Below are 576716 nucleotides of genomic sequence, written 5' to 3'. Positions count from 1 at the left end.
CATATTTGGTATCGATGCATCCAGAACTACTACAGTGAACACAGTAAAGAAAAAAAATGTTGCAAAAAACTATGTTTTTTTCATCATACCGCTGGAAAAACAGTGGAATAAAACACAATCAAAAAGACATCAATATAAATAAAAACTAGATGGTGGCCCGCTTCTAACACATCGGGTATTCTAGAATATGCATGTCCACGTAGTATATTGCCCAGCCACGTAGTGTATTGCCCAGCCACGTAGTATGTTGCCCAGCCACATGGTATATTGCCCAGCCACATGGTATATTGCCCAGACACATGGTATATTGCACAGCCACGTAGGATATTGCCCAGCCACATAGTATATAGCCCAGCCACAGCCCACGTAGTATATTGCACAGCCACGTAGGATATTGCCCAGCCACATAGGCTATAGTCCAGCCACAGCCCACGTAGTATATTGCACAGCCACGTAGGATATTGCCCAGCCACATAGTATATAGCCCAGCCACAGCCCACGTAGTATATTGCACAGCCACGTGGGATATTGCCCAGCCACATGGTATATTGCACAGCCACGTACGATATTAGCCAGCCACATAGTATATTGCCCAGCCACGTAGTATATAGCACAGACATGTAGTATATAACCCAGCCACAGCCCACGTAGTATATTGCACAGCCACGTAGGATATTGCCCAGCCACATAGTATATAGCCTAGCCACAGCCCACGTAGTATATTGCACAGCCACGTTGCACAGCCACGTAGTATATTGCACAGCAATGTAGTATATAGCACAGCCACAGAGTAAATAGCACATCCCAAGTAGTATATACTCACCTTCCGTCCATCGCTGTCACTGCCGCATGTGCTGCGCTGTTTCCTTCTGTCGCAGCCGTTATGAAATTTGGCCGCAAATTTAGTCCCCGGCTTCTGGCGGCGGTAGGCCCAACAGCGTAAATAGTCCCGGCCGGCTCCGCCTTCCTCACGGTGACTCCGCCCCCTTTGCAGCGCTTCTGGCCAGGCCTGTACTGGCTGGCTGCGACCCACGGCCGCTAATTTAGTCCCCGGCTTTTTGCAGGGGTAGACCCAACAGTGCCCATGGTCCTGGCCGGCTCACCCGTCCTCATGGCGACTCCGCCACCTTTACAGCGCTTCTGACAGGGCCTGTACAGAGTGGGAGTGGGCGGGGACTCGCTCTGCATACTTCCTGGCCTCCCCTGCCCTTTTGTGTATGCCCACTGGCTGGCCGCAACCAATGAATATCCGGGACAGACAGACAGACAGAAGTACCCCTTAGACAATTATATAGTAGATTGTATTGCTGCTCCAACAGTGGAAAATTAAAAAAGCTATAGCTCTCAGAATACAGCGATACAAAAACAATATTTGTTCTATAAAACTGTTTTTATTGTGTAGAAGCAAAACATTAAAAAATTATATAAATGTGGTATCGCTGTAATCATACTGACCCGAAGAATAAAGCTGATTTATCACTTTTACCACACAGTGAACAGCATAAAAAACCAATATCTAAGTTGCTGGATTTTGTTCATTCTGCCTCCCAAAAATCGAAATAGAAAGCGATCAAAAATATTATCTGCCCTAAAATGGTATCAATAAAAACACCAACTTATCCCTCAAAAAACAAGCCCTCACATGACTTTGTCAGCAGAAATACCGAAAAATGATAGCTCTCAAGATATGTCTATGCAAAAACTTGTTTTTGCAAAAAAAAAAGTTTTTTAGTTTGTGATAGCAGCCAAACATAAAAACCAGATATAAATCTGATATCAGGTCCGTCATCTTTTAACAGAAATATAGGGGGTGTCCACGTTACTGGTGGCAAAAAGGCTCTGGAAAAGTGACACAGCTGTCGCAAAAAGAAATCAAGCGAAATCTGTGCTCCCAAATCAAAATGCCCCCTCCCTTCTGAGCCCTACAGTGGGCCTAAACTGCAGTTAGCATCCACATGTTTGGGATTTCTGTAAGGTGGAGAGCCACTTAATTTACGGGGTGCGTGTCTTCAGAAGTACAAGCTGAGCCCAAAGTATGGGCACTACAATGTGCGTGCACTACAATGGCAGGTTTGTAATTTCACTCTGCAACGTCCATTGCTACTTTTTTCTGGAAGACGCATACAAAATAATAGGCAGAAATGCTGGCACTGCTAACATACCCTCTAGAAATGCATTTAGCCAAACATTAATTTCAGATTGCCACATACAGTGGTGCTCAGCTTCACATAAAGCAGTACAAAATTGTGAGTCAGAAGAAGCGTTGTTTACGTGAAACAGCTACCACTTTCTTATCTCCCTGTGTCTCTTCTCCTCACATGACGACCATAATAAAGTGCTGCTTTTTTTCACGTATAGTGGTGAGTGACTCTCTTGGTTAACTTTTCATGATTTTTTTGTTTTTGGAAAACACTCATGGAATCAAAATCATCACTACATCCGTAGATGAATTAACAGGATGTAAGTTCCAAATTGGGGTCAATTGAGGGAATATTTTACTTTTCTGGCACTTAGGGGCTCTGTATATGGAGTCTGCAAACTATTCTATGAAAATTTGTTCTCAAAAGTCAAATAGCGCTCCTTCTTTCCCAAGTCTCACTGTGTGGCCAAACAGTACTGAACAACCACATGTGGGGTATTGCTATGTTCATGAGAAATTGTGGGACAAATTATGCAGTCATTTTTACCAATGTCCTCTTGTGAAAATGTAAAGTCTGAGGCTTAAAAAACATTATAGTGGTAAAAATGAATTTTTTTCTTCACTTCTCAATGGTATAACATTTTGTGAAATATGTGGTGTTATCATTTAATTAAATCCTCTACTGGTGCATTATATTATATAGAGTCTGCCCATATGAAGTGCATTATACTATTTAGAGACTGCTTATGTGGAGTGCATTATGCTTTTCAAGCCTATTCGAGTGCATTGTACTATATGGCCGGCGTCACACTCAGCGTATGAAAATACGGTCCGTATTTTACGGCCGTAATACGCAGAAATGTTCCCAAAATAGTGATCCGTATGTCATCCGTAGGCAGGGTGTGGCAGCGTATTTTGCGCATGGCATCCTCCGTATGTAATCCGTATGGCATCCGTACTGCGATACTTTCTCGCAGGCTTGCAAAACCGACATCTAATGGATTTTTCGGCTCAAATGTTCGTTAAAACATATATACAGTCTATATATATATATATATATATATATATATATATATTTATAATTGAGACACATATATATATACAGTTAGGTCCATATATATTTGGACAGAGACAACATTTTTCTTATTTTGGTTATAGACATTACCACAATGAATTTTAAACAAAACAATTCAGATGCAGTTGAAGTTCAGACTTTCAGCTTTCATTTGAGGGTATCCACATTAAAATTGGATGAAGGGTTTAGGAGTTTCAGCTCCTTAACATTTGCCACCCTGTTTTTAAAGGGACCAAAAGTAATTGGACAATTGACTCCAAGGCTATTTCATGGACAGGTGTGGGTAATCCCTTCGTTATATCATTCTCAATTAAGCAGATAAAAGGTCTGGAGTTGATTTGAAGTGTGGTGCTTGCATTTGGAAGGTTTTGCTGTGAAGTAAACATGCGGTCAAAGGAGGTCTCCATGCAGGTGAAACAAGCCATCCTTAAGCTGCGAAAACAGAAAAAACCTATCTGAGAAATTGCTACAATATTAGGAGTGGCAAAATCTACAGTTTGGTACATCCTGAGACAGAAAGAAAGCACTGGTGAACTCATCAATGCAAAAAGACCTGGGCGCCCACGGAAGACAACAGTGGTGGATGATCGCAGAATAATCTCCATGGTGAAGAGAAACCTCTTCACAACAGCCAACCAAGTGACCAACACTCTCCAGGAGGTCGGCGTATCAATATCCAAATCTACCATAAAGAGAAGACTGCATGAAAGTAAATACAGAGGGTTCACTGCACGGTGCAGCCACTCATAAGCATCAGGAATAAAAAGGCTAGACTGGACTTTGCTAAAAAACATCTAAAAAAGCCAGCACAGTTCTGGAAGAACATTTTTTGGACAGATGAAACCAAGATCAACCTCTACCAGAATGATGGAAAGAGAAAAGTATGGCGAAGGCGTGGTACAGCTCATGATCCAAAGCATACCCCACATCATCTGTAAAACACGGTGGAGGCAATGTGATGGCTTGGGCATGCATGGCTGCCAGTGGCACTGGGTCACTAGTGTTTATTGATGATGTGACACAGGACAGAAGCAGCCCAATGAATTCTGAGGTATTCAGAGCCATACTGTGTGCTCAGATCCAGCCAAATGCCGCCAAACTGATTGGTCGTCGTTTCATACTACAGATGGACAATGACCCAAAACATGAAGCCAAAGAAACCCAGGAGTTTATTAAAGCAAAGAAGTGGAATATTCCTGAATGGCCAAGTCAGTCACCTGATCTCAACCCAATTGAGCAGCATTTCACTTGTTAAAGACTAAACTTCAGACAGAAAGGCCCACAAACAAACAGCAACTGAAAACCACTGCAGTGAAGGCCTGGCCGAGCATCAAAAAGGAGGAAACACAGCGTCTGGTGATGTCCATCAGTTCAAGACTTCAGGCAGTCATTGCCAACAAAGGGTTTTCAACCAAGCACTAAAAATAAACATTTTATTTAAAATTATTTAATCTGTCCAATTACTTTTGGTCCCTTTAAAAACAGGGTGGCACCTGTTAAGGAGCTGAAACTCCTAAACCCTTCATCCAATTTTAATGTGGATACCCTCAAATGAAAGCTGAAAGTCTGAACTTCAACTGCATCTGAATTGTTTTGTTTAAAATTCATTGTGGTAATGTCTATAACCAAAATAAGAAAAATGTTGTATCTGTCCAAATATATATGGACCTAACTGTATATATATATACTGTATTTATATTGAATTCAGCGCTAGATATCCTAAAAGCCAGTAATTCAATTGCCGGCTTTTCATTTCTCCTTCACAAACCCGACAGGATATGAGACATGGTTTACATACAGTAAACCATCTCATATCCCTTTTTTTTTGCATATTCCACACTACTAATGTTAGTAGTGTGTATGTGCAAAATTTGGGCGCTGTAGCTTGTAAAATAAAGGGTTAAATCACGGAAAAAATTGGCGTGGGCTCCCGCGCAATTTTCTCCGCCAGAGTGGTAAAGCCAGTGACTGAGGGCAGATATTAATAGCCTAGAGAGGGTCCATGGTTATTGGCCCCCCCTGGCTAAAAACATCTGCCCCCAGCCACCCCAGAAAAGGCACATCTGGAAGATGCACCTATTCTGGCACTTGGCCTCTCTCTTCCCATTCCCGTGTAGCGGTGGGATATGGGGTAATGAAGGGTTAATGTCACCTTGCTATTGTAAGGTGACATTAAGCCAGATTAATAATGGAGAGGCGTCATATATGACACCTATCCATTATTAATCCAATAGTACGAAATGGTTAATAAAACACACACACACATTATTTAAAAGTATTTTAATGAAATAAAGACACAGGGTGTTGTAATATTTTATTATACTGGTAATCCACCTGAAGACCCTTGTCACCTGAAATAAAGTAAAAAAAAACAACAATATTCCATACCTTCCGTCGTTCCGTCAGTCTCACGATGTAAATCCATCTGAAGGGGTTAAATCATTTTACAGCCAGGAGCTGTGCTAATGCACCCGCTCCTGTCTGTAAAATGTTGTGAATGAATGTAATGCAGGGGAATGTCCTGTAGTTACCTTGAGTCGCGGTGATGCGCCCTCTGCTGGATGTCCTCATATGAACTTGAGCGTGGGAACTTTTCCCAGGCTCGAGTTCATATGAGGACATCCAGCAGGGGGCGCATCACCGCGAATCAAGGTAACTACAGAACATTCCCCTGCACTCCATTCATTCACAACATTTTACAGACAGGAGCAGGTGTATTAGCACAGCTCCTGGCTGTAAAATGATTTAACCCCTTCAGATGGATTTACATCGTGGGACTGACGGAACGACGGAAGGTATGGAATATTGTTGTTTGTTTTTTTTACTTTAAGGTGACAAGGGTCTTCAGGTGGATTACCAGTATAATAAAATATTACAACACCCTGTGTCTTTATTTCATTAAAATACTTTTAAATAATGTGTGTGTGTTTTATTAACCATTTCGTACTATTGGATTAATAATGGATAGGTGTCATAATTGACACCTCTCCATTATTAACCTGGCTTAATGTCACCTTACAATAGCAAGGTGGCATTAACCCTTCATTACCCCATATCCCACCGCTACACGGGAATGGGAAGAGAGAGGCCAAGTGCCAGAATAGGCGCATCTTCCAGATGTGCCTTTTCTGGGGTGAGCTGGGGGAAGATGTTTTTAGCCAGGGGGGGCCAATAACCATGGACCCTCTCTAGGCTATTAATATCTGCCCTCAGTCACTGGCTTTACCACTCTGGCGGAGAAAATTGCGCGGGAGCCCACGCCAATGTTTTCCGTGATTTAACCCTTTATTTTACAAGCTACAGCGCCCGAATTTTGCACATACACACTACTAACATTAGTAGTGTGGAATATGCAAAAAAAAAGGGATATGAGATGGTTTACTGTATGTAAACCATGTCTCATATCCTGTCGGGTTTGTGAAGGAGAAATGAAAAGCCGGCAATTGAATTACCGGCTTTTCTATAGAACACCTCTGCGTATTTCTCGCAAGTCACACTGCTGGTCCATGTGTAATCCGTATTTTTCTCGCCCCATAGACTTTCATTGGCGATTTTTTTTGCGCAATACGGTGACAAACGCAGCATGCTGTGATTTTCTACGGCCGTAGAAGAGCGTATAGTACGGATCCGTAATATACGGCTGATAGGAGCTGGGCCATAGAGAGAATCATTGGGCCATGTGTTATGTGTATTTTACGGATGTATTTTCTGCACTCATACGTCCGTAAAACTCGCTAGTGTGACGCCGGCCTTTAGAGTCTGCCTATGGGGGGTGTATTATACTATATAGCGTCTGCCTATGTGAAGTGCATTATACTATTGTCACGATTCCTTCCGCTCAGTGAGTGATTGCTATGCTGTCCGATGGAAACTGTGTCTTGCTGAAGTGTCAGTGTTTTGATTGACAGCTTGACTGTACAGTCCCGTGATGGGCTTGCTGAACTGTTGGCACTTTGATTGACAGCTCAGCTGTCCAATCTATGAACGGGAGGTGCGGGACTTTTTTCAGGTGTTCAGTGTTCTGGAGCTTGCCCAAGCTATTTAACTGAGCTGTGTGCCCCGATCCCTCCCAGATGTAGTTTGTGCTTCCTGGTGAGTGTTAGCCTGATTCTGAGTTCTGATCTTCTGCAGCCTGACCCTTTGGACCATGTTCTGTCTATCCCTTTGTCTTGTCCTTTGGCTTTGATCCGCTATTTCTTGTTATTGACCCTGGACCATGACCATGTCTTTTCCCTTGGTTATCTGCATGCTCTCTTGGTATTGACCCTGGAATGTCTGACTTTTCTGCCTCACGGTCTGTCTGTGAGGAGTGACTAGCATAACATTACGCCATATACTTTTTTTTACCTGACCAATGGATACAGTTCGTGCACTCTGTGATCAGGTGAAGAATCTGACCAAGGTGGTTCAGGATCTGGCCAGGATCATCAGCGGCTAGAATCATCACAGTCCCATCTGCAGGCTCAGTTTAGTACTCTGGGTGATTCCCAAAGTTCTGCGCTATCGAAAGTAGTAATGTCTTCTGGACCCGCTGACGTGCACTTGACTGCCACCGAACCAGTTGTGGCACTTCCTGACAGTTTTTCGGGGGAAAGGGATCAATTTAGGGCATTCAGAGAGAGCAGTATATTATTTTTACCTCTACGTCCTTGGTCTTCTGTGGATGAGTCCCAGCGGGTATAATTATGTCCCTATTGTGTGGGGGTCTTCAGTCTTGGACATTCTGTTTGTCCCCACTAGCCCCAAAGCACTCTTCTGTTAACGCCTTTTTTGAAGCTTTAGGAATGATTTATGATGAACGTGACAGGGTGCAGGTCAAAGAGACTAAGATCATGGACCTGATAGGCTGCACCGCTGAAGATTATAGTTCAGAGTTCCGACAATTGTTATCTGAGGTTCTGTGGAACAATGCTGCTCTCAGGTGTGAGTTTCGTCGTGAGGCAGATTATGACTGATTATCATAGTCATCATCTGCAGGTAAAGATATGGGCTTGGCTTGAGAGCCACCATCAATGTCAGGGAGACGACATTGATGTCGTCATATGTCCTTAAGGGGTTAATCCTATAGAAGTGCTGTGAAAGGGCCTGAGGCGACGAGTTCGTGAGAGAAAACCCATCAACATAGGAGAGTTGAAGTGGTTTTGTAGGGAGGAATGGGCTAAAATTCTTCTAAGCAATATGCAGGTCTAATCAACATTTACCAAAAGGGGTCATACCAGACACTAAAAGCAAAAGTTCACATACTTTTGACACTCGCATACATGTGATATTGGATCACTTTCCTCATTTAAAAAATAACCACGTTTAATATTTTTTACTAATCCGTTTGATTTGGTTCTGTTTATCTACTTTTAGGTCTTTTGTGAAAATTTGATGATGTTTTAGGTCAAATTTATGCAAAATTACGGAATCTTCTGGAGGGTTCACAAACTTTCAAGCACCACTGTATATTTAGTACATATGACCGTACATTCATTGCACCGTAATCATGGCAGGGACCACTTGGGAAAGTGAGGATATTGGTAAGGTGATTGAAATTTCATTTTTGTATGCCATTCTAAGTATTTTTGAAAAGAAGAAGGTTTAAAAAAGGACAGCCCTTTAATGCTGGGCAGTCATTACTACCTGTGGCATCGCTTTACGCTCCTTGGCTCTGGTGAAATAATCTATGACCAGGCTACCACCTATCAGTGAGAATGAGCAAATGGAACGCAACGCGGATAGATGACGTTGATGTCATGAGGTGAACCGGTTGGATGGGTGCAGCATGTAGAGGCACCAAAAGAGCGGCATGGCAAACATAGCTTGGTGATGTGGCAAAGCTAACTGCGTAGGTCTGGAGGCTCATAGAGCAATTAGCAGAGTCCAGTGGCGTATCAATACTGTGTATGTCAGGAAATACACTGTGCCAATGTAATTTAGACTCAAATACGTCTTGAAGTCCAATATGATAAGGTCAGATGTAACAGAGAAGTCCCAAAAAAGCAGATCTGAGTTAACAATAATATCCAGTACAACGCAAGGTGAGGAGTAGCGTAGCTAAGTCAGAATAGCAGGGCTGCGTTAGTGGTAAAGTTCATAATGTAGCCTTTATATCCTGACTCCCTGAATACTCATAGAATGGTGACACAAGTGGTGGACACCGGGTTACCATAGTAACTTGACAAGTACAGAAGCAGAGGGAGCTAGTTGTTGGAGTAGGAGGACAGATAGCTTGATGCTGCAGTCAGGACTGGTAAATACCAGGATGTTGTCATTGTGGACATGAAACAGTATGACACACAGGAAGGTGTAAGGGACTGCAGGGGCAGGTTGCCCTAAGGCCGGTTTCACATTAGCGTTTGCAGGAGCTGCGGAGGGCTGCGGACTTCCTCCGTGAAGCCCCGCCCTCGGCCACACCTCCGCCGCTAGCTCCGCCTACTCCTGCATGCGACCGGCATGCAGCCTGTGTACCTATCTTTAACATTAGGTACGCTGTTGTGAATTAGACTTTTTTGGCTCCCTCTTGTGGTTACTAGTGGTATGACTCTGGGATTGTCTTTCCCTAGTTTGGCACCCACCTGGGTTGTTAGTCCAGGGGTGTTGCTATATAGACTTCCTGAATTCTCAGTCTGGTGCCTGGCATCGTTGTAATCAGTCCTTTCTGTGTGCTCCTGTCTGCTGGTCCTGGTTCTTGCAAAATTAAGCTAAGTCCTGCTTCCTTGTTTTTTGGTTATTTGCATTGCTCTTATTTTTTGTCCAGCTTGTACTAAATGTGATTCCTGTTTTTGCTGGAAGCTCTAGGGGGCTGGTATTCTCCCCCCGGGCCGTTAGACGGTTCGGGGGTTCTTGAATATCCAGCGTGGAAATTTTGATAGGGTTTTTGCTGACCGTATAAGTCATCTTACTATATTCTGCTATTAGTCAGTGGGCCTCTCTTTGCTAAATACCTAGTTCATTCTTACGTTTGTCTTTTCTTCTTACCTCACCGTTATTATTTGTTGGGGGCTTGTATCCAACTTTTGGGGTCTTTTCTCTGGAGGCAAGAAAGGTCTATCTTTTCCCTTCTAGGGTTAGTTAGTTCTCCGGCTGGCGCGAGACGTCTAGAACCAACGTAGGCACGTTCCCCGGCTGCTTCTATTTGTGGTGCTAGGATTAGATATACGGTCAGCCCAGTTACCACTGCCCTATGAGCTGGTTTTTTGTGTTTGCAGACTTGGTATTTATTTCTGAGACCCCTTGCCATTGGGGTCAAAACAATATGCCAGGCCTAAGTTGAATGTTTAATGCATTGCAGAAGTGGGATAATAAGAAAGGAAATTCTGAGTTTTGTTTTTTTTTTTTTTCCTCTCTTTCTTCCTCCCCTTTACCTCTGAGTGGCTTAAGCTTGCTGCAGACATGAATGTCCAGACTTTGATTACAAGTGTGGATCAGCTTGCTGCTCGTGTGCAGGGCATACAAGATTTTGTTACCAGTAGTCCAATGTCTGAACCTAAAATACCTATTCCTGAACTGTTCTCTGGAGATCGATTTAAGTTTAGGAATTTCAGGAATAATTGTAAATTGTTTCTATCTCTGAGACCCCGTTCGTCTGGAGACTCAGCTCAGCAAGTTAAAATTGTTATCTCATTCTTGCGGGGCGACCCTCAGGATTGGGCTTTCTCGCTAGCGCCAGGAGATCCGGCATTGGCGAATATTGATGCGTTTTTTCTGGCGCTCGGATTGCTTTACGAGGAACCCAATCTTGAAATTCAGGCAGAAAAAGCCTTGCTGGCTATTTCTCAGGGCCAGGATGAAGCTGAAGTGTATTGCCAAAAATTTCGGAAATGGTCCGTGCTTACTCAGTGGAATGAGTGTGCTCTGGCCGCAAATTTCAGAAATGGCCTTTCTGAAGCCATTAAGAATGTGATGGTGGGTTTCTCCATTCCTACAAGTCTGAATGATTCCATGGCGCTGGCCATTCAAATTGACCGGTGTTTGCGGGAGCGCAAAACTGCTAATCCTCTGGTGGTGTTGTCTGAACAAACACCTGATTTAATGCAATGTGATAGAATTCAGACTAGAAATGAACGGAAAAATCATAGACGTCAGAATGGGTTGTGTTTTTACTGTGGTGATTCTACACATGTTATATCAGCATGCTCTAAACGCCTTACAAGGGTTGTTAGCCCTGTCGCCATTGGTAATTTGCAACCTAAATTTATTTTGTCTGTGACTTTAATTTGCTCATTGTCTTCCTACCCTGTTATGGCGTTTGTGGATTCAGGTGCTGCCCTGAGTCTTATGGATCTGTCATTTGCCAAGCGCTGTGGTTTTGTTCTTGAGCCATTGGTAAATCCTATCCCTCTTAGAGGTATTGATGCTACGCCATTGGCGGAAAATAAACCGCAGTTTTGGACACAGGTAACCATGTGCATGACTCCTGAACATCGGGAGGTGATTCGTTTTCTTGTTCTGCATAAAATGCATGATTTGGTCGTTTTGGGTCTGCCATGGTTACAGACCCATAATCCAGTCTTGGATTGGAAGGCAATGTCTGTGTCAAGTTGGGGCTGTCAGGGAATTCATGGTGATTCCCCACCGGTGTCTATTGCTTCCTCTACTCCTTCGGAAGTTCCTGAGTATTTGTCTGATTATCAGGATGTATTCAGCGAGTCCGGGTCCAGTGCTCTTCCTCCTCATAGGGACTGTGACTGCGCTATAGATTTGATTCCGGGTAGTAAATTTCCTAAGGGAAGATTATTTAATTTGTCTGTTCCTGAGCATACCGCAATGCGTTCGTATATCAAGGAATCTCTGGAGAAGGGGCATATCCGTCCATCCTCTTCCCCTCTTGGTGCGGGATTCTTTTTTGTGGCCAAGAAGGACGGATCTTTGAGACCTTGTATGGACTATCGGCTTCTGAATAAAATCACTGTTAAATTTCAGTATCCTTTGCCTCTGTTGTCAGACTTGTTTGCCCGGATTAAAGGTGCCAAGTGGTTCACCAAGATAGATCTTCGTGGTGCGTACAACCTTGTGCGCATTAAGCAAGGAGATGAATGGAAAACTGCATTTAATATGCCCGAAGGTCATTTTGAGTACTCGGTGATGCCTTTTGGGCTCTCTAATGCTCCTTCAGTGTTTCAGTCCTTTATGCATGATATTTTCCGGAAGTATCTGGATAGATTTATGATTGTTTATCTGGATGATATTCTGTTTTTTTCTGATGATTGGGACTCGCATGTGAAGCAGGTCAGGATGGTGTTTCAGGTTTTGCGTGAGAATGCTTTGTTTGTTAAGGGCTCAAAGTGTCTCTTTGGAGTACAGAAGGTTCCCTTTTTGGGTTTTATTTTTTCCCCTTCTGCGGTGGAGATGGACCCAGTCAAGGTCCGAGCTATTCATGATTGGACTCAACCCACGTCAGTTAAGAGTCTTCAGAAGTTCTTGGGTTTTGCTAACTTCTACCGTCGTTTTATCGCTAACTTTTCTAGCGTTGTTAAACCTTTGACGGATATGACCAAGAAAGGTTCTGATGTTGCTAACTGGGCTCCTGCAGCCGTGGAAGCTTTCCAAGAGTTGAAGCGCCGGTTTACTTCGGCGCCTGTTTTGTGCCAGCCTGATGTCTCACTTCCCTTTCAGGTTGAAGTGGATGCTTCTGAGATTGGGGCAGGGGCCGTTTTGTCGCAGAGAGGCCCTGGTTGCTCTGTAATGAGACCATGTGCCTTTTTCTCTAGGAAGTTTTCGCCTGCTGAGCGGAATTATGATGTTGGCAATCGGGAGTTGTTGGCCATGAAGTGGGCATTTGAGGAGTGGCGTCATTGGCTCGAGGGTGCTAAGCATCGTGTGGTGGTCTTGACTGATCACAAAAATCTGATGTATTTCGAGCCTGCCAAACGCCTGAATCCTAGACAGGCCCGTTGGTCATTGTTTTTCTCCCGTTTTGACTTTGTGGTCTCGTATTTACCAGGTTCAAAGAATGTGAAGGCTGATGCTCTTTCAAGGAGCTCTGTGCCTGACTCTCCTGGAGTCGCAGAACCAGTTGGTATTCTTAAAGAGGGAGTAATCTTGTCAGCCATTTCTCCAGATTTGCGCCGCGTGTTGCAGAGATTTCAGGCTGGTAGACCTGACTCTTGTCCACCTGACAGACTGTTTGTTCCTGATAAGTGGACCAGCAGAGTCATTTCCGAGGTTCATTCCTCGGTGTTGGCAGGGCATCCGGGAATTTTTGGCACCAGAGATTTGGTGGCTAGGTCCTTTTGGTGGCCTTCCTTGTCACGGGATGTGCGGTCATTTGTGCAGTCCTGTGGGACTTGTGCTCGAGCTAAGCCTCGCTTCATCGGTCCTTACAAGATATTGGAAATCCTTAATCCTGTGTCCTTTCGCTTGGATCTTCCGGTGTTGTTTGCCATTCACAACGTGTTCCATAGGTCTTTGTTGCGGCGGTACGTTGTACCTGTGGTTCCTTCTGTTGAGCCTCCTGCTCCGGTGTTGGTTGAGGGCGAGTTGGAGTACGTGGTGGAGAAGATCTTGGATTCTCGTCTCTCCAGACGGAGGCTTCAGTATCTGGTCAAGTGGAAGGGCTATGGTCAGGAGGATAATTCCTGGGTGGTTGCCTCTGATGTGCATGCGGCTGATTTAGTTCGTGCCTTTCACGCTGCTCATCCTGATCGCCCTGGTGGTCTTGGTGAGGGTTCGGTGACCCCTCCTTAAAGGGGGGTACTGTTGTGAATTAGACTTTTTTGGCTCCCTCTATTGGTCACTAGTGGTATGACTCTGGGATTGTCTTTCCCTAGTTTGGCACCCACCTGGGTCGTTAGTCCAGGGGTGTTGCTATATAGACTTCCTGAATTCTCAGTCTGGTGCCTGGCATCGTTGTAATCAGTCCTTTCTGTGTGCTCCTGTCTGCTGGTCCTGGTTCTTGCAAAATTAAGCTAAGTCCTGCTTCCTTGTTTTTTGGTTATTTGCATTGCTCTTATTTTTTGTCCAGCTTGTACTAAATGTGATTCCTGTTTTTGCTGGAAGCTCTAGGGGGCTGGTATTCTCCCCCCGGGCCGTTAGACGGTTCGGGGGTTCTTGAATATCCAGCGTGGAAATTTTGATAGGGTTTTTGCTGACCGTATAAGTCATCTTACTATATTCTGCTATTAGTCAGTGGGCCTCTCTTTGCTAAATACCTAGTTCATTCTTACGTTTGTCTTTTCTTCTTACCTCACCGTTATTATTTGTTGGGGGCTTGTATCCAACTTTTGGGGTCTTTTCTCTGGAGGCAAGAAAGGTCTATCTTTTCCCTTCTAGGGTTAGTTAGTTCTCCGGCTGGCGCGAGACTTCTAGAACCAACGTAGGCACGTTCCCCGGCTGCTTCTATTTGTGGTGCTAGGATTAGATATACGGTCAGCCCAGTTACCACTGCCCTATGAGCTGGTTTTTTGTGTTTGCAGACTTGGTATTTATTTCTGAGACCCTCTGCCATTGGGGTCATAACAGTACGCAGGTCGTGCTGCTGTATGCGGATGCTTCCGAATGCGTCGTTTTGACGATGCGGCAACCAGCGTAGGATGCAGCTTGTAGCAATTTTTTTTTCTCCGCATCATCAAAACGACGCATGCGGAAGCATCTGCATACAGCGGCACGACCTGCGTACCTAATGTTAAAGATAGGTACACAGGCCGCATGACGGTCGCATGCAGAAGTAGGCAGAGCTAGCGGCAGAGGTGCGGTCGAGGGCGGGGCTTCACGGAGGAAGTCCGCAGCCCTCCACAGCTCCTCCAAACGCTAGTGAGAAACTAGCCTTAGAGAGGTTGTCCGACCCCGAGATCCAACTTTTTTTTAAGCTAATCTGTGCTGCTTTGTAATATAAAACACCTCTATACATTTTATTTTTGTTTCTGCCTTCCGTTCCTCCTGAATTTCACTTCATTCCCTGCACCCACTTTGTTTACATGCGGCTTTACCAAACTTGACAACTCGCTGTGCTTTATTACCTAACCTCACAGCCAGAGCTGGCACCGCCTCAGTGACCAGCCCCCGACCTTTGCACACTCATTAGCTGTCAGTAATCTGCCCCTGTGCTGACCTCTGTCATTGAGTATTGGAAATAATAGAGCAGTGTCCTGTGTCTGTGGAAAGCAGCACAATCACTACACTCCACATCACATCCACAGTGGTGATAGAGCGTCACGTCTCCACGTCACAGTGGTGATAGAGCATCACATGTCTCCACATCACATCCACAGTGGTGATAGAGCATCACATGTTTCCACATCACAGTGGTTATAGAGTGTCACATGTCTCCACATCACATCCACAGTGGTGATAGAGCGTCACATGTCTCCACATCACAGTGGTTATAGAGCTTCACATGTCTCCACATCACATCCACAGTGGTAATAGAGCGTCACATGTCTCCACATCACAGTGGTTATAGAGCGACACATGTCTCCACATCATATCTACAGTGGTGATAGAGCTTCACATGTCCCCACATCACATCAACAGTAGTGATAGAGCGTCACATGTCTCCACATCACATCCACAGTGGTGATAGAGCGTCACATGTCTCCACATCACAGTGGTTATAGAGCGTCACATGTCTCCACATCACATCCTCAGTGGTGATAGAGCGTCACATGTCTCCACATCACGGTGGTACATTATACTCACCTATGTAGAAGCCTTTTCCTTCCTGGTTGGTCCAATCAGCGTAGTTATTCTCCTGCTGCCCCACACTGTGTGCTGCAGGGGAGGCTGAGGCAGGAGACAGGAGAGGGAGGGTCTGACAGAGAGTGAGGGCAGTTGCAACCAGTCTCTGCCAGACAGGAAACATCTAGTTGGGGAGTGAGCAGCTCCTCTAGAACCAGAAGAGAGCTGCTCACATGACGAAGTGTGATAACTAGGACACCATGCAGAATGCTGACAGGGAGTATATTACAAACTGCCAGCATTCTGCATCCTAGATACACAAACAAATTATACAGAATGCCCAGACAACCCTTTTAAGGGAGTGGGAAGAGAAAATGCAATCTGACCCTGGTCTATGAGATAAATATGTGCAATAACTAGGAACCCCTGTCTTTTTCGATTACTACATTCCCTCTTCCCTCTGCTCTGTGATGACATTTGGAATGTCCTACAGGTTTATAAAGTACAGTGTGTGGTGGACTTCTCTCTTCGACCGCCTTCAACAAAATATCATCCATGAAGTTTCCATCTCTGCCTGCGGTTCCTGTGCACTATGGCCGACGAAGATGAACTCTAGGAGCTGCTGAAAGCTAAGCTGTTGCAGGAAGGAGAGGGTCTGCTTTCCTGATTGCTGAAGTGCTTTAACGCCTTGGCTTGTTTTGCTGCAGTGCCTATTCAAATGAGGCATCAAATTGGTGCCAGTGGACCACTTGGTGCACCTGCCCCCAACATGTCTCAGTCCTAGCCTTGCCCCTAGCATCAGTAAGTTGTGTGGGCACACCCCTTAGTCGTTAACGTCACTAAAGCACCACTCTGTTCTAGGTGCACAGTCACTTCCATTTGAAGCGCTAGGCAGCACTTCTGCCCAAATACTGACCATGGCTTTACATTGTGTGCACTCAGCAGTCCCTCTCCTGCCTCTCCTATCATCTTATCATCTGACCCTTCAGTCCCTATCACAGGAAGTAGCCAAATAATAATCTTTATTTTTATATAGCGCTAACATATTGTGCAGCACTTTACAGACATTATCATCGCTGTCCCCGATGGGGCTCACAATCTAAAATCCCTTTCAGTATGTCTTTGGAATATGGGTGGAAACCGGAATGCCTGAAGGAGACACACACAAACACGGAGAGAACATACAAGCTCTTTGCAGATGCTGTCCTGGGTGGGGTTTGAACCCAGGACTCCAGTGCTACAAGGCTGCAGTGCTAACCACTAAGCCACCGTGCTGCCCCAAATCAGTTCTTCTGCTATGGAGAGGTCATCAGCTCCGCTAGATGCTGTGTCTCAGCTGCAGTCCCATCCCAGCAGACTTAGGTTAATAGATTTGTGATCACTGATGTGGAGCAGCACAATTTTATGATGCCCTTCAGCCAACCTCTCCATCTTTCACTTCACAACCCCCAATGCGGAGTAATGGGGCAGCTTTCACATGGTGTTGCGGGTGACGTGGGAAAGACCATAAGATGGTCAAGATCCTGCTCCATTCTGACTATTTTTCTTGGGCCTTGCCTTCAGTCATTATCATCATTAGGGTTGAGCGAAACGGATCGTTCATTTTCATAAGTCGCCGACTTTTGGCAAAGTCGGGTTTCATGAAACCCGACCCGATCCCAGCGTGGGATCGGCCATGCGGTACACGATCTTCGCGCCAAAGTCGCTTTTCCTATGACGCTTAAAGCGCCATTTCTCAGCCAATGTAGGTGCACGCAGAGTGTGGGCAGCGTGATGACATAGGTCCTGGTCCCCACCATCTTAGAGAAGGGCATGGCAGTGATTGGCTTGCTTTCTGCGGCGTCACAGGGGCTATAAAGGGGCGTTCCCGCCGACCGCCATGTTACTGCTGCTGATCTGAGCGTAGGGAGAGGTTGCTGCCGCTTCGTCAGAAGCAGGGATAGCGTTAGGCAGGGTAAATTAAGCCCCAAACCGCTTGTGCTGTAGCGATTTCCACTGTCCAACACCACCTTTTCTTTTTGGGACAGTGGAGGCTCGATTTCTGTGCAACAGCTCTGTAGGTTATAAGGCTCCCTGATAGCTGCGTTGCTGTGTGTACGCCGCTGTGCAAACCAACTGCTTTTTTCAAAGCACAAATCCTGTTGCTCCTTCCTTTCTGCACAGCTATCTTGTTTGTTTGTCCACACTTTTGACTTTTGTGTGCAGCAGTCCTTTTTATTGCTGCCTGACATACTTTTCTGATATAACTGTAGGGAGATAGTAATTGTAGTACAGTCCCTTTTTTTGTTTTTTTTGTTATATCTCTTCAAGCCACTTTTTGCCACAGAAAATATACTCTAATACAGTGGCCCAGATTTATTCACAATTCTCCCATAAAAAAAAATAAAAGTGGGAGATTAAGATTGGCAAATCTGCATTAGTGCCAGTCCTGTGTGTGGCATCGGTCTTTGTTTTTTCTGCCACAGAAAACCTACTGTGTAACAGTGGGCCTGATTTCTTCACAATTCTCCCAGAAAAAAAATAAAAGTGGGAGATTAAGATTGGCAAATCTGCATTAGTGCCAGTCCTGTGTGTGGCATCTGTCTTTGCTTTTCTGCCACAGAAAACCTACTGTGTAACAGTGGGCCTGATTTCTTCACAATTCTCCCAGAAAAAAAAATAAAAGTGGGAGATTAAGATTGGCAAATCTGCATTAGTGCCAGTCCTGTGTGTGGCATCTTTTTTTTTTTCTGCCACAGAAAACCTACTGTGTAGCAGTGGGCCTGATTTCTTCACAATTCTCCCAGAAAAAAAATAAAAGTGGGAGATTAAGATTGGCAAATCTGCATTAGTGCCAGTCCTGTGTGTGGCATCTGTCTTTGCTTTTCTGCCACAGAAAACCTACTGTGTAACAGTGGGCCTGATTTCTTCACAATTCTCCCAGAAAAAAAAATAAAAGTGGGAGATTAAGATTGGCAAATCTGCATTAGTGCCAGTCCTGTGTGTGGCATCTTTGTTTTTCTGCCACAGAAAACCTACTGTGTAACAGTGGGCCTGATTTCTTCACAACTCTCCCAGAAAAAAAAATAAAAGTGGGAGATTAAGATTGGCAAATCTGCATTAGTGCCAGTCCTGTGTGTGGCATCTTTTTTTTTTTCTGCCACAGAAAACCTACTGTGTAGCAGTGGGCCTGATTTCTTCACAATTCTCCCAGAAAAAAAATAAAAGTGGGAGATTAAGATTGGCAAATCTGCATTAGTGCCAGTCCTGTGTGTGGCATCTGTCTTTGCTTTTCTGCCACAGAAAACCTACTGTGTAACAGTGGGCCTGATTTCTTCACAATTCTCCCAGAAAAAAAAATAAAAGTGGGAGATTAAGATTGGCAAATCTGCATTAGTGCCAGTCCTGTGTGTGGCATCTTTGTTTTTCTGCCACAGAAAACCTACTGTGTAACAGTGGGCCTGATTTCTTCACAATTCTCCCAGAAAAAAAAATAAAAGTGGGAGATTAAGATTGGCAAATCTGCATTAGTGCCAGTCCTGTGTGTGGCATCTGTCTTTGTTTTTCTGGCACAGAAAACCTACTGTGTAACAGTGGGCCTGATTTCTTCACAATTCTCCCAGGAAAAAAAAATAAAAGTGGGAGATTAAGATTGGCAAATCTGCATTAGTGCCAGTCCTGTGTGTGGCATCTGTCTTTGTTTTTCTGCCACAGAAAACCTAGTGTGTAACAGTGGGCCTGATTTCTTCACAATTCTCCCAGAAAAAAAAAAAAAGTGGGAGATTAAGATTGGCAAATCTGCATTAGTGCCAGTCCTGTGTGTGGCATCTTTTTTTTTTTTCTGCCACAGAAAACCTACTGTGTAACAGTGGGCCTGATTTCTTCACAATTCTCCCAGAAAAAAAAAAAAAGTGGGAGATTAAGATTGGCAAATCTGCATTAGTGCCTGTCCTGTGTGTGGCATCTTTTTTTTTTTTCTGCCACAGAAAACCTACTGTGTAACAGTGGGCCTGATTTCTTCACAATTCTCCCAGAAAAAAAAAATAAAAGTGGGAGATTAAGATTGGCAAATCTGCATTAGTGCCAGTCCTGTGTGTGGCATCTGTCTTTGTTTTTCTGCCACAGAAAACCTACTCTGTAAAGGTACCTTCACACGAAACGACTTTGTAACGATATCGCTAGCGATCCGTGACGTTGCAGCATCCTCGCTAGCGATATCGTTTAGTTTGACACGCAGCAGCGATCAGGATCCTGCTGTGATGTCACTGGTCGCTGAATAAAGTCCAGAACTTTATTTGGTCGTCCGATCGCCGTGTATCGTTGTGTTTGAAAGCAAAAGCAACGATACCAGCGATGTTTTACACTGGTAACCAGGGTAAACATCGGGTTACCAAGCGCAGGGCCGCGCTTAGTAACCCGATGTTTACCCTGGTTACCAGCGTAAAAGTAAAAAAACCAAACAGTACATACTCACCTGCGCGTCCCCCAGCGTCTGCTTCCTGACACTTACTGAGCGCCGGCCCTAAAGTGAAAGTACAGCGGTGACGTCACCGCTGTGCTGTTAGGGCCGGAGCTCAGTCAGTGTCAGGAAGCAGACGCTGGGGGACGCGCAGGTGAGTATGTACTGTTTGTTTTTTTTACTTTTACGCTGGTAACCAGGGTAAACATCGGGTTACTAAGCGCGGCCCTGCGCTTAGCAACCCGATGTTTACCCTGGTTACCCGGGGACCTCGGCATCGTTGGTCGCTGGAGAGCGGTCTGTGTGACAGCTCCCCAGCGATCAAACAGCGACGCTGCAGCGATTGGCATCGTTGTCGCTATCGCTGCAGCGTCGCTTCGTGTGAAGGTACCTTAACAGTGGGCCTGATTTCTTCACAATTCTCCCAGAAAAAAAAATAAAAGTGGGAGATTAAGATTGGCAAATCTGCATTAGTGCCAGTCCTGTGTGTGGCATCTGTCTTTGTTTTTCTGGCACAGAAAACCTACTGTGTAACAGTGGGCCTGATTTCTTCACAATTCTCCCAGAAAAAAAAATAAAAGTGGGAGATTAAGATTGGCAAATCTGCATTAGTGCCAGTCCTGTGTGTGGCATTTTTTTTTTCTGCCACAGAAAACCTACTGTGTAACAGTGGGCCAGATTACATCACTTGTCTCACATATCCCCCAAAAAAATTAAAATAAAGGGAGAATAATCTTGCCAAACCTGTGCATCTGTGCGAGTGCTGTCTGTGGTATCTGTCAGTCATTTTGCGCCACAGGAACTATACCGTGATATAGTGGGCCTGATTCAATCCCTTGTCTCCCATATCAAAAAAAAGAGGGACATTTCTATTGCCAGTGTGTGCATCTGCGTCAGTCCGGCTAGTGCCATATGTGCCAGCCTGTTTCTGCTAATCAAACTGTGTTGTTGTGTAATACAGTGGGCCTGATTTTTCCCTGCATTCTCCCACACATAAAGAGGGACATTTCTATTGGCAGAGTTTTGATCTGCGTCACTCCTGTTAGTGCCATATCTGCCAGCCTCTTTCTGCTAATCAAACTGTGTTGTTATGTAATACAGTGGGCCTGATTTTTCCCTGGATTCTCCCACACATAAAGAGGGACATTTCTATTGCCAGTGTGTGCATCTGCGTCACTCCTGTTAGTGCCATATCTGCCAGCCTCTTTCTGCCAATCAAACTGTGTTGTTGTGTAATACAGTGGGCCTGATTTTTCACTGCATTCTCCCACACATAAAGAGGGACATTTCTATTGCCAGTGTTTTTATCTGCGTCACTCCTGTTAGTGCCATATCTGCCAGCCTCTTTCTGCTAATCAAACTGTGTTGTTGTGTAATACAGTGGGCCTGATTTTTCCCTGGATTCTCCCACACATAAAGAGGGACATTTCTATTGCCAGTGTGTGCATCTGCGTCACTCCTGTTAGTGCCATATCTGCCAGCCTCTTTCTGCCAATCAAACTGTCTACTGTAATATAGTGGGCCTGATTTTTCACTGCATTCTCCCACACACAAAGAGGGACATTTCTATTGCCAGTGTTTTTATCTGCATCACTCCTGTTAGTGCCATATCTGCCAGCCTCTTTCTGCCAATCAAACTGTATAGTGTAATACAGTGGGCCTCATTTTTCACTGCATTCTCCCACACATAAAAAAGGGAGATTTACATTCCCAACAAGTTCACGCACACCTTGTACCTGGTTTTACAGGACCACATAACGGTTGTTAGTTTGGTAACATTTTTCCAAAAATGAGGAAGTCTGGTGGAAGAGATCGTGGCCGTGGGCGGTCATTGGCAGCTGGTAATGATGGTAGTGGTGGTGGTCGTGGAGCATCAGGTGGTCGTGGGAAAAGCAGTATAGCCCCTAAGTCTCGAGTTGTTGAGCCAGCGTCCTCGTCTGGCTACACAAGGCCTCGAAGGCTCCCTTTTCTGGGAGTAGGAAAACCGCTTTTGAAGCCGGAGCAGCAGGAACAAGTATTGGCTTTCATTGCTGACTCTGCCTGTAGCTCTTTCGCCTCCTCCTCGGAAAGTGCCAAATGTCAGAGCAGTGCATCGTCAGTGGATGCTCCCGGTCAGGAACAAGTCACTTCCTTGTGTCCTTCACCCAGAACAACAGTGAAGGATGCGTCAGGCGACACAACTGGTTACTCCATGGAGCTGTTTACACATACCGTGCCTGGGTTAGAAAGGGAAATTGTTAACAGGCCATGCCCATTACAAGATGAATCGGACATGGAGTGCACAGATGCACAGCCACAGCCAGATTATTATGCTGTTCCTTTGACTCAGATCAGAACATTGCCCTCGCAGTGTACTGATCCAGAATTTGACCCCGATGAGACTATGGAGCCCCGTCACGATCGCTATAGCACCGGCTTACACGGTGACCCAGAGGAAGGTGCACAGAACATAGAAGAGGAGGTCATAGATGACCCAGTTGTTGACCCCGATTGGCAGCCATTGGGGGAACAGGGTGCAGGCGGCAGTAGCTCTGAAACGGAGGAGGAGGAGCCGCAGCAGGCATCAACATCGCAACAGGTTCCATCTGGCAGGCCCGTATCTGGCCAAAAACGTGTGGCAAAACCAAAACCAGTTGTAGGACAGCGTGGCCATCAGGTTAAAGTAGCTCAGTGTGCAATGCCTGAAAAGGTATCCGATAGGAAGAGTGCAGTCTGGAATTTTTTTAACCAAGATCCCAATGATCAGCGCAAAGTCATCTGTAAGAAATGCTCAAGGACCTTCAGCAGAGGTCAGAATGTTAAAAATGTAAATACAAGTTGCATGCATAGACATTTAACCACCATGCACTTGCAAGCCTGGACAAACTACCAAACGTCCCTTAACGTTGTAGCACCCTTTCACAATGAAGCTAGTCAGCAACGCGACATCCCTTCCCTCACTGTAAGCCCACCGTTTACCACACCACCTGCAGGTAATGTTGCGGTTTCGTCACAAGGCCAAAGCAGTCAGGGAATCACCAGGTTCGTGGTCGGAAAAACTGTATGTAGGGCACCATCAAGAATACTATCACCAACCCTCTCTCAGTCACCCATGTCCACCGACACCCCAGCTAGTTCCACCGTATGCAGCTCTCCAGTCCAGCTCACCCTACATGAGACTCTCGTTAGGAAAAGGAAGTACTCATCCTCGCATCCGCGTACACAGGGTTTGAACGCCCACATTGCTAGACTAATCTCGTTAGAGATGATGCCCTACCGGTTAGTTGAAACCGAAGCTTTCAAAGCCCTGATGGACTACGCTGTACCACGCTACGAGCTACCCAGTCGACACTTCTTTTCGAGAAAAGCCATCCCAGCCCTCCACCAGCATGTAAAAGACCGCATTGTCCATGCGCTCAGGCAATCTGTGAGTAGAAAGGTGCACCTGACAACAGATGCATGGACCAGTAGGCATGGCCAGGGGCATTACGTCTCCATCACGGCACACTGGGTTAATGTGGTGGATGCAGGGTCCACAGGGGACAGTAATATTGGGACAGTTCTGCCTAGCCCACGGTCTAGGAAACAGTTGGCTGTAGGCGTTCATCCCCCCTCCTCCTCCTCGTCCTCCAGCAGAAGCGAGAGCTCGTCCACAGACCGCAGTCGCACGACCACTCCATCCGCAGCTGCCACTGTTGCACACGAGGTGTCCAATTATGGAACAGCTAGTGGTAAGCGTCAGCAGGCTGTATTGGCAATGAAGTGTTTGGGCGACAACAGACACACCGCGGAAGTTCTGTCCGAGTTCTTGCAGCAAGAAACTCGGTCATGGCTGGGCACTGTACATCTTGAGGCAGGCAAGGTAGTGAGTGATAACGGAAGGAATTTTATGGCTGCCATAGCCCTTTCACAACTGAAACACATTCCTTGCCTGGCTCACACCTTAAACCTGGTGGTGCAGTGCTTCCTGAAAAGTTATCCGGGGTTACCCGACCTGCTGCTGAAAGTGCGCAGACTTTGCTCTCACATCCGCCGTTCGCCCGTACACTCCAGCCGTATGCAGAACCATCAGCGGTCTTTGAACCTTCCCCAGCATCGCCTAATCATCAACGTTGCAACAAGGTGGAACTCCACACTGCACATGCTTCATAGACTGTGCGAACAGAGGCGTGCTGTTATGTATTTGTGGGAGGATACACATACACGGGCAGGCAGTTGGATGGCAGACATGGAGTTGTCAGCTGTGCAGTGGTCGAAGCTCCAAGACCTGTGTCAAGTCCTTCAGTGTTTTGAGGAATGCACACGGCTGGTTAGTGCAGACAACGCCGTAATAAGCATGAGCATCCCCCTAATGCGTCTTCTGATGCAAAGTTTGACGCACATAAAGGAACAGGCGTCTGCAGCCGAGGAGGAGGGAAGCCTTGATGACAGTCAGCCATTGTCTGCTCAGGGAAGTCTACAGGACGAGGTGGCGGGCGAAGAGGAGGAGGACGAGGAGGATGATGGGGATGACTATTTTTTGGATGAGGAAGCTTTTCAGGGGGCAATAGAAACTGCTGGTGGTGCAAGGCCGTGTTCAGGGTTTTTGGGGGAGACAAGTGACGTTGATTTGCAAGAAAGTGCTCCTCAACCCAGCATATGCACTGACTTGACAACTGGAACATTGGCCCACATGGCGGATTATGCCTTGCGTATCCTCAAAAGGGACCCACGCATTATAAAAATGATGACAGATGACTATTACTGGTTGGCCTGCCTCCTTGATCCTCGCTATAAAGGCAAATTGCAAAATATCATGCCACATGAGAACCTCGAACAGATATTGGCAACCAAACAAGCTACTCTTGTAGACCGTTTGATTCAGGCATTCCCAGCACACAGCGCTGGTGATGGTTCTCACACGAGCTGCAGGGGGCAACAGGGCAGAGGTGTTAGAGGTGCACAGATCAGAAGTGGCATAGGACAGAGGGGTTTTCTGACCAGGTTGTGGAGTGATTTTGCAATGACCGCAGACACGACAGGGACAGCAGCATCCATTCAAAGTGACAGGAGACAACATTTGTCCAGTATGGTTACTAACTATTTTTCCTCCATTACCGATGTTCTCACTCAACCGTCATTCCCCTTTGATTACTGGGCATCCAAAATAGACACCTGGCCTGAATTGGCTGAATATGCATTGCGGGAGCTTGCTTGCCCAGCAGCTAGTGTGCTATCAGAAAGAGTATTCAGTGCTGCTGGTTCAATACTGACCGAAAAAAGGACTCGTCTGGCTACCCAAAATGTTGATGATCTAACCTTCATTAAAATTAACCACTCATGGATTTCAAATTATTTTGCCCCACCTTTCCCGGCTGACACCTAGTTTTTCTGTAAAAAGGTCTTGCTTTGGGACTGGTGTTACTGACTGCTCCAATCTCTTAATTTGCAGCTGCTGTTTGTCCAGCATACGACATGTTTACACCTCCCTAAATGGCCTAACTCCCCCCACGGGGCCGTGGTCTCGCCACTTGTCGCAAGCACCCATCAGAGTGCCGTTTGTCTGAAGAGGTGGGTGTGCCCACTTTTGGTCGACGGCACTGGCACTGGGTCCCTCATAGTACAATGAAGTGTGTCTGGCGGTGGTGGCGCGCACCCAACGTCAGACACACCGTTGTAACATGAGGAGCCCTGGGCTTGTACAGGAGAGAGTGTCCCCCCCCAAGGTCAAACAGTGCTCTACCACTTGCAAAATTATCTGTCGCTGCTCCACCACTGTTTAGTCTATGCGCTGAAATCCTTCCATGCCTGGCACAGACAATAACAATTTGTTGACATGTATGATGCTAGTTAAAATAGTCAGGGGCCCTGTCCTACATTTACACCAGTAAATACTTTGCGCCAAATTACAATGTCTGAAAGTCAGCATAGGAGCACACCCCTGTATCTAAGTATGCCACCCTGTTTTTGTTTGGGATACATTAACATCAATTTAGGTTTTGGGACTCGGAGTACTTACTGTGTCAGACACTCCTTCCAATTGTCCTCCGCTGACCACACCAATGCTGCCTGTGTACCCCTGCCACCTAATGGAAGCTGCATAGAGCCTATTTTATTATTTTAGGCCTAGGAATTCTGTCTGCGGTCCCTCCTTCCAATTGTCCTACGTTGACCACACCAATGCTGCCTGTGTACCCCTGCCACCTAATGGAAGCTGCATAGAGCCTATTTTATTATTTTAGGCCTAGGAAGTCTGTGTGCGGTCCCTCCTTCCAATTGTCCTCCACGGACCACACCAATGCTGCCTGTGTACCCCTGCCACCTAATGGAAGCTGCATAGAGCCTATTTTATTATTTTAGGCCTAGGAATTCTGTCTGCAGTCCCTCCTTCCAATTGTCCTACGTTGACCACATCAATGTTGCCTGTGTACCCCTGCCACCTAATGGAAGCTGCATAGAGCCTATTTTATTATTTTAGGCCTAGGAATTCTGTCTGCGGTCCCTCCTTCCAATTGTCCTACGTTGACCACACCAATGCTGCCTGTGTACCCCTGCCACCTAATGGAAGCTGCATAGAGCCTATTTTATTATTTTAGGCCTAGGAATTCTGTCTGCGGTCCCTCCTTCCAATTGTCCTACGTTGACCACACCAATGCTGCCTGTGTACCCCTGCCACCTAATGGAAGCTGCATAGAGCCTATTTTATTATTTTAGGCCTAGGAAGTCTGTGTGTTGTCCCTCCTTCCAATTGTCCTCTACTGACCACACCAATGCTGCCTGTGTACCCCTGCCACCTAATGGAAGCTGCATAGAGCCTATTTTATTATTTTAGGCCTAGGAATTCTGTCTGCGGTCCCTCCTTCCAATTGTCCTCCGCTGACCACACCAATGCTGCCTGTGTACCCCTGCCACCTAATGGAAGCTGCATAGAGCCTATTTTATTATTTTAGGCCTAGGAATTCTGTCTGCGGTCCCTCCTTCCAATTGTCCTACGTTGACCAAACCAATGCTGCCTGTGTACCCCTGCGACCTAATGGAAGCTGCATAGAGCCTATTTTACTATTTTAGGCCTAGGAAGTCTGTCTGCGATCCCTCCTTCCAATTGTCCTCCGCTGACCACACCAATGCTGCCTGTGTACCCCTGAAACTAATTTAAAAATGCATAGAGCCAACTTTTTAAGTTAACACATACTACCTTTGTCTGTCTGCGGCGCCACTCAATCACGCTGTCCTCCACTGAAAAAGCTGAACTTCAACCTTCAGGCTCTCATTAAGTATTTTTTAATGTCACACTGCAGTTGGCCTACTACTTTGGTTGGGTCCTAGTAACGGTGTCTGCCGCTCCTTGGTGTTCCCCTCCTCCTTGGTGTTCTCCTCCAGGTTTCCTTGTCTGAGCTTCAACCTTCAGGCTCTCATTAAGTATTTTTTAATGTCACACTGCAGTTGGCCTACTACTTTGGTTGGGTCCTAGTAACGGTGTCTGCCGCTCCTTGGTGTTCTCCTCCTCCTTGGTGTTCTCCTCCAGGTTTCCTTGTCTGAGCTTCAACCTTCAGGCTCTCAGGCTTTCGGCCTATAGTAGCAGATATTAAACTGCATTTGGCCTTCAACTTTGGTTGGGCCCTACTAACGGTGTGTTGCGCTCCCTGGTGTTGTCCTCCACTGTATAAAGCTGAGCTTCAGTCTTTAGGCTTTCGGCCTATAGTAGCAGATATTAAACTGCATTTGGCCTACTAGTGTGGTTGGGCCCTTAAAATGGTGTCTGCTGCTCCTGGGTTTGCTCCTCCACTGAACAAAGCAATGCCGCCTGTTTAGTCCTGTTACCAATTTTGAACTGCATTTAGCCTACTTTATTCTTTGGCCCTATATCTGTGTTTCCTCCTCATCCTGCCCATTGCCCAGCCACTGCTAGATGAGTCTGCTGGTACATTGACCCAGACCACTACATTCCCCTTGCACTCTACACAGCCAGAATCTGACCCTGCTGAAAGTAAGGTTCCCCTTCCCGCATGCTATACCACCTTACACAGGGACAAAGAGGAAGGTGCAGATGAAAGTGCAGGTTCCTTCATCAGGTGGGGGGGCATACTCGTTGGCGACGTCACTGGCACAGGGCCCCTCAGAGTACGCAAAAGTGTTGCTGCCGGTGGGAGGCGCCCCGCCATGCAAACACACCGCTGTACTTTGAGGGGCCCTGTGCCAGTGCCAATGCCAACGAGTGGGCCCCCCCTGCTTGCTTAGGATCACAGCACTTGCAAACTTGACATACTTACCTCTCACTGCTCCACCGCCGTGACGTAGTCCTCGTTTCGTGGGCCCACTAAAAACTTGAACCAGCCCTACCCCCCACAACTTTAGCCAAATGACCCCCAATTTCCAATGCCTATCTATTATTATAAAGTAAATTAAGATTGACAAGCTTCAGTAACAAGAATGGATGTTTTTGCCATTAAAATGGGCACTGTAGGTGTTTTCCTGGCCTCCACTCACTGCCGACTATGCTTCCCCATTGACTTGCATTAGGTTTCATGTTTCGGTTTATCCCCGACTTTTCGCGATAATCGGCCGACTTCACTCGACTCGACTTTTGACAAAGTCGGGTTTTGCAAAACCCGACTCGACCCCGAAAAAGTAAAAGTCGCTCAACCCTAATCATCATCGTAGGGCTGCTGTTCATCATTGTCATTGTTCCTGTCCCCGTTCCAGGTCATTGCGCAGTATTAGAGGTGATATTCTAGTAGCCATTCCAGATCTTCTCCTGCAAGGTCAGTATCACCGGCACGGTTGTTTAGCTGATGGCAGTGAATTACCGAAGCAATGACTGCCATTCAGCTGCTAGTGGTAAGTAAAATTGTACTGGGATGTGCAGGGGACACTGACAAAAATCTAGTTCTAGCACTAAGGGAATTACACAGTTACAAGCATTACAGCCTTTCCTCTACAGCAGTGTTCCCCAACTCCAGTCCTCAGGAGCCACCAACAGGTTGTGTTTTCAGGATTTCCTTAGTATGGCCCAGGTGATGGAATTGTTGCCTGTCTAGATGATGGAATTATCACCTGGGCAGTGCTGAGGAAATCCAGAAAATGACCCGTTGGTGGCTCTTGAGGACCGAAAATGGGGAACACTGCTCTACAGCTTCTCCTTCAAGAGGTTATCCAAGACTTTTTTTCTTCAGGGGCTAAGAATGTACATGCAGGTAGTTGCTAACTACATATCTGTTCTAACTGGAACTGATCTTTGCTGGCTCCTGCAACTTGCATTGACGTCAGGTCGACAGAGCAACTTCTTTTCTTTTCTTCCACTCTACTCTGTTGATGGGGCGTCTCTGACCGCTGGCTCTCTGCTGTAGAGCTAGAGAGCAGCCAGGACAGGATGGAGCTTGACTGCGCCCCCCGGTCAAATTCAGCAAAGCTGCCAGAATTTTGTATGTCAGAAATATTTCTCAAGCCACTGACTGGAGTACCATTTCTGGTGAAGCACTCGGAGATGCATGCCACTGAAAAGATGCACCAAATTCATTAAGTGGCAAACACCAGTCTTAATGAATTGGCCCCAATGCATGCCATTCTAGAATCAAGAAAACACAGAGCTGTTTGTTGGAATGGAAATAACAAGCTAGAATTCTGGCTGTAAGTGAACCTGTCCTGTGGGAGTTCGGAGTTGGGCATATCATTTCAGTCCCAATGGTGTTCTTTGTTGGTTTAACCATAAAAGTTATGTTGGTTGTAATGGTGTTTAGTGCACATGAGAATTAAAAGCTCTAGCTAACCTCTGCCCATCCAAAAAGAAATGTGCTGGTTTGCTATGTTTATTCACGCTGGGTTGGAGAAAGGGATGTTGCATATACGCTCACCACAGTCTAGACAAGTGAGTAGACTGTGGTAAAGTTCAAGAGGTTAATTTCCAACGCTGTTAAGACATTCACTGCTACTTTTGTAATAACCCGGTATCTTATTACTTGCTGATTCAGTTGTTACTTCATACACTGGCTCATCAAAAATGTATCCTTTTATTACTTGCCAGTACCTCTAGATGGCAGAATAGTCCATTGAAAGTCTACACGCAAGTCAAATACACAAAGTATTCAGACCCCTTTAAATTTTTCACTCTTTGTTTCATTGCAGCCATTTGGTAAATTCAAAAAAGTTCATTTTTTTTTCAAATTAATGTACACTCTGCACGCCATCTTGACTGAAAAAAACAGAAATGTAGAAATTTTGGCAAATTTAATAAAAAAGAAAAACTGAAATATCACATGGTTATAAGTATTCAGACCTATTCAGACGTTTATTGCAGTCCAGCTGTGTTTAGTTATACTGATAGGACTTGATTTGGAAAGGCACACACCTGTCTACATAAGACCTCACAGCACACAGAGCATGTCAGACCAAATGAGAATCATGAGGTCAAAGGAACTGGCCAAGGATCTCAGAGACAGAATTGTGGCAAGGCACAGATCTGGCCAAGGTTACAACAGAATTAATGCAGTACTCAAGATTCCTAAGAGCACAGTGACCTCCATAATCTTTAAATGGAAGAAGTTTGGGACCACCAGAAGTCTTCCTAGACCTGGCCGTCCAGCCAAACTGAGCAATTGTGGGAGAAGAGCCTTGGTTAGAGAGGTAAAAAAGAACCCCAAGATCACTGTGGCTGAGCTCCAGAGTTGCGGTAGGGAGATGGGAGAAAGTTCCACAAAGTCAACTATCACTGGAACCCTCTACCAGTCGGGCCTTTATGGCAGAGTGGTCTGACGGAAGCCTCTCCTCAGTGCAAGACATATGAAAGCCTGCATAGAGTTTGCTAAAAAATGCATGAAGGACTCCCTGACTATGAGAAATAAGATTCTCTGGTCTGATGAGATGAAGATAGACCTTTTTGGTGATAAATCTAAGTGGTATGTGTGGAGAAAACCATGCACTGCTCATCACCTGCCCAATACAATCCCAACAGTGAAACATGGTGGTGGTGGCAGCATCATGCTATGGGAGTGTTTTTCAGCTGCAGGGACAGGATGACTGGTTGTCATTGAAGGAAACATGAATGCGGCCAAGTACAGAGTTATCCTGGATGAAAACCTCTTCCAGAGTGCTCTGGACCTCAGACTTGGCTGAAGGTTCACCTTCCAACAATGACCCTAAGCATACAGCTAAAATAACATAAGAGTGGCTTTAGAACAACTCTGTGACCATTCTTGACTGGCCCAGCCAGAGCCCTGACCTAAACCCAATTGAACATCTCTGGAGAGACCTGAAAATGGCTGTCCACCAACATTCACCATCCAACCTGACGGAACTGGAGAGGATCTGCAAGGAAGAATGGCAAAGGATCCCCAAATCCAGGTGTGAAAAACTTGTTGCATCATTCCCAAGACGACTCATGGCTGTACTAGCTCAAAAGGGTGAGGGTGCTTCTACTCAATACTGAGCAAAAGGTCTGAATACTTATGACCATGTGATATTTAAGTTTTTATTTTTTAATAAATTTGCAAAAATTACTACATTCCTGTTTTTTTTCAGCCAAGATGGTGCAGATTGTACATTAACCCCTTAAGCCCCAAGGATGGTTTGCACTTTAATGACCGGGCCAATTTTTACAATTCTGACCACTGTCCTTTTATGAGGTTATAACTCTGGAACGCTTCAACGGATCTTGGCGATTCTGACACTGTTTTCTCGTGACATATTGTACTTCATGTTAGTGGTAAAATTTCTTCGATATAATCTGCGTTTATTTGTGAAGAAAACGGAAATTTGGCGAAAATTTGGAAAATTTTGCAATTTTACAACTTTGAATTTTTATGCCCTTAAATCACAGAGATATGTCACACAAAATAATTAATAAGTAACATTTCCCCCATGTCTACTTTACATCAGCTCAATTTTGGAACCAAAATTTTTTTTTGTTAGGGAGTTATAAGGGTTAAAAGTTGACCAGCAATTTCTCATTTTTACAACACCAATATTTTTTAGGGACCACATCACATTTGAAGTCATTTTGAGGGGTCTATATGATAGAAAATAACCAAGTGTGACACCATTCTAAAAACTGCACCCCCCATAGTGCTGAAAACCACATTCAAGAAGTTTATTAACCCTTCAGGTGTTTTACAGGAATTTTTGGAATGTTTTAAAAAAATGAACATTTAACTTTTTTTTTACTAAAAATTTACTTCAGCTCCAAGTTGTTTTATTTTACTAAGGGTAACAGGAGAAAATGGACCCCAAGAGTTGTTGTACAATTTGTTCTGAGTACGCTGATACCCCATATGTGGGGGTAAACCACTGTTTGGGTGCATGGCAGAGCTCGGAAGGAAAGGAGCGCCCTTTGACTTTTCAATGCAAAATTGACTGGAATTGAGAAGGGATGCCATGTTGCGTTTGGAGAGCCCCTGATGTGCCTAAACATTGAAACCCCCCACAAGTGACAACATTTTGGAAAGTAGACCCCCTAAGGAACTTATCTAGATGTGTGGTGAGCACTTTAACCCACCAAGTGCTTCACAGAAGTTTATAATGCAGAGCCGTAAAAATAAAAAATAATATTTTTTCACAAATATGATTTTTCGCCCCCAATTTTTTATTTTCCCAAGGGTAAGAGAAGAAATTGGACCCCAAAAGTTGTTGTGCCATTTGTTCTGAGTACACCGATACCTCATATGTGGGGGTAAACCACTGTTTGGGCGCATGGCAGAGCTCGGAAGGGCAGGAGCGCCGTTTGACTTTTCAATGCAAAATTGACTGGAATTGAGATGGGACGCCATGTTGCGTTTGGAGAGCCCCTGATGTGCCTAAACATTGAAACCCCCCATAAGTGGCACCATTTTTGAAAGTAGACCCCCTAAGGAACTTATCTAGATGTGTGCACATGAAAGAACATCAGCCGTAAATCACATGAAAAAATGGCGACTCAACCATGAATATTACACAAAAAGGAGAACCATGAGTCAAAGAATTGCCAAAAAAGATTATAACCAAAAATACAAAATTTATTGAAGACACATAAATGTCATAAGTAAAATATTACCATATAAGACAAAGTGACAGTTGAGTGACTAAATCCGTGGATACAATAGTGAACTGAAAGCACAGTCCGGGACAGTAACATACTAAATTCTTAACTCATAAACATACAGCAAAATATGCTGTCAGCAAGTGCACATAAGAATGTTTACTGATGTCAGGAGGCCTGGCTAAATAGTATAAGCGCATGCATAAGTTCTATAATAATAGCCATGAGCCAAAGTGCACATAATACAAGTAAAAAGATTAATTACCCATGTGGAGTGAAATAAAGGTCCCTTCCGGATCCCAGTCACATACCCCAACGCGCGTTTCGCGTTCGATAGTTACCGCTTCCTCAGGGGGCGTGGCTTAATTAAGATCTCCGTCCCATATAAATAGTGGTCACATCCGATCATGTGACCCAGTGAAAATAGTGTGTGCGCATGCGTGAACCGCACGCAGAGCCTAATGTATGCGTCCCAGACCTCACCCCCATCCAGCCGACACCGGTCATGTGAGCGGGCAGGCGCCACGCCCACAACACATGACACGGGACCGCTGTCAGAGGGAAAGCCAAGAGCGCAGTAAGCACCGCATGCCGGCGGGCAGATAGCCATACTATATAAATATAAAGTGACAGTGCTAAAAGTGCAGAAGTGAGTTAGAATAGAATGTGTATTAACATTCTTATATTTATAATGTAACGCAAAATAATGCGCATGCGTAAAAAGTAATAATAGTGATTAAGTCCCCAATATCCCACCCCTATGATCCCACAATGGATCCCGGCCATAACCCCGCCCCATGACCGAGGTCCAACAGACCAGAGGGGAACCGGGCAGGGGAATATATGATTCCAAAAGTGTGCTTATTGCAAAGATGTGAGAGGACAAACATAAATGGTAATAATAATGACAAACACAATCATAAAATATCCCAGCAATGCACATAAGAAGGCCCGCAATTGGGGACATACATAGTGACACAATATCCAACATGCAGATTGAAACGATAACGAATGAAGCAATGTATATATTACTCCCATATAACAGGTCTTCTGTTGGTTATCATTACGGTAGCTGTTATTAATAGCTCTATGCATTCAAAATTCGCCACAGTTATATTGTCCACTTTCAGATCTTTATAATCCTCGGTTCGAGGGTAAGGTTATGAATATTTCAGTCACATTCCATCTTCATATTGATGTCCACAAAGACAGACGTCAAATGGGCATAGTTAGGATAATAAACACACTAAAAATATGAAACAGAGACACAAAATTAAAAAACTGATAGGACATGGTGGAGACTACAGGAAAGAGAATAAACATGTATATCTCCATCAAAGATAAGAGGAGAATCCATGCGCTTCATTAAGACCTATGGGCGTCATTGTGCCCAGTGTGGTAATCCAGCGGCATTCTCTCTGTGCCAGAATGCGCTTAACATTTCCACCTCTAATGCCACACTGGACGAGATCAATTCCACGTACCATAAAGGACTTCGGGTTGCACCCATGAAACTGTCGAAAATGACGTGGTATGGTTTTCAATTGTGTCATGTCTGTCTCATTTTTAGCAGCCATTATGTCACGCACATGTTCTCGAGTGCGTGTGCCCAAACGACATGTTAGACCAATGTAAATTTTTGGGCAGCTGCATACAGCGTAATATACAACCTGAATGGTATTACAGGTTATATGGTAATTGATAGAAAAAGTTTTTTTACCATCCGCTGAATCAAAAGTAGCAATGCGACAGACATTTTGACAAGAGACACAATCACCACATGGAAAACAGCCATGAGGTGGCCCACCAGATCCAAAGTTGTATGTATTCACCTTGGGGACATAGTGACTTGACACCAACAGATCCTTGAGATTTTTGCTGCGTCTTGCGGTCATTGAGGGACATTTTGTAAGGCATTTAGAGAGCAATGGATCACTTTGGAGAATGCTCCAATGTTTTTGGAGACAGTCTCTCATAGTAGACCATTCACGATTGTAAGTGGAAATAAATCTTACCACATTTTGTTGTTCAATGGCTTTCATGCTCTTTTTACCGGAGCACAGCAATTCATCACGCGGTACATATTTAGCTCTTAGGTACCCTTTGTTGATGCTTCTATTGCTGTACCCCCTAGTTTGAAATCTGACCTTAAGATCTGCTGCCTGCGCCTCAAATTTGGTGGTGGAGGAGCAGATCCGCTTCATCCTAAGATGCTGACCAACTGGGATGGCTTTGATTGTGCTATAAGGATGGCCTGATTCCGCATGCAAGAGTGAGTTGACCGACGTGGATTTCCTGAAGACATCAGTCTGCAGATAACGGTCACCATCGACCTCAATCTTGATGTCCAGAAAATCCACCTCGGTCTTACTCATTTGATACGTCAGTTTAATATTATACGTATTCTCATTAAGTCATTAAGTTGATGCATGAACTCATATAGAGCCTCATCAGGTCCTTGCCATATGATGAATAAATCATCAATATAGCGCAGCCAGCACTGCACATGGTCCGCGGCCCGCGGCCCTCCCCCGCCAAAAATCTCCCTTTCCCAATACCCCAGGAAGAGATTGGCGAAAGAGGGCGCACAGGCCGCGTTTAGATGTTAAATTATCATGTCTACGTCTTGTTGAGATTTTTAAACACCTGGGATACAATTGGAGGAGGATATGTGCCTTGTTACCGCAGATATACAATCCTTATATACTTGTATTGGTCATGGGGATGGGTTGGAGGCGGTCCGCTTCTTCCTGGATGCCAGCAACTGGGATGGAGCTATTTGTGAATTGGTCATGGAACTCTTGACATTTATTTTGACCAAAAACTTTTTTGTTTTTAAGGATGTTTTTTATTTGCAGCAGCGCGGCACTGCCATGGGCTTTAGCCCCAACCCTAACCCTAACTATAGCCCCAGCCCTAACCCTAACTTTAGCCCCAGCTCTAACTGTAGCCCTAACCCTAACTGTAGCCCTAACCCTAGCCCCAACCCTATCCCCAACCCTAACCCTAGCTCCACCCCTAACCCCAACTCTAGCCCCAACCCTAGCCCCAACCCTAGCCCTAACCCTAGCCCTAACCCTAGCCCTAACCCTACCCTAGCCCTAACCCTAATCCTAGCCCTAACCCTAGCCCTAACCCTAGCCCTATGTTGTGAACTCTGTTTCCGGGCTCCCTCCTGTGGTCGTGAGTGGTACTGTGTGAGTTCTCTCTTTGGGATCCCCCTGGTGGCTCTTTTTGTTATTTTGCAGGTTTCTGGCTGGGATCAGCTGTCTCGTCATCTGCTAGTCAGGTTTACTATTTAATCCACCTGGTCCTTCATTCCTTGCCTGTTGTCGTTGTATTCAGTGCTATTCTGATTGCTCCTGTCTACATCCGTTATCAGTCTCTCAAGAGAAGCTTTTGTTTGTTTGTTTTGTTTGTTTCGTTTGCTTATTTTTGCTCATCTGTGTTCAAGATGTTTCCTAGTATATGATGAGTTTTGTCCAGCTTGCTAATATGTGATTTTCTTGTTTGCTGGTGCTCTGGGGGGCTGAGTTGCTCCCCCCACATCGTTAGTTGGTGTGGGGGTTCTCGCATTCTCTGCGTGGATATTTTTGCATAGGGTTTTTTTACTGACCACACAGATCCCTTGCTATTTTCTGCTATCTAGCATTAGCGGGCCTCATTTGCTCAACCTGTTTCATCTCTGCGTTTATCTTTTCCTCTTAACTCACCGTTATTATTTGTGGGGGGCTTCTATATCTCTGGGGTTATTTCTCTGAGGCAAGTGAGGTCTTTACTTTCTCTTTAGGGGTAGTCAGTTTCTCAGGCCGTGAAGAGACGTCTAGGATTTCAGGAAACGTTCCACGGCTGCCTATAGTGTTTGCGGTTAGGATCAGGTTTGCGGTCAGTCCAGTTACCACATCCCCAGAGCTCGTCCTATTATCTTCTACTTAGCTGGTTAGATTTGTGATCCTAAGCCACTGAGGATCATAACAGTACAAAGCCAAAAAGTGTTTAATGCATCGCAGGAGTGGGATAAGAGAAGTCCTGAGTACAATTTTTTTTTTTTTTCCTCTCCCTTTGCTGCAGTCTGTCCAGCTTCTCTCATCCCCTTAATCTCTGGGTGGCTTTAAGTTCAGCTGCAGACATGGATATTCAGAGTCTGACTTCTAGTGTGGATCATCTTGCTGAAAGGGTGCAAAGCATTCAGGATTTTATTGTTCACAGTCCTGTGTCTGAGCCAAATGTACCTATTCCTGAGTTGTTTTCTGGAGATAGATCTAGGTTTCTGAATTTTAACCCCTTCATGACCCAGCCTATTTTGGCCTTAATGACCTTGCCATTTTTTGCAATTCTGACCAGTGTCCCTTTATGAGGTAATAACTCAGGAACGCTTCAACGGATCCTAGTGATTCTGAGTTTGTTTTTTCGTGACATATTGGGCTTCATGTTAGTGTTAAATTTAGGTCGATAATTTCTGAGTTTATTTGTGAAAAAAACGGAAATTTGGCGAAAATTTTGAAAATGTTGCAATTTTCACATTTTGAATTTGTATTCTGTTAAACCAGAGAGTTATGTGACACAAAATAGTTAATAAATAACATTTCCCACATGTCTACTTTACATCAGCACAATTTTGGAAATAAATTTTTTTTTTGCTAGGAAGTTATAAGGGTTAAAATTTGACCAGTGATTTCTCATTTTTACAACAAAATTTACAAAACCATTTTTTTTAGGGACCACCTCACATTTGAAGTCAGTTTGAGGGTTCTATATGGCTGAAAATACCCAAAAGTGACACCATTCTAAAAACTGCACCCCTCAAGGTGCTCAAAACCACATTCAAGAAGTTTATTAACCCTTCAGGTGTTTCACAGCAGCAGAAGCAACATGGAAGGAAAAAATGAACATTTAACTTTTTAGTCACAAAAATGATCTTTTAGCAACAATTTTTTTATTTTCCCAGCGGTAAAAGGAGAAACTGGACCACGGACGTTGTTGTCCAATTTGTCCTGAGTACGCTGATACCTCATATGTGGGGGTAAACCACTGTTTGGGCACACGGCAGGGCTCGGAAGGGAAGGAGCGCCATTTGACTTTTTGAATGAAAAATTGGCTCCAATCTTTAGCGGACACCATGTCACGTTTGGAGAGCCCCCGTGTGCCTAAACATTGGAGCTCCCCCACAAGTGACCCCATTTTGGAAACTAGACCCCCCAAGGATCTTATCTAGAAGCATAGTGAGCACTTTAAACCCCCAGGTGCTTCACAAATTGATCCGTAAAAATGAAAAAGTACTTTTTTTTCACAAAAAAATTATTTTTGCCTCAATTTTTTCATTTTCACATGGGCAACAGGATAAAATGGATCATAAATTTTGTTGGGCAATTTCTCCTGAGTACACCAATACCTCACATGTGGGGGTAAACCACTGTTTGGGCACATGGTAAGGCTCGGAAGGGAAGGAGCGCCATTTGACTTTTTGAATGAAAAATTATCTCCATCGTTAGCGGACACCATGTCGCGTTTGGAAAGCCCCTGTGTGCCTAAACATTGGAGCTCCTCCACAAGTGACCCCATTTTGGAAACTAGACCCCCCAAGGAACTCATCTAGAGGCATAGTGAGCACTTTAAACCCCCAGGTGCTTCACAAATTGATCCGCAAAAATGAAAAAGTACTTTTTTTTTCACACAAAATTTCTTTTAGCCTCAATTCTTTCATTTTCACATGGGCAACAGGATAAAATGGATCCTAAAATTTGTTGGGCAATTTCTCCTGAGTATGCCGATTCCTCATATGTGGGAGTAAACCACTGTTTGGGTGCACGGCAAGGCTCGGAAGGGGAGGCGTGCCATTTGACTTTTTGAATGGAAAATTAGCTCCAATCGTTAGCGGACACCATGTCGCGTTTGGAGAGCCCCTGTGTGCCTAAACATTGGAGCTCCCCTACAAGTGACCCCATTTTGGAAACTAGACCCCCCAAGGAACTTATCTAGATGCATAGTGAGCACTTATAACCCCCAGGTGCTTCACAGAAGTTTATAACGCAGAGCCGTGAAAATAAAAAAATAATTTTTCTTTCCTCAAAAATGATTTTTAGCCCAGATTTTTTTATTTTCCCAAGGGTAATAGGAGAAATTGGATCCCAAATGTTGTTGTCCAGTTTGTCCTGAGTACGATGATACCCCATATGTGGGGGTAAACCACTGTTTGGGCGCACGGCAGGGCTCGGAAGGGAAGGCACGCCATTTGGCTTTTTGAATGGAAAATTAGCTCCAATCATTAGCGGACACCATGTCGCGTTTGGAGAGCCCCTGTGTGCCTAAACATTGGAGCTCCCGCACAAGTGACCCCATTTTGGAAACTAGACCTCCCAAGGAACTAATCTAGATGTGTGGTGAGCACTTTGAACCCCCAAGTGCTTCACAGAAGTTTATAACGCAGAGCCGTGAAAATAAAAAATGTGTTTCCTTTCCTCAAAAATATTTTTTTAGCCCAGAATTTTTTTATTTTTGCAAGAGTAACAGGAGAAATTGGACCCCAAAAGTTGTTGTCCAGTTTCTCCTGAGTACGCTGATACCCCATATGTGGGGGTAAACCACTGTTTTGGCACACGTCGGGGTTCGGAAGGGAAGTAGTGACGTTTTGAAATGCAGACTTTGATGGAATGCTCTGCGGGCATCAGGTTGCGTTTGCAGAGCCCCTGATGTGCCTAAACAGTAGGAACTCCCTACAAGTGACTCCATTTTGGAAACTAGACCCCCAAGGGAACTTATCTAGATGTGTGGTGAGCACTTTGAACCCCCAAGTGCTTCACAGAAGTTTATAACGCAGAGCCGTGAAAATAAAAAATGTGTTTCCTTTCCTCAAAAATATTTTTTTAGCCCAGAATTTTTTTATTTTTGCAAGAGTAACAGGAGAAATTGGACCCCAAAAGTTGTTGTCCAGTTTCTCCTGAGTACGCTGATACCCCATATGTGGGGGTAAACCACTGTTTTGGCACACGTCGGGGTTCGGAAGGGAAGTAGTGACGTTTTGAAATGCAGACTTTGATGGAATGCTCTGCGGGCATCAGGTTGCGTTTGCAGAGCCCCTGATGTGCCTAAACAGTAGGAACTCCCTACAAGTGACTCCATTTTGGAAACTAGACCCCCAAGGGAACTTATCTAGATGTGTGGTGAGCACTTTGAACCCCCAAGTGCTTCACAGAAGTTTACAACGCAGAGCCGTGAAAATAAAAAATCATTTTTCTTTCCTCAAAAAAGATGTTTTAGCAAGCAATTTTTTATTTTCACAAGGGTAACAGGAGAATTTGGACCCCAATATTTGTTGCCCAGTTTGTTGTGAGTACGCTCATACCCCATATGTGGGGGTAAACCACTGTTTGGGTGCACGTCAGGGCTCGGAAGGGAAGTAGTGACATTTGAAATGCAGACTTTGATGGAATGGTCTGCGGGCGTCACATTGCATTTGCAGAGCCCCTGATGTGCCTAAACAGTAGAAACACCCCACAAGTGACCCCATTTTGGAAACTAGACCCCCGAAGGAACTTAACTAGATGTGTGGTGAGCACTTTCAACCCCCAAGTGCTTCACAGAAGTTTATAACGCAGAGCCGTGAAAATAAAAAATAATTGTTCTTTCCTCAAAAATTATGTTTTAGCAAGTAATTTTTTATTTTTGCAAGGGTAACAGGAGAAATTGGACCCCAACAGTTGTTGCCCAGTTTGTCCTGAGTACGCTGGTACCCCAAATGTGGGGGTAAACCACTGTTTGGGCGCACGTCGGGGCTTGGAAGGGCGGGAGCACCATTTGACTTTTTGAACGCAAGATTGGCTGGAATCAATGGTGGCGCCATGTTGCGTTTGGAGACCCCTGATGTGCCTAAACAGTGGAAACCCCTCAATTCTAACTTCAACACTAACCCCAACACACCCCTAATCCTAATCCCAACTGTAGCCATAACCCTAATCACAACCCTAACCCCAACACACCCCTAACCACAACCCTAACCGCAACACACCCGTAACCCTAATTCCAACCCTAATCCTAACCCTAATCCCAACCGTAACCCTAATCCCAACCCTAACCACAACTGTAACCCCAACACACCCCTAACCCTATCCGTAACCCTAACCACAAGCCTAATCTTAACCCTATTTCAAACCCTAGCCCTAATTCCAACCCTAACTCTAATTCCAACCCTAACCCTAAGGCTATGTGCCCACGTTGCGGATTCGTGTGAGATTTTTCCGCACGATTTTTGAAAAATCTGCAGGTAAAAGGCACTGCGTTTTACCTGCGGATTTACAGCAGATTTCCAGTGTTGTTTTGTGCGGATTTCACCTGCGGATTCCTATTGAGGAACAGGTGTAAAACGCTGCGGAATCCGCACAAAGAATTGACATGCTGCGGAAAATACAACGCAGCGTTTCTGCACGGAATTTTTCGCACCATGGGCACAGCGGATTTGGTTTTCCTTAGGTGTACATGGTACTGTAAACTTGATGGAAAACTGCTTCGAATTCGCAGCGGCCAATCCGCTACGGATCCGCTGCCAATCCGCTGCGGATCCGCGGCCAATCCGCTGCGGATCCGCTGCCGATCCGCTGCGGATCCGCTGCCGATCCGCTGCGGATCCGCGGCCGATCCGCTGCGGATCCGCGGCCGATCCGCTGCGGATCCGCTGCCGATCCGCTGCGGATCCGCGGCCGATCCGCTGCGGATCCGCGGCCGATCCGCTGCGGATCCGCGGCCGATCCGCTGCGGATCCGCGGCCGATCCGCTCTGTGTGCACATGCCATAACCCTACCCCTAACCCTACCCATAACCCTAACCCTACCCCTAACCCTACCCCTAGTTCTAACCCTAGTTCTAACCCTAACCCTAGTGGAAAAAAAAATAAATAAAAATTCTTTATTTTATTATTGTCCCTATGGGGGTGATAAAGGGGGGGGGGGGTTATTTATTATTTTTTTTATTTTGATCGCTGTGATAGAACCTACCACAGCGATCAAAATGTACCTGTAAGGAATCTGCCGACTGGCAGATTCGGCGGGCGCACTGAGCATGCGCCCGCCATTTTCCAAGATGGCGGCGCCCAGCGAGGAGACGGCCGGACACCGGGAGGATCGGTAAGTATGAAGGGGTGGTGGGGGGGTGGATCGGAGCACAGGGGGGGTGATCGGAGCACAGGGGGGGGGGATCCTGAGCAAGGAGGGAGCGGACAGGAGGACGGGGGAGCCGGCAGGCGGACGGAGGGGACCGGAGGACTAACGGAGGGCTGTGGGGGCGATCGGTGGGTGTGGGGGGGGTGACTTCAGGTTTTCCAGCCATGGCCGATGATATTGCAGCATCGGCCATGGCTGGATTGTAATATTTCACCAGTTTTTTAGGTGAAATATTACAAATCGCTCTGATTGGCAGTTTCACTTTCAACAGCCAATCAGAGCGATCGTAGCCACGGGGGGGTGAAGCCACCCCCCCTGGGCTGAAGCACCACTCCCCCTGTCTCTGCAGATCGGGTAAAATGGGAGTTAACCCCTTCACCCGATCTGCAGGGACGCGATCCTTCCCTGACGCATACGCTGCGTCATAGGTCGCTTTGGCACCGACTTTCATGACGCAGCGTATGCGTCAAAGGTCGCTAAGGGGTTAAGAATAATTGTAAATTATTTCTTTCTTTGAGACCTCGTTCCTCTGGTGATTCCGCTCAGCAAGTTAGAATTGTTATCTCCCTGTTACGTGGCGACCCTCAAGATTGGGCTTTCTCCCTGGCGCCAGGAGATCCTGCATTGCTGAATGTGGATGCGTTTTTTCTGGCGCTTGGATTGCTTTATGAGGAACCTAGTCTTGAGAACCAGGCAGAAAAGGCCTTGCTGGCTCTCTCTCAAGGTCAGGAGGAAGCTGAGGTGTATTGTAAAAAATTTCGGAAATGGTCGGTGCTTACTCAATGGAATGAGTGTGCCCTGGCTGCAAATTTCAGAGAAGGTCTTTCTGAAGCCATTAAGAATGTTATGGTGGGGTTCCCCACGCCTGCGAGTCTGAATGAGTCAATGGCTTTGGCCATTCAGATTGATCGGCGTGTGCGGGAGCGCAAACCTGCGCACCATCTGGCGGTGTTTTCTGAACAGAAACCTGAGTCTATGCAATGTGATAGGACTCTGACCAGAATTGAACGGCAAAATCATAGACGTCAGAATGGGTTGTGCTTTTACTGTGGTGATTCAGCTCATGTTATCTCAGCATGCTCTAAGCATACAAAAAACTTCGCTAAATCTGTCACCATTGGTACTGTACAGCCTAAATTCATTTTGTCTGTTACTTTGATTTGCTCTCTGTCATCCTACTCAGTTATGGCTTTTGTAGATTCAGGTGCCGCGCTGAATCTGATGGATTTGTCATTTGCCAAGCGCTGTGGTTTTATTCTTGAGCCATTACAGTTCCCTATTCCATTGAAGGGAATTGATGCTACACCATTGGCCAAGAATAAACCTCAATACTGGACTCAGGTGAACATGTGTATGACTCCTGCACATCAGGAGGTGATTCGCTTTCTTGTGTTATATAATTTGCATGACGTTGTCGTGTTGGGTCTGCCATGGTTGCAGGCTCATAATCCAGTCCTGGATTGGAAAGCAATGTCTGTGTTGAGTTGGGGTTGCCAGGGAATTCATGGCGATGCTCCATTGGTATCAATTGCTTCCTCTACTCCTTCTGAAGTCCCTGAGTTTTTGTCGGACTACCAGGATGTATTTGATGAGCCCAAATCCAGTGCCCTACCTTCTCATAGGGATTGTGATTGTGCTATAAATTTGATTCCTGGTAGTAAGTTTCCTAAGGGAAACCAGAGCATGCCGCTATGCGGAGCTATGTAAAAGAGTCTTTGGAGAAGGGACATATTCGCCCCTCCTCGTCCCCTCTTGGTGCGGGATTCTTTTTTGTGGCCAAGAAGGATGGTTCATTGAGACCCTGTATAGATTATCGCCTTCTAAATAAAATCACGGTCAAATTCCAGTATCCCTTACCATTGTTGTCTGATCTGTTTGCTCGGATTAGGGGGTCTAGTTGGTTCACCAAGATAGATCTTCGCGGTGCGTATAATCTTGTGCGTATAAAACAGGGCGATGAATGGAAAACAGCATTTAATACGCCCGAAGGCCATTTTGAGTACTTGGTGATGCCTTTTGGACTTTCTAATGCCCCTTCTGTGTTTCAGTCCTTCATGCACGATATCTTCCGAGAATATCTGGATAAATTTATGATTGTGTATCTGGATGATATTTTGGTCTTTTCAGATGATTGGGAATCCCATGTGAAGCAGGTCAGGATGGTATTTCAGGTCCTGCGTGCCAATGCCTTATTTGTGAAGGGTTCCAAATGTCTCTTCGGAGTCCAGAAAGTTTCCTTTTTGGGCTTTATTTTTTCTCCTTCTTCTATTGAGATGGACCCAGTCAAGGTCCAGGCTATTCATGATTGGACTCAACCTACATCGGTTAAGAGTCTTCAGAAGTTCTTGGGTTTTGCTAATTTTTACCGTCGCTTCATTGCTAATTTTTCTGGTGTGGTTAAACCTTTGACGGATTTGACCAAGAAGGGTTCTGATGTGACTAACTGGTCTCCTGCGGCCGTTGAGGCCTTTCAGGAGCTGAAGCGCCGGTTTTCTTCGGCTCCAGTTTTATGTCAGCCAGATGTCTCTCTTCTCTTCCAGGTCGAAGTTGATGCTTCTGAAATTGGAGCAGGGGCTGTTTTGTCACAGAGAAGCTCTGATTGCTCTGTGATGAAGCCATGTGCCTTCTTTTCAAGAAAATTTTCGCCGGCTGAGCGAAATTATGATGTTGGTAATCGGGAGTTGTTGGCAATGAAGTTGGCATTTGAGGAGTGGCGACACTGGCTAGAGGGAGATAAGCATCATGTGGTGGTCTTGACTGATCATAAAAATTTGATTTATCTTGAGTCGGCCAAGCGGTTGAATCCTAGACAGGCTCGTTGGTCGTTGTTTTTCTCACGTTTCGATTTCGTGGTCTCGTACCTTCCTGGTTCGAAGAATGTGAAGGCTGATGCTCTTTCTAGGAGTTTTGTGCCTGACTCCCCTGGAATTTCTGAGCCGGCTGGTATCCTCAAAGAGGGGGTAATTTTGTCTGCCATTTCCCCAGATTTGCAACGGGTGTTACAGGAATTTCAGGCGGATAGACCTGACCGTTGTCCATCAGAGAGACTGTTTGTCCCAGATAGATGGACCAGCAGAGTTATTTCGGAGGTCCATTCTTCAGTGTTGGCGGGTCATCCTGGGATTTTTGGTACCAGAGATTTGGTGGCTAGATCCTTCTGGTGGCCTTCCTTGTCGCGGGATGTGCGTTCCTTTGTGCAGTCCTGTGGGATTTGTGTTGTGATTCGGTTCGTGGGCTCCCCCGGTGGTCTCTTGTGGTACTGGTGTCCTGCAAGCTTTGCCTTCTCAGTTCACCTGTTCCTATCAGGATGTGGGAGTATCCTATTTAACCTTGCTCCTCAGTCATTCTAATGCTGGCCATCAATGTATCCAGAGTGATTCTGTTGCATGTTCCTGCTCCCAGTTTTCTGCTCAGCTAAGTTGGACACTTTAGTCCTTAAGCCTATTTTTGTATGTTTTGTCCAGTTTGCACTTATGTGAATCTCTGCAGCTGGAAGCTCTTGTTGGGCTGAAATTACCACTCCAGTGGCATGAGTTGTCACATGAGTTAAGGTAATTTCAGGATGGTGTTTTGAAGGGTTTTGCAGCTGACCGCGAAGTCCTCTGTTGTATCTTTCTGCTATTTAGTTAGCAGGCCTCTCTGTGCTAAATCTGCTTTCATACTACGTGTGTCTTTTCATCTGCTCTCACCGTTATTATATGTGGGGGGCTGCTATCTCCTGTGGGGACATTCTCTGGAGGCAAGCCAGGACTGTGTTTTCTTCTACCAGGGGTAGTTAGTTCTCCGGCTGGCGCGCGGCATCTAGAGTCAACGCAGGAATGCCCCCTGGCTACTTCTAGTGTGGTGTGTAGGTTTAGCATCGCGGTCAGCTCTAGTTTCCATCACCCGAGAGCTTGTCCGTTTATTCTATGCTTCTGATGTTTCCTTGCCATTGGAAACCATAACAGATTTGTGCTCGGGCTAAGCCTTGCTGTTCTCGTGCCAGTGGTTTGCTTTTGCCTTTGCCGGTTCCTAAGAGGCCTTGGACGCATATTTCCATGGATTTTATTTCGGATCTTCCGGTCTCTCAGAGAATGTCTGTCATCTGGGTGGTTTGTGATCATTTTTCTAAAATGGTCCATTTGGTGCCCTTGCCTAAGTTGCCTTCTTCCTCCGATTTGGTTCCGTTATTTTTTCAGAATGTGGTTCGTCTGCACGGCATCCCTGAAAACATTGTGTCTGACAGAGGATCCCAGTTTGTGTCCAGATTTTGGCGGTCCTTTTGTGCTAAGATGGGCATTGATTTGTCTTTTTCGTCGGCCTGCCATCCTCAGACAAATGGCCAAACCAAGTGAACTAACCAGACCTTGGAAACGTATTTGAGATGTTTTGTTTCTGCTGACCAGGATGATTGGGTGACTTTTTTGCCATTGGCCGAGTTTGCCCTTAATAATCGGGCTAGTTCGGCTACTTTGGTTTCGCCTTTTTTTTGTAATTCTGGTTTTCATCCTCGTTTTTCCTCGGGTCAGGTTGAGTCTTCTGACTGTCCTGGGGTGGATTCTGTGGTGGATAGGTTGCAGCAGATTTGGAACCATGTGGTGGACAATTTGACGTTGTCACAAGAGAAGGCTCAGCGCTTTGCTAACCGTCGTCGCTGTGTGGGTCCCCGACTTCGTGTTGGGGATTTGGTGTGGTTGTCTTCTCGTTATGTTCCTATGAAGGTTTCTTCTCCTAAGTTTAAACCTCGTTTTATCGGTCCTTATAAAATTTTGGAAATCCTTAACCCTGTGTCATTTCGTTTGGACTTCCCGGCATTGTTTACCATCCATAATGTGTTCCATAGGTCTTTGTTGCAGAGGTATGTGGTGCCTGTGGTTCCTTCTGTTGAGCCTCCTGCTCCGGTGCTGGTTGAGGGAGAATTGGAATACGTGGTGGAGAAGATCTTGGATTCTCGTATTTCAAGAAGGAGGCTTCAGTATTTGGTTAAGTGGAAGGGCTATGGTCAGGAGGATAATTCCTGGGTTGTCGCCTCTGATGTTCATGCAGCCGATTTGGTTCGTGCCTTCCATGTGGCTCACCCTGATCGCCCTGGGGGTTCTGGTGAGGGTTCGGTGACCCCTCCTCAAGGGGGGGGTACTGTTGTGAACTCTGTTTCCGGGCTCCCTCCTGTGGTCGTGAGTGGTACTGTGTGAGTTCTCTCTTTGGGCTCCCCCTGGTGGCTCTTTTTGTTATTTTGCAGGTTTCTGGCTGGGATCAGCTGTCTCGTCATCTGCTAGTCAGGTTTACTATTTAATCCACCTAGTCCTTCATTCCTTGCCTGTTGTCATTGTATTCAGTGCTATTCTGATTGCTCCTGTCTACATCCGTTATCAGTCTCTCAAGAGAAGCTAAGTTTTGTTTGCTTATTTTTGCTCATCTGTGTTCAAGATGTTTCCTAGTATATGATGAGTTTTGTCCAGCTTGCTAATATGTGATTTTCTTGTTTGCTGGTGCTCTGGGGGGCTGAGTTGCTCCCCCCACATCGTTAGTTGGTGTGGGGGTTCTCGCATTCTCTGCGTGGATATTTTTGCATAGGGTTTTTTACTGACCGCACAGATCCCTTGCTATTTTCTGCTATCTAGCGTTAGCGGGCCTCATTTGCTCAACCTGTTTCATCTCTGCGTTTGTCTTTTCCTCTTAACTCACCGTTATTATTTGTGGGGGGCTTCTATATCTCTGGGGTTATTTCTCTGAGGCAAGTGAGGTCTTTACTTTCTCTTTAGGGGTAGTCAGTTTCTCAGGCCGTGAAGAGACGTCTAGGATTTCAGGAAACGTTCCACGGCTGCCTATAGTGTTTGCGGTTAGGATCAGGTTTGCGGTCAGTCCAGTTACCACATCCCCAGAGCTCGTCCTATTATCTTCTACTTAGCTGGTTAGATTTGTGATCCTAAGCCACTGAGGATCATAACACCCTAATGGGAAAATGGAAATAAATACATTTTTTTAATTTTTTTATGTTTCCCTAACTAAGCGGGTGATGAAGGGGGGTTTGATTTAGTTTTATAGCGGGTTTTTAGCAGATTTTTTTGATTGACAGCTGTCACACACTAAAAGACGCTTTTTATTGCAAAAAATATTTTTTACGTTACCACATTTTGAGACCTATAATTTTTCCATATTTTAGTCCACAGAGTTATGTAAGGTCTTGTTTTTTGCGGCACGAGTTGACGTTTTTATTGGTACCATTTTTGGGCATGTGACATTTTTTGATCGCTTTTTATTCCGATTTTTGTGAGGCAGAATGACCAAAAACCAGCTATTCATGAATTTCTTTGGGGGGGGGGCGTTTATACCATTCCACGTTTGGTAAAATGGATAAAGCAGTTTTATTCTTCGGGTCAGTACGATTACATCGATACCTCATTTACATAATTTTTTGATGTTTTGGCGCTTTTATGCGATAAAAACTATTTTATAGAAAAAATAATTATTTTTGTATCGCTTTATTCAGAGGACTATAACTTTTTTATTTTTTTGCTAATGATGCTGTATTGCGGCTCGTTTTTTGCGGGACAAGATGACGTTTTCATCTGTGCTATGGTTATTTATATCCGTCTTTTTGATTGCGTGTTATTCCACTTTTTGTTCGGCGGTATGATAATAAATCGTTGTTTTTTGCCTCGTTTTCACTGAAGGGGTTAACTAGTGGGACAGTTTTATAGGTCGGGTCGTTATGGATGCGTCGATACTAAATATGTGTACTGTTATTGTTTTTTTTTTATTTAGATAAAGAAATGTATTTATGGGAACAATATATATATTTTTTTTCTTTATTTAGGATTTTTTTTTTTTTTTTTTTTTACACATTTAAATTTTTTTTTTTTTACTTTGTCCCTGGGTGGACATCACTGTATAGTGACAGATCGCTGATCTGACACTTTGCAGAGCACTGTGTCAGATCAGCGATCTGACATGCAGGGCCCCTGGCTTACCAGAGCTTGCTCTGAGCAGGCACTTGGTAAGCCACCTCCCTGCAGGACCCGGAAGTAGCCCGCGGCCATTTTGGATCCGGGGCCTGCAGGGAGGAGACGCTTGGTACAAGGTGAGCACATCGCCTTGTACCGATCATCTCAGGGAAGCACGCAGGGAGCCCCCTCCCTGCGCAATGCTTCCCTGTACCGCTGGAACACTGCGATCATGTTTGATCACAGTGTGTCGGGGGTTAATGTGCCGGGAGCGGTCCATGACTGCTCCTGGCACATAGTGCCAGATGTCAGCTGTGATAGTCAGCTGACACCCGGCCGCGATCGGCTGCGCTCAACCCGTGAGCACGGCCGATCGCATATGACGTACTATCCAGTCACTGGGAATTAAGTCCCAGGTCACCTTGTCGGGATAGTACATCATATGTGATTAAGGGTTTAATGAGAAAAAATGAATTTTTTGGAATTTACCAAATGGCTGTAATGAAACAAAGAGTGATAAATTTAAAGGGGTACGAATTCTTTCCGTACCCACTGTATATTTCATCCAAAAAGATAGGCAGTGTTTATAAAAAATTTGCAAGATAATACAAAATGGGAACAAACAACACCATATATACAAATACATAAAATAAAAAGGAATATTGAAAGAAAACAACTAAATCTGGTCAGGGAAATACAACCCCTGGCAAAAATTATGGAATCACCGGTCTTGGAAGATGTTCATTCAGTTGTTTAATTTTGTAGAAAAAAGAGCAGATCACAGACATGGCACAAAACTAAAGTCATTTCAAATGGCAACTTTCTGGCTTTAAGAAACACTAAAAGAAATCAAGAACAAAAAATGTGGTAGTCAGTAATGGTTACTTTTTTTAGCCAAGCATAGGGGAAAAATTATAGAATCACTCAATTCTGAGGAAAACATTATGGAATCATGAAAAACAAACAAAAAAACATCACTAGTATTTTGGTGCACCACCTCTGGCTTTTATAACCGCTTGCAGTCTCTGAGGCATGGACTTAATGAGTGTCAAACAGTACTCTGCATCAATCTGGCTCCAACTTTCTCTGATTGCTGTTACCAGATCAGCTTTGCACGTTGGAGCCTTGTCATGGACCATTTTCTTCAACTTCCACCAAAGATTTTCAATTGGATTGAGATCTGGACTATTTGCAGGCCATGACATTGACCTTATGTGTCTTTTTTCAAGGAATGTTTGCACAGTTTTTGCTCTATGGCAGTATGCATTATCATCTTAAAAAATGATTTCATCTTCCCGAAACACCCTTTCAATTGATGGGATAAGAAAAGTGTCCAAAATATCAACATAAACTTGTGCATTTATTGAAGACGTAATGACAGCCATCATCCCAGTTCCTTTACCTAACATGCAGCCCCATATCATTAATGACTGTGGAAATTTGCATGTTCTCTTCAGGCAGTCATCTTTATAAATATCATTGGAAAGGTACCAAACAAAAGTTCCAGCATCATTACCTTGCCCAATGCAGATTTGCGATTCATCACTGAATATGACTTTCATCCAGTCATCCACAGTCCACGATTGCTTTTCCTTAGCCCATTGTAACCTTATTTTTTCTGTTTAGGTGTTAATGATCTACCAGTATGTTTGCCTTTAACAACCTTCCCATGTTGTTTGTATTTGGTCCAGATTTTAGACACAGCTGACTGTGAACAACCAACATCTCTTGCAACATTGTGTAATGATTTACCCTCTTTTAAGAGTTTGATAATCCTCTCCTTTGTTTCAATTGACATCTCTTGTGTTGGAGCCATGATTCATGTCAGTCCACTTGGTGCAACAGCTCTCCAAGGTGTGATCTGTTGTGAATTTGGTTTCTGGGCTCCCCCGGTGGTTTCTGGTGGTACTGCACTTGTGTGCTTCATCTCCTCTGTTCACCTGTTTCCATCAGGATGTGGGAGTTTTCTATTTAACCTTGCTCCTCAGTCATTTCTATGCCGGCCAACAATGTTACCAGAAGCCTTTCTGTTGCATGTTCCTGCTCCTAGACTACTATCAGCTAAGTTGGACTTGTAGTCCTAAGTTTGTTTTGCATTTTTGTTCCAGTACTCTGTGATTGATTATTTCTGAGGCTGGAAGCTCTTGTGAGCTGAAATTGCCACTCTGGTGTCATGAGTTGATATTAGAGTCTTAAAGTAATTTCAGGATGGTGTTTTGAAAGGGTTTTCAGCTGACTGTGAAGTTCCCTTTTCTGTCTTCCTACTATCTAGTAAGCGGACCTCAATTTGCTAAACCTATCTTCATACTTCGTATGTCAATTTCCTCTGAAATCACCGACAATATATGTGCGGGCTACTGTCTGCCTTTTGGGGAAAATTTCTCTAGAGGTAAGCCAGGTCTGTATTTTCCTCTGCTAGGGTCAGTCAGTTCTCCGGCTGGCGCTGGGCGTCTAGGGATTAAACGTAGGCACGCTACCCGGCCACTGTTAGTTGTGCGGTAGGTTTAGCTCACAGTCAGCTCGAGTTCCCATCTTCCAAGAGCTAGTCCTTTTTGTATGCTTTACTATGTTCTCTTGCCATTGAGAACCATGACAGTGATCACTTCTTTTTAGACTCAGACTAACAAGCAGATCTCATTTGATGCAGGTGTTATTTTTGGGTATGAAAATTTACAGGGTGATTCCATAATTTTTTCCTCAGGATTGAGTGATTCCATAATTTTTTCCCCTATGCTTGGTTAGAAAAAGTAACCATTACTGACTACCATATTTTTTGTTCTTGATTTCTTTTGCTGTTTCTTAAAGCCAGAAAGTTGCCATTTGAAATGACTTTAGTTTTGTGCCATGTCTATGGTCTGCATTTTTTCTACAAAATTAAACAACTGAATGAACATTCTCCAAGGCCGGTGATTCCATAATTTTTGCCAGGGGTTGTAGCTCAGAGCTTAGTAATGGTAAGCACTCCGATTGGGAATATGATCCGAACCAACAGCGAACTATGTCTTCCAAGGATTGACAAATTACCCAACCAAATACTGCTTTTTATTAGCTCAAAGTTGCACCCACACACTTCCTCTTAATGAGCTCATGTGGGGCCGGTTTGTGGGATGTATTGGGTCTGTTACAATTTTATGAGATCCCCCCTGAAGATTCCCAGTGGTAGATATTGACGTCATATTTCTTATCATGATTTTACCATTACATAGAGATCAAACATGGCTGGTACGCATCATCTATAGGACCGTTATAAAGTTGAAGGGTTTCTAGTAGCCGAGCGGGATGTAAGTAATGTGCAAAGTCCTTCCCTTCGCTACGACAATAGAAATCTATATCCCATAAATATTGAATCGATACAAAACCCTAGTATGCATATCTGGACAATGGAGATACAATGTCTGGAACACTCTCAGGAGAATCCATTGAACCCAGGATTCTTATTCCTTCGAACAAAGACAGCCTCTGCACTTCTCCTCCCCTGCATAAGCAGCTCTCAAAGCTTACTGTCTTTTCTAGTCCTCTTCCTCTCTGAAGAGACAATTTGCATATTCCCCAGCAGATATCCTGTTTTAATCACCTGTCCATGACAGAAGGTCTCTGCTTCATATGTTGTTTTAATTAGTTTCTCTTTCCTTAGCTATTTTTAATCCCACTTCAAAAGGAGTGTAATCTTGTCTCCAGTTGTAGGTTGTTTTAACTCTTACCCATATGCTCAATAAGAGGGGGGAGGGTCCCCTTCCTGGAGATGTCTTATGGATTTTAATTTTCCTCTATGACACCTCCCCCTGTTTCAGGTGGAACAGGAGACTGATTTACAGATCATCTAACAAGCCCACCTTGAGGAACAACCTCCCTGGATCACGCCCTCTAATTTTGGGACTCTGAGATGGGGTTCTCCGTGAGGTCACTCAGGACCTTCAGACAAGTCTGAAACTCTTGGCTAGAGGTAACCACAAGCAAATTTAAGGCCTCAACCTCACAGGAACCCTCTGTGACCTGCACTGGGCCAGTAACTGGTCCCGTTATCCTACTGGATGATGAGGGTCCAGAAGGTAGCACGTTAACTGAATTCTTGGCACTCTGACTGTGGGTGACAGCAGATACGTAGGCTTTCTCCCCGGGGGATAACAACACTTTCCCCTTACCCTAAAAGGCTATGAGTAAACCTTTCCCCCTCACCCTGACAGATTGGAAACACTGAGAGGCGTAGCTAGGGTTTTGGTTCAGGGGGGCGAAGCTTCTGAGTGGGCCCCTAACCAGGTAACCTTGATTACAACTTGATGACACACCCTAATAGTGGAGGAGAACCTCAGCAGATGAGAGATGTTACTGAAAATAATCTCTATATAAAGACCAATATTGATATAACCGCCATATGGTCAGTGGTAGATACCAGTCCTACAGAACACCAGCACAGATAATGTCTTACCGCTGACGTTCTTTATGATGGAATCATTAATTTTTCCCATCTTTTTCCATCTGGCCCAGACCAACATGACAACTTCTTTCAGCCACGACTCGGCTGCAGAGAATACAACAAAGACACATTTCACTTCTCATATTCCAGCCCCATCACCATCTATTCCCAACCTGCACAAACTCCTCATCCTGCTGATACCCCAATACTGAGCCGCTGCTGCCATATGTGTCCCTATTACTGCCCCTGATACCCCAATGCTGAGCCGCTGCTGCCGTATGTGTCTCTATTACTGCCCCTGCTGTGTGTTTCTCTGTGCCCTCAAAATTTTAAAGCACCCCTCTATAATATAGTAATGCTGGGTGCAAGTGCCCAAGAAAACAGTGCCCACATTTTGCCCCTAGAAAGTAATATTGCCATGTGTGCCCCTTTGATAGTCACAGTAACCTGAGTTTCCCCAGAACAATAAGTGCCCATTTTATATTTAATAATGTCCCGAGTCTCCCCCCTGTACAGCTCCCCTATACACAGTGTGATGCTCTCTTATACACAGTATAATGCCCTCTCACTGTATAGTACCACCCACACAGTATACTGACCCCTTAGTAGCCTCCACACTGTTTGATGGCTCCAACAATGTATGATGGCCCTTTCACTGTAATCCCCATACTGTATGATGGCCCCCTCACTGTAATCTCCACACTGTATGATGCCCCTCTAGATAGCCTCCATATAGTATAATGCACCAGATCGTCCTTAATATAGTATAATGCACCAGATAGTCCTCAATATAGTGTAATGCACCAGATAGTACTCAATATAGTATAATTCACCAGATAGTCCTCAATATAGTATAATGCACCACATAGTCCTCAATGTAGTATAATGCACCAGATAGTCCTCAATATAGTATGATGAACTCCCCATAGGCCTGCTCTATATTGTATAGTGCACCCTCCATAGGCAGACTCTATAGCACAAGGCAGCACCCATAGGCAGACTCTGTAGAATAAGGTAGCACCCTCATAGGCAGACCCTGTAGTATAAGGCAGCACCCCCATAAGCAGACCCTGTTGTTGTGAACTCCGTTTTCAGGCTCCCTCTTGTGGTCACAGATGGTATTGTGTGACTTTGGTTTTTTGGCTCCCCCTGGTGGTTTGGTTTATTATCCTGCGGGTCTGGCTGGATCAGCTGCCTCGTTATTCACCAGGGAGGCTCCTATTTAGCTCTGCTTCACTTCCACTTGTTGCCGGCTGTCAATGTATTCAGTGCTATTCTGATTACTCCTGATTATCTCGTTTTCTGCCTCTTCAGGATAAGCTAAGTTCTGTTTGAATATTTTTTGCTCATCTGCCTGCAATATGATTTCTGTGTATGATGAGTCTAGTCCAGCTTGCTAATATGTGATTTCTTTTTGCTGGTAAGCTCTGGGGTACGGAGTTGCTTCCCCCACACCGTTAGTTGGTGCGGGGGCCCCAAGCAATCTCTGCGTGGATATTTTGAATAGGGTTTTTTATTGACCGCACAGTTCCCTTCCTATTTTCTGCTATCTAGTATTAGCGGGCCTCATTTGCTAAATCTGATTTCATCTCTGCGTTTGTGCTTTCCTCTTAACTCACCGTTAATATTTGTGGGGGGCTATTCTATATCTTTGGGGTCATTCCACTGAGGCAAGAGAGGACTTTCTTTCCCTCCAGGAATAGTCAGTTTCTCAGGCCATGAAGAGACGTCTAGGATTTTTAGGTAACGTTCCACGGCTGCCTATAGTTGTTTGCGGATAGGATCAGGTTGCGGTCAATCTAGTTACCACTTCCCCAGAGCTAGTAGTCTGTTCAGTTACTTAGCTAGTCCGACCTGCGATCCTTGCCACTAGGATCATAACAGTACAGCCAGCCCGGTAAAGTGTTAATTGCATGGCAGAAGCAGGAGAAAAGAAGCTTGGAGATTTTTTTTTTTTTTTTGCTGCCGTGTGTCTAGCTGCTGTGTGTTCGGCTTCTCTCCTCCTCTTAATCTTGGTGTGGCTCTGAGTTCAGCTGCTGATATGGATATCCAGAGTTTAGCCTCCAGTGTAGATCATCTTGCTGCAAGGGTACAAAGTATTCAGGATTATGTTGTGCACAGTCCTATGTCAGAGCCTAGAATACCTATTCCGGAGTTGTTTTCTGGAGATAGATCTAGGTTCCTGAATTTTAAGAACAATTGCAAGTTGTTTCTTTCTTTGAAACCTCGTTCCTCTGGGGATTCTGTTCAGCAAGTTAAGATTATTATTTCTTTCTTGCGTGGCGATCCTCAAGATTGGGCTTTCGCATTGGCTCCAGGGGATCCTGCATTGCTCAGTGTGGATGCATTTTTTCTGGCCCTTGGATTGCTCTATGAGGAACCTAATCTTGAGAACCAGGCTGAAAAAGCGTTGTTGGCCCTCTCTCAGGGGCAAGATGATGCAGAGGTGTATTGCCAGAAATTTTGGAAATGGTCGGTGCTTACTCAATGGAATGAGTGTGCCCTGGCTGCAAATTTCAGAAAAGGTCTTTCTGAAGCCATTAAGAATGTCATGGTGGGGTTCCCTACGCCTGCAGTTCTGAATGAGTCAATGACTCTGGCCATTCAGATTGATCGGCGTTTGCGGGAGCGCAAACCTGCCCACCATTTGGCGGTGTCTTCTGAACAGACACCTGAGTCTATGCAATGTGATAGAATTCTGACCAGAAGTGAACGGCAAAATTATAGACGGCAAAATGGGTTGTGCTTTTACTGTGGTGACTCAGCTCATGTTATCTCAGCATGCTCTAAGCGCACAAAAAAGATTGATAAATCTGTCACCATCGGTACTTTACAGCCTAAGTTTATTTTGTCTGTTACCCTGATTTGTTCCCTGTCATCTTACCCGGTTATGGCTTTTGTGGATTCAGGTGCTGCCCTGAGTCTGATGGATTTGTCATTTGCCAGGCGCTGTGGTTTTGTTTTGGAGCCTTTAAAATTCCCTATTCCACTAAGGGGAATTGATGCTACACCATTGGCTACGAATAAACCTCAGTACTGGACACAAGTGACCATGTGCATGACTCCTGTTCATCAGGAGGCGATTCGCTTTCTTGTATTGCATAATTTGCATGATGTTGTCATGTTGGGCCTGCCATGGTTGCAGACTCATAATCCAGTCCTGGATTGGAAAGCAATGTCTGTGTCAAGTTGGGGTTGTCAGGGAATTCATGGCGACGCTCCTGTGGTGTCAATTGCTTCATCCACTCCTTCTGAGGTCCCTGCGTTTTTGTCAGATTACCAGGATGTATTTGATGAGCCCAAACTCAGTTCTCTACCTCCTCATAGGGATTGTAATTGTGCTATAAATTGGATTCCTGGTAGTAAGTTTCCTAAGGGACGACTTTTCAATTTGTCAGTGCCGGAGCATGCTGCTATGCGGAGTTATATAAAGGAGTCTTTGGAGAAAGGACTTATTCGCCCCTCCTCCTCCCCTCTTGGTGCGGGGTTCTTTTTTGTGGCTAAGAAGGATGGTTCCTTGAGACCTTGTATTGATTATCGCCTTCTAAACAAAATCACGGTCAAATTTCAGTATCCTTTGCCATTGTTATCTGATCTGTTTGCTCGCATTAGGGGGTCTAGTTGGTTCACCAAGATAGATCTTCGTGGTGCGTATAACCTTGTGCGTATTAAGCAGGGTGATGAATGGAAAACTGCATTTAATACGCCCGAAGGCCATTTTGAGTACTTGGTGATGCCTTTTGGACTTTCTAACGCTCCTTCTGTCTTTCAGTCCTTTATGCACGACATCTTCCGCGAATATCTGGATAAATTTATGATTGTGTATCTGGATGATATTCTGGTTTTTTCGGATGATTGGGAGTCCCATGTTAAGCAGGTCAGGATGGTGTTTCAGGTCCTGCGTGCCAATGCTTTATTTGTGAAGGGCTCAAAATGTCTTTTTGGAGTCCAGAAGGTCTCTTTTTTGGGTTTCATTTTTTCTCCTTCTGCTATTGAGATGGACCCAGTCAAGGTTCAGACTATTCATGACTGGACTCAGCCTACATCTGTTAAGAGTCTTCAGAAGTTCTTGGGTTTTGCTAATTTTTACCGTCGCTTCATCGCTAATTTTTCTGGTGTTGTTAAGCCATTGACGGATTTGACCAAGAAGGGTTCTGATGTTACTAATTGGTCTCCTGCGGCTGTTGAGGCCTTTCGGGAGCTGAAGCGCCGGTTTTCTTCGGCTCCGGTCTTATGTCAGCCAGACGTCTCCCTTCCTTTCCAGGTCGAGGTTGATGCTTCTGAGATTGGAGCGGGGGCTGTTTTGTCGCAGAGAAGCTCTGATGGCTCTGTGATGAAGCCATGTGCTTTCTTTTCAAGAAAGTTTTCGCCTGCCGAGCGGAATTATGATGTTGGTAATCGGGAGTTGTTGGCTATGAAGTGGGCATTTGAGGAGTGGCGACATTGGCTCGAGGGAGCTAAGCATCGTGTGGTGGTCTTGACTGATCACAAGAATTTGATCTATCTCGAGTCGGCCAAGCGGCTGAATCCTAGACAGGCTCATTGGTCGTTGTTTTTCTCTCGTTTTGATTTCGTGGTCTCATACCTGCCTGGTTCGAAGAATGTGAAGGCTGATGCTCTTTCTAGGAGTTTTGTGCCTGACTCTCCTGGTGATTCAGAGCCAGCTGGTATCCTCAGAGAAGGGGTGATTTTGTCTGCCATCTCCCCAGATTTGCGACGAGTGCTGCGGGAGTTTCAGGCGGATAGACTTGACCGTTGTCCACCGGAGAGACTGTTTGTCCCGGATAGATGGACCAGCAGAGTTATTTCCGAGGTTCATTCTTCGGTGTTGGCAGGCCATCCTGGGATTTTTGGTACCAGAGATTTGGTGGCTAGGTCCTTCTGGTGGCCTTCCTTGTCGCGGGATGTTCGTTCCTTTGTGCAGTCTTGTGGAATTTGTGCTCGGGCTAAGCCTTGCTGTTCTCGTGCCAGTGGCTTGTTGTTACCTTTGCCTGTCCCGAAGAGGCCTTGGATGCACATTTCCATGGATTTTATTTCAGATCTCCCTGTCTCTCAGAGAATGTCGGTCATTTGGGTGGTGTGTGATCGTTTTTCTAAAATGGTCCATTTGGTGCCCTTGCCTAAGTTGCCTTCCTCCTCCGAGTTGGTTCCTCTGTTTTTTCAAAATGTGGTTCGTTTGCACGGGATCCCTGAAAATATTGTTTCCGACAGAGGATCCCAGTTTGTGTCTAGATTTTGGCGGACCTTTTGTGCTAAGATGGGCATTAATTTGTCTCTTTCGTCGGCCTTCCATCCTCAGACGAATGGCCAAACCGAGCGCACTAATCAGACTTTGGAAACCTATTTGAGATGTTTTGTTTCTGCTGATCAGGACGACTGGGTGACTTTTTTGCCATTGGCCGAGTTTGCCCTTAATAATCGGGCTAGTTCTGCTACTTTGGTTTCGCCTTTGTTTTGTAATTCAGGGTTTCATCCTCGTTTTTCCTCGGGTCAGGTGGAGCCTTCTGACTGTCCTGGAGTGGATGTTGTGGTGGATAGGTTGCATCAGATTTGGAATCATGTGGTGGACAATTTGAAGCTGTCACAAGAGAAGGCTCAGCGCTTTGCCAACCGCCGTCGCTGTGTGGGTCCCCGACTTCACTTTGGGGATTTGGTGTGGTTGTCTTCTCGCTTTGTTCCTATGAAGGTCTCCTCTCCTAAGTTTAAGCCTCGGTTTATCGGTCCTTATAAGATTTTGGAAGTCCTTAACCCTGTGTCATTTCGTTTGGACCTCCCGGCATCGTTTGCTATTCATAATGTGTTCCATCGGTCGTTGTTGCGGAGGTATGTGGTGCCTGTGGTTCCTTCGGTTGAGCCTCCTGCCCCTGTGCTGGTTGAGGGAGAATTGGAATACGTGGTGGAGAAGATCTTGGATTCTCGTATTTCTAGACGGAGGCTTCAGTATTTGGTTAAGTGGAAAGGCTATGGTCAGGAGGATAATTCCTGGGTTGTCGCCTCTGATGTTCATGCGGCCGATTTGGTTCGTGCCTTCCATGTGGCTCACCCTGATCGCCCTGGGGTTTTTGATGAGGGTTCGGTGACCCCTCCTCAAGGGGGGGGTACTGTTGTGAACTCCGTTTTCAGGCTCCCTCTTGTGGTCACAGATGGTATTGTGTGACTTTGGTTTTTTGGCTCCCCCTGGTGGTTTGGTTTATTATCCTGCGGGTCTGGCTGGATCAGCTGCCTCGTTATTCACCAGGGAGGCTCCTATTTAGCTCTGCTTCACTTCCACTTGTTGCCGGCTGTCAATGTATTCAGTGCTATTCTGATTACACCTGATTATCTCGTTTTCTGCCTCTTCAGGATAAGCTAAGTTCTGTTTGAATATTTTTTGCTCATCTGCCTGCAATATGATTTCTGTGTATGATGAGTCTAGTCCAGCTTGCTAATATGTGATTTCTTTTTGCTGGTAAGCTCTGGGGTACGGAGTTGCTTCCCCCGCACCGTTAGTTGGTGCGGGGGCTCGAGCAATCTCTGCGTGGATATTTTGAATAGGGTTTTTTATTGACCGCACAGTTCCCTTCCTATTTTCTGCTATCTAGTATTAGCGGGCCTCATTTGCTAAATCTGATTTCATCTCTGCGTTTGTCCCTCATCATTGCGGTCAGCTGTATTGGCTAAATGCCGGTACAGCTGACCTTGCGATGACAGGTGGGGTGTCCACTGCTGCTCCGGGGCACCCGCACCCTCTGCCCCCCGGTAGCTACGCTACTGGAGACACTACATTCCCACCACCCTAAAAGGTTGTGGGACACACTTTCCTACCATCCTGACATACTGGAGATACTAGTTTCCCACCACCCTGACAGACTGTGGACACTACTTTCCCACCACCCTGACAGACTGGGGACACTAATTTCCCACCACTCTGACACACTGTGTACAATACTTTTCAACCAACCTGACAGACTGGGTACACTACTATCCAGCCACCCTGACAGGCTGAGAACACTACAGTCCCACCACCCTGACAGACTGGGCATACTACTTTCCTGCCCTCCTGGCAGGCTGTGGGACACACTTTCCCACCATCCGGACAGTCCGGGGATTAAACTTTCCGTGCCTCTCCTGTTACCTCAGGAGCCGTGCTAATCATGGGGCAGCCACAACCGGTTACGTCACAGTCCATCTTGACATTGGACAGCAGCATAGGACTATCTGCTTCATGGTCGCCACGCCAGTCCCCATTGTCCCTTAATACTTCAGGAGCATTGCTAATTATGGGGCAGCTACCACTGGCCATGTCACTGTCTGTCGTGACACTGGTCAGCTGAATGCAACTACCTTCTATATAATCCCCTTGCCTGTCCCCTTACTCCCCTGATACCTCAAGATCAATGCTAATCATGGGGCAGCTACCACCGGCCATGCCACAGTCCATCGTAACACTGGTCAGCTGCACGGAGCCACCTGCTTCATGATCCCCGAACCTGTTCCCATCACCCTTTGCACTGATGCTTGTTCCTTTTAGGTAATACTCAGCAATATCATCCCGCAGCGTGACATGGCTGAGTTCTTTTGTACCACAAAACACATCATCATTATTCATGGCATTGATATCCACGTTATTGAAAAGTGAATCATATGACGTACCAGATCTGGGAGGGTTGTCAGGAATGTTTTGAATGTACTGAGAGACCGTTCCAGATCAGTTTCCAGAAAAACTTTTGTGGGGAAGTTCTTGAACACGCTCACTTCCCTTAACCTTCCCCCAGCACCCCAGTACAGGAAAACCCGGGCCATCAGTAAGGGTCAGTGAACACCCCTAAACCAGGTGACAGTCAGGGTCTTCCCAGGGATGAGTTCTTTAGGGAACACAAATTTAGGGCAGATGAGAGTTCTTTCTGCACCGGTGTCCTTGAGCCCCACAATGACAATGTCACCCATAGTAACTGGTTGGATGTTTTTACGGGCCCTCTCAACCACCTCACCCACAAAAAGAACAGCTGCAGTAGGCCTCTGGGCCTGGGGTGTGAGATTCCTCTTCTTCCTCTTTGGGCAAGTGAGGCTGATGTGACCAATTCGGTTGCAGGTACAGTGGTGTGAAAAGTGTTTGTCCCCTCCTGATTTCTTATTCTTTTGCATACTTGCCACACTTAAATGTTTCAGATCGCCAAACAAATGTAAATCTTAGACTAAGATAACACAAGTAAACACAAAATGCAGTTTTTAAATTAAGGTCTTTATTATTAAAAGAAAAAGAAATCCAAACCTACAGGGCCCTGTGTGAAAAAGTGATTGATCCCCTAAACCCAATAACTGGTTGGGTCACCCTTAGCAGCAACAACTGCAATCAAGCGTTTATACAAACAGAACGTCAGTTAATAATAATAATAATTTTTATTTATATAGCGCCAACATATTCCCAGCTCTTTACAACTTATAGAGGGGACTTGTACAGACAATAGACATTACAGCATAACAGAAATCACAGTTCAAAATAGATACCAGGAGGAATGAGGGCCCTGCTCGCAAGCTTACAAACTATGAGGAAAAGGGGAGACACGAGAGGTGGATGTTAACAATTGCTTTAGTTATTTGGACCAGCCATAGTGTAAGGCTCGGGTGTTCATGTAAAGCTGCATGAACCAGTTAACAGCCTAAGTATGTAGCAGTACAGACACAGAGGGCTATTAACTGCATAAAGTGTATGAGAACACGATGCAAGGAACCTGATTATGTGTTTTGTTTTGTTTTTTTTCTATTTTTAATAGGCCACACAGGGATAGTTAGGTTAGGTCAGTTATAAGTAACCAAAAAATATATTAACGGCGACTCTGATCACAAACATATAATTAAGGAGAACTATGAGTCCGAAAAATAGCCAAAATAGTGAATAATCTTTAGCTAAGTTTTATTGAAAAAGTTTCAACAATACACAATACTATAAAGACAATCCCTGAGGAAGTGGGATTTATTATACGCGAAACGCTCGTTGGGGTAGTTGACCGAGATCAGGACGGGACCGGCTGCATCAAATGGGTAATTAAATTTTATCCTGTTTACACATTTTTGCACATTATTTGTATGGAGGCATGTGGTGATGTTACCGGCATTCACGATGCAGTTTATATTATGTAGTTGAACCACCACAGCATAATCAATAATTTGATGCACTTGATGGCAGTATATTAGTCACACATATCTAAACATGTTTGGTATACCCGTTAATGTCCTGGTCCGTGATCTCTGGTCCTTTATGTACTCACGGATTTTTCACATGATCTTAAATATATGGTAAATGTCTTTATAGTATTGTGTATTGTTGAAACTTTTTCAATAAAACTTAACTAAAGATTATTCACTATTTTGGCTATTTTTTGGACTCATAGTTCTCCTTAATTATATGCAATCAAGCGTTTGCGATAACTGGCAATGAGTCTTTGACAACACTCTGAAGGCCCACTCATCATTGCAGAATTATTTTAATTCAGCCACATTGGAGAGTCTCCGAGCATGAACCGCCTTTTTAAAGTCATGTAACCCAAATACGCTTCAGCTTGAGGTCATAAATAGATGGCCGGACATTCTTCTTCAGGATTTTTTGGTAGATAGCAGAATTCATGAATCCATTCACCACAGCAAGTCTTCTAGGTCCTGAAGCAGCAAAACAGCCCCAGACTATTACACTACTACCACCATATTTTGAGGTTGGTATGATGTTCCTTTTCTAAAATGATGTGTTACTTCTACGCCAAATGTAAAAGGACATACACTTTCCAAAAAGTTCAACTTTTATCTTGTCTATCCACAGAGTGGTTTTCGTCTTGGAACTCTGTCATGCAGATAATTTTTGCCCTATCTCTTTCTTATGGTGGAGTCATGAAGACTGACCTTAACTGAGGCAAGTGAGGCCTGCAATTTTTTGGATGTCTTTTGTGACCTCTTGGATGAGTTGTCGTTGTGCTCTTGGGATAATTTTGGTCAGCCCGCCACTCTTGGGAAGGTTCACCACTGTTCCATGTTTTCACTATTTGTAGATAATAGCTCTCACTATGGTTCGTTGGAGTCCCAAACTAAAGAAATGACTTTATAACCTTTTCCAGACTGATATATCTCAATTACTTTGTTTATCATTTGTTCCAGAATTTGTTTAGATCGTGGCATTAGGTTTAGCTTTTGAGCACAGCATCTTTTAGTCTACTTCATTTTGTCTAGCAGGTCCTATTTAAATGATTTTTTGATTTAGAAAAGGTGTGGTAGTAATCAGACTGAGTGTGGCTTGGGAATTTGAACTCAGTTTCCCAAAGATGTGATAAACCACATTTAATTTATGTTTTAAAGGAGGGATGGGGGCAATCACTTTTTCACACAGGGTCCAGTCGGTTTGGATTTCTTTTTCCCTTAATAAGGCTACGTTCACATTTGCGTTGTGCGGCGCAGCGTCGGCGACGCAACGCACAACGCATGCAAAACGCATGCAAAAACGCAGCTTTTTGTGACGCATGCGTCCAATTTTGGCATGATTTTCGGCGCAAACAAAATGCATCATGCAGCGTCCTGTGCGCGCTGACGCTTTCGCCAAAAATGACGCATGCGTCACAAAACGCAAGACAACGCATGTCCATGCGCCCCCATGTTAAATATAGGGGCGCATGCGCCGCTATGCGTCGCCGAACCTGCGCCCGACGCAACGCAAATGTGAACGTAGCCTTATAAAGACCTTCATTTAAAAACTTAATTTTATGTTTATTTGTGTTATCTTTGTCTAATATTTAAATCTGATTGGTGATCTGAAACATTTAATTGTGACAAAAATGCAAAAGAATAGGAAATCAGGAAAGGGGCAAACACTTTTTCACTGTATAGCACCGGCAGAAGTCAGATGCAGGCCAGGTGATGAAAGATGGGGCAAGACGCCAAGGGCCGGGTGGCAAGGACATTGGGTGTCGGCTTCCCCCTTTCCAACTGGCAACGGCTGACTTCCGCACCTCAGGTGTACAGTTAGCTTCATAGGTATCTGCAATCTGTGTGGCCTTGGTGGCCTCCTTCGCTCCTCGTCAATCATGAACTGTCGCTTCTCCACAGGGCAAACATGAAAAAATTTGTTCTTCATTATCAGTTCCTTCAGTTCCTTGAAGGTGTTAACGATAGTCGCTGGTCCCACTGCTCCAAGTTGGTTCTGTGGCCTATCTACCACAGAAATTTGGACCTTAAAGACCAGGCCAAATTTTTTAAGTCTAACCAGTGTTACTTTATGTGGTATTAACTCTGGAACGCTTGAACGGTTCCCACTGATTCTGAAACTGTTTTCTCGTGACATATTGTATTTTATAATACTTGTAACATTTGTTCGATATGACTTGACTTTAGGCTAGTTTCACATTTGCGTTTAAAAATGCAGCGTTTAAAACGCAAATGCAGGTGGTGAAAAAAACGCATGTAAACGCGTGCAAACGCTGCGTTTTTTAGACTCATGCGTTTTCTCATGCGGTAAAAAAATGCGGCATTTTGACGCGTTTACATGCGTTTTTTCCTGCGTTTGCGTTTTTGAAACGCATGCTGAGAAGTGTGTGACAGCTGCCAATCATCAAAATCATCTAGAAAACCCACTATAAATAGAAATAGCTAGGGTTGGGGTTAGGGTTAGGGGTAGGGTTAGGGTTAGGGTTTGGATCCCTTTATCACCTTGATGGGTTAGGGTTAGGGGTAGGGTTAGGGTTTGGATCCCTTTATCACCTTGATGGGTTAGGGGTAGGGTTAGGGTTAGGGTTAGGGGTAGGGTTAGGGTTTGGATCCCTTTATCACCTTGATGGGTTAGGGTTAGGGTTAGGGGTAGGGTTAGGGTAAGGGGTAGGGTTAGGGTTAGGGTTTGGATCCCTTTATCACCTTGATGGGTTAGGGTTAGGGGTAGGGTTAGGGTTTGGATCCCTTTATCACCTTGATGGGTTAGGGGTAGGGTTAGGGTTAGGGTTAGGGGTAGGGTTAGGGTTAGGGTTTGGATCCCTTTATCACCTTGATGGTTGGGGGTGGCTTATCAGTGTGTATTCTTGTTTTTTTCTATTGAAACGCATGCGTTTAAAACGCAACCAAACACATGTGCTTAAAAACGCATGTGTTTACATAGACAGCAATACGTTTTTTTGCCGCAAAAAAACACATGCTTTTTTTGCGGCAAAAAAACGCCTCTAGAAATTACTACATGTTGCATTTCTGCAACCAAACGCAAGCATAGAAACGACGCATGCGTCGTCAAATGCGGCAAAACACATACAAAAAAAACCGCATGCGTTTTTAATGTTAAATATAGGAAAAAAACGCATGCGTTTTTTTGTGCTAAAACGCAGCTGCAATAAATGCAAATGTGAAACCAGCCTTATTTGTGAAAATGTGAAAATATCAGAAATTTGGCAAAAATGTTAAAAATGTCGTCATTTTCAAAATTTAATTCTTATGCCCTTATATTAGAAAGTTGAAAGTTACGTCACACAAAATAGTTAATAAATAACATTTACCAAATGTCTACTTTACATCTGCATAATTTTTTAAACATATTTTTCTTTTTATTAAGAAGGTAGAAGGGTTAAAAGTTGATCAGCAATTTCTCATTTTTCCAACAAAATTTACAAAGCCATTTTTTAAGGGATCACATCATATTTGAAGCTACTTTGGGGGCCTATATGACAGAAAATACCCTAAAGTGACACCATTCTAAAAACTGCACCCCTGAAAGTACTCAAAACCACATTCAAGAAGTTTATTAACCCTTCTGGTGTTTCACAGGAACTAAAGCAACGTGGAAGGAGAAAATGAACATTTACTGTATATATTCGAGTATAAGCTGACCCGAGTATAAGCCGAGGCACCTAATTTTGCCACGGAAAACTGGGTAAGCTTATTGACTTGAATATAAGCCGGGTATGCATTGTTCCTACATCCCGCGTCCAGTCCTGGTATGTGTGGCTCCCCCTGTTGTATGCATGGCTCTCCCGGTCCCATCTCTGTATGCATGGCTCCCCAGGTATCATCGCTGCATGCTTGGCTCCCTTGGTCCCATCCTACTCACCCTCCTCGCGCTTTCGCTGCATCTCCGTTGTCCCGGCGCAGCAGCTCTTCCTGTGCTGAGCGGTCACGTGCTGCCGCTTATTAAGGTAATGAATATGCGCTTCACGCCTAAGGGAGTGGAGACACATGCATATTTATTACCTTAATGAGCGGTACCACGTGACCGCCCAGCACAGGAAGAGCTGCCGGCGCCGAGACCATCAGAGATGCAGCGACGGTGCCAGGAGGGTGAGTATGATGTCTTCACAGCCACCAACTCCCGCCGCTGCTCCCCCTCCCCCACCGGCTTCCTGGACAATGACTCGTGTATAAGGGGGGCATTTTAAGCACAAAAAATGTGCTGAAAATCTCACCTTATACACGAGTATATATGGTAACTTGTTTTCACAAAAAATTTACTTTAGCTACAAATTTGTTATTTTCACAGGAGAAAATAGACCCTAAAATTAATTGTGCAATTTTTTCTCAGTATGCCGATACCCCATATGTGGGGGAAATCCAGGCACACAGCAGGTCTCAGATGGGAAGTAGCACTGTTTGACTTTTTGAAAATAAAAATGTCTGGAATTGATAGCAGACGCCTTGTCATATTTGGAGAGCCCCTGATGAGCCTAAACAGTGGAAACCCCCACAAGTGACCCTATTTTGGAAACTAGACCCCTTATGGAATGTATCTAGATGTGTGGTGAGCACCTTGAACCTTTCAGATGCTTCACAGAAGTTTATAATGAAGAGCTGTGAAAATAAAATCACATTTTGCCCACAAAAATGTTCTTTTTAGTCCCAATTTTTATATTCACAAGGGTAAATGGGGAAATGGACCCCAAAATTTGTTGTGGAATTTCTCCTGAGTACATCAATACCCGATATGTGGAGGAAAACTGGAAAGGAAGGAGTGATGATTTGGAACGCAGACTTTGATGGAATGGCCTGGGGGCGTAATGTTGTGTTTGGAGAGCTCCTGATGTGCCTAAACAGTGAAAAAAAACAACAAGTTACCTCATTTTGAAAACTAAACCCCTCAAGGATTTTATTCAGGGGTATAATGAGCATTTTGAACCTCCAGGTACGACACAGAATTTGATAACACTAGGTTGACATATTGAAAAAGTAAATTTCTTTCAGGAAAATGTTGTTTTCACCCCACATTTGTAATTTTCACAGTGGATAATAGCAGAAAACGGATCCCATAATTTGTTGTGCAATTTTTCCCGAACAAGAATATACCCCATATGTGGTAAAAAAAATTCTGCTTGGGCACATGGCAGGGCTAGGAAAGGAAAGAGTACTATTTGGTTGGGATAGATTGTGAATGTGATGTCGCATTTGAAGAGCCCCGGCCCTGATATGTGAAAACAGTAGAAACGCCCCAAAAGTGACCCCATTATGGAACCTTATCCCCTCAAGGAATTGATCCAGAGGTGTAGTGAGTATTTTGAACCCATATGTGCCTCACAGAATTTTATAACATTGAGATGTGTAAATATGGCATTTTAGTGGCAAAAATGTAACTTTTGTATTTGCTGCAAATTTGTCAGTTACACAAGGGTTAATAGGTAAAACTAGACCCCAAAATTTATTGCACAATTTCTCCAGAAAGTGGTGCTGCCCCATATGTTGTCAGAAATTACTGTTAGGCCACATGTCAGGGCTGAGAAGGAAGGAACACTATTTGGCTTTTGTAGCACAGATTTTGCTAGAGTAGTTTGCAGGCCAGATTTACGGAGCCCCAAAGGTGCCAGAACAGCATAAAACCCACAAAAGTGACCACATTGCAGAAACTGGACCTCTGAATGAATTCGTCTATGGCTGCAGTGACTATTATGTAACATGCATATCAGTCTAGTACCCATAGAATGTGTCCCCATACAGTGTAGAACCCCCATATATTGTAGCTTCCCCATGCATTGTGGCCAGTTTGTGCTTCTGGTGATATGCACCCGTAAATTAAGTGCTTTCTCTCCATTACAATAATGCCAAACATGTGGTAGCTTACTGTGGTTTAGGCACAGTGGGGCTCAGAAGGAGGGGGTATTTGGAGGGTTTAGGAGGGGGTATTTGGCCACCGCTATAGGGCAAGTGGAAAGAGATGGGCAAAGCGCCAGATTTGGCGCATCTAATAGATGTGCCTTTTCTTGGCGGCTGCAGGCTGCTATTTTTAGGCTGGGGGCAATATCCATGGCCCCTTACTAGCCTGAGAAAACCAGCCCCCAGCTGTCAGCTTTAGCAAGGCTGGTTGTCAAAAATGGGGGGACCCCATGCCGTTTTTTTAAATTAACCCCTCTATTTGTGATAACCAGCCTTGCTGAAGCTGACAGTTGACAGTTGCAGCCCCCAGCTGTGAGTTTTGCCTGGCTGGTTATCAAAACTACAGGGGAATCCATGTCTTTTTTTTTTAATCATTTATATACAGCGCGAGCGCCAGCTGATGAATACTCCAGTCAGTCGCCCCTGCTCTCGCTGTTAGTCCTAGTAGTTCCATTAACTGACACCAATGGCAGGAGGTAAACTTTATACCTCCAATCATAGCTACAGGCTCACGCTGTCATTTGACAGCATGGGAACCATGGCTGTCTGACCGGCGATGATGATTTTTCCACCGATCAGAAGTGGCATTTGCTGCACTGTCATGCACATGACAGCACAACAAACACCCGGTGTTCGGGGGGGCCAAACCTAAACAGTAACATGGACTGACTGGGGAAGTCCGTGCCCGAACAGTACATCTCTAATCATTACGTTTTCCAATTGGGCGATATACTGTATATAGTGCTTGCCATCACTACCATCCGACCACAAAAACTTAGACCAATCTGACTCTTTCCATTTGCTTTGTTCTTTGGCAAACTCAGGTCTGACCTTCCAGTTCTTTGCAGAGATGAAAGGCTTCTTGACTGGAACTCATGCATTCAGCCCTACTGCTCTTAGCCGTCGCACCAGTTTGATGACTCACTTTGACCCCATATTTTTCATTGATTTCGTGCGAAATCTGTACAGCACTTTTTCTTAATAATGTGATCAACTTTGGAGGAAGTTTTCCGTGGTCATTCACTTTAAAGTTTGTCAGCTGTTCCATAACCTTCTTTATCTTTCTATATTATACGTGACACTTAACTCAGAGTTGAATTCCATAGCTACCTCTTTTTGGCTTTTTCCCGACTTTACTCTCAGAATAAAAAGCTTCCTGACATCTGATGAGGTTTCTCTTTGTGGAGAGTGACATACCAGCTCTGGCATGTCAGCAATTTGCATATTAAATTTCCCAGAGGAGCATTGCACGGACAATAACCCTCTTTACCTTGGCATGCCAGAGCCAGTATGTCACTCTCCACAAGGAGAAACGTTACCCCTTAGACCTCAGTCCAGAGCCTCTCACCTTAGCCAAATCAGTTCCATACTTTGCATTGACAAGGGCCAATAGCCTGAAACACCAAGTCTGCAAATTGAGATTCTGATTTGGCTTTTATTCTATGTCATATTGCAAGACTCGTTAAAGGGTTGATTGTGACTTGTAGAATCACTGCTTCCAACAGGTCTCCAGTAGGCAAACTTTCATCCCCCCCTTCCCTTTCCAATGACGTAATCGCAGGTTGCCAATGCATTACCACAGCAAGAGGGATGAAAGAAAAAGAAAAATTGGTACAAACATAGTATAAATAGTTTAAAAAAAGCTTAAAAGTGTAAATCACCTCTAAGAAATAAAAAAATTGCTTAATTGGTATAGCCATGTCTGTAAAAGTGCAATCTATCAAAATATAAAATGATTTAACCCATATATTAAACAGCATAAAAACCAAAAATGGATATACAAGAATTGCTGTGTTGCGATCACCGTGTCAAATCACCAACCACCCACCCTTTAAAAAGAGGGGAAAAAAAATATCACTGGGCCAGAGAGAGTAGTGTGGAGGACCGAATGGGACAAGTGAGGAACGAGGCCAGTATAATTTTTTCACTCTGATTGTTATGCTCTGGGGGCTGGAGAGACCTCAGAGCACAACTAGGTACATTTGAATTGCATTGTACAGGTTTGATACAAATCAAGTTTTCTCGACAAATTTGAGTGAATCTGCTAAATATGAATTTCAGAAGATTTGCTCATCACTAGTCGGTGGTGTCATGTTATAGAAATGTATCAGTATTTAAAACAAACTCTGGTAGATAATAATGCCACATTTCCATAAAATTTATTTTATCACAATACATTACAGTGTACATTTTAGTCATGAAAAAAAATGTATGCCAAAAAATGTAAATCTTTTCAATTCTGCATAGAGTGAATATACATTTCGGGGTTATTATGTAATCATGGCACTTTTTAAGATGCACATGGAATTGATAAAGTAGAGTTTTCAGTGGAACATTGACTTTTTTAGTTGTACATTAGTTCGAAATATTTTCAGTAAAACATACCAGTGAGCAAGGTGTTTGCTTTCTTTGCCCACGGCTACATTTACATGGCCATGTTTGTGGCATGTAATACCTCTGTACAGGTTATTTTCTATAAAAAAAATGGCTATCTTTCTATATGCTGCAGATGGATATATTCCACAAGTGGGGCTAGACATATAAAAGCTTATTGGCGTCTGGTTTTATGGTTTTGGGACTGCCAAATAGTTTAGCACTCGGCTATCTCATGCACTTGTAGGATGCTAGCAGGTGCGTATGGAGCGCCCCCAGATGCAGGGCCGCGGGGTACTCGGTACCGGGCCTCTCTGTCTCGGTCCTGGGGTTGTCACGGTGGCTAGACCCGGTCCGTGACCCTGCTAAGGGGCGTCCAATGAAAGATGTGATGATGGTGCGTGGTGCAAGTCGCGATTAATAACGAGGACACAGAGTTGCAGTCTCTTTACCTCTTTACTGAAGGCTTCAGGATCCGCAATCCAGAGCACTGCTAACAGGGCTGGCTGAGACCGGCCGGTCCGAAGGCACATCCAGAGTTTCCTTTGCAGGTGGAAATCAGTGCCTACCTTTTAGCGCCTGTGTGTTGTAGTACCTCCCTGCTGAGCACCACGGGATAGTCCTCATAACTGTTGTGTCTGTTTCTGATGTTCTTTCTTACAACTCTCGTATCTGTTCTGATGTTCTTCTCCGTCCCCCAGATGATTTGGCTAGGACGCACCCGTATGACGGGTAGGCCTGGAGTTATTCTGGGACCCTAGAGACGCCCCTCTCCCACAATTGCCTCCTATGTCTGCTTAGGTGATTTAGGTGAGACAGCCAACCTATAATTAACTGTCCTGCCGCTGTTTGAAGTAATGCTTGGAGCCCAATACTTCCTCGGCGTTCCGGCCACCGGCTACGTGCCTCAGTAGGATGTTGCCACGATCTTAAGGCACGACTCCTACTGGTTCTATTCTCCTTTGTGCTGTGATCTCGTTTCTCACTTCTCCACAATAAACCTCGCTTCGTGTCCTTTCTTAGGATGCCACCGCAACGGGTGCAGGTGCGGCTCCGTAACGTTCTGTCCTTTTCGCTAGGCCGCTGTCAGGATCCCACCCCTGACAGAGACCCCCCTGAATCTTCCCCGCAACACCCTCTGCCACAGGATGTTGCCTGGATCAAACCCAGTCAGCTTCTGCCTAACTTCCTATCCAACCCCCAGTTTTACCAGATTGTGAGGAGTGGCCTAATACATAGAACCCTTTTCTCCCCCTGGAGGCCAGAGTGTGAAGTGTAATGTGTGACTGTGATACCTGGTCAGGTGAACTCCTTTAGTGCCATCAGACGTACCATCACTCCCCTTAGTGGCGGAGCATCAGTACTGCAACGACCAGGACTCTGGGGCGCTGCACTTAGGTTGCAGTGACATACAGGAGGCAGAGCAAGGGTTAACAGGTTCTTTATATATAGGAACAGTAATGGTACAAGCAGGGGGGTAAAGGAATTGATTGGACGATGGGGGAAAAGTCAAATGCAATAGAATATAATGGATTAACTTATCAGTCTCTCTGCGCTGGAGGAAGGTGGCTGGAAGATCCCTCGGCTGCGCCGCAGACGGCGCGAGATGTCTCCGATCTGGTCCCGCAGATGAGCGATGCACTTTCTCCTTGCGATGATGTATCCTCTGGGTTTTTCAGCACGTGATCTCCTGATCTGTGCACACGGTGGAGTAGAGGTGATGGTCGGCGGCACAGAAGGAGAAGCAGAAAGTTCAGTAGGCAAGGCTGCGGTGGAAGCGCACAGTCCAGTGGACACAGCCACAGGCATGGGCCGGTCCTTAGCAGACAACACAAGGATGGGACTAAGCGGTGCCTCCGCGGTGGTGAGCGGAGCCAAGGTAAATACGTATCCTGGTCACTACTCGGTGCGGAAGTCTCTCTGGGCTGAGTGTAGGATGTGTCGGCAGTCTGGCTAGCTGGGGGTATAGGCGCAGCTAGCGGGCGTGGGTCCGTGCAGAGGGAGTTAACGTCTCTCTACTCACATGCTCATTCCCGCTCAAACTGCTATTTATGTCGGACCCACCCCCATCAGTCAGGTGCCCTGAATTGCTACGGTCCACAATCTCTTTGCCCTGAAACACTGGTGACAGCCCCGACGGTTCTGGCCTAGACACGCAGGAGAGACCGTTAGCTTGGCTCTCCACCCCACACTCCCCTGCTCTTTTTCCTCTCCATTCCACGGGTGAGACTCTTCGAGAAGTGTGTGACCATCTTTTCTTTTTCTGTGCGAATTGTTGCCATATGAAATTCTCTTCGTCATAGCAATTGGGGGGCTTATCAGCTGTTGTTCACTTGGAGCATGCCATGATCTGCTTAGTTTGTGGGATTAGGTGGTTCAGAGGTTAATTTGGATGGCCTCACTACGGGATTCCTGGAGGCTTCTTATAGCCTCATTGTGGGGTCATTCCTCGTCGCTTATACTCTGACCCTTAGCCAAGTGTGTGGCCTGTTGTGCCTGTGCTTTGTGCCTGTGCTACTTTATTCTTCTCTGGTTCTGATCTGGTTCTGTCCCCATTTAGAGTTCTGCCTATTCCTCTTGTACATTGCTGCTATCTCCATGTATGACTCCTTGCCTATGTTCTGACTATTCTCTGCTTGCCCCTCCTGTACTGCGCTGCCCTCTCTGTGTATGACCCCCTTTGTATGACTTGAGTTCCCCTCTCCTCTACTTCAGGGTCCCTGTAGCATCCTGCACTGATCTCCAGCAGCAGGACGGTAAGCCCTGCCACCTGAGGTCACATGATTGCAGGTCCTTCTGTTTTCTGCCATCCTCAGCATCTCCTCTCACCACGCTGCTCAGTTCCCGTCTGCCTGAGCTTTCCCTGCGGCACCTGACCCCAGGCTCTCCCGCAGTTAGGGTGAGTCACCCTGCTCAGCCGTGACAGTGCGCCGGAGCTGGCAGGATCCTGATATTATAAGTGACCATACATTTTTTTAGGTTGGGGAAAGTTTTGTGTTTTTCTGTGCACATTAGCAGCATGGATCCCCTTCAGGCTTTGGCCGATCAAGTCAAGCATCTAACCCAAATGTTCCAAAAGGTCAATGTGGAACAGCACACGATAGCCCATACCCAATAGAGGTTGGTGGACACCATGCAGGGGGCCTTTGCGGCAGGGTCTCCTGGTTCCGGGAGTAGGGATGTGTTGTGAATTCTGCTCTTGGGCTCCCTCCGGTGGTTGTAAGTGGTAGTGCTGCTGTCTCTGAGTCGCAGCATTTGTCAGGTGTGTTCACTTTTTGCAATTCTGACTGGGCTATTTAGTCTTGCTTGACCCTTTAGTCAGTGCCAGTTGTCCATTGTTCCTGGAGGATTCACATCCTTTCCTGGTCTCTCCTGCTTTGTTGTTCATTTCAACAAAGATAAGTTCTGGCCTTGATTTTTGCAGTCCACATGCTGTGGCCTTATTGTTCATTTCTTTTCCATGTTTTTGTCTTGTCCAGTTTGGTCTGTATAAGGATTTGTTTAGCCAAGCAGGTATCTCTGGAGATGCAGATATACCCTCCATATCTTTAGTTAGCTGTGGAGATTTTGTATTTTCTGTGGTGGATATTTTCTAGTGTTTTAATACTGACCGCATAGTACTCTGTCCTATCCTTTCTATTTAGCTAGAAGTGGCCTCCTTTGCTAAATTCTGATTTCAGTCTGTGTATGTTTTTCCCTCACCTCTCACAGTCTATATTTGTGGGGGGCTGTCTGTCCTTTGGGGATTTTCTCTGTGGCAAGATAGTTTTCCCTTTTCTATCTCTAGGGGTAATTAGTCCTCCGGCTGTGTCGAGATGTACAGGGAGTGTTAGGTACATTCCACGGCTACTTCTAGTTGCGGTGTTAAGTTCAGTGTCTGCGGTCAGTACAGGTACCACCTTCTCCAGAGTACGTCTCATGCTGCTCTTAGGCCACCAGATCATAACAGGGATGTATCTGTGGTATCCCCTGAATCCCCCGTCAAATTACCTTACTCCTTTTAAGGGGATAAAAAGGAGTTTAGGTCCTTCAGGGAGGGATGTAAGCTTTTTTTTTCTTTACGGCCCTGTTCCTCTGGGGATGAGTTCCAGAGGGTGGGTGTCATTATTTCTTTACTGCGGGGTGCCCCCCAAGCATGGGCTTTTTCTCTGTCTCCCACTGCCCCCGAGAGAATGACAGTCGATGCCTTCTTTGAAGCCTTGGGCTGAGTGGTTTATTGCGGAGTTCTCATGGAATGATGCCGCCCTTCAGTGCTTATTCCGCAGAGGACTCTCAGATTTATAAGTGGTAAAGTCTATATTATCACACGGTGATTCAAACAGGTGCAGAGAGAAACTTAAGTCCACAACACTTGGTGCAAATATCAAATGCAGCTCAGCAGTCTATAGGAAACTTCAGAGGAAAATGCAATCACGCAGAAAGTCTATGAAGCACAATTATTCTTGAGGATACTTGACACAAATAAGTCCTTGCTTAGTCCAAAACACAGATATGCTTATAAGGCAGTTCAAATAATATCTTAGCTCAACCGGGGAGGTCTGGGTAACAGTCTCAGGTTCTTGCAGAGCAGAAACAGCTTACATGTCCAGCAAATGCAGATGGAAGCAAACACGAGCAGCAGATGAAGGAGGATTACTGGAACTGGTGTATACAGCAGGAACTAAGAGCAGAGTAGCAAGATAACCCCACAGGTTCACAGGAGCAGGTATATAGCCAGGGAGTCACCAGAGGTCAGGAGCTGGATGCAAGGCAGAATACTCTAGCACAGACTGAAGGCTGGGGTGGAGTTTTATAGCAGGAAGACGCCATCTTGGAAAAGGGCAGTAATGCACAAAAGGTAATAAAAAATGTTCAGAGTCCTGACACAGGAGTTCACAGGCGGCATTGCTTTGTTCAGTGGAGGACAGCTGTAAGGAGTGGCACAGACAGACACAGGTAGCAGGCCTAAAATAAAAAAGTAGGCTAAATGCAGTTCAAAATTGGCAACAGGAGTACACAGGCGGCATAGCTTTGTTCAGTGGAGGACAACTGTAAGGACTGGCTGACACAGTTACTAGGCCCATATAAGTAAGTAGGCTAAATGCAGTTAAAAATTTGTAACAGGAGTACACAGGCGGCATAGCTTTGTTCAGTGGAGGACAACTGTAAGGAGTGGCGCAGACAGACACAGGTAGTAGGCCTAAAATAAAAAAATAGGCTAAATTCAGTTCAAAATTGGTAACAGGAGTACACAGGCGGCATAGCTTTGTTCAGTGAAGGACAACTGTAAAGACTGGCTGACACAGTTACTAGGCCCAAATAAGTAAGTAGGCTAAATGCAGTTCAAAATTATTGGTAACAGGAGTACACAGGCGGCATTGTTTTGTTCAGTGGAGGACATATGTAAGGACTGGCTGACACAGTTACTAGGCCCAAATAAGTAAGTAGGCTAAATGCAGCTCAAAATTGGTAACAGGAGTACACAGGCGGCATTGCTTTGTTCAGTGGAGGACAACTGTAAGGAGTGGTGCAGAAAGACACAGGTAGCAGGCCTAAAATAAAAAAGTAGGCTAAATGCAGTTCAAAATTTGTAACAGGAGTACACAGGCGGCATAGCTTTGTTCAGTGGAGGACAACTGTAAGGACTGGCTGACACAGTTACTAGGCCCAAATAAGTAAGTAGGCTAAATGTCTACCAAAAAAATGTTCATAAATAAACAGGTGGCATAGCTAGGTACAGGGATGGGCTCCTCTGCAGAGTAGCAGACAGTGGTAGTTGGTATTAACTGGTCTAAATGGAGGCCAGGGCCCCTGTATATTTTAACTATCATCTATCATTTCAACAAATTTGTATTGGAAGTGCCATTGAAGCATTTAACAGCACAGACTACACAGTGGTGGAGCAGGGAGAGGTAAGTTTTGCAAGTGGTAGAGCACTGTTCGAGCTGGGGGGGAACACTCTCTCGTGGGCGGCGGTACTGGCCCAGGGCCCCTCATATTACGACGGTGTGTCTGATGTTGGTTGTGCACCACCACCGTCAGAGACACTTCATTGTACTATGAGGGACCCTGTGCCAGTGCCGTCGCCCAAGAGTGGGCACACCAACCTGTCCAGGCAAACGGCACTCGCACGGGTGCTTGCGCCAAGTGGTGCCCACGGCCCTATGGGGGGAGTCAGCCCATTTACGGAGGTATAAAAATGGCCTATGGTGGACATTCAGCAGCTGCAAATGGAGGAATTGGAGCAGTCAGTAAGAGGAGGACAAAAGCAAGACATTTTTCAGGCAAACTACGTGTCAGCAGGGGAAGGTGGGGCAAAATAATTTGAAATCCATGATTGGTTCATTTTAATGACGGTTAGATCATCAACATTTCGGGTAGCCAGACGTGTCCTTTTTTCGGTCAGTATTGAACCAGCAGCACTGGAGACTCTTTCTGATAGCACACTAGCAGCTGGGCAAGCGAGCTCCTGTAATGCATATTCTGCCAATTCAGGCCAGGTGTCTATTTTAGATGCCCAATAATCAAAGGGGAATGACCTGTGAGGGAGAACATCGATAAGGGAGGAAAAGTAGTTCGTAACCATACTGGAAAAATGCTGTCTCCTGTCACTTTGAATCGATGTAGCAGTACCTGTCATGTCTGCGGTCAATGCGAAATCACTCCACAACCTGGTCATAAAACCCCTGTGTCCAACGCCGCTTCGGATTTGTGCGCCTCTAACACCTCTGCCATGTTGCCCCCTACAGCTCTTGTGAGAACCATCACCGCCGCTGTGTGCTGGGAATGCCTGAACCAAATGGTCTACAAGAGTTGCTTGTTTGGTAGCCAATATTTGCTCAAGGTTCTCATGTGGCATGATATTTTGTAATTTTCCTTTATATCGTGGATCCAGGAAGCAGGCCAAGCAGTAGTCGTCATCGGTCATCATTTTGATAATGCGGGGGTCCCTTTTTAGGATATGCAAGGCATGCTCAGCCATGTGGGCCAATGTTCCAGGTGTCAATTCACTGCTTGTGCTGGGTTGAGGAGCACTTTCTTGCAAATCAACATAACTTGAGTCTCGCAAAAACCCTGTACCTGACCTTGCAACGCCACCAGTTTCTATTGCCCCTTGAGAAGCATCCTCCTCCCATAAATATTCATCCCCATCATCCTCCTCCTCCTCCTCTTCGTCCGCCACCTCGTCCAGGAGAGTTCCCTGAGCAGACAATGGCTGACTGTCATCAAGGCTTCCCTCCTCCTCGGCTGCAGACGCCTGCTCCTTAATGTGCGTCAAACTTTGCATCAGCAGACGCATTAGTGGGATGCTCATGCTTATGATGGTGTCATCTGCACTTACCAGCCGTGTGCATTCCTCAAAACACTGAAGGACTTGACAGAGGTCTTGTAGCTTCGACCACTGCACACCAGACAACTCCATGTATGCCATCCAAGTGCCTGCCCGTGTATGTGTATCCTCCCACAAATAAATTACAGCACGCCTCTGTTCGCACAGCCTCTGAAGCATGTGCAGTGTGGAGTTCCACCTTGTTGTAACGTCGATTATTAGGCGGTGCTGGGAAAGATTCAGCGATCGCTGATGGTTCAGCATACGGCTGGAGTGTACGGGCGACCGGCGGATGTGCGAGCAAAGTCTTCGCACCTTCAGGAGCAGGGCTGGTAACCCCGGATAATTTTTCAGGAAGCACTGGACAACCAGGTTCAAGGTGTGAGCCAGGCAAGGAATGTGTTTCAGTTCTGAAAGGGCTATGGCAGCCATAAAATTCCTTCCGTTATCACTGACTACCTTGCCTGCCTCAAGATGTACACTGCCCAGCCATGACTGAGTTTCTTGCTGCAAGTACTCGGCCAGTAGTTCCGCGGTGTGTCTGTTGTCGCCCAAACACTTCATTTCCAACACAGCCTGCTGACGCTTACCACTAGCTGTTCCATAATGGGACACCTCGTGTGCAACACTGGCAGCTGCAGATGGAGTGGTCGTGCGACTGCGCTATGTGGATGAGCTTTTGCTTCTGGAGGAGGAGGTGGAGGAGGAGGAGGGGTGGCGAATGCCTACAGCCAACTGTTTCCTAGACCGTGGGCTAGGCAGAACTGTCCCACTATGGCTGTCCCCTGTGGACCCTGCATCCACCACATTACCCCAGTGCGCCGTGATGGACACGTAACATCCCTGGCCATCCCTACTGGTCCATGCATCTGTTGTAAGGTGCACCTTTCTACTGACTGATTGCCTCAGTGCATGGACAATGTGGTCTTTGACATGCTGGTGGAGGGCTGGGATGGCTTTTCTCGCAAAGAAGTGTCGAGTGGGTAGGTCATAGCGTGGTACTGCGTAGGCCATCAGGGCGTTGAAAGCTTCGTTTTCAACCAACCAGTAAGGCATCATCTCTAACGAGATTAGTCTAGCAATGTGGGCGTTCAAAACCTGTGTACGCGGATGAGAGGATGAGTACTTCCTTTTCCTAACGAGAGTCTCTTGTAGGGTGAGCTGGACTGGAGAGCTGCATACGGTGGAACTAGCGGGGGTGGTGGTGGACATGGCAGATTCAGAGAGGGTTGGTGATGGTATTCTTGATGTTGGCCTACATACAGTGTTTCTTACCAAGAACCTTGTGATTCCCTGACTGCTTTGGCCTTGCGACGATACCTCCACATTTGCTGCTGGTGGTGTGCTAACCGGTGGGCTTACAGTGAGGGAAGCAATGTAGCGTTGCTGACTACCTTCATTCTGAGCTGGTGCACCAACGGTACGGGACGTTTGGTAGTTAGTGCAGGCTTGCAAGTGCATGCTGGTTAAATGTCTACGCATGCATGTTGTATTTAAATTTTGGAGATTCTTCCCTCTGCTAAAGGTCTTTGAGCATTTCTTACAGATAACTTTTGACTGATCATTCGGATCTTGGTTAAAAAATTGCCACACTGCACTCTTCCTACTATGGATAACATTTTCAGGCATTGCACGATGTGCTACTTTCACCGGATGGCCACGCTGTCCTAAAACTGTTTTTGTTTTTGACAAACGTGTTTGGCCTGATGCGGGCCTGCCAGATGACAGCTGTTGCGATGTAGATGGCTGCTGCGGATCATCCTCCTCCGCTTCTGAGCTACTGGCAGCGGCACCCTCTTCCCCCAATGGCTGCCAATCTGGGTCAACAACTGGGTCATCTATCACCTCCTCTTCAATGTCCTGTGCACCTTCCTCTGTGTCACCGTGTAAGGTGCTATAGCGTTCGGGACGGGGCACCATAGTCTCATCAGAGTCACATTCTGGCTCAGTACACTGCGAGGGCAATGTAGTGATCTGAGTCAATGGAACAGCATAATAATTTAGCTGTGGCTGTGCATCTGTGCACTCCATGTCCGATTCATCTTGTAATGGGCTGTTAACAATTTCCCTTTCTAACCCAGGCACGGTATGTGTAAAGAGCTCCATGAAGTAAACTGTAGTGTCTCCTGCCGCATCCTTCACTTTTGGTTTGGGTGAAGGACACAAGGAAGCGACTTGATCCTGACTGGGAGCATCCACTGACGACTCGCTGCTTTTATATTTCGAACTTTCGGAAGAGGAGGCGAAAGAGCTAGAGGCTGAGTCAGCAAGGAAAGCCAAAACTTTTTCCTGCTGCTCCGGCTTTAAAAGCGGTTTTCCTACTCCCAGATAAGGGAGTGTTGTGGATTCTGTTTTTGGGCTCCCTCTGGTGGTTACAACTGGTACTGGGTGACTTTGGTGGGTTGCGGTCTCTGGTTTCCACCTGTCCATCAGTGGCTGGGTGTTTCCTATTTAACCTGGCTTTCCTGTCATTCCCTTGCCGGCTATCAATGTATCAGTGTGTGTCTCTGTTACCTGCTCCTAGGCCTTCAAGACAAGCTAAGTCTGTATTTCCCTGTTTCATGATTGCTTTCATGTTTTTTAGTCCAGCTTGCAGATATGTAATTCTCTGCTGCTGGTTGCTCTAGTGGGCTGAAATTACCACTCATGTACCATGAGTTGGCACATGAGTTCAAGTAATTTCAGGATGGTATTTTGAAGGGTTTTTCAGCTGACCGCGCAGTTCACCTTTTGTATCCTCTGCTATCTAGCTTAAGCGGGCCTCATTTTGCTGAATCTGTTTTCATAACTACGTTTGTGCCTTCCTCTCATTTCACCGTCATTATATGTGGGAGGCTGCTATCTCTGTGGGAATATTTCTCTGGAGGCAAGTGAGGTCTGTTATTCTTCTGATAGGGGAAGCTAGATCTCCGGCTGGCGCGAGACGTCTAGGGGCCCCCCAGGAACGTCCCCCGGCTACTGTTAGTTGAGTGTTGAGGTTCAGGATCGCGGTCAGCTCAGGTTCCATCACCCTAGAGCTCGTCCTGTTTTTGCCCGTGGTATGTTGACAAATTCCCTGCCATTGGGAATTATGACAAGGGAGCCTTCGAGGCCTTGTGTAGCCAGATGATGACGCTGGCTCAACACCTCGAGACTTAGGTGCTATTTTGCTTTTCCCACTACCACCAGATGCTCCACCACCACCACCACCATCATTACCAGCTGGCAACGACCACCCACGGCCTCTTCCACCAGACTTCCTCATTTTTGGGAAAATGTAACCAAAATAACAACTGTTACATGGTACTGTAAAACAAGGTAGAAGGTGTATATAAACTTGTCGAGAATTTAAATCTCCCTTTTTTTGGGGGGAGACTGCACCAAAACTCAGCCCCAGTGTATTATACTACACAATGTAAGTGGCAGAACATGGCTGGAAGATATACGACAAACTAACAGAACTGACGTAGATCCACTTAGTGGCAATTTAAATCTCCCTTTTTTGGGGGGAGACTGAACCCATACTCAGGCCCAGTGTATTTTGCAACGCAATGTGAGTGGCAGCAACTGGCTGGCTGATACACGACAAACTAAGAGGACTGAGGTATATCCACTTTGTGAGAATTTGAATCTCACTTTTTTTGGTGGGAGTCTGAACCCAAACTCAGGCCCAGTGTATTTTACAACGCAATGTGAGTGGCAGCAATTGGCTGGCTGATACACGACAAACTAAGAGGACTGAGGTATATCCACTTTGTGAGAATTTGAATCTCACTTTTTTGGGGGGAGACTGAACCCAAACTCAGGCCCAGTGTATTTTACAACGCAATGTGAGTGGCAGAAAGTGGCTGGCTGATACACGACAAACTAAGAGGACTGAGGTATATCCACTTTGCGAGAATTTGAATCTCACTTTTTTTGGGGGGAGACTGAACCCAAACTCAGGCCCAGTGTATTTTACAATGCAATGTGAGTGGCAGCAAGTGGCTGGCTGATACACGACAAACTAAGAGGACTGAGGTGTATCCACTTTGTGAGAATTTGAATCTCACTTTTTTTGGGGGGAGACTGAACCCAAACTCAGGCCCAGTGTATTTTACAACGCAATGTGAGTGGCAGCAAGTGGCTGGCTGATACATGACAAACTAAGAGGACTGAGGTATATCCACTTTGTGAGAATTTGAATTTCACTTTTTTTGGGGGGAGACATGAACCCAAACTCAGGCCCAGTGTATTTTACAACGCAATGTGAGTGGCAGCAAGTGGCTGGCTGATACACGACAAACTAAGAGGACATGAGGTATATCCACTTTGTGAGAATTTGAATCTCCCTTTTTTGGGGGGGAGACAGCACCACAACTCAGGCCCAGTGTATAACACAACACAATGTAAGTGGCAGAAAGTGGCTGGAAGATATCTGAAAAAATCCAAGGACTGTAGTACAATTTCAATCTCCCTACATTGATCTCAGGACTAGTATGGCAGCAACAAAAAGGACTGCTGCACACAAAAGTGTGGACAAATAAACAAGATAACTGCAGAAAGGAGCAACAGGATTTTTGCTTTTAAAAAAGCAGTTGGTTTGCACAGCAGCGGTGCAAACAGCAATGCAGCTATCAGGAAGCCTTATAAGGCAGCCTAATAAGCTACAGAGCTGATGCACAAAGATATAGCCTCCACTGTCCCTGCAAAACAAAGGTGGTGTTGGACAGTGGAAATCGCTACAGCACAAGCGGTTTGGGGGTTAATCTTCCCTCCCTAACTATAGCCCTTCTTCTGACGAAGCTGCAGCAATCTCTCCCTATGTTAAGATCGGCAGAAGTAAGATGGCGGTCGGCGTGCACGCCCCTTTATACCCCCTGTGACGCCGCAGAAAGCAAGCCAATCACTGCCATGCCCTTCTCTAAGATGGTGGGGACTGAGACCTATGTCATCACGCTGCCCACACTCTGCGTCCTCCTTCAGTGGCTGAGAAATGGCGCTGAACACGTCATATGAAACGCGACTTTGGCGCGAAGATCATCGACCGCATGGCCGATCCCACACTAGGATAGGGTCGGGTTTCATGAAACCCGACTTTGCAGAAAGTCGGCGATTTTTGAATTTGTCCGATCCGTTTCGCTCAACCCTAGTGTTTGAGTATACAGCTTAGCCTTTTGCTAAAGCCTTTAGGAATCATGGCTTACTTCAGAGGTGGAGAACCACAGACCCACTGGCCGTATACAGCCCTCTATAACCTTTTTGGACCATTAATTTCTTCTTGTTCTGTGAGCACATGCATGGATGGAGTTAACGCATAGTTTGTACGGCCCCCAAAGGATGGTATAAACATCCAAATGGCCCTTGGCAGAAAAATTATTTCCCACCCCTGGTTTATTTGGTCATTACTAAAGTAGAGCTAGGTGGATTAGTCATTTGATCCATTTTAAGTAATTCACTTCCTCCGTTTTACCAACTTAAAAAAAAAGTTTTTTTGTTTTTTTCTAGGGAATTAAAAATAGATTGAAGAACCTAGAGTAAAAATTCTCAGTTCAAACCTAATGATGAATATGATATGTTCCATCTCTTTAATGTAAAAATGAAAATACCGTAGCCACTAAGCACGCATAATTGCTCATATAAGTCAATGTAACTTGCATTACTTGTCAATGCATATAATGTCTTCAATGCATAATTGTTAGGGTTGTTTACTTTTAAGGAAAATTATGAACTTTTGCAATTCGAGTTGTGCAAATCTCCAAAACAAATATTGCATCAGTCAGGTAAGGCTCACGTGCCTTCAGGTGCAGCCAAGCGCAGGTATTTACATAATGTCTTGCAGCAATCACAAGACAAGGTATAGCTCAGCCAATCACAGGAGACTATCATAGCCTGTATGAAAGCATAGGCAGTGAATGCAGCAGCCATTTTTGTGTCAAATGTGGAGAGGGAGCGAATGTTGCAGCTCCCAGTTGAGCAATTAATGTAAGGAGAGAATACCCTAAAACAGTGAAGAAATTCTACAGATAATGTGTGACAGCACAGAAGTGAAGAATGATTACCATCCATTTACCCAAAGCCATACTGTATATGTTGAGTTTATTTGGACATTTCAGCTTGTGTTTTTACGTTAAATAGCTTGAAATGGATTGGACACAGTCCTAAATGTCCTCATCGTGTTCTGCACGTCTTCACAAGTCAAATGGAGAACTTGCAATTTGCCACAAATCAAATTTTAGGGAAAAATGTAATTGCAAATTTGAATTTCAAAAGATTTGTTTTCCTTTCATTGTCTTATTATATTCTTATTCTTGTAACCCCTATAACAACTTTTAATGTAGTGTAATGGGTCACAGAGCATCTACAGTGGCTTATAAAGGTTTGGGCACCCCTGGTCAAAATGATCTCTAAATCGCCTGAAGTTAAACATGACACATTTCATTGTATTTTAGCCAAAACAAAAAAAAAATGTTTGGCACTCTGGAAGATTTGTGTGTTCAAATAACTTTGCCCAAGGTTTCAGACCTTAATTAGCTTCTTAGAGTTATAGCTTGTTCACTATCATTGTTAGGAAAGGCCAGGTAATTCAAACTAACCTTGTGCCAAAAACAACAGCTATGGGTTCTTCTAAGCAGCTGCCTAGCACTCTGAAAATTAAAATGGTGGAGGCCCATAAAACAGGAGATGGCTATAAGAAGATAGCAAAGTGTTTTTAAGTTGTCCTTTTTTTCTGTTAAAAATGTAATTAAGAAATGGCAGTTAACAGGAACAGTGGAGGTAAAGATAAGGTCTGGAAGACCAAGCAAAGTTTCAGTGAGAGCTGCTTATAGAATTGCTAGAGATGCAAATCAGAACTCACTTAACTGCAAAAGACCTTTACACAGTTTTAGCAGACTCTGGAGTTGTGGTACATTGTTCTACTGTTCAGAGACACTTGCACAAATATGGCCTTCATGGCAGAGTCATCAGAAGAAAACCTCTCCTGTGTCCTCATCATAAAATTTAGTATCACAAGTATGTAAAAAAAACATCTATACAAGGCTGATGCATTTTGGAAGCAAGTCCTGTGGACCAACGAGGTTAAAATAGAACTCTTTGGCCACAGTGATCAAAGGTATGTGTGGAGAATAAATGGCAACGAATTTCAGGAAAAGAACATCTCGACAACCATTAAGCATGGGGTAGATCGATTGTGCTTGGGGTTATGTTGCAGCCAATGGTACGGGGAACATTTCACGGGTAGAGGGAAGAATAGATTCAATGAAATTTCAACAAATTCTTGATGCAAACATAACACCATCTATAAAATAAAGCTAAAGTTGAAAAGAGGATGGCTTCTAGAAATGGATAATGATCCTAAACACACATAAAAATCCACAATAGACTACCTCAAAAGGTGGAAGCTGAAGGTTTTACAATGCCCTCACAGTCCCCTCATCTGAACATCAAAAATCTGTGGCTAGACATGAAAATAGCAGTGCATACAAGGTGACCGAGGAATCTCACAGAACTGGAAGAATTTTACAAGTAAGAATGGATAAAAATCCCTCAAACAAGAACTGAAAGACTCTTGGCTGGCCACAAAAAGCGTTTACAAGCTGTGATATTTTCATAAAGGGGTATTACTAGGTACTAACCATGCAGGGTGCCCAAACTTTTGAATAGGCCCATTTTCCTTTTTGTAATTTTTAAAATGTAAAAGATTAAAATATATATACTTTTTGGTCTAAACTACATTTCGTCTTCAACTTGCTTAACTGTTCACAATAACAGTAATTTTGACCAGGGGTGCCCAAACTTTTACATGGCACTGTACATCTGATTATATTTCTACAGATACAACCAAACACCATTTATTTGTTGGAGAATGATATCCCCTATTAATCAGTAATGCTTATTAATCAATTTGCTTATATCTCTCTGCCAATAAAATAAAACTATCAAAAACTTATAATATTTTACTGGCAATATTGTTAGCGCTCTGGATTATTTCTTAACACTTTACTCCTTATGTACATTAGTGGATACACTCAGTTGTCTGTATATTGTGCATGCTTTTAGCACACACTGTACGCTTCCGCATGAGGCGTCATGGGTAGAAGAATATGCATTCAAGGCATTGTAAGGCAAGTATAATCTAACAAAGAAGCCGTGTGTGTCATGTTCCATTAAAACAGCAAGAGGCCTTTAATGAATAAAAGATACATAGGAAATACATTTAGGCATTCAAAATGAACTACACTTTCGCATCCTGTAGAGCTAAAATTACATCCATAGTGAACTGGGATGATATATTATGCCAACTGAAAAGGCCGGTCATGCTTAACACAAAAACATGCAAAATGATGAGCGATGGTTTTGAATAACTAAATGAAATAGAAATTTAAATTCCCACAACTGGGATTTTCAAGGTCAAGTATAAGTCATTTCAGCTGTGTATGTTTTGAGTTCTACAATCCATGTTTCTAAACCACAAACTGTGTAAAGGCTCACATTGCACATCACTTATGGGAGATTCGTTCTCCCTTATGTCTTTTAGATCAAAAGAAGGATCAGATTGTAGCACGGGGGAGAATAAAGAACAAAATATGAGGAAATGTTTCCCTTCCCTCTTGTGCTGAGATTTGATCCTTCTTTTGATTTAAAAAGGCTTTTGGGAGAATAGATCTCCCAAAAGCGATGAGCAAGGGTCCTTAGTAATGTTGTTCAAATATATTACACTTTGAAAATCACTTTTAAACATTTGTCGAGTGAATTCCCCTTTTAAAGCTGCTTTAATAATTTTATTACAGAATTACATAATTGCCCGTTTTTTTATATAATTTATTAGAAAGGCTCTCTTAAAAATCAAATCATAATCTGTATTTGCTAATGTTTCTCAGCCAGAACCGATATCAGATTATTGGCGGTTGTTTATGAGAGTTCCAATGCATTGTTCTTACCTGATCTAAAGTCCCCCATACACGTTAGACTAAAGTCGGGCAAACCCGCCGATATCAACTGGTTTGGCAAACGCTCAGATGTGAATGGGGGTGCCAGACAATTGATTGTTGGTGAAGCTAAGGATCCTACAATGTCTGATTTTGAACTGCCGAACATTTTGTTCTCCCAAAGGGCTCTCTTTTGTTATACAATTGTCTATTTTTATACAATTTATGCAATTTCCATATATAATCCATAAGTGTTTTTTTCAGACATATATTAATGATGACCTAGCCTTAGGATAGATAATCAACATCAGATTGGTAGGGGTCCGACCGTTGGAACCCTCACCGATCAGCTGTTATTAGCTTCGGGTGACGGATGTAAGCATTGAATGGAGCTGAACAGCATAGATCTGTTCAGAGTGCAGTGGCCACTGCTGGGTACTGCAGATCACATCCTATTTAAAAGAATACGAGCTGATCTGCTGTTCTTGGCAGAGGTTGCTACATATTATATGGAGCTGTTGTGTTCAGCAACATTCAATGCTTACATCCGGCAACCGGAGCTAATAATGGCTGATCGTTGGGGGCCACCTACTGATCTCATATTGCTCCACTCAGCTCAACCACCATTTACATATCTAATAACAGCTGATGATGGTGGTGACGAGTGTCTGATACTGATCTGATATTAATAACCTATCCTTATGATAGGTCATCAATATTATATGCTGAGACAATGCCTTTAAAGTACCAAAGGAGGTGTTTTATTTTTAAAGGGGTTGTCCCTGTATACATGTCCTTTAAAGAAAAGTGAATGTCAAAGAGAGACTCCTCTTAAAAAGCCAGACCTTGTGAACTGCTTGTAGTTCTTTTCTTTTTCTCTCCTTTATTTCCTTAAAAATTATTTGTAAATGAAACCCATGAAAGATTTATGATTTCTTACTGTTTATTACAATTACTTATAGGCATAGGGATCTCTGAATGTACGTATGCTTGATCAAAGAACAAATAATTCATAATTTGCATTTTTTTACTAATTTTATGTAGGTCTTTTATCACAATTATAAGTCTGATGATCTTATTGTAGGAATGGTCATGTTGACCTCCGAACTTCTGATTTTGATAAATCCTGTATTTTGAGAACAGACGCCACAGCTTATATTAAAGCATGTAATGTCTATAATCAAACTGGCCATAGTCATGAGAGAAATATTGACCATATAGCAAAATTCATCCGATTTTCTTAATAGTATTTATTGGCCATGTTTTTTTCTGAAAGCCTTTGATGGACAACAATCTGTCATTACTTTTGACCTGTTAGGTTACATTTATAGGATTTATTCTAAATTATGGAGCAATTACCGTATATACTCGAGTATAAGCCGACACGAGTATAAGCCGAGACCCCTAATTTTGCCACAAAAAAAATAGGAAAACTTAATGACTCGAGTATAAGCCTAGGGTGGAAAATGCAGCAGCTACCAGTAAATTTCAAAAATAAAAATAGGTCCCAATAAAAGTAAAATTAATTGAGACATCAGTAGGTTAAGTGTTTTTGAATATCCATATTGAATCAGGAGCCCATATAATGCTCCATACAGTTAATGATGGGCCCCATTAGATGCTCCATACAAAATACGCCCCATATAATTCTCCATAAAGTTCATGATGGGCCCCATAAGATGCTTCATACACAAATATGCCACATATAATGCTGCAAAAAGGTTGATTATGGCCCCATAAGATGCTCCATAGAAACATTTGCCCCATACAATCCTGCATAAAGGATGATTATGGCCCCATAAGATGCTCCATAGAATATTATGCCACATACAATGCTGCATAAAGGTTGATTATGGCCTCATAAGATGCTCCATAGAAAATGTGCCCCATACAGTGCTGCATAAAGGTTGATTATGGCCCCACAAGATGCTCCATAGAAACATTTGCCCCATATGCTGCCGCACAAAGGTTAATTATGGCCCCATAAGATGCTCCATAGAAACATTTGCCCCATATAATGCTGCATAAAGGTTGATTATGGCCCCATAAGATGCTCCATAGAAACATTTGCCCCATATAATGCTGCATAAAGGTTGATTATGGCCCCATAAGATGCTCTATAGAAACATTTGCCCCATATGGTGCTGCTGCGATAAAAAAAAATGACACACTCATCTCTTGTCCTGAGAAGGCGGGGACACCGGCACTTGCGATATTCACCTGTCCCCGTTCCACCGCCGTGCCCCTCTGTCTTCCGGGTCTCTGCAGTTACTGTTCAGGCAGAGGGCAGTGCGCAGACTAAACACGTCATTGCACCCTCTGACATGAACATCACAGCCAGAGGAAGCGGAAGACAGAGTGGCGGGCGGTGGTGGAACAGGGACATGTGCATATCACATGGCTCACCTCCCCCGTTATACTCACCCTCCCGGCGCGATCCCTGCTTCTCCGATGCAATGGTCTCTGACACCGGCAGCTTGTTCCTGTGTTCAGCGGTCACTGGTATCGCTCATTAAAGTGATGAATATGCACTCCAACCCTATGGGAGTGGAGTCGTGTCCATATTCATTACTTTAATGAGTGGTACCACGTGACCGCTGAACACAGGAAGAGCTCAGGAAGAACACAGGAGAAGCTGGGACGTGCAGAGATGCGCCGGGAGCAGGTGAGAATGTGACAGCTGCAGCCCCCCCTCCCCGTCGACCCCCTGGGACAATGACTCGAGTATAAACCGAGAAGGGCACTTTCAGCCTTAAAAAATGGGCTGAAAATCTCGGCTTATACTCGAGTATATACGGTAATTGAAAGCAGGGCATGGACAAGAGGTAGGCAGTCACTTAGGGTGCCATAGGGGATGGAATCTTTAAGAGAGCTGAGGAACAGAGCACCTGGGGGTGCATTATGAATGTTATGAAGAAGTTATTTTTCAAAGTTTTTTCCGGTATTTCTTTGAAATTTTGTACTGACCGAAGATACAGATAAGTTGTGTCCAATGACTAGTCTCATGTCTATGGCTACATTTATGTAAATATAAAGCAGATCTGTCACCAGATTTCACAATATAAACTTTATACATTATTAAACAGATCTCTTGAACCTGATTAGACTGGTGTACTTATTTTGAATATCCATGTCAGAATTGCTGTATTATAGTAATATTAAAATAAGTAAAATGAGCATTATATGAGTCTGGCTAAAGAGTGAGAGAGCTCATGAGTACAAGTGCATTCAATCCCTCCCTGCCTGCCCAGTCTAAGGGTACCGTCTCATTAAGCGACGCTGCAGCAATATAGACAACGATGCCGATCGCTGCAGCGTCGCTGTTTCGTCGTTGTGTGGTCGCTGGAGAGCTGTCACACAGACCGCTCTCCAGCGACCAACGATGCCGAAGTCCCCGGGTAACCAGGGTAAACATCGGGTTACTAAGCACAGGGCCGCGCTTAGTAACCCGATGTTTACCCTGGTTACCAGTGTAAATGTAAAAAACCCCAAACACTACATACTTACATTCCGGTGTCTGTCGCGTCCGCTTCCCTGCACTGTGTAAGCGCCGGCCCTAAGGCAGAGCGGTGACGTCACCGCTGCGCTCTGCTTTACGGCCGGCCGGCGCTGACACAGTGCAGGGAAGCGGACGCCGGGGGACGCGACAGACACCGGAATGTAAGTATGTAGTGTTTGTTTTTTTTTACATTTACAATGGTAACCAGGGTAAATATCGGGTTACTAAGCGCGGCCCTGCGCTTAGTAACCCGATGTTTACCCTGGTTACCAGTGAAGACATAGCTGAATCCGCGTCACACAAGCCGATTCAGCGATGTCAGCGGGTGATCCAGCGACGAAATAAGGTGCTGGCCTTCTAGCTCCGACCAACGTTGTCACAGGAGGATCCTGATCGCTGCTGCGTGTCAAACACAACGATATCGCTAGCCAGGACGCTGCAACGTCACGGATCGCTATCGTTATCGTTGTTAAGTTGTTCAGTTTGAAGGTACCTTTACTTACAGATGAAGCTGATACTGAGCAGGGTGAGATCTTAGCAGCAGGTGTGACACTGAGGAGATATCAGTCAGATTAGGTGGATGTAGACAGAGTTAAAGAAAATCTGTCATCAGGTTTTTGCTATGTAATTGATAGCAGCTTGAGGTAGGGACAGAGACCCCAATTCCAGTGAGGTATTACTTAACTTACAGGGTGCAGCAGTTATTATAGAATCACAGTTTTCTCTGCTGCAGATCTAGCAGAATTCACTAGTTGAGCTCTATATAGCTCCACCCACACCACAGCTTTCTGTGTACATTGTATAGTGAGAGAGTACTGCTAATCAGGGCTTGAAGCGTGATTGGACTAGGATGCACAAGGCCAGTTGTCCTGTAGTGACAATCTCCTACTCATAATACACTGATTGTATTGAAGCAGAAAAACACAGCCCAGTGAACACATCGTTGTTATCATGGTCTCTGTCCCTACATCATGGTGCTCTCAGATTACATAGCAAAAGCCTGCTGACAGATTCCCCTTCAGTTTTGAAAAAGAATTACACAAACATTCTAACCTAGATTTTCAAAGTAAGTACACCAGTGACAACAGGTCTAAGATCTATTTGATAATGTAAGCAGTCTGTTTTGTAAAATCTGGCAACATATAATTGTGCTCAAAAGTTTACATACCCCAGAAGAATGTTGGCTTTCTTGGCTTTTTTTCCGAGAATATGAATGCTAACACCAAACCTTTTTCTCCACTAGTGGTTGGGTGAAGCAATTTATTGTCACACTACTGTGGTTTCTCTTTTTAAATCATAATGACAACTCAAAACATCCAAATGACCCTTATCAAAAGTTCACATACCCTGGTGATTTTGGCCTGATAAGATGCACAGAAGTTGACACAAATGGGTTTGAATGGCTACTAAAGGTAACATCCTCACCTGTGACCTGTTTGCTTATAATTAGTGTGTGTGCATAAAAGCAGAGTGAGTTTCTGGGATCCAGACAGACTCTTGCATCTTTCATCCAGCCACTGATGTTTCTGGATTGTGAGTCAAGGGGAAAGCAAAAGAATTGTCAACTGATCTACGGGAAAAGGTAGTTGAATTGTATAAAACAGGAAAGGGATACAAAAAGATATCCAATCAAACTGTGATTAACAAATGGAAAATCAAGGGCTCTGTAAAAACAAAACCACAGTCAGGTAGACCAACAAAAATTTTGTCCACTACTGCCAGGAAAACTGTTCCGGATGCAAAAAAAATCCCCCACAAATAACATCAGTTGAAATACAGGACTCTCTGAAAACTAGAGGTGTGGCTGTTTCAAGATGCACAATAAGGAGGCACTTGAAGGAAAATGGGCTGCAAGGTCAAGTCGCCAGAAGAAAGCCATTACTGCACAAATGCTACAAAGTATCTCACCTACAATACGCAAAACAGCACAGAGACAAGCCTCAAAACGTCAGGAACAAGGTAATTTGAAGTGATGAGACCAAAATTGAACTTTTTGGCCACAACCATAAATGTTTCATTTGGAGAGAGGTCAACAAGGCCTATGATGAAATGAACACCATTCCTACTGTAAAGCATGGAGGTGGATCGCTGATGTTTTGGGAATGTTTGAGCTACAAAGACATAGGAAACTTGGTCAAAGTTGAAGGAAGGATGAATGCAGTACTGATGTACTTGTGGCAAATTTGCACTCATTAGCCCAGAAGCTGGGCATGGGACACACTTGGAAGCTCCAACATGACAATGATCCAAAACACAAAGCCAAGTTGACCTGTCATTGGCTACAGCAGAACAAAGTGAAGGTTCTGGAGTGGCCATCTCAGTTTCCTGACCTCAATATCATTGAGACACTCTGGGGAGATCTCAAGCGTGCAGTTCATGCTAGACAGCCCAGGAATTTACAGGAACTGGGGGCTTTTTGCTAAGAAGAGTGGGCAGCTTTTCCAATTGAGAAAATAAAGAACCTCATCCACAACTGTCACAAAAGACTTCAAGCTGTCATTGATGTTAGAAGGGGAAATACACGGTATTAAGAAATGGGATGTAAACTTTGATCAGGGTCATTTGGATGTTTTGGGTTGTCATTATGATTTAAAAGAGAAAACACAGTAATTTGACAATAAATGACTTCACCCAACCACTAACCATGAGTGGAGAAAATGTTTTGGTATTATCTAATATATAATTGCCTAGAATACTACTTCCTGCAATTTGTGGCAACTTCCGTGGCTTTGTCCAGAGATAATGTCCGGAGCTAATGTCCGGAGCTAATGTCCGGAGATAAGTGACGTCACCAGTGTCCTACACCCAGGCAGAGCACAGGGGCCCCAGGCAGCATATGGGGCCCCAGGCAGAGCACAGTGGCCCCAGGCAGAGCACAGGGGCCCCAGGCAGCATATGGGGCCCCAGGCAGAGCACAGTGGTCCCAGGCAGAGCACAGGGGCCCCAGGCAGCCAATGGGGCCCCAGGCAGAGCACAGGGGCCCCAGGCAGCATATGGGGCCCCAGGCAGAGCACAGGGGCCCCAGGCAGCATATGGGGCCCCAGGCAGAGCACAGTCGCCCCAGGCAGAGCACAGGGGCCCCAGGCAGAACATGGGGCCCCAGGCAGAGCACAGGGGCCCCAGGCAGCATATGGGGCCCCAGGCAGAGCACAGGGGCCCCAGGCAGCATATGGGGCCCCAGGCAGAGCACAGTGGCCCCAGGCAGCATATGGGGCCCCAGGCAGAGCACAGTGGCCCCAGGCAGAGCACAGGGGCCCCAGGCAGCATATGGGGCCCCAGGCAGAGCACAGTGGTCCCAGGCAGAGCACATGGGCCCCAGGCAGCTTATGGGGCCCCAGGCAGAGCACAGTGGCCCCAGGCAGAACATGGGGCCCCAGGCAGAGCACAGGGGCCCCAGGCAGAGCATGGGGCCCCAGGCAGAGCACAGGGGCCCCAGGCAGAGCACAGGGGCCCCAGGCAGCATATGGGGCCCCAGGCAGAGCACAGTGGCCCCAGGCAGCATATGGGGCCCCAGGCAGAGCACAGTGGCCCCAGGCAGAGCACAGGGGCCCCGGGCAGCATATGGGGCCCCAGGCAGAGCACAGTGGTCCCAGGCAGAGCACAGGGGCCCCAGGCAGCCTATGGGGCCCCAGGCAGAGCACAGTGGCCCCAGGCAGAACATGGGGCCCCAGGCAGAGCACAGGGGCCCCAGGCAGAGCACAGGGGCCCCAGGCAGCATATGGGGCCCCAGGCAGAGCACAGGGGCCTCAGGCAGAGCACAGGGGCCCCAGGCAGCATATGGGGCCCCAGGCAGAGCACAGGGGCCCCAGGCAGAACATTAAGCCCCAGGCAGAGCACAGGGGCCCCAGGCAGAGCACAGGGGCCCCAGGCAGCATATGGGGCCCCAGGCAGAGCACAGGGGCCTCAGGCAGAGCACAGGGGCCCCAGGCAGCATATGGGGCCCCAGGCAGAGCACAGGGGCCCCAGGCAGAGCACAGGGGCCCCAGGCAGAGCACAGGGGCCCCAGGCAGCATATGGGGCCCCAGGATGAGCACAGTGGCCCCAGGCAGAGCACAGTGGCCCCAGGCAGAACATGGGGCCCCAGGCAGAGCACAGGGGCCCCAGGCAGAGCACAGGGGCCCCAGGCAGAGCACAGGGGCCCCAGACAACATATGGGGCCCCAGGCAGGGCACAGTGGTCCCAGGCAGAGCACAGGGGCCCCAGGCAGCTTATGGGGCCCCAGGCAGAGCACAGTGGCCCCAGGCAGAACATGGGGCCCCAGGCAGAGCACAGTGGCCCCAGGCAGAACATGGGGCCCCAGGCAGAGCACAGTGGCCCCAGGCAGAGCACAGGGGCCCCAGGCAGAACATGGGGCCCCAGGCAGAGCACAGGGGCCCCAGGCAGCATATGGGGCCCCAGGCAGAGCACAGTGGCCCCAGGCAGAGCACACACCAAATCGGAGGCCGAGGGGCCCCGCCAACCAAATCGGAGGCCGAGGGGCCCCGCCAACCAAATCGGAGGCCGAGGAGCCCCGCCCACCAAATCGAAGGCCGAGCGGCCCCGCCCACCAAAGCGGAGGCCGAGGGGCCCGGCCCCGCCCACCAAAGCGGAGGCTGAGGGGCCCCGCCCACCAAAGCGGAGGCCGAGGGGCCCCGACCACCACATCGGAGGCCGAGGGGCCCCGCCCACCAAATCGGAGGCCGAGGGTCCCCGCCCACCAAATCGGAGGCCGAGGGTCCCCGCCCACCAAATCGGAGGCCGAGGGTCCCCGCCCACCAAATCGGAGGCCGAGGGTCCCCGCCTACCAAATCGGAGGCCGAGGGTCCCCGCCCACCAAATCGGAGGCCGAGGGTCCCCGCCCACCAAATCGGAGGCCGAGGGTCCCCGCCCACCAAATCGGAGGCCGAGGGGCTCCGCCCACCAAATCGGAGGCCGGGGGTCCCCACCCTCCAAATCGGAGGCCGAGGGGCCCCGCCCACCACATCGGAGGCCGAGGGGCCCCGCCCACCACATCGGAGGCCGAGGGTCCCCGCCCACCACATCGGAGGCCGAGGGTCCCCGCCCACCAAATCGGAGGCCGAGGGTCCACACCATCCAAATCGGAGGCCGAGGGGCCCCGCCCACCAAATCGGAGGCCGACGGGCCCCACCCACCAAAGCGGAGGCCGAGGGTCCCCGCCCACCAAATCGGAGGCCGAGGGTCCCCGCCCACCAAATCGGAGGCCGAGAGTCCCCGCCCACCAAATCGGAGGCCGAGGGGCCCTGCCCACCAAATCGGAGGCCGAGGGTCCCCGCCCACCAAATCGGAGGCCGAGAGTCCCCGCCCACCAAATCGGAGGCCGAGGGGCCCCGCCCACCAAATCGGAGGCCGAGAGTCCCCGCCCACCAAATCGGAGGCCGAGGGGCCCCGCCAACCAAATCGGAGGCCGAGGGGCTTCGCCAACCAAATCGGAGGCCGAGGAGCCCCGCCCACCAAATCGAAGGCCGAGCGGCCCCGCCCACCAAAGCGGAGGCCGAGGGGCCTGGCCCCGCCAACCAAAGTGGAGGCCGAGGGGCCCCGCCCACCACATCGGAGGCCGAGGGGCCCCGCCCACCAAATCGGAGGCCGAGGGTCCCCGCTCACCAAATCGGAGGCCGAGGGTCCCCGCCCACCAAATCGGAGGCCGAGGGTCCCCGCCCACCAAATCGGAGGCCGAGGGTCCCCGCCCACCAAATCGGAGGCCGAGGGGCCCCACCAACCAAATCGGAGGCCAAGGGTCCCCGCCCACCAAATCGGAGGCCGAGGGTCCCCGCCCACCAAATCGGAGGCCGAGGGGCCCCGCCCACCAAATCGGAGGCCGAGGGGCCGCGCCCACCAAATCGGAGGCCGAGGGTCCCCGCCCACCAAATCGGAGGCCGAGGGTCCCCGCCCACCAAATCGGAGGATAAGGGGCCCCGCCAACCAAATCGGAGGCCGAGGGGCCCCGCCAACCAAATCGGAGGCCGAGGAGCCCCGCCCAACAAATCGGAGGCCGAGGGGCCCGGCCCACCAAATCGGAGGCCGAGGGTCCCCGCCCACCACATCGGAGGCCGAGGGGCCCCGCCCACCAAATCGGAGGCCGAGGGGCCCCGCCCACCAAATCGGAGGCCGAGGGTCCCCGCCTACCAAATCGGAGGCCGAGGGTCCCCGCCTACCAAATTGGAGGCCGAGGGTCCCCGCCCACCAAATCGGAGGCCGAGGGTCCCCGCCCACCAAATCGGAGGCCGAGGGTCCCCGCCCACCAAATCGGAGGCTGAGGGTCCCCGCCCACCAAATCGGAGGCCGAGGGTCCCCGCCCACCAAATCGGAGGCCGAGGGTCCCCGCCCACCAAATCGGAGGCCGAGGGGCCCCGCCCACCAAATCGGAGGCCGAGGGGCCCCGCCCACCAAATCGGAGGCCGGGGGTCCCCGCCCACCACATCGGAGGCCGATGGGCCCCGCCCACCACATCGGAGGCCGATGGGCCCCGCCCACCAAATCGGAGGCCGAGGGTCCCCGCCCATTAAATCGGAGGCCGAGGGTCCCCGCCCACCAAATCAGAGGCCGAGGGTCCCCGCCCACAAAATCGGAGGCCGAGGGGCCCCGCCCACCAAATCGAAGGCCGAGGGGCCCCGCCCACCAAATCGAAGGCCGAGGGGCCCCGCCCACCAAAGCGGAGGCCGAGGGTCCCCGCACACCAAATCGGAGGCAGAGGGACCCCGCCCACCAAATCGGAGGCCGAGGGGCCCCGCCCACCAAAGCGGAGGCCGAGGGGCCCCGCCCACCAAAGCGGAGGCTGAGGGTCCCTGCCCACCAAATCGGAGGCCGAGGAGCCCCGCCCACCAAATCGGAGGCCGAGGAGCCCCGCCCACCAAATCGAAGGCCGAGCGGCCCCGCCCACCAAAGCGGAGGCTGAGGGGCCCGGCCCCGCCCACCAAAGCGGAGGCCGAGGGGCCCCGCCCACCACATCGGAGGCCGAGGGGCCCCGCCCACCAAATCGGAGGCCGAGGGTCACCACCCACCAAATCGGAGGCCGAGGGTCCCCGCCCACCAAATTGGAGGCCGAGGGTCCCCGCCCACCAAATTGGAGGCCGAGGGTCCCCGCCCACCAAATCGGAGGCCGAGGGTCCCCGCCCACCAAATCGGAGGACGAGGGGCCCCACCTGTGAAAATTTTACTGTGAAAATACCTGATGGGCACACAAGTATGCGCCAGTATGGGTACTAAGAGCTTTTCCACATAATAATGAAATATTTTAAAATGTCATAGAACATACCAATATACATAGTTATTGATACATATTATTTATTATTTACATTATTGTTCTTAAGCAAAGAACCGTTGTTGTGGCATTTGCCACAACACGCAAAGTTGTTGTCTGATGTCTTTCATCACTCCCCTCATAAGCATGTTCAAGAGCTGGTGAGTGCAGCCATTTTTTGTTCTTTCTTACTATTATTTATTAATTGTATTATTCTTACATTTGAATAAATAAAGTATATATGGATTCTAGACTCCCGATTCTTTAGAATCGGGCTGCCATCTAGTCATTCATATTCTCTGAAAAAAGGCCAAGAAAGCAAAAATATGTAAACTTTTGAGCACAACTATATATGTTTTAAAGATCTTTGGCTGAATGATTAATACATTTATTTGACTTCTTGAAAATATTGGGAAATTGTTGTAAATGTTATAACGTTGGACAGTGTAAAGTAAAGCTAAGGCCTCTTTCACACTTCCGTTTTTTACAATCAGTCACAATCCATCAAAATGTTGAAAAGACGGATCCTGTGCAGATTGTAAAAAACGGGTGCACTGGGTCCGTTTTTTTGACGGATCCGTCGAGGCTATGTGCACCCGTTGTGTAAGCATCTTCGGCGTGTTTTTCCACTGCAAAAACGCATACACAACACAACCCATGTTAAAAATAATAAAAAAATAAAAAATCGTGATATTCATACCTTCCGGCGTCCCCCGCAGTCTTCCCGTGGCCTTCCCGATGCGCGCGATGCTGCCGGCAGCTCCCGTTCCCAGTAATGCCTTGCGAGCAATGACTGCTATGTCATCGGGTCATTTTACAAGGCATTACTGGGAACGGGAGCTGCCGGCAGCATTGCGAGCATCGGGAAGGCTATGGGGGATGCCGGAAGGTAAGAATATCACGATTTTTTATTTGTTTTAGTGTTTTTAATATTATATCTTTTTACTATTGATGCTGCATAGGCAGCATCAATAGTAAAAAGAGAGAGAGAGAGCGAGAGAGAATTTCCTTGATGGGAAATTCTTCCTCAAATGCTCAGTTTCAAAAGACGTCATCCGTCGCTGGATTCCTGCTTTTGACAGTCAGCGACGGATCCTGCGTCCATAGGCTTCCATTATAGCCAACGACGGACAGCGCAGGATCCGTTGCTGAGCGATTTTCTGACGTGCAGAAAAAACGTTCCTCTGTGCGTTGTCTCCGCCCGACGGACAGCATTTTTACAATGGATACAGTGCATGACGGATGAAACGGAAGGCCATCTCTCACAATCAGTCGCTAATACAAGTCTATGAGAAAAAAACGGATCCAGCAGAAACATTTGCTGGATCCGTTTTTTTTCACAAAACGATGCAGAAAAAGAAAGATGGAAGTGTGAAAGAGGCCTTACTTTTACTATTACCAAAATCTCAGGAGAACTGTTACAAAATCCCCTATACAGAGAGCAGATGTCTAAATTGGCACATAACACTAGTAAGAGCATCTCAGACATTTTCTTTACAAACATTTAGATATATTTAAATTTTTCTTCTAAATCATAATTCTCTGCTTCTAATAATAATAAGTACATAAATAAGAAAAGCAGAAATTTCTGCAAAAGGCCACCATTTCTTTTAGTGCTAATATGTAACAAGGAACATGATCTGACATTGTATTTTATGCAACTCTTGGTATCTCAAATTAGATCACAAAATAGAATTTCTTTTGTATGAAAATTTACATTTCAGATAAAAACACTGAATAGATATTTATTGGTTTCTTGTGCTTCAAATGTTTTTTAGTGTATTTATTGGCAATGGATGTGCTTCTGTATTAAAAACCCAGTCTTCTAATGATAACAGGTCATCTTCTGAAAACAGTAGGTAGAGGTATCTGCAGAACACATAAAGATAATATTAGTCATATTGTTACAAAGTAAAGTAAATGTATCTCTTCCTAAAATCCATATCGGACTGAGCACTCCTCTCATCAATCTGAGGCTGTTTTTAATTAATAATGGATCCTACCTGCCCTTTAAATTTGCCCAGTAGAAGCATTTTTGGTAAATGTTAGGTTTAGGGTCGCATCAGAGAAAGGTCACCTTATCATGGCTGATGGGTACACATAAATTGGCCGATTTGTGCACTAAGAACCTTCATTTTATAAGCCTATTTTAGATAGCAGTAATGCAGTCTAAATTTCATATATTCAGGATTTGCATATACTGTATCTTAGTGGTTAAAGAATGATGCTGTATTCTTTTGATTCTATACCTCTAAAAATATTATGACATGCCAGAAACCCCATTTTTTAATGTTTCTATATCTGCAAGATGTTCTCTGCTATTCCTTTTTATTTTCAATTTTCTAGTAGTGCAACCCACATATAGTAAATTGCATTAAGTGCACATGATTATATAGACAACATGGTCATGATCACAGTTAATGACATTCTTAATCTCAAAATTATTTTTTCATGGCAGACTTAAAGCGAACTTGTCACCAGGTTTGGCCGGTATGAGATACGGCCACCACCTTTCAGGGCTGATATACAGCATTCTATAAAGCTGTCAGGTGACCATGTGTCTTAGATGACTAGCCCAAGAGGCCACTTCACAATGGTTTCTCCCCGCCCCTTTCCCATGACTGACAGGTCTCTCCCTATACACAGACATAGAGAGGGAGACCTGACAGTTTAGGGGAGCAGAATAGGGAAGAAGCTGATAAGTTCTGGCCTCTCTAACTAGTCAGCTGAGACACAAGGTTCCTGGCTGCCTTTTCAAAGTATGTCTTCTCTGACATTCCGCCACACTTCAGAGTAAAACATACACAGCTTCAATAACACAGTCCATGTCTGTTTATTGCAGGCCATGGTTCAAGCAGGATGAATATACTGTCAGATTTCCTTTAAATAAGCCCTCCCCTGAAAATTTATTTTCTCAAAATCTGTGTATATGTGCATATAATGTAGTGTGTATTGTAACGCTGGTGGGTCACGGGCTGGGCTTACCCTGAAGGGGCATAACTAAGTGACTATCTAGTATTCGCTAGAGCCTCAGATAGTGAGGACAGACTTGGTCACAGTTAGTCAATAGATATCACTACAGGGCAGTCCCTGGGTTTGCAGTAACTGACTGGAGGGTCAGGGACATGGGTATGAGGTACAGAAGGACGAAGGCAAAGAGATGGTCAGACAATCCGAGATCAAGGCAGGCAGCACAGGTTCAACATACATAGCCGAGGTCAGGAGTGGAGAGATCACAATAAACGGTAAGTGAGCCTGGTCAATAACAGGAGAGATGGAACAAATATGCACAAACAGGAACTAGAGACAAGCTACTAGGAAGCTACGTTCAGGCAAGAAGCGGTGGGAGGTGTTTAATAAAACCACTGCTGCCTAGGGATAGGCTGGGGAAGTTAAACCCTGCACTATACAACAGGGTTAAGTTCCTACAGGATCTGGAAGCGCCTCCCTATAGCCAGATGGAGACAGTAGGGATATACAGCAGAGCTGTAAGAGCTGCAAAGGGACTCAGCATGGTGGCCTGACACCGGAAGCAGCAGAGCGGCGACTGCAGTGAGTAGCACGGCGCTGGGAACATCATGACATGTATGTGTTAATATACTCACCCACTGCTGCCTTCTCCGGAATCGGTGTCCCGCTCCTCTTCTCAGTGACATCACTGATCTTCAGACTAGCTGGCTCACTCTATGCACTACATATGAGACGGAAGTCTCTTTTACAATGAAAGCCTATTGAGCCTTGTTCTGACACAGTATAGGCTTACACTATAACAGCCACTTCTGGGCCATGAAGAACGCAGCGTAACCTGAAGACTGAAGAGCGTTGACGTCACTGAGAAGAAGAGTGGAACGGCACTGGACACTGGAGAAGGCGGTGGTAGGTGTGTACTGTAAAATTAATATACACACTACATTACATACTCATATACACAGATTGCCATCAATGGGTATTCATTGCTCCCTATTGTAATATAGACTGCATCTAAATAATATATGCAGTGTAATAGGCACTATATGCATAAAATTAATATCGCAAGCAGTAGTTTGAAAATTGTGAATGAGTAACTTTAGTAATTACTATGTATGGTATATTATTTAATAAGAGCAGACAATAGTTAACATAGATTTATGATAGGCAAACTATTAAAAGGGAACCTATTGGCTCTACTGACATTTTGACGAGTAAATACTTGTTTTTCCTATAGAATAACAATTCTGGAGCATCTTTTTTTCACAACTCTGCATAGTGCTAGTCCTCTTTTATTCATCCTCAAAATCTATAAAATAGACAACTGGGTGTTACCATTCCCCATATCAAAAGGGTTGTGCCCTACAAAGCCTGATCCTGGCAGCACTGGATGGACAGCGAGAGTGGACAAAGGCAACCCCAACTGCTATCACCCCGTTTATTCAGCATTTTCTAGGAGTAATAACAAAAGAGGGAGCTATAAGAAAAGATACTCCATTGGTATTGGTAATTGGTCTTCGTTGATGATACAGAAATGCACTAACATGGACATATCAGGAGAGCACATGTGGCGAATTTAAATGCAAAAAGCAAAACATACCCATATCATTCCTTATAAAAATGATAGCTTAATGCAGATTTGTATTGGGACTTATAAGCTGAAAGAGATACTGTCATCTATTACAAATCACAGTAGTCCGTTTGAAGTGCGACACCAGTGGACACCCAAACTCCGCTGTTAGTGCTGAGAATCACTTGTTTGAGTAGTTGGTGGGGGTCCAGATCTTGAGCAGATCTAAATAATTTCTGAACAGTTTAAAGATTTAAAATAAAGGAAAATAATGACTCTTAAAGTTACCCCTCTAATGGTTTATATTTCACAACTGAGCTGCATTGAGAGCAACATCAATTTCACAAGTCGTGTTTTAGTTCAGTGTTCCATCAAACATTAACGGTAAGCTCGGAGAATCGCCTGCTTTATTACACTTGGCAGCCAATAAGCACACAGAGGTAACTTGTCTGGATAAACTTAGTGTCCATTGATTAATAAAATGAAATTGGATGTGAATTAATGGAATCGCAGTGTTGATGTCTACAGCACATAAAAGGTAACATATAGCTGAGTATCACATTGGCTTAAAGTTGGTAATTTGTAATCAATAGTGCTTAATAATGCTTAAAGGGCTTGTCTCAGCTTATGAAATTGATAACATTGCAAAGTGCTTATAAAAACAAGCAACTTTGCAATTTACCTCTTATTAAAAATATTTGTCTCTGTGTGTGAAGAATAACCAGAATAAAGAGACCAGGAAAATGGTCGAATGAGGCATCAGTGAGGGGAGAATCACTTCTTTTGTTATTTTGTTTTCATGCCATTGTGACTTTTGAAAAAAAAAAGTATGATAACCCCCTTTTGCCTTGGTTAGCTGTGCTTTTAGCTAAAAAAAACATGAAAAAAGGTTATTTTTGAGTTGAACTCAGACTAGATCAGTAGACCATAAACTTTTAGCTACCAAGAACATGATTGGTGCCTGCTTTCTCAATGAGGTTGTGATGCAGAGAATACTGTATTTCTAAAAAGTCTGATTATTAAGGAGAAGCCGCACACATGCAAATCTTTGTGGATGTGCATCTTCCAATGCAGATTGGGGAATTATTGATGGGAAATACTGAGCACAATACTGCCATGTGAATGTCACTTTGGACAGTGTATTTGGTGATCTTCAGGACACATTCTGTAAGCAAAACAGCTTGATGCTTACGACCGTACTGGATGATTATTTCGTTTGATGGAGTGTCAGATGATGTAAGTCTCTGGATAGAAAGATTTAGCCTCAATCCTACCGGGAAATAAAAAACTTCTCATATCAGCATATGACTTGACCTAGAAATAACCATGCCTCAGGGCAGTAAAGTTCATGAACTTTTATCATCACTCCTCAATCACGTCACTTACAATGTGTCATACAACCAACTTGGTAGTTGCTGACAGTCGAGAAGAAACCAATTGTCTCCAATTAGACTTCCAGAATGGACAGGCAGACAGACTCGTTAAAATTTTATTGCAGGCTCAGCACCGGGACAACTTTTTTATTTTTTTCTGTCGACCTAGCTATTTGACTTGGTCGACAGAAAATATAGTCATGCCGGCATGGGGACCTTTGTTAGACACCCAGCTGCCGTGGCATCTCCTCAACGTCCTGCAATCAGATGTTGCGGTTACTTTGGACTATGACCATGGAGTATTAGGCTACGTTCACACGTTGCGTTTTCTCCTCCTGAGGTCTACAGCATAGCAACCATTTAGTGGGCTCAGCGGCTCTGAGCCTCTTGTGCCATCTACCTTGGCACGGCTGCTGAGCTCAGTTGTATGCAGCGCTGTCAATGTGATGTTAGCGCTGCAGACAACTAACTAAAGCTTACAAGGTAACTAAAGCCCAGTTTATTTTTTTTACTGCTTACAGGAAAACATTTTTTAAAGAGAGATAATCCCTTTAAATTTTATGTTTGACCTTTTGGGAAAAGAAGGCTAAAAATGGAGAAACTCAAAAGGGGAGAAAAATAAAAAGAGCCTGGTAAAAATTAGTACAATATCCTTATCACATAGCAACAACAAAACCTTAAACGGGTTTCCTTTTCCAACTTTTTTTTTACACATTCATCATGACTGTGTTAAAAATAATAAAATCAACTGTTACTTACCCTCCCCAGGTCCAATGTTGTGCCTCTGCCTCTACTTGTGATTGTGCACAAGCTGCAGCGGTGACGTCATAGCCGTCTACAGCAGAGCTGATGATGAGCCAAAGGATTGGCTGCAGTGCTGCTGATGTGATGTCATCACTGCAACCTGTACACACACCAGAGCAGTGGCGGATATGCAGCACTGGACCCGAGGAGGGTAGCTAGATGAGGATTTTCTTAAAATGTCTTGAATTAGTAAAAAATTGAAAGAGAAAACCTCCTTTAAGTTGTAAAATATTATACCATATATGCATCTTTAATAATAGTGTGAAAAAAAACTTGTTAATCAACACCAAGCTGACATGTTGTACTCACTTTAATGTTTCTGACATGAAAAAACTTTGTTGAACATTATCGTGGTTGGGATTTGTAGTGTACACATCTCTAATGCCCGAAAATCCATTTTCTATTCTGCAGTAGGTATCCAATGCCTAGGTAAAAAAAAAGAGCAATAACTAAGTCATATATTTCATGACAAGAGAATGCATTTAAGAATGTTGTACTTGTTATGATAGCAGAGCATAACGTTCTATATGTTCCATTCAGAGGAATTATTGGAGCAAGTGACAGCAATCTGTTTTCTGATACGGAAGTCAGCCATGCAATAGACAAGGTGAGAATTAGGCCACAGAGGTATAGAACGATTCTGACAATCAAAAGCTTTTAGTATTGCGCAACATGATTTAATAGGATGTTCGGAAAATCTTTGCTATTAGAACAGCCCTTCATTTTTCTGATTTGGGTAAAAATCAGACTGATCATCGCTTATGAGTATGTGCGTTTTGATGTGCATTGGCTTGCGTTTTTGATATATTTTTAATTGCATTTTTTAATCATTAATTTGAAAAATGGGTGAAAAATGCTAAAACGATTCACATGCTTCAGATTTGAAAAAAAATGCACTGATGGTTCAAATCCACAAGGAGAAAAAATAAGTAGCATGTGCATGAAATTTCAGAAATATTCACTTTGCTGGTGCTATAAAACGCAGCGTTTTCCTGTGTCAAAACCTGTGGGGAAAAAAGTGGGAAAAACAGAGCCTGTAAACAAGACTTAAGTGTATCAGGGAAGTACGGTATCTATGTCTGCAAACAGATTTATTTATTTTTTTGTACAGATCCCAATGATTTAGTCTGCCGGCAGCTAAATAGGAAAGGGTTCTTTACTGTTAAAGCAGTCAGACCATGGAATGAGGTAGTAATGGCAGACACTATTGACAGCTTTTAAAAAAGGCCTGGATGATTTCCTGAATATTGATGAGTGAGTGTACTCATTGCTTGGGTTTTCCCGAGCACGCTTGGGTGGTCTCCGAGTACTTGTAACTGCTCGGAGATTAAGTTTTCATCACCTCAGCAGCAAGATTTACAGCTACTAGACAGCTTTTACACATGTGGGGATTCCCTAGCAACCAGGCAACCCCCACATGTACTCAGGCTGGGTAGTAGCTGTAAGTCATTCAGCTGCAGCGATGAAAACTAAATCTTCGAACATTAACAAATACTCGGAGACCACCCTTGCATGCTGGGGAAAACCCGAGCAACGAGTATACTCGCTCATCCCTATTCCTTAATACACATAACCTTGAGGGTTATAGATAATTTAGTGACAAAATGTATAATCGGTAGAGAAAGGTTGAACTTGATGTACCTAGGTCTTTTTTTCAACCTATATAACTATGTAACAATGCCATGTCTTATGTGCCTATTCAGTAGCTCTTATGGAGAAGGATTAGACATGTTGTTTCTCGGTTTTCCCACTTATTTAAACATGCACGCTTGGCCAGTCTGAGCATGCATGCTTATGAGGAAGTCAAGTGTGACAGTTATCACAAGTCTATGGTTAGCTCTGGTAAGGCTGAATTTCCCAGACCAGCCACATGGTCCTCTAACCCAAATTCAACAGCTTCATAGGCATATGGGGTACTTGGACTACAAAACTCGAATGTCTCAATTTATAGTTCTAGTATATTAAACATTATCGCAGTAGGTGAGCAATGGATGGATTATCACTATCTTTTAATGATCTTTATGAGATAGTCTAATAAATATGGAGGAATACATAGTTACATATAGCAACATAGTTATTAAGGCCAAAAAAAGACATTTGTCCATCCAGTTCCGCATATATTCCGTCAGTATAAATCTCCAGATCTACGTCCTTCTAAAGAACCTATTAACTGTAAGATACAATACTGTTACGCTCCAGGAAGACATCCAGGCCTCTCTTGAACCCCTCGACTGAGTTTGCCATCACCACCTCCTCAGGAAAGGAATTCCAGATTCTCACTGCCCTAACAGTAATGAATCCTCTTTTATGTTGGTGGAAAAACCTTCTCTCCTCCAGACGCAGAGAATGCCCCCTTGTGCCCGTCACCTTCCTTGGTATAAACAGATCCTCGGAGAGATATTTGTATTGTCCCCTTGTATACTTATACATGGTTATTAGATCGCCCCTCAGTCGTCTTTTTTCTAGACTAAATAATCCTAATTTTGCTAATCTCTCTCCCCTTTATTAATTTTGTTGCCCTCCTTTGTAATTTCTCTAGTTCCATTATATCCTTCCTGAGCATTGGTGCCAAAACTGTACACAGTACTCCATGTGCAGTCTAACCAGGGATTTGTACAGAGGCAGTATAATGCTCTCATCATGTGTATCCTGACCTCTTTTAATGCACCCCATGATCCTGTTTGCCTTGGCAGCCGCTGCCTGGCACTGGCTGCTCCAGGCAAGTTTATCATTAACTAGGATCCCCAAGTCCTTCTCCAGGTCAGATTTACCCAGTGGTTTCCAGTTCAGTGTGTAATGGTGATATTGATTCCTTCTTCCCATGTCTATAACCTTACATTTATCATTGTTAAACCACATCTGCCACCTTTCGGACCAAGTTTTCCAATTTATCCAGATCCATCTGTAGCAGAATACTATCTTCTCTTGTATTGACTGCATTACATAGTTTTGTATCATCTGCAAATTTTGATATTTTACTGTGTAAACCTTCTACCAGATCGTTAATAAATATGTTGAAGAGAATAGGTCCCAACACCGACCCCTGTGGTACCTGTTGTGAATTCCGTTCTCGAGCTCCCTCCTGTGGTCATGAATGGTACTTTGGTGAGTTCTGTCCGTGGACTCCCTCTGGTGGCTGTGAGTGGAGCTGCTGGTTCTGAGCTTCCTTCTCCAGCTGCCCTCGTTTGGGGCTAGGCTGGATTCTCTATTTAACTCCACTCAGATCGTTACTCCATGCCAGCTGTCAATGTTCTAGTACTGGATCAGATCTCTCCTGGATCTTTCTGTGGACCTGTCTACTCCAGCACAAGCTAAGTTCCTGCTTGTTCATTTGTTACATATGGTTTTTCTTGCTAAGTTTTAGTCCAGCTTGCTATCATGAAACTATCTGGCTAGCTGGAAGCTCTGGGGGTGCAGAGTGGCACCACTGCATCGTGAGTCGGTGTGGGGGTATTTTTTGCACACTCTGCGTGGTTTTTGTAGCTTTTTGTGTTGACCGCAAAGATCCCTTTTCTATCCTCAATCTGTTTAGTTAGACTGGCCTCTCTTTGCTAAAACCTATCTCATCCTGTGTTTGTGATTTCCTCTTATCTCACAGTCAATGCTTGTGGGGGGCTGCTTTTACCTTTGGGGAAATTTCTCTGAGGCAAGTGAGGCTTTGTTTCCTTTCTTTAGGGGAAGTTAGCTCTTGGGCTGTGAAGGGGCGTCTGGGCAGAGTCGGGCACGCTCCACGGCTATTTCTAGTTGTGTTGATAGGAGTAGGGTTTGCGGTCAGCAGAGTTCCCATTTCCCCAGAGCTCGTCCCGATTCCGTGTTTAACTATCGGGTCATTTCTGGTGCACCTAACCACCAGGTCCATAACAGTACAGCTGGCCCACAAAGTGTTAATGCATCTCAATAGAGGGAAAAGAGAAGTTCTGAGACCATTTTTTTTTTCTCTGCAGTGTGTTTTGCCTTTCTTTTCCCCTTAAACTCTGGGTGGTTCAGAACTTAGGTGTGGATATGGACATTCAAGGTCTGTCCTATAGTGTGGATCAACTCGCTGCAAGGGTACAAAACATTCAAGATTATGTAGTTCAGAATCCTATGTTGGAGCCTAGAATTCCAATTCCTGAGGTATTTTCTGGGGATAGATCTAAATTTCTGAAATTCAAAAACAATTGTAAACTGTTTCTTGCTCTGAAACCCCGCTCTTCTGGTGACCCTATTCAGCAAGTAAGGATCATTATTTCTTTGTTGCGTGGCGACCCTCAAGACTGGGCATTCGCCTTGGCGCCAGGAGATCCTGCATTGCGTAATGTAGATGCGTTTTTTCTGGCGCTGGGTTTGCTTTATGATGAACCGAATTCTGTGGATCAGGCAGAGAAAATTTTGCTGGCTTTGTGTCAGGGTCAGGATGAAGCGGAGGTATATTGCCAGAAGTTCAGAAAGTGGTCTGTGCTTACTCAGTGGAATGAGTGTGCCCTGGCAGCAATTTTCAGAAAGGGTCTTTCTGAAGCCCTTAAGGATGTTATGGTGGGGTTCCCCACGCCTGCTGGTCTGAATGAATCAATGTCCTTGGCCATACAGATCGATCGGCGCTTACGTGAGCGCAAAACTGTGCACCATTTGGCGGTATCCTCTGAGCAGAGGCCTGAGCCTATGCAATGTGATAGGACTTTGACCAGAGCTGAACGGCAAGAACATAGACGTCAGAATGGGCTGTGTTTTTACTGTGGTGACTCCACTCATGCTATCTCTGATTGTCCTAAGCGCACTAAGCGGTTCGCTAGATCCGTCACCATTGGTACTATACAGCCTAAATTTCTTCTGTCCGTTACTCTGATTTGCTCTTTGTCATCCTTTTCTGTTATGGCATTTGTGGATTCAGGCGCTGCCCTGAATTTGATGGACTTAGAGTTTGCCAGGCGCTGTGGTTTTTTCTTGGAGCCCTTGCAGCATCCCATTCCTTTGAGGGGAATTGATGCTACGCCTTTGGCCAAGAATAAGCCTCAGTACTGGACCCAGTTGACCATGTGCATGGCTCCTGCGCATCAGGAGGATATTCGCTTTTTGGTGTTGCATAATCTGCATGATGTGGTCGTGCTGGGTTTGCCATGGCTGCAGGTCCATAATCCAGTATTGGATTGGAAATCAATGTCGGTGTCCAGTTGGGGTTGTCAAGGGGTACATGGGGATGTTTCATTATTGTCAATTTCTTCCTCCACTCCTTCTGAAGTCCCTGAGTTTTTGTCAGATTACCGGGATGTATTTGATGAGCCCAAGTCTAGTACCCTACCTCCTCATAGGGATTGTGATTGTGCTATTAATTTGATTCCTGGTAGCAAGTTCCCTAAGGGATGACTTTTCAATTTGTCTGTGCCAGAACACGCCGCTATGCGGAACTATATAAAGGAGTCCTTGGAGAAAGGGCATATTCGCCCGTCGTCGTCACCATTGGGAGCAGGGTTCTTTTTTGTGGCCAAGAAGGATGGTTCTCTGAGACCTTGTATAGATTACCGCCTTCTTAATAAAATCACGGTCAAATTTCAGTACCCTTTGCCTCTACTGTCTGATTTATTTGCTCGGATTAAGGGGGCTAGTTGGTTCACCAAGATAGACCTTCGAGGGGCGTATAATCTCGTGCGTATTAAACAGGGCGATGAATGGAAAACAGCATTTAATACCCCCGAGGGCCATTTTGAGTACCTGGTGATGCCATTCGGCCTTTCTAATGCTCCCTCTGTGTTTCAGTCCTTTATGCATGACATCTTCTGAAAGTATCTGGATAGATTCATGATCGTATATTTGGATGATATTTTGGTCTTTTCGGATGATTGGGAGTCCCATGTGAAGCAGGTCAGAATGGTGTTCCAGGTCCTTCGTGCTAATTCCTTGTTTGTGAAGGGATCTAAGTGCCTCTTTGGAGTTCAGAAGGTTTCCTTTTTGGGCTTCATTTTTTCCCCTTCTACTATCGAGATGGATCCTGTTAAAGTCCAAGCTATTTATGATTGGACTCGGCCTACATCTGTGAAGAGCCTTCAGAAATTTCTGGGCTTTGCCAATTTTTACCGTCGCTTCATCGCTAATTTTTCTAGTGATGTTAAACCGTTGACTGATTTGACCAAGAAGGGTGCTGATGTGGTGAATTGGTCCTCTGCGGCCGTTGAGGCTTTTCAGGAGTTGAAACGTCATTTCTCTTTGGCTCCTGTGTTGTGTCAGCCAGATGTTTCGCTCCCTTTTCAGGTCGAGGTTGATGCTTCTGAAATTGGAGCAGGGGCTGTTTTGTCTCAGAGAAGTTCTGATTGCTCTGTAATGAAGCCATGCGCTTTCTTTTCGAGAAAGTTTTCGCCTGCTGAGCGTAATTATGATGTTGGCAATCGGGAGTTGTTGGCTATGAAGTGGGCATTCGAGGAGTGGCGACATTGGCTTGAAGGAGCCAAGCATCGCGTGGTGGTCTTGACAGATCACAAGAATCTGACTTATCTCGAGTCTGCCAAGCGGTTGAATCCTAGACAGGCTCGTTGGTCGCTGTTTTTCTCCCGTTTCAATTTTGTGGTTTCGTACCTTCCGGGTTCTAAGAATGTGAAGGCTGATGCCCTTTCAAGGAGTTTTGTGCCTGATTCTCCTGGGGTTCCTGAGCCGGCTGGTATTCTCAGAGAGGGGGTAGTTCTGTCTGCCATCTCCCCTGATTTGCGGCGGGTGCTGCAGGAGTTCCAGGCTGATAGACCTGACCGTTGTCCAGCGGAGAAACTGTTTGTCCCTGATAGATGGACTAATAGAGTTATCTCTGAGGTTCATTGTTCGGTGTTGGCTGGTCATCCTGGGATTTTTGGTACCAGAAATTTGGTGGCTAGGTCCTTTTGGTGGCCTTCCTTGTCGCGGGATGTGCGTTCTTTTGTGCAGTCTTGTGGGACTTGTGCTCGGGCTAAGCCCTGCTGTTCTCGTGCCAGTGGGTTACTTTTGCCCTTGCCTGTCCCGAAAAGGCCTTGGACGCATGTTTCCATGGATTTTATTTCAGATCTTCCTGTTTCTCAAAGGATGTCGGTCATCTGGGTGGTTTGCGATCGCTTCTCTAAAATGGTCCATTTGGTACCCTTGCCTAAATTGCCTTCTTCCTCTGATTTGGTTCCATTATTTTTCCAACATGTGGTTCGTTTGCATGGCATTCCGGAGAACATCGTGTCTGACAGAGGTTCCCAGTTTGTTTCAAGGTTTTGGCGGTCATTTTGTGCTAAGATGGGCATTGATTTGTCTTTTTCTTCGGCTTTCCATCCTCAGACAAATGGCCAAACCGAACGAACCAATCAGACTTTGGAAACTTATCTGAGATGCTTTGTTTCTGCGGATCAGGATGATTGGGTGACCTTCTTGCCATTGGCTGAGTTCGCCCTTAATAATCGGGCCAGTTCGGCTACTTTGGGTTCGCCTTTTTTTTGTAATTCTGGTTTTCATCCTCGTTTTTCTTCAGGGCAGGTTGAGCCTTCGGACTGTCCTGGTGTGGATTCTGTGGTGGACAGGTTGCAACAAATTTGGACTCATGTGGTGGACAATTTGACCTTGTCCCAAGAGAAGGCTCAACGTTTCGCTAACCGCCGTCGCCGTGTTGGTCCCCGACTTCGTGTTGGGGATTTGGTTTGGTTATCATCTCGTTATGTTCCTATGAAGGTTTCTTCTCCTAAGTTTAAGCCTTGTTTCATTGGTCCTTATCAGATTTCTGAAACTCTTAATCCTGTATCATTTCGTTTGGCCCTTCCTGCTTCTTTTGCCATCCATAATGTGTTCCATAGGTCGTTGCTGCAGAGATATGTGGCGCCTATGGTTCCCTCCGTTGATCCTCCTGCTCCGGTGTTGGTCAAGGGGGAGTTGGAGTATGTGGTGGAGAAGATTTTGGATTCTCACGTTTCGAGACGAAAACTTCAGTACTTGGTCAAATGGAAGGGCTATGGTCAGGAGGATAATTCCTGGGTTGTTGCCTCTGATGTCCATGCTGCCGATTTAGTTCGTGCCTTTCATTTGGCTCGTCCTGATCGGCCTGGGGGCTCGGGTGAGGGTTCGGTGACCCCTCCTCATGGGGGGGGTACTGTTGTGAATTCCGTTCTCGAGCTCCCTCCTGTGGTCATGAATGGTACTTCGGTGAGTTCTGTCCGTGGACTCCCTCTGGTGGCTGTGAGTGGAGCTGCTGGTTCTGAGCTTCCTTCTCCAGCTGCCCTCGTTTGGGGCTAGGCTGGATTCTCTATTTAACTCCACTCAGATCGTTACTCCATGCCAGCTGTCAATGTTCTAGTACTGGATCAGATCTCTCCTGGATCTTTCTGTGGACCTGTCTACTCCAGCACAAGCTAAGTTCCTGCTTGTTCATTTGTTACATATGGTTTTTCTTGCTAAGTTTTAGTCCAGCTTGCTATCATGAAACTATCTGGCTAGCTGGAAGCTCTGGGGGTGCAGAGTGGCACCACTGCATCGTGAGTCGGTGTGGGGGTATTTTTTGCACACTCTGCGTGGTTTTTGTAGCTTTTTGTGTTGACCGCAAAGATCCCTTTTCTATCCTCAATCTGTTTAGTTAGACTGGCCTCTCTTTGCTAAAACCTATCTCATCCTGTGTTTGTGATTTCCTCTTATCTCACAGTCAATGCTTGTGGGGGGCTGCTTTTACCTTTGGGGAAATTTCTCTGAGGCAAGTGAGGCTTTGTTTCCTTTCTTTAGGGGAAGTTAGCTCTTGGGCTGTGAAGGGGCGTCTGGGCAGAGTCGGGCACGCTCCACGGCTATTTCTAGTTGTGTTGATAGGAGTAGGGTTTGCGGTCAGCAGAGTTCCCATTTCCCCAGAGCTCGTCCCGATTCCGTGTTTAACTATCGGGTCATTTCTGGTGCACCTAACCACCAGGTCCATAACAGGTACCCCACTGGTCACAGTGACCTGTTAGAGAATATACCATTTATAACCACCCTCTGCTTTCTATCACTAAGGCTACGTTCACATTTGCGTTGGGCGCCGCAGTGTCGCCGCATGCGTCATGCGTCCCTATATTTAACATGGGGGCGCATGGACATGCGTTGTGTTGCGTTTTGTGACGCATGCGTCTTTTTGGGCGCACGCGTCAGGGCGCAGAGGATGCAGCAAGTTGCATTTTTTTTGCGTCCAAAATCATGCAAAAAAAGGACGCATGCGTCACAAAACAATGCGTTTTGCATGCGTTTTGCATGCGTTGTGCGTTGCGTCGCCGATGCGTTGCCGACGCAACACACAACAACGCAAATGTGAACGTAGCCTAAGCCAGTTACTTACCTATTTACACACATTTTCCCCCAGACCTAGGATTTTCATTTTGTGTACCATCCTCTTGTGTGGCATGGTATCAAACGCTTTGGAAAAATCAAGATGGACCACGTCTAATGACTCACCTTGGTCCAGCCTATAGCTTACCTCTTCATAAAAACTGATTAGATTGGTTTGACAGGAGCGATTCCTCATAAACTCATGCTGATATTGAGTTGATATGATAATCTAAGACTAGTCAGGCTTAGACTGTCAAAGCTCACAAACTAAATGCAATGAGAATGATCTTGAATGCTTTCAGATCCAATTAGGGTAAAATACTCTACAAAATGTATGAAATTAGATGTCCTGTTAGAGTATGTCCACATAATGGGGCCGCTAACAACATGCTGGTTCATTCTCACCAGGAAGGTGGTACAATACAAAGATGTTATGGAAAAGTAGACAACCCATTTATAATGGACACATTCTTTGTAAGAGACAAAAGCTATCCATAATATTCTCAACAAGAAAAGCCGAAGTCAATTACACTGGCAAGAGGACTTTATTAAACATGGCATTCTCCTGGCAGCCTTCCCTAATGCTCTTAGTAATGATTTCTGATTCCTTGCTAATAGGAAGAACATAAAGGAATTATATTTTTTTAGTAACTTGAGTTTTTTTCTTGAGGCCGCTTGTTGTCATATCTGATACAGACCGCGGTTTGTTTTGGTTTGAAGCAAAACGAGGTGAAGATTTTCAGCTCAATTCAACAAGAGGATGAGAGCAGCAAAGATTAGACCCAAGGAAAATGAATGTAACAGTCGGGAATGCCGAGAGAATACGCAATGTGTTACAAGAGATTATGCCACGTACAATAAAGAATGATTTGTTTCAGCATGCAGTTTTACTGTGTTCCTAACATACACATCATAAATATGCTTTCCTAGCTAGTCTCAATACATAGGAAATGAAATGAAAATGATCACAGCTCTGTTTGACTACCACTGTTACTGTTTCTATATATTCTTCTTTAGGTTAGCTTCCATTCGTAGATCTGGAGGTAATTATGGGCAATAATATTATATATACAACACAGTTGGCAGTATAGGTAGGCATGAGCAGGCTCGGACTGGCCCACTGAGGAAGAGGTTAGTCGCTCAGTGGCCCCAATGCAGGAGTCGGCCCCTCATCCCTCTGTATAAGGAGTAGTTGACACAATACACTTGATTCACTATGTACAGACAAAGGCAGCATCTCATCATTTATCAAACTACCTAATTTATCATTATATAGAAGGTACATTTGAGAATGAGGATTGTCACGGTTGCACCTTTCGTGATAGCCTGGCAGCTGTAAATAGAGCCAGGCTTAACAGAAGCCACTTCACCACATCCCCACTTTACCAGAACCCAGGGGTTGCCCTAGCCTTCTCCCTTTAACCCCTGTCCAGGGACCTGGACTTACACAAAGGCTCCTTGGTTGGGGTATCTGCTGACCGGTGGAGCAAACTGAAGGCAAGAAGGATCGCCATGCAGCGTCAGTGCCAGGAGTTCACATCAGGGACAAAACCAAAAAGCAAGCGGATGATCAAAATTCAAGCTGAGGTCAGAATATGGGTGAAATCCACTCGATGAATCTACGCCGTCTGTAAGTTTATGGATACACCTGGTATATGTCTTGTTCCTTTTATTTTGTTTATTATTGTTTATTGTTTTACACTCCCCTTGTTGTTTATACAAGCTCACATGTATAACTATGTGTATACAGGGGACAACGTTCTCTGTGATCTATCCAGGTGTGAGTTTACCGTCATTGTATGTTTAAAATTTATAAATAATGAATTTAAAAAAAAAGAAAATGGGAGAAACCAGTAAGACAACACAAGAGAATTAGAGCTACAAGTCAGGAAAGTAGAACTCAAGAGTTCCTGGGGTTTAAATAAGTGGCCAGAACTCTCAGAAAGGAGTAATCAAAACTGAACAATGCCATAACTCCCTGATCTAGTGGCACCAAAGGTGCCGGGCATAAAACAGGATTGACACTTTCACGTGAAAGGTGTGACGGTGCCTAGCGGCCCAAGCAGAAGCAGAGAGGACAGGAACTAGCACAGATGTTACAATATGTGGCTGAATAGGGGGCCCAGAATGGCTAATTTTATGTTTTTATGTGTCAAGTTGATGCCACATTGACAATATAGCACATATAGGAGATAGTATACTTATTATCTTTAGATTTTACATGTATATGTTAGAAATACTCATTTCATTGGAAAACAAAAGACACAAACCAACATCATTTCATGGAAAAGTTAATATCTCACAATAACTTAAAAAATGTGTTTTACTGAAATGGAAATGTCATCAGATTTTCATACCTGTACAATCTCCCAGCCCCATTCTCTGTACTTGGGGTTGTGTGTCAATCTCCACAAGTATAAGTAACTCTCCACCACTTCTGGTCGTAGTAAGTAATATCGTTCACTCAGCCTGGTGGATGTGGCTTCGGCACCAGTATCAAATCTGAAAACTTCCGGCCCAAGCTTAGTATCTGAAAGGCAGAAATAAGGAGATTCCATGTGATTTAACACAATGTACCCCTCCAGAGCAAGGTCTCACTGATGGCCAAATCAGCTGCACTATGCTAGTCCAGTGCACATTTATACTGCTGGGACCTGGTTTCACTAAATCACATGAACCAGTGTTACGTTTTAATAGTTACCAATGTTATATAATTCTAACCAACATTCTTATGTCACAAAGGATCATTCAAACAGTGACTTTTCTCATGCACAAAAAAAGGAACGAGTTTCATCGGTGTTTTTGATCAGATTTTCATCAGTTTCATCAATTTTTCTCATATAAAATAATTGGAGACTTCTCAAGCTTTTCCTATCAAACAGTGTGAGTGCTGGCATCTGAGTGTGAATGCTGTCTTCCTATATAAGCCTAGATATAGAGGCTAGAGAAGGATCCATGAAAATGATGCAACCATGCGGAAACGATATGCTGTACCAGTGCCTTCTGCAGGGCATTAATTAGTGACAGATGCCAGAAAGCAGGGATTTCTTAAGACATAAGCAGAGAGCCAAGGGCAAGGATCCCTTCAACATGCTCTAATACCCTCCATAAAATACAATAGGCAAATGTATTTCAAAGTAACTATGTTCCCCTTTTCCGATGATGAAATAAAACTATAAACTTTAGTTTTGTTTGATTGCAATCTATGCCGTATAACAGATTTTTTTGTTCTTACAAATTTTGATAATGTTTTTATCACTATTAGATTTTTTTACAATTCATGTAATCTTTATTGAGTTTTTTAAAATATCTTATTAATCAAAACAAGATCAATAGGTTACAGGGAGTCTGTCGGCACAGAATGACTGTTCAAACCACGTACAGTATATTCACTCGGTACATCTTTGGCATGGCCAAACATTTAAAGGGAACCTGTCACCAGGTTTTCCCAATATGAAGTACAACCACCACCTTTAAGGCCTCTTTTACAGTATTCTAGTTGGCTGTATATAAGTTTCCAATCCCTTCTCCATAGCACAAAAAAATCTATTTTATTATCCCCCATATGGCACAGTTCAATCCAATTGAAGTTGCTGTTCTTGCTTTGTTGCGTCCTGTCTCGTCACAATAGCCTTCCTCTTGCTGCTTGCTTCATGTGGATGGCATGTCCTACGTCATCCACACTGTGCCCCCCAATCTGACTCCTGCGCAAGCATGCTTCACTCTGCCCTGCTGTACATGCATCGGGTTTACTTCCGGGTCATCAGCGCTCCTCGACCTCTCCCAGCACATGCGCTTTGCAGTACTTTATTCTGACCTCAGCAGAGCAGAGAAGCGCGCCTGCACAGGAGCACGATTGGGGACACTGTGTGGATGATCTAGGACACGTTATCCACAGTAGTAGCAGTAAGACGGTGATTGTGTTGAGAGAGGGGGTGCCAAGCAAGAACAGCGACGTCCATTGGACAGGACCACACTGTATGGGAGGATAACAAATGGTATTTTTGAGCTATGCAGAGGGGATTGGGGACTTATATACAGCTGCAAAGACTACTGTAAAAGAGGCATTAAAGGTGGTTGCTCTACTTTATTTAGGGAAAACCTGGTGATTTTAAGCCTTTAAGTGCACCTTCCCACCTGCTTGTTTTTGCTCTATCGCTGCCCATCTCTGGCTCTATAAAGCCAGGGCTGTCAATCAAAGTAAAGGGGGCGGGTACAGATAGAGGGAAAACATGTAGGTGGGAAGGTCTACTTAAATGTTTAGTCACGCCATTATGCACCGAGCGCCTGTACTTGGTTTGAACAGTCATTCTGTGTTGACATTTTAAAATCTACACCACCAGGATTTGGAATTAATGAGACCACCACCTCCAGCCTAAATTTCACTATCACCATGTATTACAAATCAAAATTGTCCATCCAGCATTCGTGACATAATAGAGAAGCACTAAAAACTATTTTGCAGAGAAATGTTGGCATTCTATATTCCATGTGCAACGAATACAGATATGAGAGACGATGGGGCCCATTTCTCTACACTGTCTTAAACTTCAACTAGAAAGTCTTAAAATGCTCCAGAATTATCGTAATGGTTCATGCTGTTTGATAAATCTGGCACATCTTCTGAATGTCTAGTCTAAGTTTACACCGCTTATAAATTAGCTTACTTTGTGCCAACATTTTGGTGCATTTTTTAGTGCATAGTAGACCACGCCCTTCCACTAAACCACACCCTTTAAAATGGAAAACAGTTTTTTGGGTGCATTTAGCTTGATAAATCTCCTTAACGCTCATTCTAAGGTTTATAGATCCATAGTATATATGGAAATAAGAAACTTTGTAATATGTCTTATTACAGAGATTTGCTTTTTTCTCTGCCAGGACTGATCATTCATTTTCAAAATTCCAAATTAATGGGTAAAATCTCTAGTCAGCGAAGACAGATTGTTACATTACTGAGATAGGAGATGGGAGTTGCTACAGATAATACTCTATGTGGAGGGGGGGAGGTGAGAGGAGAGGATGAGCTAGAGGCTGAGCTTCTCCCATCTCCTATCTGCATAGAATCTTATCAGCACCAACTGCCATCTATCTCCATAATGTAGAAATATGTCTTCATGAATACAGATTTTACCGTGAATGGTGAATTCTGAACATGATATTTTAGTCCCGGTGCAGAAAGAAGCAGATTTTCCTGATAAAATACAGAATGGGCCAGTTGAATGGCCACCAAGGTCTCCCGATCTGCCCCCCTTCGACTTTTATCTTTTGGGTCTTCTGAAGGCAATTGTCTATGTTGTGAAGATACGAGATGTGCAGCAACTGAAACATCGAATAGGGGAAGCCTGTGCTAACATTTCATCTGCGGTGTTGCTATCAGTGTGTCAAGAGTGGGAGAAGAGGGTTGCATTGACAATCCAACATAATGGGCAGCACTTTGAACACATTTTATAAGTGGTCATAAATTTGTAAATAAAGTTACATTAAAACCAAGCACACCATTGTTTTTCTTGTGAAATTCTCAATAAGTTTGATGTGTCAAATGACCCTCTTCCCATTGGAAAAAATAAAGTTGGATCCAATCTGGCTGACTTCAAAATGGCCGCCATGGTCACCACCCATCTTGAAAAGCTTTCCCCCTCCCATACACTAATGTGTCACAAACAGGAAGTTAATATCACCAACCATTCCCATTTTATTTAGGTGTATCCATATAAATGGCCCACACTGTATATTACAAACGTGCTTACTTTCATGTTTTATTGATTTATGTAATAAAAATTTCAATGATGGTTACTCTTTATCAATAGCATCTGCATTGAGTACATGACTCACAGGTGGGAAGTTATAGACATGACATAGGGGAAGGCAAATTCCAGCTGCATGTGATTAAATAGTTTCAGCTCCAAACCTAATTGTAATTGAGTCACACATTTAATTTACTTTAATTAACCATGTATTAAAACCCTGTAAAGCACATAGTTCCGTGAGCCAAGAAGTATCGCACATAGAAATACATGTGGTGCACCCAGTTATTCACTGCAGATCCCTTACTTTTTGCTCCCCTTCTTCCCAGAGTCATAACTTTTTTTATTTTTCAGTCAAAATGGCCATGTGAAGGCTTGTTTTTTGCAGGACAAGTTGTACTTTTGAACAACACCATTGGTTTTAACATATCGTGTACTGGAAAACGGGAAAAAAATTCCAAGTGTGGTGAAATTGCAAAAAAAAAGTGCAATTCCACAATTGTTGGTTTTTTTTTGCCAAGTTCACTAAATGCTAAAGTTGACCTGCAATTATAATTCTCCAGGTCATTGTGAGCTCATAGACACAAAACATGTCTAGTTTTTTTTTTATTTAAGTGGTGATATAAAAATCCAAACTTTGGTTTTAAAAAAATGGCGCCATTTTCCGAGACCTGTAGCGTCTCCATTTTTCTTGATTTGGGGCTGGGTAAGGGCTTATTTTTTGTACGCCAAGCTGACATTTTTATTGATACCATTTTGGTGTAGATACAATCTTTTGATCGCCCGTTATTGCATTTCATTGCAATGTAGCAGCGACTAAAAGACGTAATTCTGGCATTTTGACTTTTTTTCTCATTACGCCATTAAGCGATCAGGTTAATTCTTTTTTTTATATTGATAGATTAGGCGATTCTGAATGCAGTGATACCAAATATGTGTAGGTTTGATTTTTTTTTTATTGTTTTGAATGGGGCGAAAGGGGGGTGATTTGAACTTTTATATTTTTGTATTTTTTTTAATATTTTTAAAAACTTTTTTTTAATTTTTGCATGCTTCAATAGTCTCCATTGAGACTAGAAACTGCAATTATCCGATCGTCTCTCCTACATACATGCGATGATCAGATCACCTGTGTGTAGCAGACATGCTCGCTTGCTATGGTGATCAGCGTTCCTAGCAATCTGGCTATGACATCCATAGAGGTCTGCTGGAGACCTCTGGTTGTCATGCCAACCCATCGGTGACCCGCGATCACGTGACGGGGTAACCAATAGGCGGGATTTCCGTGTCTCTTCCCAGAAGAGCGAGTTAAATGCCGCTGTCAGAGGTTGACAGTGGCATTTAACGGTTTAACAGCCGCGGGTGGATCGCTATTCCACCCGCGGCTGTTAGAGGCATATGTCAGCTGGTCAAAACAGCTGACATGTGGCGGGTAAGATGTGGGCCCAGCCCCAGAGCCCACATCAAAGGGATGGATTCTGACATGGGCATGTTATTATGCCCAACATTGGAAAGGGGTTAATGCCGCTGCCAGGGTCATCTATTTGGCTAATCATTACTCTGACCCTTCTGTTCTTTGAAAGTCATTGCACTGCTTGCCCATACATTGTAAGATCCAATTTACACTGCTTGTTCTCAACCACAAAGCTCTCCACAGTGCGGCACCCCCCTACATCCGTACCTCCCACTCCATGCTCCAAGACGTCTCCCGAGTTGCACCAATTCTCTAGAATGCTCTACCCCAATAAATTATGACTTACCACAACCACACCAGGCAGGCAGTGTAGTTACCCATTCAATCTGAGATTACCTTGTCGTTGGTGAATGGGCTCACAATATTTGGCCAAATCTTGTGCTAAAATCTCATGTTTGTTCATAAAGTTCATAAGCCGTTATGCTATTCCTATTCCTTATATTTCAAACTTCCTTATTTTAGCACAGATGTGTGCAGCCATAATCTATTATTATTATGTATGTATTTTTTTGGCTATGCACCAGCATTTATAATTATTATATATATTGTTCAGTCAGTTTACTTATTTTTACTATATACTATTTTCTGACTTGAACGTCCCGCCCTTCACCATACCTGTGATTTTTAATTACATCTTAACACTATTGGTTCTGAGCCTCCCTATATAAGAAGGCTTTATCATGTCATTAGCCACAAGCATGTGTTCACATTGGGCAGTAGCTCAGAGACCATAGGTAAGTGTTCACACCAGGCAGGCAGTGTAGTTACCCATTCAATCTGAGATTACCTTGTCGTTGGTGAATGGGCTCACAATATTTGGCCAAATCTTGTGCTAAAATCTCATGTTTGTTCATAAAGTTCATAAGCCGTTATGCTATTCCTATTCCTTATATTTCAAACTTCCTTATTTTAGCACAGATGTGTGCAGCCATAATCTATTATTATGTATGTATTTTTTTGGCTATGCACCAGCATTTATAATTATTATATATATTGTTCAGTCAGTTTACTTATTTTTACCACAACTTACACCATTTAAGGCGCCCCCTAAAAACACATCTGTTTAAGGCGGCCTATCACATTCTCTAATCGAAGTCCTTTTACATATAGTCCATTCTCTACATCTATGAACATAATTCTCCATCAAATTCCATCGCACGCAAAAGCACTACAAATATTGGCTGGTGACTATGTAGGAAGTTGGACCAGAAAAGTAGTCTATCTTGCGTGTCTGGGCCGGAACTGTCGGGATTGTCACCATTGTTGCCGGGGGAAGCACTTTCTGACCGGAGTAGACCTTTGCACCTGACTGCTGGGGGCAGGTGAGATATAAAGGGGACTCTTGCGTGGAAACGGGGCTTTTGACAGATACCCAGCGTGTGCTACAGGAGAGGGTTGACTCCCTCTCCGCAGACCGACGCCAACTGACAGGCCCGCTTTGCAGCGTTCCATCCCCCGCGCATACAGGCTGTGCATCTCCAGAGACTAAGTCCCGTTAATCCCCAACCCTAACAGCACTAACTGGTCGGTGCATTGGACACCTGCTGACTCTTTTTGCAACGCTGATCCGGCGTCGCATGCGGTTCACAGCAGTGAGATTGCGGCCTCCACTCTGGGACTTTGTACTTCTTTGTCTGTGCAGCAGACCTTTCCCTGTTCTGCACCTCGTTTCAGGATCACAAGACCACGTGTAAGAAGATCAAGATACTTTGCCGCCGTACAGAGACAGTGCTTCACTTTTCTCCAGGACCAGCTCAGAGATGTCACGCGCCACCTACGCCACCATTGTGGGTTTTTCCAGCCACCATCATCCAGGAACCAGAGACTGATAAGTTAAATAAGAAAGAGTTCTTCCAGCTCCTTGAATAAAAAAATGCGCTCCTTTATTTAGAAAAATATATTAAAACTTGCATGTGAACATCCGGGACAATAGATGACAGATATCCAGATAGAGCGATGCGTTTCGATCACAGCAGTGATCTTTGTCATAGCTAATAATACTAATTAGTATTATTTATTATTATGGCATGAGTCACTGCTCAGTGATGATGTGCACTGTCAATGTGACATTACCCCAGCAGCCAAAACAGTATGACGGGAGCAGTTGTATTTTGTTACTTTACATGTGTTCTTTCATTTAAGGACCGCATTTTTAAAAGTGAAAAATCCATTTTAAGTCTCTGGCAGTTCTTGCTACTTCTGCAATTGCTAGCCCAGCATTGGCTGCTCCCTTACACAATGCCACATCTTGAATATGGAATTTAATTTTGATTTCCACACTTTAAAAAGGACATTGGAAAGCTAAAATTGGTTCAGAGGTGGGTAACTAGATTATTACACGGAATGGGAGGCCGCTCCCATAGTGAGAGGTTAGAAAAATTGGACTTGTTTATCTCATTTACATGTATAAATATATGTGTGGGCAATAATAAAAGACTGGCATGTGATTTACCTCACAAAGGACCAGGGGCATTCCTATGGATAAAGAAAAGACGATTCCGGCATCTAAATAGGAAAGGGTTCTTTGCAGTTAGTGCATTCAGACTGTGGAATCCTCTAGCACATGTAAATAAGAGCTAAATGTGTTTCTAAGAAAAATTGCATTATGGTTATAAATAATCTAGTGATAGAGAATGTGTAACTGGTCAAGGAAGACTGAACTTGATGGATTCATATCTTTTTTCCAACCTTGGGACCATGTTACATGTCAACTGCTCCTCTGTGCTTTTCCTAATGTTAGCCCAGTCAGCAGATACACTCACAAAGTAATAGGTCTTCTTGCTCTCCTCTGTGGTGGCAATCCTTGCCCTCTCCCTGTGAGGGTGGTGCTCTGTCTCGCAGGTGGGCTAGTCTTCTCAACTGGAACAAACTACACCAACAACAGTATAAGCTGGGCCTTCTGCTTTGCTGATTTATGAGTAATGACCCAGAAGGGGCCATTGCAAACGTTTATGCATTCATAGGAGCCTGTGGAATAATTCATGCTTTGATGTATTGCCTGGTGTCATTATGTCAGATTAAATGTAAATTGTTGCACTTTAATACCACTGGAGACTTCAGTTGGCAGTATAAGGGTCAGCAAGAGATTTTATTGGAAGATGTCTGATCAACATGCTCTATAGTGTGGTCACTATGATGACCAGAGGTTGCTGTCAGATGGCAGATGGAGAGAGTCAAGCCCAATTAGAGGTGAGGAGTAGGGTACAAGGGTTGCTAGGATTGAGTACTTTGCCAGACAGTCTTTTCAGAGGCTATCGCAGCAAGGCCAAAGCTTTTACCATATCAGAGTAGCAGTCCCGTTGCCATCCAGCCGGGAGCTGTATGGAAATCTAGTGTTGCGGCTAAACGCTGGAGAAGCTGTGATTCCTTGATCTGTGATCCTGTAAACTGAACTGTTCATACCAAGGTCTGGTCTGCCTCCTTCCTACCTCTAAATCCTCTAGATGTACCATGTGACCGTGAGCCTGGAGCTACAGGAGCCAGGTAGGAGCACCGTGACACCCCAAACTGCACAACATCGCAGAATAGCCATACCACACCTACATCTGGGCCTAATAGTGCCACCTGGCCCTACTACTCGGGTGTGGCAATTGGAGCGCCCCCAGACGCAGGGCCGCGGGCCGGGGTACTCGGTACCGGGCCTCTCAGTCTCGGTCCTGGGGTTGTCACGGTGGCTAGACCCCTGCTAAGGGGCGTCCAATGGAAGATGAGGGGATGGTGCGTGGTGTGGGTCGCGATGAATAACGAGGACACAGGGTTGCAGTCTCTTTACCTCTTTACTGAAGGCTTCAGGATCCTCAATCCAGAGTACTGCTAACAGGGCTGGCTGAGACCGGCCGGTCCGAAGGCACATCCAGAGTTCCCTTTGCAGGTGGAAATCAGTGCCTACCTTCTAGTGCCTGTGTGTTGTAGTACCTCCCTGCTGAGCACCACGGGATAGTCCTCACAACTGTTGTGTCTGTTTCTGATGTTCTTCTCTCACAACTCGTATCTATTCTGATGTTCTTCTCCGTCCCCAAGATGATATGGATAGGACGCACCCGTATGACGGGTAGGCCTGGAGTTCTTCCGGGACCCTAGCATCGCCCCTCTCCCACAATTGCCCCCTATGTCTTCTTAGGTGATTTAGGTGAGACAGCCAACCTAAAATTAACTGTCCTGCCGCTGTTTGAAGTATTGCTTGGAGCCTAATACTTCCTCGGCGTTCCGGCCACCGGCTACGCGCCTCAGTAGGAAGTTGCCTCGATCTTACGGCACGACTCCTACTGGCTTTATCTCCTTTTTGCTGCGATCTCGTTTCTCACTTCTCCACAATAAACCTCGCTTCGTTTCCTTTCTTAGGATGCCACCGCAACGGGTGCAGGCGCGGCTCCGTAACGTTCTGTTCTGTTTGCTAGGCCACTGTCAGGATCCCACCCCTGACAGAGACCCCCCTGAATCTTCCCCTGCAACACCCTCTGCCACAGGATGTTGCCAGGTTCCAACCCAGTCAGCTTCTGACTAACTTCCTATCCAGCCCCCAGTTTTACCAGATTGTGAGGAGTGGCCTAATACATAGAACCCTTTGCTCCCCCTGGTGGCCAGAATGTGAAGTGTAAAGTGTGACTGTGATACCTGGTCAGGTGAACTCCTTAAGTGCCATCAGATGTACCATCACTCCCCTTAGCGGCGGAGCGTCAGTACTGCAACGACCAGGACTCTGGGGCGCTGCACTCCCCCCAGTTAAATCCAGTACTCCCGGACTGGGAAGAAAACAACAATACATGTCAGTAAAAGACATACAAATTTTGAAATGCTATGAACAAGTAATTATAACAGTGCTTCCTTTTATGGGAGGTGAGGACTCTTGAACGTTACAAACAAAACATGGTTAAATATTTTAAATAACATACTACAAATAACTTATATTACCCAGCCGTGTATTCTACTAAGTGCAAATTCTGAACAATAATTTAACTTTTCCTTTAAGGGCGTATAGGCTGAACCCACTAAAGGCTTACCATAAAACTCTAAAATATAAATTAACTTTTTCTTTATTTCTCTCTTCTAAGTGCAACATTTTTCTTTTTACTCTCTGATTTTTCATATGCAGGACCACCTGTCTATCTGCCCAGGCCTACTGCCTCTTTTCTTAGTACAGGATCACTGAGCCATCTCTCTATGGCTCTCAGGAGGACTTCACTAACTAACCCCTACGGGTTTACTTTATTGAAACTCGGCTTCCAACTCTTTCCTGTCCTCATTCTCTAGTAACATTATTAAACATTCTCTATAACTATCTAGCTAACTACATACATATTACTCCTATGTAAAACATTATTACCATCTACTTCCTTTTAAGGCAACATTATACTTTAAGTGCAACTAGTGAACGTTCCCTTTAAGAGGGAACCAAGTCTCTTTGAGGTAATGCAGACTCTCTCTATCTGCAAGTCCAGTTAAGGCAAGAGCTTCCATGCTGTACTCAGGAACAGTCTCTTCACAAAGCTCTCCTTCTTGTAAAACCAGTAAGGGGCACCTTTAAGAAGGTGCAAACTATTTACAATACAGTTTGTGAACCATTCACCATCCATGATTCGGCAGTCTTTGTAACATTGATGAACAAAAGCAAAATAAAAAGCAAGAGCAAAAATAAAAAGCAATAGGGATCCCGAGTAAACAAAGAGATCCCTTTAAGAATAACCCTGGTCGGGTATTAGCAGCGAAAAGCAGGGAAACAAACAGTTAACTATGTACAGTTTCAGAACATTAGGATCTACTCTGGTGGCCGTAGCTCTGCATAGACCGCGCCCGGCAAGGTGATTGGAGAGATCGGGGCCTTTAGGAGGTGCTCCATGCCCGTGGCCTGGTCCCAGGGAAGGAGGTGCTGGAGTCGATAGGTCCCAGGGGAAGGTGGTGCTGCAACCGGGTCCATCAGCAGGTCCTCCGCTAGCGGGGCAGGGTCGGCGGGCTTACCGGCCGGTGCAGCGTCCTCCCTCGCGGCTGGCTCCGCTGGTGGTGACGTCTGTGGAGACATCGGCAGCAACTCGAGCAGCGGTACAGGAACCGATGTCGGGGAATCCTCCGCTGGCATCTTCTGGGGTGTGGCCTTGGTCACCACCCGCAGTTGGAGGAGTTGTTCAATTAAGTCCTCTATCTCGAGCTGCAGGAGACCCGCATCGGCTGTGGAGACTGGGCCTCTATGCTCCTCCGGTTAGCTGGGGGAGTTCTCCACTTCAACCCCACACTCTGGGTCTGAGCGGTCAGCCATCGCGTCCTCCATGTGGGTCACTTCCTGGCCTTTTTCCCGCTCTCTCCTTCGTGGGCGGTTTCTTTTTCTTTGTCTCCACCCTCCATTGAGGATTAGGAGGCGGATCTCGGCTGCTGACGGACACGTCCTCAAGGTACAGAAATATTTAGACTGGGCGACCATTGTCTTTCGCGCTCTTCAGCTTGTCTACGCCCACTTCCACGCCCTTCTTCTTCTCCTGCGCTCCCCTTGGCGCTGTAATGGCGGCGGTTTTGGCGGGAAGTGGCAATACACAGTCTTTGCAATAAGTCACAGTTCAAGCACAATTCAGACACAGTTCCAAGGCACACATGACCTGATTCTTCAGGCTTAAGTAGATCCTGTTCGTGACGCCAAATTGGAGCGCCCCCAGACGCAGGGCCACGGGGTACTCGGTACCGGGCCTCTCAGTCTTGGTCCTGGGGTTGTCACGGTGGCTAGACCCGGTCCGTGACCCTGCTAAGGGGCGTCCAATGGAAGATGAGGGGATGGTGCGTGGTGCGGGTCGCGATGAATAACGAGGACACAGGGTTGCAGTCTCTTTACCTCTTTACTGAAGGCTTCAGGATCCTCAATCCAGAGTACTGCTAATAGGGCTGGCTGAGACCGGCCGGTTCGAAGGCACATCCAGAGTTCCCTTTGCAGGTGGAAATCAGTGCCTACCTTCTAGCGCCTGTGTGTTGTAGTACCTCCCTGCTGAGCACCACGGGATAGTCCTCACAACTGTTGTGTCTGTTTCTGATGTTCTTCTCTCACAACTCGTATCTATTCTAATGTTCTTCTCTGTCCCCCAGATGATATAGATAGGACGCACCCGTATGACGGGTAGGCCTGGAGTTCTTCCGGGAGCCTAGCGTCGCCCCTCTCCCACAATTGCCCACTATGTCTTCTTAGGTGATTTAGGTGAGACAGCCAACCTAAAATTAACTGTCCTGCCGCTGTTTGAAGTATTGCTTGGAGCCTAATACTTCCTCGGCGTTCCGGCCACCGGCTACGCGCCTCAGTAGGATGTTGCCTCGATCTTATGGCACGACTCCTACTGGCTTTATCTCCTTTTTGCTGCGATCTCGTTTCTCACTTCTCCACAATAAACCTCGCTTCGTTTCCTTTCTTAGGATGCCACCGCAACGGGTGCAGGCGCGGCTCCGTAACGTTCTGTTCTATTCGCTAGGCCACTGTCAGGATCCCACCCCTGACAGAGACCCCTGTTGTGAAATTGGATTCTGGGCTCCCCCGGTGGCCACTGGTGGAATTGAACTTGTGTGCATCATCCTCTCTGTTCACCTGTTCCCATCAGGATGTGGGAGTCTCTATATAACCTTGCTCCTCTGTCAGTTTCATGCCGGTCAACAATGTAATCAGAAGCCTTTCTTTGCATGTTCCTGCTACTAGACAACTCCCAGCTAAGTTGGACTTTCGTCCTAGTTTGTTTTTGCATTTTGTTCCAGTTCACAGCTGCTGTTTCGTTACTGTGTCTGGAAAGCTCTTGTGATCTGAAATTGCCACTCTGGTGTTATGAGTTAATACTAGAGTCTTAAAGTAATTTCTGGATGGTGTTTTGATAGGGTTTTCAGCTGACCATGAAAGTGCCCTTTCTGTCTTCCTGCTATCTAGTAAGCGGACCTCGATTTTGCTAAACCTATTTTCATACTACGTTTGTCATTTCATCTAAAATCACCGCCAATATATGTGGGGGCCTCTGTCTGCCTTTTGGGGAAATTTCTCTAGAGGTGAGCCAGGACTGTATTTTCCTCTGCTAGGATTAGTTAGTCCTCCGGCTGGCGCTGGGCGTCTAGGGATAAAACGTAGGCACGCTACCCGGCCACTGTTAATTGTGCGGCAGGTTTAGTTCATGGTCAGTTTAGATTCCATCTTCCAAGAGCTAGTTCTTATATATGCTGGGCTATGTTCTCTCGCCATTGAGAATCATGACAGTTTGACCGGCCCAAAAGGGTTAAATTATTGGCTGAGAAAGGAGAGAAAAAAGAAGTCTGCTGAAAATTTTTTTTTTTTTTTTTCTCTAGTTCTGAGTGTGCTCATAATTGAATCACTTGCTAGTCTGCCTATACTGCAGCCTTCCTCTCTTTCTCTCCTTCTAATCCTTGAATGGCTCTGTGTTCACCTGTTTGAAATGGATCTTCAGAGTGTAGCTACAGGTTTGAATAATCTCGCCACGAAGGTACAAAATTTGCAAGATTTTGTTGTTCATGCACCTATGTCTGAACCAAGAATTCCTTTGCCTGAATTTTTTTCAGGGAATAGATCTTGCTTTCAAAATTTTAAAAATAATTGCAAATTGTTTTTGTCCCTGAAGTCTCGCTCTGCCGGAGATCCTGCACAGCAGGTCAGGATTGTAATTTCCTTGCTCCGGGGCGACCCTCAAGATTGGGCTTTTGCATTGACACCAGGGGATCCTGCGTTGCTCAATGTGGATGCGTTTTTTCTGGCCTTGGGGTTGCTTTATGAGGAACCTCATTTAGAGCTTCAGGCGGAAAAAGCTTTGATGTCCCTATCTCAGGGGCAAGATGAAGCTGAAATATACTGCCAAAAATTCCGTAAATGGTCTGTGCTTACTCAGTGGAATGAGTGCGCCCTGGCGGCGATTTTCAGAGAAGGTCTCTCTGATGCCATTAAGGATGTTATGGTGGGGTTCCCTGTGCCTGCGGGTCTGAATGAGTCCATGACAATGGCTATTCAGATCGATAGGCGTCTGCGGGAGCGCAAACCTGTGCACCATTTGGCGGTGTCTACTGAGAAGACGCCAGAAAATATGCAATGTGATAGAATTCTGTCCAGAAGCGAGCGGCAGAATTTTAGACGAAAAAATGGGTTGTGCTTCTATTGTGGTGATTCAACTCATGTTATATCAGCATGCTCTAAGCGTACTAAGAAGCTTGACAAGTCTGTTTCAATTAGCACTTTACAGTCTAAGTTTATTCTATCTGTGACCCTGATTTGTTCTTTATCATCTATTACCGCGGACACCTATGTCGACTCTGGCGCCGCTTTGAGTCTTATGGATTGGTCCTTTGCCAAACGCTGTGGGTATGATTTGGAGCCTTTGGAAGCTCCTATACCTCTGAAGGGGATTGACTCCACCCCATTGGCTAGTAATAAACCACAATACTGGACACAAGTAACTATGCGTATTAATCCGGATCACCAGGAGATTATTCGCTTTCTGGTGCTGTATAATCTACATGATGTTTTGGTGCTAGGATTGCCATGGCTGCAATCTCATAACCCAGTCCTCGACTGGAAAGCTATGTCTGTGTTAAGCTGGGGATGTAAAGGGACTCATGGGGACGTACCTTTGGTTTCCATTTCATCATCTATTCCCTCTGAGATTCCTGAATTCTTGTCTGACTATCGTGACGTTTTTGAAGAACCCAAGCTTGGTTCACTACCTCCGCACCGGGAGTGCGATTGTGCCATAGATTTGATCCCGGGTAGTAAATACCCTAAGGGTCGTTTATTTAATCTGTCTGTGCCTGAACACGCTGCTATGCGAGAATATATAAAGGAGTCCTTGGAAAAGGGACATATTCGTCCTTCGTCATCTCCCTTAGGAGCCGGTTTTTTCTTTGTGTCTAAGAAAGATGGCTCTTTGAGGCCGTGTATTGATTATCGGCTTTTGAATAAAATCACGGTTAAATATCAATATCCGTTACCACTGCTGACTGATTTGTTTGCTCGTATAAAGGGGGCCAAGTGGGTCTCTAAGATTGATCTCCGTGGGGCGTATAATTTGGTGCGAATCAAGCAGGGGGATGAGTGGAAAACCGCATTTAATACGCCCGAGGGCCACTTTGAGTATTTGGTGATGCCTTTTGGTCTTTCAAATGCCCCTTCAGTCTTCCAGTCCTTTATGCATGACATTTTCCGCGATTATTTGGATAAATTTATGATTGTGTATCTGGATGATATTCTGATTTTTTCGGATGACTGGGACTCTCATGTCCAGCAGGTCAGGAGGGTTTTTCAGGTTTTGCGGTCTAATTCCTTGTGTGTGAAGGGTTCTAAGTGCGTTTTTGGGGTTCAAAAGATTTCCTTCTTGGGATACATTTTTTCCCCCTCTTCCATCGAGATGGATCCTGTCAAGGTTCAGGCTATTTGTGATTGGACGCAACCCTCTTCTCTTAAGAGTCTTCAGAAATTTTTGGGCTTTGCTAACTTTTATCGTCGATTTATTGCTGGTTTTTCTGATGTTGTTAAACCATTGAGTGATTTGACTAAGAAGGGTGCTGATGTTGCTGATTGGTCCCCTGATGCTGTGGAGGCCTTTCGGGAGCTTAAGCGCCGCTTTTCTTCCGCCCCTGTGTTGCGTCAGCCTGATGTTGCTCTTCCTTTTCAGGTTGAGGTCGACGCTTCTGAAATCGGAGCTGGGGCGGTGTTGTCGCAGAGAAGTTCCGACTGCCCCGTGATGAGACCTTGTGCTTTTTTTTCCCGTAAATTTTCGCCCGCCGAGCGGAATTATGATATTGGGAATCGGGAGCTTTTGGCCATGAAGTGGGCTTTTGAGGAGTGGCGTCACTGGCTTGAGGGGGCCAGACATCAGGTGGTGGTATTGACTGACCACAAAAATTTAATTTACCTTGAGTCTGCCAGGCGCCTGAATCCTAGACAGGCGCGCTGGTCGTTGTTTTTCTCTCGGTTTAATTTTGTGGTGTCATACCTACCGGGTTCTAAGAATGTTAAGGCGGATGCCCTTTCTAGGAGTTTTGAGCCTGACTCCCCTGGTAATTCTGAGCCCACAGGTATCCTTAAGGATGGAGTGATATTGTCTGCCGTTTCTCCAGACCTGCGGCGGGCCTTGCAGGAGTTTCAGGCGGATAGACCGGATCGTTGCCCACCTGGTAGACTGTTTGTTCCTGATGATTGGACCAGTAGAGTTATCTCTGAGGTTCATTCTTCTGCGTTGGCAGGTCATCCTGGAATCTTTGGTACCAGGGATTTGGTGGCAAGGTCCTTCTGGTGGCCTTCCCTGTCACGAGATGTGCGAGGCTTTGTGCAGTCTTGTGACGTTTGTGCTCGGGCCAAGCCTTGTTGTTCTCGGGCTAGTGGATTGTTGTTGCCCTTGCCTATTCCGAAGAGGCCTTGGACGCACATCTCGATGGATTTTATTTCGGATCTGCCTGTTTCTCAGAAGATGTCTGTCATCTGGGTGGTGTGTGACCGTTTCTCTAAGATGGTCCATTTGGTTCCCTTGCCTAAGTTGCCTTCTTCTTCCGAGTTGGTTCCTCTGTTTTTTCAAAATGTTGTTCGTTTGCATGGTATTCCGGAGAATATCGTTTCTGACAGAGGGACCCAATTCGTGTCTAGATTTTGGCGGGCATTCTGTGCTAGGATGGGCATAGATTTGTCTTTTTCGTCTGCTTTCCATCCTCAGACTAATGGCCAGACCGAGCGGACTAATCAGACCTTGGAGACATATTTGAGGTGTTTTGTGTCTGCGGATCAGGATGATTGGGTTGCTTTTTTGCCATTGGCGGAGTTCGCCCTCAATAATCGGGCCAGCTCTGCCACCTTGGTGTCCCCGTTTTTCTGTAATTCGGGGTTTCATCCTCGATTTTCCTCCGGTCAGGTGGAATCTTCGGATTGTCCTGGAGTGGATGCTGTGGTGGAGAGGTTGCATCAGATTTGGGGGCAGGTGGTGGACAATTTGAAGTTGTCCCAGGAGAAGACTCAGCTTTTTGCCAACCGCCGTCGTCGTGTTGGTCCTCGGCTTTGTGTTGGGGACTTGGTGTGGTTGTCTTCTCATTTTGTCCCTATGAGGGTTTCTTCTCCTAAGTTTAAGCCTCGGTTCATCGGCCCGTACAAGATATTGGAGATTCTTAACCCTGTGTCCTTCCGTTTGGACCTCCCTGCATCTTTTTCTATTCATAATGTTTTTCATCGGTCATTATTGCGCAGGTATGAGGTACCGGTTGTGCCTTCCGTTGAGCCTCCTGCTCCGGTGTTGGTTGAGGGTGAGTTGGAGTACGTTGTGGAAAAGATCTTAGACTCCCGTGTTTCCAGACGGAAACTCCAGTATCTGGTCAAATGGAAGGGATACGGTCAGGAGGATAATTCTTGGGTGACTGCCTCTGATGTTCATGCCTCCGATCTTGTCCGTGCCTTTCATAGGGCTCATCCTGATCGCCCTGGTGGTTCTGGTGAGGGTTCGGTGCCCCCTCCTTGAGGGGGGGGTACTGTTGTGAAATTGGATTCTGGGCTCCCCCGGTGGCCACTGGTGGAATTGAACTTGTGTGCATCATCCTCTCTGTTCACCTGTTCCCATCAGGATGTGGGAGTCTCTATATAACCTTGCTCCTCTGTCAGTTTCATGCCGGTCAACAATGTAATCAGAAGCCTTTCTTTGCATGTTCCTGCTACTAGACAACTCCCAGCTAAGTTGGACTTTCGTCCTAGTTTGTTTTTGCATTTTGTTCCAGTTCACAGCTGCTGTTTCGTTACTGTGTCTGGAAAGCTCTTGTGATCTGAAATTGCCACTCTGGTGTTATGAGTTAATACTAGAGTCTTAAAGTAATTTCTGGATGGTGTTTTGATAGGGTTTTCAGCTGACCATGAAAGTGCCCTTTCTGTCTTCCTGCTATCTAGTAAGCGGACCTCGATTTTGCTAAACCTATTTTCATACTACGTTTGTCATTTCATCTAAAATCACCGCCAATATATGTGGGGGCCTCTGTCTGCCTTTTGGGGAAATTTCTCTAGAGGTGAGCCAGGACTGTATTTTCCTCTGCTAGGATTAGTTAGTCCTCCGGCTGGCGCTGGGCGTCTAGGGATAAAACGTAGGCACGCTACCCGGCCACTGTTAATTGTGCGGCAGGTTTAGTTCATGGTCAGTTTAGATTCCATCTTCCAAGAGCTAGTTCTTATATATGCTGGGCTATGTTCTCTCGCCATTGAGAATCATGACAGACCCCCCTGAATCTTCCCCTGCAACACCCTCTGCCACAGAATGTTGCCAGGTTCCAACCCAGTCAGCTTCTGACTAACTTCCTATCCAGCCCCCAGTTTTACCAGATTGTGAGGAGTGGCCTAATACATAGAACCCTTTGCTCCCCCTGGTGGCCAGAATGTGAAGTGTAAAGTGTGACTGTGATACCTGGTCAGGTGAACTCCTTAAGTGCCATCAGAGGTACCATCACTCCCCTTAGCGGCGGAGCGTCAGTACTGCAACGACCAGGACTCTGGGGCGCTGCACATACATTACATATGAAATTTTTGGTGTCATGAACAGGATTATTAATTCTGTGCCTTGTGTTCACCTTAGGCTGAATTGACCCCGTCTTGTGTTAAAAGAACTTTATTTGCCTGAGAATAGGGGAAGAACCTGCTGCCGCATGTGCTTCAGCACGCACCAGGGTCATCCGCCACTTGGCAGTTTACTACGCGCCATTGCGATTCCTGAACCCTTGGAGCTCAGAATAGCGCACTACAGAGGCCTGAGTGAGTACCGCTGGGGAAGCTAAAGGGGGATAGACTGTCTGAACCTTTATCTGCCTTCGGGTATAACCCATTTTACAAAAGCAAGTTACCACTGCAACTCTTAATGGGGCCACACTCCCATTTAAAAAGCCTCCCAAAATTTCAGATGTAATGTATGCCACAACCGAGTAGTAGGACCAGGAGGCACTGTTATCCTCAGATGTAGGTGCTGAGTGGTGGGATGGCTATTTTGTGGTGTTGTGCAGTTTGGGGTGTCAGGGTGCTGACCAGACCTTGGCATGAACAGTTCAAAGTTCAAATGGTTTACTGGATAACAGATCAATGAATCACAGCTTCATCAGCATTTAGCCGCAACACTGGATTTCCATACAGGTTTGGCCTTGCTGCAATGGGCTCTGAAAAGACTGTCTGGCAAGTTACTCAATCCTAGCAGCCTTTGTACCCTACTCCTCACTAGTGATGAGCGAGTATACTCGTTGCTCAGGTTTTCCCAAGCATGTTTGGGTGTCCTCCGAGTATTTTGGAGTGCTCGGAGATTTAGTTTTCGGCGCCTCAGGTGCATGATTTGCGACTGCTAGACAGGCTGAATACATGTGGGAATTCCCTAACAAACAGGCAACCTCCACATGTATTCAGCACGCCAAAATACTCGGAGACCACCCGAGCATGCTCGGGAAAACCCGAGCAACAAGTATACTCGCTCATCACTACTCCTCACCTCTAGTCGGGCCTGAGTCTATCCAACTGCCAACTACCAGCAACCTCTGCCACACTACGGAGGATCAGCCATCCTCCAATACAGTCTCTTGCTGACCCTTATACCACCACCTGATAGTCTCCAGTGGTATTACAGAGCAACAATTTACATTTAATCTGACAGAATGACACCAAATAATACATCAAAGCATGAATTATTCCACAGGCTCCTATGAATGCAGAAACAGTTGTAATGGCCCCTTCTGGGTCATTACATATAGCCCTCAATATAGACCTACGGTAAGGAGTAGTGCACTGTGTTTAGTGAGTCATACCTCACTTCTAGCTAACTGTGATGAAGACACGTTCCTCTAAGCTCCACAGCAATCCACTCTATTGCTTCCAACTGCATGTGTATGGAGGAAAACAGGACCTTTTCTTTGGACTCTGTCATGTCACCAGTGGCATTGACATATATTCTAATGCCAAGCCCACACTGCCCTGATACCTAGTTATACACACGTGGTCAAAATTGTTGGCACCCCTCGTTTAATCACAGAAAAACCCACAATGGTCACATAAAGAACTTGAATATGACAAAAGTAATAAAAAATAAAAAATCTATGAAAATGAACATATGAAAGTCAGAGATTGCTTTTCAACCATGCTTCTACAGAACTTTAAAAAAAATAAAACTCATGAAATAGGCCTGGACAGAAATGATGGTACCCCTGAAAATAATGTGACAAAAGGGACATGTTAAATCAAGGTGTGAGCCCACTAACTAGCATCACAAGTGTCTACAATCTTGGAATCAGTGAGTGGGCCTGTATATAGGGCTACAGATACTCACTGTGCTGTTTGGTGACATGGTGTGTATCACACTCAACATGGACCAGAGGAAGCGAAGGAAAGAGTTGTCTCAGGAGATTAGAAAGAAAATTATAGACAAATATGTTAAAGGTAAAAGTTATAAGACCATCTCCTAGCAGCTTGATGTTCCTGTGACTACAGTTGCATATATTATTCAGAAATTTAAAGGGAACGTGTCAGCTGTTTTGGCCACTATAAGATGCGGCCACCGCCTTTCAGGGCTTATCTACAGCATTCTATAATGCTCCCATCTTCTTGCGACCACAGTAATCCCGCCAATGAACAGGTACATAGTCACATATCAAATGCAGGTACAATACATAACATTAGATCATATGAAATGTCAAAATGTCCTAATACCCGTACCTTACTATACTATATAGTTGTTCATTGGCGGGATTACTGTGGGTGGAATAGTTCACTGTTTTTAGATGTTTTTAATTGGTATCGTTAATAAAGTTTACCTTTTACATATACGCATAGAGCGGTGGTGTGCATTTCTCCTGAGTGGATATGGAAGCCGCAGGAATTTCCACCCCTTTAGGAGACAGATTAGGAGAGGTGGAAGAAAAAGACATCGAAAGAGAGCAAAGAAAACAACGGAAGCGGAGACATGTCGCTTGGACAAAGAAATACTAGTTGTCCCACTTGAAGACACTGTACTTAATTTGACTGACCATGTCCTTTCTCTGGAACATCTGTCTCTGCTAGCTAAAGGTCTTAATTATAGCATCCCGGAGGATTTCGACCTGACTGAGTTTAAGATAGATCTTTTTAAATCTATTAGAAAAATACATCTGTTCAAAAATTTCCTCAATAAAGATTTTGTTGATAATGTGTTAGAAGGAGAGAGTCCATGCTCTATTGGTCCGCTGGGATTTATGGCTGGTACGGACGCTTTAGTGGACATGAAGGAGGATGCTGAATTATTATTGGGGCTAACAGAAAATATAAATAGAAGTAATATTGAGGAGGGTGGGAACATTGTCCCTTTTAAAGGAGGAGCACCCTCCAGTTTCATGCCTGTTACATCACCGGGAAATTTGATTGACTTATTTGAAGCCCAGGTCACAAAAGATGTCGAGGCTTTAATATATCATAAAGCCACCAACAATATTACGGCAAAAGAAGAGAAAGCACTACAAGACATCAGATCTTGGAAAGACACTATAGTCAGAGCCGCCGATAAGGGGGGTAAAATAGTTTTACTCCCCAGAGATTATTACATCAATGAAGCCATGAGGCAACTATCGGACAGTACTGTATATAGACCTCTGATGAGTAACCCGTTGCAGAAATTTAAAAATGAGTTGAGATCTTATTTGAAGAAATATGTTGAGCTAGGAACAGTTTCGCAGAAGAAGGCAGAAAAATTGCTACCGGGGTTCCCCACCAAACCCCATTGGTACCACATTCCTAAGGTGCACAAATCTGTTAAAAAACCCCCGGGCCGCCCCATTGTATCAGGGATAGGATCGCTCACTGAGCCCCTATCCCAATACATGGATTGGCTGTTGCGTCCCATGTTGAATAAAATCCCGTCCTATTTAAAAGACACCAATTCTTTCCTTAAAAGTATACAAGATTTTGAGTGGCAGGATGGCTTTTCCTTGGCGTCGATAGACGTAGAAAGCCTGTACACAAGAATTCCTCAAGGTGTCGGGGTAGACATTATTAAATCCATTTTGAGCACTACAGATAAAAGTGACAATTTTATTAGTTTTGTTTGTGAAGGGCTAAATTTTGTATTAACTCACAACACCTTCACTTTTTTGGATAAGTGGTATTTGCAGCAAGAAGGGACTGCGATGGGGACCCCGGTAGCATGCACTTTTGCGAATCTGTTCCTTGGTTTTTTTGAAGAGAAATATGTATATTCGAAGGATAACATTTTTTTGCAGCATGTCAAATATTTCCGCAGGTATGTGGATGATATTGCCATCATTTGGGATGGCCCGAAAGATACTTTTGATGAATTTGTGTTATACCTGAACCAAGTTAATACTCTCAACATGTCTTTTACGTCGGTATTTGGGGGTGAACGACTGGAGTTCTTAGATGTCTTGGTAGAAGTGAAGGAAGGAAAGGTGTGCACTTCTCTTTTTCGCAAACCAATAGCCGCTAATACTTTAATGCATTACAACAGCTACCACCCCATGCACACCAAACGAGCGGTACCGTACAGTCAATTTTTGAGGACCAGTAGAGTTAACAACACGGAGGAGGGATTTATTCGTCAAACTGAAGAGATGAAAGTCAGGTTTAGAAATAGAGGTTATCCAGAAAGGATTTTGACGTCAGCTTTAAATAGGGTGAAAGATGAAAGAACTAATAAAGTCGTTAAAAAATTACCCTATCAGAGACAGGAGAACAACAAAAGATTCAACTTTTGCTTTAAATATGGTAATATGGACCAACAAATTAGGTTAGCCATAAAAAAGAACTGGCATTTGTTAGAAAGAGACAAAGATTTAGCCGAAGTGGCAGTGAGAGGTCCCCTTATAGCAAACAGGAGAAGTGCTAGACTACGTGATAGATTGGTGAGGAATCGGATAGACAAACCCGATCTTAATTGGTTTTAAAAAAAGGGGCATCCCTTAAGGGTAACTACAAGTGTGGACATTGTTCCTGCTGCTCCCAGCACCTTATAGATCGACAACTCCGATTGGGTGCAGTTTCACATACAGTCGGCGACTTTATTACCTGTAAAACCACTCACGTGGTATATATCGTCTTCTGCCCTTGCAGGCGGTTTTATATTGGCAAAACTATTCGCCCTATGTACGTTCGTTTCCGAGAACATTGTAGGTCAGTGGTGACAGGAAAGGGAGTCCCACGTTTGATCACACATATGAGGGAAAGGCATGAGAGTAACACAGATTGCCTTACCTTCGCCGGTTTAGAAAAGGTGTCATTACCGGTTCAGGGGGGTGATTTGGACAATCTCCTTCTGAGATGTGAGGCCAGGTGGATCCTGCGCAGTAATGCGATGGGTCCGCTTGGCTTCAACGACAGAGTGGATATGTCCATTTTCCTGTAGGTGGCGTATGTGCACTATACTCCTGTATCTGTATATGATTGGCCTTTTGTAGAGCGGTACTTTCGAATTTGGTCTCTGTGTAAATAATTTTCAGCCATTTATGATAAGTCGGTTTTCTTGTATTTGAGTACTCCTGCATATATTCGTGCCTTGTTTTTAATGATGTTTTTAAAAATTGTGCTTATTGTTTTATTTAGGTTTGTGGGAGGGACGGAGAGGAGAGGTGTGTCCAGGTGGTGCACTATATCTTGTTGACCGTCCTGATCACAAATCGACCCGTAGAAGCGCCGGATAAGCGCGAAACGGCCGTCGTCCTCCCCTGCTCCCTCTCTCCCCCGGCCTCCACCTGTCTCTGGATGTTTTACTGTTAATAAAGAAGCCTTTTTTCACGGAAGACCGGTGAGTGCACTCAGCTTTCTCAGCATCTACGTTTGTATTACATTGAAGATTTCATTCATATGAAGGAGCACCCGAGGTCGACCAGGATAGTTCGCATCTGAGTATTTGCCTCTACCTGCATATTCGGTTCTGGTGTATGGGACAGTGCCGTTCAGTTTTCTCTTTTTGTGAAAACATAGTCACATATCAAATGCAGGTACAATACATAACATTAGATCATATGAAATGTCAAAATGTCCTAATACCCGTACCTTACTATACTATATAGTTGTTCATTGGCGGGATTACTGTGGGTGGAATAGTTCACTGTTTTTAGATGTTTTTAATTGGTATCGTTAATAAAGTTTACCTTTTACATATACGCATAGAGCGGTGGTGTGCATTTCTCCTGAGTGGTTCGCTTTTCTTTCTTTTTTCATATAGGCTTTGTGACCACTTGTTTGCACCCTGCAATAAATTATTTATTTATGGGTAGTGCGCCAGTTTTTCCAAAAAACATCTTCTTGCGACAACGCCCTCCTGCTTGCTTCATTGCTTCCCAACATCGCTCTCCAGGAGCGCGATGTCGGGACCATGAAGCAAGCAGGAGGGCGTCGTCACAAGAAGATGGGAGGCGCCGGACCAGGACCTGCGACACCGACCGGACCACACCGAACTCCCCCCCCGGGTGAGTATAATAAAACGTATTTTTCTTATCTTGCAGGTCAGACCTGGGGCTTATCTACAGCAAATAAGCCCTGAAAGGCAGTGGCCGTATCTTATAGCGGCCAAAACAGCTGACAGGTTCCCTTTAAGATGCATGGGACTGTAGCAAACTTCTCTGGACGTGGCCACAGGAGGAAAATTGATGACAAATCAAAGAGACAGATAATAGATAGATGGTAACAAAAGGGCCCAGAAAAAGTTCTAAACAGATTAAAGGTGAACTTCAAGCTCAAGGAACATCAGTGTCAGATCGCACCGTCCGTCATTGTATGAGCCAAAGTGGACTTCTTGGGAAACGACCAAGGAGGGCACCATTGTTGAAAAAAATCATAAAAAAGCCACACTGGAATTTGCCAAACTACATGTTGACAAGCCACAAAGCTTCTGGGAGAATGTCCTATGGACAGATGAGACAAAAATGGAACTTTTTGGCAAGGCACATCAGCTTTATGTTCACAGATGGAAAAATTAAGCATATCAAGAAAAGAACACTGTCCCTACTGTGAAACATGGAGGAGGCTCTGTTATGTTCTAGGGCTGCTTTTGCTGCCTCTGGCACAGGGTGTCTAGAATCTGTGCAGGGTACAATGAAATATCAAGACTATCAAGGGATTCTAGAGAGAAATGTGCTGCCCATTGTCAGAAAGCTTGGTCTCAGTCACAGGTCATGTGTGTTGCAACAAGATAATTACCCAAAACACACAGCTAAAAACACCCAAGAATGGCTAAGAGGAAAACATTGGACTATTCTGAAGTGGCCTTCTATGAGCCCTGACCTAAATCCTATTGAGCATCTTTGGAAAGAGCTGAAACATGCCGCCTGGGAAAGGCAACCTTCAAACACGAGATAACTGGAGCAGTTTGCTCTGGAGGAGTGGGCCAAAATACCTGTCGAGAGGTGCAGAAGTATCATGGACAGTTACAGGAATTGTTTGATTGCAGTGGTTGAGTCAAAAGGTTGTGCAACAAAATATTAAGTTAAGGGTACCATCATTTCTGTCCAGGCCTATTTCATGAGTTTTATTTTTTTTTTTAATTCTATGGAAGCATGGTTGAAAAGCAATGTCTGACTTTCATTTGTTAATTTTCATACATTTTTTATTTATTATTACTTTTGTCAGATTTAAGTTATTTCTGTCACCATTGTGGGTTTTTCTGTCATTAAACGAGGTATACCAACAATTTTGACCAAGTGTGTATCACCAGTAACCTTTGTTTCTAGTGTGTGGCAGCCCACCTTTTCACCCGATAATTGTTGTGCCTCTGTGATACAGTACTTCAGTCACCGCACCACCATTATTTGGCAAAAATTGATATTATCCAATGTTAGCAAATACAATTTCATTGCAGGCGTATCGACGTGTTCACATGATACGGTAGCACTACTTGGCTATGGATATGTAATGGGAAACCCAAAAATTACAAGTCTGTATAACAGTTGCATAAGTAAAACATTTGCATAATGATAAGGCAACCTTGGTAACCAGAAGGAAATCTATACTGAAGCAAGATCACCAGTAACATGAGAAAATGACAGGAGGCACTAGCACATGACAGCCCAGAACCAGACAATGCGACTGGAGCAACTTAAGCCCCTAATTTTTATAAGAGGTTAGCTGATTCATTTGAGTTTATTTACATAAAGAAAAGAAGTGTAGTGTACCTGAAGTCTTTCCTTTGTCAAAATAAATATCTTAGGGTATGTTTCCACGGTCAGGAAACATTGCAGATTGGACGCTGCATACAGCCGCAGCGTCCAATCAGCAGCGGTCAGTGGAGGGGATTTTATGAAATCCCATCTCCAATATGCGTTCAAAGACGCAGGTGGCAGACCTGCGTAGCTGGACTTGTGGCGCGTCTTTATAGACTGCAGCATGTCTATTTATCTTGCGGAGATGCTCAGTCTCCACAAGATAAATGACACAGTCTATGTATAGGATGCGGTTATTCCGCATGTGTTCAATGAACACATACAGAATCACCGTGCGTACGAAAGCCAGCAGCGCTTTGGGTGGAACTGCGTCCAAAGCGCTGCATATACGGAATGTGGAAACATACCCTAAAAATCACTAGAAATTCAGCACTGGAGCGATGGGGGATTTAAAGAAACTTGTCATGTGATTCATGCTAACCACGAGCAGCATGAATCAAAGCCTGGTTGCCTGATTGCAACGAGGTATATTTTCCAGAGCATTTCAGAGAAAATATAGTTAGAAGATCCGTCCATGGACCATAGGCAGAGACGAGACTAGTCTGGACCATCCCCTGGTCGCCTTTTCCCAGTGCTGCTCCAAGATGAGTTATGATATTTTTTTGTGATCTCTTTTGCTGCTGTTAGTGCAGTTATTATTTTTTTTAATCCAAGAAAACCTAATTTAAGAGCCCTTCCTTAGAACTTCCACATAACAGTGCCCACTGCCTATGCAATAGTTACTATCAACTGCCAAGCAAATGACAAATACTGATCTTGCTCACTACGGTGCCCTCCTCTGTCAGGAGGGCCCCGTAGAGGTCAAGAAGTTATGTTAGCAGCTAATGAGAAGCAACTAGAATGGAGCTACCATTTCATTCCCTAACATCTACAGTATAGCTAGAAATCAGCACAGGAAAATCCAGGTAGGGCAGAAAGAAGGGTTAAAGGCGTGGTACAGTATGGCTTGGGGAAACCATGGGCCACTTCCAGAAATGTCATAGCTAGGAACTTCACACAGAAAGCGATTGTAGGCCACATGAGGCTCAGTTCCTACTGTAATGTCCAGATGCAATATTTGAATAATTTTTACTATGGAATCCTGATAGATGTGCTATATTAAAGACATCAAAACCAATGTAAAAACATGGACTTACTGTACTCAGCTTCCAACTAGTTAAAACTGTGTATATAATAGTACACTGGCGCTACACTATTAAGGAGACACTAAAACAACACTGCTGCTGGTGATTAGACAGGGTCTGTGTAAACCCCTGCTTAGTAAAAAAATAAAAGTGAATGCAAAAGTTATCACCTGCGCTAAAAGGGTACGTTGGTGGATAGAGTAAGTATGTGGATACAAGGAGAATAGTTGTGCAGATACGGTAATTAAAAAGCAATGCCGCCAGACATTATGATTAATTGCCCAAGCACTTACTGCATGGATCTGTGATGGCGCTGCAGCGTAGCTGTAACTTTTCCCGAGAGGTGTCCAGTGATTAGTCCCGTAGTGCGGTAGAGCAGAGGGGTAGAATACGCTGGATAGCTGCTCGCTGGTCACAGGGAAGCAGGACGAGCCGCCTGCATCTGGCGTGCCCCGGCCGGAAGCAACGCCGAAGCAGTGGCGGAGCGTGAAAAGGGCGTAGCTAAAGTGTGACGTCACACACAAAGTAAGGACGGGGAGCGTGCAGGGACACAAACCAACGCGTTTCGAAGGATAAGTTCCTTCTTCGTCTGACGAAGAAGGAACTTATCCTTCGAAACGCGTTGGTTTGTGTCCCTGCACGCTCCCCGTCCTTACTTTGTGTGTGACGTCACACTTTAGCTACGCCCTTTTCACGCTCCGCCACTGCTTCGGCGTTGCTTCTGGCCGGGGCACGCCAGATGCAGGTGGCTCGTCCTGCTTCCCTGTGACCAGCGAGCAGCTATCCAGCGTATTCTACCCCTCTGCTCTACCGCACTACGGGACTAATCACTGGACACCTCTCGGGAAAAGTTACAGCTACGCTGCAGCGCCATCACAGATCCATGCAGTAAGTGCTTGGGCAATTAATCATTATGTCTGGCGGCATTGCTTTTTAATTACCGTATCTGCACAACTATTCTCCTTGTATCCACATACTTACTCTATCCACCAACGTACCCTTTTAGCGCAGGTGATAACTTTTGCATTCACTTTTAGTTAAAACTGCTTTTTGTGCAAATTCCAGTCTATGGCCAGTATCGATCCAGATTTTTATGTTCTATATCTTTCAATCAGGTCCTTTTAAGTGAGTGATTTCTTATCATCAGCATTCTGTCAGCACTACATGTGCTGTAACGTACATTCCCCTTACTTCTCAGAAAGCATTACACATGACCTTATCCAATTTCTTGCTTGGCCTGTCTCTCTATTTTGCCTGTATGCAGATTGACAGATAGAAGAGCAGGAGCAAATAGACAAAGACTCTTGCCCATGTCCTGTAATTCATCTCAGTGTCACTGCTTCTAGTGATGGGTTATACTCATCATCAGGCAACAGACAGCTAATAAGAAACAAGGGAGACACCTGGTGACCAGCAACTTTGAAATGTTAATTTTGGATAATTAAAGTACTTTGCCATTTTGTTTATCATTGCATTGGCCTCACATAAGTCTAAGGGTACCGTCTCACAGTGGCACTTTGGTAGCTACGACTGCACGATCCGTGACGTTCCAGCGATATACTTACGATCTCGCTGTCTGACACGCAGCAGCGATCAGGGACCCCGCTGAGAATCGTACGTCGTAGCAGATCGTTTGAAACTTTATTTCGTCGCTGGATCTCCCGCTGTCATCGCTGGATCGGCGTGTGTGACGCCGATCCAGCGGTGTTCGCTTGTAACCAGGGTAAACATCGGGTTACTAAGCGCAGGGCCGCGCTTAGTAACCCGATGTTTACCCTGGTTACCATTGTAAATGTAAAAAAAAAAAAACACTACATACTCACATTCCGGTGTCTGTCACGTCCCTCGCCGTTAGCTTCCCGCACTGACTGTGAGCGCCGGCCGTAAAGTAAAAGCAGAGCACAGCGGTGACGTCACCGCTGTGCTGTGCTTTACGGCCGGCACTGACACAGTCAGTGCGGGAAGCTGACGGCGAGGGACGTGACAGACACCGGAATGTGAGTATGTAGTGTTTTTTTTTTTTTACATTTACAATGGTAACCAGGGTAAACATCGGGTTACTAAGCGCGGCCCTGCGCTTAGTAACCCGATGTTTACCCTGGTTACCCGGGGACTTCGGCATCGTTGGTCGCTGGAGAGCTGTCTGTGTGACAGCTCTCCAGCGACCACACAACGACTTACCAACGATCACGGCCAGGTCGTATCGCTGGTCGTGATCGTTGGTAAATCGTTTAGTGTCACGGTACCCTAAGATCAGTGAAACAATAGTGACCACTCAAGCTTTTAATGCAGCAAGAAAGATGAAAAACAGTTAGTTTAGCATTCATATTTTATCCAATTATTAAAATATATGTAATAAGGATAATTCATACCTGTACGTACATAAGATTCATGGCATGTCTTGGCAATTTCTGTTGCCAATTCCATATAATGCTCTTTTTTCTTGTCCGGTGCATCATTTGCCCCAAGCGCCAACATTCCTGCAGCAAAGCAAGTCAGATGTCCCATTTTATGGTCCAGAACGCCACCTCTCCACTCAGCAATGTATGTGAGACCTCCAGCAGATCTTTTGATTAGATGTGCTTCAATTGCCTGAAACAATGAAGAAAAAAAGGAATTTAAACGCGTTCAGCATTATTGAGCACAATATCTCTGTTGCTTGGCATTTTCCACGCTCAAACGTTCTGTTTGACTATTTCAGTGGTTCATATCAGTGATGAGCTCTTAATAATTAAACCATTTATCTGTTATCAATGATGTGCTCTTGGTCTTGTTATTAATACAAGATTTATCTTTATAAAAATGTATATCTCCATCACATCCACCCATGTTTGCCATGCACAAATAGCACCTCATAATGTACTATGCAGTATATTGTATACATTAGACATGGCACTGACGGATGAAGGGGCTTCTTGTGGAGATACCTGGCCATTGGATGAAGCTCTGCTGCCTACATTGTGAGGTGCAATGGGGAAGTATAGCTCAGATTACATGCTTGTTCTGTTGTATCACAAGCAGCAGGTGAACACATGTTTATGGTGAAATAACCACATTCCGACTTAGTTATTATAGTTATTAAGGTTGAAGGAAGACTTTAAGTCCATCTATTTCAACCCATAGCCTAACCTAACATGCCCTAACATGTTGATCCAGGGGAAGGCAAAAAAAACCCATGTGGTAAGAGTAAGCTCCACCATGGGGAAAAAAATTCCTTCCCGACCCCACATACGGCAATCAGACTAGTTCCCTGGATCAACGCCCTATCAAGGAATCTAGTGTATATACCCTGTAACATTATACTTTTCCAGAAAGGCATCCAGTCCCCTCTTAAATTTAAGTAATGAATCACTCATTACAACATCATACGGCAGAGAGTTCCATAGTCTCACTGCTCTTACAGTAAAGAACCCGCGTCTGTTATTATGCTTAAACCTTTTTTCCTCCAGACGTAGAGGATGCCCCCTTGTCCCTGTCACCGGTCTATGATTAAAAGGATCATCAGAAAGGTCTTTGTACTGTCCCCTCATATATTTATACATTAACATAAGATCACCCCTTAGCCTTCGTTTTTCCAAACTAAATAGCCCCAAGTGACTTGATCCGATATGATCGAAATGGTAGCCAAAGTTTAGTTCGTATCTGCACCTGAATACCATAATTTTTCCTTCAGTGAGAGCCATTCAGAAACTGCAAGTGGCTCTCAATGGGGTGTTGTTTCCAATCGTTCACAAAAAAGAGCCAGCTCTTTGTGTGGGATCAGTTGCGAATAAGTCATTACTGAACCAACACATAAGCACCAGCTCTTTATTCAGTCTTAACCTTGATGTTGCAATTGGCTTCCACCTCCCCAGGCAGCACAGAGTTGGGACAACCACCATTTGCAACATAGGTGTCACGGGGTTACCGCAACGGAGTGGAGCCAGAAGACTGCAGCGTCTCGTCGCTCCTACTACACTGAGAAGAAGCACTTCTCCAGTGTATTTATTTCATCCAGCAGAACAGGGGTTAATCGGCCATATAGGAAACCTCCTACATTCAGCTGTGCTTGGTTAGCCACTCCTTTTCCCTAAAAAATCTGGGCTCCATTACCAAGTCATTGTGTTAGCAATTTGCTGCTTGATCTTGGAGTGGGAGAAGTTGGTGTTGTGAAGGAGTGCTGTAGGAATTTATTAGCGACTCTTGGCTGGTTTGTACGCTTGGAAATCCCCTATCCTTCCCTGTTTTACTTTCTTCCCCCTCCCTACATACCCTGGTGAATACCTCTGTTATATGTGAGTGTATATTTTGTGTGTGTGGAGTTTTGCATTTACCCTTGTCTTGGTCACCCTGTCTGTCAGGCTGGTGTACTGTGGTACATAGTAGTGCCTCTCTTCCCCAAGTGGGGAAGGAGGCCCCAGCATCTTCGCCATCTGAAGTATCACGGGGAACAGGGCGAGCTAGGGCGCCCCCTAGTGTTAGGGCCAGTAAAGGTGCCCCCTGGTCCCAGGTCAATCGTCTGTCGAATCTTGACAATAGTTGCACGTCCCTGTGGTCACATCCCCATTTACTAGTTATTTATAGCATATCCTGTGGAAGGATTTCACTCACTAGGCAGCGTTTGAGGTATTCACCAGTAGCAAGATCTTAAATCATGCAGGCAGGCTAATTAAAACTTTCTAAACCTTCCACAAAAGAAGCATCAAAGCAGCCTCTTGGCAAAAGGAAAATAACATAAATAGTCCATGCAAATAGACACCTAAGGGTACTGTCACACAGTGGCACTTTGGTCGCTACGACGGTACGATCCGTGATGTTCCAGCGATATCCATACGATATCGCAGTGTCTGAAACGCTACTGCGATCAGGGACCCTGCTGAGAATTGTACGTCGTAGCAGATCGTTTGGAACTTTCTTTCGTCGCTGGATCTCACGCTGTCATCGCTGGATCGTTGTGTGTGACAGCGATCCAGCGATGCGTTCGCTTGTAACCAGGGTAAACATCGGGTTACTAAGCGCAGGGCCGCGCTTAGTAACCCGATGTTTACCGTGGTTACCAGCGTAAAAGTAAAAAAAACAAACCGTACATACTCACATTCCGGTGTCCTTCAGGTCCCTTGCCGTCTGCTTCCCGCTCTGACTGACTGCCGGCCGGAAAGTGAGAGCAGATCACAGCGGCGACATTACCGCTGTGATCTGCTTTCACTTTACGGCGGCACTCAGTCAGTGCGGGAAGCAGACGGCAAGGGACCTGAAGGACACCAGAATGTGAGTATGTACGGTTTGGTTTTTTTTACATTTACGCTGGTAACCACGGTAAACATCGGGTTACTAAGCGCGGCCCTGCGCTTAGTAACCCGATGTTTACCCTGGTTACCCGGGACCTCGGCATCGTTGGTCGCTGGAGAGCGGTCTGTGTGACAGCTCCCCAGCGACCACACAACGACTTTCCAACGATCACGGCCAGGTCGTATCGCTGGTCGTGATCGTTGGAAAGTTGCAGAGTGTGACAGTACCCTTAGTGTCAGTCTGCCCAGTGCATCATATAAGTGTATCATACAAGTGTGTGGAGCAATTAAAGAATTAATCCAGAATTAAACCAGAAGAGAGCTGAAGGTAACTGGATAGTCACTGTAAACAATGTTTCTGTTTGTTTTCACTCTCACCCCTATAATCCTTCACTTTATGCTAACCCCCTAATCCCTACACCAAGTAAGGAACTGATTATCTCTCCCTCTTTCCTCTGCATGCATCTCATCTCCTCCTAAGAACTTTTCCTCAACATACAATCCTCTGTCTCCAAACACAGACAGCCCTCTCATGCCCTCTCCTGCTCCCACCTGCTATCACTTTCTCTGCTCGCCCTCACTGTCAGTGATATTTCTCCAAATCCTGGTCCTCCTCACCACATCCCCACAGTCATTTCTACCTCCCATCCACAATCTATCACAAATTTCCTTAACTTCTCTGACCTTATACCCATCTGCCCAGCCCCCGCTTCCCCAGTCCCACTAACAGGAGCTCTATGGAACGCTCGCTCTGTCTGCAACAAACTTTCCTACATCCCTGATATTTTCATTACTAACAAACTTTCCTTCCTCGCTATCACCAAAAACTGTCTCAACACCTCTAACACAGCCTCTCCAGCTGAACTTTTGTATGGTGAATTCCATCTTTCCCACACACATCGCCCCAGCAACAAGCATGGCAGAGGAGTTTGTTTTCTCCTGCCAGATAATTGCTCCTTCACTCACATCCCACTTCCACCCTCTGTTACCATCCCTTCCTTTAAAGTGCACTCTGTGAGCATCTGCTCCCCCACCAACCTCCAACTGGCTGACATTTATTGCTCCCCTGGGCAAGCCACCACCTTTTTTGTCCACTTCACCACCTGGCTACTTCATTTCCTCCGCTGACATCCCCACTATCATCATGGGTGACTTCAAAATACCCATTGACACTTCCCACTCAGCTGTCACTAAACTTCTATCTCTCATTTCCTCCTTCGGCCTCTCTCAATGGTCTTCTGCAGCCACTACAAAGATGGCCACATACTGGACCACATCTTCACCTTCCTCTGCTCCCTATCTAACCTCTCTAACTCACCTCTACCTCTTTCTGACCACAACCTACTCACATTCTCTTCCCTTGCCTCTCCAGGTCTACAATCCTCACCCCACAAACTTGCACACCCTTGCAGAATCTCAAACACCTTGATCTACACTCACTCTCTGAATCCCTTCTCCCTCTTACAGACATAAGTTTCCTACGCAATGCGGATGCCGCTGCAGCTTTATATAACACCACAATAGCTGCAGCTCTTGAATCGGTCACCCCTCTCACACATACCAAAGCTCACAAAATCAAAAGACAATGCTGGCACACCAGCCTGACCAAAGAACTGAGGTGGGCTTCCAGGGTTGCTGAGTGGAGATGGAAAAGATCACACTCCAACGAGGACTTCACCGCATTCAAACAGTCCCTCACTACTTTCAAGGCCACACTCGCCTCAGCAAAACAAAGCCACTTCTCATTTCTCATATCCTCCCTGTCTCACAACCCTAAACAGCTATTCAAAACCTTCAATTCTCTCCTCCTTCCCCCAGCACCTCCTTCCTCTCCACTTATCACAGCTGAAGACTTTGCCTCATTCTTCAAACAGAAGATTGATGACATCAGAGAAAGCTTTGGCCTACAACCCTCATCCGAACTACTCAGCCCTCCTCCTCCAAAACCAGCTTCTCCACCATTACAGAAGATCAACTTTCTGCCCTACCCTCGAGATCACATCTCACCACCTGTGCACTTGACCCCATCCCACTTCATCCTAACCCTCACCACAGTCTTCATTCCAACCCTAACCCATCTCTTCAACCTATCATTAACAACTGGTGTTTTCTCCCCATGCTTCAAACATGCCTCAATCACAACCATCCTTAAAAAGCACTTGCTTGACCCATCCTCTGTATCTAGCTATCACCCCATATCACTTCTCCCTATGCCTAAAAACTACTGGAACATCATGTCCATTTCGAACTGTCCTCCTACCTCTCTTCCTGCTCCCTCTTCAACCGCATACAATCTGGTTTCCGACTGCGTCACTCCACTGAAACAGCCCTAACAAAAGTCACCAATGACCTACTGACTGCCAAGGCCAAGCGACACTACTCTGTTCTCTACCTCCTGGACCTGTCATCTGCCTTTGACACAGTGGGCCACTCCCTATTACTACAGACCCTCTCATCTCTTGGCATCACTGACTTGGCCCTATCTTGGATTGCTTCATACCTAACAGACCTGACATTCAGTGTTTCCCACTCACACACCACCTCCTCACCTCGCCCCCTATTGATCGGTGTCTTGCAAGGTTCAGTCCTAGGGCCCCTGCTCTTCTCCATTTACACCTTTGGCCTGGGACAGCTCATAGAATCTCATGGCTTGCAGTATCACCTCTATGCTGATGTCACACAGATCTACCTCTCTGGACCAGATGTCACCTCTCTACTAACCAAAATCCCAGAAAGTTTGTCCACTATTTCATCCTTCTTCTCCTCTAGATTTCGAAAACTTAACATGGACAAAACAGAATTCATAATCTTTCCCCCATCTCACTCGACTCCCCCAACAGACCTATCTATTAAAGTAAATGGCTGCTCACTCTCCCCAGTCCCACAAGCTTGCTGCCTCGGGGTAATCCTTGACACTGATCTCTCCTTCAAACCACATATCCAAGCCCTTTCCACTTCCTGCCGATTTCAACTCAGAAATATTTCCCAGATCTGTACATTCCTCAACCAAGAATCTGCAAAAACCCTAGTGCATGCCCTCATCATCTCCTGCCTTGACTACTGCAACCTCCTGCTCTGGGGCCTCCCCTCTAACACTCTCGCACCCCTCCAATCTATTGTAAGCACTGCTGCCCAACTAATCCACCTGCTCCCCTGCTATTTCCCACCCTCTCCCCCCTGTCAATCCCTGCACTGGCTCCCCATTACCCAGAGACCCCAGTACAAAAGCCTAACCATGACATACAAAGCCATCCACAACCTGTGTCCTCCATACATCTGTGACCTCATCTCCCGGTATTTACCTGCACGCAACCTCTGATCCTCACAAGATCTCATTCTCTACTCCCCTCTTAGCTCCTCTTCCCACAATCGGATACAAGATTTCTCCCGCGCATCACCCCTACTCTGGAACTCTCTACCACAACATATCAGACTCTCGCCTACCATGGAAACCTTCAAAAAGAACCTGAAGACCTACCTCTTCTGACAAGCCTACAACCTGCAGTAACCACCGATCGACGAAACCGCTGCACGACCAGCTCTACCCTTGCCTACTGTATCCTCACCCATCCATTGTAGATTGTGAGTCATCGTGGGCAGGGTCCTCTCTCCTCCTGTACCAGTCGTGACTTGTATTGTCTAAGATTACTGTACTTGTTTTTATTATGCACACCCCTCCTCACATGTAACGCGCCATGGAGTAAATGGCACTATAATAATAAATAATAATAATAATAATAATACAAAGCCATCCACAGCCTGTCTCCTCTATACATCTGTGACCTTGTCTCCCGGTACTTACCTGCACGCAACCTCTGATCCTCACAAGATCTCCTTCTCTACTCCCGTCTTATCTCCTCTTCCCACAATCGCATACAAACTTTCTCTCGTGCATCCCCCCTACTCTAGAACTCTCTACCCCAACATATCAGAATCTCGCCTTCCGTGGAAACCTTCAAAAGGAACCTGAAGACTCACCTCTTCCGACAAGCCTACAACCTTCAGTAACCACCGATCCATCAAACTACTGCACGACCAGCTCTGCCCTTGCCTATTGTATCCTCACCCACACCTTGTAGATTTTGAGCCCTCACGGGCAGGGTCCTCTCTCCTCCTGTACCAGTCATGACTTGCATTGTTTAAAATTACTGTACTTGTTTATTATTATGTATACCCCTTTTCACATGTAAAGCGACATGGAATAAATGGCGCTATAATAATAAAATAATAATAATAAAAAAGTGACACTCACCCAAACAGAATATGTGTCCATCTCTAACTCTCTGGCAGGAGTCTGGCAATGCTGGAGATCTGCACACCTCCTCTCACAGTGCTACAATAACACAGCTGGACTTCCTTATATCTGCCGTACCTCTCCCTGGGGTGGGAATATGTGAGCAGCCAGTCCCACCCATCTCTCTGACTTCTCATAAACCCGGCATATTAAGTATCAGCGCTATACATGCTGGAGCCTACTTTTCCGGGCTTACATCGCTAAGGCTACTAACCTCGATGACACATATCTTCCCTCGAGGACCTGTCTAGCGACCATCCTACACCCGTATGTCGTAAATGTTTGCAGTGGGAATAAACCTTTAAGACTCTGCTCACACTCATATGTTTTGGGGTTCTGATATTTTTATGTAACTCTATAATGTAAATCAGTTATCTGGTATATACTACTGTGCTAATATACATGTCCGACAATAAGAATATTCTAGAATTAACCAGAACCAAGCTGTTTAGCACTTGAAGGCTGCAGATGTCCAGGGAAATAGATCGAAGTCTATTGATTCAAATGAACACCAGGCAACACTTAATTTGTCTTACAAATCTCTGTAGCTGAATGTACTGTTATGAACAATTTTGCTGCATGAAACCCATGTTTTTTGTTGAATCCATACCCTGCTCTGTGTGTACTGCTCTCCGCTGAGCTGCTCTCCGTTCAGGGGTCTATTTAGTGATTGGTGGTGGTCTCAGGACTCGGACTCCCACCAATCTTCAGGCAATTAAAATGCCTGGCATATTTGAAAAATAAATGATCAAAGTTTAGTTACTCTTTAAAGCCAAATCACATTTTTTTTTTTTACTTTGTGATGTTCTAACAAGCACTGTTGCAGGCAGACATGAACATGGTTCATTATGTACCTTTTTCATCATGCATTAATGCTAAAACCGAAGGTAAAAAACTTTGTAATTTTCTGTGTATCTTATTAGAGAAATATGCTACGTTTCTTCCCCACTTATCAGTTACTTCTCTCCCTGTGCTGATTATTCACTCTCAAAAACTGCTCATATATGTATACAAATCTGCCTTCAGTGAGAGATCAAAAATAAAAAAAAGGCACAAAGTAAACTGCTAAAGCTTTTTAGTGAAGAGGGAAAAAATTGCTAAAATGCATAACACAAAACAAATATATGTCAGAAAAAGTGTTATTTCTTATGTACACCCATGACTGCTTAATTTACTGAAAGTGCACTAACAGTTTAAACGATTGCACATATACTAACATGTCAACAGTAGAATCATTTCTTTTTATCTACTGTAGCATTAAAATAATAATATAATTGACTGTGTGAAATCTTAGATTCCCTGTGATTTTTCCTGCTGTACTGTAAGCAATAAATGGCTACTTCATGTTGATACAGTACAGTATATTTTATGTAGCTCAGCAAATATTAGCATACAGATTTGTTGTATTTTGTTTTGTTCTCTTTCTTATGGAAAGTAATTCCCATCATTGCAGATACTTTTTAATTTAGCATCTTGTAGACTGAGCCCTCGAGGGCAGGGTCTTCTCCTGTACCAGTCGGGGACATGTGTTGTTTATGATTATTGTCCTTTTTTATTATGTAAACCGCTGAGAGTGGAAGCGATCCAGTCTCAGCGGTGGACATCACGGACGTTCACGTAGTGCGACTTCACGTGGTTTTTCTCTATCCAGATGACTGATGAAGGTCATTTGTTGACCGAAACGTCTCTTATTGTTTCTGCATTTTCTACATTCAATAAATTTCTTTTGAATACACTTGTGTGAGTGCCAAGTGTTTCTACGTTATGGATGGTTATATGACAGGTCTTTAATGGCTATCTAGGTAGTACTACGTGGAGATCTCCAAGCTGGAGTAGGGTGATTTATAGGCCAGGCAGTGTTTCATGGAAAAAAATTTAAGGCAATAAGCTCACCGACAGGAAAAATTTAGCCAATGACATGCTGTTTGAATCAAGGACGAATCTTTATGTCAATAAATATCTTAATTCATGTGAGGAGGGTTAGGATTAAGTCTGATTCTATTATACAAAGCAAAAACAGCGTTGGTGCTACCTTTCCATTGTCAATTGAATATAAAATTTATAGCATGGCAAAGTATAGCTGTTCCTGCATATTACATTATTAATGTAATATGGGATTGAGAAATAAGGATTAGAGATGTTGGATTCTAATGTGCCTGATCCTTTGTCCCGCAGGAATAGTGGTTTATTTCTCTCTTCCAATGCCAAAACAACATGCACACTTGACTGATTCAATCATACATTTGTTTGGGTAACTCTGTGGTATTGCTGTCAGCCATTATCTTTCTGATGTGTATGGCTGGCTTCCCAAAGAGACAAATAGAATGACACACAGAGAACTGATAGAACAGCAGGATTATGTGCAGAAAAGAAAGTGGTCCCTCTGTACAGTGCATAAGTATGACAAATGTAGGCATCATTGAATATTTAGGGCGGGCCAATCACCAGGTTGTCTCAGAGTACTCAATTCTCTATTTCATTTACTACTAAACAAAGAATTGAGAAGAGGTTATAAGAAAACTCCTTCCCAGTTCTACTATTCTCCTAGTGTGGCTGAGTAACATTTCATAACTCACACAGTATTTCCAATCACCAAGGATGGAGAAGAGCAGGGAACACAAACGGGGTCACATTTCTTTTCCTTGCTTAATCTTAACAATTAAAATCAGCTTTCAAATTTGTTTCAGGTAATGTAACCTTATGGTAGTGCAGGAAGAATTAAAGAGGCAGTTAATCGATTGTGAGGATTTTGCATGTGAAAGAAAGATTCAGCAATAATTTTGCATTTTTACCCTCTAGGAGTCAGCCAATAAATTAAGATCCACTTCTTTAGGCAGCTAAATTGTATTTAATTAGTGCCAATTGACAAAATGAGGTCTGATTTGAGCAGTGGCCCGAGTACAGGGAGCTGACTGGGCCTGCTCCACGGCTGCATAAAGCTCCATGTCATCCCCTTGGCGCAAGGTAGCAGCCACCACGAAGTACCCCCCGCAGGCTGTCCTTTTTAATAAAGAAGACATAATCCCCTTCATCCCTTCAATCCATACCCATATTCAACGTCTACAAAGACTAGTTGCCTGCGAGTACGACGCCTGGCCATAGCGCTTCTGAGGTGAGGGGCTGAGGTGCACTCACCAGCTCCTGTTCTGACATCCTGGTTGCGCCCATCCTGCCACCGTTGAATCCCTCCACGGACACCGCTGCGCACTATAGCTCCTGATGATGAAGTTCCGGATCTACCTTTACTTCCGGCGCGGGCTCCTCCGGGGCTGTCGTTATATCCGATGGCATGGAAACACTGGTTCTGGACGAAGAGGCTCCGGCTCCCAAGGATGGTGTTCTGGCTCCCGAGGATGGTGTTCTGGCTCCGGCGGCTGCCGACAGCCCTCCTACCCAGGTACAGGCAATCGGTCCGTCCGGAATTCGGCGGCGACGCCCTTCTGTCGTCTGGGTCGGGCCGTCTCCTCTTCCTGTCTCCACTTCCACTCAATGCAGCCTATGCTACCTCAAGACCGTGGAAGTGAGTGGTCCATCGCTGCCGATGCTGTGTCTCGCAATGGCACCGCGCAGCTGCACACAGGATTTTCTTCTGGGCCCCACCTGTTCCAGGGTGAAGTCGCTTCCAGTCGCTCCACCCATTTCTCTGCATTTGGGCAGACTGGGATGATGCCTGACAGATTTTTGCGCTATCTCTGGGTCAGCACGCCCACGAAGACTTAGATCACAGTTGTCGTTCTCCTCTTTGGCGCCATTCTCCACCATCTTTAAGGCTGCCATCTTGGTCATGAATAAAGGATCGGTCACATCCGAAGTTTCAGTCACGTCCAATACACTAGTCATTTCTGGAATATCAGCATCTTCTTTCTTCACGGCATCCCTGTTTTGCAAGGATGCGGGATGCTGCCGACTACGCCAAGTGTGAGCGGCAGCAAGGACCGTAGTCAAGGCCCACATAGGTGTCTGCTTTAGCGCACCCTTACCACCCACATCCATATATACAGTCTCACTGTCTCACTTGCCTGGTTTTCCGAGGCTTCCCTTAGTCAAAGAGGCACTCCTTCCTTTGATCTGGCACATAAAGAGACAGAGTCCAATTCCAACTTTAAACGTAGAACTTTACTCATTTTCAATCACAGCACGTCCATAGCAGTTACAGCATCAACACAGAGTTCTGCACCATTCACATCCAGCACCTTCCCTGTGCTCTTCCCTACGTCCTTTAGGTTGTACCCGGTTCATCCGGTCTCGACCGGTACCGCTGCATCCTGCCTGTTCAGCTTCACTACATTCAGGATTTCCCTTGTCTGTTTTGCCCCAGACATAAGGGCATCTGCCCATGTAGAAAGCTGCCACATCTTGGAGCGACCTGCGTACCTATACTGCTGCACTTCTGGCCCACTGGCCCTGGACGGCTGGGCTCTTTGTTTGTAACTTTACAAAGCTGACTGCCCTGACTGGGCTCTATGGCCCCTACTAACTAGGAACAGGAAAACCCTCTATCTTATCTGTGGTTGGCTCCTCCTATATAAACTATATACACTGTTGTACCCCATCTAGTGTCCACCTTGAGGTACTGCACTTTCTCTATCTACACAACATATAAATATATGTTCATAGCAGCAACAGAAACATTATATACAACAATAAATACACGGTTTAGCATTACAAGGCATCAATATACATACAGTTAACCGGGACGTGTTTGGGGCACAAGACCGTTTTTATGACCCCTTACATAAGAGGTAAAGTTTCTACTTGTGGAGACTTCCTGTCCTGTTACTCTCTGAAGAGGCTACACAGATATTTAAATTCTCAGAGGAGCATTGCATGTCCTATAAATTTCCTGATGACCATGACAACTTTACCCCACAGAACCCCTGTCAGAGGCTTCTCACCCAGCCAAACTAGTTCACCTGCTTTACATTTATCAATAGCAAACACTCCGAAACATGTGTCTGCAAGTAGAGTTTGGCAAGGCTTGATTGATATTGACATTCAGGATTGCTACTAGTGATGATGAGCGAACGTGTTCGCCACTGCTCGTTACTCGCCCCAGTATCACTATGCTCGGTGTACTCGGCGAGCAACGAGCATTTCCAGGATTGTTCGGCGGCAACTGGTGTCTCCACCCAGCATTTTTGGCAGACTTTAGAGACCCAATCACAATGCAGGGATTGTCTGCCATGAAATGCCGCATCCATCTTTGTTGTGGTCGTGCTGTGATTGGCTTGGCCACACAGCCTCATCCCGAGTATAAGAGACCTGGCGCCGCCCTGCTCGCCGCATTCTGTTCTGGATTCAGCGAGAGTAGGGAGAGCTGCTGCCGAGATAGGGTCAGAATCGTGATTTTTAGAGGTAGTGTAGGTCTGCAACTCTTACATCCACAACTCCTGAGAAACCAACAGTCCTTCTTAGGGCTAATTCGTGGGTCCCGATATTGCAGCACTAGGTAGGCAGGGCACAGCATATCCACATCAGTGCAAGGCCTGCAGGCACTGTATGTGCGTCCATTGCTCCCACTGCATCCCTCCCAAAGCTCCATAAGTGGCTACTGCTGCAGCTTCTTTACTATATACCTAGTTGCATTTTTTTTCCAAAAAAATTCACCCCCACCAAAAAAAAAAAAATATAGAGTGTGTTCTGTCAGACTGAGGCCTGTTTAAAAATCATAGTTTGTCAGGCATACGTAGCATAGTTGTGTGTGCTAGCCTTGTGCAACTTTTTTTTGGGTGTTTTAAATTCACCAAAAAAGGCCTCATATATCTGCGAGCTCCAATTTTTGACATTTTAGGCCGTTTTGCCACTGTTTTTGCTGTCTGTTACCCTAATTATATACAGTAATTATAATAATAATAATAATACACTATTTGGCATTTTTTAAAAGAAACAGGCCACATATTTGCTAGTGTGGTATTTCCGTTACAGCCCTCATATATCTGCGTGCTCCAAGTTTGGTCATTGTAGGCCGGAGGACCACTTTTTTTGCTGTCTCTTACTCTAATTATATACAACACTATTTGTCATTTTAATAAAAAGGTCACATATTTGCCAGTGTGGTCAATGCGTGACAGCCCTCATATATCTGCGTGCTCCAAGTTTGGTCATTGTAGGCCGGTGTACCACTTTTTTTTGCTGTCTCTTACTCTAATTATACAGTATACAGCATTATTTAGCATTTCTAAAAAAAAAGCAGGCCACATATTTGCCAGTGTGGTATTTCCGTGAGAGCCCTCATATATATCTGCGTGCTCCAAGTTTGGTCATTGTAGGCCGGAGGACCACTTTTTTTGCTGACTGTTATTGAAATTATATACAGCACTATTTAGCATCAAAAAAATATAAAAAGGGCACATATTTGACATTGTGGTATTTCCGTGAGAGCCCTCATAAATCTGCGTGTTCCACATTTGGTCATTGTAGGCCGGAGGACCACTTTTTTTGCTGTCTGTTGCTCTAATTATATACAGCACTGTTTGGCTTTTTTTTTTAAAAAAAGGCCACATATTTGCCACTGTGGTCTTTCCGTGACAGCCCTCATATATCTGCGTGCTCCAAGTTTGGTCATTGTAGGCCGGTGTACCAATTTTTTTGCTGTCTGTTACTCTACTTATATACAGCACTATTATGCATAAATTAAAGCAAAGCAAAACAACCATTCTGACCACCACCAGCATGATCAGGCACATGGCACCAAAGCGACTTTGTGGGCCGAACCCCAGGCTCCAGGACCACTGTCTGCAGGTCACACCACTGCTTCTTCCACTGTTTTGCATATAAGTCAATCCCCAGTACACAGTGCATGTGAAGATGCCTCTAGCCCTGCACCTGTTGTGGCCCACAGTCAAGCAGCACCATCATCAAGCCCATCTACGTCCTTGTCTCAGCACAGCCTTCAGTTGTCTATAACTCAGTCTTTGTAACACAAGTGGAAATACCCAGCCAATGCCCCACAGGCCACAGTCCTAAATTCTAATATTTCTCTTCTGCTTGCACTAGAAATGCTGCCTTTTAGGCTCGTTGAGACAGAAGCTTTCCGTAACCTGATGGCCGCGGCCGTCCCAGGGTACTCGGTCCCCAGTCACCACTATTTCTCCCGGTGTGCCGTACTGGCATTACACCAGCATGTGTCCCACAACAACACCCATTCCCTTAACATTAACAATGCTGTTACAGGGAAATTCCACCTAACCACGGACATATGGGCAAGTGCTTGTGGGCAGGGACGGTACATCTCACTGACGGCACACTGGGTTAACATAGTGGAAGCCGGGACCCAGTCGGACCTTGGGATGGAACACATCCTCCCAACTCCGAGGATTGCTGGCCCTACGTCAATCAGGGTTGCCCCACAGTCTACAGCTCTTGCACCTCCTCCTCCTCTTTATCCTCCATCTCTGAAATCAACACATCAGTCAAAAGCTGGAAGCACTGCAGCACTGCCTCAGCCAAGCGGAACAGGCTGTGCTGAAGCTAATCTGCATAGGTGACAAACCGCACAATGCAGAAGAGTTGTGAACAGCGTTGAAAGAGCAGTCAGATGTTTGGATGACACCGCTGAACCTACAGCCAGGTATGGTCGTGTGTGACAATGGCCATAACCTGGTGGCGGCTCTGAGGCAAGGTGAGCTCACACACATACCTTGCTTGGCCCATGTGCTTAACCTCGTGGTTCAACGTTTTCTGAAAAGCTACCCGGAGCTACCGGATCTGCTAGTGAAAGTACGCCGTCTGTCTGCCCATTTTAGAAAGACAGCTACAGCTTCTGCCGCCCTTGCCGTGCTTCAGCAGTGTTTGCAGCTTCCAGCTCAAGGGCTGGTGTGTGATGTCCCCAGGCACTGGAACTCTACGCTGCATATGTTGGAAAGGATTTGTGAGCAGAAGAGGGCAGTTGTTGACTACCAACATCAACAAGACAGTTGATATTCAGTTCATACTCCACACATAAGACCTCAGGAGTGGACATGGATGTCCGACATATGTACCATCGTCCAAAAGTTTGAGGACTGCACCAAGATGGTGAGCGGCGATAATGCCATAATCAGCGTCACCATCCCACTTCTCAGCATTCTGAAAACATCTCTGCTCACAATTAAAGAGGATGCATTGCAGGCAGAGCACGAGGACATGGAGCAAGGAACCATACAGGGGGATTACACTCAGCCAAGCCTCATGTCTTCTCAATGTGGATTGGTAGTCAATGAGGAGGAGGAGGAAGAACAGGAGCTATAGACGGTACTACAAACACATCTGTATTATCTTCTGTTCAGCGGGGATGGCCTGAAGACGAGGAGGATGAGGAGGAGGAGGACAGCATGGTCAGTTGTCCTGTTGGTGAGGACATGTAGGTCTTTCCTGTTAGCAGTCTGGCACACATGGCTGACTTTATGTTGCACTGCGTTTCACGTGACCCCCGCATTATAAAAATTTTGGGTGACACTCATTACTGGTTGGTGACACTTCTAGACCCACGCTACAAGTAAAACTTTCAATTTCTTCTGCCTGAGGCAGAGAGGTGTACTAAAATGTTGCAGTACCAGAGGGCCCTTGTAGCGTAATTACTTAGAGAATTCCCATGTGAGAACACTAGAGGCAGATGTCAGAATTTGTTGTACAGCCAAGGATTCCAAGCGAGAGAGACAGAAGTACAATCCAGCTCAGGCAGGGGAACAATGGCAAAGTTCTGGGACAGTTTTCTCAGACCCTCCCATCGTGACGGCACAGAGGCAAGGGGTGCTGTCACAAGAAGTGCAATGTTTGTGAAGATCGTGAGGGAGTACCTTGCAGATCATACAAATGTCCTTCGTGATTCCTCTGTGCCTTTTAATTATTGGGTATCCAAGCTGGAGATGTGGCATGAGCTGGCTCTCTACGTCTTGGAAGTTCTGGCCTGCCCTGCTGCTAGCGTTCTGTCTGAGCGGGTTTTTAGTGCCACTGGTGGAATTATAACAGATAAGCGCATCCGCCTATCAACTGAAAATGCTGACAGGTGACTCTTATAAAAATGAACAAGAGCTGGATTGGGAAAGACTTCTGTACACCACCAAGTGAAAACAGCGAAACATAACCTCAAATACATTCTCTCTTTTGGGGAGGTGAATTCTCATGCACCTCTTCACAACCACACATGGGTATACACTTCCAGATTTGGTCTGTTTTGCACTAGATGACCAGGGTGAACGTGCTCTGTATGGTGCATTTTGGGCAAGGGGGCTGTGATGGCACTCTTTTATTTTGTAAATAAAGGACCCCACATTGGGGAATTGGGCATGACATTACATTGGGCCTACTTCTTCATTCTGCCTCCTGCAATGTGTCCTTTAACTGCTACTAGATCACCAGGGTGAACGTGCTCTGTACGGTGCATTTTGGGCAAGAGGGTTGTGATGGCACTCTTTATTTTGTAAAAAAAGGACCCCACATTGGGGAATTGGGCATGACATTACATTGGACCTACTTCTTCACTCTGTCCCCTGCAATCTGTCCTTTAACTGCCACTAGATCACCAGGGTGAACGTGCTCTGTACGGTGCATTTTGGGCAAGGGGGCTGTGATGGCACTCTTAATTTTTTAAAAAAGGACCCCACATTGGGGAATTGGGCATCACATTACATTGGGCCTACTTCTTCATTCTGTCTCCTGCAATGTGTCATTTAAATGCCACTAGATCACCAGGGTGAACGTGCTCTGTACGGGGCATTTTGGGCAAGGGGGCTGTGATGGAACTCTTTTATTTTGTTAAAAAAGGAACCCACATTGGGGAATTGGGCATGAATTGGGAATTGGGTACACACTACATGGCCAGCTAGGGTTGTTAAATGTTACAATGACATTTCCCAGTGAACGCACTTGTAGTGGTTGAAAGCAATGCTAAAGTTGAAAAATGCTTAAAAAATGCTGCATCTGAACTAAGCCCAAGTAGGGGAGGAAATTTTCGGTCTGGGGTTAAATATTTGGCCCTACAGGCAAGTCATTAATCTGTAAAGGATGTACCTTAACATATTTCCCAGCAAAATCCGTTTTGGTTTCATTTTAGTGTGTTTTTGGTGGCACCGAGAAAAATGGCATGAATCTCGGAAAAAATTGTATACAGCTGTGAACTAGGAGTCAGGAATGCTTCCAGGGGCGATCCCCATGATGGTCCTGTGTCATTTGAGCAGTGTTTCCATCATTTTCAGACATTTTTAGACCTTAAAATGACCCCCAGGGGGGATCACCGTAAAAATACTCGGGTCTCCCATAGACTTATATTGGGCTCGCTCTGGCCGAGTACCCGAGTATTCCAATCTACTCGACCCGAGCAACGAGCACCCGAGCATTTTAGTGCTCGCTCATCACTAATTGCTACTTCTAATAGGTGGCACAAGAGTTTCTTTCCTCTTCCTTTCTGAAGAGACTACTTTCATAATCAACGTATAGGAAGACGATTCTATTAACATTTACAAATAGCAATAATTGTGAGGAGATCATACAAATATTCGTGTGTGCAGTCATTTGTGTGAAACCCTTGTTTGGCAGCACATTCTCTGCTTTCATGGGTGCAAGTATTGTCGACTGAGAATGATTTTTAGATCAGCAATAACTATGCCATCAATAATAATCAAGCACATTATCATTAAATGTATTGTTTAACTTTACTTTAGGCTATCATCAGGAGTAATTGTTCATAAGAACAACTGTTCGGATAATCACCTCCCCGTGTAAGACTAAATGGCAATGTGATACAGACATGCACTGCTAATAAATCACAGGGAAAAACTTTAGAGTACATGTTCTGGAGTGGTACCTATTCTGTCTAGCCATACAGGATAAATGAGTACACTTTGAAAAGTAAGATTTTAATCACTATCTCACTAAACACAAGAACAATTTACAAAAGTTTGACAAAACAGAGTTTCATAGAACATTTTTTATCCTATAACATGCAAATATGGTTAATAATATAACTTTCATTACAAAATCTTCAGTTTTACTCATTTGTTGATGCAAAAATGAATACATCCAACATCAAAATCTACTACATCTCCATGATTTCTAAGGACAACACCAAGTCTTCTAGGCATTAAATTAACATTTTGGTGACATATTGCAGCATTTATTTTTTTTCTATTCTTCAAGACAGACTTATTTTAGTGCTTTTAAGGGGTTGTTTGGGCTTTCTGTATAATTTGTGTGTATCTAGGATGCAGAATGCTGACAGTCTGCAATACACCGTATTTTTCGGACTATAAGACGCATCGGACCATAAGACGCACCCAAAATTTTCAGAAGGGAAATAGAGAAAAAAAAAAATGTGTGAAATGGGGGTCCGTCTTACAGTCCGAATTCAGCTTACCAGGGAAGGGATCGGCACAGGTGGAGGAGTGGTCACGGGTCGTTCAGTGGTCCAGGCTGGTGCAGTGGCCTCCAGGACATCCCATCTCAGGCTGGTGCAGTGGCAGTGCTCTGTGATGTGGCGGTGCTCTGTGTTGCGGCTGTGCTCTGTGGGGTGGCTGTGCTCTGTGCGGTGGCTGTGCTCTGTGGGGTGGCTCTGTTTGTGGGTCTATGAGTATTTGACTCTGTATTATGGATATTTTTCTCAGTGCAATATCCAAATGGGATTTTTTACGTGTTTTTAAATGAATTGTATGTTGCTTCTCAATAAAATGTGTAATTTTTTATGGTGATCCCTTGTGGTCTGCATATACTTTTTCTTTTTCTTTGGAGTTTATGCTTTATATATGCAGTAGCTGATTCCAATAAGATATATTTGAAAGATGGTGCCCGCATACATCATAGCTCTGTGGGGCGGCAGTGCCTCTCTGTGCTGCATGGGGGGGCTCTGCCAGCATTTCATCAAAGCCTGGAAGCCCCCGCAGCTCCGTTGCTGTGATGCGGTGACCTCTGGGAAAATGGCCGCTGGGGGAGTTGCATGGCCAGATTCAGATCTCGGCAACGAAATTTCGTCCCGAGACCTCTGGACGAGATCTCGTTGCCGGGATCTGAATCTGAACATGCGCCGCCCCCGGTGGCCATTTTCCCAGAGACCTCCGCATCGCAGCAATAGATGTGCGGGGGCCTCTGGGCTTTGATGAAATGCCGGCGGAGCCAAGCTGCACCACAGAGCCCCACCACTGCCACACCACAGAGCACCAGCCTGGGAAGGGAGGCAGCATCGGGACCGCCGCCACCAGGACCGCCGCTACAGGATTTGTAAACATATTCTGACCATAAGATGCACCCCCATTTTCCCAAAAAATTTTTGGGAAAAAAGAGTGTCTTATGGTCCGAAATATACAGTACTCCCTGTCCGCATTCGGCATGGTGTCCTAGGTATCACACTTAAGCCAGGGTCACACTTGCGAGTGCAGTGCAAGAAACTCGCATGAGTCTTTCGCATCAATACCCGCCTGCCGGCATTCGGGACCGGAGTGTTAAGCTGCTGGGTATTGATGCGAGAGACTCATGCGAGTTTCTCGCATTGCACTCGCAAGTGTGACCTCGGCCTTTGTCTGAGAAGCACTTCTGTCCTGATTCTGGAGGATTTACTCACTCACTGACTATAGTTTTCCAGTCTGGCAGAGACTGGTCGTAACCACCCCCCAACACCCCCGTATCTGCCAGACCCTCCCCCTCCTGCCTCCTGACTCAGCCTCTCCTGCAGTGCTAGGCAGCAGGGAAATGACTTCATCCATCTTCCTTCATCCATCCCTCCAATCCACACACATCCATCTAGCCACAGACACACACCCATCCATCCACACACACATCCATCCATCCTCACACACATCCATCCATCCACACACATCCATCCTCACACACATCCATCCATCCATCCACACACATCCATCCATCCACACATCCATCAATCAATCAAATCCACACACACATCCATAAATCCATCCACACATCCATCCATCCACAAACACACACCCATCCATCCATCTATCCACAAACACACATCCATCCATCCCAATTCACACATCCATCAATCAATCAATCAAATCCACACACACATCCATAAATCCATCTATCCACACATCCATCCATCCACAAACACCCCCCCATCCATCCATCCATCCATCCATCTATCCACAAACACACATCCATCCATCCCAATCCACACATCCATCAATCAATCAAATCCACACACACATCCATAAATCCACCCATCCATCCACACATCCATCCATCCACAAACACACACCCATCCATCCATCCATCTATCCACAAACACACATCCATCCATCCCAATCCACACACATCCATCTATCCATCCATCAACCCATACACACATCCATCCATCCATCCATCCATCCATCCATCCACACACATCCATCCATCAGCACACACATCCATCCATCCAAAGACACATACCCATCTATCCATCCATCCATCCGCATACACACATGGGTGCAGGGAATTAAGTGAGATTCTGGAGGAATGAAAGGCAGAAATAAAAAAAATGTATAGGGTTGTCATTAGTGTTGAGCATTCCGATACCGCAAGTATCGGGTATCGGCCGATACTTGCGGGTATCGGAATTCCGATACCGAGATCCGATACTTTTGTGGTATCGGGTATCAGTATCGAAACAACATTAATGTGTAAAAGAAAGAATTAAAATAAAAAATAGGGATATACTCACCTCTCCGACGCAGCCTGGACCTTACCGAGGGAACCGGCAGCGTTCTTTGCTTAAAATGCGCGCGTTTCCTGCCTTCCGTGACGTCACGGCTTGTGATTGGTCGCGTGCCGCCCATGTGGCCGCGACGCGACCAATCACAGCAAGCCGTGATGTAATTTTCAGGTCCTGAATGCAGAATTAGGCATTCAGGACCTGAAATTACGTCACGGCTTGCTGTGATTGGTCGCGTCGCAGTCACATGGGCGGCACGCAACCAATCACAAGCCGTGACGTAATTTTAAAATGCGTGCATTTCCTGCCTCCCGTGACGTCACGGCTTGTGATTGGTCGCGTCGCCCATGTGACCGCGACGCGACCAATCACAAGCCGTAACGTAATTTTCCTGAAAATTACGTCACGGCTTGCTGTGATTGGTCGCGTCGCGGCCACATGGGCGGCACGCGACCAATCACAAGCCGTGATGTCACGGAAGGCAGGAAACGCGTGCATTTTAAGCAAAGAACGCTGCCGGTTCCCTCGGTAAGGTCCAGGCTGCGTCGGAGAGGTGAGTATAGCAATATTTTTTATTTTAATTCTTTCTTTTACACATTAATATGGATCCCAGGGCCTGAAGGAGAGTTTCCTCTCCTTCAGACCCTGGGAACCATCAGGGATACCGTTCGGTACTTGAGTCCCATTGACTTGTATTGGTATTGGGTATCGGTATCGGATTAGATCCGATACTTTGCCGGTATCAGCCGATACTTTCCGATACCGATACTTTCAAGTATCGGACGGTATCGCTCAACACTAGTTGTCATACACCACAATACTGCACAGATTAGCATTAAAAAATTGATTTTGAGGTCGGAAAATACTGAATAAAGAGTGATGCTTAATTTGTCTCTTTCCATTTATGTGTTCGATTGGGTTCAGTTCAGGAGACATATTTGCCAACTGAATCACTGTCGCCATGTTATTCTTCAGATATGCAACAGGGGCCTTAAATGTGTGTTTTGGATCACTGTCATCTTGGAAAAGTGCACGTCTATCAAGGACACAGAGTGAAGGTAGCATCTTCTCTTTTAATATAGAGCAGTATATCTGTGAATTCATGATACTATAAATGAAATGTAGCTCCCTGACATCAGCAACACTCATGCAGCCTCACATGAAGACACTGCCACCACAATCTTTCACTGTAGACACCATTCATTTTATTTTGTACTCCTCACCTTTGCAACACCATACTGTTTTGAAGCCATCAGTTCCAAAAATATTTATCTTAGTCATCACTCCAGAGTATAGAGTCTCAGAAGTCTTTATATTATATTTTTCAAGTCCTAACAAATTGTAGTTGGGCTTATTTGTGTATGGGCTTTAGGAGAGGCTTTCTTCATGGACGACATCCATGTCACGATTCCTCCTCTCAGTGTATCTTGGACACAGTGACAGCTCAGTGCAGGGGCGTGCTGAGCTATCAGTATTTTGATAAGCAGCTTAGCTGTCCAATCTGAGAATGGTAGGTGCTGAGCTTCCTTCAGGTGTTCCCTGTTCTAAGTGATTACAAAGCTACTTAGCTAAGCCATCAGTCCCAGTTCTCTGCCAGTCGTAGCATTTGATGGTGGTCCATGATTGCCTTGTATCCCTGCGCTGTGATTTATTGCTGCCTGACCTTGCACCTCATTCTGACCATTCATTACCTAGCCTCTTTGCTCAGTTCCGCTATTTTCCTGTCATTCTGACCTAAGTCTGTGACCTGACTATGCCTTTGTCTTTCCCCTCTAGTTTACGACATGCTTTCTTGGTATCTGACCCCAGAACGCTTGACTACCCCACCTCATGGCTTGTCCGTGAGTAGTGACTAGCATCACAATGTCACCTGCAGTGTACGCTGTATTGTGTCATTATAAAAACTCACCCCGGTTTGCTTTGCTTCTTCTTTAGATAACTTAAAGGGGTTGTCCACTACTTTCAATTAACCCCCCAATGTATCCCCCCGGGGCCCCTGATGAATTGTGTGATTACCTTCTGTTGCCGTTTTCGCCTGTGAGCAGCGCTATTCCGGCGGCTGAGTCCAGGTCACGTAACCCCCAGGCTGCAGCCGCCGCTTATTTCCGCCGACGTCACGTCAATTTCCAGACTCTGGAAATTGACGTGACGTCAGCAGCAGGCGTGAGCCAGCCTCACAGTCAGCAGTCACTCATCAAGAGTGACTGGGCTGTGGGCGGGGCTGGTGGCTGCCTGCGGGGCTGTGCTGAAGGCGGGCGGGACTTGCTGGGGGCGGGGCTAGGCAGGGAATCCACGATGTGATGTGCGAGGCTCTGCGTGCCGGCACCGGTATGTGCGGGGGGCGCCGGCCCGCACATACCGGCGCCGGCACGCAGAGCCCCGGCCCGCACATACCGGCGCCGCCCACACATACCGGCGCCGGCATGCAGAGCCCCGGCCCCGCTGCCTGCGGGGCTGTGCTGGGGGCGGGCGGGGCTGTGCATGTGCTGGGGCGGGGCTAGGCAGGGAATCCTCGATGTGATGTGCGTGGCTCTGCGTGCCGGTGCCGGTATGTGCAGGCCGGCGCCGGTATGTACGGGCGGCGCCGGCCATCACATGCCGGCACGCAGAGCCACGGCCCGCACATACCGGCGCCGCCCGCACATACCGACACGCAGAGCCCCGGCCCGCACGTACCGGCGCCGCCCGCACATACCGGGGCTCTGCGTGCCGGCGCTGCGGGGGTGGTCTTTGGGGTGTGTGTGTATGTGTGTCTCTGTGCAGGCATCGTCCGATGGGACTACAAGTCCCTGCTACAATGACAGTGAGTGACACATTAGCCAATGATGGGACAGTAGTAGTCCCATCATCCGGCTAATGTGTTGAATGTAAAAAAAAAACAAAAAAAACACATATACAGTACATACACACATACAGAACATGCGCCATGCGACGACATGCAGCATGCGACGACATGCAGCATGCGACAACATGCGCCATGCGACAACATGCGCCATGCGACAACATGCAGCATGCGATGACATGCGACGACATGCAGCATGCGACAACACGCGCCATGCAACGACATGCAGCATGCGACGACATGCGCCATGCGACATGCAGCATGCAACAACATGCGCCATGCGACGACATGCAGCATGCGACGACATGCAGCATGCGACGACATGCGCCATGCGACGACATGCAGCATGTGATGACATGCGACGACATGCAGCATGCGACAACATGCAACATGTGACATCATGCGACATGCCACATACAGTACATACATACATACAACATACATACAGACATACAGTACATATAACATAGAGTACATACTCACCATCACTTGTCACTTTGATCCCCGAAGCCATTGTCATCTGTAAAAAATATTAAAATAATAAACAAACAATATACTCCCTGATCCGCAGAAATCCAATTAAAACGAGTGTCCCTCGACGATCTCCCGTGGAGAGCAGGAGCATCTGCTGATGCGACCACTCTCCAGGGGCTCCAGGAACACAATGAGGGGAGGAAGGTATCATTCCACAATGTATTCCCCACAATGTATTCCTACGCCCCTGTGAGAAAATAGTCCCTAGTCTCACTTTATGGCATGCTGTATGAGAAAGTTCCCACGCAGCTTTTTGCCATAAAGTGAGACCAGTGAACTATAGTAACCTCAGTGATGCACTGCAGGAGCCATTGTCTCCTGTCAGTGTGTCACTGAGGGTCCTATAGAGCAGTGACATCACCCGATGTCACTGTTCTATAGGGGAGATTGTCGTGGGACACTCGTTATTAATTGGACTACGGCGGACAGGTAGTATACGGTTTATTATTTTACTTTTTTGCAGGCGCTGAAGTATGGTAAGTATGGTGAAATGAAGAATATTAAAATACTTTTTCCTAATGTTTGCGTGTTTTATTAACCCTTTATTAGTATTGGATTAATAACGGATAGGCGTCTTATTGACGCCTCTCCGTTATTAACCCGGCTTAATGTCACCTTACAATAGCAAGGTGGCATTAACCCCTTATTACCCCATATCCCATCGCTACATGGGAGTGGGAAGAGAGGGGCTAAGTGCCGGAATTGGTGCATCTTACAGATGCGCCATTTCTGGGGCGGCTGCGAACTGGTATTTGTAGCTGGGGGGGGGACCAATATCCATGGCACCTCTCTAGGCTATGAATATCAGCCCGCAGCTGTCTGCGTAGCCTTTCTGGCTATAAAATATAGGGGGACCCCACGTTATTTTTTGGGGGGTCCCCCTATTTTAATAGCCAGTAAAGGCTACGCAGACAGCTGCGGGCTGATATTCATAGCAGGCTACAAATATTGGCCCCCGGCCGTCGGCTTTCCCCCTCTGGTGCAGAAAGTTGCGCGGGAGCCCACGCCGTTTTTTTTCCATTTTTTAATTAAATTAAACGCTCATTAAGGCCTGTTTCACACTTGCGTCGGTACAGGTCCATCGCTATGCATCGGGCCTACATACTGACGCACGTTGTGAAATTTGTGCACGTCGTGGGCAGCGGATGCAGTTTTTCAACGCATCCGCTGCCCATTCTGAAGTCCGGGGAGGAGGGGGCGGAGTTTTGGCCATGCATGCGCGGTAGAAAATGGCGGACGCGAGGGACGTGCCAACGGTCCGCCAAAACACGACGCATCCATTGCACGACGGACGCGACGTGTGGCCATCCGTCGCGATCCCTCACTAATACAAGTCTATGGGTAAAAAACGCATCCTGCAAGCATATTTGCAGGATCCGTTTTTTTCCCAAAAAGACGGATTGCTAAAAACGCAAGTGTGAAAGTAGCCTTAGGCTGCTTTCACACTAGCATCGGTAAGGGGCCGTCGCGCTGCGTCGCTAATAAAAGTCTATGGAGAAAAAACGCATCCTGCAGACAACTTTGCAGGACGCGTTTTTTCTCCACAACGACGCATTGCGATGTGCAGTGCACAATCCGGCGAGTTTTGAAAAAAACGGATCCATTTTTTTCCGCCGGATCCGTTTTTTTCTCAGAGTTGTATTAGCGCCGGATTGCGCCTGATGGCCACACGTTTCATCCGTTTTTTACCGGATCCGTCAAAAAAGCTGTTTCCGCCGGATGGAAAACACATACAGAGGAACGTTTTTTCTGTCCGGCGAAAAAACGCACAGCGACAGATCCGGCAAAAAAATGTATGAAACTGAGCTGTGAAATGATGAATCCGGCCTTGTAATCCGTTTTTTCATGCATGTTTCCATTCAAATCATGCACATTTTCCGTTTATTTACTTATTTCCAAAAACGGCATTAAAACCGTGCATAAACCGCACCAAAACTAGCATCAAAACTGCACCAAAAACTGCATCAAAACTGCACCAAAAACTGCATCAAAACCTGGTGCAGTTATGCAGTTTTGGTGCAGTTTGCAGTTTTTGGTGCGGTTTTGATGCAGTTTTTGGTGCGGTTTTGATGCAGTTCATGGTGCGGTTTTGATGCAGTTCTTGGTGTGGTTTTGGTGCGGTTTTGATGGAGTTTTTGGTGCAGTTTTGATGCAGTTTTTGGTGCGGTTTTTGCGCAGTTTTGATACAGTTTTTGGTGCAGTGTTGATGCAATTATGGTGCGGTTTTGATGCTTTTTTTTCAGTTTTGATGCATTTTTTTATGCAGTTTTTTGCACGGTTTTGATGCATTTTTTAATTCGCTTTTGTTGCTGTTTTTGCGCGGTTTTTAGGCGTTTTGGTGCGTTTTTGAAAGGTAAATAAAGATGTATTATTGAACAAAAAAAAAAAGATTTGTGATGTCATTATTGTCCAACCTCCTCCTTTACATTTGTCCAACCCACACTCCATTACACACACAGATAGACAGATAGATGATAGATTAAATGGATAGACAGATCTACATATACTGTAGATAGATCTATAGATGCATACATCTATCTATTCATATATCTATCTGTAGATGTGTCTGGATAGATATATCTATTGATAGATGTATGGATAGCGTAGGGTGTGTGTCCACTGTCCGGATTACATCCGAATAAGCTGCAGATTGGATGCTGCGTACTTGCAGTCCCATCGGATGATGCCTGCACACACACCCCAAAAGACCCCCCGCACAGCCCTGCACACACACGAACAGCCCACAGACCCCACACACACCTGAACAGTCCCGCACAGCGCCGCACACATCCGAACAGCCCGCAGACCCCGCCCGCCCACACATAGACGCACACCGTCACCGCCCACACACTTCCATCCTCCCGAGCTGCTGCGTTTCTCGGACCCACATCCGCAGCAAAACTGCAGATCTTTTTTACATCAGCGGTTTTGCTGCGGATGTGCCCGACTCAATGAAAGTCTAAAGGTGCAGAAACGCTGCAGTTCCGCACAAAAGAAGTGACATGCTGCGAGAAAAAAAAGCTGCGTTTCGGTGCGGCTTTTTCCGCAGCATGTGCACAACAATTCTGCGGCTCCCATAGACTTACATTGGTTGTGCACTACACTGCGGATTTGATGCAATTCAGTGCGGCAAAAAACCCTGCGGATCTGCAATCAAATCCGCAACGTGTGCACACAGCCTTAGCATTTAGGGAACCTAGCAAAAAAGCCAAGCAAAAAACTAGTGTGGGATTGCACTTTTTTTGCCATTTCATTGCACTTTGAATTTTTTTCACATTTTCTGTTACACGACATGGTAAAACCAATGGTGTCATTCAAAAGTAGAACTTGTCCCGCAAAAGATAAGCCCTCACATGGCCGTATTGACGGAAAAATTATGGCTCTGGAAAGAAGGGGAGCGATAAACCAAAACAAAAAAGCTCCAGGGGTGAAGGGGTTTAGAAACATGGATATGGACATATGTATGGAAATAGACATAGATATATCTGTATCTATCTATCTATCTATCTATCTATCTATCTATCTATCTATCTAATCATCGTACAAAAAGGGGAACAGCACAACACTTTTAAACTTATCTTCTGGGTGCAAAGCCTTCAGGAAGCCCGTCCACTGGCTATCCAAAGTCCATAGATTCAAACAAAAACCAGGCAGCACTCCATTGTTTCTTCATTCATCGTGCAGTGTTTAATTACACTGCACGATGAATGAAGAAACAATGGAGTGCTGCCTGGTTTTTGTTTGTATCTATCTTTCTATCTATCTATCTATCTATCTATCTATCTATCTATCTATCTATCTATCTATCTATCTATCCATCCCATATCTATCTATCTATCTATCTATCTATCTATCTATCTATCTATCTATCTATCTATCTATCCCTCTATCTGTGTGTAATGGAGTTTGGGTTGGACAAATGTAAAAGAGGAGGTTGGACAGAAATGACATCACAAATCTTTTTGAAGCTAGAGGGGGAGAGGAGGGAGGGGTTGGGGTGTGTTTTGGAGTGGGTGTGGTAGGTTCGTGCTTAGTAGCAGTGCAATGCATCATGGAACTTGTAGTATTAGAGCACAATAACTCAGGAGAAAGGAAGTTGTCGATTAACCCCATGAGAGCTGAATCCAGCACTAAAGATGTGCTGCTACAGCATATAAAAGGTAATATTGCTAAAATAAACACAGTAGATGTTTTCAGTGGCACATAATAGCAGGATTTATTAAAAAAAAAAAAAAATAAGGTTATAGTAGTGGACAACTTCTTTAAGTTAACTTGTATGTCGATTTCCTTTAACCCTTTGTCAGAAGATGCTCCTGTTTAGGTGTTAACTTCCATGATCAGCCTGGACGTCTCTGTGAGATGGTTGCAGTTTAATTTTTGCTAAATGTTTGTATTACTTTTGCTACAGTATTCTAACTGATAAGTAAAGCTTTACTGATCTTCTTGTAGCTTTTATATTTATTGGGTAAATACGTTACGGTAAGTTCTTTCTCAGTTCTTGTGAAATTTCTGTTCCATGTGGTACCATTGCTGATAGCATGAAATGGGAAGGTGTTTTCCATGTGAAATCATGCCCATTTATAGTGATCTGTCAGGTGGACACTAATGAATGAATAGATTTATCTGTGTTTGAATTGTTGTAATTGTAATTACAATTTTGTGGTCTAAACTTTAGCTTTGATCCTAAGACTTTCACTGGGATGTACCCATTTTTGCAACAGTGTCATGAATTAATTTAAGAAAATTACTTTTTTTTACTGCAAATCTTGTTTGCAATCAATGGCTCACATTTGTGGGAGCATTTTGTAATAAGGCATCCCATAGAAAATATTAACTCTGAAAGGAAGCTAAATGTTTTCTGACAAATCTGTTGGGGTGTACTCACTTATGCTGAGCCCTGTATGCATCCCATAGTTAGCTACTATGGTGATAGCATCCAGACAAAACAAAATACGCGATTTAATGTTCCCCAATTTACTGAAATGCAGAAGATTGAATATAAACACTGAATGCAATGTTCAGCACTCACTAGTTTGCAAATTGTAGAATCAGCTTTTTAGCAGCACAAAGTGTAATCCATTAGCTGTAATCACATTTTATATACAGCCATAAAAACACTGTATCTTCAGCATTAACTCTTATGGGTCATAAATATAAAGCTAAATGCTAGCTAGTAGTTTTCTTCTTTACAATCTTTGTTATATAGGAAGTGTTCATTAGAAATGTCAATGTCATCAGTCATTAAACATTTTTACCTCCATATGCATCAATTTATCAGTATGTACAGTGATCATACATCATCCACTTAGTTATTATTGAGAGCTGATGAAACATGTATAGAATATCTACTGTAGGTAATCTAACAATGGTATTTTGGGATGAAAGAACCCTTGAGGGCTCTAGTAATCACTCAGAGAAACTGAACTGAAAATACAATAATACAAGAATATTATGACCATTTATACTAAACCTTTGATGTACAAATACTCGCTTATCAAATAATAACAAAGAAATAAGAAAACTAGTCAGATAGCCAGTAGTGTGCCATTAGAATAATCAAGCCCCAGTAATATGGTTTACTGCTGGCCAATGTAATTAGATCCATGCTTTATCACAAGTCAATCAACTCTGCTGTTTTTTGTAATGAGACACTTAGGAATATTAGGGAACAGTATTAATAATGGCACACTTGTACATAATGCGCTAATTTTATCACCAATCTGCATGCCCTCTTGGTGTTTCTGCCATAGGCTCAAAACAACCGTCTACTCGCAACTGATGAGGCCTAGTGAAGTCACAACCCAAATCAGCATGCCCCTTTAGACTTTTCTAACCTTTCTAAGTCCTAACCATTGCATCTGTCTTTACCCTTTACCTTTACACCTACAGTTTTGCTCAAAGATATACATATATTTTTGCTTTCTTGGCCTTTTTTCTGAGAATATGAATGATAACACCAAAACTTTTTCTCCACTCATGGTTAGTGGTTGGGTGAAGCCATTTATTGTCAAACTACTGTGTTTTCTCTTTTTAAATCATAATGACAACCCAAAATATCCAAATGACCCTGATCAAAAGTTCACATACCCCATTTCTTAATACCGTGTATTGCCCCCTCTAACATCAATGACAGCTTGAAGTCTTTTGTGGTAGTTGTGGATGAGTTTCTTTATTTTCTCAGATGGTAAAGCTGCCCACTCTTCTTCGCAAAAAGCCTCCAGTTCCTGGAAATTCCTGGGCTGTCTAGCATGAGCTGCACACTTGAAATCTCCCCAGAGTGGCTCAATGGTATTGAGGTCAGGAGACTAAGATGGCCACTCCAGAACCTGCTTCCAACAGGTGGCGCTATAGAGTTCTATAAAAAGTCCTCTTTTCTCTGAAGAGGCAATTTGCACTCCAGAATCTTCACTTTTTTCTACTGTAGCCAATGACAGGTTGACTTTGCCTTGTGTTTTGGGTCATTGTCATGTTGGATCGTCCAAGAACATCCCATGCCCAGCTTCTGGGCTGATGAGTGCAAATTTGCCTCCAATATTTGCTGATAACATGCCACATTCATCTTTCCTTCAACTCTGACATAGTTTTATGTGCCTTTGTAGCTCACACATCCCTTAAACATCAGTGATCCACAGTGCTTTACAGTAGGAAGATGTTCCTTTCATCATTGTTGACCTCTCTCTAAATGTAACGTTTATGGTTGTGGCCAAAAAGTTAAATTTTGGTCCTATCACTCCAAATTACCTTTTCCCAGACATTTTCAGGCTTGTCTCTGTGCTGTTTTGTGTATTGTAGGTGAGATATTTTGTGGCATTTGCGCAGTAATGGTTTTCTTCTGGCGACTTAACCATGCAGCCCATTTTTCTTCAAGTGCCTTCTTATTGTGCATCTTGAAACAGCCACACTGCTAGTTTTCAGAGAGCCCTGTATTTCAGCTGATGTTATTTATGGGTTTTTCTTTGCATCCCAAACAATTTTTTCTGGCAGTTGTGGACAACATTTTTGTTGGTCTACATAACCATGGTTTTGTTTTCACAGAGCCCCTGATTTTCAATTTGTTAATTACAGTTTGAACACTGCTGACTGGCATTATCAATTCCTTAGATATCTTTTTGTATCCCTTTCCTGTTTTTTACAGTTCAACTATCTTTTCCTGTAGATCCGTTGACAATTCTTTTGCTTTCCTGGGCCATGACTCATAATCCAGAAACGTCAGTGGCTGGATAAAAGATGCAAGAGTCTGTTTGGATCCCAGAAACTCGCTCAGCTTTTATGCACACACTGATTGCAAGCAAACAGATCACATGTGAGGATGTTACCTTTAGTAGCCATTCAAACCCATTTGTGTCAACGTCTGTGCATGTTATCAGGCCAAAATCACCATGGTATGTGTTAGGGTTCGAGTTCCCGTCTCTGCACAGGGGGAATCTCGGGCCATCTCCGCTGCGGTCTCCCATTCTTCTCCTGCCGCAGTGGAGTCTGCTCAGGGGAGACTGTTGTGGATTCTGTTTTTGGGCTCCCTCTGGTGGTTACAGCTGGTACTGGGTGACTTTGGTGGGTTGCGGTCTCTGGTTTCCACCTGTCCATCAGAGGCTGGGTGTTTCCTATTTAACCTGGCTTTCCTGTCATTCCCTTGCCGGCTATCTATGTATCAGTGTGTCTCTGTTACCTTTGCTACCTGCTCCTAGGCCTTCAAGACAAGCTAAGTCTGGATTTCCCTGTTTAATGTTTGCTTTCATGTTTTTAGTCCAGCTTGCAGATATGTAATTCTCTGCTGCTGGTTGCTCTAGTGGGCTGAAATTACCACTCATGTACCATGAGTTGGCACATGAGTTCAAGTAATTTCAGGATGGTATTTTGAAGGGTTTTAAGCTGACCGTGCAGTTCACCTTTTGTATCCTCTGCTATCTAGCTTAAGCGGGCCTCATTTTGCTGAATCTATTTTCATAACTACGTTTGTGCCTTCCTCTCATTTCACCGTCATTATATGTGGGGGGCTGCTATTTCTGTGGGAATATTTCTCTGGAGGCAAGATAGGTCTGTGATTCTTCTGATAGGGGTAGCTAGATCTCCGGCTGGCGCGAGACGTCTAGAGTCCCCCCAGGAACGTTCCCCGGCTGCTGTTAGTTGAGTGTTGAGGTTCAGGATCGCGGTCAGCTCAGGTTCCATCACCCTAGAGCTCGTCCTGTTTTTGCCCGTGTTATGTGTTTAATTCCCTGCCATTGGGAACATGACAGTATAGCCGGCCCACAAAGTGTTAATTGTTTGGGCTGAAGCAGGAGAAAAAGAAGTGTTGAAGGGAAATTTTTTTTTTTTTCCCTCAGAGTTTTGCTGCCTAGCCCTTAATTGCTGTCTAGCTGCTTCTTACCTCCTCTTAACCCTTGAATGGCTCTGACCTTAGCTGTTTAACATGGATGTCCAGAGTTTGGCTTCCAGCCTGAATAATCTTGCTGCAAAAGTTCAAAACATACAGGATTTTGTTGCTCACACTCCTATGTCTGAACCTAGAATTCCTATTCCAGAGTTTTTTTCTGGAGATAGATCTACCTTCCTGAATTTCAGGAACAATTGCAAACTGTTTCTTTCTTTGAAATCTCGCTCCTCTGGAGACCCTGCTCAGCAGGTCAAGATTGTAATATCTTTCCTGCGGGGCGACCCTCAGAATTGGGCATTTGCATTGGCACCAGGGGATCCTGCATTGCTCAGTGTGGATGCGTTTTTTCTGGCACTGGGATTGCTCTATGAGGAACCTAACCTGGAGATTCAGGCTGAAAAGGCTTTATTAGCCCTCTCTCAGGGGCATGATGAAGCGGAAGTATATTGTCAAAAATTTTGGAAATGGTCGGTGCTTACTCAGTGGAATGAGTGCGCCCTGGCTGCAAACTTCAGAGATGGTCTTTCTAAGGCCATTAAGGATATTATGGTGGGGTTCCCTGCGCCTACAGGTCTGAATGAGTCTATGGCTATGGCCATTCAGATTGATCGGCGTTTACGGGAGCGCAAACCTGTGCACCAGTTGGCGGTGTCTTCTGAACAGGCACCTGAGACTATGCAATGTGATAGAATTCAGTCCAGAAGTGAACGGCAAAATTATAGGCGGAAAAATGGATTGTGTTTTTATTGTGGTGATTCAGCTCATGTTATATCAGCATGCTCTAAACGCACAAAAAAGGTTGATAAATCTTTTGCCATTAGTACTCTGCAGTCTAAGTTCATTTTGTCTGTAACTCTGATTTGTTCACTGTCATCCATTTCCGTCGATGCCTATGTGGATTCGGGCGCTGCCCTGAGTCTTATGGATTGGTCATTTGCCAAACGCTGCGGTTTTAGTCTGGAGCCTCTGGAAGTTCCTATTCCTTTGAAGGGAATTGACTCTACACCATTGGCTATGAATAAACCGCAGTACTGGACACAAGTGACCATGCGCATGACTCCCGTTCATCAGGAGGTGATTCGCTTCCTTGTACTGTATAATTTACATGATGTACTAGTGCTTGGTCTGCCATGGTTACAAACTCATAATCCAGTCCTGGATTGGAAAACAATGTCTGTGTTAAGCTGGGGATGTCAGGGGGTTCATGATGATGCACCTCTGATTTCAATCGCTTCATCTACTCCTTCTGAGGTCCCTGCGTTTTTGTCTGACTATCGGGATGTTTTTGAGGAGCCTAAGCTCAATTCGCTCCCTCCTCATAGGGATTGTGACTGTGCTATAGAATTAATTCCTGGCAGTAAGTTCCCTAAGGGTCGTTTATTTAATCTGTCAGTGCCAGAGCATACTGCTATGCGGAATTATATTAAGGAGTCCATGGAAAAGGGACATATTCGTCCATCTTCGTCCCCTCTGGGAGCAGGTTTTTTTTTCGTGGCAAAAAAAGATGGTTCCCTGAGGCCTTGTATAGATTATCGCCTTCTGAATAAGATTACAGTCAAATATCAGTATCCATTGCCATTATTGACTGATTTGTTTGCTCGCATTAAGGGGGCTAGGTGGTTCACTAAGATAGATCTTCGCGGTGCGTATAATCTTGTGCGGATAAAGCAGGGTGATGAGTGGAAAACCGCATTTAATATGCCTGAGGGCCATTTTGAGTATTTGGTAATGCCTTTTGGACTTTCTAATGCTCCTTCAGTCTTTCAGTCCTTTATGCACAATATTTTCCGTGAATATCTGGATAAGTTTATGATTGTGTATTTGGATGATATTTTGGTGTTTTCTGATGACTGGGAGTCTCATGTTCTACAGGTCAGGAAGGTGTTTCAAGTCCTGCGGGCCAATTCTCTGTTTGTGAAGGGCTCAAAATGTCTCTTCGGAGTCCAGAAAATTTCTTTTTTGGGGTACATTTTTTCTCCTTCTACTATTGAGATGGATCCCGTCAAGGTTCAGGCGATTTGTGACTGGACACAACCTACATCTGTTAAGAGTCTTCAGAAGTTCTTGGGTTTTGCTAATTTTTATCGTCGGTTCATTACTAATTTTTCCAGTGTTGTTAAACCTTTGACTGATTTGACTAAAAAGGGTGCTGATGTTGCTAATTGGTCTCCTACGGCTGTGGAGGCCTTTCAGGAACTTAAGCGCCGGTTTTCTTCTGCTCCTGTGTTATGTCAACCAGATGTTTCACTTCCTTTTCAGGTTGAGGTTGATGCTTCCGAGATTGGAGCGGGGGCGGTTTTGTCACAGAGAAGTTCCGATGGCTCGGTGATGAAGCCATGTGCGTTCTTTTCTAGAAAATTCTCGCCCGCCGAGCGCAATTATGATGTGGGTAATCGGGAGCTTTTGGCCATGAAGTGGGCATTTGAGGAGTGGCGTCATTGGCTTGAGGGTGCTAGACATCGTGTGGTGGTCTTGACTGATCACAAAAATCTGATTTACCTTGAGTCTGCCAGGCGTCTGAATCCTAGACAGGCTCGTTGGTCGTTGTTTTTTTCTCATTTCAATTTTGTGGTTTCATACCTGCCAGGTTCAAAGAATGTGAAGGCAGATGCTCTTTCCAGGAGTTTTGTGCCTGACTCTCCTGGAGACTCTGGGCCTACTGGTATCCTTAGGGATGGGGTAATATTGTCCGCCATCTCCCCAGACTTGCGACGTGCATTGCAGGAGTTTCAGGTGGATAAACCTGATCGTTGTCCACCAGAAAGACTGTTTGTTCCGGATGATTGGACCAGTAGAGTCATCTCCGAGGTCCATTCTTCTGTGTTGGCTGGTCATCCTGGAATATTTGGTACTAGAGACTTGGTGGCCAGGTCTTTTTGGTGGCCTTCCTTGTCAAGGGATGTGCGCACCTTTGTGCAGTCTTGTGAAGTGTGTGCTCGGGCTAAGCCTTGCTGTTCTCGGGCCAGTGGGTTGTTGTTATCCTTGCCTATCCCGAAGAGGCCTTGGACGCACATTTCCATGGATTTTATTTCAGATCTCCCTGTCTCACAGAAAATGTCCGTTATCTGGGTTGTGTGTGACCGCTTTTCTAAGATGGTTCATTTGGTACCCTTGCCTAAGTTGCCTTCCTCCTCTGAGTTGGTCCCTTTATTTTTTCAGAACGTGGTTCGTTTGCATGGGATTCCGGAGAATATCGTTTCTGACAGGGGATCCCAGTTTGTGTCTAGATTTTGGCGGACGTTTTGTGCTAAGATGGGCATTGATTTGTCTTTCTCGTCTGCATTCCATCCTCAGACGAATGGCCAGACGGAGCGAACTAATCAGACCTTGGAAACTTATTTAAGGTGTTTTGTTTCTGCTGATCAAGATGACTGGGTTGCCTTTTTGCCACTGGCCGAATTTGCCCTTAATAATCGGGCTAGTTCTGCTACTTTGGTTTCTCCTTTCTTTTGTAATTCGGGGTTTCATCCTCGTTTTTCCTCTGGTCAGGTGGAGCCTTCGGATTGTCCTGGAGTGGACGTGGTGGTGGACAGGCTACATCAGATTTGGAATCAGGTGGTGGACAATTTGAAGTTGTCTCAGGAGAAGACTCAGCAGTTTGCTAATCGCCGTCGCCGCGTGGGTCCCCGACTTCTTGTTGGGGACTTGGTGTGGTTGTCTTCTCGTTTTGTCCCTATGAAGGTCTCTTCTCCTAAGTTCAAGCCTCGGTTCATCGGTCCTTATAAGATCTTGGAGATTCTTAACCCTGTATCTTTTCGTTTGGATCTCCCAGCATCGTTTGCTATTCATAATGTGTTCCATCGGTCGTTATTGCGGAGGTATGAGGTGCCCGTTGTTCCTTCGGTTGAGCCTCCTGCTCCGGTGCTGGTGGAGGGAGAATTGGAGTATGTTGTTGAGAAGATCTTGGATTCTCGTGTTTCCAGACGTAAACTCCAGCATTTGGTTAAGTGGAAGGGTTATGGTCAGGAGGATAATTCCTGGGTGGTCGCCTCTGATGTTCATGCCACTGATTTGGTCCGCGCCTTCCATAGAGCTCATCCTGATCGCCCTGGGGGTTCTCGTGAGGGTTCGGTGACCCCTCCTCAAGGGGGCGGTACTGTTGTGGATTCTGTTTTTGGGCTCCCTCTGGTGGTTACAGCTGGTACTGGGTGACTTTGGTGGGTTGCGGTCTCTGGTTTCCACCTGTCCATCAGAGGCTGGGTGTTTCCTATTTAACCTGGCTTTCCTGTCATTCCCTTGCCGGCTATCAATGTATCAGTGTGTCTCTGTTACCTTTGCTACCTGCTCCTAGGCCTTCAAGACAAGCTAAGTCTGGATTTCCCTGTTTCATGTTTGCTTTCATGTTTTTAGTCCAGCTTGTAGATATGTAATTCTCTGCTGCTGGTTGCTCTAGTGGGCTGAAATTACCACTCATGTACCATGAGTTGGCACCTGAGTTCAAGTAATTTCAGGATGGTATTTTGAAGGGTTTTAAGCTGACCGCGCAGTTCACCTTTTGTATCCTCTGCTATCTAGCTTAAGCGGGCCTCATTTTGCTGAATCTGTTTTCATAACTACGTTTGTGCCTTCCTCTCATTTCACCGTCATTATATGTGGGGGGCTGCTATTTCTGTGGGAATATTTCTCTGGAGGCAAGATAGGTCTGTGATTCTTCTGATAGGGGTAGCTAGATCTCCGGCTGGCGCGAGACGTCTAGAGTCCCCCCAGGAACGTTCCCCGGCTGCTGTTAGTTGAGTGTTGAGGTTCAGGATCGCGGTCAGCTCAGGTTCCATCACCCTAGAGCTCGTCCTGTTTTTGCCCGTGTTATGTGTTTAATTCCTTGCCATTGGGAACATGACAGGAGACGTCGGTCCCAGCGTCTTGCTCAGTCTGACTCTGTACAGAGAGTTACTGCTGCTTTTCCTGCTTCTGCCATTGAAGTAAGTGCTGGGCAGCAGTGAGCAGACGCTTCTGGTACTAAGTCCTGCTTTTCTCGTTCTGAGCATGCCCAGAGTAAGATCTCTCAGTGGAGATCGAGGGTCACATGATCAGACACTGCAGCTAAGGTCCTGTAGGTGCTCACGCTCTGTGGCAGCCTCTCATTGGTCCTTCTTGGTAGGTCCTGTACGTGCTGCAACTATTTAAGGCTCGCATGGCTGCACGGCCATGCGCTAGTATTGCTTTCATTTATGTACTTTGCGCCAGTGTGGTCTTTTATGAGTGTGTTCAGGGACCCGGCTGAAATAAGCCCCTAGAATGCTGGCACCTCCGGCGAGGAGTTTGTATGCTTGTGTGTTCAGGGACCTGGCCGAAATAAGCCCCTAGAATGCTGGCACCTCCGGCGAGGAGTTTCGTGTGCATGCAAGACCACGGACTGTTCTTGTTTAGACAGTTAGCCTGTGCCTCTGTGGTGTCTAACAGGGCGCAGAGCTTTGAGTTCACGGCTGCTCTGTGAAGTAACAGAGTTAGCTTACACCGCCATTTAGTTCCGCTATTTGCTAGCAGCAGGTTCTCCTGCACGGTGGACCCCGGGCTGCGAACGCATCTATCCTAATAAAATATATACATTCATTAGGTGCGTTCCGCTAGCCCTAACATAATACTAGCGCCAGGGTCTGGCTAGTAAATGGCGGACATACAGCAATCTTTGCGGTATATCCAGCAGCTGGAGGGTAGGTTGGCGGCTCTCGAGAGCTCAACCTCAGCTGTGGATATTTCCGCAGTTGCTGTACAGGCTGCTAGCGTGGCTGTAGCAACCTTGTCCACTACCACCCCTGTTCCGACATTTTCGCGCCTCCCGCTCCCAGAAAAATTTTCTGGAGAAAGCAGATCTTGTAGGGGATTCGTGAGTCAGTGCTCTATTCACCTTGAGCTTCTGGCTGCACGTTATCCCACAGAGCGGGCTAAGGTGGGATTTATTGTGTTCCTTTTGTCGGACAGGGCGTTGGAATGGGCTACGCCGCTGTGGGAGCGTGGCGATCATGTGGTGCAGAGTGCTCCGTTGTTTCTGAGCATCTGAAACAGGTCTTCCTAGGACCTCAAGTCACCCATGATATGGCGCTCCAACTGCTGGCATTCTGGCATTAACTCAGGGTCAGTCCTTGGTCAGCCAATTTGCCATCCGTTTCCGAACTTTAGCTTCAGAGCTGGAGTGGTCGGATAAAGCCCTTATCCCCATATTTTGGAGGGGGCTGGCTGATCACGTTAAGGACGCTCTGGCCACTAGGGAGATTCCAGCCACACTGGAGGAGTTAATAACTGTCTCTACCCGTATTGACCTCCGTTTTTATGAGCGGAGGTTAGAGCGAGCCCAGTGTAGGCAGAGGTTTTGGCTGGCTCCTACCTTCGCCAGACCTCTCGAATCTCCGGTCATGTTACCTGAGTCACATGAGGCCATGGAAGTGTCACGAGCGGGTTCTAAGTCCCGGACTGCTCGTGCACTCCAGGTTTGTCATATTTGCCAGCAGTCAGGACATCTTGCCACCAGATGTTCCCAGCGGTCGAGGAGACGTCAGCCCCTAGTGGTAGTCGGTGGAGGTACTCTAGATACGGCGACGTTTGCCTCAAAATTGTCCTTTAAGGGGACAATTATTATTGGCTCATCTTCCCACTCAGTAGAGCTCTGCGTGGATTCTGGGGCAGAGGGCAATTTCATGTCTTCCGCCTTTGCCCAACGTCACGTAATACCCCTGGTTATGCTAGCGCAACCAGTTACGATACGAGTGGTGAATGGGTCGACACTGCCTTCACAGATAACTCACCAGACCATTCCTTTTTCTCTGTCCATGTCGCCATCCCATCAGGAGACAATATCTCTGCTCGTCATACCTGAGGGTATTGATGAGGTCCTGTTGGGGATACCTTGTTTACGGTACCACTCTCCACATATCGAGTGGTCTTCAGGCAAAATTTTGGGATGGGGTGAGTCTTGTGAGGGTAGGTGTCAAAGGGAGTGCGTTCAGGTTGCTACTACAGAGGTACCTGCAGATCTATACTCTCTCCCCAAGCAATACTGGTCTCATGCGGACGTGTTCTCCAAAAAGGCGGCGGAGACCCTTCCGCCTCACCGCCCCTATGACTGTCCTATTGATCTCTTGCCTGGTGCTGAGCCTCCCCGGGGTCGAGTTTATCCGTTATCTCTCCCGGAGACGGAGGCTATGTCTCAGTACATCCAAGAAAATCTTGCAAGAGGGTTCATCAGGAAGTCAGTGTCGCCTGCTGGGGCTGGGTTCTTCTTTGTTCAGAAGAAGAATGGGGAACTGCGTCCATGTATAGACTACAGGGGTCTTAACGCCATCACCGTTAAGAACAAATACCCATTACCCCTGATATCTGAGCTTTTTGATAGGCTACGGGGAGCAAGGGTATTTACAAAATTAGATCTGCGGGGTGCTTACAACCTGATTCGCATCCGTGAGGGGGACGAATGGAAGACGGCTTTTAACACCAGGGATGGGCACTATGAGTATCTGGTGATGCCCTTCGGGCTCTGTAATGCCCCAGCCATTTTCCAAGACTTTGTGAACGACATCTTCCGAGATATGCTCACCACCTCGGTCGTAGTCTATCTGGATGATATTCTCATCTACTCTCCAGATATCGACTCCCATCGGAGAGATGTTCGCAAAGTCTTTGACCTCTTATGGGCAAACTCCCTCTACGCCAAGTTGGAGAAGTGTGTGCTTGAGCAGGAGTCCTTGCCATTTCTTGATTATATCATCTCTGCCCAGGGTTTGGCTATGGATCCTGCCAAGCTACAGGCTGTGATGGACTGGCAGGAACCCCATTCTCTTAAAGCGGTGCAGCGCTTTATGGGGTTCATTAACTACTATCGACAGTTCATTCCACACTTCTCAACGTTGGTAGCTCCCTTGGTTGCCCTTACCAAGAAGGGAGCAAATCCCAAATTGTGGTCTGAGGAGGTCTCCAAGGCCTTTAATTCCATAAAGTCACACTTCGCCAGCGCTCCCATCCTACATCTTCCCGATGTAGACAAACCATTTATCATGGAGGTGGATGCCTCATCTGTTGGTGCTGGAGCAGTCCTCTTCCAAAAGGATGCTCAAGGTCGGAAGCATCCTTGCTTCTTCTTTTCAAAGACCTTCTCACCAGCAGAGAGGAATTATTCCATCGGGGACAGGGAGTTGCTGGCCATGAAGTTGGCCTTCTCGGAGTGGAGACATCTCTTGGAGGGAGCTCGTTTTCCTTTCCAAGTCTTCACAGACCATAAAAATTTGGTGTACCTACAGACAGCCCAGCGGTTAAATTCTCGCCAGGCTAGATGGTCCTTGTTCTTCTCCCGGTTCCATTTCACCCTCCATTTTCTTTCTGGGGAGAAGAACATTCGAGCCGATGCCCTCTCTCGCTCCGTTGTGCCATCTGTGGAGGAGCAAGAGGAGCCTCGGCTTATTGTCCCCACTGAGAGCCTGAGAACCGTAGCTCCAGTTTTGCTAGAGTCTGTGCCTCCGGGCAAGACTTTTGTACCATCCAATTTGCGACCGGAGGTTCTCTCGTGGGCTCATTCGTCCTTCGTGGGTGGACATTTTGGGACAAAAAGGACATCTGAGCTGTTGGCGAGGACGTATTGGTGGCCACATATGGTCCGTGATGTCAGGGATTATATTCAGGCATGTGTCTCCTGCGCCAAAAATAAGTCTCCTCGACAATGGCCAGCTGGGGTACTCTATCCATTGCCAGTGGTAGACAGGCCCTGGGAGATGGTCGGGATGGACTTTGTGGTGGGTTTGCCCAAGTCTCGGGGCTGTACCATCATTTTGGGTTATCACCGATCACTTCTCCAAAATGGTGCATTTGGTGCCGCTTCCGCAGTTACCTTCGGCACGGGCCTTGGCAGCGTTGTTCATAAAGCACATCTTTCGCCTACACGGTATGCCAGACAAGATTGTCATTGACCGGGGTCCCCAGTTTGCGTCTCGGTTCTGGAGAGAGCTTTGTCGTCTTCTCAGCATTGAGTTAAATCTCTCTTCCGCATATCATCCCGAGACGAATGGATTGGTAGAGAGGGCCAATCAGACCTTGGTCACATATCTGCGACATTTTGTCTCAGCCAAGCAGGATGACTGGGCATCCTTGCTACCGTGGGCAGAGTTTGCGCTGAACAATGCGGTTGCCGACTCCACTGGTCAAACCCCATTCCTCCTCAACTATGGTCAGCATCCGCGGGTACCTGTGCCTACGCCCGTGTCTTCTGCCGACTCCAAGGTGGCAGACTGGGCTGTGGAAGCACGGGATATTTGGGACCACACTCAGGATGCCATTCAGGCCTCCAAGGAGAGAATGAGGTCCTCCCCGCTCCAACCTTTGCTCCTGGCGACTTAGTGTGGCTCTCCGCCCGTAACATCAGGCTGCGAGTTGAGTCCACTAAGTTTGCACCTCGCTACTTGGGTCCTTTCAAGGTCCTCGAACAGGTTAACCCTGTGGTCTATCGTTTAGCCCTTCCGCCACGCCTGGGTATCACCGACACCTTTCATGTGTCCCTCTTGAAACCTGTATACATGTCCCGGTTTTCCGAGTCATCTGCTGGGACATCGGGTTCGTCTACGGACGATTACGAGGTGAACGCTATTTTGGGGTACAAGGTGGTTCGTGGCAAAAATTTTTATTTGGTGGACTGGAAGGGTTACGGTCCTGAGGATAGGTCCTGGGAGCCTGCTGAGCGCATTCGGGCTCCGCAGCTCATTGCTGCCTTCGAGCGTAACGAGGCCCAAGGGGGGCCCTAGGGGGGGTAATGTTAGAGGTCAAGTTCCCGTCTCTGCACAGGGGGAATCTCGGGCCATCTCCGCTGCAGTTTCCCAGTCTTCTCCTGCCGCAGTGGAGTCTGCTCAGCGGAGACGTCGGTCCCAGCGTCTTGCTCAGTCTGACTCTGTACAGAGAGTTACTGCTGCTTTTCCTGCTTCTGCCATTGAAGTCAGTGCTGGGCAGCAGCGAGCAGATGCTTCTGGGACTAAGTCCTGCTTTTCTCGTTCTGAGCATGCCCAGAGTAAGATCTCTCAGTGGAGATCGAGGGTCACATGATCAGACACTGCAGCTAAGGTCCTGTAGGTGCTCACGCTCTGTGGCAGCCTCTCATTGGTCCTTCTTGGAAGGTCCTGTACGTGCTGCAACTATTTAAGGCTCGCATGGCTGCACGGCCATGCGCTAGTATTGCTTTCATTTATGTACTTTGCGCCAGTGTGGTCTTTTATGAGTGTGTTCAGGGACCCGGCTGAAATAAGCCCCTAGAATGCTGGCACCTCCGGCGAGGAGTTTGTATGCTTGTGTGTTCAGGGACCTGGCCGAAATAAGCCCCTAGAATGCTGGCACCTCCGGCGAGGAGTTTCGTGTGCATGCAAGACCATGGACTGTTCTTGTTTAGACAGTTAGCCTGTGCCTCTGTGGTGTCTAACAGGGCGCAGAGCTTTGAGTTCACGGCTGCTCTGTGAAGTAACAGAGTTAGCTTACACCGCCATTTAGTTCCGCTATTTGCTAGCAGCAGGTTCTCCTGCACGGTGGACCCCGGGCTGCGAACGCATCTATCCTAATAAAATATATACATTCATTAGGTGCGTTCCGCTAGCCCTAACAGTATGTAAACTTTTGATCAGGGTCATTTGGATGTTTTGGGTTGTCATTATTATTTAAAATGGGTAAACACAGTAGTTTGACAATAAATGGCTTCACTCAACCACTAACCATGAGTGGAGAAAACGTTTTACTATTATCATACATATTCTCTGAAAAAAGGCCAAGAAAGCACAAATTCTGCCAGGGTATGTAAATTTTTGAGCACAACTGTATAGCCTTCCTCTAAGACGCTCTTTAGTTCCATCTTCAGACTACCTCTCGTCTTCTTAGTTATTTCAGCCCACCTTTCAAGTATTGATCTTAGGCCAACCTGACTTCAAGTTTTCTGTTTATCACCAATGCCACAGGTGACCATCTATGGAAAGATGTTAGGCTTCAGAGATACTGGCAAGCAAAAGGACTTAAAATACCTGTGCCAACAATTACACTACTCAACCAGTAAAATCCCAAGCAATCAGAATGCTAGGACATTTGCTATTCCTGGATTCTGACTTATTTCTCTGCTTGCTTTTACTCCTGCTTCTATGTGATCTAATCTGTATAAAATAGATGCCACCTACACTGTGCATCTATAATCTTGGCGATTCTTCAGAAAGCACTTCTATCTACTGTCTCCTTCTCTCTAATTATATGTGATAATCCTGATGAGTGAATTTCGCCTACTAGTTATACATATAAACCTCACATGTCATCTTCCTATATATAAAAATTGGAATGTACATTACTGACAAAACAAGACAAAACCTGTGTTTCCTACCTCCACAGCTTCGTAGTACATGCCCTTTGCTTCATTATCTTGTTTGGCTGACATCAGCCAAGACTTGATTAAGTATTCATAGAAGCTGTCACCAAGTCCTCCAAGAGACACATGATCTATAGAAGGAGAAGCGACACACAATTTGTACAGGAAAGATGATAAGGAAATTAATCCGACATTTCATTTGTGCACATGCAAATCATGCTGTTAAGGATCCATGCCAAGTGGCTGTTAAAGTCCAGATTCCACTCAGTATTGTCATTTGATGGATTCCTAATTAAAAGCTTTATAAAATCTGTAGGTTTTCCAGCACACATTGAATTATATTGGGTCAAGTCGAAAGCTTTTAGTAACTTGTGAAGTCACAAAGGGATCAATCTGTAAACGCTGGGCTTTTCTTAATAACATTTTATGTCTTCACACAAAATTATACAAAACAATCATTGGTGTGCACAACTCTACAGAGTATTTTGACGATATCATTTTTATGCAGATTTCCCAACTCTAAGTGGTATAAACTTGAATGCTTATTGAAGTAGATCAGGTGATGTGTATTTGTGTAATGAAGGGATATTAGCATCCTTTATCAAGGTGTGCAGAATTATTAAGCAGCTTGCTTAACTCAGGTAACATGGACCAAAACCAGAGATTTAAAGGGACTCTGTCACCCCCTCCAGCCGTTAGAAACTAAAAGAGCCACCTTGTGCAGCAGTAATGCTGCATTCTGACAAGGTGGCTCTTTTAGTTATTGGTGCAGTCAAAGCAGAAATAAAGCGTTTTATAATTTCGCAAAAATACCTGTCTTTAGTCCTGGAGGCAGATCTTAACTCCCCTGCTGCACACGCCACATTGCCGTCACTCAAGGCTTCTTCGGCAACGGGTGCCGCCCCCTCCGCGCTGTTTTCAAATCAAATCCAGCGCCTGCGCTGTTTAGTACTGGCTGGGGCAGGCGCAGTGAGCGCTGCCCGTCTGACCTCAGATGCAGTCTCGCAGACTGCGCCTGTGCGGCCACACAGCTTGTGAATCCCAGCCCCGCAGTGTGTTATGCATTATGCAAAGTGCGGGGCTGGGATTCCTGGGCATGCGCACTGCGTGTGTCAGCCACTCACCCAGGTCCGCCGCCTTACAGCGTGTGTATCTTCAGCTGATCGATCATCCTTGCAATCGCCGGGAACGAACCTTGCAACCTCGCACATGCGCAGTCTGCGAGACTGCATCTGAGGTCAGACGGGCAGCGCTCACTGCACCTGCCCCAGGCAGAACAAAACAGCGCAGGCACCGGATTTGATTTGAAAACAGGGGCGGCGCCCGGCGCCGAAGAAGCCTTGAGTGACGGCAGTGTGGCGTGTGCAGCAGGGGGGTTAAGACCTGCCTCCAGGGCTAAAGACAGGTATTTTTGCGAAATTATAAAATGCTTTATTTCTGCTTTGACTGCACCAATAACTAAAAGAGCCACCTTGTCAGAATGCAGCATTACTGCTGCTCAAGGTGGCTCTTTTAGTTTCTAACGGCTGGAGGGGGTGACAGAGTCCCTTTAACTGACTCTGAAAAGTCAAAAATTGTTACAAGTTTTACAGAAGGATGCAGCACCCTTGAAATTGCTAAGAAATTGAGGCGTGATCACAAAAATATCAAAACTTATTGTAAATATTCGACAGGGTCGCAAAAAAATGTGTGGAGAAAAAAAGATGCATATTAACTGTGAAAGATTTGTGAAGAATCAAACGTGACGCGTAACGTTACAACAGGTTATGTAACGTCACATACCATGATTAAGGCTCCTAGCTGAAACATGTTGGTTGTTCAGCCCAGGTTGTGGTGACCAGGATCCAAGTCTTTTTTAATGTACTACTGTACCGAATAAAAGTTTTTTCAGATTTTTTTTTACTAAAAAGATAACTTTCCTTCTTGATTTCATCGCTGGAGGTTTCTTCCTCCCACCCTCCCACCTTCTTCTGTTTTACATGTATGCCCATACTAGTAGTTTAGATAGGTCAAATGTGGTGACAGATTCCCTTTAAATATTCAGGTTTCCCTTTAAATATTCAGCTTTTGGACTGACCGACAACACTGTAGTTGTTCAATAATAACATTAATAAAGAAAAAATAATTATGCAAACAGAGTATATCAGGATCAACTATTACCATTGTAAAGTTATTATTACCTACATATTGCTACTGAACACAATACACTATACAAACACTAATATTACTATAATATCACTGCAAACAAAATATTGGTTCATAGACCAAGATTACCAGCACAGAGTGACCACTATGTGGTAGATATCAATTCTACACAAGTGTTTTGTAGGTGAATGCAGTGCTGTTAAATCTAATGAGTTATAGTTGATGTACTTTCGGATTGAAGCCTTTCACTCTTCCCATCTTTGCCTTATAGCCCAGACCACCCTGAAGACTTCTTCTAGCCCCAGGTTTGGTCTGCAGCATTTGTAAACTCCCAATCCTGCTGCTACCCCCAACTATATAGCTATTCCAGATGCATTTGCTCCTCATATCAGTGTACCTTCTGTGTGGCACATCGTATTCAAATACTGTACCTCACAAGTAATGTTGTCATTTCTATAATTATCTTTAAAAAGAGTGCAATTCAGACATCATTCATGTAAGCATGGGGCACAACACAGTATTAGTGCCATACCATAAGATTCAACAGTCAAAAGTGACGCTTGTTTTTAGGCCTAATTCAGATGTCTGTTTTTCATGTTTATGTTCCATTCATGTTTTTCTTGGATAGAACACATACCCATCCATTGGTACTATTCACATGTCTGTGATTTTTTGAGGACAAAAAAAATAAATAAATCGATGGACACACATTAATTTATCATCTGAGATATGGATTAAAATTGCAATACAAGTCTATGGGTTCATGAAAAATCACTGTCCTTGATTAACATTGTTTTGAATTCTAAGTTTTATAAGTCATGTCATTAATCATCATGGCATCGGACATCTTGGATATCAGTATTACCTCCTGATGAACCGCGTGGACGGGGAAACGCGTCGGGAAACATCCGACTTATGCTAAGTTTACTCCCTATTTTCTATCATTATTTATTGTCTATTTAGCCTAATATCTGGTCTGTATCACACATCATAATGGGCTGTACAGTGGATTTGTTATAGTAAAGTGGTTATTTAATTCATATCAGATTGTGGCCTCTGACTATCACCATTATTGTGATTAATTGTACACTTGGCCTATATGTCATCTCTATGCCAAGAGCATTCTAGTATGTGTTATATTGTGGAGTACCAGTCATGAGTCGAGATGTTTAAATTGTTACTTTATTTAGTTGCCAATAAGATACCTGTAGGAAATTGTATAAAGTTGTTAAGAAAAGACTTTCTTCATCTCTATCCTATGTTACATTGTTTTCAAACCTATAGTTTGAGGGCTCTAATAGGGAAGTGAGGGACAGTCCACGGTGAGTGGGGGCGCCAAATCGTCCTATAGGGTGCCAACCTCCACAGCCAGGTAGGGACAATATTAGACCTAATATAGGGTATCTATAGACAAATTGTTTTTTTGGTCTATTGAATATGTTTCTGGAGTATTAGCCCCCTTTTTTTCACGGGGCAGGTGTTTTTAAATTGAATATTAAAAATTGTTCTTAAGGGGAATATATGTTCACATATTAATTTTATTTTCTGTCTCTATTGGATTGAGATTAGAATTATACATTTTGCCGTTTATTTTTATTTTTTTCATGTGAGTTAACTACTGATGAAACACTGATGGTAAAAACTGACATATGCGTAAGGGTAATAGAGAGTAGAAGATGTAATTAGTCAACGTTCTACAGCACCCGCAGCTAAATGCTGCCATCTGCTGGTTGGACTGGACAGACAGGAACTGAAGGATGGAATGTTCCCAGATGGAATAGATTGAAGGGGACTCTGGGTCAGGTGACAGCTGTGGTGCAGTTGCTTAACATAAAAGGCCAGGATGGCAAGTGGAAACTCAGTTGGAATCCATATGTAAGAAGAAGAGGACGCGCAAGTAGCGGGATGGTCACCATGGCAGTAGAGATTACTGATTTTGATACTAGATGAGGCCAGACTTTGCCAGTCAAACCCTCGAAGTCCAGACTTTGCAGGTTAAACCCCGAAGCCCAGACCTTGCAGGTTAAGCCCCAAAGCTCAGACATTGTCAGTCAAGCACAGAAATCGAGACTTCACTGATCAAGTCCCAGAAGATTAGAAGATCGCAGAGGTTAGTTGAACACAGGTCCTCTTTAAATCATTCAGTTAACAGGTTTCTTTACATTGAGAGGGTTTAGAGTTCCTCATGGTCTATTGGGGGAGGTGGGTGCTGCAAAGGATTTTGTAGCAGTACAGAGATGTACGAGAACCGGGCATCTCCACCTTCAGGAGTAACCCCGGGGTTAGGGATAGACTAGGGCTTTCTTAGATTAGGGACAGTACAAGGGTCCCTTTTCCCAGGCTTCCCTATGCTCACAATGTGACATTATTGCTTGTCTCATATTTTCTGATCCCAACATGGATCCGGTTGCTGTACTAGCAAAACAAATGCAGACTCTGTCTTTGGAGGTGACAGATCTGCAGTCTTTAGTTGTACAGTAACAGCAGCAAACTAAGGGTCCAGGGGTCTCCACCGCCATCTGGACCAAGCCTGAACCAAAGGTGGCTCTCCCTGACCAGTTCTCTGGAGGCCAGGATAAATTCATGGTTTTCAGGGAAGCCTGTAAATTGTATTTCAGGCTACGTCCTTGTTCCTCTGGGACAGGATGGGGATTGTTGCCTCCCTACTTCAGGGGGATCCCCAATCCTGGGCTTTTCTCTTCCGGCTGAATCCAGTTCGATAGATGACATTTTTGTTGTTTTAGACCTCATTTATGATGATCCTGGCCGGATCTCCCTTGCTGAGTCTGTGCTATGCAAGCTCCAGAAAAGGGATTGGCCAGCAGAGGAATTTTGTTCTGAGATGGGCCACTGACACTAGGTGGAATGATCCAGCCCTCAGAAGCCAGTTTTGTCAAGGCCTTTCAGCATGGCTAAAGGATGCAATGGTACTGTATGAAGCTCCTGAATCCTAGGAGGCTGCTATGGCCTTAGTCATCTGGATAGACCAGTATTTCCCAAACTCCAGTCCTCACGGACCCCAACAGGTCATGTTTTCAGGATTTCCATAGTGCTGCACAAGTGAGAGAACTTCTGATACTTCCATCACCTGTGCAATACTTCGGAAATCCTGAAAACATGACCTGTTGGGGTCCGTGAGGACTGGAGTTTGGGAAACACTGGGATAGACGGATGTCTGAAAGATACTGTAGATCTGTGATAACTCCCCCAACTGTACTCTATAGGGGGAAGAGCTCTCTCATGTGTCCTGATGAACCTATGCAGTTAGGGAGGACCTCAGTTCGGTCCAAACCTCCTGCAGTTCGCCACAGAACAGGGGTTTGTTTCTTTTGTGGTTAGAGTGGTCACTTCATTCAGGTTTGTCCCTTCACAAGTAAATTAAAGAGACCTGCAGAAAACTTCTGAACCCAGGTTGCCTGAAGGACTACATGTGTACCTCTCAGTTTGTCTTACCTGCAGAAGTTGTTGTTGGTACGGAAACTGAAACAATGTCTATTCTTTTATATTGTGGGGCAGGGGCCAATATGGTGGATGCACGGTTTGCCTGGACTCATGTCTTGTCTTGTAGTATTCTGGAAAAACCCATTCCCATATTTTCTATTGATTCTGCACCCCTTGGTCAGGGTTTTTTTTTCTTACACAGGTGGTGCATAATTTGGACCTTCACATTTGGGTCCTTCATAAAGAATGCATTTCTTGCTATGTGCTTGAAGGTCTTACTACTCCTATAGTACTGGGTCTCCGCAGCGCTTTACAGTTTTTTGCACACATTAACATCGCTGTCCCCGATGGGGCTCACAATTTAAATTCCTTATCAGTATGTCTTTGGAATGTGGGAGGAAACCGGAGTACCTGGAGGAAACCCACGTAAACACTGGGAGAACATACAAACTCCTAGCATATGTTATCCTTGGTGGGACTTGGTGGGTCTAAAGAGGGGTGTCAGGAATTGCCTCCTCATTGGTCTTACGACTGTCTTGTTAATTTGCTCCATGAGCAAAATTACCCAAATCCAGGTTATACAATCCTTCGGGTTCTGTCAGTCATGAAGAAGTATAACGCGGAGTCTTGCCAAGGGACATATCAGACCTTCCTTTTCCCCAGTGCTGCAGGTTTCTTTTTTTGTCAAGAAAAATATGGAGGTCTGTGTCCTCGTCTGGATTTTCAGAAGTTAAATTGGACTACCATCCGAGACCCTTATCCCCTTCCGCTCATTCCGGATTTGGTTAATCAGATTATTGGAGTAAATTGGTTCTCCAAATGGATCTTAGGGGGAATGAGTGCAAAATGGCATTTAACATCCCTGAAGGTCAAACCTCGTTATGCCATTTGGTCTAATTAATGCCCCCCCCCCCCCCCCCCCCCCGTTTTTCAACAGTTCATCAATCTTCTGTCATCTCATTGACAAATTTGTGGCGGTATACCTCGACGTCATTTTAATTTACTCACCTAATCTTAAGACACATCAGGGACACGTCAGACAGGTACTATAGATATTGCAAGATAATAAACTGTATGCTAAGCATGAGAAATGTGCATTCGCCACTCAGAAAATTCCTAGGTTACATAGTACCCGTTTCAGGTTTCTGGATAGATCCTGTGTATGTCCATGCAGTGCTGGAATGGGACCTTCTGGAAAATTTTAAAGCCCTACAATGATTTTTGGGGCTTGCTAATTATTATTGGAAGTTTTATTCAAGAACTTCTCGTGGTGTTGTTAAACCACTTACAGATATGAAAGTGTACAGATTTCTCTGTCTGATTTGACCCTTCCCTTCAGACATTTAGCTCTCAAAAAAATATTTGTCCTCATCTCCAGTATTCATTCAATCTGATGTTTCACAACAGTTTAGTGTGGAGGTGGATGTGCTTAAGGTGGGATTTAGGGCCGTCTTATCACAGGGATCATCTTTTGGGAAATGGCGCCCGTGTGCATTCTTCTTTACAAAATTGTCATTGGCCAAAAATAAATTATGAAATAGGTGATAGAGAACTTTTGGCTATTAAGTGAGGCATTGAAGGCTCAGGGGATGCTCTGGTTTCTCGTTGTTTCAGGTGGCCTAAACTGGGTCGGGATGATGTTGATTTAGTGTCTAGTGCAGTGATGGGCAACCTTTTGAGCTCGGTGTGTCAAAATTCGCCAAAAAACCGAGCATAACTTGGGTGGTGTGTCACCTTGATAAAAAAACATAATTTTGCGACATGTATAGTTTAAATAACAAATATGTATAATTAGAATTAACTTACCTGCTTAGTGACTTCTTTGTTCATCTGTCAGTTGGTTTCTTTTGTTGGTCTTGCTATTATTTAACTTGTGTGGGGTGCCGTGAACTAAGATAAGTGAGGGGGAGGGGGAATTCTTCCAGTGATGGCGAACCTGTGGCACTCCAGCTGTTGCAAAACTACAATTCCCATCATGTCTTTACAGCCAAAGCCTTTGCTTTGAATGGCCAGCCATGATGGGAATTGTAGTTTTGCAACAGCTGGACTGCCACAGGTTCGCCATCACTGATGCCTCCCTCTCACTTATCTCAGTAATGGCCAATGACACCCCACAGTTCACTGGATGATGGTTGCTGTAGTAGTCACAGGGCCTCAGTCCAGACAGCAATCACAGGGCCTGAGTCCAGACAGCAATCACAGGGCCTGAGTCCAGACAGCAATCACAGGGCCTGAGTCCAGACAGCAATCACAGGGCCTGAGTCCAGACAGCAATCACAGGGCCTGAGTCCAGACAGCAATCACAGGGCCTGAGTCCAGACAGCAATCACAGGGCCTGAGTCCAGACAGCAATCACAGGGCCTGAGTCCAGACAGCAATCACAGGGCCTGAGTCCAGACAGCAATCACAGGGCCTGAGTCCAGACAGCAATCACAGGGCCTGAGTCCAGACAGCAATCACAGGGCCTGAGTCCAGACAGCTATCACAGGGCCTGAGTCCAGACAGCTATCACAGGGCCTGAGTCCAGACAGCTATCACAGGGCCTGAGTCCAGACAGCAATCACAGGGCCTGAGTCCAGACAGCAATCACAGGGCCTGAGTCCAGACAGCAATCACAGGGCCTGAGTCCAGACAGCTATCACAGGGCCTGAGTCCAGACAGCTATCACAGGGCCTGAGTCCAGACAGCAATCACAGGGCCTGAGTCCAGACAGCAATCACAGGGCCTGAGTCCAGACAGCAATCACAGGGCCTGAGTCCAGACAGCAATCACAGGGCCTGAGTCCAGACAGCAATCACAGGGCCTGAGTCCAGACAGCAATCACAGGGCCTGAGTCCAGACAGCAATCACAGGGCCTGAGTCCAGACAGCAATCACAGGGCCTGAGTCCAGACAGCAATCACAGGGCCTGAGTCCAGACAGCAATCACAGGGCCTGAGTCCAGACAGCAATCACAGGGCCTGAGTCCAGACAGCAATCACAGGGCCTGAGTCCAGACAGCAATCACAGGGCCTGAGTCCAGACAGCAATCACAGGGCCTGAGTCCAGACAGCAATCACAGGGCCTGAGTCCAGACAGCAATCACAGGGCCTGAGTCCAGACAGCAATCACAGGGCCTGAGTCCAGACAGCAATCACAGGGCCTGAGTCCAGACAGCAATCACAGGGCCTGAGTCCAGACAGCTATCACAGGGCCTGAGTCCAGACAGCTATCACAGGGCCTGAGTCCAGACAGCTATCACAGGGCCTGAGTCCAGACAGCTATCACAGGGCCTCCAGACAGCTATCTCCTCAGGCCTCAGAAATGCAGCCTGGGACTTCTGGTCGGTGCAGCCTGGGACTTCTGGTCGGCGCAGCAGGGAGCAGCGCAATGTCGCCCAAACAACACAGATCCGACGCAGAGGCCTGGGACTTCCGGGAGCTGCGCCTGGCCTACCGGAAGTCCCAGGCCTAGACGCTCTGCACCGGAGCTCTGTTGTTTGGACCCACAGACCTCCTGCATGGCATCCGATCCGATAAAAAATCGGATCGGATGCCATTGTTTAGTATTCCGATACCGCAAGTATCGGGTATCGGCCGATATTTGCTGTATCGGAATTCCGATACCGAGATCCGATACTTTTGTGGTATCGGGTATCAGTATCGAAACAACATTAATGTGTGTAAAATAAAGAATTAAAATAAAAAATATTGCTATACTCACCTGTCCGACGCAGCCTGGACGTCCGCGAGGGAACCGGCAGCGTTGTTTGCTTAAAAATCGCGGTTTTCCTTCCTTACTTGAAGTCCCGGCTTGTGATTGGTTGCGTGCCGCCCATGTGACCGAGACGCGACCAATCACAGCAAGCCGTGACATAATTTTAGGTCCTTCAGGATTTTAAAATTACGTTCCGGCGTTGTGATTGGTTGCGTGCGGTCACATGGGCGACGCAACCAATCACAACGCCGGAACGTAATTTTAAAATCCTGAAGGACCTAAAATTACGTCACGGCTTGCTGTGATTGGTCGCGTCTCGGTCACATGGGCGGCACGCAACCAATCACAAGCCGGGACTTCAAGGAAGGAAGGAAAACCGCGATTTTTAAGCAAACAACGCTGCCGGTTCCCTCGCGGACGTCCAGGCTGCGTCGGACAGGTGAGTATAGCAATATTTTTTATTTTAATTCTTTATTTTACATATTAATATGGTTCCCAGGGCCTGAAGGAGAGTTTCCTCTCCTTCAGACCCTGGGAAAGAAGCAATTTCTATGGGGCCGCGGCCGGCGGCCGGCGTGTCACTGAAAATGACTACGCGTGTCAGCACTGACACGCGTGTCATAGGTTCGCCATCACTGGTCTAGTGTAATACTTGTGTGCGTTCTAAGACCCAGCATACTTGTCCATCCAGGTCTCTCCTATTTTTAGTTATACCTAAAAGACCATGGACTCATTTGTCCATGGATTATATTATCGATTTTCCGTGATCCAAAGGAAAAATGGTGATTTTAGTGGTGGTGGATAGGTTTAGCAAAATGGCACATTTTGTTCCTTTACGGGCTCTGCTGATTGCTAAGACTTTAGCTCAGGTATTTTTCAGTGAGATTGTGAAGCTTCATGGAGTTCTCTCCGATGTGGTCTCAGATCGAGGCATCCAGTTTGTGCATTAATTTTGGACAGCTTTTTGTTCTTGTTTGGGAGTGCATCTATATTTTTCCTCGGCGTTTCGTCCTCAATTGAATGGTCATACCGAACGTATGAACCAAAGCCTAGAAACATATTTTAGGTGTTTTGTTTTTGAGAATCAGGAGGATTGGTCATCATCATACCTAACCTTGGCTGAGTTTGTGCTTAACAATTGCGGCCATGAGTCTACTGGTCCACTGCATTCGGTTTTCACCCTCAGTTCTTTACTTTCAGTAGGGAGGAGACTTCGGAGGTTCCTGCGGAGGAACGTTTCCCTTCGTCACTCTCTTTCGTGTGGCAAGGTGTACAGGACAACCTGAAGGTGAAGGACGATAAATACAAACGGCTGATAAAAAAAAATTTATGTCAGGACCGGACCTCTGTGTGAATGACTATGTGTAGTTGTCCTCCAGGAACATTAAGTTGAATGTTCCTTCATGGTAACTTGGTCCCATGTTCATTGGTCCGTTATATGATAACTGTCGTCATCAATTTGGTGGCTTTCTGTTTTGAGTTACCACTAGCACTTAAAATCCTCAAGGTTTTTCATAGGACTTTGCTAAAAAAATATATCACGTCATCTGAACTGGTACTTTTACCGCCGCCTCCGGTCATGATAAATGGCAATTTAGAATTTCAGGTTGATAGAATAGTCGACTCTCGTCTTGTCTGTCGCTGTATCCAGTAAATGGAGCACAGGAAATGTTATAGTCCGGAGAGAACATAGGTACACGCATCCGAAGTAGTAGTGAGAATATTGCCCGTTAAGCTGAAGCATATAGATTAAGCATCACTCACTATCCAACGTCGTTAAACTGCTTTATAATCATAACAGTTTTAATATAAATGAAACATTGAATAGACATTGCATCTAGTCTCATCGCTTCGTCCTGACAGTGTTATGACATTTTGTATAGATCTTGTTATTGTTAGCCATAAGATTGCACTTATTTGTACTTGAATTTATACATATACAGTGGAGGAAATAAGTATTTGATCCCTTGCTGATCCCTTACTGATTTTGTAAGTTTGCCCACTGACAAAGACATGAACAGTCTATAATTTTAGGTAGGTTAATTTTAACATTGAGAGACAGAATATGAAAATTTTGCAATGAGAAATAAGTATTTGATGCCTCTGGCAAACAAGACAATACTTGGTGGCAAAACCCTTGTTGGCAAGTGCAGCTATAAGACTGTTTTGTAGTTGATGATGAGGTTTGTGCACATGTCAGGAGGAATTTTGGTCCACTCCTCTTTGTACATCATCTCTAAATCATTAAGATTTTGAGGCTGTCGCTTGGCAACTCGGAGCTTCATCTCCCTCCTTAAGTTTTTTTTTATAGGATTAAGGTCTGGAGACTGGCTAGCCCACTCCATGACCTTAATGTGCTTCTTTTTGAGCCACTCCTTTGTTGCTTTAGCTGTATGTTTTGGATCATTGTCTTGCTGGAAGACCCATCCACAACCCATTTTTAATGTGCTGGTGGAGGGAAGGAGGTTGTCACTCAGAATTATACGGTACATGGCTCGATCCTTTCTCCCATTGATGCAATGAAGTAGTCCTCTGCCATTAGCAGAGAAACACCTGGAGCGCCCCCGCACCGCCGCAGGGCCGAGGGGTACCCGGAGCCGGGCCTCTAGTTCTCAGTCTCGGGGTTGTCACGGTGGCTAGACCCGGTCCGTGGCCCTGTCCGTCAGTGGGGGACGTCCGGTGCAATAGGTGGTAGTAATGGTAGCGATGTAGCGGTGCAGTTGTGGGGTGTAAGTCGCGGTAAATAACGAGGACACCAGGTTGCAGTCTCTTTACCTCTTTACTGGAGATCTCTGAGTCCTCAGTCCAGAATACGGTTCACCAGGCTACGCAAGTCCGGCCGGTCCAATGGCACCTCCAGAGTTCTCCTCTCAGGTGGAAATCTGTGCCTTCCTACTTAGCGCTATGTGTTGTAGTCCTTCCCTGCTGTGCTCTCGGAAAGTGACCCCACAACGGTTGTGTCTGTTTCTTAAGTTCCCTCACAACTCGATTTGATGTTCCTCTGTAATCCACCCCTTCCCTGTATTCAGGTTGGAATGGCACCCGTTTGTCAGGTAGGCCTGGAGTTCTTCCGGGACCCTAGAGACGCCCCTCTCCCGCAATTGCCCCCCAAGACTTCATAGGTGATATGTGGTAGACAGCCCGCCTGAGACCGACTGTCCTGCCGCTGTTTGGAGTATGGCTTGAAGCTGTATTCTAATCCACTCCCTCGGCGTTCCGGCCACCGGTATTGCGCCTCAGCAAGGTGCTGCCTCTTTCAGCACAACCCCTGCTGGTATTCTCCTTCTGCTTGATCTCGTTTCTCACTCAGCACAATCTGTCTCGCTTCTAGTCCTTTCTTGAGTCCCGCCGCTTCCAGGAGCCTGCGCGGACCCGTTACGTTCTTTCAATGCCAAGCCTCTGCCAGGATCCCACCCCTGGCAGAGACCCTACAGTCTCTCCCTTCACAACACCCCCTGCCACAGGGTGTTGCTCCGTTCAATCCCGTCAGCGTTCTCTCTAACTTCCTGCCTGACCCCCAGTTTACCCACTATGGTGGGGAGTGGCCTAATGAATAGCACCCTTAGCTCCCCCCGGAGGCCCAGCTGTGAAACATATTGGTGTCTGTGATACCTGATTGGAGGAACTCCTTCGGTGCCATCGAACGTACCATGGCTCCCCTTAGCGGCGAAGCCACAGCACTGCAACGACCAGGACTCTGGGGCGCTGCACTCCCCCCTGGTTAAACACAGTACTCTGGGACTGGGAAGAAAAACAACAATACTGATTAGCAAAAAGACATACAATTTTGTTGAGTGTAAAACAATAAGCATACTTGAACAGGCTTCCCTTTATGGGAGGTGAGGACACTTTTAACGTTACAAACATAGTCAACATTATAAATTACAGGCTATACATAACTCCTGTTACCCAACCGGGTATTCTACTTAGTGCAAATTCTGGAACAATAAATTAACATTGCCTTTAAGAAACATACACTCTTAGTTTACCAAAGGCCTTCCTATAATCACATTACAGGGTAAGGGAACTTCACATTCTCCTACTTTGAACCTGCAGGACCGCCTGTCCCTATGGCACCAGACCTACTGCCTCTCCTTTCTTTTACAGGACCGCCCCGTTCAGCCAGGGCCTACTGCCTTTCGCTACTATACATAGTATAGACATAACATTCCTTTCTTTTAGAGAACTCTGAGCCAGCTCTACTCGGCTCCTTTAAGGACTCACTCTCTAACCCCTACGGGTTCGCCTTCTGTCCTTAGTAACAAAGTAACTTTCTATGGGGACGCAGGGTTGACCTTCTATCCTCACCTTCATCATTACTTCCTTACTTTCAGCTATGCAGATCTCTATCTCTACCCCTACGGGCTCTCTGCATCTTTTCTTTCTGCAAAACATTATTTAGATTTCACATTTCAACAAATTCAACACATATAACTTTTCATGTAAAACAGTTACATTTCTTTTCAAAGCATCATCATGGCATTACTGTTCTGCAACAGTATCTTTCTCAAGTTCAATTCTTCACATCCCCTTTAAGAGGGGACCAAGTCTTTCTGAGGTAGCTCGTCTCCTCAGCCTACCAGTCCATGCAAAGTTTCCGGTATGGTATCTTCGCAAAGTGTCTTTAACTAGAACCAGTAGAAAAGGTATCTTCACAAAGTGTCTTTGGCTAAAACCAGTAGGGAGCACCCTTAAGAAGGTGCAAACTATTTACAAAGGAAGTTCGAATCATGCACAGTCCATGATTACTGCAGTTTGTATAACTTTGTGCAAAAACTTCAGAAAAAGGAAAACAACAAAGGGGATCCCGGGTCAACAGAGGGATCCATTAACCCTGGGCGGGTTTAGCAGCAACAGGAACAGTTAAAACAATAAAGTAGCAACTATTTACATTTTCATCAACATTGAAAGCAATATCTTACTGAGGTTCAGCGGAAGGTGATCTCCTTCCTGGCTGCACCATACCCACAGATCGGTCCGGTGAGCCAGGACGCCGTCCTGGCTCCAGTAAAGATAGAATCCCTCTTCGGGAGGTCCTCCTCGTGGGTAGGCGTACCCGCCTCTCCGGGGCGCGGTGAGGTCGAACTTCCCCCGGTTCCGCGGGGTCAGGTCCCGCTGCTTTTCCTCCGGGACTATCCTCTTCTGGTGTCCCAGCAGCAGCCTGGAGGGCGACACATCGTTGGACCCCCCGGGCAAACCAGCCCGTCTCACTGGTGTTCCTTCTCCACCTCGTATAGGTGACGGCGTCCCCCGGCTCCAGGTTACAATCAAACCGCCTGCCAGAAGGTTCCACCTCTTCTCGGTCCACCCGGACCTGGATCGGCTCTCCAATCTCCTGTATGACCCCTCTCCCTTGCTGGGGATGGAAGGCCACCACAACACCCCAGTGCGAGGGCGGGATCTCGGGGACACCAACCAAGTCCACTTGTTCTGCAGGCTGGGGCCGGCTCCGCCACTCTGCCATAAGGCGCCGTAAGTGCTCCGCATCCGGCATGATCTTCAGACCCGGTGCAGGTAGGGTGCTTTCAGCCGGGCCCGGGTAAGGAGCAATGGGAGACAGCTTAATCTCGGTGGGTTGGCCCACCCGGGTGAGCACGCGGGCATCGGCCCTCAGTCGGCGGGCCAGCTGGCGGGCCTCGGCCGCAGCCACACGTTCCTCCGATAACGGCGTCGGAGGTCGGCCCATCGGGGACTCGGTAAGGGTCAGACCTCCCAGCAGCGGTGCCTCGGAGCCTATCTCGGATGCCGCGGCCTCAGACTGAGCCGACTCAGCTCCGCGTGGTGCTTCTGGTGCCGCCATTTCTTGCTCTTTTCCCGCGTCTTCTTCCCGCGGTCTCTTCCGTGGGCGGCCCCGTCCCCATGGTCTCCACCCTCCGACCAAGATCAGGAGGCGTACCTCAGCTGTTGACGGGCACGTCCTCAGGACACAGAAATACTTAGACTGGGCGGCCATTACTGTTCGCGCTCTCCAGCTCGTCTACGCCCACTCCACGCCCCTCTTCTCTTCCTGCGCTCTCCTCAGCGCTGCAATGGCGGCGGATTTTGGCGACAACTGGCACAGCACACAGTCTTGCAATAAAGTACAGTCTAAGCACAACAAATCACAGTCTCTAGGCACACATGACCTGATTCTTCAGGCTTAAGTAGATCCTGTTCGTGACGCCAAGTTGGAGCGCCCCCGCACCGCCGCAGGGCCGAGGGGTACCCGGAGCCGGGCCTCTAGTTCTCAGTCTCGGGGTTGTCACGGTGGCTAGACCCGGTCCGTGGCCCTGTCCGTCAGTGGGGGACGTCCGGTGCAATAGGTGGTAGTAATGGTAGCGATGTAGCGGTGCAGTTGTGGGGTGTAAGTCGCGGTAAATAACGAGGACACCAGGTTGCAGTCTCTTTACCTCTTTACTGGAGATCTCTGAGTCCTCAGTCCAGAATACGGTTCACCAGGCTACGCAAGTCCGGCCGGTCCAATGGCACCTCCAGAGTTCTCCTCTCAGGTGGAAATCTGTGCCTTCCTACTTAGCGCTATGTGTTGTAGTCCTTCCCTGCTGTGCTCTCGGAAAGTGACCCCACAACGGTTGTGTCTGTTTCTTAAGTTCCCTCACAACTCGATTTGATGTTCCTCTGTAATCCACCCCTTCCCTGTATTCAGGTTGGAATGGCACCCGTTTGTCAGGTAGGCCTGGAGTTCTTCCGGGACCCTAGAGACGCCCCTCTCCCGCAATTGCCCCCCAAGACTTCATAGGTGATATGTGGTAGACAGCCCGCCTGAGACCGACTGTCCTGCCGCTGTTTGGAGTATGGCTTGAAGCTGTATTCTAATCCACTCCCTCGGCGTTCCGGCCACCGGTATTGCGCCTCAGCAAGGTGCTGCCTCTTTCAGCACAACCCCTGCTGGTATTCTCCTTCTGCTTGATCTCGTTTCTCACTCAGCACAATCTGTCTCGCTTCTAGTCCTTTCTTGAGTCCCGCCGCTTCCAGGAGCCTGCGCGGACCCGTTACGTTCTTTCAATGCCAAGCCTCTGCCAGGATCCCACCCCTGGCAGAGACCCTACAGTCTCTCCCTTCACAACACCCCCTGCCACAGGGTGTTGCTCCGTTCAATCCCGTCAGCGTTCTCTCTAACTTCCTGCCTGACCCCCAGTTTACCCACTATGGTGGGGAGTGGCCTAATGAATAGCACCCTTAGCTCCCCCCGGAGGCCCAGCTGTGAAACATATTGGTGTCTGTGATACCTGATTGGAGGAACTCCTTCGGTGCCATCGAACGTACCATGGCTCCCCTTAGCGGCGAAGCCACAGCACTGCAACGACCAGGACTCTGGGGCGCTGCACACCCCCAAAACATAATGTTTCCACCTCCATGCTTGACAGTCGGGACAATGTTCTTTGAGTCATAGGCAGCATTTCTCTTCCTCCAAACACAGCAAGTTGAGCTAATGCCAAAGACCTCAATTTTTGTCTCATCTGACCAAAGCACCTTCTCCCAATCACTCACACAATTATCCAGGTGTTCATTGGCAAACTTCAGACAGGCCTGCACATGTGCCTTCTTGAGCAGGAGGACTTTGCAGTAGGGTTGAGCGACTTTCATTTTTTTAAGATCGAGTAGGGTTTTGGGAAACCCGATTTTGTCCAGAGTCGAGTCGAGTGCAGTCGGCCGATTATCGCTAAAAGTCGGGGATCGACCGAAACACGAAACCCAATGCAAGTCAATGGGGAAGCATAGTCGGCAGTGAGTGGAGGCCAGGAAAACACCTACAGTGCCCATTTTAATGCCAAAAACATCCATTCTTGTTTCTGAAGCTTGCCAATCTTAATTAACTGTATAATAATAGTTGGGCATAGGGAATTGGGTGAAAGTTGTGGGGGGAGTAGGGCTGGCTCAAGTTTTTCGTGGGCCCAGGAAATGCGGACTACGTCACGGCGGTGTTGCAGGGAAAGGTAAGTATTTAAAAGTTGCAAGTGCTGTGATCCTGAGCAAGCAGGGGGGGGGCCCACTCGTTCGCATTGCCACTGGCACAGGGCCCCTCAAAGTACGGCGGTGTGTTTGCATGGCGGGGGCGCCTCCCACCAGCAGCGACACTTTTGCGTACTCTGAGGGGCCCTGTGCCAGTGACGTCGCCAACGAGTATGCCCCCCCACCTGATGAAGGAACCTGCACTTTCATCTGCACCTTCCTCTTTGTCCCTGTGTAAGGTGGTATAACATGCGGGAAGGGGAACCTTACTTTCAGCAGGGACAGATTCTGGCTGTGTAGAGTACAAGGGGAATGTAGTGGTCTAGGTCAATGTACCAGCAGACTCATTTAGCAGTGGCTGGGCAATGGGCAGGATGAGGAGGAAACAGATATAGGGCCAAAGAATAAAGTAGGCTACATGCAGTTCAAAATTGGTAACAGGACTAAACAGGCGGCATTGCTTTGTTCAGTGGAGTAGCAAACCCAAGAGCAGCAGACACTGTTTCAAGGGCCTAACCACACTAGTAGGCCAAATGCAGTTTAATATCTGATAGTATAGGGCGAAAGCCAGAATGTGGAAGCTCAGCTTTGTTCAGTTGAGGACAACACCAGGGAGGGGCAGACACCTTTAGTAGGCCGGAAAAGCCTATTGCATTTTTTAAAATGGTAATTTGGAGCAGAAGGTTGAAGCTCAGCTTTATTTACTTGAGGGCAACACCAGGGAGGGGCAGAAGCCGTTAGTAGGCCCTAACCACCATTTTTTTTTTTTAAACCACATAATGAGAGCCGGAAGGTTGAAGCTCAGCTTTATTTAGTTGAGGACAACACCAGGGAGGGGCACACAGACAGACACCTTTAGTAGGCCTGAAAAGCCTATTGCATTTTTCAAAATGGTAATTTGGAGCAGAAGGTTGAAGCTCAGCTTTATTTAGTTGAGGGCAACACCAGGGAGGGGCAGAAGCCGTTAGTAGGCCCTAACCACCATTTTTTTTTTAAAACCACATAATGAGAGCCGGAAGGTTGAAGCTCAGCTTTATTTAGTTGAGGACAACACCAGGGAGGGGCAGAAGCCGTTAGTAGGCCCTAACCACCATTTTTTTTTTTAAAACCACATAATGAGAGCCGGAAGGTTGAAGCTCAGCTTTATTTAGTTGAGGACAACACCAGGGAGGGGCAGAAGCCGTTAGTAGGCCCTAACCACCATTTTTTTTTTTAAAACCACATAATGAGAGCCGGAAGGTTGAAGCTCAGCTTTATTTAGTTGAGGACAACACCAGGGAGGGGCACACAGACAGACACCTTTTGTAGGCCTGAAAAGCCTATTGCATTTTTCAAAATGGTAATTTGGAGCAGAAGGTTGAAGCTCAGCTTTATTTAGTTGAGGGCAACACCAGGGAGGGGCAGAAGCCGTTAGTAGGCCCTAACCACCATTTTTTTTTTAAAACCACATAATGAGAGCCGGAAGGTTGAAGCTCAGCTTTATTTAGTTGAGGACAACACCAGGGAGGGGCAGAAGCCGTTAGTAGGCCCTAACCACCATTTTTTTTTTTTAAACCACATAATGAGAGCCGGAAGGTTGAAGCTCAGCTTTATTTAGTTGAGGACAACACCAGGGAGGGGCACACAGACAGACACCTTTAGTAGGCCTGAAAAGCCTATTGCATTTTTTAAAATGGTAATTTGGAGCAGAAGGTTGAAGCTCAGCTTTATTTAGTTGAGGGCAACACCAGGGAGGGGCAGAAGCCGTTAGTAGGCCCTAACCACCATTTTTTTTTTTTAAACCACATAATGAGAGCCGGAAGGTTGAAGCTCAGCTTTATTTAGTTGAGGGCAACACCAGGGAGGGGCAGAAGCCGTTAGTAGGCCCTAACCACCATTTTTTTTTTTTAAACCACATAATGAGAGCCGGAAGGTTGAAGCTCAGCTTTATTTAGTTGAGGGCAACACCAGGGAGGGGCAGAAGCCGTTAGTAGGCCCTAACCAAAGTTGAAGGCCAAATGCAGTTTAATTTCTGATACTATAGGCCGAAAGCCAGAAGGTGGAAGTTCCGATTTAGACAGTGGAGGACAATTTGAATTAGGGACTGCAGACAGACTTAGTAGGCTGTCCCCTGTGGACCATGCATCCACCACATTAACCCATTGCGCCGTAATGGACACGTAATCTTCCGTGGCCATGCCTACAGGTCCATGCGTCTGTTGTCAGGTGCACCTTTGTACTCACAGATTGCCAGAGTGCATGGACAATGCGGTCTTCTACATGCTGGTGGAGGGTTGGGATGGCTTTTCTCGCAAAAGAAGTGTCGACTGGTTAGCTTGTAGCGTGGTACAGCGTAGTCCATCATGGCCTTATTAATAGTAAATAAAATATATAACTAGGCTCTATGAACTTTTAAATAGGTTCCAGGGGTACACGGGCAGCATTGGTGTGGTCAGTGGAGGAGTATTGCAAGTAGGGGCTGCAGACAGGCTATCAAAGGCCTAAAATAACAAACAGTAGGCAGTCATGGCAGTTTTACATCGGTTACATGGATACACAGGCAGGCACTCCAGGCAGCATTGTGGTCAGTGGAGGAGTATTGCAAGTAGGGGCCGCAGACAGGCTATCAAAGGCCTAAAATAACAAACAATAGGCTCATGGCAGTTTTACAGCGGTTACATGGATACACGGGCAGGCAGCTTGGTGGTCAGTGGAGGAGTATTTAAAGTAGGGACCGCAGACAGGCTTCAAAGGCCTAACATAAGAAAATGGGCTGGCTGTAGGCACTTTATAATTGGTTCCAGGGGTACACGGGCAGCAGTGGTCTGGTCAGTGGAGGAGTATTTAAAGTAGGGACCGCAGACAGGCTATCAAAGGCCTAACATAACAAACAATAGGCTCATGGCAGTTTCACAGCGGTTACATGGATACACGGGCAGGCAGCTTGGTGGTCAGTGGAGGAGTATTGCAAGTAGGGGCTGCAGACAGGCTATCAAAGGCCTAAAATAACAAACAGTAGGCAGTCATGGCAGTTTTACATCGGTTACATGGATACACAGGCAGGCACTCCAGGCAGCATTGTGGTCAGTGGAGGAGTATTGCAAGTAGGGGCCGCAGACAGGCTATCAAAGGCCTAAAATAACAAACAATAGGCTCATGGCAGTTTTACAGCGGTTACATGGATACACGGGCAGGCAGCTTGGTGGTCAGTGGAGGAGTATTTAAAGTAGGGACCGCAGACAGGCTTCAAAGGCCTAACATAAGAAAATGGGCTGGCTGTAGGCACTTTATAATTGGTTCCAGGGGTACACGGGCAGCAGTGGTCTGGTCAGTGGAGGAGTATTTAAAGTAGGGACCGCAGACAGGCTATCAAAGGCCTAACATAACAAACAATAGGCTCATGGCAGTTTCACAGCGGTTACATGGATACACGGGCAGGCAGCTTGGTGGTCAGTGGAGGAGTATTGCAAGTAGGGGCTGCAGACAGGCTATCAAAGGCCTAAAATAACAAACAGTAGGCAGTCATGGCAGTTTTACATCGGTTACATGGATACACAGGCAGGCACTCCAGGCAGCATTGTGGTCAGTGGAGGAGTATTGCAAGTAGGGACCGCAGACAGGCTTCAAAGGCCTAACATAAAAAAATGGGCTGGCTGTAGGCACTTTATAATTGGTTCCAGGGGTACACGGGCAGCAGTGGTCTGGTCAGTGGAGGAGTATTTAAAGTAGGGACCGCAGACAGGCTATCAAAGGCCTAAAATAACAAACAATAGGCTCATGGCAGTTTCACAGCGGTTACATGGATACACGGGCAGGCAGCTTGGTGGTCAGTGGAGGAGTATTGCAAGTAGGGGCCGCAGACAGGCTATCAAAGGCCTAACATAACAAACAATAGGCTCATGGCAGTTTCACAGCGGTTACATGGATACACGGGCAGGCAGCTTGGTGGTCAGTGGAGGAGTATTGCAAGTAGGGGCTGCAGACAGGCTATCAAAGGCCTAAAATAACAAACAGTAGGCAGTCATGGCAGTTTTACATCGGTTACATGGATACACAGGCAGGCACTCCAGGCAGCATTGTGGTCAGTGGAGGAGTATTGCAAGTAGGGGCCGCAGACAGGCTATCAAAGGCCTAAAATAACAAACAATAGGCTCATGGCAGTTTTACAGCGGTTACATGGATACACGGGCAGGCAGCTTGGTGGTCAGTGGAGGAGTATTTAAAGTAGGGACCGCAGACAGGCTTCAAAGGCCTAACATAAGAAAATGGGCTGGCTGTAGGCACTTTATAATTGGTTCCAGGGGTACACGGGCAGCAGTGGTCTGGTCAGTGGAGGAGTATTTAAAGTAGGGACCGCAGACAGGCTATCAAAGGCCTAACATAACAAACAATAGGCTCATGGCAGTTTCACAGCGGTTACATGGATACACGGGCAGGCAGCTTGGTGGTCAGTGGAGGAGTATTGCAAGTAGGGGCTGCAGACAGGCTATCAAAGGCCTAAAATAACAAACAGTAGGCAGTCATGGCAGTTTTACATCGGTTACATGGATACACAGGCAGGCACTCCAGGCAGCATTGTGGTCAGTGGAGGAGTATTGCAAGTAGGGACCGCAGACAGGCTTCAAAGGCCTAACATAAAAAAATGGGCTGGCTGTAGGCACTTTATAATTGGTTCCAGGGGTACACGGGCAGCAGTGGTCTGGTCAGTGGAGGAGTATTTAAAGTAGGGACCGCAGACAGGCTATCAAAGGCCTAAAATAACAAACAATAGGCTCATGGCAGTTTCACAGCGGTTACATGGATACACGGGCAGGCAGCTTGGTGGTCAGTGGAGGAGTATTGCAAGTAGGGGCCGCAGACAGGCTATCAAAGGCCTAACATAACAAACAATAGGCTCATGGCAGTTTCACAGCGGTTACATGGATACACGGGCAGGCAGCTTGGTGGTCAGTGGAGGAGTATTGCAAGTAGGGGCTGCAGACAGGCTATCAAAGGCCTAAAATAACAAACAGTAGGCAGTCATGGCAGTTTTACATCGGTTACATGGATACACAGGCAGGCACTCCAGGCAGCATTGTGGTCAGTGGAGGAGTATTGCAAGTAGGGGCCGCAGACAGGCTATCAAAGGCCTAAAATAACAAACAATAGGCTCATGGCAGTTTTACAGCGGTTACATGGATACACGGGCAGGCAGCTTGGTGGTCAGTGGAGGAGTATTTAAAGTAGGGACCGCAGACAGGCTTCAAAGGCCTAACATAAGAAAATGGGCTGGCTGTAGGCACTTTATAATTGGTTCCAGGGGTACACGGGCAGCAGTGGTCTGGTCAGTGGAGGAGTATTTAAAGTAGGGACCGCAGACAGGCTATCAAAGGCCTAACATAACAAACAATAGGCTCATGGCAGTTTCACAGCGGTTACATGGATACACGGGCAGGCAGCTTGGTGGTCAGTGGAGGAGTATTGCAAGTAGGGGCTGCAGACAGGCTATCAAAGGCCTAAAATAACAAACAGTAGGCAGTCATGGCAGTTTTACATCGGTTACATGGATACACAGGCAGGCACTCCAGGCAGCATTGTGGTCAGTGGAGGAGTATTGCAAGTAGGGGCCGCAGACAGGCTATCAAAGGCCTAACATAACAAACAATAGGCTCATGGCAGTTTCACAGCGGTTACATGGATACACGGGCAGGCAGCTTGGTGGTCAGTGGAGGAGTATTGCAAGTAGGGGCTGCAGACAGGCTATCAAAGGCCTAAAATAACAAACAGTAGGCAGTCATGGCAGTTTTACATCGGTTACATGGATACACAGGCAGGCACTCCAGGCAGCATTGTGGTCAGTGGAGGAGTATTGCAAGTAGGGACCGCAGACAGGCTTCAAAGGCCTAACATAAAAAAATGGGCTGGCTGTAGGCACTTTATAATTGGTTCCAGGGGTACACGGGCAGCAGTGGTCTGGTCAGTGGAGGAGTATTTAAAGTAGGGACCGCAGACAGGCTATCAAAGGCCTAAAATAACAAACAATAGGCTCATGGCAGTTTCACAGCGGTTACATGGATACACGGGCAGGCAGCTTGGTGGTCAGTGGAGGAGTATTGCAAGTAGGGGCCGCAGACAGGCTATCAAAGGCCTAAAATAACAAACAATAGGCTCATGGCAGTTTTACAGCGGTTACATGGATACACAGGCAGCTTGGTGGTGAGTGGAGGAGTAGTGCAAGGAGTGTCTGTCCCAGTACTCCCAAAATATAAATAGATGTTAATGTCTCGCAAAACAACCAAAACAAAAAAAAAAGGTGGCATACTTAGGTACAGGGGTGGGCTCATCTACTGAGTTTCTGACATAGTAATTTGGCAGTAACTATTTAATGGTGCCAATATAGGACACAGACACAGACTACTTTAAGTTGCATCATAGATGTCTACAAATTTGTATTGTCAGTGCCAGACATTGAATGATGTCAGCGAATAGACTAAAGATTGGTGGAGCTGTGCGACATAATTTTGCACGTGGTAGAGCACATTTTGAGCTGGGGTAGGGGGGAACTCTCTTGAGGCCGGCGGGACCGCCCCAGGGCCCCTCATGTTACAACGGTGTGTCTGACGTTGGGTGCGCACCACCACCGCCAGAGACACTACATTGTACTATGAGGGACCCAGTAGCAATGCCGTCAACCAAAAGCGAGCACACCCACCTCTTCAGACAAACAGCAGTCTCACGGGTGCTTGCGCCAAGTCGCGATACCACGGCCCCGTGTGGGGAGTTTTGCCATTTAGGGAGGTGTAAACATGTCGTATGCTGTACAATCAGCTGCAGCAAATTAGACATTAGAAAAGTAATTCACAGGCAAGAGCTTTTCATAGGAAAGCTAGGTGTCGGCCGGGCAAGGTGGGGCAAAAGATTTCGAAATCCAGTTGTGGTTCATTTTAATGAATGTTAGATCGTCAACATTTTGGGTAGCCAGACGAGTCCTTTTTTCGGTTAATATTGAACCTGCAGCACTGAATACTCTTTCTGATAGGACACTTGCTGCCGGGCAAGCAAGCTCCTGCAATGCATATTCTGCCAATTCTGGCCAGGTGTCTAATTTGGAGGCCCAGTAATCAAATGGGAATGACGGTTGAGGGAGAACATCGATAAGGGATGAAAAATAGTTAGTAACCATACTGGACAAATGTTGTCTCCTGTCACTTTCAATTGATGCAGCAGTACCTGTCCTGTCTGCGGTCATAGCAAAATCACTCCACAACCTGGTCAGAAAACCCCTCTGTCCAATGCCACTTCTGATGTGTGCACCCCTAACACTCCTAGTCTGCTGCCCCCTGGAGCTCGTGTGAGAACGATCACGTGCGCTGTGTGCTGGGAATGCCTGAAGCAAACGGTCAACAAGAGTTGATTGTTTGGTTGCTAATATTAGTTCCAAGTTCTCATGTGGCATAATATTTTGCAATTTGCCTTTATAGCGTGGATCAAGGAGGCAGGCCAACCAGTAATCGTCATCGTTCATCATTTTCGTAATGCGTGTGTCCCTTTTTAGGATACGTAAGGCATAATCCGCCATGTGGGCCAAAGTTCCAGTTGTCAAATCTCCGGTTGTGATTGGTTGAGGGGCAGTTGCAGGCAAATCTACGTCACTTGTGTCCCTCAAAAAACCAGAACCCGGCCGTGACACGCAACCAAATTCCTGTGCCCCCGGGAAAGGTTCGGCATTAAAAATATACTCATCCCCATCATCCTCCTCGTCCTCCACCTCCTCTTCGCCCGCTACCTCGTCCTGTACACTGCCCTGACCAGACAATGGCTGACTGTCATCAAGGCTTTCCTCTTCCTCTGGTGCAGACGCCTGCTCCTTTATGTGCGTCAAACTTTGCATCAGCAGACGCATTAGGGGGATGCTCATGCTTATTACGGCGTTGTCTGCACTAACCAGCCGTGTGCATTCCTCAAAGCACTGAAGGACTTGACACATGTCTTGTATCTTAGACCACTGCACACCTGACAACTCCATGTCTGCCATCCTACTGCCTGCCCGTGTATCCTCCCACAAATAAATAACAGCACGCCTCTGTTCGCACAGTCTCTGAAGCATGTGCAGTGTTGAGTTCCACCTTGTTGCAACGTCTATGATTAGGCGATGCTGGGGAAGGTTCAAAGACCGCTGATAGGTCTGCATACGGCTGGCGTGTACAGGCGAACGTCGGATATGTGAGCAAAGTGCACGCACTTTGAGGAGCAGGTCGGAGAACCCAGGATAAGTTTTCAATAAGCACTGCACCACCAGGTTTAAGGTGTGAGCCAGGCAAGGAATGTGTTTCAGTTGGGAAAGGGAGATGGCAGCCATGAAATTCCTTCCGTTATCACTCACTACCTTGCCTGCCTCAAGATCTACTGTGCCCAGCCACGACTGCGTTTCTTGTTGCAAGAACTCGGACAGAACTTCCGCGGTGTGTCTATTGTCGCCCAAGCACTTCATAGCCAATACAGCCTGCTGACGCTTGGCAGTAGCTGGCCCATAATGGGACAACTGGTGTGCAACAGTGTCATCTGCCGATGGAGTGGTTGGCAGACTGCGTTCTGTGGAAGAGCTGTAGCTTCTGCAGGAGGACGAGGAGGAGGAGGAGGAGGGGGTGCGAACGCCTACAGCCAACTGTTTCCTAGACCGTGGGCTAGGCACAACTGTCCCTAAATTGATGTCGCCTGTGGACCCTGCATCCACCACATTCACCCAGTGTGCCGTGATGGACACATAACGTCCCTGGCCATGCCTACTGGTCCATGCATCTGTAGTCAGGTGCACCTTTGTACTCACAGATTGCCTGAGTGCATGGACGATGCGCTGTTTAACATGCTGGTGCAGGGCTGGGATGGCTTTTCTGGAAAAAAAGTGTCGACTGGGTAGCTCGTATCGTGGTTCAGCGTACTCCATCAGGGCTTTGAAAGCTTCGCTTTCAACTAACCGGTAGGGCATCATCTCTAACGAGATTAGTCTAGCTATGTGGGCGTTAAAACCCTGTGTACGCGGATGCGAGGATAAGTACTTCCTTTTTCTAACCAGAGTCTCATGTAGGGTGAGCTGGACTGGAGAGCTGGAGATCGTGGAACTTTCGGGTGTGCCGGTGTACATGGCAGACTGAGAGACGGTTGGAGACGGTATTGTTTCCGCCGGTGCCCTAGATGCAATATTTCCTCCTACAAAACTGGTGATTCCCTGACCCTGACTGCTTTTGGCTGGCAAAGAAACCTGCACAGATACTGCCTGTGGTGCGGAAAATGGTGGCCTTACAGTGACGGAAGGGATGTTGCGTTGCTGACTAGCTTCATTGGCCGAGGGTGCTACAACCTTGAGGGACGTTTGGTAGTTAGTCCAGGCTTGAAAATGCATGGTGGTTAAGTGTCTATGCATGCAACTAGTATTTAGACTTTTCAGATTCTGACCTCTGCTTAAGCTAGTTGAACATTTTTGACAGATGACTTTGCGCTGATCAGTTGGATGTTGTTTAAAAAAATGCCAGACTGCACTCTTCCTAGACTCGGATCCCTTTTCAGGGATTGCAGACTGAGCTTTAACCGGATGGCAACGCTGTGCTCCAACAGGTTTTGGCTTTGACACGCGTTTTGGGCCAGATACGGGCCCGGCAGATGTAACCTGTTGCGATGTTGATGCCTGCTGCGGCCCCTCCTCCACCTCCGCTTCTGAACTACTGCCGCCTGCACCCTGTTCCCCCAATGGCTGCCAATCGGGGTCAATAACTGGGTCATCTATTACCTCCTCTTCGAGCTCGTGTGCAACTTCGTCTGTGTCACTGTGTCGGTCGGTGGTATAGCGTTCGTGGCGGGGCAACATAGTCTCATCAGGGTCTGATTGTGGATCTGTACCCTGAGAGGGCAATGTGGTGGTCTGAGTCAAAGGAGCAGCATAGTACTCTGGCTGTGGCTGTGCATCAGTGCACTCCATGTCAGAATATACTTGTAATGGGCATGGCCTGTTAAATGTTTCACTTTCTAAGCCAGGGACGGTATGTGTAAAGAGCTCCATGGAGTGACCCGTTGTGTCGCCTGCTGCATCCTTCTCTCTTGTTGTAGTTTTTGCTGAGGAGGACAAGGAAGCGACTTGTCCCTGACCGTGAACATCCACAAGCGACGCGCTGCTTTTACATTTACCAGTTTCGGAAGAGGAGGCAAAAGAGCTAGAGGCTGAGTCTGCAATGTAAGCCAAAACTTGCTGTTGCTGCTCCGCCTTTAAAAGCGGTTTTCCTACTCCCAGAAAAGAGAGCGTTCGAGGCCTTGTGTAGCCTGACGACGAAACTGGCTCCACAGCTCCAGACTTAGGTGGAATATTTTTATCCCCACGACCACCTGATGCTCCTCTACCACTACCATCATTACCAGCTGACAATGAACGCCCACGACGACCTCTTGCACCAGACTTCCTCATTGTTTTAAAATCTTAACCAAAGTAACTTTATTTGTTGCTGTCAAACAACTTACACGGTGAGCTATAACTTCAGTATGATTTCAATATCCCTTAACAGGTTGGTGAGACCACAAGGAAAATCAGGCACAATGTTACACACTCTGTTTTCTGTGGCACAAAATCACAGAGATGACACACACGCAGGACTGTCACTCAAGCACTAATGTCAATATTAATCTCCCACCTAATTTATTTTTTTTTTTTTCTCAGGGAGACTTTAGAAACCAAATAATATTAAAAAAAAAAAAAAAAAAGGCTTTCTATGGCCCACAATTAGAGAGAGAGAGGTGGCACACCCAGGAGTCAAGACTGGCACACAAGCTGAGAGGGCAATATTACTCTCCCACTGTTTTTTTATGTATTTTTTGTTTTTTCAGGGAGACTTTAGAAACCCAATAATATTTTAAAAAAAAAATAAATAGGCTTTCTATGGCCCACTGAATGAGAGGGAGAGAGGTGGCACACCCAGGAGTCAAGACTGGCACACAAGCTGAAAGGGCAATATTACTCTCCCACTGTTTTTTTAGGTTTTTTTTTTTTTTTCAGGGAGACTTTAGAAACCCAATAATATTTTAAAAAAAAAATAAATAGGCTTTCTATGGCCCACTGAATGAAAGGGAGAGAGGTGGCACACCCAGGAGTCAAGACTGGCACACAAGCTGAAAGGGCAATATTACTCTCCCACTGTTTTTTTATGTATTTTTTGTTTTTTCAGGGAGACTTTAGAAACCCAATAATATTTAAAAAAAAAAATAAATAGGCTTTCTATGGCCCACTGAATGAGAGGGAGAGAGGTGGCACACCCAGGAGTCAAGACTGGCACACAAGCTGAAAGGGCAATATTACTCTCCCACTGTTTTTTTAGGTTTTTTTTTTTTTTTCAGGGAGACTTTAGAAACCAAATAATATAAAAAAAAAAAAAAAAAAAAAATAGGCTTGCTATAGCCCACTGAATGAGAGATAGCACACACAGCAGTGGCACACAAGCCCTGACTGAGGCCAATATTTTTCTCCCACTGATTGATGTAGTGTTTTTGTGTTGAGGTAGAATTTAGAACACAAATCACGGAAAAAATAAATAGGCTTTCTATGGCCCACTGAATGAAAGGGAGAGAGGTGGCACACCCAGGAGTCAAGACTGGCACACAAGCTGAAAGGGCAATATTACTCTCCCACTGTTTTTTTATGTATTTTTTGTTTTTTCAGGGAGACTTTAGAAACCCAATAATATTTAAAAAAAAAAATAAATAGGCTTTCTATGGCCCACTGAATGAGAGGGAGAGAGGTGGCACACCCAGGAGTCAAGACTGGCACACAAGCTGAAAGGGCAATATTACTCTCCCACTGTTTTTTTAGGTTTTTTTTTTTTTTTTCAGGGAGACTTTAGAAACCCAATAATATTTTAAAAAAAAAATAAATAGGCTTTCTATGGCCCACTGAATGAGAGGGAGAGAGGTGGCACACCCAGGAGTCAAGACTGGCACACAAGCTGAAAGGGCAATATTACTCTCCCACTGTTTTTTTAGGTTTTTTTTTTTTTTTCAGGGAGACTTTAGAAACCCAATAATATTTAAAAAAAAAAATAAATAGGCTTTCTATGGCCCACTGAATAAAAGGGAGAGAGGTGGCACACCCAGGAGTCAAGACTGGCACACAAGCTGAAAGGGCAATATTACTCTCCCACTGTTTTTTTATGTATTTTTTGTTTTTTCAGGGAGACTTTAGAAACCCAATAATATTTTTAAAAAAAAATAAATAGGCTTTCTATGGCCCGCTGAATGAGAGGGAGAGAGGTGGCACACCCAGGAGTCAAGACTGGCACACAAGCTGAAAGGGCAATATTATTCTCCCACTGTTTTTTTAGGTTTTTTTTTTTTTTTCAGGGAGAATTAGAAACCAAATAATATTAAAAAAAAAAAATAAATAGGCTTTCTATGGCCCACTGAATGAGAGGGAGAGAGGTGGCACACCCAGGAGTCAAGACTGGCACACAAGCTGAAAGGGCAATATTACTCTCCCACTGTTTTTTTAGGTTTTTTTTTTTTTTTCAGGGAGACTTTAGAAACCAAATAATATTAAAAAAAAAAAAAAAAAAAAAAAAAAATAGGCTTGCTATAGCCCACTGAATGAGAGATAGCACACACAGCAGTGGCACACAAGCCCTGACTGAGGCCAATATTTTTCTCCCACTGATTGATGTAGTGTTTTTGTGTTGAGGTAGAATTTAGAACACAAATCACGGAAAAAATAAATAGGCTTTCTATGGCCCACTGAATGAAAGGGAGAGAGGTGGCACACCCAGGAGTCAAGACTGGCACACAAGCTGAAAGGGCAATATTACTCTCCCACTGTTTTTTTATGTATTTTTTGTTTTTTCAGGGAGACTTTAGAAACCCAATAATATTTTTAAAAAAAAATAAATAGGCTTTCTATGGCCCACTGAATGAGAGGGAGAGAGGTGGCACACCCAGGAGTCAAGACTGGCACACAAGCTGAAAGGGCAATATTACTCTCCCACTGTTTTTTTAGGTTTTTTTTTTTTTTCAGGGAGACTTTAGAAACCAAATAATATTAAAAAAAAAAAAAAAAAATAGGCTTGCTATAGCCCACTGAATGAGAGATAGCACACACAGCAGTGGCACACAAGCCCTGACTGAGGCCAATATTTTTCTCCCACTGATTGATGTAGTGTTTTTGTGTTGAGGTAGATTTTAGAACACAAATCACGGAAAAAATAAATAGGCTTTCTATGGCCCACTCAGTGAGAGATGGCACACACAGGGATGGCACTGTAGCAGAAATGCCAATCTTAATCTCCCACAAAAAAAAAAAAAAAAAAAAAAAAAAACTGTCCTACAATTACTATCTCCCTGCAGTAATGTAAGCCAGGTATGGCAGGCAGCAATAGGAGTGGACTGATGCACAAATTAAATAAAAAGTGTGGACAAACAAAAAAGATAGCTGTGCAGAAAGGAAGGAACAAGAGGATATGTGCTTTGAAAAAAGCAGTTGGTTTCCACAGTGGCGTACACACAGCAATACAGCTATCACGGAGCCTTCTAGGGCAGCCCAATGAGCTACAGCGCTGAGGGGAAAAAAAAAAAAAAATAGCTTCCACAGTCCCTGCACACCGAAGGTGGTGTTGGACAGTGGAAATCGCTGCAGCACAAGCGGTTTGGTGGTTAGTGGACCCTGCCTAACGCTCTCCCTGCTTCTGACGAAGCGGCAGCAACCTCTCCCTAAGCTCAGATCAGCAGCAGTAAGATGGCGGTCGGCGGGAACGCCCCTTTATAGCCCCTGTGACGCCGCAGACAGCAAGCCAATCACTGCAATGCCCTTCTCTAAGATGGTGGGGACCAGGATCTATGTCATCACGCTGCCCACACTCTGCGTTCACCTTCATTGGCTGAGAAATGGCGCTTTTCGCGTCATTGAAACGCGACTTTGGCGCGAAAGTCGCGTACCGCATGGCCGACAAGCACAGGGGTCGGATCGGGTTTCATGAGACGCCGACTTAGCCAAAAGTCGGCGACTTTTGAAAATGATCGACCCGTTTCGCTCAACCCTACTTTGCAGGGACTGCAGGATTTTAAACCTTTACGGCGTAATGTGTTACCAATGGTTTTCTTGGTGACTGTGGTCCCAGCTGCCTTGAGATCATTAACAATTTTCCACCGTGTAGTTTTAGTCATTTTGTATTTCTTCCATTTTCTTACTATTGCACCAACAGTTGTCTCCTTCTCACCCAAAGTCTTACTTATGGTTTTGCAGCCCATTCCAGCTTTGTGCTGATCTATGATCTTGTACCTGACATCCTTATAAAGCTATTTAGTCTTGCCCATGTTGTAGAGGTTAGCATCTGACTGATTAATTGAGTCTGTGGACAGGAGTCTTTTATAAAGGTGACTATGTAAGACAGCTGTCTTAAGTGCAGGTAATGAGTTGATTAGGAGCGTCTAACTGGTCTGTAGGAGCCAGAACTCTTAATGGTTGGTAGGGGATGAAATACTTATTTCTCACTGCAAAATGCAAATAAATGTATAAAATTTGTACAATGTGATTTTCTGGATTTTATCTTTGATATTCTATCTCTCAATGTTAAAATTAACCTACCCTTAAAATTATAGACAGTTCATGTCTTTGTTAGTGGGCAAACTTACAAAATCAGCAAGGGATCCAATACTTATTTCCCCCACTTTATATAGATTTTTCTTCTGTGCTAGCCAAATACATAGTATTGTTCAAGTACCACTGTCTACTCATTGTCTGAGCTCTTGCATTTGTAAGGGGGTGTGCAGGTGGCTGATTTGGGCCCTGCATTCTTGTAGGAAACGTGTACAGTTTACGCAGGCACTCTCCTTCCAGTATATCCGGTTTTTGTATGTCTTATAGCCTATTTCTATTTTAAATGGATACTATTAAAATGAAGTGATTTTATCTCTTGGCGCTGGATTCCCTTTTTTCCACATGTGTATCTCTAGTAGTGTTGCGCATTCCGATACCGCAAGTATCGGGTATCGGCCGATATTTGCTGTATCGGAATTCCGATACCGAGATCCGATACTTTTGTGATATCTGGAATCGGTATAGGGAACGATATTAATGTGTAAAATAAAGAATAAAAATAAAAAATATTGATATACTCACCTCTCCGACGCAGCCTGGACCTTACCGATATAACCGGCATCTTCCGTTCCTAAGAATGAGCGCTTGAAAGACCTTAGATGACGTCTCGGCTTGTGATTGGTCGCGTGGCGGTCACGTGACCGCTCACGCGACCAATCACAAGCCGAGACGTCATCTAAGGTCTTTCAAGCGCTCATTCTTAGGAACGGAAGATGCCGGTTACATCGGTAAGGTCCAGGCTGCGTCGGAGAGGTGAGTATATCAATATTTTTTATTTTTATTCTTTATTTTACACATTAATATGGATCCCAGGGCCTGAAGGAGAGTTTCCTCTCCTTCAGACCCTGGGAACCATACAGAATACCTTCCGATACTTGGTGTCCCATTGACTTGTATTGGTATCGGGTATCGGTATCCGCAATATCCGATACTTTTTGGGTATCGGCCGATACTATCCGGTATCGCTCAACACTAATCTCTAGGCATCTGGCAGAGACGCGAATCCGTGCTCAAGATTTCCTGGACTCATAAGGAAATTCATCTAAAGGGTGAGCTGAGTATATCTTTTTTCTGCATTCCTGTACATGCCTACCTAATGAAACCAGGAACATTTTGTGTTTACTGTGTGCCCTGTGTAATATATGATAGCTGAAACTGTATAATATAATAATGGCTGACACTGTTCTGATATTTGTGTGTTAGGGACACAAATAGGGACAGTCAGTGGTAGTGGTAGGTCAGCATTGGTAAGGGCTATGGCAGTGTAGTTGCGGGTTAGACACACTGGAGGGCACTATAGAGTTAGATATTAAATTGTGTTAAGAACTGGTTTCAGTCAGAGTAGTGACAGTTCAAAAAGGGGGCGGGGCCAGTGTAGTGGCAGGGAGAGTGCCTTCCTGAGGTAATTTTCAGTCAGTGGGAGGAGCTAGAGCAGTGTGAGGAGAATTGTTCTAGAAGGAGTAGTTGTTGTTGTCCAGAGAGAGAGAAAGAGACAAGAAGTAGTGGAAAGGAGAGTTCTGAAGAATTAAAGATTGTGGGGCACATGTGGATCTAGGCAGCCTGAAAGGATCAGTGGCTAGACTGTGGGGTATCTTCCGTGACGTCCGGGACTTACAGTCCGACCAGGATTTGCAGTGGCAACCTGAATTTTCGCCCAAGGTGCGGAAATTGGATGAAGAGCACCTAGAATCAGCTAGCTTGATCACCCAGGGAACTACGGGACTGGATACCACATTGCCAGAGGTTATGCTGACAGGAGAGATCAGAGAGAACTCAGGAGGAGAAGTTCTTATGTCTTTTGAAGATTGCTGGATTAAGTCTGTTATGAAGATGCAAGAGTTAAGTAAAGTTTTATTGAAAATGAACTTGGACTTTGAGAACACTTGTGTGTGTCTGCGACGGATTGGAGCCCTGCATGTTGTGAAGGATTCTGACTCACAGGTGGGTGAAATACGTGACACACACACAGCACACCACAAAATGGACATTCTGATATTTCTGTAGCGGAGCATTTGGGTGTGATGAGGAAGCAGCAGCAGACCCTCAGTGCGACTACCACCCTGACACCTGTTACAACATGGCGTAGTCGGCAGGATCCAGATGCCTTGCATGTGGAAAATGGAGAAACCCCTGAAATGGCAAAGATGGCGGCCATTAAAGACTTTAAAATGACTGATGATGGTGCAGAAGCTGGGGATAGCTGTTACGACCGCGCATACTCACCTGTCTTCTCCCATCCCTCGGCGCGCTTGCAACTCTGTCCCTCGTCGCTCTGCTTCTCTCTTCGCTGGGACACGGCGTCTGGGTTCTTCCCGCATGCGCAGTCGCGTCTCCTGTGCCGCAGGGCCTCCTGGGAGGTCGCGACCCGATGGCTCCGCCCCAACATGGCGGCGCCCATTGGGTATTTCTTCTCGGTGTCTTCCCAGGTAAGACGCCTTTGCTTCGTAGGTTTCTCTGTGCTTTTTCAGCGTACCTATGCCCTAGGCTGCCCCGGTCTCTGTACCATTCTCCTTGCTGTTGTGCTTTGCCCGCTCTGTGTCTCTGCTGTGTTTGTCCTCAGTTCCTGTCCAGCCCGCTCTGTGTCTCCGCTGTGTTTGTCCTTGGTTCCTACCCAGCCCGCTCTGTGTCTCCGCCGTGTCCGTTCAGTGCTCCAGTCCATTGTGTGTCTCCGCTTTACCTACCCCTTCGCTAGTCCCGTGTCTGTTGGTATCCCTGTTCTTTAGTTCTTTCTTTTTGTCTTTTGCAGCCTCGTGGTTACCTTGTTCCTCTCCAGTGACACCATATATATCTACATCCCTAGTCAGTTCCAGTTCCCTATTGCTAGTCCTCTGTCTCCCTCCTTTGTTTTGGTCACCCGTTTGGCTCTAGCTGTTGTGTCTCCATTCCCCCTTGGACCTGCTCCTAACGCTCCCTGTATAGGGGGTGGTTACATCTGGTCCACTCGTCCTCAGGGGCTCTAGAGTCACGACCCAGAGGGTCCACTTTCGGATTCTTCTCCGAATCCCTACAGTAAGCAAAGGCCATGGACCCCGCTGGACTTTCTGGCTCGCAAAAAGAGTTAATCTTCTTGCGAGAGAATCAGACCCGTATCATGACCTTCATGAAGGCAATGGATTCTCGTCTCTCTTCGCTCCAGTCCTCAGATCCTGGTAATGCTTCCCAACTAGCTGGCCTACAGCAAGAGTTGGCTCAGCAACGTGATACTCAGGCTCACATTCTTACCTACATGGCCTCAGTAGACGATCGGCTGCTTTCTTTACAAGCGGCTGCTTCACCCTCCGCCTCTGCTCTCCACCCTCCTCCCCGTTTGACAAAACCACCTCAGTACAATGGTGACCCTAAATTATGTCGGGGTTTCCTAAACCAATGTCGACTTCATTTTGAACTTCTGCCTCAGCACTACCCTACCGATCGGGCTAAAATAGCTTTTTTGATTTCCCATCTGGAGGGTGATGCCTTGGCATGGGTTAATCCCCTTTGGGAGCGTGATGATCCCCTTGTCTCCCGATTGTCTGAATTTTTGGAGACTTTTCGTCATGTTTTTGATGAACCTGGACGTCTGGCCTCAACTACTGAGGCTCTTTTTTCTCTCCATCAGGGATCCTTAACTGTGGGGCAATACGCCATCCAGTTTTGTACTCTTTCCTCCGATTTAGGCTGGAATAACGAGGCATTAGTGGGTGCTTTCTGGCCAGGCCTCTCTGGGCGTATTAAGGACGAGTTAGCTGGTCGTGACACTCCAACAGTTCTTGAGGATTTGATTTCCTTGGCTACCCGTATTGATCTTCATTTCCAGGAACGCGCCCGGGAGCGGAGATCTCTTCGGCCTTCCCCTGCCACCCGCAAACCATTCAGCCCGCCGTCCGGTACTTCCTCCATGGCATCCGCTCCTGAGCCGATGCAAGTGGACCGTCTCAAGATGTCTGAACAACGACGTAAGGAGAGGCGTACTCAAGGCTTATGCTTCTACTGCGGGAGTGCCTCTCATCTGTTGTGGTCCTGCCCTGATCGTCCGGAAAATGTCTCCGCCTAGGTCAGGTAAGAGAGGCCTCCCTAGGTGCTCGTGATACCTCTCAACCCCTCACTTTGTCTGTCTTATTGCATGTTTCTGGCAAAGGCATTTCTTTGGACGCTTATGTGGATTCGGGTGCGGCGGGGAATTTTATCAGCTTAGAGGAGGTTTTAAAATGTTCTATTCCTGTTAGAACCTTGGAGACTCCTTTAATTCTTGCTTCCGTGGATAGTAAACCTTTACAAGAGGTCATTACGCAAGTTACTCTCGAAGTTGAACTTCAAGTGGGGGCTCTGGATAGGGAGAAAATTGCATTTTACGTTTTGGCAGGTCTGTCTCACCCTGTACTTCTAGGTCTTCCATGGTTACGGAGCCACGAGCCCATTTTAGATTGGCGCAATGGAAATATTTTGCGCTGGGGAGAACTCTGTCGGGAACGTTGTTTGCTGCCGGTGCATCCTGTGGGTTCTTCTTCTCTTTCTTCTTCTCCCTCTTCTTCTTTTTCTGCTTTACCTTATGTCTACAGTTCTTTTTCGGACATCTTCGACAAGAGGGAGGCTGATGGTCTACCTCCACACCGACCCTATGATTGTCCCATAGACCTTATGCCTGGGGCCATCCCGCCTAGAGGAAGAATCTATCCTCTCTCTCCTGTGGAGACGCAAGCCATGTCGGAGTATATCCAGGAAAATCTTGCTAAAGGATTCATTCGCAAATCCTCTTCTCCTGCCGGAGCAGGCTTCTTTTTTTGTAAAGAAGAAAGATGGCTCCCTTCGTCCCTGCATAGATTATAGAGGGCTAAACAATGTTACGGTGAGGAACAAATACCCACTGCCACTCATTCAGGAACTCTTCGATCGCCTCAGAGGAGCGCAAATTTTTACCAAGCTGAATCTTCGCGGTGCTTACAATCTGGTTCGAATTCGTGCTGGAGATGAGTGGAAAACCGCCTTTAACACTTGTGATGGCCACTATGAGTATTTGGTTATGCCATTTGGCCTCTGTAACGCTCCTGCGGTTTTCCAAGAATTTGTGAACGATATATTTTGTGATTTACTCTACTCCAGTGTCGTGGTTTACCTTGACAACATTCTCATCTTCTCTCCGGACCTCTCTACTCATAGACGGGACGTACGTCGTGTTTTGCAATGCCTAAGAGAGAATCATCTGTTTGCAAAGATTGAGAAGTGCGTCTTTGAGCAATCCTCCCTGCCCTTCCTTGGATATATCGTCTCGAAGTCCGGTCTGGAGATGGATCCCGATAAGGTCTCTGCCGTCCTTGACTGGCCACGTCCTCTTGGAATAAAAGCAATCCAACGTTTTCTTGGCTTTGCCAATTACTATAGACAATTTATTCCTCATTTCTCTTCGATTGCTAAGCCTATTTCTGCTCTTGTTCGCAAGGGAGTCAACTCCAATCTTTGGACCTCTGAGGCTGAAGAGGCCTTTCAGTCGCTTAAGCAAAGGTTAGCTGCAGCTCCTGTGCTTCATCGTCCAGATGCGAATAGACCGTTTGTCCTTGAAGTCGACGCGTCTTCTGTCGGAGCAGGAGCTGTACTCTTGCAAAGATCCTCTTCCGGACATTTAGTTACCTTAGGTTTTTTCTCCAAAGCCTTTTCTTCTCCAGAACGGAACTACTCCATTGGAGATAAAGAACTATTGGCTATCAAGTTAGCCTAAAGGTACCTTCACACTAAACGATATCGCTAGCGATCCGTGACGTTGCAGCGTCCTGGCTAGCGATATCGTTGTGTTTGACAGGCAGCAGCGATCAGGATCCTGCTGTGACATCGTTGGTCGGAGAAGAAAGTCCAGAACTTTATTTCGTCGCTGGATCTCCCGTAGACATCGCTGGATCGGTGTGTGTGACACCGATCCAGCGATGTCTTCACTGGTAACCAGGGTAAACATCGGGTTACTAAGCACAGGGCCGCGCTTAGTAACCCGATGTTTACCCTGGTTACCAGCGTAAATGTAAAAAAACCACATACTCACATTCCGGTGCCCGGCGTCCCTCCTCCTGCATCCTGTGTAAGTGCCGGCCGTAAAGCAGAGCGGTGACGTCACCGCTCTGCTCTGTGGGAGATGCCGGAGATGTTCGGCGCTGACACAGGATGCAGGAGGAGTGCAGGGAAGCGGACGCCGGGCCAGGAATGTGAGTATGTGTTTTTTTTTTTACATTTACGCTGGTAACCAGGGTAAACATCGGGTTACTAAGCGCGGCCCTGCGCTTAGTAACCCGATGTTTACCCTGGTTACCAGGGGACTTCGGCATCGTTGGTCACTGGAGAGCCGTCTGTGTGACAGCTCTCCAGCGACCACACAGCGACTAAACAGCGACGCTGCAGCGATCGGCATTGTTGTCTGTATCGCTGCAGCGTCGCTTAGTGTGAAGGTACCTTTAGAGGAGTGGCGCTATCTCCTTGAGGGAGCTGTTCATCCGTTCACCATTTACACTGACCACAAGAATTTGGCCTACGTTCAGTCTGCTCAGAGACTTAATCCACGACAAGCCAGATGGTCTTTATTCTTTGGACAATTTGATTTCGTACTTCATTTCCGACCCGGAAATAAGAATGTCAAGGCAGACGCTCTCTCAAGATCCTTTCAGCCTTTGGACATAGAGGATTCTCCGGCTCACGTCATTGATCCAGCAAGAGTCGTCACCCTTGCTCCTCTGAGAGTGGTTCCAGCGCCAAATAAAGTTCCCAGGCAACTTCCATCCGGTCTCCTGCATCCTTTGCCTGTGCCTTCCATCCCTTGGAGCCATATCGCCATGGACTTCATCACCGATCTGCCCCTTTCCTCGGATTGCTCTGTCATCCTAGTTATCGTGGATTGGTTTTCCAAGATGGCTCACTTCGTTGCTTTGCCTGGTCTGCCTTCCGCTCCAGAGTTGGCAAAAATCTTTTTACATCAAGTCTTCCATCTTCATGGCTTCCCACAACATATTGTCTCTGACCGTGGAGTTCAATTTACCTCGCATTTTTGGAGAGCCCTCTGCAGACTATTGAAGATTAACCTGGATTTCTCTTCCGTATATCATCCACAATCCAACGGCCAAGTGGAGCAAGTTAATCAAGTTCTAACTACATACCTGCGACATTTTTCCAATGCTCATCAGGATGACTGGGTTTCTCTTCTCCCTTGGGCAGAGTTTTCTTATAACAATCTTCCCAGAGAGTCTTCTTCCAAATCTCCCTTCTTTGTGGTCTTTGGGCAACATCTGGGCATTCCTCTTCCTGTTTCTCTCACCTCGGGGGTACCGGCGGCGGATTTCTTGTCCCAGGAGTTCTCTAAGATTTGGCGCGAGACCATAGAGGCTCTCGAGAGAGCTAGCAGTAATATGAAGAGGTTTGCTGATAAGAAGCGTTTAGATGCTCCTCCATATGTTCCCGGCGATAGAGTTTGGCTCTCTTCTTGTTATATTAGGCTTAAGATTCCCTCACACAAACTGGGTCCTCGCTACATTGGTCCTTTTCCTTTCTTAAGTCGCATCAATAATGTTTCCTACAAACTGAAGCTACCTGCTTCTTTACGTATTCCTAATGCCGTCCATGTGTCTCTTCTCAAACCCGCTGTCTTCAATCGTTTTCACTCTTCCACCTCTCACTCTCCTCTACTCAGTACTTCTGATGGTATTTTTAATGTTAAAGATATCCTTGCCAAAAAGGTGGTTAGGGGCAGAACCTATTTTTTGATTGACTGGGAGGGATTTGGTCCTGAGGAGAGATCCTGGGAGCCCCGAGAGAACATCAATGCTCCTCTGATCATGAAGAGATTTCTCTCTAACTTTAAAAAGAGGGGGAGTAAGGAGGGGGGTACTGTTACGACCGCGCATACTCACCTTTCTTCTCCCATCCCTCGGCGCACTCGCAACTCTGTCCCTCGACGCTCTGCTTCTCTCTTCGCTGGGACACGGCGTCTGGGTTCTTTGCGCATGCGCAGTTGCGTCTCCTGTGCCGCAGAGCCTCCTGGGAGGTCACAACCCGATGGCTCCACCCCAACATGGCGGCACCCATCGGGTATTTCTTCTTGCGTCTTCCCAGGTAAGACGCCTTTGCTTCGTAGGTTTCTCTGTGCTTTTTCAGCGTACCTATGCCCTAGGCTCCCCCGGTCTCTGTACCATTCTTCTTGCTGTTGTGCTTTGCCCGCTCTGTGTCTCCGCTGTGTTTGTCCTCAGTTCCTGTCCAGCCCGCTCTGTGTCTCCGCTGTGTTTGTCCTTGTTTCCTACCCAGCCCGCTCTGTGTCTCCGCCGTGTCCGTTCAGTGCTCCAGTCCATTGTGTGTCTCCGCTTTACCTGCCCCTTCGCTAGTCCCGCGTCTGTTGGTATCCCTGTTCTTTAGTTCTTTCTTTTTGTCTTTTGCAGCCTCGTGGTTACCTTGTTCCTCTCCAGTGACCCCATATATATCTACATCCCTAGTCAGTTCCAGTTCCCTATTGCTAGTCCTCTGTCTCCCTCCTTTGTTTTGGTCGCCCCTTTGGCTCTAGCTGTTGTGTCTTCATTCCCCCTTGGACCTGCTCCTAACGCTCCCTGTATAGGGGGTGGTTACATCTGGTCCACTCGTCCTTGGGGGCTCTAGAGTCATGACCCAGAGGGTCCACTTTCGGATTCTTCTCCGGATCCCTACAATAGCTACGCCCATCGTGGGCGTTCTAAACTGAAAATGGCGTGAACATTTGTCTGGTGGGGAGGGTGCCTTGTGCCTAGGCACCATCCCCTTGTAAGTGGTGCCCGTCCAAGGTGGGTGCAATGAAAGAAGAAGAAATCCTGCCCCCTGCAATGGATTCCTGAAGAGCAGGAGGAGTCTCATGCTGAAGAGGAGGAGCAGCCGGTGCCGGCACTGCCCTGGCCCAGGCAGAGCCAGGGAGAAGAAATCGATGTGTCTGGCTAGATGGCACCATTACAGAAGGGAGAGGAGGACACTGAGAGTTATGGAGAGGCTGCATCGGAGCTGCTGGTGAGTGTTCCCTGACCCCAGAGTCACAGCCCTCGTATGTAGACGTCCGACCCCAGGAACCGCGACCTCCATCCCCAGCACGTATCTCTACCTCGGCTGGCTGGACATCCTGTGATCTCTCGCCGCAACATCGGGGGGGGGGTGAAGGGCCATTTCTATCCTCTTGGCAAGCAGTCTGGGTGGCAGGGAGGATGCCAGAGTCTGATGAAGCACGGGTGCCGAGCCCTGCAGATGATGAAAGGGACCGGAGGGGAAGTGGAACATCAGGTGTGAGTGGACATTCCTCTGGTAACCCTTTGATGATAAGTGGGGACAGTGACTGTAACTGCACCCCGGATCAGAAAGTTGTGCTATTTGCACCAGATGTGAAAAGTGGGACTGTTCCATGTCACTAAGGGCAAGAGCCCTGTAATGCTGTGGGGAACTGTTCTGAGTCCTGTGGGCAGGAGCCTAGAAGTCAGTGCAGTGAGAATGGCCGCAGTTAAAGAATTGTCTTGAACTGCTTTCCTCCAAGTTTCTTTGCGACTGTTGCGCCCCTTCTGCTGGATTGCAGGACTCGGACCTTATGAAGAGACAGTGCCCTATGGACTGTTGCTGAACTGTGTGTGACTGCTCTGGGGACTGTGATAAGATCTGTGAAATGTCCTTGTTTAACCTAAATTTTGTTTGCAGGAGGTAAACTGAGCAGCACACATGTTTTAAAGGGACCGTGGTCTGGAAATAGAAGGGAGGGAAAGCATACGCAGGATGACCTGATGAGTGAGCCAGGTCAGAAGAGAATGGACTGCATGCTACTAGTCGGTTGGAGCTGTAGTAATTTGACCATGTGAGCCATGAAGAAGAGTGTGGACATTCAAGGCAGTTAAAGGACTGGTCAGTGGACCTGGAGAGTCCTATGGAGAACTGTCTGTCTGTCCGTGTCTCAGGAAGTGGAGACTGGGGTCGAATGGACCCATATTGGTGTTTGGACAACCCGAGGGTCGTGTCGAGTTACGCCAGGATTGTGCTCACATGATGGTGAGCTGGTGAGAAAAGAACTAAACTGTTTGTTCCGTGTGGTACCAGTCCTGACCAAAGACAAGTCAAACGTGGTGGAGTGGAACAATGGACTCTAATGTGAAGAGTAATATTTGTTATAGTTTAAACATGTTTTGATAGAATGTGTTTACTTTTTTTTGCATTTCATGTGTATCAGTGCCGCATGGTCGGGGACGACCATGGTTTTAGGAGAGAGGTATGTAAGGGGGTGTGCAGGTGGCTGCTTTGGGCCCTGCATTCCTGTACATGCCTACCTAATGAGTCTGCAACGGATTGGAGCCCTGCCTGCTGTGAAGGATTCTGACCCACAGGTGGGTGAAATACGTGACACACATACAGCACACCACAAAATGGACATTCTGATATTTCTGTAGCGGAGCATTGGGGTGTGATGAGGAAGCAGCAGCAGACCCTCAGTGCATCTACCACCCTGACACCTGTTACACATCCAAGCACCTGTTTACATATAGGCCAAATATTGCTGCAAATCTGATCCAAAACACTGATGAACAACGGTCTGTGTTTTTATGTACAAGAAAAACCATGGATATCTGAATGAGGCTGAAGGTTGTAAATAGGCACTTACTTCTTTTGTGTTTATTTATACTAATTTTGCCTCACTGTGGTCTTCTCTTTTGGAAATTTCTATATATTCCAGCTGCACAGATAAGGCTTGCAAATCAGATGCTTATGTGTAGTACACCATGCTGGCTAACAGCCCATCGCCATATTATTTATTTTACTCACAGCATATAGCACCATTAATACCACAGTGGTTTAACCCCTTAGTGACAGAGCCAATTTGGTACTTAATGACCGAGCCAATTTTTACAATTCTGACCACTGTCACTTTATGAGGTTATAACTCTGGAACGCTTTATCGGATCCCGCTGATTCTGAGATTGTTTTTTCGGGACATATTGTACTTCAAGTTAGTGGTAACATTTCTTCGATATTACTTGCGATTATTTATGAAAAAAACGGAAATATGGCGAAAATTTTTAAAATTTTGCAATTTTCAAACTTTGTATTTTTATGCCCTTAAATCAGAGAGATATGTCACGAAAAATAGTTAATAAATAACATTTCCCACATGTCCACTTTACATCAGCACAATTTTGGAAACAAAATTTTTTTTTGTTAGGGAGTTATAAGGGTTAAAAGTTGACCAGCAATTTCTCATTTTTACAACACCATGTTTTTTTTAGGGACCACATCACCTTTGAAGTCATTTTGAGGGGTCTATATGATAGAAAATAACCAAGTGTGACACCATTCTAAAAACTGCACCCCTCAAGCTGCTCAAAACCACATTCAAGAAGTTTATTAACCCTTTACGTACTTCACAGGAACTGAAACAATGTGGAAGAAAAAAATGAACATTTAACTTTTTTTTGCAAACATTTTACTTCAGAACCATTGTTTTTAATTTTCACAAGTGTAAAAAGAGAAATTTAACCACAAATTTTATTGTGCAACTTTTCCTGAATACGCCAATACCCCATATGTGGAGGTAAACCACTGTTTGGGCGCACCGCAGAGCTTGGAAGTGAAGGAGCGCCGTTTGACTGTTTCAATGCAGAATTGGCTGGAATTGAGATCGGATGCCATGTCGCGTTTGGAGAGCCCCTAATGTGCCTAAACAGTGGAAACCCCCCACAAGTGACACCATTTTGGAAACTAGACCCCTTAAGGAACTTATCTAGATGTGTGGTGAGCACTTTGAACCCCCAAGTGCTTCACAGAAGTTAATAACGTAGAGCCGTGAAAATAAAAAATCGCATTTGTTTTCACAAAAATGATTTTTTCGCCCACAAATTCTTATTTTCACAAGGGTAACAGGAGAAATTACACCACAAAAGTTGTTGTGCAATTTCTCCTGAGTACGTCGATACCCCATATGTGGGGGTAAACCACTGTTTGGGTGCACCGCAGAGCTTGGAAGTGAAGGAGCACCGTTTGACTTTTTCAATGCAGAATTGGCTGGAATTGAGATTGGATGCCATGTCGTGTTTGGAGAGCCCCTGATGTGCCTAAACAGTGGAAACCCCCCACAATTGATACCATTTTGGAAAGTAGACCCCTTAAGGAACTTATCTAGATGTGTGGTGAGCACTTTGAACCCACAAGTGCTTCACAGAAGTTTATAACGTAGAGCCGTGAAAATAAAAAATCGCATTTTTTCTACAAAAATGATATTTTTGCCCCCAAATTTTTATTTTCACAAGGGTAACAGGAGAAATTAGACCACACAATTTGTTGTGCAATTTCTCCTGAGTACGTCGATACCCCATATGTGGGGGTAAACCACTGTTTGGGCGCACCGCAGAGCTTGGAAGAGAAGGAGTGTCGTTTTACTTTTTCAATGTAGAATTGGCTGGAATTGAGATCGGACGCCATGTCACGTTTGGAGAGCCCCTGATGTGCCTAAACAGTGGAAATTCCCCACAAATGACACCATTTTGGAAACTAGACCCCTTAAGGAACTTATCTAGATGTGTGGTGATCACTTTAAACCCCCAGGTGCTTCACAGAAGTTTATAACGTAGAGCCGTGAAAATAAAAAAAATCGCATTTTTTCTACAAAAATGATCTTTTTGCCTCCAAATTTTTATTTTACCAAGGGTAACAGGAGAAAATGGACCCCAGAAGTTGTTGTACAATTTGTCCTGAGTACGCCGACACCCCATATGTGGGGGTAAACCACTGTTTGGGCGCATGGCTGAGCTCGGAAGCAAAGGAGCGCCATTTGACTTTTCAATGCAAAATTGACTGGAATTGAGATCGGACGCCATGTCGCGTTTGGAGAGCCCCTGATGTGCCTAAACAGTAGAAACCCCCCAAAAGTGACCCCATTTTGGAAACTAGACCCCCCATGGAACTTATCTAGATGTGTAGTGAGAACTTTGAATGCCCAAGTGCATCACAGAAGTTTATAATGCAGAATCGTGAAAATAAAAAATATTTTTTTTTTAACAAAAAAGATTTTTTAGCCCCCAAGTTTTTATTTTCACAAGGGTAACAAGAGAAATTGGACCTCAAAAGTTGTTGTCCAATTTGTCCTAAGTACGCTGGTACCCCATATGTGGGGGTAAACCACTGTTTGGGCGCATGGCTGAGCTCGGAAGGGAAGGAGCGCCGTTTTGGAATGCAGACTTTGATAGAATTGTCTGCTGGCGTTATGTTGCGTTTGCAGACCCCTAATGTACCTAAACAGTAGAAACCCCCAATAAGTGACCCTATTTTGGAAAAAAGACCCCCCAAGGAACTTATCTAGATATGTGGTGAGAACTTTGAATGCCCAAGTGCTTCACAGAAGTTTATAATGCAGAGTAGTGAAAATAAAAAATATATTTTTTTCCCACAAAAAAGATTTTTTAGCCCCCAAATTTTTATTTTCACAAGGGTAACAAGAGAAATTGGACCCCAAAAGTTGTTGTCCAATTTGTCCTGAGTATGCTGGTACCCAAAATGTGGGGGTAAACCACTGTTTGGGCGCACGGCAGAGCTCGGAAGGGAAGGAGCGCTATTTTGGAATGCAGGCTTTGATAGAATGGTCTGCGGGCGTTATGTTGCGTTTGCAGAGCCACTGATGTACCTAAACAGTAGAAACCCCCCACAATTGACCCCATTTTGGAAACTAGACCCCCAAGGAACTTATCTAGATATGTGGTGAGAACTTTGAATGCCTAAGTGCTTCACAGAAGTTTATAATGCAGAGTAGTGAAAATAGAAAATATTTTTTTTTTCCACAAAAAAGATTTTTTAGCCCCCAAGTTTTTATTTTCACAAGGGTAACAAGAGAAATTGGACACCAATATTTGGTCTCCAATTTGTCCTGAGTATGCTGGTACCCCATATGTGGGGGTAAACCACTGTTTGGGCACACGGCAGAGCTCGGAAGAGAAGGAGCGCCATTTTGGAATTCAGACTTTGATAGAATTGTCTGTGGGTGTTATGTTGCGTTTGCAGAGCCCCTGATGTACCTAAACAGTAGAAACCCCCCCACAAGTGACCAAATTTTGGAAACTAGACCCTCTAAGGAACTTATCTAGATATGTGGTGAGAACTTTGAATGCTCAAGTGCTTCACAGAAGTTTATAATGCAGAGTAGTGAAAATAAAAAAATATTTTTTTTCCCACAAAAAAGATTTTTAGCCCCCAAGTTTTTATTTTCACAAGGGTAACAGGAGAAATTGGACCCCAAAAGTTGTTGTCCAATTTATCCCGAGTACGCTGATGCCCCATATGTGGGGGTAAACCACTGTTTGGGCGCACGGCAGAGCTCAGAAGGGAGGGAGCACCATTTGACTTTTTTAGCGCAAAATTGTCTGTCGTGTTTGGAGACCCCCTGATGTACCTAAACAGTGGAAACCCCCCAATTCTAACTCCAACCCTAACTCCAACACACCCCTATCCCTAATCTCAACCCGATCCATAATCCTAATCACAACCCAAACCCCAAAACAGCCCTAATCTCAACTCTAACCATAACCCTAATCAAAACCCTAAATCCAACAAACCCCTAACCCTAATCTCAACCCTAAACTCAAACCTAACCCTAATCCCAATACACCCCTAACCCTAATCCCAACCCTAACCTTAACCCTAATCCCAACCCTAACCCTAATCCCAACCCTAATCCCAAACGTAACCCTAATCCCAACCGTAACCCTAATACCAACCCTAATCCAAACCCTAACCCTAATCCCAACTCTATCCCTAACTTTAGCCCCAACCCTAACCCTAATTTTAGCCCCAACCCTAGCCCTAACCCTAACTTTAGCCCCAATCCTAACCCTAAATTTAACCCTAACCCTAGCCCTAACTTTAGCCCCAACCCTAACCCTAAGGCTACTTTCACACTTGCGTCGTGTGGCATCCGTCACAATCCGTCGTTTTGGACAAAAAACGGATCCTGCAAATGAGCCCACAGGATGCCTTTTTTGCCCATAGACTTGTATTACCGACGGATGGCCACACGTCGCGTCCATCGTGCACTGGATCCGTTGTGTTTTGGCGGACCGTCGTCACAAAAAAAGTTCAATGTAACTTTTTTTTGTACGTCGCGTCCGCTATTTCCGCGCATGCGTGGCCGTATCTCTGCCCCCTCCTCCCCAAGACATAGACTGGGCAGCGGATGCGTTGAAAAACTGCATCCACAGCCCACGTTGTGCACAATTTTCACAACGTGCGTCGGTACGTCGGGCTCACGCATTGCGACCGCCCCGTACCGACGCAAGTGTGAAAGAAGCTTAAGGCTACTTTCACACTAGCGTCGTACTCGGCCCATCGCAGTGTGTCGGGCCGACGTACCGACGCTAGCGTTGTAAGCGCCGCACAACGGGTGGAGAGGATGCTGTTTTTTCAACGCATCCGCTGCCCTATCGTGAGGTGCGGGGAGGCGGGGGCGGAGTTGCGGCCACGCATGCGCGGTCAGAAATGGCGGACACGTCGCACAAAAAAGTTACATGTAGCGTTTTTTGTGCCGACGGTCCGCCAAAGCACGACGCATCTGTCGCACGATGGATGCGACGTGTGGCAATCCGTCGCAATGTGTCGCTAATGCAAGTCAATGGAGAAAAAAACGCATCCTGCAAGCACTTTTGCAGGATGCGTTTTTTCTCAAACGACGCATTGCGACGGAAGCCAAAAAACGCTAGTGTGAAAGTAGCCTAACCCTAACCCTAGCCCTAACCCTAAATTTAGCCCCAACCCTAGCCCTAACCCTAGCCCTAACCCTAGCCCTAACCCTAACCCTAACCCTAGCCCTAACCCTAGCCCTAACCCTAATTTTAGCCCCAACTCGTCTCTCCTGCCGGCCGGCAGATGGCAGCAGATGGCGGGCGCACTGCGCATGCGCCCGCCATTTTCTTTGCAGAGGAAGAAGCCGGCCGGCAAGAGGAGACGCAGGAGGACCCGGGGACACCGGGTGAGTATGATAGGGTCCCCGAATCCCCCTATTTCTCTGTCCTCTGATGTGCGATCACATCAGAGGACAGAGAATTACAGATCGCTTTTTTTTTTTTTTTTGCGGTCGCCGGTAAACAGTTAATTACCGGCGATCGCAAAACAGGGGTCGGTAAAAACCGACCCCGATCATGTTCTTTGGGGTCTCGGCTGCCGGGGGACCCCAAAGATCTTCTGGCTGCCGGGCGGCGGCCGCACTGCGCATGCGCCCGCCATTTTTTCCCGGAAAAAAGATGGTGGCGCCCATCGGGAGCCACGAGGAGCACCGGGGGAGATAGGTGAGTATTGGGGGGCCATTGGGGGCCATCGGGGACACTATTTCTCTGTCCTCTGATGTGCGATCACATCGGAGGACAGAGAAATTAAATGGCAAATCGCGTTTTTTTTTTTTTTTGTTGCGACCGCCGGTAAACGGTTAATTACCGGCGATCGCAACTCGGGGGTCGGTAAACACCCCCCGAATCATGTTCTCTGGGGTCTCGGCTACCCTTGGCAACCGAGACCCCAGAGAAAATCCGACTCTGGGGGGCGCTATTCACTTTTTCCACAGCGCCGTTAATTAACGGCGCCGTGGTTTAAGTGACCTTAGTGGCCGCCGTTAAAAGGCGTATCGGCGGTCGTTAAGGGGTTAAAGATATTATCATCACTGTCCCCATTGGGGCTCACAATCTAATTTCCATATCAGAATGTCTCCTAACATTCTAGGACAGCTTTCTGTCAGGCCTGTTTCACACGTCAGTGGCTCCGGTACGTTTGGTGACAGTTTTCTCACGTACCGGAGACACTGACTCACGTAGACACATTAAAATAAATGTGTCTCTACACATGTCAGCGTGTTTTCACGGACCATGTGTCCGTTTGAAAAACACAGAGACATGTCAGTGTTCGTGGGAGAACACGGATCACACGGACCCATTAAAGTCAATGGGTGCGTGTCAACACGTACTGCACACGGATGCCGTCCATGTGCTGTCCGTGTGCCTATTGAGGACCACACAGACCGTGCAGGAGACAGCGCTAGAGTTGAGCGCTATCCCCAGCGTGTGGTGCTGAAGCCGGCATTAATTCCTTCTCCCCAGCAGTGTTCGCTGGAGAGAAGGAATGAAAAATCAATGTTTTTTGCTTTTTGTGTGTTTAAAATAAAGTTCCTGGTCACCTCCCGCCTCCCACCCCCTGTGCGCCTGCCCGCTTGCACTAAAATACTCACCCAGCTCCCGCGATGCTTCCTCTCAGCGCCGCAGCTTGTCCTGTGTGAGCGGTCATGTGGTGGTGCTCATTACAGTGATGAATATGCGGCTCCACCCCTATGGGAGGTGGAGCCGCATATTCATCACTGTAATGAACGGCACCACGTGACCACTCACACAGGATAAGCTGCCGGCTCTGACAGGAGACATCGCGGGAGCTGGGTGAGTATTTTAATGCCAGCCGGCGGGCGCACAGGGGGTGGGAGGCGGGTTTTGTGACCAGGAACTTTATTTTAAACACAAAAAAACATTGATTTTTCATTCCTTCTCTCCAGCGAACACTGCTGGGGAGAAGGAATGAATGTCGGCTTCAGCACCACACTCTGGGGACAGCGCTTAACTCTAGCGCTGTCTCCTGCATGGTCTGTGTGGTCCTCAGTGGGCACACGGGCGGCACACGGCTGCCGCATGTGTGCCACACTGATGTGCCACGTGAGCACACGGACACACGGACACGGATAACTCCGGTACCGATTTTTCCGGTACCGGAATTATCTGGACGTGTGAGACTGGCCTCAGTGTAACAAGGTGACAGACATTTTAATTCTACAATGTTTGTCTCCCTAGACAAAACAATTGTGATTTATGCTGTGCTTGCTACCAAATAAATTTAGATGTTTTGAACATTTTCTTTTTCTTCATCTTTTACATATCATTAACATGTCTTTCAATCCTGTGATTTCCATAATTATATGACTTTTCCCTCTTGGTGTTGCAATTTAAATGTTTTATCAATGAATAAAATTATATTTTTGACCTTTTTTATTCTTGTATTTTTTAATACAAGAATAAAAAAGGTCAAAAATATAATTTTATTCATTGATAAAACATTTAAATTGCAACACCTAGAGTGAAAAGTCATGTAATTATGGAAATCACTTACAATGCATGGTTGTAAAGATATTTATGTTTTATCAAAAGTAAATAATTCCCCCCTTTACTCTTCTAGGGCAGTAAAAGTGCTGGCTGGGGGTCAATCTAATTTTTGCCAGGTTTTTGCTACCTAATCTGAAAGCAGCATAATGCAGTGTCAGAGACCCTGATTCTAATGATATGTCACTTACTGGGCTGCTTATGTAGTTTTTTAAAATCAGTTTTATCAGCAGGAAATTATCCTTCTTTCATGTAGTCTAAACACAAATCGATTTGCTCATCTCTAATATATAATATATTCCAAATTTATTTTTGCCAGCATGGGATCCAAAAAATGTAGAGCATCTTACAAAATGTTAACTTTTTATTCCAAACTTGTGAATCCTGTAACAGCATACATTTTTCTCTGACCAGAATATAAAGATAGAGACCCTGATTCCAGGAATGTGTCACTCATTTGTCTGCATGTTTAGCTTTGATAAAATCAGTTTTATACAGGACGTTATTTCTAGACTAAACTAGTAAACCTACTGCCATATATTCCTCCAAATTCATGTGCTCTGTATAACCCCGCACCCACTACTAATTGGCAGCTTTCTGCCTATGCACAGTGTAAACAGAAAGCTATCAATCAGTGGTGTGTGTGATTATAAAGAGTTCAGCATTGAGAGAACTACAAGATGTGCAGCAGATTAAACCGTTTTTATCAAAACAATGCAAGCATTAAGTAGGTAACACATAGCTGGAATCAGGTTCTCTGTCCTTACATCATGCTACTCTCAGATAGGGTAGTGAAAACCTGGTGATGCAGTCTCTTTAATGAAAACTTGGCTATGATTCTGTGCAAATTATTACTACTTGCATCAGACATGTTTCCTATTAGCTAGGATAGGACTTACACATAAAAGCTGCCAGGTGTGCAACAGTTCCATTAGGTCTCGGCATTGACTAGGCCACTCCAAAACATTTACTTGTTTCCCCTTCATGGCCGGCGTTAGGGGCAGGCAGACCAGGCAGCTGCCTAGGGCCCCTGCTCCTCCAGAGGCCCTCAGCCAGTAACGTGCCGCTAATAGTGACACACCACGTGGCCGCTACGGAGCCAATGAGTAAGAGGGGCCCTGCTCTGTCTACCTCCAGCATCGCGCATTATCAGCATCATAGATGCCGATTCAATTGAAAGCAGTGATGGAGGAGAGAGCGTCAGATGACGCTCCCTCTCCCATCATTCCCCCTCTGCCTCTGACCCAGCATGTGCCAGCAGCTGATGTAGCAGCGGGAGAACGAGGAGGAGAGGTAAGGTGTGCGTGTGTGGCTGCTATGTGTGTGGGGGCTGCACTATACTGTGTGTACTGTGTGGGGCTACACTCTACTGTGTGTGGGGGCTGCTCTATACCATGTGTGAGGGCTGCACTATACTGTGTGTGTGTGTGGGAGCTGCACTATACTGTGTTTGTGGCTCCATCGGTGTGGGGGGCTGCATTATACTGTGTGTGTGGGGAGGGGGATTGCACTATACTGTGTGTGCGGGCTGCCCTATACTGTGTGTGGGGGCTGCATTATGTTGTGTGTGGGGAGCTGCCTCATAGTGTGTGTGTGGGCGGCTGCATTATACTAGGTGTGGGGGAGCTGCATTATACTGTGTGTGGGGGGCTGCATTATACTGTGTGTGGAACTGCATTATACTCTAGGGGGACTTCATTATACTCTGATGGGGATGCACTATACTGTGTGTGTGTGGGGCAGCATTTTTCTCTATGACGTGGCTGCATTACACTATGAGGGAGGGCTGGATTATACTCTATTAGGGAGGGCTGGATTATACTCTATGAGGGGGCTGCAGTATATTCTGAGTGGGATGCATTATACTCTGAGGGGGCTGCATTATACTGTGTGTGGTTCTGCATTATACTCTATGAGGCGGCTGCATTATACTCTATAAGCGGGGTTGATTAAACTTATGAGGGGAGCTGCAGTATACTCTGAGGGGGCTGCTTTATACTCTTGAGGGGCTACATTATACTGTGTGTGTGTGCAGGGCTGCATTATACTCTGAAGGGGCTGCATTATACTCTGAGGAGGGCTGCTTTATACTGTTATCAAGGACCATGGTCAGTGCATTGTAATATATGGGACCTGCATTATACTGTATCGAGGACTATCTGTACCCATCATTCTTCAGCCGGTGTAAAGAGGTCAGGAAACAAGCATCGAATGACTTCAATATTGTCGATCATGCTCGTTTAATGGCCTGAACTCAGCGCATGTAAATACAGAAATGTTTCTGTGTGATGGTACAATATGTGAGCATTTGGGGCCCCACTTTAAACTGTTTTCCAGGGCCTCACTTTGTCTAAAACCAGCCCTGTTCCCCTTAAACCACTCAAGTGTTGCTGTAGCAGAATGTTTTGGGTCATCGTCTTCTTAAAAGGTGAACCTCCGTCCCAGTATCAAATCACTGACAAACTAAAACAGATTTTGCTCAAGAACATCCCTGTATTTCACACCATCCATCTTCACCTCAACTAGGACCAATTTCCCTGTCCCTGCTTACGAAAAAGATCCCCACAGCATGATGCTGCCACCACCTTGGTTCACTGTGGGTATGATGTTCTTGGGGAGATGAGCTTTGTTGGTTTGTTGCCAGACATAGAGTTAACTGTGGAGGCCAAAATGTTCAATTTAGGTCTCATCTGACCACAGCACCTTCCTCCATACATTTGGGGAGTCTCACAGTCTCCCACATGTCTGTGGCAAACTCAAAACTAGTCTTACAATTTTTGTGTGTAAGCAATGGCTTCTGCCCACTCTTCCATAAAGGCGTGCACGGCTTATTATGGTCGTATGGACAGATACTCCAGTCTCTGCTTGGAACCTCTGCAGCCACTTCAGTGCTACCTTTGGTCTCTGTGCTGCTTAATTATTGCCCTCCTTACTGGGGCTCCGAGATTTGGTGGGTGGCCCTATTTTGGCAGGTTTCTTGTGGTACCATGTTCTTTGCATTTGATGAAAATCGGTTATTTTTTTTATAAACCCAAACCTGACTTCTATCTCTCAACAACTTTGTCCCTGATTTGCTTGGAGATCCCCTTGATCTTCATGGCAGTGTTTGGTTAGTGGTACCTTTTGCTTAACCCCTTTACCCCGAAAGGGTGGTTTGCACGTTAATGACCAGGCCAATTTTTACAATTTTGACCACTGTCCCTTTATGAGATTATAACTCTGGAACGCTTCAACGAATCCCCGTGATTCTGACACTGTTTTCTTGTGACATATTGTACTTCATGATATTGGTAACATTTCTTTGATAATACCTGCGTTTATTTGTGAAAAAAACGGAAATTTGGCAAAAAATTTGAAAATTTTGCAATTTTCCAACTTTGAATTTTTATGCAATTAAATCACAGAGATATGTCACACAAAATACTTAATAAGCAACATTTCCCACATGTCTACTTTACATCAGCACATTTTTGGAACCAAAATTTTTTTTTTACGTTAGGGAGTTATAAGGGTTAAAAGTTTACCAGCAATTTCTCATTTTTACAACACCATTTTTTTTTAGGGACCACATATCATTTGAAGTCATTTTGAGGGGTCTATATGATAGAAAATAACCAAGTGTGACACCATTCTAAAAACTGCACCCCTCAAGGTGCTCAAAACCACATTCAAGAAGTTTATTAACCCTTCAGGTGTTTCACAGGAATTTTTGGAATGTTTAAATAAAAATGAACATTTAACTTTTTTTCACAAAAAAAAATATTTATTCAGCTCCAATTTATTTTATTTTACCAAGGGTAGCAGGAGAAAATGGACCCGAAAAGTTGTTGTACAATTTGTCCTGAGTACGCCGATACCCCATATGTGGGGGTAAACCACTGTTTGGGCGCATCGCAGAGCTCGGAAGCGAAGGAGCGCCATTTGACTTTTCAATGCAAAATTGACTGGAATTGAGATGGGACGCCATGTTGTGTTTGGAGAGCCCCTGATGTGCCTAAATATTGAAACCCCCCCACAAGTGACACCATTTTGGAAAGTAGACCCCCTAACGAACTCATCTAGATGTGTTGTGTGAGCTTTGAACCCCCAAGTGTTTGACTACAGTTTATAACGCAGAGCCGTGAAAATAAAAATTCTCTTTTTTTTCCACAAAAATTATTTTTTAGCCCCCAGTTTTGTATTTTTACAAGGGTAACAGTTGAAATTGAACCCTAAAAGTTGTTGTCCAATTTGTCCTGAGTACGCTGATACCCCATATGTGGGGGGAACCACCGTTTGAGAACATGGCAGAGCACGGAAGGGAAGGAGCGTCATTTGGAATGCAGACTTAGATGGATTGGTCTGCAGGTGTCACATTGCGTTTGCAGAGCCCCTAATGTACCTAAACAGTAGAAACCCCCCACAAGTGAGCCCATATTGGAAACTAGACCCCCAAAGGAACTTATCTCGATGTGTTGTGAGAACTTTGAACCCCCAAGTGTTTCACTAAAGTTTATAACGCAGAGCCGTGAAAATAAAAATTATTTTGTTTTCACAAAAATTATATTTTAGCCTCCAGTTTTGTATTTTTCCAAGGGTAACAGTTGTAATTGGACCACAAAAGTTGTTGTCCAATTTGTCCTGAGTACGCTGATTCCCCATATGTGGGGGGAACCAGTGTTTGAGCGCATGGCAGAGCTCGGAAGGGAAGGAGCGTCATTTGGAATGCAGACTTAGATGGATTGGTCTGCAGGTGTCACATTGCATTTGTAGAGCCCCTAATGTACCTAAACAGTAGAAACCCCCCACAAGTGACCCCATATTGGAAACTAGACCCCCAAAGGAACTTATCTAGATGTGTTGTGAGGTCTTTGAACCCCCAAGTGTCTCACTACAGTTTATAACGCAGAGCCGTGAAAATAAGAAATCCTTTTTTTTCCACAAAAATTATTTTTTAGCCCCCAGTTTTGTATTTTCCCAAGGGTAACAGGAGAAATTGGACCCCAAAGGTTGTTGTAAAATTTGTCCTGAGTACGCTGATACCCCAAATGTTGGGGTAAACCCCTGTTTGGGCGCATGGGAGAGCTCGGAAGGGAAGGAGCACTGTTTTACTTTTTCAACGCAGAATTAGCTGGAATTAAGATCGGACGCAATGTCGCGTTTGGAGAGCCCCTGATGTGCCTAAACAGTGGAAACCCCCCAATTATAACTGAAACCCTAATCCAAACACATCCCTAACCCTAATCCCAACGGTAACCCTAACCACACCCCTAACCCTGACACACCCCTAACCCTAATCCCAACCATATTCCCAACCGTAAATGTAATCCAAACCCTAACTTTAGCCCCAACCCTAACCCTAACTTTAGCCCCAACCCTAACTGTAGCCTTAACACTAGCCCTAACCCTAGCCCTAACCCTAACACTAGCCCTATCCCTAACCCTAGCCCTAAACCAAACCCTAGCCCCACCCTAGCCCTAACCCTAGCCCTATCCCTAACCCTAACCCTAGCCCTAACCTTAACCCTAGCCCTAACCCTAGCCCTAACTCTAGCCCTAACCCTAGACCTAACCCTAGCCCTAACCCTAGCCCTAACCCTAGCCCTAACCCTAACCCTAGCCCTAACTCTAGCCCTAACCCTAACCCTAACGGGAAAATAGAAATAAATACATTTTTTTAATTTTTCCCTAACTAAGGGGGTGATGAAGGGGGGTTTGATTTACTTTTATAGCTGTTTTTTTAGCGGATTTTTATGATTGGCAGCCGTCACACATTAAAAGACGCTTTTTATTGCAAAAAATATTTTTTGCATTACCACATTTTGAGAGCTATAATTTTTCCATATTTTGGTCCACAGAGTCATGTGGGGTCTTGTTTTTTGCGGGACGAGTTGACGTTTTTATTGGTAACATTTTTGGGCACGTGACATTTTTTGATCGCTTTTTATTCTGATTTTTGTGAGTCAGAATGACCAAAAACCAGCTATTCATGAAATTCTTTTGGGGGAGGCATTTATATCGTTCCGCTTTTGGTAAAATTGATAAAGCAGTTTTATTATTCGGGTCAGTACGATTACAGCGATACCTCATTTATATCATTTTTTTATGTTTTGGTGCTTTTATACGATAAAAACTATTTTATAGAAAAAATAATTATTTTTGCATCGCTTTATTCTGAGGACTATAACTTTTTTATTTTTTCTTTGATTATGCTGTATGGAGGCTCGTTTTTTGCGGGACAAAATGATGTTTTCAGCGGTACCATGGTTATCAATATCCGTCTTTTTGATCACATGTTATTCCACTTTTTGTTTGGCGGTATGATAATAAAGCGTTGTTTTTGCCTGTTTTTTTTTTTTTTTTTTTTTTTACGGTGTTCACTGAAGGGGTTAACTAGTGAGACAGTTTTATAGGTCAGGTCGTTATGGACACGGCGATACTAAATATGTGTACTTTTATTGTTTTTTTTAATTTAGATAAATAAATGTATTTATAGGAACAATATATATATTGTTCTAATTATATATATCTAATATATAAAGCTGAATGTGTGTATGTATGTATGTATGTATGTGTGTATGTCCGGGATTGGCATCTGAACCGTCGCAGCTACAGCCGCAAAATTTTGCACAGTCACACGTCTGGACCCCGAGAGCGTCATAGGCTATGTTGTGAGGTGAAATTTTAACCCCGCGCTTTCCAATTCACCAAACAATTTTGCCCCTATCTACATAATGGGGAAAAAGTGAAAGGAAAAGTGTTGGAGGCGTCGCAGCTACAGGCACAAAATTTTGCACAGTCACACGTCTGGACCCCGAGAGCGTCAAGGCTATGTTGTGAGGTGAAATTTTAACCCCGCGCTTTCCAATTCACCAAACAATTTTGCCCCTATCTACATAATGGGGAAAAAATGAAAGGAAAAGTGTTGGAGGCAAATTAACAGCTGCCAGATGTGAACAAGGGGGACTTAAAGAATGAGAGCGATGGCGCCAAAGAGTATATACTGTACAGTTGCTAAGGTGGGGCCCCGACATGGGATAATCACCACACCACCACGGGGATATGAACACACACACAAAATGCGCCACACACTACCACGTGCTCGAACACATATACCACCCTCAGCGCACATTTCACCACACATACACCAACCTCGCCACATAAAAGTCGAAACACAAAAGTCGAAACACAAAAGTCGCCGATCAAAACTCGCCACGCACAAAACTCTCCACATGCAAAACTCGCCACACGTGCAAAACTCACCTCATGGAAAACTCGCCACACGCAAAACTTGCATACGCGGAAAAATTGCCACATGCACAAAAGTTGCAACACATGCTAAAGTTGCCTCACACAAAACTTGCACATACTCAAAAGGCACCACACATAAAACTCGCCACGTGCAAAACTCGCCATGCGCAAAACTTGCTGCACACAACTTGCTACATTAACCTGTCACATGCAACTCGACACACAAAAAGTTGCTACATGCATGTCGTCACACAAAACTCATCTCACAAAAGTCGCTACATGCATGTCGCCACACGCAACTCAACACACACAACTTGACACACGAAACTCGCCCTAAAACACACACAAGTCTGGTATTATCCTTCAAAAATAAAAACTGATTAATAAGCAGACAAACTACAAGAGCAACAAATGTACCATATAGGAATCCGGCAGCTGTCAGTCACATGACCAGTCTATTATGTGTATGTGTGAGCTAATATATACTGCCAGGGGGTGGGCTTACTGTTGGCTGGGGATTTATCAGGCTGCCAATTTAGCTTACAAATACTGAGGTAAAAATACTGACCAAATAACGTGTGAACGAGGTCTAATACAGGAGGAGATGACATACAGATATATACTATATACAGGAGGAGATGACACACAGGTATATACTATTTACAGGGGAGATGACACACATGTATATACTATATACAGGAGGAGATGACACAGATATATACTATATACAGGAGAGATGACACACAGGTATATACTATATAGAGGAGGAGATGACATACAGGTACATACTACATACAGCAGGAGATGACATACAGGTATATACTATATACAGGAGCAGATTACCTACAGGTATATAGTATATACAGTAGGAGATGACATACAGGTATATGCTATGTATAGGAGAAAATTACATACAGGTATATACTATATACAGGAGGAGATGACACACAGATATATACTATATATAGGTGAGATGACACACAGGTATATCTAATATATAAAGCTGAATGTGTGTATGTGTGTATGTATGTGTGTATGTCCGGGATTGGCATCTGCACCGTCGCAGCTACAGCCACAAAATTTTGCACAGTCACACGTCTGGACCCTGAGAGCGTCATAGGCTATGTTGTGAGGTGAAATTTTAACCCTGCGCATTCCAATTCACCAAACAATTTTGCCCCTATCTACATAATGGGGAAAAAGTGAAGGGAAAAGTGTTGGAGGAAAATTGACAGCTGCCAGATGTGAACAATGGGGACTTAAAGAATGAGAGCGATGGCGCCAAAGAGTATATACCGTACAGTTGCTAAGGTGGGGCCCCGACATGGGATACTCACCACACACGGGGATATGAACACAAACACAAAATGCGCCACACACTACCACGTGCTTGAACACATATACGACCCTCAGCGCACATTTCACCACACATACACCAACCTTGCCACATAAAAGTCGAAACACAAAAGTCACCACTCAAAACTCACCACGCGCAAAACTCGCTACATGCAAAACTCTCCATATGCAAAACTAGGCTCACGCAAAACTCGCCACACGTGCAAAACTCACCTCATGGAAAACTCACCTCATGCAAAATTTGCACACACAGAAAAATTGCCACATGTACAAAAGTTGCACCACATGCAAAAGTTGCCTCACACAAAACTTGCACATACTCAAAACGCACCACACATAAAACTCGCCACGCGCAAAACTCGCCATGCACAAATCTTGCTGCACACAACTTGCTACACTAACCTGTCACATGCAACTCGACACACAAAATGTTGCTACACGCATGTCGCCACACAAAACTCATCTCACAAAAGTCGCTACATGCATGTCGCCACACGCAACTCAACACACACAACTTGACACACGAAACTCGCCCTAAAACACACACAAGTCTGGTATTGTCCTTCAAAAATAAAAATCTGATTAATAAGCAGACAAACTACAAGAGCAACAAATGTACCATATAGGAATCCGGCAGCTGTCAGTCACATGACCAGTCTATTATGTGTATGTGTGAGCTAATATATACTGCCAGGGGGGAGGGCTTACTGTTGGCTGGGGATTTATCAGGCTGCCAATAGCAACCAATCACAGCTCAGCTTCTATTTTGCTACAGTTAATTAATCTGAGCTCTGATTGGTTAATATAGGCAACAGAGACATTCTCAGTATAACAAAGCTAATATATGTTGTGAAATTCTTCTATTAGCTTCGTTTTTGCCTTTTAATAATTACATTTCTATCTATTTGTTTTGTGGTTTTTGTGTGCAGAATACATTTTTGTTATCACATTCTATTTTGCTAACAGCAGTCATTAACCCGGGCGAAGCCAGGTAGTACAGCTAGTATATATATATATATAGGAATTTTTTTTAATTTTTTTACACATGTGAATATTTTTTTTTTTACACTATAACATTGCACCGGGGGGCATCATGTTCTAGTGTAAGATTGCTGATCTGACACTTTGCTGTGCACTGTGTCAGATCGGCGATCTGACGTGCACTCCTGGAGGCTTCCCGATGCCTGCTCTGAGCAGGAGCTGTGAAGCCACCTCCCTGCAGGACCCGGATGCAGCCCCGTGGCCATTTTGGATTTGGGCCTGCTGCAGGGAGGAGGAGGTAAGAGACCCTCGGAGCAACGCGATCACATCGCGTTGCTTCGGGGGTCTCAGGGAAACCCTAAGGGAGCCCCCTCCCTGCGCGATGCTTCCCTATACCGCCGAAACACTGTGATCATCTTTGATCGCAGTGTGCCGAAGGTTAATGTGCCGGGGGCGGTCAGTGACCGCTCCTGGCACATAGTGCCGAATGTCAGCTGCGATAGTCAGCTGACACCCGGCCGCGATCGGCCGCGCTCCCCCCGTGAGCGCGGCCGATCGTATATGACGTACTATCCTGTCGGTGGTCATACGGGCGCACCCCACCTAGACGGGATAGTACGTCTAATGTCAGAAAGGGGTTAATAGTGTAGCAGCCTCTGTGGCCTTTCAGTAAAGGTGTGCATATACTGACAGTGTGACACTTAGATTGCTTCATAGCAAAAGGGGTGAATACATATGCATATGCCAATTTTCAGTTATTTGATCCCATAAATGTAATTTATGACTATATGTTTCTCATTTCACTTCACCAATTTAGACAATTTAGTGCTGATACATCACACACAAATCGGATTACAAAAATATTTAAACACAGGTTGTAATTAGTGATGAGAGAGTATACTCGTTTGTTAGTGCTCGGAGGTTTAGTTTTGTCGCCTCAGCTGCATGATTTACGGCTGCTAGCCAGGCTGAATACATTTGGGGGTTGCCTGTTTGTTAGGAAATTCCCACATGTATTCAGCGTGTCCAGCAGCTGTAAATCATGCAGCTGAGAGCCGAAAGCGAAATCTCCAAGCATGCCAAAAACAATGCTATTCGCTCATCACTAAATACTTAGTGAATACTTTTGCAAAAATGTATGTTATTCTGCTACTTATTAAAGGGACGATCAGTAGGAGTAGCCCTTCTCTAAGCCATCTACTTGGGTATGTAGGTCGTAGGAAGCTGAATAAAATGATAACTTAATATCTGCGATCCGCTGTCTTGGTCGAGAGAAAGAATTCCATGTTTTTCTTAATATATAAATGAGCTGTTAAGATCTTTGGACACTTATCTTCATGACAATCTGACTACAGACCTTATTTTAAATAAAAGGAGGCATTACCAGTGTGAGATATGTAAATCAGGTAAAAAGGCTGTCAGTCTTTATACGTGGTGAGACATGTAATGACTGACAGTCTGCTCTCCTAATCTACATGTCACACACTGGTAACTCCCCCTTTCATTTAAAATAAGCTCTTAACAGCTCATTTTCATATAAAAAAAATGTGGATAACTCTGGAATAAGACATCGGATGGCCGATATCAAGGTATCATTTTATTCAGCTTCCTGTGACCTGTAAGATCATATACTGTAGACAGCTTTGGAGGGTTGCTCCTACTGACAGATCCTCTTTTAATTTTAGCAAAGCACAGTCATATCTGAACTAAGAGCAGAGATATTGAAAGGTCTCTATAAATTATCTGGATTTTTGTACGTACGTTGGACCCAGCTCCCACTCACAGGACTGAAATAATTAGGATACAATCCATGAGGCTTCTCCATTTTCTTCAGTATTCTTCGGATGGTGTTCACCTACAGGGAATAAATTACCAATGTTTAATAATAAATGGTTAACTTCATGTTGGAAGTAGGCAATAACAGTATCTTCCGCAATCACTTGAATTCATGTTGCTGCAGAAGAAGGTTACGATTCTAGGACACATTTCTTTAGGCAAAATATGAAATTGTGACAGCTTTTACCTTCTCAATAAACACTGAGTCTCCAGACAATTCACTCAGCTTCAAAAACTCCAAGTGCAAGGTTCCAAATTCCGCTAATATGCTGCTCCCAGCGGACGCCCATCCCCAGCTCCAGTTTAAACCACTAAAAAAAGTTTTGAAATATGTTTGTTAGTTACAGTAACATGACAGTAATGTATCAGAAAATACAAACAGCTGAGAAGAAAACGCCATTAACCCCTTGGCATCACAGCCCCTCTTGGCGTTTATGACAAACCTCTTTTTTTTTTCACTTTTCTATTATCACGTTCCAGAAGCCATAACATTTTAATGGTTTTAGCGACAGTCATATGAGGGCTTGTTTTTTTTTTTTTTTTCGGGACGAGTTGTATTTACCAAAATTTTATCAACTCTTTATGAGATGAAACATGACTGAAACAACAATTCTGCCTCTGTATTTTGCATTTTGCATACATTTTACACTATTTCTCCAGCCAGCTGCACAAATAAGGCATTAACTTTATTCTGTGTCAGTACGAATAAGGTGAATACCAAATAAATATAGTTTTATTTATGATTTATTACTTTTATACTATTAATACACTCTGACAAATATTATTTGTCATATCTGAGAACTATAAGGTTCACAATTGACCATTAGCAGACCTGTATGAAGACTTAGTTCTTATGTGACAAGCTGTAATTTTCAATTGTTATTTTGTACTATATGTGACTTTTTGATCACTTTTATTAAACTCTTTCAAAGGAAAAAAAAAGAACAAAAAAAATGTCCATATTTTCTTTATCTTTTCTATACAGGTTTTTTATTATTGTCATGTTTCCTTGTTTTCTTTATTCTGTAGGTTGATATGAACCCGTCAATAGCAAATTTATATATCTTTTTTTCAGGTTTTGCAACTTTTGCACAAGAAAGGACTTTAAAGGTTTGCTGACGCTAGTGCATATATCAGACAAGTGCGTTTTTTTGTTCTACAGCCTGCACTATATTCCAGAGTAGCTTTTATAGCTCTGCTGGCTGGAAACTTATTTAAAGGAAAGCTATCATCAGAGAATGACCTATTGTTTAAGTCAGGTTTTTGTGTTACATATATTTTTAAGAAAATGTTGGCAATGTTTGTATTTTTTTTCATATCATGATTCATTTAAAAAAGTGTATTTGTGCAGTTTTCCCACTGGCCCACTATGGGCTTTTTTAACTTATACTTTCTGTCCAGGTACACAGGTGATAGCATAGGATCCACCATTCACAACAGCTGACCCTGCTCCCCTTCCCTTCACAAAGAAGTTTGCACAGGCTTATTAGATGCTACAATACAAAAGATAAGGTCAGAGCCATTTAAACCCTTAACAACCAGAGGTACTTTTTGTTTTTTGTATTTTCATTTTTTGCTCCCCTTCTTCCCAGACCCATACCTTTTATTTTTTAATCAATATGGCCATGTGAGGGCTTATATTTTGCGGGACGAGTTGTACTTTTGAACGACACCATTGGTTTTACCATGTCGTGTACTCGAAAACGGGAAAAAAATTCCAAGTGCGGTGAAATTGCAAAAAAAAGTGCAATCCCACACTTGTTTTTTTGTTTTGTTTTTTTACTAGGTTCGCTATATGCTAAAACTGACCTGCCATTATCATTCTCCAGGTCATTACAAGTTCCTAGACACCAAACATATTTAGGTTCTTTTTTAGCTAAGTGGTGAAAAAAAATTCCAAACTCTGTAAAAAAAAAAAAAAAATCGGTGGTACTATTTGGAACCCTACCTCCTGCTGGACTATATATACTGTCCCTGTCGGCTCATTTTTTCATCAGAATCACATGGTTTTACTAATGGCATTTTTGATTGGCTATGGGGTATTTAAAAAGACCTCTCGCCTCCCCAGTAGACACGCCCCCCGGACAAAGAACAGGCAAAACACGCGTCGGGGTGGGACATGATGGCAATTGGGCACACTACAGGTATTATACCTATTATATGCACTGTTTTATGGTCCCTGAGTCATTTTTGCAGCTTTTGAAGATGGTCATAACTAAGCGCTCTTGCATGAGCCACTGATACAGAAGTTGTTAGCATTTGGCTATGTAGTATTATATTGAGATCACTGGATTACTGATGATCATATGATCCAGCTGTAGCTACGTGTTATGGGTGCCATATAGCGTTTATTGGATTTATTAGGACTGTTCCTGTGCCTAATTTTGCTGTCTCTCTCTAGTTCTATTTTGAGGTACCTATATACATTGATATGATTTTATATGAATTTTTTGTATAAATAAAATTATTGGATTTTTTTCTACATTCCTTGTGCCACTAATTTATTTGGCTTTGTGAGTATATATGGTTTCATACGGAGTGGGACCTATAGCATGTAGCTTAGGGTGTAAGGACTAATATGTATGCATATCTATATGGATGTCAGTGACACACACACATATATATATATATATATATATATATATATGTATATATATATATATATATAAATGTTGTAGATGAGATAAAGTAATGAGGGCACTCACCGGTCTTCTGTAAAATCACTTCTTTATTTAGAACGTAACATCCAGAGTAAAGGCAGCGGCCGGGGGAGAGAGAGGGAGCAGGGGTGGACGACGGCCGTTTCGCGCTTGTCCTGCGCTTCTACGGGTCGATTAGTGTTCAGGGCTGGCAGCAGATATAGTGCACCGGACTGGACACCTCCCACCGCTCAGTCCCTCCCACCAACCGGAAACTACACTAAGCACACACTTAAAAAACATTAAAAGGACAATGATAAAAACAAACAATAGTGGAGTATACACATTACGGGAAATACATTACAGCCGAAAATAAATGTATTATACAGAAAGAATTCAAACATGCCGCGCTCAGCAGAAACCAATCCTATCAATTCAATGGACCAGAAACTCCTACGCCGCCTACAGGAAGATGGACATATCAACCCTGTCATTGAAGCCAAGCGGACCCATGGCGCCGCTGCGCAGGATCCACCTGGCTTCACACCTCAAGAGGAGATTATCCAAATCGCCACCCTGAATAGGCAGGACAACCTTCTCAATGCCAGCAAAGGTAAGGCAATCGGTCCTGCCTCCATGTTTCTCCTTCATGTGAGTGATGAGACGCAGGACCCCTTTGCCGGACACTACAGACCTGCAATGTTCCCGAAAACGAATATACATCGGCCGTATGGTTTTGCCGATGTAAAAATACCTGCAGGGGCAAAAAACAATATACACTATGTGGTCAGTCTTACAGGTAATGAAATCATTGACCATATGGGATATGGGTCCTATCTGGAGATATCGATCTGTGAGATGTTGCGGACAACATGGGCAATGGCCGCACCTGAAATTCCCCTTAAGAGATACCCCTTTAAGCCAATTAGTACTAGGTTTAACTACCCGATTTCTTACTAATTTGTCCCGCAATCTGACACTCCTCCTGTTGGCTATAAGTGGGCCTCTAACAGCTATATCGGTTAGGTCTTTATCTCTTTCTAAAAGGTGCCAATTCTTTTTAATTGCCAGTCTGATTTGCTGATCCATGTTACCAAATTTAAAACAGAAGTTAAATCTTCTATTGTTCTCTTTTTTATGTGTTTGATGTGGAGGCGGTTTATTAACCTTAGGTATTATCCTCTCATTCGTTACTCTAGCTAGGGCTGATGTTAACACGCTCTCCGGGTAACCTCTATTTCTGAATCTCACCCTCATTTCCTCTGCTTGACGAGCGAACCCTTCATCAGTATTGTTCACCCTACTGGTCCTCAAAAATTGGCTGTATGGCACAGCCCGTTTGGTGTGCAGGGGGTGATAGCTGTTGTAGTGCATGAGTGTATTTACTGCAACCGGTTTTCGGAAAAGGGAGGTGCATATCCTACCATCTTTAATTTCTACCAGGACATCTAAAAACTCTAAACGTTCACCTCCGAACACCGATGTAAAGGTCATATTAAGATCATTAATGCCATTTAGGTATGTCACAAACTTATCAAAGGTTCCCTTAGGGCCATCCCAAATTATTACAATATCGTCGACATATCTACGGAAGTATTTGATATGCTGTAGAAATATGTTGTCATCTGAGTACACGTATCTTTCTTCAAAAAATCCAAGGAACAAATTCGCAAAAGTGCAAGCTACCGGGGTCCCCATCGCAGTGCCCTCTAGCTGTAAATACCAATCCTCAAGAAAAGTGAAGACGTTGTGAGTCAAAATGAATTTCAGACCTTCACAAACAAAATTAATGAAATTATCACTTTTATCTGTTGTTTTCAAGATAGTATTAATGGTATTAACCCCAGCTGTTTGTGGGATCCTGGTATAGAGGCTTTCAACGTCAATCGACGCCAATGAAAAGCCATCCTGCCAATCAAATCCTTGTAAACTATCCAGAAAAGAATTGGTATCTTTCAGATACGACGGAATGTTTTCCAGCATGGGGCGCAACAACCAATCCAAGTACTGGGATAGAGGCTCAGTGAGCGAACCTATCCCAGATACTATGGGGCGTCCCGGGGGGCATGTGATGGATTTGTGCACTTTGGGGATGTAATACCAATGAGGTCTGGTGGGGAACCCCGGTAGCAAGTGATACGTGTACTCAGATGACAACATATTTCTACAGCATATCAAATACTTCCGTAGATATGTCGACGATATTGTAATAATTTGGGATGGCCCTAAGGGAACCTTTGATAAGTTTGTGACATACCTAAATGGCATTAATGATCTTAATATGACCTTTACATCGGTGTTCGGAGGTGAACGTTTAGAGTTTTTAGATGTCCTGGTAGAAATTAAAGATGGTAGGATATGCACCTCCCTTTTCCGAAAACCGGTTGCAGTAAATACACTCATGCACTACAACAGCTATCACCCCCTGCACACCAAACGGGCTGTGCCATACAGCCAATTTTTGAGGACCAGTAGGGTGAACAATACTGATGAAGGGTTCGCTCGTCAAGCAGAGGAAATGAGGGTGAGATTCAGAAATAGAGGTTACCCGGAGAGCGTGTTAACATCAGCCCTAGCTAGAGTAACGAATGAGAGGATAATACCTAAGGTTAATAAACCGCCTCCACATCAAACACATAAAAAAGAGAACAATAGAAGATTTAACTTCTGTTTTAAATTTGGTAACATGGATCAGCAAATCAGACTGGCAATTAAAAAGAATTGGCACCTTTTAGAAAGAGATAAAGACCTAACCGATATAGCTGTTAGAGGCCCACTTATAGCCAACAGGAGGAGTGTCAGATTGCGGGACAAATTAGTAAGAAATCGGGTAGTTAAACCTAGTACTAATTGGCTTAAAGGGGTATCTCTTAAGGGGAATTTCAGGTGCGGCCATTGCCCATGTTGTCCGCAACATCTCACAGATCGATATCTCCAGATAGGACCCATATCCCATATGGTCAATGATTTCATTACCTGTAAGACTGACCACATAGTGTATATTGTTTTTTGCCCCTGCAGGTATTTTTACATCGGCAAAACCATACGGCCGATGTATATTCGTTTTCGGGAACATTGCAGGTCTGTAGTGTCCGGCAAAGGGGTCCCGCGTCTCATCACTCACATGAAGGAGAAACATGGAGGCAGGACCGATTGCCTTACCTTTGCTGGCATTGAGAAGGTTGTCCTGCCTATTCAGGGTGGCGATTTGGATAATCTCCTCTTGAGGTGTGAAGCCAGGTGGATCCTGCGCAGCGGCGCCATGGGTCCGCTTGGCTTCAATGACAGGGTTGATATGTCCATCTTCCTGTAGGCGGCGTAGGAGTTTCTGGTCCATTGAATTGATAGGATTGGTTTCTGCTGAGCGCGGCATGTTTGAATTCTTTCTGTATAATACATTTATTTTCGGCTGTAATGTATTTCCCGTAATGTGTATACTCCACTATTGTTTGTTTTTAACATTGTCCTTTTAATGTTTTTTAAGTGTGTGCTTAGTGTAGTTTCCGGTTGGTGGGAGGGACTGAGCGGTGGGAGGTGTCCAGTCCGGTGCACTATATCTGCTGCCAGCCCTGAACACTAATCGACCCGTAGAAGCGCAGGACAAGCGCGAAACGGCCGTCGTCCACCCCTGCTCCCTCTCTCTCCCCCGGCCGCTGCCTTTACTCTGGATGTTACGTTCTAAATAAAGAAGTGATTTTACAGAAGACCGGTGAGTGCCCTCATTACTTTATCTCATCTACAACATTTATACATGGACTTTGTTTCTGTTGAGGAGCACCGGGGTCACACTTGATTTTGCAATAAGGAGCCCTCCATTTGTGTTTCCCACGCAGAGTCCGCAGTCGGTTTTCCTTGGTTCTTGGGGCAGTGCCGCTCAGTTTTTTCTTTTTGCTACATATATATATATATATATATATATATATATATATATATATATATATTACATAGATATAGTTGTGCTCAAGTGATAACACCAAGACTATTTCTCCACTCATGGGTAGTGGTTGGGTGAAGCCATTTATTGTCAATCTACTGTGCTTTCTCTTTTTAAATCATAATGACAACCCAAAACATCCATATGACCCTGATCAAAAGTTCACATACCCTGGTGATTTTGACCTGATAACATGCACAGAAGTTGACACAAACGGGTTTGAATGGCTACTAAAGGTAATATCCTCACATGTGATCTGTTTGCTTGTAATCTGTGTGTGTACATAAAAACTGAGTGAGCTTCTGGGATCCAGACAGACTCTTGCATCTTTCATCCAGCTACTAATGTTTCTGGATTGTGAGTCATGGGGAAAGCAAAAGAATTGTTAACGGATCTTCGGGAAAAGATAGTTGAACTGTATAAAACAGGAAAGGGATACAAAACGATATACAAGGAATTGATAATGCCAGTCTGCAGCATCCAAACTGTGATTAACAAATGGAAAATCAGGGGCTCTGTAAAAGCAAAACCACGATCAGGTAGACCAACAAAAATTTTGTCCAAAAATAACAGCAGCTGAAATACTGGACTCTCTGAAAATTAAGGTGTGGCTGTTTCAAGATGCACAGTAAGGAGGCACTTGAAGTAAAATGGGCTGCATGGTCGAGTCGCCATAAGAAAGCCATTACTGTGCAAATGCCATTGCCTGCAATATGCAAAACAGCACAGAGTCAAGCCTCAAAACTTCTGGAACAAAGTCATTTGGAGTGATGAGACCAAAATTGAACTTTTTGGCCACAAACATAAACGTTACATTTGGGGAGAGGTCAACAAGGCCTATGATGAATGGAACACCATTCCTACTGTAAAGCACAGAGGTGGATCGCTGATGTTTTGGGGATGTGTGAGCTACAAAGGCACAGGAAACTTGGTCAAAGTTGAAGGAAACTTAAATGAAGCACGTTATCAGCAAATACTGGAGGTAAATTTGCAATCATCAGCCTGGAAGCTGCGCATGGGACATAGTTGGACTTTCCAACATTACAATCAAAACACAAGGCTAAGTCATCATTGGCTACAGCAGAACAAAGTGAAGGTTCTGGAGTGGCCATCTCAGTCTCCTGACCTCAATATCATTGAGCCACTCTGGAGAGATCTCAATTGTGCAGTTCATGCTAAACAGCCCAGGAACCTACAGGAACTGGAGGCTTTTTTGCCAAGAAGAGTGGGCAGTTTTACCATCTGAGAAAATAAAGAACCTCATCCACAACTACCACAAAAGACTTGAAGCTGTCATTGATGTTAGAGGGGGCAATACACGGTATTAAGAAATGGGGTATGTAAATGTTTGATCAGGGTAATTTGGATGTTTGGGTTTGTCATTATTATTTAAAAAGAGAAAACACAGTAGTTTTACAATAAATGGCTTCACCAAACCACTAACCATGAGTGGAGAAAAAGGTTTGGTGTTATCATTCATATTCTCTGAAAAAAGGCCAAGAAAGCAAAAATTAATCCGGGGTATGTAAACTTTTGAGCACAACTGTAGACAGATAAATAGATATGGGATAGATAGATAGATAGATAGATAGATAGATAGATAGATAGATAGATGAAAAGCTGGCAATTCAGCAGCTGAGTAATATCACAGCAGGAGCTGACAGGATAGAAGAGATGGATTACATACTGAAAATACAAATAGAATAGGTAGATATACAGATGTCTGTGACAAATACAATTAGTACAGTGTGTGTAGCTTACTGTTAGTGTTGAGCGATACCTTCCGATATTCAAAAGTATCGGTATCAGATTGGATCGGCCGATATCCAAAAAATATCGGATATCGCCAATACCGATACCCGATACCAATACAAGTCAATGGGACACAAATATCGGAAGGTATCCTGGATGGTTCCCAGGGTCTGAAGGAGAGGAAACTCTCCTTCAGGCCCTGGGATCCATATTCATGTAAAAAATAAAGAATAAAAATAAAAAATATGGATATACTCACCCTCGGACGGACCCTGGACCTTAGCGGTGCAACCAGCAGCCTCCGTTCCTAAGAATGCAGTGAGTGAAGGACCTTCGATGACGTCGCGGTCATGTGAACGGTCACATGAGCGGTCACGCGACCAATCACAAGACCTCGACGTCATCGCAGGTCCTGTACACTCACTGCATTCTTAGGAACGGAGGCTGCCGGTTGCACCGCTAAGGTCCAGGGTCCGTCAGACGGGTGAGTATATCCATATTTTTTATTTTTATTCTTTATTTTTTACATGAATATGGATCCCAGGGCCTGAAGGAGAGTCTCCTCTCCTCCAGACCCTGGGAACCATACACTGGAAACTTCCAATTCCGATTTCCGATATCACAAAAATATCGGAACTCGATATCGGAATTCCGATACAGCAAATATCGGCCGATACTCGATACTTGCGGTATCGGAATGCTCAACACTACTTACTGTACATGTATTTAATTAATAAAAGATAATTTTTCTGAAAAAAGTGGAGTGAGCTCCCGCGTAATGTTCATTTACCAGCAGAAGGAAAACCAACAGCTGGGGGCCGACGTTTATAGCCTGGCAAGGGGGTAATACTTATGGAGCTTCTCAGGCTATTAATAACAGCTCATAACTGTATTCTTAGCCTTTACTGGCTATTAAAATGGGGGACCCTAAAAAAAATGATGTAGAGTTCTCATATAATTAATAGCCAGCAAAGGCTCTGTAGACAGCTGCAGGCTGATATTAATAGCCTAGGAAGGGGCCATGATACTGGCCCCCCAGGCTAAAAATATCAGCTCTCAGCCACCCCAGAAAATGCACATCTTTAAGATGTGCCAATTTTGGCACTTAGCCTCCTTTTTCCCACTTACCCTGTAGCGGTGGCAAGTGGGGTGATAGTTGGGGGGGTTGATGTCACCTTTGTATTGTCTGGTGACATCAAGCCCCGAGGTTAGTAATGGAGAGGCATCAATAAAACACCCCCATTACTAACCCCATAGTCACATTGTATGAAAACGCAGACACCCACAATAAAGTCCTTTAATTGAAAGAATGACACAGACTCCTTTAATAAATCTTAATTAAACCATACATATGACCTCGCCCATTCCAACAATGCTCTTGCCATCTGCAAAAGAGTTAAAAATAAAAAACATCAGTATTCCTCACCTTTCCGCAGAGTTGTTGCTAATCCATTTGTCCCACAACGGGTCTAGCTCTGCTACATCTAGATGGCAGGCTACATGGTTGCATGATGCGATCATACAGCCTGTCATCCAACAGAGACACTGAGTACCATGAAAGTTCTCCTGCTCGCGGTGCCATCAGACAGGTCCTGCAAGTTCACAGCCAATGAATTCACTTTACTTTTCTGACGTGAATGCGAGCGCTGTGGGAAAATTTCTATTATATTCTAACCTGTCAGTCTGCGATTTTACTGTATGTGGCACATGAATTGGCAGCTTTTCAAAGGACACCAGTGCGTAAAAATTGGACAGCACTCAAGAATCAATATCTAAAGGAGTTTCCATTACAATCCATAAATCACTAGCATTTTCACTTATTGATACACTCGTTGATGATTTAGACAAATTCATTTTTCTCAAATTAAAAATTCAATATTATTATTATTTATTATTATAGCGCCATTTATTCCATGGCCCTTTACATGTGAGAAGGGGTATACGTAAAAAAAATAAGTATAATAATCTTGATCAATACAAGTCATGACTGGTACAGGAGGATAGATGACCCTGCCTGCAAAGGCTCACAATCTACATAGGATGGGTGAGAATACAATAGGCGAGGGTAGAGCTGGTCGTGCAGCGGTTTGGTCTATCAGTGGTTACTGCAGGTTCTAGGCTTGTCAGAAGAGGTAGATCTTCATGATCTTTTTTAAGGTTTCCACGGTAGGCGAGAGTCTGATGTGATGGGGTAGAGAGTTCCAGAGTATGGGGGATGCCCAAGAGAAATCTTTTATGCGTTTGTGGGAAGAGGAGATTAGAGGAGAGTAGAGAAGGAGATCTTGTGAGGATCAGAGGTTGCGTGCAGGTAAGTACCAGAAGATGAGGTCACAGATGTATGAAGGAGACAGGTTGTGGATGGCTTTGTATGTCATGGTTAGGGTTTTGAACTGGAGTTGTTGGGTAATGGGGAGCCAGTGCAGGGATTGACAGAGGGGAGAGGCTTGAAAAAGACCGGTTGATCGGTCGAAACGTTGCTGTTTGCTGTTTTATCATGGCTGAAATAAAGAATTATTTTATTGGACTATAACACCTGGTTGGAGCGCTGTCCTTCTATTTTGGAATATATGCTGTACCCAGGAGGGTTCCCTGGACTTGGAACGAGTGCCCTGCATAAGTAAGTGCTGTCAGCCATCTTTATACTATAGAGGGGAGAGGCTGGGCAATAGCGGGGGGACAGGTGGCTTAGGCAGGCAGCAGAGTTTAGAATAGTTTGGAGGGGTGCGAGAGTGTTAGAGGGGAGGCCACAGAGCAAGATGTTGTAGTAGTCAAGGCACGAGATGATGAGGGCATGGACTAGTTTTTTGCAGATTCTTGGTTTAGGAATGTATGGATCTGGGAAATATTTTTGAGTTGAAGTCGGCGGGAAGAGGAAAGGGCTTGGCTATGTGGTTTGAAGGAGAGATCAGTGTCAAGGATTATCCCAAGGCAGCAAGCTTGTGGGACTGGGGAGAGTGAGCAGCCATTAACTTTAAAGGATAGGTCTGTTGGGGGAGTCAAGTGAGATGAGGAAAGAAGATGAATTCTGTTTTGTTCATCTTAAGTTTTAAAAATCTAGAGGAGAAGAAGGATGAAATAGCAGACAGACATTGTGGGATTCTGGTTAGTAGGGTGGTGATATCTGGTCCAGAGATGTAGATCTGTGTGTCGTCAGCATAGAGATGATACTGAAAGCCATGGGACTCTATGAGCTGTCTGAGGCCAAAGGTATAGATGGAGAAGAGCAGAGGCCCTAGGGCTAAACCTTGCGGGGCTCCGACCGATAGGGGGTGAGGTGAGGAGGTGGTGTGCAAGTGGGAGAAGCTGAATGTCCAGTCTGTTAGGTACAACGAAATCCAAGATAGGCCAAGTCAGTGATGCCAAGAGATGAGAGGGTCTGTAATAGTAGGGAATGGTCCATTGTCAAAGGCAGAGGACAGGTCTAGGAGGAGGACAGATTAGTATTGCTTGGCTTTGGCAATACAATAGCTAACTGGCATTTCCCGAATAAGGATCAGATCTATACATGCCACCTTTTTCTATCATCATTATCATATTTTGCAGAGGGTATGTTGATTGCAGGTGGAGACTTCAATTACGCTTTGAATCCGGCGGTAGATTCTTCTTCTGAACGGGGAACCGTTTCTATGAGACAGCTTCGTTCTCTTAAGCGGGTCCTCCATGCTCTCCGACTGATGGATGTCTGGTGGATAATGAATCCTCAGAGTAAGGACTACACATATTTTTCATCTGTACATGGTTCATATAGCTGCATATACTTTTTACTCTTGAGTCACAATTCCTTGTCCTGGTATCCACAATTGGTGATATATTGTGGTCGGACTACGCTCTGATTTATCTTTCTCTTTGTCTTCCTTCTTTAGCCCAACATTCTTGGACTTGGAGATTGAATGATAAACTTATTAAGGACACTCTTTGTGCAGCTGAGTTGAGGGATTCTATCTATTCTTTTATTCAGGTGGACGCCACTGACCAAACTTAATTTCCCCTAAGTGCTTTTAAGTGCGTTTTGAGAGGCATTCTGGTCAAGCATGGTTAGTGCAACCAGATTCATTCTCTTGATACATTACTCAAACAAACATTATCCACAGCCACACATACAGATTTATAAAACAAAAGGGATTAAGTTGACAGAAATTTCTTAGACATAGGGAGAAAACTAAACGCTTTTTCTAGAAATGTCTGACAAGTGTGGGAGACCCTTGTCTAGACTGCTCCATCCACATTCTTACGCGACTTAAATACCCTGTATTAAGAGACTTGGTGGCGGTGATACGCATAATCCGAGGGAAATAATGGATCTTTTTTATACTTATTATGAGAAATTGTATAATATCAAGGGTCAGTTCTCTGATCTATATCCTCTACACATGTCTAATAGAATAAAAAAATACATTCAGTTAACTTCTTTATCTACCCTAAATGGTTCTATGGGCTTCTACTCACTTGCGCGAGACTCGGATGAGTCTCACACGGCAATACTCCGTAGAAGAGATTGATTCAGCCATTCAAGCCTCACTCTCAGATAAATGTCCTGGAACTGATGGCTTTACACTCACATTTTATAAATTGTTTAGGGAACAACTTACACCTGTGATGGAAAAAACCTTTAATTCATTAGATGAGAGCACAAGCTATGTTCCTCAATCTTAAGAAGCGCATAGTAGTGTGCTTCCTAAACCAGGCAACGATCCCTCAGTTATAGCTAACATTAGGCCTATCTCCCTATTGCACGTCGACATCAAAATATTTTCAAAGACTTTAGCATATATATTAGACCTTTTGCTCCATTCCCTTGTCAATAATGATCAGATGGGTTTTGTTAAGGGACGGGAGGCACGAGATAACACCACTAATACATTATTCATTATTTCAAAAGCAAAATTCAGCTTGAACCCTTCTTGGTCTTTTATATGTGGATGCAGAAAATTTCTCAGCCTCAAATTTCCTTTCCGGCTTTGATGGGAGAGTTTCATAGGTTCGGATTCCTCAGTAATTTTAAAGTAAACTATACTAAATTGGTAGCCTTAAATATTTATTTTCCACAAAATGAGATCCTACGAGTCATAGATAAGTTCCCCTTTAAGTGGCAAAGTGAGGCACTGAAATATTTGGGAGTGTTCATTACATTGGAAGGATGAGTGTCATTAAAATGTATATTTTTCCTCTTTTTCTGCATATTTTCCACATAGTTCCTATTTTCCTCCCTCATATTGTTTTTTGTTAACTACACTCAGTTCTAGTCAGGTTTATTTGGGGGCGAATTAAGCCGCGATTAAGTATGAAAACTCTCGCCCCCGCCCCAAATCTTTGGGTGGCGCAGGTCTCCCTAATTTTAAAATGTACTTCCAGGCTTCCTCCATGGTGAGGTTATTAGATCGGCATTTCCATTCAGGTACCAAACAGTGGATGGACCTGGAACAAGTGGAATCGTCTATTCCTTTAAGACACTTCCCTTAGATTTCATGAGATTTGAGCTCTCTGGTAAAAATGTAGTTTGACTAGAGGAACCCTCAAAACATGGTATACACTTAGGAGAAAATTCTTCCCAGACAGGCTGATTGGCGGGTTTGGCCAAACATTTAAAGAAAGTTTGGTTCGGGTTCCAGAACAATACCCGAACCTGGACCCCATTCAGATGCATAACAGTGCGGTAAACACGGCCTCTGATACATTATTACTGCCGGTCAGAGAGCTGCAGTTCCCAGACTGTCAGATGAGTGAGCGGTGCCGTAAGTGAGTTCACCAGGGTTCAGCTATGAACTCCGGTGAACTATTTCACTGTGGGATTACGATTACGCTCCTGTCAGTGTGTGCTGGTTGGCAGAGAGAGCGGTCACTAATGTGCATGCTCTCCAAATCATCCAAATCATTGTGAGACAGTTTGGATGCACTTTGGACAGCTGAGGCTGGGATATGGTTGGTTATTATTTTTCTTTTTTTACAGGGTACATGGGCATCGGTGGATTAGACGTAAGGTGAGTATTTTTATTGTTTATTATTTTCTGCATTTTTACAGGTGAAAGTGGCTTCAGTGGAATGGGTGTAAGGTGTATATAACTTTGTTATTTTTAAATAAATTTGTAAACCAGGGTGTGGATTTTTTATTTAAAATAAATGACTTGATTCTGGGTGTTTATTTGACTATGGGGTTAGTAATGGAGAGGTGTCTTATAGAAACCTCTCCATTCTTAACCTGTGGGCTTGATGTCACCTGACAATACAAAGGTGATGCCACTGGACAGTAAAGGGAAAACAGGAGATGAGGACCCTGGGCCCCTGAACTGCCCCTCAGCCTAGGGGGAGCCCTGTCTTTCCTTAACTTGGGGGTACCCTTGAAGGTAGGGAGGCCCAAGTCACCGACCTATCCCTATCTCCTGTTAAGCCCTGAGCTAACCCCCCCAACCCTCACCCCTCACCCCAGAAGGTGAACAATGTAAACTGCACCACAAAGCAAATAAACAGGATGATCCAATATGAGAGTGAGGGGCAACTCAATACCAGAAGGGAAATGCACAAATGGACAAGGTAACAAAAACTCAGCTTGTGCACACCGCTGCTTAACTCCACACCACAGATAGCACAGCAACAGGACTCCAAACATCAGACTTGGCTGACACTGACACAGGGAGCTGCTCCTGCTAGGTTGGTCTCCAGAAAGGACCTGTATCACCAACAGTCAGCTGATGCATCAGGTGACCTTTTAAAGGATGTGGGAGTGGTCACCAGCAATAGCAGCTGACCCAGCAGCACTGCAGTAACACCAGATAGCCAGGGGAAAAAATGCATTTATCCCCCACTGGCCTGAAAGGAAAAAAGGTTTAATGTGAGTGGATCCAGAGCTGCCACAAATCCAAAAATGGATCATGACAGGTGACATCAACGCAACAACTATTACCCCACTTGCCACCGAGCAAGTGGGATGAGCCAGGCAAAGCGCCATCTGGTCCTTCAAGAGTCACTCTCATCTCATCAGTCATAAAACCTTTGAAAAATCTGTCTTGATATTTCTTGGCCCAGTTTTGACATTTCAACTTATGAGTCTTGTTCAGTGGTGATCAGTAGAGATGGGCAAACCCAAGGATGTTTGGGTCCAGCAGATTCAAATGATCAGTTACAAAAAGTTCAGGTTCAGGTACCAGAACAGTAGCCGGAGCCCAGACCTCATTTACTTGAATGTTGAATGGAGGGCCCCAACATCCAGTGTTTCCACGCTGTCACGTGCATGAGAGCGGGGCCAACACTGCTTCTGCTCGGTGGTAAAATCATTATCACCGGTCAGACAGTCGCGATTCCCACAATGTCATTTGACAGCATTAGCCCGCAGCTAGGATCTGAGGTAAAAAGTTCACCGAAGTCTCACAGTGAACTGCCATGAACTCTCTGAGGTCAGCGCTACACTGTGAGATTTTCACATAAATTGTAGAAGCCCAGTAGTCAAGATAAGTTTGACATTGACTGATGAACTTTACATAGGCAGAAACCTAGATGACAATGCTCACTTCATCAGCTTTGTTATCTCAGTCGGTACCCATACAGAGTGCTACTGGTCACAAACTCATCTTGATTGCTGCGCTCTACATGGGAACCTGAGGTACTGTAGATGTCACAGGAACACTGGCTGCTTTAATCTTTTAGTTCACCAGATGCAAAGTGGGTACTCACTATGCCCCTGCATCACTCTGAGAAGAAGAGGCAGTGAGAGCCTCTACTTCTACAACTACTACAACCTCTACTGTACCCGGAACCTTCAAGCTACATCACTGCTCTATAGTGGTGATTTGTGTTTATATTGAACTCTTAACCAGGATGAGATTTTCTGCACAAAAAATGCAGAGATTATAAGTGCAATGTTTAAGCCTCATGGGAACATGGTCTTACAAAGCAAGCTTAATTTCACGATCAGTGTAAAACAAGCAATGCAATGTGTTTATAAAGTCAGAAGTTTTGTTCACGCATAGATTTTTCTAAGAATCTATGACTTGGTTGGAGCGTTCTGTAATATAGAATTTGGGAATGTTTATTTTTTTAAATATTGTGGTGGAATATGCAAAATTTTTAAAAAACTTGAAACCGTTATATAAATTTAGTTAACACAAATGACCCTCAAGTAGAAGGTTCTACTTCTTATTCTGGAAGTCTTGTGGTAAAATATGTTTTTGAAGCTTTTCCTTAGAAGCTATCTTTGCATATTTTCGGTCCCAAGATTTCCTGTAACCATTTTCTCTAGACATCAGATAAATGAATATTGGTTCCTCTGTAATCACTACACAAGGCATGTATGGAAGGTTTCTGAACAGTACAATGAAGGGTAACTTATGAAAGGAGACTTCTCGATGTACATTCTTCCACACTGAGTTGGAGTTATGGCCTAAAATATTTCAGAACTGCTGGTCAAAAAGGGAGACAGGTGGCATTGTGGCTCTCTAGATCTTGGGCTGCCTCGAAAAGGAGGAAGATCATCCTGGGTGGTGGTGCAGAGGAGAAAGCTATAATAGAAACACGTCACAAAGTCTGTATTTTTGACCCACTCCTGGTTTTGGCTAACAAATACTGATGTGAAATACTGACCAAATACTGCTAGTGTGACCGTAGCCTATCACTACTTTGTGGCAGAGAAGGCTTGCCCTCACACTTTCCATTGGAAGTGTATATAAAAAGGACTTTCCAAGGTTTCACTGAAACACTGAAACATGAACATTTAGAAAGATGTTCTCAGTCTAAATTTAATTTGTTCCTTTGAGTTAGAAGATAATGCAGACATTTTGAGAGATACAGATGGGGGAAACACATTAAGTAGTTATTAGATCACTTACTGATTAAATGTTTCAATAATGTTTAAGCTGAAATTAACTTGTCAGGGAAAGGATACTAGCAGTGACAGTAAATTACACATTTGTGTATTGAGTCAGAAACAGGATCATTGTTTCTCATTCTTCAAGTGATTTAGGAACGATATCTGAATTCTAAGTTGTTTTCTTTATTTTTTTTAGCATGTGCTTTTGCATCTCCACTCTGGAAGTACCCTGACAATTTCTCAAAAAAACATGTTAAGATTTTTTTCTGATTGGAATTGACAATGTTTAGTTTCCCTCTCAGCTCCTGCAAGATTCCAAATGATGTTTAAAACATGTTTTTTTGTATTGTATTTATTTTTTTTTTTATAGAAAATTATCTTTATACTATAGCAGCTGATAAATATATTTTTCTGTTGGGTTCACTTATAACAGCATAGCTACATGCACTGACCCTGTATGAACTTACTATTTGACTCCGTTCTCAGGGAAAGAAAAAATGATCCTGTGCCTGTGTAAAAGGATGGAACTTAGAAGCTTTGGCACAAGCCTTTACAGAAGACGTGTTCTTAAACAATATTGTTTAATTGGTCCATGGAAGCAAAGAAACATCCAAAGTTATGTTATATCATCTACATTCCGCTGTTCTCCTCTTTAATTTTGATGTATGATGGCCACATAGGCTGAGGTCACCTGTGTTGGATGCCAGAACATCATACAGGCTCTGTTCTAACGTTGGGTTCAAAGTATAAAACCAGCATTCTACCAAACCTTATGAAAGGTGCAACTGAACAAAGCCAGTAAAAGGGTGTGCTGATAGTGAGCCAGTTGGACAAGAGGCTGAAAGATTTGCGTGGAGAGAGAGTTTGAGACCTAAACGAATTGTAATGTGCACTTCCACGTTATACTATGGGGCAGTGTTGTAGATCTGTGATTATTTTCTCATGTCCATTCAGCATAAGAAAACAATGGCAGCATTCTGCGAGTGGATGCAAGACTCGTCTCACATGCACCTATACAAGTCTACGGGTGCATATGAGACATCGGATGTCATCCGAGTGCAGTCCGATTACCGCAGACAAAGATATTGGAGAAGATGGAGAAATTAAGTTCTTCGTCTTCTCCACACCTGTGCTGTGATTCTCATGAGAGAGAATCAGATCACACTAAGGTGACACTCTGATCTAACTCTGACACAGTTTGAGCCTAGTGACAGCATACTCGGCCTGATTCTTTTGCATGAGAGAATCAAACCCTGTCTGTACGGCCTTAGAGCAGTGCTACTGAACTGGATGGACAAATGTCTTTTTTCGGCCGTGCTAACTATGTTACTATGTTACTATGTGTTCTCAGGATAAGTTATCAATATCAGATTATGGGGGTCCAGCATCTGGAATCCCCACAATCAGCTGTTGACATCTTCGGTAGCAGCAGGATGTAAACATTGTACAGAGCTGATCTGCAGATATGTAATTGACCAGGAAATATTGTACCGCGATGAGGCGTTTCCCTTTGTGCACTGTTAGCATCCTACGGCTGCTGGTGCTGGTAACAGATGATCAGGAGGGATGCCAGTTGTGACACACTGAGTATAGGTCATCAAAATCACACTAGAGGACAAGCCCTTTAAGCTTGTGCCCTCCTTGAAAGATTGTAACCACTATGCAATGTGTGTCTGTGTCTTCATCCTTGAGCTTGAAGCCATGCTTAGGGTCAAGGGGCTACACACAATCTCTGACTTGCCTCTCTATTGGTTGGTATCACACAGGTGCATAACTTGGACCCATAGATAGATAGTATAATTAGAGAACCAGAAACACCAGAAAAAGATAGTATAATTAGTAGTGATGAGCGAGCGATAAGGTGTTATCAGAGCATGCTCGTGTATTAATCGAGTATTTTTGGCATGCTCAAAAAAAAAATGCAGCAGCGGGGACTAGAGCATTTCTTTTTCGAGCACGTCGAAAATACTCAATTAAATCTTGAGTGCTCGGATAACACCTTATCCGAGCACGCTTGCTCATTAAATGGGCATAACCACAAACAAGATAAGAAACAGATGGCTTACTCTAATGTGGCTGATACTGCTGAAGGGGTTACTTTAAAGAGAAAAACATTGCAGTCATTATATTTGCCATATTATCACTAACATTGTCTTCTCCTACAGTTTTTGTATCCATTAGTACTGCTGTGCCCCTATTTAACCCTTTACGGGAACCAATTTACGGCAGCTAAATTAGTTACTAATATTCTTCTTTGCTATTAACCTAAGTGATGATTACTTTATGACCCTGACCTGTGTCTTTTCTCCTGAAATAGAAACTCTACAGTGGCTCTGACCTTATCGGTTTCTTATTTGTCTCTGCTGTAGATGTCACCTAGTGAGGCCCATTACTCATCTACAGCGAAGTCTGTTCCTTCAAGAGACTCTGCTCAATTCTGCCAGCACAAATCAATGATAACAAAAACCAAAGATGACAGCCCAATAAGAACAGTCTGAAGTTATCTTCAGGGTGTATTTGCCATCATGTGCAAGAAAGAAGACTGATCTCCTGAATGTCAGTAGTTGTCTTACCGCAATATACAATTAGTATTCTGAAACTAATTACTAGTGATGAGAGAATATACTCCTTACACGAGATTTCTCGAGCACGCTCGGGGGTCCTCCGAGTATTTTTTAGTGCTCGGAAACTTAGTTTTTCTTGCCGCAGCTGAATGATTTACATCTGTTAGCCAGCATAAGTACATGTGGGGATTCCCTAGCAACCAGGCAACCCCCACATGTACTTATGCTGGCTAACAGATGTAAATCATTCGCTGCGGCAAGAAAAACGAAATCTCCGAGCACTAAAAAATACTCGGAGGACCCCCGAGCGTGCTCGAGAAATCTCGAGTAACGAGTATATTCGCTCATCACTATTAATTACCAGATCTTGTCTGCAATATTTACTGATGTCTCCATTTTTAAGGTGCTTAGTGAATAATGCATCTGAGTGGTTAACACTGGACAATTTGCAAACAAGAAATATGCAAAAATAAATGCAGAAGATTTTCCTTACTTTCCCAGATTGATAATGCCGCGAGGGATTCCTGTAGGCGTGCTAAATGCTGGTAACAGTTTCTTCCCAAGATCAATTGCTTTTTCCCGAAAAACCTGGAATCATATGAAACAATTAATTTCTATTTAGGTATTGCTCATTTTTACTTCTTTTTCTCCTCTTAAAAAATGTATCTGCACAAAACAGTTAACCCCTTACGGACTGGCCTAAATTTGGGTTTCCGCACAAAGCCTTAAAGAGGTTGTCCACTACTTTAACAATGATGACCTATCCATAGGATACTGTAAGTCATCAATGTCTGATCAATCGGGGTCCGACAACCAGCGCCCCCGCCGATCAGCTGTTATTGCTGCTGGCTATTGGTCAGAAGCACTCACTTGCAGAGCTAGCAGTCTTAAATAGGAGGCAGATGTGTAGTACCAAGCCTCAGCCACTATCAGAAGACGGCCAGCTCCGCAATTGAAGGCTTTGGGCCGGCAGACACCAACAGCAGCTGATCGGTGGGGGTGTCGGACCCTGACCTATTAGACATTGATGATCTGCCCTAAGGATGTGTTATCAATGCTAAAGTAGTGGAAAACCTCTTTAATTTCTTTTTTTTTTGCAGGATAAGTTACAATTTTCATCTCCTGCATTTTAACGTACATATAATTTGTTATTTCATTTTGATAATTTTTGTGGGGAAAAGAATAGCAAAATTTTCGCAATTCTACCATCGTTTTTTATCTTTTGTTGTACATGTCATTATGATTGTGGAATCACCACATATCTATTTCACAATATTTCACAAAATATAATATGATTGTGATATATATATATATATATATATATATATATATATATATATATATATATATATATTGTGGTAGATCGGCTTGCTCGGATGTACACGGAGGTAGACATGGGAACTCTGCAGCTTTAATAACTTCCTTTGGTTTATTATGGACAGGATAAATCAAAGTGTAGTAAAACAAATATAGCCCTCTGGGCAAAACAGGAAAACAAAACAAAATGGTAGCTGAAAGGACAGTTCATCCAGCTCACCGCTAGCAGAAAACACATGCTACTTCTCTGGAGTGTTCCTCTCCAGACACTGAACACTGCTGCCTTTGGAGGCCAGCTACTTAAGCCCCAGACCACACCCTGGGATGGAGACAATCTCTATGGATGTCTACATAAAAGCCAGCCCATTATGCAAATAACTTAACCCCTTACAACACTTAGTGTGCTGGAGGAAAAACTATGGGTTTTATATCACTGACGCCATTAGGCTTAGTGAAAGATATCTCCCCTCCAGCACTTTACCTGTGATTTTGTCACATAAATAAATATACAAATAGATATATATTTATTTTATGATTTGTTTAGTTAAGGAAGATTGTTTTTTATTAAAATTTACTAAACTTAATTTCACTTCTTTTTCTGTTTAATTAGGGAATATCAGAAGCCATGATTGTTTTTTGTTTTGCTGGTATAATGATTTAGAATCCTATTATTCTATAGTATTATTGTCTCTCAGTGTTATACTGAGAAGAAAACTATTAGGACTCGTTCAGACATATGTGTTCTATCTCTGCTTTTCACGGATAAAATACAAACCCATTATAGTCTATGGAGCTGTTTACATGTTAATGTTTTTTTATTTTATGTCAACAACAAAAAAAATAATGGACACATATCCATTTTTGATTAAAAATTGCCCATACAAATCTGTGGGTCCTTGAAAATCGCAGAGAGCACATGGTTGGTATCAGTGTGCTGTCCGTGTGCTGTCCGTGATTAACATGGTTTTGTATTGCAGAATCTTTATTTTATTTATTTAAAATCACCGTTGAGATGTTGATGGTAAAAATTGACACCTTGATCAAACACTCGTGAAACTTGGTTCCAAAACACTGATGACACTCGGACTGGTTTGAATGAGGCCTTAGACTGTGTCTGGCATATTGCAGGGTATTATTTGACTGATGGAGCAAGTATCTATCAAGCTTCTTTTGACTGAGGAATTAAAGTAGCTGGAAAGATAGGATGAGCGATACCGTAATTGTGATCTCAGATTTTACAGCAGAATATTGTCTGTAAGTTGCTTCTAACATCTAATGCCGATGGCACGGGCAAAGCTCCCATGCCTATGCAATCAACTGGTTGTACTCTTATGTCCCAGTACAGTGAGGGCATTGCAGTTTGGGCACAACGGTATATTCAATTGAGTTATAGGGTTAAAGAGGAGCTGTCACAACAGTTTTCCCTTGACAAGTTTCCTAGAGCTATGTAGAAGTCTTCTAGATGATTTCATTTTATGAATTGCCCTATAGTTAGAATTGGAGTTCTGAGCCAAAGCAAATTACTCTGATGGATGTCTCATTGTTGGCCTTAGCAGTAGGAAAAATATTTGAGCTACGAGCTTCCTTATTGAACAATTATTACCGTAAAATGCAGTAGTCCCTGGCACTGCTGAGAGGACCCTTCTGCCCCACGATGACTATGGTGCAGCACCCACAGCTTGTCAGTCATTAAACGTGATTATGATACTAGAGGTATACATTTAAATCCCCATTTGTAGGTTTCTTTAAAACTTGAAAATACACTTCTAAAATTTTAGATTAGGCTCAGACAGTCACATAATATCAAGTGACATGAACAGTACAAAACGTGTACAATGAAATTTATGGAGTCGCAAATGATTCTGGAAAACCCAATTGTGGTGGGTTGCATCATGCTGCTTGTAGTAATGTCATTCAGAGCATTACTTGTGAAGTTACAGAGCAATCTCCAATGTCGCCTCACTGGGAACATACCTGGCAGCTACTGTTGGTTAGTTATATCCTTGTAAAAGATAAGTACCACCTTATAATTTTAATCACATTTTCTGACATCTAAAAATACCATTTATCAGCGATGCTGTGTAAAAATAGAGGATGCAATGTGCAGGTGGGATTGCAATAATGTTGATCAGACTGAATGAAAGGGAAGCTGGCTTACATTCAGATAACTGCTTCTAGCTGCCAGGGAGAGACGATGATAGCCAGTCCCGAGCACTAGATCATGGATTTGTTTTTTTGTGTGTTCATGGATAAAGCCAGAGAAGGGAATCATCAGCTGTAAAGAATGCAGAGGTAGCAGGCCTCAAAGACGTGTCTGCAACTTAAAGGATTATGCTCAACATTGAAAGTTATCGGAGGAAGGTGTTAACTTTCCAATCAGTAGGGGTCCATCAGTCATGGTTGGAATGGATCAGTGGCCTTGTGTGCACATCAATGCTGCATTCATTCTTTATGAAACTGACAGAAAAAACAGATTGATATACTCAACTATCTCCAGCAGCTCCATAGGCAATGACCAAAGCGGTGTCATGCATGTGTGGCCACCACTCTATTCCTACAAGAAATTTCACAGCCTTGTTATGGGGATTGTTGGGTATCCCTGTGGTCAGAAGAACTCAAATGATCGAAAATTATCACTTATCCCATGAAAAGCTGATAACTTTCAATGTTGGAGATAACCTTTTAAGCAGAAACTAAGGTATGGAATATGTAATGGAGATTTGAAGAGGTTCTTTGCCTAATTGCTAAAATTGTCAGAGGGTAATCGGAATGGTAAAAAAAAAATAAGAGAAGACGTATTTATCCTTGGACTCTATTGCGGCGCTAATCCAATGGCATCACTGTCAGCGGTAGAGCAGGCTGCGGAATCCAGGGGTGAGTATATCTTCTTTTATCATTTTACCACCTTGCCTCCCCTATGGGAATTTTTTTCTGTTGAGCTGAGAACCCTGTGAGTGTCACAATCACATCTTTATTGCAGCATTACTTTTTACTATTTTTATGTAAATATTTTTCTTTATTTGGGAATAGTATTCTTTAGCATTATGTTCTACATGATTGAGAACGTAATCTGCAGTTTGTGAGTCAGCTGAGGCGATACCCCTGAGATGTTTGATTAACATTTCACGATCCTACGTATGCGTTGCAATCAGCTGCGTTCGGAAAGTGGAAGGAAGTAACGAAAATAGCACTAAAACTGCAGAACATTGCTATTAATCAGCTGGGTTTCAAAGCAAATATAGAAAACAACACCATAAAAGAGCACGGGGAGAGACAATGAGGACATAGAAAAATATATTTGGATCAACTTTGTAAATTTAAATAGAAATCACAAATAATTTTTAATAGCATGTACCATATTGTTAGACATATTTATGCCGAAAGCAGTCAGAATCTACTATATTGTAAGACCTGTGTGAGTACATCCTCTGTACTATGCTACTGAATATGTCAGTGCTATATGTACATTCAAGTAATTCTGATGGTCTGAAGGATTTGTCAATCTGCTTTACGGAAATATATGTTAAACGGCATTTCTCTCACCTCTTTTCCTGACAGGTAATAAGCAGAGAGTAACCCTCCTACGTAACGGATATTAACTTCAAACAATGAAGCCTCTCCATTCTAATGGGAAAAAAAAAGAAATACAATGCAATATGAAGGCCAGATGCGTTTACGCTTTATGCAGCTAGAAATCCGTCATACATCACGATTTATCATTCTCAAAGTATTGTATTATCATAAAAGTTGATCAGAGTAATTGCATCCAGAGGGAGACACTTCTTCAGTTTTTAGACTAGTCAACAGCACAATTCATTAAAGCATGTAAAAGATGTCTGAGGAAGTTAGAAATTACATTTCAGGAAAGCTCCTCGCACATTACATGTTATATCAATTAGGAAATGTGCTTGAATTTTGCTGCGCTGCCGTTTTCAAGAATAGACAAGGGAAGGGCATGACTTAAGTTTCATTGAATGCCGATCCAAAGATGTGGGAACCTGCACAATATTTACGATGTACAATTTCTGTTGTCAATGTATACTGTGGCCAATAATGTGTTAATTTGTATTGGGCTTCTGATGAGAATTATTCTTACCACATTCAGATCTAGGCTATTCTCTACCCACTTTGCTGCATCTTCAAACTCTTCCTCCAAATCCATTATGTAAAGAGTGTCCAGAGCATCCACTATTGTGGCTCCTTTTAATCCCCCTGTTTGAAGGAAAGAGATAACTGTAGTGTAATCCCATTCGTTTATGAAGATTATGTTTACCAGTCCAAACTTAGCAAAGTATTCAAGTCCATTATCGGCATCATGGCGCTTGCGAGTAATATAAGACAAGGGCTTCCACACTTGGAAAGACGTAGAGGTCACCAAATCTATTCAGGCACAAGTCTTTTTAAGAAAATGTTTTACAAGGATCCAATTAGAATCTCGGTATAAAAACAGCTTTAATGGTGTAAAAAGAAAAAGATCACAAATGCTGTTAAGGCCAGGTTCACACAGTGCATATTAGTGTAGCATTTGTGACCAGTGGCGTAAGTACAAAGTTATGGGCCCCGGTGCGAACTTTCAAATGGGGCCCCCCCACCCCCACGCCAAAATATTTTCCTCCCAAATTCATATTTTCCCTATTCATTTTGCACACTATAGCTTTATTGCAATGTTGTATAATGTGACCTCATACAGACACTTGCCCCATTATAGTGCTGCACAAACGTTATGGCCCCCATATAGTGCTGCACAAACGTTATGGCCCCCATATAGTGCTGCACAAACGTTATGGCCCCCATATAGTGCTGCACAAACATTATGGCCCCCATATAGTGCTGCACAAACATTATGGCCCCCATATAGTGCTGCACAAACATTATGGCCCCCATATAGTGCTGCACAAACATTATGGCCCCCATATAGTGCTGCACAAACATTATGGCCCCCATATAGTGCTGCACAAATGTTATGGCCCCCACAAAGTGCTGCACAAACGTTATGGCCCCCATATAATGCTGCACAAACATTATGGCCCCTGTTGTGAATTAGACTTTTTGGCTCCCTCTTGTGGTTACTAGTGATATGACTCTGGGATTGTCTTTCCTCAGTTTGGCACCCACCTGGGTCGTTAGTCCAGGGGTGTTGCTATATAAGCTTCCTGGATCCTTAGTCCAGTGCCTGGCATCGTTGTAATCAGATCCTTTCTGTTTGCTCCTGTCTGCTGGTCGTGGTTCGTGCAAAATTAAGCTAAGTCCTGCTTCTTTGTTTTTTGGTTATTTGCTTGCTCTCATTTTTGTCCAGCTTGTACTAAATGTGATTCCTGACCTTGCTGGAAGCTCTAGGGGGCTGGTGTTCTCCCCCCGGGCCGTTAGACGGTTCGGGGGTTCTTGAATATCCAGCGTGGATATTTTGATAGGGTTTTTGCTGACCATATAAGTCATCCTACTATATTCTGCTATTAGCTAGTGGGCCTCTCTTTGCTAATACCTAGCTCATTCTTACGTTTGTCTTTTCCTCTTACCTCACCGTTATTATTTGTTGGGGGCTTGTATCCAACTTTTGGGGTCTTTTCTCTGGAGGCAAGAAAGGTCTTTCTTTTCCCTTCTAGGGTTAGTTAGTTCTCCGGCTGGCGCGAGACGTCTAGAACCAACGTAGGCACGTTCCCCGGCTGCTGCTATTTGTGGTGCTAGGATTAGCTATACGGTCAGCCCAGTTACCACTGCCCTATGAGCTGGTTTTTTGTGTTTGCAGACTTAGTAATTATTTCTGAGACCCTCTGCCATTGGGGTCATAACAGTATGCCAGGCCAACATTGAATGTTTAATGTATTGCAGAAGTGGGATAATAAGAAAGGAAATTCTGAGTTTTTTTTTTTTTTTTCCTCTCTTCCTCCCCTTTACCTCTGAGTGGCTTGTGCTTGCTGCAGACATGAATGTCCAGACCTTGATTACAAGTGTAGACCAGCTTGCTGCTCGTGTGCAGGGCATACAAGATTTTGTTACCAGTAGTCCTATGTCTGAACCTAAAATACCTATTCCTGAACTGTTTTCTGGAGACCGATTTAAGTTTAGGAATTTCAGGAATAATTGTAAATTGTTTCTATCTCTGAGACCCCGTTCATCTGGAGATTCAGCTCAGCAAGTTAAAATTGTTATCTCTTTTTTACGGGGCGACCCTCAGGATTGGGCTTTCTCGCTAGCGCCAGGAGATCCGGCATTGGCAAATATTGATGCGTTTTTTTCTGGCGCTCGGATTGCTTTACGAGGAACCCAATCTTGAAGTTCAGGCAGAAAAAGCCTTGCTGGCTATTTCTCAGGGCCAGGATGAAGCTGAAGTGTATTGCCAAAAATTTCGGAAATGGTCCGTGCTTACTCAGTGGAATGAGTGTGCTCTGGCCGCAAATTTCAGAAATGGCCTTTCTGAAGCCATTAAGAATGTGATGGTGGGTTTCCCCATTCCTACAAGTCTGAACGATTCCATGGCGCTGGCTATTCAAATTGACCGGCGTGTGCGGGAGCGCAAAACTGCTAATCCTCTGGTGGTGTTGTCTGAACAAACACCTGATTTAATGCAATGTAATAGAATTCAGACTAGAAATGAGCGGAAAAATCATAGACGTCAGAATGGGTTGTGTTTTTACTGTGGTGATTCTACACATGTTATATCAGCATGCTCTAAACGCCTAACAAGGGTTGTTAGTCCTGTCGCCATTGATAATTTGCAACCTAAATTTATTTTGTCTGTGACTTTAATTTGCTCATTGTCTTCTTACCCTGTTATGGCGTTTGTGGATTCAGGCGCTGCCCTGAGTCTTATGGATCTGTCATTTGCCAAGCGTTGTGGTTTTGTTCTTGAACCGTTGGTAAATCCTATTCCTCTTAGAGGTATTGATGCTACGCCATTGGCGGAAAATAAACCGCAGTTTTGGACGCAGGTAACCATGTGCATGACTCCTGAACATCGGGAGGTGATTCGTTTTCTTGTTCTGCATAAAATGCATGATTTGGTCGTTTTGGGTCTGCCATGGTTACAGACCCACAATCCAGTCTTGGATTGGAAGGCAATGTCTGTGTCAAGTTGGGGCTGTCAGGGAATTCATGCTGATTCTCTGCCGGTGTCTATTGCTTCCTCTACTCCTTCGGAAGTTCCTGAGTATTTGTCTGATTATCAGGATGTATTCAGCGAGTCCAGGTCCAGTGCTCTGCCTCCTCATAGGGACTGTGACTGCGCCATAGATTTGATTCCAGGTAGTAAGTTTCCTAAGGGAAGACTATTTAATCTGTCTGTACCTGAGCATGCCGCAATGCGTTCGTATATCAAGGAGTCTCTGGAGAAGGGGCATATCCGTCCATCCTCTTCCCCTCTTGGTGCGGGATTCTTTTTTGTGGCCAAGAAGGACGGATCTTTGAGACCTTGTATTGACTATCGGCTTCTGAATAAAATCACTGTTAAATTTCAGTATCCTTTGCCTCTGTTGTCGGACTTGTTCGCCCGGATTAAAGGTGCCAAGTGGTTCACCAAGATAGATCTTCGTGGTGCGTACAACCTTGTGCGCATTAAGCAAGGAGATGAATGGAAGACTGCATTTAATACGCCCGAAGGTCATTTTGAGTACTTGGTGATGCCTTTTGGGCTCTCTAATGCTCCCTCAGTGTTTCAGTCCTTTATGCATGATATTTTCCGGAAGTATCTGGATAAATTTATGATTGTTTATCTGGATGATATTCTGGTTTTCTCTGAAGATTGGGACTCACATGTGGAGCAGGTCAGGATGGTGTTTCAGGTTTTGCGTGAGAATGCTTTGTTTGTTAAGGGCTCAAAGTGTCTCTTTGGAGTACAGAAAGTTCCCTTTTTGGGGTTTATTTTTTCCCCTTCTGCTGTGGAGATGGACCCAGTCAAGGTCCGAGCTATTCATGATTGGACTCAACCCACGTCAGTTAAGAGTCTTCAGAAGTTCTTGGGTTTTGCTAACTTCTACCGTCGTTTTATCGCTAATTTTTCTAGCGTTGTTAAACCTTTGACGGATATGACCAAGAAAGGTTCTGATGTTGCTAACTGGGATCCTGCAGCCGTGGAGGCGTTCCAAGAGTTGAAGCGCCGGTTTACTTCGGCGCCTGTTTTGTGCCAGCCTGATGTCTCACTTCCCTTTCAGGTCGAAGTGGACGCTTCTGAGATTGGGGCAGGGGCCGTTTTGTCGCAGAGAGGCCCTGGTTGCTCGGTAATGAGACCATGTGCTTTCTTCTCTAGGAAGTTTTCGCCTGCTGAGCGGAATTATGATGTTGGCAATTGGGAGTTGCTGGCCATGAAGTGGGCATTTGAGGAGTGGAGTCATTGGCTCGAGGGTGCTAAGCATCGTGTGGTGGTCTTGACTGATCACAAAAATCTGATGTATCTCGAGTCGGCTAAACGCCTGAATCCTAGACAGGCCCGCTGGTCATTGTTTTTCTCCCGTTTTGACTTTGTGGTCTCGTATTTACCAGGTTCAAAGAATGTGAAGGCTGATGCTCTTTCAAGGAGCTTTGTGCCTGACTCTCCTGGAGTCGCAGAACCAGTTGGTATTCTTAAAGAGGGAGTTATCTTGTCAGCCATTTCTCCTGATTTGCGACGTGTGTTGCAGAGATTTCAGGCTGGTAGACCTGACTCTTGTCCACCTGACAGACTGTTTGTTCCTGATAAGTGGACTAGCAGAGTCATTTCCGAAGTTCATTCCTCGGTGTTGGCAGGGCATCCGGGAATTTTTGGCACCAGAGATCTGGTGGCTAGGTCCTTTTGGTGGCCTTCCTTGTCACGGGATGTGCGGTCATTTGTGCTGTCCTGTGGGACTTGTGCTCGAGCTAAGCCTTGCTGTTCTCGTGCCAGCGGGTTGCTCTTGCCCTTGCCTGTCCCGAAGAGGCCTTGGACACACATTTCCATGGATTTCATTTCAGATCTCCCGGTGTCTCAGGGCATGTCTGTCATCTGGGTGGTATGTGATCGCTTTTCTAAAATGGTCCATTTGGTATCTTTGCCTAAGCTGCCTTCCTCTTCCGATCTGGTTCCTGTGTTCTTTCAGAATGTGGTTCGTTTACACGGCATTCCTGAGAATATTGTGTCTGACAGAGGATCCCAGTTTGTTTCCAGGTTCTGGCGATCCTTTTGTGCTAGGATGGGCATTGATTTGTCGTTTTCGTCTGCCTTTCATCCTCAGACTAATGGACAAACGGAGCGAACTAATCAGACTCTGGAGGCTTATTTGAGGTGTTTTGTTTCGGCAGATCAGGATGATTGGGTGACCTTCTTGCCGTTGGCTGAGTTTGCCCTTAATAATCGGGCTAGTTCCGCTACTTTGGTTTCGCCATTTTTCTGCAACTCTAGTTTCCACCCTCGTTTTTCCTCCAGACATGTGGAGCCTTCTGACTGTCCTGGGGTAGATTCTGTGGTGGATAGGTTGCAGCAGATCTGGAATCATGTGGTGGACAACTTAAAGTTGTCACAGGAGAAGGCTCAGCGTTTTGCCAACCGCCTGTTATGACCCCAATGGCGAGGGTCTCAGAGGAACGTGGAAGTCTGCAGAATACAAAAATCCAGCTCATAGGGTAGTGGTAACTGGGTTGACCATATATCTACTCCTAACGCCAACACTAGAAGTAGCCGGGGATCATTCCTACGTTGATTCTAGATGACACGCGCCAGCCGGAGAATCTAGCTACCCCTAGTAGAGGAAAACAAAGACCTTTCTTGCCTCCAGAGAAGGGGACCCCAAAGCTGGATAGAAGCCCCCCACAAATAATGACGGTGAGATAAGAGGAAATGACAAACACAGAAATGAACCAGGTTTAGCACAGAGAGGCCCGCTTACTGATAGCAGAATAAAGAAAGGTAACTTATATGGTCAACAAAAACCCTATCAAAATCCACACTGGAAATTCAAGAACCCCCGAACCGTCTAACGGTCCGGGGGGAGAACACCAGCCCCCCTAGAGCTTCCAGCAAAGGTCAGGATAAAGATTAGGAACAAGCTGGACAAAAATACAAAACCAAAACAAATAGCAAAAAGCAAAAGGCAGACTTAGCTGATATAACTGGAACCAGGATCAGTAGACAAGAGCACAGCAGACTAGCTCTGATAACTACGTTGCCAGGCATTGAACTGAAGGTCCAGGGAGCTTATATAGCAACACCCCTAACTAACGACCCAGGTGCGGATAAAAGGAATGACAGAAAAACCAGAGTCAAAAAACTAGTAACCACTAGAGGGAGCAAAAAGCAAATTCACAACAGTACCCCCCCCTTAGTGAGGGGTCACCGAACCCTCACCACGACCACCAGGGCGATCAGGATGAGCGGCATGAAAGGCACGAACTAAATCGGCCGCATGAACATCAGAGGCGACCACCCAGGAATTATCCTCCTGACCATAGCCCTTCCACTTGACCAGGTACTGAAGCCTCCGCCTGGAGAGGCGAGAATCCAAGATCTTCTCCACCACGTACTCCAACTCGCCCTCAACCAACACCGGAGCAGGAGGCTCAGCAGAAGGAACTACAGGCACAATGTACCGCCGCAACAAGGACCTATGAAATACATTGTGAATAGCAAACGACACAGGAAGATCCAGACGAAAAGATACAGGATTAAGGATTTCCAATATCTTGTAAGGCCCAATAAAACGAGGTTTAAATTTGGGAGAGGAGACCTTCATAGGAACAAAGCGGGAAGAAAGCCATACCAAATCCCCAACGCGTAGTCGGGGACCCACACCGCGGCGGCGGTTGGCAAAGCGCTGAGCCTTCTCCTGTGACAACTTCAAGTTGTCCACCACATGATTCCAGATCTGCTGCAACCTATCCACCACAGAATCCACCCCAGGACAGTCAGAAGGCTCCACATGACCCGAAGAAAAGCGAGGATGGAAACCAGAGTTGCAGAAAAAAGGCGAAACCAAGGTGGCGGAACTAGCCCGATTATTAAGGGCAAACTCAGCCAACGGCAAGAATGTCACCCAATCGTCCTGATCAGCAGAGACAAAACACCTCAAATAAGCCTCCAAAGTCTGATTGGTTCGCTCCGTCTGTCCATTAGTCTGAGGATGGAAAGCAGACGAAAACGACAAATCAATGCCCATCCTACTACAAAAGGATCGCCAGAACCTGGAAACGAACTGGGATCCTCTGTCTGACACAATATTCTCAGGGATGCCGTGCAAACGAACCACGTTCTGGAAAAACACAGGAACCAGATCGGAAGAGGAAGGCAGCTTAGGCAAAGGAACCAAATGGACCATCTTGGAGAAGCGATCACATATCACCCAGATAACGGACATGCCCTGAGATAGCGGAAGATCAGAAATGAAATCCATGGAGATATGTGTCCAAGGTCTCTTCGGGACAGGCAAGGGCAAGAGCAAACCGCTGGCACGAGAACAGCAAGGCTTAGCTCGAGCACAAGTCCCACAGGACTGCACAAATGACCGCACATCCCTTGACAAGGAAGTCCACCAAAAGGACCTGGCCACCAGATCTCTGGTGCCAAAAATTCCCGGGTGACCTGCCAACACCGAGGAATGAACCTCGGAAATGACTCTGCTGGTCCACTTATCCGGGACAAACAGTCTGTCAGGTGGACAAGACTCAGGCCTATCAGCCTGAAATCTCTACAACACACGTCGCAGATCCGGAGAAATAGCTGATAAGATAACTCCATCTTTAAGAATACCAACAGGATCAGCGACTCCAGGAGCATCAGGCACAAAGCTCCTAGAAAGAGCATCGGCCTTCACATTCTTTGAACCTGGTAAATACGAGACAACAAAATCAAAGCGGGAGAAAAACAATGACCAGCGGGCCTGTCTCAGATTAAGGCGTTTAGCAGACTCGAGATACATCAGATTTTTGTGATCAGTCAAGACCACCACACGATGCTTAGCACCCTCGAGCCAATGACGCCACTCCTCAAATGCCCATTTCATGGCCAACAACTCCCGATTGCCCACATCATAATTTCGCTCGGCAGGCGAAAACTTCCTAGAGAAAAAGGCACAAGGTTTCATAACAGAGCAACCAGGGCCTCTCTGCGACAAAACGGCCCCTGCCCCAATCTCCGAAGCATCCACCTCAACCTGAAAGGGAAGTGAGACGTCAGGCTGGCACAAAACAGGCGCCGAAGTAAACCGGCGTTTCAACTCCTGGAAAGCCTCCACGGCAGCAGGAGCCCAGTTAGCTACATCGGAGCCCTTCTTGGTCATATCCGTCAAAGGTTTCACAATGCTAGAAAAATTAGCGATAAAACGACGGTAGAAGTTAGCGAAGCCCAAGAACTTCTGAAGACTCTTAACTGACGAGGGCTGAGTCCAATCAAGAATAGCTCGGACCTTGACTGGGTCCATCTCCACAGCAGAAGGGGAAAAAATGAATCCCAAAAAGGGAACCTTCTGTACACCAAAGAGACACTTTGAGCCCTTGACAAACAAAGAATTTTCACGCAAAATTTTAAAGACCAACCTGACCTGCTCCACATGCAAATCCCAATTATCAGAAAAAACCAAAATATCATCCAGATAAACAATCAGAAATTTATCCAGATACTTCCGGAAAATGTCATGCATAAAGGACTGAAAAACTGAAGGCGCATTGGAGAGCCCAAAAGGCATCACCAAGTACTCAAAATGACCTTCGGGCGTATTGAATGCGGTTTTCCATTCATCACCTTGCTTAATGCGCACAAGGTTGTACGCACCACGAAGGTCTATCTTGGTGAACCACTTGGCACCCTTAATCCGGGCAAACAAGTCAGACAACAGCGGTAAAGGATACTGAAATTTGACAGTGATCTTATTTAAAAGCCGATAATCAATACAAGGTCTCAAAGATCCGTCCTTTTTTGCCACAAAAAAGAATCCCGCACCAAGAGGGGAAGAAGACGGACGAATATGTCCTTTCTCCAGAGACTCCTTGATATATGAACGCATAGCGGTATGTTCAGGTACCGACAGATTAAACAGTCTTCCCTTAGGAAATTTACTGCCTGGGATCAAATCTATAGCACAGTCACAGTCCCTATGAGGAGGCAGTGCACTGGACTCAGACTCACTGAAGACATCCTGATAATCAGACAAATACTCCGGAACTTCCGAAGGCGTAGAAGAAGCAATAGACACAGGCAGGGAATCCCCATGAATACCACGACAGCCCCAACTTGAGACTGACATAGCCTTCCAGTCCAGGACTGGATTATGGGTCTGTAACCATGGCAGCCCTAAAACAACCAAATCATGCATTTTATGTAAAACCAGGAAACGTATCACCTCGCGGTGTTCAGGAGTCATGCACATGGTAACCTGTGTCCAATACTGCGGTTTATTTGCTGCCAATGGTGTAGCATCAATACCCCTAAGAGGTATAGGATTTTCTAATGGTTCAAGAGTAAAACCACAGCGCTTAGCAAATGAGAGATCCATGAGACTCAGGGCAGCACCTGAATCTACAAACGCCATGACAGGATAAGATGACAGTGAGCAAATCAAAGTTACAGACAGAATAAATTTAGGTTGCAAATTACCAACGGTGACAGGACTAACAACCTTAGCTATACGTTTAGAGCATGCTGAGATAACATGTGTAGAATCACCACAGTAGTAGCACAAGCCATTCCGGCGTCTATGAATTTTCCGCTCATTTCTAGTCAGGATTCTATCACATTGCATTAAATCAGGTGTCTGTTCAGACAACACCATGAGGGAATTTGCGGTTTTTCTATCACATTGTACCGAATTAGGTGTCTGTTCAGACAACACCATGAGGGATTTTGCGGTTTTGCGCTCCCGCAACCGCCGGTCAATTTGAATAGCCAGTGCCATAGTATCATTCAGACCTGTGGGAATGGGAAAACCCACCATAACATTCTTAATGGCTTCAGAAAGGCCATTTCTAAAATTAGCGGTCAGTGCACACTCGTTCCAATGTGTCAGCACGGACCATTTCCGAAATTTTTGGCAATACACTTCAGCCTCGTCCTGCCCCTGAGACATAGCCAGCAAGGCCTTTTCTGCCTGAATCTCAAGATTGGGTTCCTCATAAAGTAAACCGAGCGCCAGAAAAAACGCATCAAGATCAGCCAATGCCGGATATCCTGGCGCCAGCGAAAAAGCCCAATCCTGAGGGTCGCCCCGTAAGAACGAAATAACAATTTTTACTTGCTGAGCAGAATCTCCAGATGAACAGGGTCTCAGGGACAAAAACAATTTACAATTATTCACGAAATTCCTAAACTTAAACCTGTCTCCGGAAAACAGTTCAGGAATCGGTATTTTAGGTTCTGACCTAGGATTTCTGATAACATAGTCTTGTATGCCCTGCACACGAGTAGCCAGCTGGTCCACACTTGTAATCAAGGTCTGGACATTCATGTCTGCAGCAAGCATAGCCACTCTGAGGTAAAGGGGAAGAAGAAAAAAAAAACCTCAGAATCTTCTTTCTTATAATCCCTCTTCTGCAATGCATTAAACATTTAATATTGGCCTGGCAAACTGTTATGACCCCAATGGCGAGGGTCTCAGAGGAACGTGGAAGTCTGCAGAATACAAAAATCCAGCTCATAGGGTAGTGGTAACTGGGTTGACCATATATCTACTCCTAACGCCAACACTAGAAGTAGCCGGGGATCATTCCTACGTTGATTCTAGATGACACGCGCCAGCCGGAGAATCTAGCTACCCCTAGTAGAGGAAAACAAAGACCTTTCTTGCCTCCAGAGAAGGGGACCCCAAAGCTGGATAGAAGCCCCCCACAAATAATGACAGTGAGATAAGAGGAAATGACACACAGAAATGAACCAGGTTTAGCACAGAGAGGCCCGCTTACTGATAGCAGAATAAAGAAAGGTAACTTATATGGTCAACAAAAACCCTATCAAAATCCACACTGGAAATTCAAGAATCCCCGAACCGTCTAACGGTCCGGGGGGAGAACACCAGCCCCCCTAGAGCTTCCAGCAAAGGTCAGGATAAAGATTAGGAACAAGCTGGACAAAAATACAAAACCAAAACAAATAGCAAAAAGCAAAAGGCAGACTTAGCTGATATAACTGGAACCAGGATCAGTAGACAAGAGCACAGCAGACTAGCTCTGATAACTACGTTGCCAGGCATTGAACTGAAGGTCCAGGGAGCTTATATAGCAACACCCCTAACTAACGACCCAGGTGCGGATAAAAGGAATGACAGAAAAACCAGAGTCAAAAAACTAGTAACCACTAGAGGGAGCAAAAAGCAAATTCACAACACCGCCGCCGCGGTGTGGGTCCCCGACTTCGTGTTGGGGATTTGGTATGGCTGTCTTCTCGATTTGTTCCGATGAAGGTCTCCTCTCCTAAATTTAAGCCTCGCTTCATCGGTCCTTACAAGATATTGGAAATCCTTAATCCTGTGTCCTTTCGCTTGGATCTTCCAGTGTCGTTTGCCATTCACAACGTGTTCCATAGGTCTTTGTTGCGGCGGTACGTTGTACCTGTGGTTCCTTCTGTTGAGCCTCCTGCTCCGGTGTTGGTTGAGGGCGAGTTGGAGTACGTGGTGGAGAAGATCTTGGATTCTCGTCTCTCCAGATGGAGGCTTCAGTACCTGGTCAAGTGGAAGGGCTATGGTCAGGAGGATAATTCCTGGGTGGTTGCCTCTGATGTGCATGCGGCCGATTTAGTTCGTGCCTTTCACGCTGCTCATCCTGATCGCCCTGGTGGTCTTGGTGAGGGTTCGGTGACCCCTCCTTAAGGGGGGGTACTGTTGTGAATCAGACTTTTTGGCTCCCTCTTGTGGTTACTAGTGATATGACTCTGGGATTGTCTTTCCTCAGTTTGGCACCCACCTGGGTCGTTAGTCCAGGGGTTTTGCTATATAAGCTTCCTGGATCCTTAGTCCAGTGCCTGGCATCGTTGTAATCAGATCCTTTCTGTTTGCTCCTGTCTGCTGGTCGTGGTTCGTGCAAAATTAAGCTAAGTCCTGCTTCTTTGTTTTTTGGTTATTTGCTTGCTCTCATTTTTGTCCAGCTTGTACTAAATGTGATTCCTGACCTTGCTGGAAGCTCTAGGGGGCTGGTGTTCTCCCCCCGGGCCGTTAGACGGTTCGGGGGTTCTTGAATATCCAGCGTGGATATTTTGATAGGGTTTTTGCTGACCATATAAGTCATCTTACTATATTCTGCTATTAGCTAGTGGGCCTCTCTTTGCTAATACCTAGCTCATTCTTACGTTTGTCTTTTCCTCTTACCTCACCGTTATTATTTGTTGGGGGCTTGTATCCAACTTTTGGGGTCTTTTCTCTGGAGGCAAGAAAGGTCTTTCTTTTCCCTTCTAGGGTTAGTTAGTTCTCCGGCTGGCGCGAGACGTCTAGAACCAACGTAGGCACGTTCCCCGGCTGCTGCTATTTGTGGTGCTAGGATTAGATATATGGTCAGCTCAGTTACCACTGCCCTATGAGCTGGTTTTTTGTGTTTGCAGACTTAGTAATTATTTCTGAGACCCTCTGCCATTGGGGTCATAACAGGCCCCCATATAATGCTGCACAAATGTTATGGCCCCATACAGACACTTGCCCCATTTGCTGTTGCTGCGATAAAAAAAAAAAATCACATACTCACCTCTCCGTCGCTCAGGCCCCCGGCACTTTCAATATTCACCGCTCCTCGTTCCATTCACCGCTCCATTTTTCGCCTCCTCTGCACTGATGGGTCAGGTGCGCACTAACTACGTTACCGCGCCCTCTGACCTCAGCGTCACTGCAGAAGACGGAGCGGTGGCTGGAACGAGGAGAGGTGACTATCGCGCAGCGCTCCCCTCCCCGTATACTCACCTGCTCCTGGAGAGGTGCAGTCCCTGCTTCCCCGGCGCTGCTGCTTCTTCCTGTACTGAGAGGTCACCGTTACCGCTCATTACAGTAATGAATATGCGGCTCCACCCCTATGGGAGGTGGAGCCGCATATTCATTACTGTAATGAGCGGAACCATGTGACCGCTCAGTACAGGAAGAAGCCGGGGCGCCGGGAAGCAGGGACCTGTAGGGACAACGCACCAAGAGTAGGTGAGTATAATTAGCCAGCTGGCGCTCACCCGCACATGCCCCGGCTGCGCCCCCGGATATACCACTGCTCTGACCTGCCGGGCCCTTGACCCGCCGGGCCCGGTCGCAGCGGTCGCCACTGCAGTAGTTACGCCCCTGTTTGTGACCCAATCCTAGTATTGCGAGATAGGAGGACCTATGACATATGTTGTCAATTTTTATATTTTGGCCATTTTATAAATTGGTATTACTACAACAGGATGCAGTTTGATGTTTTGAAGTTGGTGGCGTATGGATGTCAGTACTTTGGTCGGCTGGTCGGCAGCCAACCTGATCTAGTAGTATGTGCATGACCATTACCAAAATTAGTATGTGCATGAGACATGTACATTATTGCCAGCCAGTGTAGTACACTACATATTAGGGTGCAATAATACATTTCCGAATTTCCTACCTTATGTCAGTGGTTTTGCATCTGGCTTTTTTACCCTTTCTTTTTTAAAAACTGGAGGTAAACTAAACTTTTTCTTCCAATAACACTGATCAATGTATTGAAGGGAATATTGATGGGAAACAGATGTCTTCTATTTTCCATCCATTTTTAACAGATCCTCCTAGACTTCAAAGGCAGAGGCTGAATGATAAAAATGGAGGAGACCATGATATCCACTGAATTTAATGGAATGGACAAACGGATCCATTAGAAAAATTAAAGTGTGAACTGTATTGCCCTGATGTATTAAAAAGAATATTCACTATAATTGTGGCATAAAACTATTTAAAATGTCACAAAATGTTTTCCACAACTGGTAATTGTGCAATAATTATGAGACTTTTGTAAAAGTGGGTGGATGTACTCCAGTCTCTGATTGGAGTACATTTCCTATAGTGGTGCATGGCAGGTGAATGATGTGCCAGATTCATAGGACAGTGTAATATAAGTGCAATGTAGGCAGATGTCTTAGGCTACAGCCACACTATCAGTGTTTGGTCAGTATTTCACCTCGGTATCTGTAAGCCAAAACCAGGTGAGGAAAAATCAGAGAAAATGTAAAATAGAAAGACGTCACCAATAGGGTTGAGCGACTTTTACTTTTTTAGGATCGTGTCGGGTTTCGTGAAACCCGACTTCCTCAAAAGTCGGATCGTGTGAAATTGTGAAAAGTCGGGGGGCCGACCGAAACACGAAACCCAATGCAAGTCAATGGGGTTTTTTTTTTCTCTCTCTCTCTCTCTCCTCCGTGCAAAGCATAGGTTGTGTTGGACTGCGGAAATCGCTACATCCCAAACGGTAATATGGCTCTGTGACGCCGCAGAAAGCAAGCCAGAACCTATGTCATCACGCTGCCCACACTCCTTCATTGGCTGAAAAAATGGCGGGGAAAGCGTCATACGAAACGCGACTTTGACGCCAAGATCGCCGACCGCATGGCCGATTCCACGCTGGGATCGGATCGGGTTTCACGAAACCCGACTTTGCCAAAAGTCGGCGACTTATGAAATTGTTCGATCTGTTTCGCTCAACCCTAGTCACCAATTCTACAAGTTTGACCCGCTCCTGGATTTGGCTTACAAATACTGATTTGAAATACTGACCAAATACTGATACCGTGACCGCAGCCTTACCCATATTACGGCCATAAGTCTTGTCCTGATCAAAGGTCAAGTAAACCCGTACTGACAACGTCACAGTAATTTAATTAGTTTAGGATACAAGACCAGCAGTCAGGATGAGTCTTACATCTGTACTATGGGAGCAGAAATGAGTTCAAGTGAATCTAACCTTGTTGTTATGCAATCCCCACATGTGTTCAGGCTGTCTAACAGCTGCAAATCATGCGGCCGCAGGGACTAGAACATAATATATGAGCACGCCCAGATGCTTGGATAAGACCCGAGTATGATCGGATAAAACGTTATCCGAGCACGTTCGCTAGTCATCACTATTGTGGACCTTAACCTGAGCAGGTGAGCCCAAATTGTTTTATGGACAATTTTGGTTTTGTTATACAGTGGGTACGGAAAGTATTCATACCCCTTTAAATTTTTCACTATTTGTTTCATTGCAGCCATTTGGTAAATTCAAAATAGTTCATTTTTTTCTCATTAATGTACACCTACATTCCATCTTGACTGAAAAAAACCCAGAAATGTAGAAATTGTTGCAAATTTATTAAAACGAAAGACTGAAATATCAAATGGTCATAAGTATTTAGACCCTTTGCTCAGGCACTCATATTTAAGTCACATGCTGTCGATTTCCTTGTGATCCTCCTTGAGATGGTTCTACTCCTTCATTGGAGTCCAGCTGTGTTTAATTAAACTGCCAGGACTTGATTTGGAAAGGCACACACCTGTCTATATAAGACCTCACAGCTCACAGTGCATGTCAGACCAAATGAGAATCATGAGGTCAAAGGAACTGGCCAAGGAGCTCAGAGACAGAATTGTGGCAAGGCACAGATCTGGCCAAGGTTACAACAGAATTTCTGGAGTACTCAAGGTTCCTAAGAGCACAGTGGCCTCCATAATCCTTACATGGAAGAAGTTTGGGACCACCAGAAGTCTTCCTAGACCTGGCCATTCAGCCAAACTGAGCAATCGTGGGAGAAACCCTTGGTGAGAGAGGTAAGGAAGAACCCCAAGATCACTGTGGCTGAGCTCCAGAGATGCAGTAGGGAGATAGGAGAAAGTTCCACAAAGTCAACTATCATTGCAGCCATCCACCAGTCAGGCCTTTATGGCAGAGTGGCCCGACGGAAGCCTTTCCTCAGTGCGAGACATATGAAAGCCCGCATAGAGTTTGCTAAAAAAAACACATGAAGGAATCCCAGATTATGAGAAATAAGATTCTCTGGTCTGATGAGATGAAGACAGACCTTTTTGGTGATAATTCGAAGCGGTATGTGTGGAGAAAACCAGGCACTGCTCATCATCTGCCAAATACAATCCCAATAGTGAAACATGGTGGTGGCAGCATCATGCTATGGGGGTGTTTTTCAGCTGCATGGACAGGACGACTGGTTGTCATTGAAGGAAACATGAATGTGGCCAAGTACAGAGATAACCTGGTTGAAAACCTCTTCCAGAGTGCTTTGGACCTCATACTTGGCAGAAGGTTCACCTTCCAACAAGACAATGACCCTAAGCACACAGCTAAAATAACAAAGGAGTGGCTTCAGAACAACTCTGTGACTATTCTTGACTGGCCCGGCCAGAGCCCTGACCTAAACCCAATTGAGCATCACTGGAGAGATGTGAAAATGGGTGTCCACCAACGTTCACCATCCAACCTGAGGATCTCCAAGGAAGAATGGCAGAGGATCACCAAATCCAGGTGTGAAAAACTTGTTGCATCGTACCCAAGAAGGCTCATGGCTGTACTAGCTCAAAAGGGTGCTTCTACTCAATGCTGAGCAAAGGGTCTGAATACTTATGATTAGGGTTGAGCGAAACAGATCGAACAATTTCATAAGTCGCCGACTTTAGGCAAAGTCGGGTTTCGTGAAACCCGATCCGATCCCAGCGTGGGATCGGCCATGCGGTCGGCGATCTTGGCGCTAAAGTCGCGTTTCGTATGACGCTTTCCCCGCCATTTTTTCAGCCAATGAAGGAGTGTGGGCAGCGTGATGACGTAGGTTGTGGCTTGCTTTCTGCGGTGTCACAGAGCCATATTACCGTTTGGGGTGTAGCGATTTCCGCAGTCCAATACAACATATGCTTTGCACGGAGGGGAGAGAGAGAGAGGGAGAAGAAGAAGAAGAAGAAAAAACCCACAACCCCATTGACTTGCATTGGGTTTCGTGTTTCAGTCGGCCCCCCCGACTTTTTACAATAATCGGCCAATTTCACACGATCCGACTTTTGAGGAAACCCGAAAAACCCGAAACCCGACTCGATCCTAAAAAAGTAAAAGTCGCTCAACCCTACTTATGATCATGTGATTTTTCAGTTTTTATTTTTAATGAAATTTGCAAAAATGTCTGCATCTCTGTTTTTTTTCAGTCAAGATGGTGCAGAGTGTACATTAATGAGAAAAAAAAGAACTTTTTTGAATTTTCCAAATGGCTGCAGTGAAACAAAGAGTGAAAAATTTAAAGGGGTCTGAATACTTTCTGTATCCAGTGTACCTTTCATGCTGATGAAAGGCTATTTTGCTTTGTAAGCTGTGAACTGTTTATGGACATTTAATAAACTGCTCTTTGTTTGATACAAGAACTTTCTGCCTGCGTGAATGCTACCAGCTGCCAAAGGGTTTGGATTCCCACCACAGTCTTAGCCTATGTTCACATTTGCGGTCTGCGCCGCAGCGTCGGGCGCCTCAGCGTCGGGCGCCGCAGCGTCGCCCCATGCGTCATGCGCCCCTATATTTAACATGGGGGCGCATGGACATGCGTCGCACTTGCGTTTTGCGCCGCATGCGTCCCTGCGGCGCCCGCGTCCGGGCGCAGAGGACGCAGCAAGTTGCATTTTTGCTGCGTCCAAAATCAATGAAAAAAAGGACGCATGCGGCGCAAAACGCAGCGTTGTGCATGCGTTTTGCTGCGTTTTTGTTTGCGTTGTGCGTTGCGGCGCCGACGCTGCGGCGCACAACGCAAATGTGAACGTAGCCTTAGGCTGCTGTCACACTAGCAGTATTTGGTCAGTATTTTACATCAGTATTTGTAAGCCAAAACCAGGAGTGGGTGATAAATGCAGAAGTGGTGCATATGTTTCTATTATTCTATTATACTTTTCCTCTAATTGTTCCACTCCTGGTTTTGGCTTACAGATACTGATGTAAAATACTGACCAAATACTGCTAGTGTGACGGCAGCCTTACACAGATATGTATCAGTAAAGGTAACAATTGCAGGCTATTATGCTTTAGTAAACCAGGTATCCCAAAGTACTAGCTGCTTGCTGGCTCAGGTAAGATAACGTTGTACAGTGTATAGAAGAAAATAAATTAACTGCTATGGGTTTTTTTTCATCCTTCTCAGAAAAAATTACAAAAGTTGTTGACTTCATTTTACATTTCTCCAAAATGGTACCAATAAAAACTAACACCCATCCTGCAAGAAAAACAAGTCATCGCGCAGATACATTGAGGCAAAAATGAAGAAGTTGAGACATAGTTGGAAAAAAAAGAAACTAATGACTCTTGCATTGTTTAAAAATTAAAAAATTGCTGAGTCATGAAGGCAAAGCTCTATTTTTTAGTAATAATTTCACAATACATGAAGAATGCATAGCTACCATCAAGTATTGAAAAAGAGCAGCACACTAACCTGACAGGAGATTCATGCTGTTTAAACCTATGCTATTACAGGCATGTATGTTTTACTCTGAAATTCTGCATTGAAAATACATACTTTGAAAACCCAGCCGGGGACAATGTGTTTCTGCTGAATAGTCTGAGGTAGGTTCTTGGCAACTTGTCACCACCACAAACCTTTAGACTGACTGGTCTCTCCCTATGTAAGCACACAAGGCGAGACCTGTTAGTCATGAGCAGGGCCGGACTGGCCATCTGGCAAATGCCAGAAGGGCCTGTCTGGTTGTGGGCTGCCTTGACTGCTACGTTGTTATCAGACTCGGTGTTCTCAAGACACCCATACTGTTAAAAGCTGTAACGGATGTGATGCAGCAATCACTAACGGGTTGGGGAATTCTCGCTTATCAATGGGATTAAGGCACATGGGCACGCTTTTCTCACAAAACAGTCTATTTGGTTTATTTTGCACTCATAAACCACATGAAGCCATGTTATATATCACAGGCTTAACACATACTCCACAGCACTTCATAGTATACTGCTTTAACTTGCAGTCACTAAACACGCTGGACCTCTTTGTCCAGTTACCGTGGGCGATCACACGCTGAACAGTTCATTAATGTCCATGGAACACAACAGGCACCAACACACGACATTAGGTTGCAGTCTCTAAACATGCTGGACCTTACTCTGTCCAGTTACCATGGGTGACAGCACAGTTCATTAACTAACTCCCTGTCCATGCACACAGTTCCCCATACTCTGGTGTTATGACCTGGTGGTTACGGAGCGGTACTGAGATGACCTGGTGGGTAAAACCAATCATGGACAAGCTCAGAGGAGGTGGCAGCTCCACAGACAGAAATCACTGATATGACCTAGTGATTACGAAGCAACACTGAAATGACCTGGTGGGTAAAACAAATAATGTACAAGCTCTGAGGAGGTGGTAGCTTTACTGACCGCAATCCCTACTCCTAACACCAACACTAGAAATAGCCGTGGAGCGTTCCTATCTCTGCCTAGACGCCTCTTCACAGCCTAAGAACTAGCTACCCCTGAAGATGGAAACGGAAAACTATCTCGCCTCAGAGAAACCCCCAAAGGAAGATAGCCCCCCACAAATATTGACGGTGAGTGGAGAGGGAAATTACAAACTAAGAAATGAAATTAGATTTTAGCAAAGGAGGCCAATACTATCTAAATAGACAGAGATAGAAAAGGCTACTGTGCGGTCAGTATAAAAACTAAATGTCCACGCAGAGTTTACAAAAATAACCTCCACACCGACTCACGATGTGGAGGGGCAAATCTGCGACCCCAGAGCTTCCAACTAGCCGGAATATTTCATAATGACAAGCTGGACAAAAGAGACATAACTTAAACTGAACAGAAGGTCATAAGCAGGGAAACACCCAAAAACTAGCAGAACTTATCTTAAGCTGAAATGAACTGGCCAACAGAGAACTTCCAGGAAAGAACTGAATCCACAGAAAAAACATTGACAGCTGGCATCAACTACAGCCAAAAGCCCAGTTAAATAACAAGGCCAGGGAACCGATTAGTGAAAGCAGCTGCTAAGTTCCACTCGAAACCACCAGAGGGAGCCCAAGAGCAGAACTCCCAAAAATACCATTCGTAACCACAGGATGGAGCCCAAGAACGGAATTCACAACACTCTGGGTTACCTTCCAAGAGCTCCTGCTCCACATGCTGACTCCTATCAGTACTCTCTCTCTCAGTGAAACTGCCGAACTGGGATCACCATCCCGGACAAGGCCTTGCTCACCAGGCCACCTGACAGTCCAGATCCTCAGATGGATGGTAGCTCCCCCAATGCAGTGCCGTCACAAACTCTCCATACATGCCTTTCCATGTGTTCTTCAGGAAGTCCTACTCCCAGCATCTTCCAACACAGGTTGTGCTATTCAGGAAATCCTACTCCCAGGGTCTTCCAACACAGGCCTTCAGATCCATGGCCTCACCATGCGCTCTTCCGGGATCTGATCCTACTCCCAGGATCTCCCAACACACTGGCCATCCAGGATCTTACACACAGACCATTCAGGTCCACACACTCTCTACCACAGAGACCTTGTGACCACACCATGGTCACATTATATACTTGTAACCACTCCCAAAGGTGCGAGGTGTGTGTGGTTAGTCAGACCCGCCCAGCTCTCCGACTAACCTTGTAAGTCTCCATTAAAAGCTACACAAACACAACTCTTATGGAACTACAAGTCCCAGCACCATAATACTGGCTTACAGTGCAGACTCCCTCTGTGACACATACCGGCCATTTACAATCATGCCAGACATGGATTCCCATGGCCTCAATATGTGCGTGTTCTGAAGAGACCATGCAGCAACAGGGTGTATGAGCACAAAGAGTCTCTAGGACAACATCAACTATTGTATATGACCCTAACATCAGACGCATCTTCAGCACACTTTAGATAAGCAGATTTGTATAATACAGAATAATGTTTTAGAATGCCTTAGATTGTAGAACATTTATTCTCGACATTATGGAAATATATACTGTATGTACTGTATATACACTGTATATATTGATATTGATTTGAAAAATGAAGCCTGCAATTTTATATTAAAAATTACTTTTTTTCTGCACATTTACAAAACTTTCTAAATCGATTTAATTATATTAATATTAATAAATGTTATAGGAAAACGGCTTCTCGCCTCTTGAGTATGTAGCTTTACCCTTAAGGAAACTTGCTCGTGGCTATGTCTTGAGATTTGTCAGCTCAGTGAGGACATTCTTACATACATAATAAATGTCAAGCACATTCTACAGCTGTATGCGAATTCATCACACGTAGATGCTAAGCTCCCCGAGAATTTTTCTCCTTTTGCGAAGAAACCATGATGAATGACATTTTCAAATTTGCTTACAGAAAATGAAGCAAACAATATGAAAGTATCTGAAGGTGTTATAAATAAATTGTGAAATCAGCAGACTCGCACAACATATTGTGTACAGCTCCAAGACCAACACGTTATAAGCACGGAGCGGCTGTAAACACACACAATATGTTCAGATCTGCGGCTCATAGCTTTCTATGCCCTAGCTCAGTTTTATTTTCATATTACGGTGTTAGCGCTACAGAGTGAATGCAATTTTAATTTTGTCAAATAATTATGAAATAAATCTGCTTGAAGCTTGTTCACATTGTGCTGGAGCTTTTGCAGTTCCATATAGCTAGCTTTTCAATTTCAGAGCAAATCTAGTCATGACTAATATTGGGTTTTCTCAAGTTGTGTTTTCAGAAGTAGCGCTCATTCTCTCGGCTTACTGCTTTGCCAGAGGCAGTGTTCTCCTGAAGAGTTACAGTTCTGACTAGCGGGTCCATACTGTTGAACTGCAGAGTGGTCGGTAACCTAGGCAACAAGCTATAAAATGAAAATTTCCTCTGCTCTTAAGAACGGAGAGGATTTTTAATAAGGGATAAATTGCAAAGTTGCTTGTTTTTACAAGCACTTTGCGATTGTAAATATTCTGCAGATACATGGCTTTTAAAAACAGGCTCGTATTTACAAATGCTATCTACGATGTAGACAGTATACACTTGGCCTCACAGTTACAAGAGGTGGTAAATTTATCACAGGGGCACAGGTTGTGCGTTAGATTTGGTGCATCTTTCATAAAATTAGACGAACTGGTAGGCCACATTCAGATGTCCGTTTTTCACGGATAGCACACATACCCATTATATTCTATGTGGTTATTTACATGTTATGCTACTTTGCAGACCAAGTGGCCCGCAAAAAACTCTCTAAAAAACGGAGACATGTTTATTTTTTTATATCGAGTCACAGATCGAAATCACTTACTAGCCTATGGGTGCATGAAAACCACTGTCATTTTTGCTATCCATGCTAACCTCCCGAAATCTGACATCTCCCTCTCCATGGGTGGCTCCATAAAAACGCCTAGGCAGCAGGCGCACTGTCTGGATGTTATATTTGACACCAATCCTTCCTTCAACTCCCATATACAATCTTTTGCCCGCTCTTGCCCCTTACACATAAAGAACATCTCTAGAATCCGCCCCTTTCTCACCATGGAAACAACAAAAACTCTCACTGCCGCCCTAATCCTCTCCCACCTGTACTACTGCAATGCTCTATTAATTGGCCTCCCCCTTACTCGACTTTCCCCTCTCCAGTCTATCCTTAATGCAGCAGCCAGGGTTGTCCATCTGGCTAATCGTGTCCGCTCATCGCCAGTCATTACACTGGCTGCCCATTCATTATAGGATCAATTAAAACTGCTTGTTCTCACCCACAAAGCGCTCCACAGTGCGGCACCCCCTTACATCTCCTCCCTCATTTCTGTCTATCGGCCTACTGGCTCGTTACGCTCTGCAAACGACTTTCGACTGACCTCTGCACTAATCTGTACCTCCCACTCTTGGCTCCAAGGATTCTCCCGAGTTGCGCCAATCCTCTGGAATGCTCTACCCCAAGAAATTAGGACTATCCACAACTCACACAGTTTTAGGTGCTCGCTCAAAACTCATTTGTTCAGAGCGGCCTATCACGTTCCCTAATCAGTCATTTTATGTTTGTGTGTAGCCCATTCACTATCTCCATCTACCCCCCACCCCCTGAAGATGGCTGGACCATCATTGTAAATACATCACTGTAAATACACACCTGTACTTTGTATCTCCCCCACCTCATTGTAGATTGTAAGCTCTCACGAGCAGGGTTGTCTTATCTTATCTTATTTTGCTTTATTACTGTATTGTTAACATTGTTACCTATGACTGTTGTGTTTGAAACTGTTAAACTGTAAAGCGCTGCGGAATATGTTGGCGCTATATAAATAAAGATTATTATTATTATTATTATTATTATTATTATTATTAAATGCCACTAATATAGAAATAAATATTAATATATTGTCCCTGTGGAGGACAATGAATCAGGGATTACAGGAGTCAATATAATAATAAATATATAGCCATAATTCCCGTAATGAAAACGGTCTGACAGGTGATACACAATAAGGTCTAACGTATCAGTATCAATATATCAATTAGTGTATCACAATATCTAATGCATCAACCGTATAGTGACCAGTAAATATGCCCAAATAGGTCAAATATAAAACATCCATTTCCTGAAGGTAAGTGTTGCTGGCCAATAAATAGATCAGGGTTTGTGCTCACCATCCTGCCCGACGGGCGCCGTTTCGCTGCTCGCTTCTTCTGGGGCGTGTACAGTGCGGGGTGCCGCTCAGCTTAAATATGTGATATGAGAAGGTGATAGGCAGACTCCATGAAAATGACAACGCATGCATCCGGGCAGCTCCCCTGTAGCTAAAGGAAGTAGGGACTTCAGGAAAGTGCTTTCTGGAATGCACTGTGGTCACATGATGGAGCACTTCCGGAAGTCCAGGGGAATCCAGACCAGCGCATGCATCTATCGTGGAGATGCCAAACGGGCTGGGGATCATAGATATAGGGGCACAAAGCCAAAGGAAGTGAAGGAGGGAAATAAAGGGGTACTGACCATAAGGATATGGAAAATAGAGGAAATTGAAGAAGAAAAAAAGGGGCTATAATTTTGGGACTGATGGATAAGGCTGGACGGCCACGGATTCAAAAGTACACTATTAATGGTATAATTATGCATAAACTACAGGGTGGGCCACATATATGGATACACCTAAATAAAATGGGAATGGTTGGTGATATCAACTTCCTGTTTGTGACACATTAGTACATGGGAGGGGGAAACTTTTCAAGATGGGTGGTGACCATGGCGGCCATTTTGAAGGTGGCCATTTTGGATCCAACTTTATTTTTCCAATGGGAAGAGGGTCATGTGACACATCAAACTTACTGAGAATTTCACAAGAAAAACAATGGTGTGCTTGGTTTTAACGTAACTTTATTATTTCATGAGTTATTTACACGTTTATGACCACTTAAAAAATATGTTCAAAGTGCTGCCCATGTGTGGGTAGGGAGGAGGCATAGGGAAGGGACATTTTTTTGTAACTTTTGAAATGTATAGTAAACTAAAGTTATGACCCCATCTGCCATGTTATATGCACAGGTGTACATGCAGCGCCCCAGAGTCCTGGTCGTTGCAGTACTGTGGCTCCGCCACTATGGGGAGCTATGGTGCGTCTGATGGCACTGAAGGAGTTCATCGGATCAGGTATCACAGACACCAATACATTTCACAGCTGGGCCTCCGGGGGGAGCTAAGGGTGCTATTCATTAGGCCACTCCCCACCATAGTGGGTAAACTGGGGGTCAGGCAGGAAGTTAGATCAGAAAGCTGACTGGATTGGACGAAGCAACACCTAGTGGCAGAGGGTGTTGTGGAGGAAGAGACAGTAGGGTCTCTGTCAGGGGTGGGATCCTGACAGAGGCTTGGCATTGGAAAGAACGTAACGGGTCCGCGCCAGCTCCGGGAAGCGGCGGGGCTCAAGAAAGGACTAGAAGCGAGATAGATTGTGCTGAGTGAGAAACGAGATCAAGCGATAGGAGAATTCCAGTAGGGGTCGTGCTGTAAGACCGGAGCAACACCCTACTGAGGCGCACTACCGGTGGCCGGAACGCCGAGGGAGTATTATAACATTCAGCTTCAAGCAATACTCTAAACAGCGGCAGGACAGTCAGTTTAAGGCGGGCTGTCTAACACATATCACCTATGAAGTCTTGGGAGGCAATTGCGGGAGAGGGGCGTCTCTAGGGTCCCGGAAGAACTCCAGGCCTACCTGACAAACGGGTGCCGTTCTAACTGTAACATCAGGAAGGGACGGACGATTAGAAGAACATCATTTAATCGAGTTGTGAGGGAACTTAAGAAACAGACACAACAGTTGTGGGGTACTTTCCGTAAGCACAGCAGGGAAGGACTACAACACATAGCGCTAAGAAGGAAGGCACCGATTTCCACCTGTGAAGAGAACTCTGGAGGTGCCATTGGACCGGCCGGACTTGCGCAGCTTGGTGAACCGTATTCTGGACTGAGGACTCAGAGATCTCCAGTAAAGAGGTAAAGAGACTGCAACCTGGTGTCCTCGTTATTTACCGCGACTGCACCACCAACATCCACACCGATCATTCACTGTGCGCCCCACGGCAGGGTCACGGACCGGGGCCTAGCCGCCGTGACAACCCCAGAAGCAGAGACTCAGAGGCCCGGTACCGGGTACCCCTCGGCCCTGCGGCAGTGGGGGCGCCACATACAGGAACCCAAATATTGGAATTTCACACTGGAAACCTAGGGTTCGAGGAACCAAAATAGTTGCTTCTTTTACCTTTTCTATTCTGTCAGTGAAGGAAAATCAAGGGAGCTATGAGCTATCTAGTTTATGGAACATCTAACATACTCCCTATAACAGCTCCCACTCATTCTGGACACCTGTGAATGGGAGTATATAAGGTAACTCAGAATTTCTGCTTGGAGGGAAGTTTTTCATGCTTATGCCCTCATCCTTTCTCTTTTGGAAGCATGAAAGAATTTACATTCAGCAAAAAAAACAACTTGCATAACTATTTTGGCTATAACCAATGTGGGAGCAATGTTTATATGATCTAATCTTTTTCCAGTTGTCTTGTCGAGTCTTGAAAGTCTTCGAGCAGTGTATGATTTCCACTTTCAGCACACTGACTATACTACACTACAGAGAGGAATTGGAGAGTGTATATTAAGTATGCGAGAAAAGTTTCATATGACTTGGGGACTAAATGAAATACACGCTTCGTGCTTCTACATAGAGCAGATAAAAGAGATGAATTAGCTGGGTAGAAAGTCAAAATGAGTAATTGTAAGTACACAATGCTGTATATGATATGATGATTACAATATATTAAGAGGTTAAAAATGGTGATGGGAGGAGGGCTTCTTTAAAGGAAATCTGTCACCAGGCTTTTGCTATGCAATCTGAGAGCAGCATAATGTAGGAGCGGAGACCCTGATTCCAGGGATGTGTCACTTACTAGGCTGCATTTTGCTGTTTCAGGACAATCAGTGTTTTATCAGCAGGAGATTATGACCACAGGACTAAGTGCTTCCTAGTCCAGCCATGCCCACCAGCAGATATCAGCAGCTTTCTCTTACTATACAGTGTACACAGAAACTTGCAGTTATACACAGCTCAACAGCTGAGCTCTGCTAGATCTGCAGCAAAGAAAACTGTGACTCTATCATAACTTCTGCCCCAGTAAACTAAGTGATACCTCACTGGAATCAGGGTCTCTACCTCTATCACATGGTGATGTCAGATTACGTAGCAAAAAACTGATGACAGATTCCCTTTCACATATTTTATTAGAGTAAAATATTTTAATATGTCATAACAGTCTTATTTGGAAATAGTCAAAATGCTCCAGAAAATAATAATTTATTAATAGTCCATAAAAAGCTTACATGTAAAACATTTTTTTTTTTGCAAAAACCTTACCAAATAAGCTTCCAAAATGTCCATCTTTAGTTACTGGACGCAGCTCATTTTCTCCCCAAGCATATCTCTTATAGCTGTCCCATGCAAATTTCATCATCTGTGGTAAAAAAAAACAAACAAACAAAAAACAATAGGACACATTATATAAATTAACTAGAAACTAGAAACATAGTAAATTGTTTGATATTTAAAGGCGTTGTCCGGTCTTAACCCCTTAGTGACAGAGCCAATTTGGTACTTAATGACCGAGCCAATTTTTACAATTCTGACCACTGTCACTTTATGAGGTTATAACTCTGGAACGCTTTAACGGATCCTGCTGATTCTGTTTTTTCGTGACATGTTGTACTTCATGCTAGTGGTAATATTTCTTCGATATTACTTGCGATTATTTATGAAAAAAATGGAAATATGGTGAAAATTTTTAAAATTTAGCAATTTTCAAATTTTGTATTTTTATGCCCTTAAATCAGAGAGATATGTCACACAAAATAGTTAATAAATAACATTTCCGACATGTCTACTTTACATCAGCACAATTTTGGAAACAAAATTTTTTTTTGTTAGGGAGTTATAAGGGTTAAAATTTGACCAGCAATTTCTCATTTTTACAACACCATTTTTTTTAGGGACCACATCACATTTGAAGTCATTTTGAGGGGTCTATATGATAGAAAATAACCAAGTGTGACACCATTCTAAAAACTGCACCCCTCAAGGTACTTAAAACCACATTCAAGAAGTTTATTAACCCTTTACGTGCTTCACAGGAACTCAAACAATGTGGAAGGAAAAAATGAACATTTAACTTTTTTTGCAAACACTTTAATTCAGAACCATATTTTTTTATTTTCACAAGTGTAAAAACAGAAATTTAACCATACATTTTGTTGTGCAATTTCTCCTGAATACGCTGATACCCCATATGTGGGGGTAAACCACTGTTTGGGCGCACCACAGAGCTTGGAAGAGAAGGAGCGCCGTTTGACTTTTTCAATGCAGAATTGGCTGGAATTGAGATCGGACACCATGTCACGTTTGGAGAGCCACTGATGTGCCTAAACAGTGGAAACGCTCCACAAGTGACACCATTTTGGAAACTAGACCCCATAAGGAACTTAACTAGATTTGTGGTGAGCACTTTGATCCCCCAGGTGCTTCACGGAAGTTTATAACGTAGAGCCGTGAAAATAAAAAATCACATTTTTTCTACAAAAATGATCTTTTTGCCCCAAAATTTTTATTTTCCCAAGGGTAACAGGAGAAATTAGACCACAAAAGTTGTTGTTCAATTTCTCCTGAGTACGTTGATACCCCATATGTGGGGGTAAACCACTGTTTGGGCTCACTGCAGATCTTGGAAGAGAAGGAGCGCCGTTTTACTTTTTCAATGTAGAATTAGCTGGAATTGAGATCGGATGCCATGTCGCGTTTGGAGAGCCACTGATGTGCCTAAACAGTTTAAACCCCCCACAAATGACACCATTTTGGAAACTAGACCCCTTAAGGAACTTATCTAGATGTGCGGTGAGCACTTTAAACCCCCAGGTGCTTCCCGGAAGTTTATAACGTAGAGCCGTGAAAATAAAAAAGTCGCATTTTTTCTACAAAAATGATCTTTTTGCCCCCAAATTTTTATTTTCACAAGGGTAACAGGAGAAATTAGACAACAAATGTTGTTGTGCAACCACTCCTGAGTACGTCGATACCCCATATGTGGGGGTAAACCACTGTTTGGGCGCACTGCAGAGCTTGGAAGAGAAGGAGTGCCGTTTTACTTTTTCAATGTAGAATTGGCTGGAATTGAGATCGGATGCCATGTTGCGTTTGGAGAGCCCCTGATGTGCCTAAACAGTGGAAACCCCCCACAAGTGACACCACTTTGGAAACTAGACCCCTTAAGGAACTGATCTAGATGTGAGGTGAGCACTTTAAACCCCCAGGTGCTTCACGGAAGTTTATAACGTAGAGCCGTGAAAATAAAAAATCCTTTTTTTTCACTCAAAAATGATTTTTTAGCCTGCAATTTTTTATTTTATCAAGGGTAACAGGAGACATTGGACCACAAAATCTGTTGACCAGTTTGTCCTGAGTACGCTGATACCCCATATGTGGGGGGAGGGCACTGTTTGGGCACCCATCAGGGCTCGGAAGGGAAGGAGCGCCGCTTGGAATGCAGACTTTGATGGGATGGTCTGCAGGTGTCATGTTGCATTTGCAGAGATCCTGATGTACCTAAACAGTAGAAACCCCCCACAAGTGACTCCATTTTGGAAACTAGACCCCCGAAAGAGCTTATCTAGATGTGTGGTGAGCACTAGGAACCCCCAACTGCTTCACAGAAGTTTATAATGTAGAGCCATGAAAATAAAAAAAATCATATTTTTTCCACAAAAATGATCTTTTCACCCCCAAATTTTTACTTTCACAAGGGTAACAGGAGAAATTGGACCCCAAAATTTATTGTGCAATTTATGCTGAGTAGGCTGATACCCCATATGTGGGGGATAAACCACTGTTTGGGCGCATGGCAGAGCTTGGAAGGGAAGGAGCGCCGTTTTGGAATGCAGACTTTGATAGAATGGTCTGCAGGCATTATGTTGCGTTTGCAGAGCCCCCGATGTACCTAAACAGTAGGAACCCCTCCACAAGTGACCTCATTTTGGAAACTAAACCCCAAAAGGAACTTATCTAGATGTGTTGTGAGAACTTTGAATGCCCAAGTGCTTCACAGAAGTTTATAATGCAGAGTCGTGAAAACAAAAAAAAATATTTTTTTCACAAAAAAGATTTTTTTAGCCCCCCAATTTTTATTTTCACAAAGGTAACAAGAGAAATTGGACCCCAAAAGTTGTTGTCCAATTTGTCCTGAGTATACTGATACCCCATGTGTGGGGGGGACCACTGTTTGGGCGCATGGCTGAGCTCGGAAGAGAAGGAGTGCCATTTTGGAATGCAGACTTTGACAGAATGGTCTGCAGGCATTATGTTGCGTTTGCAGAGCCCCCGATGTACCTAAACAGTAGAAACCCCCCACAAGTGACCTCATTTTGGAAACTAGACCCCCCAAGGAACTTATCTAGATGTGTTGTGAGAACTTTGAATGCCCAAGTGCTTCACAGAAGTTTATAATGCAGAGTCGTGAAAACAAAAAAAAATATTTTTTTCACAAAAAAGATTTTTTTAGCCCCCAATTTTTATTTTCACAAAGGTAACAAGAGAAATTGGACCCCAAAAGTTGTTGTCCAATTTGTCCTGAGTACACTGATACCCCATGTGTGGGGGGGACCACTGTTTAGGTGCATGGCTGAGCTCGGAAGGGAAGGAGTGCCGTTTTGGAATGCAGACTTTGATAGAATGGTCTGCGGGCGTTATGTTACATTTGCAGAGCCCCAGATATACCTAAACAGTAGAGACCCCCCAGAAGTGACCCCATTTTGGAAACTAGACCCCCCAAGGAACTTATCTAGATGTGTGGTGAGAACTTTGAATGCCCAAGTGCTTCACAGAAGTTTATACTGCAGAGTCGTGAAAATAAAAAATATTTTTTTTTTCCACAAAAAAAGATTTTTTAGCCTCCAAGTTTTTATTTTCACAAGGATATCAGGAGAAATTGGACCCAAAAAGTTGTTGTCCAATTTATCCTGAGTACGCTGATGCCCCATATGTGGGTGTAAACCACTGTTTGGGCGCACGGCAGAGCTCAGAAGGTAGGGAGCACCATTTTACTTTTTGAGCACAAAAATTGGCTGTGGCGTTTAGAGACCCCCTGATGTACCTAAACAGTGGAAACCCCCCAATTCTAACTCCAACCCTAACCTCAACACACCCCTAACCCTAATCCCAACCCGATCCATAATCCTAATCACAACCCTAACCCCCAAAACACCCCTAACCCTAATCCCAAAGCTAACCATAACCCTAATCAAAACCCTAAACCCAACACCCCCCTAATCCTAATCTCAACCCTAACCTCAAAACCTAACCCTAATCCCAATACACCCCTATCCTTAATCCCAACCCTAGCCTTAACCCTAATCCCAAATGTAACCCTAATGCCAACCCTAATCCAAATCCTAATCCCAACTCTAACCCTAACTTTAGCCCCAACCCTAGCCCTAACCCTAACTTTAGCCCAAACCCTAACTTTAGCCCTAAACCTAGCCCCAACCCTAACCCTAACTTTAGCCCCAACCCTAGCCCTAACCCTAGCTCTAACCCTAATCCTAGCTCTAACCCTAACCCAAGCCCTAACCCTAACCCTAAGGCTATGTGCACATGTTGCGGATTTTGCTGCGGATCCGCAGCGTTTCCGCAGCTGTGGGTCCGCAGCAGTTTCCCATGAGTTTACAGTACAATGTAAACCTATGGGAAACATAAAACGCTGTGCCCATGCTGCGGAAAAAAACACACGGAAACGCAGCGGTTTACATTCCGCAGCATGTCAATTCTTTCTGCTGATTCCGCAGCGGTTTTACACCTGCTCCATAATAGAAAACCGCAGGTGTAAAACCGCAGTGGAATCCGCACAAAAACCGCGGTACATCTGCGATAAATCCGCAGGAAAACGCAGCGTTTTGGTCCTGCGGATTTATCAAATCCGCTGCGGAAAAATCAGCAGAGAACCATTCTATGTGTGCACATATCCTAACCCTACCCCTAACCCTAACCCTACCCCTAACCCTACCCCTAACCCTAACCCTAACCCTACCCCTAACCCTACCCCTAACCCTATTTGGAAAATAGAAATTCATACATTTTTTTTATTTTATTATTTTTTTCTTACTAAGGGGGTGATAAAGGGGGGGGGGGTTATTTACTATTTTTTTTATTTTGATCACTGTGATAGGATCTAACAGTGACCAAAATAAAAAAAGAGGAAGAATTTTCTTCTGCCGGCCGGCAGATCATGGCGGGCGCACTGCGCATGCGCCCGCCATTTTCTTACCGGAGCAAGAAGCCGGTGGCCAGCAGAAGAAGCAGGAGGACCCAGGGACACCGGTAAGTATAACAGGGTCCCCGAATCCCCCTATTTCTCTGTCCTCTGATGTGCGATCACATCAGAGGACAGAGAATGACATCGCTTTTTTTTTTTTGCGGTCGCCGGTAAACAGTTAATTACCGGCGATCGCAAAACAGGGGTCGGTAAAAACCGACCCCGATCATGTTCTTTGGGGTCTTGGCTACCCCCGGCAGCCGAGACCCCAAAGAACATCCGGGTGCCGGGCGGCGGGCGCACTGCGCATGCGCCCGCCATTATTTCCCCGGAAAAAGATGGTGGCGCCCATCGGGAGCCACGAGGAGCACCGGGGGAGGTAGGTGAGTATTGGGGGGCTATCGGGGGCTATCGGGGACCACATTTCTCTGTCCTCCGATGTGCGATCACATCGGAGGACAGAGAAATTAAATGGCAAATCGCGTTTTGTTTTTTTTTGTTGCGACCGCCGGTAAACGGTTAATTACCGGCGATTGCAACTCGGGGGTCGGTAAAAACCCCCCGAATCATGTTCTCTGGGGTCTCAGCTACCCCCGGCAACCGAGACCCCAGAGAAAATCCGACTCTGGGGGGCGCTATTCACTTTTTCCACAGCGCCGTTAATTAACGGCGCTGTGGTTTAAGTACCCTTAGCGGCCGCCGTTAAAAGGCGTATCGGCGGTCGTTAAGGGGTTAAACTTCAAGTCTGCAGTCATGCAGTCACTCCACAATCCTCACATCGTGTGCACTGCGTGCATTCTTCGATGCCAGTGCTGGGAGAGGATGGTCATGTGATTGCAAGTATGCGATTTGCATACTTCAGGCCACGTTCTGACTAGACTGTATCAGGTCTCACTCAATACGCTTGTAATGAGCAAGGCTGGATACAGTCTAGCCGTCACGTGACCACATGTATGCAAATCGCATACTTGCAGTCAAACCCCCCTCTCCTGGCATCGGAGAATACTCACAGTGTACAGTGCACACGATGTGAGTATTCATAAGTCTGCAGTCACAATATGGCTGTCCGCTATCTATTCTAGGCAATTTTGTGCTCCAAAAGTCTATAGGTGCTCCTTCACTTTCAAGCCTTGCCGTGCGCCCAAACAGTAGTTTTCCATCACATAAGGGGTATTGGCGTATTCAGGAGAAATTGCACAACAAATTCTACAGTCCATTTTCTTCTGTTGCCATTGTGAAAATGAAATGTTTGGGGCTAAAGCAACATTTTTGTGGGAATTCTTTTTTTCATTTTCACAGCTCAACGTTATAAAATTCTGTGAAGCACCCTGTTCTAGGTGCTCACCACAACTCCGGATAAGTTCCATGAGGGGTGTAGTTTCCAAAATGGGGTCACTTGTGGATAGGTTTCCACTCCTTAGGCACATCAAAGGTTCTCCAAATGCAACATGGTGTCTGCTATCTATTCCAGGCAATTTTGAGCTCCAAAAGTCACATGGAGTTCTTCCTTTCCGTGCCCTGCCATGCGCCCAAACAGTAATTTTCCTCCACATATGGGGTATCGGTGTACTGAGGAGAAATTGCACGACAAATTGTACAGTTAATTTTTTCATGTTACCTTTGTAAAAATTCAAAATTTTGAGGCTAAATGTACATTTTTGTGGGAAAAAATAAAATGTTAATTCCTTTAATTCCTGTGGAGCACTTAAAAGGTTAATATACTTCTTGAATGTGGTTTGGAACACTTTGAGGAGTGCAGTTTTAAAATGATGTCACTTTTGGGTATTTTCTGTCATATAGGCCTTCCAAAGTCATTTAAAACATAGTGTGGTCCCTAACAAAACGGTTTTGTAAATTTTGTAGGAAAATTTAAAAAGTGCTGATAACCTTTAAACCTATCTCACTTCCTAACAAAAAAATATGTTCTAAAAATGATGGTGATGTAAAGTAGGGAAAATGTTATTTATACATTATTTTGTACAGCATGACAAATTGGTTTAAGGATATAAAAATGTAATGTTTGAAAATTTTCGGAAAAATTTTATTTACAGATATAAACGCAAAAAAGTTCCACCTAAATTTACCATAAAGGACAATGTGTCATAAAAAAACAAAGAATCACTGGGATACGTTGGTGTAATAATTATAGGGGATAATTCAGGAGGCTCTTTGCGTGGAACAAGACAACAGGACACAGTTTTATAAGTGGTAAAGTTTATATTATCACACGGTGATTCAAGCAGGTGCAGAGAGAAACTCAAGTCCACAACACTTGGTGCAAATAATAAACGCAGCTTAGCAGTCAATAGGAAACTTCAGAGGTAGATGCAAACAAACCGAAAGTCTATGAAGCACAGTTATTCTTGAGGAAACTTGACGCGAATAGATCCTTGACTTAGTCCAGACACAGATAGATATGCTATTAGGCAGTTCAAATCATATCTTAGCTCAACCAGGGAGGCCTGGTTAATAGTCTCAGGTTTTGCAGAGCAGAAACAGCTTACATGTCCAGCAAATGCAGATGGAAGTAACACGAGCAGCAGATGAAGGAGGATCACTGAACACCGGTGTATGCAGCAGGAACTCAGAGCAGAGTGGCAGGATCTCCAACACCAGTTCACAGGAGCAGGTGCAGGTGCAAGGCCAGGGAGTAATCAGGAGCTGGATGCAAAGCAGAATAATCTAGCACAGACTGAAGGCTGGGGTGGAGTTTTATAGCAGGAAGACAAGTGCACATGAGACCAAAGACACCATGTTTGAAAAGGGCAGTAATGCACAAAAGGTAAAAAATGTTCAGAGTCCTGACATTACTCCCTCCTTAGAAGCAGCCTCAGGACGATCCTGGACCTGGTTTCTCAGGGAATCTCTGATGAAAACGAGAAATCTTCTGTTGGGCATTGATGTTTTCCACAGGTTCCAAAGAGTCTTCCTCAGGGGGATATCCCTGCCATCTTATACGATATTGGAGCCGATTCCTGCGAATCCTGGAATCAATAATTTCCTCCACCACGAATTGTTCTTGCCCATCAATCACCACAGGCTGCGGAGGTGGCACAACACGTCCCTGGAAGGTATTAGGAGATACAGGCTTTAGTAAAGATACATGAAAAACTGGGTGTACCTTCATTGTCCTAGGTAGCTTCAGCCGGCAGGCCACAGAGCTCACAATACCGTTGATCTAGAGAGGGCCAATGAATTTCTGTCCAAGCTTTTGTGAAGGAACATTTAACTTCAGATTCTTAGTTGCTAACCACACGGAATCTCCTACCTTGAACATGGGTGCAGGTTTACGGAATCTATCAGCCGATCTCTTATAACGTTCTTGAGCCGTGGTCAGGGATTCCTTCAGAACCTCCAGATTTTGTCTCATCGCAGTCAGCCTTTCCTCCACTGCTGGAACCGGAGAATTAATTGGAGACCTAGGTAAAATACACGGATGATAACCCAGATTGGCAAAGAAAGGTGTAAACTTAGTGGAGGCGCTCTGAGAATTATTATATGAAAATTCGGCTAACGGCAACAACTCCCACCAATCATCCTGGAGATGGCTGACATAGCATCTTAGATATTGTTCCAGTGTCTGGTTGGTACGCTCAGTCTGACCATTTTTCTGGGGATGGTAAGCAGAAGAGAGACATTGAGTGCAATGTCTATTGAGTGCAGAGCAAAACCCCTTCCAGAATCTTGAAGTGAACTGTACTCCACGGTCAGAGATGATCTCATCCGGCACCCCATGCAACCGAAAGACATTCTGTATAACCAAGTTCACTTTATCTTTAGCAGAGGGGAGGCCGGTGCATGGAACAAAATGAGCAGCCTTAGTCAGGCGATCAACTACCACCATGATTGTATTCATGCCCCCCGCTGTAGGCAGCTCCACAATAAAGTCCATTGTCATAGACCCCCAAGGGCGGGATGGAACAGGTAATGGTTGTAGAAGACCCGTAGGTGCCACATGAGGAGTCTTGTAACGGGCACATACCTCGCAAGAGAGAACATAGTCCTTGGTATCCTTCAGGCAAGTTGGCCACCAGAAGAATCGGCTCAGGAACTCTTGTGTCTTCTGTACCCCCCTGTGACCAGCCAACTTGGAGTCATGTACCAACTTGAGGATCTGAAGACGGACGACCTCCGGGACATAGATACGTCGATCTCTGAACCACATGCCACCCCTAAAGATAAGATTAATATCCACACGTGGGTTGGCCAGAAATACATCACCTTCATAGGCCTCCCTGCACGCCTTCCACAAGTCCTGATCGTGGATAACTCCGATGAAATTGGCATCAGATAGAATGGTCTTGGACGGGGCTCCAGGTACGGAATCCACAGCATGGATTCGGGATAAAGCATCAGCCTTCCCATTACGAGAACCTGGACGGTACGAGATAACAAAGTTAAATTGATTTAAGAATAAGTTCCAACGAGCCTGACGAGGAGAAAGACATCTAGCGGATCTAAGGAACTCTAGATTGCGATGGTCAGTTAGCACTATGATCTGTTGTGCAGCTCCTTGCAGATGATGCCTCCATTCTTTGAAAGCCGCAATAATAGCCAGCAATTCCTTGTCTCCCACGTCGTAATTCTTCTCTGCTGAGGTTAGTCTATGGGAAAAGAAAGCACAGGGATGTAGCAGACCCTTCTCTCCAGTTCTTTGGGAGAGAATAGCCCCCAAAGCATCAGAAGCGTCCACCTCCACAATGAAAGGATGTGTTTGATCTGGGTGTATGAACAGCGGTGCTGATGTGAAACAGATCTTCAGCTTCTTGAGCCTGTGATGACCACTTAAAGGGCTTTTCCTTCTTTGTCAAGGAAGTTATAGGTCGGACAATATCAGAAAAATTTCGAATGAAGCGTCTGTAGAAATTTGCAAAACCAATAAAACATTGGACCTCCTTAACATTCTTGGGTACCGGCCAGTCAAGGATAGCCTGAATCTTACCAGATTCCATGTTCAGCCCCTGGGGAGAGATGATATAACCTAAGAACTGTATCTCAGAACGATGGAACTCGCATTTCTCCGGCTTGATATACAGTTGGTTCTCTTTCAGACGTCTTAAAACAGTTTTGACATGTTCTTCATGTTCCTGTAGAGAGTCAGAAAAGATTAGTATATCGTCCAAATAGATCACCACAAACTGGTCCAACAAATCTCTGAAGATGTCATTAACAAGGTGTTGAAATGCTGCAGGGGCGTTACAAAGCCCGAGGGGCATCACAAGAGATTCAAAGTGTCCATACCGGCATCTGAATGCTGTTTTCCACTCATCCCCTGGACGAATACGCACCAAATTATAAGCCCCACGAAGATCCAGCTTAGAGAACACCTTAGCATGGCGGACTCTTTCCAGTAATTCGGGAATCAGAGGCAAAGGGTAACAGTTTCGTACGGTTACCTTATTGAGTTCCTGATAGTCAACACAGGGTCTCAGGGTCCCATCCTTCTTCTTTACAAAAAAACGGGTGCCCCTGCTGGTGAGAAAGAAGGACGTATGAAGCCTTTGGCCAGATTTTCATCAATATACTCCTTTAAGGCTTGAAGCTCAGGTGCCGCCAAAGGGTATACGTGACCAAAAGGAATATCTGCCCCAGGAAGCAACTCAATGGAACAGTCATAATGCCTGTGTGGAGGAAGTTGATCTGCATTCTTCCTGTCACAGAGGTCAGAGAACTCTTTATATGCTGGAGGTAAAGAAGATAACTGTACATGTAGTTCCGTAGCCGTGGACTCAGGGACAGCTTCTGTTAACGCTGAGTTGCTCCTTGTTGGAAAGATAATCTCCTTTGTCTCCCAGTTGATAATTGGGTTCTGAGAACGCAACCAAGGAATGCCTAAAATCACAGGAAAATGAGGAGAAGAAATTAGCAAGAAAGAAAGTTGCTCCTGATGATTAGGCTCCAACAAAATTTCAAGGGGTACAGTCTCCTGATCCACAGCCCCAGAGATTAAAGATGACCCATCCACTGTTTCCATGGTAATTGGAGAGGCTCTTTGCTGAATTTTAATACCATGTTCCTTGGCAAATGCGATATCCATGAAATTGCCACCTGCACCAGAGTCAATCATAGCTGAACTGGAAATCCACTTTCCTGAACACAGGATCTTAATAGGGAGAGAACAGTGAGAGTTCTTTTCCTTCAGCTCCTTGGGGGGTGAAGTCATAGAAAGTGAATGGAATACAGCGTTTAAAGGCAGGCTACATTCAGAAATGTCAGATTCATCATCACAGTTGTCATACTCCCCTATTGTTGCTAGCACCTTGTTAGGCCGTCTAGGACACTTAGGACAATTGATCAAGAAGTGGTCAGACTGGCCGCAGTAGAAACATAGACTTTCACGAAGGCGATGCTCCCGGCGCTCATTGATCTCGCGTCTCTGAACGGAATCAATTTGCATGGACACCTCCTCTGTCATGAATCCCAATGGCTAGGGATAGCACAGGACAAGCAAAGTACAAATATATTACGGACGAGCTCTAGGGTGATGGAACCTGGGCTGACCGCTGCCCTACATCTGACAAACGCAACTAGAGATAGCCAGGGAGCGTGCCTATGTTGGTTCTAGACGCCACGCACCAGCCTAAGAACTAACTAGCACTGCAGAGAAAATAAAGACCTCACTTGCCTCCAGCGGAATGAACCCCAAAAGATATAGTTGCCCCCCACATGTATTGACGGTGAAATGAGAGGAAGGCACACACATAGAGATGATATATACAGTTTTAGCAAATTGAGGCCCGCTGTAAACTAGAAAGCAGAACGATACAAAAGGGGACTGAGCGGTCAGCAAAAAACCCTAATCAAAAAAACCATCCTGAGATTACAAGAACCCATGTGCCAACTCATGGCACATGGGGAGAACCTCAGTCCACTAGAGCTACCAGCTAGCATAGAGACATAATAAGCAAGCTGGACAAAAAAACCAAACAACTGAAAATCAGCACTTAGCTTATCCTGAAAGATCTGGGAGCAGGTAGGCAGGAACCAAACAGAGCACATCTGAATACATTGATAGCCGGCAAGGGAAATGACAGAAAGGCCAGGTAAAATAGGAAACACCCAGCCACTGATGGACAGGTGGAAACCAAAGGCCGCAACCCACCAAAGTCACCCAGTACCAGCAGTAACCACCAGAGGGAGCCCACAAACAGAATCCACAACAGTACCCCCCCCTTGAGGAGGGGTCACCGAACCCTCACGAGAACCCCCAGGGCGATCAGGGTGAGCTCTATGGAAGGCGCGGACCAAATCAGTCGCATGAACATCGGAGGCGACCACCCAGGAATTATCCTCCTGACCATAACCCTTCCACTTAACCAAATACTGGAGTTTGCGTCTGGAAACACGAGAATCCAAGATCTTCTCAACAACATACTCCAATTCTCCCTCCACCAGCACCGGAGCAGGAGGCTCAACCGAAGGAACAACGGGCACCTCATACCTCCGCAACAACGACCGATGGAACACATTATGAATAGCAAACGATGCTGGGAGATCCAAACGAAAAGATACAGGGTTAAGAATCTCCGAGATCCTATAAGGACCGATGAACCGAGGCTTGAACTTAGGAGAAGAGACCTTCATAGGGACAAAACGAGAAGACAACCACACCAAATCCCCAACAAGAAGTCGGGGACCCACGCGGCGACGGCGATTAGCAAACTGCTGAGTCTTCTCCTGAGATAACTTCAAATTGTCCACCACCTGATTCCAAATCTGATGTAGCCTGTCCACCACCACGTCCACTCCAGGACAATCCGAAGGCTCCACCTGACCAGAGGAAAAACGAGGATGAAACCCCGAATTACAAAAAAAAGGAGAGACCAACGTGGCCGAACTAGCCCGATTATTAAGAGCAAATTCGGCCAGTGGCAAAAAAGCAACCCAGTCATCTTGATCAGCAGAAACAAAACACCTCAAATAAGTTTCCAAGGTCTGATTAGTTCGCTCCGTCTGGCCATTCGTCTGAGGATGGAATGCAGACGAGAAAGACAAATCAATGCCCATCTTGGCACAAAACGTCCGCCAAAATCTAGACACAAACTGGGATCCCCTGTCAGAAACGATATTCTCCGGAATCCCATGCAAACGAACCACGTTCTGAAAAAATAAAGGGACCAACTCAGAGGAGGAAGGCAACTTAGGCAAGGGCACCAAATGAACCATCTTAGAAAAGCGGTCACACACAACCCAGATAACGGACATTTTCTGTGAAACCGGGAGATCAGAAATAAAATCCATGGAAATGTGCGTCCAAGGCCTCTTCGGGATGGGCAAGGATAACAACAACCCACTGGCCCGAGAACAGCAAGGCTTAGCTCGAGCACACACTTCACAAGACTGCACAAAGGTACGCACATCCCTAGACAAGGAAGGCCACCAAAAAGACCTGGCCACCAAGTCTCTAGTACCAAATATTCCAGGATGACCAGCCAACACAGAAGAATGGACCTCGGAGATGACTCTACTGGTCCAATCATCCGGAACAAACAGTCTTTCTGGTGGACAACGATCCGGTTTATCCACCTGAAACTCCTGCAATGCACGTCGCAAGTCTGGGGATACGGCGGACAATATTACCCCATCCCTAAGGATACCAGTAGGCCCAGAGTCTCCAGGAGAGTCAGGCACAAAACTCCTGGAAAGAGCATCTGCCTTCACATTCTTTGAACCTGGCAGGTATGAAACCACGAAATTGAAACGAGAAAAAAACAACGACCAACGAGCCTGTCTAGGATTCAAACGCCTGGCAGACTCAAGGTAAATGAGATTCTTGTGATCAGTCAAGACCACCACACGATGTTTAGCACCCTCAAGCCAATGACGCCACTCCTCAAATGCCCACTTCATGGCCAAAAGCTCCCGATTACCCACATCATAATTGCGCTCGGCGGGCGAGAATTTTCTAGAGAAGAATGCACATGGCTTCATCACCGAGCCATTAGAACTTCTCTGTGACAAAACCGCCCCCGCTCCAATCTCGGAAGCATCAACCTCAACCTGAAAAGGAAGTGAAACATCTGGTTGACACAACACAGGAGCAGAAGAAAACCGGCGCTTAAGTTCCTGAAAGGCCTCCACGGCCGCAGGAGACCAATCAGCAACATCAGCACCCTTTTTAGTCAAATCAGTCAAAGGTTTAACAATACTGGAAAAATTAGCAATGAACCGACGATAAAAATTAGCAAACCCCAAGAACTTCTGAAGGCTCTTAACAGATGTAGGTTGTGTCCAGTCACAAATCGCCTGAACCTTGACGGGATCCATCTCAATAGTAGAAGGAGAAAAAATGTACCCCAAAAAAGAAATCTTCTGGACTCCGAAGAGACACTTTGAGCCCTTCACAAACAGAGAATTGGCCCGCAGAACCTGAAACACCTTCCTGACCTGTAGAACATGAGACTCCCAGTCATCAGAAAACACCAAAATATCATCCAAATACACAATCACAAACTCATCCAGATATTCACGGAAAATATTGTGCATAAAGGACTGAAAGACTGACGGAGCATTGGAGAGTCCAAAAGGCATTACCAAATACTCAAAATGGCCCTCAGGCGTATTAAATGCGGTTTTCCACTCATCACCCTGTTTCATCCGCACCAGATTATACGCACCGCGAAGATCTATCTTAGTGAACCACCTAGCCCCCTTAATGCGAGCAAACAAATCAGTCAATAATGGCAATGGATACTGATACTTGACTGTAATCTTATTCAGAAGGCGATAATCTATACAAGGCCTCAGGGAACCATCTTTTTTTGCCACAAAAAAAAAACCTGCTCCCAGAGGGGACGAAGATGGACGAATATGTCCCTTTTCCAAGGACTCCTTAATATAATTCCGCATAGCAGTATGCTCTGGCAGTGACAGATTAAACAAACGACCCTTAGGGAACTTACTGCCAGGAATCAATTCTATAGCACAGTCACAATCTCTATGCGGAGGGAGCGAATTGAGCCTAGGCTCCTCAAAAACATCCCTATAGTCAGACAAAAACGCAGGGATCTCAGAAGGAGTAGATGAAGCGATTGAAATCGGAGGTGCATCATCATGAACCCCCTGACATCCCCAGCTTAACACAGACATTGTTTTCCAGTCCAGGACAGGATTATGAGTTTGTAACCATGGCAGACCAAGCACTAGTACATCATGTAAATTATAAAGTACAAGGAAGCGAATCACCTCCTGATGAACGGGAGTCATGCGCATGGTCACTTGTGTCCAATACTGCGGTTTATTCATAGCCAATGGTGTAGAGTCAATTCCCTTCAGAGGAATAGGAACTTCCAGAGGTTCCAGACTAAAACCGCAGCGTTTAGCAAATGACCAATCCATAAGACTCAGGGCAGCGCCCGAATCCACATAGGCATCGACGGAAATGGAAGACAGTGAAAAAATCAGAGTCACAGACAAAATGAACTTAGGCTGCAGAGTACCAATGGCAAAAGATTTATCAACCCTTTTTGTGCGTTTAGAGCATGCTGATATAACATGAGCTGAATCACCACAATAGAAACACAATCCATTTTTCCGCCTATAATTTTGCCGTTCACTTCTGGACTGAATTCTATCACATTGCATAGTCTCAGGTGCCTGTTCAGAAGACACCGCCAACTGGTGCACGGGTTTGCGCTCCCGTAAACGCCGATCAATCTGAATGGCCATAGCCATAGACTCATTCAGACCTGTAGGCATAGGGAACCCCACCATAATATCCTTAATGGCCTCAGAAAGACCATTTCTGAAGTTTGCAGCCAGGGCGCACTCATTCCACTGAGTAAGCACCGACCATTTCCGAAACTTCTGACAATATATCTCCGCTTCATCATGCCCCTGAGAGAGGGCTAATAAAGCCTTTTCAGCCTGAATCTCCAGGTTAGGTTTCTCATAGAGCAATCCCAATGCCAGAAAAAACGCATCCACACTGAGCAATGCAGGATCCCCTGGTGCCAATGCAAATGCCCAATTCTGAGGGTCGCCCCGCAGGAAAGATATTACAATCTTGACCTGTTGAGCAGGGTCTCCAGAGGAGCGAGATTTTAAAGAAAGAAACAATTTACAATTGTTCCTGAAATTCAGGAAGGTAGATCTATCTCCAGAAAAGAACTCTGGAATAGGAATTCTAGGTTCAGACATGGGAGTGTGAACAACAAAATCCTGTATGTTTTGAACTTTTGCCGCGAGATTACTCAGGCTGGAAGCCAAACTCTGGACATCCATGTTAAACAGCTAAGATCAGAGCCATTCAAGGGTTAAGAGGAGGTAAGAAGCAGCTAGACAGCAATTAAGGGCTAGGCAGCAAAACTCTGAAGGGAAGGGAAAAAAAAAAAAAAAAAAATTTCCCTTAAACACTTCTCTTTCTCCTGCTTCAGCCCAAACAATTAACACTTTGTGGGCCGGCTATACTGTCATGAATCCCAATGGCTAGGGATAGCACAGGACAAGCAAAGTACAAATATATTACGGACGAGCTCTAGGGTGATGGAACCTGGGCTGACCGCTGCCCTACGCCTGACAAACGCAACTAGAGATAGCCAGGGAGCGTGCCTACGTTGGTTCTAGACGCCACGCACCAGCCTAAGAGCTAACTAGCACTGCAGAGAAAATAAAGACCTCACTTGCCTCCAGCGGAATGAACCCCAAAAGATATAGTTGCCCCCCACATGTATTGACGGTGAAATGAGAGGAAGGCACACACATAGAGATGATATATATAGTTTTAGCAAATTGAGGCCCGCTGTAAACTAGAAAGCAGAACGATACAAAAGGGGACTGAGCGGTCAGCAAAAAACCCTAATCAAAAAAACCATCCTGAGATTACAAGAACCCATGTGCCAACTCATGGCACATGGGGAGAACCTCAGTCCACTAGAGCTACCAGCTAGCATAGAGACATAATAAGCAAGCTGGACAAAAAAACCAAACAACTGAAAATCAGCACTTAGCTTATCCTGAAAGATCTGGGAGCAGGTAGGCAGGAACCAAACAGAGCACATCTGAATACATTGATAGCCGGCAAGGGAAATGACAGAAAGGCCAGGTAAAATAGGAAACACCCAGCCACTGATGGACAGGTGGAAACCAAAGGCCGCAACCCACCAAAGTCACCCAGTACCAGCAGTAACCACCAGAGGGAGCCCACAAACAGAATCCACAACACTCCTCCACTTCCCGAGATGTTTTACCTGCAGGCTCTTTGGAAGGAAGGGAAAAGTTAGAAATACGGTTATATGCAGCAAATTTCTCCTGCCTACGCTCAGTAAGGCGAATGTCTATGCGCACACAATGCTGTATAAATGTCTCTAGTTCTTGTGGTGACTCTGAGCGAGCTAGTTAATCTTTTATAATACTAGATAGACCCCTTTTAAAAATAGGCAATTGTGCATAACTGTCCCAATTGGTATCTACCGCCAATCTCCTGAATTCAGTGTCATACTCAATAACAGAACGTTTAGCCTGGTGTAAAGACAACAAAGCAGATTCAGCGGTTGCACGGCGATTAGGGTCATCAAACATTAATGCCATAGCGGCCAAGAAATCATCCAAGTCATTTAACCATGGGTCACGAGACTCAATCATCGGATTCGCCCAGGCGAGCGCTCATGAGGTCAGCAGCATTATTACACACAATACTTTGGATCTATCAGTAGGAAAATGGTCAGCATGCACATCAAAATATAGCATACATTGATTCACAAAGCCATGAAATTTGTCGCGATCACCATTAAATCTGAATGGGGGCAACTTAGGTGGGCTAGCTGGTGGCGGTTGCCCAGAGGGTAAAGTCACTTGTGCAGCTATTTGCGTGCTTATGTCCTGAAAAGCCCGTCCATACTGGGACTCTATGCCAGCAAGTTTGTTTTCCTGGGCTACCATGCGATTGCTTAAGTCCTGCAAAGTTTGTCCAAACACTTGTTGATTGTGTTCAAAGCTTCCAAACTTCTTTTGCAGACCTTCCACATCTTTCCGCAGTGATCTAATTATGGAAAACACCTGCTCTAGTCTGCTTTCTGCAGTCATTGTTCCAGCAGTCTCCTTTTTTTATGGCTAGATTATCCTGTAATAATTATAGGGGATAATTCAGGAGACTCTTTGCGTGGAACAAGACAACAGGACACAGTTTTATAAGTGGTAAAGTTTATATTATCACACGGTGATTCAAGCAGGTGCAGAGAGAAACTCAAGTCCACAACACTTGGTGCAAATAATAAACGCAGCTTAGCAGTCAATAGGAAACTTCAGAGGTAGATGCAAACAAACCGAAAGTCTATGAAGCACAGTTATTCTTGAGGAAACTTGACACGAATAGATCCTTGACTTAGTCCAGACACAGATAGATATGCTATTAGGCAGTTCAAATCATATCTTAGCTCAACCAGGGAGGCCTGGTTAATAGTCTCAGGTTTTGCAGAGCAGAAACAGCTTACATGTCCAGCAAATGCAGATGGAAGTAACACGAGCAGCAGATGAAGGAGGATCACTGAACACCGGTGTATGCAGCAGGAACTCAGAGCAGAGTGGCAGGATCTCCAAAACAGGTTCACAGGAGCAGGTGCAGGTGCAAGGCCAGGGAGTAATCAGGAGCTGGATGCAAAGCAGAATAATCTAGCACAGACTGAAGGCTGGGGTGGAGTTTTATAGCAGGAAGACAAGTGCACATGAGACCAAAGACGCCATGTTGGAAAAGGGCAGTAAGGCACAAAAGGTAAAAAATGTTCAGAGTCCTGACAGTTGGATCGTTCCAGAGTTGTTACCTCTGGTGATGAGCGGGTGTACTCATTGCTCGGGTTTTCCCAAGCATGCTCGGGTGATCTCCGAGTATTTGTAAGTGCTTGGAGATTTAGTTTTCATTGCCTCAGCTGCATGATTTACAGCTGATAGACAGCTTGAATACATGTGGGAATTCCCTAGCAACCAGGCAACCCCCACATGTACTCAGGCTTGCTAGCAGCCGTAAATCATGCAGCTGCGTCAACAAAAACTAAATCTCCGAGCAGTTGCAAATACTCGAAGACCACCCGATTGTGCTTGGGAAAACCCGAGCAACGAGTACACTCGCTCATCACTAGTTACCTCATAAAGTGACAGTGGTAAGAATTGTAAAATTTGCCCTGATCAGGAAGGTGAAAACAGGCTTGGGGGTGTAGGGGTTATAATGACCTTTCAGTAGAAAGACTTTTAAATCTTTAATGTGTCCAGGTCCACACAAATGTTTTTCCACAGGCGTGTCCAGTTAATTCTTAATAGTATGCCTGTGTAGATTCATTCTCGTTTGTATTTTTTGTTTAGTTTCTCCAGGGGGCTAAACTAGAGGAGAAATTTTTATCAACTTCTGCTATTAAACCTCTAGCATACTTCCACTGCATTTGATTATCTGTTGATAATAGGTACAAGCTCAAAAGATTATCTGATTACCTTCCACAATAACTTCACAAGTTCCACCCAACAAACCTTTTTCCAATCCCAAAACAGGGATAACATTTGTACCATTACTTGTCAAAAAGACATGTTTTTCCATGTACACCACTGGAATATAAATTCCAACAACAAAGGCATCTTCCAAAAAGGAATGATTTTGGAACACTTTTAAAATTTAAAAAAAACCAAAAGTTTGTTATTGCAGTATGTTGTTAAGCAGCTTTTTAATTACAATCCAGTTACCCATATATAGATACATTGGGGTCATATTAACACTTCTAATGCATTTTGTGTTAAAGAACATGAAAAGGGATCAATACAGTCCTAGAAGATGTCAAAGTGTTGTGACTTTTCCAAGCCATTGGAGGCTTTAAAGTATTGTGTGGCGCCCCTAGGGGTGTTTGCCACAAAAATAGTTATTGACACCAAATACAAATATTAAAATAGCAAGACTGCACTACCATCTCCGGCCAGAAGGGGGAGCTCCAGAGACTCCCCTTGATCTATTCTGGTCTGAGAAAAGGACTGGCAGTTGGGTTGAGGAGCTGAAAGTGAGAGGTCGTATAACTGAACTCCTAACAGCCCTATGACGGATTATAGGCCCGTAATACCCTTAGTAGGAAAAGAGGAATAGAGAAAAAGGACATTGTGAGAACCGGGTAGCAATAATTTCTACCCAAAATAGGCGCAGAGACGGATACCGGATCCGTGGCTATATTCGTTATATATAATACAGCAACCTGAAGAAAGTGAGGTGATATCAGCTTCACCAGGGTAAGACGCAGCAACAGACACAGAGTTCAGCGGTACTCCCAAAGGGGGTAAGCCGACAAAAAGGACTCGGGTTGTCTGTCGAACCAGAGCACAGAAGAGACAGATTGGGTCGGCAGCCAGTTCACATACAGCAGCAGGGCCATACAGAAACTGCGCATAATAAGAGGTGGAAATCCTGACAGGGTCAAAGTAATTCAGAGTTCTTATACAGACTCCGGTGACAGTATTGGTTGCAAATCCCTTTTTGTTGAAGTAAACTGGTTAAACGTTTCAGCGCCTCAGTCTTTCATTTGGACAATAGCCATCGATCCAGGATCGGGGTCATCACAGCTGAGAGGACCTGCTGCTGATCAAGTAAGTGTCTGTTCCTTCATGATATCCCTTGCACTGTGCATCGCCTGAGGCCACAGCACCGGGTCAAGCCACTAGTGACATCCCCCTCAAGAGACGGACCTCTTTGATCTGGTGCTGGGTACCTCGGTCTCCCGGGCGAAACAACTGGCGTCACGAACAGGATTGGGCCAGCCCGTACACCGGGTATTGTGCGCCGCAATTGGAGTCTGAAACTGTGAAAATTTGGATGAAAAATCTTGGAAATTGACTTTGTTAAAGAAAATCCCGTTCCCCATTGAAAACTATTGAAAGTGACTTTTCTCCATTGGTTATAATGGGGTAAAAATGGCCGCCATCCCCTGATGTGATCATCTCATAACCGTTAGGCACAAAACTGTTAATCGAGCTACGTCATTACCCAAGCCCCAGTCTAACTGAAAAACTTCAAAATCCATCATCACAGAGCGTGCGGCAGTTAGAGGCAGCAGGGGGCGTGTCATTGTCATCCTGCTGCACAGAGGAACGAATCTATATTATCTAGACGGAAGCTGGGACCGGAGGGGTCTGGATTAACTAAGGGGGTACAGTATGTCGCAGCACGGAGACGCCGCAGCACCCGGCGACGCTAATGCAGCTGAAAGACAGAGTGTCGATAGAGAGCCTGGCAGCGCAGCAGTGCAAGGAGTGGCGCCCATCATGCCGGTGTTGATGCCATATACCCCGGGTGGCCCGTGGCTTCCAATGTATGAAGGTGAACCTAATACCCTTGACGGTTTCAGGGAAAAGATGCTGGCTCATTTTGATATGTTCCCCGTGGGTGAAGCTCAGCGTGTTAGTCTCCTGATGATGCAGTTAACTGGCCATGCTAAGCGAGAAGTCACGGCATGGGCAACTGATCTAAAAGGTACTGTTGAACGCATATTTGCTGGATTAAAAGCTACATTTGAAACCACTGCCAGCAGCAAAGCTAAAGTACGATTCTTTAATTGCAAAAAAAAGCTAATGAGGGCGTGAGAGATTTTGCCTTAAACCTGCAGGAAGCCCTTAAATCACTTACACTGGCTGAACCCATTTTTAACACAGGAGCCGATAAACTGCTAAGAGATCAATTTATTGAGGGACTCTACACCCCTTCTCACCGGGGGCATGTGAGCATGCTTGTTTTTAAGAACCCTGAATTGACATTTGCCCAATTAAAGGAGAGCGCTATACGTCTCCAGCTGGCAGAGGCACCTCAGGATCAGGATCTCACACAACCCATGGCAGATGCACTTCAGCAACAGGGAATGCCAGTGACATCAGCTACGTCCGGTGCCAGTGCTAAGTCCCTGGGGCCCATTACTAATGAGACTCTTCAGCAAAAGCTTGACTCTTTAACTGATGTTGTTGCTTCAATGGCTAAAACCATGCAGGAGATGAGAGAACCCAAGATGGAGTTGGTAAACCGTAGAGAGGATGTTCCATGGATGAGGTCCCGGAGATACCCGACATGGAGAGGATGGCCCCGTGACCGCTACCAACCGGATGGACAGCCCATTTGCCGCCGTTCCCAGCAGCCAGGCCACTTTGCACGAAATTGTGATTTAAACGGGAATCCCCTGGGAATGCGGGCTGCTTCGCAGGAATGAATTTTCAAGGCCCAACACCCTGGCACGACAGATACATCGGAGGACGACCCATCATCCCTATCGTGCTGGACGGAATTCCCCTCAACGCTTTGCTGGATACAGGTTCCCAGATTTCATCTATACCATATATCCTTTATAAGAGGTACTGGGCTGAGGTAGATATTGATAAAGGACCCTCTGATGTTGAACTAGATATATGGGCCAGTAATGGTAAGTTGGTACCGAAACTAGGATTCAGGGAGATGACTATAAAGATTGGTAAAGCAGAATTGAAGAAACAGGGTATAATTGTCGTTGATGTTGATCGGCAGAACTGTGAACCAACTGTATTGATAGGGATGAATGTGTTAGAGAATTGCTTTTCCGAAGTTATTTCTGTCTTACAACAAATTGCTGAAACTGCCCGATCCTGCCAGCAGAGAGTTCTCCGGAGGGCAATAAAAGTATTAATGTTAAGGCAACAGATAGAAGTTGCAGGTGGAGAAATCGGCAGTGTGAGGGTGAGTGATCCAACGTCTATTGTAATCCCACCAAAAACAGAAATGCTGGTATGGTGTAGAGCGGCCATTGGTACTAAAGGACGAGACTATCAAGCCTTAATAGAACCAGCGTACACCGACAGCAGGCCCACTATACTAACGGCACGAGGGGTGGTCGAGGTACACCGGGGACGGGTGCCGGTACGACTTTTGAACTGTGGAGAGGAAGAGGTCACTTTGCCAAGGTACGCTACAGTGGCAAAGTTATATACTGTTGACAACAATGCCATCACAACCGTTGAGCCCTTAGAATCGACCTGTCAGGTGGAAAATAACGGCTCAGATGGAGAATCGGAGGATTGGTGCCAACAGCTAGACGTGGGTGTAGATTCAACACCTATCCATCAAAGACAAGGGGTGTATAGATTAGTGACGGAATATGAACAGGTCTTCAGTAAACACCCATTGGACTTCGGACGGATAGAAGGGGTGGAATATACAATCCCCAACGGTGACCATCCCCCGATAAAAGAAAGATATAGACCCATACCGCCCACTCACTATCAATGCGCGAAGGACATGCTGAGAGAGATGAAACAGGCTGGGGTAATAAGAGATAGTTGTAGCCCTTGGGCGGCCCCTCTGGTGATTGTCAAAAAAAAGGACGGAACCATGAGAATGTGCGTAGACTACCGGCGGATTAATAATATCACCCATAAAGACGCCTATCCCTTGCCTAGGATAGAAGAGTCCTTGACTGCTTTGAAATCTGCTAATTATTTTTCCACCTTAGACTTAACAAGCGGGTATTGGCAAGTCCCTGTGGCTGAGAGAGATAAAGAAAAAACGGCATTCACCACACCAATGGGTCTAAGCAAATTTAATCGCATGCCGTTCGGACTCTGCAACGCATCCGGTACTTTCCAGCGACTGATGGAATGTTGCCTCGGACACAAGAACTTCGAGACCGTCCTCCTGTACCTAGATGATGTGATCGTCTACTCAAAGACTTACGAACAGCACTTAACAGACCTGGCAGAGGTGTTCGAAGCCTTATCTAAGTATGGTATGAAAATCAAACCATCCAAATGTCACCTTCTCAAGCCAAAGGTACATTACTTAGGGCACATCGTGAGTTCGGAGGGAGTAGCGCCGGATCCCGAGAAAATAACTGCCATAAGGGATTGGCCAAGACCTACCAATGCAAAAGAAGTGAGGCAATTCTTGGGATTAGTGGGTTACTATCGTAGATTTATAAAAGGATTAACCAAATTGGCAGCGCCCTTGCAAGATGCTTTGATAGGGCAGACGAAGAAACCTTCAAACCGAAACCCTCCTTTTCAGTGGAACGACGAAAGAGAAGACTCCTTTGAACAACTAAAGAAAGCACTAACCGGAGAAGAAGTTCTGGCGTACCCGGATTACCATCAACCTTTCATCCTCTACACCGATGACAGCAATGTGGGATTGGGAGCGGTGCTGTCACAAAAGCAAGAAGGTCGGGAGAAAGTCATCGCCTTTGCAAGTAGAAAACTCCGGCCTACTGAAAGAAATTCAGAAAATTATAGTTCCTTCAAATTGGAGCTACTGGCAGTAGTTTGGGCTGTGACTGAACGTTTCAAACACTATTTGACTGGTTCAGAATTTATTGTCTATACTGACAACAATCCATTGACCCACCTAGACACGGCTAAATTAGGTGCGTTAGAACAGCGATGGATAGCCCGGTTATCTAATTACAACTTCGTGATCAAGTATCGAGCAGGTCGCAAGAATGGAAATGCTGATGCCCTATCCCGGATGCCACACTTGAGAGATGTAGAAGAAGAAACGGGGGAGCTTGACGAAATTGAACTACCAGCCTTTCATCAGCCCAAGGCAAAACATCGTCAGTCAAATACCTATCAGAAACAACAAGAAGTGAATTTTAATCCGTTAGCACACCATAGATGGGCTGACACCCAAGATAGCAATCTGGCTGTGAACCTAGTGAAGGAACTGTTGACTGAGCAAAGTGCATATCCCGATGAGGATGCCCCAGAAGAGACGCATCAACTCTGGAAAGAGAGAGGCAAAATGTTCTTGTATCAAGGGAAACTCTGTAGAAGATACACCAATCCGAAAACACATGAATTGGTTTGGCAGATTATTGTGCCTAAACAAGATGTGAAGATGGTCCTCGAGGCTTACCACAATGGTGCTGGTCACTTTGGTTGGAAAAAGCTAGAAGTACTTCTGAGAGAAAGATTTTATTGGGTCGGGATGAGAAAATCAATCAAACAGTGGTGTAGAAACTGTGGCCCGTGCAACCTCAGAAGGAACGATCAAAAGAACCAAAGAGCACCACTGCAGCCCATAATCACCAAACAACCACTTGAACTGGTAGCCATGGACCACGTGAAGTTGACACCGAGCCGATCCGGTTACGTCTATGCCTTGACCATCGTGGACCATTATTCACGCTTCTTGGTAGTAGTACCTGTAAAAGATCTAACTGCAAAAACAGCAGCCAAAGCGTTCCAAACGTACTTTTGTAGACCCCATGGATATCCGGAACAGGTTCTCACTGACCAGGGTACAGCCTTTGAATCAGAGATCTTCAGAGAATTCTGTAATATGTATGGTTGCAAAAAGATCCGGACGACGGCCTATCATCCGCAAACAAACGGCTTATGTGAGAAGATGAACCATATTGTGATAGACCTATTAAAGACTTTACCTGAAACGGAAAGGAATCAATGGCCAGAGAAATTGCCTGACTTGGTGGATCTGTATAATCATGTCCCGGTGAGCTCTACCGACTGCACCCCAGCTTATCTTATGCGTGCAAGACCCGGCCAATTGCCAATCGATCTAGAAATGGGAATTCTGAAACCAGACGCAGAAGTTCAAGACTCCAATTGGGATGTCGTACGGCAAAAGCAGTATCACCAAAGTGCAAGAGAGTGTGGAAAGAAGCCTCCAGCAAACCAGAGAAAGACAAGAGCGAACTTTCAACCAGAATGCTCCAGCAACTCCATTAAGACCGGGTGACCAAGTACTCAAGAGGAATCGTCGAACCAATAAACTGGATAATCAATGGGAAGCCGTACCCTACACAGTTTTACCAACAAGAATGGATAATCCTAAAATGTGTCTCATTAGCAAAAACGGAGGTTTAACATCTGTACTAGTGTCAAGAGACAATCTTAAATTATGTCTGGAAACGTTGAAAGAGCCAGAAGTTGTCCAGCCAGAATCAGAAGTTATTCAACCTATACAGGTTCAACCAGTAAAGGAAAAAGAGGAGGAAATGTATCACACCTGTATAGGAGACTTTCCCAAAACCCTACTAACATACCATGGTGCAGTAATGGTTCCCATGATGGCCTTTTATCCAACACCGAACCCAATATTAGAAGTCCCAAGACAGGAAGAGGCTGACCCCGAACTATAAGAGGTTCCAGGTCAGGAAGAACAGATTCGTGATCAGAGTGATCCCATTCACGGTGGACTTGCCAACCCCATAGTGGTGGAATTATCTATAGCAGAGAGGGCAGATACTATATCCGCAGTAGACAGTAGTACACCACATAAGGAGACACCGCTATTACGTAGATCCCAGCGTAGTACCCAGGGTCAATTACCGGCCAGGTATGCGGATTACCAACTATAAGACTATAGTCATTGTTATCGTTCTGTAACGTTTAAGCCCAGTACCTACAGAGACTTACCTGTATGAACTTCTTGCATATTCTTGAACTTTTATCAGCCCGGAAACACTAAATCAAAGCTCCGGAAAGACTGCTTTGTGAACTTTGCTTCCTAATACCTTCAAGGATAAAACTGTATTAATGGACGCTATTTGAAGTGACTTTTTACAGAATTCCATTTTTTTTGTTTCTTTGAGTGGTTTTTGTAACTTTTCATTTTTAAGACTCTGTACATATCAATTGTTATTTCAAAATGTTATCGTCCCACAGTCCCGGAGTACTGTTCTTAACTAAGGGGGAATGTGGCGCCCCTAGGGGTATTTGCCACAAAAATAGTTATTGACACCAAATACAAATATTAAAATAGCAAGACTGCACTACCATCTCCGGCCAGAAGGGGGAGCTCCAGAGACTCCCCTTGATCTATTCTGGTCTGAGAAAAGGACTGGCAGTTGGGTTGAGGAGCTGAAAGTGAGAGGTCGTATAACTGAACTCCTAACAGCCCTATGACGGATTATAGGCCCGTAATACCCATAGTAGGAAAAGAGGAATAGAGAAAAAGGACATTGTGAGAACCGGGTAGCAATAATTTCTACCCAAAATAGGCGCAGAGACGGATACCGGATCCGTGGCTATATTCGTTATATATAATACAGCAACCGGAAGAAAGTGAGGTGATATCAGCTTCACCAGGGTAAGACGCAGCAACAGACACAGAGTTCAGCGGTACTCCCAAAGGGGGTAAGCCGACAAAAAGGACTCGGGTTGTACGTCGAACCAGAGCACAGAAGAGACAGATTGGGTCGGCAGCCAGTTCACATACAGCAGCAGGGCCATACAAAAACTGCGCATAATAAGAGGTGGAAATCCTGACAGGGTCAAAGTAATTCAGAGTTCTTATACAGACTCCGGTGACAGTATTGGTTGCAAATCCCTTTTTGTTGAAGTAAACTGGTTAAACGTTTCAGCGCCTCAGTCTTTCATTTGGACAATAGCCATCGATCCAGGATCGGGGTCATCACAGCTGAGAGGACCTGCTGCTGATCAAGTAAGTGTCTGTTCCTTCATGATATCCCTTGCACTGTGCATCGCCTGAGGCCACAGCACCGGGTCAAGCCACTAGTGACATCCCCCTCAAGAGACGGACCTCTTTGATCTGGTGCTGGGTACCTCGGTCTCCCGGGCGTCACAATTGCAATTTGAATTTCAAAATATTTGATCATCTCTACGTGCAAACAAACCACTTCCTATTCCGAATTTTTACTTTCCTAAAAATTCTCTATTCCTGCAAAATTATAGGCTAGTCATATCTAGCATCTAGCCATACTACAGTTATCATCACTCATGATGACTCATAGCCATAATTCTCCTTCAACATGATCAATTCATCTCATCAATCTTATTCTGAAGGCTTCTAGAGTTTATGAGAATACATTTTATGTGTTTTGGTGTGTGATAGGCAGTCATATTTTCTCACACTTGGTCAATGTGAAAAGGTAAATGCCTACAGTTGCAGAAGATCATATTTTCAAGTTATTATTGAAAAATTAGGTTTCATTTTTCACATCTCATTGTGTTCTGCTATTTGTTTGTATAATCAGTTAAAAAACACAGCAATTAGGATAGACATAGACTCCTGTTAGTTTGCTCAGTTATGTATTTATTTCTATTGTCCATGTGAATTTATATTACAGACTTATATTATCCTTTACCACAGTTTGATATTGGAAACACTTGACCTTAATCATTTAATCTCAGATTATGTTGGTTATACATGTTGTGTTTTGGCTATAGATGCACTTTTCATAAAATCACAACAACACAGGAGCATTTTGTTACTGATTTTGCAAAAACCTTGCCAATTAACCATGTATATGACCGGATGTGTTAATTAAACCTATTAGTAGAAAAAGGAGATTGACATTTCAGAGTAGACCATGCTGCTGCAGAAAGGATGCAGTTCCAGAGTTTAATAGTGATTACATAGTCTTTATTTTTATGCATTTTGTGCTCGGACAGAGAGAGCCCTTTTTTAAAAACAAACTACATAGCACAATATTGGATGGATTCCACTGTGCAACTGCTCGCTTTCTGCAGCAGTGTGAAACGTCAACCTACTTTTTCTACTAATCGATATGCACCTTGATTTGCCAACAGAACTGCAGAAGCTGTAATACTTATTACTGGAGTTGTAACAATCATAAGCGAATGATGAGCGAATATGCTCGTGTGCTAACCGAGTGTCTTCAGAGTGCTCGAATAATATGTTGGACGCCGAAGATACTCCGTTAGCACACGAGCATACTCGGATAACGCCTTATCTGAGCACATTCGCTCATCACTAATCATAACCTTTTAGGTGAGCAATCCCATAACTCCTGTCTCATCTGTACCTCTTAATATTACCCTATTTCTCCCCCCCCCCCTTTTTTTTAAATAAAGCCCATGACATTCTCCCATAGCATTATTTTGTAAGTTAAAGCCAGTAGTGGAAGCCACAGAGGATAAAAGTGTAATAGATTTGCATCAGTTTACTGGAGCAAAGTACTGGCCAAAATATGCAAGTGTGAAAATCACCCTAGGCTGCATTCATGTACTATGTACAATTTTTTGTGGATTTTTTTACCAACGTCATGAGTAGCTAAAAGAACGGCGTGCATTTAATATATTATTTTTCTTCATGACCAAAAATATGCATCGAATACTGCACCAGGAACAAGTATGAGTTCAGCAATTTTTGGTATCTTTGTAGCATAAATCTGTATCTTCATTAACTGCGCTGCTTGAACTCTACAATCTTAGTCAGGCCATGTGACCCTCTGTATGTATTGTTTTCCTTCTTTATTCTGTCTCTTGTTCCAGGCTCTAGATTTTGAAAGAACATGACAGGCAGCTCAGGAGGTGGCAGTGCACTATACAGTAAGGCTTCTTTTACACTTGCCGTGTTTTTTGCATCACGTTTTTGCGGGCTGTATTGCCAAAATTTTCACAGTCTGCCGCAAAAACGGGCTGCAAAAACACGGCAAGTGTAAAAGAAGCCTTACAGCGCCACCTCAGGAGTCTACTTTTCTTTCTAGGAGGCGGAGCACTATACAATTACTGCACTACACAGAGGCAGTACACGATACAGTAGGATATTTATAGCACCTCAGTGTTATATTTCCAGATCTTCAGAAGTGCATTTGTCTTAAAAGGGACTGATGCACTATACAAGTACCACATGACCTCAGGAGCTCACTCATTTTGAAAAATAGAGGTGCACTACACAAATATGGCACTAACTCATAAGTTTAGACATCTCAGGAGATAGAGGGCTTTGTACAGTAACCGGCTTACTGCACCACCTCAGGAGCTCAGTCATCTGAGAAAATAGAGGTGCACTTCAAAATTACAGCACCAACTCAAGCTCTCTCTTCTAAGGAGATAAAGGTGCACTATAAAAGCGCACAAAAAACGTATAAAAAAAACGCACCTGCGGATTCTGCCAGGAGATGCAGATTTAGTGCAGAAAATTCTGCACCACATTTCCTACGTGTGCACATAGCCTTACTGTACCACCTCAGGAGCTTGTTTCAAATAAGAGAGGTGCACTACACAGCTACTGTACGAATTCAAAAGCTCTTTCATCTCAGAAGATAGAGGTACACCATACAGTTATTGCACCACCTCAAGAGATGACTTGTCTCAGGGAGGTGCAGTGGACAATATAGTTATCACATCACCTCAAGCTCTCATTAGTACATGCACTATGTAGTTACGATAGCACTACAGGAGCTGATTTATCTCAGAAAGAAAATATGCACTACACGGTTACTGCACCGACTCAGAAGCTTCTCATCTCAGAAGATAAGGGTGCACTACACCGTTACTGAACCCCCTCAGATGCTCACTCGTTTCAGGAGGGGCAGTGCAGTAGACAGTTATCACACCACCTCGGGAACTCACTCACCTCAGGACTTAAAGATGAACTATAGAGTTACTGCACCACAGCAGAAGTTCACTCGTCTCAGGAAGGAGGGATGCACTATACCGTTACCACCTAAGGAGCTCACCTCAGTAGGGTGTATGCGGAGTGGAAAGTATCCACATGACCCCTCCTGAGATGAGTGAGGTACCTGTCACGTTCTGTCCATATCCAAAACCCAGAAAAGGGGTGGAGTAGGTGAAGGAACACATTACATACAGTCTGTAGGCTGTTACTTCAGTTTCTAAATCTGTAATGTTCTGTGTATGATACATGTGTAAAAAGTGGTCTAACTTGACATGAAATGATTTCAGTTCAGCTTAAATTAGAGTGTATAAAATAAATGTGCAAGTATAGGAGACCAAATTATAGTGGACAGTAAGACGGGGCACAGCATGCTGTCAGATCAAAGTTCTTTGCTAACAGTCAAAAACATTTGGGTGAAATAATTTATTTATGCTCAATAGTTACCTCTTTTATCTTGTTTCTTTTTTCCCGTATTTCTGAATCATTTGGTTCAGGTTGATTTCCCAGTGGTGGAAATTTAAGGGATTTTTTGAATGCCTTGTAATCAAAAACAAAGTCAGCGTGGTTCTTCTGAGCTGCAGATATCTCACTCTCTTTATTTTTGGCTTTAGCAGCTACTATGTGTTCTCTCTTCAATGAAACATCTTTTTTTGTTTCATAGTTGCTGGCTAGAAATCCCAGTGGTTTTACATCCACATCTAACTTGTCTTTGGATCTCCACTTTTCCTGATTTGTATTCCGTAGCAGTGACTTTTGATCTTCAACAGTTTTTTTGTTCATTTTCTTGCTAGCATAGTTGTGTAATCTTTCACCATTCTGGCTTTGTGTACTAGATAAAAAAATTCTTCTAAATTTTGATGTGTCTGGTAAGAGAAACAGTGTTCCAAAGCATAGTGTAATAAATCCAGACAAAAATAATAAAAATACAAATTTCTGTGACAGTCGAAGTCCAAATCCAACTGGAAATATCCCAGAAATTTTTCTAAAAAACATTATTTTAATTTGCATCTAATCGTTAATGATATTTATCCAAATCATTACATTGCATAGACATCGTATTTTAAATTTAGTAACTCTTCAAAACGATAGTTGACTGCGATAGCTGACCCATGAAGATGCTGAAATGTTGAAACCTGTAATGATAACAGAGATAAAACATAAATAAAGTGTAATGATCAATCGATATACTGCTGTCATTCATTTGCACAGCAGTATCACTGCAGCGGTCATGTGATCTGTTACTCTAAAATAAGTGCGCAGTGCCGCTACTGTCAAACTCTGGCCGACACGCCAGGGTGAGTATATTTGGCCCATGACCCAGGGCGAGTCAAACAGATATATTTGACCTGCGACAGCAGGTGGCTCCCTTCAACTGGCATCGCACTTTCAACTATATCGGCGATGCTGATATAGTTGAAAGTAATGATTGAGGAGCTGACGCCTTCTCTTTCATTATTTCCCCTCTGTGTCTGATGTCTCAGTGCATTGGGCATGATGATGTAATCACAACTTGCCCGCTGTACCGAGATGAGCTGAGGATCTGAAGACACCATGAAGAGCAGCAAGGGAACAGGCAGAGGTGAGTATTTATTTTTTTAAATGTGGTGCCCATTATACAGTATGAAGTGCTATGTGGGACCCATTATACTTCATAAAGCACTACATGAGGCCATTTTACTGTATGAAGCACTATGTGGGGTGCATTATACTGTATGGAGTACTATATGGGGCCCATTATACTATATGGAGCACTATGTGGGGCCATTATTCTGTTTGGAGCAATATGTTGGGCCATTATTCAGTATGGAACACTATGTGGGGCCTATTATACTGTATGGAGCACTTTGTGAGGTCTATTATACTGTATGGAGCATGATGTGAGGCTTATTATACTGTAGGGACCACTGTGTGGGGCATGTTATACTGTCTGGAGCACTATGTGGGGCCATTTGTTGTGAATCCGCTTTTTGGGCTCCCCTGGTGGTTGCTGGTGGTACTGGTGACTTGTGTGTGCTTTGCTGTCTCAGTTCACCTGCTCCCATCAGTGTTTGGGAGTTTCCTATTTAGCCTTGCTCTCCAGTCATTTCCTTGCCGGTCATCATTGTAACCAGAGCCTTCGGTTGCATGTTCCTGCTACTAGTCTGCTGATCAGCTAAGTGGACTTTGTCCTTTTGTTTTGTATCTTTTGTCCAGTTTGCAGTTTTTGTTATTCTCTGTAGCTGGAAGCTCTTGCGGGCTGAAATTGCCACTCCTGTGTCATGAGTTGACACAGGAGTCTTAAAGTAATTTCAGGATGGTTTTTTGAAAGGGTTTTCAGTTGACCGTGAAGTCCTCTTTTGTATCCTTCTGCTATCTAGTAAGTGGACCTCTCTTTGCTAAATCTACTTTCATACTGTGTATGTCTTTTCCTCTTAACTCACCGTTATTACATGTGGGGGGCTGCTATCATCTTTTGGGGTATTTCCCTAGAGGTAAGCCAGGTCTGTTCCTTCCTCTACCAGGCGTAGTTAGTCCTCCGGCTGGCGCGTGGCATCTAGGAAGTCGTAGGTATGCTCCCTGGCTACTATTAGTTGTGTGGTATTTTAGCTCACGGTCAGCTCGAGATTCCATCACCCAGAGCTCGTCCGTTATTTTTGTGTTCTGATGTTTCCCTGCCATTGGGAATCATGACAGTATGACCGGCCATTTTTACGCCTATAATTCTGCCGCTCGCTTCTGGACAGAATTCTGTCACATTGCATTTTCTCTGGCGTCTCTTCAGAAGATGTCTGTCATCTGGGTGGTGTGTGACCGTTTTTCTAAAATGGTTCATTTGGTACCATTGCCTAAGTTGCCTTCCTCATCTGAGTTGGTCCCTCTATTTTTTCAAAATGTGATTCGCTTGCATGGTATTCCGGAAAACATCGTTTCTGACAGGGGAACCCAGTTCGTGTCTAGATTTTGGCGGGCATTCTGTGCCAGGTTGGGCATTGATTTGTCTTTTTCGTCTGCATTCCATCCTCAGACTAATGGCCAGACGGAGACTTCAATATCTGGTTAAATGGAAGGGCTATGGTCAGGAAGATAATTCTTGGGTAACTGCCTCTGATGTTCATGCCTCGGATTTGGTTCGTGCCTTTCATAGGGCTCATCCAGATCGCCCTGGCGGTTCTCGTGAGGGTTCGGTGCCCCCTCCTTAAGGGGGGGGTACTGTTGTGAATCCGCTTTTTGGGCTCCCCTGGTGGTTGCTGGTGGTATTGGTGACTTGTGTGTGCTTTGCTGTCTCAGTTCACCTGCTCCCATCAGTGTTTGGGAGTTTCCTATTTAGCCTTGCTCTCCAGTCATTTCCTTGCCGGTCATCATTGTAACCAGAGCCTTCGGTTGCATGTTCCTGCTACTAGTCTGCTGATCAGCTAAGTGGACTTTGTCCTTTTGTTTTGTATCTTTTGTCCAGTTTGCAGTTTTTGTTATTCTCTGTAGCTGGAAGCTCTTGCGGGCTGAAATTGCCACTCCTGTGTCATGAGTTGACACAGGAGTCTTAAAGTAATTTCAGGATGGTTTTTTGAAAGGGTTTTCAGTTGACCGTGAAGTCCTCTTTTGTATCCTTCTGCTATCTAGTAAGTGGACCTCTCTTTGCTAAATCTACTTTCATACTGTGTATGTCTTTTCCTCTTAACACACCGTTATTACATGTGGGGGGCTGCTATCATCTTTTGGGGTATTTCCCTAGAGGTAAGCCAGGTCTGTTCCTTCCTCTACCAGGCGTAGTTAGTCCTCCGGCTGGCGCGTGGCATCTAGGAAGTCGTCGGTATGCTCCCTGGCTACTATTAGTTGTGTGGTATTTTAGCTCACGGTCAGCTCGAGATTCCATCACCCAGAGCTCGTCCGTTATTTTTGTGTTCTGATGTTTCCCTGCCATTGGGAATCATGACAGCCATTATACTGTATGGATCACTATGTGGGGTGCATTATATTGTATGGAGCACTATATGGGGCCCTTTATACTGTATGGAGCACTATGTGGGGCCATTATTCTGTATGGAATGCTATGTAGGGCCTATTATACTGTATGGAGCACTTTGTGAGGCCTATTATACTGTATAGAGCACTATGTGGGGCCTATTATACTATATGGAGCATTATGTGGGGCCATTATACTGTATGGAGCACTATGTGGGGAAATTATAATGTATGGAGCACTATATGGAGCGTTTATACTGTATGAAGCACTATATGGGGCCCTTTATACTGTATGGAGCACTATATGAGGCCATTATACTGTATGGAGCACTATGTGGGGTCATTATACTGTATGGAGGGGGCTAGAATAGGGTCATCATACCATGTGAAGGGCATCTGGAGGAATTCACAGTGGGGGGTATCATACTGTGTTTGGAGGGCACTTTTGTTTCATCATACTTTCATCTATATTATTCAAGGTTTTTTCCTTTGTTATTTAAATTAGGCACAGGGCCATGTGCTTTTTACTGCTCTTACATAACATATTATATTATTCCAATATTTTATTCTAAGATCTATTAATTAAAATGTACTTCATTCATTGTTTCCATATGAAAACGATGAAGTTCATCGTTATATTTTATGAAAAGGAAAAACTTCCTGAATTGTAGACATTCTTTTAAATAAATATGCAAGTTGGCCGGCGAATATGCCTATGCTTATAATTTTGGCACTATTAACCCCCTTCATGACCTATATGACGTAAACTTACATCATATGTCCCATCCCTGCCTTTGAGTCATGCTCGCATGCCAAGCCTGCATCTTTCCCCGTACATAATGGCTGATTTAATCACAGCTTAAAGTATCCTGAGGGGACTAGCAAATAGAGCAAAAAGCTAAAAAGTTTTTAAAAATATGAAGAAAAAAAAAATAAAAACACAAAAGTTCAAATCACCTCCCATTTCTCCATTAAAAATATAACAATTAAAAAATATACATATTTGGTATTGGAGCATTTATAAAAGTCAGATCTATCAAAATGTAAAATAAATTAATCCAATCGGTAAATGGTATAAAGAGAAAAAAAATTAAAACTCCAAAATTTCGTTTTTTTGGCCACTGCAACATTGCAATAAAATACAAAAGAGGCAATCAAAACATCATATGTACCCCAAAATAGTATCAGTAAAACGTCAGCTCAGGGTGCAAAAAATACAGCCCCATATGCCAAAAAATGGAAATGTTACAGGTCTTGAAAAATGCCGACAAAAGCAAATATATTTTTCTTTTACAAATTTTCAGAATTGTTTTTCACCACTTAAATTAAAACAAACTATACATGTTTGGTATCTGTGTACTCATACTGACCTGGATAATCATATTACCAGATCAGTTTTACCATATAGTGAATGTGATGACTAAAACAAATTGTGAAATTGGACTTTTTTGCAAATTCAACGCACTTGGAATTTTTTTTCAGTACACTATGTGGTAGAATGAATGCTGCCATTCAAAAGTACAACTCATACTGCAAAAAACAAGCCTTTATATTGTTATATTGGCAGAAAAGTTAAAAAAAGTTGTCTTTTGGAAGAAGGGAAGGAAAAAATAAGAAAAATGAAAAATTGGCAAGTCATGAAGGGGTTAAAAGAAAAATTATTGCAAATGTAAACATATCCGTGAAATGACTTTATATAGTATGTATATATTCCCTGGGCAATGGTCAGCTTTCCCAGAGACAGGTCAGTCAATGGCAGTTGGTTTTAATGTAAGCTGTATAGTAATCTTAGAAGCCAAGATAAGGCAGGATTGTAATATTTTTTATACATGTAGGCCTCTGCATGCTTTTCCCCCAGAGTCTCTGAGGGTTTCACTCCATCACTTCCCAAAGACTGCAATAATCTATGACATTTCTCTATTAATTAACCCCCATTCATTTAACCAAACAGACCCGGCTGTACTGTCTGAACAGCCAATAAAGAAAGGAAATTTGTGTCTCCAGTATGGCCACCCGCAGTAAGCTCTCAAACATAAGATAAAAAAAATGTTAAAAAGGGATAATAAACATATTTTTTCTCTTTTGCCAACTAAATTTAATGTATGAATCTAAAATGAAATACAAGACATTCCCTTTAAAGAAACAGGACGACGACTATATTAGCCAAAACAAGGCCAGTTTGACAACAAAATGAGAAATGAGGAAAGGGAAGGAGGAATTTTGTTTCACTCTAAAATACAGTCACCATTTGTTACTGCACTTAGAACAGTCAAACTTGCGATTTTTTGTTCTTCATCCTAAATATAATCTAATCCCCTTACTGCTTTAGAATTCACTGCCTCCGCCGAGATCTATTTCAAAGAACTCCAATCCATCGACAAAGAAATACTGGCATGAGTCAAAAATATTAAGGCCGTGTCTGAATGACTGAGTGTTATATTCCGGTACACCCTAAGGCAGAATTTCTATAGCATAGATGAAACTGAAAAAACAAGGGCAAGACTTATATCTCACATAGCATTTGTGCGAAGGGTCCGTCAATTCAGAAGATTTAGGTTAGTGATTTAGAAAATTATGAAAATAATCAAAGGCTGACATCCTGAACTGTAGTTATTGTATGACCCATTACTTTAATAAAATGGCAACTACTCTGTGATCCTTTTATAACATTTCCTTGGGCTGTCAATTGAATTACATTAGCTGGATCTGTCACTAATGCAACTCATGTCATCTGTCAGATACCGTCAAAGAAAACAAACATCAGCCTCTAATTTGGCCTGTAAAATTGCAATACTTTGATTCTTACGATAAATCGTACAGTGCTTCATGACACTGAAGAATATATTATACTAGCTGAAGATCCCGGCGTTGCCCAGGCATAGTAACTAACTGTTAGTTATAGCACCTCACTTCTCTCATTTTCCCATCACGCCTCTCATTTTCCCCCTCTCATCTCTCATTTTCCCCCTCACGTCTCTCATTTTCCCCTCACTCCTCTCATTTTCCCCCACACCTCATTTTCCCCCTCACATCTCATTTTCCCCCTCACACCTCTCATTTTCTCCCCTCACTTCTCTCATTTCCCCCCCTAACACCTGTCATTTTGACCTCACACCTGTCTTTTTCCAATCACTCCACTATTTTCCCCTCACTCCTCTCCTTTTACACTCACACCTCTTCATTTTCACCTCACACCTCTTATTTTCCCCTCAGTATATACCTGTATGTCATCTGCTCCTGTATATAGTATATACCTGTATGTCATCTCCTCCTGTATATAGTATATACCTGTATGTCATTTCCCCTGTATATAGTATATAACTGTATGTCATCTCCTCCTGTATAGAGTATATACCTGTAAGTCATCTCCTCCTGTATATAGTATATACCTGTATGTCATCCCCCTGTATATAGTATATACCTGTATGTCACCTCCTGTATATAGTATATACTTGTATGTCACCTCCTGTATATAGTATATACCTGTATGTCATCTATCCTGTATATAGTATATACCTGTGTGTCATCTCCCCTGTATATAGTGTGGTGATACGCTACCTGAGTGTGTTGGGGGACTCTCGCTTTGCATGGGAATAACGCATACAGGCACGATATCTCACACAAATTAAGTCCATTCCGGTTTATTAAAGCATCATAAACTGCACCGTAAGCCAGGTTACACACAGTCTGTTACTTTAACATGTGTGGCTTTACAAAAACATTCGGTAGTCACGTCTTTTCTCTCCATTACAGTTCATTAAATGCATCAACGGAACATATTAACCCCGACAGTCTGTTCCAATGGCAGATACGTCTCTGCCGTATATTACAGGTTTTTCCTATACCAGGGGTTACCACTCTGGAGCTTTGGCTCCACACACTAACTCCTGCCAGTGCTGGTTCACAGGGAAACTGCCTCGCTGGGATCACCGTCCTTGTGCCCAGGGCCCTCGGATAGTCAAGACCCACAGTAGGAACTGTAGCTTCCCCAACACAGAAACCGTCTCAGGCTCTGTAGATGCAGCCTTTCCATGCGCTTCCAGGAAGTCCAATCACAGGCACTTCCAACACACAGGCCATCAGTCCATGATCTTCCCCAGTGCTTACAGGACTCCAGTCCATCCGCGGACAATCCAACACTGACCATTCCAGGACTCACACTCTTACCAGGTGCTTCCAGGACTCCAGTCCATCCCATGACAATCCAACACCCTCGAGCATTCAGTCCATAGCCTCAGCAGTGCTTCCAGGACTCCAGCCCACTCCAGGACAATCCAACACTCTGAACCCCCTGGCTGTAACATTGGTCACTGCACCACAATAGTATATATCTGTATGTCATCCCCCTGTATATAGTATATACCTGTATGTCACCTCCTGTATATAGTATATACCTGTATGTCATCTATCCTGTATATAGTATATACCTGTGTGTCATCTCCCCTGTACATAGTATATACCTGTATGTCATCCCCCTGCATATAGTATATACCTGTATGTCACCTCCTGTAGATAGTATATACCTGTATGTCATTTCCCCTGTATATAGTATATAACTGTATGTCATCTCCTCCTGTATAGAGTATATACCTGTATGTCATCTCCCCTGTATATAGTATATACCTGTATGTCATCCCCCTGTATATAGTATTTACCTGTATGTCACCTGTATATAGTATATACCTGTATGTCATCTATCCTGTATATAGGATATACCTGTATGTCATCTCCTGTATTTACCTGTAAGTCATCTCCCCTGTATATAGTATATACCTGTATGTCATCTCCTGTATATAGTATATACCTGTATGTCATCTCCTGTATATAGTATATACCTGTAAGTCATCTCCCCTGTATATAGTATATACCTGTATGTCATCTCCCCTGTATATAGTATATACCTGTATGTCATCTCCCCTGTATATAGTATATACCTGTATGTCATCTCCTCCTGTATATAGTATATACGTGTATGTCATCTCCCCTGTATATAGTATATACCTGTATGTCATCTCCTGTATATAGTATATACCTGTAAGTCATCTCCCCTGTATATAGTATATACCTGTATGTCATCTCCCCTGTATATAGTATATACCTGTATGTCATCTCCTCCTGTATATAGTATATACGTGTATGTCATCTCCCCTGTATATAGTATATACCTGTATGTCATCTCCTGTATATAGTATATACCTGTAAGTCATCTCCCCTGTATATAGTATATACCTGTATGTCATCTCCCCTGTATATAGTATATACCTGTATGTCATCTCCCCTGTATATAGTATATACCTGTATGTCATCTCCTCCTGTATATAGTATATACGTGTATGTCATCTCCCCTGTATATAGTATATACCTGTATGTCATCTCCTCCTGTATATAGTATATACGTGTATATCATCTCCCCTTTATATAGTATATACCTGTATGCCATCTCCTCCTGGCTGTCAATTTGCCTCCAACACTTTTCCTTTCACTTTTTCCCCATTATGTAGATAGGAGCAAAATTATTTGGTGAATTGGAACGCGCGGGGTTAAAATTTTGCCTCACAACATAACCTATGACGCTCTCGGGGTCCAGACGTGTGACTGTGCAAAACTTTGTGGATGTAGCTGCGACGGTGCAGATGCCAATCCCGGATACACACACACATTCAGCTTTATATATTAGATGAATACTTTTGGAACAAAATTTGTATTGTTGTACTGAATGTTGTTGTACTGGGTCACCCATGGCATGTGATTAGGGAATCCAATATAAATGGAACAAGAGTCTAGTACATTGCAATAAAGCGAAACGCGTAGGTTTGCTAACACTGCATGTACCTCTTCCTGCATCATGATTTTAAATGAGACAATAAAGAAATATTATTTTAATCCATGGTTTATCCCTCTGAACTGTGGGTGTACCTGGACCTACTGAATTATGTTGCTTTGGCTCGTTCATGCTATGAGTTACCTGTGTCTCTCCACTAATTAAGGGCAAGCTGATGCTCTCCTCTTTACTTCTGAATATATTAGACAGCCATCATCCCCTTCTAATTACCGAAATAACTGTGAGCAATGATTTGGCAAATGGTGGCCTATCAAAGAAAAAAGAGTATTTTTTACCCTCCCTGGGTCCAGCCCTGTGTTTTTGCTGCTGCCCCAGTCTCTGTTGTTTGGCTGCAGTGGTGACATCATGTCAACAGCACTGCAGCCAATCACTGAGTTGGCCTGTCTGTTTACACAGCATGAGCCTCTAATTGGCTGAAACACTGTCAATGTGACGTCACCTCTGCAGCCAAACAACAGAGACAGAAAAATCAGCGGAGAGCCGGTGCTAGACCTGAAGAGGGTAAGTAATACTCAGTTTGTTCTTTAATAATTAATTCAGCATTTGACATACAGTTTTATGAAAGGTTTATGAACGGGGACAACCCCTTTAATAAGTTAACAATATAACTTTGTTTTTTAGAGGCAGTCTTTATTTCTGCGTCCCTATGGTTATAGACTAAAACCCCATGTACACAGTCTGTTGCTTTATCAGGAATTACTCTACTTTCTTTGCTATTCTCGCTTAGGCTGGTTTCACACTTGCGTTTTTATCTGCATGCGTTTTTAAAAAAAACAAAAAAAAACCGCATGTGTGAAAAACGCATGTAAACGCGGTAAAACGCATGCATTTTTTCGCGGCAAAAAAACGCGCAAGAAAATACTGCAGGTAGCATTTTTGAAAATGAACGCATGCAGACAAAAAACGCATGCGTTTGAAAACGCGACCAAACGCATGTGCAAAAAAAACGCATGCGTTTTCAATGTTAAATATAGGGGGAAAAAACGCATGCGTTTTTTGTGCAAAAAACGCTGCAGACAAAAACGCAAGTGTGAAACCAGCCTTACCTACAGACAAAAGTAGAATAGAGTAAGCAGAAAAATGCTAAAATGGATACATTTGACTCTTCGCTAACAGTTGTGTAGAACTAAGGCTACTTTCACACGTCAGATTTTCGCCGTCAGGCTGAATCCGGCGAATTTTGAAAAAAACAGATCCGTCGGAAATTGTGAAAAACTGATGCAACGGATCCGTTTTTTCACCGGATCCGAGTTTGTGGATCTGCTGGCTATTTTGTTTTCTGGGGAGGAGACAGAGAGAGAGAGAGAGAGAGACTCCAGAATGGAAAATGCATGATTTGTTTAAAAAAAAAACGAATCCGTCACCGGATTCCATAATTTGACCTTACGTTTCATCCGTTTTCGCCAGATCCGTCACTGTCCATTTTTTCGACGGACACAAAAAACTTTACTATGTCTGTTTTCTCCAGCTGCCGGAAAACAAATTTTTCCCGGATATGGCAAAAACGGATGAAATGTGAGGCCATCCGTCTCAATCCGGCGCTAATACAAGTCTATGAGAAAAAAACAGATCCTGCGGCAACTTTTGCTGGATTCGTTTGTTTCAAAATTCGTCGGATTGTGCCTGACGGCAAAAAACTGATGTGTGAAAGCAGCCTAATGAAGGAAGAAATATTTGCAATTCCTGGCTCAAGATCTGCTGGTAATAAGACACTCAATAATGTTACTATTATGGTTGGCTCACTGCCTGCACTTGTATGACATCCCATGAAGCATGTACAATCATCAGGCTCGGACTGACCCACAGAGCAACAATTAAATCCACAGTGGGCCCCCTCTATGTACCGCAAATACATCATCTCATCATTCATTAAACAAACTACGGTAACAAGTTTATCATTATATACATTTCTTAATGAGGATAAAGTAATATTTGCATGTAGCTGAAGAGTAGAACCCACAGTAGATGTTACTGGTGGGCACTTGAAACCCCAATCCCGTACCCCAAGTACCTTTTTTTTATTTTTCAGACTAATCTGAAAAGCTGACACATGTAGTGCTGTAAAAGACTAACATGTTTTTTGAATGTTATTTATGTTTATTTCCACTTTATGGCCCCGATGCATCAAGACCTGTGTTGTTCAAGTCGGTGATGATGTGCAGATGTGCTGCCGTCAGACGCTCCGGATTCAGGAAAAGGTGTATGATTCTTCATGAATGAGGAGCGTAAGATGAGTAGCGTATACCTCTGTGTGTGCCTTCCCACAGATCCTACTGAGAATTGAGCACGGGGCAGGACCCCAGAAATGTTCCCACAGGTATGTTCTCCTGATCGTCGGGTAGCGTCTTTGCCCTCCTGTTTAAATTAGCGCTCATTTGCCCATGGATAGTCCACACCAAAGTTCTGACAGCAGTCTGGAAGCTCACAGTTCAGATCTTTTTTTACAGTGGTGACTTGATTGCTATAATTATTATGAAACTATTAAGATTTTGAATGTATGTTCATGAAGTTCATATGGATAAAGATTATACAGGTCCTTCTCAAAAAATTAGCATATAGTGTTAAATTTCATTATTTACCATAATGTAATGATTACAATTAAACTTTCATATATTATAGATTCATTATCCACCAACTGAAATTTGTCAGGTCTTTTATTGTTTTAATACTGATGATTTTAGCCTACAACTCCTGATAACCCAAAAAACCTGTCTCAATAAATTAGCATATCAAGAAAAGGTTCTCTAAATGACCTATTACCCTAATCTTCTGAATCAACTAATTAACTCTAAACACATGCAAAAGATACCTGAGGCTTTTAAAAACTCCCTGCCTGGTTCATTACTCAAAACCCCCATCATGGGTAAGACTAGCGACCTGACAGATGTCAAGAAGGCCATCATTGACACCCTCAAGCAAGAGGGTAAGACCCAGAAAGAAATTTCTCAACAAATAGGCTGTTCCCAGAGTGCTGTATCAAGGCACCTCAATGGTAAGTCTGTTGGAAGGAAACAATGTGGCAGAAAACGCTGTACAACGAGAAGAGGTGACCGGACCCTGAGGAAGATTGTGGAGAAGGACCGATTCCAGACCTTGGGGAACCTGAGGAAGCAGTGGACTGAGTCTGGTGTGGAAAGGCGTGTGCAGGAAATGGGCTACAGGTGCCGCATTCCCCAGGTAAAGCCACTTTTGAACCATAAACAGAGGCAGAAGCGCCTGACCTGGGCTACAGAGAAGCAGCACTGGACTGTTGCTAAGTGGTCCCAAGTACTTTTTTCTGATGAAAGCAAATTTTGCATGTCATTCGGAAATCAAGGTGCCAGAGTCTGGAGGAAGACTGGGGAGAAGGAAATACCAAAATGCCTGAAGTCCAGTGTCAAGTACCCACAGTCAGTGATGGTGTGGGGTGCCATGTCAGCTGCTGGTGTTGGTCCACTGTGTTTCAACAAGGGCAGGGTCAATGCAGCTAGCTATCAGGAGATTTTGGAGCACTTCATGCTTCCATCGGCTGAAATGCTTTATGGAGATGAAGATTTCATTTTTCAGCACGACCTGGCACCTGCTCACAGTGCCAAAACCACTGGTAAATGGTTTACTGACCATGGTATTACTGTGCTCAATTGGCCAGCCAACTCTCCTGACCTGAACCCCATAGAGAATCTGTGGGATATTGTGAAGAGAAAGTTGAGAGACGCAAGACCCAACACTCTGGATGAGCTTAAGGCCGCTATTGAAGCATCCTGGGCCTCCATAACATCTCAGCAGTGTCACAGGCTGATTGCCTCCATGCCACGCCGCATTGAAGCAGTCATTTCTGCCAAAGGATTCCCGACAAAGTATTGAGTGCATAACTGAACATTATTATTTGATGTTTTTTTTGTTTGTTATTAAAAAACACTTTTATTTGATTGGACGGGTGAAATATGCTAATTTATTGAGACAGGTTTTTTGGGTTATCAGGAGTTGTAGGCCAAAATCATCAGTATTAAAACAATAAAAGACCTGACAAATTTCAGTTGATGGATAATGAATCTATAATATATGAAAGTTTAATTGTAATCATTACATTATGGTAAATAATTAAATTTAACACTATATGCTAATTTTTTGAGAAGGACCTGTATTGAAAATAATTTGATGTGCCGTTTTTTACATAATGGACTTATATCAGTTTAAAGGGACAACTACATTACGGCTATCTTAAGGTGTGAGACACAAAATCTAATTAGGTCAAGTTGTTTTATTTAACACCACTGCTCATCATGAATTTGACAAGCGCCAGGTGCCACACCGCCTCTCCTACCAATTATACAGAGCTCGGAGAAACTGGCTTGAAGACACCAGAAGTAGAAAAATGTTGGCACATTTATGGGTTGTGCCTAAATTTCGTAATTTTCAAACTTTTATGCCATAATTCTGACCTAAAAGCTTTGATGCATTGGGCCCTATGTATATGGTTGTGAATTGACAAATCAGAGCTTTGAAAAAAAGAGGCTAAAAATTATCTTGCATCTTACAGAAGATCATAATTGAAAACTTGACTTTGGTGGGGGTGTTGATAAATATTCTAAAAATGTGAGTGGGCATACTATAATATAATTTTATATCAACTCGATTCAGAAAGAAATAACTTCATTTAGATTTTATCTTGACATTTCCAGGATTCATTTTAGTTCCTATTTCTTTCTTGTTGCTAATATACAGTATCTCCAACATTATTCTCCGAATTTTATAGAGATTGCCATCACTTATCAGTCCCTGTTCCTAATGTAGCTCACAATCTAATCTTCCTATCTCACAAACACGCTAGAGTCAGCTTTATGGGAAGCCAAATTACCCAATGAAAGTTTGCCTGTAACTCCCATGGGGAAGTAGGGACCAAAATAACCGCTGTGTTCAACATCTATCTATATAATCGTCTAAGGGGTACTTCCGTCTGTCTGTCTGTTTGTCTGTCTGTAACGGAAATCCCAAATCACTGATTGGTCGCGGCCGGCAGGCCACGACCAATCAGCGACAGGCTTAGTCCGGCCGCAAATTGGCCCCTCCCTACTCTCCTCCAGTCAGTGCCAGTGTGTCGCCCCATTCCGGACCAACTTTTTACTATTGATGCTGCCTATGCAGCATCAACAGTAAAAAGATATAATGTTAAAAATATGAAAAAAAAAAAATTGTGCTATTCTCACCTTCCACCGTCCACCAATGCGCGTGATGCTGCTGCCTGCTTCCGTTTCCAGTGATGCATTGCAAAATTACCCAGATGACTTAGCGATCTTGCTAGACCGCTAAATCATCTGCGTAATTTCGCAATGCATCACTGGGAACGGAAGCTGGCGGCAGCATCGCGCTCATCTGGACAGCTTCGGTGGACCCTGGAGGGTGAGTATATAACTATTTTTATTGAAATTTTTTTTTTAACAGGGATATGGTGCCCACACTGCTATATACTACGTGGGCTGTGTTATATACTGTGTGGGCTGTGTTGTATATTAAATGGGCTGTGTTATATACTACATGGCCTGTGTTATATACTGCGTGGGCTGTGCTATATATTACGTGGACTGTGCTATATACTACATGGGCTGTTATATACTGCGTGGGCTGTGCTATATAATACGTGGGCTGTGTTATTTACTGCATGGGCTGTGTTATATACCGCATGGGCTGTGTTATATACTGTGTGGGCTGTGTTATATACTGCGTGGGCTGGGCTAAATACTGTGTGGCCTGTGTTATATACTACGTGGGCTGTGTTATATACTATGTGGGCTGTGCTATATGTTACGTGGGCTGTGTTATATACTGCCTGGCTGCTATATACTATGTGGGCTGTGTTATATACTGTGTGGGCTGTGCTATATACTACATGACTGTGTTATATACTACGTGGGCTGTGAAATATATTACATGGGCTGTGCTATATATTACGTGGGCTGTGTTATATACTATGTGGCTGCTATATACTACGTGGCTGTGCGATATACTACGTGGCTGTCTGTGTTACATGGGCTGTGCTATATACTATGTGGCTGTTATATACTACGTGGCTGTGCTATATACTACGTGGCTGTGCTATATACTACGTGGCTGTGCTATATACTACGTGGCTGTCTGTGTTACATGGGCTGTGCTATATACTATGTGGCTGCTATATACTATGTGGCTGCTATATACTACGTGGCTGTGCTATATACTACGTGGCTGTGCTAAGCGTGATGTACATACATACATATTCTAGAATACTTGATGTGTTAGAATCGGGCCACCATCTAGTATCTTATGAAATTTTTATCTTATAAAATGCTAAGGGGGAAACCTCCTGCTTATCTATTTTTTATTGTTTACAAGAAACAAAAATTAAAAAGGTTTGGTTTCTAAATATTATTTAATAATATTTGGTTTGCAATATGACTTAATAAGGCTTTTTTCAGTGCAGTGTACTTTTTGAAGCTACACCATCTTCCTGAGGTCAAAGGCAGTCCTAGACTCAAGGCATCTCCTGTTATGCATCTGCCTCAACTCGGCAGGCCTTCACCACCATACCCTATGAGCTCTGCCCTCTGCTGAGCTCCACATCAGGTTTTACAACTGGTGTACTTCCATTACATCATCTGCCTAGGCCTGTATAAGGTCACTAAGACACACACCTGTGTCTTGGTATTAAGACTCCTAGTCCTGTGTTCACTTTGTTTGCTGTGATCTATCAGCTCCTGGCCTGCATCTGACTTGTGACCATGCATACCTGCTGCCTTTGTAGCTTCCCCATATTCCCCTTTATAATGTCCCCCATATGTGGCAATGTCCCCTCCATAGGCCATACAGACATACCCTGGACAGAAATGTCTGGGTATGTCAAAAGAAGATGGACAGATGTCCATCTGTTGTCTGTGGCTATATGCTGACATGGTTAATTACCATGTCAGAAGATGGCCACACTATCAGGATAAAAGAATCAAAGATCCTTTGCTCTGCCACAGGAGACCGGGTGCCAGCGCTGATATAATCATATCAGTGCGGGCGCCTGACACTTCAAAGCACCCTGCCGCTGTGCCAGGGTGTGAGCAGGGATGCCTGTGCTGGGATTGTGCACAGCGATAGCGCTCACACCCTGCCTGGGTGGGGCATGGCCAAATGGGATTGGTGGCGTGACCAGATGGGACCGGGGGCATGGCTCTCCCACCACACAGTCTCTCCATGCATGTGCTGTGACAGTGACACAGCCACGACACATTCAGCTGTGGCACAGGACAGCTGATCTGCCGGTGCGCTTCATTTATCCGGGTTCCCTCTGCAGCTTATTCGGCAAGCTCTATAGCTTGCCGAATAAGCAGGGACCCGATCAAATTCACTCAACTCTACTCTTGTTCAGTCCAATTAAGTTGGTTCAACCTGGATATGGCTTCATATAGCAGTTCATGGATCACTTGCTCTTGGTAGCCATTTTATTGTCCGAGTTGCTGTGAAACAAGGACCCCTTGTGCTGGGTTTGTGAAGTTATCAATTTCTGACTAGCAGCAACCGACATCAGTGGCTTCAGGGAAAGTTACAGTATTTTACCAACAAGCATTTTTTCTTTATCTGGATTTAAATAAACCAAGTCTTGAATTGTACCCACGCTGTGGTTCTACGTTTGAGTCTACAGACGCTGAGTCTATGCTTGTCCTATTGTGAGGGAGAGCCAGGGCCGTAGTCGTGGATGAGGCTAATGGCTCTTGCACGCCCTGGTCTCCCTTCACATACAAACAATGTTCTTTTGTGAGGGTGCTTGCCTCTCTGTTATCTGCACCTTCTGGAACCCTTCCCAGCTGTTACAGGCTCCGTTTACACTTATTCTCACAAATCGAGACACAGTCGAACTTTAATTTCAAACAATAAACTTTACTTGTTACTGTTCGCAGCACATCCTTCTCAGTTACAGTTATAGCAGCGGGTTTCAAACATTCCACATTTTTTACTTTCCCTGCATCTTCTCTTTCGACCTCGAGTACGTGCCCAAGTCATACCGCTTCCAGTGGTAATGCAACATTCTCCCTGTTCAAACTCACTGTACTTGGGGGTTCCCTCAGTCGTTTCACACCGAATCTGAGGGCATCAACCCATGCAACGAGTTGCCACATTATGGAGCCACCTGCGTCCCCGTACAGTCCTGGCCCTGCTTTCATCTTCCGATTATTCACTGCTGCCAGTCCACTGCACTGCTATATGTTTAGCCCGGTGATCCCTGGATGGCTGGGCACTGCACTTAAATGTTGCGCAGCTGCTGGGTAACCTGGGCTCTGGTGCCCGACCAAGCTGCCTGGGCACCCTGGCCCCAACTACTCTAACCAGGAAGCTGTTTCTAGCTTACACCAGCTAGCTCCTACTATGGTTAACTATTTACTACACTACTAATGCTACGGTGTCATGGGCCCCATCTAGTGGGCCGAACAGGGTACTACGCTTTCCCTATACACAAGCAAAACATAATAATATATATAACATTTACATGAAGATAACATAGAATAAATAGTAATGAAGATAACGTAAAATGTAAGTCCACAAGGACAGGGTCCTCTCTCCTCTGTACCAGTCTGTCATTGTAAATTAGTTTACTGTAAACGATATCAATAACTCTGTATGTAACCACTTTCTCATGTGCAGCACCATTGAACTAATGGTGCTATATAAATAAATAATAATAATATCATTTCATGGGGGAAGGGAGTATGACACGGTCCCGTTACACCCCTTGACACTATCTGCTCCTTATCTTGGATATTTAAGCAGGAAAAATCTCACAGTACCTTATCAATCAGCTATATCTACATTCGCCTTATGTGGAGAAGGAACAGCTATACCAAGTCCCAGGGTCCGTTTGCCACCCGGACCTGAGGTTTAGAGACTCCACCTTAGCTGATGAGCCTGATACCCCATTTCTATTTTGTTTTTGGCACAATATAGAGCCCCACTCTCGGTCTATCAGCATATAATGAAGGGGGCATAATGTCCAGCTGTTTTCAATAGCTACGCCAGACCCGTTTTTTGTCACAGCTGATGCAGAATCAGAGAAGGCTGGTTTAGCTACTGAACTATGTCAAAAACAAAGCAGAATTGCAGGTTTTGGGATTCAGGAACCAATGTTGGTATTATTTATGAGGAACATATACTTTCAATATTAAACTATAATAACTATATCATATTTACACGCTACTTTTGTTTCCTGGCAGCCCTCTTAAAGTGAACCTGTCAGCAGTTTTGGCTGATATAAGATACGCCATCACCTTTCAGGGCTGATATACAGCATTCTACATGTATATAAGCCCCCAACCGGACCTGCAAATTTTATTATACCCACCTGCGAGGCGGTCTGGTCTGAGGGGTGTCGCTGGTCTTGGTCCAGCACCTCCCATCTTCTTAAGATCCCCATCCTCCTGCTTCCTTTGTGTGGATGACACATCCACACAGTCCACTTGGCACTGTGCTCCTGCGCAGGTGTACTTCTCTGCCCTGTTGAGGACAGAGCAAAGTACTGCAGTGCGCAGGTGCCGGAAAAGGTCAAAGAGCCCCTGTACCTGTGTACTGCAGTACTTTGCTCTGCCCTCAACAGTGCAGAGAAGTATGCCTGCGCAGGAGCACGATGCCGAGGAGCCTGTGTGGATGATGCAGGAAATGCGCCATCCACATGAAGCAAGAAGGAGGACAGCATGGCAAGAAGATGGAAGGCACTGGACCAAGAAGAGCGACACCCCTCAGACCAGACCACCCCGCAGGTCAGTATAATAAAAGTTATTTTTCTTCTCTTGCAGGGCAGGTTGGGGGCTTATATACAGCATTATCGAATGCTGTATATCAGTCCTGAAAGGTGATGGCTGTATCTTATATCGGCCAAAACTGTTCACAGGTTCCTTTTAAACATCAACATATAAGTGGTAGACAGATTTCTAGTGACTCACTGGGGCACATTGCACTGGTAAGTGATTTTGGTGCCAACAATGTTTGAACGATTTTATATTAAGCTTATGCTGCTGATTAATAATAGGACTTCGGTTTTGCCAGATTGGCTCTAGTTTCTCAGATACTTAATAGTTAATTAATTAATTACAGTAGAATTCTGGCTTCAAAAATTTGCTGGTACAGCACTGTAAGAATACAAATTGAAATACAAAATAATTATATGGAATATTGCATTATCTAAGACACTGTTAAAGAGTCCAAAGATAGAACAAAAGTTATTGCATTTGTTATCACACAGAAGCCTTATTGGGGAAATGTATTATTTTTATGGATGAAATATCTCAAAAATTAGAACCAATTCAGCAAAAGTAGTGGGATTTTTGAGTTCCGCACCGTCAAAATACCCTAAAACCTTTCAAAGAACCTTGGCCCCTGAAAAAAAATTTTTTTGCAGACCTGTGTTATCAATAGTGTTGAGCGATACCTTCCGATATTGGAAAGTATCGGTATCGGAAAGTATCGGCCGATACCGTCAACGTATCGGATCTAATCCGATACCGATACCCGATCCCAATGCAAGTCAATGGGACGAAAATATCGGAATTAAAATAAACCCTTTCTTTCCTTGTAGGTTAATTCTACATGAAGGAAAACAACTAAGAATAATGTAGGATGTATTGGGGGACGTGGCGGAGACATTAAAGGCACAGAGGTTTAGCCCAAACAAATAGAATAGCATTTTTTTTAATGTTTTTTTATGACGTTCGGCATAGACATTTTGACTATGTTTTTTTTTTTTTTCAGATATTGATGTTTCACTACTTCCACGTCCTTCACCTTCTTTTTTACTTCTCCCACTTTCTTCTTCATTATCCTCATCATCAGCTTCTTTGACATCAACTATCTTCACCTTATTCATCTTCTTCTTCTTCTACCTATATATTTTTTTTTTACATTGTTCATATTCTTTTTATTTAACTATCATCTTTTTCATATTCGACTTCTTCATCATATTCTTATTTGTGACAGGCATTCCCGTAGTTGTTATCTATAAAAGTTTGAAGATTACACCTTCCGTTCTGCCTGTCACAAAAGAGTTACATTTGTCCGCGTTCAGTTTGGCCTGCAGCATCAGGCTTTATCCAGGGGCACCACGAGGAGGAACGGACTCACCCCCATACACTGCTTAGTCTTCTTCTGCTTATAATTTAGATAATATCTTTTGCTCTGATATATAGTCTTATGCTTAATGTTCTTCTGCTCTTTGTTCTGCAGCCTCTTGTTCTTCTGCTTCTCGGTCTCCCATGTCGTCGTCGTCTCCAGGGTCGTCGTCTCCAGGGTCGTCGTCTCCGGGGTCGTCGTCATCGGGGTGGTCTTCAGGGTCATCATCTCCAGGGTCGTCGTCATCTCAGTGGTCGTCGTCTCTGGTGTCGTCGTCATCTTAGGGGTGGTCTTTCGGGTCGTCGTCTTTAGGGTCTTGAACTTGGAAATGTAGCAGAAGGTACAAGAAGGCTGAGAAAATGCCGAGAAACAGCTGATGGAACTGGAACTCGGATGGCTACCCGAAGGTCCAAGAGCCAATGGAACTACCGAGGACCAGCTGACGTTACTGGAACACGGTTACTAAGCAGGAGGTACCCGTGCCTGAAAGCACTACCAAGGACCACCTGACGTTGGTGGAACTCGGATACCCAGAGGGAGGCACCTAAGCCAAAGGCTCTGCCCGGAACCAGCTGACGGTACTGGAACCAGGATGGGGAGCAGAAGGTACAAGAGCAAAAGACACTGCCGAGAACCAGCTGACGGTACTGGAACCCGGATGGGTAGCCGAAGGTCCAAGAGCCAATGGAACTACCGAGGACCAGCTGACGTTACTGGAACCCGGTTACTAAGCAGGAGGTACCCGTGCCTGAAAGCACTACCAAGGACCACCTGACGTTGGTGGAACTCGGATACCCAGAGGGAGGCACCTAAGCCAAAGGCTCTGCCCGGAACTAGCTGACGGTACTGGAACCAGGATGGGGAGCAGAAGGTACAAGAGCAAAAGACACTGCCGAGAACCAGCTGACGGTACTGGAACCCGGATGGGTAGCCGAAGGTCCAAGAGCCAATGGAACTACCGAGGACCAGCTGACGTTACTGGAACCCGGTTACTAAGCAGGAGGTACCCGTGCTGAAAGCACTACCAAGGACCACCTGACATTGGTGGAACTCGGATACCCAGAAGGAGGCACCTAAGCCAAAGGCTCTGCCCGGAACCAGCTGACGGTGCTGGAACCAGGATGGGGACCTATTCAAGCTTGTCTTCCTAGAGCCCCAACTGGCGGTGTTAGAGCCCAGAGTCAGCAGGAGGAGGAGAGGGAGCAGAGTGTAGGCCGAAGCCTGCACTGGCGGCAGCTTTGGGTCTGTTGTGCCTGCGTGGCAGTTGCAGGACACGTTGCCGGCTACACAGCAGGGGAACAGCTGGCGGTGCTGAACCCCACTGACATATTGGCTGGTGTTTTTCTCTGTGCAGCTAGCAGTCCCGGGCCCCAACTGGCGGTGTTAGAGCCCGGGCTCTGCAGGGGGAGCAGAGTGTAGGCCGAAGCCTAATTGAACCAATTTCAAAGGTAACCTTTAACCCCCCCCTCAGGTGTTACAAAGTAGAAGAGCCACAGCTTATGCAGCAGTAGTGCTGCACAAGTCAAAGGTTGCTCTTTTAATTTTTCTCCTTGCACACGCTGAATGAAACACGTATAACATTTAGCCCTTTATACAGTCAAACTGTGTTGGAGGCGCGAGTTCCCTTCGTAATGAGACGCAGCACAGATGTCAAGAATCCCACCTTGGTGCTGGGTGCAGCCTCCTGAGCGTTGTTATTTGCTGTACAGGAGTCTGTGCTGTCGTGTTATCCCCTGGCCTAGCGCTGTTAGCGCTGCCCATCTTCTGACATCATTTAATGTCGGCCGGTGCGGTTCGCGATGACCATGAATCCTAGCCCCGCAGTGTCTTAACATTGTTAAAACACTGCGGGGCTGGGATTCATGGCCTGGCGCAGCACATATGTTCGCCTCTCACACTCGGGTCCTTACACCCGCTTCAGACTGTGCGGCGTCAGCTGATCCCTTATCGCATGCCACGGCCATGAAGCCGCACAGTCTGAAGAAGGCGGAAGGAGATGAGGGACAGGCGAACTGATGCACTGCTCATGCCCATCAATCACACCCTCGCAGTCCCAATAAATAAGACACCGAGGGGCGTTGTGTGGGTCAGGGCGGCCGCAGAGGCGCAGGCAGCCAAACAATGATGCCAGAAGACGGGCAGCGCTACCAAGGGGGTTGCAGCGTGTCATTACAAAGGAAAGTCACACCTCCGGGACGGTTAAATGGTCACACAGAGGACACATTTTAGACGTGTTTTCAGTTCCACATGTGCGAGGAGAATACGTTTATGAGCCACCTTGCACACATGCAGCATTACCGCTGTACAAGGTGGCTGTAAAACGTACAAACGCCTGGGGGAGGGGGGACAGGTTCCCTTCAATTTCAGTTCTTGTGTCTGCGTGGCTTTTGCAGGACACGATGCCGGCTACACAGCAGGGGAACAGCTGGCGGTGCTGAACCCCACTGACACATTGGCTGGTGTTTTTCTCTGTGCAGCTAGCAGTACCGGGCCCCAACTGGCGGTGTTAGAGCCCAGGGTCAGCAGGAGGAGGAGAGGGAGCAGAGTGTAGGCCGGAGCCTGCACTGGCGGCAGCTTTGGGTCTGTTGTGCCTGCGTGGCAGTTGCAGGACACGTTGCCGGCTACACAGCAGGGGAACAGCTGGCGGTGCTGAACCCCACTGACACATTGGCTGGTGTTTTTCTCTGTGCAGCTAGCAGTCCCGGGCCCCAACTGGCGGTGTTGGAGCCCGGGCTCTGCAGGGGGAGCAGAGTGTAGGCCGAAGCCTAATTGAACCAATTTCAAAGGTAACCTTTAACCCCCCCTCAGGTGTTACAAAGTAGAAGAGCCACAGCTTATGCAGCAGTAGTGCTGCACAAGTCAAAGGTTGCTCTTTTAATTTTTCTCCTTGCACACGCTGAATGAAACATGTATAACATTTAGCCCTTTATACAGTCAAACTGTGTTGGAGGCGCGAGTTCCCTTCGTAATGAGACGCAGCACAGATGTCAAGAATCCCACCTTGGTGCTGGGTGCAGCCTCCTGAGCGTTGTTATTTGCTGTACAGGAGTCTGCGCTGTCGTGTTATCCCCTGGCCTAGCGCTGTTAGCGCTGCCCATCTTCTGAAATCATTTAATGTCGGCCGGTGCGGTTCGCGATGACCATGAATCCAAGCCCCGCAGTGTCTTAACATTGTTAAAACACTGCGGGGCTGGGATTCATGGCCTGGCGCAGCACATATGTTCGCCTCTCACACTCGGGTCCTTACACCCGCTTCAGACTGTGCGGCGTCAGCTGATCCCTTATCGCATGCCACGGCCATGAAGCCGCACAGTCTGAAGAAGGCGGAAGGAGATGAGGGACAGGCGAACTGATGCACTGCTCATGCCCATCAATCACACCCTCGCAGTCCCAATAAATAAGACACCGAGGGGCGTTGTGTGGGTCAGGGCGGCCGCAGAGGCGCAGGCAGCCAAACAATGATGCCAGAAGACGGGCAGCGCTACCAAGGGGGTTGCAGCGTGTCATTACAAAGGAAAGTCACACCTCCGGGACGGTTAAATGGTCACACAGAGGACACATTTTAGACGTGTTTTCAGTTCCACATGTGCGAGGAGAATACGTTTATGAGCCACCTTGCACACATGCAGCATTACCACTGTACAAGGTGGCTGTAAAACGTACAAACGCCTGGGGGAGGGGGGACAGGTTCCCTTCAATTTCAGTTCTTGTGTCTGCGTGGCTTTTGCAGGACACGATGCCAGCTACACAGCAGGGGAACAGCTGGCGGTGCTGAACCCCACTGACACATTGGCTGGTGTTTTTCTCTGTGCAGCTAGCAGTACCGGGCCCCAACTGGCGGTGTTAGAGCCCAGGGTCAGCAGGAGGAGGAGAGGGAGCAGAGTGTAGGCCGAAGCCTGCACTGGCGGCAGCTTTGGGTCTGTTGTGCCTGCGTGGCAGTTGCAGGACACGTTGCCGGCTACACAGCAGGGGAACAGCTGGCGGTGCTGAACCCCACTGACACATTGGCTGGTGTTTTTCTCTGTGCAGCTAGCAGTCCCGGGCCCCAACTGGCGGTGTTGGAGCCCGGGCTCTGCAGGGGGAGCAGAGTGTAGGCCGAAGCCTAATTGAACCAATTTCAAAGGTAACCTTTAACCCCCCCTCAGGTGTTACAAAGTAGAAGAGCCACAGCTTATGCAGCAGTAGTGCTGCACAAGTCAAAGGTTGCTCTTTTAATTTTTCTCCTTGCACACGCTGAATGAAACATGTATAACATTTAGCCCTTTATACAGTCAAACTGTGTTGGAGGCGCGAGTTCCCTTCGTAATGAGACGCAGCACAGATGTCAAGAATCCCACCTTGGTGCTGGGTGCAGCCTCCTGAGCGTTGTTATTTGCTGTACAGGAGTCTGCGCTGTCGTGTTATCCCCTGGCCTAGCGCTGTTAGCGCTGCCCATCTTCTGACATCATTTAATGTCGGCCGGTGCGGTTCGCGATGACCATGAATCCCAGCCCCGCAGTGTCTTAACATTGTTAAAACACTGCGGGGCTGGGATTCATGGCCTGGCGCAGCACATATGTTCGCCTCTCACACTCGGGTCCTTACACCCGCTTCAGACTGTGCGGCGTCAGCTGATCCCTTATCGCATGCCACGGCCATGAAGCCGCACAGTCTGAAGAAGGCGGAAGGAGATGAGGGACAGGCGAACTGATGCACTGCTCATGCCCATCAATCACACCCTCGCAGTCCCAATAAATAAGACACCGAGGGGCGTTGTGTGGGTCAGGGCGGCCGCAGAGGCGCAGGCAGCCAAACAATGATGCCAGAAGACGGGCAGCGCTACCAAGGGGGTTGCAGCGTGTCATTACAAAGGAAAGTCACACCTCCGGGACGGTTAAATGGTCACACAGAGGACACATTTTAGACGTGTTTTCAGTTCCACATGTGCGAGGAGAATACGTTTATGAGCCACCTTGCACACATGCAGCATTACCACTGTACAAGGTGGCTGTAAAACGTACAAACGCCTGGGGGAGGGGGGACAGGTTCCCTTCAATTTCAGTTCTTGTGTCTGCGTGGCTTTTGCAGGACACGATGCCGGCTACACAGCAGGGGAACAGCTGGCAGTGCTGAACCCCACTGACACATTGGCTGGTGTTTTTCTCTGTGCAGCTAGCAGTACCGGGCCCCAACTGGCGGTGTTAGAGCCCAGGGTCAGCAGGAGGAGGAGAGGGAGCAGAGTGTAGGCCGAAGCCTGCACTGGCGGCAGCTTTGGATCTGTTGTGCCTGCGTGGCAGTTGCAGGACACGTTGCCGGCTACACAGCAGGGGAACAGCTGGCGGTGCTGAACCCCACTGACACATTGGCTGGTGTTTTTCTCTGTGCAGCTAGCAGTCCCGGGCCCCAACTGGCGGTGTTGGAGCCCGGGCTCTGCAGGGGGAGCAGAGTGTAGGCCGAAGCCTAATTGAACCAATTTCAAAGGTAACCTTTAACCCCCCCTCAGGTGTTACAAAGTAGAAGAGCCACAGCTTATGCAGCAGTAGTGCTGCACAAGTCAAAGGTTGCTCTTTTAATTTTTCTCCTTGCACACGCTGAATGAAACACGTATAACATTTAGCCCTTTATACAGTCAAACTGTGTTGGAGGCGCGAGTTCCCTTCGTAATGAGACGCAGCACAGATGTCAAGAATCCCACCTTGGTGCTGGGTGCAGCCTCCTGAGCGTTGTTATTTGCTGTACAGGAGTCTGCGCTGTCGTGTTATCCCCTGGCCTAGCGCTGTTAGCGCTGCCCATCTTCTGACATCATTTAATGTCGGCCGGTGCGGTTCGCGATGACCATGAATCCCAGCCCCGCAGTGTCTTAACATTGTTAAAACACTGCGGGGCTGGGATTCATGGCCTGGCGCAGCACATATGTTCGCCTCTCACACTCGGGTCCTTACACCCGCTTCAGACTGTGCGGCGTCAGCTGATCCCTTATCGCATGCCACGGCCATGAAGCCGCACAGTCTGAAGAAGGCGGAAGGAGATGAGGGACAGGCGAACTGATGCACTGCTCATGCCCATCAATCACACCCTCGCAGTCCCAATAAATAAGACACCGAGGGGCGTTGTGTGGGTCAGGGCGGCCGCAGAGGCGCAGGCAGCCAAACAATGATGCCAGAAGACGGGCAGCGCTACCAAGGGGGTTGCAGCGTGTCATTACAAAGGAAAGTCACACCTCCGGGACGGTTAAATGGTCACACAGAGGACACATTTTAGACGTGTTTTCAGTTCCACATGTGCGAGGAGAATACGTTTATGAGCCACCTTGCACACATGCAGCATTACCGCTGTACAAGGTAGCTGTAAAACGTACAAACGCCTGGGGGAGGGGGGACAGGTTCCCTTCAATTTCAGTTCTTGTGTCTGCGTGGCTTTTGCAGGACACGATGCCGGCTACACAGCAGGGGAACAGCTGGCGGTGCTGAACCCCACTGACACATTGGCTGGTGTTTTTCTCTGTGCAGCTAGCAGTACCGGGCCCCAACTGGCGGTGTTAGAGCCCAGGGTCAGCAGGAGGAGGAGAGGGAGCAGAGTGTAGGCCGAAGCCTGCACTGGCGGCAGCTTTGGGTCTGTTGTGCCTGCGTGGCAGTTGCAGGACACGTTGCCGGCTACACAGCAGGGGAACAGCTGGCAGTGCTGAACCCCACTGACACATTGGCTGGTGTTTTTCTCTGTGCAGCTAGCAGTCCCGGGCCCCAACTGGCGGTGTTGGAGCCCGGGCTCTGCAAGGGGAGCAGAGTGTAGGCCGAAGCCTAATTGAACCAATTTCAAAGGTAACCTTTAACCCCCCCTCAGGTGTTACAAAGTAGAAGAGCCACAGCTTATGCAGCAGTAGTGCTGCACAAGTCAAAGGTTGCTCTTTTAATTTTTCTCCTTGCACACGCTGAAAGGAACACGTATAACATTTTGGCCCTTACACAGTCAAACTGATTTTGAGGCGTGAGTTCCCTTCGTAAAGAGACGCAGTACAGCTGGCAAAAATGCCACCTTGGTGCTTTGCGCGGCCTCCTGAGCATCGTTATTTGTTGCACAGGAGTCTGCGCTTTTGTGTTATCCCTTGGCCTTGCGCTGTTAGCGCTGGCCATCCTCTGACATCATGTAATGTCGGCCGTTGCGGTTTGCGATGACCATGAATCTAAGCCCCGCAGTGTCTTAACATTGTTAAAACACTGCGGGGCTGGGATTCATGGCCTGGCGCAGTACATATGTTCGCCTCTCGCTTGGGTTCTTACACCCGCTTCAGACTATGCGGCGTCAGCTGATCCCTTATCGCATGCCACGGCCATGAAGCCGCACACTCTGAAGAAGGCGGAAGGAGACGAGTGACAGGCGAACATATGCACTGCTCAAGCCCATCAATCACACCCTCGCAGTCCAAATAAATAAGACACCGAGGGGCGTTGTGTGGGGCAAGGCGGCCACAGAGGCGCAGGCAGCCAAACTATGATGCCAGAAGACGGGCAGCGCTACCAAGGAGCTTGTTGCGTGTCAATACAAAGGAAAATCACACCTGAGGGACGTTTTAATGGTCGCAGAGGACTCATTTTAGACGTGTTCAGTTCAACCTGGGCAAGGAGAATAAGTTTCTGAGCCACCTTGCACACATGCAGCATTACTGTCGTACAAGGTGGCTGTAAAACGTAGAAACGCCTGGGGGAGGGGGGACAGGTTTCCTTCAATTTCAGTTCTTGTGCCTGCGAGGCTTTTGCAGGACACGTTGCCGGCTACACAGCAGGGGAACAGCTGGCGGTGCTGAACCCCACTGACACATTGGCTGGTGTTTGGCTCTGTGCAGCCAGCACATCTGGGCCCCAACTGGTGGTGTTAGAGCCCAGGGTCAGCAGGAGGAGGAGAGGGATTACAGTGTAGGCCGAAGCCTGCACTGGAGCAAGTTGAAAGGGAAACTTTAACCCCCCCCCCAAGCGTTCGTAGCTGAAAGAGCCATCGTGTACAGCACTAATGCTGGAAAAGGTAAACTTAGCTCTTTTAATTATGGTCCTTGCACATGCTGAACCTAACACTTGAAAAGTGTCCCCTCCTACCGTGATACCGTCCGGTTGGTGGAACTGTCCTTTGTGATGTGACGCAGCACAGCCGTCATTCTTACCCCCTTGGCGCCGTGCGCCGCCTCCTCAGCGTTGTTTGAATCAGTCCCGGAGCCTGCGCTGTTAGGTTAGCCTTTGGCCATGCACACATTTTGCGCTGCCCGTCTTCTGACATCATTTGGTGTCAGGCTGGCTGCGCCTGTGCGGCCGCGCTGGCCGAGAGCCCGCCTCGCAGTGTCGTCTAATGTAATCCCACCGCGGGCCTGGGATCCATGGCCATGCGCAGTGCATATCCTTGCCTCTCACTCCCCTCCCTACGGCTTCTTAAGACTGTGCGGTGTCACGGCCGTGGCATGCTATTAGGGACCAGCTGACACCGCACAGTCTGAAGAAGCCGTAGGGAGATGAGTGAGAGGTGGAGGTTCAGATATGCACTGCGCATGTCCATGGATCTCAGGCCCCCAGTGGGATTAAATCAGAAGACACTGCGAGGCGGGCTCTTGGCCAGCTCGGCCGCACAGGCGCAGCCATCCTGACACCAAATGATGTCAGAAGACGGGCAGCGCTAAGTGTGCCTGGCCACGGGATAACATAACAGCGCAGGCTCCGGGACGGAATCAAACAACGCTGAGGAGCCGGGGCACGGCGCCAAGGGGGTAGGAATGACGGCTGTGCTGCGTCATATTACGAAGGAAAGTCCCACCTCCGGGACGGTTTTACGGTATCAGTGGACACATTTTATAAGTGATAAGTTCTGCGTGTGCAAGGAGCTAAACAAAAATAGCTACCTTTTCCTTGTGCAGCATTACTGCTGCACAAGGTGGCTCTTTCAGTAACAAACGCCTTGGGGGGGGGGGGACAGATTCCCTTACATTTCAGTTGTTGTGTCAGCGTGGCGGTCGCAGGACACATTGCCGGCTACACAGCTGGGGATCAGCTGACGTTACTGAAACCCAATAACACTGGGTCGTATTTTTTGACTGTGCAGACGGCACTTCTGAGCCTCAACTGGCGGTGTTGGAGCCCAGGAATTTAAGTTCAGGTGGTAGAAAGATGAACACAACAGGAGACCTGGATAACGTAGACAGTGACCTAATTATTTAATCAGGAAGAGGAGTGGCAAATTCCTGCGAGATCCAGGCCTTGTTCATTTTCAGGAAAGTAAGCCGGTCAACGTTATCGGAGGATAGTCGCATGCGACGGTCAGTTAGTACACCACCTGCAGCACTAAAGACACGTTCCGATAATACTCTGGCCGCAGGGCAAGACAGCACCTCCAATGCATACTGGCTTAGCTCTGGCCATGTATCCAGCTTTGAGACCCAAAACTTGAAAGGGGAAGAGCCGTCTGGGAGTACAGCAAGAGGGCAAGACATGTAGTCTGTCACCATCTGACGGAACCGTTGCCTCCTGCTGACTGGAGCCGTCTGTGATGGTGTAGACTTTTGTGGCGGGCACAGAAAACTGTGCCACAGTTGGGCCATACTGGTCTTGCCTTGGGCAGAGGCACTGCTTCTGCTCCCTCTTTGTGCAGAGCCTCCACCACTGCCTGGACGCACTGAGCTGCTTTGGAATGCACTAGCAGCACTTCTCTCAGTTGGAATGGAGAAGATGATGGAATTCACCAGTGTGTCTTGGTACTCCCGCATTTTTCGCTCCCGGTTCAACGGTGTGATGAGGCTTTCTACGTTGTCCCGGTAGCGAGGATCGAGGAGGGTGAACACCCAATAATCAGACATGTTGAGAATGTGGGCGATGCGGCGGTCGTTTCTCAGGCACTGCAGCATGTAATCCACCATGTGCTGCAGACTGCCAACTGCCCAAGAAACGCTGTCCCCTGCTGGAGGCGTGATCTCTGCCCGCTCGTCATCACCCCACCCTCGCTGTACACACTGAGTACTGGACAATTGTGTAACTCCCTCCTCTGGACGGATGTCTTCCTCCTCCATTGACTCCTCCTCATCCTCCTCACAAACTGTCCCCTGCCTACGCGTTTGTGAGGAACCACGTGGCGCTGACTGTCCAGAAGATGATGGAAATGCTGAATCCTCATCCTCCACCTCTTCCACAACATCATCCCTTAGCGCTTGCAGTGATTTTTCAAGCAGGCAGATAAGGGGGACAGTCATGCTGACTAGTGCATCATCTGCACTCGCCATCCGCGTGGAATAATCAAAGGGACGCAAAACCTGGCAGACGTCATTCATAGTGGCCCACTCTGTGGTTGTGAAGTCTGTACGGCGCTGAGTGCGACTTCTTTGCGCCTGAAGCAGCTGGTACTCCATTACAGCTTGCTGCTGCTCACACAACCGCTCCAACATATGTAACGTGGAATTCCACCTGGTAGGTAGGTCACATATGATGCGATGTTCCGGCAGGCGGTGTCGGCGCTGCAGAGCCGCAATGCGCACTTTTGCCGTGCTGGAACGCCGCAAGTGAGCACACTCTAGGCGGACCTTGTGCAGCAGTGCATCAAGATCCGGATAGTCCCTCAAGAAACTCTGCACGACCAAATTGAGCACATGTGCCAGACATGGGATGTGAGTGAGGTTGCCGAGGCCCAGAGCTGCCACCAGATTTCGGCCATTATCACACACTACCATGCCTGGCTGGAGATTCGCTGGCACAAACCACACATCGCTCTCCTGCTTGATGGCATTCCAGAGCTCCTGCGCTGTGTGGCTTCGATTCCCCAAATAAATTAATTTCAAGACGGCCTGTTCACGTTTGGCCACGGCTGTGCTCATGTCGGTCGTAACAGGTAAACGTTCATCACGGGTCCATGTGGAGGTGGACTGTGACGGCTCCTGCAGCGATGATTCTGAGGAACTGGTGTAAGAGGAGGAGTCAATGCGTACAGAATGGATTCTTGCAATCCTTGGAGTGGGCAGGACACGTCCTGCGCCACTCGCACGATCTGTACCCGGCTCAACAACATTAACCCAATGGGCAGTGAGGGAAAGGTATCGCCCCTGTCCATGTTGACTGGTCCACGCATCGGTGGTGAGGTGGACCTTGCTACTGACGGCGTTCAGTAGCGCGTGTTTTATGTGTCCCTCCACATGCTTGTGCAGGGCAGGGACGGCTTGCCTGCTGAAGTAAAAGCGGCTGGGAACATTGTACTGTGGGACTGCCAATGACATCAAGTCACGGAAGCTGTCAGTCTCCACCAGCCTGAATGACAGCATTTCCAGTGACAGAAGTTTGGCAATGCCTGCAGTCAGAGCCTGTGCTCGTGGGTGGTTTGACGAGAAAGGCCGCCTTTTCTCCCATGCCTGTACTACCGATGGCTGTAGACTGGGCTGGGAGTGTGTGGATGACTGGGAAAGTGGTGCTGCGGGTGGAATTACAGCGGGTCTCTGGACAACAGGGCCAGAGGTTCTTCCACGGCGATCCTGGGAGGAAGCCGAACCAGCTGCGTGTGAGCTGGAGGAAGAGGCAACACGAGCTGAAGAGGTGGTAGCTGCCGCTGTTGGTTGGCCTAGCTCTTCAGTGTGTTTTTCTAACTCCGCTGGGTGCTTGGTGCGCACATGTTTCCACATGTTGGCGGTATTGAGGTTGCTGACATTTTTCCCTCTTTTGACTTTGTGATGACACACCTTGCATTTGACATAGCAAATGTCATCTGCAACTGTGTCAAAAAAGGACCAAGCACTGCAAGTCTTTGGAGCGCCCTTTTTGGCTTTTGGAAGAGACATGCTCCTAACGGCTGCCAAAGCGGAGGCTGCAGGATCCGCAGTCTTCCCCCTCCCTCTCCCTCTTTGGGCCGTACGGGGAATCTCTTCCTCAGAGCTGCTCCCACCACCTTCCTGTCCCTCACGCCAAGATGGGTCAAGGACCTCATCATCTACACTACCCTCTGCCCCCAACTGCTCCTCCTGGGTAGTCTCAGCAGCAGAGCACGCACCAGTAAGTGGCACCTGAGTGTCATCATCAGCTGATGCGGCCTGCGATGTGGTGAACGGAGCCACTGGCCCACCCGCCTCTTCAGAGGAAGAGAGAAAAAGCTGTTGGGCATCACTGCACCCTGCCTCTTCTTCCATTTCTCCAATGCTGCTTGGCTGGCCCCCTGTTTCCAAGCCACGAGATTCAGAGAACAGAAGTAGAGACGGCTCCTGTCCTGGGCTCTCTGTCTGCCTGGGCAATTTGGCAGGTGGTGAAGAGACAGATGGCTGCTCTCCAGTGCTCTGTGTCTGAGAGGATGTGGCACTAATTGAAGTTGATGCATTAGCTGCCATCCATCCGACAACGGCTTCAATTTGGTCTTCACGCAGCAGCGGTGTACGGCGCTCTGCGACAAAGCTGCGCATGAATGACTGTTCCCTTGTGAAAGTGGGTGCTGATGAGTCACCGGTGCCCGCAGCAGGCACAGAATCCCCACGTCCCCTACCTGCTCCGCGCCCACGCCCACGCCCACGTGCCTTACTCACTGCCTTCTTCATCTTGGTTGACTGATAAAGATAAGCAGAAAAGTACTAACGGGTTTGTGTGCTTATTCCTGAACAACTCCTCCTAACAGGTATAAGAAACACTAATTTTCTAAAGTGTGGACTAGACTTTAATATGAGCTAATGTGGCCTACACAAATGTAAAGTGGTGTCACTGGTGTGTTTGGTGAACTTTATTATTTATTTATTTTTTGAGGGCTGAACTGACAACAGATAGAGCTGCAGTCACACGGAGACCGTGCAGACAGCCGTAAACGGCGCTGCAAGGCCCAAAAACCCTCCTCTACGTTATCCTATGTAGTGTTTTTCCACAAGTTAGCTGGAGACAGGTGGAAAGACACTAATAGGAATTTTTTTAAAAATGTGCAGCAGCCTGCACTACTTAAAACAAAATGAAAATTGATTTTGCGGTATGACGCAGTGAAGAACCCTGAGCTGGAGACAACCAGGCTATGGCTGCTCACAGACTACAGGGCGAGCTGCAGTCACACGGAGACCGTGCAGACAGCCGTAAACGGCGCTGCAAGGCCCAAAAACCCTCCTCTACGTTATCCTATGTAGTGTTTTTCCACAAATTAGCTGGAGACGGGTGGAAAGACACTAATAGGATTTTTTTGAAAAAATTAGCAGCAGACTACACTACTTGGAAAAAAAAAAAAAAAAACAGTATGAGGCAATGAACCACCCTCCCTGAACTAAATACAACCAGCTATGGATGGCCTATGTGGCTGCACTCAGACTAGAGAGTGGGCTGCACTCACACACACACACAGACCTTGCAGATCGCTGTGAAAACAGCGCTACAAGGCAAAAGCAAGGTGAATAGTAGGTGAACACAGCGGTTGCTAAATTAGCCTTTGGAAAGCACAAAGAAGCAAATCGCTATCTCTAAACTGGCCCTCAGTCAGCAAACAGCGTCCTGTCACTAACTGAATTCACAGCAGAGTGAGCGCAAAATGGCGCCAGCGACTTTTAAACTGCATCATGACATCATTTCAGCAGCCAATCACAGCCATGCCAGTAGTTTCATGCCCTCCATGCTGAACAGGATGTGCCCACACTTGGAATCATTCTCATTGGATGAATTTGTGCAGTTTGAATCTGTGAACTTCCGATTCCGGTATCCGATACGCGGCAAGTATCGGAATCCCGGTATCGGAATTCCGATACCGCAAGTATCGGCCGATACCCGATACTTGCGGTATCGGAATGCTCAACACTAGTTATCAAGCTAAATTTACCAAAATTCGAGTGTAATTTGCATCAAAAAACTGTATTTCACCATACTTATTGTGTCTTTCAAGCACTTTCTGGACCCTGTCCAACAAGACACATGGCCTCACTCAAAAGATACATGACTTAACGAGCAACACTGTACAGCAAAAACAATGTGCATAAAGTTTGGCACAAATTTCTGGTACAAAGTAAGCCAACTAATAAGTGTTGTAACTTAGACTTGTCAGTGTTAGCTCCTTGACAAGGTCACTTTCTGCTTCTGCATTTTTGTTTTTTTTCTCTCCACTTTTTAAAAAAAGCATAACTTTTTTATATTTCGTTCCACATAGTCATATAAGGGCTTGTTTTTTTACCATGCAATGTACTGGAAAACAAAAATTTCAAGTGCGTTAACGTTTTGAAGAAAAAAAACTTTTTTTGGCTTTGTGTTTACAGCGTTTATTGAGTGTTAAATATATCTTGACATTCAAATTTTCCAGGTCAGTATGAGTACATCAATACCAAACGTTCCAGTTTTTTTCTTATTTTAGTGGTGAAAAAAGAATTTTAAAAAATTGTTACAGATATTTTTGGGGTTTGTGCCACCATTTTCTGAAACCAGTAATATTTTTATTGTCAGTACGATTATGGCAATACCAAACTTTTTAGATTTTTTTAATTATTTTACTTTTGGTGAAAAATAAGTTTTTTGTGTTGCCATTTTCCAAAAACAGTAATGTTTTCATTTTTCGGTTGATCCAATATTTTCCTTCTAATTGCTTTTTTTTTGTGCAACATTTCGGTCGACCAAAATAACCTTATTTTTTGCATTTTGATTCTTTTTCTGTTTATGATGTTTTCCAATCGAGTTAATAAATTAATATTTTGATAGATCAGACTTTTATAGATGTGATGGTACCACATGAATATTTTTGTATTTTTTCACTACCTTTAGTTTTAATGTGGGAAATGAAGAGACAGATTTGATTTTTTAATATTTTCTACATTTTTTTAAATTATATTTTTTTAAATTGTATTTCCTAGTCCGCTTATGTGACCTGTGATTTAATGTACTACCAGAGGTGTAGCTAGGGTTTTGGTTCAGGGGGGTGAAACTTCTGAGTGGGCCTCTAACCAGGTAACCTTGATTACAACTCGCTGACGTGCCCTAATAGTGGAGGAGAACCTCAGCAGATGACCGTACTGTTACTGATGATAATCTCTATATAAAGACCAACATAGTAGATATTACCGCCATATGGTCAGTGGTAAATACCAGTCTTACAGAATATATAACAGATCTGTACAGCTACATATAGTGACTTACCGCTGACATTCTCCCCACTAGATGGCCTCCATATAGTATAATGCACCAGATCGCCCTAAATATAGTATAATGCACTCCCCATAGGCCTACTCTATATTGTATAATGCACCCCCATAGGCAGACTCTACAGCACAAGACAGCACCCCCATAGGCAGACCCTGTTGTATAAGGCAGCACCCCATAAGCAGACCCTGTAGTATAAGGCAGCACCCCATAGGCAGACCCTGTAGTATAAGGCAGCACCCCATAGGCAGACCCTGTAGTATAAGGCAGCACCCCATAGGCAGACCCTGTAGTATAAGACAGCACCCCCATAGGCAGATCCTGTAGTATAAGGCAGCACTCCCATAGGCAGATCCTGTATTATAAGGCAGCACCCCCATAGGCAGACCCTGTAGTATAAGGCAGCACCCCATAGGCAGACCCTGTAGTATAAGGCAGCACCCCATAGGCAGACCCTGTAGTATAAGGCAGCACCCCCATAGGCAGACCTTCTAGTATAAGGCAGCACCCCCATAGGCAGACCCTGTAGTATAAGGCAGCACCCCATAGGCAGACTCTGTAGTACAAGGCAGCATCCCATATGCAGACCCTGTAGTATAAGGCAGCTCCCCATAGGCAGACCCTGTAGTATAAGGCAGCACCCCATAGGCAGACCCTGTAGTATAAGGCAGCACCCCATAGGCAGACCCTGTAGTATAAGGCAGCACCCCCATAGGCAGACCTTCTAGTATAAGGCAGCACCCCCATAGGCAGATCCTGTAGTATAAGGCAGCACCCTATAGGCAGACACTGTAGTATAAGGCAGCACCCCCATAGGTAGACCCTGTACTATAAGGCAGCACCCCATAGGCAGATCCTGTAGTATAAGGCAGTGCCCCCATAGGCAGACCCTGTAGTATAAGGCAGCACCCCATAGGCAGACCTTGTAGTATAAGGCAGCACCCTCATAGGCAGACCCTTAAGTATAAGGCAGCACCCCATAGGCAGATCCTGTATTATAAGGCAGCACCCCATAGGCATACCCTGTAGTATAAGGCAGCCCCCCAAAGGCATACCCTGTAGTATAAGGCAGCATCCAATAGGCAGATCCTATAGTATAAGGCAGTACCCCATAGGCAGATCCAGTAGTATAAGGCAGCACCCACATAGGCAGATCCTGTAGTATAAGGCAGCATCCCCATAAGCAGATCCTGTAGTATAAGGCAGCATCCCCATAGGCAGATCCTGTAGTATAAGACAGTACCCCCATAGGCATACCCTGTAGCATAAGGCAGCCCCCCATAGGCAGATCCTGTAGTATAACGCAGCATCCCATAGTCTGATCCTGTAGTATAAGGCAATACCGCCATAGGCAGATCCAGTAGTATAAGGCAGCACCCCCATAGGCTGATCCAGTAGTATACGGCAGTACCCCCATAGGCTGATCCAGTAGTATAAGGCAGTAACACCATAGGCAGATCCTGTAGTATAAGGCAGCACCCCATAGGCATACCCTGCAGTATAAGGCAGCCCCCCATAGGCAGATCCTGTAATATAAGGCAGCATCCCATAGTCAGATCCTGTAGTATAAGGCAATAGCGCCATAGGCAGATCCAGTAGTATAAGGCAGCACCCACATAGGCAGATCCTGGAGTATAAGGCAGTACCCCCATAAGCAGATCCAGTAGTATAAGGCAGTACCCCCGTAGGCAGATCCTGTAGTGTAAGGCTACTTTCACACTAGCGTTGTGCACTGCACGTCGCTATGCTTCATTTTGTAGAAAAAACGCATCCTGCAAAAGTGCTTGCAGGATGCGTTTTTTCTCCACTGACTTGCATTAGCGACGCAGTGCGACGCATTGCCACACGTCGCAACCGTCGGACTGTCGCCACCAAAAAACGTTGCTTGTAACGTTTTTTGGTGCGTCGTTCCCATCTTTTCCGACCGCGCATGCACGGCCGGAACTCCGCCCCCACCTCCCCGCACCTCACAATGGGGCAGCGGATGCGTTGAAAAACAGCATCCGCTGCCCACGTTGTGCGGCGCATTCACTGCTAGCGTCAGTACGTCGCAACGACGCAATTCGTCGTGCGTCGTCCGAAGCTAGTGTGAAAGTAGCCTAAGCCCGCTCCATACACTTGCTCCTGACATGCATTGTATATTTACAGCGGATGTTGGGAAGGGGAAATACACCAGATTTTTCAAACAGTATGAACCACTAAGATAAATCTAGTGTTTTTTAAGACTGTGTAGTCAAAACTTAGACCCCATATTTTGAGTACCGTATTTGGTGAGCGTTTTACTTCAGTATGTGAAAGCCAAAACCAGGAGTGGGTGATAAATTTCGAGGTGATGACGTGTTTCTATTATACTATTCCTCTGAATGTTCCACTTCTGATTTTGGCTTATAAATACTGAGGTAAAAAACTCACCAAATCCTCATCATGTGCACGTGGCCTAAGAATTAGACATTATTGCTAAACCTGCCCGATTGTCTTTTAGATGGAAAATGTAAAAAATGCATGTGATACGGCACGCAATCAGAGCAAGTGTTCATGCTATTTGTCACAGTTTATAACAACAGAATTCGTCAAATGCCCGGTAAATGCAGGTGGAAATCCTTACAAGAAAGCACAGCCTCACTGCTAAAAGGCATAGCCGGCACGGCCTCCACATAGATTGCTCAGTTTGAGATCACTGAGATTCTCGGCTAAACCATAATGATACAAATTGAAGATAGCATTGGAAATGATTTCTCCCAAATGGACACAGGCCATTTCTCCTGTAGATTTGCCATAGCCTTTCTGTGTTGATATTATTTTCAGCCCCAGAATTCCAACTCATTAGATTTAACTTGTGTGTAAATGTGAGTAGGAGAGGTTGCCATAGGAATCCATGACTGTTCTATTTTTCTAAGCAACGGGGAGGTGGGAGAAGGCAAACAGGCAGCTCTCAGGCAACAGGTATTGGGGAACTACAATATGTATGCAAAACACAAGGCCTGGAGTGACAGCATTAAAAGGACAAAAATCGCTTAACTCCCTTCATCCCAGGCCATTTTCCATTTATCCCTTCTTCCAAGAGCCATAACTTTTTTATATTTCTGTCAATATACCGTATGAGGTCATGTTTTTTGCGGTATGATTTGGACTTTTGAATAACACCATTGATTTTACCATATAGTGTACTGGAAAATGGGGAAAAAATGCAAGTGGAGTGAAATTGCAAAAAATAGTGCAATTCGACAATTGATTTTTTATTTACCATGTTCACTATATGATAAATCTGACCTGGCAACATGCTTCCCCTGGTAAGTACGAGTATGTACATATTAAACATGTATAGTTTATTTTTTATTTAAATGGTAAAAAGAATTGCCAAAATTTGTATGAAAAAAAGTTTTTGCTGTTGTCACCATTTTTCAAGACTGGTAGCATTTTCATTTTTCGTGATCTGTGGCTGGATGGGGGCTCATTTTTGCACCCTGAGCTGACATTTTTATTGACACCATTTGGAGGTAGATACAATGTTTTGATTGCATTTTATGGCATTGGTGCTGCGACCAAAAATTCTGCCTTTTCAATTTTTATTTCTCATTGTTCTGTTTACCGATTGGATGTATTTATTTTATATTTTGATAGATTGGACATTTGTGAACACATCAATACCAAATATGTGTATTTATTTTAATTGTTTTATTTTCAATGAGGCAAAAAGGGGGATTTAAACTTCCGTGTCTTTTTTATTTTTTTCATATTTTTAAAAACTTTGTTTTTTTTTACTTGATTCAACAATCCTCTTAGGAGATTTGAATCTGCGATCGTTCGATCATCTGTGCTTTACATAGCAGTGCTTCAACACTGCTATGTATAGCAGAAATCACAATCTCCTATGGACGCCAGCCACAAGCTGTCATGACAACCCTTTGGCGCCTTGCGACTAAGTCACAGGGGCGCCAAGGGGCGGGATAAATGACACAATTCCTGCCTGTGTGTATTAAGTCCCACTGTCAGTGATTGACAGCCGTATTTAACAGGTTACCAGCGGTGCTCCAGCCGCAGCTGTTAAAGGCACATGACAGCTGAATAAATGTCATGTCGGACGCTATTCACACTAGGGCGTCCGACAGACAGCAGTAATTCCGCATTTGTCCACTATGCGCTCAGTGGCGCCGGCTAGATTTCTTCTAGGTTGTTCGGGGGTTAATCTAGCTGGTACTCGGATTGGAGGCTGGGTCTGGCCCACGGCCTTTAAATAGTTCTGCTGAACTTTGGGCGTCGCCGATTATAGCTTGTGTCTTGTGCCTGGTGATCTCGGTCTGGAGTGGTGGTCTAGGAGAGTAAATATCGTATCTGGTATTATCCTTTGTTATATTTCTCCTTCCTATGTTTGTATTGTTTTGCCCTGTGCACATTATAGTGTTTTCCTGTGTGTCTGCGGCGTGGTGCATTTTTAGTTTTCCCTGTCTGTGCTTTCTGTAGGGGTTGGTGTGAGGTTTTGTCACTGGGTGGCGGGTGGAGGTTTCAGCTTAGTACTGAAACAGGAGTCAGGGTCAGGCCTGGTGGCCCAGACATGCACACCTTCAGTGTAAACTCTGGGAGACGGACAGAAAGGGTTTCCCTAGTCTGAGGGATATTGCAGGGGCCCGGGTAATCAGCTGTAGTCTACCCAGTACCCCTGTGACAATAAATCATCGGTCATGTGCAGGGAAAGATCAAAGTCAGGAACATGACATATGACTTAAATATATGTCATATGTCGTGAAGCGATTAATCACATGGTCATGAATGGTAACTCAATATCCCTAAATGACCATTTTTTTAGATGATAATGGCAATTTTTCTAACTATCAAGACAATCTAAAATCAGCATAAATTTTCCTAAATTCACTCAAAGCTATTCTCAAACTTGGCAGAACAATTTGTCAATGCACCCTAAAAATCAGTTAAGGCTGGTTTCACACTTGCGTTTTGATCTGCAGCGTTTTTTAAAAAAACGCATGTGGTGAAAAAACGCATGTAAACGCGGCAAAACGCCACGTTTTTTAACGCATGCGTTTTTGCGCCCAAAAAAAAATTTGCAGCAAAACGCGGCGTTTTCCCGCGTTTACATGCGTTTTTTCCCGCGTTTGCGTTTTTGAAACGCATGCTGAGAAGTGTGTGACAGCTGCCAAACATCAAAATCAACTAGAAAACACACTATTAATAGAATTAGCTAGGGTTAGGGTTAGGGTTAGGATCCCTAGGGTTAGGGTTAGGGGTAGCTTTTTATTAGAATGTCCTGGTCACCAGGTCACTGATAAGCCACCCCCCCACCATCAAGGTGATAAAGGGATCCAAACCATACCCCTAACCCTACCCCTACCCCTAAGCCACCCCCCACCATCAAGGTGATAAAGGGATCCAAACCCTAACCCTACCCCTAACCCTACCCCTAACCCTACCCCTACCCTACCCCTAAGCCACCCCCCACCATCAAGGTGATAAAGGGATCCAAACCCTACCCCTAACCCTAACCCTACCCCTAACCCTAACCTGAAATACGTGGCACTGAAATACGTGGCACTGAAATACGTTTATATACGTATATACGTATATAAGTGCCACGATATTTCAGTGGCCACGTATTTAAGTGCCACGTATTTAAGTGCCACGTATTTAAGTGCCACATATATAAGTGCCACGTATTTAAGTGCCACGTATTTCACTTAAATGCCACGATATTTAAGTGCCACATATTTAAGTGCCACGTATTTAAGTGCCACGTATATAAGTGCCACGTATATAAGTGCCACATATTTCACGTAAATGCCACGATATTTCAGTGCCACGTATTTCAGTGGCACGCATTTAAGTGCCACGTATTTACGTGCCACGATATTTCAGTGCCACGTATAACCACGTAGTTATAGTATTTATAGTACGTGGCACTTAAATACGTGGCACTGAAATACGTGGCACTATGACTGTCAGAAAATGTTCATTAAATGGTTAGGGGTGAGGTTAGGGGTAGGGTTAGGGTTAGGGTTTTCTTGTTTTTTTGTGTTTCCTTGTGTTTTTCTATAAAAACGCATGCGTTTTTAACGCAAACAAACGCATGTGCTTAAAAACGCATGCGTTTACATAGACAGCAATGCATTTTTTTGCCGCGAAAAAACGCATGTGTTTTTTCGCGGCAAAAAAACGCCGCAAGAAAATACTACAGGTAGCATTTCTGCAAATGAACGCATGCGTCAAAAAACGCATGCGTTGCCGAAAACGCGTCAAAACGCATGCGAAAAAAAACGCATGCGTTTTTAATGTTAAGTATAGGGGAAAAACGCATGCGTTTTTTTGCGGTTTTTTTAGCGCTAAAACGCAGCTTACAAAAACGCAAGTGTGAAACCAGCCTAAGAAATTGTCAAGACCCTGATCAGGTTACAAAAATAAAAATAGAATCATTTCTTATAGCTCGTACACACGACCATTGAAATTGGACGAGTGCTATCTGTGGTTTGGATGGCTAGCACTCTTACTATTGCTATTCTATGGGGCCGTCACCAGCAATTAACATCAGTGATATCTGTGTGGCATTACTATCTCTTATCACACAGCTGACCATCCTTGTAAATCTGCCCCCAAGTTGCATTTCACTCTTCTTGGTCATGGCGCATGCTGGAGAAACAGCGCAGTACAAAATGTGAGCAGAGGTGCCAGGTGCTCTGTTGGCATAGGCGCCACGTTAATCCTCTTCATTATATGCCACTTCTGGCCTCCGGACCTGCTCCACTGCCATGGCAAGCACTAGGCATGGCACTGAAAGTCACGAGGAGGGTCCGAGTGGGCATGCACACCAAATTCAACCTATCAAACAATTAATTAAGCCATGGAAACATATAACAGTACTGTCTGTTGTTGGGTAGTGGGTTTTTGTTTAGGCAGTGAGGTGCAGTCCCACTTACAACATTGGAGGATCTGTATAGGAGAACATTTACATTGTTTCTATTGATAAATGTAAAAGAATCAACATTTTGGCTAATCTACATGGGTTGGAAAAAGAGCCTATGTGCCCTTACACCTAGGAAATAGGAGGGCAGAATATTAGCAGACCATGTGGCACTTGGCTTATAGTTATAGTTAGAGTCCGATGTGCAATCACACCGCCTTTCTGTGAGGAATGGATAGTTTCTACATGTACAGATACAGAGCATCATAGAAAGACAAAAGGTATACCTTTTCATAGTAAACTCAGGGTTTGTATTTTATTTTATTATTTTTTTATTTATTAATACCATTGTTTTCATGGCTCACATTTTTGCATATTATCACTACTTTGGACATCATGTGTTGTAAACACAGTCTAATCTTTTAAGTACTGTATATGTAATGATTCCATGGTTTATATTTTCAGATACTTTACAGTAAATAATAAAGTAATATTAAAAGGTTTCCAGTGTACACATGTAACATTTTGATCTTGGTAAATCTAATAGATGGTATGTACTGTATTTTCTGGCGTATAAGACTACTTTTTAACCCCTGAAAATTTTCTTAAAAGTCGGGGGTCGTCTTATACGCCGGGTGCCGTCTTGTACGCCGAGTGCAGACACCAATGTGTATATGGTGGGTGGGGGGAGTGGTCCCGATGACGAAGAGGGGGCGTCTCACAGGAAAGTGTGAGTGGAGTATCCCCCATTACCTCATTGTAGCTGCAGCATGGGGTCTCTGTGCTGGGGAGAGGAGGCAGCTGCTGCACCTCTTTGTGCCGCATGGGTGCTGTGCTGTGGGGCGGTGGCCGCCGCCGCTCCCCAGCACCCCACACTGCAGCTACAATGAGGTAATGGGGGATACTTCACTCACACTTTCCTGTGAGATGCCCCCTCTTCGTCATCAGGACCACTCCCCCCCCAAAAGGCACATTAGTCACCGGCCCTATAAGACGACATACGGCGTATAAGAAGACCCCCGACTTTTAAGAAGATTTTATATTTTAACTGGAAAAGTTGGGGGGTCGTCTTATACGCCCAGTCGTCTTATATGCCGGAAAATACGGGTATACTGTATATACGTATGTATATACATTTAAAAAGATCAAAATGTCATATGGGTCAACTTGAAACCTTTTAATATTACTTTATTTACTGTAAGCGATGCAACAACTTTGGCTGTGCCTGCTACTGAGCAATGGTTTATTTGTTCTTGCTAAAGAAGTGTTCTCATCCTAGACATTTAAAGAATAGCCACATATCCCCCATCTCCAACCGATGTGAATGGAGAGGTTGCTAAAGAAATTGTGGCCATCCCATTTGGCAGATTTACTAAGCTAAATGCTCCAGAACTGGGGACTTACAAGAGAATTTTGTGAAGTGTAAGTCCTTTTCTTGCACCTTAGTGAAAAGGAAGGAGCATGACTATATGCACTAAATTTGCACAAAAATATAGACGGAAATTTTTGTCATAATATAAGCCAACTTAGACAAGATCAGTGAATTGACCCAATGAGTCTATGAAAACTGGCTCCATTGTGCATAACAAATAATCACAGAAATGCTTTCATTTGCCAAAAACAATATAACAAATGTGATGAGATGACCTAACAATTGCACAAACCACTCTACAATCGCTCACTCATAAGATTACATGTGAATGGGTCTTTCAATTTATGGAGGCTCAATAGTTGTGTCTGAACCGATACAAGGTCTATTGTTTGTGATAAATGTGATTTTTCATATTTTTTTCCCGTAATACAGACCTGCCATCTTATTTATCCAAGGGACCAAAGCTGGCCATAAATAAATGATTTTAGAAGGCCGCTTCCTGAATGAGAGTGGTCATTCATGCTTGTTCAGGACATGCTGTTGTTGTTGTGGACAACAAGTCGTAAATAAATTGCCATTCAACCTGTGCTGTGATCTGTGGCCTGGTCCGAAGGAATGCCGCTCTATCATTTAGGCCGGTTTCACACGTCAGTGGCTCCGGTACGTGAGGTGACAGTTTCCTCACGTACCGGAGACACTGACACACGTAGACACATAAAAATCAATGCATCTGTGCAGATGTCATTGATTTTTTGCGGACCGTGTCTCCGTGTGCCAAACACGGAGACATGTCAGTGTTCGTGGGAGCGCACGTTTTACACGGACCCAATAGAGTCAATGGGTCCGCGTAAAACACGGACCTCACACGGACATTCTCCGTCTGGGGTCCGTGTGCGTGCAGGAGACAGCGCTACAGTAAGCGCTGTCCCCCCCACATGGTGCTGAAGCCGGTATTCATATCTTCCCTGTAGCAGCGTTTGCTATAGAGAAAATATGAAGAATAGTGTTAAAAATAAAGATCCATGTGTCCGCCGCCCCCCCACCCCCTGTGCGCCCCCCCGCTGGTCAGAAAATACTTACCCGCTCCCTCGCTCCTTCCTGGTCTGGCCGCGCCTCCTACTGTATGCGGTCACGTGGGGCCGATCATTTACAATCATGAATAGTCGGCTCCGCCCCTATGGGAGGTGGAGCCACATATTCATGACTGTAAATGATCGGGCCCACGTGACCGCATGCAGGAGAAGCCGCGGCCAGACCAGGAAGCAGCGAGGGACCCGGGTAAGTATTTTCTGACCAGCGGGGGGGGCGCACAGGGGGTGGGGGGGCGGCGGACACATAGATCTTTATTTTAAACACTATTCTTCATATTTTCTCTACAGCAAACGTTGCTGCAGGGATGATATGAATCGCAGCTTCAGCACCATGCAGAGTGGGTACCACACGCTCCGTGTGGTACCCACTCGCCATACGGGCGGCACACGTGTGCCGCACGTATGGCCTCCGTGAGTTCCCAGGCACACGGACACGGATAACTCCGGTACCGATTTATTCCGGTACCGGAATTATCTGGACGTGTGGGACAGCCCTTAACATGTGCAAGTTTCCAAGGGCTGCACCCTACAACACCTGGAAATCAACTTTTTCACAAACATCTACCTTCAGTCAACACTTTAGTGTCACTAAAAGGCTAGAAATTCTTCAAAATTGGTCTGAATGGGCCTTTTGGCCTTCTAATATCTTTGGTATATGACCCGCTTTTTATGTGAAAGTATAAATCATGGATAGCGAGATGTATTATTAATGCTTGGTTCCCCGTGGAAATGGTGTAGCATAATTTAATGCTATACACTATAATCTCCTATAGAATAGACTATGTTTTTTACATATTATACTGCATTAATAGAAGCATAATGCATTCATTTATTATTCTTACATGTATAAAGTTATGTATTAGAAGCAATAACTCTTTGCCAAAGGCAAAGTCATTTTATTATCTTTCTGGTGTGACAAAAACTATGTAATATTTATTGCAGTAATCACATAATTATGTTTTCATATGGTGAACTGCTGTAATAAGATTCATTTTATAACTGCAAGGTGTGAATGGTATGTCTAAAGCATTTCTTTGTCTAAAGGCAATATTAGGATTTTACTAAAAGTCCAGTGTAGGTCAGAGGTTTCCAGATCAGTTCCCTGGCCCCTTCCCATGCAAATCAGTAAGACCTCATTCAGACAACCATTTTAAGTGCTCTATCTGTATTTTCCACTAATAGAACACATTAGAACAGTCTTGCACACTGATGAAAACGGTCATATGAGTTAGCAAGCTCTTCACTCCCGCCTCTCTACTGAAGACAGTATTTTTTTAGATGTGATGTATATGCTCCAGCTCCAGTGTCTTCTATATGATGTATATATATTGTTAAAGAATTGGTTAATTTGTATTCTCAATAAAATAGAAGAAAATAGTATTATGCAAGAATGGCCTGTGTTCCAGTTATCATCTGCCTACTTGCGGACGTGGCCCGGACATTCCATATGACCCTAGGTCAGCTTTTCACAGAATTTGTCAGGGACATGTTGTTGTTTTTCAAAATTAACAATATTTGTCTGTAACCACCCAAAAATCTTAAATTTTCAGCCAAAATCTCTTGATAACTTTAACTTTTGAACCAGAACACGCTGACATAAGGGAAGCACCCCCCCATTTTTTCATGTAATCTATCTTGTATCCCAGGATGTGTTTGACAACCCATTGTATAACCTATATTTTTGCAAAATTATTATGTAACGCTATATTTCCTTTGATGTTGGGCTATAAAAGATCAGCCCGGGGAATAAAGATCAGATTATCTTGGAAAGACAATGGCTCATCTGATTTATTTCTCCCATTTCTAGGTGCCTGAGAATAGATATACCCGAGGTTGGTTCTACAGAGAAAAAATCCCATCTTCAAAAATATCAGCCCCACCATCTCTTATGGGATGTATGCACACTAGCCCCAGTGTATCACATGTGATGTACTGTATGTAGATCAGTCTTGGTGTTTCCTATGTGCTATATATACAGCAGTCCTGCTATATCCTATGTGATGTATATAGCAGTCTCAGTGACTCCTATGTGATATATATACCAGTCTCAGTGTATTCTATGTTATATATACAGCAGTTTAAGTGTCTGCTATATCATGTATACAGCAGTCTTAGTGTCTCCTATGTGATGTACACACATCAGTCTTAGTGCCTTCTATGTGATGTATACATAGGTCTCAGCATCTCCCATGTGATGTATATAGAGCAGTATCTGTGTTTCCTATGTGATACATATAGTGCAGTCAGTGTCTCCTTTATGATGTATATAGAGTAGTATCTGTTTATCCTATGTGATGTACATAGAGCAGTCCCAGTGTCTCCTATGTGATGTATATAGAACAGTATCTGTGTTTCCTATGTGATGTACATATAGCTTTCTCAGTGTCTCCTATGTGATGCATACTTCAGTCTTCTCACTGCTAGAGTTCTTTAAATGTGATAAAACATGAGCAGTGATGAATTTCCCTTTGTGAGGAGACCTACAGTGTAATATACATATGGGTTCAGAACAACTTACTGCTGAGAGTTTTTTACAAAACTTATTGCAGAGAGTCGGCTGCGCTCAATAACGACACAAGCCTGGAAAAGCAATTGCGAGTAGCAGCATCATCCATACCACCTAACATCACACGTCTCAACAAAGAGAAGCAGTTCCAGCCATCATATTAGGGTTGAGTTCATTAGTAGTGATGAGCGAATATACTCGTTACTCGAGAATTCTCGAGCACGCTCGGGGGTCCTCCGAGTATTTTTTAGTGCATGGAAATTTAGTTTTTATTGCCGCAGCTGAATGATTTACATCTGTTAGCCAGCATAAGTACATGTGGGGGTTGCCTGGTTGCTAGGGAATGCTTATGCTGGCTAACAGATGTAAATCATTCAGCTGCGGCAAGAAAAACTAAATCTCCGAGCACTAAAAAATACTCGGAGGACCCCCCAAGCATGCTCGAGAAATCTCGAGTAACGAGTATATTTGCTCATCACTATTCATTAATTGTTTGACCACATACAGCAGGATAATTTTCAAGTTGATAATTTTGTATGCCCCTCATATGAGGTTTTAAATGTCCAAATGGCCCTAGGCAGAAAAAAGGTTCCCATCCCTGGTCTAATGTGTAGAAGGGCCTTGGACAACTACTTCTCATGAGAGATATCAATCGGAATGTTCTATTTTGGACTGCCAATTGCTTTTTCCTCCCAGAGATAAGCCGACTTATATGCTGACTGCTCTGTCATAGAGAATACAGGAGCCCTCTGCCAGGTGAGCGCTCCTGTGTATGGGAGAGCCGGCCAAGGTGGCTGCTAGCCAAACGATCTGCCAAACCATTGTTCGGCTGCATCCATCGAATGTATATGGCAGGCTTCAGAGCTGTATTATAATTTCATTTAATTCACATGTTGTATAGAGCCACTTTAAGCTTGTGTGCATGTATCCTTAGTTGCATTATTTAAGCCTTCGCTAAGGTAATTTTCATATTAATGTCACGTACAAATTTATTTTTGATGGAAGAACAGAGGGACTGTAAATGACTTGTTATAATTTAGACAGTGTGCTATGTGTATAACATATTTAGTCAATTTCACCAATATTATCATCTGTGCTTCCAAATGGATAATAATAGTGCAAAGAATAAATCTTCTATTGACTCATGATAAATCAGTGATACCGGCTGTGCTATTATTTCCTAATCTTTGTTAGTACCAGCGTAAAAGACAATGAATAAATGCCGGAGCAAATAATGCAGCTGTACATGTATTCTTAAGATTCTGGCCAACATTGTCATACCTATGAGGGTTGCCAGACAATCTCCTGACAGATTATGCCGGCTGGAAAATGAATAGGACAAGTTGAAATTTTCTGTTCTCTTCAGATGAGCGGTGCCAGAGGTGCTTGGCAACCACTTATCTCACCCGCACACCATAGTAACATGCATGTTTGGCCAGCCTGGGGCAGGCACGGTAATTAAGTGGAGCTGTAAATAAATATTGTCGGCCAAACGATCTTTCCGGCATCATTAATTTATGCTTGTGGTTAACATATATATACATGCCTGTTGTTTTGGGATCTGCTCAGGTTTAATTATTCCAACAAAGAGGGGGTTCATTTTGTTTGTAAAATAATTATGGGGGAAAAAAGAGCTTCCTCACTAGACGGGGGCAACGTGTGATAAGAGTGATTATGGATCTCCACTAATTAGGGATTAGATTGCATTACTTTCCTGCAGAGATGCTATGGAAACATACAGTGATCCTTGTAAAGCCTAACGTGGTGGCTACATCTCCTCCAGGAGCTAACGTTCTGTTTGTGGAGACTATAAATTCTGTGTTTTGTAGCTAACAACAGCACCTACCAAAACATCAAGCCTCAATTACACCATAAGAGATTTATCACCAGCCATCACAATATTGATTAAGGGGCAGCAACCATCGGCAGTATACTGAATTCTTGAAGCCCCCTATAACCTGACAATTAACATTTATTACATTTCGGGATCAATAAAGACATGGATGTTAATATTTTACCATTTCTAACTCTGTCTCTCTGTCTCAATCTTACACTAATAGATCAAAACATCCAGACGACACAGAAATGACCAACACAAAAGCAATCCGAGAGAGCAAGCAACGAGAAAACATTTGTAAGTCTGAGTTCGATTTCAGTGCGGACTTGATTCTCCTATACCAATACAATCATCTCTTTAGCTATTGTAACCCCTTTCAGACCGGCTCCACAATGATTTACTATCGGGGCCATCATCTAAATGGCCAATTTACACACTGAGATATTTGGCATCTTTTACAGATTTTTTTTCCTGTTACAATATTGCATTATATTTGCACAACAGTGATCACCACACGACGATTATTGCTATTGTTGCTTAGTTTTATTCCGATGGTGATGACAATTGCTATAGGTATACAACCCTTATCCACCCCTAACATATGACACCAGTATACACACCTCGCTACAGAACCTGTATGCAGCACTTACACATGATATGATTTTTTACTTGATTTATTTTATGTATTTATTTATTTATTTTTAATTAAAAAAAAGACATAATTGGGGTCTGTCACTGACCACTTGATCACTAGTTTAATACAACATGTGAGATCAGTGTGCACCCACAGAGGACAGACATGACACATTTTGCAGAGTGTGGAACCTCAGATAACAGGGAGTCATAGGAGCTGTGCTATTATTCTACGCCATTCATTTTCTTACCTTGCATGTATAGCTTTGTGTGATGGCAGGATCAGGATGAGCTTCTTTTTAAACACAATTCCTCAGCTTCTTCAATACATCTGCATGCTCCATTTGTCAGATCAGCTGATGATTCCCAATGAAAGGATTTATCCCAGCACTGCATAATTGGGAACTTGAGCACTAATTGCATATAAATGCCGTTCCCTACATGAGATGCTGTGGCTGTCTGTTATGTGTGTGCATTATTTCACCCAAGTAGGTCAGATTCATTAAATAAATGATAAACCGTGTCCGCCGCTGGATTCCAGATGCAATGTGTGCAGTAAAGTGTGCTGATTTGCTTGCTGTACTAGGCATCTCACTAAGGTACCACATTTAAACCCCTCTGAAGCAGTTTAGTAGATGGGATGTAAAGCAAGCTGTAATTGGTTAGCTGGAAGCAGGCTTGGATTGGTCACATACAGGGCTTTCCAATAGGTTGGTCCTAATGTGATTGTTCTGATGGCCTTTACATGTCGGGGGCCGTGTGCAGCCTGAGGTTCACTCTGTCACTTCCCCAGGAGCAATGACGGCTCTGCACAATTGGAAAAGCAAGGCTGGACCAGTGCAGGAGAAGCACGGGAACTGCAATTTAATATCACTAATTAATCTAAAGAATGTTTTGAGTTTTTTTCATTTAATTTTAGCTGAGGAATGAACCCAGACATGTAATTAGAAAATTGCAATGTATAATACACTGCAATGCTATCGACAGGGAAACAAGGGAACAACCACGTATCTAATTTGCACTGTCAAGAATCTAATTAGAAGAGTATACAATCTTATGGTGGTCTAAGGTAGCGTTTCTAAAACGTTTTCTTCTGAAGCCACCCAAGGCGATGCCAGGATGACACCATCTTTACCGTCATTTATCTCCTGAAATCCGCATAACAATAAATAAATAAAAACTGTCTCCATAATCTTGCTGAACTAGTGAGGCCTCTAGTGGGACACTCAGGCCTTTGTGGTCTATTTGTTATGCTGATAATTTATTTATTGGTTATTTTATTTATTAGGCTTACTTATACAGCATCATCATATTCCACAGCACTTTACAGACATTAACATCACTGTCCCCATTTCCTATCAGTATGTCTTTGGAGTGTGGAAGGAAACCTATGCAAAGAATAGAAGAATATACAAACTCATTGCAGATGTTGTTCTTGGTGGGGTTTGCACCCAGGACCCCAGTGCCGTGCTGCCCATCCATTCTGACCAATTAAAACCCATTAAAGAAATGGGCTCTATATATTCTAACCTATAGCATACCTCCCAACCATCCCGGATCCAGTAGGACTGTCCCGATTTTGACAGTCAGCCCCGCGATCCCGGGCGGGACATTTGTTGTCCCGCACTGGTTGGGAGGTGTGTACATCACCCGGCAGGGCCGTATCACGTGCCTAGGGCGGGGACAATGCAGGGGGCGGCACCTGAGCAAGGTTTGTTGTTGTTTATTTTTTTTTTTATAAAAGCTGGGTCACCTCCCGACCGACATGATGGGAGTGGGGGGTGGAGTGGGGTTGAGAGATGAGCCATGCATACAGGGGGGGAAATATGAGCCATGCATACAGAGAAGGGGGGGAAATATGAGCCATGCATACAGGGGGGGAATATGAGCCATGCATACGGGGGGGGGAATATGAGCCATGCATACAGGGGGGGAAAATGAGCCATGCATACAGGGGGGGAATATGAGCCATGCATACAGGGGGGGGGGAATATGAGCCATGCATACAGGGGGGAATATGAGCCATGCATACAGGGGGGAATATGAGCCATGCATACGGGGGGGAGGGATATGAGCCATGCATACAGGGGGGGGGAAATGAGCCATGCATACAGGGGGGGAATATGAGCCATGCATACAGGGGGGGGAATATGAGCCATGCATACAGGGGGGAATATGAGCCATGCATACAGGGGGGAATATGAGCCATGCATACAGGGGGGAATATGAGCCATGCATACAGGAGGGGGGAATATGAGCCATGCATACAGGGGGGGAACATGAGCCATGCATACAGGGGGGGAATATGAGCCATGCATACAGGGGGGAATATGAGCCATGCATACAGGGGCGGAATATGAGCCATGCATACAGGGGCGGAATATGAGCCATGCATACAGGGGGGGAATATGAGCCATGCATACAGGGGGGGAATATGAGCCATGCATTCGGGGGGGATATGAGCCATGCATACGGGGGGGAATATGAGCCATGCATACAGGGGTGGGAATATGAGCCATGCATACAGGAGGGAATATGAGCCATGCATACAGGGGGGGAATATGAGCCATGCATACAGGGGGAGGGGGAATATGAGCCATGCATACAGGGGGGAGGGGGAATGTGAGCCATGCATACAGGAGGGGGGGTCATTATACAGTATTAAGCATCCTGTGGTATAATTATACAGTATGGAGAACTGTGTGGCCATTATACAGTATGGAGCATCATGTGTGGCCATTATGCAGTGTGGAGCACTGTGTGGCCATTATACAGTATGGAGCACTGTGTGGCCAATATACAGTATGGAGCATCATGTGGAGCCATTATACAGTATGGAGCACCATGTGTGGCCATTATACAGTATGCAGCATCATGTGGGCCCATTATACTGTATGGAGCATCACGTGGGGCCAGTACACTGTACGCATCATCATTTGGGGCCATTATACAGTATGGAGCATCATGTGTGGCCATTATACAGTATGGAGCATCATGTGTGGCCATTATACAGTATGGAGCGTCATGTGTGGCCATTATACAGTATGGAGCGTCATGTGTGGCCATATTTTTTTTTGTTTATAATTATTGTTTACGAAACATTGTGATCAGAAGTGCTAAATGGGTGTGGTTGGGGCGTGACTAGTTGTGAAATGGATGTGGTCAGAGGTGTGGCCTAAAATTTGCACGCCGCTGACTTTGTCCCTCTTTCCCTTCCTCGAAAGTTGGGAGGTATGCCTATAGTATTTAACTAATGGTCTCCAGTTCCTATAATCTTAAAATAATATAATCTCATAACAATGCTGAAAAAAGGAAATGCTTGAAATGTTTCTCAAGTCGGCTTTCAGAAGGCATACAGGTGCCTTTAACTTATCATTATATTTCATGAGCTATGAGATGAAAGAATACTGAACCAGTGCCCCAAGACTATAGTTTGAGCAAGGAGCACATTTTCTAGTCTGTAGTCATTTTAATAGAAGTATTAAAAGAGAAATCCAGCACTTTGCAAAAAAAAAAGTGCCTAAACACTATCAGGCATGCACAGTGGGGAAAAATAAGTATTTGATACACTGCTGATTTTGCAAGTTTTCCCACCTACAAAGAATGTAATTTTTATCGTAGGTACACTTCAACTGTGAGAGATAGAATCTTAAAAAAAAATCCAGAAAATTACATTGTATGATTTTTACATAATTAATTTGCATAGTATTGTGGAACGCCCGCCAGGGCCTGGGGATACTCGGTACCGGGTCCAGTACTTAAGGGGACGTGTCACGGCGGCGACCCGGTCCATGGCCCTGGACGCCCATGTAAAAGGGGTATTGATTACAGTTTATGTTTGTGACGCCACCTATGGTATTCGGTCAGTAGGGACCGACGGTGCTTAAAGGGGTCCTCTGGGGTGATGGTATGGCAGCTAGATGGTATAACTTCCCACAGGTGAAGTAGGTCCCCAGGGCTCCCGATGTGTAGGTGAAGATGGTGAGAGGTGCAATGAAGAACGAGGACACAGGCTTGCAGTCTTTTACCTGGTTTACTGTAGCTTCAGGAAACCGCAGTCCAGGGCACCAGATCACAGGACAGGCAGGGTCCGGCCGGCTTGGAGGCAAGTTGGGAGTCCCCTTTTCCAGGTGGAGATTAAAGCCTTCCTTCTAGCACAGTGGTAATGTAGTCCCTTACTGCCTATGGCTTCTGATAAGGTCCTCACAGTTCTCTCTGTCCCCCATATAGGTTAGGACACAAACCCGTATGACAGGTGACTCGAGCCTTTTTACAGGGTCTCTATCACGACCCGGGCTCTATGTGTCAATGTGCCTCCTGGGTGTTAGGGCAAACAGGTGATGTTTAATCCAGCTGTCCTGCCGGTTTCTGCTATGTGTCTTAGAGTCCCACAAAAGCCTCGGTCTTCCGGCTACCGGTGTCTGTGCTTTGCCAGGGAGACAGTCTAATCGCTGCTGTCCTCCCCAGGTGTCCCTCGCCTGTGCCTTTCTCTCACCTACACGCTCACTACAAATCTGTTCTTCATTCGGTGTTATCTCTGTCCAGGAGCTGCAGCGCTTTCTCGTGGCTGCATGGCTCTTCTGCTTCCTTCCCCTCTGTGTCTCTGACAGGAACTAACTCCCTTTCCCTCCAAACCACAATAGGAATAGGATCAAAAGCTCCCCCTTGCGACCTGGAGTGTGAACATGTTGCATGCTTGTGTTTACCTGGTGAAAGTTATCCTTCCTTGCCTCCAAGCGTGACATCACTCTTCCAGTGAGGAAAGGAATGACACTGTGTTGACCAGGACCCTGGGGAGCCACAATTGCATGAAATAAGTATTTGCTACAATAGAAAATCAGAACTTAATATTTGGTACAGAAACCTTTGTTTGCAATTACAAAAGTCAGTTGTTTCCTGTAATTCTTGACCATGTTTGCACACACACTGCAGCAGGGATTTTGGCCCACTCCTCCATACAAATCTTCTCCACACTTTACGGTTTTGGGGCTGTCGCTGGGCAACATTGTTTCATCTCCCTCCAAAGATTTTCTATTGAGTTCAGGCCTAAAGACTGGCCAGAACCTTGAAATGCTTCTTACTCCTTAGTTGCCCTGGCTGAGTGTTTTAGGTCATTGTCACACTGGAAGACCCAACCGTAACCCATCTTCAATGCTCTTACTGAGGGAAAGAGGTTGTTGGCCAAAATCTTGCAATACCTACAGTGAAGGAAATAATTATTTGATACCTTGCTGATTTTGTTTTAGACCGAAACGTCATTGTATGTACTTTACCTCATTAATAAACCCCCTTTCACTACATTTACGCTTTGGTGTGTGCCGAGTCAACTATTATATATATTACGGCTTGGGTCCCTACTTGAGCACCACCTCCCACTAGTAGTGCCCACGTTTATACCTTATGACTGTAACCCTTACGTGGTGCACACTAACTACTGGGTCATGAGTTCACTCACCTTCTCTTATAATGCGGAGGAAACATCAAACATTATAGCACAATCCACAGTTTCAACGGATTTCCTTAGAATACCACCTAAGGAGACGAGGGGTCGAGATTGGGAAAGAGAATTGAGACGGTGCACAAATCTAGAACTCCACTGCGCTACCCTCACGGAATACTTAAAAGTCCAAAGAATACCAAGAGGGCTACGTGTTCCCCTTTGACCGACCCTATTCAGTGATTCTGCAGATTATTGTACACGTTTTGAGAAAATACTTAATAAGTGCTCTTTTGATCTTATCACCCTCACGCTAGAACATCTGCATCTAGGAATCACTCACAGCAAGAAACAAGTAGCCAATATTGAGAGACAACTGACCACATCAACCACTGCTGAGGAATTCAACAGCCTACAATCCAGAGTCAATTCCGTTATAGAACAACACCGTCGGGACACTGAAGCAAGGAAAAGATCGAAATTTATCCGAGACACCGAGGATTACGAGCAGAACAGAGTGTATAAATGGCGAGACAATCCCAACTCCGGAACTTTCTCCTCTCGTTCCAATTACAGGTCCTCCACAGATCTTTCATCCACAGGATCCGAACAGGAGAGACAAGACAGACCTACATCATCTGGTCGTTTTTTAGGACGAGGCCGCAGGCAATCCAGAAGAAGAGGACCCGTCGAGGAAAGGGAAACTCGCAGAAACATGGACTTCACACGGATAACCCGCTCACAGGTATTGCACCCCTTGTCATCAACATCTCGTCCAAATCCCTGAGTATAGCTGAACACCAGATCCTTCAGAAGGGTCTGTCATTTTGTCCAAGCTATAGACTCAATACCTTTAATTTAGAAATGGACCTACAGAGGTTCTATAGATCACTCAGACTGAAATTACACTTTTCAGAATTAGACAGAGTTGGTCCATTAGAGACTATTTCAGAAGAGAACCTTCTTACATCCAAGAGCCTGGGTCTGAGAACTCCCAGTAACTACAGACCTCCCACAGGGTCACATGCACTTGAGACATTCATCTCATTTGTTCAAAGCTCATTTCAGAAGCTCAGGAACGATTTAGACAGGGGTAGATTACATGCCCCCCCCAACCTCACCACTCTAGACCAACAGGCTTTAAAGTCACTAGAGACAGAAAAAGATCTGATCATAAAGCCAGCGGACAAGGGGGGTTCCATCGTTGTAATGGATAGCACATCCTATAGGAGCGAAGTTCTTCGCCAATTAGGGGATACCTCCATATACACACCTCTACAGAGGGACCCCACCAATACGGTGAAGGAGATAATTCAGAGTACACTCAACAAATACACCAACCTGGGAGTCTTGGATCAAAAAACGAGTGAGTACTTAACTAAACAGTATCCAATCACTCCTGTTTTATATGTACTCCCCAAAGTTCACAAACGCTTGGATCACCCACCTGGGAGACCCATTGTCGCCTCCACGCAATCCATCCTGTCACCCATCTCCATGTATGTAGAGAAAATTTTGACACCTCTCATTAAACAAACCACTTCATTCTTACTAGATACAGGAGCCTTCCTATGCCACATAGACACTATTAACACTATTCCCAAGGAAGCGTATCTAGTGACATTTGATGTCAAAGATCTATATACTTCCATACCCCATACAGAAGGAATAGCATCAGTTAGGAAACTACTCGTAACTTCCAACAGGACCCCCGAACAGGTGAATCTAGTGTGTGACTTACTCACCATAATACTCACACAGAACTTCTTTCTTTTTGAGGACAAATTCTACATGCAGATACGGGGCACAGCGATGGGGTCCAACGCTGCGCCCCTGTACGCTAATAGTTATATGGCGGACTATGAGGACAGCATTATATACACCAATGACCTCTTCCGCACACATGCCATACTGTGGAAGAGGTACATTGATGATATTTTCTGTATCTGGGACGGCCCACTTGACACCTTAGGAACATTCTTTAATTTTTTGAAAACTTCATGGCCGGGTCTAGACTTCACTATGACGCACAGCCTAGAACAGGTAAATTTTCTGGATACTCTGGTGGTGAAGGATGACAAAGGAAAATTGTACACAGACATTTATTCTAAACCCACGGACAGAAATAGTCTGTTACACTACCAAAGCTTCCATCCAACCAGGATGAAAGACTCTATACCCAAATCACAATATAAGAGAGTAGAAAGAATTGTTTCCAAACAAGACCTACGCATAAAACGACTACAAGAGATGCGCTCTAAATTCGTAGAAAGGGGATATCCCCCCCAAGTCTTAGACCCCATTGAAACCACCACTGCCATTCAACCAAAGCCCAAGTCAGGAAACCGCATTCCCTTCGTCCATAACTACCACCCTATGGCGTACTTACTACACAAATCTATAAGGCGACATTGGCATATCCTAGGGACAGCACATCCACATATAAAAGAATTCAACAGCCCCTTTCTCCCCTGCTTCAGGAGACCACGGAACATCAGAGACAGACTGGTCAAGGCCGATATAGGTCCTTCACAGATACCGAAACAACGGTTCTTAATGAATCCAAAATTTGGCACCTTCCCCTGTCTGAGATGTACACAATGTAATAATGTACAACGTGGCGGTACATTTCACCATCCACTCACGGGCAAAGAATACTCAGTCAAGGGGTATTACACATGTGACTCGGCCTTTGTGGTCTACTTGATAAAATGCCCGTGCGGACTCGGCTATGTGGGTGAAACCACACAGTCGGTACGGGACCGCATATCAAAACATAAATCTACCATTAGATGCAAAAATCTTCTGCTACCTATTCCCAACCACTTCATTAGTCATGGCCACACTATAGCACAACTTAAATTTCAAGTGATCGACTCAGTGGCACAACCACGTAGGGGTGGAGATAGGATTCGCCTTTTGAAGAGGCGAGAAGCCTACTGGATTCACGAACTCCAGACTTTAGCCCCACAAGGCTTAAACAAGGAATACGATATCCAGTCGTTTTTACCATAATCAGGAACATTTTCTGACATGTACTAAGAAGCACCGGGTCTATCCATACATTTAATGTACTGTATATTACTATAATATAGAGATGCCTGCATAATTACTAATATGTGTATGTCTTCTTTCACAGAACCGCCTCTACTAAACAAGTGCACCATCTGTCCATAGGACCACTTCTCCACCGCTAGATTTAAGTTTGCACTGGCGCTCTGAGGATATGCACCAACACAACCTCCCAGTGCGCATGACCACTAGGTGGTACGCACACCCGGACTTAGTCCCACCTCCTGTATCCACAGTGGAACGCACACACTTTTACGACGCCACTTCCGGTAATACAACTTCCGGCTGCGCACTGCCATCAGGCATAAAAAGACACATGAGCAGGGCACACGGACACACTGGACAAGCGGTGGAACCGCGTCCATGGTCCGTATATACCAGCCCACCTTCACTGCGGTAAGCCTCTTTATATCTTTGCGCTGCCACACCGGCACCTCACCACTCCAGACAGCTAATTAATTATACCGCTTCTCTTTGCTCCTAGCGGTCTGCTCCCTCTTACCTTACTGGAGCCATTCACAGCAACAGGGTATGTGAGCACTCACTTTTCTTTCAGCCCCACTCTGTTACACTTAGTAATACATGGTCTTTTCCCCACCCCCCCCTTTTTAGGACTGACTGTCTATTCTGTGACCCGGGGGTACCCGCTTCACTGTTTATGTGAGGGTAGGTGTGCCCTTTGTATATTTGGTATACATCTCTATTTATAAATCCACATATTTAACAGCCGAATGATCTTTATCTGGGATTTATTGTTCGCTATGGATCCTCATGGCCTTGTTCCTCGTACTGAGCATTGCTATAAGTCTGATGTTTCACTGCATATGTACATTGCTAATATTTCCATGCAAATGATTGTATAATGACCCACCTTTGTAAATATTTCAGTTATGTTTATATTATATTTTGTTGTATTTTGCAGTACATTGATGACGGTCTAGTGATTAGACCGAAACGTCATTGTATGTACTTTACCTCATTAATAAACCCCCTTTCACTACATTTACGCTTTGGTGTGTGCCGAGTCAACTATTATATATATTACGGCTTGGGTCCCTACTTGAGCACCACCTCCCACTAGTAGTGCCCACGTTTATACCTTATTGTCACACTGGAAGACCCAACCGTAACCCATCTTCAATGCTCTTACTGAGGGAAAGAGGTTGTTGGCCAAAATCTTGCAATACCTACAGTGAAGGAAATAATTATTTGATACCTTGCTGATTTTGTAAGTTTACCCACTGACAAAGACATGAACAGTCTATAATTTTAAGGGTAGGTTCAATTTAACATTGAGAGATAGAATATCAAAAATAAATACCAGAAAATCACATTGTATAAATTATATAAATTTATTTGCATTTTGCAGTGAGAAATAAGTATTTGATCCCTCTGGCAAACAAGACTTAATGCTTGATGGCAAAGCCCTTGTTGGCAAGCACAGCAGTCAGACGTTTTTTGTAGTTGATGATGAGGTTAGCGCACATGTCAGGAAGAATTTTGTTCCATTCCTCTTTGTAGGTCATATCTAAATCATTAAAATTTTGAGGTTGTCGCTTGGCAACTTGGAGCTTCAACTCCCTCCATAGATTATCTATGGGATTAAGGTCTGGAGACTGGGTAGTCCACTCCATGACCTTAATGTGCTTCATTTTGAGCCACTCCTTTGTTTCCTTGGCTGTATGTTTTTGGTCATTGTCTTGCTGGAAGACCCAGCCACGACCCATTTTTAATGTTCTGGCGGAAGGAAGGAGGTTGTCGCTCAGGATTTTATGGCACATGGCTCCATCCGTTCTCCCATTGATGCGGTGAAGTAGTCCTGTGCTCTTAGCAGAAACACCCCCAAAACACAATGTTTTCGCCTCCATGCCTGACAGTGGGGACAGTGTTCATTGGGTCATAGGCAGCATTTCTCTTCCTCCAAACATGGCGAGTTGAGTTAATGCCAAAGACCTCAATTTTTTTCTCATCTGACCACAGCACCTTCTCCCAATCACTCACAGAATCATCCAGGTGTTCATTGGCAAGTTTCAGATGGGCTTACAGATGTGCCTTCTTGAGCAGGGGAACCTTGCGGTCGCTGCAGGATTTTAAACCTTTACGGCGTAATGTGTTACCAATGGTTTGCTTGGTGACTGTGGTCCCAGCTGCCTTGAGATCATTAACAGGTTCCCCCATGTAGTTTTCAGCTGATCTCTCACATTTCTCATGATCAAGGATACCCCACGAGGTGAGATTTTGCATGGAGCCCCAGATCGATGTCGATTGACAGTCATTTTGTATTTCTTGCATTTTCTTACTATTGCACCAACAGTTGTCTCCTTCTCACCCAGCATCTTACTTATGGTTTTGTAGCCCATTCCAGCTTTGTTCAGGTCTATGATCTTGACCCTGACATCCTTATAAAGCTCTTTGGTCTTGTCCATGTTGTAGAGGTTAGAGTCTAACTGATTAATTGAGTCTGTGGACAGGAGTCTTTTATAAAGGTGGCTATGTAAGACAGTTGTCTTTAATGCAGGTAATGAGTTGATTAGGAGCGTCTAACTGGTGTGTAGGAGCCAGAACTCTTAATGGTTGGAAGGGAATCAAATACTTATTTCTCACTGCAAAATGCAAATAAATTTGTATAATTTATACAATGTGATTTTCTGGATTTTATTTTTTATATTCTATCTCTCAATGTTAAAATTAACCTTCCCTTAAAATTATAGACTTTTCATGTCTTTGTCAGTGGGCAAACTTACAAAGTCAGCAAGGGATCAAATACCTATTTTCCCCACTGCAACCCCATCCATCCTCCCTTCAATAAGGTGCAGTCATCCTTTCCCCTTTGCAGAAAAGCACCCCCAAAGTATGCTGTTTCCTCCACCATGCTTCATGGTTGGGACAGTGTTCTTGGGGTTGAACTCATCCTTCTGTTTCCTCCAATCCAAACACAGCTAGTGGAGTTGTTTTTTTTGTTTTTTGTTTTTAAAAAAGGCTATTTGGGTCTCACCTGACCACATGTCCTTCTCCCATGCTTCCTCTGGACCACCCAGCTGGTCATTGGCAAAATTCAAGTGGGTCTAGATATGTGCTTGCGTGAGCAGAAGAACCTTGCGTTCCTTGCAGGATTTTACACCGTGATGGTGTAGTGTGTTACTAACAATAATGTTTGAGACTGTGGTCCCAGCTCTCTTCAGGTCATTGACCAGGTCCTCTTATGTAGCTCTTCGGCAAATCCTAACCTTTCTCAGTATCATCCTTACCCCATGAGGTGAGATATGGGATGGAGTCCCAGACTGAGGAAGATTGAAAGTCATTGTGTGTTTCTTCCATTTTCTAATAATTGTGCCAATAGTTGTTGCCTTCACATCAAGCTGCTTGCCAACTGTCCAGTAGCCAATCCCAGCCTTTTGCAGGTCTACAATTTTGTCCCTAGTTTTCTAAGATAGCTCTTTTGTCTTCGCCATGGTGGAGAGGTTGCTGTGTGATTGATTGATTTAGGTGGGCTGGTGTCTTTTATACAGGTAATGAGTTCAGAATTGTTGCTGATTTTCTATGTTTTATTTTTTGATTCTGTCTCTCACAGTTGAAGTTTATTTACGAAAAAAATTACCTACCTTTCCATTCTTTGTATTTGGGAAGATTTGCTAAATCGTCAGTGTATCAAATATATATTTCCTCCACTGTAGCTGCGACCTACCTGTCTGTTGCACTCGGCACAATTCTCCGTCGACACAAAGTGGTCACTGACCACTCCTGATGGCAAATTCAGCAATTTCCCCTAATTTCATGTTGACAGAGCAGCTGTTTCTTTTCTACTCTGCTCTGTTGACAGGGCGGGACTTATGACGAAATTCTGACTGACAGCCGGATCCCCACTGCCCAACTGGGGAGAGCTGGCTGTCAATAAGCATGACACCAGAAGTCCTGTCCTGTCAGCAGAGCATCCCGCGAGAGAAACTGATGATCTGTTGATAGAGTGTAGCTGGATTGCCGGCAGGAGCGTTCTGTGACCAATCTAAACCCGCGGAGAATGGTGCTGGGCACTACGGGCAGGTAGGTTGCAACTACATGCTTGTTAGTGTTTTGGCACATTTTTCTTTTTTTAAGTCCTGAATATCTCCATTAATATAAACTGATAAGTCCAGGTACATAATAACAAAATCAGGCGGCATATTAGATACATACGGAGGGGGGGAGAGACTGCAGGCACTAAGTAGTGCAAGAAAACCCCCCACCGGAAGAAGAAACCAACTCCATAACAGTCAATAATAAAGGGAGAAAAATAGGAGCATACAGATATTTATTAATTAGAAAAGGCTTTATTAGTAGGTGTGTACTCAACACGCTTAGTAGCAAAATACAAAAAAACACACAAAGCACACATAAGTATAATTTACACAAGGATGTTTTTAAAAGAGAAGTGGGTACACCCCCGGTGTGCACATGCCAGTAAGCTTATTTATGCATGACTATGCTACATACGGGCAGCTGCTGTGAACACCTATATCGCTATAGCGGTAAAACACATGCCATGTGGCATAAAATTGAAAGGCTGAAAAGGCAGCGCTTACCCGTGAGAGACACCAGGCAGGGTACACCGGTTAGGGTCCACAGAGCACGACCCCCAGTGGATGAACCCCCGGTGTGCACATGCCAGTAAGCTCATTTATGCATAATTATGCTACATACAGGCAGCTAATGCAAATACCTATATCGCTATAGCGGTAAAACACATGCCACGTGGCATAAAATTAAGTCCAGGTACATGTAGCTAGATCATAATCGCCAGAGATTTAAAGCTTATGCGGTTTATGGAGATCATCCTTCTGTCAGTTAAAGTACTCATTTTTGAACACGTAGATTTTACTCCCATTGAGCACATTTTCTGCCATGAAGCACATCTGGGACATCATTGGTTGGCAATTGCAAAGGGAGCAGCCAGCAGCGGATCTTGATGATTTGCAGGCCCAAGTGCATTCAGCATGGCAGAACATTCCTCACACAAACATTAATAACCTCACTGATAGCATGCCAAGGCACGTAAGTGTGTCCTATTTATATTGCACCTAATGTGCTGATTTTTTAAAATACCAAATTTGTTAAAATTAAGCAATTAAAACAAATACATCCTAAACAGTGTAACCCAATGGAGGACAACATAAAATACATTTCTATGATTGCAATTAGTGAAAATAATAATAATCTTTATTTTTATTTAGCGCTAACATATTCCACAGCGCTTTACAATTTACACACATTATCATCGCTGTCCCTGATGGGGCTCACAATCTAAATTCCCTATCAATATGCCTTTGTAATTTTGGAGGAAACCGGAGTACCCAGAGGAAACCCACGCAAACACAGGGAGAACATACAAACGCCTTGCAGATGTTGTCCTTGGTGGGATTTGAACCCAGGACTCCAGTGCTGCAAGGCTATCCACTGAGCCACCATGCTGCTCATATTAACATATTATAGCTATAGTCTATCCTTATTTACAAAAATAAATATGCAGGACTTTGTAGTACATATTAATCAAGCCAAAGCCTTAATGGCAGAACATACGATCTAAGGATAAGGAAACAAATATTTGTCAAGCTTATATAGCATGTGGTCCTTGCACCAAAACGCACATTTCACCCCTGCTTCTTCAGGCACTGTGTCAGAAGAGGAGCAAACAGGTGGGTATATATACTGTAGGTAACAGTATATATTTATTGACCTAAATAACTAATGGCAGCCTGACTGTTGTATGTGAAATTAATCAACCAATCAGAGGAACCAAGCATGTATTTGTTATCCTACATCAACCTTATTTGTTAGTTATGTATGGAGATGGGTACTCTTACTGTGCACCTATTCAGACCAGTATTCTGTTTGAAAGTGACGGTCATTCTTTTGATATTTGTTGACATCCAATCTATTGGCACATTCTAATAAGCGTCTCGCCAAGACAGACCGGGGGATTTTATTAGGATTTTATAACCCATCGTGCAGAGCCAATCAGATAGGAGTGGTCCTAACTGTTTAACAAACAAGGTGCCGCAGTCACACAACTAGGTAAAGTGCCTGCTATTAGTGTTGAGCGAGTATGCTTGTTACTCGGATTTCTTAGAGCATGCTCAGGTGGTCTCCGAGTATTTTGGCGTGCTCGGAGATTTAGTTTATGTCGACACAGCTGCATGAATTATGGCTGCTAGACAGCTTGAATACATGTGGGGGTTGTTTAACAAACAGGCAATCCACACATGTATTCAAGCTGTCTAGCAGCCGCAAATCATGCAGCTATGTTTCCATAAACTAAATCTCCGTGCACGCCGAAATACTCGGAGACCACCCGAGCATGCTTGGAGAAACCCGAGTAACGAGCATACTCGCTCATCATTACCTGCCATATAAATATAGAGGTTCAAAATTATTAGCATGTTACTGTGATGTACAGTGGGGAAAAAAGTATTTAGTCAGCCACAATTGCGCAAGTTCTCCTACTTAAAAAGATGAGAGAGGCCTGTAATTGACATCATAGGTAGACTCTCACAAACCTGTAACGTCTTCTTTGAGAGGCTCCTCTGTCCTCCACTCATTACCTGTAGTAATGGCACCTGTTTGAACTTGTTATCAGTATAAAAGACACCTGTCCACAACCTCAAACAGTCACACTCCAAACTCCACTATGGTGAAGACCAAAAAACTGTCGAAGGATACCAGAAACAAAATTGTAGCCCTGCACCAGGCTGGGAAGACTGAATCTTCAGTAAGCAAGCAGCTTGGTGTGATAAAATCAACTGTGGGAGCAATAATAAGAAAATGGAAGACATACAAGACCACTGATTATCTCCCTCGATCTGGGGCTCCATGCAAGATCTCACCCCGTGGGGTCAAAATATTTACAAGAATGGTGAGCAAAAATCCCAGAACCACAAGGGGGGACCAAGTGAATGACCTGCATAGAGCTGGGATCACCGTAACAAAGACTACCATCAGTAACACACTCAGATCCTGCAGTGCCAGAAGTGTCCCCCTGCTTAAGCCAGTACATGTCCAGTTTGGTAGAGAGGATTTGGATTATCCAGGAGATTATTGGGAGAATGTCATATGGTCTGATGAAACCAAAGCAGAACTGCTTGGTTGAAACAAAACTCGTCGTGTTTGGAGGAGACAGAATGCTGGGCTGCATCCAAAGAACACCCTGCCTACTGTGAAGCATGGAGGTAGCAACATCATGCTTTGGGGCTGTTTCTCTGCAAAGGGACCAGGATGACTGATCCATGTACATGAAAGAATGAATAGGGCCATGTATCGTGAGATTTTGAGGGCAAACCTCCTTCCACCAGCAAGGGCATTGAAGATGAAACATGGATGGGTCTTTCAGCATGATAATGATCCAAAGCACACTGCCAGGGCAAAGAAGGAGTGGCTTCGTAAGAAGCATATGAAGGTGCTGGAGTGGCCTAGCCAGTCTCCAAATCTCAATCCCATAGAAAACCTTTGGAGGGAGTTGAAAGTCCATGTTGCCCAGCAACAGGCCCAAAACATCACTGCTCTAGAGGAGATCTGCATGGAGGAAAGGGCCAGCATACCACCAACAGTGTGTGCCAACCTTGTGAAAACTTACAGAAAACGTTTGACCTCTATCATTGCCAACAAACGATATATAACAAAATATTAAGATGAACTTTTGCTAATGACCAAATACTTATTTTCCACCATAATTTGCAAAATAAATCTTGTCAAATCAGACAAGGTGATTTTCTGGATTTGTTTTCTCCTTTTGACTCTCATAGTTGTGGTCTACCTATGATGTCAATTACAGGCCTCTCTCACCTTTTTAAGTGGGAGAAGTAGCACAATTGGTGGCTGCTAAATACTTTTTCCACACTGTATATAGCTGTGCCAGGGCCAAGTGGTCAATAAAGAAAAATACAGAGGGCAAAGTCCTGCTACTTCAGTCCGACTCTTTGCTTGGATACTTCACATGAAAGAACTGAGACCTGTTGGGTTTTTTCACAACTAGGAAAGATGCTACAGTTCTGAAATATACAAATTATATTTTTGCAGTTCACTTTCTTTCTAATAATAATTGGCTGCTTTATTCTAATTTTAGTCTAAAAGGAAAAGAAAAGAGCTGCATTCAGAATAGGTTAATCACACAGAAACTGCAAGAAGTGGGGTTGTCTGTAACAGCTGCCTGACAGCAATTTTAGTCACCCATTATCAGTTGCTAGGCGGCGAATCATATGAAATATAAAAATCTCATCATCATCGTTAAGATTATGACCTGGACCACAGAAGAACGTCTGCAAGACGTGCAGAGGAAGAATGTTGCATTTCAATGTCTGCTGCACAATGCTAAATGTCACTATTTCTTGCTGTACAAGCATGGCTTAACTTTCTTAATGGACTGAAAATCATCCCTATTTATTAGCAACACACAAATACTCATTGCTTGTGTTTGATGTGCAAGCTGTAGAACGGTGCACGTCACCAAAAGGAGAGCCAAACACTGATTATACATATGTATACATGTATATATATATATATATATATATATATATATATATATATATATATATATTTATTATTATTAATTAGAAAGGGAGATGCTATTTGAAATGGTCAGTGGTAAAAGGAAACGAGAAACTAATGGCCCATCAAGAATGAGACTGAAATAAACATCAAGCAGTTAAAAGAAGTTGTTAAAAACAACAAAGCATGGCGGGAACTGGCCTACAGAGTCTGCAAGGCTTGGCCACGACTGGATAGAATCAGAATATATATGTGTCTGTGTGTGTGTAACTGGCTAAGTGATTGGGAACAAAGGGTGATTAATAAGTGATTAATAATCAGACACACTCTGATTAGGTCACAGTTAATAGTGGGTTTTACAACAATGGTTAGTATTGGGCCTTCTTCTTTTTACCTTAATTATTAATGATCTTGTAGCGAGCATACAGAGTAGAATTTCAATATTTGCAGATGATGCTAAACTCTGCAAGGTAATCAACACAGAGGAGGATAATTTTGAAATGGCAATTGAAGTTTATTTGTGATAAATGTAAGGATAAGCACTTGCGCCAAGTTAAAAAATGTACAATTATACAATTATGTACTAAACGGTTAAACACTGAATAAAACTGTCACTGAAAAAGACTTGGGTGTATGGATGGACAGCAAACTCAACTGTAGTGACCAGTGCAAGGCAGCTGCTGCAAAAGCAAATTAAATCATGGGATGCATTTGAAGTGGCAAAGATGTTCATGACTAGAGATGGACGAACCCAGAAAGTACAGTTCGGCATCCGTACCAAACACCTACTGTTTGGGAAAGGACACCGAACATGGACTTCACCCAGAAGTCCGTGTTACTGTTCAGGTTCGGCACCTCAAACACAGGGTGTTTGTCGCTATGTCATGTGCACGACAGTGTGGCAAACACAGTTTTGTATCGGCATTAAAATCATTAAGTTTATTTCCGGTCACTGGCGTCGGCTGATGGGACTGCTGTTCCCATCAGCCTATGCCTGCTGCCGCTAATAACAGTGAGAGCAGACGGCGACTACTGGGAGTATTCATCAGCTGACACCTGTGTCCTAAATAAGTAATAATTTTTAAAAAAACGGCGTGGGTTCCCCTGTATTTTTGATAACCAGCCACGCAAAACTGACATCTGGGGCTGCAACACTCAGGTGTCAGCGCTATCAAGGCTGGTTATCAAGAATAGCGGGGTCCCTATGCTGTTTTTAATTTATTTAGTTAAATAATAAAAAAAAACATGTGAGTTTTCCCCATTTTTGACAACCAGCCAAGCTAAAGCAGACAACTGGGGCTGGTATTCACAGGCTGGTAAGGGGCCATGGATGTTGCCCCCCTCAGCCTAAAAATAACAGCCCGCAGCCGCCCTTTTGTATCTTGACTTTCCTATTCATGCCATTTCTCAGCTTCTGTTTTCTTTCTTTTCCTTATGTTAATGTATCCAACATTAATGTATTTATTTAATTTTTAGGTTCCAGAACGGGATGAAGACCTCATAGAAAATGACCTCCTCATCTCCCTGGTCCAGGAGCGAGTCCCGTTGTGGGACACCCAGGTTCCACAGCACTCGGACAACGTGACGATCCGGCGCCTATGGAATGAGGTGGCCAAAGAGATGTGGGATGGCTGGGACAACGCCCCGAATTGGGTCCGAAATGCATTTGGTAAGTATTGCACTGCAGTGTGAAGCAGCAGACACCTTGGCCGTGCTCTCACAACTGTGTGTGATGAAAGAAACTCTCAGGAGTTTCTCTTATCACACACAGTTGTGTGAGCATGGCCAAAAGTCCATTTTCTGACCATAATGTTGTTTTTTTTTAACAGTGGCCAAAGTCAAAACACGTTGGCGTTCGATGAAGGACCGCTTCAACAAGGACCTGCGTCAAGAGAGCCGTGTTCCCAGTGGTTCAGGAGTAAGGATCAGAAAATACAAATACCATCGCGTTCTGGCATTTTTAAGACTGGTCCTTGCCCAGAGAACGTAAGTATTTCTCCTGTGCATTAGGTTGTATTGTATTGCCATAATCTGTATATTTCTATTCCACAGGATTTTGCGTCTGGTTAATTTTTGGTATTAATTTTCTTTTTCCTTTTTTCACAGCACATGGAGCACTACTGTTGGCCCAGGTTCTGGAGCGGTCATTCATCAGACAGCCACGGACCCGTCCCAGCCATCTAGCAGCGCTGCAGCAAGTGGGCCTGCCACGCTAACTGGAGACCAGGAAGCTGGTCCATCAGGTGTTCCCCTTTCCCAGTCCTCTGACACTGCCCCTTTTTTGGGGGGCTCCTCCCGGCAGCGGCAGAGGGCATCGGACAGGTCCCTCATGCCCGAATTTTTGCACTTGAGCTCGGTTTTTCAGGAAGGACTCAAGGCTTTGGGTGACCGAATACACGTATCCAGGAGGTCACCAAAAGCCTTGACCAAGTAAAAGCCGACCTCCAGAGGCCAGCACATCATTATTTTAACCAAATTGAGCAGGGCATGTTGGAACACCTTACTCCTGATCTCCAGCTGAGTGTCATGCAGGCCTGCAATGCTGCTTACGTGCAGGCTATGCAGCAGAGTCGGTATTTTCAGCAGACAGTGGTGGCATATCCACCTGTGCCTTCACTGTCACGATTAACCTCAATGCTGACCTCTGCTGCATACCACTGCATGGCCACCTCTATTCCTAGCACTGACGGACACCAGTACAGCACCACCACGATGCCGAGTGCTGTTGGACAGCTCCACCACCATGACAACCGCTGCTCCTGCTTGGACCTCCTCCACTGACACGACGATACAGCAGGACCCAGGCATGGCCTTCCGTACCACCACCACGATGCAGCAGGACCCTGGCATGGCCTTCCGTACCACCACCACCACGATGCAGTAGGACCCTGGCATGGCCTTCCGTACCGCCACCACCACGATGCAGCAGGACCCTGGCATGGCCTTCCGCTCTACAAGCGCTATGGACTCTGGCATGGCTGCATGCTCTACGAGCACCATGGACTCTGGCATGGCTGCACGCTCTACGAGCACTATGGACTCTGGCATGGCTGCACGCTCTGTGAGCACTATGGACTCTGGCATGGCTGCACGCTCTACGAGCACTATGGACTCTGGCATGGCTGCACGCACTACGAGCACTATGGACTCTGGCACAGTGCAGCTGGACCCAAACAGGTCACCCACCACAACCATGCCACGACAAATGAGTTCCTCCGAGGCTTCCCAGAACCCATCAATCCCAGAAATAAAAAAAAAACAAAAAAAAAACAGCGGACTCTTAGTATTCCTCCCCTTTCACCTCCCAGTGTGTCTGTAATGTCAGGTTTGTCTCACCCTTCCAGTGCGTCTCAAGCCTCTCATGTGTCAAGCCCTATCCCAGAACTACCAGACCCCACAAGTTTCATGGCCCCTTCTCCTGCCACCCCTGCGTCGTCCACTGTTAGCCAGGCCTCACTGCTTCACCCCCCCCCCCCCCCGTTTACATCACTATACCCCAAGCAGGCGCAGTTAAATAAAAAGTTTGTTTAAAAAAAATAAATAATAATATTATTTTTTGCCCCCAATTATGTGTGGTTTATTGTGTATTTCGCCGCCGTCAACACACACCGTGCGCCGAACACTTAATTTTTTGGCCACATCATAGCTCCAGTAGTTAGCAAATAAAAGACTGCAGCTTTGTGTGTCTTTAGTATAGAGATATGAGGTGGGCCAAAAAATTCATGTATTATCTCCATAATCTCTTCCTTCTGCTTAGTCTGTGACTAGTGTGGCAGTCTGAAGAGAAAATGGCGGAAATACAATGCAGAACTATACTCAACAGGTCAGGTGTCAAAAAACTCATTAGTTAGGACACCTGACCTGGTGAGTAGAGAACTGCCTTGTATAACCTCCATTTTCTCTTCTGTGTACGTAATCTATTCCACACAAAGTGAAGGGACGATGGTGGTCAAACACGGCATATCTATGATCACCTGCACAGGTGTCAGACATAGTGAATTCATGAGGCTGTTATATGTGCATCATGAATTCATTATTTCTGACACCTGACTTGATGAGTATAGATCTCTTTAGTATGACAGTCATTGTCTCTTCAGTCTGTGTCCAATGGATACTGCAGAACAGAATCAGGACGCCATGACGTCAACAAGCTTACCACTAAATCAACATGGCTGTCGTCACACTAGCAGTATGTGGTCAGTGTTTTATATCAGTATTTGTAAGCCAAAACAAGGAGTGGAACAATTAGAAGTAAATTATGATATTAACATAATAACTAGCACCTCTGCCTTTATAACCCACTCCTGGTTTTGGATTACAAATACTGATATTAAATACAGACCAAATACTGCTAGTTTTAGGACAGCCTTGGTTTGTAGAGGAAATACATAGGAGACACGGTCAAGACAACCAAAAATAAAGTTTATTAATGAGAAATATTATTAACATTTATGAAAATTACTGGTACAGATAAAATTACAACAGGACATTTACACAACATTGTCCTGCCATGACACACGTCCAATATCTGAATCAAAAAAGGCAGCAAATTGGTCCCGCATGTGACCAACTTCAGCAGTTGACCGCAGCGGGTGATGCTGGTAATCAGGCAGTGGGTGTGCAACTGGTTCATCCAGTTCAATGTTGGGTTGCTCCTTAGCGATTATGTAATTGTGCAGAACCACACAGGCTTTGACCACCTCGTCGACTGTCTCCATTTTTAGATTAATGGCTGTTGCAAGAATGCGCCATTTTGAGACTAGAATCCCAAAGGTACACTCTACTGTTCTTCGGGCCCTGGTCAGTCTGTAGTTAAAGATCCTTTTAGTGTGGTTCAAGTCCCGACTGGAATATGGCTTCAGTAGGTTTTCACACATCTGAAAGGCCTCATCCCCAACCATAACAAATGGCATCAGTGGACCTTGAGTGTTGGGGAGCGGTTGTGGCCGTGGAAAATTAACATTTTTGCCATACACATGGCGGCCCATATAAGAGTTCTTAAAAGTCTGGGAATCGTTGCCACGGCCAAAAGCTCCAATGTCCACGACGATTAAGCGACAGTCCGCATCGGCTATTGCCATGAGCACAACAGAAAAATATTTTTTGTAATTGAAGTACTCCGATCCTGTTCTGGCTGGTTTGATAATGCGAATGTGCCTTCCATCAACTGCTCCCAAACAGTTTGGGAAATCACACACACTCCAGAATTTTTCCGCAATTTCAAGCCACATGTCCAAGGTGGGTAGGGGTATAAACTCATCCCGGAGTACATTCCACAAAGCCCAGCAGGTGTCCGCAACTATTCCGGACAGGGTGGATATTCCAAGCCGGTATTGGAAGTGGAGGGATGATAAACTCTCTCCGGTTGCCAGAAATCTGTAAGAAAAAAAAAAAATTTACAATCTATTCTATTTATGGTGTGGATACGCTAAAGACAGAAAGGAAAATACCCAAAAAATACATGTCAGAACACCCAAAATTTGGACTGTCATTGGTTTAGATTTGGAACGTACCTTAATGTAACCAGCAGACGTTCCTCGGGTGGAATCGCTCTACGGAGCAAATCCCGGAACGAGTCTTGCGACATCCTTGTATATTCATGGAATTTCTCCGGGTTGGCATTAAGCTCGCCATACAGCGTGTGATAGGCCCCACAGCTCTCACGTAGTTCGATAATGGGGTGTCTCTTAAAACGCCTACGCCGTCTCCTTCTCCATCTTTCGCGATTTCTGTCTTGCTCCCAAGCAAACGCACAGGCAAGAAACAGCTTGATGCTTAAATCCAGGTTGAAATAAAAGCTCTCCATGCGAAGATCCATTCTGACACAGCATACAGGAGCAAAATCTGAAGATTTCAGCTGTTCAAGGGTCTTTATATAGAGATCCCATAATATACGCCCTCTGTAGTCCCATTGGCGCTGTCTGGTTATCTAGATTTTTCTCCTGTTAAATTTTTCACCCTGTGCACCAAAAACGCAAACGCAGGAAAAAACGCATAGAAACACGTACAAACGCGGCGTTTTTTTATCCGCATGCGTTCCCGCTTGTACGTGTTTCCATGCGTTATATAGGAGGCTTTATGGGGTTCATACTGTTTTTAGGAGGCTATGTGGATGCTCATACTGTTTATAGGAGGTTGTGAGGAATCATACTGTATAATGAGAATATGTGGGGGCTCATACTGTATACAGGAGGCTATTTAAAGGCTCATATTGTGTATAGAGCGGCTATGTGGCGCTCATACTGTATATTGAAAGCTATGTGTGGTTCATATTGTATATTGAAAGGCTATGTGGGGGCTGCTACTGTATATAGGGAGCTATGTGGAGGCTCTTACTGTATATACAGCGGCTATGTGGGGCTCATACTTTATATTGAGGTGCTGTCTGGAGGCTGATACCTTATGTAGGTGGTTGTGTGTGGGCTCTTACGGTATAAAAGGGCTGTGTGAGGGCTCATACGGTATATAGGGGATGTCAGCATACTTAAAATTCTGCTCAATTTTAAGTGATACAATTAAAATTAATTTAATATAATTAGAATTAACATGTTAACATTAACACTAAGCAGAGCAGAATTCATTGCAGCCTATTGGCTAGGCCCTCCACAACAGTCACAGTCTGTGATGTCGCCCCCTCGGCAAAATTAATTGCCCACCGCTGGTCTAATGTGAATGGGGGTCCTACCAACTCTCCCTCAACAAATTATTTTAGAGGAAGAAAGATCTGGCCTATTGCCTTTGGCCTATCAATCATAATTGCTAGAATTTCAAGATCAGGCTATCTACAAAATAATGCCAGTTACTCTCTTAAAAATGTATTAGTAGAAATAGCCACTAAAACTGGAGCCTTTTAGGAAAGTCACATGAGATCATCTTCTTGCATAGGCTCAAATTTAGGTGATGAAAAGGTGTCCAAGACTGGGGACAAATCCCAGGTTAGAAAAGGTGATCCAATTATAGCGCTTAGGGTGCATTCGACATCAGTGATTTCTCTCATGCGATCGACCTTCATCAGTATTTTTAATGTGTTTGGTCCGTGTATCAGTTTTTACCACCGTATTTTCATCAGTGATTTTCTCATACACTGACTGTAATAGGTACAAGTTCTATCCATGAAAAACTTGGATAGAACTTGTATGTGAAATACTGACGTCTGAATGAATTTTAAGTGTCTGCTTAAGGCTTTGAGTAGCTTGCTAAACACAGGATATCCAGAAAAAATTTCATTTGTAAGTACATTAGTAGCAGACAGATGTAATCACAGCATGTTAGGTTGCAACTCATCTGGAACCGTCATTGCATGAATTCCAGAATGTTAGAATCTTCAATTGAATTGCATTGCAGGTTTTGATTCGACCCATCGGATCAATATCGGACATGTCTCCACAATTTTCTACTTAATGTTTGGTTGGTTTAATTTGCAGCAAATATTCTGTGGTGAAATCACAAGCCACAATTCTTGTCAAATAAGGCACAGGAATGTCTAAGGGTACTTTCACATTTGCGTTTCCCTGATCTGCGGACGGCTGCGGACTTCCTCCGTGAAGCCCCGCCCTCGGCCGCACCTCTGCCGCTAGCTCCGCCTACTTCTGCATGCCGCCCGCATGCGGCCTGTGTACCTATCTTTAACATTAGGTACGCAGGTCGTGCGGCTGTATGCGGAGGCTGCCGCATGCGTCATTTTGACGCTGCGGATGAAAAAAAAAATGCTACAGGCTGCGTCCTACGCTGGTCGCCGCAGCGTCAAAACGACGCATGCGGCAGCCTCCGCATACAGCCGCACGACCTGCGTACCTAATGTTAAATATAGGTACACAGGCCGCATGCCGGCCACATGCAGAAGTAGGCGGAGCTAGCGGCGGAGGGCGGGGCTTCACTGAGGAAGTCCGCAGCCCTCTGCAGCTGCTCCAAACGCAAGTGTGAAACCGGCCTTAGCCACATAAATGTTGTTCCAAGCTATATACAACAGGTTTTTTTGTAGCAAAGTAAATCTTTCTCATAGCTACAATTATGAACTTTTTCTTACGCAGCTATTGAGGGAGAAACTTGGGTTTATGATATGATTAGAACTGTAATCTGAATGTTTAAGATGCATGTATAAATATCCTGCCCATATGTTTCCACAGGGACTGCTAGTGCCCTCTTGAGACAATATTCTGATATGAGATACCAAATGCATAGGTCAATCTTGTTATTTATCAGAAATGTCACAAAAAGACGGTGGCTACATTTTTTTTGAAATAAATGGATTGTACACTGTGTGCTGAATTATTAGGCAAGTTGTATTTTAGAGGATTATTTTTATTATTGACCAACAACTATGTTCTCAATCAACCCAAAAGACTCATAAATATCAAAGCGTAATATTTTTGGAAGTTGGAGTGGTTTTTTTTTAGATTTGGCTATCTTAGGAGGATATCTGTTTGTGCAGGTAACTATTACTGTGCAGAATTATTAGGCAACTAAATAAAAACCAAATATAATCCCATCTCACTTGTTTATTTTCACCAGGTAAACCAATATCACTGCACAAAATTTAGAAATAAACATTTCTGACATGCAAAAACAAAACCCCCAAAAATTAGTGATCAATATAGCCAACTTTCTTTATGATGACACTCAACAGCCTTCCATCCATAGATTGTCAGTTGCTTGATCTGTTTACGATCAACATTTAATGCAGTAGCCACTACAGCCTCCCAGACACTGTTCCGAGAGGTGTACGGTTTTCCCTTCCTTTAGATTTCACATTTTATGAGGGACTACAGGTTCTCTATGGGGTTCAGATCAGGTGAACAAGGGGGCCATGTCATTATTTTTTCTTCTTTGAGACCTTTACTGGCCAGCCACGCTGTGGAGTAGTTGGAGGCATGTGATGGAGCATTGTCCTGCATGAAAATCATGTTTTTCTTGAACGATACCGACTTCTTTCTGTACCACTGCTTGAAGGAGTTTTCTTCCAGAAACTGGAAGCAGGTCTGGGAGTTGAGCTTCACTCCATTCTCAACCCGAAAAGGTCCCACAAGTTCATCTTTGATGATACCAGCCCATACCAGTACCCCACCTCCACCTTTCTGGCATCTGAGTCGGAGTGGAGCTCTCTGCCCTTTACTGGTCCAGCCTCTGGCCCATCCATCTGGCCCATCAAGAGTCACTCTCATTTCATCAGTCCATAAAACCTTAGAAAAGTCAGTCTTAAGATATTTATTGGCCCAGTCTTGACGTTTTATCTTATGTTTCTTGTTCAAAGGTGGTCGTTTTTCAGCCTTCCTTACCTTTGCCATGTCCCTGAGTATCGCACACCTTGTGCTTTTTGTTACTCCAGTAACGTTGCAGCTCTGAAATATGGCAAAACTGGTGGCAAATGGCATCCTGGCAGCTTCACGCTTGATTTTCCTCAATTCATGGGCTGTTATTTTGCGCCTTTTTTTCCCAACACGCTTCTTGCGACCCTATTGGCTATTTGCCATGAAACACTTGATTGTTCGGTGATCACGCCTCAAAAGTTTGGCAATTTCAAGACTGCTGCATCCCTCTGCAAGACATCTCACAATTTTGGACTTTTCAGAGCCCGCCAAATCTCTCTTCTGACCCATTTTGCCAAAGGAAAGGAAGTTGCCTAATAATTAAGCACACCTTATATAGGGTTTTGATGTCATTAGACAACACCCCTCCTCATTACAGAGATGCACATCACCTGATTTACTTAATTGGTAATTGGCTCGCAAGCCTGAACAGCTTGGAGTAGGACAACGTGTATAAAAAGTATCATGTATAAAATACAACTTGCCTAATAATTCTGCACAGTGTATTAATTCAAGAGTCCACTTGTCTGTAGTTGCTAAAATCCACCCTGTACTCTAACCTCAAACGTAACAAGAAATGTAACATTAACCCCTTAACGACCAGGGGTATTTCAGTTTTTGCGTTTTCGTTTTTTGCTCCCCTTCTTCCCAGAGCCAAAACTTTTTTGTTTTTGGGTCAATATGGCCCTGTGAGGGCTTGTTTTTTTTTTGCGGGACAAGTTGTGCTTTTGAAAAACACCATTGGTTATATCACGTACTAGAAAACAGGGAAAAAAATCCAAATGTGGCGAAATTGCAAAAAAAGTGCAATTCCACAGTTGGCTTGTTTTTTTCTTTTAGCATGTTCACTACATGCTACAACTGACCTGCCATTATGATTCTCCAGGTCACTATGCATTCATAGACACCAAATATGTCTAGGTTCTTTTTTATCTAAGTGGTGTAAAAGAATTCCAACCTTTGTTTAAAAAAAATTGCGCCATTTTCCGATACCCGTAGTGTTTCCATTTTTCGTGATCTGGGGGTGAGTGATTGCTTATTTTTTGTGTGCCGAGCTTATGTTTTAATGATACTATTTTGGTGCAGATACGATCTTTTGATCGCCCGTCACTGCATTTTAATGCAATGTTGCAGCGACCAAAAAAAGTAATTCTGGCATTTTGACTTTTTTCTCATGACGCATTTTAGAGATCAGGTTAATTCTTTTTTAGATTGATAGATCGGGTGACTCTGAAGGCGGCAATATCAAATATGTGTATACTTTTATATTTTTTTATTTTTTAAATATTTTTAAAAAACATTTTTTTTTACTATTTTCTTCAATAGTCTCCATTGGAGACTAGAAGCTGCACTACTTCGATCGCCTCTGGTACACACAGGCGATGATCAGATCGCCTGTGTGCAGCTGAAATACTCACTTGCTATGAGCGGCGACCACCCAGCGGCGGCGCTCATAGCAATCTGGCTATGACAACCATAGAGATCTGCTGGAGACTTTTGGTTGTCATGCCGACCCATCGGTGACCCGCGATTATGTGACGGGTCACCGATGGGCGGGATAAAGAACGCGCTTCAGGTAAGCGCGAGTTAAATGCCACTGTCAGAAATTGACAGCAGCATTTAACTAATTTAACAGCCGCGGGTGGATCGCAGTTCCACCTACAATTGTTGTGGGCACATGTCGGCTGTATAGATCAGGGAGTCCGATGTGGGCATATTATTACGCCCAACATTGGAAAGGGGTTAAAATGTGATTTTTGAATCAAGTTTGAGAATTATTTTTAAAGCACGTCTTTGATTCCATCTATGAATCTCCATTTGTCATTCTATTTTTTTTTAACACAGAAGAGGATTGTGGATTGATATTTTGTAAATTTTTATTCCCTTCTGTATTTATTGGCCTATAGTATTTTGTATAGCCAAACAAATGTCTTAGTTCAAACTGAAAAGATCAGAAGTTGTTCTTTGAAGTATCACCCTTCTTCTTGAGTAAGTTCTTTAATGAGAGCTGAAGAGAGGAACTGGCAAAAAGCTTCTGTTTTAGGTCTGTAAAGGAATTGATGGAACCACTGTGCTGTGGACCAAGGAGAGCCTGGAGGGGCATGACTAGGCGAACACCTGAGCCCCTGATGGTGGATTTAGACTTGGCTCCAGGTGGACACCAGGTGCTACTCAAGGAAAGACCTTGGACACATGGCAGATAACCCCCAAAGGGGCAGGTAGTTAGAGCAGCCAGGAATGGGAAGACTTGGCAGGTATACAGACTGGCAAGGTAGGTGCAGGCAAGTACGGCTGGTATTCAAGCAGGCATGGCAGGTGCAGGCAGGTATGGCTGGTATACAGGCTGGCACAGCAGGTGCATGCAGTTATGGCTGGAATACAGGCTGGCGCAGCAGGAGCAGGCAGGTACGGCTGGTATACAAGCAGGCATGGCAGGTGCAGGCAGGAATTGCTGGTATACAGGCTGGTACAGCAGGTGCAAGCAAGTACGGATCGAATACAAACTGGCACAGCAGGAGCAGGTAGGTACGACTGGTATACAGACCAGCAGGGCAGGTGTAGGCATGTATGGCTGGTATACAGGCAGGCAAAGCAGGTGCAGGCAGGTACAGCTGGTATGCAGGCTAGCACAGCAGATGCAGGCAGGGACGTCTGGCATAGAAGCTGGCATGGCAGGTGTAGGCAGGTACAGGTGGTATACAGGCAGGCATGGCAAGTGCAGACAAGTGCTGGTGGACACGTCTGATATGCAAGCAGGTGCTGGCAGGCACAGCTAGAATACAAACACACAGCAGGTACAGGAAAACAGGTACGGGCAATTACTTGCAGGGACAGACAGGAATTGGCAAGGACAGGCAGGTACTGGCAGGTACAGTCAAATGAAGGAGACATGAGAACTAGCAAGAGTGCAACAAGCACGTGAACATGTTGTTCAGGCACCTTCCATCAGGTGGAGGTGCCTTAAATAATAAGTGTCTCCCAGCCATTGTCTGGGGACACTTTAGGATGGTGCATGCAGTCCCTTTAAGAAGAAGGGAGCTTGCGCGTGCCCTATGCACAGTGCTTGGGGATCTGCGAGTCATGTACAGACCCCGGGCAGCAGCAGGAGGAGGAAGTGCAGGATGGGGGTTGCGGCGCTGACTGAATCGGCGTCCCTGTCGGAGGAGGAGAGAAGTGTGAAGGGACTCCAGCACTACAAGGTCTAGTTCTACAATCATTGCCAAAAGTTATTACACTGATTCAAATTTTGGTTTTCACAAAGCTTGCTGTTTCAGTTTTCAAAGTGGCAATTTGCATCAACTCTAGATTGTTATGAATAGCGATCAGAAGAATTGGAGATGTAAATCAACCATTTATCGGATCATCAAGATCTTCAAAGAGAGAGGCTCAGTTGCTATATAGAAGGCTTCATGGTGTAAAATAAGGTTCAGCAAGAACCGGGACAGTCTCCTAAATAGGATTCTGCTTTTGGATCAGTTGAATGCCAGTGCAAAGCTTGCAGATGTCAGTAAGACTGGTATGCTGTCAAGAACTACAGTAAAAAAGTCTATTCTGTCCAGAAAAAAACATCCAAAACAGGCTGCCATTTTGCAGCAATTATAGGGATAGAACTGCAGATTAGAAGACTGGGTTAAATTTATTTTCTCCAACGAAACCCCTTCAATCTGCTTGGTACATCTGGAAGAATGATTGTGTAGAGAGGTAGAAGAAGACTTGTGAAGAAAAGTTAATGTGAACAGTATTTTATAAGCACGGTGGCACAGTGGATAGCACTGCAGCCTTGCAGCGCTGGAGTCCTGGGTTCAAACCCCACCAAGGACAACATCTGCAAAGAGTTTGTATGTTCTCTCCGTGTTTGTGTGGGTTTCCTCCGGGTCCTCCGGTTTCCTCCCACATTCCAAAGACATACTGATAGGGAATTTAGATTGTGAGCCCCATCGGGGACAGCGACGATAATGTGTGCAAACTGTAAAGCGCTGCAGAATATGTTAGCGCTATATAAAAATAAAGATTATTATATATAAATGTTTTAGGGTATATGATTTTGATAAAGAATTTTGCATTTTATCCTTATGTTTGTGTCTCGGTTCTCCTGGAGGCTTTGCCTCAAGGCCGTTCCCGGGAATTAGGGAGGTCTGTCCACTAGGGAAACTATTACAAAACATAGGGATGTAGTTTGCATCACTCGAGGTAGTATACAGTTAACAGCAGGGGATTAGCTCATATACTGGGAGGGGTTAGATCAGATAAGAAGGGGAAGCACTTCTTGCTTTAGGCAATCAAGTTGAGAGTCAAGGGGAGTTTCAGGTGCTAGCAGAGGAGAGTTCAGTCAGAGGAAGTGCTCAACAGTGTCAGTGTTTGACAGATTCGAAAAAAATGATACAGGAGCGGTGAATGGGTTCTGTCAGTGCCAAGCCTCCAAAGAGTATGAAGACACATCTTAAGTCTTGTGCAGCTCCCAGGGGAGTTTCAGGCCTAGGGCCCAGAAAAGGCATTGGGTGCCATGTCTCTGTCCTCCTGTGAGGAAGATGCCAGTTGGGTCCCAGCAAGAGGGAAAACTGATATGCCGGATGGAAGGTCTCTGTTACCAACAGGAGCTGTTAAGGTGGGGGTAGGTTGGGCAGAATGGAGTCAGGGACTGATAGTACACTGGACAAAGGGAACATAATCCAGAAGGGTATTCTGTCTCACACTGCGTGCCCTAACCGCATATATCCAAATTGCACAGTAAAACTGAATCTATCGAACTGGAACAAGGTCTCCTGTCATGTGTGCAGCTGAATCCGGTCCCATGGACAGGGAGGTAACAAGGACTCCCGATCTACAAATGAGTACAGAAAGAATCCTACGGCACATCACACTCATGTCTCATTCCTGTTTAGAAGAGGGGTTTCAGGTCAAAGAGAACTTAGTTCTGGCCCAGGGTAATGGCCTCGTCAATTGTCTGGAAAATAAGAAAAAGTGAGCACTGCTATGAGTCCTGTAACATGCCAACAATAAAGAATTCGGCGACCATTCCTGTGTGGGGTTGCTTTTCAGCCAAGGTAATGTACTCACTCACCAATTTGACTAACAACACTGCCATGAGTAAAGAAAGGTATCTAAACATCCTCCAAGAGCAACTTCTCACAACAATTCAGGAGCAATTTTGTGATAAACAGCACTTTTTCCAACATGATGAGGCACCGTGTCACAAGGCAAAAGTGATGACTAAGTGGCTCAGTGAACAAAACATTGAATTTTTTGGGTCTATGGCCAGGAAATATGGTCGATTTTCAAAAAGCAGTTGGACAAAAAAAACACTGAAATTGTGATAAAATCTAAGAACTGATTAGACAACAATGAACTGCAATAAAATAGAAATTGGTTCAAAAGTTGATATCCAGCATTAACTGAAGACTTCATGTCAAAAGCATGAATAAGGAAATTGTGGCCATTGAAGACTACTTCAGGAGATAACCAGATATACGATCCATAGAGTCTATGTGCACCTTTAAAGAAAAACTTACATGAATGTTTTATCAATGCAAGGCTAACTTTAGGACTTTGGGTGGAGCGTCGTAATTGCCTGAATAGTTTACACATAGTGATGAGCGAGTGTACTCGTTGCTCGGGTTTTCCTGAGCACACTCGGGTGATCTCCGAGTATTTGTTAGGCCGGGGTCACACTCAGCATAGGGAAATACGGTCTGTTTTTTCCGTATGTCATCCGTAGGCAGGGTGTGGCTGCGTATTTTGCGCATGTAAACCTCCGTATGTAATCCGTATGGCATCCGAAATGCTTTTTTTTCACGCAACCTTACAAAATTGACATTTAACGGTTTTGAGGCCTGAAATTAATTAAAATCATCAGCAAAATTCTATTTAAAGGCCTCTCCAACAGGTGGCCATTTTGTTGCTGTGCTTGTGTAGATGTTTTGGTGGTACTTGGGCAACATGTGTGACCTCCTGCATTTCACACCAACTCAGCGGGTGTTATTTAATTGGGTCTTGTCACGCCCATTTGGGTAGCCATACTCCGTGATAGTTGATCCGCGAAGGAGGAGAAGAAGAATGTGGGTGCATCCACTTTTGCAGCAACGCCTCACTTAGGGTGGTTTCACACTTGCGTTTTTGTAAGCTGCGTTTTAGCGCTAAAAAACGCAAAAAAATGCATTTTTTTTCCTATACGTAACATTAAAAACGCATGCGTTTTTTCGCATGCCTTTTGACGCGTTTTCGGCAACGCATGCATTTTTGACGCGTGCGTTCATTTGCAGAAATGCAACCTGTAGTAAGTCTACGTTCACATTAGCGTTCGGCGCCGCAGCGTCGCTGCATGCGTCATGCGCCCCTATATTTAACATGGGGGCGCATGGACATGCGTTGTGCTGCGTTTTGCGACGCATGCGTTTTTTTGGCCGCAAGCGTTGGGCGCAGAAAACGCAGCAAGTTGCATTTTTTTTGCGTCCAACTTTCGGCAAAAAAGGCCGCATGCGTCGCAAAACGCAGCGTTTTAGCGTGCGTTTTGTTGTGTTTTTGTTTGCGTTGTGAAATGTGAATGTAGTAATTTCTAGCGGTGTTTTTTTGCCGCGAAAAAACGCATTGATGTCTATGTAAATGCATGCGTTTTTAAGCACATACGTTTGTTTGCGTTAAAAACGCATGTGTTTTTATAGAAAAAAAACAGAAAACACACTGAAAAGTCACCCACCACCATCAAGGTGATAAAGGGATCCAAACCCTAACCCTAACCCTACCCCTAACCTCACCCCTAACCGTTTAATGAACATTTTCTGACAGTCATAGTGCCACGTATTTCAGTGCCACGATATTTCAGTGCCACGTATTTCAGTGCCACGTATTTCAGTGCCACGTACTATAAATACTATAACTACGTGGTTATACGTGGCACTGAAATATCATGTCACGTAAATACCTGGCACTTAAATGATTGGCACTGAAATATGTGGCACTGAAATATCGTGGCATTTACGTGAAATATGTGGCACTTATATACGTGGCACTTATATACGTGGCACTTAAATACGTGGCACTTAAATACGTGGCACTTAAATACGTGGCCACTGAAATATCGTGGCACTTATATACGTATATACACGTATTTCAGTGCCACGTATTTCAGTGCTACGTATTTCAGTGCCACATATTTCAGGTTAGGGTTAGGGTTAGGGTTAGGGGTAGGGTTAGGGGTAGGGTTAGGGTTAGGGGTAGGGGTAGGGGTAGGGTTTTTTGTTTTTTTCTTGTTTTCTTGTGTTTTTCTATAAAAACGCATGCGTTTTACCGCGTTTACATGCGTTTTTTCACACATGCGTTTTTTAAAAAAATGCATGCAGATAAAAACGCAAGTGTGAAACCAGCCTAAAGGGCATTTTCACAGGCTCTATTCAGCTCTGTGGACACATCCGGAAAAATTCTTCCACTACTGTCGCATGACAATACCCACATTTGATATCTTGTTGGAGACAGTACGTCCAGGAATAACGTATCAGGATACCAGGATGCAGAAATGCATATCCGCAGAGGAGCATCTTCTCCTTACTTTACGGTATGTATTCACCATCCTCACATACTGTATGTTGATGTTTTTTGGCCTATTTACATTTTCCAAGCATTGGATTTTAATTATATTATTCAATTTTAACAAAATCAGATACAAATATGTAGTTAATGTTAAATGTTAGCCAGTGTACATTTTGTAAGGTACACTGGTATCCTGCCTTTTTATATCCTCATATTACTTTGCTTTACTATGGTTTTTAACAAGCATTGTAACATTAATATTTTTTTGTTGTGTGCTTTCAGATTCCTGTCAACTGGATTGTCTTATGCTGGAATACATCTGGAATTTCTGATAGGGAGGTCCACTATTTCTGGCATTGTGCGTGACACATGTGTTCAAATATGGGACAAACTACATGCATTTGTGATGCCAGAGCCCAAAAGGGAGGATTGGCTGAAAATAGCCCGTGGATTTTCTGACTTGTGAATTTCTTCACTGTATTGGAGCCCTGGATGGGAAACATATCAGGGTGCGTAAGCCGCCGAACTCGGGCTCCCAATTCTACAATTATAAGCAGTTTTTCTCTGTAGTTCTGTTAGCTGTAGTTGACAGTAACTACAGGTTTATAATTGTAGATATTGGGGCCTATTGGTGAACTGGAGACTCTAGAGTCTTCAATTCGTCCATTATGGGTCGGCGGCTATGTGAAAACATGTTGGACCTCCCACCACCACGACAACTCCCAGGCTCCAATGCTGAAGCAGTGCCATATGTTCTTGTGGGAGACGAGGCCTTCTGATTGACGAGGCATGTGATGAGGCCTTATCCCCATCACAGCCTGGACCACCGGCGGCGGCGGTTTAATGTGAGACATTCACGGGTGTGGCGACTGGTAGAGTGCGCCTTTGGCATTCTGTGTGCCAAATGGCTGGTCCTCCAGTCTGCCATTCAGTTGAGTGAGGCAAATTTGAATGAGGTAATAAAACCTTGTGTTGTTTTACACAACTTCTCAAGAATTCATGAGTGTTCCTCAGCTGAGAGTGGTGAAAGCATGTTGGCCAATGTGTGTAGGCCTACACCACAAGTCCTTCCTCAGCGGCGTGCCCTTTCTGGCCTAAAAGTTAGGGATATTTATACAAATTATTTTCTTTTTCCTCAGAGTGCTACTCCCTGGCAAGATAATGTTGTCTCTATGTTGTAATTTATTTTTATTTATTTTTTTCTTTTGGGAAATTTACATTTCATATGTTTAAAAATGTTTGACTTGTGTATGGTGTAATAATGATTTGTCAAACACAAAGAAATTGGCGTGTTAATGTTTGTTTATACATGATATCATAAGCCAAAATTTTTTTATCAAACACCATATTTACATCATATAGCTTTTATGGCCATTTTAACTTGGCCAAAGTTTAAAAAAATAAAACAAACCACATTGCTATCACAGCAGATTAAATAATTTTGGCAGATAACGCAAAATTATCAACAATAAAATAATTTTTACAGATTCTGATACGTTGGTGGAGGTGAAGGCGGCAGTTTGGGTTGCTGCTCTTGTGGCGTTTGTTGGGCCAATTGTCCTTCACCCTGTTGGTGACTTCTCTGTTGGGCCTGCTCCAAAATCTGCCCATGCTCAGATTGCCCAGATGAGTACTGGCCATAAGGGTGGATACTATGGGCATCATGACTATAGTGCACCTCACGGGAGTCATAACCCCCACCAATATGTCCACGTCATCCAAACCCAGGTTGGGACCAGCCTCCAACACTGGGTCTAAACAAGTGGCCATATTGGTAAGGTTGCTGGAAGGGTGCCATTTGGTACAGTGTAGGTATTGGTGGATTATGTTGGGGAAAGGATTGAGGTGCAGGCATTGGTGGGTTATGTTGGGGAAAGGATTGAGATGCAGGCATTGGTGAGTTATGTTGGGGAAAGGATTGAGGTGCAGGCATTGGTAGGTTATGTTGGGGAAAGGGTTGAGGTGTAGGCATATGTGGAGGAGATACTTCAAATCCCTCTTGAGCATGCACTGGTTGATTTGTTGGCATACGCAGGACATTACATGTTGACAGCTGCCACCTCTCAATGTACTGAAACAAATCATAAGGGCTGTTTGGGGGGGTGCATGCATCAAGAAGGATTTAAAAGCACCCTCTCACACGTAGCCTCACCTCACGGGGTATGGTACGGAGATACCGGGCCAGGCTTCGAGAAAATGCCTCATCACCATCTTCCTGAGCAGCCGTGGCCAAATAATTTAAGACACCAGTGTCCACATTCCTTCGGGTTTCCATTAGCTCTCTCCTTCTGCGGCCACGGCGTGAGGTCACAGCAGGCTGTTGGGAGGCCTCCAGCGGAACAGTGGGGCTGCTGCTGTGGCCAGGATCTTCAGCCATCCCTGAAGCTGGTGCATCTGTGGGTGGGACTGCATCATCTGTCCCAGGTGGATGAGTGAACATGAGGGGCAGCCGAAGATGGATCCGGAGGGATGAAAATGGTAGGAGCCATAGATGGGCCAGCCACCTCTTCTCCTTCCCCAACAGGATCAATAAATGGCTCCGATTCGGATCCTGTTGTCTCCCTCTCAGTGAGGTTGGATTGTGTTCTGTTATGAAAATTGTAAAATTTAATTTGATAAATCATCTATGAGCATTCCACACATATGTGTAATGTGGTGTGAGGTTTGTACTTACGGTCTGAGATCCATACTGGGATCAAGAAAGGACAGCCAGTCAAAATAAATGTATTTGCGTTTTGGCGGAGCAGATGACCCACTTCTGGATCGCTGCTGCCTTTCTCTCCGGTACTGGTCCCGCATGCTGCGCCAACGTCTCATAACATCTTCCACTGCAATGAAAAAGAAGAAAATAACGTATAAGGCCATTCTGCACAGTGGTACCACAAGGTGTCAGTGATTTGTAAGATTGTAATATGCCCTAGTAAGCTGCATTTCTTTATAAATATCTTCACTAATCAAATTTAACACACAAATACCACAATACCATAAAAGGGTAACACCATAGAATGTAGGTACACAAGGACAGGGTCCTCCCCCTCTTTACCAGTCTGTCATTGTAAATTTGCTTACTGTAAGCGACATCTATAAATGCTGTACATAAACCCTTTGTCATGTCCAGCACCATTAAGTAAATGGTGCAATATACATACAAATTCACAATAATATAAATAATAATAGTGTAAAAATATTGTTCTTACTGCTTCAAGTTTGGGCTTTGGAGGCCGGTGTACTTATTTTTTAGCTGTGTGATACTCAAATTCTATACAGCACTATTTAGCATAAAAAAAATCCAAGGCCACATATTTGCCAGTGTGGTATTTCCGTTACAGCCATCATATATCTCTGTGCTCCAAGTGTGGGCATTGGAGGAGGTGTCCTTATTTTTTGGCTGTGTGATACTCAAATTCTATACAGCACTATTTTGCATCAAAAAGTTCAAAGGCCACAGATTTGCCAGTGTGGTATTTCTGTGAGAGCCCTCATATATCTCTGCTCCAAGTTTGGACATTGTAGGCTGGTGTACTTATTTTTTGGCTGTGTGATACTCAAATTCTATGCAGCACTATTTCACATAAAAAAGTTCAAAGGCCACAGATTTGCCAGTGTGGTATTTCTGTTACAGCCGTCATATATCTCTGTGTTCCAAGTTTGGGCATTGGAGGCCGGTGTACTTATTTTTTGGCTGTGTGATACTCAAATTCTATACAGCGCTTTTTTGCATAAAAAAAAATTGAAAGGCCACAGATTTGCCAGTGTGGTATTTCTGTGAGATGCCTCATATATATCTACTCCAAGTTTGGACATTGTAGGCCGGTGTACTTATTTTTTGGCTGTGTGATATTTAAATTCTATACAGCACTATTTCGCATAAAAAAAAATTCAAAGGCCACAGATTTGCCAGTGTGGCATTTCTGTTACAGCCGTCATATATCTCTGTGCTCCAAGTTTGGGCATTGGAGGCTGGTGTCCTTATTTGTTGGCTGTGTGATACTCAAATTCTAGACAGCGCTATTTAGCATAAAAAAAATTTAAAGGCCATAGATTTGCCAGTGTGGTATTTCTGTGAGAGCCCTCATATATCTCTGCTCCAAGTTTGGACATTGTAGGCCAGTGTACGTATTTTTTGGCTGTGTGATACTCAAATTCTATACAACACTATTTTGCATAAATTAACTTTAAAAAAAAAAATTGAATACTGTCTGTTAGGTCAGGCTGAGGCCTGCCTGGTTTTGGGTTTGAAAAATCATAGATTTGCAGGCATACTGATCACATACTATTTCTCTAATCGCTACTAATAAAGACATTTGTGTTGAGCATTTGAAATAGTGCAGTACCCCATTTAAAATGGTTAAGGCAAGGGGCAAGGGACGGGGAAGTGGACGTGATGCTGACGAGGCCGTGGGCAAGGTGAAAGTGGGCAACGACAAATACCCCCATGTTCTCGCTCAACCTTCCTGTCCCTGTTTCTAGGGGACCGTAGCACACCACTATTGAAGCCAGAGCAGTGTGAAACAGTTGTTGATTGGATAGCGGATAATGCTTCCAGTCACTTAGCCACCTCCACCACCTTGTCTTCCACACGGTCAAGTCTGAGTAGCCATGAGTGTGGCCAGGATATTCCTCACCCTGATCCTCATTCCTCCCACCATGCTGAGTGCCCTGAGACAACAGATCCCACACTTGGACACTATGAAGAGCTGTTCAGTTTTCCATTTCAAGATTCAGAAATCTCTGCCGGTCAACTTGAAGTGGGGAAAGATGAGATCGCATGCAGGGCTGCCCAAAGCTTTGACCAGCCCTGGTCACACGAAGGCGATGGTGGGAAAGTGTCACTAGAGGTGGACGATGATGAGACACAATTGCCAGAAATTCAGGAGGAGGAGCAGGGTGCGGATGTGGAAGACGAGGTGGAGGATGACATAGTGACTGACCCAACCTGGCAGGAGGACATGCATAGCGAGGACAGCAGCAAAAATGGGGAAAGAGGCATATCCCCCCAAAAGGCAGGAAGAAGCAGTGTGGTGGCCACAGACAGAAGGCGTGCATCCGTTCCCTGTAACACCAACATGAGTGAAGTTGCCATTCCACCTGTGAGATCTTCTCGAGTCTGGCTATTTTTTAAAGACTCTGCCGATAACCCCAAACAGGCCATTTGCAGCACCTGCCATGCCCGCATCAGCAGGGGTAGCAAAACAACCAGCCTTACCACCACCAGCATGATCAGGCACATGCAAGCAAAGCACCCGACTTTGTGGGCCGAACCACAGGCTCCAGGACCACTGCCTGCTGGTCACACCACTGCTTCTTCCACTGTTTTGCGTAGAAGCCAATCCCCAGTACACCGTGCATGTGAAGATGCCACTAGCCCTGCACCTGTTGTGGCCCACAGTCAAGCAGCACCATCAGCAAGCCGGTCCACGTCCTTGTCCCAGCACAGCATTCAGTTGTCTATAACCCAGTCTTTGGAACGAAAGCGGAAATACCCAGCCAACGTCCCACAGGCCACAGTCCTCAATTCTAATATTTCTCTTCTGCTTGCGCTAGAAATGCTGTCTTTTAGGCTTGTTGAGATGGAAGCTTTCTACAACCTGATGCTGGCGGCCGTCCCAAGGTACTCGGTCCCCAGTTACTCGGTCCCCAGTCGCCACTATTTCTCCCGGTGTGCCGTACCGGCATTACACCAGCATGTGTCCCACAACATTACCCGTGCCCTCAACAATGCTGTTACCGGGAAAGTCTACATAACCACGGACACGTGGACAAGTGCTTGCGGGCAGGGACGGTACATCTCAATGACAGCACACTGGGTTAACATAGTGGAAGTCAGGACCCAGTCGGACCTTGGGATGGAACACATCCTCCCCACACCGAGGATTGCTTTCCCTACGTCAACCAGGGTTGCCTGTTGTGAATCCCGTTCTCGGACTCCCTCCTGTGGTCATGAATGGTACTTTGGTTAGTTCTGCTCTTGGACTCCCTCTGGTGGCTTTGAGCGGAACTGCTGGTCACTGAGGTTGGCTTTGTCAGCTGCTCTCGTTTAGTGCTATGCTGGCTTCCCTATTTAACTCCACTCAGATCGTTACTTCATGCCAGCTGTCAATGTTTCAGTATTGGTTCAGATCTCTCTTGGACTTCTCTGAGGACCTGTCTACTCCAGCAGAAGCTAAGTCTTTGCTAGTTCATTTGTTGTTACTGCTTCCTGAATATATTTCTTAGTACTGCTAATTTCTAGTCCAGCTTGCTATCATGATATTCCCTTGCTAGCTGGAAGCTCTGGGGTGCAGAGTGGCACCTCCACACCGTGAGTCGGTGTGGGGAGCCTTTTTGCTTACTCTGCGTGGTTTTTTGTAGTCTTTTGTGCTGACCGCATAGTTCCCTTTTCTATCCTCTGACTATTTAATTAAGTCTGGCCTCCTTTGCTAAAACCTGTTTCATTCCTGTGTTTGTGACTTTCCTCTTAACTCACAGTCAATATATGTGGGGGGCTGCCTTTACCTTTGGGGAATTTCTCTGAGGCTAGGTTAGGCTTCTATTTCTATCTTTAGGGGTAGTTAGGTCTTAGGCTGTGAAGAGGCGTCTAGGGAGAGTTAGGTACGCTCCACGGCTATTTCTAGTGTGTGTGTGATAGGAGTAGGGTTTGCGGTCAGCAGAGTTCCCACTTTCCCAGAGCTTGTTCAATTTACTAGTTTACTCATCAGGTCATTCCGGGTGCTCCTAACCACTAGGTCCATAACAGTTGCCCACACAGTCTACAGCTCCTGCACCTCCTCCTCCTCCTCTTCATCCTCCATCTCTGAAATCAACACATCAGTCAGAAGCTGGAAGCACTGCAGCACTGCCTCAGCCAAGCGGCAACAGGCTGTGCTGAAGCTAATCTGCATAGGTGACAAACCGCACAATGCAGAAGAGTTATGGACAGCGCTGAAAGAGCAGTCAGATGTTTGGATGACACCGCTGAACCTACAGCCAGGCATGGTCGTGTGTGACAATGGCCATAACCTGGTGGCGGCTCTGAGGCAAGGTGAGCTCACACACGTACCTTGCTAGGCCCATGTGCTTAACCTTGTGGTTCAACGTTTTCTGAAAAGCTACCCGGAGCTGCCGGATCTTCTAGTGAAAGTATGCCATCTGTCTGCCCATTTTAGAAAGTTAGCTACAGCTTCAGCCACCCTTGCTGTGCTTCTGCATTGTTTTCAGCTTCCAGCTCACCGACTGTTGTGTGACGTCCCCATGAGCTGGAACTCTACGCTGCATATGTTGGAAAGGATTTGTGAGCAGAAGAGGGCCGTTGTTGACTACCAACATCAACAAGGCCATCGAATTTCAGGTCAGACTCCACACATAAGACTCAGGAGTGGACATGGATGTCAGACATATGTAACATCCTCCAAAACTTTGAGGACTGCACCAAGATGGTGAGCGGCGATGACGCCATAATTAGCATCACCATCCCGCTACTCAGCATTCTGAAAAACTCTCTGGTCACAATCAAAGAGGATGCATTGCAGGTGGAGCACGAGGACATGGAGCAAGGAAACATAGAGGGGGATTACACTGAGCCCAGCCTCATGTCTTTTCAATGTGGATTGGTAGGCAATGAGGAGGAGGAAGAACAGGAGCTACTTTCATGCGCTGTAGACGGTACTACAAACACATCTGTATTAGCTTCTGTTCAGCGGGGATGGTCTGAGGACAGGGAGGAGGAAGATGAGGAGGAGGAGGACAGCATGGTCAGTCGTCCTGTTGTTGAGGACATGGAAGTCTTGCCTGTTAGCAGTCTGGCATGCATGGCTTACTTTATATTGCGCTGCATTTCACGTGACCCTTGGATTATCAAAATTTTGGGTGGCACTCATTACTGGTTGGTGACACTTCTAGACCCACGCTACAAGGAGACCTTTCAATCTCTTCTGCCTAAGGCAGAGAGGTGTGCTAAAATGTTGCAGTACCACAGGGGCCTTGTAGCAAAATTACTTAGAAAATTCCCATGTGAGAACGCTGGCAGCAGATGTCAGAGTTTGTTGTACAACCAAGGACTCCAAACGCGAGAGACAGAAGTACAATCCAGCTCAGGCAGGGGAACAATGGCCAAGTTCTGGGACAGTTTTCTCAGACCCTCCCATCATGGCAGCACAGAGGCAAGGGGTGCTGTCACAAGAAATGCAATGTTTGGGAAGATGTTGAGGGAGTACCTTGCAAATCGTACAAACATCCTCCGTGATTCCTCTGTGCCTTTTAATTATTGAGTATCTAAGCTGGACACGTGGCATGGTTTACTGAAACTCTGCCTGTGGTGGTTTGATCTAAATCCTTGTGGCTTTTTTTTTCTAGAGGTTTATGGCCCGTCGTCTGATGACTCCATGATATCTCAGTTTCATCCAACCTTGAAAAGTGGTCACTTGAAGGTCTGGGTGAAACTAGAGTTACTACATAGTGTAAATCACTATATAAGACCAGAGAAACATGACTAAGACAGATGTCAAAACTGGGGCACCTGTACATGTACAGTGTGCTGATACCTGCATAATTGGGGACGCCCATGCAGTGTAGGTAATCTCCCAGGGGTTCTCTGTCTTGGTGTTGCTTCTCAGATATTCCAGACGGATGATATTTAAAAACCTCTTGGTGATGATCTAAGTAGACTGTATGAAGTTAATCGTCATATATACGTAATCAGTATATTTATGTAATCCTTATATATACTTATTAACCTTTGTATGTTATTGTTAACATATACAAAAATGTACGCACTCACACTATTCAATCTTAATATTCCTTGAATTTTGTAGTTTGCAATGAAATTGCTTTGTATTGCAAGGATTAGCCTTTTTTAAAGCCGTATCTGAACCTTAGTGTTAAAAACATGGCAAACACAATTGCCAAATTCTCCTGTAAATAATTCTGCAAAGAGGGAACCATCATACCATTAAAAAATACGAGTGGATTTTCATGGGCACATCCACTATGTGGGTTCCAAGGCCTAATGGGGTGCATATGACTATGCAGCAGGGCTCGCCTTCCTGCCAATGTGTAAAACAAAGGAGTATGGGAGTACAAAATGCATATTGTGAAGTGGATTTTCATGGGCCCATCCACTATGTGGGTTCCAAGGCCTAATGGGTTGCATATGACTGACTATGCAGCAGGGCTCGCCTTCCTGCCAATGTGCAAAACAAAGGAGCATGGAGTAGAAAATGCGTATTGTGAAGTGGATTTTCATGGGCCCATCCAGTATGTGGGTTCCAAGGCGTAATGGGGTGCATATGACTGACTATGCAACAGGGCTCGCCTTCCTGCCAATGTGTAAAACAAAGGAATACGGGAGTACAAAATGCATATTGAGAAGTGGATTTTCATGGGCACATCCACTATGTGGGTTCCAAGGCCTAATGGGGTGCATATGACTATGCAGCAGGGCTGGCCTTGCCGCCAATGTGTAAAACAAAGGAGTACGGGAGTACAAAATGAATATTGTGAAGTGGATTTTCATGGGCCCATCCAGTATGTGGGTTCCAAGGCGTAATGGGGTGCATATGACTGACTAGGCAGCAGGGCTGGCCTTGCTGCCGATGTGTAAAACAAAGGAGCATGGAGTACAAAATGCATATTGTGAAATCGATTTTCATAGGCCCATCCAGTATGTGGGCTCCAAGGCGTAATGGGGTGCATATGACTGACTATGCATCAGGGCTGGCCTTGCTGCCAATGTGTAAAACTAAGGAGTATGGAGCACAAAATGCATATTGTGAAGTGGATTTTCATGGGCCCATCCACTATGTGGGTTCAAAGGCTTATTGGGGTGCATATGAATTGGTAGCAGAGCAGGCCTTGAATTCAGTGCAACACTTTTTCAGGAGTCCTCGCTGGACATCTTATGACAGGGGTATTGTAGTGCATCGTAATTCTTGGCAGCCCATCCACTCACAGCATAGGCTGCAACAGCTTAGGAGACCCACTGTTTCATAATGGCCCTTTAAGAAGATTAATGCAGCCTGATGCACCAGTAAAATAGGCTCTGTGACTTTAAGAGTCCCTCCTTCATAAATGAAACAAGATGGGTCTGCGTATATGTCACACACCACATGGCTAGCTAGGGGTGTTAAATGTTACAATAACATTTCCCAGTGAATGCATTTGTAGTGGTTGAAAGCAATGTTAAGGTTGAAAAACGCTTCAAAAACGCTGCGTCTGAACTAAGCCTAACTGTAGGAGGAAACTTTCGGTCTGGGGGTTAAACATTTGGCCTTTTGACAGTTGTAGCGCCCCCACCGCCGCAGGGCCGAGGGGTACCCGGTACCGGGCCTACGGGTCTCTGCTTCTGGGGTTGTCACGGCGGCTAGGCCCCGGTCCGTGACCCTGCCGTGGGGCGCACAGTGAATGATAGGTGTGGATGTTGGTAGTGGTGGTGCGGTGCAGTAAATAACGAGGACACCAGGTTGCAGTCTCTTTACCTCTTTACTGAAGATCTCTGGGTCCACAGTCCAGAATACGGTTCACCAGGCTGCGCAAGTCCGGCCGGTCCAATGGCACCTCCAGAGTTCTCTTCACAGGTGGAAATCGGTGCCTTCCTTCTAGCGCTATGTGTTGCGGTCCTTCCCTGCTGTGCTTACGGAAAGTCCCCACAAGCGTTGTGTCTGTTTCTTAAGTTCCCTCGTATAGAAGAATAGGAGACAAAAAAGCGCATATAGGGTCTTATCCTCAGGACTGCTCTTAGAGAATTATGAGAGAACTGCTCACCTGATGGTGCAAAGTAAAGGCGTGTAATTTGTCAGCTGCTGCAGATCCACAGGTCGGCGCTGCGACCTCTTAGAGACGTTATAATAGATGAATGTGGATAAAATCTGCGCTGCTGTGACAAATACTGAATCCAGATATAGTTGTAAGGTGTTCAGGTGGTTTATTCAACGCGTTTCGAAGCTCACGGCTTCTTCTTCAGGAAGTTTCCACACAAAGATATCTTTGTGTGGAAACTTCCTGAAGAAGAAGCCGTGAGCTTCGAAACGCGTTGAATAAACCACCTGAACACCTTACAACTATATCTGGATTCAGTATTTGTCACAGCAGCGCAGATTTTATCCACATTCATCTATTATAACGTCTTAAGTTCCCTCACAACTCGATTAAATGATGTACTTCTAATCCTCCGTCCCTCCCTGATGTTCTGGTTGGGACGGCACCCGTTTGACGGGTAGGCTCGGAGCTCTTCCGGGACCCTAGAGTCGCCCCTCTCCACAAGGTGCCCCCCAAGACTTCATAGGTGATTTGTGTGAGACAGCCCGCCTTAGACTGACTGTCCTGCCGCTGTTTAGAGTATTGCTTGAAGCTGAATGTTAAAATACTCCCTCGGCGTTCCGGCCACCGGTAGTGCGCCTCAGTAGGGTGTTGCTCCGGTCTTACAGCACGACCCCTACTGGTATTCTCCTATTGCTTGATCTCGTTTCTCACTCAGCACAATCTATCTCGCTTCTAGTCCTTTCTTGGGCCCCGCCGCTTCCCGGAGCTGGCGCGGACCCGTTACGTTCTTTCCAATGCCAAGCCTCTGTCAGGATCCCACCCCTAACAGAGACCCTACTGTATCTTCCCCTACAACACCCTCTGCCACAAGGTGTTGCCTGGTTCCAACCCAGTCAGCTTTCTGATCTAACTTCCTGCCTGACCCCCAGTTTACCCACTATGGTTGGGAGTGGCCTAATGAATAGCACCCTTAGCTCCCCCCGGAGGCCCAGCTGTGAAATGTATTGGTGTCTGTGATACCTGATCAGATGAACTCCTTCAGTGCCATCGGACGCACCGTAGCTCCCCTTAGTGGCGGAGCCACAGTACTGCAACGACCAGGACTCTGGGGCGCTGCACATATTTCCCAGCAAAACCCATTTTGGTTTCATTTTAATGTGTCTTTTGTGGCACTGGGAAAAATGGCATGAATCTCGGAAAAACATGATTAAAGCTGTGAACTTGGAGTCAAGAATGCTTCCAGGGGCGATCCCCATGAGGTTCCTGTGTCATGTGAGCAGTGTTTCCATCATTTTCAGACGTATTTAGACTTTAAAAGGACCCCCGGGGGGGGGGGGGGATCGCTGTAAAAATACTAGGGTCTCCCATAGACTTACATTGGGCTCGTTGTTCTGGCCGAATACCCGAGTATTCCAATTTGCTCGACCCGAGCAACGAGCACCCGAGCATTTTAGTGCTCGCCCATCACTAATTATAGTCTGAACAATGTTATGCATCTTTCATGTACAATTTGAATAATGTACACCATGTTATACATGCTGCTACCAGGCACTAGGTAATGAAAGGGATTGTAATATATAAGTATAAAAGACTTCTCCCGTGCTTCCCCCATACTCTGGAACTCTCTACCCCAACACATCCAGACTTTCGCATACCACGGAAACCTTCAAAAGAAACCTGAAGACCCACCTCTTCCAACAAGCCTACAATCTGTAGTGATCCTTAGTCTACTGAACCGCCGCATGACCAGCTCTACCCTCTCCTAGTGTATCCTCACTTATCCCCTGTAGACTGTGAGCCCCCGTGGGCAGGGTCCTCTCTCCTTCTGTACTGGTGTGTGCCTTGTATTACTCATGTTTATTGTGCTTGTCTATGTATGCCTTTTTCACATGTAAAAGCGCCATGGAATAAATGGCGCTATAATGAATATTAATAATAATGTATAGTTTTATTGGATGTGATACAGTAAGGTATATCTTGATAATGTAAAGCGCATGAGTAATATAGAGGTAATATATAAGTGTAACATGTATGTTGTGAATAGACTGTGATATGGAAATGTACAGCATAGGGTAAGATCTAGATTAGGATTTAGGACAATAGGCTACATACTGGCATTGGATAGTAACTGCAGGTAGCTGGGGACATAGGAAAAGGTACAGTTAATGTTTGAGACTAGCTTACAATGGGATGGAAATAATGCTAGAATAAAGCAGACAACTTCCTGATAGTCAGATAGGGAAGTGCAGTAACCAAGGTCAACTTCAAGCGCAGTGGGCTGCTGGCGGCAGCTAAGAACAACCATTCATGGCAGTGAGAGACCTTACTAGAATCTCTTGCGTACATTCCTGAAATGTCTGGAGCTCAGGGCTCTGTACAGGTACTGGAAGTGGTGCCTTATCATCTGGTGTACAGGGGATGGTGGATATGGAACAGAGAGAAGGGAAGGTAGCAGATCCCGGGTGCACTTCTGGACTGGACAGGAAATCCCTGTGGCAGACAGGAATAGTCAACGTAGGGATAGTCCAGGAGGAATGTATAGTAATGCTGAAAATGGGTTGTGTTAAAGAAACGTACTGTGTTAAGGAAACAACGAACAAGAAGTGTTGTGCCCAATACTGCGTGTTACATTCTAATGAACCTGAACTATCCAGTAAACTGTTCTTGGTTAATACGAACTGTGTGTCCCCTGAGTTATATGCTGCGGCTCCAGAAGATGGAGACCTGGAAACACCGGAGGCCTTTGGCCTGCAAGTGAGTGCGATGCACCCCACACTGATCAGCACATTGGAACTAGGGCACGAATTTCCTGTAAAGTGCCGGGGCGATGTGAAGCAACTGCTTGGTCATGGCTACAGACTGCAGTCACTTTACACTAGGGTGGTAGTAGATTTGATTTGGGCAGAGGCATATCTAGGAGTTCAGCTCAGGGGGAGGGCGAAACATCTGAGTGGGCCCCTAACCTCTGATTACAACTACGGTGGCGCACCCTAATCGTGGGCATCAACAGATTATCCTGCTGTAACAAAAAAAAAAATCTCCACAAAGAATAACACTGATATTACCGCCATATTGTGGCCATATAGACCCAAAATAAGGAAACGGATAGGAGGGAACCAGAAGAAAGAGAGGAAGGTAGAATATTACTAAAGAAGAAAGCGTGTCCCCTGGCTCATCTGTTCCTCTTTTTCTCCTTTTTCCCCTTTGGGGGTCTTGTTGTCTAGACTGAGTAGATGTTAAGGGGCCCACACCCATATTTGATTTTTTCTACGCCCCTACTTGCTGCTTCTATTTTCTTCTACTTGGCTATTTATCATATATATTCAGCCTCAACTTTTTTTTTTTTAATAAAAGGTTTTTAATGGGGTTTTCGTGTTTACAACCTTGGATTTATTGATATGAGGTCATACAGACGCTGGACTTTAGGGCCCTGACCCCAGCTATAGGACTGCAATATATATATACAGGGTGGGCCATTTATATGGATACACCTAAATAAAATGGGAATGGTTGGTGATTTCAACTTCCTATAAAAAAAAGCCAAGAAGCCAGCGCTGCCTATGGTTAGCACGCAATACGTAAAGTGCGTATGCACATATTAATTTCTAACTGTACTTTAAACTGAGACATTTAGCAAACAATTGATCAATTGTTTGAGCTACCCCGCCATGTCACGGCACTCTCAGATGGGGCAGTTCTACTCTACATTTTTTATATACGCTGTGCCATTACGGCCTCCTAAATGTATTAAAAGCAAGACTATATAAACCCCTTCCCGACATCGGATGTACTATACCGTCCTATGTCGGGTCCCCTGCTTTGATGTGCGCTCCGGCGGTGAGCGCACATCAAAGTTGCGACATGTCAGCTGTTTTTTACAGCTGACATGTGCGCGCAATAGCGGCGGGTGAAATCGCGATCACCCGCCGCTATTAACTAGTTAAATGCCGCTGTCAAACGCAGACAGCGGCATTTAACTACCGCATCCGGCCGGGCGGCCGGAAATGAGCGCATCGCCGACCCCCGTCACATGATCGGGGGTCGGCGATGCTTGTATATTGTAGCCATAGAGGTCCTTGAGACCTCTATGGTTACTGATCGCCGGTGGCTGTCGGCGCCACCCTGTGGTCGGCGCTCACAGCACACCTGTATTTCTGCTACATAACAGCGATCTGATGATCGCTGTTATGTAGCAGAGCCGATCGGGCTGTGCCTGCTTCTAGCCTCCCATGGAGGCTATAGAAGCATGGCAAAAGTTTTTAAAAAAAGTAAAAAAAAATGTGAAAAAAATAAAAAAAATATAAAAGTTTAAATCACCCCCCTTTCACCCCAATCAAAATAAATCAATAAAAAAAAATATCAAATCTACACATATTTGGTATCGCCGCGTTCGGAATCACCCAATCTATCAATAAAAAAAAAGCATTAACCTGATCGCTAAACGGCGTAACGAGAAAAAAAATCGAAACGCCAGAATTACGTTTTTTTGGTCGCCACGACATTGCATTAAAATGCAATAACGGGCGATCAAAAGAACGTATCTGCACCGAAATGCTATTATTAAAAACGCCAGCTCGGCATGCAAAAAATAAGCTGTCACCCGACCCCAGATCACGAAAAATGGAGACGCTACGGGTATCGGAAAATGGCGCAATTTTATTTATTATTTTTTTTGCAAAGTTTGGAATTTTTTTTCACCACTTAGGTGAAAAATAACCTAGACATGTTTGGTGTCTATGAACTCGTACTGACCTGGAGAATCATAATGGCAGCTCAGTTTTATCATTTAGTGAACCTAGCAAAAAACAAAAACAAAAAACAAGTGTGGGATTGCCCTTTTTTTTCAATTTCACCGCACTTGGAATTTTTTTCCCGTTTTCTAGTACACGCCATAGTAAAACCAATGGTGTCGTTCAAAAGTACAACTTGTCCCGCAAAAAATAAGCCCTCACATGGCCAAATTGACGGAAAAATAAAAAAGTTATGGCTCTGGGAAGGAGGGGAGTGAAAAACGAAAACGGAAAAATGAAAAATCCCACGGTCATGAAGGGGTTAAATGCAAACATATCTGAAGCGTTTCTGAAACACTCCCATGGCACCAAAAGGGCAAGCGCAGATAAAGGCCGACCAGATCCGGACAAGACATCCGGACATTTCAGATCTGACCTCCATACTGCCAAACTAGCAACCATGGATGAAGGGTGAAACAGGCCCAGACACAGATGCACAATCAAGTAGAGCCTATGGGGGGGGGGGGGGGGGCTGCTGCAAGTGTGTACAACAGCCTAGAACAATCACCATAAAGACAGATAGAATAACTGTTCAGTTATGCACTGAAGATGGCACGTTCCCTGAGTTTTTCCAGCAAGATGGTGCACCACCACATTATGGGTGTCAGGTCAGAGCATTCCTACTTTTACCTTTGGGGTCATCTGAAGGCAATTGTCTGTGCTGTGAAGATGCGAGATGTGCCGCATCTGAAACAATGTATACTGGAAGCCTGTGCTAGCATTTCTTCTGTGGTGTTGCTATCAGTGTGTCAAGAGTGGGAGAAGAGGGTTGCATTGGCAATCCAACACAATGGGCCGCACTTTGAACACATTTTATAAGTGGTCATAAACTTGTAAATAACTCATGAAAGAATAAAGTTACGTTAAAACCAAGCACCGTTGTTTTTCTTGTGAAATTCTCAATAAGATTGATGTGTCACATGACCCTCTTCCCATTGAAAAAAATAAAGTTGGATCCAAAATGGCAGACTTCAAAATGGCCACCATGGTCACCACCCATCTTGAAAAGCTTTCCCCCTCCCATATACTAATGTGCCACAAACAGGAAGTTGATATCACCAACCATTCCCATTTTATTTAGGTGTATCCATATAAACGGCCAACCCTGTACATATATAATATATATATATATATATATATATATATATATATATATATATATATATATATCTTTGCAAGAACGAATAATGAGGGCACTCACCCGTCTTCATTAAAATTATTCCTTTATTAACGATAACACATCCGGAGAACTGATATGGCCGGGGGAGAGAGAGAGGGCCTCAGCCCGTGTGAGCAGAGGAGAACGACGACGGCCGTTTCGCGCTGTCCTGCGCTTCTACGGGTCAACTTGTGTATGAGGCCAGCAGCGGATGTAGTGTGTCAATCTGACACACCCCACTACTAAATCCCTCCCACAAGCCGGGCCGATACAATGAACACACATTAAAAGCATACATTTAAAAACAAGAACATTTGTTGGTAAATAGGCTTAGTGAAATAAACGTGCAACATGGGGTAATTTTCCATTCTGAAAGAGAATAAACAAATAAACTAACTAAATACAACACGTTAACAAAGCGAGCACTACAGCGCCCTCTATAGAAAGATGGACATGTCAACCCTGTCATTGAAGCCAAGCGGACCCATTGCATTACTGCGCAGAATCCACCTGGCTTCACTTCTCAACAACAGGTTATCCAAATCTCCTCCTTGGATCGGTAGAACTACCCTTTCAATGCCAGCGAAGGTAAGGCACTCTGTTCTACCACCATGTATTTCTCTCATATGTGTAATAAACCGCGGAACTCCTTTACCCGACGCTACAGATCTGCAATGCTCACGAAAACGAACATACATCGGGTGAATAGTTTTGCCGATGTAAAAGAATCTACACGTACAGAATATGACATACGCAACATGATCTGTCTTGCATGTGATGAAGTCTTTGACTACATGTGACACCGCTCCTATTCTTAGGCAGCGATCAGTCAGGTGTTGTTGACAATACGCACAGTGGCCACACTTAAAGTTCCCCCTAGGGGAAGCCCTCTCAAGCCAATTGACATTAGGTTTAGTAATACGGTTTCTCACCAATTTGTCTCGTAATCTAATACTTCTCCTATTCGCTATTATGGGGCCTCTGGCTGCCACCTCAACCAAATCTTTATCTCTCTCCAGCAGATGCCAGTTCTTTTTTATGGCCAGCCTGATCTGCTGGTCCATACTGCTGAATTTGAAACAGAAATTGAACCTCCTATTCATATCCTGTCTCCGAGGGGACGATGATTTAACGCTGGTTTGTATACTTCTCTCATTATGCACCCTATCCAGGGCTGATACCAAAAGTCTCTCCGGGTAACCTCTCTCCCTAAATCGACCCATCATCTCGCCAGTCTGACGGGTAAAGCCTTCCTCTGTGTTGTTAACCCTACTAACTCTTAGGAATATAAGTCTCCGTATATTGATTGGTTGTTGCGCCCGATGTTGAGAAACATTCCGTCCTATCTAAAAGACACTAATTCTTTCTTGAAAAGCATAAGGGACTTCAACTGGCAGGAAGGCTTCTCTCTTGCGTCGATAGACGTTGAGAGCCTTTACACCAGGATTCCTCAGGTTATAGGAGTGGATACTATTAGGACTATTTTGAATACCACTGATAAAAGTGAAAACTTTATTAATTTCATTTGTGAAGGTTTGAATTTTGTGCTCACTCACAATTGTTTCACCTTTTTGGATAAATGGTATTTGCAACAGGAGGGGACTGCGATGGGGACCCCGGTAGCATGCACTTTTGCGAATTTGTTCCTCGGTTCATTTGAAGAGAGATATGTGTACTCTGAGAGGAATAATTACCTGCAACATATTAAATATTTTCGTCGATTCGTGGATGACAGTCTTAATTTGGGACGGTCCACAAACAGTCTTTCAAGACTTTGTGACGTATCTTAATCGAACTAATGACCTCAATATGACCTTTACGTCCGTATTTGGGGGAGAACGCCTAGAGTTCTTGGACGTTCTCGTAGAGATCAAAGAAGGGGTTGTTTGTACTTCTCTGTATCGTAAACCGGTGTCGGCTAATACTTTGATGCACTACAATAGTTATCACCCCACACATACTAAACGGGCGTTACCATACAGCCAATTCCTAAGAGTTAGTAGGGTTAACAACACAGAGGAAGGCTTTACCCGTCAGACTGGCGAGATGATGGGTCGATTTAGGGAGAGAGGTTACCCGGAGAGACTTTTGGTATCAGCCCTGGATAGGGTGCATAATGAGAGAAGTATACAAACCAGCGTTAAATCATCGTCCCCTCGGAGACAGGATATGAATAGGAGGTTCAATTTCTGTTTTAAATTCAGCAGTATGGACCAGCAGATCAGGCTGGCCATAAAAAAGAACTGGCATCTGCTGGAGAGAGATAAAGATTTGGTTGAGGTGGCAGCCAGAGGCCCCATAATAGCGAATAGGAGAAGTATTAGATTACGAGACAAATTGGTGAGAAACCGTATTACTAAACCTAATGTCAATTGGCTTGAGAGGGCTTCCCCTAGGGGGAACTTTAAGTGTGGCCACTGTGCGTATTGTCAACAACACCTGACTGATCGCTGCCTCAGAATAGGAGCGGTGTCACATGTAGTCAAAGACTTCATCACATGCAAGACAGATCATGTTGCGTATGTCATATTCTGTACGTGTAGATTCTTTTACATCGGCAAAACTATTCGCCCGATGTATGTTCGTTTTCGTGAGCATTGCAGATCTGTAGCGTCGGGTAAAGGAGTTCCGCGGTTTATTACACATATGAGAGAAATACATGGTGGTAGAACAGAGTGCCTTACCTTCGCTGGCATTGAAAGGGTGGTTCTACCGATCCAAGGAGGAGATTTGGATAACCTGTTGTTGAGAAGTGAAGCCAGGTGGATTCTGCGCAGTAATGCAATGGGTCCGCTTGGCTTCAATGACAGGGTTGACATGTCCATCTTTCTATAGAGGGCGCTGTAGTGCTCGCTTTGTTAACGTGTTGTATTTAGTTAGTTTATTTGTTTATTCTCTTTCAGAATGGAAAATTACCCCATGTTGCACGTTTATTTCACTAAGCCTATTTACCAACAAATGTTCTTGTTTTTAAATGTATGCTTTTAATGTGTGTTCATTGTATCGGCCCGGCTTGTGGAAGGAATTTAGTAGTGGGGTGTGTCAGATTGACACACTACATCCGCTGCTGGCCTCATACACAAGTTGACCCGTAGAAGCGCAGGACAGCGCGAAACGGCCGTCGTCGTTCTCCTCTGCTCACACGGGCTGAGGCCCTCTCTCTCTCCCCCGGCCATATCAGTTCTCTGGATGTGTTATCGTTAATAAAGGAATAATTTTAATGAAGACGGGTGAGTGCCCTCATTATTCGTTCTTGCAAAGATATTTTGGACTAAGTGACTGTTTTCCGTGAAGGAGCACCTGAAGTCTTCTAAAGTACGGCGTAGTAGGATATGCGTCTTGATCTCCACTGAGAGGTCAGAATACATTAGGGCAGTGCCGCCTGATCTTTTATTTCTTTTGGTTGCATATATATATATATATATATATATATATATACCGTATATACTCGAGTATAAGCCGACCGAGTATAAGCCAAGACCCCTAATTTTGACACAAAAAAACTGGGAAAACTTAATGACTCGAGTATAAACCTAGGGTGGAAAATGCAGCGCCGCGACGTCATTCTCAGGTCCTAAATTCCTAGAATGAGGAGTTTAGGGCCTGAGAATGACGTCGCGGATTGTGATTGGTCGCGTGGCGGTCACATGAGCGGCACGCGACCAATCAGAAGCCGTGACGTCATGGAAGGTGCTGAACGCGCTCATTTTAAGCAAAGCAGGCTGCCGGTTACTACCAGGGCGCGTGAGAGGGTGAGTATATCCCTATTTTTTATTTTAATTCTTTATTTTTTACATGGATATGGATCCCAGGGCCTGAAGGAGAGTTTCCTCTCCTTCAGACCCTGGGAACCATACACTGGGAACTTCCGATTCCGATTCCCGATACCACAAAAGTATCGGATCTCGGTATCGGAATTCCGATACCGCAAGTATCGGCCGATACCCGATACTTGCGGTATCGGAATGCTCAACACTAGTTGCAACCTTTCATCAATTTTCCTCTGCCATCCATGTACAGTGTTTACAGTGCCATGGGTTGTAAACATCTTGATTATGCTGTGCACTGTAGACAAAGGAACATCAAGATCTCTGGACATGGACTTGTAACTTTAAGATTGTTGATATTTTTCAACAATTTTGGATCTCAAGTCCTCACACAGGTCTCTTCTCTTTCTATTCTCCATGCTTAGTGTGCCACTGTTGGGGTGGTCTGCAAGTCAGACCCTCAGGTTTATTCCTAATAAGGACAGGACTGTGGACAGGTAATCCTTACATAAGAGGTGACTTGGGTTTAGCCACGTAAGGGGCTAAGGTTCTAAACCTCATCTTGATTAGGCCTAACTCTCGTCAACAACTTTAATCAATAGTCAGCAGAATGTTTCTTAGCAAAGCTAAACATGTCCAGGCATATTCTGTCAGACCTAGAGACATGTTGAGACATATATAAGGATTATAGGAATATATCAAGGTGGTCCCTGATTTCCCCATCACCACATAGACACATGATGCAAAGATTGAGTCAACTTCTCCCCTTTTTATCTGGTTTCAGGTGTGATTTTCATATTGCCCACACCTGTTACTTGCCACAGGTGAGTTTGAACAAGCATCACTTGCTTGAAATAAAGCTGTTTACCAACAATTTTGTCCCACCCATCTTATCTCTAAACAGCAAAAGCACAAAAAGAGGATTCTGAGATCCTCCAAAAATTAGAAAAAACAGCAACAAAAGGCAGAGATTCTTACCTGCCTAGGCCTCCAAACAAATGCACTAACAGGATGCAGTGGACCCATGTAGTTAAAATGGAAACAACACAGGTGCAGCATAACCGATGAGGCAGCCACTCACCAGCTACCAAACTAATGGAGGGGGTGGCTGCTTGGCACATTGCTGCACATACAAACTTGTATGTGGCGCTGTTCACACAATGGAGATGCACAGCATCCAGGCAGGCCTAGTAGTGACACCCTTCTATTAGATCAGGCGGCCTACCCAGCGCTATCCAAATGCACCCCATGTGCACAGACACCACAGTTTACAAGTAGAAAATGTGCCCAACTGCACCCCGAAAAAAGTGCAAAAAACACATAAAAAAATTATTATGTGAGGTATTAGTTTATATTCTGGCCAAAATATGCAAGCTCATAACCCACGTCAAGGGTCCTCACGCTTATGAGTCCTATCTCTAAACAGCAAAAGCACAAAAAGAGGATTCTGAGATCCTCCAAAAATTTAGTGCATTTGTTTGGAGGCCTAGGCAGGTAAGAATCTCTGCCTTTTGTTGCTGTTTTTTCTAATTTTTGGAGGATCTCAGAATCCTCTTTTTGTGCTTTTGCTGTTTAGAGATAGGACTCATAAGCGTGAGGACCCGTGACGTGGGTTATGAGCTTGCATATTTTGGCCAGAATATAAACTAATACCTCACATAATAATTTTTTAATGTGTTTTTTGCACTTTTTTCGGGGTGCAGTTGGGCCCATTTTCTACTTGTAAACTGTGGTGTCTGTGCACATGGGGTGCATTTGGATAGCGGTGGGCAGGCCCGCCTGATCTAATAGAAGGGTGTCACTACTAGGCCTGCCTGGATGCTGTGCATCTCCATTGTGTGAACAGCGCCACATACAAGTTTGTATGTGCAGCAATGTGCCAAGCAGCCACCCCCTCCATTAGTTTGGTAGCTGGTGAGTGGCTGCCTCATCGGTTATGCTGCACCTGTGTTTTTTCCATTTTAACTACATGGGTCCACTGCATCCTGTTAGTGCATTTGTTTGGAGGCCTAGGCAGGTAAGAATCTCTGCCTTTTGTTGCTGTTTTTTCCTACCCATCTTAGGAGTTTTGTGTGAAATGATGTCCAAGTTCCCTTTTTTCTGTTTTTTTGAGTTGTTCCGATACACACAAAGGAAATAAACATGTGTTTACGAAAACATGAGTAATTGCAAAAAATTTATGAGAGAAATACTTAATTGTGTGTAACAATTTCAAAGGTGCCAACATTTACGGCCATGACTGTATATACATATACCAAATTTAATATCTTAATAGCAAAAAAAACCATTGGAGCTCTTTAAACTGTCCGTATGAAAAAAATGAAAGTCAACTGTTTGAAGGGCTCTGTCTATAACTATAAAAATAATGGTAAAAAAACAAACTCAACAATATATAGCTGCATTAATTACTATTTGAATATTATTCAAAACCTTAAAAAACACAGATAAAATAGACAGGTGCATTATAAGACAGAAATAAAATAATGTCACTGCCATGGGACTTAATAAAGTGTAAAGTCTGAACATTGTACAAGCAAACTAAGAAGCTCATTACAATGCAAATTTGCTAACCCACAAATAATGGATAATAAAATTGGTTATAAAACTGTCTTCCCTCTTCATGTGTCATAATGGTTGCTGGAATTATTCACTGACGGTGATCTAAATATATTGGTAAATAAATCTCTTGTAATCATTATGTTCCAGTTTAGTTAAAACCGCAATACATCCCATCCACCTAGTTCTTATTAAAATATTTCCTCAAGGTTCCAATGACCAATAACTAATGGAATTCTTCATTATTAATTATACTTATGAGAAGCAGTTTTAATGGAAAAATGTATGAACAGTGTGTGCAGGAAAAAGAGGGTGCGATGAAAAATAAATTTCTGCCACTACATGCCCAATTTGGAACTATGAGCAGTTGTGAATGGAAACCACAACATAGTGCCAAATCAGTCACACCTTTGGGCCCAGAGAACCTCAATTGAGCCCATTTACTTATGATTGGCTCTGACGTTAATTTTATTTGTAAACCTAATGACTACTTGAAGCTTCTTACACAGAGAAAATGAGAAACAATTCAGTTATTGCCATTATGCATTCACTGAACTTATATACAAGAATGAGACAGAAGTGTCAGTACTAGGGACGGGAGCAGTAAGTTAATGGTCAACACTTTTTCAAAAAGTTTTGGTACTTTAGTGAATATTAAAGGGGTTGTCCATTCTTAAACTACAAGTCTCTATGTGACTGCAGACTTGGAATCCTCACTGTCACGACCACAAGGGTCGGTCCAGCAGACGGCACAACAAACACCAACAACAGGATGGGAAAAGGGGGAGGAAGGCCCTAATAGTAGGGAACGAGGGATGGGGCACCTTCTAACTCAGCCTGTGCCTATTCCTAAGCTTCCCTAACATGCTATGTGGGTCCTTTTCCCCGCTGCCGTCACAAACCTGGTCCCTAGCTGTCACCGCACTAAACCCTGGCTAGTGCGCTGACCTGCAAGTACTCTAGCCTCACCACTGCAGATAGTACAAACACAGAAGATTGTGACAAGCGTGAGACAGACAAGGTAAATAATCATACAACTTAGCTCCAGGCACCGCTGCCAAGCTCCACACTGCAGAGGATACAGAAACAGGACCCCGAACTCCACAAAACCAGCAAATTCAGCGCTGACACCAGAGAGCTGCAACTAAAAGGCTGCCATACATAGAAAACTGTATTACCAATAGTCACCTGATGCGTCATGTGACTATTTAAAGGATGGTGGGAGTGGTCAACACCCACATCAGCTGACCTAGCAACACAGCAGCTTCCAGCAAGTTGCCAGCAAGGAAACTGACATTAACCCTTACTGACACTCACATTGTGCGCATTGCAGATTCTCCAGTGTTGGGAGCAGGTGGTCATGTGATCGCAAGTATGAGATATTCATACTTCCAGCCACATTCTTACAAGATGTGTGCTGCCTCACTCAATGCAAATAAATTACGTGAGGCCGGATATAGTTTAGTCAAAATGTGTCCGGTAGTAAGCATATCTCATACTTGCGATCACATGACCACCTGTTCCTGGCACCAGCACTGGAGAATCCTCACAGCGCACAATATACACGTTCTGGGTTGCCAACTGTCCAGAAATTTACAGGCAGTCCATAAAAACCCGAAACCTGGTGCTTTTGTTTGCCATCCTTAGCATCCGGCAAAAAAAACCCTGTCCATGATGCTTTACCTTTCTTCTGAGGTCTGCACTGTGCATACGCAGTATGAACAGGACCTTACTTGAAGAAGAATGACATCGGCATGAGGAGAAAAGATCTGCCAATCACTGTTTTAAAAGAGTATTTCATGCCTGCTCCTGTTCTAATTCAACCTGATCACTAAGAACTATTCATTGTGTAGATGGATGGTTCAGAGGTCAGAGTAGGGGCTGTTTTATCAGAGAGGCCCAAAACTTTGATGTTCTTTTTTTCTAAAAAATTCTCATCTGCAGAAAGAAATTATGATGTTGGGAATCGTGAGTTACTTGCTGTTAAATTAGCCTTTGAGGAATGGAGGTCTTTTTTGGTGGGGGCAGTTCATCAAGTTACTGTGGTCAGTGATCACAAGAATCTAGTTTACATTGAGTCAGCTAAACTATTAACTCCTAGACAGGCACATGGTCCTTTTATTTCTCTAGGTTTAATTTCTCTATTACATTCAGGTCGGGTTCTAAGAATGTGAAAGCTGACGCATTATCACGCATCCTCGATTTAGTTACTCCTCCAGAACCTCTGTCCTCCATTCTTCCTCAGGGTATTGTGGTTTCTATGGTAACCTCAGAGTTGGAAGAGGAGATCCATAGAGTCCAGTCATTGACTCTTTCCTCTACTCCAGAATCCAAATTATATGTGCCTGTGTATCTAAGATTGCGTCTGTTTACAGGAGTTTCATGATTCTGTCTTGAGTGGTCATCCTGAGGTTACTGCTACATGCAAAGCCATTAGCGGCCATTCATGCATAATGATATTAAAGATTTAGTATCCACCTGTGAAGTCTGTGCATGTGCTAAAGTCTGTCATAACTGGTGGGCCAGGGAATTAGCTCCATTTTCAATTCCAGAAAGACCATGGACTCATCTTTCTATGGATTTCATCACAGATTTGCCTCTGCCTGGTGAGAAAACTACTATTTGGGTGGTAGTTGACCGATTGAGCAAACAAGCTAATTTTGTTCCTTTGCCATGATTACCTAATGCTGAGATACTCTGCAGGTTGTTTATTTCTCAGACTGTAAAGTTACTTGGGATCCCTCTTAACATTGCGATTGATAGTGGACTGAAATTTGTCTCTAAATTCTCAAGAGCTGTTTGTAGTTATCTGGGGATTGACATGTCATTTTCATCTGCTTACCATTCTGAAATCAATCTGAGATCCCGAAGCTTTCACATTAAAGCTTCCTCCATTTCTGTGCATCTCTAATGTTTTCCACAAGTCCCTGTTAAGGAGTTTTCCCCTTCTGCAGTGTCTCCCTCATCCCCGCCTCCTTTGGTTAAACATCGATGTTAGTTTGGAGCATAAGGTTCAGAGGGCTGTGAATTCATATAAGGTCCTAAATTCCCTCTAATCCTTCATCCACTGGAAGGGATACATACCTGAGGAGAGATCCTGGGTCCCAGCTCAAGATGTGAAGGCCGAGCAGGTAGTCACAGCCTTCAATCTGAAATTTCCTGGGACACCTGTCCATAGAAGAGGAGTTACCCTCAGGATTCCACCCCTCAGTGTGTCTGGGATGCAGTTACTGACAGCTCTGGTTCAGGGGCAAGCTGAAACAGTCAGTACTTTAATTGACAGCTCGGTCATCTAGTCTGGTGCAAGGGAGTGCAGAGCTGTCAGTGCTTTGATTAACAACTCGGTTGTCCAATCTGAAACTGGGAGGTGCCCGGCTGTATTCAAGCTTTCCCTGTTCCAGGTGACTGCCCTGGTACTGAGCTGGGCCGTCAGTCCCAGACCTCTACCAGATGTAGCTTTAGCTTAGTGTGGTTGATTTTCTGTGTGCCTAGTGTTTTGCTTGATGATCTTTCACTGCCTGACAATAGACCTCATTCCGACCCTCCAACTGTTTACCCTTCTGCTCTGATCCGCTATCGTCCCGGTATTTTGACCTTGGACTGTTACCTGACTATGCCTTTGTCTCTTTTCTCTGTTTATAATGTACTCTCCTGGCTTTTGACCTCGGACTCCTTGACTATCCCAATTCATGGCTTGTTCGTGAAAGTGAAAGGCATTACATTTAATTGTAAATCATAAGATATTGACAGAATTGGAGCACTCACCCAGATTCTTCTTGATGTACAATTTTATTCCATGGTAAAACGTGACTTCAAACCATATTAAAGTGCAGAATGCAGGTAGCAGAGGAGCTATGCAGATGAGAGAGCTTGTCGGACTACGGACGTTTCGCACTTGCTTAGCGCTTCTATGCTTCCTGTACCAGTCGTTACATCTATTGTTTAAGATCACTGTACTTGTTTTATTATGTATACCCCTTTACACATGTAAAGCTCCATAGAATAAATGTCGTAATAATAATAATAATAATTTGGTCGTAAAACCCAAGGAACGGTTATTTGTCCAAGGTGTCCCAGGAACTATTATTCAACATAACTTCAGACCACATGTTGCTGAAGCTACTGTGAGCAGCCTGCTTGGCTTAAACGTGCTACCATGGCATGCAGTGTCTCCGGATTTGTCTCCAGCTGGGATGTCATTGGTTGGTGATTACACAGGAGCTGTCAGCAGTAGATGTGAATAATTTAACCAAGAACATTCAGCAGCAGAACCTTCCTCAAGCAACCATCAAAAATGCTGTTTCCATATTTTAATTATTTGTAGATCAGTAACGACTCTAACCTGTAATTTCCATAACTCTACAAGTTTTCAATCTTGGTATTATAATTTCAATGTTGTGGAGTGAAGTATAGTGTACAACTGTGTATATAGTGGTTTGTGTGGAATCCACACCTTAAATGATATACATAGCAACAGATTCACACTGTAATATATACATAGCATGAGCTCTACACTATACAGTTTATTATAGTATATAGTATGAAGCTGTGTATATAGTAAATGGAGTGTATTTAGTGGGGAGCTGTGTAAAATGGGTGTAATTATACATTGAAAAGTACCACTTCTCTTGTCCTGTATAATATACACTGCACGGTACCACTCCTCCTATCCTGCATAATGCCTGTAATTCTCAGTATCCGAATTATTAGGTAAATGTGGGAAAATACCAGTGATGAGGTCACCGCAGTTCAGCCCGGCTGGGAACTCGATTATGTCACCGCTGGTCAATGATGCTGCACTCGCAGCAGCTCATTCACCAGTGGTTCTCAGCCTGGACGGTCGCTTCTTGGCACCGTCCAGGTTGAAAACTATTTCTCCCCCAGACATGGATTACGGTGTGGGACAGAACGACGGATAGATGAGGGATATTGTTGTTTTTTTATTTTTGTTTTATTACAGGAGAACGAGGGCTTCTGTGGAATAGGCGTTATATGAGTATAACTGTGTTTGTTATTTTTAATAAAAAAATGAAAAGTATGTTTTGTTTTATTTCTAATAAAAAACTTTATTCTGGCTATGTCTTTATTTACCATATAACTATAAGATTAGTTATGGATAGGTGTCTTATAGATGCCTCTCCATTACTAAGCCGTGGGCTTGATGTCACCTGACAATACAAAGGTCACATCAACCCCACAAATATGAACCCCACAAGCCACCACTACAGGGCAAGTGGGAAGAGCCGGGCAAAGCACCAGAATTGGAGCATCTAATAGATTCCTAGAAGGGAATTTAGGACCTGAGGGATGACGTCGCGGCTTGTGATTGGTCGCGTGGCGGTCACATGAGCGGCACGCGACCAATCAGAAGCCGTGACGTCATGGAAGGTGCTGAACGCACTCATTTTAAGCAAAGAAGGCTGCCGGTTACTACCAGGGCGCGTCCGAGGGTGAGTATATCCCTATTTTTTATTTTAATTCTTTATTTTTTACATGGATATGGATCCCAGGGCCTGAAGGAGAGTTTTCTCTCCTTCAGACCCTGGGAACCATACACTGGGAACTTCCGATTCCGATTCCCGATACCACAAAGGTATCGGATCTCGGTATCGGAATTTCGATACAGCAAATATCGGCCGATACCCAATACTTGCGGTATCGGAATGCTCAACACTAATTATCACTCCACGTCACACAGTGCACATACAGAATAATATTTACATCCAGGGACTAACCACTGACGTCTCATCTGATTAAAGATAGTTACTTAGTTACATAGTTACATAGTTATTAAGGTTGAAGGAAGACTTTAAGTCCATCTAGTTCAACCCATAGCCTAACCTAACATGCCCTAACATGTTGATCCAGAGGAAGGCAAAAAAAAAACCATGTGGCAAAGAGTAAGCTCCACATTGGGGAAAAAAATTCCTTCCCGACTCCACATACGGCAATCAGACTAGTTCCCTGGACCAAGGCCCTTTCAAGGAATCTAGTGTATATACCCTGTAACATTATACTTTTAAAGAAAGGCATCCAGTCCCCTCTTAAATTTTAGCAGTGAATCACTCATTACAACATCATACGGCAGAGAGTTCCATAGTCTCACTGCTCTTACAGTAAAGAATCCGCGTCTGTTATTATGCTTAAACCTTCTTTCCTCCAGACGTAGAGGATGCCCCCTTGTCCCTGTCTCAGGTCTATGATTAAAAAGATCATCAGAAAGGTCTTTCTACTGTCCCCTCATATATTTATACATTAAAATAAGATCACATCTTAGTCTTCGTTTTTCCAAACTAAACAGCCCCAAGTGTAATAACCTATCTTGGTACTGCAGACCCCCCAGTCCTCTAATAACCTTGGTCGCTCTTCTCTGCACCCGCCCTAGTTCAGCTATGTCTTTCTTATACACCGGAGACCAGAACTGTGCACAGTATTCTAAGTGTGGTCGAACTAGTGACTTTTATAGAGGTAAAATTATGTTCTCCTCATGAGCATCTATGCCTCTTTTAATACATCCCATTATTTTATTTGCCTTTGTAGCAGCTGCCTGACACTGGCCACTGAATATGAGTTTGTCATCCACCCAGGTCTTTTTCATTGACGGTTTTTCCCAGAGTTTTAGAATTAAGCACATAGTTATACATCTTATTACTTCTACCCAACTGCATGACCTTACATTTATCCCCATTAAAGCTCATTTGCCATTTATCAGCCCAAGCTTCTAGTTTACATAAATCATCCTGTAATATAAAATTGTCCTCCCCTGTATTGATTACCCTGCAGACTTTAGTGTCATCTGCAAATATTGAAATTCTACTCTGAATGCCCCCTACAAGGTCATTAATAAATATGTTAAAAAGAAGAGGGCCCAATACTGACCGCCACCCAGTCCGAGTGTGCTCCATTAATAACCACCCTTTGTTTCCTATCCCTGAGCCAGCTCTCAACCCACTTACACATATTTTCCCCTATCCCCATTATTCTCATTTTATGTATGAACCTTTTGAGTAGCACCGTATCAAAAGCTTTTGAAAAGTCCATATACACTACATCTACTGGGTTCTCTTGGTCCAGTCCGGAACTTACCTCTTCATAGAAGCTGATCAAATTAGTCTGACATGAATGGTCCCTAGTAAACCCGTGCTGATACTGGGTCATGAGGTTATTCCTCTTCAGATACTCCAGTATAGCATCCCTTAGAATGCCCTCCAGGATTTTACCCACAGTAGAGGTTAAGCTTAGTGGCCTATAATTTCCTAGTTCAGTTTTTGTCCCCTTTTTGAATATTGGCACCACATTTGCTATACGCCAGTCCTGTGGTACAGACCCTTTTGTTATGGACTCTTTAAAGATTAAAAATAATGGTCTATCAATGACTGTACTTAACTCCTGCAGTACTCGGGGGTGTATCCCATCCGGGCCCGGAGATTTGTCAATTTTAGTGATTTTTAGACGCCGCCTTACTTCCTGCTGGGTTAAGCAGGTGACACTTAATGGGGAATTTTTGTTATCACTGATCATATTGTCTGCCATGGGATTTTCTTGTGTAAATACTGATGAAAAAAAGTCATTTAGCATATTGGCTTTTTCCTCATCCTCATCCACCATTTCCCCCAGACTACTTTTAAGGGGGCCAACACTTTCATTTTTTAGTTTCTTACTATTTATGTAGTTAAAGAATATTTGGGGATTATTTTTACTCTCTCTGGCAATGAGTCTCTCTGTCTCAATTTTTGCTGCCTTGATTTGCTTTTTACAGAATTTATTTAATTTTCTGTATTTATTTAGTGCCTCATCACTACCTACTTCCTTTAATTCTCTAAATGATTTCTTTTTTGTCACTTATTGCACCCCTTACAGCTCTATTTAGTAGTGTTGAGTAGGGTTGAGCGACTTTCATTTTTTTAAGGTCGAGTCGGGTTTTGTGAAACCCGATTTTGTCCAGAGTCGAGTCGAGTGCAGTCGGCCGATTATCGCTGAAAGTCGGGGATCGACCGAAACACGAAACCCAATGCAAGTCAATGGGGAAGCATAGTCGGCAGTGAGTGGAGGCCAGGAAAACACCTACAGTGCCCATTTTAATGCCAAAATCATCCATTCTTGTTTCTGAAGCTTGTCAATCTTAATTAACTTTATAATAATAGTTGGGCATTGGAAATTGGGGGTCATTTGGCAAAAGTTGTGGGGGGTAGGGCTGGTTCAAGGTTTTAGTGGGCACAGGAAACGTGGACTACGTCACGGCGGTGGAGCAGTGAGAGGTAAGTATGTCAAGTTTGCAAGTGCTGTGATCCTAAGCAAGCAGGGGGGCCCACTCGTTGGCATTGGCACTGGCACAGGGCCCCTCAAAGTACAGCGGTGTGTTTGCACGGCGGGGGCGCCTCCCACCAGCAGCGACACTTTTGCGTACTCTGAGGGGCCCTGTGCCAGTGACGTCGCCAACGAGTATGCCCCCCCCACCTGATGAAGGAACCTGCACTTTCATCTGCACCTTCCTCTTTGTCCCTGTGTAAGGTGGTATAACATGCGGGAAGGGGAACCTTACTTTCAGCAGTGTCAGATTCTGGCTGTGTAGAGTGCAAGGGGAATGTAGTGGTCTGGGTCAATGTACCAGCAGACTCATCTAGCAGTGGCTGGGCAATGGGCAGGATGAGGAGGAAACAGATATAGGGCCAAAGAATAAAGTAGGCTAAATGCAGTTCAAAATTGGTAACAGGACTAAACAGGCGGCACTGCTTTGGTCAGTGGAGTAGCAAACCCAAGAGCAGCAGACACTGTTTTAACGGCCCAACCACACTAGTAGGCCAAATGCAGTTTAATATCTGATACTATAGGCCAAAAGCCAGAAGGTAGAAGCTCAGCTGTATTCAGTTGAGGGCAACACCAGGGAGGGGCAGACACCGTTAGTAGGCCCTAATCACCAATTTTTAAAAACACAGCACTTAAAGAGAGCCAGAAGGTAGAAGCTCAGCTTTATTCAATTGAGGACAACACCAGGCAGGGGCAGACACCGTTAGTAGGCCGGAACCACCAATCTTTTAAAAACACAGCACTTAAAGAGAGCCAGAAGGTAGAAGCTCAGCTTTATTCAGTTGAGGACAAACACCAAGCAGGGGCAGACACCGTTAGTAGGCCGGAACCACCAATCTTTTAAAAACCCAGCACTTAAAGAGAGCCAGAAGGTAGAAGCTCAGCTTTATTCATTTGAGGACAACACCAGGCAGGGGCAGACACCGTTAGTAGGCCGGAACCACCAATTTTTAAAAACACAGCACTTAAAGAGAGCCAGAAGGTAGAAGCTCAGCTTTATTCAATTGAGGACAACACCAGGCAGGGGCAGACACCGTTAGTAGGCCGGAACCACCAATTTTTAAAAACACAGCACTTAAAGAGAGCCAGAAGGTAGAAGCTCAGCTTTATTCATTTGAGGACAACACCAGGCAGGGGCAGACACCGTTAGTAGGCCGGAACCACCAATTTTTAAAAACACAGCACTTAAAGAGAGCCAGAAGGTAGAAGCTCAGCTTTATTCATTTGAGGACAACACCAGGCAGGGGCAGACACCGTTAGTAGGCCGGAACCACCAATTTTTAAAAACACAGCACTTAAAGAGAGCCAGAAGGTAGAAGCTCAGCTTTATTCATTTGAGGACAACACCAGGCAGGGGCAGACACCGTTAGTAGGCCGGAACCACCAATTTTTAAAAACACAGCACTTAAAGAGAGCCAGAAGGTAGAAGCTCAGCTTTATTCATTTGAGGACAACACCAGGCAGGGGCAGACACCGTTAGTAGGCCGGAACCACCAATCTTTTAAAAACCCAGCACTTAAAGAGAGCCAGAAGGTAGAAGCTCAGCTTTATTCAGTTGAGGACAACACCAGGCAGGGGCAGACACCTGTCATGGTTCTCAATGGCAAGAGAACGTAATTAAGCATACAAAAGGACTAGCTCTTGGAAGATGGGAACTCGAGCTGACCATGAGCTAAACCTACCGCACAACTAACAGTGGCCGGGTAGCGTGCCTACGTTTTATCCCTAGACGCCCAGCGCCAGCCGGAGAACTGACTGACCCTAGCAGAGGAAAATACAGACCTGGCTTACCTCTAGAGAAATTTTCCCCAAAAGGCAGACAGTAGCCCCCACATATATTGGCGGTGATTTTAGAGGAAAATGACATACGAAGTATGAAGATAGGTTTAGCAAATTGAGGTCCGCTTACTAGATAGTAGGAAGACAGAAAAGGGAACTTCACGGTCAGCTGAAAACCCTTTCAAAATACCATCCTGAAATTACTTTAAGACTCTAACATCAACTCATGACACCAGAGTGGCAATTTCAGCTCACAAGAGCTTCCAGCCTCAGAAATATTCAATCACAGAGAACTGGAACAAAAATGCAAAACAAACTTAGGACAACAAGTCCAACTTAGCTGATAGTAGTCTAGGAGCAGGAACATGCAACAGAAAGGCTTCTGGTAACATTGTTGGCCGGCATAGAAATGACTGAGGAGCAAGGCTAAATAGAAAACTCCCACATACTGATGGAAAACAGGTGAACAGAGGAGATGAAGCACACAAGTGCAGTACCACCAGAAACCACCGGGGGAGCCCAGAAACCAAATTCACAACAGTACCCCCCCCTCAAGGAGGGGGCACTGAACCCTCACCAGAACCACCAGGGCGATCAGGATGAGCCCTATGAAAGGCACGGACCAAATCGGAGGCATGAACATCAGAGGCTGTCACCCAAGAGTTATCCTCCTGACCGTAGCCCTTCCACTTGACCAGATACTGAAGTCTCCGTCTGGAAACACGGGAGTCCAAGATCTTCTCGACAACGTACTCCAACTCACCCTCAACCAACACCGGTACAGGAGGCTCAACGGAAGGCACAACCGGAACCTCATACCTGCGCAACAATGACCGATGGAAGACATTATGAATAGAAAAAGATGCAGGGAGGTCCAAACGAAAGGACACAGGGTTAAGAATCTCCAATATCTTGTACGGGCCGATGAACCGAGGCTTAAACTTAGGAGAAGAAACCTTCATAGGGACAAAACGAGAAGATAACCACACCAAGTCCCCAACACAAAGACGAGGACCAACACGACGACGGCGGTTGGCAAAATGCTGAGTCTTCTCCTGGGACAACTTCAAATTGTCCACCACATGCCCCCAAATCTGATGCAACCTCTCCACCACAGCATCCACTCCAGGACAATCCGAAGACTCCACCTGACCGGAAGAGAAACGAGGATGAAACCCCGAATTACAGAAGAAAGGAGAAACCAAGGTGGCAGAACTAGCCCGATTATTGAGGGCAAACTCCGCCAAGGGCAAAAAGGCAACCCAATCATCCTGATCCGCAGACACAAGACACCTCAAATAAGTCTCCAAGGTCTGATTAGTTCGCTCGGTCTGGCCATTAGTCTGAGGATGGAAAGCAGACGAAAAAGACAAATCAATGCCCATCCTTAAGGATACCTGTAGGTTCAGAATTACCAGGGGAATCAGGCTCAAAACTCCTAGAAAGGGCATCCGCCTTCACATTTTTAGAACCTGGTAGGTAAGAAACCACAAAATTAAACCGAGAGAAAAATAACGACCAGCGCGCCTGTCTAGGATTCAGGCGCCTGGCAGACTCAAGATAAATCAAATTCTTGTGGTCGGTCAATACCACCACCTGATGTCTAGCCCCCTCAAGCCAATGACGCCACTCCTCAAAAGCCCACTTCATAGCCAAGAGCTCCCGATTACCAATATCATAATTTCACTCAGCGGGCGAAAATTTACGAGAGAAGAACGCACAAGGTCTCATCACGGAGCAGTCGGAACTTTTCTGCGACAAAACCGCCCCAGCTCCGATTTCTGAAGCGTCAACCTCAACCTGAAAAGGAAGAGTAACATCAGGCTGACGCAATACAGGGGCGGAAGAAAAGCGGCGCTTAAGCTCCCGAAAGGCCTCCACAGCAGCAGGGGACCAATCAGCAACATCAGCACCCTTCTTAGTCAAATCAGTCAACGGTTTAGCAACATCAGAAAAACCAGTTATAAATCGACGATAAAAATTAGCAAAGCCCAAAAACTTCTGAAGGCTCTTAAGAGAAGAGGGTTGCGTCCAATCACAAATAGCCTGAACCTTGACAGGGTCCATCTCAATGGAAGAGGGGGAAAAAATGTACCCCAAAAACGAAATCTTTTGAACCCCAAAAACACACTTAGAACCATTTACACACAAGGAATTAGAGCGCAAAACCTGAAAAACCCTCCTGACCTGTTGGACATGAGAGTCCCAGTCATCCGAAAAAATCAAAATATCATCAAGATACACAATCAAAAATTTATCCAAATAATCACGGAAAATGTCATGCATACAGGACTGAAAGACTGAAGGGGCATTTGAAAGACCAAAAGGCATTACTAAATACTCAAAATGGCCCTCAGGCGTATTAAATGCGGTTTTCCACTCATCCCCCTGCTTAATTCGCACCAAATTATACGCCCCACGAAGATCAATCTTAGAGAACCACTTGGCCCCCTTTATTCGAGAAAACAAATCAGTAAGCAGTGGCAAAGGATACTGATATTTAACCGTGATTTTATTCAAAAGCCGATAATCAATACACGGCCTCAAAGAGCCATCTTTTTTAGATACAAAGAAAAAACCGGCTCCTAAGGGAGATGACGAAGGACGAATATGTCCCTTTTCCAAGGACTCCTTAATATATTCCCGCATAGCAGCATGTTCAGGCACAGATAGATTAAATAAACGACCCTTTGGAAACTTACTGCCCGGAATCAGATCTATAGTACAATCGCAATCTCTGTGCGGAGGTAGTGAACCAAGTTTAGGCTCCTCAAAAACGTCACGATAATCAGATAAAAATTCCGGAATCTCAGAGGGAATAGATGACGAAATGGAAACCAAAGGTACGTCCCCATGAGTCCCCTGACATCCCCAGCTTAACACAGACATTGCTTTCCAGTCGAGGACTGGGTTATGAGATTGCAGCCATGGCAATCCAAGCACCAACACATCATGTAGATTATACAACACAAGGAAGCGAATAATCTCCTGGTGATCCGGATTAATACGCATAGTTACTTGTGTCCAGTATTGTGGTTTGTTACTAGCCAATGGCGTGAAGTCAATACCCTTCAGAGGTATAGGAACTTCCAGAGGCTCTAAATCAAACCCACAGCGTTTGGCAAAGGACCAATCCATAAGACTCAAAGCGGCGCCAGAGTCGACATAGGCGTCCGCGGTAATAGACGATAAAGAGCAAATCAGGGTCACAGATAGAATAAACTTAGACTGTAAAGTGCCAATTGAAACAGACTTATCAACTTTCTTAGTACGTTTAGAGCATGCTGATATAACATGAGTTGAATCACCACAATAGAAGCATAACCCATTTTTTCGCCTAAAATTCTGTCGTTCGCTTCTGGACAGAATTCTATCACATTGCATAATCTCTGGCGCCTTCTCAGTAGACACCGCCAAATGGTGCACAGGTTTGCGCTCCCGCAAACGCCGATCAATCTGAATAGCCATTGTCATGGACTCATTCAGACCTGTAGGCACAGGGAACCCCACCATAACATCTTTAATGGCATCAGAGAGACCCTCTCTGAATTTCGCCGCCAGGGCGCACTCATTCCACTGAGTAAGCACAGACCACTTACGAAATTTTTGGCAGTATATTTCAGCCTCATCTTGCCCTTGAGACAGGGCCATTAAGGCTTTTTCAGCCTGAATCTCTAAATGAGGTTCCTCATAAAGCAACCCCAAAGCCAGGAAAAACGCATCCACATTGAGCAACGCAGGATCCCCTGGTGCCAAAGCAAATGCCCAATCCTGAGGGTCGCCCCGGAGCAAGGAAATTACAATCCTGACCTGCTGTGCAGGATCTCCAGCGGAGCGAGATCTCAGAGACAAAAATAATTTACAATTATGTTTGAAATTCTGGAAGCGAGATCTATCCCCAGAGAAAAATTCAGGTAAAGGAATTCTAGGTTCAGATGTAGGAGCATGAATAACGAAATCCTGTAAGCTTTGAACCTTCATAGCGAGATTATTCAAACCTGTAGCTAAACTCTGTGGATCCATATTAATCAGGTGAAATCAGAACCATTCAAGGATTAGAAGGAGAGAGAGACGAAGGCTGCAGTAAGCAGAGATGCTAGTGAATCAACTAATGAGCAAACTCAGGAAAAAAAAAAAAAAATTCTCTGCAGACTTCTTTTCTCTCCTTTCTTCTGCCAATTATTTTAACCCTTGGCCGGCCAAACTGTCATGGTTCTCAATGGCAAGAGAACGTAATTAAGCATACAAAAGGACTAGCTCTTGGAAGATGGGAACTCGAGCTGACCATGAGCTAAACCTACCGCACAACTAACAGTGGCCGGGTAGCGTGCCTACGTTTTATCCCTAGACGCCCAGCGCCAGCCGGAGAACTGACTGACCCTAGCAGAGGAAAATACAGACCTGGCTTACCTCTAGAGAAATTTTCCCCAAAAGGCAGACAGTAGCCCCCACATATATTGGCGGTGATTTTAGAGGAAAATGACATACGAAGTATGAAGATAGGTTTAGCAAATTGAGGTCCGCTTACTAGATAGTAGGAAGACAGAAAAGGGAACTTCACGGTCAGCTGAAAACCCTTTCAAAATACCATCCTGAAATTACTTTAAGACTCTAACATCAACTCATGACACCAGAGTGGCAATTTCAGCTCACAAGAGCTTCCAGCCTCAGAAATATTCAATCACAGAGAACTGGAACAAAAATGCAAAACAAACTTAGGACAACAAGTCCAACTTAGCTGATAGTAGTCTAGGAGCAGGAACATGCAACAGAAAGGCTTCTGGTAACATTGTTGGCCGGCATAGAAATGACTGAGGAGCAAGGCTAAATAGAAAACTCCCACATACTGATGGAAAACAGGTGAACAGAGGAGATGAAGCACACAAGTGCAGTACCACCAGAAACCACCGGGGGAGCCCAGAAACCAAATTCACAACAGACACCGTTAGTAGGCCGGAACCACCAATCTTTTAAAAACACAGCACTTAAAGAGAGCCAGAAGGTAGAAGCTCAGCTTTATTCAGTTGAGGACAAACACCAGGGAGCAGCAAACAGAGGTATTAGGCCCCATCCAGCAATAAAAAAAAAAAAAAAGCTTAATCAGAGCCAGAAGGTAGAAGCTCAGCTTTATTCATTTGAGGACAACACCAGGCAGGGGCAGACACCATTAGTAGGCCGGAACCACCAATCTTTTAAAAACACAGCACTTAAAGAGAGCCAGAAGGTAGAAGCTCAGCTTTATTCAGTTGAGGACAAACACCAGGCAGGGGCAGACACCGTTAGTAGGCCGGAACCACCAATCTTTTAAAAACCCAGCACTTAAAGAGAGCCAGAAGGTAGAAGCTCAGCTTTATTCAGTTGAGGACAACACCAGGCAGGGGCAGACACCGTTAGTAGGCCGGAACAACCAATTTTTAAAAACACAGCACTTAAAGAGAGCCAGAAGGTAGAAGCTCAGCTTTATTCATTTGAGGACAACACCAGGCAGGGGCAGACACCGTTAGTAGGCCGGAACCACCAATTTTTAAAAACACAGCACTTAAAGAGAGCCAGAAGGTGGAAGCTCAGCTTTATTCATTTGAGGACAACACCAGGCAGGGGCAGACACCGTTAGTAGGCCGGAACCACCAATTTTTAAAAACACAGCATTTAAAGAGAGCCAGAAGGTAGAAGCTCAGCTTTATTCAGTTGAGGACAAACACCAGGCAGGGGCAGACACCGTTAGTAGGCCGGAACCACCAATCTTTTAAAAACCCAGCACTTAAAGAGAGCCAGAAGGTAGAAGCTCAGCTTCATTCAGTTGAGGACAACACCAGGCAGGGGCAGACACCGTTAGTAGGCCGGAACCACCAATCTTTTAAAAACCCAGCACTTAAAGAGAGCCAGAAGGTAGAAGCTCAGCTTTATTCATTTGAGGACAACACCAGGCAGGGGCAGACACCGTTAGTAGGCCGGAACCACCAATTTTTAAAAACACAGCACTTAAAGAGAGCCGGAAGGTAGAAGCTCAGCTTTATTCATTTGAGGACAACACCAGGCAGGGGCAGACACCGTTAGTAGGCCGGAACCACCAATTTTTAAAAACTCAGCACTTAAAGAGAGCCAGAAGGTAGAAGTTCAGCTTTATTCAGTTGAGGACAAACACCAGGCAGGGGCAGACACCGTTAGTAGGCCGGAACCACCAATCTTTTAAAAACCCAGCACTTAAAGAGAGCCAGAAGTTAGAAGCTCAGCTTTATTCAGTTGAGGACAACACCAGGCAGGGGCAGACACCGTTAGTAGGCCGGAACCACCAATCTTTTAAAAACCCAGCACTTAAAGAGAGCCAGAAGGTAGAAGCTCAGCTTTATTCATTTGAGGACAAGACCAGGCAGGGCCAGACACCGTTAGTAGGCCGGAACCACCAATTTTTAAAAACCCAGCACTTAAAGAGAGCCAGAAGGTAGAAGCTCAGCTTTATTCATTTGAGGACAAACACCAGGCAGGGGCAGACACCGTTAGTAGGCCGGAACCACCAATCTTTTAAAAACACAGCACTTAAAGAGAGCCAGAAGGTAGAAGCTCAGCTTTATTCAGTTGAGGACAAACACCAGGCAGGGGCAGACACCGTTAGTAGGCCGGAACCACCAATCTTTTAAAAACCCAGCACTTAAAGAGAGCCAGAAGGTAGAAGCTCAGCTTTATTCAGTTGAGGACAACACCAGGCAGGGGCAGACACCGTTAGTAGGCCGGAACCACCAATTTTTAAAAACACAGCACTTAAAGAGAGCCAGAAGGTAGAAGCTCAGCTTTATTCATTTGAGGACAACACCAGGCAGGGGCAGACACCGTTAGTAGGCCGGAACCACCAATTTTTAAAAACACAGCACTTAAAGAGAGCCAGAAGGTAGAAGCTCAGCTTTATTCAGTTGAGGACAACACCAGGCAGGGGCAGACATGGTTAGTAGGCCGGAACCACCAATTTTTAAAAACTCAGCACTTAAAGAGAGCCAGAAGGTAGAAGTTCAGCTTTATTCAGTTGAGGACAAACACCAGGCAGGGGCAGACACCGTTAGTAGGCCGGAACCACCAATCTTTTAAAAACCCAGCACTTAAAGAGAGCCAGAAGGTAGAAGCTCAGCTTTATTCAGTTGAGGACAACACCAGGCAGGGGCAGACACCGTTAGAAGGCCGGAACCACCAATCTTTTAAAAACCCAGCACTTAAAGAGAGCCAGAAGGTAGAAGCTCAGCTTTATTCATTTGAGGACAACACCAGGCAGGGCCAGACACCGTTAGTAGGCCGGAACCACCAATCTTTTAAAAACACAGCACTTAAAGAGAGCCAGAAGGTAGAAGCTCAGCTTTATTCATTTGAGGACAACACCAGGCAGGGGCAGACACCGTTAGTAGGCCGGAACCACCAATTTTTAAAACCCAGCACTTAAAGAGAGCCAGAAGGTAGAAGCTCAGCTTTATTCAGTTGAGGACAACACCAGGCAGGGGCAGACACCGTTAGTAGGCCGGAACCACCAATTTTTAAAAACACAGCACTTAAAGAGAGCCAGAAGATAGAAGCTCAGCTTTATTCATTTGAGGACAACACCAGGCAGGGGCAGACACCGTTAGTAGGCCAGAACCACCAATCTTTTAAAAACCCAGCACTTAAAGAGAGCCAGAAGGTAGAAGCTCAGCTTTATTCATTTGAGGACAACACCAGGCAGGGGCAGACACCGTTAGTAGGCCGGAACCATCAATTTTTAAAAACACAACACTTAAAGAGAGCCAGAAGGTAGAAGCTCAGCTTTATTCATTTGAGGACAACACCAGGCAGGGGCAGACACCGTTAGTAGGCCGGAACCACCAATTTTTAAAAACCCAGCACTTAAAGAGAGCCAGAAGGTAGAAGCTCAGCTTTATTCAGTTGAGGACAACACCAGGCAGGGGCAGACACCGTTAGTAGGCCGGAACCACCAATTTTTAAAAACACAGCACTTAATGAGAGCCAGAAGGTTGAAGCTCAGATTTATTCATTTGAGGACAACTTGAATTAGGGACTGCAGACAGACTTACCAGGCTGTCCCCTGTGTGGACCATGCATCCAATACATTAACCCATTGCGCCACAAAGGACACGTAACCTTCCGTGGCCATGCCTACCGCTCCATGTGTCTGTTGTCAGGTGTACCTTTGGACTCACAGATTGACAGAATGAAAGGACAATGTGGTCTTTAACATGCTGGTGGAGGGGTGGGATGGCTTTTCTCGCAAAAGAATTGTCAACTGGGTGGCTCATAGCGTGGTACAGCGTAGTACATCATGGCTTTATTAATATTAAATAAAATAAAAAAATAGGCTCTATGCACTGTAAAATTGGTTCCAGGGGTACACGGGCAGCAGTGGTCAGGTCAGTGGAGGCCTAGTGGAAGGAGGGACCGCAGACAGGCTTCGAAGGCCTAACATACTAAAATGGGCTGGCTGTAGGCACTTTATAATTGGTTCCAGGGGTACATGGGCAGCAGTGGTCTGGTCAACGGAGGCCGATTGTAATGAGTGTCTGCCAGTTAGTAGTCCAAAACAACAAATAAATGTGAATGTCTCGCATTAAAACAAAACAAAAACACTAAAGGGTGCAATCATTAGGTTCAGGGGTGGGATCCTCTGCGTTGTTTCAGACCTACTAATTTAGCGCAAAGTATTTACTGTGGTAAATAGAGGACACTGCCCCTGACTATGTTAAGTACCATCATACATGTCAACACAATGGTATTGTCAGTGGCAGGTATGGAAGGATGTCAGCGCATAGACTAAACATTGGTGGAAGTGTGAGAGATAATTGTGGAAGTGGTAGACCAATGTTTGACCTGGGGGTGGGTGAACTCTCTTGTGGCCGGCGGTACAGGCCCAGGGCCCCTCATGTTACAACAGTGTGTCTGACGTTGGGTGCACACCACCACCGCCAGAGACACTTTATTGTACTATGAGGGACCCAGTAGCAATGCCGTCGACCAAAAGCGAGCACACCCACCTCTTCAGACAAACAGCAGTCTCACAGGTGCTTGCGCCAAGTCGCAATACCACGGCCCCATGTGTGGAGTTTGGCCATTTAGGGAGGTGTAAACATGTCGTATGCTGGACAATCAGCTGCAGCAAATTAGACATTAGAAAAGTAATTCACAGTAGTCCACAGGCAAGAGCTTTTCATAGGAAAGCTAGGTGTCGGCCGGGCAAGGTGGGGCAAAAGATTTCGAAATCCAGTTGTGGTTCATTTTAATGAATGTTAGATCATCAACATTTTGGGTAGCCAGACGAGTCCTTTTTTCGGTTAATATTGAACCTGCAGCACTGAATACTCTTTCTGATAGGACACTTGCTGCCGGGCAAGCAAGCTCCTGCAATGCATATTCTGCCAATTCTGGCCAGGTGTCTAATTTTGATGCCCAGTAATCAAATGGGAATGACGGTTGAGGGAGAACATCGATAAGGGATGAAAAATAGTTAGCAACCATACTGGACAAATGTTGTCTCCTGTCACTTTCAATTGATGCAGCAGTACCTGTCCTGTCTGCGGTCATAGCAAAATCACTCCACAACCTGGTCAGAAAACCCCTCTGTCCAACGCCACTTCTGATGTGTGCACCCCTAACACTCCTAGTCTGCTGCCCCCTGGAGCTCGTGTGAGAACGATCACGTGCGCTGTGTGCTGGGAATGCCTGAAGCAAACGGTCAACAAGAGTTGATTGTTTGGTTGCTAATATTAGTTCCAAGTTCTCATGTGGCATAATATTTTGCAATTTGCCTTTATAGCGTGGATCAAGGAGGCAGGCCAACCAGTAATCGTCATCAGTCATCATTTTCGTAATGCGTGTGTCCCTTTTTAGGATACGTAAGGCATAATCATGTGGGCCAAAGTTCCAGTTGTCAAATCTCCGGTTGTGATTGGTTGAGGGGCAGTTTCAGGCAAATCTACGTCACTTGTGTCCCTCAAAAAACCAGAACCCGGCCTTGCCACGCAACCAATTTGCAGTGCCCCCGGGAAAGCTTCCGCATTAAAAATATACTCCTCCCCATCATCCTCCTCGTCCTCCACCTCCTCTTCGCCCGCTACCTCGTCTTGTACACTGCCCTGACCAGACAATGGCTGACTGTCATCAAGGCTTTCCTCTTCCTCTGGTGCAGAAGCCTGATCCTTTATGTGCGTCAAACTTTGCATCAGCAGACACATTAGGGGGATGCTCATGCTTATTATGGCGTTGTCTGCACTAACCAGCCTTGTGCATTCCTCAAAACACTGAAGGACTTGACACATGTCTTGTATCTTCGACCACTGCACACCTGACAACTCCATGTCTGCCATCCTACTGCCTGCCCGTGTATGTGTATCCTCACACAAAAACATAACAGCCCGCCTCTGTTGGCACAGTCTCTGAAGCATGTGCAGTGTTGAGTTCCACCTTGTTGCAACGTCTATGATTAGGCGATGCTGGGGAAGGTTCAAAGACCGCTGATAGGTCTGCATACGGCTGGAGTGTACAGGCGAACGTCGGATATGTGAGCAAAGTCCACGCACTTTGAGGAGCAGGTCGGAGAACCCAGGATAAGTTTTCAATAAGCACTGCACCACCAGGTTTAAGGTGTGAGCCAGGCAAGGAATGTGTTTCATTTGGGAAAGGGAGATGGCAGCCATGAAATTCCTTCCGTTCTCACTCACTACCTTGCCTGCCTCAAGATCTACTGTGCCCAGCCACGACTGCGTTTCTTGTTGCAAGAACTCGGACAGAACTTCCGCGGTGTGTCTGTTGTCGCCCAAACACTTCATAGCCAATACAGCCTGCTGACGCTTGCCAGTAGCTGGCCCATAATGGGACAACTGGTGTGCAACAGTGTCATCTGCCGATGGAGTGGTTGGCCGACTGCGGTCTGTGGAAGAGCTGTAGCTTCTGCAGGAGGACGAGGAGGAGGAGGAGGAGGGGGTGCGAACGCCTACAGACAACTGTTTCCTACACCGTGGGCTAGGCACAACTGTCTAGGCGCAACCCTGCATCCACCACATTCACCCAGTGTGCCGTGATGGACACATAATGTCCCTGGCCATGCCTACTGGTCCATGCATCTGTAGTCAGGTGCACCTTTGTACTCACAGATTGCCTGAGTGCATGGACGATGCGCTGTTTAACATGCTGGTGCAGGGCTGGGATGGCTTTTCTGGAAAAAAAGTGTCGACTGGGTAGCTCGTATCGTGGTTCAGCGTACTCCATCAGGGCTTTGAAAGCTTCGCTTTCAACTAACCGGTAGAGCATCATCTCTAACGAGATTAGTCTAGCTATGTGGGCGTTAAAACCCTGTGTACGCGGATGCGAGGATAAGTACTTCCTTTTTCTAACCAGAGTCTCATGTAGTGTGAGCTGGACTGGAGAGCTGGAGATCGTGGAACTTTCGGGTGTGCCGGTGGACATGGCAGACTGAGAGACGGTTGGAGACGGTATTGTTTCCGCCGGTGCCCTAGATGCAATATTTCCTCCTACAAAACTGGTGATTCCCTGACCCTGACTGCTTTTGGCTGGCAAAGAAACCTGCACAGATACTGCCGGTGGTGCGGAAAATGGTGGCCTTACAGTGACGGAAGGGATCTTGCGTTGCTGACTAGCTTCATTGGCCGAGGGTGCTACAACCTTAAGGGACATTTGGTAGTTAGTCCAGGCTTGAAAATGCATGGTGGTTAAGTGTCTATGCATGCAACTAGTATTGAGACTTTTCAGATTCTGACCTCTGCTTAAGCTAGTTGAACATTTTTGACAGATGACTTTGCGCTGATCAATTGGATGTTGTTTAAAAAAATGCCAGACTGCACTCTTCCTAGCATCGGATCCCTTTTCAGGGATTGCAGACTGAGCTTTAATCGGATGGCCACGCTGTCCTCCAACAGGTTTTGGCTTTGACACGCGTTTTGGGCCAGATACGGGCCCGGCAGATGGAACCTGTTGCGATGTTGATGCCTGCTGCGGCCCCTCCTCCACCTCCGCTTCTGAACTACTGCCGCCTGCACCCTGTTCCCCCAATGGATGCCAATCGGGGTCAACAACTGGGTCATCTATTACCTCCTCTTCGAGCTCGTGTGCAACTTCGTCTGTGTCACTGTGTCGGTCGGTGGTATAGCGTTCGTGGCGGGGCAACATAGTCTCATTAGGGTCTGATTGTGGATCAGTACCCTGAGAGGGCAATGTTGTGGTCTGAGTCAAAGGAGCAGCATAGTACTCTGGCTGTGGCTGTGCATCAGTGCACTCCATGTCAGAATCTACTTGTAATGGGCATGGCCTGTTAAGTGTTTCACTTTCTAAGCCAGGGACGGTATGTGTAAAGAGCTCCATGGAGTAACCCGTTGTGTCGCCTGCTGCATCCTTCTCTCTTGTTGTAGTTTTTGCTGAAGAGGACAAGGAAGCGACTTGTCCCTGACCGTGAACATCCACAAGCGACGCGCTGCTTTTACATTTACCAGTTTCAGAAGAGGAGGCAAAAGAGCTAGAAGCTGAGTCTGCAATGTAAGCCAAAACTTGCTGTTGCTTCTCCGGCTTTAAAATCGGTTTTCCTACTCCCAGAAAAGAGAGCGTTCAAGGCCTTGTGTAGCCAGATGACGAAACTGGCTCCACAGCTCCAGACTTAGGTGGAATATTTTTATCCCCACGACCACCTGATGCTCCACTACCACTACCATCATTACCAGCTGACAATGAACGCCCACGGCCACAACCTCTTGCACCAGACTTCCTCATTGTTTTAAAAACTCAACCAAAGTAACTTTATTTGTTGCTGTCAAACAACTTACACGGTGAGCTATAACTTCAGAATGATTTCAATATCCCTTAACAGGTTGGTGAGACCCCAAGGAAAATCAGGCACAATGTTACACACTCTGTTTTCTGTGGCACAAAATCACAGAGATGCCACACACGCAGGACTGTCACTCAAGCACAAATGTCAATATTAATCTCCCACCTATTTTTTTTTTTTCTCAGGGAGACTTTAGAAACCAAATAAGATAAAATGATTTTTTCAGGGACAATTTAGAAACCAAATAATATAAAAAAAAAAGGCTTTCTATGGCCCACTGAGTGAGAGATGGCACACACAGGAGTCAGGAGTGGCACACAAGCCCTGACTGAGGCCAATATTTTTCTCCCACTGATTGATGTAGTGATTTTTTTTCAGGTAGATTTTAGAACCCAAATCAAGCAAAAAAATAAATAGGCTTTCTATGGCCCACTGAGTGAGAGATGGCACACACAGGAGTCAGGAGTGGCACACAAGCCCTGACTGAGGCCAATATTTTTCTCCCACTGATTGATGTAGTGATTTTTTTTCAGGTAGATTTTAGAACCCAAATCAAGCAAAAAAATTAATAGGCTTTCTATGGCCCACAATTTGAGAGAGAGAGATGGCACACCCAGGAGTCAAGACTGGCACACAAGCAGAAAGGGCAATATTAATCTCCCACGGTTTGAATTTTTTTTTTTGTTTTTCAGGGAGACTTTAGAAACCAAATAATAAAAAAAAGGCTTTCTAAGGCCCACTGAGTGAGAGATGGCACACACAGGAGTCAGGAGTGGCGCACAAGCCCTGAGGCCAATATTTTTCTCCCACTGATTGATGTAGTGATTTTTTTTCAGGTAGATTTTAGAACCCAAATCAAGCAAAAAAATAAATAGGCTTTCTATGGCCCACTGAGTGAGAGATGGCACACACAGGAGTCAGGAGTGGCACACAAGCCCTGACTGAGGCCAATATTTTTCTCCCACTGATTGATGTAGTGATTTTTTTCAGGTAGATTTTAGAACCCAAATCAAGCAAAAAAATTAATAGGCTTTCTATGGCCCACTGAGTGAGAGATGGCACACACAGGAGTCAGGAGTGGCACACAAGCCCTGACTGAGGCCAATATTTTTCTCCCACTGATTGATGTAGTGATTTTTTTTCAGGTAGATTTTAGAAAACAAATCAAGCAAAAAAATTAATAGGCTTTCTATGGCCCACAATTTGAGAGAGAGAGGTGGCACACCCAGGAGTCAAGACTGGCACACAAGCAGAAAGGGCAATATTAATCTCCCACTGTTTGAATTTTTTTTTTTTGTTTTTCAGGGAGACTTTAGAAACCAAATAATAAAAAAAAGGCTTTCTAAGGCCCACTGAGTGAGAGATGGCACACACAGGAGTCAGGAGTGGCGCACAAGCCCAGAGGCCAATATTTTTCTCCCACTGATTGATGTAGTGATTTTTTTTCAGGTAGATTTTAGAACCCAAATGAAGCAAAAAAATAAATAGGCTTTCTATGGCCCACTGAGTGAGAGATGGCACACACAGGAGTCAGGAATGGCGCACAAGCCCAGAGGCCAATATTTTTCTCCCACTGATTGATGTAGTGATTTTTTTTCAGGTAGATTTTAGAACCCAAATCAAGCAAAAAAATAAATAGGCTTTCTATGGCCCACTGAGTGAGAGATGGCACACACAGGAGTCAGGAGTGGCGCACAAGCCCAGAGGCCAATATTTTTCTCCCACTGATTGATGTAGTGATTTTTTTTCAGGTAGATTTTAGAACCCAAATCAAGCAAAAAAATAAATAGGCTTTCTATGGCCCACTGAGTGAGAGATGGCACACACAGGAGTCAGGAGTGGCACACAAGCCCTGACTGAGGCCAATATTTTTCTCCCACTGATTGATGTAGTGACTTTTTTTCAGGTAGATTTTAGAACCCAAATCAAGCAAAAAAATTAATAGGCTTTCTATGGCCCACTGAGTGAGAGATGGCACACACAGGAGTCAGGAGTGGCACACAAGCCCTGACTGAGGCCAATATTTTTCTCCCACTGATTGATGTAGTGATTTTTTTCAGGTAGATTTTAGAACCCAAATCAAGCAAAAAAATTAATAGGCTTTCTATGGCCCACAATTTGAGAGAGAGAGATGGCACACCCAGGAGTCAAGACTGGCACACAAGCAGAAAGGGCAATATTAATCTCCCACTGTTTGAATTTTTTTTTTGTTTTTCAGGGAGACTGTAGAAACCAAATAATAATAAAAAAAGGCTTTCTAAGGCCCACTGAGTGAGAGATGGCACACACAGGAGTCAGGAGTGGCGCACAAGCCCAGAGGCCAATATTTTTCTCCCACTGATTGATGTAGTGATTTTTTTTCAGGTAGATTTTAGAACCCAAATCAAGCAAAAAAATAAATAGGCTTTCTATGGCCCACTGAGTGAGAGATGGCACACACAGGAGTCAGGAGTGGCGCACAAGCCCAGAGGCCAATATTTTTCTCCCACTGATTGATGTAGTGATTTTTTTTCAGGTAGATTTTAGAACCCAAATCAAGCAAAAAAATAAATAGGCTTTCTATGGCCCACTGAGTGAGAGATGGCACACACAGGAGTCAGGAGTGGCACACAAGCCCTGACTGAGGCCAATATTTTTCTCCCACTGATTGATGTAGTGATTTTTTTTCAGGTGGATTTTAGAACCCAAATCAAGCAAAAAAATTAATAGGCTTTCTATGGCCCACTGAGTGAGAGATGGCACACACAGGAGTCAGGAGTGGCACACAAGCCCTGACTGAGGCCAATATTTTTCTCCCACTGATTGATGTAGTGATTTTTTTCAGGTAGATTTTAGAACCCAGATCAAGCAAAAAAATTAATAGGCTTTCTATGGCCCACAATTTGAGAGAGAGAGATGGCACACCCAGGAGTCAAGACTGGCACACAAGCAGAAAGGGCAATATTAATCTCCCACTGTTTGAATTTTTTTTTTTTTTTTCAGGGAGACTGTAGAAACCAAATAATAATAAAAAAAGGCTTTCTAAGGCCCACTGAGTGAGAGATGGCACACACAGGAGTCAGGAGTGGCGCACAAGCCCTGAGGCCAATATTTTTCTCCCACTGATTGATGTAGTGATTTTTTTTCAGGTAGATTTTAGAACCCAAATCAAGCAAAAAAATAATTAGGCTTTCTATGGCCCACTGAGTGAGAGATGGCACACACAGGAGTCAGGAGTGGCACACAAGCCCTGACTGAGGCCAATATTTTTCTCCCACTGATTGATGTAGTGATTTTTTTTCAGGTAGATTTTAGAACCCAAATCAAGCAAAAAAATTAATAGGCTTTCTATGACCCACTGAGTGAGAGATGGCACACACAGGAGTCAGGAGTGGCACACAAGCCCTGACTGAGGCCAATATTTTTCTCCCACTGATTGATGTAGTGATTTTTTTTCAGGTAGATTTTAGAACCCAAATCAACCAAAAAAATTAATAGGCTTTCTATGGCCCACAATTTGAGAGAGAGAGATTGCACACCCAGGAGTCAAGACTGGCACACAAGCAGAAAGGGCAATATTAATCTCCCACGGATTGAATTTTTTTTTTTGTTTTTCAGGGAGACTTTAGAAACCAAATAATAAAAAAAAAAGGCTTTCTATGGCCCACTGAGTGAGAGATGGCACACACAGGAGTCAGGAGTGGCGCACAAGCCCTGAGGCCAATATTTTTCTCCCACTGATTGATGTAGTGATTTTTTTTCAGGTAGATTTTAGAACCCAAATCAAGCAAAAAAATTAATAGGCTTTCTATGGCCCACAATTTGAGAGAGAGAGATGGCACACCCAGGAGTCAAGACTGGCACACAAGCAGAAAGGGCAATATTAATCTCCCACTGTTTGAATTTTTTTTTTGTTTTTCAGGGAGACTTTAGAAACCAAATAATAAAAAAAAAGGCTTTCTATGGCCCACTGAGTGAGAGATGGCACACACAGGAGTCAGGAGTGGCACACAAGCCCTGAGGCCAATATTTTTCTCCCACTGATTGATGTAGTGATTTTTTTCAGGTAGATTTTAGAACCCAAATCAAGCAAAAAAATAAATAGGCTTTCTATGGCCCACTGAGTGAGAGATGCACACACAGGAGTCAGGAGTGGCACACAAGCCCTGACTGAGGCCAATATTTTTCTCCCACTGATTGATGTAGTGATTTTTTTTCAGGTAGATTTTAGAACCCAAATCAAGCAAAAAATTAATAGGCTTTCTATGGCCCACTGAGTGAGAGATGGCACACACAGGAGTCAGGAGTGGCACACAAGCCCTGACTGAGGCCAATATTTTTCTCCCACTGATTGATGTAGTGATTTTTTTTCAGGTAGATTTTAGAACCCAAATCAAGCAAAAAAATTAATAGGCTTTCTATGGCCCACTGAGTGAGAGATGGCACACACAGGAGTCAGGAGTGGCACACAAGCCCTGACTGAGGCCAATATTTTTCTCCCACTGATTGATGTAGTGATTTTTTTCAGGTAGATTTTAGAACCCAAATCAAGCAAAAAAATTAATAGGCTTTTTATGACCCACAATTTGAGAGAGAGAGATGGCACACCCAGGAGTCAAGACTGGCACACAAGCAGAAAGGGCAATATTAATCTCCCACGGTTTGAATTTTTTTTTTGTTTTTCAGGGAGACTTTAGAAACCAAATAATAATAAAAAAAGGCTTTCTATGGCCCACTGAGTGAGAGATGGCACACACAGGAGTCAGGAGTGGCGCACAAGCCCTGAGGCCAATATTTTTCTCCCACTGATTGATGTAGTGATTTTTTTTCAGGTAGATTTTAGAACCCAAATCAAGCAAAAAAATTAATAGGCTTTCTATGGCCCACAATTTGAGAGAGAGAGATGGCACACCCAGGAGTCAAGACTGGCACACAAGCAGAAAGGGCAATATTAATCTCCCACTGTTTGAATTTTTTGTTTTGTTTTTCAGGGAGACTTTAGAAACCAAATAATAAAAAAAAGGCTTTCTATGGCCCACTGAGTGAGAGATGGCACACACAGGAGTCGGGAGTGGCACACAAGCCCTGACTGAGGCCAATATTTTTCTCCCACTGATTGATGTAGTGATTTTTTTTCAGGTAGATTTTAGAAACCAAATCAAGCAAAAAAATTAATAGGCTTTCTATGGCCCACAATTTGAGAGAGAGAGGTGGCACACCCAGGAGTCAAGACTGGCACACAAGCAGAAAGGGCAATATTAATCTCCCACTGTTTGAATTTTGTTTTTTTGTTTTTCAGGGAGACTTTAGAAACCAAATAATAAAAAAAAAGGCTTTCTATGGCCCACTGAGTGAGAGATGGCACACACAGGAGTCAGGAGTGGCACACAAGCCCTGACTGAGGCCAATATTTTTCTCCCAGTGATTGATGTAGTGATTTTTTTTCAGGTAGATTTTAGAAACCAAATCAAGCAAAAAAATTAATAGGCTTTCTATGGCCCACAATTTGAGAGAGAGAGGTGGCACACCCAGGAGTCAAGACTGGCACACAAGCAGAAAGGGCAATATTAATCTCCCACTGTTTGAATTTTTTTTTTGTTTTTCAGGGAGACTTTAGAAACCAAATAATAAAAAAAAGGCTTTCTAAGGCCCACTGAGTGAGAGATGGCACACACAGGAGTCAGGAGTGGCGCACAAGCCCAGAGGCCAATATTTTTCTCCCACTGATTGATGTAGTGATTTTTTTTCAGGTAGATTTTAGAACCCAAATCAAGCAAAAAAATAAATAGGCTTTCTATGGCCCACTGAATGAGAGATGGCACACACAGGAGTCAGGAGTGGCGCACAAGCCCAGAGGCCAATATTTTTCTCCCACTGATTGATGTAGTGATTTTTTTTCAGGTAGATTTTAGAACCCAAATCAAGCAAAAAAATAAATAGGCTTTCTATGGCCCACTGAGTGAGAGATGGCACACACAGGAGTCAGGAGTGGCGCACAAGCCCAGAGGCCAATATTTTTCTCCCACTGATTGATGTAGTGATTTTTTTTCAGGTAGATTTTAGAACCCAAATCAAGCAAAAAAATAAATAGGCTTTCTATGGCCCACTGAGTGAGAGATGGCACACACAGGAGTCAGGAGTGGCACACAAGCCCTGACTGAGGCCAATATTTTTCTCCCACTGATTGATGTAGTGATTTTTTTTCAGGTAGATTTTAGAACCCAAATCAAGCAAAAAAATTAATAGGCTTTCTATGGCCCACAATTTGAGAGAGAGAGATGGCACACCCAGGAGTCAAGACTGGCACACAAGCAGAAAGGGCAATATTAATCTCCCACTGTTTGAATTTTTTTTTTTGTTTTTCAGGGAGACTTTAGAAACCAAATAATAAAAAAAAGGCTTTCTATGGCCCACTGAGTGAGAGATGGCACACACAGGAGTCAGGAGTGGCGCACAAGCCCTGAGGCCAATATTTTTCTCCCACTGATTGATGTAGTGATTTTTTTTCAGGTAGATTTTAGAACCCAAATCAAGCAAAAAAATAAATAGGCTTTCTATGGCCCACTGAGTGAGAGATGGCACACACAGGAGTCAGGAGTGGCACACAAGCCCTGACTGAGGCCAATATTTTTCTCCCACTGATTGATGTAGTGATTTTTTTTCAGGTAGATTTTAGAACCCAAATCAAGCAAAAAAATTAATAGGCTTTCTATGGCCCACTGAGTGAGAGATGGCACACACAGGAGTCAGGAGTGGCACACAAGCCCTGACTGAGGCCAATATTTTTCTCCCACTGATTGATGTAGTGATTTTTTTCAGGTAGATTTTAGAACCCAAATCAAGCAAAAAAATTAATAGGCTTTCTATGGCCCACAATTTGAGAGAGAGAGATGGCACACCCAGGAGTCAAGACTGGCACACAAGCAGAAAGGGCAATATTAATCTCCCACGGTTTGAATTTTTTTTTTTGTTTTTCAGGGAGACTTTAGAAACCAAATAATAAAAAAAAAGGCTTTCTAAGGCCCACTGAGTGAGAGATGGCACACACAGGAGTCAGGAGTGGCGCACAAGCCCTGAGGCCAATATTTTTCTCCCACTGATTGATGTAGTGATTTTTTTTCAGGTAGATTTTAGAACCCAAATCAAGCAAAAAAATAAATAGGCTTTCTATGGCCCACTGAGTGAGAGATGGCACACACAGGAGTCAGGAGTGGCACACAAGCCCTGACTGAGGCCAATATTTTTCTCCCACTGATTGATGTAGTGATTTTTTTTCAGGTAGATTTTAGAACCCAAATCAAGCAAAAAAATTAATAGGCTTTCTATGACCCACTGAGTGAGAGATGGCACACACAGGAGTCAGGAGTGGCACACAAGCCCTGACTGATGCCAATATTTTTCTCCCACTGATTGATGTAGTGATTTTTTTTCAGGTAGATTTTAGAACCCAAATCAAGCAAAAAAATTAATAGGCTTTCTATGGCCCACAATTTGAGAGAGAGAGATGGCACACCCAGGAGTCAAGACTGGCACACAAGCAGAAAGGGCAATATTAATCTCCCACGGTTTGAATTTTTTTTTTTGTTTTTCAGGGAGACTTTAGAAACCAAATAATAAAAAAAAAGGCTTTCTATGGCCCACTGAGTGAGAGATGGCACACACAGGAGTCAGGAGTGGCGCACAAGCCCTGAGGCCAATATTTTTCTCCCACTGATTGATGTAGTGATTTTTTTTCAGGTAGATTTTAGAACCCAAATCAAGCAAAAAAATTAATAGGCTTTCTATGGCCCACAATTTGAGAGAGAGAGATGGCACACCCAGGAGTCAAGACTGGCACACAAGCAGAAAGGGCAATATTAATCTCCCACTGTTTGAATTTTTTTTTTTTTTTTTTCAGGGAGACTTTAGAAACCAAATAATAAAAAAAAAGGCTTTCTATGGCCCACTGAGTGAGAGATGGCACACACAGGAGTCAGGAGTGGCACACAAGCCCTGAGGCCAATATTTTTCTCCCACTGATTGATGTAGTGATTTTTTTTCAGGTAGATTTTAGAACCCAAATCAAGCAAAAAAATAAATAGGCTTTCTATGGCCCACTGAGTGAGAGATGCACACACAGGAGTCAGGAGTGGCACACAAGCCCTGACTGAGGCCAATATTTTTCTCCCACTGATTGATGTAGTGATTTTTTTTCAGGTAGATTTTAGAACCCAAATCAAGCAAAAAATTAATAGGCTTTCTATGGCCCACTGAGTGAGAGATGGCACACACAGGAGTCAGGAGTGGCACACAAGCCCTGACTGAGGCCAATATTTTTCTCCCACTGATTGATGTAGTGATTTTTTTTCAGGTAGATTTTACAACCCAAATCAAGCAAACAAATAAATAGGCTTTCTATGGCCCACTGAGTGAGAGATGGCACACACAGGAGTCAGGAGTGGCACACAAGCCCTGACTGAGGCCAATATTTTTCTCCCACTGATTGATGTAGTGATTTTTTTTCAGGTAGATTTTAGAACCCAAATCAAGCAAAAAAATTAATAGGCTTTCTATGGCCCACTGAGTGAGAGATGGCACACACAGGAGTCAGGAGTGGCACACAAGCCCTGACTGAGGCCAATATTTTTCTCCCACTGATTGATGTAGTGATTCCTTTTCAGGTAGATTTTAGAACCCAAATCAAGCAAAAAAATTAATAGGCTTTTTATGGCCCACAATTTGAGAGAGAGAGATGGCACACCCAGGAGTCAAGACTGGCACACAAGCAGAAAGGGCAATATTAATCTCCCACGGTTTGAATTTTTTTTTTGTTTTTCAGGGAGACTTTAGAAACCAAATAATAATAAAAAAAAGGCTTTCTATGGCCCACTGAGTGAGAGATGGCACACACAGGAGTCAGGAGTGGCGCACAAGCCCTGAGGCCAATATTTTTCTCCCACTGATTGATGTAGTGATTTTTTTTTTCAGGTAGATTTTAGAACCCAAATCAAGCAAAAAAATTAATAGGCTTTCTATGGCCCACAATTTGAGAGAGAGAGATGGCACACCCAGGAGTCAAGACTGGCACACAAGCAGAAAGGGCAATATTAATCTCCCACTGTTTGAATTTTTTTTTTTTTTTTCAGGGAGACTTTAGAAACCAAATAATAAAAAAAGGCTTTCTATGGCCCACTGAGTGAGAGATGGCACACACAGGAGTCAGGAGTGGCACACAAGCCCTGAGGCCAATATTTTTCTCCCACTGATTGATGTAGTGATTTTTTTTCAGGTAGATTTTAGAACCCAAATCAAGCAAAAAAATTAATAGGCTTTCTATGGCCCACTGAGTGAGAGATGGCACACACAGGAGTCAGGAGTGGCACACAAGCCCTGACTGAGGCCAATATTTTTCTCCCACTGATTGATGTAGTGATTTTTTTTCAGGTAGATTTTAGAACCCAAATCAAGCAAACAAATAAATAGGCTTTCTATGGCCCACTGAGTGAGAGATGGCACACACAGGAGTCAGGAGTGGCACACAAGCCCTGACTGAGGCCAATATTTTTCTCCCACTGATTGATGTAGTGATTTTTTTTCAGGTAGATTTTAGAACCCAAATCAAGCAAAAAAATAAATAGGCTTTCTATGGCCCACTGAGTGAGAGATGGCACACACAGGAGTCAGGAGTGGCACACAAGCCCTGACTGAGGCCAATATTTTTCTCCCACTGATTGATGTAGTGATTTTTTTTCAGGTAGATTTTAGAACCCAAATCAAGCAAAAAAATTAATAGGCTTTCTATGGCCCACTGAGTGAGAGATGGCACACACAGGAGTCAGGAGTGGCACACAAGCCCTGACTGAGGCCAATATTTTTCTCCCACTGATTGATGTAGTGATTTTTTTTCAGGTAGATTTTAGAACCCAAATCAAGCAAACAAATAAATAGGCTTTCTATGGCCCACTGAGTGAGAGATGGCACACACAGGAGTCAGGAGTGGCACACAAGCCCTGACTGAGGCCAATATTTTTCTCCCACTGATTGATGTAGTGATTTTTTTTCAGGTAGATTTTAGAACCCAAATCAAGCAAAAAAATAAATAGGCTATCTATGGCCCACTGAGTGAGAGATGGCACACACAGGAGTCAGGAGTGGCACACAAGGCCTGACTGAGGCCAATATTTTTCTCCCACTGATTGATGTAGTGATTTTTTTTTAGGTAGATTTTAGAACCCAAATCAAGCAAAAAAAAAATAGGCTTTCTATGGCCCACTGAGTGAGAGATGGCACACACAGGAGTCAGGAGTGGCACACAAGCCCTGACTGAGGCCAATATTTTTCTCCCACTGATTGATGTAGTGATTTTTTTTCAGGTAGATTTTAAAACCCAAATCAAGCAAAAAAATTAATAGGCTTTCTATGGCCCACTGAGTGAGAGATGGCACACACAGGAGTCAGGAGTGGCACACAAGCCCTGACTGAGGCCAATATTTTTCTCCCACTGATTGATGTAGTGATTTTTTTTCAGGTACATTTTAGAACCCAAATCAAGCAAAAAAATTAATAGGCTTTCTTTGGCCCACTGAGTGAGAGATGGCACACACAGGAGTCAGGAGTGGCACACAAGCCCTGACTGAGGCCAATATTTTTCTCCCACTGATTGATGTAGTGATTTTTTTTTCAGGTAGATTTTAGAACCCAAATCAAGCAAAAAAATTAATAGGCTTTCTATGGCCCACAATTTGAGAGAGAGAGATGGCACACACAGGAGTCAAGACTGGCACACAAGCAGAAAGGGCAATACTAATCTCCCACTGTTTGATTTTTTTGTTTTGTTTTTCAGGGAGACTTTAGAAACCAAATAATAAAAAAAAGGCTTTCTAAGGCCCACTGAGTGAGAGATGGCACACACAGGAGTCAGGAGTGGCGCACAAGCCCTGAGGCCAATATTTTTCTCCCACTGATTGATGTAGTGATTTTTTTTCAGGTAGATTTTAGAACCCAAATCAAGCAAAAAAATTAATAGGCTTTCTATGGCCCACTGAGTGAGAGATGGCACACACAGGAGTCAGGAGTGGCACACAAGCCCTGAGGCCAATATTTTTCTCCCACTGATTGATGTAGTGATTTTTTTTCAGGTAGATTTTAGAACCCAAATCAAGCAAAAAAATTAATAGGCTTTCTATGGCCCACTGAGTGAGAGATGGCACACCCAGGAGTCAGGAGTGGCACACAAGCCCTGACTGAGGCCAATATTTTTCTCCCACTGATTGATGTAGTGATTTTTTTTCAGGTAGATTTTAGAACCCAAATCAAGCAAAAAAATTAATAGGCTTTCTATGGCCCACAATTTGAGAGAGAGAGATGGCACACACAGGAGTCAAGACTGGCACACAAGCAGAAAGGGCAATATTAATCTCCCACTGTTTGAATTTTTTTTTTTTTTTCAGGGAGACTTTAGAAACCAAATAATAAAAAAAAGGCTTTCTATGGCCCACTGAGAGAGAGATGGCACACACAGGAGTCAGGAGTGGTGCACAAGCCCTGAGGCCAATATTTTTCTCCCACTGATTGATGTAGTGATTTTTGTTCAGGTAGATTTTAGAACCCAAATCAAGCAAAAAAATAAATAGGCTTTCTATAGCCCACTGAGTGAGAGATGGCACACACAGGAGTCAGGAGTGGCACATAAGCCCTGAGGCAAATATTTTTCTCCCACTGATTGATGTAGTGATTTTTTTTCAGGTAGATTTTAGAACCCAAATCAAGCAAAAAAATTAATAGGCTTTCTATGGCCCACTGAGTGAGAGATGGCACACACAGGAGTCAGGAGTGGCACACAAGCCCTGAGGCCAATATTTTTCTCCCACTGATTGATGTAGTGATTTTTTTTCAGGTAGATTTTAGAACCCAAATCAAGCAAAAAAATTAATAGGCTTTCTATGGCCCACTGAGTGAGAGATGTCACACACAGGGATGGCACTCTAGCAGAAATGCCAATCTTAATCTCCCACAAAAAAAAAACAGAAAAACAGGGACTGTCCTACAATTACTATCTCCCTGCAGTAATCTCAGCCAGGTATGGCAGGCAGCAATAAGGAGTGGACTGATGCACAAATTAAATAAAAAGTGTGGACAAACAAAAAAGATAGCTGTGCAGAAAGGAAGGAACAAGAGGATTTGTGCTTTGAAAAAAGCAGTTGGTTTGCACAGCGTCGTACACACACAGGCACAGCAATGCAGCTATCAGGGTCAGGGAGTCTTCTAGGGCAGCCCAATGAGCGACAGCGCTGAGGAAAAAAAAATGTAGCTTCCACTGTCCCTGCAAACAAAAGGTGGTGTTGGACAGTGGAAATCGCTACAGCACAAGCGGTTTGCAGCTTTATATACCCTGCCTATCACTATCCCTGCTTCTGAAGAAGCGGCAGCAACCTCTCCCTACACTCAGATCAGCAGCAGTAAGATGGCGGTCGGCGGGAACGCCCCTTTATAGCCCCTGTGACGCTGCAGAAAGCAAGCCAATCACTGCAATGCCCTTCTCTAAGATGGTGGGGACCAGGACCTATGTCATCACGCTGCCCACACTCTGCGTTCACCTTCATTGGCTGAGAAATGGCGCTTTTCGCGTCATTGAAACGCGACTTTGGCGCGAAAGTCGCGTACCGCATGGCCGAACCCACACAGGGGTCGGATCGGATTTCATGAAACCCGACTTTGCCATAAGTCGGCGACTTTTGAAAATGAACGACCCGTTTCGCTCAACCCTAGTGTTGAGCGATACCTTCCGATATTTGAAAGTATCAGTATCGGATTGTATCGGCCGATATCCGAAAAATATCAGATATCGCCGATACCGATACCCGATACCAATACAAGTCAATGGGACACAAATATCGGAAGTGATCCTGGATGGTTCCCAGGGTCTGAAGGAGAGGAAACTCTCCTTCAGGCCCTGGGATCCATATTCATGTGTAAAATAAAGAATAAAAATAAAAAATAGGGATATACTCACCCTCGGACGCGCCCTGGTTGTAACCGCTGCAACCGGCAGCCTCCGTTCCTAAGAATGAGCGAGTGAAGGACCTTCGATGACGTCGCGGTCATGTGAGCGGTTACGTGACCAATCACAAGACCGCGACGTCATCGCAGGTCCTTCACTCGCTCATTCTTAGGAACGGAGGCTGCCGGTTGCAGCGGTTACAACCAGGGCGCGTCCGAGGGTGAGTATATCCCTATTTTTTATTTTTATTCTTTATTTTACACATGAATATGCATCCCGATCCCGATTCCCGATATCGCAAAAATATCGGAACTCGGTATCGGAATTCCGATACCGCAAATATCGAGCGATACCCGATACTTGCGGTATCGGAATGCTCAACACTACTATTTAGCCATATTGGTTTCCTCCTATTTCTAGTACGTTTATTCCCATACGGTATATACTGTGCACAGGTCCTATCCAGGATGCTAATAAACGTCTCCCATTTTCTTTGTGTATTTTTATGTCTCAGGATATCGTCCCAGTTAATTGCACCAAGATCATCTCTCATCCATTGGAAATTTGCCCTCCTGAAGTTTAGTGTCCTTGTCACCCCTCTACTACACATCTTATTAAAGGATACATGAAAACTTATTATTTTGTGATCACTATTCCCCAAGTGACCCCCAACCCTTATATTTGATATGCGGTCTGGCCTGTTGGTTAGTATTAGGTCTAGCAGTGCCCCCCTTCCTGTTGGGTCCTGAACCAGTTGTGAAAGGTAATTGTCTCTCATAGTTGTCAAAAACCGATTACCTTTGCTGGAACTGAAGGTTTCTGTTCCCCAATCTATTTCAGGGTAGTTGAAGTCCCCCATAATAATGACTTCTCCTTGAGTCGCAGCTTCATCTATTTGCTTTACGAGGATATTCTCCATTGCTTCCATTATTTTTGGAGATTTATAATGAAACCCTATCAGTAATTTATTATTTTTTTCCCCCTCCCCTTATCTCCACCCACAGGGACTCTACATTTTCATTAAATTCAACTATATTATCATGCCGGATGGGTTTTAAGGACGATTTTACATACAGACACACCCCACCTCCCCGCTTATCTGTACGGTCATTTCTGAAAAGGCTATAGTTATTAAGGTTGAAGGAAGACTGTAAGTCCATCTAGTTCAACCCATAGCCTAACCTAACATGCCCTAACATGTTGATCCAGGGGAAGGCAAAAAAACCCCATGTGGCAAAGAGTAACTCCACCATGGGGAAAAAAATTCCTTCCCGACTCCACATACGGCAATCAGACTAGTTCCCTGGATCAACGCCTTATCAAGGAATCTAGTGTATATACCCTGTAACATTATACTTTTCCAGAAAGGTATCCAGTCCCCTCTTAAATTTAATTAATGAATCACTCATTACAACATCATACGGCAGAGAGTTCCATAGTCTCACTGCTCTTACAGTAAAGAATCCACGTCTGTTATTATGCTTAAACCTTCTTTCCTCCAGACGTAGAGGATGCCCCCTTGTCCCTGTCTCAGGTCTATGATTAAAAAGATCATCAGAAAGGTCTTTGTACTGTCCCCTCATATATTTATACATTAAAATAAGATCACCCCTTAGTCTTCGTTTTTCCAAACTAAATAGCCCCAAGTGTAATAACCTATCTTGGTATTGCAGACCCCCCAGTCCTCTAATAACCTTGGTCGCTCTTCTCTGCACCCGCTCCAGTTCAGCTATGTCTTTCTTATACACCGGAGACCAGAACTGTGCACAGTATTCTAAGTGTGGTCGAACTAGTGACTTGTATAGAGGTAAAATTATGTTCTCCTCATGAGCATCTATGCCTCTTTTAATACATCCCATTATTTTATTTGCCTTTGTAGCAGCTGCCTGACACTGGCCACTGAATATGAGTTTGTCATCCACCCATACACCCAGGTCTTTTTCATTGACGGTTTTGCCCAGAGTTTTAGAATTAAGCACATAGTTATACATCTTATTACTTCTACCCAAGTGCATGACCTTACATTTATCCCCATTAAAGCTCATTTGCCATTTATCAGCCCAAGCTTCTAGTTTACATAAATCATCCTGTAATATAAAATTGTCCTCCCCTGTATTGATTACCCTGCAGAGTTTAGTGTCATCTGCAAATATTGAAATTCTACTCTGAATGCCCCCTACAAGGTCATTAATAAATATGTTAAAAAGAAGAGGGCCCAATACTGACCCCTGTGGTACCCCACTGCTAACCGTGACCCAGTCCGAGTGTGCTCCATTAATAACCACCCTTTGTTTCCTATCCCTGAGCCAGCTCTCAACCCACTTACACATATTTTCCCCTATCCCCATTACTCTCATTTTATGTAACAACCTTTTGTGTGGCACCGTATCAAAAGCTTTGGAAAAGTCCATATATACTACGTCCACTGGGTTCCCTTGGTCCAGTCCGGAACTTACCTCTTCATAAAAGCTGATCAAATTAGTCTGACATGAACGGTCCCTAGTAAACCCGTGCTGATACTGGGTCATGAGGTTATTCCTCTTCAGATACTCCAGCATAGCATCCCTTAGAATGCCCTCCAGGATTTTACCCACAGTAGAGGTTAAGCTTACTGGCCTATAATTACCGAGTTCAGTTTTTGCCCCTTTTTTGAATATTGGCACCACATTTGCTATACGCCAGTCCTGTGGTACAGACCCTGTTATTATGGAATCTTTAAAGATTAAAAATAATGGTCTATCAATGACTGTACTTAGTTCCTGCAGTACTCGGGGGTGTATCCCATCCGGGCCCAGAGATTTGTCAATTTTAGTTATTTTTAGACGCCGCTGTACTTCCTGCTGGGTTAAGCAGGTGACATTTAATGGGGAATTTTTATCACTAGTCATTTTGTCTGCCATGGGATTTTCTTTTGTAAATACTGATGAAAAAAAGTCATTTAGCATATTGGCTTTTTCCTCATCCTCATCCACCATTTCACCCAGACTATTTTTAAGGGGGCCAACACTGTCATTTTTTAGTTTCTTACTATTTATATAGTTAAAGAATATTTTGGGATTATTTTTACTCTCTCTGGCAATGAGTCTCTCTGTCTCAATCTTTGCTGCCATGATTTGCTTTTTACAGAATTTATTTAATTTTCTGTATTTATTTAATGCCTCCTCACTACCTACTTCCTTTAATTCTCTAAATGCTTTCTTTTTGTCCCTTATTGCGCCCCTTACAGCTCTATTTAGCCATATTGGTTTCCTCCTATTTCTAGTATGTTTATTCCCATACGGTATATACTGTGCACAGGTCCTATCCAGGATGCTAATAAATGTCTCCCATTTTCTTTGTGTATTTTTGTGTCTCAGGATATCGTCCCAGTTAATTGCACCAAGATCCTGTCTCATCCGTTGGAAATTTGCCCTCCTGAAGTTTAGTGTCCGTGTAACCCCCCTACTACCCATCTTATTAGAGGTTACATGAAAACTTATTATTTTGTGATCACTATTCCCCAAGTGACCCCCAACCCTTATATTTGATATGCGGTCTGGCCTGTTGGTTAATATTAGGTCTAGCAGTGCCCCCCTCCTTGTTGGGTCCTGAACCAGTTGTGAAAGGTAATTGTCTCTCATAGTTGTCAAAAACCGATTACCTTTGCTGGAACTGCAGGTTTCTGTTCCCCAATCTATTTCAGGGTAGTTGAAGTCCCCCATAATAATGACTTCTCCTTGAGTCGCAGCTTCATCTATTTGCTTTACGAGGATATTCTCCATTGCTTCCATTAGTTTTGGAGATTTATAACAAACCCCTATCAGTAATTTATTATTTTTTCCCCCTCCCCTTATCTCCACCCACAGGGACTCTACATTTTCATTAAATTCACCTATATTATCACGCAGGATGGGTTTTAAGGAAGATTTTACATATAGACACACCCCTCCCCCTCGCTTATCTGTACAGTCATTTCTGAACAGGCTATAGCCCTGCAAGTTAACAGCCCAGTCATGGCTCTCATCCAGCCACGTCTCAGATATCCCCACCATGTCATAATTATGCTCCAACAACATTAGTTCTAATTCGTCCATTTTGTTGGTGAGGCTTCTGGCATTAGTATACATGCACTTGATGTTCCTCTCTGTACCTCTATTCTTTCTTAAATTACTAACTGTTCTAACCCCACCCCCCATGCCACCGCCACCCCCAACTTCCTTATTTGTGCCCAGGTCTCTATCTGCACTATCTTCCCCTCCTATAAATTGAATACCCTCCCCTCCAATCCCTAGTTTAAACACTCCTCCAACCTTCTAACCATTTTCTCCCCCAGCACAGCTGCACCTTCCCCATTAAGGTGCAGCCCGTCCCTAGCGTAGAGCCTGTAGCCCACTGAGAAGTCGGCCCAGTTCTGCAGGAACCCAAACCCCTCCTTCCTACACCAATTCTTGAGCCACTTATTAACCTCCCTAATCTCCCGTTGCCTCTCTGGCATGGCACGTGGTACAGGCAGTATTTCGGAAAATACCACGTTGGAGGTCCTTGCTTTCAGCTTGCAGCCTAATTCCCTGAAATCATCTTTAAGGACCTTCCACCTACCTCTAACTTTGTCATTTGTGCCAATGTGCACCATGACCGCTGGGTCCTCACCAGCCCCTCCCAGTAATCTGTCAACCCGATCAGCGATGTGTCGGACTCAAGCACCAGGTAGGCAGCACACCGTCCGACGATCCCTGTCTTTGTGACAGATTGCCCTATCTGTTCCCCTAATAATTGAATCCCCCACTACCAGCACCTGTCTGGCCTGTACTGCTCTCCTATTTCCCTCCTTACTGTAGCAGTCACTCCTCCGGCTTTCAGAGGACATGCCTGGCTGCAGCAGTGCTACCCCTGTACTGGCACCCCCCTCATCTGCCAACTTAGCAAACTTATTGGGGTGTGCCAGATCAGGACTAGCCTCCCTGGCACTCTTCCCTCTACCCCGCTTTCTGAATGTCACCCAGCTAGCTACTTCACTGTCCTGCAGCTCCATCCTTACTTCCCCCCCTCATCTATCCCATTGAGCGTCTGCTCAGTGAGCAGAAGACTCCTCTCCATATTGTCTATGGATCTCAGTGTTGCCAGCTGCACATTTAGATCCAGAATCTGGGTTTCCAAATGCACAACTTGCTCACATCTCGCACAGCAGTATGCACCCTTGACCGGCTGATCAAGGACTGCATACATGTGGCAAGATGTGCACTGGATGGCATTAACAATAGTGGAGCACATTTCCTAATGGGGATTGCACCAGACAGAAACGTTAAATAAAAATAAATGCAAAGAGTTAATAAAATACAGACAGCAATTCCTCCCTTGGAAACTCCCTGATTCCAAATTCACTGAATCACAAGTCACACTTACCGCCGTTCACACTTACGCTCAGGTCAGACTCAGCTCGCTCAAACTCGCTAAGCTGAAGATTTAAAGATTTTTTTTTTTCCCTTCAGCAACAATCCACCTTGCTGTTCAATGCTCTACCAAAAAGGACTTGAGTCCCAAACAGCTGCCCCTTATAACCCCTTAATTATGAGCCCCACCCTAGGTTAACCCGATGTGAATATAGCTACTCCCAAGTCAGCAACTCACACCAATTCACACAGGTATTTGTTAAAGGCTTTCCAAATACCTCTTCACTGAGATGCTTTCTCCTGTTTCTTCTCCATACGGTCAGACCTTCATATTGACATCTCACAGCCATGACTTGTCTTATCACGATGATCTTCGCAACCCTGAAAATAACAAGGTCACATACATTGTATACATACATGTGTCTCCTCCCGAATACAGATATGTACCCCACCATTAAAAATATAAAGTGATAAGCAGTACTGTGTCCCCCATTAACTATAATCTCTGACTCCCAATAATATAAATTATTCAGTCTATGACTCTCCCCAATTAACTGTAAGGGTACTGTCACACAGTGCAATTTTGATCGCTACGACGGCACGATCCGTGACGTCGCAGCGTCGTATGATTATCGCTCCAGCGTCGTAGACTGCGGTCACACTTTGCAATCACGGCGCTGGAGCGATGCCGAAGTCCCCGGGTAACCAGGGTAAACATCGGGTTACTAAGCGCAGGGCCGCGCTTAGTAACCCGATGTTTACCCTGGTTACCAGCGTAAACGTAAAAAAAACAAACAGTACATACTTACATTCCGGTGTCTGTCCCCGGCGTTCTGCTTCTCTCCACTGTGTAAGCACCATAGCTGGAAAGCAGAGCGGTGACGTCACCGCGTCACCGCTGTGCTCGCTTTCCGGCCGGCAGGCGCTCACAGTGCAGAGAAGCTGAGACGCCGGAGGACAGACACCGGAATGTGAGTATGTACTGTTTGTTTTTTTTACGTTTACGCTGGTAACCAGGGTAAACATCGGGTTACTAAGCGCGGCCCTGCGCTTAGTTACCCGATGTTTACCCTGGTTACAAGCGAACACATCGCTGGATCGGTGTCACACACAACGATCCAGCGATGTCAGCGGGTGATCAAGCGACGAAAGAAAGTTCCAAACGATCTGCTACGACGTACGATTCTCAGCAGGGTCCCTGATCGCTGCTGCGTGTCAGACACTGCGATATCGTAACGATATCGCTAGAACGTCACGAATCGTACCGTCGTAGCGATCAAAATTGCATTGTGTGACAGTACCCTAAGGCTATGTGTACATGGAAAGTACGCAAAGTTTTACAATACAAGCAAATTGTGAGATGGGGCGGACACTATCAGGGTCTTAGCACCTTCCTCCACTACCCAATTCATTTTACATCCATATCTAACATCCTCCTCCCTCTGTTCGTAAGTCCATTAAGTCTATAATTAGTCCCCCTTCCTCCCATCCCAATCCCTCACATCCCTCATTGACCTCCTCCCCCTTGCATCCCATCATTGTCCTCTCCCCCACCTCCATCAATGTTCTCTCCATCACCTCCATCTTTGCCCTTTCCACCGCCCCCATCATTGCCCTCTCCACCACCCTTATCATTGTTGTCTCCACCACCTCATCATTGCCCTCCTCACCACCCCCATCATTGCCTTTTCCCTCACCCCAACCATTGCCCTCTCCCCCACCACCTAAACTATTTCCCTCCCCACTACCTCCAATTACACACACACACACGAAACAGCACCGCTCATCTCTTTGCATGTTCCCCTGCAGCATCACAGTCGCCGGCAGCTTTCTATCTGACACAGATGAGCGCTGAATGCTGATGTCATCCAGCCAAGCGGCTGTGTCAGACAGGCTTTCATAAAAACTATCAATGACCAATATAGCCGCCCTTCTTTTCAATAACAGTTATAAGCCTTCTATCCATGGAGTCTGTCAGTTTCTTAATCTGTTGACGATCAGCTTTTTTGGGCCGCACCAACCCCAGCTTCCCAGATACTGTTCAGAGAGGTGTACTGTTTTCACTGGAAATCACCCATTTAAGAAGGTGCCCACAGGTTCTCAATAGGGTTTACGTCAGGTGAGGAAGGAAGCCATATCATTTTCCTTTCATCTTTAAGGCCTTTACTGGCTAGCAAAGCAGTGGAGACATTGATGCATACAATGGAGCATTGTCCTGCAGAAAAAACATGGTTTTCTTGAAAGATGCAGACTTTTTCCTGTACCACTGGTTGAAGTATCTTCTAAAAACTGGCAGTAGTATTGAGAGTTGATTTTGAGTCCATCTTCAACCCAAAAAGATCCAACTAGCTCATCTTTAATAATACCATTATAGCATTAACTCACCTTGTTGGCATCTGAGTTGAAGTGGCCCATCCATCTGGTCCATCTAGTCACTCATCTCATCAGTCCATGAAACTTTTGAAAAAAAAATCCAAGTTATACCTGTAGAAAAATACATGGACCATAGATCCCAATATGCATATTTTGATCTAATGCCGCCAGGCAAAAAAAAAATGTACAAACTGACCATGAATTTCTTAGTTTAACATTCCGATCAGTATGTTTGAAGCCCACTACCACGTTATGGTGAACCTCTCAGTGGGTTCCTAGCCTGAAAGAAAAAAGGTCAGCTCACCCATATGATGAAGCTACAATCAGTGAAAACTTGCAGTGCCGGAAAAAATGAAGATAAGAATAATTCCAGCATGAATTTTCATAAAATCACTCTTTATTGTAAAAAAAGAATATTTAAAAAAATCACAAGTCTATAAGCAATTGAATTACAAGTAAATGAAGATTCGGATACTGGAATTTTTCCAATCTTCGTTTTCAGATATGGCCCAGTCTTGACGTTTTATCTTATGCATATTGTTCATCGGTGGTCGAGCTTCAGCCTTCCTTACCTTGGCCATGTCTCTAAGCACTGATTACCTTGTACTTCTGGACACTAAAGGAAGGTTGCAGATATGGAATATATATGACACTACAGGAGGATAATGGGTTCCTGGTCTTCTTAAATCTTTGACAGTTAATGTGTGTCTTTCTCTCAAGACTTTTTTTGGGAACCCTGTTAACTGTTTGTAACAAAAGTTTTGTTGGTTCAGTGATTACGCCCCAACATCTTAGTGATTTCACAAGGGAGTCCTGCATCCCACTGTAAAATGTCACAATTTTTAACTTTTTAGAGTCCGCTAAATCTCTTTCTTGGCCCATTTGCCTGAGGAAAATTAGCTGCCTAATAATTCTGCAGACCTTAATAAAGGGTGCTAATATCATTAGGCCTCACCTAGAGACGAACTGGGACAGAAATTCAGCCCTGGCATTTGAAATCACACAGACCCATGCTGTCCTCGCCCGTAAATCCCAGATGGGGTTATATTACTAATATTACTCTGCCTGGAGGAAATTTACTATACAAACAATATTTCTAATAATACCAATAATATTGCTATATAAGATTAAATTATATATCGAAGTAGTAATATTGCAGTATTACAGACAAATACCAACAAACCAGTATTAATAATACCACCAGACTGATCAGTAAGAATTGTAAGAATTATCTGGTGTCAGCATTGGGAGTGGCCGCCTTGTGACCACAAGCAGCGGCTGGCTGGCACTTTTCAGCCTGTGGGGCAATCACAAGGAAGTGACCCTCGAGTTGTGGTGGCCCTCCTTTTTCCTGCTTATCTCTGGCCATTGCATTAACCCCTTTCTGACATCTGACGTACTATCCCGTCGAGGTGGGGTGGGCCCGTATGACCACCGACGGGATAGTACGTCAAATGCGATCGGCCGCGCTCACGGACCGCCCCGGCACATTAAACCCCGGCACACTGCGATCAAACATGATCACAGTGTACTGGCGGTACAGGGAAGCATCGCGCAGGGAGGGGGCTCCCTGCGTGCTTCCCTGAGACGATCGGTACAAGGCGATGTACTCACCTTGTACCGAGCGTCTCCTCCCTGCAGTCCCCGGATCCAAAATGGCCACGGGGCTGCATCTGGGTCCTGCAGGGAGTACTTCCGGGTCCACAGCAGGCGCTGGTAAGCCTGCACGGCTGTATGTCAGATCGCTGATCTGACAGAGTGCTGTGCAACCTGCCAGATCAGCGATCTGTGATGTCCCCCCTTGGGACAAAGTAAAAAAGTTTAAAAAAAATTTCCACATGTGTAAAAAAAAATAAAAAATTCCTAAATAAAGAAAAAAAAAATATTATTCCCATAAATACATTTCTTTATCTAAAAAAAACAAAAACAAAAACAATAAAAGTACACATATTTAGTATTGCCGCGTCCGTAATAACCCAACCAATAAAACTGTCCCACTAGTTAACCCTTTCAGTGAACACCGTAAGAAAAAAAAAAAAAACGAGCCAAAAAACAACGCTTTATTATCATACCGCCAAACAAAAAGTGGAATAACACGCGATCAAAAAAACAGATATAAATAACCATGGTACCACTGAAAACGTCATCTTGTCCCGCAAAAAACGAGCCATCATACAGCATCATAAGCAAAAAAATAAAAAAGTTATAGTCCTCAGAATAAAGCGATGCCAAAATAATTATTTTTTCTATAAAATAGCTTTTATCGTATAAAAGCGCCAAAACATAAAAAAATGATATAAATGAGATATAGCTGTAATCGTACTGACCCAACGAATAAAACTGCTTTATAAATTTTACCAAATGTGGAACGGTATAAACGCCTCCCCCAAAAGAAATTCATGAAGAGCTGGTTTTTGGTCATTCTGCCTCACAAAAATCGGAATAAAAAGTGATCAAAAACTGTCACGTGTCCGAAAATGTTACCAATAAAAACGTCAACTCGTCCCACAAAAAACAAGACCTCACATGACTCTGTGGACCAAAATATGGAAAAATTATAGGTCTCAAAATGTGGAGACGCAAAAACTTTTTTGCTATAAAAAGTGTCTTTTAGTGTGTGACAGCTGCCAATCATAAAAATCCGATATAAAAAACGCTATGAAAGTAAATCAAACCCCCCTTCATCACCCCCTTAGAGAAAAATAATAAAATTAAAAAAATGTATTTATTTCCATTTTCCCATTAGGGCTAGGGTTATGGTTGGGGTTAGGGCTTGGGTTAGGGCTAGGGTTAGGGCTAGGGTTAGGGCTAGGGTTAGGGCTAGGGTTAGGGTGAGGGCTAGGGTTAGGGTTAGGGCTAGGATTAGGGCTAGGGTTAGGGTTAGGGCTAGGATTAGGGCTAGGGTTAGGGCTAGGGTTAGGGTTAGGGTTAGGGCTAGGGTTGGGACTAGGGTTGGAGCTAAAGTTAGGGTTAGGGTTGGGGCTAAAGTTAGGGTTAGGGTTGGGGCTAAAGTTAGCGTTAGGGTTGGGGCTAAAGTTAGGGTTTGGATTACTTTTACGGTTGGAATTAGGGTTGGGATTAGAGTTAGGGGTGTGTCAGGGTTAGGGGTGTGGTTAGGGTTACCTTTGGGATTAGGGTTAGGGGTGTGTTTGGATTAGGGTTTCAGGTAGAATTGGGGAATTTCCACTGTTCAGGCACATCAGGGGCTCTCCGAACGCGACATGGCGTACGATCTCAATTCCAGCCAATTCTGCGTTGAAAAAGTAAAACAGTGCTCCTTCCCTTCCGAGCTATCCCGTGCGCCCAAACAGGGGTTTACCCCAACATATGGGGTATCAGCGTACTCGGTACAAATTGGACAACACCTCTTGGTGTCGAAGTTCTCTTGTTATCCTTGGGAAAATAAAAAATTGGGGGGCTAAATATCATTTTTGTGGGAAAAAAAGAATTTTTATTTTCACGGCTCTGCGTTGTAAACTGTAGTGAAACACTTGGGGGTTCAAAGTTCTCACAACACACCTAGATAAGTTCCTTGGGAGGTCTAGTTTCCAATATGGGGTCACTTGTGGGGGGGTTGTACTGTTTGGGTACATCAGGGGCTCTGTAAATGCAACGTGACACCTGCAGACCAATCCATCTAAGTCTGCATTCCAAATGGCGCTCCTTCCCTTCCGAGCTCTGCCATGCGCCCAAACAGTGGTTCCCTCTCACATATGGGGTATCAGCGTACTCAGGACAAATTGGACAACAACTTTTGGGGTCCATTTTCTCCTGTTACCCTTGGAAAAATACAAAACTGGGGGCTAAAAAATCATTTTTCTGAAAAAAAAAAGAATTTTTATTTTCACGGCTCTGCGTTATAAACTGTAGTGAAACACTTGGGGGTTCAAAGTTCTCACAACACATCTAGATAAGTTCCTTGGGAGGTCTAGTTTCCAATATGGGGTCACTTGTGGGGGGTTTGTACTGTTTGGGTACATCAGGGGCTCTGCAAATGCAACGTGACGCCTGCAGACCAATCCATCTAAGTCTGCATTCCAAATGGTGCTCCTTCCCTTCCGAGCTCTGCCATGCGCCCAAACAGTGGTTCCCCCCACACATGGGGTATCAGCGTACTCAGGACAAATTGGACAACAACTTTTGGGGTCCAATTTATCCTGTTACCCTTGTGAAAATACAAAACTGGGGGCTAAAAATCATTTTTGTGAAAAAAAAAAAGAATTTGTATTTTCACGGCTCTGCGTTATAAACTGTAGTGAAACACTTGGGGGTTCAAAGCTCTCAAAACACATCTAGATAAGCTCTGCCATGCGCCCAAACAGTCATTTACCCCCACATGTGGGGTATCAGCGTATTCAGGACAAATTGCACAACAACTTTTAGGGTCCAATTTCTTCTCTTACCCTTGGGAAAATAAAAAATTGGGGGCGAAAAGATCATTTTTGTGAAAAATTATGATTTTTTATTTTTACGGCTCTGCATTATAAACTTCTGTGAAGCACTTGTTGGGTCAAAGTGCTCACCACACATCTAGATAAGTTCCTTACGGGGTCTACTTTCCAAAATGGTGTCACTTATGGGGGGTTTCAATGTTTAGGCACATCAGGGGCTCTCCAAACGCAACATGGCGTCCCATCTCAATTCCAGTCAATTTTGCATTGAAAAGTCAAATGGCGCTCCTTCCCTTCCGAGCTCTGCCATGCGCCCAAACAATGGTTTACACCCACATATTGGGTATCAGCGTACTCAGGGCAAATTGTTCAACAAGTTTGGGATCCAATTTCTTCTCTTACCCTTGGGAAAATAAAAAATTTGGGGTGAAAAGATCATTTTTGTGAAAAAATATGATTTTTTATTTTTACGGCTCTGCATTATAAACTTCTGTGAAGCACTTGGTGGGTCAAAGTGCTCACCAGAGTCACCACACATCTAGATAAGTTCCTTAGGGGGTCTACTTTCCAAAATGGTGTCACTTGTGGGGGGTTTCAGTGTTTAGGCACATCAGGGGCTCTCCAAACGCAACATGGCGTCCCATCTCAATTCCAGTCAATTTTGCATTGAAAAGTAAAATGGTGCTCCTTTCCTTCCGAGCTCTGCCATGCGCCCAAACAGTGGTTTACCCCCACATATGGGGTATCAGCGTACTCAGGACAAATTGTACAACAAGTTTTGGTGTCCATTTTCTCCTGTTACCCTTGGTAAAATAAAACAAATTGGATCTGAAATAAATTTTGTGTGAAAAAAAGTTAAATGTTCATTTTTATTTAAACATTCCAAAAATTCCTGTGAAACACCTGAAGGGTTAATAAACTTCTTGAATGTGGTTTTGAGCACCTTGAGGGGTGCAGTTTTTAGAATGGTGTCACACTTGGGTATTTTCTATCATATAGACCCCTCAAAATGACTTCAAATGAGATGTGGTCCCTAAAAAAAATGGTGTTGTAAAAATGAGAAATTTCTGGTCAACTTTTAACCCTTATAACTCCCTAACAAGAAAAAAATTTGGTTCCAAAATTGTGCTGATGTAAAGTAGACATATGGGAAATGTTACTTATTAAGTATTTTGCATGACATATCTCTGTGATTTAAGGGCATAAAAATTCAAAGTTGAAAAAATTGCGAAATTTTCAAAATTTTCGCCAAATTTCCATTTTTTTCACAAATAAACGCAAGTTATATCGAATAAATTTTACCACTGACATGAAGTACAATATCTCACGAGAAAACAATGTCAGAATCGCCAAGTTCCGTTGAAGCGTTACAGAGTTATAACCTCATAAAGGGACTGTGGTCAGAATTGTAAAAATTGGCCTGGTCATTAACGTGCAAACCACCCTTGGGGGTAAAGGGGTTAAAGTAGCAGAGATAACAGGCTTTAAAAACAGGCTGGTACATAGATATGAGATATATAATGATGATGTCCCCACTGCCTCCTATATATAGTATGAGGCTTTACAGTTTTCTATATACCATATACTATAGCTCCCCACAAATAGTATGTCTCCAAAACCCCCTATATATAGTATGATGGTCCCCTACAGCTCTCTAATTGCGATATTATGTACCTCACAGCTTCCTATATATAGTATGATGATCCTGCATCCCTTCTATATATAGTATAATGTCCCTACAGCCCCTATATGGAATATGGTGGCCCCACAGCCCCCATATGATGGTTCCCACAGTTTCTTTTATTTATATATGTGGCGCCCCAGGGTCCTTCATCTTTGCTTTTCTTTTTCATACAGCACAGACCGCCATCACTTCTTCCAGACAGGACTCGTTTCTGCATAAAATAATACAGTTACCTAGAGCACCACTTCCAGAGCACATTCCCCACTTTTTCCCTTTCTTCTACACTGCACATTGGAATACAGAGGTGCACCCACAATCAATATATAATTGGTTATTATGCAACCTCATAGATTGTAAGCTTGTGAGCAGGGCCCTCATTCCTTTTGGTATCTGTTGATCTATGTGTTTATTGTTATGCTTAATGTCCATTGTCTGCACAAGTCCCCTCTAAAATGTAAAGTGTTGCGGAATATGTAGGCGCTATAGAAATAAAATTATTATTAGTATTGTTATTAACCCACCATTCCAAATATAAATTATAATCCACCTTTGTGCACCCACTAACTATAAATAGCCACTTTCCTGTTGTGAATTCCGCTCTTGGGCTCCCTCCGGTGGTTGTAAGTGGCATTTTTGCGAGTTCTGCTCTTGGGCTCCCTCCGGTGGTTTTAAGTGGTACTGCTGCTCCTTGGATTTAGGAGTCAGCAGCTGCTTCCACTGATTGTCTTTCTGGCTCGACTATTTAGCCTGGTTCTATCCTTCAGCCTGTGCCAGTTGTCAATGGTTCCTGGTTGGATCCACATCTCTGCTTGGATTTCCCTGATATTCTGACCAGTTCAGCAAAGATAAGTCCTTGCTTTGTTCTTTTGCTGTCCACTTGTTGTGGACTTAATCTTTCTGCACTTTCTATGTTTTTTCTAGTCCAGCTTGTCAGTATGGATTTATTCCGTTAAGCTGGAAGCTCTGGGAAGCAGATTTACCCTCCACACCTTTAGTCAGGTGTGGAGATTTTTGTAAACTCTGTGGTGGATTTTTCTAGATTTTAATACTGACCGCACAGTATTCTTTCCTGTTCTATTTATCTAGTTAGACTGGCCTCCTTTGCTACATCCTGGTTTCATTCTGCGTATGTCATTTCCCTCTCCACTCACAATCAATATTTGTGGGGGGCTGTCCTATCCTTTGGGGATTTTCTCTGAGGCAAGATAGCTTTCCTGTTTCTATCTCTAGGGGTAGTAAGTCCTCCGGCTGTGACGAGGTGTCTAGGGAGTGACAGGAACATCCCACGGCTACTTCTAGTGTTGTGTTAAGCTCAGGAACTGCGGTCAGTACAGGTACCACCTCCTCCAGCGCACGTCCCATGTTGCTCCTAAACCACCAGATTATAACAGTACAACTGGCCAAAAATGAATTAAATGCATCTCAAAAGAAGGAAAAGTGTTATGATCCTAGTGGTAGAGGATCTCTGGTATTCTGGCTCAGTGTGCAAAAAACATAGAACTGCTCTAGGGAGGTGGAAACTGGGCTAACCGCATACCTGATCCTGACACACAACTAGAAGTAGCCAGTGAACGTGCCTACGTTGATTCTAGACGTCTCGAGCCAGCCGGAGAACTGACTACCCCTAAAGGGAAAAGAAGACCTCACTTGCCTCCAGAGAAATTAACCTCAAAGATATAGAAAGCCCCCAACAAATAATAACGGTGAGGCAAGAGGAAAACACAAACGTAGAGATGAACTAGATTTAGCAAAGTGAGGCCCACTAATCTAGATAGGCAGAAAATAGAAAGTGAACTATGCGGTCAGCAGAAAACCCTGCAAAAACATCCACGCTGAGTATTCAAGAACCCCCGCACCGACTGACGGTGTGAGGGGAGAATATCAGCACCCTAGAGCTTCCAGCGAGCTAGAAAATCACATTTTGAGCAAGCTGAACAAAAAACACTGATAATGCAAATGATCCAAAGTATGCAAACTGGACTTAGCTTTTCTTGCATGAGACAGATGGCAAGGAATCAGGAGGAGACCAAGTAGGACTGAATACATCGATACCAGGCAAGAGACTGAGTCTTAAGGAGGACTATATAGGGAACACCCACAGATTAATGGAACAGCTGAAGTCCAGGCCTGCAGAAAGACATGACTCATACACTACCATTAGTGACCACAAGAGGGAGCCCCCAAACACAGTTCACAACAGTACCCGCCCCTTGAGGAGGGGTCACCGAACCCTCACCAAGACCCCCAGGGCGATTAGGATGAGCAGCGTGAAAGGCATGAACCAAATCAGCCGCATGAACATCAGAGGCGACAACCCAGGATTTATCCTCCTGACCATAGCCCTTCCACTTAACCAAATACTGAAGACGACGTCTAGAGATACGAGAATCCAAGATCTTCTCTACTACGTACTCCAACTCGCCCTCAACCAAAACCGGGGCAGGAGGCTCAACAGCAGGAACCACAGGCACCACGTACCGCCGCAACAAAGACCTATGGAACACATTATGAATAGCAAATGACGCTGGAAGGTCCAAACGAAAAGACACCGGGTTAAGGATTTCCAAAATCTTATAAGGACCGATAAAGCGAGGCTTGAACTTAGGAGAGGAGACCTTCAAAGGAACATGCCGAGAAGACAACCAAACCAAATCCCCAACACGAAGTCGGGGACCCACACCGCGGCGGCGGTTGGCAAAACGCTGAGCCGTCTCCTGTGACAATTTCAAATTGTCCACCACATGGTTCCAAATCTGCTGCAACCTATCCACCACCGAATCAACCCCAGGACAGTCAGAAGGTTCAACCTGGCCCGAGGAAAAACGAGGATGAAAACCAGAATTGCAGAAAAAGGGCGAAACCAAAGTGGCAGAACTAGCCCTATTATTAAGGGCAAACTCGGCCAGAGGCAAAAAGGTCACCCAATCATCCTGATCAGCAGAAACAAAACATCTTAAATAAGTTTCCAACGTCTGATTAGTTCGCTCGATTTGGCCATTAGTCTGAGGATGAAAAGCCGATGAGAACGACAAGTCAATACCCATCTTAGCACAAAAGGATCGCCAGAATCTGGACACAAATTGGGATCCTCTGTCAGATACAGTATTCTCAGGGATGCCGTGCAAACGAACCACATTCTGAAAGAACAAAGGAACCAAATCGGAGGAAGAAGGCAACTTAGGTAAGGGCACCAAATGGACCATTTTAGAAAAACGATCACACACCACCCAGATGGCAGACATCTTCTGAGATACTGGAAGATCCGAAATGAAATCCATGGAAATGTGCATCCAAGGCCTCTTCGGAATAGGCAAGGGCAAAAGCAACCCGCTGGCACGAGAACAGCAAGGCTTAGCCCGAGCACAAATCCCACAGGACTGCACAAAGGAACACACATCCCGCGACAAGGAAGGCCACCAAAAGGACCTAGCCACCAAATCTCTGGTACCAAAAATCCCAGGATGCCCTGCCAACACCGAAGAATGAACCTCGGAAATAACTCTGCTGGTCCATCTATCAGGGACAAACAGTCTCTCTGGTGGGCAACGATCAGGTCTATCAGCCTGAAATTTCTGCAACACTCGTCGCAAATCTGGGGAAATGGCAGACAAAATCACTCCCTCTCTGAGAATACCAGCCGGTTCTGAGACTCCCGGAGAGTCAGGCACAAAACTCCTAGAAAGCGCATCAGCCTTCACATTCTTCGAACCAGGCAGGTATGAGACCACAAAGTCAAAACGGGAGAAAAACAACGACCAACGAGCCTGTCTAGGATTCAGACGCTTGGCAGACTCGAGATAAATCAGATTTTTATGATCAGTCAAGACCACCACACGATGCTTAGCTCCCTCGAGCCAATGTCGCCATTCCTCAAATGCCCACTTCATAGCCAACAACTCCCGATTACCAACATCATAGTTCCGCTCAGCAGGCGAAAATTTTCTGGAAAAGAAAGCACATGGCTTCATCACAGAGCCATCAGAGCTTCTCTGCGACAAAACGGCCCCCGCACCAATCTCAGAAGCATCAACTTCAATCTGGAAGGGAAGAGAGACATCCGGCTGGCACAAGACTGGTGCTGAAGTAAACCGGCGCTTCAGCTCCCGAAAGGCCTCCACGGCCGCAGGAGACCAATTAGCAACATCAGAACCTTTCTTGGTCATATCTGTCAAAGGTTTAACTGCGCTCGAAAAATTAGCGATAAAACGACGGTAAAAGTTAGCAAAGCCCAAGAACTTCTGAAGGCTCTTAACAGACGTGGGCTGAGTCCAGTCATGAATGGCACGGACCTTGACTGGGTCCATCTCCACAGTAGAAGGGGCAAAAATAAAACCCAAAAAAGACACCTTCTGTACTCCAAAGAGACATTTTGAGCCCTTCACAAACAAAGCATTATCACGCAGAACCTGAAACACCATCGTGACCTGGTTCACATGGGACTCCCAATCATCAGAAAAAACCAAAATATCATCCAGATAAACAATCATAAATTTATCCAGATATTTCCGGAAGATGTCATGCATGAAGGACTGAAACACAGAAGGGGCATGAGAGAGTCCAAACGGCATCACCAAGTACTCGAAATGACCCTCGGGCGTATTAAATGCTGTTTTCCATTCATCTCCCTGCTTAATGCGCACAAGGTTATACGCACCACGAAGATCTATCTTGGTGAACCAACTGGCACCCTTAATCCGAGCAAACAAATCAGACAACAATGGCAAAGGATACTGAAACTTGACCGTGATCTTATTCAGAAGACGATAATCTATACAAGGTCTCAAAGACCCATCCTTTTTGGCCACAAAAAAAAATCCTGCACCAAGAGGAGAAGAGGATGGATGAATATGTCCCTTCTCCAAAGACTCCTTTATATAACTCCGCATCGCGGCATGCTCTGGTACAGACAAATTAAAGAGTCGACCCTTAGGAAATTTACTACCAGGAATCAAATTTATAGCACAATCACAGTCCCTATGAGGAGGAAGGGCACTGGACCTGGGCTCACTAAATACATCCTGGTAATCAGACAAAAACTCAGGGGTCTCAGAAGGAGTGGAAGAAGCAATAGACACCAACGGAGTATCACCATGAATCCCCCGACAACCCCAACTTGACACAGTCATAGCTTTCCAATCCAAAACTGGATTATGGATCTGCAGCCATGGCAGACCCAAAACGACCACATCATGCAAATCATGCAGAACAAGGAAGTAATCCTGATGTACAGGAGTCATGCACATGGTCACTTGCGTCCAATACTGAGGTTTATTCTCCGCCAATGGCGTAGCATCAATTCCTCTAAGAGGAATAGGAAATTCCAACAGCTCCAGGACAAAACCACAGCGCCTGGCAAACGACAAATCCATCAGACTCAGAGCAGCACCAGAATCCACAAAAGCCATGACTGAGTAAGAAGACAATGAACAAATTAAGGTCACAGACAAAATAAATTTAGGCTGTAAAGTACTAATGGCGATAGGATTAACAATTCTTTTTAAGCGCTTAGAGCATGCTGAGATAACATGCGTTGAATCACCACAGTAAAAACACAACCCATTTTGACGTCTATGATTTTGCCGTTCGGCTCTGGTCAGAATTCTGTCACATTGCATAGGGTCAGGTGTCTGTTCAGACAGCACCGCCAAAGGATTAGCAGATTTGCGCTCCCGCAAATGCCGATCAATTTGATTGGCCAGAGCCATTGAATCATTCAGACTTGTAGGGATAGGAAACCCCACCATCACATTCTTAATGGCTTCAGAAAGACCATTTCTGAAATTTGCGGCCAGGGCACACTCATTCCATTGAGTAAGCACGGACCATTTCCGAAATTTCTGACAATATACCTCAGCTTCGTCCTGACCTTGCGAGATAGCTAGCAAGGCCTTTTCAGCCTGATTTTCAAGATTAGGCTCCTCATAAAGCAAACCAAGCGCCAGAAAAAACGCATCAACATTCACCAATGCAGGATCTCCTGGCGCCAGAGAGAAAGCCCAATCTTGAGGGTCGCCACGCAAGAAGGAGATAACAATTTTAACTTGCTGAGTGGAATCCCCAGAGGAAAGAGGTCTCAGAGACAGAAACAATTTGCAATTATTCCTAAAATTCAGGAACTTAGATCTATCTCCAAAAAACAGCTCAGGGATAGGTATTTTTGGTTCAGACATAGGATTATGAGTGACAAAATCCTGAATGCTTTGCACCCTTGCAGCAAGCTGATCCACACTAGAAGTCAGAGTCTGAAAATCCATGTCTGCAGCAGAGCTCAAAACCACTCAGAGTATAAGGGGAAGAAAGAAGCTAGACAGACTGAAACAAAAAACAAACAAACCTCAGAACTTCTTTTTAATCCCACTTCTGCGATGCTTTAAACATTTTCTTAATGGCCTGGTATACTGTTATGATCCTAGTGGTAGAGGATCTCTGATATTCTGGCTCAGTGTGCAAAAAACATAGAACTGCTCTAGGGAGGTGGAAACTGGGCTAACCGCATACCTGATCCTGACACACAACTAGAAGTAGCCGGTGAACGTGCCTACGTTGATTCTAGATGTCTCGAGCCAGCCGGAGAACTGACTACCCCTAAAGGGAAAATAAGACCTCACTTGCCTCCAGAGAAATTAACCCCAAAGATATAGAAAGCCCCCAACAAATAATAACGGTGAGGCAAGAGGAAAACACAAACGTAGAGATGAACTAGATTTAGCAAAGTGAGGCCCACTAATCTAGATAGGCAGAAAATAGAAAGTGAACTATGCGGTCAGCAGAAAACCCTGCAAAAACATCCATGCTGAGTATTCAAGAACCCCCGCACCGACTGACGGTGTGAGGGGAGAATATCAGCACCCTAGAGCTTCCAGCGAGCTAGAAAATCACATTTTGAGCAAGCTGAACAAAAAACACTGATAATGCAAATGATCCAAAGTATGCAAACTGGACTTAGCTTTTCTTGCATGAGACAGATGGCAAGGAATCAGGAGGAGACCAAGTAGGACTGAATACATCGATACCAGGCAAGAGACTGAGTCCTAAGGAGGACTATATAAGGAACACCCACAGATTAATGGAACAGCTGAAGTCCAGGCCTGCAGAAAGACATGACTCATACACTACCATTAGTGACCACAAGATGGAGCCCCGAAACACAGTTCACAACAGAAAAGGAAGTTCTGAGCCATTTTTTTTTTCTGCAGTCTGTTTTGTCTTTTTTTTCCTCTTAATCTCTGGGTGGTTCAGGATTTTGGCGCTGGCATGGATGTTCAGGGTTTGTTTTCTCGTGTGGATCAACTTGCTGCAAGAGTACAGAGTATCCAAGATTATGTTGTCCAGACTCCGGCTTTAGAGCCTAGAATTCCAACCCCTGATTTGTTTTTTGGGGACAGATCCAAGTTTTTGAACTTTAAAAATAACTGCAAATTGTTTTTTGCCTTGAAACCCCGTCCCTCTGGTGATTCCATTCAGCAGGTTAAAATTGTCATCTCTCTGCTGCGTGGTGACCTTCAGGACTGGGCATTCTCCCTTGAATCAGGGGATCCGGCATCGCTTAATGTAGACGCATTTTTTCAAGCGCTCGGATTATTGTATGACAAACCTAATTCTGTGGATCATGCAGAAAAGACCTTGTTGGCCCTGTGTCAGGGTCAGGAAGCAGCAGAAGTATACTGCCAGAAATTTAGAAAATGGTCTGTGCTCACTAAATGGAATGAGGAGGCTCTGGCAGCAATTTTCAGAAAGGGTCTTTCTGAAGCCCTTAAAGATGTTATGGTGGGGTTCCCCACGCCTGCTGGTTTGAGCGAATCTATGTCTCTAGATCTATGTCTCTAGATCTATGTCTCAGATTGATCGGCGCCTGTGCGAGCGCAAAGTTGTGCACCATATGGCAGTGTCCTGTGAGCAGAGTCCTGAGCCTATGCAATGTGATAGGATTTTGACTAGAGCAGAACGGCAGGGATTCAGATGCCAGAATAGGCTGTGTTTTTACTGTGGTGATTCTGCTCATGTTATCTCTGATTGCCCTAAGCGTACTAAGAGGGTTGCTAGGTCTGTTACCATCAGTACTGTACAGCCTAAATTTCTCTTATCTGTGACCTTGATTTGCTCATTATCGTCCTTTTCTGTCATGGCATTTGTGGATTCAGGCGCTGCCCTGAACTTGATGGACTTGGAATTCGCCAGGCGCTGTGGTTTTTCCTTGCAGCCTTTGCAGAGCCCTATTCCTTTGAGGGGCATTGATGCTACGCCGTTGGCCAAGGATAAACCTCAGTATTGGACTCAGCTGACCATGTGCATGGCTCCAGCACATCAGGAAGATTGCTGTTTTCTGGTGTTGCATAATTTGCATGATGTTGTTGTACTGGGTTTTCCATGGTTACAGGGACATAATCCTGTGCTGGATTGGAAATCTATGTCTGTGACTAGTTGGGGTTGTCAAGGGGTACATAGTGACGTTCTTTTGATGTCAATTTCCTCTTCCCCCTCTTCTGAAGTTCCTGAGTTTTTGTCGGATTTCCAGGATGTATTTGATAAGCCCAAGTCCAGTTCTCTTCCTCCACATAGGGACTGTGATTGTGCTATTAACTTGATTCCTGGCTGTAAGTTCCCTAAGGGCCGACTTTTCAATCTGTCTGTGCCAGAGCATGCCGCCATGCGGAGTTATGTCAAGGAGTCTTTGGAGAAGGGGCATATTTGGCCGTCTTCGTCACCATTGGGAGCGGGATTCTTTTTTGTTGCCAAGAAGGATGGCTCCTTGAGACCCTGTATTGATTATCGCCTTCTTAATAAGATCACGGTCAAATTCCAATATCCTTTACCTTTGCTTTCTGATTTGTTTGCTCGGATCAAGGGGGCTAGTTGGTTTACTAAGATTGACCTTCGAGGGGCATATAATCTTGTTCGTATTAAACAGGGTGACGAATGGAAAACTGCATTTAATACGCCCGAAGGCCATTTTGAATACCTTGTGATGCCTTTCGGGCTCTCTAATGCTCCTTCTGTATTTCAGTCCTTCATGCATGATATTTTCCGCAATTATCTTGATAAATTCATGATTGTGTATTTGGATGATATTTTGATTTTTTCCGATGATTGGGAGTCTCATGTGAAGCAGGTCAGGATGGTATTCCAGATCCTTCGTGATAATGCTTTATTTGTGAAGGGGTCTAAGTGCCTATTTGGAGTTCAGAAGGTCTCTTTTTTGGGTTTTATTTTTTCTCCCTCGTCTATAGAAATGGATCCTGTTAAGGTCCAAGCCATTCATGACTGGATTCAACCCACATCTGTGAAGAGTCTTCAGAAATTTTTGGGCTTTGCTAATTTTTATCGCCGTTTCATTGCCAACTTTTCCAATGTGGTTAAGCCCCTGACCGATTTGACGAAGAAAGGCGCTGATGTGACGAATTGGTCCTCTGCGGCTGTTGAGGCCTTTCAGGAGCTTAAACGCCGATTTACTTCTGCCCCTGTGTTGCGTCAGCCGGATGTTTCTCTTCCTTTTCAGGTTGAGGTTGACGCTTCTGAGATTGGGGCAGGGGCCGTTTTGTCTCAGAGGAGTTCTGATGGTTCTTTGATGAAACCGTGTGCCTTTTTTTCCAGAAAGTTTTCGCCTGCGGAGCGCAATTATCATGTCGGCAATCGGGAGTTGTTGGCCATGAAGTGGGCATTTGAGGAGTGGCGACATTGGCTTGAGGGAGCCAAGCACCGCGTTGTGGTCTTGACCGATCATAAGAATCTGATTTACCTCGAGTCGGCCAAGCGGCTGAACCCTAGACAGGCTCGATGGTCCCTGTTTTTCTCCCGTTTTGATTTTGTGGTCTCGTATCTTCCGGGATCTAAGAATGTTAAGGCTGATGCCCTCTCTAGGAGTTTTTTGCCTGATTCTCCTGGAGTCCTTGAGCCAGTTGGCATTCTTAAGGAAGGAGTGATTCTTTCTGCCATCTCCCCTGATTTATGGCGGGTGCTTCAGGAATTTCAGGCTGATAAACCTGACCGCTGTCCTGTGGGGAAGCTGTTTGTTCCTGATAGATGGACTAGTAAGGTAATTTCTGAGGTTCATTGTTCGGTGTTGGCTGGTCATCCTGGGATTTTTGGTACCAGAGATTTGGTTGCTAGGTCCTTTTGGTGGCCTTCTTTGTCGCGGGATGTGCGTTCTTTTGTGCAGTCCTGTGGGACTTGTGCCCGGGCCAAGCCTTGCTGTTCCCGCGCTAGTGGGTTGCTTTTGCCTTTGCCGGTCCCTGAGAGGCCCTGGACGCATATTTCCATGGATTTTATTTCGGATCTTCCTGTTTCCCAGAAGATGTCTGTTATCTGGGTGGTTTGTGACCGGTTCTCTAAAATGGTCCATTTGGTACCTTTGCCTAAATTGCCTTCCTCCTCTGACTTGGTTCCATTGTTTTTTCAGCATGTGCTTCGTTTGCATGGCATTCCGGAGAATATTGTGTCTGACAGAGTTTCCCAGTTTGTTTCTAGGTTTTGGCGGGCCTTTTGTGCTAGGATGGGCATTGATTTGTCTTTTTCTTCGGCATTTCATCCTCAGACAAATGGCCAAACTGAGCGAACTAATCAGACCTTGGAAACCTATTTGAGATGCTTTGTGTCTGCTAACCAGGATGATTGGGTGGCTTTCTTGCCGTTGGCCGAGTTTGCCCTTAATAATCGGGCTAGTTCGGCTACTTTGGTTTCACCTTTCTTTTGTAATTTTGGTTTTCATCCTCGTTTTTCTTCGGGGCAGGTTGAGCCTTCTGATTGTCCTGGTGTGGATTCTGTGGTGGACAGGTTACAGCAGATTTGGACTCATGTGGTAGACAATTTGACGTTGTCTCAGGAAAAGGCTCAACGTTTTGCTAACCGCCGTCGGTGTGTTGGTCCCCGGCTTCGGGTGGGGGATTTAGTCTGGTTATCTTCTCGTCATGTTCCTATGAAGGTTTCTTCCCCTAAGTTCAAGCCTCGGTTTATTGGTCCTTATAAGATTTCTGAGATTATCAATCCGGTATCTTTTCATTTGGCCCTTTCAGCCTCTTTTGCCATCCATAATGTTTTCCATAGATCTTTGTTGCGGAGATATGTGGTGCCCGTTGTTCCCTCTGTTGATCCTCCTGCCCCGGTGTTGGTTGATGGGGAGTTGGAATATGTGGTGGAGAAAATTTTGGATTCTCGTTTTCCGAGGCGGAGGCTTCAATATCTTGTCAAGTGGAAGGGTTATGGCCACGAGGATAATTCTTGGGTTGTTGCCTCCGATGTCCATGCCGCCGATTTGGTTCGTGCTTTTCACTTGGCTCGTCTTGATCGGCCTGGGGGCTCTGGTGAGGGTTCGGTGACCCCTCCTCAAGGGGGGGTACTGTTGTGAATTCCGCTCTTGGGCTCCCTCCGGTGGTTGTAAGTGGCATTTTTGCGAGTTCTGCTCTTGGGCTCCCTCCGGTGGTTTTAAGTGGTACTGCTGCTCCTTGGATTTAGGAGTCAGCAGCTGCTTCCACTGATTGTCTTTCTGGCTCGACTATTTAGCCTGGTTCTATCCTTCAGCCTGTGCCAGTTGTCAATGGTTCCTGGTTGGATCCACATCTCTGCTTGGATTTCCCTGATATTCTGACCAGTTCAGCAAAGATAAGTCCTTGCTTTGTTCTTTTGCTGTCCACTTGTTGTGGACTTAATCTTTCTGCACTTTCTATGTTTTTTTCTAGTCCAGCTTGTCAGTATGGATTTATCCAGTTAAGCTGGAAGCTCTGGGAAGCAGATTTACCCTCCACACCTTTAGTCAGGTGTGGAGATTTTTGTAAACTCTGTGGTGGATTTTTCTAGTTTTTATTACTGACCGCACAGTATTCTTTCCTGTTCTATTTATCTAGTTAGACTGGCCTCCTTTGCTATATCCTGGTTTCATTCTGCGTATGTCATTTCCCTCTCCACTCACAGTCAATATTTGTGGGGGGCAGTCCTATCCTTTGGGGATTTTCTCTGAGGCAAGATAGCTTTCCTGTTTCTATCTCTAGGGGTAGTAAGTCCTCCGGCTGTGACGAGGTGTCTAGGGAGTGACAGGAACATCCCACGGCTACTTCTAGTGTTGTGTTAAGCTCAGGAACTGCGGTCAGTACAGGTACCACCTCCTCCAGAGCACGTCCCATGTTGCTCCTAAACCACCAGATTATAACACTTTCCCCATTTATTATATAAATTAATTAGCTCCTGTACTCGTTCCCCAATTCATTACCAGTCACTTCATCCTCAACGCCGCCCACTATGTACCTCCTGCTCTAACCCTAACCCTGATTCATTATATTTACATGCCCCTCCCGCCTTAATTCATTGTCATGTCTTTCTCTCCCAGCCTCTATTCATTATCAACTGCTCTACCTTACATTCAATACATCATTTACTCACCCACCCTCAAAATTAATTATTTGTTCTCCCACTAGAAGTCACTGTAGACCTTAACTTCAAGTTTTGACAACTACTTTAACCAAAACCCCTGTACTAATACTGATATCACCACCATAAAGTGACCATATAATGGTAATATCAGTTTTACACCAGTGCTCTGCAGACCATATATGTGTATAATGTGCAGGTTCTCACCAAGGACCGTCTCACTGAATTGTTGTCCTATCACATCACAGTCAAAGAAGAGCATATCTCTCAACATTTTAAGAAACGTAGAAGGAAATGTATTACAGCACTTAGACAGTTATTTTGCCCCTACTGAAGCACCTAAGTGGTCTCACTCACTATGATACCCCTTTCATGACCCCAGCAGAATATTATGCCCCCACAAAGTATTATGACCCCACAAAATATGATTGCCCCACAAACCTTACATAAAGTAAGATGCCCCACAGCACCTCACACACTAAGATTGTCACCACAGCCTTCCATACAGTATGGTATCCCCTGCAGCCCCCATTATACAGTATGAGAGGCATCACAGACCCTCACACAGTATGATGTCCACTACAGGACCCTATATACAGTAAAGTGTGATGTTCGCCAAAGCTAAACATACAGTATGAGGAACCCACAGCCCCCATACAGTATGATATCCCCCATAACCATCCCATACAGTATGATAGTCACCACAGCCCTCAACTTAGACCTCCAGGTAGTATAATGTCCACCACAGCCACCCTACACAGTATTATATCCACCACAACCACCCTACACAGTAAGATGGTCCCCCACAGCCACCCCACACAGTATGACAGATCCCCTATCTAATATATAAAGCTGAATGTGTGTGTGTGTGTATGTATGTATGTATGTATGTATGTCCGGGATTGGCATCTGAACCGTAGCAGCTACAGCCACAAAATTTTGCACAGTCACACGTCTGGACCCCGAGAGCGTCATAGGCTATGTTGTGAGGTGAAATTTTAACCCCGCGCTTTCCAATTCACCAAACAATTTTGCCCCTATCTACATAATGGGGAAAAAGTGAAAGGAAAAGTGTTGGAGGCGTCGCAGCTACAGGCACAAAATTTTGCACAGTCACACGTCTGGACCCTGAGAGCGTCAAAGCTATATTGTGAGGTGAAATTTTAACCCCGCGCTTTCCAAGTCACCAAACAATTTTGCCCCTATCTACATAATGGGGAAAAAATGAAAGGAAAAGTGTTGGAGGCAAATTAACAGCTGCCAGATGTGAACAAGGGGGACTTAAAGAATGACAGCGATGGCACCAAAGAGTATATACTGTACAGTTGCTAAGGTGGGGCCCCAACATGGGATAATCACACCACCACGGGGATATGAACACACACACAAAATGCGCCACACACTACCACGTGCTCGAACACATATACCACCCTCAGTGCACATTTCACCACACATACACCAACCTCGCCACATAAAAGTAGAAACACAAAAGTCGCCGCTCAAAACTCGCCACGCGCAAAACTCTCCACATGCAAAACTCGCCACACGTGCAAAACTCGCCACACGCAAAACTTGCACACGCAGAAAAATTGCCACACGCAGAAAAATTGCCACATGCACAAAAGTTGCAACACATGCAAAAGTTGCCTCACACAAAACTTGCACATACTCAAAAGGCACCACACATAAAACTCGCCACGCGCAAAACTCGCCATGCGCAAAACTTGCTGCACACAACTTGCTACACTAACCTGTCACATGCAACTCGACACACAAAAAGTTGCTACACGCATGTCGCCACACAAAACTCATCTCACAAAAGTCCCTACATGCATGTCGCCACACGCAACTCAACACACACAACTTGACACACGAAACTCGCCCTAAAACACACACAAGTCTGGTATCCTTCAAAAATAAAAATCTGATTAATAAGCAGACAAACTACAAGAGCAACAAATGTACCATATAGGAATCCGGCAGCTGTCAGTCACATGACCAGTCTATTATGTGTATGTGTGAGCTAATATATACTGCCAGGGGGTGGGCTTACTGTTGGCTGGGGATTTATCAGGCTGCCATTTTAGCTTACAAATACTGAGGTAAAAATACTGACCAAATAACGTGTGAACGAGGGCTAATACAGGAGGAGATGGCATACAGCTATATACTATATACAGGAGATGACACACAGGTATATACTATTTACAGGGGAGATGACACACAGGTATATACTATATACAGGAGGAGATGACACACAGATATATACTATATACAGGAGAGATGACACACAGGTATATACTATATAGAGGAGGAGATGACATACAGGTACATACTACATACAGGAGGAGATGACATACAGGTATATACTATATACAGGAGGAGATGACACACAGGTATATACTATATACAGGAGCAGATTACCTACAGGTATATAGTATATACAGGAGGAGATGACACAGGTATATGCTATGTATAGGAGGAGATGACATACAGGTATATACTATATACAGGAGATGACACACAGATATATACTATATATAGGTGAGATGACACACAGGTATATACTATATACAGGAGATTACATACAGGTATATCTAATATATAAAGCTGAATGTGTGTGTGTGTGTATGTATGTATGTATGTATGTATGTCCGGGATTGGCATCTGAACCGTAGCAGCTACAGCCACAAAATTTTGCACAGTCACACGTCTGGACCCCGAGAGCGTCATAGGCTATGTTGTGAGGTGAAATTTTAACCCCGCGCTTTCCAATTCACCAAACAATTTTGCCCCTATCTACATAATGGGGAAAAAGTGAAAGGAAAAGTGTTGGAGGCGTCGCAGCTACAGGCACAAAATTTTGCACAGTCACACGTCTGGACCCTGAGAGCGTCAAAGCTATATTGTGAGGTGAAATTTTAACCCCGCGCTTTCCAAGTCACCAAACAATTTTGCCCCTATCTACATAATGGGGAAAAAATGAAAGGAAAAGTGTTGGAGGCAAATTAACAGCTGCCAGATGTGAACAAGGGGGACTTAAAGAATGACAGCGATGGCACCAAAGAGTATATACTGTACAGTTGCTAAGGTGGGGCCCCAACATGGGATAATCACACCACCACGGGGATATGAACACACACACAAAATGCGCCACACACTACCACGTGCTCGAACACATATACCACCCTCAGTGCACATTTCACCACACATACACCAACCTCGCCACATAAAAGTAGAAACACAAAAGTCGCCGCTCAAAACTCGCCACGCGCAAAACTCTCCACATGCAAAACTCGCCACACGTGCAAAACTCGCCACACGCAAAACTTGCACACGCAGAAAAATTGCCACACGCAGAAAAATTGCCACATGCACAAAAGTTGCAACACATGCAAAAGTTGCCTCACACAAAACTTGCACATACTCAAAAGGCACCACACATAAAACTCGCCACGCGCAAAACTCGCCATGCGCAAAACTTGCTGCACACAACTTGCTACACTAACCTGTCACATGCAACTCGACACACAAAAAGTTGCTACACGCATGTCGCCACACAAAACTCATCTCACAAAAGTCCCTACATGCATGTCGCCACACGCAACTCAACACACACAACTTGACACACGAAACTCGCCCTAAAACACACACAAGTCTGGTATCCTTCAAAAATAAAAATCTGATTAATAAGCAGACAAACTACAAGAGCAACAAATGTACCATATAGGAATCCGGCAGCTGTCAGTCACATGACCAGTCTATTATGTGTATGTGTGAGCTAATATATACTGCCAGGGGGTGGGCTTACTGTTGGCTGGGGATTTATCAGGCTGCCATTTTAGCTTACAAATACTGAGGTAAAAATACTGACCAAATAACGTGTGAACGAGGGCTAATACAGGAGGAGATGGCATACAGCTATATACTATATACAGGAGATGACACACAGGTATATACTATTTACAGGGGAGATGACACACAGGTATATACTATATACAGGAGGAGATGACACACAGATATATACTATATACAGGAGAGATGACACACAGGTATATACTATATAGAGGAGGAGATGACATACAGGTACATACTACATACAGGAGGAGATGACATACAGGTATATACTATATACAGGAGGAGATGACACACAGGTATATACTATATACAGGAGCAGATTACCTACAGGTATATAGTATATACAGGAGGAGATGACACAGGTATATGCTATGTATAGGAGGAGATGACATACAGGTATATACTATATACAGGAGATGACACACAGATATATACTATATATAGGTGAGATGACACACAGGTATATACTATATACAGGAGATTACATACAGGTATATCTAATATATAAAGCTGAATGTGTGTATGTATGTATGTGTGTATGTCCGGGATTGGCATCTGTACCGTCGCAGCTACAGCCACAAAATTTTGCACAGTCACACGTCTGGACCCCGAGAGCGTCATAGGCTATGTTGTGAGGTGAAATTTTAACCCCGCGCGTTCCAATTCACCAAACAATTTTGCTCCTATCTACATAATGGGGAAAAAGTGAAGGGAAAAGTGTTGGAGGAAAATTGACAGCTGCCAGATGTGAACAATGAGGACTTAAAGAATGAGAGCGATGGCGACAAAGAGTATATACCGTACAGTTGCTAAGGTGGGGCCCCGACATGGGATACTCACCACACACGGGGATATGAACACAAACACAAAATGCGCCACACACTACCACGTGCTTGAACACATATACCACCCTCAGCACACATTTCACCACACACACACACCAACCTCGCCACATAAAAGTCGAAACACAAAAGTCACCACTCAAAACTCGCTACATGCAAAACTCGCCATATGCAAAACTAGGCTCACGCAAAACTCGCCACACGTGCAAAACTCACCTCATGGAAAACTCACCTCATGCAAAACTTGCACACACAGAAAAATTGCCACATGTACAAAAGTTGCACCACATGCAAAAGTTGCCTCACACAAAACTTGCACATACTCAAAATGCACCACACATAAAACTCGCCACGCGCAAAACTCGCCATGCACAAATCTTGCTGCACACAACTTGCTACACTAACCTGTCACATGCAACTCAACACACAAAATGTTGCTACACGCATGTCGCCACACAAAACTCATCTCACAAAAGTCGCTACATGCATGTCGCCACACGCAACTCAACACACACAACTTGACACATAAAACTCGCCCTAAAACACACACAAGTCTGGTATTGTCCTTCAAAAATAAAAATCTGATTAATAAGCAAACTACAAGAGCAACAAATGTACCATATAGGAAATACGGCAGCTGTCAGTCACATGACCTGTCTATTATGTGTATGTGTGAGCTAATATATACTGCCAGGGGGGAGGGCTTCCTGTTGGCTGGGGATTTATCAGGCTGCCAATAGCAACCAATCACAGCTCAGCTTCTATTTTGCTACAGTTAATTAACCTGAGCTCTGATTGGTTAATATAGGCAACAAAGACATTCTCAGTATAACAAAGCTAATATATGTTGTGAAATGCTTCTATTTGCTTAGTTTTTGCCTTTTAATAATTACATTTCTATCTATTTGTTTTGTGGTTTTTGTGTGCAGAATAAATTTTTGTTAACACATTCTATTTTGCTAACAGCAGTCATTAACCCGGGCGAAGCCGGGTAGTACAGCTAGTATACTATAAAGATCCCCCACAGCCTCAATATTGTATGCTGGTCCCCCCATAGCCCCCTATATAGTATGATGGTCAACATCACAACCCCCTATATAGTATGATGGTCCACCTCACAGCCCCCCATATAGTATGATGGTCCCCCCACACGTCACCCATTTAGTATGATGGTACACCTCATAGCTCCTCATATATTATGATGATGAACCTCACAGTCCCTATATAGTATGATCGTGCCCACAACAACCCCCATATAGTATGATGGTTCATCTCATAGCTCATTATATAGCATGAGGTTTCACCTCATAGCCCTCCATATAGTATGATAGTCCACATCACAGCCCCTTATACAGTATCATGGTTCCCCCAACATCCCCCCATATAGTATGATGGTACACCCCACAGCTCCTTATACATTATGATGGTACACCTCTCAGCTCCTCTGTAGTATGATGGTACCCCCAACAGCCCCCATATAGTATGATGGTTCACCTCATAGCCCCCTATATATTATGACGGTCCACCCCACAGCCCCTTATATACTATGATGGTCCAACTCACAGTGCCCTATATGGTGTGATGGTCCCCCACAACCCCGCAAAAATGAAGAAAAAAATCCCTATACTCACCTAATTCAGACACCTTATCCTCCGCAATGTCTGACTCCTCTTCTATACATATGCTGGTGGCACGATACAGAAACGTTCTTGCACTGACAATGTCCCCTGTTGGTGCAGGCAGAAGGGATGTCCGCGGCCTTCTGGGGAAAGTGATGGAGCCAGCTACTTTGTGCTCTGTCACAACTGTTAAACAGTATAAGCTTCTTGAGGATGCAAATTCTGATAACAATATAGCAGACAAGGTGGCCCATGACCAGATAGGCCCTTCTGGCATTTGCCAGAATTGCCAGACGACCAGTTCGCCCCTGGCCTCTCCCCCTTCATTACACATATACAGGTCCTTCTCAAAAAATTAGCATATAGTGTTACATTTCATTATTTACCATAATGTAATGATTACAATTAAACTTTCATATATTATAGATTCATTATCCACCAACTGAAATTTGTCAGGTCTTTTATTGTTTTAATACTGATGATTTTGGCATACAACTCCTGATAACCCAAAAAACCTGTCTCAATAAATTAGCATATCAAGAAAAGGTTCTCTAAATGACCTATTACCCTAATCTTCTGAATCAACTAATTAACTCTAAACACATGCAAAAGATACCTGAGGCTTTTAAAAACTCCCTGCCTGGTTCATTACTCAAAACCCCCATCATGGGTAAGACTAGCGACCTGACAGATGTCAAGAAGGCCATCATTGACACCCTCAAGCAAGAGGGTAAGACCCAGAAAGAAATTTCTCAACAAATAGGCTGTTCCCAGAGTGCTGTATCAAGGCACCTCAATGGTAAGTCTGTTGGAAGGAAACAATGTGGCAGAAAACGCTGTACAACGAGAAGAGGTGACCGGACCCTGAGGAAGATTGTGGAGAAGGACCGATTCCAGACCTTGGGGAACCTGAGGAAGCAGTGGACTGAGTCTGGTGTGGAAACATCCAGAGCCACCGTGCACAGGCGTGTGCAGGAAATGGGCTACAGGTGCCGCATTCCCCAGGTAAAGCCACTTTTGAACCATAAACAGCGGCAGAAGCGCCTGACCTGGGCTACAGAGAAGCAGCACTGGACTGTTGCTAAGTGGTCCCAAGTACTTTTTTCCGATGAAAGCAAATTTTGCATGTCATTCGGAAATCAAGGTGCCAGAGTCTGGAGGAAGACTGGGGAGAAGGAAATGCCAAAATGCCTGAAGTCCAGTGTCAAGTACCCACAGTCAGTGATGGTGTGGGGTGCCATGTCAGCTGCTGGTGTTGGTCCACTGTGTTTCATCAAGGGCAGGGTCAATGCAGCTAGCTATCAGGAGATTTTGGAGCACTTCATGCTTCCATCGGCTGAAATGCTTTATGGAGATGAAGATTTCATTTTTCAGCACGACCTGGCACCTGCTCACAGTGCCAAAACCACTGGTAAATGGTTTACTGACCATGGTATTACTGTGCTCAATTGGCCTGCCAACTCTCCTGACCTGAACCCCATAGAGAATCTGTGGGATATTGTGAAGAGAAAGTTGAGAGACGCAAGACCCAACACTCTGGATGAGCTTAAGGCCACTATTGAAGCATCCTGGGCCTCCATAACATCTCAGCAGTGTCACAGGCTGATTGCCTCCATGCCACGCCGCATTGAAGCAGTCATTTCTGCCAAAGGATTCCCGACCAAGTATTGAGTGCATAACTGAACATTATTATTTGATGTTTTTTTTGTTTGGTATTAAAAAACACTTTTATTTGATTGCTCGGGTGAAATATGCTAATTTATTGAGACAGGTTTTTTGGGTTATCAGGAGTTGTATGCCAAAATCATCAGTATTAAAACAATAAAAGACCTGACAAATTTCAGTTGGTGGATAATGAATCTATAATATATGAAAGTTTAATTGTAATCATTACATTATGGTAAATAATGAAATTTAACACTATATGCTAATTGTTTGAGAAGGACCTGTACACATCACCTGATCTGCTTCATCTAATAAGCATTAAAGTTTATACAGCTTGGAGTTGGAAAATCTGCATATAAAAGTGATGATATGGTCAGAATACTCTCTTGCCTAATAATTCTGCAGATAGTGAACTTAAATTTTGCTGTATTGGGATACTAGCAACAAATCTTGAAAACAGCAATTTATATAAGCCCTTCTACCCTTTGATAATTTGCACCATCCTACAATTGCAGCAGAAACTAGCATTCTTTTATCAAAACAGCGTTAAATAGTGTGTATATATACAGTACAGACCAAAAGTTTGGACACACCTTCTCATTTAAAGATTTTTCTGTATTTTCATGACTATGAAAATTGTACATTCACAGTGAAGGCATCAAAACTATGAATTAACACATGTGGAATTATATACTTAACAAAAATGTGTGAAACAACTGAAATTATGTCTTATATTCTAGGTTCTTCAAAGTAGCCGCCTTTTGCTTTGATGACTGCTTTGCACACTCTTGGCATTCTCTTGATGAGCTTCAAGAGGTAGTCACTGGGAATGGTTTTCACTTCACAGGTGTGCCCTGTCAGGTTTAATAAGTGGGATTTCTTGCCTTATAAATGGGGTTGGGACCATCAGTTGTGTTGAGCAGAAGTCTGGTGGATACACAGCTGATAGTCCTACTGAATAGACTGTTAGAATTTGTATTATGGCAAGAAAAAGCATCTAAGTAAAGAAAAATGAGTGGTCATCATTATTTTAAGAAATGAAGGTCAGTCAGTCCGAAAAATTGGGAAAACTTTGCAAGTGTCCCCAAGTGCAGTTGCAAAACCATCTAGTGCTACAAACAAACTGGCTCACATGAGGACCGCCCCAGGAAAGGAAGACCAAGAGTCACCTCTGCTTCTGAGGATAAGTTTATCCGAGTCACCAGCCTCAGAAATCGCAGGTTAACAGCAGCTCAGATTAGAGACCAGTTCAATGCCACACAGAGTTCTAGCAGCAGACACATCTCTACAACAATTGTTAAGAGGAGACTTTGTGCAGCAGGCCTTCATGGTAAAATAGCTGCTAGGAAACCACTGCTAAGGACAGGCAACAAGCAGAAGAGACTTGTTTGGGCTAAAGAACACAAGGAATGGACATTAGGCCAGTGGAAATCTGTTCTTTGATCTGATGAGTCCAAATTTGAGATCTTTGGTTCCAACCACCGTGTCTTTGTGTGATTCAGAAAAGGTGAACGGATGGACTCTACATGCCTGGTTCCCACCGTGAAGCATGGAGGAGGAGGTGTGATGGTGTGGGGGTGCTTTGCTGGTGACACTGTTGGGGATTTATTCAAAATTGAAGGCATTTTGAACCAGCATGGCTACCACAGCATCTTGCAGCGGCATGCTATTCCATCCGGTTTGCGTTTAGTTGGACCATCATTTATTTTTCAACAGGACAATAACCCCAAACACACCTCCAGGCTGTGTAAGGGCTATTTGACCAAGAAGGAGAGGGATGGGGTGCTATGCCAGATGACCTGGCCTCCACAGTCACCACACTTGAACCCAATCGAGATGGTTTGGGGTGAGCTGGACCGCAGAGTGAAGGCAAAAGGGCCAACAAGTGCTAAGCATCTCTGGGAACTCCTTCAAGATTGTTGGAAGACCATTTCCGGTGACTACCTCTTGAAGCTCATCAAGAAAATGCCAAGAGTGTGCAAAGCGGTCATCAAAGCAAAAGGTGGCTACTTTGAAGAACCTAGAATATAAGACATATTTTCAGTTGTTTTCACAGTCATGAAAATACAGAAAAATCTTTAAATGAGAAGGTGTGGCCAAACTTTTGGTCTGTACTGTATATACAGTATATATATATATATATATATATATATATATATACCATGAATTAGTTATAAAATTAGAATTACTGCCGTAGGAATAAAAGTGCATAGATTTATAGTCTGATACAATATTTGCCCTCTACAAAAACAGCAACATTATGGTTTTGCTCTTGCAATTAAATCTAAACATTGTACCATTCTTCCCAGAAATCTGCCCGACTTTTATTGAACCACTGGACCTATGATACTTTTTTTTATAGATACTGTATCTATATAGTTGGCTGACTTTTCCTGCCAAAATAAGGACAACTATAGCACATTCTGGAATTTATCATCAAAATAATTGTTGTAAAAGTAAAATAAATGCAGTAGAGTAATAACAAGAGACACAATAATGCCAATGTTAACTTAAATTCAAAATTCCATTTACCACTAGCTGGGGAAAGTAGCAATTTTCACTGCTTTAAAAAGCATATGCAGCAATATAGATTATAAATTTAAATTATCTGTCAAGTATCTCAATCTTACAACCCAGCAAAATGTCTTCTTTAGGCTTCCTTCACATGTCCGTGTTTCCAGTATGTGTGATATTAGTTTCTTTTCATGGATACCACACATACCCATTATAACCTATGCTAAGGAAATCCTGAAAACATGACCTGTTGGTGGCTCTTGAGGACCGGAGTTGGGGAACACTGCTCTAGACTATGCTATCCTCTGCTTGATTGTTGGACTTTTATCCTGTTACTGAACTGCATTCGTGTTCTGGACTATTGTATCCTCAGTGTGGTGGATCGTATATGGACCTTTTGTGTTTTTGCCTAAATAAAGGTTCTGGAATTGTTCACTATTCTCTTGCTCTGTTGATTGTGTGATACCGGAGAAGGAACCTGTGACACAACCGATCATCTATATACAGGATATGTACTGGGTGTCTTGTGTCCCACATTCAAATACAATTGCTCTCAGTGGGAAAAACAAGATAATTTTTTAGTTATGATAGCTTTTAATGGCTACCGAAAATAAAATAAATGATGCTACAAAGAGAGCTTTAGAGCAGGGGTGGGGAACCTCAGGCCCCAGGGCCATTTACGGCCCTTGATGACCTTTTATCAGTCCCCCGAGCAGATTCTCAGGGACCGCATTCTTGGGCAAGGAGCTGTATTTTGATTGCCACCAGCTCATTAATTTCTTCTTGCTCTGTTAGCACACACACACACAGTGTTCACTACTGAACACTGAAGGGCATGCAATGAAAGATTACGTCCTGACATCAGTGCCAGAGTCAGGATGTACTTTGTGGGCAGAATTTGTACCGCCCCTAAAGGATGGTATAAAAATCCAAATTGCCCTTCGCAGAAAAAAGGTTCCCCACCCCTGCTTTAGAGACTTCTTATGTCTCTTCCTCAGGCATGGTATAGCAAAGTATCTGAAGAAACATAAATATATGCCCCCAAAAAAACCAAAAAAAACCCAGAGGTATGGCATAATAACTGTACATTTAAATAAACAAACTGAGCTTAGAAAATGAATCCTTAATTGGATTAGATTAGTGGTGTGTATGTTTTAGAGTCCCTTTATCCAAGTAAGGGTACCGTCACACAGTGGCATTTTTATCGCTACGACGGCACGATTCGTGACGTTCTAGCGATATAGTTACGATCTCGCAGTGTCTGACACGCTACTGCGATCAGGCACCAAGCTGAGAATCGTACGTCGTAGCAGATCGTTTGAAACTTTCTTTCGTCGCTGGATCTCCCGCTGTCATCGCTGGATCGTTGTGTGTGACAGCGATCCAGCGATGCGTTCGCTGGTAACCAGGGTAAACATCGGGTAACTAAGCGCAGGGCCGCGCTTAGTAACCCGATGTTTACCGTGGTTACCAGCGTAAAAGTAAAAAAAAAAAAAAACGTACATGCTCACCATCTGATGTCCGTCAGGTCCCTTGCCGTCCGCTTCCCGCTCTGACTGTCTGCCGGCCGGAAAGTGAGAGCAGATCACAGCGGTGACGTCGCCGCTGTGCTCTGCTCTCACTGTACGGCCGGATCTCAGTCAGAGCAGGAAGCAGACGGCAAGGGACCTGACGGACATCAGATGGTGAGCATGTACGGTTTGTTTTTTTTTACTTTTACGCTGGTAACCACGGTAAACATCGGGTTACTAAGCGCGGCCCTGCGCTTAGTAACCCGATGTTTACCCTGGTTACCCGGGGACTTCGGCATCGCTCCAGCGCCGTGATTGCAACGTGTGACCGCAGTCTACGACGCTGGAGCGATAATCATACGACGCTGCGACGTCACGAATCGTGCCGTCGTAGCGATGTAAATGGTACTGTGTGACGGTACCCTAAGATCAGAGATCTGGTGCCCTCATTGTCTCTGGAGCAGATTCCTAAGATTTTGTAGTAAGTCATAAATCCTCCTGACAGATTTAGTTCTGTGTGGACAGAATCAAAGAATGTAATAAGTTTGTGTACCCAAACCCTTCGATGTTTTTGTGATTTAAAGTTACCCATAAGGACCGAAGATACACCTACTAAAGGCAGTCGTTAAGGGTACTTAATCATTTTTTAATGGCACTGAGTAATAAGGGTATAGTGCCGCCGAGTGGCAACGATTCCCGAGGGTGATGGCTGTATGTGAAAGCTGGCACCCTGTGGTATCGGCCCCGGACACTTTTGCGACCGATCGGGGCCGATTAACCCCTTAAATACCGCTGTCAATTGCGACAGCTGTATTTAAGTTGTTACAAGGGGTTACAAGACCCCTTAGTAACCATGGGACACCCGCGACGAGAATCGCACGTCCTGATGGTTACTATGGTGCCCTAAGGTCATGTGATGACCTCAGGGTATGGTGGCCTGTGAGATCCAGCTGTAAGCTGAGTCTCACAGTGTCACGGTTCATGGGGAGGATACCTTTATCATCCCCACCACTCACATCAATTTGTCATAAACCGGGGTTGTTAGGTTGCCCCTGGTTCTTTCTGAAGGGGATTTATCTATATCCCACTTCCCAGTTCCGGTTTGGAACTTGCAGCTCTCTGATGCCCCCCTTACCTGTTATGACCTGGTGGTTACGGAGAAGCACTGATATGACCTGGTGGGTAAAATGAGTCATGGGACAAGCTCTGGGAGGTGGTAGCTTTACTGACCGCAGTTCCTAATCCTAACACCAACACTAGAAATAGCCGTGGGACGTTCCTGTCACTCCCTAGACGCCTCGTCACAGCCTAAGAACTAGCTACCCCTAAAGATGGAAACAGAAAACTATCTCGCCTCAGAGAAATTCCCAAAAGGAAAGATAGCCCCCCACAAATATTAACCGTGAGTAGAGAGGGAAATGACATACACAGAAATGAAATCAGATTTTAGCAAAGGAGGCCAATTCTAATCTAGATAGACAGAAAATAGAAAAGGATACTGTGCGGTCAGTATTAAAAACTAAAAATCCACGCAGAGTTTACAAAAATGATCTCCACACCGACTCACGGTGTGGAAGGGCAAATCTGCTTCCCCAGAGCTTCCAGCTAGCCTGAATATTTCATAATGACAAGCTGGACAAAAGAAACATAACTTAACTGAGCAGTAAGGTCCAAAGCAAATGGACAACCAAAAAACTAGCAAGAACTTATCTTATGCTGAAATGGACAGGCCATCAAAGAAATCCAAGTAGAGATCTGAATCCAACCCAGAGAACATTGACAGCTGGCATGGACTACAGACCAGAGCCAAGTTAAATAGCAAGGCCAGTGGAGCCGATTAGTTGAAAGCAGCTGCTGCAGAACCTCAAGGAGCAGCAGTTCCACTCGAAACCACCAGAGGGAGCCCAAGGGCAGAACTCACAAAAGTACCATTCATAACCACAGGAGGGAGCCCAAGAACGGAATTCACAACACTTACCCTCAGGTCAGTCAGGGTACTGCACCTAGGGTAATTAGTCGCCAGAAAGGCTGCCTTCTATGTACTGGCTATAGTGCACGCTGCAGCGAGGGCGATATAACTACTCCCATTCAGGCAGGAACAATAATTATCAACACCGCCAGTCGCTACAAAGACTTCCAACCGCACAGGATAAATCCGCTGCCACCAGCTCCGATTTCTTAATTATTAACGGGTCCGGAGCCAACCCAGATTAGTAGCGTAATTCACTTCAGAGGATGTGACTGTAGGTTATAGAGCAAGGGAAGACAAGCTAGCAATTTTATATTTTACTCCAAAAAAGGTAGGCAGTGTTTACAGAGGTATAAAAAGATATTATAAAGAAGACAAATATCATATATACAATACAATTACAAATAAAATGGGATTTATGTTGAAAAAAAATCACTTACAGTTCTTTATGTTATCTTATCTTATGACTGACCGTGTGCTGTGGGGAAGGCCGAGCATATATCCAGATGCATCACCCCTGTATAGCAGCTAGATCCCAGACAAAAAACACGTGAAGACTCCTGCTTCAATCAGTTATTTCCTAGCCTAAAATCAAAGCCCTCCCCCTGCGGTGGCCTCACTCAGAGGCTGAAACCTCCTCTTTCTTAGAGGTATTGCACCCACTTTTATGTCTAGCTCGCTATATGAATCTCGTATATGAAAGCCACAATGATCAGGAAGTGTACCACATCGGGGCGATTCCTCCAAGTTTGTAAACACGGCGTAGTCACACGACCTGCTTATGGAGAAACTCGCACCTTGCACTTGTCGGGCCCAGCTTCCAGCGATTTCAGGGAGCTATAGATCCCTCGTTGGACATCCGAAATATATAATTCCTATATCTCTAGCCCTGATCGGTGCCAATATATATAACCTTAAAAGCACAATAGCAGCCAATGCTTCCTATACCAGTTTTAACCAATACCAGGTGGGAGGGGGAATGAGGGATTTTCACAGAGTCTGACTGCGCAGCATAAAACAATATACATTCTTGAGGGGGGAAGAAGTATAGGATTTCACACTCAGGCAGAGTGAGAAGAGGGGGGTAGGAAAGGCCCACAGCGTGTGTCTGCAAAGCCAATGTACTTTTAGGTAGATATTCAAACATGGCATATTCACATTATAGTGACACACAGGCACAGTCAGTGAGACAGTGACTGCTCTCATGCACTGCTGTACATGAGTACAGAAGTGTATGAGAAAAGTGATCAAAATAAAAAAAATATTTCCCACAGTGAAAAAGTGTAAAAAAAAATTAAATATGTAAAAAAAGTAAAGAAGAACTCACATAAAGTGCACACAAATCACGAAAATCCGTTTTGCCACTCAAAACGCAGCGTTTGTGCTAAAACAAAAATAAACAAAAAAAGTACACATAATTGGTATTGTCGCATCCGGAACGACCCGCTCTATAAAACTGGCATGTTATTTATTCTGTTGGCGAACGCCGTAAAAGAAATAAATACAAAACATGCCAAAAATGTAGCTTTTTCATCAGTGACTCCCAAAAAAAGTGAATAAAAAGTGATCAAAAAATATTATGTTCTCCAAAATGGTGCAAAAAAAAATCTGTAACTCATCCCACCAAAAAATAAGCCCTCAAACAGCTCTGTTCACCAAAAAATAAAAAAGATACAGCTCTCAGAATGTGGCAGCAAAAAAACCTCATGTTTTATAAAAAAGCATTCTTACTGTGTGATAGCACCAAAACCTAAAAAGATATATAAATTTGGTATTGCTGTAATCGCATCGACCCACAGAATAAATTTGCCTTATCACTTATGCCGCATGGTGAACAGCGCAAAAATAAAAATAAGGATTATTCTTGTACTGCTTTTTAATTTTTCATTCTACCTAGCAATATTCGTAATAAGGCTCAGTTCACAGTTATCCTGCGCTCTCCGCTGAGCGCTTACATCAGGGTTTCCGTGTAAATTCCTCAAAACCGCAATTCAAACAAAAAACCCTGGCACAACCACTCACTTATGAGGCAGATGGAGTCACTTTAGACTGTTCTGAGTTCCAGCAGTGTCCCATCAATTTAGGCATCTTTTTAGCGCACGTGTGCGCGACCACAGATCTGTGCACTCTTAAAAAGATGAATACTACTGGAGCAGACCACAGATCTGTGCACTCCTAAAAAGATGAATGCTACTGGAGCAGATGACAAATGAAGTACGAATTGTCTCCATTTGCCTTATTATGGTGGGTGGTTCTGTTGGGAGTTTCATCTGAATCGCATTTTTTTGGGATTTACATGGAAACCCCAATGTAAGTGTTCAGCATAGAACACAAGAATGTGATCCCAGCCATATTTTGGAAGCGATCAAAAAAATATTATGTTCCCAAAAATCTTACTATTAAAACCCCTAATTTATTCTGCACAAAAAAGCCCCCCACTCAGGTCCGTCATCTGTCCTTGGAACTATAGGGGGTTTCCACAAAGACTCTGGAAAAGTGAGATGTCTCCCACCCCCTCAAAGAAAATCAAGTGAATTCTGAGCTCCCAAATCCAAATGCCCCCTCCTTCTGAGCCCATCTGTGCCTAAACCACAGTAAGCAGCCACATGTTTGGCATTGTAATGGAGAGAAGGCACTTAATTTATGGGTGCATATCGCCAGAAGCACAAGCTTGGCACAATATATGAGGGCACTACAGTATATGGGGGTTCTACACTGTATGGGGACAAAACTTATGGATACTAGACTGCCAGATTTGCTTTCTCCAGAAAAAAAGCCTGGCTTGGATGTTACAAAATAGTAAATGCAGGTGTAGATTAATTAATTGAGAGGTGCCGTTTCTACAATGGGGTCATTTTGTTTTTTTTCTGCTGCTCTGTCACCTAAGGGGTCTGCAAATGTCGCCAGCAAACTATTCTAGTAAAATTTGTAACTAACTTGTGGCCTAACAGTAATTTCTGACAACATATGGGGCAGCACCGCGTTCGGGAGAAATTGCGCAATAAATTGTGGGGTCTAGTTTCACCTACTAACTCTTGTGTATCTGACAAATTTGCAGGAAATACAAAAATTACATTTTTACCACTAAAATGTTGCATTTCCACATCTCAATGTTATAAAATTCTGTGAGGCACCTATGGGTTCAAAATACTCACTACACCCCTAGATGAATGCCTTGAATGGGGGGGTTTCTGCTGCTTTCACATGTCATGGCATTCACAATCTATTTTATGTAAATAGTACTCTTTCCTTTCCTAACCCCACCATGTGCCCAAGCAGAAGTTTTTGACCACACAGGGGATATAGTCACGTTAGGGGAAAATTGCAAAAAAAATTACGAAGTCCGTTTTCTCTTATTATCCATTGTTAAAATTACAAATTTGGGGCTAAAACAACTTTTTCGTAAAAAAAAATGAAAATTTTCAGTATGACGACCTAATGTTATCAAATTCTGTGTAGTACCTGTCGGTTCAAATGTTCACTATATCCCTAGATAAAATCCTTGAGGGGTGTAGTTTCCAAAATGGGGTCACTTGTGGGGAGTTTTCACTATTTAGGCATATCAGGCGACATGATGCCCGCAGACCATTCCATCAAATGTCACTCCTTCATTTCCGAGCCCTGCCATGCACCCAAACAGTGGTTTTCCTCCACATATGGGGTATAGGCGTACTCAAGAGAAATTTCAAAACAAATTTTGGGGTCCATTTTCTCCTGTTACCCTGGTGAAAATAAAAAAAGTTTGGGGTATAAGTACTTTTTTGTGGGTAAAATGTGATTTATTTTTATTTTCACAGCTCTACGTTAACTTTGGTGAAGCACCTTGGAGTTCCAGGTGCTCATGCACATCTAGATAAGTTCCCTAAGGGGTCTAGTTTCTAAAATGGGGTCATTTGTGTAGGTTTCCACTGTTTGAGCACATCAGGGGCTCTCCAAACACGACATGGTGTCCACTCTCAATTCCAGCCGTTTTTGTGTTCAAAAAGTCAAACAGTGCTCCTTCCCATCCGAGCCCTGCAGTGCACCCAAATAACAGTATTTCCCCCATACTGGGTATCGGGTACTCACTAGAAATAGTAAAACAAATGTTCGGGTCCATTCTCTCCTGTTACCCTTGTAAAAATACAAAATTGGGGCTAAAAGTACATTTTTGTGGGTAAAATGCGAATTTTTTTATTTTCATGGCTCTACTTTATAAACTTCTGTGAAGCACTTGGGCATTCAAAGTGCTCACCACACATCTAGAAACATTCCTTAAGGGGTCTAGATTCCAAAATGGGGTCACTTATGGTGGGGGTTCCACTGTTTAGTCACACCAGGAGCTTTCCAAACACGACATGACATTCACTCTCGATTCCAGCCATTTTTGTGGTCAAAAAGTTAAAAGGTTTTCCTTCCCTTCAGAGCCCCGCCATAAGCCCCAACATCGGCATTATCAGGAGTAAACTGCACAACAAATTTTTTGGTCCATTTTTGTTACCCTTGTGAAAATAACAAATTTGGAGCTAAACAAAATTTTTGTGGAAAAAAAATGTTCATTTTTTCCTCCCACATTGCTTTAGCTCCTGTGAAGCACCAGAAGGGATAATAAACTTCTTGAATGTGGTTCTAAGCTCTTTGAGGAGTGTAGTTGTTTTTTGTCCTGATGAGGAGGTCCTGCGTTGACCTCAAAACACGTTGACTTTGTAAACCTACTAAAATAAGGTTTTCAAGGAAAATATTCGTTGGTCAAATTTTATCAGCAGCTGCATACATCTAACACTACCCTGTCTCCACCATGATGATGACTTTCCATCTCATCCCTCTCTTCTTCCTCATTCCCCTCCACAGCCCATCCAGGTAGGAGAGACAGGACGAAGATTGTGTGGGTACTAACTTCTGTTGCGTTAGCTGTTGCGTCAGCCTCCACCTCCTCATTGTTAACCAATCGGCTCTAAGCAGATGAGATGAGGCTAGGCTCGGTAGTATCTCTCTGTCTCATATCTTCCTCCATCTTCACTTGGTCCGCATGCAAAGCTTCATATTTGTGAGCAGCAACTGTTTAAGTAAGCACTAAAGCATGATAGTTGTGCTAATTATGACGTCATCGCCACTCACCATCTTTGTGGAGTCCTCAAAGTCTTGTAGAATCGCACAAATGTCCGACATCCATGCCCACTCTTCAGTTGTCTTGTGCCGAGGCTGACAAGAATACCGATGGGCATTTTAGAGCTGGTATTCAACAACTGGCCTCTGCTGCTCAGAAAGCCTTGCCAGCATGTGCAGTGTGGGGTTCCAGTGCGTGGTCACACATCACACACCAGTTGTTGAGCTGGCAGCTGTAGCCGACTTGCGGAAATGGGTGCTGAAGTGGCATACCTTGACCCGAAGGATCTGGCAAATCTGTGTAGGTTTTCAGAAAATGCTGAACCACCAAGTTGAGCACGTGGGCCAAGCATGGTACGTGTGTAAGTTTGCCAAGCTTCACAGCCATCACCAGGTCAGCATAGTGACAGTTTCATAGTGACAGGCGCTAAGTGGCACGGGAAGAGGTGCGGGGACCTATGCTGTCAGCCCCTCACTCAGTGAGCTGTGATGGGTCAGTCAATCTGACTGACCAATCTCAGCATGATTGCACAGGATGTGCTGAAATATCAGCACTATCAGCACCTCCAGCACCATCACAGCAGGAGCTCAGCGCTGCTAGTGGCCAAGCTCCTGCTGTGAAAGCTAGGGAAGGCACCAGCACCATCCCTGGCTGTTTAAACCCCTAAATGCTGCAATTGAGTGATCGCAACATTTAGGAGGCAGGGAGAAGGACGGGAAATACCTCTCCAATCAGATCGTTGTCCTCGCGGGGGCCCGATCGTTGTCATGATGACCCCAGGCTCATCAAGCTATGGAAAGCATCTTAGATCATGCTTACAGGATAGTCTAAGATGCTTCTGGATATGTAGATTGCATTGCAATGCATTATACCTGCAATCAAAGTAAAGAAAGTGAAAGTCCAATAGAGGGACTAAGTAAAAAGTAAAAATATATTTTTTTAAATTGCAAAATAATAAAAACAAATATTACACCGATACACATTTTTATGTACAAAAAAAAAAGTACACACATTTGGTATCACATAGATTTGGTATCGATGCGTCTGGAATGACTCAATCTATAAAATTGCTCCACTATTTTTCCCCTTCAGTGAACGCCATAAAGAAACCAAACACATGACAAACTATGCTTTTTTTTATAAAAATAGTTTTTATTGTGTAAAAGCACCAAAATAAATATTACATTAATGTGGGATCACTGTGAGATCGTAGTGTTCTGAAGAATAAAGATGTGTTATCACTTTTACCACACGGTGAACTGCATTAATTAAAAATTCTGAGTGGCTGGTTTTTATTCATCCTGCCTCCCAAAAATTGAAACAGAAAGCGATTAAATAATGTTATGTGCCCGAAAATAGTACCCGCAAAAACGACAACTCGTCCCTCAAAACACAAGCCCTTACATGACCCTGTCGGTAGAAATATGGAAAAATTATCATTCTCAAAATATGGAGATGCAAAAACTAGTTTTTCCAAAAATAAAAAAAAGTGTCTTTTAGTGTGTGACAGCAGCCAAACAAAAAAAAAATTTATAAAGTCTGGTATCGCTGTAATCGCGCTGACCCAAAGAAAAAAGTCATTCAATCACTTAGACTGCATGAGGAACGGCGTAAAAAATAAAAACAATTCTTGACCTACTAATGATTTGTTCATTCTGCCTACCAAAGATCGCAGTAAGGCTCGGAGCACATTTCTCCTGCCTGCACTCTACGCTGAGCACTTACAACGGGGTTCCGTTTAAATCTTCGAAATATGTGATTCAGACCGAATCCCTGGCTGATTATTCCCTATAGTGAGGCATTTGGAGGAACTGTGGAAGCCGTCTGGCCAGTGATCCAGCAGTGTCCATCTTTTTAAGAATGCATAAAAGTGCCTTCAGCCAGTTTTTTGCACCTCTGAAAAGAAGGACAACACTGAACAAAGGCCAGATGGAGTCCAAAGTAACTCTGCTGCCTCATAGTAAATGTATCCCAGGGGGTTTCATCTGAATCACGTGACTCGGAGATTTGAATGCTAAAACCCATCTAAATGCTCAGTGTTGAGAGCCGGATAAATGTAATACAAAATGTTATGTCAAATGTTCCCAATAAAATCATCAACTGAATCCACAAAAAAAGAAAGTCCCTACTCAGGTCCGTCATCTATCAATGGAAATATAGAGGGCTTCCACATTACTGGTAGCACAAAGGCTCTCTAAAAAGCAAAATGGCTCCTCACCTGCCAAAAGAAATTCATTGAATTGAATTCTGTACTTCCAAATTCAAATGCCCCTTCCCTTCTGAGCCCCACAGTGTGCCTAAATTACATTTAGCATAGAATCATAGAATGTTAGAGTTGGAAGGGACATCCAGGGTCATCGTGTCCAACCCCCTGCTCAATACAAGATTCACTAAACCATCTCAGACAGATGTCTGTCCAGCCTCTGTTTGAAGACTTCCATTGAAGAACTCACCACCTCATGTGGCAGCCTGTTCCACTCATTGATCACCCTCACTGTTAAAAAGTTTATCTAATCTGTATCTTCTCCTTTTCAGTTTCATTCCATTGCTTCTCGTGTTTCCATGCGCAAATGAGAATAAGGATGATCCCACTACACTGTAACATCCCTTCAGATATTTGTAGATAGCTATTAGTCTTTCTTTCTTTCAAGCTAAACATTCCCAAAGCCTTTGATCATTCCTCGCAGGACATACTTTGCAGTCCACTTACCATCCTGGTAGCTCTGCTCTGAACTTGCTCCAGTTTTTCAATGTCTTTTTTTTAAATGTGGTGTTCAGAACTGGACATAGTATTCTAGATGCGGACTGACCAAGGAGCAGAGGGAATAATACATGAACACTGACCTTAAAGCAAACCTGTCATCAGGATTTTCCTCAGTAAACTGTCAGGTTGGCGCTGTTATACTGATTAACATGATGCCTTGGTTGATTAAATCCATCTTGTGGTTGTTGTTTAATCTTTATTTGCAGTTTTCCCTTAATGAGATTCTCGTGCTTTGGGGCGGGCCTGTGGGGGGGCCTTTATATGGTGCTCTCCTTACATGTGCATCCTTATGGGCCTATGACTGGTCACTGATCCTTCAGTGACCTGCCTCCTATTTTGCATAATGCATATACTATGGTGTGGTTAGAAATTTTTTTTTTACATTAAACAAAATGGCGCAATGGCATGTATCACATTATGCATATCATATGGTAGGGTAAAAAAATAAACCATCATAATGGCACCAGCGCTTGCGAAGTAGCCTCTATCAGAACGTGAAAGATGCTACTGTGCATACGCTGGCGACATTTTCCTGAAGCCACTTTTTTTTCTCCAGCAAAATGGCAGTGGTGCATGTGTAGTAGCATCGATTGCCAAGCGATAGATACTACTGCGCGTGCGCCGCCATTTTGCTGGAGAAATTAGAAATATGGCTGCAGCACAATTAAAAAAAAAAAAAAAATTAACGCTGCCATGTCATATGCAATGTGATATATGTGATACAGGCTATTGTGCAGATGCCGCAACCATTTTGCTTAACGTAATTGTTTTTTCTAACCACACAATAGTATACGAAGCATGTAAAATAGGGGGCAGATCACTGAGGGATCAATGACCTGTCATAAGCCCATACAGATGCGTATGTTAGCAGAGTACCACACACACACACACACACACACACACACACACACACACACACACACACACACACACACACACACGCCTGCCCCGAAGCACGAGAATCTCATTAATGGGAACCTGTCACCCCCTCAGGCATTTGTAACTAAAAGAGCCACTTTGTACAGCACTAATGCTGCATTCTGACAAGGTGGCTCTTTTAGTTCCGGTCCCTGGCACTGCTGAAAGAATGGTTTTTGAAATTTGTCCCTCATACCTCGAAATCGCAACAGGGGCAGGTTTTTCCCCCCCTAATCCAGACGCACCACAGCCATCACTCATTTAAAAACTGCATTTTGCGTTTACTTGTGTTATTTTTGTCTAATTTAAATTTGTTTGGTGATGTGACACATTTAAATGTGATAACCATGCAAAAGAATAGGAAATCAGGAAGGGGGCAAATACTTTCACACAGCTGTAATTTCCAAAATGGTCACTTGTGGGGGTATTCTGCTCTTCTATCACTTAGAGACTCTGTATATGGAGTCCGCAAATTTTCTAGGAAAATCTGCACACTATGAGGCAAATAGCGCTCAGCTCTTCCCGGGTCTCATCGTGTAGCTAAGCAGTACTGTACAGCCACATATGGGGCATTTCTACATTCAGCAGAAACTGGACACATTTGTGCCATTTTTTTTTACTTATTTCCCAGTGTAAAAATATAAAATTTTGGGCTAAGACAAGTTTTGTGGTAAAAATTTAATTTCTTTTCTTTACAGCCCAACAGTGTAATGTTTTGTGACACTCCTGTGCTGCCAATATGATCATTGCATCCCTAGATGAATTCATTGAGAGATGTAGTTTGTAAAATGTGGTCTTTTATGAGGATATGGGGAAGGGGGGAGGGGAAGGGTGTTGGTGGAAGGGGTGTGCTGTTCTGGCACCCCAGGCATTCTCACAGTGGGTCATGGCACCCGCAAACAATAGTGAAATCTTCACTATACTACAGCGCTCCATCCCTTCTGTGCTTTGTACTGTGCCTGATTACATGTAGAATATTGCCACAATAAGGAGAAATCGCACAACAAACAGAGGTCTGTTTTTCCTATTATCCCTTATAAATACCGTTGGGCTAAAAAAAAAACAAAAACATTTTAACAGTAAAACAAACAAACAAAAAAAATAATATTTCTTTCACCACTGAATTGTATACATTTGTGTGTCAGATGTGGTGTCAACATGCTGACTGCACCCATAGATTAATTCATTGAGAGGTCTAGCCTGTAAAAGGTCATCACTTATGGGGGATTCCGGTGTTCGGGCACCTCAGGGGCTCTGCCAATGTGACATGGCACCCTCAATATAGCAAGAATCTGAACCGCAATAGAGCGCTCTTCCCTTCTGTACCTCAAAAGTAGTTTGACCACATGTGTTAAGCGACGTACTCCGGAGAAATTGCACAAGTTTTATGGTGCATCCTCATACCATTGTGGAAAAAAAATTGGGATAAAGCCTGTATTTGTAATTAAATTTAATTTTTCCCACTCTACTTCTGTTATACTTAGAAGCACTGGGGAGGGGGGGGGGGGGGTGTCGATGGAATTTCAAGATGCTCACCACACCGTGATAACTTCCTTGAGAGACAGTTTCCAACATTTGTGAAAGTGTGTAGAGTGTTTGATTCTTTGAGATCTTTATAGCATGCGATTCCTCAGCCTTTAAGATTTTTAATACCCTTTCTTTTGCTTTATTATACACTTTAAAACTACCCTTTTTCCCCCCCTGGATTTTTTTTTTTTTTTTTTTTAAACCAGAGGTTAATCTTTTCATGGGATTTTAGTAGTAAATCTTTAAACTTGCCCCATTTATCTTCAGTAACCAGGACATGATCCCAGTCTACAAGACCAAGCCCTTCGATTGTATTTAGCTTTCCTTAAGTTCCAGGTTTTTGCAGTTTCCACCTTGAAAAGTTTAATATATTACATTTAAACGGAATCTGTCAACCCAAAAATCATATATGAGCTAAGGCCACCGCCATCAGGGGCTTATTTACAGCATTCTGGAATGTATTCTGTAATGCTGTAGATAAGCCCCCGATGTAACCTGAAAGGTAAGAAAAACAGGTTATATTATACTCACTCAGGTCCGGTCCCTCCCATCTTCATACGATGATGTCCTCTTCTTGTCATCACACTGTGGCTCCGGTGCAGGCGTACTGTGTCTCCCTGTTGAGGGTAGAGCAAAGTACTGCAGTGCGAAGGCGCCGGGCCTCTGACCTTTCCTGGCGCCTGTGCACTGCAGTACTTTGCTCTGCCCTCAACAGGCCAAAGTACACCTGCGCCGCAGCCTGAAGACAGGAAGAGGACGTCATTGTAAGAAGATGGGAGGCACTGGACCGCCCCTGGGTGAGTATAACCTGTTTTTCTCATCTTTCAGGTTACATCAGGCGCTTATCTTCAGCATTACAGAATGCTGTAGATCATGACCTGATCACGGTGCTCATATGATTTTTGGGGTGATTCCAAAAATAAAAATCAATTTGCCATACTATGGTTGCTGCTGCCAGATCTGTAGTTCTGATGTTTCTGGTCTATTTGACTGGACCATATCCAGTAAATTATCGCCTCCGTTTGGTTCATCTACCAGCTAAGGCTAAGTTCACAGTAGCGCATCTGTGCGCAGCATATCTGCATGCACCAACGTATACCAAAACCCATTAAAGGCCACGTGCACACGTTGCGGAAAGTGTTGCAGATTTTTCCAGACTGATTTTAGTAAATACACAGGTAAACCGCACTGCGGATTACCGTATTTTTTTGCGCATTCCACCTGCGGTTTTACACCTGCAGAATCCTATTATGGAGCAGGTGTAAACTGCTGCAGAATCCGTACAAGGAGTTGACATGCTGCGGAACAACGCTACCGCACGTTTTTTTCCCGCAGCATGTGCACTGTGGATTTTGTTTTCCATAGGTTTATATGGTACTGTTAACAGGGAAAACTGCTGCGGATCCGCAACGTGTGAACATACCCTAAACGAATGCCTATGCTGCATTTTTTATCTGCATCAGCTTACGCATGATGCAAAAAAAAATAAAAAAAAAAAAGCAACATGTTGCGTTCGACAGGCACGGCAAAATGCATGCGGATGCATCCGCATGCAAACTGATGCCAATGCATGTCCCTGCGTACACAATGTCAAATATCGGTATGCAAGACGCATGCTGATCTATACGCTGCGCACAGATACGCTAATGTGAACCCAGCCTTAAAGATGTAGTTGTCCTGAACTGTAGATAAGAGCTTGCAGCTTTTAGCACAAATGGAGGAGTCTGTCCCACACTTTAATGTAGCGCTTTTTCCCCACTCAAGAGTCCTCACTTTGGTGCCCCCCCCCCAAAAAAAAAAAGCTAACACCAATTCTGATGAGGACAATAATATCTCTAAAGGGCGGTGGAATAGAATGGCACTAGTATAACAAGTGGGGTATTGGAAGGGTTATCAGAAGTTTTAGGGTCCCCGATTTAGTATTCTGACAAATTGCTAACAAAATTCATACATAATTTGGCAATTTTGTAATTTTTGTAATCCGTGCAGTTCAATCATCTTTTAGGACACTGATGCTTTTTATCACAATAGCCTCAAGACTAAGTTACCCTATTTTGTCACCACAAGGCCATCTAGTCTCAAAGGATCAGGGATTTAGAAGAGATGCCCCCTCTCTCCCAATAGACAAGAAGGTCGAATCAAATGTTGAAGAATTTGCACAAAGCCAAAACACATTTATAAATTTAGATTTTAAGCAGAATATATTGTAGAATGATTGTCTTATGTTACAGTTGTACATTCAAGTAATAAAAAGCTGTATTACAAGGCATAGTTAGAAAATAAACTTCTATATCAAGGATTTCAACATAAAAAAAACACTTCAATTTTTACATCAATATTACTTGTTTATCCAGATCATGACGAAACCCAACAAATATCTGATGAAGAGCCAGAAGTTAAAGTGTTTCAGCTCGATCGTGTCAGTTACAAAAAACGAATGGGCGAAGGGAAATGGTTGAGCTTTCAGAGTTTGGAAAACGTTGGGTAGCAATAGTGACGGAGCGGTCTGGGTAAGGTTAGTGTTAATCCAGTCAACGCTGACATGAGAATCCTGCATGATGGCAGGTGGTATCTCCAATGGACATAAACTAGTGACATACACAAAACATGGGACAAAACTGGGCACTTGTAAAACTTTGTAAATCAGCCAGCGTTATGATGTGTACATTTTCTTGGTTTATGCAGAACTCTTCACCTCAACCCCTTTCAAAAAAGCAAAAATTTACATGATCACCACCAGCATGGTATTAAATATAAACTAAAAGAAAAGCATGCAAACAGGAAAAAAGCGCTTTCCTTTAGCTTCCATAAAAAATACAATAAGTGCAATTCTCACTGAAGTGCGATAATTTAAAGTGTTTAAAAAAAATTATAAGAAATGGTGTTAATACTGTATACACAAGTGTGAAGATTAAGAAACACCCTAAAATGTAGCTGGTGAACGACCAGAGCAGACAGCCAAAGCCATATTATTGCCTACATTTGCCTGGATACTAGTCATATGTCCAGTCATAGAAAATCTACGGCTTTTATCAGAAAAATAAGAGCCATGGCCTGGTCAAAAAAACTATACTCATTTCTAGGGCTTTGGCTGCCCCCACTGCTTTATCAAACAATTCTATATATAAAGATAAAATGACAATAAGCCTGCTATAAATATTGCATCTCCTCAATATCTGTAGGGCATGGATGCTAGACAGCTTAAATACTGATGTAAAAGTTGTAACAATATATATTTCCCAAAGCACAAACTTCAAATACATGTTCTTTATGGGGTTAGCAAAAGGTTGTTGAGCTCTTGGGTAGGTCACTGCATGCCATTTGATGTAAAAATATATTTCTCAACAGTTCTTTCCTCCATTATGTCATAGAAAATAAGACTTAAGTTAAAGCTTTGGTTTTAAGGTCCCATGTCAAAAACAATTCAATTTCAGCGATTTTATTTGCTCTTGGGACTATTGCACTGAAAACTGGAAGCCTATTTTATCAGTGTCAGAACATAAACAGGTCATCTCCATCGGCAGGGTGGAACTCCATTCTGTCCCAAGTAGTAGGGGAGAAGCACTCGTCGGGTTGAATATCGTTCTCAGTCACTCCGATGTCAAGAACATGAGGATTGGTCCTGGACTCGGCAAGTCTAAGTCAAAAAACAAAACAAAGAAATCCAGTGAATGCCAACAAGAAGTGTCAGGGTACAAACCATCACTGCTATCATTCTTTAAAAGTTGACAGGCCTCAGTTAGTGTGAGTGGTGGGGGGGGGGGGGGGGGGAAACGCAATGTCCAGGGAGGTGGGAAATCACACACTATGCACATTTATGCAAGCCTCTGGCCTAAGGTCAGGAGTGTGTCCTATGCAAAACTGTACATTAGAATATTTCTGTAGACACTAAAGAATTACCTTGAAAATGCCTCATCAAGTCCATCATCAAGTTCCTGCATAAAAAGGAGAAAGGGAGGAAAAAAAAAAAAAAACCCATAAAGAATGAGCATTTCCACATGAAGTGAACTGTTATATCTGCTTTATTGGAAGTTAGGGTTTACAGATCACTTTCCTTTGTCATTCCACAAATGCAAGTACTGTTACAAAAAAAGCACTGGCAAAGTTTAGCTATAGGTCAATTAATGAGAACCAATTACGGTTTACAATTACAAAACACTTATGGTATCATCTTCGGAAATCTAAGTTCATGTGACAATTTCAGCTTGGCATTTTCTCCCTCACATTAATTGCCTGAACATTTACATTCAAGCCATCAAGACAGGAGGTAAGAGGATTTTATGCTCAGAGGAATATTCTAAACTTGCTTCAATGAACAGCAAATTTCGTGCACGCTTGCAGATTTTATTGTGAATTTATGCTAAGCTCATGCATTGACATTTGCATTTTGCAGCATGTAGGAAGCCAAAAATGTAAAAAATAATGAGCCTTAGGCCGGCGTCACACTAGCGAGTTTTACGGACGTATGAGAGGTGCAGAAAATACGGATTGCATACAGTACAATGATTCTCTATGGCCCAGCTCCTATCTGCCGTATTTTACTGATCCGTATTATATGGTTGTAGAAAATTGCAGCATGCTGCGTTTGTCACTGTATTGCGCAAAAAAAAAAAAAAGTCAATGAAAGTCTATGGGGGCGAGAAAAATACGGATTACACACGGACCAGCAGTGTGACTTGCGAGAAATACACAGCAGTGTTATAGAGAAAAACCAGCAATTCAGTGCCGTGTACAGTAAAATCACACTGAAAAAAAAAAAAAATATATATATATATATTTTCGTTTATTTCTAATTTATATTTCAGACAGCGCTAGCTATCATAAAAGCCAGTAATTCAATTGCCGGCTTCTTCTTTCTCCTTCCCAAACCCGACATGAGATGGTTTACTGTATGTAAACCAATGTAAACCATGTCTCATATCCTGTCGGGTTTGTGAAGGAGAAAGAAAAAGCCGGCAAATGAATTTCACATCTCGCGCTGAAATAATTATATATACACACACGCTGTATATATGTTTTAATGAACATTTGAGCACATAAATCCATTAGATGTTGGTTTTGCAAGCCTGTGAGAAAATATCGCAGTACGGATGCCATACGCAAAATACACTGACACACCCTGCCTACGGATGACATACGGATCACTATTTTGGGAACATTTCTGCGTATTACAGCCGTAAAAAAAAAACGGACCGTATTTTCATATGCTGAGTGACGCCGGCCTTAAAAGAAAAAGCAAATCCTACTCACCCACACTACATTGTTGTTCTCGTTACAGGCACTTTCTCCAAATATATCCTCAAAATGATTGTCACTGGCATTTAATGCATCTATTGTTTTAGTAGCTTCTCCCAAATCTAACAGATTACCTGTAGCTAAATTAAATAAAATTTGATTAGAACAAAGAAAAACACTGCAGATAGTCAATAGAAAATGTACACACACACACACATCTAGACATACTTCTATTTGATTCCATTCCACCACCCTTTAAACAATTTTGCTCTTGAGGCTTAAAAGGTACCGTTACACTAAACGATTTACCAACGATCACGACCAGCGATACGACCTGGCAATGATCGTTAGTAAGTTGTTGTGTGGTCGCTGGGGAGCTGTCACAGACAGCTCTCCAGCGACCAACGATGCCGAAGTCCCCAGGTAACCATCGGGTTACTAAGCGCAGGGCCGCGCTTAGTAACCTGATGTTTACCCTGGTTACAAGCGAACACATCGCTGGATCGGCGACACACACACACACACACACACACACACATCCAGCGACGAAATAAAGTTCTGGCATTCTAGCTCAGACCAGCGATGTCACAGCAGGATCCAGATCGCTGCTGCGTGTCAAACACAACGAGATCGCTATCCAGGACGCTGCAACGTCACGGATCGCTGTCGTTCTCGTTGAAAAGTTGCTCAGTGTGACGGTACCATAAGGGTACTATGCTGCTTCATTTTATTCTCTACGGTAACTATAGATTACAAGCTCTTTAAACACAAAAGCACCATGACACCCCTCATCTCTCCCCCCCCCCCCCCCCCATTTGTAGAGATTAAGCCATGTATAATATACTCATGGGAAGCGTTAACAGAATGGATATCCAGCCTTGTACCCAGACCGTTCCTAGCTCTGCATATCCCATTCATGCAAGGGTCTATTGAGTTTTATCATATGTTAGAACTCCAAAGCCACGGTGTTGCCATTAATAGTGTCTACACAGTTAGGAGGCAGACGCAGCTCAGGCAGGAGTTTAGGAGGGGGCATTTCCAATTTGGGGAGAAAAAAAAAAAAACCACCACAGTCTTACACCATACATGCCTTCTTCGTTGTAGCTGCATGAAACATACAGCACCTGACCAACAGACCGCTGACTAAGGGGGGGGGAGAATTTGGATTTGGTCATGGACTGCCCACCCCCAAATCCAATAATCGGGCCCTGGAAACATGAAAAGGGAGAATTCCCGGACTCTGCTATTGTTTTTGGGCCTGCTGGAACCACCGGAGAGCTGTCCCATAGACCATGAATGGAGTGTAGCTTGAGCATTCAGGATGGGGTTGCAGAGCTGCTACGAGTATGTCTGGATTGTTGTGTGGTGGGGGTCTCAGAGTGTAGAAGCCAAGCAAGTTACGGCCATCATCTCAGACTAGGAATGATTTGGGAGCACCACTTGTTAATAGTTTCAGAGCCACTGCTTCATTTATTTGGTTACTGTAGACTTGACAACTAACAAACCTCCACAATTTAATCAAATCCTTATTACTTTTTGGCAATTAGTCTGCAAACAAATGTAATTTGGTTACCAAGTTGATATTACACTACATACTCTTACAGTAATTATGGTGTGTTCAATTAAGACCAACTATACATTTACCTCCTTTAAGGCTAGTAATACTTGAGGACCCTTCTGATTGAGAACTACTTGTCCCTTCACCATCAGAGCCAGATTTCTCTCTTTTCTCTTTACCTGTTTAGAATAAAATATAAATAAAACAGATATTTGCAGAAGACTAAGGCCATGTTCACACGCTGCGGTTTTTACCGCGGAACCGCCGCGATTTTGATGCTGCGGGTCCGCAGCAGTTTCCATAGCGTTTACATTAACATGTAAACCCTATGGAAACCGCAAACCGCAGTGCACATGCTGCGGGAAAAAACGCGCAGAAACGCAGCGGTTTACATTCCGCAGCATGTCACTTCTTTGTGCAGAATCGCTGCGATTCTGCACCCATAGGAATGCATTGAACCGCTTACTTCCCGCATGGGGCTGTGCCCACGTTGCGGGAAGTAAGCGGATAATGTGCGGGTGGTACCCGGGGTGGAGGAGAGGAGACTCTCCTCCAGGCCCTGGGAACCATAAAATAGTGTAAAAAAAAGAATTAAAATAAAAAATGAAGCTATACTCACCTCTCAGCGCTGCCTGCGGCCGTCCGGTCTCAGTTGCTGTGCCGAACAGGACCTGTGGTGACGTCGCGGTCACATGACCGTGATGACGCCGCGGTCACATGACCGTGACGTCACGAAGGTCCTTGTCGGCACAGCCGCTTGCAGCGCCGGGGAGATCGCGACGTCAGAGGGTGAGTATAACCAATTTTTATTATTTTTTACATTACTATTGATGCTGCATGATGCTGCATATGCAGCATCAATAGTACAGCAGTAATCCCGCAGCGGAAACCGCGGAACAAACCGCGATAAATCTGCAGGGATAACCACAGCGGTTTTGCCCTGCAGATTTTCAATTCCGCTGCGGGATTAACCCGCAGAGGAACCCGCAGCATGTGAACATGGCCTAAGTATACAGACACGTGCAATACTTAACTAATACAGCTTCATTCAAAAGTAAACTGCCCTAACAATCGTGTGGTCACCCACTGAAAGCCAAGTCTTCCAGGCTCAGGTCACCAGCACACAGTATGCGTGGGCATGTGCTTGCATGATTCAGCCAAGGCTACTGGGACAGGTACAGCTCTTCGCCTTTTGGTACCAAGCATAGAATATGGTCTTATATTCATGCTATTGACAGCTTACCCATCTCTGCACTAATGTTTGTTGTGTCATCGGACAAGCAGACCCCCTTCTCTACAGTTTTGCAGACAAGCAGAGGCAGAGCTGCTGCTGCGCTTCCCAATCTAGGACTTGTGTTAGTCTAGATCGGCATTAGCCATCATTGTGAAGGTACAGAAATTACTGAGAGCCATTTTATTCTACCCCCCCCCCCCCCCCGCCTTAACGCCATCAGATTTAGGGTATGTGGAGTATTAGTCAATTCTTCTGCACATCTGACTGCATATTTATGTAAATTTCAGAAATCTTAATCATTTCGCTTGTACACACAAAATATGAACCTAAAAAAGGTTAACACCGTAGCAGAATTATTCCAATAAAGTACACATGACAGCCATGAGGTGGTGACCTGCGAGAGTTTTAGAAGACTGCATTGGAAATGTTACAGTTAGAGTAAGACTTTGATAGCTTACCAGAATAAAATATTGAGAATGGTGAAAGAGGGTTAAGTATAATTTCTTCTAATATTTAACGTGTCATACACTTACCATCTCTGGAAACTTGCCAGAACTCAAATGCCACTTTAAAAGCTTGTGCGACTGTTAATGTAACTGCTTGTGCCTATAAAAGAGGTTCATATACATCTCATTAGTCTGAGATAAGGAGGCCTGAACAGAAAGTTCTTTATCCCCTTGTATCGTCCATTGCATACCAGAGTTTCTACATTAGACAGACTAAAGTACTTTCATAATTAGGACAGGCAAAAAAAAAACAAACAAAAAAAAAAAAACCACAAACAAAAACCACACAAACAAAAAACCCAACACACATAATCTAAATGTAATGCCTTGATAAAATGAAGCCTGTACTCAACTCCTGTGCTGGCTCTGTTCCTGCTCCTGCTGCGGCAGCACTTGTGGTCCCAGGGCTGTGATGCGGTGGAATGACATGTGATGCCCAGCGACCAATCAGCACTGGTCTCCGCCTTCTGACAAACTGAACATGAAGAGGAAGTGAGAGCTGCAGCTGATCAGAGTCGCAATACCACATCACAGACCTGGAGAGAACGAGTGCAGAAACCATGGGAACGGCGCTGCCATGGGAGGGGAGTTTAGGATTTACTTTAAGGGTTTGCCCTAGTAGTAGACAACACCCTTTAAGTGAGCCACCCCCACATAATGGTTTTTGCTGTATAGCCCTTTGTCCCCACAATAAAACATGATTTCTTGCAGAGATCTAAAGTGCCATTCATGAGAGGTCTATCTCAGTCATATGGAAATTAAGCAAAAGATGACGATAATATTTTTATATAATGCTAACATTCCACAGCACTATACAGGTTGCACACATTATCATCGCTGTCCCCATTGGGGCTCACAATCTAAATTCCCTATTTGTATGTCTTTAGAATGTGGGAGGAAACCAGAGTACCCGGAGGAAACCCACGAAAACACTCGGAGAACATACAAACTCCTTGCAGATGTCGTTGGTGGGGTTTGAACCCAGGATCCCAGCGCTGCAAGGCTGCCCCCTGTAGGCAGTATTGGCTTCTTGCAAGTACACTGCCACTACAGACAGGTTTGTCTTGGGCTTCTAAGCTAGATTTGTCATTACTGGCACATCAGATCATAAAAAAAAAAACAAAAACACAACCCCTGTTGGAAAGTGGCGCCTGTGCAGTAGCAGCTATTGGTGATCTGATAGGGGCTGGTCCGATCGCTGCCATTGCACAGGCTCCACTTTCCAACTTTTTTTGGAACTTCAGGATTACAAAACAAATGTGTATATATTACATACGCAATCATGCTGCAGAACAGGTACCGGTGCTTGCCATCAGAATGCTTTTGTTCCCCACTCCCAAGAATGAGGTATATAAAATATTCAGTATGTAAACTAGAGGGCAGGTCATAGGGAATCAGTGACCTATCGGAAGCCATACACATGACTACCTAAGCAGAGCACCACATGAAGACCCACCGGAGCACATGCATATCATTAACTACAAATTAAACAGATGTCATCAACCAAGGTATCATTTTAATCAGTACAATGACACCGACCTGACACCGTCTGTAGTTTACAGTGCACAATACTGCTGACAAGTGCCCTTTAAACAAAGCCTTTTTCCTGGGATCAGACACCACATACCTCTCGTATCTGCACCTTCTCGTCATGAGATGCAGCGAGGCCTCACAGAACAGTAGGAACTGCTAAGCTTTGAATCTATTCTCTTGCCATCTCCTTCACATCACTAATTGGAGACAGCATATGGGAACCAAGCACCTCTTACTGAAGGATGGAAGGTAGCCGCCAAGATCTGTGTGTAGCAGACGGCATGCTACATGTGAACAGCGCTCAACCCGCATCAAGCTGTAGCGCTGCCTGGGGCTACCAGAGGAAGGAGCCATAACTAAGGAAACACGTTGGGTAGATTGAACACAAGAATAGCAGTAATGCTAGTGACTAGGGAGAAGGGAACCATGCTGGTCACAGACATGTCATCCCAGGCAATCATAAGGGGTAACAGGAATTGAGAGAATGAGCCATGGAATCTAAGGGTTCTGTATTAGTGTATTTTTTTGCCTTTTCTAACCTGTGCCACAAACTCCCATCACATGTTACAGGTCATGTCACATTCACAATGTTCAAGACATTAAGCCTGTACAACATGAAATACTACTCTAATCACTGCAGAGGTACATTGTTAAACGCAGTTTCAAGAGTCAAAAAAAAGAAAAGAAAAAAAAAAAAAAAGTTTAAATGGACAAGAAAGTCAAGGTTACCATTTTTCGCTTCGTACAGAGAAAGGCATGGCATTCCAAGGTTTCATTCTGTTGGCTTTGAGCAATGTAGGCAAAGACTTTGTCATGTAACTTATCAGCTGTACAATATGATATTCTGCAAAAAGAGGGATATTTGTATTAGACATCAAGCATAGCCAACACTGCACTATTCTACTCAGCATCTGCAAAGCTGATCCTGCAGAGATGAGAGCTATAGCTCGGTAGAATTCAGCACGATCAAGACATTTGTCTGAACTGTGGCATGAGAACTCCATCTTCTGTTAGTATAATGTTGCAAACTGCATCCTATTTATATATAATACTTAAAGACGTGCAGTTAAAATAAGTCTCAAATAAATTACTGGTACCGAGAAGGCCTAGATTTTGGCATTTCACACAGTAGCCATTTGGAAAAGTGAGGCAAGTGATTAACTCACCTATAAATGGACACGTTTTCAATCATCTTGTTGGTGACGCTGTCATGAAGGATTATTCCGCGAGGAGTCACTTTTAAAAGCACCTTCTGTAGTTTCTTTCCACCTGCTTTAGCCTAATTAGATTGGTAACATGCACATAGTTAAACACGAGCAAAGTTTTTCCTGTGGTCAGAACTATAATATGTTGACAGGTTTTTCTTCCTGGACAGCTCTACTTCAACATGCCATTTCCTTCATAAACCCAACTTCCCCTCACATGTGAGAAAGTCAAACCAATGACAACATCAGTGGTTCTCTGGAGGAAAACCACAACTACATTTAACCTTTGTACTGTCTCATTCAGCTGGTTGTACTTGTCAAGAAGCCCTCAGACAGATTTACCAATAGACAGTTGACTAAATACCTTTTCTTGATGGACCATGTCAGATTGACTACAATGGCCCCTTTCTACATGTCCTAATAGAAATCCTAAAGGTAATGAAGAGTGTTCTGCTTATGACTAATGCCATAATCACACATCTGAGTTATTGTCTGAGTATGGACCATTGCACATGGCCTGTCTGAGGATCTCCTGACCCGAACTTGACAGCCCCTTTGACATACAGATGTGTGAATGTGGCGTAACGAAAGGAAAAGTGCTGCAAACTGCTTACACACTCAGCCACACCATGTACTATCTCATGCAACACCAAGTGTCATCTTAGGCCTCTTTCACACTTCAGTTTTTTGGCGTCAGTCTAAAAATGCCAGTTTCCTCAAATAACGGATCCTTCATTTTTTTTGGCAGATCCGTTATTTTCCCATAGACTTGCATTGGCGACGGATTGTCGTCAGTTCCATCCGTCATGCGACGGATCCGTCGAAATTTGGCGGACGTTGTCTAGATATAGACGGACATTGAAACGTTTTGTCAACGCCGAAATGACGGTTCGCAGCAGATCCGTCGCGTCCATCATTCCATAGAATGGCCGCCTATGGGCGACGGTTCCGTCACGACCGTCATTTCGGCGGATCCGTCGCCCCAATCCGTTTTTTCAATTGCGCATGCTCCAAAAAGTAGATACTTTTCCCAGACAACCCCCAAGTAACGGATCCATCAAAAAACCGGATCCGTTGGAACAGTTTTCTCAACAATTGTGACGGATCCGTCACTATGTCGGAAGTGACTGACGCCAAACAACTGAAGTGTGAAAGAAGCCTTAGACTTCAGTATGCAAAAGTGTGTCCTTTCAACTTCATGAAGTTTATCGTTGCAAGAACAAACAATCTGTGATTGAGCTCCATTTACATTGACGCAATGATGGGCTGCAGCGCTAAAGCCATGAGGTCAGTGCTGCAGCCCACTCACAATCACTGATGGAGACAGGGCTGGACCAGGTGAGTATCTTATCGTAGCATGTATGAATTCATACAAGAAGTTGAAAGGGGAACCCCATTGTTGGTAGTCCAACTATGGCCAGTAGCTTAGAACTCTAGTAAAAAAGTGTGAAGATATAAAGACCCCATGCACATCAGATGCCCTTGCCATACCCATTAGACCAATGTATCATCCCTGGGGACACTTATGCTAAACAGCCTCAGAAAGTGCACAGCAAGTGTTAAATATCATACGCAACGTTTACTTCCAGATTCAGAAGGCGTTCCACGCATTGACATTTTCATGTAGCTGCACGCACACAGCATTGATGAATTACCCCTGGCTGTAAAAAAAACAAAGTTCTCTCCTTCCCTTGCCAAACAATGGAAATTTGGAAGTATTACACACATACTGTTGCTACAATCCTCTTCACCGCAGCTGCAGACAATTCTTCCCCTTTCGGTTGTTCTACCAAGGTCATGCCCAAATACTTCAGATGAAACAGCATTCCTTCTAACAGAGTTTCCCTGGTATCTGTCCAATTTTCTGGAAGCTCTAGAAATAAACAGAAGAGTCTTTTTATTTCTCATGAACACCAGTGACCTTGAGCAAATACAATCCTTTACATACAAAAAACAACAACAAAAAAAAAGCATGGTACAATAGGAAACATTTTATGGGACAGCCTCCACTTGCTTTTAATAGCCAGGATTACCAAACATTTAAGCCTGGGTGCAATAGCTAGCCTTAGGATATGGGGAACAATTCTTAACTTGTCCTGTATTACGCAGTTATAATTAACAATACAACATCTTCATTTTATTAATACCACATTGTTTACCAAATGGAATGTACAGAGGGGAAAAAAAAAAAAAAAAAAACCCACGCAAAAGCGGAGGACGCGCAATGAGGAGTAGGAGAGCAAAAGCCAACTGAGTATTTGAGAAGCCAGGTAACTTAGCAATTTGCCAAAAGATGGCCTCTTATTGTCAGTGTTAACAGGACTATGGTTCGTAATCTTGACCGAGTGATATCCAGATATAGAATTTGCGAGTTGACTAGTCAAAAGTTTAGACTAATGAACTTGCTTAGAGAAAAAAAAAAAAAAAAAAAAAAGTTACCAAATAGACTTGTATTATGTATGTTTAGAGGAAGCCAATTGCTACAGTCTCAGACTAGACATGAACAACAAAGTTCCCTTACACAATGATGCTATCCAGTCCTCCCCACAGGTTGTGGGAGTAATTCTATACAAATTATGTATAGGAAATGTCAGCTATTTGAGTGAAATAAAAATACACTGCTCAAAAAAAAAAAAAAAAAAAATAAAGGGAACACTTAAACAACAGAATATAGCTCCAAGTACATCAAACTTGTGTCAAATCAAATGGTCCACTTAGGAAGCAACACTGTTTGACAATCAATTTCACATGCTGTTGTGCAAATTGAATAGACAACAGATGGAAATTATTGGCAATGATCAAGACACTCAATAAAGGAGTGGTTCTGCAGGTGGGGACCACATCTCAGTAACAATGCTCTCTGGCTGATGTTTTGGTCACTTAAATGTTGGTTGTGCTTTCACAGTCGTGGTAGCATGAGACGGACTCTACAACCCACACAAGTGGCTCACGTACTGCAGCTCATCCAGCTGCATCACCATCATCAATGCAATCTGTGGCGAGGTTTGCTGGGTCTGTCAGCGTAGTGTCCAGAGGCTGGAGGTGCTACCAGGAGAAGGGCCAGTACTCCAGGAGATGTGGAGGGGGCTGTAGGAGGGCAACAACCCAGCAGCAGGACCGCTACCTCCGCTTTTGTGCAAGGAGGAACACTGCCAGAGCCCTGCAAAATGACCTCCAGCAGGCCACAAATGTGCACGTGTCTGCACAAACTGTTAGAAAACGACTCCATGAGGATGGAGTGAGTGCCCAATGTCCACAGTTGGGGGTTGTGCTCACAGCCCAACACCGTGCAGGACGCTTGGCATTTGCCAGAGAACACCAGGATTGGCAAATTCGCCACTGGCGCCCTGTGTTCTTCACAGATGAAAGCAGGATCACACTGAGCACATGTGACAGACATGAGGTCTGGAGATGCTGTGGAGAGTGATCTGCTGCCTGCAACATCCTTCAGCATGACCGGTTTGGCAGTGTGTTAGTAATGGTGTGGGGCAGCATTTCTTTGGAGGGCCGCACAGCCCTCCATGTGCTCGCCAGAGCTAGCCTGACTGCCATTAGGTACCGAGATGAGATCCTCAGACCCCTTGTGAGACCATATGCTGGTGCGGTTGGCCCTGGGTTCCTCCTAATGCAGGACAATGCCAGATGTCATGTGGCTGGAGTGTGTCAGCAGTTAATGCACGATGAAGACATTGAAGCTATGGACTGGCCCGCCTGTTCCCCAGACCTGAATCCAATTGTGCACATCTGGGACATCATGTCTCACTCCATCCACCAATGTTATGTTGCACCACAGACTGTCCAGGAGTTGGTGGATGCTTTAGTCCAGGTCTGGGAGGAGATCCCTCAGCATGCCCAGGTGTTGTACAGTAGGGAGGTCATACAGGCACGTGGAAGCCACACACAATACTGAGCATCTTTTCCTTGTCATGAGTCATTTCCACTGAAGTTGAATCAGCCTGTAATTTGATTTTCCACTTTGATTTTGAGTATCATTCCAAATCCAGACCTCCATGGGATATTCATTTTGATTTACATTGATAATTGTTATGTTTTATTGTTCTGAACACATTCCACTATGCAATGAATAAAAGTTTGCAACTGGAATATTTCATTCAGAGATATCTAGGATGTGGTATTTTAGTGTTCCCTTTATTTTTTTGAGCAGTGTGTATATAATTTATCTATCATTATATTCAGCTTGACTCAAATTAAATGTATCTTTTTAGGGTGGACAATTGCACAAGAATCCACTTACAAAAAAATAGATAAAAGCTCACTGCGGATTCTTTGTGGCCTGATGAGATTTCATAAAGTCATCCACAATGCTGTGGATTGGGGGGCTAAATTACAATTACCCGATTGCTAGTGCCTTGATCATCAGGAAGCCCCATGTACACAAACACACGATATTTGGCAGATTGCTTTAAATTAGGTAGCTTTTTCCTATTTAGCTAATTTTTGAAGGGGGCAGGTCATTACTGGGTGATGCCTTCCTGAAGATGGTCTACACTTCACACCAAAGTGCTAATTAGTGGGGTTTTATAGAAGCTTCTGTCTTCTGTGAGTTTTCTTGGTGATCTGGAATCTATCAGAATTGTGCTGTATAGTAGGATCTGCCAATAATTTATTGTGTATAGAGATAACAGCCCCACAAGTTCTCACATAGTGGAAAACTAGGTTTGGCCAGGCTATGACTCAGGAATTCCTGCTCCCACCTCAGACACCACTCCTTTAACAAGAGAAAAGAATTTTATTTTTATCATTGATTTAAGGGGAAATTACAGCACCCGACTGCTACAAGGAGCACCTACAGGTGTTAGTATGCAGCATCACAGCAAGACTGGCAACGTGACTGTAGATCTGCGAGCCTGGCATTGCACAAATATAAGGTTTCCCCCATACATCATGCAGACTGACAGCAACCGATTCCCCTTGTCTAAGCCTAACACACATTCCTGGAATTCCTGGCGGTACACACAATATCCATGTCTGACACTTTACAATATTTGTAGATTTTCCCTAATACACTTTCTGGAGTCTGCACATTATCTCCGCAATGGTCCTGTTCACTGTCATTTCATAATGAACAGAGTAGAAAGGGTTAAGTGACCTACAGACTGCATAAAACAGAGGCCCCTCATAGGAAAAATATCACAATTACAGCCTTTACAAGGAGCAACGTGCTGCCGGCAGTCAGAGCAGACCTGCCTGTATGATCAGAAAAAAAACAAAACAAGACAGACACTTCTACCCAAGACCAAGTATCAAGATACAATGTAACAATCATAAATACAATAAAAAAAACTAAGTAAATATTTCTGCATATGTCAAAGGCACTTACAAGATTTAAGAAAAAAAAAAATCCATCTGAAATGGTCCAAGTTGATTTCCATTGACATCCTAGTCTGATGAAGGCCCATATTTTAGGGCTGTAATTTCACTGAATATTTTGTATTGCCTTAATAAAATACAAGTCCTTTGGAGTGGAGAGTATCTGGATAGAACTACTCGCAGGGAATGGAAGCCTTCGGAGCACCTGTAGCTTTCTTCTTGAGAACCATATTGCCATTAGTGTTATGTGGCTCATAAGTTCAGGGCAAGAGGCCTGCAGCCAGTCCGCACTCCTGATCCAGGGACGGGGGAAACCGGACTTACAGACATTTTAGCAACCTAACATCAAATCAATAGCAAGTAGTCAGAGCAGACACCAGGGGACACAGTACATAGAGGGGCCTGTCCAGTCTGCTATCAGAGGGACTGACAGCTCGCACTAGGGGAATGGATGGCGGAGGGTTGTCCCAACTAACAGCAGATCTAGGAGAATGGAGGACGGGTCATTGTGCATGTTCCCTTGTAATTCGGCTGCCAAATCATAGCTAAGAGGTACTGGCCACCGAGAGGCAATTAGTGTTCTCAGGGCACAAATGCAATCAGTATAATTAAAGAGAACTTTATGGCTATGTGCACAGGTAAAATGGTCCTCTGCGGATTTTTCCGCAGTGGATTTGATAAATCCGCCACTGTTTTTCCTGCGGATTTACCGCAGTTTGTGCGGATTCCACTGCGGTTTTCTATTATGGAGTAGGTGTAAAACCGCTGCGGATTCCGCACAAAGAATCGACATGCTGCGGAATGTAAACCGCTGTGTTTGCGCGCAGTTGGGCACAGCGTTTTCGGTTTCCCATAGGTTTACATTGTAATGTAAACTCAAGGGAAACTGCTGCGGATCTGCAGCAAAATCCGCAACGTGCGCACAGAGCCTAAAAAAAACACCGCCTCTGCACCCACCATAGCTATACTCATAGGAGCCACATGGCCACTGCCTGCCCAGTAATTAACCCTTCGCTGAAGGTGCTTGTCACTCCTGTAGACAACATGCAGGCTCCACCTGGGGGCGACAGACAGAGGCCAATTCCCCCATTATTGCACACATACAAGCCACGTGACGCAGCAGTGCCGGGCGCTCTGTCACACACACACGGAACGTGTCTCCGCTGAGGGCTCTGTCCTGGAGGTCCGCAGCTGCGCTGCCAGCCGCCGTCCCGGGCACAGGTCCCATCCCCCGCACTTACTCTTGTGCCGCCCGCCGCCCCACGACTGCTTGGCGATGCTGGGGCTCCTGATGATCGCCCTTCCCGCAGACTTGAGCGCGTCCATCCTTCAGGGGAGCAACTTCACAACTTGGGGCAAACTTTTCTCCTGCGTTCCCCCCTCCCTGCTTGGAGTCGATGACTGATCACGTCTGTAGAGGGCGGTGATATTTATGGGAATATGGTCACATGACCCGTTCGGACACGCCTCCTCTTAATAGCTCGCCTTTGGTTAGGGGCTGTGTGACGCGGACTCCTCACAAGTCACAGGAGCCCGGACACTTGTGGGGGCTGTCACAGTGGTGTGGGGGTATGTGCCTGCGTCAGGCTACTCTCTGATAACAGGGGACAATAACCTGCCTGCAATTGGGTGGAACTATCACCACCCTACTCCAGAGACCAGGACCTTCATCAGTTGGGATTTTTTTAGACCCTTTCTTGTTGTATGACTCCAGCTGACCCCAATAGTGACACTCACCCCGTGGTCCGCAGGGTACGTGGTGCCCGCTTACCATCCAGACCCTGCCTGTGCCCCCTGGCCAACCCCAGCGCACAGCCGCACCCCACACGGCGGCGCCATGCTATTGCCTGCCCTTACACGCACCTCCGCAGTCCAATAACGCACAATCCTTCTCCTTCGGAGGTAGATGTGGCCCCTGGGCCCCTGTGTGGCACCAATGGTGTGTAACCCACAGTCAGTGCCTGCCAGGTGACCGTCAGCGCTCAGCTCCTTGCCATCTCGGCCAGTGCCACCAGTTCCTATGCACCAAGCTGTGAAACCAAGCTGCACTACTTAGGGTTAAGGCTGTGATCACACAATGCTTTTCTAATTTGTTTTGCTGCAATTTTTTGAAGTTACAGTAAAATTGCCGCTTTACTAAGTTTTCTGAAAATCGTGGCAAAAGCCGCATTGTAAATGCATTGTGTGAACAGGACCTGACAGAGGAACGCTTCAGTGCAGCCCTTACAAGCTCTATAGAAAACAGCTTGTCAACGTGAGATACTTATTTACAAGAACGGTCATTCCCGTAGACTGCGGAGGTGGACGGTGACCTGGGAATTGGGTAGACAGAACGGAGAGGATTTTTAATGAGAGGACAATCGATATTTATTTTTACAAATACTTTGCAATTTGAAACATTTAAGAAGTTGAAACAACCCTTTAAAAATACAATACATGTGCTTGGGTGAAAAGGGGTAAAAGGGAATTTGTGACCGGGCTTTGCTCTATCATCTGAGAGCAGCACTATGTAGGGGCTGAGACCCCGATTCCAGCAATGTGTCACTTTCTGGTCTGGTGCTGTCCTTTACAATCACTGTTTTATCTGCGGCAGATCTAGTAGTCCTGAGATTGCTGAGCCCTGTATAACCCCGGCCACATTACTGATTGGCAGCTTTCTATGTACACTTTGCATAGGCAGAAAGCTGCAAATCAGTGGTTGTGGGGTTACACAGAGCAGTTGACTTGGTAGGCACTAGTGATGAGCGAGTGTACTCTGTGCTCGAGATTTCTTGAGCACGCTCGGGGGTCTTCCGAGTATTTTTTAGTGCTCGGAGATTTAGTTTTTCTTGCCGCAGCTGAATGATTTACATCTGTTAGCCAGCATAAATACATGTGGGGGTTGCCTGGTTGTTAGGGAACCCCACATGTAATCAGCCTGGCTAACAGATGTAAATCATTCAGCTGAGGTGATGAAAACTAATCTCCGAGCACTAAAAAATACTCGGAGGACACCCAAGCGTGCTTGAGAAATCTCGAGTAACGAGTATATTCGCTCATCACTAGTAGGCACCCAACACCTAGTCTAGTAGTGATAATCTTCTGCTGATAAAACACTGATGTCATTGAAACAGCAACACAAAGCCCAGTAAGTGACACATCCCTGGAATCAAGCTCTCAGGCCCTACATCATGATGCTGTTAGAGGACATAGCAAAGACCTGTTCATAGATTTCCTTTAAGTATTAATTTGTTGGAAAGGATTCAGACTGCTAATAGTCAGTGGATTAGGGGATGCAAAATACTTTTCTTCCCCCGCGGGCTGACAATCCATGCTACACTACTGCATTTACCTATTTCGATCAACCTCTGTTTTTCTGGGCCATTCAGCACGGTGGCTCAGTGGTTAGCATAGCTACGCTGGGGTCCTGGGTTCAAATCCCACCAAGGACAACATCTGCAAGGAGTTTGTATGTTCTCCCTGTGTTTGGTGGGTTTCCTCCGGGTTCTCCGGTTTCCTCCCACACTCCAAAGACATACTGTTAGGGAAATTAGATAGTGAGTCCCATCGGGGACAATGACAATGTTTGTAAAGCGCTGTGGAATTAATGGCGCTGTACAGTATGTGAGTAAAATAAATAGCTGATCAGAAACAAAAAGATATCATTCATTGTAATTATTATCAGTTCTATCCCCTTCATAATTTCAGTTGTACTACTGAGCCATTGTTTCAACGGCCTGCACAATAGGAACAGTCTTCCCCATGTCAATGGGGTCTGTATGTCAGAAGCTTGCTGTCCAACCCTCTCCACTATTACAATGGTCCATTATCTAACTTGCCTGGACTCTGCAATAGACAGTGGTAATATTTTACCATTCGTTCACATCTTCATTTCTATGCAAGAGACCAACTAACACTGATCTACAAAGCCATCCACAACCTGTCCCCTCCCTATATCTCTGAACTAATCTCCCAATATCTTCCCTCACGCAATCTTCGATCCTCCCAAGACCTCCTACTCTCCTCCACACTTATTCGTTCCTCACACCACCGCCTCCAAGATTTCTCCTGAATATCCCCCCATCCTCTGGAATTCCACGCCTCAACATGTCTGATTATCCACCACCCTCAGATCCTTGAGACGGAACCTGAAAACCCATCTCTTCAGGAAAGCCTACAGCCTGCAATAACCATTCCGCCACCTCACCACCACCCGAGCTGCCGCCTCACCACCACCCGAGCTGCCGCCTCACCAACCACCCGAGCTGCCACCTCACCACCACCCGAGCTGCCACCTCACCACCACCCGAGCTGCCACCTCACCACCACCCGAGCTGCCGCCTCACCTCCACCAGAGCTGCCGCCTCACCAACCACCAGAGCTGCTGCACCCCCGACCTTCTGTCTCTTCCCCACTATCCCATAGAATGTAAGCCCACAAGGGCAGGGTCCTCTCCCCTCTGTACCAGTCTGCATCGTAAATTTGTTTACTGTAAATGATATCTATAACTCTGTATGTAACCCCTTCTCATGTACAGCACCATAGAATTAATCGAGCTATATAAATAAATAATAATAATACTAGGGTTAATTCTGTTCTATTCGCTTTATGGTATTTACCACATCTTAATACTTTAGTATTTGTAAATACTGTAAATGTGAATGATACATTGTTTTTGCGATGCCTGGCATTGCAACGGGTCTTCTAACCCGAACTCGAAAATTTTGTGGGCATGTATGAGGCTATCGAGTTCAAGGCGACCCGCAGCACGTCGTTCACCACAATCTGTTCTGGGACCATGACATACGGACATCTGCATCAGCCTGACTTGTATTTCATTTGTTTTAATCCCTGTGCTTTGTTTGCTTAGGAGTCCAGTGGGTTGCCTTACTTAGTGATTGACAGCTTTAGCCGATGACTCTGCAAACAAAAATTGCCAATTTTAAGTAGGACCAAGCCTTTTACCACATGAAAAGGCACACGTATTATACATGGCATACGATTAAGGCTGAGTCACACATAACGATATCGTTAACGATATCGTTGCAACGTCACGCTTTTGGTGACGTAGCAACGATCCCGCTAACGATCTCGTTATGTGTGACAGCGACCAACGATCAGGCCCCTGCTGGGAGATCGTTGGTCATTGGGGAATGATCAGGACCATTTTTTTGTCGCTGATCACCCGCTGTCATCGCTGGATCGGCGTGTGTGACGCCTATCCAGCGATGTGTTCACTTGTAACCAGGGTAAATATTGGGTTACTAAGCGCAGGGCCGCGCTTAGTAACCCGTTATTTACCCTGGTTACCATTGTAAAAGTAAAAAAAAAAACAGTACATACTCACATTCTGATGTCTGTCACGTCCCCCGGCGTCCACAGGGTTAAAACTGCTTTCGGCAGGAGTGCTGCTAATGCACGCGCTGCTGTCGAGAGCTTCCCTGCACTGACTGTGTCAGCGCCGGCCGTAAAGCAGAGCACAGCGGTGACGTCACCGCTGTTACTGCCGGCGCTGACACATTCAGTGCAGGGAAGCTCTCGGCAGCAGCGCGTGCAGCATTAGCAGCGCTCTTGCCGAAAGCAGTTTTAACCCTGTGGACGCCGGCGGGGGACGTGACAGACATCAGAATGTGAGTATGTACTGTTTTGTTTTTTTTTACTTTTACAATGGTAACCAGGGTAAATATCGGGTTACTAAGCGCGGCCCTGCACTTAGTAACCCGATGTTTACCCTGGTTACCCGGGTGCTGCAGGGGGACTTCGGCATCGTTGAAGACAGTTTCAACGATGCCGAAGTCGTTCCCCTGATCGTTGGTCGCTGGAGAGAGCTGTCTGTGTGACAGCTCCCCAGCGACCACACAATGACTTACCTACGATCACGGCCAGGTCGTATCGCTGGTCGTGATCGTTGGTAAGTCGTTTAGTGTGACTTAGGCTTTAGAGAGGAGGAATCGCTGTTTAAGATAAGTTGTTTTTTATATGTTAACTTTTTATGATTTTTTTGGGTAGATTCTTCATTTGCAGGTTCTGATTTACAACAAAGTCGGCAACATTGTGTTTTTACTGCTCATTTAAGCCATCTCATCCATCTCAGCAGGGAAAATCGGCAATGAAAAAAACACAAGACATACACAGGCAAAAAGGACATGCTGCAGAAAACAGGTTCCGGCCTGAAAATAAAAGCTATTGTACTTTGTTGGTACTGTATTCCGCTGTGATTTCTCTGTCTGAAAAGCTGGTCGGGATATCTCCTGCATATTTGTTACATCTTAACATGAGCTAAGAAGGAAGCCTAAAAAACCTATATAACCCCTGTATGACATCTGCCGTCGTGTACACCACCGCAAGTAGTGCATTCCCGCAAACCGCCATATACAGGTGCTTCTCACAAAATTAGAATATCATCAAAAAGTTAGTTTATTTCAGTTCTTCAATACAAAAAGTGAAACTCATATATTATATAGTCATTACAAACAGAGTGATCTGTTTCAAGTGTTTATTTTTGTTAATGTTGATGATTATGGCTTACAGCCAAGGAAAACCCAATAGTCATTATCTCAGTAAATTAGAATACTTTATAACGCCAGCTTGAAAAATGATTTTAACCCTTTTCTGGAATCGGACGGGATAGTACGTCCGAGGTCAGAACCCCCGCTTTGATGCAGGGCTCCGCGGTGAGCCCACATCAAAGCCGGGACATGTCAGCTGTTTTGAACAGCTGACATGTGCCCGCAATAGCGGCGGGAGGAATCGCGATTCCCCCGCCGCTATTAACTAGTTTAATACCGCTGTCAAACGCTGACAGCGGCATTTAACTGGCGCTTCCAGCCATCGGGACGGAAATGCATGCATCGCTGACCACCGTTACGTGATCAAGGATCAACGAATCGTCGGCATGACAACCAGAGGTCTGTTGAAGACCTCTATGGTTGTTAATGCCGGATTGCTGTGAGCACCACCCTGTGGTCGGCGCTCATAGCAATGCAGCAATTCTACTACATAGGAGCGATCTGAGCATCGCTTTTATGTAGCAGAGCTGATCGAGTTGTGCCAGCTTCTAGCTTCCCATGGAGCCGCCCGTGTGCCGCATCAGGACCACACGTACGGTGCTGGGAAGCAGTGCTACAGTAAGCTCTGTTCCCCTGCTTGTGCTGAAGCCGGCTGTCATCTGCTCTCCCCTGCTCGGCTGAAAGCAGCGCGAACAGGGGAGAAGGGATGAAAGAAAACCCGATGTGCGGTCCCCCCAATATTTTCCAACCAACCCGGCAAAACTCACAGGTGTGGGCTGCTATTCTCAGGCTGGTAAGGGGCCATGGCTATGGGCCCCTTCTAGCCTTAAAACAGCAGTCTGCAGCTGCCCAGAAAAGGCGCATCTATTAGATGCACCAATTCTGGAGCTTTGCCCAGTTCTCCCCACTGCCCTGTGGCATTGGCATATGGGGTAATAAGGGGTTAATGTCACCTTGGTATTGTAAGGTGACATTAAGCCGGCTTAGTAATGGAGAGGTGTCAATAAGACCCCTATCCATTACTAATCCCACAGTTGAAAAAGTTAAAAAAACACACACACACTGTTACACCCGGTTCAGTTCCTGTACCTTTGCTGGGTACTGCCCTGTGCCGGCTCCACGCTGTCCGGACGGGACCTCTGCTTCTCCTCCCTCCTCTGCTTCCTGGAATGCAGCCAGCAGGTCTTCGCGCTGTGTGCTTGGGTCACGCGTGCTTGCTCCCGGTCTCTTAAAGAGACAGCGCGCATTTTCCAAAAGGTGCTTCTGACCAATGGCGTGTGAATGATTGCTATTTATAGTCTCTCCATCATAGGGAGGGTGCCGGAGCAAAAAGTATCCTCAGTTGCTAACTTCCTGTTCCTGCTAGCATGTGCTTCTGTTCTGAAGTCTCTGTCAGTGCTTCGCTTACACTGTCTCCACAGACTATCTGCTACCCGTTTCCTGCCTTTTCTGGACGATCTCCAACCTGCTTACTCCAGTTCCATCTCGTCCCGCCATTCAGTCACCTGAACCTCAGGACAATGTCGGAACCGCTGGAACCAGCTTCTACCCGTACCCCTGATATCCACCGGTTAGCTCTTCGTCACCTGCTAACCCTGTTTGTCCATCTGTCCCGCTGGGTCAGCTACCACGAGTCCGGGGTCTAACTGGAGGTAGCACCGTGTCCCCCAGATATCCCATTCCGACCCTGTTTGAGGGGTCTTACTACGGGTGTCTGGGGCTCACGTAGTCATGCCCCCTTTGGAGCCCCCCGGACCGTGGTCCAGAGATTCCACGTTCAATTACAATAAAAACAAATGTGAACTTTACCATCTGTACCTCCGTTTCCATTTGTTACAGATTGCTCGCTGGATCCCAGGCATCATGTCAGGAAGTTACCCGTCTGAGGAGTCAGCAGGACAAGCTCACGATTTTTCTGCACAACTGGAGTACTCGCATGGAAATCCTGGTCTCTTCGCCTGCACTCGACTCTGCCACTGGCATCCAGGTATCTAGCTGCACAGCAAGTAGAGGTCCTCGCTTGGCGGCTCCCACCCGCTTCCGTGGCGACTCCTTTCAGTGTCGGGAGTTCATTAACCAGTGCACTCTGCACTTTGAACTCTTGGGGCATATGTTTGCTTCTGATTGGGCCAAGGTGGGCTTCATCATGTCTCACCTTGACGGAGAGGCCCTCGCCTGGCTGAATCTGCTGTGGGAGAGAATGGATCCTCTGGTTACTAATCTTCAGTCTTTTCTAGAGCCATTCCGCAGGACCTTTGACAAACCTGATCATGCTACGTCGACAGCTTCGGCTCTTCTTCAACTATGCCAGGAGGCTTTTACTGTGGTTCAGTATGCAGTGCGGTTCCGTACCCTCTTGTCTGAATTATCCTGGAACAATGAGGCCTTGGTGGCTATCTTCTGGATAGGTCTTTCAGGAAGAATTAAGGATGAGCTGGCCGGATGGGACGTGCCTACAACACTGGATGACCTAATTTCCCTGGCAGTCCAGATTGACCTACGGTTTCAAGAACGATCCAAGGAGATCAAACGTGAAAAAGGTTCCTACCACCCAGTTGCTAGTACTCCAAAACCAGCGAGTTCCCCGACTTCGTTCTCCTTACCCGTGGCTATGGAAGTAGATCAAATAAGCTTGGGTAATCTCCACCAGGAGGCGCGTCGCCAGGAGGAGAGCTGTTTAGGCAATTCCAAAGAAGTCGGGAAGCTCCAGTGCCTAGGGTCTGTAAGAGAGGCAGCCCTTGGTAAGGATCATCTCTCTCCACCACTGCAAATAACAGTTTTCGTGGTCTTTGGCAAGGTAAAATTTTCTGAACTCTGTCACCTGGACTCTGGAGCTGCCAGGAATCTCATTTAGCAGGCGGTCGTGGATCTTTATCAGATACCAGTCCAACACCTTCCAGAACCGTTGCAGGTGACATCTGTGGATGGCAAACCCCTGTCCAAGTCCATTTTGTTCCAGACTGAGCCAGTGGAACTCCGGGCAGGTTTAACGCATTCAGAAAGAATTCGCTTTTATGTCCTGCCTGGTTCCTCTCACCCCTTGCTTTTAGGTCTACCCTGGCTTCGGATGCATGAACCAGTCTTAAAGTGGAAGACGGGAGAGGTTCTGTGCTGGGGAGACTCCTGCTTGGATAGATGTATCATTCCAGTTCGACCTGTTCTTCCTCCAGTTCAGCCCACTGCCCTGCCAGGTCTACCCTCCTCTTACTGGGCCTTTGCAGACGTCTTCAGGAAAAAGGAGGCAGAGAAATTACCTCCACACAAGTCGTATGATTACCCGATTGATCTGCTCCCCGGAAAGTCTCCTCCTAGGGGGTGAATCTATCTTCTTTCTCAAACAGAGACCCAGTCCATGTTGGACTACATTCAGGAGAACCTGGCCAGAGGATTTATTAATGACCTTGTAGGGGGCATACAGAGCAGAATTTCAATATTTGCAGATGACACAACTCTGCAGGTAATCAATACAGAGGAGGACAATTTTATGTTACAAGATGATTTATGTAAACTAGAAGCTTGGGCTGACAAATGGCAAGTGAGCTTTAATGGGAATAAATGTAAGGTCATGCACTTGGGTAGAAGTAATAAGATGTATAACTATGTGCTTAATTCTAAAACTCTGGGCAAAACCGTCAATGAAAAAGACCTGGGTGTATGGGTGGATGACAAACTCACATTTAGTGGCCAGTGTGAGGCAGCTGCTACAAAGGCAAATAAAATAATGGGATGCATTAAAAGAGGCATAGAAGCTCATGAGGAGAACATAATTTTACCTCTATACAAGTCACTAGTTCGACCACACTTAGAATAATGTGTACAGTTCTGGTCTCCGGTGTATAAGAAAGACATAGCTGAACTAGAGCGGGTGCAGAGAAAAGCGACCAAGGTTATTAGAGGACTGGGGGGTCTGCAATACCAAGATAGGTTATTACACTTGGGGCTACTTAGTTTGGAACAACGAAGGCTCAGGGGTAAGCTTATTTTAATGTATAAATATGAGGGGACAGTACAAAGACCTTTCTGATGATCTTTTTAATCATAGACCTGAGACAGGGACAAGGGGGCATCCTCTACGTCTAGAGGAAAGAAGGTTTAAGCATAATAACAGATGCGGATTCTTTACTGTAAGAGCAGTGAGACTATGGAACTCTCTGCCGTATGATGTTGTAATGAGTGATTCATTACTTAAATTTAAGGGGACTGAATGCCTTTCTTGAAAAGTATAATGTTACAGGTTATATATATTAGATTCCTTGATAGGGCGTTGATCCAGGGAACTAGTCTGATTGCCGTATGTGGAGTCGGGAAGGATTTTTTTCCCCCAATGTGGAGCTTACTCTTTGCCACATGGGTTTTTTTTGCCTTCATCTGGATCAACCTGTTAGGGCATGTTAGTTTAGGTTATGGGTTGAACCAGATGGACTTAAAGTCTTCCTTCAACCTTAATAACTATGTTACTATGTTAAGTCTTCTTGGCCAGCTGGAGCAGGATTCTTCTTTGTGAAGAAAAAAGATGGATCTCTTTGGCACTGCATCGATTACAGGGGGCTGAACCAGATTACGGTAAAGGACAGGTATCCATTGCCACTTATCTCAGAGTTGTTTGATCGTCTTAGGGGTTCTAAAATCTTCACCAAACTGGACCTCAGAAGGGCCGACAACCTAATACGTATTCGTAAAGGAGACGAGTGGAAAATCGCTTTTAACACCCGGGACGGACACTACGATTACCTGGTTATGCCGTTTGGTTTAAGTAATGCACCTGCAGTTTTTCAGGAATTCGTAAATTATATTTTCAGAGATCTGCTCTATTCATGTGTTGTTGTTTACCTGGACGACATTCTGATCTTTTCTGCAGATTTAGCCTCCCACCGGAGACAAGTACGTCTGGTCTTACAAAGACTTAGGGAGAACAGACTTTATGCTAAATTTGAAAAACGTCTCTTTTAACAATCCTTTCTGCCTTTCTTTGGTTATATTGTCTCGTCCACAGGATTAAAGATGGATCCGGAGAAGGTATCTGCCATCCTTAAGTGGCCTCGCCCATCCAGTCTGAAAGCGATACAACGGTTCCTGGGGTTCGCCAACTGTTACCGTTAATTTATTCCACACTTTTCCACCCGTGTGGCACCCATCTCTGCCTTGACCCGGAAAGGCGCAAATGCCAAGGATTTGACTTCTGAGGCAGAGGAGGCTTTTGTTTCTCTTAAACAGGCCTTTTCCTCTGCACCCGTTCTTCATCGACCGGATTCAGAGAAACAATTCTTGCTAGAGGTAGACGCTTCTTCCATAGGTGCTGGTGTGGTTCTCAACCAGAAGTAATCCTCCGGTCAGATGGTCACCTGTGGTTTCTTCTCGAAGGTCTTTTCTACCTCAGAAAGGAACTATTCCATGGGAGATCGAGAATTATTGGCAATCAAGTTAGCCCTGCAAGAGTGGCGACATCTCGAGGGAGCGGCCCATCAGGTTGTCATCTTTACTGATCATAAGAACCTTGCTTATCTCCGATCCGCACAAAGACTGAATCCCCGTTGTGTTTTTTGCACGATTTAATTTTATTCTTTATTTCCATCCAGCTGATTGGAATGTTGAAGCTGATGCACGCTCTAGAGCATTCCCGCCTCCCGATTGTGAGGAAGAATTGCAACACATCATTGAACTGTCCAGGTTTGTGTCCTTAGCCGCAGTGAATCTTGCTTGACTTCCCCAGGTAAAACTCTTGTATCTACTTCGGATGAGAGCCGTGTCCTCTGGTGGGGTCATTCTTCCAAGTTGGCTGGCCATGTCGGTCAGAAAAAGACTCTGCAACTAATCTCCCGTTACTACTGGTGGCCCACCATGGGCAAAGATGTCCTGGAATATGTTGCTGCCTGTCCGTCGTGTGCCCGCAACAAGACTGCTAAGCATCTGCCCTCTGGGCAGCTACTATTACCTCTCTCAATGCCTTCAGTTCCCTGGCAGCACATCGCGATGGACTTCATTACTGATCTTCCCGTCTCTTCCGGCTGTACCATCATCTGGGTAGTGGTGGATCGTTTCTCGCACATGGCTTACTTTGTTCCGTTACCCGGTATTCCATCTGCTCCTGAGCTCGCTGACCATTTCATACAGCACATCTTCCATCTTCATGGGTTTCCTCTCCACATTGTGTCCAACAGGGGCGTCCAGTTCACCTCCCAGTTCTGGAGAGCAGTTTGTAAAGTAGAGAGGACCAACCAAATTCTGACTTGATTTCTGTGTCACTTCATCAATGAGCATCATGATGACTGGATCAAATTGCTGCCTTGGGCAAAATTCTCTTACAATAATCAAGTGAATCTTCCGGAAAATCTCCATTTCAGATTGTGTGTGGACTCCAACCCGGGATCCTTCTTCCCATCTCTGTAGTTTTGAGCTCCTTTTTTAAAGACCCAGGTTCCACTCCTGAGCCTGACAGTGAGGAGGATGTTTTTGAGGTAAAGAGCATCTTGGCCACTAAAAGAGTAAAGGGTAAGATTTTGTATTTGGTGGATTGGAAAGGCTTTGGTCCTGAGGAGAGGTCATGGGAGCCTAAAGAGAATATTCAGGCTCCTCTCCATCTGATAAGATTCTATGCAGGCTTGAAAAAGAGGGGGCGTAAAGAAGAGGATACTGTTATACCCGGTCTGGTTCCTGTACCTTCGCGGGGTCCCCGTCGGGACTCCCGCTCTGTGCCGGCTCCACACTGTCCAGACGGGACCACTGCTTCTCCTCCCTCCTCTGCATCCTGGCGTGCAGCCAGCAGGTCCTTGCACTGTGCGCTTAGGTCACGCGCGCTCGCTCCTGGTATCTTAAAGAGACAGCGCGCATTTTCCAAAAGGTGCTTCTGACCAATGGCGTGTGAATGATTGCTATTTCTAGTCCCTCCATCATAGGGAGGGTGCCGGAGCAACAAGTATCCTCAGTTGCTAACTTCCTGTTCCTGCTAGCATGTGCTTCTGTTCTGAAGTCTCTGTCAGTGCTTCGCTTACACTGTTTGTCCATCTATCCCTCTGGGTCAGCTACCACGAGTCTGGGGTCTAACTGGAGGTAGCACCCGTGCCCCCCCAGGTATCCCATTCCGACCCTGTTCAAGGGGTCTTGCTGCGGGTGTCTGGGGCTCACGTAGTCACGCCCCCTTCGGAGCCTCCCGGACCGTGCTTCAGAGGTTCCACGTTCAATTACAATAAAAACAAATGTGAACTTTACCACCTGTGCTTCCGTTTCCATTCGTTACACACATTAAGAATAAAGTATTTTAATGAAAGAAAGAAACAAACAGGTTTTATTACCTTTATTGTACGCTCAATCCAACCGAAGCCCTTGTTCTCCAGTAAAAAATTCCCCCCAAAAAAGCAACAATATCCCATACCTGTCCGCCATACAGTCAAGTCCCACGCTGTAAATCCATCTCAAGGGGTTAAATACATTTACAACCGGGAGCTCTGCTAATGCGAGCGCTCCCAGCTGTAAAAGACTGGGGAATGAATGAAATGCAGGGGGAGGAGTTTTGGTGACTAGCGGTGCCGTCACCGAAGCTGCACACCCTGGCAGTAGCGTGGGAAAATATTCAGAAACTTTCCCAGGCTGAAGAGTTCATTTGAGTTCATGCTGCCAGGGGGCGCAGCTTCGGTGACGGCACTGCAAGTCACCAAAGCTCCACCCCCTGCATTTCATTAATTCCCCAGTCTTTTACAGCTGGGAGCACTCGCATTAGCAGCGCTCCCGGTTGTAAATGTAATTAACCCCTTGAGATGGATTTACAGCGTGGGACTTGACTGTATGGCGGACAGGTATGGGATATTGTTTTTTTTTTTTTTTAAGTTTCTTACTGGAGAACGAGGGCTTCGGTTGGATTGAGCGTACAATAAAAGTAATAAAACCTATGCGTTTCTTTCATTAAAATACTTTATTCTTAATGTGTGTGTGTTTTTTTAACTCTTTCACAAATGTAGGATTAGTAATGGATAGGTGTCTTAATAACACCTCTCCATTACTAAGCCTACTTAATGTCACCTTACAATAGCAAGGTGACATTAACCCCTTATTACCCCATATGCCAATGCCACAGGGCAGTGGGAAGAATCGGGCAAAGCTCCAGAATTGGCGCATCTAATAGATGCGCCTTTTCTGGGCAGCTGCGGGTTGCTGTTTTAAGGCTGGCAGGGGCCCATAGCCATGGCCCCTTACCAGCCTGAGAATATCAGCCCGCACCTGTGAGTTTTCCTGGGTTGGTTGGAAAATATGGGGGGGAACCGCACATCAGGTTTTCTTTCATCCCTTCTCCCCTGCTCGCGCTGCTTTCAGCCGAGCAGGGGAGAGCGGATGACAGCTGGCTTCTGCACCACACGCAGGAGAACAGCGCTTACAGTAATGCTGTTTCTCCCGTGGCCGTCCGTGCGCACGGAGGACAGTGTACACTGTTTTCCGTGTGCATGTGTATGGGGCGTATTAAGGTACGTGCTGCCGGTAAAAAACAGACATGTCTCCGTGTTTTGCACACAGACACACGGTCCGTGAAAACCCGCTTACATGTGCATAGACCCATTAATTTGAATGAATCTACGTGTGTCAGTGTCTCCGATGCATGAAAAGACTGTCACTACATGTACCGGAGGCACTGACGTGCGAAACCAGCCTAAGGGATGTTTTTAAATGCTTAGGAAGCCTTTGCAGGTGTTTTTGTTAATTATTCTAATTTACTGAGATAATGACTTTTGGGTTTTCATTGGCTGTAAGCCATAATCATCAACATAAACATAAGTAATCACTTGAAATAGATCACTCTGTTTGTAATGACTCTATATAATATATGAGGTTCACTTTTTGTATTGAAGAACTGAAATAAATTAACTTTTTGATGATATTCTAATTTTGTGAGAAGCACCTTTGAGTACGGCAAGATGATCGCACCAGCTCACTCCTAGCACCAGTGCGATTACTAGCAGATGTCAGAGATATAAGATAGCTGACACCCTGCAGCAATGCCGACCATCAACACTAGCGCTGATCGCGGGAGTTTATTGCCTCTGATGCTTCTCTCAATAGTGGCAGCGACATCAATCAGCATAGCAGAAGTAGGGAGCCCGGTCTCTGCTCCTATCGGCACAACGCGATTATGATCAAGTTGTGCTGATGGTCACCATTGTGACCCTGGACCAAAAGATTGCCGGGAGGTCACCCAGGTACAGTGGCCTGTAAGCTCCTACTCAGAGCATGAGCTGACACTTCCTCCCTGCCTGTGAGACACAGATCTAATGCACTGCAATGCAAAAGCATTGCAGAGGATTAGATCAGCGATCAGGGCAGGGAATGTTGATGAACCATACTGGGACATGATAGAAAAAAATGTTTTTAAAAATTGTGAAAATATATATTTTTTAAAATCACAAAATAAAGAACAAAAAAAATTATACCAATAAATACATATATTTATGTAAAAACAAAAATAGACAAATAAAGTACACATATTTGGTATTGCCTCATCCATAACAACCTGACCTATAAAGCTGTCACTCTAGTTAACCACTTCAGTGAACACCTTAAAAAATAAAAGTCACAAAAAACAATGCTTTTTCATCATACCGCCAAGAAAAAAGTCAAATATAAATGAAAATGGTATAGCTGAAAACATCACCTTGTCCCACAAAAAAACAAGCTGCCATACAGCTCTTTCAGTGGAAAAGTAAGAAAGCTATAGCTCTCAGAATATAGCAATGCAAAAACAATTCTTTTTAATATAAAATAGTTTTTAAACAAATAAATAAACTAGAAACCGCGCTTAGGGAGGCAACTAATAATACTGAAATGGACCACACAGGTAGTACTCAAAAACAAACCACAAGGACATCTGCCGCAGTAAAATATAGGTTAATGGTTTTAATCGTGGCAATAGTGTAGGATTTAGTGCGTGAGTGGTGTTTTATGGATATTCTGCACAATACAATATACCACCAATGATCACGATCCTTGATCCTGTTGAATGCATGTGTGTGAGATATAATATGGGCTGGTGAGTCCGGGGTAAATAGGGAGGGCGGGACGTGGGTATGGCTGTATATAACTCAGTGGGGCGAGGTATTCCGGTAACCCTGATGAAGAAGAGCTTAGTCTCTTCGAAACGCGTTGGTTAGACCTCTTCTCCCCTTTCTTTGGAGCGCTACGGCGATCCGTACTGTTAGTGACGTCACTAGTAGGCGGGGCCTACCAGCCATCCTACTTTCACTTTTGCTTTCCCCCTCGTGGTATCCAGGGAGCGCTACCGGCCGGGGCGCTCCTGGTTCTGTATTGTACCTCTCTATCTGGCACAGTGTGTGACAGTCACCACGGACAAAAACCCCCCCTGATTTTATATTGAGCTCCACCACGTGCCGTGGACTTCACCGGGAACTCCGGGGCCTGCAATCAATATACCGCAAGCAATACATCAATGTAGGTAAGCACAGCGGCTTCAGTGGTATTCTCCGGTGACACTGTACACGGTTGGCTATTAGCAGGGGGATATTTTACTGCGGCAGATGTCCTTGTGGTTTGTTTTTGAGTACTACCTGTGTGGTCCATTTCAGTATTATTAGTTGCCTCCGTAAGCGCGGTTTCTAGTTTATTTATTTGTTTATTTCAGTGTATATGCGGGTGGGCACTACCCGGCTTTGAATCTCGCAGCTAGGGAGTTTTGCATTCACTTGGGCGAGCGCCAGTGTTGACTTTTTTTCTCTGTATAAAATAGTTTTTATTGTTTAAATGCGCAAAAACATAAAAAAATTATATCAATGTGGTATCGCTGTAATCGTACTAACCTGAAGAACAAAGTTGTGTTATCAATTTTACCATGATGTGAACAACATGAAAAAAAGCAATTCTTGAATTGCTGGTTTTTGTTCATTCTGCCTCTCAAAAAATGGAACAGAAAACGATAAAAAAAATTTATGTGACCCAAAATGGTACCAATAAAAACGTCAACTCATCCTGCAAAAAATAAGCCGTCACATGACTCTGACAGCAGAAATTTAGAAAAATTATAGCTATAAAATATGGCGATGCAAAAACTTTGTTTTGCAAAAATAAGCATTCAACATGTCTCCCTCCCTTCTGAGCCCCTGTGTGCCTAAACCACATTTAGCGTCTACATGTTTGGCATTTCTGTAGTCATGAGAGCCCACTTAGTGCATGTCTCCTGGAGCAATGGCAGATTTGCAATTTTCACATTTTCACATTGCTACTTATTTCTGGAAAAACCCATGTAGTCAAAATTGTCACTATACCTGTAGATAAATTCCCAGAGGGATGTCATTTACAAAATGGGGTAACTTGAGGGGAAATCCTGCTCTCCTGGCACTTAGGGGCTCTGTACATGGAGTCCGTAAACTATTCTACAAAAATTTGTTAAATAGCGCTCCTTCACTGCCGAGTCTCCCCGTCTAATAACATAATAATAATCTATACAGCGCCAACATATTCCACAACGCTTTACAGACATTATCATCGCTGTCCCCGATGGGGCTCACAATCTAAATTCCCTATCAGTATGTCTTTGGAATGTGGGAGGAAATCAGAGTACCCGGAGGAAACCCACGCAAACACAGGGAGAACATACAAACTCCTTGCAGATGTTGTCCTTGGTGGGATTTGAACCCAGGACTCCAGCACTGCAAGGCTGCAGTGCTAACCACTGAGCCAAGCAGTACTGTACAGCCACATATGGGGTATTTCCACATTCAGCAGAAATTGTGGGACAAATTTTGTTGCCATTTTTACCGATTTCCCACTGTGAAAATGTAAAATTTGGGGCTAAAACAGAATTTTCTGGCAAAAATGTAATTATTTTTCTTCAGTGCCCAATGGTATACAATTCTGTGACACACCCATGGTGTAACAATAATAATAATAATTTTTATTTTTATATAGCGCTAACATATTCCACAGCACTTTACTGTTTTACACACATTATGCACACATTATGGTGTCAATATGATCACCACATCACTAGATGAACTCATTGGGAGGTGTAGTTTGTAAAATGAAATGGGGTCACTTATGGGGGATTCTGGCACTTCAGGTGCTTTTCCAGTGGGTCATGGTGTGAGGGACCGCCAGGGACGCAGTAATGGTCCAACTCCCCTAATCACTTCTGAGGACTTTGCCACCTACTTCAAAAACAAGATCGACCAAACAAGGCAAACCTTTACTTTTCCACCACCCCAACCACTCCATATACCAGACCTCTGCCCTTCCCCAATAACTTCCCTCTCCAACATCACTGAAGGAGAACCTACTCGCCTCCTTTCCAAATCACACCTCACCACCTGTGCACTTGACCCCATCCCTTCCCACTTGCTCCCCAACCTCACTAACACGCTCATTCCAGCCCTAACCCATCTCTTCAACCTATCGCTATCTTCTTGTACTTTCCCCTCTGCCTTCAAACATGCCACCATCACACCCATCCTCAAAAAAGCTAACCTTGACCCAACCGCTATGCCCAGCTATCGCCCAATATCACTGCTCCCATTTGCTTCCAAACTCCTTGAGCAGCATGTCCATGGTCAACTTTCCTCCCACCTCTCATCTAACTCTCTCCTTGACAACCTCCAATCTGGCTTCCGCCCCCACCACTCCACCGAAACTGCTCTGACCAAAATTACTAATGACTTACTCACAGCCAAAGCTAACAGACAGTTCTCCATCCTCCTCCTTCTCGATCTGTCCTCTGCTTTCGACACAGTCGACCACCTCCTACTGCTACAGATTCTTTCTTCTCTTGGCATCAAAGGTCTTGCCCTGTCCTGGATTGCCTCATACCTTTCCGACCGCACATTTAGCGTTTCCCACTCACACACTACCTCCTCAACCCGCCCCCTCTCTGTTGGAGTCCCTCAAGGCTCTGTCCTAGGGCCTCTACTTTTTTCCCTCTATACCCTTGGCCTACGACAACTCATAAAGTCCCATGGCTTCCAGTACCACCTATACAGGGACGACACTCAGATCTACCTCTCTGGCTCAGATGTCGCCTCTCCTGTCCAGAATCCCGGAGTGTCTGTCAGACATATCCTCCTTCAACTCTCGCTTCCTAAAACTCAATGTAGACAAAATCGAACTCATCATCTTTCCCCCATCTCGCGTATCCCCCCTACCTGAACTATCTATTATAGTAAATGGTATCACACTCTCTCCCGCACCTGAAATCCGCTGCCTCGGGGTAACTCTCGATTCTGCCCTGTCCTTCAAAACGCACGTCCAAACCCTTGCCACCTCCTGTCGCCTCCAACTCAAAAATATTGCCAGAATCCGTCCCTTCCTCAGCCCGCAATCTACTAAAACTCTTGTTCATGCCCTCATCATCTCCCGACTCGATTACTGCAACACCCTCCTCTGTTGCCTCCCCGCTAACTCCCTTGCACCACTCCAGTCTGTCCTCAACTCTGCTGCTCGGCTAATCCACCTCTCTCCTCGCTACTCCTCTGCTTCACCCCTCTGCAAATCCCTCCACTGGCTCCCAATTCCCCAACGAATCCAGTTCAAACTACTAACACTGATCTTCAAAGCCATCCACAACCTGTCCCCTCCCTATATCTTTGAACTAATCTCCCACTATCTTCCCTCACGTAATCTTCAATCCTCCCAAGACCTCCCTCTCTCCTCCACACTTATTCGTTCCTCACACAACCGCCTCCAAGATTTCTCCCGAATATGCCCCATCCTCTGGAATTCCACGCCTCAAGACATCCGATTATCCTGCAATAACCATTCTGCCGCCTCACCAACCGCCCGAGCTGCCGCCACGTCACCAACCACCCGAGCTACCGCCATGTCACCAACCACCCGAGCTGTCGCCATGTCACCGACCACCCGAGCTGCCGCCACGTCACCGATCACCCGAGCTGCCGCCATGTCACTGACAACCCTAGCTGCTGCCATGACCACCCGAGCTGCTGCCACGACCACCCAAGCTGCCGCCTCACCACCACCAGTGCTGCAGCACACCAACCTCCTGTCTCTTCCCCACTATCCTGAAGAATGTAAGTCCGCAAGGACAGGGTCCTCTCCCCTCTGTACCAGTCTGGCACTGTAAATTTGTTTACTGTTAACGATATCTATAACCCTGTATGTAACCCCTTTTCACATGTACAGCACCATGGAATTAATGGTGCTATATAAATAAATAATAATAATAATAATAATAATAATAATAATAATAATAAATAATGGCCAAGGATTGCAATATATCTGTGCCCTGGCCTCCCATCACATATAAATAGTGCCCATTAGGCTGGTTTCACATTTGTGTTGTGTCCGCAGCGTTTCTGACGCATACATCCGCATGCGTCTTGATTTCATATCTTTAACATTGTAGATGCAGGTGCATGCATTTGCATGCGTTCACCTGCGTTTGCTCATCACATTGGTGCAGGAGCGAGTTGCGTTGGGACACCCGGGAGCAGCAGCACTCGGACGCTGTGGTGATTCGGCAGCTGTGGAATGAGGTGGCCCAAGCGATGATGGATGACTGGGACAATGCCACGCCATGAGTCAGAAAGGCTTTTTGTAAGTATTGCAAGGTGGCATGATGCGGCAGTGAACCTGAAGGACGGGATCACACAACCGTGTGTGATGCGAGAAACTCCTGCGAGTTTCTCGCATCACACACGGTTGTGTGATCCCAGCCTAAAGTGCATTGTTTAACAATTTTTTTTCCCTATTCACAGTGAACAAAGTAAAAAAAGCGTTGGCGTTCAATGAAGGATTGCTTCAACAAGGGCCTGAGACAGGATATCCAAGTTTGCAGTGGTGCTGCAGCAAGGATCGGGAAATACAAATACCACCGAGTGCTGGATTTCCTGAGGCCTGGTTCTTGCTCAGAGAAGGTAAGTATGTTACTATGTACAGTATTCCATTGTGTTGTATTCCCTAATCTGAATTTTTCTATTCCACAGGAGTTGGCGCTTTTACCATTGTTATTTTTTTTGAGTAATGTTTTACTTTTCTTTTCTTTTCACAGAACCTGGAGCAGCACCCTCGAACCTGGATCGTCTTCTGGGGCGGTCCCTCATCGAACAGCCACAGACCAGTCCCATTCATCCACCAGCGAAGCAGCAAGTGAGCCGGCGTCACAGTCTGGAGAAAATGCAGGGTCATTCAGGTGTTCCCCTGTCCTAGTCCTCTGCCTCTTTTTGGGGGGCTCTTCCCACCAGCAGCAGAAGGCCTCAGACAGGTCACTCATGCCTGAGTTTATTCACTTGAGCTCGGTCTTCCAGAATGGCCTGAAGGCGCTGGGAGATAGACTGGAAAGTGGTCTGACCCATATTAACACACTTTTCCAGGATGTCAACCAATGCCTTAACCATCTGGAAGCCGACCTCCAGAGACCAGCACACCATTTTTTTAATCAGATAGAGCGGGGCATGTCGGAACACCTTACGCCTGAACTCCAGCCCAATGTGATGCAGGCCTGCAATGCTGCTTACGTTCAGGCTGTGCAGCAGACTCGGTACTTACAGCAGCCACAGGTGGTATTTCCACCTGTGCCACAAATTACACTCTTAACCTCAATACCGAGTTCTACTGCATACCACTGTACGGCCACCTCCATGCCCAGTCCTGCCGCACACCACTACACTGCCCCACCACCATGCTGGGTGCTGCTGAAAGCCACTCCACCACCACCATGCTGAGTCCTGCTCCTGCATGGCTGTCCACCACCACCTCCACTAGGCCGCCTCCAGATCCTGCACGGCTGTCCACCGCCACCACCACTAGGCCACCTCCAGATCCTGCATGGCTGTCCACCACCACTAGGCCGCCTCCAGATCCTGCACGGCTGTCCACCGCCACCACCACTAGGCCACCTCCAAATCCTGCACGGGTGTGCACAGCCACTACCAGTAGGCCGCGTCTAGATCCTGCATGGCTGTCCACCTCCACCAACAGGCCGGGTCCACATTCTGGATGCCCTGCTGACCACACCATTCCCACCCTCCCAATGAAACACAAAAAAAGAAGGCAGCCATCTAAGATGGGACAGAAATAAATAATGTGTCTGTATTGTCCAGTTTTTCTCTTCCTTCCAATGTCTCTCCCGTCCCATGCTTCCACTCCTAATATGTCTACTTCCATCCTTGACCTCCCAGACCCCACAAGTTTTGTTATCCCTCCTCCTGGAACCTTTTCATCGTCCACCCGTAGCCAATTCTCCCAGCTCCACAACCCCCAGGTCCATAACATTTCCCCCTCATTGTTTCGTAAAAATTAATTTTGTGTTTGTTTCTTTGTTTGTTTAAATAAATTTGTGTTGCTTTCCCCAATCACTGTTTCTTCTTTGTATCTTTCGTCGTCAGCAACACACACCGTCAACACACATGTTGCCGTCTACACACACTGTGTTTTTGCCACCTCATAGCTCCATGACACACAATCTGCTGCCCCTCTTCTTTATTTGCTTTACACTGCAGCTTTGCTTCTTGTGTCTGTCATGGAGTTATGAGCTGGCAAAAACACAAAGAGGACTGAAAATCCTCCAAAAATATATATAAAATATATATTAATACAGCACAAAAGGTCAGGGGTCAGCAATGCTCACCTGCCCAGGTGCCAGTACTAGTGCACTCAGGATGCTGTGTTTTCTGAATCCTGTGTGCACTAGTTCTGACACACGGGCAGGTGAGTAAAGATATGAGGTGGATTAGCTTCGTCATCTCCTCAGTCTGCATAAATATATTGAACTATGGAAATGCAGACTGAAGAGACGATGGAGCTAATCCAACGTCACCTGTTATGATCCCAATGGCAGAGGATCTCTGATATTCCGGCAAGATAGCAAAAATATGAATACTGCTCTAGGGAGGTGGAAACTGGGCTAACCGCATACCTGATCCTGACACAAACAACTAAAAGTAGCCGGTGAACGTGCCTACGTTGGTTCTAGACGTCTCGAGCCAGCCGGAGAACTGACTACCCCTAGAGGGAAAAAATAAGACCTCGCTTGCCTCCAGAGAAATTGAACCCCAAAGATATAGAAAGCCCCCAACAAATAATAACGGTGAGGCAAGAGGAAAACACAAACGTAGAGATGAACTAGATTCAGCAAAGTGAGGCCCAATAGTCTAGATAGCAGAAAATAGTGGACTATGCGGTTAGCAGAAAACCCTACAAAACATCCACGCTGAACATTCAAGAACCCCCACACCGACTGATGGTGTGGAGGGAGAATATCAGCCCCCTAGAGCTTCTAGCGAGTCAAAAATCAAATGTAAAGCAAGCTGAACAAAAACACTGAATAATGCAAACGATCCAAATTGTACAAAACAGACTTAAGGTACCTTCACACGAAGCGACGCTGCAGCGATAGCGACAACGATGTCGATCGCTGCAGCGTCGCTGTTTGGTCGCTGGAGAGCTGTCACACAGACCGCTCTCCAGCGATCAACTATGCCGAGGTCCCCTGGTAACCAGGGTAAACATCGGGTAACTAAGCGCAGGGCCGCGCTTAGTAACCCGATGTTTACCCTGGTTACCAGCGTAAAATCTAAAAAAAACAAACAGCACATACTTACATTCACGTCCCCCTGCGTCCACTTCCTGACTGACTGAGCGCCGTACAGTGAGAGCAGAGCGGTGACGTCACCGCTGTGCTGCTTTCACTTTCACTTTGCGGCGCTGAGTCAGAGGAGGAAGCAGACTGCAGGGGACGCAATGTGAGTATGTGCTGTTTGTTTTTTTTACATTTTACGCTAGTAACCAGGGTAAACATCGGGTAACTAAGCGCGGCCCTGCGCTTAGTAACCCGATGTTTACCCTGGTTACCAGTGTAAAATATCGCTGGTATCGTTGCTTTTGCTTTCAAACACAACGATACACAGCGATCGGACGACCAAATAAAGTTCTGGACTTTATTCAGCGACCAGCGACATCACAGCAGGATCCTGATCGCTGCTGCGTGTCAAACGAAACGATATCGCTAGCGAGGACGCTGCAACGTCACGGATTGCTAGCGATATCGTTATAATGTCGTTTCGTGTGAAGGTACCTTTAGCTTTTCTTGCATGAGGCAGACTGAAAGGAATCCGGAGGAGACCAAATAGGTCTGGATACAACGATGCCAGGCAAGAGACTGAGTCCAGAGGAGACTCAAATAGGAAACACCCGCTGCTTAACGACACAGCTGGAGCTCAGGCCTGCAACAAGACATACCTAACACAATACCGTTAGTGACCACCAGAGGGAGCCCAGAAACACAGTTCACAACAGTCACCTACCATAGCACTGACCTCAGAGAGAAGAGGTGTAGTGTAAAGCATGGGTTACATAACCCAATTTGGTTATAATCCAATCACTGTCTCATGCAATCTGCATGATAAAGCGAGTGGATTTTATAAAAACTGTAGTTGTGAACCGGTGATCACCTTATTAAACTTTAAAAAAAATTATTGTAATATAGAGGTCACTTGGAACAGGTGTTTAACTAGAGGTGTTTTATTGTCAGCAAACATTAACATTAAGGTACATTTTAATAATTACAGGTACATAATATTGCATAACATTACAAGACCACTAAATCATTTAATCTTGCCCGGATACACGTCCACTCTCAGAAGCAAAGTAAGACGCAAATGTATACCTCATTTGGGCAACTTCAACTGTTGTCCTAAGAGAGTGATGGTAATCTGGCAATGGGTTACTTACAGGTTCATCAAGTTCAACATTGAGTTGTTCTTTAGCCATTATGTAGTTGTGCAGAACCATACACGCCTTGACAACCTCATCGACTGTCTCAATTTTGAGATTAATGGCTGTCCCTAAAATGCACCATTTCGAGACAAGGATACCAAAGGCACACTCAACTGTTCTTCGTGCCCTGGTCAGTCGTAATTAAAAATCCTTTTTGTGTGTGTCAAGTCCCGACTGGAGTATGGTTTAAGGAGGTTTCCACACATCTGAAAGGCCTCATCCCCAACCACAACAAATGGCATTGGCAGGCCTTGAGTGTTGGGAAGAGGTTGTAGCAGGGGGAAATTGAAATGATTGCCATACAATCATTGGCCATTGTCCGAGTTTTTAAATGTCTGGGAGTCATTACCATGCCAAATGATCCAATGTCCATGGCGACAAAACTACAGTCCGCAGCTGCAATTGCCATGAGCAATATTTTTTATAATTAAAGTACTCGGATCCAGTTCCAGCCGGTTTGGTAATTCTAATATGTTTTCCATCCACTGCTCCCAAACAGTTGGGGAAATTACAAATTTGCCAGTATTCATCGGCATTTTCCTGCCAGATTTCCGTGGTGGGTAGGGGGATAAATTCCTCAAGGAGAACATCCCACAAAGCCTGGCAGACAATCCCAGATAGTGTGGAAATTCCTATTTGGAACTGGAAATGAAGCGATGATAGGCTCTCTCTGGTAGGCAGGAGTCTGCCGAACAGAGAAAGAGAAAAAAATTCAGAACAATAATATTTATGACAGGGTTTTGCAAAACACAGAAAGAAATAATAATAAAAAAGGACATGGCTTTTATAACAATAGTATTTAGGACAGTTTTTTTGCAAAACAAAAAAAGGGAAAGATATTAAGTACATTGCAGAACAATAAGAAATATGACAGGCGTTAATGTTTAAATATTACGTACCTTAGTGTCACCAGCAGACGTTCCTCAGCAGGAATTGCTCTATGGACCTGGGTGTCCTGCCTGCTGATGGCTCCTTGAATACGAGCCAGCAATTCCATGAAGCTATCTTGAGACATCCTTGCGTATTCAAAATAATTCTCCGGGTTTTCACGGAGCTCACCGGATAAGGAGAGGAATGCTCCACGGCTCTGTCAGAGTTCATCAATTTGGTGCTGCCAAAAGCGCTCATGCCGTATTCCATGTTTTTCGCTTTTCCGTTCATGCTCACAAGCAAATGCAAAGGAAAGAAACAAGTTGACATCTAAATCCAGATTTAGAAACTCTCCATGCGAAGATCCATCTTGACGCAGGATACAGGAGCAAAATCTGAGGATTTCATCTGTACAATGGTTTATATACAGAAATTCCATGAGACATGCACATTTGGCGTGGCTTGTGTCAAAGAAACTCTCCTTGAAATTTTTTTTCCTATCAAACTCATGCGCAGAAAAAATGCAAACGCTTGCAAAAGCGCAAGTAAACATTGCATTTTTTACCATCATGCGTATGCTGATGATAAAAAAACGCAGTGTTGTCATGCGTTTTTGCATGCGGTTGCGGATGATACGCTGCAGACTCAACCGCAAATGTGAACCTAGCCTTAGTGAGCAAACCTGTGACTCCACTTTCTGCACTGCCAGGGTCTCCTCTACGTTGCTGAAGGCTCCCACCACACGGTTTTCCAAAGATTGAGACACAGTCCATTTCAACTTTTATATGAACAACTTTGCTGACTTCATTACACAGCACATCTGTATTTATCACAGCATTTACAGCAGGTCTCACAACACATGTTCCTTGCTCTTTCTCTGTACTCCTTTCTCTGCCACACAGCATGTAACCAGGATGGACCGTATCGTACGATTCCTCAGCACCCTCCCTGCCCAGCTTTGCTACTGTTAGACATTCCCTTGTCTGTTTCGCACCAGACTTAAGGGCATCAGCCCCGAAGTCAGCTTCCACATGGTGAGCAACCTGCCCGGCTGCACTATCCCTTGCAATAACACAGCATCCTCCTTATTCATACTCACTGCATTTGGGGTTTCCATCAGCCATTTCACCCCAGGTCTGAGGGCATTGGCCCATGCGATGAGCTGCCACATTGTGGAGCCAACTGTGTACCCATCTCATCCTGTCCTTGTTCCCAGTCTGAGTTCTAACTTTGCTGAGGCCCGATGCTGTCCTGGCCTGCTACTGTGGATGACTGGGCTCCCGCTTATATATAATTGCAGGGCTACTGGGAAGCTTGGGTTCAGATGCCCACCCAGGCTGTACGGGCACCCTGGCCCCAACTAACTATCCAGGAATCTCCTCCTGCCTTATCCCAGTGACCCCTCCTATGTTAACTATCTTTTACACTGAACTCCTGTTACAGCTAGGTACACTATAATGCCTCCCCATCTAGTGGCTAGAACAAGACACTGCACTTTCCCTATAACAAATCAACATGAATAACGCAGCAGCACAAATACTATACATAGGTACAGTACAGACCAAAAGTTTGAACACAACTTCTCATTTAAAGAGTTTTCTGTATTTTCATGACTATGAAAATTGTACATTCACACTGAAGGCATCAAAACTATGAATTAACACATGTGGAATTATATACTTAACAAAAAAGTGAGAAACAACTGAAATTATGTCTTATATTCTAGGTTCTTCAAAGTAGCCACCTTTTGCTTTGATGACTGCTTTGCACACTCTTGGCATTCTCTTGATGAGCTTCAAGAGGTAGTCACCGGGAATGGTCTTCCAACAATCTTGAAGGAGTTCCCAGAGATGCTTAGCACTTGTTGGCCCTTTTGCCTTCATTCTGCGGTCCAGCTCACCCCAAACCATCACGATTGGGTTCAGGTCTGGTGACTGTGGAGGCCAGGTCATCTGGCGTAGCACCCCATCACTCTCCTTCTTGGTCAAATAGCCCTTACACAGCCTGGTGGTGTGTTTGGGGTCATTGTCCTGTTGAAAAATAAATGATGGTCCAACTAAATGCAAAACGGATGGAAGAGCATGCCGCTGCAAGATGCTGTGGTAGCCATGCTGGTTCAGTATGCCTTCAATTTTGAATAAATCCCTAACCGTGTCACCAGCAAAGCACCCCCACACCATCACACCTCCTCCTCCATGCTTCACGGTGGGAACCAGGCATGTAGAGTCCATCCGTTCACCTTTTCTGCGTCACACAAAGACACAGTGGTTGGAACCAAAGATCTCAAATTTGGACTCATCAGACCAAAGCACAGATTTCCACTGGTCTAATGTCCATTCCTTGTGTTCTTTAGCTCAAACAAGTCTCTTCTGCTTGTTGCCTGTCCTTAGCAGTGGTTTCCTAGCAGCTATTTTACCATGAAGGTCTGCTGCACAAAGTCTCCTCTTAACAGTTGTTGTAGAGATGTGTCTGCTGCTAGAACTCTGTGACATTGACCTGGTCTCTAATCTGAGCTGCTGTTAACCTGCGATTTCTGAGGCTGGTGACTCGGATAAACTTATCCTCAGAAGCAGAGGTGACTCTTGGTCTTCCTTTCCTGGGGCGGTCCTCATGTGAGCCAGTTTCTTTGTAGCGCTTGATGGTTTTTGCCACTGCACTTGGGGACATTTTTAAAGTTTTCCCAATTTTTCGGACTGACTGACCTTCATTTCTTAAAGTAATAATGGCCACTCATTTTTCTTTACTTAGCTGCTTTTTTCTTGCCATAATACAAATTATAACAGTCTATTCAGTGGGACTATCAGCTGTGTATCCACCAGACTTCTGCACAACACAACTGATGGTCCCAACCCCATTTAAAAGGCAAGAAATCCCACTTATTAAACCTGACACACACCTGTGAACTGAAAACATTCTCGGTGACTACCTCTTGAAGCTCATCAAGAGAATGCCATGAGTTTGCAAAGCAGTCATGAAAGCAAAAGGTGGCTACTTTGAAGAACCTAGAATATAAGACAAATTTCAGTTGTTTCACACTTTTTTGTTAAGTATATAATTCCACATGTGTTAATTCATAGTGTTGCTGCCTTCAGTGTGAATGTACAATTTTCATGAAAATACAGAAAAATCTTTAAATAAGAAAGTGCGTCCAAACTTTTGGTCTATACTGTACATTTACAAACACATACAGTATTAATAGTCAACATTTAACCGGGACGCAATTAAAGGGATTGAGGTACGCCTTGTAACCCTCTTTCTTACAATGGCACCTGCAAATCATAACAGCAAAATCTGCACTCGAGTATGGCACTTCTTCCCTTCTGAGCTTTCCACTATGCCTGAAAAGTAGTTGCTGATTACATGTAGGGTATTGGCACACTCAGGAGAAATAGCACAACAAACTGTGAGGTTTACTTTTCCTATTAGCCATTATAAAAATTAAAAACTTGGGGCTAAAACAACATTTTAGTGGTAAAAATGTAATTATTGTTTCTTCACCACCCAATGGTATAAAAATTGGTGACACACCCGTGTCCTAGATGAATTCATTGAGGGGTGTAGTGTGTAAAACTGGGGTCAGTTGTGGGGTTTCTGCTGTTGTGACTAGGGTTGAGCGAAACGGATCGGTCATTTTCATAAGTCGCCGACTTTTGGCAAAGTCGGCGTCTCATGAAACCCGACCCGATCCCTGTGTGGGGTCGGCCATGCGGTACGCGACTTTCGCGCCAAAGTCGCGTTTCAATGACGCTAAAAGCGCCATTTCTCAGCCAATGAAGGTGGACGCAGAGTGTGGGCAGCGTGATGACATAGATCTCAGTCCCCACCATCTTAGAGAAGGGCATTGCAGTGATTGGCTTGCTTTCTGCGGCGTCACAGGGGCTATAAAGGGGCGTTCCCGCCGACCGCCATCTTACTGCTGCTGATCTGAGCGTAGGGAGAGGTTGCTGCCGCTTCGTCAGAAGCAGGGATAGTGTTAGGCAGGGTACATTCACCCCCAAACCGCTTGTGCTGTAGCGATTTCCACTGTCCAACACCACCTTTTGTTTGCAGGGACAGTGGAAGCTACATTTTTTTTTCTGTAGCTCATTGGGCTGCCCTAGAAGGCTCCCTGATAGCTGCGTTGCTGTGTGTGTACGCCGCTGTGCAAACCAACTGCTTTTTTCAAAGCACAAATCCTGTTGTTCCTTCCTTTCTGCACAGCTATCTTGTTTGTTTGTCCACACTTTTGTGTGCAGCAGTCCTTTTTATAGTTGCCTGCCATACTTTTCTGAGATTACTGCAGGGAGATAAAGATTGGCAAGTCTGCCTCTGTGCCAGTGCTGTGTGTGGCATCTGTCTCTCATTGTGTGCCACAGAAAACCTAGTGTGTAATACTGGGCCATTTTTTTTTTTTAATTCTCCCTGAAAAAAAATAAATAAATAGTGGGAGATAAAGATTGGCAAGTCTGACTCTGTGCCATTGCTGTGTGTGGCATCTGTCTCTCATTGTGTGCCACAGAAAACCTAGTGTGTAATACTGGGCCATTTTTTATTTTTTTTTATTCTCCCTGAAAAAAATAAATAAATAGTGGGAGATAAAGATTGGCAAGTCTGCCTCTGTGCCATTGCTGTGTGTGGCATCTGTCTCTCATTGTGTGCCACAGAAAACCTAGTGTGTAACACTGGGCCATTTTTTATTTTTTTTTATTCTCCCTGAAAAAAATAAATAAATAGTGGGAGATAAAGATTGGCAAGTCTGCCTCTGTGCCATTGCTGTGTGTGGCATCTGTCTCTCATTGTGTGCCACAGAAAACCTAGTGTGTAATACTGGGCCTTTTTTTTTTTTTTAATTCTCCCTGAAAAAAATAAATAAATAGTGGGAGATAAAGATTGGCAAGTCTGCCTCTGTGCCATTGCTGTGTGTGGCATCTGTCTCTCATTGTGTGCCACAGAAAACCAGTGTGTAATACTGGGCCATTTTTTTTTGTAAATTCACCCTGAAAAAAAATAAAAAAATAGTGGGAGATAAAGATTGGCAAGTCTGACTCTGTGCCATTGCTGTGTGTGGCATCTGTCTCTCATTGTGTGCCACAGAAAACCAGTGTGTAATACTGGGCCATTTTTTTTTTAATTCTCCCTGTAAAAAATAAATAAATAGTGGGAGATAAAGATTGGCAAGTCTGCCTCTGTGCCATTGCTGTGTGTGGCATCTGTCTCTCATTGTGTGCCACAGAAAACCTAGTGTGTAATACTGGGCTATTTTTTTTTTTTATTCTCCCTTAAAAATATAAATAAATAGTGGGAGATAAAGATTGGCTAGTCTGCCTCTGTGCCATTGCTGTGTGTGGCATCTGTCTCTCATTGTGTGCCACAGAAAACCAGTGTGTAATACTGGGCCATTTTTATTTTTTTGTAAATTCTCCCTGAAAAAAAATAAATAAATAGCGGGAGATAAAGATTGGCAAGTCTGCCTCTGTGCCATTGCTGTGTGTGGCATCTGTCTCTCATTGTGTGTCACAGAAAACCAGTGTGTAATACTGGGCCATTTTTAATTTTTTTTTTAATTCTCCCTGTAAAAAAATAAATAAATAGTGGGAGATAAAGATTGGCAAGTCTGCCTCTGTGCCATTGCTGTGTGTGGCATCTGTCTCTCATTGTGTGCCACAGAAAACCAGTGTGTAATACTGGGCCCTTTTTTTTTTTTTTTTAATTCTCCCTGTAAAAAAATAAATAAATAGTGGGAGATAAAGATTGGCAAGTCTGCCTCTGTGCCATTGCTGTGTGTGGCATCTGTCTCTCATTGTGTGCCACAGAAAACCTAGTGTGTAATACTGGGCCATTTTTTATTTTTTTTTATACTCCCTGAAAAAAAAAAATAGTGGGAGATAAAGATTGGCAAGTCTGCCTCTGTGCCATTGCTGTGTGTGGCATCTGTCTCTCATTGTGTGCCACAGAAAACCAGTGTGTAATACTGGGCCTTTTTTTTTTTAATTCTCCCTGTAAATAAATAAATAGATAGTGGGAGATAAAGATTGGCAAGTCTGCCTCTGTGCCATTGCTGTGTGTGGCATCTGTCTCTCATTGTGTGCCACAGAAAACCTAGTGTGTAATACTGGGCCATTTTTTTTTTTTATTCTCCCTGAAAAAAATAAATAAATAGTGGGAGATAAAGATTGGCAAGTCTGCCTCTCTGCCATTGCTGTGTGTGGCATCTGTCTCTCATTGTGTGCCACAGAAAACCAGTGTGTAATACTGGGCCATTTTTAATTTTTTTTTAATTCTCCCTGTAAAAAAATAAATAAATAGTGGGAGAAAAAGATTGGCAAGTCTGCCTCTGTGCCAGTGCTGTGTGTGGCATCTGTCTCTCATTGTGTGCCACAGAAAACCTAGTGTGTAATACTGGGCCTTTTTTTTTTTTTTTTTTAATTCTCCCTGAAAAAAATAAATAAATAGTGGGAGATAAAGATTGGCAAGTCTGCCTCTGTGCCATTTCTGTGTGTGGCATCTGTCTCTCATTGTGTGCCGCAGAAAACCAGTGTGTAATACTGGGCCATTTTTTTTTTTTTCGCAAATTCTCCCTGAAAAAAATAAATAAATAGTGGGAGATAAAGATTGGCAAGTCTGCCTCTGTGCCATTGCTGTGTGTGGCATCTGTCTCTCATTGTGTGCCACAGAAAACCAGTGTGTAATACTGGGCCATTTTTAATTTTTTTTAAAATTCTCCCTGTAAAAAAATAAATAAATAGTGGGAGATAAAGATTGGCAAGTCTGCCTCTGTGCCATTGCTGTGTGTGGCATCTGTCTCTCATTGTGTGCCACAGAAAACCTAGTGTGTAATACTGGGCCATTTTTTTTTTTTAATTCTCCCTGAAAAAAAAAAAATAAATAGTGGGAGATAAAGATTGGCAAGTCTGCCTCTGTGCCATTGCTGTGTGTGGCATCTGTCTCTCATTGTGTGCCACAGAAAACCTAGTGTGTAATACTGGGCCATTTTTTATTTTTTTTTTATTCTCCCTGAAAAAAATAAATAAATAGTGGGAGATAAAGATTGGCAAGTCTGCCTCTGTGCCATTGCTGTGTGTGGCATCTGTCTCTCATTGTGTGCCACAGAAAACCAGTGTGTAATACTGGGCCATTTTTAATTTTTTTTTTAATTCTCCCTGTAAAAAAATAAATAAATAGTGGGAGAAAAAGATTGGCAAGTCTGCCTCTGTGCCAGTGCTGTGTGTGGCATCTGTCTCTCATTGTGTGCCACAGAAAACCTAGTGTGTAATACTGGGCCTTTTTTTTTTTTTTTTTTAATTCTCCCTGAAAAAAATAAATAAATAGTGGGAGATAAAGATTGGCAAGTCTGCCTCTGTGCCATTGCTGTGTGTGGCATCTGTCTCTCATTGTGTGCCGCAGAAAACCAGTGTGTAATTCTGGGCCATTTTTTTTTTTTTCGTAAATTCTCCCTGAAAAAAAAAAAAAATAGTGGGAGATAAAGATTGGCAAGTCTGCCTCTGTGCCATTGCTGTGTGTGGCATCTGTCTCTCATTGTGTGCCACAGAAAACCAGTG

General features: G+C 44.8%; 2 protein-coding genes across 3 annotated transcripts; both read right to left on the bottom strand.

Moving 5' to 3' along the window:
• Positions 1–99580: 99580 nt before the first annotated feature.
• LOC143816023 (mannosyl-oligosaccharide 1,2-alpha-mannosidase IA-like) lies at positions 99581–383943 on the bottom strand. 2 transcript variants are annotated; one of them, XM_077295925.1, is made up of 13 exons: positions 383599–383943; positions 333512–334200; positions 302814–302910; positions 276180–276295; positions 275627–275707; positions 271260–271354; positions 251268–251391; positions 251006–251099; positions 189786–189901; positions 145915–146134; positions 116411–116583; positions 105108–105223; positions 99581–99953 (listed from the first exon to the last, which is right to left on the bottom strand). In XM_077295925.1, exons 2-13 carry the CDS (start codon positions 334073–334075, stop codon positions 99848–99850), a joined length of 1902 nt encoding a protein of 633 aa, XP_077152040.1. In that variant the 5' UTR covers positions 334076–334200; positions 383599–383943; the 3' UTR covers positions 99581–99847. The 2 variants fall into 2 exon arrangements, 1 of the variants encoding a protein (XP_077152040.1); XR_013223873.1 differs by lacking the exon at positions 99581–99953 and having other exon boundaries at positions 145925–146134.
• A 144703-nt stretch (positions 383944–528646) lies between these two features.
• Positions 528647–544511, bottom strand: LDLRAP1 (low density lipoprotein receptor adaptor protein 1). Its single transcript, XM_077295924.1, has 9 exons — positions 544345–544511; positions 539503–539645; positions 537734–537846; positions 537297–537411; positions 535062–535134; positions 533381–533473; positions 531752–531876; positions 530402–530436; positions 528647–530138 (listed from the first exon to the last, which is right to left on the bottom strand). The coding sequence occupies exons 1-9, from the start codon at positions 544427–544429 to the stop codon at positions 529994–529996; spliced, it is 927 nt and encodes a 308-aa protein (XP_077152039.1). The 5' UTR covers positions 544430–544511; the 3' UTR covers positions 528647–529993.
• Between the last annotated feature and the right edge of the window lie 32205 nt (positions 544512–576716).

Source organism: Ranitomeya variabilis, chromosome 3 (assembly GCF_051348905.1).
Source record: "Ranitomeya variabilis isolate aRanVar5 chromosome 3, aRanVar5.hap1, whole genome shotgun sequence".
In the NCBI taxonomy this organism is placed as follows: Eukaryota; Metazoa; Chordata; class Amphibia; order Anura; family Dendrobatidae; genus Ranitomeya; species Ranitomeya variabilis.
Note: the sequence above shows the minus strand (reverse complement) of the source record. Positions and strands in the feature narration are given on the sequence as shown.

What these genes read in the sequence shown, in the direction of transcription:
- LOC143816023 (XM_077295925.1), bottom strand. Translation starts at nt 334,075, where the DNA reads ATGCAAATTAAAATAATGTTTTTTAGAAAAATTTCTGGGATATTTCCA. An exon ending in ATAGCCTAGATCTGAATGTG is followed by an intron (nt 275,708 to 276,179) that starts GTAAGAATAATT and finishes TTTTCCCATTAG; the next exon opens with AATGGAGAGGCTTCATTGTT. An exon ending in TGAATCTTATGTACGTACAG is followed by an intron (nt 116,584 to 145,914) that starts GTATGAATTATC and finishes TCTGCCTTTCAG; the next exon opens with ATACTAAGCTTGGGCCGGAA.
- LDLRAP1 (XM_077295924.1), bottom strand. Translation starts at nt 544,429, where the DNA reads ATGGACGCGCTCAAGTCTGCGGGAAGGGCGATCATCAGGAGCCCCAGC. An exon ending in TATTACTAGCCTTAAAGGAG is followed by an intron (nt 531,877 to 533,380) that starts GTAAATGTATAG and finishes TATTTAATTTAG; the next exon opens with CTACAGGTAATCTGTTAGAT. An exon ending in AGAACAACAATGTAGTGTGG is followed by an intron (nt 530,437 to 531,751) that starts GTGAGTAGGATT and finishes CTTTTTATGCAG; the next exon opens with GAACTTGATGATGGACTTGA.